The 509,648-nt window shown below is 41.2% G+C and overlaps 2 protein-coding genes across 14 annotated transcripts; one reads left to right on the forward strand and one right to left on the reverse strand.

Moving 5' to 3' along the window:
* Positions 39,330–128,002, forward strand: ISM1 (isthmin 1). Its single transcript, XM_001925000.5, has 6 exons — positions 39,330–39,879; positions 94,292–94,531; positions 105,577–105,841; positions 114,535–114,678; positions 119,461–119,550; positions 123,013–128,002. Exons 1-6 carry the CDS (start codon positions 39,349–39,351, stop codon positions 123,528–123,530), a joined length of 1,788 nt encoding a protein of 595 aa, XP_001925035.3. The 5' UTR covers positions 39,330–39,348; the 3' UTR covers positions 123,531–128,002.
* On the reverse strand, positions 54,348–449,423 carry TASP1 (taspase 1). 13 transcript variants are annotated; one of them, XM_021078006.1, is made up of 15 exons: positions 448,409–448,442; positions 438,056–438,274; positions 434,624–434,691; positions 431,597–431,665; positions 424,499–424,765; positions 408,342–408,462; positions 401,289–401,373; positions 387,567–387,646; positions 373,671–373,777; positions 348,899–349,018; positions 342,787–342,865; positions 306,058–306,168; positions 262,154–262,264; positions 236,246–236,319; positions 54,351–55,571 (listed from the first exon to the last, which is right to left on the reverse strand). In XM_021078006.1, exons 6-15 carry the CDS (start codon positions 408,436–408,438, stop codon positions 55,410–55,412), a joined length of 1,026 nt encoding a protein of 341 aa, XP_020933665.1. In that variant the 5' UTR covers positions 408,439–408,462; positions 424,499–424,765; positions 431,597–431,665; positions 434,624–434,691; positions 438,056–438,274; positions 448,409–448,442; the 3' UTR covers positions 54,351–55,409. The 13 variants fall into 13 exon arrangements, 10 of the variants coding, with proteins under 10 accessions (XP_020933663.1, XP_020933665.1, XP_020933661.1 ...); XM_021078007.1 differs by lacking the exon at positions 54,351–55,571 and adding an exon at positions 197,502–198,572 and having other exon boundaries at positions 448,409–448,447; XM_013985076.2 differs by lacking the exons at positions 54,351–55,571; positions 424,499–424,765 and adding exons at positions 198,558–198,572; positions 218,804–218,935 and having other exon boundaries at positions 448,409–449,423.

The following is a 509,648-nucleotide window of genomic DNA, read 5'->3' on the forward strand; positions in this document are numbered from 1 at the left end:
ATATGCTCCTCAGGATGTGAAAAAAGAGGTGGTAGGTTTCTCACCTCTGTGATCTTCACTCTGCCTCTCTAATTGTCACACCTCACCCTGGCACCCTCCTGGGTTTCATTAGTGATGGGGAAAACCAACCAACTGGGGATCACTATAGGTTTGTTTGGAGTTGGTTCTTTAAAATACCGCTTTCACAGGGGAAGAGCCTGGGGTCAACTCTTCAGTGAAGCGCTGGAAATGAGAAAATACGGTGCCCGTTATGGCTTGTTTATCCATCTGCATCTTTCCTGGTGCACGTTCCTGGGGTCTCTCCCCTCCTGGGTTATGACCTTTCAGGGTTTTGCAGCTTGTTCAAAGCTACTCTTCAGTGACAGTTAAGAACAGCAAGAGGTAATCACTAAAAATTACAGCATGCACTGCAGTTCCTTCCTGCCCCATCCCTCTGTGGCATCTTCCTCCATTTTCACCATTCAGCCTTAACTGTGAATATAGGTGAGTGATGTGAAGACAGAATTAAGAGACCAGGTCCTCACATTGCTGAAGAATGGGGTGATGTGCTTTTATTTTTATTTTTTTTTATTTTTTTGTCTTTTTTGCTATTTCTTGGGCCGCTCCCACGGCATATGGAGGTTCCCAGGCTAGGGGTCGAATTGGAGCTGTAGCCACCGGCCTACACCAGAGCCACAGCAACGCGGGATCCGAGCCGCGTCTGCAGCCTACACCACAGCTCACGGCAACGCCGGATCCTTAACCCACTGAGCAAGGGCAGGGACCGAACCCGCAACCTCATGGTTCCTAGTCGGATTCGTTAACCACTGCGCCACGACGGGAACTCCCTGATGTGCTTTTAGAAAACTCTTGTTCACCATAATTCCAGGAACATTCATGTTCAGTTCTTTTAAATCTATACCTTCAACGTTCATGATGAGACAGATGTTCTATTAAAAGGGAAAAATACCAGAAACAAAAATCTAACAGTGAGCTTCACACTTTGGAACTTGCTGGTTTTGCCTCTGAAAAAAAGTTAAATTTTAATTAAAAAGATGCATAAAAGGAGAGACAGTCAAGTTGAACACAGATTTAGTTACCCAAAGAGTAAAAACATTATTTAAAAGCGATCCTGTGTTCATTACTGCACTCTTGATTTATACTCCATGAGATATTCCAAGGGCAAACTTTAGTCCTGGCAACATTATGGTTTAAGTAACCAGACACACTCTCAGATTTCTACCATGAGCACCTGCATCCTTCTGTCTAAGGGTTTTTTGTGGACCCAAGAGCCCCATCCACGCAAAGCAAAAATTGATATCCTAAGAGCAGCCTTCCTCTTTGTGAGATGGAGTTGGCAGAGAAGCACTTCAAGCTCTTTCCCCCCTGGGGGCATAATTTGAAGGCAAGTTCTACACAGTATCTCATAATGTCCCCACCAGGCTAGGGCCCCGGATGCTCACAAGGGTAACCGGCTCATCAATGAGCCCTTCACTGGCTGTTTTCTCTTCCATGTCTCCCTTCCCCACTCTCTCACCATGCTTCTGGAACTATCTGCCAAATAAACTCCTAGCATCCAAATCCTTGTCCCTGGGTCTGCTGTCGGGTGAATCCAAACCAAAAGATAGCTCTTCCCTTTGATCCACCAACATCTAATCTTGAGGACTATGATCTTATTGGAGTCACAAGAATCTGCCCAGTCACCTAGGACATTGTTACAACCTTCTCCAAGAAAACAAATATTGACCTTTCCAAAGGACCATCTTGCCCTAAATGTTATCAACTACACAGAAAGTTCTCTGTTAGGTCAGCTGAATCTCATCTCACTCACAGATGGATGAATGAAAAATAAATGCTTGTTGTCATAAGCCAGAGTTTTCATCCCATCAGGAAGACCTATACATTTAAAATAACTGAATGGTAAGAACGAATTCTTTTTAATTGAGGATGATTTTTTTCCTCAAATAGTAATAATATCACAAAGAACTAATACATAAAAGACATGTGATAATAATTTCACATAAATAATGAAAAATGTTGAATTTGGACAGCAATGAAAAGAAATACAAAATAAATTCATAGGAAGTCACCATTTCTAATTTTCTACTTATGAAATATGTGAATGATAAAAATTGAGTTTTGGAGATGCTAGTCTACTGCTGCTTCTTCTTTTTTTTAATGGCTGCACCTGCAGCATATAGAAGTTCCCAGGCTAGGGGTCTAATCCAATCCAAGCTGCAGCTACAACCTACATATCTTGCAGCAATGCTGGATCCTTGACACAGTGAGTGAGGCCAGGGATCAAACACACATCCTCATGGAGACTATGTTGGTTTCTTAATTCCTGAGCCACAGTGGGAACTCCGAGTCCACTGCTCTTAAAACAAAGTGCAAGCACTGTTGTGGCTCAGCAGAAATGAATCCACCTAGTATCTGCGAGGATTCTGGTTCAACCCCTGGCCTCACTCGTGGGTTAAGGAACTGACATTGTGGTGAGCTGTGGTGCAGGTCACAAACTCAGCTTGGATCTGGCACTGCCATGGCTGTGGTGTAGGCCAGCAGCTGCAGCTCCAGTTTTACCCCTAGCCTGGGAACTTCCATATGCCACAGGTGTGGCCCTAAAAATAAATAAATAGGAGTTCCCATTGTGGCGCAGTGGAAGCAAATCCAACTGGGAACCATGAGGTTGTGGGTTCGATCCCTGGCCTTGCTCAGTGGGATAAGGATCCAGTGATGCCATAAGCTGTGGTGTAGGTCATAGACGTGGCTTGTATCCTGCGTTGCTGTGGCTGTGGGGTAGGCTGGCAGCTACAACTCTGAGTAGACCCCTAGCCTGGGAACCTCCATGTGTCTCAGGTGTGGCCCTAAAAAGCAAAAAATAAATAAATAAATATTAAAATTAAAAATAGAGTCCAAGCACTGCACAATGATCACAAGGCCTCCCCTCTGGCACTATCTCCCACCTTCCTTCTCCTCCAGCTCCACTGTCATATTTCTTAATAAATATCCTTAGCTTCTTCCTTGTCTGAGGCACCCTCTCATACATTTCTCCCTCTGCCTGGAACTTTTCCTTCCTCCTTCTCACTCACTCCCCAGCCTTTCACTGCTCCTTTCTTCTAGTTGATACAAGGGTACTATGGATTGACAGGCAGAATTGTCCACATTATTTAAATGATTTACTCTCCACTTATTAATTTTTATTTTGAGCACATCTACTTGATTTCATGTAATTTTAAGTGTATGTGTAGTTCCACTCCACTTTGTTTCTTTATGACAGTGGAATTCCCTCTAAAATTTGAGTACAGAATTCCATTTTATTGATCACCTACTCTGGATATTACATGATTTTCTCACAGATGATATAGTCTCATAAAGTCATGGAAATAACTTTGCAAAGTAGCCCTAAATGTACATAATTTTTATAGATGAAGAAAATGAGACTGAAAAAAGAGATGGAGGGATATCAGGTTTGGCTCTGACATGTAGGGAACCTGGAAATTGTCACTTCCATCCTTACATCAAGAAATGACTGAACAAAAGTTCCCTTTGTGGCTCAGTGGTTAATGAACACAACTAGAATCCATGATGATGAAGGTTCAATTCCGGGCCTTGCTCAGTGGGTTGGGGATCTGGCATTGCCGTGAGCTGTGGTGTAGGTCACAGACTAGGCTCAGATCCTGTGTTGCTGTGACTGTCATGTAGGCCAACATCTGTAGCTCTGATTTAACCCTTGGCCTGGGAACTTCCATATGCCACAGATGCAGCCCTAAAGAGCAAAAAAAAAAACAAAAAACAAAAAAACAAAAAAAGAAATGATTGAACAAACTGAAAGTTAATTATTTTTCTTGAAGCCATCAGAGAACTGAGGTGGCAGGACAAACAACCACCCTGAAATCTGGAGAGACAGAGGCATTCAGAAAGTTACAGTGAAGAACTGTGCTTACCTGGGTCATAAGATGCTAGAGCCATAAAGCAGTACACACACTCACATGGTAATTTTGATGAATGGTTGGAGGCTGAGTATGGACTAGCAAGGGAATGAGAAATATCTGGGGGTCCCCAGTCTTAGAAGAGGGGCAAATTTCATGTGTTTTTACCCCCAGGGGCCCCACCAGGCCCTCACAATGAAGATCTGAAAGTGACCTCCTCCTGGCTTTGGCCAGGGAGTGAAAGAGTAATCCTTATGAAAACATATCCAGAACATTTTCCACCACAAATACCAACTCTTCATGGGAAAAAAACACTGCAAAAGCCTTATCCCATCTGGGGGGAGGGGGCTTGTAACCCATGCCAGTCCCCTCTTGCCTTCTTGGTCTATCTAATGGGGGAGGGGCAGGATGGCAGAGTCAACAGGGGACAGGGCTCCAAAGAAATGGATTAGGAACATTACATCCGGGGAAGGACGTAGAAGACAGAGGGGAAAATAACTGTACTACTGACTAGAGACTCACTCGTGAAAGTCACAGCCCCAAGACACAGGCCAACTTAAATATTGAGATTTAACTGCAAGATTATAACACATTCTCCAGTCCAAACATATTATCAGCACACCAATACATCTTCAAAATACTAACAGTTACAGCTGAAAATGCTGAGGAAGAATTTCTTTGAGAAGAATCACTTAGGGAAACCTAAAGTCAAGGCAAAAACAAGGACATCACAGGAATTTAAAATCTCTCAAACCTATAGCAAACTTTAAACAAGAACAAATACCTAACCACAAAAACATAAATCCAAACCACAAAAACATAAACTAGAGGCTGTTACCCCAGGTACTGTAATCCAAGAAAATGTACAAAAAGAAAAAACACAGTGTGAAGAAACAAAGCAATCATCACAAACAGAACCAGATATAACATAGATATTTGAATTATAAGACAGAGAATTTAAAATAACTATGACAAATGTATTAAAGGTGCTAATGAAAAAGGTAGACAACATACAAGAACAAATGGGTAATAGAAACAGAGAGATTAAAAACTCTAAGAATCAAAAGGAAATGTTAAGGGGGGAAAATAATTGTCACAAAATAAAGAATACCTTTGGGAGGTTCCATTGTGGCTCAGTGGTAAAGAATCTGACTAGTATCCACGAGGAGGTGGGTTTGATCTCTGGCCTTGCTCAGTGGCTTAAGGATCCAGCATTGTGGTGAGCTGTGGTGTAGGTCACAGATACGGCTTGGGTCTGGCATTGCAGTAGCTGTGGTATAGGCCAGCAGATACAGCTCCAATTCGACCCATAGCCTGAGAACTTCCATATTCTGTGGGTGCAGCCCTAAAAAGACACACACACATGCACACACACACACACACACACACACACACTTTGATAGGTTCACCAGTAGACTTGACTTGACTGAGGAAAGAATCAGTGAGCTTGAAGATAGAACCTTCCCAAAGAAGAACATCCAAAAACTAAAGGGCAATTTTGAAAAGAGTAACAGACAAATAATTAAAATAACGGAACAAGAAAGAAATGGTGAAGCACAAAAAATATTTGAAGTAACAGTGGTTGAGTACTTTCAAAAACTAGTGATGAACACTAAAATACCACAGATCCAGGAAGCTCAAAGATGAAAGGATCAATACAAACAAAATGGATGAAAACCCTACGTATGTCATATTCAAACTGCAGAAAAAGACAAAGAAGTTCTTGAAGAAGCCAGAGGGGGAAAGCATCTTACCTAGAGAAAAACTAGGATAAGGATTACTGTGGACTTCTCATCAGAGATCATGCAAGCAAAAGAAGAGTGATGAAAATATTTGAGGTGTTGAAGGAAAAAATAGCATCAACCTAGAATTCTATGTTTGGTGAAATTATCCTTCAATAAAGAAAGAGAAATAAAGACTCTCTCTGACAAACATAAATTGAGCAAATTTGTCACCAGCGGAACTGCTCTGCAAGAAATATTACAAGAAATTTTTCAGGCAGAAGAAAAATAATGTAGGTTGGAAACTTCAATCTGCATAATATCATGAGTGATGGAGAAGGAATAAGTAAAGTTAGAATAAAGTATTTTAATCTTACTATTTTTAAACTAGTCTGAATTATAACTTTTAAAAACAATAACAGTAACAACGTGTTACAGCGAGTATAGTGTATAGGTAAGTGAAATAAACAGCATCAGTGTAACAAGGGATAGGAAAGATGAAGTGGGAACATTCTGCTAAAAGGTACACTTCATGTGAAGTGTTATACTGTTATTTGAAGATGGACTTAGATTAGCTTGAAAAGAAAAGAAAAGAAAAGAAAAAAAAGAAGAGAAAAGAAAAAAGATGTATTTTACACTCTAGGGAAACCATGAAAAATGTTTTGAGTATAACTGATATGCTAAGAAAGAAGATAAAATAGGATCAAACATGTAAGATGCTCAATTAAAACTGAAGAAAAAGAAAGGGGGAAAGAAGCAAAATAATAATACAATGAAAAGAAAACAGTTACAAACAGGTAGATGTTAATCCAATTATATCAATAATCACTTTAAATGAGAATGTTGTAATAAAATTAAAAGACAGAGATTGTTGGAGTTCTGTTGTGGTTCAGCAGGTTAAGGACCCAACATAGGGTCCTTATGTTCATGAGGATGTGGGTTCCATCCCTGGCCTCCCTCAGTGGGTTAAGGATCTGGTGTTGCTGCATGCTGCAGCATAGGTCAAAAGCAGCTCTGATCTGGTGTTGCTGTGGCTGTGGAATAGGACTGCAGCTGCAGCTCCAATTCAGCCTTTAGCCTAGGAATTTCCATATGCCACAGATGTGGCTATAAAAAGGGAAAAAAAAAGCAGAGATAGTTATAGTGTTTGAAATATCCAAGAGGTGGAAAGTGGAAAAGATCAGATAGCCTCCCAAGATAAAAAACCACAACAGAGGTTCTTTCTGCTTTACCAGAGCACTTGGGCATTTCTTTCATGGAAAAAAAAAAAAAGAAGACTCAGCACTGACATGTTTGATATACAAACATCTCCTGAGTTAAATCCATCAAACATAAAAAAAAAAACCCACAGAGTAGAAATCTCTCAGAGTAGAATACCCTCAGTATTCAAAATGTTGTTAAGTGACTGCATGTACCAGCTGGGAATGCATTAGGCTGCAAGTAAGAAAATACTCAGTGGGAGTTCCCATTGTGGTGCAGCAGAAATGAATCCAACTAGTATCCATAAGGATGTGGATTTAATCTCCGACCTCGCTCAGTGGATTGGGGATCCAGCATTGCTATGAGCTATAGCTCTGGTTCAACCCCTAGCCTGGGATCTTCCATATGCCAGAGGTGCAGCCCTAAAAACCAAAAATAAATGAATAAATAAATAAAATACTCAATAAATATTTGCTTAAACAAATAGAGTTTAGATTGCTCTCCTAAAAGAAAGTCCAGAGACAGGCAGTTTCTGGGATAGGTTGCACTGCTCAAGGGTGCCATCAGGGAGCCAAAATACTTCCATCCCTTCACACCAATTCCTTGGCTTTTGTTCTCATGTCTGCTACCTAATTATCATAAAATAGTGATGACAGTTCTGGAGTTTACATCATCATCTGAAGCAGGGAAAAGAAGAAAGAGACATGCCAGTAGTATATGTCCCATTTTAAAAGGAAATAAAATACTTTCCCTGAAATTCCCTCAGAAGAACAAATTAACATCTTTTGGCTGGAATAGTATCACATAACCACCTGTAGCTGTAAGAGGCTAAAAAAATAAATAAATCACTTTTCCAAGCTGTATAAGTGAGGCAACTATGGGAAAAGAAGGTAGACAAATCCCCTTATAGTGGCTCCCATTGCATATCCAAATAAAAATAGAAAATTTGATTTTCTAGCTTTCATTAGTCTTGCCTTTTCTTCTTTTCTTTTCTATTTCTTTTTACAGGTGCACCTGCAGCAAATGGAAGTTTCCAGGCCAGGGGTCGAATCAGAGCCACAGCTGCAGCCTATGCCACAGCCAGGGCAACACGAATCTGCAACCCACACCACAGCTTGTGGCAATGTCAGATCCTTAACCCACTAAGGGAGGCCAGAGATCAAACCCGAATCCTCACAGGGACAACATCAGTTCCTTAGCCTGCTGAGCCACAATGGGAACTCCTTTTGTTTTCTTGAACTTAAGATTTCTCAGAGGGAAAAAAAAAAAAAAAAAGGCTTTCAATGACTATTCACCATCTGAGCTACAAATTCACTGAAAACTGAAACATCTTTTTTTTTTTCATCTGCTTAACTTTTTTGCTCTTCATTCTCTAACATAGAACTGGTCTCCAAGCTATAACCTGGACTGTATCAATGCTTCCACAGATTACAACATACACTTCAAATGAAAAGATAAGATTTAGGTGAACATATTCTGCAAATGATAAGTAGAATCTCTCTATGTTTTGCACTCAGGAGTGTGCTAGTGACTGCTCTAGGATGAAGTGGGGCATTTGGTGTGGAGCCCCAAGCCAGATGCTCTCAGAATGTTCTCAACTGCAAGTATTTGAAAATCCGAGTCTAGATGGCTTTCTTAAATAAAAACGAGGTTTTTCAGCTTCTGCAGTTTTATCCAGGGAATCAAGAATGTTGCCAAGGACTCTGTCTTTGTATTCTGCTTTTGGGTGTTGTGTTGTTGTTGTTGTTTTTAATCTGTCTTTTCTGCCATTGATGACATTGGCTTCATCTAAGGTTGGATTGCCTCATGCTTACATGATGGCTGCCAAGAACTACAGGGCAACATATTTTCTCACAGACACGTAAAATATAAAAGAGATAAAGAGGAGTTCCCATTGTGGTTCAGTGATTAGGAACCTGTCTAGTATCCACAAGGAGGCAAGCTCGATTCCTGGCCTCACTCAGGGGGTTTAGGATCCGCCATTGCAGTGAGCTGTGGTGTGGGTCACAGATGCGGCTTGGATCCTGTGTTGCTGTGGCTGTGGTGTAGGCCAACAGCTGCAGTTCCAGTTTGACCCCTACCCTGGGAACTTACATATGCCACGGGAATAGCCATATGGCCATTAAAAGAAAGGAAGAAAGAAAGAAAGAGAGAGAGAGAGAGAAAAGAAAGAAAGAAAGAAAGAAAGAAAGAAAGAAAGAAAGAAAGAAAGAAAGAAAGAAAGAAAGAAAGAAAGAAAGAAAAGAAAAGAAAGAAAGAAAGAAAGAAAGAAAGAAAGAAAGAAAGAAAGGAAGAAAGAAAGAAAGAGGGAGGGAAGGAGAGAAGGAAGGAAGGAAGGAAGAAAAAAGAAAAGAAAAAAAGAGAGAGGTATCTTTCTCTTATCTTGGCCATTGAGTTTGCTACAGTCCTTCACTTTGCTCTGACAGAACTGAATCAATCACTGCATCAGTTAAGAACACAACAATCTGCTTGGCTTCAACTAATCAAGACCCATCCCCATAGCTGGGGATGAGGTCAATCCCATGCAAAGTGAAAAGTGCATAGTTGCATGGTGGCCGAGAGAGAAGAGGGATGCTGGAGAGGCAACCACAATTCCTACCAGATCTGGATCCCTGCATTTCTTCCCTACCATCTGTGAGCCTGGGTTTCCATGAACCTCAGGCCTCTCCTCTATAACATATAAATAGTAAAACTTGTTCACTGGCTCAACCCACCTCTGAGGCTTCTTGTGAGGAGTGAGATAACATAAATGAAGACCTTTTGTAAAGTATTCTACAATACAAGGTACACATATTGCAAAGCGCTAAAGGTAAGCTTCTGGATGAAACTCCATTATTCACATGGAGCAGCCACTGTCATTGACCTGCTTCACTTGGTTTTTCCCCTTCCTGTTCACATCATTCACCTTTCAACTGCCAACACCTGCACCCCTTGGCCTGAGGTCTTTCTCCCGGCACTGGAGCCCTTTCTACCCATGTGGGTGTCAGGTCACAAGGGCTTGGGAATTAACATCCTTCTCTCCAGCCCTGAAGCAGCCCAGCCTGTGACTGAGAGAGTTGGGGAATAAATTCCTTGCTTCTGAGGTGGGATAATTCTGGGGCATGTTCTGCACAAATCGCAGAGTTGTGTATCTAGTTATCCGCTATGGTAACTGACTGGCTAATGTACCTTGTATTGGCTTTCTTCCCTCCCTGTCTCATTCCTCCCATAGGTCCCTGCTTCCTGGGATTACTTCCCAAATAAACTCCTTGCCCTCATATCCTTTTCTTGGAATTACCTGCAAAGGGAATACAAATAAAGACATACATCAAACTAGCATCGGGCGAATATAAGAATGCTTATTGGACATGAAAAGCATATTCCAGACACTGTATTTTAAAACACGTCCAGTGATTCTTTTAAAGTGATTTCTGTGTGAGTTTTCATTTTCTATGTATAGCATACCTTTGTTGCTAATCAATTCATTATGTTGCTGGGCTAACTGAGGGGTCAAACATGGCCTGACTCCAGAGAAAGATGAAACACAAGCAATGGTCCCCAGATGTATTTTTTCAAAGTCCTGCCCTGAAGATAGATAATGCTATTAGAACCCAGAATCTATGATTAGTATATCAGTAAAATACACACTAGACTGTGATGAATTTGCATGTTTGAAGGCAAAAGAAAAAAAATATGTTCAAGATGTTAAAAAAAAATATGTTCACTTAGCCATTACTTTCTTTGTGAGAAATTGTGTTTTGCGCTGAGTTCATTTTTATCATAATCAAGTGATTAAACTAAGTTGAACAGATTATTTTATTTAGGCTCTTAAGAAATGATGGCCTGTTGTGTTATGTGAACATTTTGTAAAAAATAATTCAGTTTTAAACCATTTAGCAGATCTGAATACAAGTATTATAAATTGATATCTAGCTACATGTGTTTTATTATTTTACAATTGAATTCAAAATTTTTTAAAAACTTAGCCATGCCTCAGGCCTTTGTACTTGATCTATCTATCTGCAGTGCACATCTCTGCATGGTTGGATTTTTCTCGCAATTTGGATGGCAGAAAGTCCCTCTTCATCCAGTATCTAAATGGTGCTGTCCGATGTAGTAGTCAAACACTAGCTGTATGTGCCATATACATAAAACATATACTGGATTTTAAAGACTTAGTATTATACACACACACACACACACACACACACACACACACACATACATACACATACATAAATATATATACACATATGACATCTCATTAATTATTTTTATATTGATCATATGTTGAAATGTCATTTTGGATATTTTGAGTTAAATGTACATTATTAAAATTAATTTTGCCTGTTTCTTTTTATTTTTCTTAGTGCGACTGCCAGAAAATTTAAAATGTTATATGTGGCTCACATTTGGCCCACATGATATTTCTGCTGTTCAGTGCTGACCTAAAGTCAGGCCCACACCAACCTAGGCACTTGGCTTTATTGTCATCACAACACTTCACAACACTTTATCACCTTTGCACATGTCAGTTCTTAACTAGTTATTTGTAAATAATGCCATCTTCAGCAACATGGATGGACTTAGAGATCACCATACTAAGTGAAGTAAGTCAAACGGAGAAAGACAAGTATCATATGATATCACTTATATGTGAAATCTAAACAAGGGATACAAATGAACTTATTTTACAAACCAGAAATAGACTCACAGACATAGGAAAAAAAACAACAACAACTTATGGTTACCAAAGGGGAAACGCTAAGGGGAGGGATAAATTAGGAGTTTGGGATTAACAGACACACACTACTATACATAAAATAGGTAAACAAAAAGGACCCATTATACAGCACAGGGACCTCTGTATTCTGCAATAACCTGCATGGGAAAAAAACTTGAAAAAGTTATATATGCAGGCAGATAAAGTTTTTTAATTATGCATATAACTGAAGCACATTGCTATACACCCAAAACATTGTAAATCAACTATTCTTCAATTTTTAAAAATAAAAAATAAACTCTTACTCATTTAATGGAATTACACAAGTGAATTCTTTCTTTCTTTTTTTGTTTGCTTTGCCTGCAGCATGTGGAAATTCTCGGGCCAGAGATTGAACCCAAGCCACAGCAGTGACAATGCTGAAGCTTAAACTGCTAGGCCACTAGGAAACTCCACAAGTAAAATTCCAAATTGTTTACTTATATACTGTAAGATCCAAAGATCTCATTGGCCAAGCTTACCCTACACCAGGACCTGGCACAGCAGAGCTGAAAACATACATTATGAAATGAAGAGTTCAAGGAATAAATGACCACGTGGGCCAGTGCTCTGTGTCCTGAGAGCTCTTCTGTCAAGAACAACTCAACCTCTTTCAGTCTCCACCAGGTTGATAAGCTGGACCACATCCCTCTGGAGGGAGAGAAAGGGCAGGCACACAAAAGAAACAAAACCTGCTTGCTGGCCATTTCTTAATTATAGTGTATGGTTTTCTTTATGAGATTACAATCAAAAATAGAAGACAATTTGGCTCATCTGGTAAGAATGACCAACACACCTAAGACAGATCTAGCTGAGCAGAGGATTTACCGGTATTAGGAAGCTAATGACTCTGTAACTATGGCGATTGACTGGGATCAAAAAGACTTGAACTGACCTTCTGCTTAGTGAACAATCATTACAACAATCAAGAAACTGGAGGTATGTCGCTGGGCTAAAAGTCACCACTAATTGCTGGCCTCTGAGTCCCATAACTGCCATCAAATGGCTACAAGTGATATAATTAAACTTCATCGTGGACAACCCCATTAAGATAAATGGGAAAAGTTCACACTTTACCACTACTATTATTTTTACACTTGTCTGTCTGAGGACTCAAAGACTGTCCAGACCAAGTCCAAACCTACTTATACTTTGCCCACTAAATTGGCTCTGTCCTATACATAAAGTCAAGAGCCGGGCGTTAGGTAACAATTGTGCTCTGTAAGTGATGTGATGCATTGAACTTTGTCCCTTTATTGTCCTAGAATAGATTTCTGTATTCAAAGAACATAGAAAATATGTAGTTTTCAGCTCACATTCAGAGAGCCTAGGGTTCAAACTTTATCTTAGCCAATAGTTTACAGAAAGGTTTTAAACATATTTTTTAATCCATTTCTGTCCCATTTTCCTGAATTTCAGTATGCCCACGGCAAAATAATTCAGTTGCCATGAAAAGAAAAAAAAAGAATTTGAGGAGTTCCAGTCATGGCTCAGTGGTGACAAATTCATGAGGACTCGGGTTCGATCCCTGACCTCACTCAGTGGGTTAAGGATCCAGGGTTGCAGACACGGCTTGGACCCCACATTGATGTGGCTTTGGTATAGGCCAGTGGTTGTAATTCCAATTCAACCCCTAGCCTGGGAACTTCCATATGCTGCAGGCGGGGCCTTAAAAAGACCAAAAAAAAAAAAAAAAAAAAAAGAGAATTTGAGTTTCATGCAAAAACTAATTATGCCTTTTTAAAGGCACAAATTATTTCCAAAAAATTAATTAAAAATATCATCTAGTATGAACATATATATATCAAAGCCTGGAAATTTTTATCCTGATGAATATTTTGATATTCTTCTCCACATATCACAAATATTCAGTTATTTGGGAGTGTCTGAATTTTTTTAATTTTTTAGTTTTAATTAGATTATCATTATTATGTGGATTTGACCTAATAAAGTACACCTCTGTCTACCTACCTCATGCCTAAAGGCCTAGAAATTGGCCCCATTCTCTGTTCTTTTTTTTTTTTTTTTTCCTGGCCACTAACTCCTATATATTTATTTTCATTTTTATTCTTGTCATTTCCCTCCTCCAGAATGATCCTGCTTTTCCCTTCTGTTTCTCCATCCTACCCTTGTATGACCCTCAATGCTTTCTCCTCCCTTAAACCTGCCCTTGTTAACTGGCTTCTCTTTGAATAACACCATGGATAGTTTAATTCATTTTCTTCCTTCTTTTTTTCCTTCTTTCCTTCTTTCTTTTCTAAAAGAAAGATGGTTGCACATTTATAGTTGTGCAACCATCATCACAACCCAATTCTATGATATTTCCATCCCAAACCCCCAGCTCACCCCCCCACCAACCTGTCTCCTTTGGTAACCATAAGTTTTTCAAAGTCTGTGAGTTAGTTTCTGTTCTTCAAAAAAGTTCATTGTATCCTTTTTCAGATTCCACATATAAGTGATAGCATATGACATTTGTGTCTCACTGTCTAACTTCACTTAGCATGATAATTCCTAGTTCCATCCATGTTGCTGCAAATGCCATTATTTCATTCCTTGTTGTGGCTGAGTAATATTCCACTGTGTATGTGTACCACATCTTCTTTATCCACTCCTCTGCTGATGGACATTTAGGTTGCTTCCACCTAACTTCTTTCCTTCCTTCCTTTCCTCCTTCTTTTCTTCTTTCCTCCCTCCTTTCCTCCATGCATTCAAAAAAATATGTATTATACTTCTACTAGTACTCACTAAGACCCAAACAATGAATGAAACAGACCTGCCTCCTGCACTCATAAAGCTCCTCTAGTAAGAGACAAACTCTATAGTTCGCTCACCAGCCTCTTGAAGCAAGGAACACTTTTCATTCTGTAGGTCTGAGAAGATTCTGAGGAATGCCTCTTAAATTGATCAAGACCTTCTAAGTGAATTTAATTTTTTGATTCATAAGTGATGTTTGCATTGCCTCTCATTCTCTGATTCTGGTATTCAGTGAAGAGGAGCCCACCATCCCTGGGGCAATATCCTCGACCTTTTTCTTTCTGGGGGATACAAGGAAATGATGAGGGGAGAGCCTGTCCTCAAGAAGCTGCCAAGATGGTGCCCAATCTAGGAATTTATAAATCAAGAGACTGCTTATTCCAGTTTTGGGGACTCTTCCTTTCCCGGGCGTGGGTGGCCCTTGCTGTAGATAAACTCCTTTAAACAAGTGTGTTGACTCTACTCTGTGCATGGCCCAGTCCCGAGGCTCAGTTCCAGAACTCTCACACTTAGGTGTCTTTACCAGCAGTGATAAAACCCAATTTCACTAGCATGTGAATTTATCCTTCCATGATCTTTTCAAATTATAATGTCTCTCTTCAATTCCAAGGAGAGAAAATAGCAAGTTTCTTCTACTTGCACAAATATGAGTTGATTTCCCAAAACTCAAATAATAAATCATTTTAAAATAATTCACAAAAGGCAAGGTGGTTCCTCCACCAATGTTTTTTGCATTTACATCCTTCATCATCTCCAAAATCAAGCCAACAAGCTGGGACATAAACTGTAGACATGAACAGAGTATTTTAAAATTGTTATTTGCACCCTAATATGTGTTAAGAAAATGGGGTTCCCTTTGAACACTTTTAGTGTTGAGTTTCCCACTTGGAGATGCATCTGTTGGATTAAACTGTAATTACTCCAGAGTAGAGACCCACCGAAGGTGTCTCCTCTACTGTAATGAGCACTCCATATGTTCCTGGAAGTTGGTCAACCCCAAGACTAAATAATAAACCTCAATGTCATAAGAACCATCACTGTAAACCTAATATAAGGTTTCTTTCTCTCTCCTCTCTGTCACTCTCTCCAACCAAGAGAACAGTGGAAGCACAGTATCTGAGGCTAGAGAAAACCATTGCACTTAGAACATGTTTTGCTTATTTTCCCATAAACCCACTTGACTTGATTCATCTACATCCAATTTGTAGTTACAAAAAGAAGGGAGATTAAAAAAAAAAACCTGAAAACATCAGTAGGGTGACCAAAGAAGAAAAATGACATTTGAGTTAAATTTCTACCTTCTCTGGATTATGTTACCCAGGGCAGCTCCCCACTCCCAGTGGGGAGGGGGGGGTTAGCATCGAGCTTCATTAGCTGTAATGATAATTACACACACTTTCAAAGAGGCTTTTATCCTCAAGACTTGAAGTGCTCTATAAACATTAATTAATTTAATCCCTGGGTAGCTCAGTGCCCTTATGTCTTTTGTAAAGAAGAGTAAACAGAAGTGCAGGAAGTTAAGTGGTTTCACTAGGCTCCTTCAGCCAGCGGGCTATAGAGCTGTGAACAAAATTGGGTCTGAAAGACAGCCTCTCAGGCCAGTCACAGCTAAGGGAGGCTGGGGAGTGGGGAGAAAGAAAGGGAAGGGGTGAGTCTACAAAATGAGGTGAGGTGAGGAAAAGGCTAAATGTTAACCAAAGTAACAGGTAAGCAGTGCAGCACAGCTGATAAGGTGAACCTCAGTATGTAGATCAAATTTTTTTTTAAGATGGGTCTTTCCTAAACTTAATGAGCAGACAAATGTCCTGGGGCACTTTGCTTACCCATGGATCCTGTTCAGCAGGTCCCTGAGGGTCTGTACCTCTAAACAAGCTCTCAAGTGATATTCATGGATGCTGCTGGCAATGGACCACATTGTGTGATAAATGTTTTTGTCATTGTTTTTTTTTTTCCCTCTTTATCCAATTCCCTCTCTCCCTTTCCCTCTCCCTCTCCCTCTCTTTCTCCCTCTCTCTTTTTTAGTCAAGGTATAAATATATACATACATATTTTACCTACACACATATCCATTTTCTTTAGTTTCTTTTGCCACATAGATTATCACAGACTACTGGGTAGAGTTCTCTGTGCTATATGGCAGGTCCCCGTTGGCCAATCATTCCATATACCTCAATAGGCAGTTGCCAGTCCCAAACCCCAAGTCCATCCCTCCCACACCGCAACCTGTCCTCTTTGGTAACCATATGTTTTTCGAAGTCTGTGTAAGCTCATTTGTATCCCTTTTTTTAGATTCCACATGTAGGTAATACCATATGATGTTTATCTTTCACTGTCTAACTTCACTTAGTACAATAGTTTCCAGGTGCATCCATGTTGCTGCAGATGGCATTATTTCATTCATTTTTATGGCTGAGTAGTATTCCATTGTATATATGTACCACATCTTTATCTGTTCCTCTGTGGATGGACATTTAGGTTGCTTCCATGTCTTAGTAGTATTCCATTGTATATATGCACCACATCTTCTTTATCTGTTCCTCTGTGGATGACATTTAAGTTGCTTCCATAGTGCTGCTATGAACACTGGGGTCCATGTATCTGTTTGAATCTTTATCCAATTCTGTACTATTTGACTTTTCCTGGTACCTATTCCTTTAAAAATTGTTGTATGATATTTGTAGGGGAAAGTACACGGGTCTTTAAGTGCTTGATTCTATGAGTTCTAACAAATGCATGCATCAGGTGATCCACAGTCCTATCAAGGTAGAGATCATTGCCATCACCCCAAGACATTCACAACCCCTTTCTTTGTAGCCAGATTATAGAATATTTCCTTAAAAGATCAAAATAAAGAAGGATATTGGAACTTCTAAAAAAGAAAGGCATATTACTTTTCTAAGCCTTTTAAGTTAAGAAAATGGAGTCATAACAACCCCACTCATTTCCCTGTGACCCTCTTTGGAATTTGGAGGCAGAGCTGCAAACACATTAGGCTGCAAATATCAGGCTGGAATCTAGGTCACTTGCCCTTTGATCCCAGTGTAGAGAGACTGCCAGGACTTTGAGCAGGTCTGCCTTGGCTCTTCCTACAAAATGTGCAAAAGGAATTTCACTTCATGACATTTATTATTCAGTATTAGCATTGGTAGTGTTTCTCAGCCTTTCTTCACAGAGGAAACACCAAATTTTTTAAAGAAGATTTTTAAAGAAGAAGCACTTGACTGAGGCAAATTTGTGCTCCTGGAGCAAGGGCAAGAGCCTAGGTGAGCTGATCAGAAACAAACCAGGGGATTGTGTTTAAACAATTCTAAACCACAAAGATGAAAAGGAAGATATCTAATCAGTCATTCAGGGTTTTCTTTTTCCCTACATGAAGACACACATCTGGATATTTGGAAACATTTGTGTAATTAACTCAGTTTTTCATCATAAAGAAATTAGTTGATCAAATTTTACAGAGGGCAAGGTTATCTATCTATAAAGCATGCTGCTAGGTTCCTTGGGGACGTAGGGTTGTTTGGGCTTTGGAAAAGTTTATATCCCACCTTGACAATCCCATTCGGCAAGGAAAGCACCTATAAGAAGGCATCAGAGAAGAAAGGAAGGCTCAATAAAGGGCATCACATCAGGGAAGCCCAGAGGAAAGCTCACAGAGAAGCAGCTTTTGAGATGGGACCTTATGGACAAGCAGTCATGGGGCATGCTGCCAGGCAAAGGAAGCAGACAAGCAAAAGCATTAAAGTGGGAAGAAATACATAAGAGATTGGGAAACAAATTCTTGTGATTGTGTCCAAAGAGAAAAAAAGCAAAATGAGGCTTATTTTCATTCAAAACTGCTAGTTATAGCAAAATGCAACTCTTGGCTTAAAGAAATTCACCCATGAGCACACTTGCATCTTCCATTCAGTAAATGTTATGAGTGCCAACCATGCAGCCAGCACTGTTCTAGGCTTTGGGTGGGCTCTGATGGAACAGACCCAGCCCCTGAGCTCGTGGAGCTTATGGACTAGTTAGGGGAGCAGGCAAAGACAAGTAAGTGAACAAATAAAACACACTGACAAATGATGGGAAATATGGTTAATGAAGGAGCTACAGACCTGTGGTGAAGGTATGTAAGAGGAAGAAACTATTTTATACAAGCTGATCCAGGAAGACCTCTCTGAGGAGGTGACATTTCAGCCAAGATCTGATGGACCTGAGAATTGAGAGTCTGAAGTAGAGTAGCTTTTCACTGGCTGGGTTGTGATAGTCTCTCATTGGCCAGGCTAGAAGAGGTCTTTCTTCTTTCTGTTGGGCTCTGCTACTGTTGTCCTAGGGTGGGAGAGCTCCCTCTTCTGGCCCCTGACTCTAGTTTAATTGAAGTTTCTGTTTATCCATTGTTACAGCCCCAAGACAGAAAAGAATGGATGTGTTCCAGGAAATGTCAAAAGAACAAGGACCCTGGAATTTAGGAAACCAGAGGGAGAGTGGCCCAAGATGAGGAGGAGCAAACAGGCAAAAGTCTATGGGCCATGGCAAGGAATTTACACTGTATTCTAAATGCAAATCGCAACTGAGGATGGGAGACTAGGGAGAAAGGGATTGGGAGAAGGGCAAGAAAGAAAATGAGGTCAAGATTGTCAGAGGAGCTTTGATGAGAGCTGATGGAGATCTGGCTGAGGGACTGGCATTAGAAGTTGGTGAATTTTAGATGTATTTTTGGAAGTAAAGATCCAGCAGGGCTTGCTGATGGATAGGCTGTGGAGAGTGAGGGAAAGGAGAAATGTGAGGAATCTGGTAGATGGTGGAGACTCATTCAATGCCATTTTGGATTTTCCATGCCATAGCTACCAGTATTAGTACACGTCTTCAAACTTTATCAATCAATTTTAAAAGAGAAAGAAATGTAGTATCCAATTCTCATGTGAATTCCTAAAACAGCACTCATATGCCACCAAAATTAATCATCTAAATGTTTATGTACAAAGAAAGAAAATAAGGGTAAATACATGCAGATTTTTCATTCTGAGTGATCAGAAACATCACAGATATGGGTTCTATTTTCCCTGATGTAATGATCTGTGAAAACTTATATGTGAAGAAAAATTGGAGGAGTTCCCATTATGGCTCATAGGTAACAAGCCTGACCAGTATCCATGAGGATGCAAATTTGATCCTTGGCCTCACTCAGTGGGTTAAGGATCTGGAGCTGCTGTGAGCTGTGTTATACAGGTCATAGATGTAGCTCAGATCCTGTGTTGCTGTGGCTGTGGTGTAGGCTGGCAGCTGCAGCTCCAATTGGACCCTAGCCTGGGACCTTCCATATGACACACGTGAGGCCCTAAATAAAAGAAAAAGAAAAAAGAAAAATTGGGGATGAAGCAATAAAAAATTGTGAACTCTTGATGGCCAATAGGGACATGAAAAAATGATCAACATCACTATGTGAAAATCAAAACTACAAGAGGTACCACTTCACACCTGTCAGAATAGCGATCATTAACAAGTCAACAAATAACAAATGCTGGAGAGGGTGTGGAAAGGGGTACCGTCCTATACTCTGGGTGGGAATGTACATTGGTACAATCACTATGGAAAACAGTATGGAGGTACCTCAGAAAACTAACTATAGAACTACCATATGACCCAGAAATCCCACTCTTGGGTATACATCTGGACAAAACTTTCATTGAAAAAGATACATGCACCTGTATGTTCATTGCAGCACTATTCACAATAGCCAAGACATGGAAACAATCTAAATGTCCATTGACAGATAAATGGATTAAGAAGATGTGGTATATATGCACAATGGAATACTACTCAGCCATAAAAAAGAACAAAATAATGCCATTTGCATCAACATGGATGGAACTAGAGACTCTTATACTAAGTGAAGTATGTTGGAAAGAATGACAAATACCACATAATATCACTTACATCTGGAATCTAATATATGGCACAAGTGAACCTATCTACAGAAAAGAAACAAACTCATAGGCATGGAGAACAGACTTGTGGTTGCCAAGGAGGAGGTGGAGGGAGTGGGATAGACAGGGAGTTTGGGGTTAGTAGATGCAAACATGTGCATTTGGAGCCGCTAAGCAATGAGATCCTGCTGTATAGGATAGGGAACTATATCCAGTCACTTTTGATGGAACACAATGCAGGATAATGTGCAAAAAAGAATGTATATATATATATGTATGACTGGGTCACTTTGATGTACAGCAGAAATTGACAGAACATTGTAAATCAAATATAATAAAAAAATTGTGGACTCTCTTAGAGGATAAAGTTTTTGAAGCTATCCACCCCTCCCAACTTCTCCTATAGGCCAGACAGAGTCTAAATATGACCTGCAACTATGTCCTCTGTGGCTGATTGCAGTCTCCCAACAAAAATAACGTAACTAAACACAGAACTGGGAAGGGACGTTCAAAAGCACAACACTAAGAAGTATTTCCAACCATCAGCAACAGATATGAATAAATTTGAGAGCATAGGTAATTCTAAGATGGAAAATAATGAGGAAATAAGTTTTGAGCACTGCTTTTAATATAACTTATTTAATTGTACATTTATGTAATTTAATTCTTAAAAATTGTTGGGTTTATGGGAGTTCCCATTGTGGCTCAGCGGTTAACAAACCTAACTAGCATTCATGAGGACATGGGTTCAATCCCTGGCCCTGCTCAGTGGGTTAAGGATCCAGTGTTGCCGTGAGTTGTGGTGTAGGTTGCAGTCATGGCTCAGATCCTGTGTTGCTGTGTCTGTGGCATAGGCCGGCGGCTACAGCTCTGATTGGACCCCTAGCCTGGGAACCTCCATATGCCTAGGGAGTGGCCCTAGAAAAGGCAAAAAGAAAAAAATAAATAAATAAAAAAGAAAAGGCTGGGTTTAAAAGCAACTCACAAAATCCCTGGAAATTTAACACTGATTCTCAGAAGTAAGTCTCTTTCTCCAACACACCACTGTTCACTGTAACTTAGGACATGTACCAATGAATGTGTGTTGAATAAGCTTCACTGGCACCCCTGGACTAGGAAAACACTGATCTTGTTCAAATTCAAGAAAAGATCTATCTTAACAGAATATTCACTAATAAGCAATTACTGAGCATTAGCTACAAGCTCGGGAACTAACATTTGGGGAATATAAGTAACATATAATGACTGTTACTGTATGCCAGTCCTGGTTATAGATTCTTTAACTGAACTTATACCTGCAACACTAGTAACTAGGAGTAGATACTGTCATTGTCCCCATTTTATGAAGAAAATTGGAGCACAGGGGGGAGTAGGTTGAAAATGTGACTATTTGAACCTTTTCTCTAAGGTCAAGATAAATAAACAAAAATGAGGCTGGAGTTCCTGTTGAGGCTCAGTGGGTTAAGGACCTGATGTTGTCTCTGTGAGGATGTGGGTTCAATCCCTTGCCTTTCTCAGTGAGTTAAGGATCCGACATTGCTGCAAGCTGCCAGGTAGGTCGCAGATGCAACTCCAATTCGACCCCTAGCCCAGGAACTTCCACATGCCACAGGTGCAGCCATCAAAAAAAAAAAATAAGCAAAATCTCTCCTTCAGCATAGGGATCTATTTCATACATAAACACTCATCTTAATGTTCCCAAGATCAAACTTTCATATCTTGTTCAAATACTAGAAGTATTTTTTTCATTTTCAGCTGCCTCAGTGCCCTTGAAATAATGGTCTATTTTAATAAATGTGCCTTTGTGGATAAAAAAAGAATTTTGTTAAATGGCAATATAAAAACACAATTCGTTGATTCAGTTAACATGGTCAATACTTGCATTTTTAATCAGCAGGGATTTATCATACATTTTTTATAGCCCATCAATTATTTTTCATCATGCCACAACTCGTAGAGATTTAAGTTATAAAAATAGTTTATATGCCTATAAAAACCAGAAGCTCTGTTCAATGGAAAACAAAGAAGGTAATTTGTCCTGTCAAACCATCTTTTTAAACTTTAGAGTAGGGCCTGGGGGCTGGGAGCTTCAGGCTAAGAAATGCAAAAACTACAAGGATAAGCTCACCTTTTAAAACCATTTCTCCCCACTTCTTTAAATCCATTTCAAAACTACAATAAATGGGCCTCTCAGAGGGAAAAAAAAAAAAAAAAAGTGTTTATCCAAGTGCTTGTCACAAGGGCACACACCAAAAACAGCTTTGCAAAATCACTTCGCATAAAACTTAATGACGCCGTAAGACTTCTCAGAATCCTCATGAATATAATAACTCAAATAATATTACTCAAGCATCTATACCTTTAAAGACAGACTTAATCAGTCTTTTGAGTACTGATCGGTTTTGGATTTCCATAGTTTTATTTCAATTTTGAGGTGTCTTAGTTCCAAGTCTTGAACAACCTAATTGCTTTCACAACAGACTTCCCTACCTTTGAAGGGAATGGGGTGACAAAGGCTCCCCCCAGAGCGTTGAGTTATTCTGCCTGTCTGGGCCACTTTCAACTATTTTACATCTATAGCTCGCAATTTTCCCTGGCCATGTCTAGGATCCCCTTGTTGGCATTTTCAAGGGCCCATTCTGTCCACCTTTGTAACAGAATTCTTCCCCTGGGCATGGAAGTATTGCTGGAGCCTCCTTTAACAATTTTCACAGGATGTGGTACAAAAAAGATAATTATTTCTTGAGGGGCAAAGTGGGGGAAATGCCTTTTTAATCGTGGCTCATATTTTCTTCCCCGTTGAATTAAGTCCACTTTGGATTAGGCATGAGATAGCTGGCATTTTAAAGGGTTTAAGACAGAATAGAGCCCAAAGGGTCAGGTTAGAAATTGGTGGGGTAACTTGACCCATCCAGGGCCACTTTTACTGCCCATTCTAACTGGAAGGAGGAATAGACAGATCGAGGTGCAAGTGGAAGGCAGAGAGCAAAGGGGTGGTCAGAGCACGTGGAGGCACTGGACGCCACCAGCCCAGCTTCCCGTCCAAGAAGGGCTGACATTTGAGTAGCTGTTCATGTCTCCTGCCACCAAGAGCCAATGCCTTGGTTCCCACAGTTTCTGGAAAGGTCTATTATTGATCCAGAAACATAAATCAAGTTAAATCGTTCCTCTGCTTAAGACTTTTTGCTGGTTTTCCATCTTTCTTAGGATAAATTTGTGTTACTGTTGTTCTTTTTGCTCTGCTCGATTTAACCCTTGTTCATATTTGTTGTAAATTCAGATATATTTTGTAAATATGTTACATGGAAATAACACTTTTTATTTTTACTTTTTAATTTTATTTTTTGGCCACATCCCATGCCATGTCCCAGCTTTCGGGCCAGGGACGAAACCCTTGCCCCCGCAGTGATTCAACCTGCCACAGTGACAGCGTGGGATCCTTAACCTGCTGCACTACTCCTTTCCCAGGATCAATTCAAACCTCTGTGCAGGGCTCCAGCCCAAACCCACCTCTCTCAGAAGCCCCCCCACCCCCCACCCCATTACCCACCCACTAGCTTCCGCAATCCTGTTTCTGCCCTGGGCATGCCAAGCCCTTCCCACCTCCAAGATCATTTTAAGTGTCTAAAACTCTCATGTCTCTCCTAAGATTCTTATCTCTGTTTGAAAGTCACACCCTCCGAGGTGCCTCCCCTTGAGCTGTCATGTAGAGGAAGGGGAAATCAGAGTGAGGGGAGGGAGTGGAGAGGGGTACTAAAGAGCAGGTTACCCCTGTGGCAATGGGGGCTCAGCCCCACTGGGAGACTGTAGAACAGGCCTCCAAGGAAGAAAACAGTGACATTTGCCTGCCAACCCCTGTGCGTGGTTGGTAGAGGGACACCTGTCCCCAGGGCATCCATCACTGCATGCAAGACAGACACACTCCTGTGGCCAGGGGACACCCTCTCAATGGGGAGTCCTTGGCATCCATCAGTGGTACCAAGGCAATATGGGGCATCGGCAGCATCGGTTACAAGCCAACAAATAATCCTACGGGGACTAAATCCTTGGGCAGTGTTCCAGTTTGAGACTTGAGCTCCAGCTCACTTGGGTGGCCCCTTCTCTCTCTATAAAGTAAGGATTTGGATCAGAGTAGTGTTTCTAAAGTGGGGTAGATGGATCACAGGTGGTACAGAGGTAAGCTTCAGTAATAAATGAATGGATATGTTCTCATTCTAGGGGTTATACATTTTTATTAGGCAGGTCACTCTAACAGCTAAGATGAATACCTACTGAATTTCCAGTAGCTTAACACAGTAAGCATTGATTTGGCACCCATGGATAGTCCAGTGCCAGTTGGTGGGGTGGGAAGAGGGATGGAAGAGAGTCAAGGAGACCTCTGATATACATGGTGGCTTTAAAAATCAAGGTTCCTTCCCTCTACTGACTCTGCCATTTTTAAGGACCCTAAAATCCTGAACTATATTCTTTGCATCCAACTAGCAGACAAGGGAAGGGAGAGAACGAGAGAGAGAGCAGGAGATTTCCTGAACCAGGTCTAGAAATGAGTAAATCAGTACCACTGGCCCAGACTAGTCTTGATCTAACCATTCTTGATCAATCAGATGGCCCCACCTAGCTTGGAAATGCAATCTTTCTATGTGCCCAGGAAAATAACAAAGATTTTCCTGAAATATTTAGGAATCAGTTAACTAGGTCTACAATGATGTTGGGTGACACCCTAAAGTTCAGTGACTTAAAACAATAATCATCTATTCACATGTCTCCAGAGCATTGGGTGACATACATGGCCTTGGCCGCAGGCTGCCGGTTGGGTCCAGAATGATCACTGCCAGCGTATATGTACATGTAGATACACAGATATAAATACAGGTACACACATAGGTATGAAAAATTTAACACATCAAACTTTAATCTCATCAATGCTTTTACCTGGATATGGAGAGGTAGAAATGTGGCTCAAAATAATTGATTTAAAATTAAGTCAAAGAGGAGTCCCCTTCGTGGCTCAGAGGTTAATGAACCCAAATAGGATCCGTGAGGATGTGGGTTTGATTCCTGGCCTCGCTCAGTGGGTTAAGGATCTGGTGTGGCTGTGAGCCATGGTGTAGGCCGCAGACAAAGCCAAGACCCCACATTGCTGTGCTGTGGTGTAGGCCAGCAGCTATAGCTCCAATTCTACCCCTAGCCTGGGAACTTCCATATGCCAAGGGTGCAGCTCTAAAAAAAGCAAAAAATGAAGCATAAAATAGAATTAAGTCAAAGAAAAGGATTAGATTAGTACTAATGGTGGAGTTACGGATGTGACAATTCTAAAGGTGGGATATCAATGTCTTCCAACTACATAATTTTTAAAGTTATTTTATTTTACTTTATTTTGGCTTTTTTTAAAGGCCGTACTTGTGGCACATGAAAGTTCCTAGGTGAAGGGTCAAATCAGAGCTTCAGCTGCCAGCCTATGCCACAGCCGTAGCAATGCCAGATCTGAGCCGAGTCTGCGACCTGCACCACAGCCCACGGTCATGTCAGATCTTTAACTCACTGATCAAGGCCAGAGATCGAACTCACATCCTCATGGATACTAAATAGTCGGATTCGTTTCTGCTGAGCCACAATGGAAACTCTACTAACTGTATAATTTTTAATAGAATTTGATTATTCAAGGTCTGTGTCGGAACCTGAGTCAAGAGCAAACAATTCAGGTCATTTTCCTGGAACGTTTAGGAATCAGTTAACTATGTCTACGGTGATGCTGGGTGACACCCTAAAACTCAATGGCTTAAAACAATAATCATCTATTCACATATATCCAGAGCAGGTGGGGGTTGGGTGACCTACATGGGCCCAGCTGGCCTTGGCCCCAGGCTGCCGGTTGCATCCAGTTTGCTCCACACACTTCTCTCTTCCTTAGAACAGCTGCTGTCCCAGGGCAGAAGCACAGGAGGGTGAGAAGAAACATACACTCTCTCTTAAGGCCCAGGCTCAGGAGACACAGCATTGCTTCTGCCCACATGCCACAAGGCAGAGCAAGTGCACAGCTAAAGCATGTGTAACAGAAGAAGACTTTTAGGGGAAAAAAGAGGCTACTTAACTCAAAATAGCATAATTTTAGAAATTATGAGATTATACTAAGGAATAAGAAACATAGGCAAAACCTATCTTCAAAGATGTATCACACAGTATTTTTATTTATACTTCTGTTTATTAAGATACAACTTACCAGCATCCAGATCAAATTATAAAACATTTCTAGGACTCCAAGATTTCCTCCTGCCTGTCCAGGCTACATTCCTCCAAGGCTCTTTTCTAATCTCTCATCACCTTAGATTGGTTGCAACCTGTTCTTGAATTTCATGTAAGTAGAATGATATAGAATGTATTCTTCTGTATTTATTTCCCCATTAATCATCATGTCTTTGAGAATCTCCCATATTATTACATGTAACAGCCAGCCATTAATTTTTTTTTCCATTGATAACTAGTGTTCCATTGCATTGATATATTGAAAATTGTTTATCCATTCTAAAACTGATACACATTTAGGAGGTCCCGTCGTGGCGCAGTGGTTAATGAATCTGACTAGGAACCATGAGGTTGCAGGTTCGATCTCTGGCCTTGCTCAGTGGGTTGAGGATCCGGGGCTGCCGTGAGCTGTGGTGTGGGTCGCAGACGCGGCTCGGATCCCACTTTGCTGTGGCTCTGGCATAGGCCAGCGGCTGCAGCTCTGATTGGACCCCTAGCCTGGGAACCTCCATATGCCTCGGGAGTGGCCCTAGAAAAGGCAAAAAGACAAAAAAATAAAATAAAATAAAATAAATTAAAATAAAATAAAATAAAATTAATAAACATTTAGATTGTTTCCATGCAGATCATTAGGAATAAAACTGTTATGAATATTCTTACTTATGACTTTTTGTTGATATAAGTATTTATTTTGTTGGGTATGTCCCTCTTAATGGTATTTTAATTAAGGAAATTTTGTACAGCATAAGTGTCCAAAAATAGAAGGTAAGCTAATTAAATTTCAACATAGTCATACAAGATAATAAGCTGCCGCTATTAAAAGTTTTTTTTTAGAGGCTATTAACAACCAGACGCAATGTGGTTTCAATTATGTCCCCAAACTATGTAAAAATATCCAATAGGTACATGGGCTGTGTATATTCATGTGTGCATATATATTTGTTTTTGGTATGTGTATATATGTGTGTAAGCAGAAAAGAACTAGACCAGAAGGCTAACAATAATTATCTTTAGATGGCAGAAAGAGACATACTTTCAATTTCAATTTTTTTTTAATTGTCCATATTTTCAACAATGCAAATATATTACTTTTATCACTATAAAATGCTTAATAAAAGAAATGATTAACTGTAACAACAGAAATCTGCTCATTAGTAAAATCTTATACCACCAACCACATTTTTGCAATGCTTCTTTTGATTTATTACATTTACTTAATCTAAATGATATATAAAATCTTACCCGTTCCCATACCAGCTAATGAGTCAGGACTGAGGTGGTCAGACCAAGCAGACATTCTTCTCCTTGACTCTGCCTAGACTTTTCTTTGAGTCCAGTTTCTGATTATTATTCAGTTGTACGACAATCAGGAAAAATAACCATCCTAACACTAGGATAGAAGAAAGAGAAGGAGAAAGGCAACATTTGAGTGTTGAATTGCCATAATAGTACTAGATGAATCTCAATAAATAGAGTCATTACAAAGTGCCTGGAAAATACTGGCATCATATAACCATGCATTATATTACAGAAGCAAACGCTTGTACAACATATAGGTTTCCTACATTTTGAAATGTAACCTACTGTTTCCCATTATCTGGTTTCTAGTAAATGTGTTTTTCTTTTTTTCCTTTTCTTTCTTTCTTTTCTTTTCTTTTTTTTTTTTTTTTTTTTTTTGCATTTTAGGGCAGCACCTGCAGCATACGCAGCATATGGAAGCTCCCAGGTTGAATTGAAGTTGCAGCTGGAGCCTACACCACAGCCACAGCAACTCAGGATCCCAGGCGCATCTTCGACCTACACCACAGCTCATGAAAATGCCAGATCCTTAACCACCAAGCAAGACCAGGGTTCAAACCTGCATCCTCATGGATACTTGTTGGGTTCTTAACCTGCTGAGAACAGTTTATCCTTTGATCTTTGTGAGTAACAAAACATGCCTTGAAAACATTATTTGGCTTTCATATCCCCAAAGAATAAAAGCTTTATTCCCAAACACGACTTTTGTTGCCTATGGATAAAACTGAACTACAACTTCAGAACCAAGTTAGACACCAGGTACATAAAGGAAAATCCCAACTTTTGTAATATAACAACCATCCCAAATTTTAGCTCCAAAAAATGTGTCATTAGCTCTTCCATGCTTATTTCTCCACGAGACCATTTCACATCGAGTTTTCATCATCCTGTTTACTAAGTGAGAATTTTCATATTTCAGTTTAGACACATCTGGCTCACAAATGAGGCACGTTCCCCCACCCAATCATTGTGAAATCCTTGCCACAAGCATCAGTGGTGAGATCTTGTGTTTATTACTAAAGATGTGGGAACCAGTCAGTCACAAAGCTATTTTGAGTGGAGACATCTCTGATGTGGCATTTCAAAGGTGTCAGTTTGATCTTTCTCTGTTGAAGAACTGTGGTCGTTAAAATGTACCAGTTTTAGCTTTCTTGCAAATACAGCCTCACCCAGAGCTGTTGAAAAAAGTATTTCAACCACACTTTAGTTATTAAAAAAAGAGTTAACATGACCAACCTGTTGGTTTTTTCTTCATCTGACTGAGTTTTTTTTTAACTTCCCCAGATATATTTAGAGTCCTTGCAATTTTTTAAGAAAATGCATCACAAAGCTAAGGCATTTACTATTTTTAAATCTTTGAAGTCAAGTGTAATTAATAACCAATTTCTTCCTCTCCTGTCTTATACCAATTCTGGCTCACTAACAAAGAGAAAGGGAGAAAGAGAGATTGAGGCTAAACCATTAAGAGGGAATTGGTAATGACTTTTTTTTGCCTCACCCAGGCACATGGAAGTTCCCCGGCCAGGGATCAAACCAGCACCCCAGCAGTGACCAAAGCCAAAGCAGTGACAACACTGGATTCTTACCCACTGAGCCACAAGGGAACTCCAAATAATGACTTTTGATTACAGCAAACAAAAAATAACTGATTCAAGAATATATGTGTGTGTGTGTGTGTGTGTGTAGATATGTATAACTGAATCACTGTGCTGTACATTTGAAACTAATAACACGTTGTAAACTAAAAATATGTCAATTTAAAAAAATCAAACCTGTTCCCCCCCTGACCCCCTACCAAACAACTCCAGTCAACATCACGACATTAAGAAGTTCTTATTTCATGTAGTTTTCAGACAAGAGTCTTTATATCCCACAGAGTTTTCAAGATGTTTGACTGTGACCATTATAGGGCATATTTTGACAAAATAAATAAAAAAACAAATAACTGATTCATGTAGGAAAGTCACCCTCTAATGGGGTCACAGTCCATTGTCCTGAGGGGGCTGGACAAGGTTAACAAAGAAAGTGGAGCAGGTTCCTGGGAAATTAGATGAATTCTCACATAGGAAAAATATTAACACCCCAACATAGTCTCAATCAAGTACTCTTCCCATTTGCTCAAGATCTCTGCATTTTGAAATCGATTCCCCAGACAACTAGGCAAATTAGTTCCATGGACCCTGTGATGCGATGTATTGGGAACATCACATCATCCGGGAAGTTTTCCTGCCCAAGGTACAGAACCTGAAATTAATCCTGGAGAAACAACCAGCCAAGTACAAACTGAAGATCATTCTGCAAAATCAACTGGCCTAGACTTTTAAAGACCAAAGACCTTGGAGTTCCCATCTGGCCAAGTGGTTAATGAATCTTGCTAGAAACCATGAGGTTTCGGGTTCGATCCCAGACCTTGCTCAGTGGATTAAGGATCCAGCATTGCCCTGAGCTGTTGTGTAGGTCACAGACATGGCTCAGATCTGGCATTGCTATGGCTGTGATGTAGGCTGGCAGCTACAGCTCTGATTGGACCCCTAGCCTGGGAACCTCCATATGCTGCAGGTGTGGCCCTAGAAAAGACAAAAATAAACAAATAAAGACCAAAGACTAAAAGAAAAAAGGGGTGGGGACATTCTCTGGTGGCACAGTGGGTTAAAGATCCAGCCATTGTCACTTTAGCAGCTGGGGTTGCTGCTGTGGTGCAGATTGATTCCCAGCCCAGGAACTTCCATATGCCATGGACACAGCCAACTATATATATTTTTAATTATATATATATATATATAAAACGAAAAAGGGGATGGGGAGGAAGGAGATAGGGATTGTTCAAGACAGAAAATATGAGACATGATGAGGACAACTAAACGCAGTAATTCTCACCTGAGTCCTGAGTAGAAAAAAAAAAAAAAGGCTATAAGTGATATTGTAGGAACAATGAGAAAGTTTTGAATATGGATTGTAAATTAGATGATAGAATTGTATCAATGATAAATGTCCTAAGCATAATTACACTGTGATAACACAGGAGGATCTTTTTACTCTTAGGAGATAGACACTGAAATATCTGGGGTAAAACTATTGAGCAGCCTTTTCTGTGTGACAAATACCCAGAGAAGAGCAACCATGAATTTAGCTCATGTTTCTATTTAGATGGGGCCCTCCTGGGGGTGGGGAGGTTCCTGGGACCTCTGTTGGGATCCCTCACTTGGCTCTGCTTCTGGAGCTAGGCTGGTGGCTGGCTGCAAGTGACTAGGACCCTGGCTCTATTTCTCCAGCAAGCTAGTTCTGGCTTATTCACACAGCAGAGGCCAAATCCAAACACAGATACACAAAGAGAAAGGAGGCCTGTGAGGCGTCTTGAGGCCTGACCACAGAACTGATGCAGCCTTACTTGGGCTGCATTTTCCTAGTCACAGCCAATCACAAGACCAGCACAGAGTCAAGGGGTGGATGCCTCCACATCATGGTGGGATAAGCTCCAAAGTCACATTGAAAAGGCCTGGATTCCATGAAGGAAAAAACAGTGGATATTTGTGCCATCCACCACAAGGATGTATGGGTGTTCCTTCAGTCACACCTGAAGTGTTTCCATGGGTTTGAGCTTTTACAAAATAAAAAATTCAGAGAAGGATGGAAGATAGCACAAGAAGACAGATACCAAAAGAATATCCTGTAAAATTAAATTTATTAATTTTAAGGCAATTCAAACATATGATGATGGAAGTCATAATATTAGTAACATTTGTATAGCCATTATGGAGAACAGTATGGAGATTCCTCAGCAAACTAAAAGTAGAGGTACCAGGAGTTCCTGTTGTGGCTTAGTGGTAACGAACTCAACTGGTATCCTTGAGGATGAGGGTTCCACACCTGGCCTCACTCAGTGGGTTAAGAATCCGGCATTGCTGTGAGCTGCAGTGTAAGTCACAGACACAGCTCAGCAGCTACAGCTTGGATTGGACCCTTAGCCTGGGAACTTCCATATGCTGCGGGTGTGGCCCTAAAAAGACAAAATAAATAAATAAATAAAAATAGAGCTACTACATGATTCTGCAATCCCACTCCTAATTCAAAAAGATACATGCACCCCAGTGTTCACTGCAGCACTATTTACAACAGCCAAGACAATGAAGCAACCGGTGTTCTACGGCAGGTAAGTGAGTAAAGAAGATGTGGTATATATATATACAATGGAATATTACTCAGCCATAAAAACGAATGAAATAATGCCATTTGCAGCAACATGGATGGACCTAGAGATTATCATACTAAGTGAAGTAAGCCAAAGATAAATGTCATATATTGCTTACATGCAGAATCTTAAAAAAAATGATATAAATGAACTTATTTACAAAACAGAAATAGACTCACAGGCACAGAAAACAAACAAATGGTTACCAAAGGGGAGCAGGGAAGGGATAAATTACAAATTTGGGATTAAAATATACACACCATTCTATATAAAATAGACAACCAACAAGGCCCAACTGTACAGTACAGGGAATTATACTCAATATCTTGTAATAACCTATAATGGAAGAGAATGTAAGTATTTTAATAAATAAAATTATAATTTTATTTAAAAATAATACCAGTAATATCTGGGTATATATAACTTTGTAATTGTACTAATTATAATTATATATTTTCTTCCCCAGTTATATGTCCCTGGGATTTTATTTTGCTTTCCAAAATTTGCACAGAAATAATTGCAGTGACACCAGATCCTTAACCTACTGATTGAGGCCAGGGGTCAAACGAGCATCCTCACAGACACTCTACCAGGTTCTTAACCTGCTGAGCCACAAGGGGAACTTCCAAGCACATCACATTTTAATATCACTCTGGAAATGCAGTAAAAGTCCCAGTCACATGAAGAATACCATCCTTAACCCTTTCAGAAAGCCAACCTTATTTTGCCTGGGAAGGACACCTCTCACTGGCCAATGCAGCTTCTCCACCTCCTAGGTCATACACTCAGGGGACTCTTGAGTGCTTTGTTCATTTAGGGGCTCTTAGGATGAAATGGAGAAACACACAAGCATCCCCTCTATCCTCACATGGGCTTTGAGTTGTGTTAGAATCTCAGGAATTAGAACGATCCTGGAGATCCAGGTGTCCCACAAGCCTAGCTGTTGCTTTAGTGGACAGAGCTCCCAGGAGCACCTCTGAGCCTCTGTGGGTGGTGATTTTCTCACTTGTGAGCACTGTGACCCCTGCACAGTTCAAAGGACTCTAACGGAACAACATTTTGGACGTTTTGTTTGTGTTTCCTTGAAGGCTTAGAGTGTGCCTCTAGGGCTTCTTACAGCTACAGTTTTCAGGGGTTTTCTAAAAGTTGCATCCATGGAACAAATATTTATAGAACAGCCACTATGTGACTTCAGAAGTGAATGAGACAGACCAGCTCCCTGCCTTCATGGATACAATGTGGGGTCCTTCATCTGGGGGTCAAAAAGACCAGGAACTATGTCTCACCTTGTTTCCTGTGGGAGGGATGGTTGAACTTCTACAACAGCCCTAAAGTTGGCATTCTTAGCTCCAGTTTACAGATAACGAAAGTGAAGACTCAGAGAAGTAAAATAACTGAGAGATTACAAGGCTAGTAAGTAGAATCCATCCAACCTCATTACAGTAAAATTCCTTCATAGATGGCACCTGAGAGGAGGTAGTAAAGTATGCTCATCTCTTAGAATAGAGGTTGGCAAACTAAATCATGTGGTCCAGCTGCCTGTTTGTACAAAGTCTTATTAAAACACAGCCATACCCATTCTTTCATGTATTTTTCTCTGACTGCTTTCCCACTGCAACTGTGGAGCTGAATAGTTGAAACAGAGACCTGACAGCCCACAAAGACAAAAATATTTGCTCTCTGTCCCTCCAAAGAAAAGATTCACCACCCCTCCTTCACAGAACATATTACATTGGTAATGTAAGTGCTTGTAGCAAACCCTCCAATTTCAGTGGCTTAACACATTTTTTGAAGTTTACTTCTCCTTTAAAAAATTAAAAACTGAGTTTCCATATGATCTAGCAGTCCCACTTCTGGGCACATATCTGGAGAAAACTCTAGTTTGAAAAGATACATGCACCCCAATGTACATAGCAGCCCTATTTACAATAGCCAAGATATGGAAACAACCTAAATGCCTACTGGCAGACGAATAGAAAAAGATGTGGTGTGTATATATATATACACACACATATACACAATAGAATATTACTCAGCCACAAAAATGAATTAAATAATGCCATTTGCAGAAACATGGATGGACATAGAGATTATTATACTTAATAAAGTAAGTCAGACAAAGATAAATACAATATGATATCACTTATATGTGGAAATATGAGGAAAATGATATGAATAAACTTATTTACAAACCGGACTTGCAGACTTAGAAAACAAACTTATGGTTATCAAAGAGGAAAGAGGTGAAGGGAGGGAGAAGTTAGGAGTTTGGGATTAGTAGATACAAACATCTATCTATAAAACAGATAAACAACAAGGTCCTACTATGTAGCTCAAGGCACTATATTCAATATCCTGTAATATACCATAATGCAAAAGAATATGAAAAATATATATACATAAACTGAATTGCTTTGCTGTACACTAGAAACTAACACAACATTGCAAATCAACTATACTTCAATTAAAGGTAAAAAGTTTATTTCTAGGGTTCCCACTGTGGTGCAGAGGGTTAAGAATCCAACTGCAGTGGCTTGGGTTGCTGCAGAGGCCCAGTGCAGGGTAGTTAAAGGATCCAGCAATAGCACTGGTGTAGCTGAGGCTCCAGTTAAATCCCTGGCCTAAGAACTTCCATATGCCACTGGTGTGGCCATTAAAAATAAACATTTATTTCTAATCACACAATAGCCCAGCCAGAGTTTTCTGAACAGAGCTGGAGTGGGGGGTGGGGAGTGGTCAGGGCTCTGTGCCAGGGATCTAGGCTAATCACTGCTCTCCGATCACCCTGGACAGAAACATCCAGCCAGCAGACGGGGGGAAAAGGAGAGGGTCACACACAGGAGATTTCTATGGATTATATATGGAAGTGGCATAGATCACTTTCATCCACAGAACTCAGTCATATGGCTGAATCTAAATGCAGAGGATGCTGGGAAATGTAGTCTACCTGTATGTCTACAGGTATGTGAAGGAAGAGGAGGAAACAGGTTTTGCTGAAGGTATAGCAGCCTCCACCACAATCCCTAAATGCTAATCATTCTTACACCCATTAAAAGGCTCTGGTTTTGACTTCTCAAATCTGTATTATACCTCACATAGAGTATGCCCATGTTTAAATTTTTTTTGATTGGGTCCTTATCTTTTTGAGGTACATACTGAAATACTGAAATATGTGCAAGTGAAATAATATGATATCATGGATTTGCTTCAAAATAAGCAAATAAGTAGGAAGTGAGAATACAGATGAGAGGAGATTGGTCATGAGTTTTGTCGAAGCTGGATTATGTGAGGATTCATTATATTCTCTTTACTTTTGTATATATTTAAAATGTTCCATTGGAGTTCCTTGGTGGCCTAGTGGTTAAGGATTTCTCATTGTCACTGCTGTGGCTAGTTGTCACTTTTGTGGCTCAGGTTTGATCCTTAGCCTGGGAACTTCTGAGTGCCATGGGCATGGCCAAAAAAATAAAAAATAAAAAATAAATAAAGGGAGTTCTCTTCATGGCTCAGTGGTTAACAAACCCAACTAGGATCCATGAGGATGTGGGTTCGATCCCTGGCCTCACTCAGTGGGTTAAGGATCCAGCATTGCCATGATCTATGGTGTAGGTTGCAGAGGCAGCTGGGATCCTGCATTGCTGTAGGCTGGCAGCTGTAGCTCTGATTTGACCCCTAGCCTGGGAACTTCCATATTCGGTCCTAAAAAGTAAATAAATAAATAAATAAGATGTTCCATTAAAAAAAGTTGTTTTAAAGAGTACACTGAAATTACTCTTTTGGTTTTATTAGTAAAATAAAACTATAGTAAAAACAATCAAATCCTGAACTTAATAGACTACAAGCTTCTGTCCAATGATATTTACCACAGGTATTCTGGATTATTAATTTCTCTTACTTTACCCAAATATTCCACTCAAATAAGCTTATCCAAAAAAACAAACAAACCAACAAACAAAAACACCAACAATAAAATATAAAATCTGTGAGAGAATAGCACAATCAAGAGGCAGAAGAGTTAATATTCATAGGTTGGCTACTTATGGTAGGGACACTCTAAAGAGAATTAATCTATGATGTGGAGTCTATATAAAAACCACATTTGCTACATTCATTAAACAAACACTGATTGTGCAACTACTCCATGCAAAGCATTGTGCCCAGCTCTAGAAATACGACAACAATGAGGCAGCTGTCCCAGTCTTGAGGACTGTGCTTATCAGGAAAGGTTGTACCAGCTGCGTAGCAAACATCCTCAAATCACAGTGGCCTTGACCAACAAAGTTTATATCTCACTGTGCAAGGTTAAATGCAGGTATTCCTGGTCCAACAGCTCTCTTTTGAGCAGTAACTCAGAGATTTTGGCTCCATTTCACCTCACAGTCCTTAAGCCATGTAGAAAAGAAAGAGAGTGTGAGTGGTAGATGACCAAGTAGGATGTTTTATGGCCAGACCTGGAAGTGACAAAGCTCTCCACAGCCCCACCCAGACCCAGTGTTGCTGGAGAATGTTCTCTAGCTATAACACAGAAAGAAGAAAACTGGATCCTGGGGTATGGGTGGTGTGTTCTAGAATGTTATACCACAAAGGTGACCCAAGTCTGGTGAAAAGGCAGACATGCAAACAGACATATACTACCAGGGCATAGTAAAATCAATAATAAAGTACTGTGGGACCAGAAGCAGGCAGGATTTTTTTAAACTTTCATCAGCTATTTGTACGATTTCCTTCCGAAATGTGCTCAAAACAATTTGCTTGGGCCATTAAATGTGTCATTCTTTTTCCACAAAAATTAATCCAGTTTTCCCTAACTCCCCCAAAGCAGTGCACTGCTGGTAGCCTTGTATCTGGCAACATTAGTCACAGAGCATGGAAGTTTATCAGTAGTAGTTATGTGTGCTTAATAGAATAACTCACCTGGAATTTAGATCTCACGGCATGAAAGGATTTTAATAGGACTCATTCATACATTTGTTTAACATGTTATAAAGACTTCTGTCCCCAAAATTCAATTTATGATTTTTACATTTTAAAGAGACTTTGATCTCCAACTCTCCTTTCACAAAGTTACAAGAATTTACACTCACTGTAAAGATTTCTTTCCAACTTTTTTTTTTTTTTTACGTTTTTTTCCCTAGGATTCCAAAATGTTAATTTTAGATGAGAGGAGAGGCAGTAGAGGCTCACATGTGGGGACTGTGTGTGATGGAAATGAGGATACAGCAGCAGTGCCTGGATTCTAATTTAGATCAGCCTGCCTCAGGCAATAGGAAAGTCATTTGTCCCCGTGTGACCACATCACAATCTGGCACAACTGGGGCTTAGAGCCAGCATTAAACTCTCCCTGGATACAGGATTCTAGTTTGCCATCTTAGTTTATACATTCCATTCCTGTTCTGATTCTCCCCCCACCCCTCTTCTAAGTGATTCTAATTAGAAAACACACAGGAGGATCCTTGTGGCATCTCAAAGCCGCTGGGATCCCCTCTTTGATCTCCCATCTGATCAGGGACCATCTATTTGTTTCAAATTCTCCCCCAGCGCTCCAGGTGAAAATTACTGGCATTTTAGAGCCTGAGGATTGCCACAAGATGCCTTGTAGAACCTGCTGACTAAAAGTGTAAAGCAAGCACTCCCTCCAAACAGCTCCCTCTTCCCCCACAAAAACACTTACTGAAAAGGAAAAGGAGTCTCAAATGCTTTATAAAGCTGTCAATTTATGAATAAGATGCTAACGGGGCTTGGGAGTTGAAAGACGCTAACAAAACATCTCTAAAGGGACAGCTAGCTCTCTGCCCCTGACACAAATAAACCCAACCAGCGTAGCATACCTTAACCACCGTCATTTAAATACTGCAAAACGCCGCGGTGATCCGAGGAACTTTCGGAAAGATGAAAGTGTTTTTTTAATCTTAATAGGGCTAAGACTTGGCTGAGGAGCCTTGGGTCAAGACATGAACTCAACTTGGAAGGCGGTTGATTTAAGAATCTTCAGTTTGTAGGGCGGGGCGCTTGTCAGAGAGAAAGGTTTATTGATTTAATTTCAGTCCCCAGGGGAGGGTGGAGAAGATCCATTTCAGGGGACTCCAGATTCCAGGATGCGAGATGGGCTAGGAAATCAGTGAAATGTGTGAGCGCCTAGGCTGTAGGCTCCGCTCGCAGGGAGCAAAGGACTGGGCGGGCACAGGGGAGGAGGGAAGGAGGGAACCGAGTGGGAGGCGGAGGAAGACTGGTATAAAAGGGTTCAGCCAGATTCAAGCGCCCTCCACTCCGAGTCACTTGGAGAAGGCGGGAACCAGGGCAAGACCGAGAAGGCGGGAAACGCGCGGTGCCACTGCAGTGATTTGAGCCCAGCACTGGAGCCGGTTCTCTCTTGCATCCGAGGCGAGGACCCTGTGCCCTCTGCTGGATTCCCTGAGCCCTTCCACTCGCCGGCTGCGGTCTGCAAGGCATGAGAGGCGCGCGGAAGCCGGAGGGTTCAGCGCGGTCATGACGCGCTGGCCCGGGAGCGGCGACTGTGCGACAGCAGCTCCCAAGTCCCCTCCCGGCGCGGCGCCTCCGGGATGAGCCCCCCGACGCGCGACTTTCTGAGCCGAGATTTAGCCCCAGTGCCCCATCTACGTTCTGTGTGCCTGAGCCGCGGGCACCTGGCCCCTGCAGCTTCCTGCCGCGACACCTGCGCGCTGGACCAGACCGACGCCTAGCGAATCGGACTCGCCTCCCTTCCCAGGCTCTATCCGGAGCCACCAGCGCGTGAGCAGCGGTGCTCAGAGAGCAGGCAGCCCACTGTCCGGGAGTGTCAAGACCTTTCTGGAACGACACTCATCTCCCCGCTTATACATACGTACGCCAGCTTCAGGGAGGGGCGCAGACAGACACACCTGGCTGGTCCAGCGCCCTCTCCGTTCTCCATCACAACTCCCAACTTCACTTTGTTAATAAAGGTTTCTAAAGTCGCCCAGGCACCCCCCACCCACCTACAGCCCCGAACCTCAGTGCGCACCGGGTGGCGCGGTGGCGCGCACTTGGCACAGCCGAGCAGGCGGACGCGGACTTCGGAGGGGCGAGCAGGTCACCTCCAAACAGTGACAGACCCGGTGTACCGGGGGCCCCCTTCTGGAGCCGACTCACCCTAGGACTTGGCGGCCGGGCGGCGCGGCCCTTGGCCCGAAGGAGCACAGGGAGGAGGGGAGGTGGCTCGTCGGGTGAGTGGCTCCGGGCGGCAAGGGCGGGGGGAGCCAAGCGTGGAGGTAACTCTGGGCCGCCACTGAAGCCCTCCTCCTCCTTCTCCTCCTCCTCCTCCTTCTCCTCCTCCTCCTCCTCCCTGCGCTCCTCTGGAGGCCGCTCCCGCTCCAGCTGCGGCACCGCGGCCACATCTGGGGCGCCCATGTGCGCTCGGGGGCTCGGCTGCGCCCGCCCCGCCGCCGCCCCCGTCCCCCCTGCCCGCAGGGTGGTCCCCGGCCCGACCCGGGCCCTGGGCAACCCGTCGTCCCCGCCGCCACTGCCGCCGGGGGTTTGCTCCGCAGCCGGCTTGGACGCCCCCGGCCCCGCCGTGGCTCCGCCGTGGTGCGGCGGCGGCGACGGCGGCAGCGGCTCCTGCTCCCCCGGCCCGGCGCGTCCCGCTGCGCCCAGCGCCGGCCCCGCGGGCTCGGGGAGCGGGGCCCCGGCAGGGGCCGAGGCGGGAGCCGCGCTGCCGGGCTCCCGGGCTCCGACTCCTCCTCCCCCGCCGCCGCCGCCGCCGCCCGCCGCGCCGGGTCCTAAAGCCGCGCGTCTCAGGAGGATGGTGCGTCTGGCGGCAGAGCTGCTGCTACTGCTGGGGCTACTGCTGCTCACACTGCACATCACGGTGCTGCGCGGTTCGGGAGCCACAGACGGGCGGGACGCGACCGCGGCCAACGCCAGCCGGACCCAGCTGCAGGTGAGTGCACCGCCGGAGAGGGGCGCGCGTGGCAGCGGGGACCTGGGTGGAGGGGTGCTGAACCAGCACCTGATGGATGCAAGGAGGGTCTCCCCTCCGGCAAAGAGCATCTGTTTTGACAGCAGTTTTGCCTGAGGCACCCTATTTCTGGCAAAGGCCGAGCGTGGTGAGAGCCTGGAGGCTGGACCGGCTTCGAGGTCTGGCACGCGCGCTCCTCCAGATCTGTCATTAAATTCTCAGGTACCTGAGGGTGCGAGGCTCGAAATGGGCAGAGGAAGTGTGGAGTACTTACGAGTTTACTTTGGGGTGCTGCCAGTCTTTGGTTGTCCTTTAGAGGCTGAGTAATGTTACTCTGGGAGGAAGGGAGGGTCGAAGGAGACTTTAACTCGAATAAATCCCCAAACTGGGTTTAGGAGGAAGAACTCTGGTGGATCTGCCCCCTTAGAAAAGAAGATCAAAGGTCATGCAATAATTTTCCAAAGAAGAGAATGGCCAGATATCCCCTGTTCGCCCACGCGGTCCCCGTGTCTCCCTTGTACCTCCCCAGCAGTGCGGAGGGCGCGGAGTCAAGCCACCTGTTGTACTTTGGCCCAGGGTTGCTTTTAAACTTACAGCAACGACTTCTTCCAGCGTTCTGCCCCTAATGAAGGTCGCTTTAGGAATGGGATTCTGATGATCTGTTCAGCTCCAAGGCGGGAGAGGGGGTCACGGCTGTGGAGGGGGTAGTGGGCGTCAGGCGCAAGATGAATTCTGGTTTGCAAATTACGTGTTGCCCAGTTAGGGATTTCCTGCCTCTGTCTTGGAAAGCGCGTTACCTCCAGTCTGTCTGGGGTGTGACAACTGTCAACTTGGGGCATGGGTAGAAGTCAGCAGGGATTTTCCCAGAAAGCAGCTGGAATCCTTTGGCTCCTAAAATCCTCTCCTCAAACCCAGCTCCTCTAAAACTCTATGCTCTCCAGTGTCGTGTGGAGATACGCGTTATTCATTGTTCCTAAAGGTCGTTAAGGTCATTGCTCCTATTAATTCATTTTTTGTATCTTTATATAATTTGTTGCTAAAAAACCCTATTGTTAAAGAGAGAGGAGTTCACATAAATGTTTCCATAGTGCTTGTTGCCATGTGCCAATTTTCAGTGCTTTCAGATTTTGGTTGATTTAATGAGGTACTATACTGTTAATATCTCCCCCTGATAGATGCAAAAGCTGAGGTACAGAGGTTAAGAAACTTGCAAAGTTTACACATTCCAAACCCTTGACTAATTATACCACGTTTTCTCTCTGCCAGGATGTTGTAGACTAAAGCAAGGTGATTCTTAAACACAAATGCAAAACTGGGAATGAAAAAGTATGAACCCCAGAGACTAAAGTTCTTTTAAAATTGGAGTGTTTCTGAAAATGTCCTAGCTTTGTGAGGCCCTCTCATATTCTTCTGTGGGCAAACAGATACAGATTCCTCGGGGGAAACTGAAGACACCCCCAATCTATAGACAGTAGTGACCCACCACTCTAACACTGTAGGAACAGTTCCTAATATCGTCAAGACTTCTGGAAGTCGTATTTTACACATGATGCTTTCTTTCCTCGTGGACTCATGAAAAGCTGTAAAAACGATGTTCTATGGAAAAGTAAATTTGGCAGATTTCTTTATGAGGTGTTTGCCATCATTAGAATAACCTAGGCTTGGCCTTTTCCGTTTGAATGTTAAGGTAATGAGAGAAGCAGCTGGTGGAAGTAGCAACTGCAAAGGGGAAGTGAATTAAATTCTCCAAAGAGCCTTTGGCTGAACAACTGTCCCAAGAGAATAGAAGAAATGAGGGATTTAGAAAGAGTAATGCTGCTAGGAGTAACTTGGGTCCCAAGCAACTGCTAATCTCCTAACTTTCAGCTTATCTTGTAATCGTGTTCAATCCATTCAATGAACTTTTTCAGGCAGAATGATGAGCTTACCAGTTTTAGTTCATAATTTTACTCTCTTTTGTAATTCGTTATTATAAAAGTTTATATTCTTCCTGACTAAAGTTATTTCTGTGGCTTTCTGACTCTCCAAAGTTATTGCAATTCAAATGAAGAGACCTTGTTCCACCAAGGGAGGAGGTCTGCAAAAGTCATTTCTTGGTCTGTCATTTTCAGGCCCCAGGAAGTGCATTCCAAAGTAGCAGGTGGATTTGAAAACAAAACTGTGGGGGAGTTCTCCTTGTGGCTCAGTGATAGCAAACCCAATTGGTATCCATGAGGACACAGTTCGGTCCCTGGCCTCGATCAGTATGTTAAGGACCTGGCATTGCCTGGAGTGGCGGCGTGGGTCACAGGCATGGTTCGGATCTGGCATTGCTCTGGCTGTGATGTAGGCTGACAGCTGCAGCTCCTATTCCACTCCTAGCCTGGGAACTTCCATGTGCTGCAGGTGCAGCCGTTAAAAGAAAATAAATAAATAAATAAATAAATAAATATGCACCATTTGGGATTTGGCATACCAAGGTCACCCAATCAATACAAGAGAAGTAAGAATAACAACAATAGTAGCTAAGACTTGTCAAGTGCCTTTTATGTATCAGGCACTGTTCATAGCATTTTTCATACATTAACTTTTTAGATCCTCACAAAAATCTTGGGAATTAGGCGTAATCATTACCCCTGCGTCAGATGAAAAAGCTAAGGTTGGGTGATTTACTCAGGGATGCACAGCCAGAAACTGCTTAATATGCCGTTGTTATTTTTTAAGTGTAAAAATCTTTGAGGAATATTTGTATTCCAGGTTCTTGATAAAGTCATCATGCTGGCTACAAGAGAGAGGAAGCCTTTTAACAATTTACTTTTTCAAACACATCTTGACAGTCTTATTGTGTCAAATAGTAACATATAGTAACAAATAGTAACTATAGGAGTTCCCCTGTGGTGCAGTGGTTAACCAATCCAACTAGGAACCATGAGGTTGCTGGTTCGATCCCTGCCCTTGCAGTGGGTTAAGGATCCGGCGTTGCTGTGAGCTGTGGTGTGGGTCGCAGACGCGGCTTGGATCCTGCATTGCTGTGGCTCTGGTGTAGGCTGGTGGCTACAGCTCTGATTAGACCCCTAGCCTGGGAACCTCCATATGCCGCAGGAGCAGCCCAAGAAATAGCAAAAAGACAAAAAAAAAAAAAATAGCAAATAGTAACTATACATTATATATATAGATACATATAAACATGATATAACATTTTTTGATAGTTTCAACATATTAGGCAATATGTTTTTTGACTCCATATGTGACTGTCCCTATATGTCCCAGTATGCTGTTATGAGTTGATAGTAAAATGCTTTGAACATGCTATTTCTATTGGTTATGTGGCTCATAAAAATAATGATGTTAGTCTTTGTACTGTTTTAGGTATTTTTAAATATCTAATAAGAAATTTTACAGTTGTCTGCAACAGCTGTGTATAACTGCACAGACTAAACAACTTTTATCACTTTTGAATGAAATCTTATCTCCTCATTGAAATAAATTTGTCTCATCTTGATCACATACTCAGATTAGTTCTCCTATATATATATATATATATATATATATATATATGTATACATGTGTGTGTGTGTGTATATATATATGTGTGTGTGTGTGTGTGTGTGTGTGTGTGTGTGTGTGTATGTGTGTGTGTGTGTGTGTATTTTTTTTTTTTTGGCCACACCCGAGACATATGGAAATTCCCAAGCCAGGGATCACATCTGAGCAGCAGCTTCAATGAAGCTGTGGCAATGCCAGATTGAATCTCCACCTGGGCTGGGCCAGAGATGGAACTTAAGCCTCCACAGCCACCCTATCTGCTGCAGTCAGATCCTTAACCCACTGCACCACATTGGGAACTCCTCATATGTCTTTAATTGATAATAGTAAGAAAACAAATATATACAATAAAAGCAGCCTGAAAGACAGAACTTTCCAGAATATGGAATCCACAGGAAACAGCAATAATAATATGATCTCTTTCACTTAAAATTCAAATAAATACCTCTGTACTAAATCTGAGTTTCAGAATCATGAATTTCTACAGATTTTATGTAGTACAGCTAGAACTCATTAAAACAGTGAAATTTAAGGAAGTGTTAGAAATCATTGAAGTCATTTTTGCAATAACATTAAAGTAAACCAAACTGTAATGTAACTAAATGTCTTTGTTCTCTAATTCCTAGCTAATCTTCATCAGTATTTTCCCCTTCATCCCTCTACTTACCTTCAATAAAACTGCTTAGCTTCCTGTACTCACTGTTTCAGATTAAGAGTTTATCTGAGCTATTAATAGCAGACATTTGTTTATTTGTATTTAATGCAGGTAGATTTATTTACAATGACCCAATGGATTTGTATTTAATGCAGGTAAATTTATTTATTTGTATTTAATGCAGGTAAATTTATTTACAATGACCCAATGGATATATAGTACTTATATACATATCCCTTTCACAGATGAGGAAATTGAGGCCTGGAGAGATTTGAGTAACTTGCTCCAGGTTGCACAGCCATGGTGGGCAGGGTCAGGATTCAAACCCAGGTAGGCTGAAGTTCTTGTTCCAATTCATCAATAAGACTCCCAGCTTTGATTCAGGTCAATAGCCATTGTGTTTCCGATTTCATGACTTGCCTTGCCCATTTTCTAGACAGGCTCTTTGTTCTTATCTCAGGAATTCTTTATAAATTATGAATAAATGTCCTACATAGCTATTGTTACATAACAAACCATGCCTAAACACAACAGCTTAAAACAATCACATTTTATTTGCTCATAAGTTTGTGTGTCAGCAGTTTGCTCTGGGCTCAGCTTGTCTTCTTCCTTGACTGGGGTTATTTATGTGGCTAAAGCCTTCTATTGGCTTGACATGGCTAAATGGTCTAAGAGGACCTCCCTCATATGTTTGATGGTTGGTCACCTATGCTCTCTCTTCATCCTCAAGGAAATTATCCTACATGTCTTTACATGGTGCAATCAGAGCAGCAAGAGAGTAAAAGCAGAAATTGCAAGACTTCTTGATGAACTTGTACAATTTTAGTCACATTCTATTGGCCAAACCAAGCACTGGGTCAGCTCAGATTCTAGGCGAACAGAATCTCTCTGTTTCTCTCCATGGGGGGAACATGCAGAGTAACATTGCCAAGAAGCATGTGTACAGGGATAGGAGGAGTCATGATGGCCATCTTTGCAAAATAGCTGCCATATTGACCTTTAATCTCAAGGATTTTGCAAATATTGAACCAATCTTTCACTCATCTTTTAATATTGTTTATGCTGCTTTGGGCCATGCAAAAAATTTCCATTCTAAATGCAGTGAACTTTGAGTCATTTCCCTTATGACTTCTGGTTTTCTTGCCTTACTTGACAGAGTGTTCCTCAAATAAAGACTGTCAAAATCTTTAAATATATTTTGTTCTAACAGTTGCATAGAGTTGTTGTTGTTGTTGTTGTTGCTTAGAACTACAGTCAACTTTTGAAGTAATTTGTGGGTTTAATGTGAAGATAAAGGTATAATTTTGGTTTCTCAATCCAAAAATTTATATGGAACCACAAAAGACCCAGAATGGTCAAAGCAATTCTGAAGAACAAAAACCAAGCAGGAGGCATAACTCTCTCAGAGTTCAGGCAATATTACAAAGTCACAGTCATCAAGACAGTGTGGTACTGGTACCAAAACAGACATACAGACCAAGGGAACAGAATAGAGAACCCAGAAATAAACCCAGACACCTATAGTCAATTAATCTTTGACAAAGGAGGCAAGAACATAAAATGGGAAAAAGACAGTCTTTTCAGCAAGCATTGCTGGGAAACCTGGACAGCTGCATGCAAATCAATGAAACTAGAACACACCCTCACACCATGCATGAAAATAAACTCAAAATGGCTGAAAGACTTAAATATAAGACAAGACACCATCAAACTCCTAAAAGAGAACATAGGCAAAACATTCTCTGACATCAACCTTACAAATGTTTTCTCAGGTCAGTCTCCCAAAGAAACATAAATAAGAGCAAAAATAAACCAATGGGACCTAATTAAACTGACAAGTTTTTGCACAGCAAAGGAAACCAAAAAGAAAACAAAAAGACAACTTGCAGAATGGGAGACAATAGTTTCAAATGATACAACTGACAAAGGCTTAATCTCTAAAATATACAGACAACTTATACAACTCAACAGCAAAAAAGCCAACAACCCAATGGAAAAATGGCAAAAGACCTGAATAGACTGTTCTCCAAGGAAGATATACAGATGGCCAACAAGCACATGAAAAATATGCTCAACATCCCTGATTATTAGAGAAATGCAAATCAAAACATCCATGAGATACCACCTCACACCAGTCAGAATGGCTCCCATTAACACATCCACAAGTAAATGCTGGAGGGGTTGTGGAGAAAAGGGAACCCTCCTGCACTCTTGGTGGGAATGTAAGCTCGTAGAACCACTATGGAGATCAGTATGGAGGCACCTTAGAAATCTATACATAGAACTACCATATGACCCAGCAATCGCACTCTTGGGCATATATCCAGACAAAACTTTCCTTAAAAAAGACACATGCACCCACATGTTCATGGCAGCACTGTTCACAATAGCCAAGACATGGAAACAACCCAAGTGTCCATGACAGATGATTGGATTAGGAAGATGTGGTATATATACACAATGGAATACTACTCAGCCATAAAAAAGAATGACATAATGCCATTTGCAGCAACATGGATGGAATTAGAGACTCTCATCCCGAGTGAAGTAAGTCAGAAAGAGAAAGACAAATACCGTATGATATCACTTATATCTGGAATCTGACATAAGGCACAAATGAACATTTCCACAGAAAAGAAAATCAAGGACTTGCCAAATAGACTTATGGTTGCCAAGGGGGAGGGGGAGGGAGTGAGTTGGTTGGGAAACTTGGGGTTAATAGATACAAACTATTGCCTTTGGAATGGGTTAGCAATGAGATCCTGCTGTGTAGCACTGGGAACTACGTCTAGTCACTTATGATGGAGCATGATAATGTGTGAAAATAGAATGTGTACATGTATGTGTAACTGGGTCACCATGTTGTACAGTAGAAAAAAAATTGTGTTGGGGAAATAACTACTTAAAAAATAATAATAAATTAAATGGGAGCAGAGGAAAACAATTTTGGTTTTTGTTCAAGTGAATAGCCACTTAGTCCTATATTTGTTAAAACTCCATTCTATAGTCATTGATACAAAATACCGCATTTATCACATACTAAAATTTTCACATGTTAGTCTATTTATTGATCTTCATTTTTCTATCTATGTACAAACACCACACTGTTTTATTTCATGTTGCTTCATGGTGTGTTTTAATAGGGCAAATATCCTTTCATTAAATATTTTCCTTAGAGATTCTTATAAAATGTCTTCTTTCAAACATATTTTAGAGTCATTTTTAGATTTCAAACAGATTTTAGAGCCAATTTTATAAATTCATTGAGCTTTTAATGGGAATTGTTCTCATTCAGAACCTGGTTTAGGCATCTCTATTTCTTGAGTGAAGTGTTATAGTTTTTTCATCTTTAATGTTTCTTTTGACCAGTTATTTCCTATATTTGATTGCTGTTGGGAATTTTCTGTTTTATTTTCTGTTATATTCTCCAATTTGTCAGTTTCGTAATCTAGGAAAGATATACTTAGTAATACATGCTTACAGTTTTCTTGGTATGTGCATGACAGCTAGCAGTATTTCTTTCAGTAGTGATGTTATTATAATGTCATGGCATGAATAGAAAATCCTTTCTTTTTTTTCAGTTTAACACTTTAAGTAATAAGATTTATCTGTTTCTTTTTTTTTTTTTTTTTTTTTTTTGTCTTTTTGCCATTTCTTTGGGCCGCTCCTGTGGCATATGGAGGTTCCCAGGCTAGGGGTCGAATCGGAGCTGTAGCCACCAGCCTACGCCAGAGCCACAGCAACGCGGGATCTGAGACTTGTCTGCAACCTACACCACAGCTCACGGCAATGCCGGATCCTTAACCCACTGAGCAAGGGCAGGGACCGAACCAGCAACCTCATGGTTCCTAGTCGGATTCGTTAACCACTGCGCCACGACAGGAACTCCAGATTTATCTGTTTCTTAAGAGATTGTTAGAATTCATTCATACCTCTTGAGCTTGGTACCTCTTTGGTTGAGATCTCTGATTAATATTCCAGGTTATTACATAGTCAATAGCCTATTTAGATACTATAACTTTTCTATAATTATTTTTGATAATTTATGTTTTCTTAGAGAATCATACATTTTACTGGATTCTGACTTCATTGGTATAAAGTTTATATGTAATACAAGTGTATTTAACAAACAGTTCATGACTGCATATTTCTATGATGTACAGTCTTCTATCTCTTTATAAGAACTATCAAATCAGAGTTCTCATCATGGATCAGCATTTAACAAACCCGACTAGTATCCATGATGACTCGGTTCAATCCCTGGCCTAGATCAGTGGGTTAAGGATCCAGCATTGCCTTGTGGTGTAGGTCACAGACACAGCTTGGATCCAGCATTGTTGTGGCTGTGGTGTAGGCCAGCAACTAGATGTGGCCATAAAAAGACCAAAAAAAAAAAAAAAAAAAAAAAAAAAAGAACTATCAAATCAAGATAGATAATTACATTATGAAAATCCTTCAATTCTTGATTCATTTATTGTTTACTTATCTGCTAATTTCTCAAATAGTTTAATTGCATTCTACTGTTTCTCCTTATTATCCTATTAATTTTTGCTTTACTTTTTTAGAATCCATGGTATTAGGACATGAGATGTCTGTTTTGGTTGCTGTATTTTTATCAAGGTGAAATTCCTTACATATCTTTTTATTGACATTTGTCTTGAATAATTTTTTTGTTTGATGTTAATATTACATCTCCTGCTTACTTTTTTTCTTTTGCCATTCTTTGGGTGTCTTTTTCCAACCTTTATTTTCAAACTTCCTCTGCCTTTTTTCTTTAAATATCTTTCTTATTAATAACCAGTAGCGAAATTTTTCCATGTAATAAATCAATGAATATAACACATTTATGTTGATTGTGATTACTAATAGATTTGAAGATATTTTTCAATTTTATTTGTTTTTAAATTTCAAATTTTTTTCATTTTTGCCTTCCATATTCCAATTTATGTGTGACCTTTGACAAGAGAATTAGCCTATCTCTAAATTTTCTCATCTGTTAGTATATACATGTATAATAACTATTTCCGAGTGTTGTAGTAAGAATCAAAACACAGAATGCATGTAAGTTCCCCATGAGCTTAAACATTTAATGAGTATTTAAATATTATTTACTTTGGTCACTTTTTCATCATATTTGGAAAATGTTCTACTTCTCTTACTCTTAACAGTATGACAGATTTAAACTTACATTTTTCCATCAATACTGAGAATCGGTATTTTCCCCAAACAAGATCTAAACTTTCCCCAAACAAGAGTCTAACATGCTTCTTCTCTCTCTTGTCTGTCTCTCAGATTTTATCCACATTATCTGCTAAGTTATTTTTTTTCTGTTTCTTTTTTTTCTTTCTTCTGTTACTCTTTTTCATTATAGCTATCTTAGGAATTATTTCCTAGCAGACGTATTCTCTCAATAATTATTTAGACGTAACTATAAGATTTCTTTCTTTCTTTGCTGCTACTTCTTTAATATCATATTATCATCTTTTATTTTGTTGGAATATATTCTCAAAAAGTTTTTTTTTTCTGAAACTTCTAATCAAAGAGTATACTGTCTGAGATCCTGAATTTTTAACCTTATCTTTATTTGCTTTTCACACTTAAATGCTAATTTGGCAGTTGGCCGTGTTATGTTTTCCCTTTTATTTTGAAGATATAATTCAATTTTTGTTTACACCATCTCATGTTTCAGTGAAAACCTGATGCTATTTCTTTGTAGATGATTTAAAAAAAAACTGAAAGCTTTTAGGATTTTTTCTTTATTTATAATTTAATTAGCTTATGTTTAGATTCAGGGCTTTAGTTGTTAGTCCTGTTCAGCACTTGATGGACCCTTTCAATCTGAATGTTCAAGTCTGTCTTTAGCTTGAGAAAATTTCTTAGGTAATTTCTTTGCTTATTTCCAATATCTGTACTCTCCTTCAAGACCTATTGGAGTTTGAAACTAATATAGAGATTTCAAGATTGATCAGTCATCCATGTCTCTTAATTTTTTCTTATATTTTTATCTCTTCGCATTTTTCTAATGTATTTTATGTCTCAGCTTAATCTTCCAACTTTTGCCATCCCAGTTCTAGCTCTTTCACTCTATCAGTTTTGGGTCCTCACTCTTTTCACTCAGTGTCTATGGCTTCTTCTCTTCTTTCCTCTTCCCTTCTCTCCCCTTCTCCTCCTCTCTTCCTTCTCTTTTTTTCTCTCTCTTTGCATTTTTAAAAGTTATTTTTTTCGTCTTTTTGCCTTTTTCTAGGGCTGCTCCCGCGGCATATGGAGGTTCCCGGGCTAGGGGTCTAATCGGAGCCGTAGCCACCAGCCTAGGCCAGAGCCACAGCAACATGGTATCCCAGCTGTGTCTGTGACCTACACCACAGCTCAAGGCAATGCCAGATCCTTAACCCACTGAGCAAGGCCAGGGATCAAACCCCTAAACTCGTGCTTCCTAGTCGGATTCATTAACTAGGAACTCCTAAAAGTTTTTTTTAAATGATGAATAACTTTCAATAAAATGAATGCGTCTTAAAGATTCAGCTCCACTTTTGACCATTATATATGCCTATGTAGCCACCATCAAAATTAGAATACAGAACATCTCCATCATCCCAGAAAGTCTTCTAATGCACCTTTGTAGGCAGTTCACTCCTCCCACAGGCAACCAATGTCTGACTCTTATCACCATGGATTACTTTGCCTCTTCTGGATCTTCATGTGGACGGAATCATAGTGTACACGTGGAGGGAGAGACTTCTTTTGCTTAACGTAATGTTGTTGACATTCATCTCTGTTGCTGTGCGCATCAGTAGGTTTATAGTCTTTGTTTCTGAGTCGTATTCCATTGCATGACAATGCCGTAGTTTATTTATCCATTCCTCCACTGATGGACATTTTGGTTGCTTCCAGAGCTTTGACTATTATAAATAAGATCATGTTAACTCTCTTGCACAAGCTGTTCTGTGGGCATAGGTTTTCATTTTTTATGAGTAAATACCTGCTAGTGAAACTGACACAGCCTCTGTTTTTGATATTATGGGAATTCCTCTAAGAAACTCATTTTTTGGGGTAATATTTCACTTTCTCAGCTCTGTAATGTTTCACTTGCGGTTGGTTACCATTTGTGTCATAGCTAAAGAAATCATCCCCTCTCAGCTCTCTACTTCTGTGGGGGGTTATTTTTTCATTTCATCTCCCTTTTTAGTAGATATGGAGAGGTAAAAGAAGTGAATTAAAATTCTCAGTCTGCCATCTTGAACTGAAAAACTATAATTTTATTTCTTTCTCTCTTCTTGGTCGGGGAGACGCATTCACAACGTTCCCTGGCCAGGGATCGAACCCATGCCACAGCAATAACCATAGCCATAGCAGTGACAATGCCAGATCCTTAACTGGCTGAGCCACTGGGGAAATCCTATAACTTTATTAATTTTATCTTCCTACATAAAAACAGAAAGAAACTTCTATTATTTGTGCAGTCCTTCATTCATTCTTTTCCAGCCATATTCTAAAAGGCATTGATCTTTGAGGTTTGGAAACACCCTCAGAAGTCGTGGGAACTATCCATTCAGTAAAGAAGAATCTATTGTGGTTTTAAAGCCTCTAAAGGCAAGAATCCCACAACCAAATTCTATATGTCATACAGGTATTTTTTTTAACAACCTTCAATGACAAAGTTTTTTCTTTGATGTGTCCTTTAAATCTTTTATACAACATCTTTATTTCATGTTTGCTTTTTTCTTCCCACTATTCACTACCTTTTCAAGAAACAGCTCATGAAGGACTTGATAATTATTACTTAATAGTTCCCCTGTCTTCTCCAGATTTGATTAAGTTTTTTAACTTGTCTTCATTGATCTTATTTTACAATATGTTAATGGTTTCTGTGATCCTATTATTTCTCTCCTGTCTTCTGAGAACATCTTTCTTCTGCAATCCTTGGCTCAATATTTTATGATTTATAACGAAAAGGATGGTGGTGAAGCTCCTTCTTCAGTGACACCTAAGGGTGTCTCTCTATCTGTACTCATCTTCCCCATGACAGAAAATTATTTAGGGAATGGGGAAAGGGTGTCAGTTTGATTTTCAGGATAGTATGCAATGAGGTTGAATAAATAGGATGGTATTAAAAAAAAGTAGGGGAGTATGGTATTAAAAAAAAGTCTCATTTCACATTTTTATTAAATTTTGTCTGTACTCCTCTTCCATGAGAACTTCATATGAAGACTTGAACACAACATATATAAGGCTTAATTTCTTTCTTTCTGTCATATATCAGTCCGAAGGTTGGATGAAGTGCAACGCTAATAAAATAAAGCCATCATGCCAGTGCCCAGTGTTCCCCTTGGGACAGAGGAATTTCTGCCCACTGTGGTCACTGACTTGAAAATGTGCCCCTATGGCTCTTTCCCCTCTCCCATCAGAGCTCCCTGGAGGCATCTCCCAAGTGTACCACTTGCTCTTTGTCCCAGAGTTGCTCTGGGAGAATCCAAATGAATGAAGTACTACTTAAATGTTAGCCACAGGAACACTGGCTATTACTTGAGGCAGTGATAGCACAGGAAAGGCGCTTCGCAGAATTCCCATGGGGCACCTGCTGCTTCTTGTTGTCATCAAAGACCTGAAATCTGTTAGCTTCAGAAAGGGATGTGCTGTGGCAGTAATAGAATCAGGATATGCCATGCCCTCTCAGAGCAGTGAGCAATTCCAAACTTGTAGGAATGGGAAAGGTCAGACAAGGCCTATGAGTCCCTGATGTTTAGAGAGATGACTGTTGTTTTTCTCCCAGGAGCCTCATCCCATGCTTGTTTGCTATTTTAGGTGGGAGGATGAACAGCAATGAGGAGTCTTCAGTGGTGTGTGGGATTGTCTTCTAATGCTCGGAAAAGGCAGAGGCCAGGGTGCCTTGATAAATGTAGCTTTGCATCAACTCTCCAGGCACAGACCAGCATGTGTCACTGAAAAGTTGTTTTTGTAAACTGAGTAGAAGTAAAAACAGTAGGTTAACTACTCCTTCTTCCTGTTGACCTGACCCATGTACATTTTAGTAAACCGAGTCATCTCACGTAGAGCACCGTCTGTGGCTGACATACTTCCATCAAAGAGCAACACCCCTGAGTCAGTGCTGCAGGGCCAGTGGGACGGGAGAATTTCATCTTCAAGTTTAGGGCTCTGGGCTGCCAGACTCACAGTTTGGTACACCCAGATGTGTAACAGAAGTGACCTGGCAAAGGAAGGTCAACTGTGAATTCAAGAGGCTGCTTCCTCTTGGACACCTCATCTCTATTTTTAAAAATAACAAAGTGTGGCTAGAATCTATGTGAAGGATGCAGGAAGGCTGGAAATGATGTCACAGGCCACCCAGGTGTTACCTTACTCCCACGGGCATCCAGAGAGAGTATTCATGCCAAAGCCAATGAAACAAATAAAAAAAGAGGCCTTGGCTTCCAGCCACCTCTTGGAGATAGGCATGGGGAGACAATGAGGGGGAACGTGGCAGTTATGTTATTACATTTTAAAGTACAGCTTTATTGAGGGTAATTGACATACGATGAACGGCGCATCTTTAAAGTGAACAATCTGAAGAGTTAACACCTGCGAAACCGTTGCCACCATCAAGATGATGAATGAATCTACCATCTTCAAAAGATTCCTTGTGCTCCTTATGGATTCCTCCATCATTCTCCAGAAATCTCCACCACTGACCTGCCTTCTGTCACTAGGAATCAGTTCTTGCATTTCCTAGAGTTTTTATATAAGTAGAATCATACAGCATGTACAGTGAGCGCCTTTGCTCACCATTATGATTTTGAGATTCATCCATGTTGTTTGGTACATAAGAGTTTGATCCTTTTATTACCTGTTAGTATTCCATCATATGCATATAAATTATGCTTATTCATTCATCCACTGAAGTACATTTAGGTCATTTCCAACTTGGGCCTATTAAAAGAAAGATGCTGTGACCATTTGGGTAGATCATTTCTCTTGTGTGAATACTTAGAATGTCTGGGTCATATGGTAGGTGTACGTTTTGCTTATTAAAAAATGGTTGCAATCTTTTAAAGACACTCACATAACATGTTTAGGATCTCCAGGACACTGTTAAAAACTTCAGAGACTTTAGGGGTTCCTGTTGTGGCTCAGCAGTTAATGAATCTGACTAGCATCCATGAGGACGCAGGTTTGTTCCTGGCCTTGCTCAGTAGGTTAAGGATCCAGTATTGCCGTGAGCTGTGGTGTAGGTTGCAGATGTGGCTCAGATCCCGCATTGCTGTGGCTGTGGCCTAGGCCAGCAGCTACAGCTCTGATTCAACCCCTAGCCTGGAAACCTCCATATTGCCATGGGTGTAGCCCTAAAAATCAAAAAAAGAAAACTTCAGAGAATGTAGAAATTGAGTCTCAGGTTGATATCTTCCTATAGCTAATACATAGGTGTATAACCTATAATATATTGTGAAAAACTGAAGGAAAGGGAGAAGACACTGTTTCCTTGGAAAGGATTCTCCTATTTTTCCAGGATTCCCAAAGTACAAAATCTCACAGGGTTCAATTTCCAGGTGATTGCGGTGCTGGTGGTAGTGCAAGGAAAGTTAGTTGCTGAACAAGAACTGGTTAGAAAAGTCTCTCAGCAGAACACTCAGCTTCTTCCACAAGCTGCTTTCTCACGTCCCCTTCATCTTCTTGTCCCCATGACCTGCCTGACTGGAAATTAAGAAAACCAGAAATAGATTTTGTATCTCCTGCCTGGGGACTCAATTACCTTGTGACTTGGAAATCTGGTATTGGTTATGAGTCCAAAATAAATTGGAAGCCAGGTTTATTGCTGGGAGCCTTTTGCTTCCAGGAAAGGCAAAAATTATAAAAGGGAGCTCTCATTAGGTGTTTCTAAAACTTAGCCCAGGAAATAGGCTGAGGAAATGTTAACATGAGCTGACCCCCGGCCACGAAGAGAGTGATGATTATTAGAGACCCATAGAAGACTCTTACTGGAGGGCAAGGTCTGTCCTTCCCTTACACATAGTGGGGCCCATCCACTGCCACAAGTTCACCAGGTGCAGTCGTGACCCGCAGGTGCAGGTAAGAAGCTCAGGATGACCTCTCCACACTTGCACCTAGGTGGTTGTCCTTGGAACATAAGCAGCAGCATCTCCTGGGAGATGAAAATAAGAATATCAGGTCCCACCTAGAATAATTGAATCAGGACCTACAGTTGCATAAAAGTCCCAGGGGCGTCCTACACCTGTTACAGTTTAAGAAGCACCAGTCAAGGGATGCATGCTTTTCTTGCAAATTGCAAGTCCCCAAAAAGCGCTCAATACAGGTCAGGTATTACTTAGCTTTTGCCCAATTATGCTTCATGAAACACTACCCTCAAACGCAGTGGCCTGAAACAATAGTCTGTGTTCTCACGATCCTGGGTCTGTGGATGGCTGGGGTTTAGTAGATCTAGGCAGGCTGGGGTCCAAGCTGAGGTTTGGATCTGGGTTTCTTCCATGAATCTTCCAGACTTCTGCAACCAGAATAACAAAAAGGCAGAATGAACCTGACGGAAGAGCACACTCCAGCCTTTGCTGGGGTCACACCTGTTAGCCTCCTAGCAGCCAAAACTAGTCACAAGGTCCACAAGGCATGGACTTTGGATTTGTTTCAATTCCACTTCTGCTTAGTACTTGTGTGCCCTTAGGCAAAAGTCTCACGTTTTTCTGTGCTTCTACATCCTGTTGAGTACAGTGGGATAATAAAAGTTTTATCCTGTAGGTGCATAGGAACTGTTTAACACATGGATGCTGGTATTACAGAGCAGTGTGACCTTGGGCCAGTCACTACAATGCTCTGCATTTTCCTTAGCATTTTTCTTATCTAAAAATAGACATCCTAGCACTGGGTTCCCATTGTGGCTCAGTGAGTTAAGAACCTGACAGAGTGTCTGTGAGGATGTAGGTTCCATCCCTGGCCTCGCTCAGTGGGTTAAGGATCCAGCATTACTGCAAGCTGTAGTGGAGTCCTGCAGCTACAGCTCTGATTCAACCCCTTGCCCAGTACTTCTGTCTGCCACAGGTTCAGCTGTAAGATAGATAGATAGATGGATAGATAGATAGATAGATAGATAGATATCCTAGTGGGGTAATTCTAGTGATTTTTGAGCTTCATCTTCAAACCTGGTGATAATGATGGTGATGGTGATAGAAAAGCCAAGCTTGAGCACTTCTCCTGTGCCAGGCACTGCTGCAAGGCCTTTATTATGTATTTGCACCTTTAATTCTCATAATAGGCCAGTGAAGAGTCCCTCCGTTTTGCAGCTGAAAAAACTGAGACAGAGCAATGTCAGGAAATGCAGGTTTAACGTCTGACTGTTCTAAACACCTCTTGTGGAGAAAAATGTGTGACAGAACAGAAACAGTCTCGGCTGGCTCTGTGTGCTGACACACAGTCTGCCTCACTCCCATCAGAGATGCTTCTTAAAAAGTTGTCCCCTGGCTTCTACTGTCATGTGGGAGAAGGAAAGGAAAGAGCAGGGGCTGCTAGAGAGAAGAGACTGGGAAAGAGCCGGCCTCCTGGTTAAATAGAGGCCCCCTCCCCACCCCACGCACCTTGCAGCCACGGGATGCTGGATGGGGTAGAGGTGATAAGCATTTCCAGGGGGACCCAGCTGTTACCTAAGGCTGTGTTGTGGAGCCGCCCAGCCTGGCTCTGGGCTGGAGTTGGGCCGAGGGGAAGGGTGGAGCCTAAAGGAAACTAGACCCAGCAAGGCCAGGTTTGCTCTGTCAGCCTTAGGTTCCACCAAATGTTGTTTCTGAGTCAAGACACACACACACACATCCATCTCTTTCCATCTTCCTTCTGAATGGTCTCTCCTGTGCAGTTTCACTGCTTAGAAACCGTGTGTTCCATGAGGAGGGATGGAACTGTGCCTGCAAATATGTTATTCATCACTCGTAGAGCTTTAACACTCGAAGCCTGCAACCACTTTCCCTGAAGAAGGGGCACCCTTTCCCGCCTTCCTTTCCCAGACCTAACAAGAGAAACAGGACACGCTTTCGGACAGGGGTTTCTCTAGCTCTCCCTATATTCTGCTTTCTAATTACAGCTGCTGGCCAGAAGTGTCTTCCTTGTGACAAACCAGATTCTCCCTTTCCTCAGTATGTCACAAAGTCCGTTTCCTCAAGGACTGCTGAGGAATACACTGGGAATGCACACACTGGGAATGAGCAAACGACAACTACACACAGCATGTACAACTTCACAAATGCAGTGTTGAGTGGAAAAAGCCAGTCCCAAAAGAGTACATGCAGGAAAACTCTGTGTATGTTAAATAATCAGGAAAAGCTAATCTATGCTGTGGGAAGAGAGGACACTGGTTACCTTTGTGGAGGAAGTAAACAGAATGGAGCCCAGAGGGCCTTCTTAGGTGTTGGTAATATTCTGTTTCTTGATCTGAGTATTGGTTACATTGATGTGTTCAGTTTGTGAAATCTCACTGAGCTGTAGAGTTAGCTATGCATTTTTCTGTGTGTATGTCATACTTCAATGAGAAATACAGTAAAGACTGCAGCAGGCAGGGTAGACAGTGCAGAAGAGATGGCCATTTTTCACCAGGAAAGGCAACCTGCAGCCTGTAGCCCACTTCCTGTGCTCCCTGATGCGTGCTACCCCGCAGACTGATCTCCAAATTTCAATGAGCATGGACCAGTTTCAGTGTTAGGGGAATCTTCCTCTGCCTCCATGGCCCAGTGCTATTGTTGTGACATCAAAGACCAACTGCTGGCTAAGATACAGTCCATATGAAAAGAGTGACCAGCAAATTTACTGCTTGACTTCATTCCCTTTAAATGGAGCTGGCCCCATGGTCCTCTTTCAAAGCTCAACTGTGGACATATATCTTCTTTATAGGACACTGTGTACAATAAAGAGAAGCAATAACTTAAAATTTTTTTAAAAGAATACCTTTGAGAACGCCAGAGGCTGGGCATTCCAACACTGTGGTTACATGTGCCCACATACACCCAAAAGTCTAGCCATTGGTCTGATGGCCTTCTATTCAACATGACTCTTTTGACTAATTGAGTTATATGATTATGCCCCAACCCTTTCCCTAGGCTCTGCAAAGTCTTGGGAAAGTCCTTCTGGAGAGGCGATCTCTTTCCAGCCCGAGGGCCACCTCGCTGAGGTCGGGCAAAATGGCAAAGTTCATATGCCATTACTCATTAACTTCTTTGAACTTATCCTTCTTGGAGTCCTTAAGGACTGAGACCAAACTAAGCTCCCGGATCAGTTCTCTGCAGTCCCCCAACGTCCACACAAACAGCACGTCTTTCCTTAGCCCTGGTGTGGAAATCTCGGGGAAGTTATTAGCATGTACAGATGCTAGAACTGGGTGAAGAGGGAACAGAGTTGTTTAAATGACTACCAGAAAATGTAGCTCCCTTTTCCCTTTCGAAGAGGGAAAATAGTTCTAAAGCACACAAGTAAAATTCCTTATAACATAAAGGATGTCTTTGGCTTGACTTGGAGTCTTTCTCCAGGTGGTCCAAACTGAACAATCCAGAATGATTCTTTTACTACTTGACACTTATGACAGCAGCATGGTCAAATCCTCCTGGCCAGGAGCTTCCACTTCTGTTTAATCCATTATTCTTGAGACGTTCTGCCCACCATGCTTTGCTGGGCAAAGGCAAACTACTGAGCAGAAACTTCACCTTCCCCTCTGCTCCCTGGCACATTCACTAGGCCACACCAACCATGGGAAGCAGCTGCGATTTTCCTGCTGTGATTCTGATGGAGGCCACACACTTGATTCAAAAGACACCTAGGAAATGAGATAAATCTCACCTAGAAGTGAGACTAGGCATCTCCTGGAAGAAACTGGAAATATTTGGAGAGGCTGTGGAATTCCACGTAGCATGACCATGATGTTGAACTACAGGTGGAAGGGAAGATAGCCAGGCTCATCGGAAAGCACCTGTGGCAGACAGCTTTTCTGCTCCAGCTCCTGCCCACTGCCCTCGCTGCCCTGAAGCACCATCCACGGGGGCCCTATGTCCCACAGTGCTTCTGTCACTGCCTATTCCCTGCCCAGCGCTAGGCTCTGGAATAACCCAAAGTGAATCTCAACATCCTTGGCCCTGAACTTGGTCTTAAATGGGGAAAGGAAGGAGTAAGAGGAGGGAAGTGGGCCTGACCAGACCCGGCCAACTCAAATGACAGAATGATATGGGCCCCAAGTAAGGCGAGACAGATGTGTGGACCACGGGGCTGGGAAGAGCCCCGTTCCCAACTTTCTAACATGACCAAGGAATGGGGATGTGAACGCAGGGGAAAATGGAGACAGAATCACAGCCTCAGAGAGCTACCCTTTAATTAAAGAGGCCATGTCTCTTCTGTGGGCCTCTGAATGGTTGCTCCAGGATTACTCAAGCCATCAACTCAATTTACTTTATTTTGAGGGCTCTTGTGTGGGTCTTTTGTTTCTAGGTTAAAGTTCCTCAGGCCATTTAGGATGCAGTATAAATAGAAGTGCTGTGGAAACCTGCCAGTGAGGTGGAGCCTGCCTGGATGCCAGGAACTGTTTGCAGGCCACACAGACCCCCTTTAAAAGAACAACTTGGCACCCACAAAACCCCAAGTGCTCAGCCTGGAATGACCTCTGGGGGCTATCTGCAGGCTCTGCCTTGAGACCTAAAGAAAGCTGGATGCTGGAAGGGAATTGTGAAAGTTTTGTCTCAGTTCTACGATACACATGGAATGCCTTTTGTGTTGACAGAACACCCGGGCACATGACAGGTGCTCCTGCATGCAGGGGTCACTGCATCTGCCTGCACGTGGTCAGCGACCTGCTCACTGGGCTGAACCAGGGCCCCTCTAAACTCGATGCCACCCCACAACCACAGTGAGGCACTGCTTAGAAGGCAGGTTTCGGGAGTACCTACTGTCGCTCAGAGGGTTAAGAACCGACTAGTATCTGTGAGGATGCAGGTTCAATCCTCAGCATCACTCACTGGGTTAAGAAGCCGGCATTGCCCCAAGCCGTGGTGCAAGCTGTGGCACATAGCTTGCAGATGCGGCTTGGATCTGGTGTTTCTGTGGCTGTGGTGTAGGCTGGCAGCTGCAGCTCCAATACAACCCCTAGCCTGGGAACTTCCATATGCCGAAGGTGTGGCACTAAAAAGAAAAAAAAAGGCAGGTTGCAAACATTTACCATACTCCAGAATTTTGTTGCTGGCAAGAAGCCTGGAAAACCGAGTCCCAACTTCTCTTTTTTATACAGGAGGAATCAAAAACCCAGAGAAGGGAGTTCCCGTCGTGGCGCAGCAGAAATGAATCTGACTAGGAACCATGAAGTTGCGGGTTCGATCCCTGGCCTCGCTCAGTGGGTTAAGGATCTGGCATTACTGTGAGCTGTGGTGTAGGTCGCAGATGAGGCTCGGATCTGGCATTGCTCTGGCTGTGGCGTAGGCTGGCAGCTGTAGCTCGGATTAGACCCCTATCCTGGGAACCTCCATGTGCCGCAGGTGCAGCCCTAAAAAAGGACCAAAAAAAAAAAGACAAATCCCCAGAGAAATAAAAGGACTTGCCCAAGACCATGCTATTCATTCCAGGGTGACTGACCCCCAAGCCAGTACTCTTTCACAGAGCCACACAATCCCATTTCTGAACAGCGCGAAATGGGCCTTCTTTGCCAGAGAGAACTGGAACAAATGTCTCTCTAAAATGCCCAGGCTTTGTGATGTTACAGTTGCCGTTAGATTGTTAAGGGATTTGAAAGGAAATTAAATGAACATGAATTAAGCTGCTTTTATTTCAGGGACAACCAGGTGGCAGTCAGGCAAATTAAATGGCATGCACATAAATATAGGACATGACTCAACCGTAGAGGAAGCACTCCACAATTCCATTTATTCATTTCGGACACACATATTGAGTGCCTATGCAGGTCTTGGACTAGATGCTAGAGATTAATAGGGAACAAGCTTATGTTCCAGAAGTGGAGATTGAAAATAATTAATTCATAAATAAAGTAATTATTATAGATTGTGGTAAGTGCTTAGCAGGACATAAACAGGGTACAAAGATAGAGGATGCCTGGGAGTAACTAGTAAAAGGGTGGCCACAGAAGGACTTGGTAGAAAAGTGACACCTAAGTCCTGATCTTGGGAATAAGAAAGAGCTAGCTCTGCAAAGAACTTGGAGGAGAGCAGGTCAGGCAGGTGGAATCACAAGTACTAAAGCCTTAAGGTGGGAAGGACATGAGCTTGACTAAGGGGCAAAAAAGAGACTGAAGAACAGTGTATAAGGGAGAAAGTGGTTTTTGAACCTGTAGAAGAATGTGGGGTCTTGTAGGTCAGGAGTAAGAACCTGCCTGGTTTTTTTGTTTTGTTTTGTTTTGTTTGTTTTTTTTTTTTTTTTTGAGATCTGAAAGAAAGGAGCCATTAAAGAGAATTTGAATGATTCTCTATCTGGTTTGTGGAGAATAAGAGGAAAGGACTCAGACATGTCAGGAAGCTTCATGATAAAATAATCCCAGCAAGAAATGAAGGGTCATGGACCAGGATGGGGAGGAGTGGATAGATAATGGAGGCAAGACAGAATTCTTTTTTTTTCTTTTTTTTTTTAGGGCCACTCTGCAGCATATGGAGGTTCCCAGGCTAGGGGTAGAATCGAAGCTAGAGCTATTGGCTTACACCACAGCCACAGCAACACAGGATCTGAGCCACATCTGTGATCTACACCACAGCTCACAGCAACGGCGGATCCTTAACCCACTGAGCAAGGCCAGGGATTGAACCCACATCCTCATGGATACTAGTCTCATTCACTACCACTAAGCCACAGTGGGAACCAAGACAGAGTACTGACACAGAGCCCACAGGATGTGCTGATGCATCAGATTTCAGAGTCTCAGATACCCTCCTGTTTTAATGGGAGGGGTGTCAGTGGATCTATATTGGACATGTGGGATTTGAGATGCCTATGGGATTCTGTGTGAAGATGATGAGCAGGGAAGTGGACAAATGGGCTAGGAGCTGAGACTGAGATGTCATGACCAAAGTCGTAGGTGGAGAACCAAGAACTGTGTCCATGAATCAACTGAGGAGAGTGCCTTAAGGAAAGAGTGCTGAATGCTGCTGTCAGAGCAAAGATGAGGACAGAGAGGCGCCCATCCAATCTGGCACCATAGCCATTGTTGGTGATCTTGACGAGAGTGGTTTCAGAGGCATTCTGGGAAAAGCTGTCAACCTCTCCTGGGTAAAGGAGCACATGCGAAGTGAGGAAGTAGACACAGAATGTAGACGTGAGTCTTGGAGTTCCCACTGTGGTGCAACGGGATTGACAGTGTCTTGGGAGCAGTGGGAGGCAGGTTCAATTCCCAGCCCAGCACAGGGGGGTTAAGAATGCGTCAGTGACACAGCTTCAGCTTGGGCTCGGATCTGATTCCTGGCCCAGGCACTCCATAGGCCAAGGCATCCAAAAAAGAAAAAAAAAAAAATAGAAGTAAGTTTTAAGGAAGTTCTGCTATCAATAGGGAAAAACCTGTGGACATGGAGTTGAAGGAGGGGTTTTTGGCTCATTTGTTTTAAGATCAATGATACCCGGGCATCTTTGATGCCAATGACCCTGAGCCAGGAGAAAGGGAGAAAATAATGATGCCAGATTGAGAGGAGAGTACTGAGGAGTAAATTCCTCAAGAAGTCAAGAACATACACGTGGGAGTTGGCCTTTGCTAGAAGCAGGGATGATGGTTCCACATAACAGTTGGGACGAGAGAGAAGGTGAGCTCTGCAAGTAGGAGTGTAGATACAGTGGTGGGGACCTGCATGTTCCAACTGGTGGATGACTCCTGTTCCTTCAATGAAACGTGCAGTGAGGACAATGGGGGAAGGAGAGGAGATTTGGAGAGAGAAGATACAGTCATCTTGGATCCCAGAGAGGGTGGGGTTATGAGGAAAGGGCAGTCGACTTTGGAACAGCCCTGAGTCTGCATTTGAGGTCATGAATCCAAAATGGACCAAGGTTTTCAAGTTGGGTTATTTTTTTCCCATCACCCATCCTAACCTAGAGGTTAGGCTATTAGCCTAGAGAAGTTGAATCACTGGGTTCCATCAGAACTGAAGTTTTGCCAGTGAATCGATTAGAGGGAGAGAAGGGGGTGAGGAGAGCTGAGGGGAGCAGCAAAGGAATGATTATAATCAGAGCACAGGTGTTGAATAGTCCACATGAAAGAAAGCTGAAGAATGGTGAGAAAATGGCAGTGAACTGGAGGCCTCCTTGAGTTTGAAAAGCAGGGAAATGCACTCATGGAGGCGCCGTCTTCTTAACAGTCCCAGCTCAGAAGGGACACACATCACTTCTGCCCACAGCAATCAGACCTTGAGGCAAGAAGCCTGGAAAATGCATTCCCTGGCTGGAGCGGCAGTGAGGCTGTCTCCACTTTGGAGCAGGGGCACATACTTTGAGAGGACAGCTAGTCCTCTCTGGCTTCTTGCTCATGCTGGCTTATGCTGGGTCCCACACCTGGGTCTGGACTCTCATCTCTTTGCCTTCTTTCTGCCTCACCGCTAGGTATTCTCATCACACAAACCATAACTGACCATTAACTATGCAGCCCATCACTTCTCAGAATCTAAGACCTGAGAGTCAAGAAAAAACTCAACCCTTCCTCAGTGCTAAAACCCAGGGAAGAAATTAAGCATGCCCAGAATTTGAAGTCATATCCATAACCTTTCAGTGACTTTATTTTTTTTTCCCTTTTTAGGGCCACTCCTGTGGTAAATGGAAGGTCCCAGGCTAGGGGTCAAATCAGAGCTGCAGCAGCCGCCCTACACCACAGCCACAGCAACAAAAGATTTGAGCCGCATCTGTGACCTATGCTGGAGCTTTTGGCAATGCTGGGTCCTTAACCCAGCGATCGAGGCCAGGGACAGAACCCACATCTTCATGGATTCTTATCGGGTTCTTAACCCACTGAGCCACGACAGAAACTCTCCATATCCATCACTTTTAGGCATCTATTTGCACAGTGAATATTTATCCAGATACTAAACAGCAAAACCTAGTTTGGTTAAGAGTTGGTATAACCCGTTTGATAGGTGACACAGAACTTTGAAATGCACAGTCTTTTCTGTGTACTTTTCTGTCTTTTCCTTTACTCACACCCAGGCGAGGAAACTCAAGCAGAGAGAAATGCTGCTTCAATCTGGGACTAAATGCAAAGATCTGCTCATACTTTCAAAGGCTGAAAAGTCTACGAGAGCCGAAGACAATCCAGAACAGATCATCTCTGGCTGGTTTGGAGGTGACAATCCCTGAACCACTGAGAGGACCACAAACCGAGGCGTCAAGTTCAAGTGCGGAGGCTCTGTTTCCCATTACCATGAAAGATCCCTATGAAAAGACCAGCCTTAGCTGATAAAAAAAGAATGTGGTGACTTGGATTTGGACCTTACAGATCATTAAATTCTACGAATTATGTGGCAAGACAGTTCTGTAATCTCTTTTTCTCACAGCAAGAAGACGGGTGAAAAGACTTTAACTACAAGTCATCATGTTTCCTAGAAAAACATAATTAAAAGGTTTAGCATGGGGGTTTATCCCACAGCTCTGCAGGCACGAGCTTAGCTTTTCTAAAGACCTCTATAATTCAAACATGAATGAAGAGATAATGAGATTTCTTAAATATCCCTTGGCCCAATTTTAAAACTATTGTTTACATATTTTAGTGCCACTCACGCGTTTCTGGGATGACTCATTTTATATTGACAGTATCTGTCCCCCTTTCCCAGGCTCCTGAGAGCAAATACCAGTGCAAAATCAAGAGGGTAAGTTGTGTACAAAGGAAAGGTGTGTTTCACCTACGTGTCAGCTTCAGAAGCATCTGCCTTGCCTGGTGTGTATGGCATTAATTTCCTGCCGCTTTTCTTTTGGAATGCCCCGCTGAGTTGCTTGAAATTGAAAATCAAGCCATGTTTCTTTAATCAGCCCTAGGAAATGGTCAAAGAAAGGGGTGATGGAAAGGCTTCTTTTTTATGAAAAGTGTCTAAGATCAGCAAAGCCTAGAAGAGTGAGTATGTACAGCTTGGGCCCATGAGTCTTGGATTTTCATCTTTGAAAGCATCTGTCCCCCACCATTCCCATGTCACTTACTGTCTTCCTTCCTGCATTAGTCATCTCTTGTTCCAACATCCAGCAGCTTAAAAAACAGAGTTTACTGGCGCTCTCAATGTAGCACAACAGGATCTGGGGCATCTCTGCAGCATAAGGATGAAGGTTTGATTCCTGGCCCGGCACAGTGGGTTAAAGGATCCAACATTGATGCAGCTGTGGCATAGGTCCCAACTGCAGCTCAGATCTGATCCCTGGCCTGAGAACTCCATGTGCCAGGGGCAGCAGGGAAAAACAAAAAAACAAAACAAAACAAAAAAACAGAAAAACACATGTATTACCTCAGAATTTCTGTGAGTTGGGAATTTGGGCACAGCTTCGAAGGGCACCCCTCGTCCAGGGTCTCTCCTAGTTTGATCCAGTGGATCAGGCAAAGCTCGCTTCATCTTCAGGCGCGGCTCGTGGGAGGCTAGCCCCTGTTCTCACTCCTTTGGTCTCTGGCAAGATTTCTTTTTCTCCAGAGCTGTCCGCCAGGGGGCGACCTCTGCTCCTGGCCACGTGGGCATCTCCATGGAGCCGCTGGCGTCATCAGAGCCAGAGAGGGTGCGAACAAAACGAAACCCATGGTTTTCTGTTGTCTAACCTCAGGGACCTCCTATCACATTTGCCTTCTTCCATTTGTTAGAAGCAGGTTACTCGCTCCCTCTCACACTCAAAGGGAGAAGATGGCACAAAGGCGTGGCTGCCAAGAGATGGGATCCTGTTGACCTCTACATGTGCGTCGGGTCCCTGCCCATTTCTGCTGTCCCCACAGTGACAGTTCCTCTTTGCCCTCTGGTGTGGTGACCTGTGTTTTCCCAGGCCTCCGTTTCAATTCCAGTTTCTCTTTCTTCATGCTCATGAAACTGTAATACTCAGATTCATCTTCCTAAAAGTCTTTGCCCTCCCTGCCGAAGTCCAATGGTTTCCCCCATTTCTTGCCTCAAAACAGGTACTGAGGAAGCACATATCTGGAATCAATCAACTTTTCTTGTCCTTTGCTTCATAGGCTCTAGTTGCAGCCAAGTTAGACTCTACTAGTCCTTGTGCCCACCCCATGCTCTCTTGTCTGTTCTGCTCAGGCCATTCCCTTAGCTAAAACTGCCTTCCTTCCTCTCTTCCAGCTTCAAAAATTCTGGTAAAGCCACAAAAACATTCTTGTGAACTGTCGAGGTAGAAATGGACCCCTTATAGCACATCCATTAAGCGAGGATTACATTCTTCCTTATATACGATTATCTATCCATCCATCTAATCTATATCTATACAATCATATACACATATATATATATGCTGCATTATATATTCTGTATACTATATTTTGTATTCTCCATATAATGCAAAACAACCCTACTCCCCACTCTGCCTGCCAAAGCAGAGTGAGGGTCTTGAGAACAGAATGGTAGCTTCCTTCTCTTTTGTACCCTACAGCACATACTGTAGCCCCTTGAATATAGAATGTGTTTAATAAAAATCTGTATATCATTTAGTGTTGTGCTTTCCAGAAGGCCTTCACCTCATCTTGGGAGTGGTCATTGTTATTTTCATTTTTGAGGTGAAGAAACGGAGACCTAAAAGGTTTACCTGCTTGCTGGCAGCAGAGAGCGGCAGGGCCCCAATTAAATTCCCACATCCCCTTGGGATGGAACATGATGGGAGATGATATGAGAAAAAGATTGTGTGTGTGTATATATATGTTTGTGTATATATATATATAAATTTTGTGTATATATATAGTGTGTGTACATATATATTGTGTGTATATATGTGTATGTGTGTTTATATGTGTGTGTGTGTGTGTGTATATATATATATATATATAATAACTGGGTCACTTTGCTGTAGAGCAGAAATTAGCACAACATTGTAAATCAACTATAATAATAAATAGGTCCAGAATTCCAAGGTTTCACCCACTCTCCCAGTGGCCTGGCCTATAAGAAGGGAGTGACTAGTTCAGACTTCTCTATTCCTATCTGCTTTCTTTTTTCTTTCTAAGTGTAAAACCACCAATTTGACCTTATTTTTTAATGGAACAATTCACAGTCACTTGCTAACATTGTAGGAAATATCCTACTCTTTGACTTTCTCTTTTATCCACTTCAGGGCAAAGGATAGAGGAGAATAGAGATTTTTTTTTTAAATAAATAAGTAAAAGACTATCAGCAGTGGCAGGAGGAGGCCTTGGATCTGTAATTTCTTATTTCTCTGTGAGTTAAGCTTTTCAGCATACCCCAAAAAAGCAGCATCAGGAAACATGGTTTCTTTTTCATTTTTTAAAAGTTTTATTGAAGTATAGTTGATTTACAATGTTGTGATAATTTCTGCTGTACAACAGAGTGATTCAGTCATGCTTATACACACATACATTCTTTTCCTGATTTGGAAATGTCACCTTGTATGTCTCTTTTATGCCTCATTCACTTCTGGCTGTGAGATGAAGTTAGTTATCATGTAGCTTGTAGCCTGCACAGCTCAAGAGTGTTCTAGTGACCCCGGATCCCTTTGCCAGATGCCTTGGCAGGAACCACAGGCGCTTCTGTCAGCAAAGTGGCGTGTGTGTGTGTGTGTGTGTGTTGATGTGTGTGTGTATATATGTGTGTATTGCTGTTTGTGTGTTGGTGTATGTATAGTATCTGTTGTATGTGTGTATGTGTCTATTGGTGTGTGTGTGTGTGTGCGCGCATGTGCAGGAAGAAGCACAAATTAAAGGGGAGACTTAGGCATAATTATTTCTTAAAACCCACTCTCCTGACCTCTGTTGGCAATAGTCTGTATTCAAAATGACTTTCAGCCAAGTCATGTTTGCACCTGGGAACTGTGAAAAGTATTGAAAGCTTCTAAAGGAGATGAAACTTGACCACGACAGGAAGTGACTTACAGCCCCGGAGGCTCAGATGTATTGACATAAGGTAGTGAAGTAGGAAAGAATTATGGTTTTCAAAAAGAAGTCGGATCTTGGCCTCTCTTTTATCTCAGTATGATGTGTGTGTCCTAGAATAAAACCCTCTAACCACAGTGCAAAAGTAACCTTCATGCAGCAGGCGTGCTTTGAATCCCTTGCTTTTGTGGGTCTGATACTGAGGAAAGTCGGAATTTCCTCTATGACATTTCCATCCTGTGTCGGTATTGTGGTTTCCAAACACTGTGTGAACCTGGTTTTCCAAGCTGCTTATGGCAGCAGCCAAAGGTGCTGAAGGAATTATCTAGAGCCACTGGGTTCCTTGGATGCTGTGGCAGCCCAGTTCATACTGGAATCTTTGTGTATGTATGTGCATGAATTGTCAGAAAAGCCTTTATTCTCTAGCATTTCTTCACTCCATTCTCCTTCAAAAACATTTCTTATTGCTCTACTTGAATTAGGGGCCTGAGGTCCCTGAGGGTGACTTCTGTGAGAACTGACTCAGAGTGGCCATGACCAGCTGGAAAATTTGATACCATTTTGACAAGTTGGTGGATCATTCATCTTAGCAATGAGACTCCTGGACTCCATTGAAAGCTGTTTTGTACGTTACCTTTTGCCTGACATACTGCTTCGTAGTCTATCTCAGGAGACTCAGGTTTGATGAAAAGCACACTCCACCCAGCAGGTGATTTCATAATACATGAAACTATTGAACTTCTCTGCTTGAGCTGGGTCCCTTTGTACTACATTTTTACCACTGTCCTCCTCATTTTCCTCTTGTGAATTGCAGCGATTTTGTTTCCCCTTTCAACCCACTTTTTCCCCCTCTTTCACTCTATCTCAATGTTAGAGGGACAACTTCTGATGTCCTGAAGGGATGTCACATGATAAATTTTGATGCCCTCCTTTGATCCCACAAGAGGTTTCCCTGTTCTGCATTAGCAGCTCTTTGCAAGGAAAAGAACAAACTCTGGAATACATCTATTTTTAACTACAAAGCATAGTAGCACTGGCTTTGAATTTCACGTGAAGATGCAAATGGGAGACAGGTGAAATGTATATGATGTAAGGAAGAGAATGGATCAATATGAAAATGGTAGAAAACCCTGCTTGGTCTTAAGCTGCTAGTAGAGGAGAACAAGCCGTTTATACTTGGGTGAGACTGGCTTAACACCATGGGCCAAATTCTGGCCCCAAATACGTGTGGTCAGCCCATGAGCCCTGGAAAGAATCTGGCTTTGCCTTTATCCAAATATTAGTCATTGCTGGGCGGATTTTTTTAGGATGATTTTTGAAAAGATAAATAAAATAAGGACATAAAAACCTGAAGGAAAAGCCAAGAAAGTTCCTCACAGGCAACTGGATTCTTAAGGCTCTTCCAGGCTCTTCCCTCCTGAGAAGGACCAGAACAGGCCTGAGTGGTGGCCAGCGGTGAGCCAGCCCAATTCACAGATGGGCCAGGACTTGGGAGTGAATGCAGCCAGGCCAGGCTCAGCTCTTCCTTCTTCCCCATCTCTGGTTCCTTCCAGCAGATGTGAGCTGCTGCACGACCAGAAGTGAAGCAAGGTCAGGCCAGTTTGAACCCCTCCATGCACTTGAATGGATGCAGCAGGACCACACGGAGTCCATTCTTCTCCAGCAAAGCAGTGATGTGTTCCAGGCAAAAACCCAGTCTGGGATGTTTGGTCCCATAGGAAACATTTACAACCAAATTATACACCTTGGAAAATAAATGAGCTTTCATTTTGGAAGGAAACCCTGCCAGGCTCTTTATTATTTGCACCACAATCATAAAGTTGGTTTTAATCTCTATAGTGGAATGCTGCTGTGTTGGCCAACTGGCAGGCTCTGGTGGTTTCAGTGGGGACCACTTCACCCTTAAGAACACAGCACGATGGGAAGCAGGGGGAAGTACTTCTCCTGAAGTGTTTTTCTCAGGAGCCATCGTTTTTGTTTTGTTTTGTTTTGTTCTCTGGCATGTTCATTGCAACTTCAAAGCAGACTCTTTTTTTTCTCTCTCTTTTCCCTTATTCTCATTTTTGAAGATTCCTGGGGCCTTCCAGGAAAAAAAAGGGGGGGGGGGCTTAATGCAATGTTTCCTTTCTAAATTGATGAAAATCCAGGAGTAGGTCCAAGAAAGTCCATAATGGATTTGCATTGATCGTGTGAAGGGGAATTGGATAGCAAAGCTCAAAGAGAACAGAAGGGGAGAGCTTAAGAAACAAGTTCTCTTTTTCAACCTTCACAAAGAAACTGGGTGATTTAACCCCGCTGGGAGTCTGCTCCCAGGATTCACACCATGAAATGACTGTGTAGATAATGGCAGCCAGGGGGCTTTGGGTTTCTGGGATGGCCTGGGTTTCCAATATTGTATACCGTTATCAGATCTGGTGCTGGGGATTGCATATCAATTTAGGGTTTGGAATAAGAACGTCCTCTGGGCAGCGTGTAAGACTATGTTGAGTCCTCTTAGTTAGAAAACTCCCTGGGAAGGGCTCAGAGATGATTAAGCTTACAGAGAATTTTGCCCTTGCCCTGAGATGTCAGGATGCATTCCTTGTGGACACAGGAAATTTCAGAAAGCTGAGCAGGAGCTGCTAAAGGTAACTGAGGACTAGACTTCCACACTCACTGATCTGGCCAATCATGGCAACCCAGTTAAAAATCCTATGTGGTTCCCAAAGTGGGCTGCACATTGGAATCCCCTAGGGATCTTTTAGAAATACTAGGCCTGGAGTTCCCACTGTGGCTCAGCAAGTTAAGAATCCAACTAATATCCATGAGGATGCAGGTTTGATCCCTGATCTTGTTCAGTGGGTTAAGGATCCAGCATTGCTGTGAGCTGTGGTGTAGGTTGCAGATGTGACTCAACTCTGGCATTGCTGTGGCTGTGGCATAGGTTTTTGGCAGCTATAGCTCCAGTTCGACCCATAGCCCAGGAGCTTCCATGTGCCATGAGTATAGCCATAACAAAAAAAAAAAAAAAGTACTGGGACCTGGCCCTTACCCCAGACACCCTGATTTAAATGGTGTGGAGTGTGGCCTGGGCATCAGGAGGTGAGCAAAGTTTGGGAACTCCCCTTGGAGACTGTCATGAGACTGTCCCAGTCTATCTCCCCTCTCTTGTATCCCCAGCACTTGGAATGGAGTCATCTGCTCTCCATAATTAAATGCTGAATGAGTCAATGAATAAAGTTCTGAAACTCAGCAGCTCACACACCATTAGAAGGAGTCCCAGCTCATTAAATGATTTCAGCACATAACTATCTGAGGTGGTTTGGCTGGAGTGTGGCTTAAGTTCAAGGTCTTCCTTACCCTCATCTCTTTCACCCTCTGCTTCTCTCTACTTACAGCATCCTGAGAATGATTGCAAAACCTCTTCATGGACCACTTGTAATTTTTACAGTCCCCTCGATTGGGACCATTGATGGCTTTGTATTTTCCACAGGTCAGGAACTTACACGTGAGCTACGCTGCTCCTTGCGTTTCCCTGTCCCTCCCTGTCATCCTTTAATTTTCCCGGAGGGTCTCAATAGACCCTCCCTGTTTTTGCTAGCAATGCCAAGGGGGCACTTCACCCAACAGTTGGACACAAAGCACTTGTTCCCTTGTTCTGAAGCTTGGGGTTTCCATGTCCCCCTCCCCCAGACCCCCAGCTTCTGGCAGTGGATAAGACGGCTTTCACTGTAGCAGTGTTTATGGAGACTGTCAGTTCTTAACCCGAAAACTGAACCATGCTGTTTGTATTTCTCCAAGTGATGGAAAGTGTGAAGGACTAATGAGAATGGAGCGTAAGGAGATCAAACGTGTGCCGGGGAATCTTTGTTCAAGACCTGGAATGAACAGAGAGATTCTGCTCGGGGCGGGGGCAAGCATTGCAGGGCATGGAATCTGCGGTTCCTGAGATCATGATCTGGAGGGAGAGAAAGTGAGGTGGGAGGAAGGGTGGGCAGGAGGGAGGGATGCTTTCTGCGGGTCTCAGATGCTTTCTCTCTCCTTGGAAAAGCTAGAAAGGACTCCCTTTGTTCAGAGAGGGAGCAGGTCCACTTGTAACAAACTGCCTCCTGATCCTCTTTCTGGAACCTGCTTTCCAAACCTGGATTTTTGAAAGAAGCCGGTCATAAGTTCGTGTAACTGGCCATGTTGGAGAACTTTCTGCTAACTGCATGCCTTTTCTGTAGACCGTGGGGAGGGGGGTGTTTGAGACCCTTAGTGACTGAATACTCCGGGCTTTGGTTAAAAGTGGGTTTGGTTCTATCTAACAACCAACTCCTTCAGAGTTCTTGCTTGTGACTTAGTGGGTTAAGAACCTGACATAGTGTCCGTGAGGATGCAGGTTCAATCCCTGGCCTTGCTCAATGGGTTAAACTGTGGTGTAAGTCGAAAATGTGGCTCAGATCTGGTATTGCTGTGGCTATGATGTAGGCCAGAAGCTGCAGCTCCAATTTGACCCCTAGCCTGGGAAATTCCATATGCCGCAGGTGTGGCCATAGGAAACATTTTTAAATACAATTTAAAAAAATAGACAGGAGTTCCCATCGTGGCTCAGGAGAAACAAATACGACTGGGAACCATGAGGTTGCGGGTTCAGTCCCTGGCCTCTCTCAGTGGGTTAAGGATCCAGCGTTGCCATGAGCTATGGTGTAGGTCAAAGATGCGGCTTGGATCTGGCAGTGCTGCAGTTGTGGCGTAGGCCGGCAGCAACAGCTCTGATTAGACCCCTAGCCTGAAACCTCCATATGCCGCAGGTGCAGCCCTAAAAAGACAAAAGACAATAAATAAATAAATAAATAAATAAATAAATAAATAAATAAAACATTGTAAATCGATCATAATAAAAAATAAAAAAATTAAATAAAAAAATTAAAACGAGTCCTTCTGTGTGCAAACCTGGGGAGTAAATGGGAGGAGTCAAAGATGAGGCAGAGAAGTAGTGTTTTCACAGAATGAGGTGTGACTTTGCTACAGGAAAGCAAAGCTTTGGTTCTTACATAAGCCCTTCTGTGTGGCTGCTTTGAAGAGAGGGTTTTCTTGGGTGGGGGGGTTCCTGGCAGCCATTGATACCTTCAGATGCCTGAGATGAAACATTCATCAGGCTGCTGTTTTCTGAAAGATTCTCCCTCAAGAATCAGGAGCAAGTGTGTAGGGGACTTGGTGAATGAATGCTGCCCCAGCGTTTCCCTTGGAGAAGGAACATGTGGCTTGGACGGTGACTGCTGTGTAAGGGGGGGATGGATTAATTTGGCTTTAACTTCGCACATGAATTTTTTTTTAAGTATAGTTGATTTACAGTGCTATGTCAATTTCTGCTGTATAGCATGGGACCCAGGCATACACATATATACATTTTTTTTCTCATATTATCTTCCATCATGTTTTATCCCAAGAGGCTGGATATAGTTCCCTGTGCTATATGGCCATCATTAACACATCTCCAAATAACAAATGCTGGAGAAGGTGTGGAGAAAAGGGTACCCTCCTGCACTGTTGGTGGGAATGTACCTTGGTACAACCTCTATGGAAAACAGTATGGAGGGTCCTCAGAAAACTAACTATAGAGCTACCGTATGACCCAGAAATCCCACTCCTGGGCATCTATCCAGACAAAATTTTCCTTCAAAAAGACACATGCACCCCTGTGTTCATTGCAGCACAATTCACAGCAGCCGAAACATGGAAACCACCTAAATATCCACCAAAGATAAATGGATTACCGGTATATATACATAATGGAATACTAACCAGCCATAAAAAAGAACGAAATAATGCCATTTGCAGCAACATGGATGGGACTAGAGATTCTCATACTAAGTGAAGCAAGTCAGAAAGAGGAAGACAAATCCATATGAGTTGCTGTTTAAATGTCCTGGGGAATTGCACATTAGGTTGGACAGTCTCAGGTTGATCCTTGCCCAGAGTTTCATAGTGGAGGGGCTTGGGAACACCAGGGAGTTTTCAGATTAAAGAGGAGCCACTTGCAAACTATGGGGACAGTCACTTGGCATCTGGGACCCCTGGTCTTTGTCTCTCTCTCTCTCCTCCACCATCTCTTCCCACTTGTCTCATAAACTGATGGGGAATTTCTCTCTCTTAGGCATGCCTGAGGGCCCCCTCTTCAACCCTTTTCTAATCCTCTGTCAGCCCCCTGAGCTAGAAAACCTGTCGTTCCCCAGAGACCTGTGTGATCTTGCTCAGTGAGGGAAAAGTCAGCTGGAAACCCTCTGCAGCCCCAGTTAGGGCACTTGCTACCTAAGCAAATGTTGATAAGGCAGGAACTTGGGGATGCCAGGAAAAGGGGAAGGGGAGTCAAGGCTATAGTCCACCCTCCATCCTCTAGGTTTTATCTTGTTACCCCATGTGTTGGTGTCAAATATCACCTGATTCAGGGATCCTGGAAGGCGTGGAGCTCTGCCCTTCTCCTCACAGTGTCCTTGTTGTGGGGGATTCCTGACTGCTCAGAGGGTCTCCCCAGGCCAGACTAGATGCTTGGGGCTCACCTACTCTTTACCTGATTACCTTTCCTTTAAGAAACGTTCACCGTGGAGAAATGTCTATTCAGGTCTTTTGCCCATTTTTCCATTGATTGATTGGCTTTTTTGCTGTTGGGTTGTATAAGTTGTTTATATATTTCTAGAGATTAAGCCCTTGTCGGTTGCATCATTTGAAACTATTTTCTCCCATTCTGTAAGTTGTCTTTTTGTTTTCTTTTTGGTTTCCTTTGCTGTGCAAAAGATTTTCAGTTTGATTGGGTCCCATGGGTTTATTTTTCCTCTAATTTCTATTGCTTTGGGAGACTGACCTGAGAAAATATTCATGATGTTGATGTCAGAGAGTGTTTTGTCTACATTTTCTTCTAGGAGTTTGATGGTATATTTAAGTCTTTCAGCCATTTTGAGTTTATTTTTGTGCATGGTGTGAGGGTGTGTTCTAGTTTCATTGCTTTGCATGCAGCTGTCCAGGTTTCCCAGCAATGCTTGCTGAATAGACTTTCTTTTTCCTATTTTATGTTCTTGACTCCCTTGTCAAAGACTAATTGACCATAGGTGTCAGGGTTCATTTCCGGGTTCTCTATTCTGTTCCATTGGTCTGTCTGTCTGTCTTGATACCAGTACCACACTGTTTGGAAGACATACAGATGGCCAGCAAACACATGGGAAAATGCTCAACATCGTTGATTATAAGAGAAATACAAATCAAAACTACCATGAGATACCACCTCACACCCGTTAGAATGGCCATCATTAATAAATCCATAAATAACAAGTGCTGGAGGGGCTGTGGAGAAAAGGGAACCCTCCTGCACTGTTGGTGGGAATGTAAACTGGTACAGCCACTATGGAGAACAGTTTGGAGATACCTTAGAAATCTATACATAGAACTTCCATATGACCCCGCAATCCCACTCTTGGGCATCTATCCGGACAAAACTCTACTTAAAAGAGACACGTGCACCCGCATGTTCACTGCAGCACTATTCACAATAGCCAGGACATGGAAACAACCCAAATGTCCATCGACAGATGATTAGATTAGGAAGACGTGGTATATATACACAATGGAATACTACTCAGCCATAAAAAAGAATGACATAATGCCATTTGCAGCAACATGGATGGAACTAGAGACTCTCATACTGAGTGAAATGAGCCAGAAAGACAAAGACAAATACCATATGATATCACTTATAACTGGAATCTAATATCCAGCACAAATGAATCTCCTCAGAAAAGAAAATCATGGACTTGGAGAAAAGACTTGTGGCTGCCTGATGGGAGGGGGAGGGAGCAGGAGGGATTGGGAGCTTGGGCTTATCAGACACAACTTAGAATAGATTTACAAGGAGATCCTGCTGAATAGCATTGAGAACTTTGTCTAGATACTCATGTTGCAACAGTACAAAGGGTGGGGGAAAAAATGTAATTGTAATGTATACATGTAAGGATAACTTGATCCCCTTGCTATACAGTGGGAAAATAAAATTAAAAAAAAGAAAGAAAAGTTCACCAACCTTTCGAGACCCTTCGCTTTCCAGAACTTGTTCTCTTTGTGAAAGTCACCCTCAGAATAATAGATCCTAACTAGCTCTCAGCCACTCGTTCCTCATCTCCTGAGATTCTCAGATGTTAGTTGGCATCAGAGTCACTGGAATGGCTTAGAAAAACCCAGAATCCTGGACTCCACCTCAGACTCTGACTCTGCAGGTGGGGTGGGGTCTGCGATTCAGCATTTTTCACAAGTTCCCAGATGTTGCCCATATGAGGACCACACTTTGAGAACAACTAGGTTGAAGTGATAATTCAGCATTATTACCAGCTTTCCTCTAAGCTGGTTAAGAAAGAATGGACTGGAGTTCCCACTGTGGCACAGCAGGTTGAGGATCCAGCATTGCCGCAGCTGTGGCATCTGTTGCAGCTATGGCTCAGATTTAATCCCTGACCTGGGATTTTCCATATGCCATGGCTGTGGGTGTGGTGAAAAAAAAAAAGGGATGTCTAAAATTAAATTAAAAATTACAACGGACTACTTAGAATGTCTAAAATTAAATTAAAAATTAAAACAGAAATTACAATTAAAACATAAACATCCATATGTGTATATACAAATATGTGTGCATGTTTATACACACATACATACTTATATGTATGTTTATATATACAAACACATATTTATATACATTTATTTACACATAAGTATGTGCATATATCAATAAGTATGTATATATTGATATGCATATTGATATCTAAACTCTTGAAATTCTTATTTGGCACTGAAGAGAAGCAAGCAGATTCAGAAAATGTTCAGAGTTGAATTACAAAGAGCCAAATACCTGGGTCTGTGCCCTTCCTCTCCTGCTGAGTCTCCTTGCTGCCTCTGCTTCCCCATCTTGCTGCCCCCCTATTGCTCCACCAGGGCTGCTCCTTGGAGCACTGGCTGGGTGTTGAGCAGTGACTTGGTCCTGCACAGGTAGCTGTCACCATTGGTGTATCCCTAATGTAGTCTCTCTGTTCTCTCTGGGCAGAGGGATGAGTCAGGCATTGCTCAGGATATCACTTAGGGGCAGGTAGCTGGACCAGGACTTGCGGTCACCACACAGGTGGAGAACAAGCCAAGAACTGAGCCAGGGAGATCTTCCTCACCTCTGCCAGAGCATCTCTTCTCCCCTGTGCCCAGGACCCATGTGTGGTTCCAGAGATGTAGGGTGAGTTAACTGTGCCCCTATCAGACCTTGAAATCCTATTTATCCATTTACTTATTCATTCACCCATCCATTCATTCAGAGGGCATCACTGAGGTCCCACTGTGTGCCTGGCTCTGTGCTAAGTCCTGAGAAGTGACAGAACAGACACAATCCTTGCTTCAAGAAGTTGATGCTCTGTTGGGGGCTGACAACAAAGAAGGCCACCTGTAGATGGAACCCTACTGGCTTGTGACAGATACTGTAAAGAAAGTAAGCAGAGTGATGGACGGGAACTATTTGGGGGGAGAGACACTACCTAGATAATTGGGGAAGTCCTCTCTCTCTGGAGGTGATACTTAAGCTGAGCTTTGAAAGGTTGAGGAGAGAGTGATGATGGTCACCTGGACTAGGATGATGTCAGAAGAATTTCAGAAATAGACAAAACTGTTTTTGTTGTTAGCAGGTACGAATGGACTTGAAGAAGCTAACATGGTTAATGTAATTTACTTTTTGTGCATTTGAGTTTGCAATTCAGTCATTTTTTGTGTGCTTTTATTAGCCAGAAACTGGACAAAATGAATAAAATTCTAATAATATATCCATGTATGCAATAATGTATGTGATAAAAAGAAGTATGTATAAAGTACGAAAGTAATACAGAGCAAAGACAGACTAATTCTGCTGAGAAATCAATGAAGGCTTCACAGAGAAAGCGATATCTAAACAGGGTTGTTAAGGATACATAGGAGCTTTCTGTATTATTAAGGGAAGGAAGGGCTTTGCAGGTAAAGCATCTATTAGCACTTATTAGCCTGGGTTACAACAAGCACTCCCTCTGGGCAGGCTATATCCCCTCCTCTGGTCTTAATTTCACCCCATACTTGTTCCCACCAGACTCTTGTTTGACCACACCACGTGAATGGTGGCCTTGAACAAAACCATGGGGAGTCAAATGTGCACACACCCATCGGGCTTTGAAATTCTGTTTTTTTCATCCATCCATCCATTCACTCAGAGGGCATTTAGTAAAGTCCAGATTTTTTTGCTGAGACAGCAACTCTAAAAGGAAAGGCTAACATTTTGTGATTCAGCCTTAGGAAACTGTGGAGGGCAAGGAAACGGGTCCACTGGAGCAGCCAATTCAAGAGGAAGGGCACCAGGCTGGCAGTCAGGAACCCTGTATTCTGGGCCCTGGCCAGATACCCCCATGCATGCTTCCCCCTCCCCAATGATCCCTGCCCAATGTTCTATAAAAGTAGGGTGTTACTTGCCCAGCAGGTCTGATGTAACTATTCTCAGGTCAATCTGCATTTTAACATGGGATTGTAGAGGTAAAAATGGCCTTAAAAGTAGAAGACTGGGAGTTCCCTTGTGGCTCAGTGGGTTAAGGACCCAGCATCCTCCAAAAGGACACAGGTTCAAATCCTGGCTTCACTCAGTGTGCTAAGGATCTGGCATTGCAGCAAGCTGCAGCATAGGTTGCAGATGCAGCTAAGGATCCAGCATTGCCATGGTTGTGGTGTAGGCCGGTGGCCACAGCTCCGATTCAACCCCTATCCTGGGAACTTCCATATGCTGCAGGTGTGGCTATAAAACGAAAAAATAGTCAGAAGACCAATGCACCAGCCTCCGTATCCCTCCAGAAGTCGTGCCTCTTTGGAGAGGCTGCTGGCCAGAGTGTTGATCCTCTCTCTGTATCCCAACTGCCCTTTACTCTGGGGTGGCTGAAAGACGTATTGATATTCTTCCCCGTGGCTTCAGCCAACACAGGCTGCTTTCTTTTGTTTCTACTGGTCCAGCATGAGCATTATCAGCTCTTGTCAGTTGGCCAGATTGTGCAGTCACAGTCAGCCCACCCTGGACCCTTTAGGAGCTGGTGACTTTGTTAACGTTCTCAGCATCAGTTTTCTCATCTGTACCATGTGGGTGATGATAACTATATCCATCTGGTGGGGAGCACTGGGATGCACTGATTGAAATGATGCATAAAGAGCTTGGACAAGACTAGTGCAGAGATGACACTTTAAAAGATGGTGGAAGTGGAGGCAGTTATTTCTAGGGAGGATGGGAACTTGTCCTCCCTGAGAAGAATCCTGAGAAGAAAACATTCAAGAGAAAAGATAACAAGGTATGAGTGAGTCCTAGTAAGGGCCAGTGGGAGAAGGGAATAATAAAGGGGAGAAAAGAAGCACTTTATTACAGAGATGCTTCTCATTTTACAGGTGAGCAAACTAAGTCACAGGGGAATAATGGGCCAAGGGGGAACCCCTCTTTTTTCTTTTCTTTTTTTCTTCCTAGTGCCGCACCTGCCGCATATGGAAGTTCCCAGGCCAGGAGTCAAACTACAGCTGCAGCTACCCGCCTATGCCAAAGCCATGGCAATGCCAGATCCAAGCCGCATCTGTGACCTATGCCTCAGCTTGTGGCTATGCCAGATCCTTAGCCCTTTGAGTGAAGCCAGGGATCAAACCCGCATCCTCATGGATACTCGTGGATACTAATAGGGCTCTAAACCTGCCGAGTCACACGGGGACTCCCTCGTTTTTCAAATGCTGTAATTTCCTGCATCCTTTATTGTTCAGAAAATAGCAGTCACAGAAGCCTGGTATCTGTATTAAATTTCTATGACTTTGCCAATTGCCATTTCTCTGATTCCCTTTCTATTTTCTCCCCTTGTGTTTTGGTAGTTATGTAAGCTCTGTAGGTAAGTAGCGTGCATGCTGAAGGGAGCACAAATCATATGTGTACAGCTCAACAAATTCCCCAGAGTGAACACACCATGTGACCAGCTCCCAGATCAAGACACAGAATGTGGCCGCTGCCCCCAGAAGTCCCCCAAGGGCTCCTTCTGGTCACCAGCACTCACAGGGTCCCCTCTGTCCTGACTTCTAACAGCATTGGTTAATTTTGCCTGTTTTTGAACTTTATATAAATAGAATCTACATATTTTATGTTATATTTATATAAATAGAATTCTGTCTTCTTTTGTCTCTGGCTTCCTTCGTTCAGCATTACCTTTGTGAAATTCACCAATAATGTTTCATTTTATGACTGTTTTATCCATATACCTTCCTTATACATTCTCCTGCAGATGGCCATTTCAGTTCTGTCACTTTCAGAGTTCACCCCAAAGGGTTAGCAGTTCTCAGGAAGAATGTGATGCCCCCAAAGGCTATTATAGTTTGGGACCTGGCTCATTATGACCTACTTTCCCTGTTCTCTGCCCCATCCCCACTGAAACAGCTGCCATAACGTCTGGATGAAGTTCTACATGCTCTTTCATTCCTGCCTTCTTCTGCCACGAGTTTGCCACCATCCATTGTATTTCATCTTCATTATTCCAGCTGTTTTTGTTGACCAGCACTAACTCGGTCCTGTGACGTCATCAGCATTGGGTTGGACTTGTATTTAGCTCTGAGTTTCCCCAAAGAAAATGTGGCCAGGATCCCCACCACCACCACCACACCAAGTGGGGGAGCAGAGTTAAGGATTCAATCAGTGGTGCCCTGAAGGCCAGTGTTCTTGACCTAGACCCCTGGGAACCAACACTCAGGCAAAGGGTACAGTTATAGGAAGATGGGAATTCATGGTGGCTGCAGACCTTAATCTAAAGAGCACCACTGGGGAGTTCCCACTGTGGTGCAATGGGATTGGTTGCAACTTGGGAGTACTGGGACACAGGTTCAATCTCCGGCCCAGCACAGTGGGTTAAGGATCTGGTGTTGCCGCAGCTATGGCTTAGGTTGTGACTATGGCTTGGATCTGACCCCCGGCCCAGGAACTCCATATGCCCTGGGGTAGCCAAAATGAGAAAATAAATAATAAAATAAGATAATACCTCTAGGAGAGAAATTAGGGTAGCATACCACACAGTGGGAGGAACAGAGCTGTGGTGCCTACTTACTAGCCAGGGGTCTCTCAGATTCAGTTTCCCTCCCCCAAAACATGAGCCTTCATGTCTGCTTCAAATGGATATTGTGAAGATTAGATTTGACATCTGTGGCTGGGTCTGGATGAGCGTGTGCTTTCTCCCAGACATGTCCTGTGTGCCCAGGGTCTTCCATTCACCTCCCTAGGCCTTTCACCCTTCTCCATCCTCAGGAGACCATCAGGCACCTCATGATGCCTCAGGTGTGTGGTGTGTATGTATCACATCAATGGGCTCCCTTTCTTTTGAGCTTCCCATTGGACTTGGCCAATGGTGAACATGGCAGGGGAGGGAGGAAGAGGAGAGGGAGTCATAGTACTGAGTAAGGCCCCTGTGTGCTCACGTGCATGCATGCACAGGTGGATGCATGCACATGCAGACACACACAGATAGACCCGTGTCTCCCTTGGTGTAACAGTAACCTCTTCTTTTCCTTGCCTCTTCAAGCCTGGGAGTGTAATATCTCCCTGGTTTTGCTAGCCCTGGGCGCTGCAGCATCTTAGGTGGTTTCCAGCCTCTTTGCCCAGACATCTGTTGATTGTTTTTTCATTAAGCTCTCCTTGGTCATTCGAACTTCAGTGCCATCCATTTCCTGCCCAGATCCAGTCTGATACCATGATACCCTAGCACCATGCTGTTTATCCTAGGGAGAGTAGTAAACCTGAAAGCATGTGCTCTATTGCATCCCCGCTCATGACCACCCCCAAAGAAAGCCTCTGAGAGTCTTACTCTTCTTTCTTGAACCTCAGCTAACTGAATGAGTTCTAATAGGAGAATGAGTTTTGTTGAGAACACAACTAGTAGGTGCTTTATTTCTCTAGGGTCAGAGAAGGAAATTATTATGGGGGAGGGAAGGTAATAAAATGGTTGAAATAGAGGGGCTGCCCTCTGCTAATACTTGGCGTTCTGCCCTCCACAACAAAAGAAGAAACACAAGACAAGTCTTGCTCACAAACCATACTTCTCCATACCTATTTCAGATTGCTAGTACCTTGGACCAGTATCCAAATAGGGTTCTTTTAGGGAAAAATGAAAGAATATTATATGGTGATTGGAAAAGTTTCAGTAGATGGTGAGTTGTGGAATCATAATTAAATGTGTGGATAATCTTACTTTCTTACATTGACCTCTTTCATCCCAAAAGAACTCACCACTTTCTTACTTGCATTTTATTTCATTTTATTTGTTTTTATTTATTTATTTTTGCTTTTTAGGGTCCCATCCACTGCATATGGAAGTTCCAAGGCTAAGTGTTGAATGGGAGCTACAGCCGCCAGCTTACTCCACAGCCACAGCAACACCAGATCCAATCCGTGTCTTCGACCTACACCACAGCTCATGGCAATGCCAGATCCTTAACTCACTGGGCGAGGTCAGGGGTTGGACCCAAATCCTCATGGAAACTAGTTGGATTCGTTTCTGCTGCACCACAACGGGAACTCCATACCTTGCATTTTATATGTAAGCATTTCTTAACTTCCCCACTGGGGAGACAAAAGCCTGTCCTCATGTGATTTTCATAATGTTAAAACCGTGAGTCTCATATTAAATGAATACATGTCAAAAATTTATTTACTAATTAATGAGGAAACTGGGAGGATGCTAATGCCAATTCAGAGCATGTAGGACCAGATATTTATAAAATTAGTTGGGAAAATCATGATGAAGTAAATGCATAAGTTCGAAACAGAACTGATTAATGTCCTATAAGGCAATAAAATAGTAGGCTTTGAGTTATTATTTTTTTCCAGTTTAGTTGAAATATAATTGACATGTAACATTATATAAGTTCAATGTGTACAACATAATGATTTTATATATGATATAATGTGATATATGATATAATGTGATAGTAAATTTAGTTAACATCCATCACCTCATATACTTACAATTTTTTCCTTTTGATGACAACTTTTAATGAGTTATTGTTTCTACTAGAAAAAAATTCAGTTTTTCTAGAGGGTGAAAATCTACAAGTTTTAGCCTGGACCCTAGTCAATAATAAATAATAAGTAAACAAAAGTCCATTCTCCTAAAAAAGTGTATACCCTTGGACAGTCCTGTCATACTATGTCCTGCTCTAAACTGATCATATTGCAATCATCCTTTTGCTTTATTTCCCAGTTTTGGAAAATTTATCTGATGAAGACATGTGCTGTTGAACTATCTCATGACAGCACAGCATCTGGCAGAAAGTAGATGCCCAGAAAACGTTTGTTGAATGAATCAGTGAGTAGAACAAAACTCCATGCATTTGCAGAGGAGGGTTAGCCATCTAAATTAAAGGCCCATAATCCCATCACCTGCCAGCTTTCCAAGCAGGGATCAAACAGTCTCCCTGGAGGAGAACAGCACAGCAATCCAAATAAGAACAATCTGTACAGGCAGGTGGGGAAGGGAACCGGTCCTGGTGGTGTACAGCTTTCTCTTCACCTCAGGCCATAGTGGGTCTATGATGCTCTATAATTGTTTTATAGTGTCAGTAGGGGTTCCCTAATAAATGAGCGTTACTAGTTTCTGGCAGCCAACAGAGCTATACAGGTGCATCATGAAAGTGTAGCAGAGAACTGTTAATTCTTAGCTCTAAATCTTTGAAATGCTGGCAGTGGAGCTGTTAACAAAACAACACATGTAAATGATGGAAGTGGTGGTGGGGGGGAGGGGGTTGTTTTCCAACAGATTTGACCCAGCTTTCAGTGGTCAGCAGGTGGAGGGATAGGAGAGATAAGAGAGGGTAGACATGGAAGATAGTATTTGCACTTCAAGCATTTAGAACCGCTAGATTTTTGTTCAGTCTCCCCGCCCTCAATTTGAAGTGTTCAGCTTTTGGTATCAGGTTTTTGTTATAAAAGTGTTAGAAAACTTTTTCTCCAAAACAAGTGTCTCCCAAGGATTTCATTCCTAGGAGGTCAGAACTAGAGGGATTGCAGGGGTCTCTGCAGTCCCATTCTCCCTTACCACACTCATTGTGCAGAAAACGTAACTGAAGTCCTGTATCAGTCAGCTTTTGCTGTATAACAAACCACTCTGCATTCACTGGCTTCAAACCACAAATGTTTACTCTTTCTCATGTTCCATGGGTCACCTGGGTGGCTTATCTGAGTTAGCTCAGATGGGGCTGGGTGATCTAGATTGGTCTCTATTCGTATGACTGATTATTTGCTGGCTGAGGTCTCTGTTCTAAATGTTTGTCTTCATCCCACAGGCTGGCCCAGGCCTCTACACATGGTGATTTCTGGGTTCCAAAGAGCAATAAAAAAGCAAGTTCCAATACACACTTTTCTCTCCTTACTGTTGTCCACCAGCCAAAGCCAGGCACATGATCAAATGCAAAGACAGCGTGGAAGGCCACTACTCAAGGCATAGTTATTGAGATCAAGAGAATCAAGATGCAGGAACCAAGTAGGGGTAATGCTGGGATGGAGACCCAGGCCTCATACCCCCGGCTCAGGCCCCTTCCACAGCTTCATGCACCCTATCAAGGTTAAGGTCCTGTTCCCTTTAAAAGCTAGTTTAGAGGTACTTGGATTAGAGAGATTTGTGGTAGGTTTCAGTGACAGGTCTTGACTTTGGGTGTTGAGAGAAATCCATCTTCCTTTTTTGGGGGAGGCACACCCACAGCATATGGAGGTTCCCAGGCTAGTGGTCAAACTGGAGCTGTAGCCGCCAGCCTATACCATAGCCACAGCAATGCCAGATCCTTAACCCACTGAGGAAGGTCAGGGTTTGGACCTGCGTCCTCATGGATACTAGTCTGATTCATTTCCACTGAGCCATGACAGGAACTTTGAAATCCATCTTCTTAATTAAAAAGCTAAGCTAGCAAGGGTCCCCAGGCCAGCCTGAACTCTGCCAATCCAGGCCCTTTGTCTTGCCTTCCAGGTTCTGCCTCTGAGAGCAGAACACCAGCCTGGTCTTGGCCTTGGGTACCCCTATGCCATGCGTGGAGACAGACTCGCTGCAGGGGGCATTTACCTCCTGGGTCTCCATGTCCTATTCAACCTCCTCCCTCTGGTCAAGAAAGGACTTAGATAGTTGGACCCTTCAGGCATGCTTATAATTTGGTGCCTCTTCAAATTGGATCCTGGCAAAATATCTGAATAGTGACCACTACATTTTCTTTCCCAGATATGGAAAAAGCACGACTTAAAAATCCACAATAATCCATACTCATTAAATATTTGCTCAAAGTTTGACTTTGGAAAGGAGGCTGAGCTCCATGTGGCTAAAGCCCCCTGGTGGCCATTCTTGGCCTGTTCTCTATAACCCTGAGCAAGTTAGCCCTCAAATTCAAGTACCCTGTGCTGTACAGTAGGACCTCCTTGCTTATCCATTCTAAATGTCATAGTTTGCATGGAACTATATACAGTCTTTTGGGATAGAACATGATGGAAGATGGCTTGAGAAAAAGAATGTATATATATGTATGACTGGGTCACTATGCTGTACAACATAGTAAATTGGCACAACACTGTAAATCAACTATACTCTGATAAAAATGAAATAAAATAATAATAACAATAATTCAAGTGCCCCTCTCAGCAGACAAAACCTTCCCTTACTGGTGAGGTGGGTTTGTCTCCCACCCCAAAAGTTTTATCCAAGTGGTGTCCCTTCTAGGCAAGGCCACTAGGGCCCCTCAAGAAAGATTCTGGAAAATAACAATTTCTCTCTCCCTTTCCATTCACAGAGATGTTTTCGATGATGGGTGAAGGTTTCTGTAGCCACAATGACTTTCCAGCCTTGAACTCTACTCCTTACATGTTTTCTTAGACTCGAAAAAATAATGTGTTTCATTCCTGTTCCTTCTTTAGCCTAACAAGAACATAAAGGAAATGGCGCCTGGCTAGTTCTCACTCTGTTTTCTTTGCCAGCAGTGGAAAAAAGCACAACTTGAGAAATCACCAATAATCCACGCATTTTCAAGATCAAAGCTGTTTACAGAAGTATCTGAGACGAGCTAGTGGGGCTTTGACTTCCATTTTGTCAGCTGACCTCAAGAGCCTTCAACTGAGAAAGAAGCACTGTGTGGGAGGCCAATACCCATGGCCCCTGCCCCTGTGGAGCCAGCTCCCTTCCTTCCCAAGTGCAAGGGGTGGGCCATCCTGCTTTCCTTCCAAAGCATCACCCGAGAGCATAAGCCAGGTCACTCCCAAGCCCTAGAGTAAACAGCCTTATGATACATTCTTCTGCCACCATAACGGAAGATTCCTCAGCCATTAGTCAGACTTTCAGCACAAGGCTCTGGTCCCGACCAAGATGAAACCCTCCCGCATTCTTGCAACATGATGTGCCCATGTCATTCACTCCCAGGGTTGTTTTCAGGATCCCACAGCAAAGACTTGAGCCCAGCTCTGGCCACTTCTCTCTGCCAGGAATTTGGATTTTCATGTAAAGGGGCATTGCATGTCCATATTCCCTTTAATATAGAGCCACGGATCGGTTCCTGCTGCCCGAAGGGGATCAAGTACCATCACACATGGGAGAAAAGAGCAGAAGGTGGCCGACCTTGTCATCTGTGTGTTCAACCATGCACGATCCTCCCCATGGATCCCCATTCCTTCTCCACCACCCCCTGCAGCTGCTCCTGTGATCACAGTCTCTGCCATCTTCCTGAGCCCTAAGAACAAGTGCACCCCCCTGAGAAAGCCAATTTTCCCCATCAGAAACTCGCATCCTTCATTCTCCCGGTTTTCTCTTCCCAGGAGCACTTGTTCCCCAGTCATGTGTAAAGATAATCATTGGGCCCTTTTATGCTTCTTTCTCCCCAAACAGCGAAACATTTGCTCTTCCCTTTGAAATAGCATCAATGGCATCCTTGAACTTATTTTTGGATCCGTGGAAATGTTCCAGACAAAAATCGATGCCCGGCACAGATAAAGCCCCGAGTGTGTTTATCATGGGGAGAAGAAAATGGAGTGTTTGCATGTGGAAGGAGCGTGGCCATAAGCCTGGGTGCAGTATGGCTGCCTTTAATCTGGAAAAAGGAAACAAGCATTGGCGATAATAATATGCAGATGTCCAGCCCCGAAAGAGGACATATTGCTAATTAGCTATATTGTTAATATGTTTTAAGAAGAGAGGCTGCAGTGACGTTAATTATAATCTTTGTTTGTTGTTCAAAGTCTATGAGACCAAAAGCATTGCTAATAATATCTTCTTTAATATCTTCAATAGGAGGTTCTTGGATTTTTTTTTTTCTCCTTTAGAATCCCACATAAAAGCCACATTAGGGGTAATGAGGCCTGCAGCCTGAGCCTAATTAAAACAAAATCTAACTAGGCCCGTGGCCATCATTATCATCAACTAGTACTTATTGGGTGCCCCCTGAGCTCGTGGAATTGGAGGGTGTGGGGTTTGAGATTGCAGATATGGCCTGTTCTTTGCCCTCCAGAAATTTGCCATCCCATCTGCCTCCAAGAAGTCTGCCTGGTTGTATTAATCTGGGAATAGTTATCACAGCTTTAAAAAAAAAAAAAAGTACTAAAACTGTCCAAGCCAGCCACAATTTGTTACTAGTTTGTGCCTCTTCTGGAAGTTCTGGAAGTAGTCAGATCAGCCCTGTTTTTCACACACCAGTCTTTGGTTGACGTTGGCAGGGCAAGACGGGTAGCTGTGTGCAGATTGAGGCAGTGATGCTTAGCATGCTTTTTCCAAAAGTAGACCCATCAAAGAGTTCCTGTTGCAGCTCAGCAGGTTAAGAACCTGCTTAGTATCCATGAGGATGCAGGTTTGATCCCTGGCCTCACTCAGTGGTCTAAAGAATCTGGCGTTGCCATGAGCTGCTAGTGTAGGTCTCAGACACAGCTTGAATCTGGCATTGCTATGGTGTAGGCTAGCAGCTGCACCTCAGATTCTACCCATAGCCTGGAAACTTCTGTATGCCACAGGTGTGACTCCAAAAAGGCCAAAAAAAAAAAAAAAAGTGGACCCATCTCTGGTTTTCACTCCATGATTTTCCCCCTGGAGCTGATCACCCTAATTTGTCCCATGGCTTGGTTCTCCAAATGCCCAGTGAGCAACTCTGACCACTGTAACCACTCTGACCTTGATGTGGCCATGCAGTCCACCTTGGTGACCAGGACAGCCAAAATGAGCAGGTCCACCCTGCGGTGGCTGAGGACAGTAGTTGGGCATCCTTGGTCCTGGGCCAGTGAATGTCCTAGGGAGAAAGACACAAATGACAAAGTGTCTGGACTTGTCATCTTAGGAATTGTACCTGGTCTCTAGATGAGAGGTTCTCTCTGCTCAGCTGGTCTTGGCAGTTCCCTGAGGGGGAAGTTCCCTGAGGGGTTCAGGGCCAGCTGATGAGGGCCAAGGAGGAGGGAGGTGAGCCCAGCACACAGAGTTTCAGCAAGCCTCCAGATGACCCGAAGAATGCCACCAGGGAAGAGATGGTCTCATGGAAAAGTCACAGTACAGTGGAATGGAAAGCTTTCAGACCAAAGCCTGGTGGGGCAAGATGTCTGAGTGTTGGTTCTGGCATGTGTGTTACTCGCTCAGTGATCTCTTCCTAAGGCAGCAGAGTGGCCCTGAGCCTAACACCCACTCCATTCCAGCTCAGATAGCCTTTGGCCCCTGTGCCAGGCTGTATCCTTTGCCAAGACTGCTGTCTATGCTGGTCCACCTCCCCTCTTCTAAGTTCTCCTCACCTGCTTCACATGCTTAATTTCACTTGTCTTTTCAATCTCGAGTCAATCGTTATTTCCTCAGGAAAACCTTTCTTTCTTTTTAATATGAAAATTCAAAGTAAAGAGATTTATCATCCCTGCCTCTAGTGGGCACCATAGTTTTTCCGGCTTCTTCTCTTTTATGTGTATCATGGAATTTCACAGATTCAATGCATGGCAGTCAACTCTAGCCTTTTTGTTCTGATGCCTGGTGCAGTGGGGCCCTTTAAGCTGGCTTCCATGTTCTTTTGAGCAGATACTGTTAGTCACTGAAAGCTTCCTTGCTTTTTTTTCTTAATTGTTTTTTTTCCTACTGTACAGCATGGTGACCCAGTTACACATTCTATTTTCTCACATTATCATGCTGCATCATAAGTGACTAGACATAGTTCCCAGGGCTACAAAGCAGGATCTCATTGCTAATCCATTCCAAAGGCAACAGTTTGCATCTATTAACTCCAAGCTCCTCATCCACCCCACTCCCTCCCTCTCCCCCTTGGCAACCACAAGTCTATTCTCCAAGTCCATGATTTTCTTTTCTGTGGAAAGGTTCACTTGTGCCATATATTAGATTCCAGATATAAGTGATATCACATGGTATTTGTCTTTCTCTTTCTGACTTACTTCACTCAGTATGAGAGTCTCTAGATCCTTGCTTTTTGAAACAGTGAAGTATCTTAAACTCACCTGCCCAAGCTCTGGAATCAGTCATTTATTTGTCCAAGGAGTTTTAGATTCTTTGAGTGAGGGCAAACGCCTTAAAATTTAATAACAATATTTTAAGATAAATTAGAGGAAATATTACATTATATACTGAGAAATATATTTGAGAAATATGAGATCTAGGGGCTGAAACATTGAGAAGATTCTGTGAGTGTACAGAGAAGGGGGTAGAGGGCAATTTTGGAAAGGTTATTATAAAAGGTAGCAGCAGAGCTGAGCACCTGTACCCTGGCTGCCACTGTGAAGGTCACAGTGACGATTCATTACATGCCTTGTTGGTACCTCCATCAGCTAGGGATGGTGATGATGTAAGTGGAGCTTCTTCCATCAACCAAGAACTCCAAAGGGGTCCCCACAAGGAAGCCGTAGAGTGTGTCTTTGAGAAAAAATGGAGAAAAGGCATTTTTCTGCCTTGGTATCAGATCCTGTCTACTGTCTCCCACACCAGATTTAAAATCTTGATTACCAAAATTATACTTACTCTCAAATCTTGTTATTGATTGAATAAAATGGAGCTTCATTTTATATGAGCCATTGTAAGACACCCTTCCCCTCTCCTAGGGCTTCTAGTTTCTGAACCGTTTGGGGCATGCCAAGGTTTGGAGGGAGCATGCATGTTTTGGTAGAAATGCAAGAATAATTCAGATATTCAGAAATCAAGATAAGCATTTTTATCACTTAGAATTCCCATTTTCCAAATTCTTTACAAACACTGAGCTTGTTTAGGGGCAGGAAGTGAGGGGAGGGGAGGATTGGAGAGGAATGGAGAAATGCCACAATTGTGTGCACAATTCAAGCCAAAACATACTTTTGCCCCAGTCTATTCCCGGCAGAGGCACTTGTGGCCTGAATCATCCAGCCCAATTCCGCTAACTCTACCTTTCTCTCTTCAAATGTAGAGAGAAATACAACCTACCCTGAGTTCTCTTGGCCATCCTGCTGGGATTCTTCTTATTGCCTGCTTTGTTTTACATGGAGGATCACTGGGCTGCAGAGAGTTTAAGGGGTTTTCTTGGTCCATGACTAAGCCAGAATCACTGCATGGTGATGTATCTCCTCCCAGGAAAAACTGCCAGAGTCAGATCAAGAAACCAGTCAGATCCAGCCCTTCCTTGTCCTTTCGGCCATCAAAGCAAAATGCCAAATAAGCAGCAAAAATACCTTTCCTATCTCCTTTTCTAAAATAGAAGTTTTCATAGTGGAAAGAGTATTCGGGAATTCACTGGTGGCCTAATGGTTAAGAACTTGGCATTGTCACTGCTGTGGTTTGGGCTCAATCCCTGGCCCCGGAACTTTCACAGGTCATGGGTGTGGCCAAAAAAAAAAAAGAAGAAGAAGAAAAGTACTTCATCACAGGAGAATGAAACTTTTCTTTTCTTTCTTTCTTTCTTTCTTTCTTTCTTTCTTTCTTTCTTTCTTTCTTTCTTTCTTTCTTTCTTCCTTTCTTTTTTTTTTTTACAGCCTCACCTTTGGCATAAGAAGTTCCAGGGCTAGGGGTCTAATCAGAGCTGCAGCTGAAGCCTATGCCATAGCCACAGCAATACCGGATCTGAGCCAAATCTACACAGCAACTTATGGCAACACTGGATCCTTAACCCACTGAACGAGGCCAGGAATTGAACCCACATCCTCACAGAGACTACAGCAGGTCCTTAACCCGCTGAGCCACAATGGGAACTCTGAGATAGTTTAACTCAGTTAAGCAGTATGTTCCAGTTGCTACAATGAAGTGAGTAAGGGCTTGGAGTTCCTGTTGTGGCTTAGTGGGTTAAGAATCCAACTGGTATCCATGAGGATTCGGGTTTGATCCCTGGCCTTGCTCAGTGGGTTAAGGATGCAGAGTTGCTTCGAGCTGTGGTGTAGGTCACAGATGGGATCCCACTTGCTGTGACTGTAGGCCGGCAGCTGCAGCTTTGATTTGACCCCTAGCTTGGGAAAATTCCACATGCCGTGGATGCCACCCTAAAAAGACAAAAAAATAAAATAAAATCAAAAATCAAAAAAATTAAAATGAAGTGAAGGCTGGATTCCCGGGGGATCTCTTAAGACTTTGGCAAGCAAATCCCTTTTGAGACTTCAACTCCCCAAACCTGTGCAAGAAATTCTCCATGAGAAGTCAGCCATCCTCACTAAGCATCCAAGGAGAAAAACCAGGGAACATCTGCCTTCAGTAATCTCCCCCTCAGCTATGATAGATCTTAGGTCAATAATCCAGTCTCCACATAATTCGTTTGGCCTCTGCTACATTGAACAATGCCTGGGAATGCCAGGGCAACTCCCTGGGCGGTGGGGGGGATGCCAGGAGACAGAAACCCTGGCAGAGAGGGGACTGGAGAGGTGAACAAAGACACTGCCCCCGGCCACATCGCCTGAGCCAAGAGGAAAGGCAAGCAAAGACACGATGAATAGCGGCCCACTTTCCCCTCTGCAACGTTTTAAAGAGGAGGTGGCAGACATGCTTCTTTACAGCTCAGCCCCCTTCTCGGCCTCCGGGAACCTTCACAAATGTGGTCTCTGCACCAGCAGAGTTTATTCTTCGGTCCTGTTTCTGTTTAAAGAGATAGAAAAATCCATCCCCTCAGGTTAGCATACTACTGAGATCCTTATCCACTGCATGTGTTTCATCCTCAAGCCATTCTTGACCTTGGGGACTCAGAGTCAGGAGTGTTTTGATACCAGATGTAACCCTTGGACTGGGTCAAAGATACCGCGGTGGGATGGGGGCGTGGGGAGCAGGAGGCGGGGGCGGGGGACAGCAGGAGTGCGTGTAGAAGCAGTGCACTGGGACACTTGCTCCAAAACTCCAAACATACCCAAGAATAACAAGAACATTAACCACTGACCCAAATGCTGGTGAAATTCTGTCTCCGCATCTCCCTCCACCAGTAAACATGAAAATGCTACCCCTGCAGGGGTTGATGGAGGAAGCCTCCAACCAGAGGTCCAGGGAGAATGAGAGCAGATGAGGAGCTGGTTTGGGAGAGAAATCCAGCAACTTCTACACTCTTCAATCACTGCAAAAATCCCCCCTTCCCCCCAGTGACAACTACATACAGATATTTTTGGCTAGCTTGGAAAAGCAACAACAGACTTGCACTTTTCTCTTGGGGATCAAGACATCACATTTCAGAATGCCTTTTTGTCGCTTTTTCTTTGGCTGTCCCCATCTCTTCAGCCCCAACTCAAGTCCTCCTTCACTCCATATCAGACTCACTGGCCTTCTCTCTGTTCCTCAAATGAGCCAAGCCATCCTGTGGTCGGGACTATCGTACTTGCTGTTCCCTCTGCTAAAAGGTTCTTCCCCAGATAGTTACAGGTAGTCAAGTTTCACCTTCAATGTCACCTTCTCTGAAGGGTCTTTCCCAGCCACCTATCTGTAGGGCTACAAGCCCTATTCTTGCCCTGCCTCAAGGCTAAAGAAAGAGCCTGAGATCTGTGACAAAGATCTCAGTGGTTTAACGGCTGGGGAGGCTTACATGTCTGAAGCAAGGTCCCGGAGCAACACCCCACCAAGTGCAGCAGGTGGCGGGCAGGACATGTGGCAGTCTTCACTACCAGGGAAGAGTGAGCTTACCAGTTAGAGGGGGATGGACATCAGGTTGGCTCATTTGCTGCCAGGGAAGCCCGCAGAGAGGTGCACCCCTCACTGCTCCTTATATAAACTATGATAATGGAGATAGTTCTGATGCGAAGATTAAAACAATCATTAGCTGGGGCCAGGGTCAAGGACATAGGCATTTCCTGATTAGGCTCTATAATTAAGAGAGAAGGTCAGTCAGGGGCGCTGGGCATAGGTGAAGCAGGGGCTGCTGGAACAGGGGGCATGCAGAGAGCAAGAGAGCAGCCATCCTGAGTGACCTGATAAACCACTATCTAATTGTTCCTGGCCACTCTCTCTGCCATTTTCTTCTTTTTCTTTTTAGCTATCACCATTCTCTGATGTGATTTTATTCATGTATGTATATATTGTTTATTTCCCCCCACACACACACATACCACTAGATGTACACTACAAGAGAACAGGTTCATGTCTGTCTTGTTCATGGCTCTCCTGTGCCTAGCATAGGGCTGACACTTGAAGACTGGATGGATGCATAAGTGGATGAATAAAAGACTTGAATGAAGGGAAGTGGGAAGGAGGGAGGAAGAAAGGGTAGGTAGGTAGGTGGGTGGATGAATGGAAAAATGGATGGATGGATGGATGGGTGAATGGGTGGATGGATGGATGGATATTATCAGTGATTTGGCTCAAGTATTTCATCCAGTTTGGTCAGATCTTTTGCTCCGTGGCCCATAAAGCAACAAACCCTGGACTTTGGGGCTATAACAAAAGCCAGAGCGGTCAATCAATTGAAGCTGTGATAAAGAAACCGTGACTTGTCTCCAGTTCTAAGTGAGAACTAGAACTAGAATCTACTCTCCTTCAAAACAGCACTTGACGTTGATGTGCTTTGATGTTTGATAAATATCCCATCATCACCTATTAGCCCCAAGTAGTAGGCTAGGAAAACTTTCCTGATGATTTGCTTTTGGAAGATGGAAAACCTAAGCCGTGGGGAATGAAAATGAGTTGGGAATACCATCCTGGTTCAATTCCAGCCCCTGGAATTATCCCTCACTGAATTGTTAAGGGTGATGTTTCTATATTATGTTTCTCCTATTTATCTGTTTATTTGATTCTTTGTTTTAGAATAACCTCAACGTGGAAAGTGCCTCTACATCAGAAACCAGCTCTCCTCTCTCCAAAGAAGCGCCAGGCAAGCATTTGGACCACCAGGCTGCACACCAACCCTTCCCTAGACAGAAATTCCAGCAAGAGGCTGGGCATCCTTCACTGCAAAGAGATGGCCCCAGATCTTTTCTCCTTGATCTACCAAACTTTCCAGATCTTTCCAAAGCTGATATCAATGGGCAGAATCCAAATATCCAGGTAAATCTTGGCAACTGAAAAGTGAAAGAAAGTGAAACAGACCTTGTCTTTGTTTCCTGATCTGATTCCAAAGCACCTTCAGCCTTACCTCACATTCTCCTTAACCTCGTAATGAGTCTTGTTATGTAATCCTGTTATGTTATCTCTGGAAGAACAGTGTTGTATTTCGTCTGTGTAATACCCTGGATTGTGAGATGCATCATTATTTCATGAACCACTGAGAGAAGAAAACACTTTTAATAAGAGTATAACACACCAGGAGTTCCCATGGTGACTCAGTGGGTTATGAACCCGACTAGTATCCATGAAGATACAGGTTCGATGCCCTGACCTTGCTCAATGGGTTAATGATCCTGCATTGCCGCAAGCTATGATGTAGAATGCAGAGGTGGCTCAGATCCTGTGTTGCAGCTGCAGTTCTGATTTGCCCCCTAGCCTGGGAACTTCCATATACTGCAAGTGTAGCCATAAAAAAAAAAAAGAAAAAAAAAAGAGTATGACACACCAATAAATATAAGATACATCTTGACCCTAGAGATGTTGAAATGTCCAAACAAAATAATATGCCCTGAAATTGATGAAATATGATAGTTATAGGAAAGGGCCAATCTAACAGGTAAGTGAGGAGGTAAATTATAGTGTGATTTCAAAGATGCTCAGGAAGCCATGGTCTCTTAAATTCCCCTCCAGCTTGCCTCAGACTCCAGATATTCCTTTAGGAAATGATAACACTTCAGGTGTTCTAAAATGTAAATAACAGATTAAAAAATGTTTGAGGAATTCCCATTATGGCTCAGTGGTTAATGAATCCGAATAGGAACCATGAGGTTGCGGGTTCAATCCCTGGCCTCACTCAGTGGGTTGAGGATCTGGTGTTGCCGTGAGCTGTGGTGTAGGTCGCAGACTCGGCTCAGATCCTGCGTTGCTGCGGCTCTGGTGTAGGCCAGCAGCTACAGCTCCGATTCAACCCCTAGCCTGGGAAACTCCATATGCCGTGGGTGCGGCCCTAGAAAAGACAGAAGGCAAATAAAAATAAGTAAAAATAAAAAATGTTTGATAAGAGGAGGAGAGGTGAGAACAGAAGTTCCTAGGGGAGAGAAGAAGACGGATCACTAGGATGGGATGGGGTGAAGTTGAAGGAAATGGGAGGTTAGGGAAAGGGGTGGCTGAGATTGAGAGTAAGAACTCTCATCTATACTGAGGTAGTACAGTTTGCAAAGTGAGGGTTAATCCGATTTGACCCTCCCAACACCCTCATGATGGACATGAACCATGTGTCATACTTCCGTTATGATCAATAATGCAACAGATTCCAAGAAGTTACCATTTGGTTTGCCCAAGGTCACACGGCTAGTTCACAGTGGCTGAGTCTCAAATCCAGGCTCTCGGGCTCCCAAGAATACTTACTCTACCATTCCATGTTTGAGAGACAAACTCCTCGTTTTGAATTTTGCTTGTTACCTCCTTTTGTTTCTTCCCAGAGATGGTCGCCATGGTGGCTGGGGGAGGCTCTCCCCCCAGGCAGCCCTGGCCCCCAAGCAGTCCTATCTTCGTATGCCTGCCTGCATCCTTTTTTCACTTTTATTTTTTTCTTTTTAGGGCTGTTCCTGTGGCATATGGAAGTTCCTAGGCTAGGGGTCAAATCAGAGCTAAAGCTACTGGCCCATGCCATAGCCACAGCAGCTCGGGATCCTAGCCACGTCTGTGGCCTACACCACAGCTCATGGCAATGCTGGATCCCTGACCCACTGAGTGAGGCCAGGGATCAAACCCACATCCTCATTTGGATTTGTTTCCGGTACACAATGGGAACTCCCCGCTGCTTTTGTACTTTTAAGCTCTGTTCTCAACTCCTTTCACTGGGGGAAGAATGGCTCATCCTTATTCTGCCTCTGTGCCTCAAATTCCCATTAGTTACCATAGCAGAAAGTTCCTAAACCTGACCTTGGGGCAATTGATCCCTAATTAAGTTAGTCATCTCTCTCTCACTCAAGATTAACACTCTCTGCATGATACTCTTTTAGATCAGATTTCCTTGCACAGAGTTGTTTTGCTCCTAACACTGGTGTTTTGGGGGCTACTGAAAATCCCTTAGAATACACCTCAGTTAGAATACATCCACCAGGAGTTCCCATCGTGGCTCAGTGGAAATGAATACGACTAGGAACCATGAGGTTGCAGGTTTGATCCCCGGCCTCACTCAGTGGGTTAGGGCATTGCTGTGACCTATGGTGTAGGTTGCAGACGTGGCTCAGATCCTGTATTGCTGTGGCTGTGGTGGAGGCCGGCAGATGTAGTTCCAATTTTACCTCTAGCCTGGGAACCTCCATATGCCTTGGGTGTGGCCCTAAAAAGCAAAATAAATAAATTAAAAATAAATTAAAAATAAAAATTAAAAATCGTTGCAATTCTCACTTAAAATTAAAAATAATGAAAAATATATAGATATTGAAAAAAAAAAAAAAAGAATACATCCACCAGCCCCCATCGTGAATAAAATGCCCTGTTAGCTTAGAGGAAGTTAGGAAATGTAAGTTCGTCTCCCTCCAGGAAATGACATAGGTGTGAAGATCTCGGCTACCGCCTAAGGCCGTGCCAGAAGCACGGTGGAGGCAGAGGGAGGAGAAAAAGCACTGTGTTCCATGAGTAGATGGAATCATTGGGAAGATTTGAGCAGGGCAGTGTTGTAGGTACAGAAGTGAAAAATGTTTCAGAGGTCGCTCTGAAAATCCATGTGCTGAAATCACTGCACCCACCCATTAACATTTCTGATAGGTCTTATATTCCAATTGGTTAACTGGAAAAAACAGGCCTCTGGTTCCACTGCCTTCTATGCAGGAACTGGCCACATGGTTCTCTGATAAAGAATAAAGGAGCACCTTAGGGGAGGTGCAGACTGACCAAAAAAAAGTCATAGGTTCTTCCTTACTCTTCCTCAGCATTGCTCCCCCCCCATGCCTTCACCGGCAGGGAGTGATTTTTTCCTTGTTGATAGATTTTACAGTTCTAGGACTATACCATGCTTACTCCAAGGGAGCTTAGACCATGCCCCAAACAATCTTAGGTTTGCTGTGGCTTGCTTTTTTTTTTTTTTCCTTCCCATAAGTGGGAAATGTCATCATGGTGCTTTATTTTATTTTATTTTATTTTATTTTATTTTATTTTATTTTATTTATTTTTGTCTTTTTGTCCTTTTTTTAGAGCCGCACCCTCGGCATATGGAGGTTCCCAGGCTAGGGGTCAAATAGGAGCTGTAGCTGCCGGCCTATGCCAGAGCCACAGCAACACAGGATCTGAGCCGAGTCTGTGACCTACACCACACCTCACAGCAACACTGGATCCTTAACCCACTGAGTGAGGCCAGGGATCGAACCAACTTCATGGTTCCTAGTCAGAATCATTTCCCCTGAGTCACGATGGGAACTCATTATGGTATTTTAATGCTGCCTGAGAAATGAGCTATTCATGTAATCCATTGAAGAATTACTAATGTAAACTTACAAGAAAATGCCCAGATGCTTGGGACTGGGAGGCTGCAGCCCCCTCCTAGGAAAGTTGCTAAGTGCCTAAGACTCCACCTAGAATCGAATTTCTCACAGAATTTCTCAGGATCCCCTTTCTCTCTCCCAGATAAATCCGTTGGTCAAGAAGTCCCCACACCCAACTTGGGCCTTTTTTTTTTAATTTTTTAATTTTTTCTTTCAGGCTGCACCTGCAATATATGGAAGTTCCCAGGCTAGGGGTTGAATTGGAGCTGCAGCTGCCAGCCTACGCCACAGCCACAGCAACGCAGGATCTGAGCCATATCTGTGACCTACACCACAGCTCATGGCAACACCAGATCCTTAACCCACTAATAGAAACCAGGACTCAAACCCACAACCTTGTGGATACTAGTCAGGTTCACAACCCATCAAGCCACACGGATACTCCCACTTGGGTTTTTTTAAAACATGAACCTCAATGTCAGGGGGGAACCGGGGGAACTGTGGTGCAAAGGCAGCTGAGTTGGGATCAGAGCTGGGAAACCCACATAACTTTTCCATAAAAAGAACGGGGCAACCATGGAGCGCTGAGCCCTCCCCAGCTCATGTGATGGATTTGTGCCTGAACTCAGGAAAGCCCCCAGCTTGCCATCCATTTCTCATCAAAATAAACTGTGCTGTTGAGCCAGATGCGAGGTGAAGAATGCTTGGGAACCATTCCGCTGGGCTTCCTGAGGGGCAAGAGGGCTATTGGCTTTTATGGGTATGGAGAGAACGGTAAAGTGAGACAAGGGAACAGAGACTGAGTGGAGGCTGAGTTACAAAAAGACCATACTTGAGACTCTCTGACAAAGCCCCCTGGACTTTGATCAATTGCAGCTTCCCTGTGTGTCATCACAAAGGACGGCTGTGGAGAAGGTACCAGTGGAAATGGCCCTGTCCCCTCTGAGCCCACAGCCACCTTTTTATATAGACTTCTAACAGGTGCAGAGCAATCACCAGCTTTATCTTTGCTCTGTTTTCACTCTGCCCCAGCACAGCAGGAAGCTGGCCTCCAGGTGCTGCTTCCTAAAGGGATGCCTTGGAGCCCAGGTTGGAAGGGGACCAGGCCACTCCTTGTGAGGTCCCTATATTTCTCTTGACTTACCCTTTGGGCAGAAGCAATCACTATAACTCCCAAGAGTATAGCTTTCCCCCTAACTCCAAATATAAGCAGTTCCTGGCAAAATGGACTCCATCAAAGTCAGAGACACTGAAAGACCTGGCTGGTGCTGTCCTGTTGCCCTCTGGCTGGTTGGGTCATTCTTTTTCTACTTTGCACAAGCCCTGTGTCTGTCAACCTCCTGCAGGCAGTCAGAGGAGTAGGGAAACTTGTGTTTTACTGATCCAATGGCCTACTGGCCTTAGAGAGAGGGATGCTGAGCTGCGTTTCTAGCCTTCTCTTCTGGAAGACCCTAAAAGGTGAATGTCAGTCCCTCAGAAAGAAGTTCAAAGACTGACCCAGCTGCTTCCCCTGGGAGCCCCAGCCCCAGGTCTGTGTATGAGTGTGTATGTGAGACACACACACACACACACACACATACACACAGATCTGGCCACCGTAGCCTCATGCCCCCTTGCACTGGAGTAAACTAGTTCCCCAGTGGTCCTTTAAAAGATGAGGTGTTTCTAAAGGGGAGTGACGGTTTCCATTTTGGCAGCCCTCACCCCTTCCTTAGAGTGCTGCTCTTTAGTTAAAATCCACTGGTTTGACACAGGCCCAATTCAGCCAAGCAGACAGGCCCCCCGCCCCGGTCACCATGGGCCATCAAAGCATTTTCTCTACCTGGGGACTGGAGTCACAACAGGTGAAGATGCATCAGTGGGTCCACTTCTGCTGCCAGAGCCCCTGGCTTCCTCTCCCCTCCTCAAGCCCTGGCAACCTGCCCCCAGCTCCAACCTGGTTATCCCTCACCTGAGCGGAGGAGCTGGACAGGAACTTGATACTCTTCTCTCTGCACCTACACATCCCCACCCCACACTTCTGGAAGCACATCCCACACTTCGGGTCTGGGCTCTGCTGTCACCCCCACCAAATAGCCCACGCCTTGCCGGAGTGCCAATGCTGAGTGCTTGGGCCTCTTGACTTTTAGGAAGGGAAATCCTTACAAAAGCCCACCTTTGTAGAGTTGATTTTTTTTTCTAAACCCTTTAAGCCAGGTGGCCTCTGTCCCAAGTGGATCAGGCCCTCCCTCCATTTTAAGGCTGGCTTCAGGCTGTGGAAGTGAGGTATGGGGGTTGGGGGGGTGTGGGAACACAACAGCTATGCACAAAATAGAAAGAAATCGCCTCCAACTCCCAAACCCAATCTCCATATTAAATTTAAAACAAAACTGAGAAGTTGGGTTTTGGAAACACATAAATAAATCAATCAATCTCTCCGGAAAGAAAGTAAATCCCCCAGGACAAGTTAAATTTGAACTTTGAGTATCCTTGGCTGGGCTTTTTTTGAGTCTGCAGCTGATGGTCAGATAGCAAAGACAAAAATCTCTAAAATAAACTCATTATTAGGCTCACTGCATCGATTCATTACCACGGTAGCTATTCACTACCAAATAGTTCTCTTTTCTGGATCCATCTGAGATTTGTATTCATTTCAACCAATATATTTATTTCTTTTCTTCCACTGAGGGAGACTTAAAAATAGTCTTCTCAAGGCCTTTTTTTCCCCTTGCACAGGCTTATTTACATGGCCACAGGCCTCTTGATACAATCACATGAGTTGGCCAGGCTACAGGTGAATATACATGCTTCTCTTTCTGATTTCTCCTCCATCTTTTTTCCTTAAATACTTTTGGAACGGCAAGTCTGTGGGCAGGTAAGAATCAACACATTCCTGTGCTCAAGACATGGACCCACAAACTCCTGGGGACGGGCTCATAGTGGCAGATTCTTGTGGGAGCTCTGCTGTCCCCATCATGAGCTGGAGCCCACTGACCTGGGCTTGGGGTCTGGCACCACCACTTCATGCAGGTCCCTGGACCCCTCTATGCTTCAATTTCCCCTTCTGTAAAATGGGAATGATCGCACAACCTGTGAGTCCTTTTGCCCTACAAGCCTCCGTAGCAGTAGCGTTGTTGTGAGGATTAAACAAGATCATCCGAGTGAAGCACTTAGCATGGGGACAGATAGAGGGTAAGCTTCCCCAGACCAGTGGCTGCTGGTTGGTGACGACAGTCTGGATGAAGATGACATAGGAAACACATATAAAATCGTTAAGAATCAGAAGTCCTGGGAGTTCCCGCTGTTGTGCAGTGGAAACGAATCCAACTAGGAACCGAGATTGAGGTTCGATCCCTGGCCTCGCTCAGTGGGTTAAGGATCTGGTGTTGACGTGAGCTGTGGTGTAGGTTGCAGATGCGGCTCGGATCCCATGTTGATGTGGCTGTGGTGTAGGCCAGCAGCTGTAGCTCCTATTTGACCCCTAGCCTGGAAACCTCTACAGTCCACAAGTGCAGCACTTAAAGGCAAAAAAAAAAAAAAAAAAAAAAAAAAAAAAGAATCAGAAGTCCTGGTTTGGATTCCAGCTCTTCACCTTCCTTGCTTTTCACCCCAGGAACATGAATTCTCCAGGCTAGTGTCCATACCTGAAATTTGGGTTTAACTTGTATAGAATAAGCAATGAGATCTGAACAAGCAGGCAGCAAGTTTCAAAGCACTAACCACAGTTACCTGGAGCTGCCAGAGCTATTTTTCAAGCATCGGTGGGTCTGAGAGGGAGGGATTATGTGTCTTCCTAGTCCTTTGTGCGCTTTCTCAGCAATTGTCAAGGAAGGAGTGGTACGTAATCCAAGGCCAAACCCTCCACGCAAGACTATCTTTCTGTCCCTGGATGCTCTGTGCTTTTGAAGAATCAGTTCACCTCCCAGAGCTCATTGTCCTCTCTGGGAAATAAATACGAACACAAATCTGCCTAGACGCCACAGCTCTCAAGGCTTAGAGGACCAAAGAGAAGATTCTCCAGTGTTCAGAAGGTGCAGCCTTCTTTATTGTCAGTGTCTTTAGTTTATCATCAATTAGACTAAGAATCATGTTAGTTTCCCAGTGGAAAATGTTTTTCAGAGCAAGAGTAAACAGCCTGTTTCCAATAAATGTTTAAATTATCAAGAGGAAGCAGGAAGCTGGTAATAATTGCAAAGGATCTTATCCTCCTTTCCCAATTTTGGGTGGTATTCTCCAAATTGGCACCTATTCTAGATTCTCTTTCTTGGGAACTGATGAGGTTCTGCCAGAAGTTGGACTTGGGTTTTTTGGAAAAGTGCCTTTCTTTTTTTTTTTTTGCCTTATGTCTTTTTGAGGGCCACACCCGAGGCATATGGAGATTCCCAGGCTAAGGGTCTAATCGGCACTGTAGCCGCCAACCTACGCCAGAGCCACAGCAACGCAGGATCTGAGCCGAGTCTGTGACCTACACCACAATTCATGGCTAAGCCAGATCCTTAACCCAATGAGCGAGGCTAGGGATTGAACCCTCAACCTCATGGTTTCTAGTCGGATTCGTTTCCACTGCGCCATGACAGGAACTCCAAGTTGTCTTTCTTTTACTGTCTCGACTCATGGTGTGGAAAAATCCAGAAGAAACAAATGCACTAAGATGCTTCAATTATGTGTATTAAGGCAAGATGGTAAGATCTAGATCTGTCAGCTTAGAAATCTGCTGTGCTCCCTCCCACACCTTCAGCTCATCACACCAGTTATTGTTGAAGACATTTTTATGAACAGATTCTTTGATGCTAAAGAACATGTAAATAAAATAAGAGCAACAGGAAACATAAAACTAAGCCCCACCACTCAAGACTCATGAGCATGCTCGTTAAGTCTTTTTAATTGGATGCCTATGAAATTTCAGGTTCAAGATTAGATTTCTCCTTCTGATTATCATTGTGAGGTTTCCATATTATTAACTGCAGGGAAGGGTGGATCCTAAGGTTTGTGTGGTTTTTGTTTTGTGTGTTTCTTGTTTTGTTTTTGTTTTTAATTCAGTTGGAGCATGGCTAGAAATTAAAGGGGGGAAAGAAACCTCTAAGCTGATGAGATTTAGTCATCGATAGAGTTTTTGGAATAAATTTGTATTTTGCTACTCTTTGCCTGGCCGGGCAACACATCTATTTTGTTTGGATCAGAGCAGCAGTTTGGAGAGAGGGAAAAAAAATCATATTGACGGTAATAGCTTAAAACATGAAATTGTTTTTATTCCCAGCTTAGAGAAATTGCAGGGCACGTTTTGTTTAGGCAATCCCTTTGACTCCAGTCTGAATACAAATGGAAGACCAAAACCGTCCAGCCTGTTCCCCCTTATCTCCTACCCGAGACTGATTTCATTACCATAATTGCAGGCTTGCCTGGCTCTTGGCAACAGCCCCCCTCCAAGACCCTCAAAAGCCTTGCAGACCAATGGTTGCGGCTCAGTTGTTCCATCTGCAGGTCCAGGAGGACGGGCTGCGGAGGAGAAAGGTTTCTGCCTTCAAAGCTCAAGCTTGGTCGCGTCACCACCCAGCCGTGTGCTCCTTCCACGCCTGTCCTCACAGGGTTGCACGTGGGCCCCAGTCACCATCCCTCCAGCAAACAGCAGTGATATAAGACATGCTGTAATTCTCTTCTCCTCTGCCTTCTTTTACTTTGGGGGGAAATTACTAAAAGTTCCATAATTATTTCTAAATATGCAAGGGATGCTTCTGAGGCTGGGATCACAATGGTGGCAGGGAAGAAAGCCAGTGGGGCCCTTCTAGGCATCCCGTACCAGAGGAAGAGGTGCACTCTGAGACTAAAGGCCACCCCCTTGACCTTGTGTCTGGACCACCTAAGGCCACAGCAGGGCAGGCCCACCACCAGCTGGGCCACTTCCTTGGAATGTCGAAACCAGTAGAATTCAAACCTCCTTATTCCTAAGACAAAAGGAAGGGGCTGTTTGTCTCAGGATTTGGCATGACCCAGTACAATTTGGCAGAGAATCCCGGCAAGACTCTCAGATGTCAGGTTGGGGCAAAACTGGAAAAGCAACTGCCCGGTACATCTTGCGCTGATTACTTGGAGTGCATGTTTCTGATTCATTTGCACATAACTCATCCAGGGGGTGTTGCAAGAGCTATGTGATGGCCAAAGGAACCTAAGAAGTCTTTTATTATGTTTTTTAAACAAGTTTCTCTATGTTGATTGTCTCTTGGAGCCAAGAAGCTGCATTCTTTCAGCCCTGTGACTTCCAGACTAGGCTCCATAAATCCAAGAGCAAGTTCTGACCTTGGCACTGGAACGATCTGCTCTGACCCTGAGGGTCCGTTGAGGAGTGTGCACTGGGTCTGGACTATCAGATGAGGGAAAAATCACAGCTGTGAAAGTCTGGACCTCGAGGACCTTGTGTTCACATCTCTACACAGCCTGTGGCTTCCAGCCCCTGCCAGCATTGGTGGCCTCTTTGCTCACTGGGTCACATGAAGGGATGGAACCTCCATGACTGACTGACAGAGAGGCAGTATAGCAAAGTTGGTCAGGATATGGGCTCTGGAGCTGGACTACCCATGGCTGCCAGTTTCTAGCTGTGTGACCTTAGGCAAGTTGTTAACTTCTCTGTGCGTCAGTGTTCCCTGTCTAGAAAATGCTGTCTGCTGCTGTCTAGCAATGGCCCTGAAACAATAGCTTGAAGCTACAACCACTGGCCTAGTCATGGTCCTGTGGGTAAGGAATCTGAGCAGGACTCAGCTGGGAGAGCTTGTCTCTGCTCCACCTGGTATCAGCTGAGATGAACCAGCTGGGCTGGAGGATCCAAGATGGCACCATGACAGGGGCTTTTGAGCTGGCCATTGACTGAGGAGCCTTTGTCCTCCACAAGGCCTCCCTCTTCACATGATCCTTTTGTTCGCAGTTGTCTAGGCTGGGCTTCCCTACGTCACACTAGGAACATTCCAAGAGACTGAAAATGTAAACTTCAAGACCTCATAAGACATGTCACACTGTCACACCTACCACATTCTACTGGGTAAAAGGAGTCACCAGGCCAGCCCAGGTTGAAAGGGAGGGGAAGTTAACCCTGCCTCTTGATAGGAGGTGTGGGACACACATAACAAGAAGGAGAGGAATTTCCCTGGGCCATCTTTGCAGATCATCAACCACAAGGGCCAGTCAGTAGTACCAACCTTATAAGCTTGTTCTGAGGATTAAATAAATTAATATACATAGAGCCTTGAGAACAGTGCCTGGTACAGAATTAGTACTCAGTAAGTGTCCCCTTGAAGAACATACATAGTGCATGTTTACTCCTTGAATTAAAGACTCCCCAGCAATGTGGTCCTTCGTAAATCAGTGTCCCTAGAGATGCATTGCCTCCTCCCAACCCCAAGGCCCTTGTGCCTTTCCTGTGGGGAATCCCGGAATCTTTCCTGATCTGTGTTGCCAGGCAGCCTCAGCTTTCCTCCAAGAGGGATGCATCCATCATTCCCCTCCACTCTCCCTGACTTTCTTCCAAGGGTCATCCAGCTTGGAGGCTGTTGATTCCTCATTGACCCTGGCCTGTTCTGAATTCTTCAGGTCACCATAGAGGTGGTGGACGGTCCTGACTCTGAAGCAGATAAAGATCAGCATCCGGAGAATAAGCCCAGCTGGTCAGTCCCATCCCCTGACTGGCGGGCCTGGTGGCAGAGGTCCTTGTCCTTGGCAAGAGCCAACAGCGGGGACCAGGACTACAAGTACGACAGTACCTCAGATGACAGCAACTTCCTCAACCCCCCGGGGGGCTGGGACCATCCGGCCCCAGGCCACCGGACTTTCGAAACCAAAGAGCAGCCAGAATATGGTGAGTTGACCACCCAGTGATATAAAGTTGGTGGGGAGAATAAATGAGGATGAGAAGGCCCAATGGACATGGAGCCAAGCAAAACCCAGTTTACAGTGTGTGGCTTGGGGTCTCTGACGAGGTGTACCTCGTAAAAACTCCATCCACAGGAGCCCCAAGAGGCAGGAGCAGCCACAGTTTTCTGGAAAGACTGTAATTTTAAAATAATACCAGTTATGCTAAGGGAGAACTCTTTTTTGTCAGTGGTCTTTGAGGATCTGCCTTATTCCCCTCCCCCCGATTTTCTTTTTTTTCCCAAAAATGAAGAAATCACCAAATAAACTTCCTCTTAGAGTTGACTGTAAAAGATCATATTGAAAATCAGTTTTGTGACAGAGATGTTCCCAGCTGCCTCCTTGTTTGATATTGGCAGTGGCATGGCCCTTGGGAACCATTGTGTGTCACATGCGCATCATAAGTTGTCAAATCGAGGCCTCCCCACCAATAAATTTCAAGACCTCAAATTGACATAGTTTCCCATGCTTTTAGAGTAGGATAGGTGAGCTAGCAAACAATTTCTAAGTTCAATGACTTAAAGTAATGAGAGTTCATTTCTCACTTAAGCTGAGATGGGAGACAGGGTCAGGGCAATTCGGATCCCCTCAGTCATTCAGGGACCCAGGCTCCTTCCAGCTTGAAGCTCCACCAGCTGTGAGGGCCTGAGGATTATCCAGTCTAGCAAACAAGTAGAAATACAGAGCCTGGAAAAGGCACACACACACTCTTATCCCCCTCAGCATGGAGGTGACACGCATCACATCTGCTGAAATCCTATTGGCCGGACCTCATCATATGGCCCCACAGAGATGCAAGGGAGGCTGGGAAATGTTTTCTGTGTGTCCTAGATGAAGAGGAAACTGGGAAAGCATCTGGGCAGGCTTTGTAGGGAATCAGGCAGTGTGCCTTGATATCACACAAATGCATCCACCATGGTGAAGTTCCTGTCATTCACCATCAGTGAACTTAGGAGCAACCACTATATGACGAAGATGACTTGTCCAGCACCATTTGCATTCTTACCCTTACCCCTGTTTTTCGGCAGAAAGACCCATTGTATATTATTTCTGCCTGCTAATAGATGATCCTAGGCAACTTCAAAAAGAGTATGACAAGCGGGAGAAAATGACTTCCCTGGTGGCCTAGCAGTGAAGGAGCTGGTGTTTCACTGCTATCACTTGGATTCAGTCCCTGGCCAGCGAACTTCTGCATGCCGTGGGCGGGGCCAAAAAAAAAGAGTAAGACATTTTTTCCCCCCCAGCCACATCATTCAGTTATTCAACTGACACTGAACATATCTTATGCCCCTCACTATGCTAGGTGCTGGGAATTCAAACAGCCCTTTCCTAAAGAAGATATTATAATCTGTGGACAAAAGGAGAAAAATTAACTGCTAGAGCAAAAGAGAGCCACCGTAGAGATACACAGCAAATGCTAGGGGAGCAGAAAGAGAGCTCCCAGACCCCTCCCCCACAAGAGGCCCATGAAACCTTCCCCTTTCCCAGAAGGACAGGCAATAGTAGCCAACCTTTCTATAGCACTTGCCTTCATAGCAGCTCTCATATATCAGCTCATTTAATCAGCTCACTGAGGCAAGGACCCCATTTTAAGATGGGGAAATGGAAGCCTGGAGAAGTTAAGCAACTTTGACGTCAAGGGACCTAGAATTCATCTCAGACCCTCTAAGTCCAAAGTCTGTCCTCCTAACCACTAGGTTAGTCTGCCTCTCTGGGAAGAGAAAAAAAAAAAAAAAAAAAAAAAACCACATCTTTTAGGACAGTAGCACAGATCTAGAAAGGGATAGTTTGATTGGAAGGCAGGAATGGGAGGGGAAGTCCAGGGCTGAACTGAATTGTTGAACAACAGAGGCACAGAGGATCCCTGGGTGCCAGTCTGACATTGCACAGCTGCAGCTTCACCTGTCTGCCCCACCCACATAGAACGTCGTCTCTCTGAGTGGGTGGGGCTCAGACCCTTGACTTCAGAAGCCCTCAGTTGCACGTTAAATTTAACACCCATCTTGGGCCCGGGGCCCCTTTCCTATATACCAGTTGTTCTCAAGGTATGGTCCCCAAGCCAGTCGATCAGCATCACCAGAGACAATGATAGAAATTTTCAGACCCCACTGCAGCCGTACTGTATCAAACACTGAAGGGTGGATCCCAAAATCTGTTTGAACAAGCGCTCTTGATCTGGAATAGGGGTATACAAATCACCAGTGAGGTCTAGGCATCAGTGTTTCTTAAAGCTCCAAGGGTAACTCCATTGTGCAGCCCAGATCAAGGGCCTCGGCTGTCTTTCTCCTAAATCAGAATGTGCTGGAGTGAGATATGGAGGCTTTCTTTGCTCCTTTCTTCCTTCTTCCTTTCTTTCTTTCTTTTCTTCACTCAAGGTCGAGAGGTGATTCTCATGCTCACTGAAGTATGAAGCCCACAACTTAGACACAACTTTTTCATCTAAAGCTTTAAGAAATTTATTCTGCAAAGGTTATAACATTAAGAACACCTCCTCCAGGAGTTCCTTCTGTGGGGCAGTGGGCTAAGGATCCAGCATTGCTGTAGCTGTGCAAAGGTAAAAACCTCAGCTCAAATTTGATCCCTGGCCCAGAACTTCCATATGCTGCAGGTGTAGCCAAAAAAAAAAAAAAAAAAAAAAAAAAAAAACCTACAAAAAACCAAACCAAAACAAACAAACAAAAAACCTCCTCCATTTCAGTCTTGTTAGAATTTTCTTTTCTTTCTTTTTTTTTTTTTTGTTTTTTTTTTTGTTTTTTTTGTTTTTTTTTTTTTTTTGGCTTTGTGTCTCTTCTAGGGCTGCACCCAGGGCATATGGAGGTTCCTAGGCTAGGAGTCTAATCAGAGCTGTTGCTGCCAGCCTACGCCAGAGCCACAGCAACTCAGGAACTCAGGATCCACACCACAGCCACATCTGGGACCTACACCACAGCTTATAGCAATGCCAGATCTTTAACCCACTGAGCGAGGCCAGGGATGGAACCCGCAACCTCATGGTTCCTAGTTGGATTCGTTAACCACTGAGCCATGACAGGAACTCTGACATTAGAATTTTCTTCTGCAGGGGCAGTTACTATGGCTGCATCATCCATCTTCCGCCCCGCTTTCTAGACCTGCAATACCTGGGGTATAGGTTCCATCTGAATCTTACAGCAACCCTGGGCCATGGAGAAAGTCCCATCGTGGATGATTTTAGAGTCTTTCTTAGTAACGTCCCTGTCATTAGACTAGACATCAGGATGGCTGCTTTATAAAGGAAATGCTGTCCCTTATGATACCTCTAAAGCAGTGTGGGTGTTGCTAAAAGCAGCTTCTGATGCAGTGAATGTAGGAAAGGGACAAGAGCCCTAGTGAAGCTGACCCTGCTAGCCCTTAGACCGCACTTTGAGACTCTAAGCATGTATCTTACACACTACAGTAGTTCAGCAGCATTTCTTAGATAAGTAATGACTGCTTCTCGGTCTGGCTCACAGGGAACATGAGATTTCCAGAATTCCATCCAGCATCAGATGAGCTGAGTCCTCTTTTATTTCAATCCACAAGAAAGTATATGGAGTTCCCTGGTGGCTCAGTTGGTTAAGGATCTGGCATCGTCACTGCTGTGGCCAGGGAACTTCTGCAAATTGGAGGCACAACGTAAAAAACTCCAAGAGGAGTTCCCGTCGTGGCGCAGTGGTTAACGAATCCGACTAGGAACCATGAGGTTGCGGGTTCGGTCCCTGCCCTTGCTCAGTGGGTTAACGATCCGGCGTTGCCGTGAGCTGTGGTGTAGGTTGCAGACGCGGCTCGGATCCCGCGTTGCTGTGCCTCTGGCGTAGGCCGGTGGCTACAGCTCCGATTGGACCCCTAGCCTGGGAACCTCCATATGCCGCGGGAGTGGCCCAAGAAATAGCAACAACAACAACAAAAGACAAAAAGACAAAAGACAAAAAAAAAAAAAAAAAAAAAAAAAACCTCCAAGAAAGTATAGAGCAATTGCTAAGTATTTATCCCTGTGTTGGGTGCTATGGAGAATACAAGGAGAAAATATATAACTCAAAAAAGTGGGGTTCATACAGTGGCAAAGCCATCACTGTATCTGAGGATCTGCTGTCTCACCTGAGACCAGCCAGAACTGCCAGAGAAACTGGGCTTAGGGCAGGATGTTGATCTCAAATTTTGAAGGTTGGATTTTTAATAAGAATTTAAATATTTGTGGCCAAAGAATATTTCAAAAAATCCTAGGTGAAATAAATAGAATGTAACAGCATCTTTAGAATAAATGATAAATATACAACAGAAGATAGACCTAATTTGTGATTGTGGGAGCATATAATGTGACCATGAGTCAGCTCAACTTTAGATCAAATTGTGTTTGAGATACTTAAGGTATCATTCAGGGCAAAGAAAGATATTTTTCTGTCGAATAGTAGCATGCCATTCCCAAGACTGTTCTGAATAACCTGCATAATGAAATCAGATGGACACTGCTTGGTGTAACCTGGGCTGGGACTCGGTTCTTTGCAATTTTCTGATAGGTCATGGTCCTTTTTTTTTTTTTTTTTTTTTTTTTTTTTTTTTTGTCTTTTTAGGGCCTCACCCATGGCATATGGAAGTTTCCAGGCTAGAGGCCCAATCAGAGCTGTAGCTGCCAGCCCACACCACAGCCACAGCAATGCCAGATCCGAGCCACATCTTGGACCAACACCACAAGTTAACATCAGCACGGGATCCTTAACCTACTGAGCAAGGCCAGGGATAAAACTCATGTCCTCATGGTTACTAGTTGGGTTTGTTACCACTGAACCATGACTGGAACTCCAATAATGACCACTTTAAAATTTCAAATGACATCCTTGAAACCCAGCTCTCAGCTCACTGCCCTGTGGATTGTTCTCTGCCCTCCGAGCTCTTTGATGTCACAGATAGGGGCTGTCAAAGCATCACGCGAATGTTCGCAGGGACTGTCTTTGTTGTCATCTTCATTCTGCCACTCGAGTTCATCTTCTGCTCTGAGCCACACTCCCTAGTAGGTGAGCAAATCAGAACAGGATGGTTTTATTAGTGTAGAAAAGAATACTGCCCTCAAAACTTGGTCCTCCCAATCAGGAATTCCTTTTCGATCCTTTAAACACATTAAACAAATAGAAATCCCCTCCAGGTGGGGCTTGTCTGGGACGTTCATCTGGGGTTGTATGCTATAGAGGCTTCCAGGTAGTGGGGTTGGTGTACCCAGTGTTCCCCAAGAGGTCGTTTCATTTCACTGCTGGCCAGTAGAAATGATTAGCTGCATGACAGTCTAAATGCTCTATGCCTAACTGGGGGGATGGGGAACCAGTATGTTTTAAGAGTTTGGAAAAAAAAATGGCTTTGTGAGTATTTAAAACAAAGACATGGAGAATGCCACTTACCGAAGGAATAAACCCTTCATGGTTCCCGAGCCTGCTTGCCATCTAGAGAGAATGTTATGGGAGGATTTTTATGGTGTATTTGCAACAATCAGCTTTTAGTGCTTAAGAAACCACCCCTGGGAGTTCCTGTTGTATCTCAGTGGGTTAAGAACCCCACTAGTATCCATGAGGATGCAGGTTCTATCCCTGGCCTCGCTCAGTGGGTTAAGCATCAGTGAGCTGCCATGTAGGTAGCAGATGCGGCTTAGATCCCACGTTGCTGTGGCTGTGGCATAGGTCTGAATCTCCAGCTCTGAAGATTCGACCCCCAGCCTGGGAACTTACTTATGCCACGGTGCTGCCCTAAAAAGACAAAAAAAAAAAAAAAGAAGAAGAAGAAGAAAGAAAGAAAGAAGCAAAAGAAAAGAAATGACCTCTAAAACGTAGTGGCTTTGAAAAACAAATGTATTCTCTCTCTAGAGTCTGCAGGCTGGGGCTGCATGGTCTAGCATGGCTTCATTCAGAATGATAGGGTCCCAGCAGGACAGTATCCCTGGCCCTTCACAAGGCGTTTAAAGAGTTCCCTATGGCAAAAAGACAAGCCCAAATGCATAAGCCCTTTTCCAGCCTCCTTTTGCATCTTGTTTTCTATTTTCCCATTGGCCAAAGCAAATCACATGGCCGAGGCTAGAGTCCATGTGAAAGGGTGGTAACCAAAGGGTGGATATAAGGAAAAGAATTATGGAAGTCATTTTTCACACAATCTGACAGAGTAGTGGCATTCAATAATTTAGATCCAAGAAGCTAAAACAGGAAATTACCTCATGCAGAGATTCCAAAATGGTGCATTTAATGCTAAAATATCAAAGCTCAGATATGGTGTTTCCCAACATTAGCTCTCTATTTTACTGCAACAAGAAGGAATGGTTGCAAGAGATTTCTAGATGGTTGGGCCCCGTTGCTGCTGCTTCTTCTCTCTCTCTTTTTTTTTTTTTTTTTTCCTTTGCTTTTTAGGGCAGCATCCACGGGCCCCATTGCTGCTGCTTCTTCTTCTTCCTCTTCTTCTTCTTCTTCCTTCTTCTTCCTTCTTCTTCCTTCCTCTTCCTCTTCCTCTTCCTCTTCTTCTTCTTCTTCTTCTTCCTCCTTTGCTTTTTAGGGCAGAACCCATGGGTATATGGAAGTTCCAAGGCCAGGGGTCAAATTGGAGCTGTAGCCACTGGCCTATACCACAGCTCACAGCAACAACAGATCCTTAACACTCTGAGCAAAGCCAGGGATCGAACCTGCATCCTTGTGGATACTATTCGGGTTCATTACTGAGCCACCACGGGAACTCCTCCACATCACTTCAAGTGGGATGCTTCTAGGCATCACTGGATGATGTCTTAGGCCAGTACCCACCACACAGGTCACATGGACTCTACCTCGGTGATTTAGTAAGCTTTTTCTGAATGACCCACTACCCCCTTTTTATGAGTCTAAAGAAAATATAATCTTCACTGGTGGCTTTTTATCACAGTGGTTGTTTCCTTTAACAAAATCTGGTCTGGGGGCTTCACACGGGAGGCAATGAGTGTGTTCACTTGTGCATAGAACCAGCTACATCTGGACATGCCTGCTGCGAACATGTGATTGTTCCAGGCACATCTGGAGAGTTTACTAAGAGATCTTGGAGGGAGCAGCCACTGCTTCTCATCTCAGCATCCTCTCCAGTTCCACCATGCTGATGCCCAGGAAAAAATGGGAGGGACAAAGGCAGCTGATGGGAGGGAAACAGGTCCCCCTCCCTCATGCCAGGCAGTAGTTTCAAACATCTGCTTGGCCAAGTGGTTGGAAAACCATTTCTTAGAAGAAAATCAAAGTTTGGAAAAATTCCTTTTTGGGAAGTGGGGAGAAATAGATGTGGTCCCTTGGGGCTGGTGAGGTGTGAGCACACTCTTTGCTTTGGGTGAGGGTCAACCAGCTGTCCGCCCACCAACTGCATAACAGGCTGAGGAGCTCAGTGGCCTGTGTTTGCCTCAGAGGCATTCAGAGTGAACTCCTTGGAAACAGCAGCCTGGGAGGCTGGCACAGGGCCCACAGTTCAGGTGGTAACATGTGTGGACTGCATGCATGCCAGGCCTGCATAATAACAATCACCATGACCTGCTGCAAATGGAGCGCACCCCTTCTCTGCAAGGCACACGTCTGGGGCTCTGTGCTTGGCCCTGGCAGATGCCCCAGGGCTGGAGGAAGATCTGGACCAAGCAGGAAAAAGCACTTCAGAGTAGAGGTGCTGCAGAAAGCTTCATGCTTTAGTGATCAAGGACTTAGCACAAGAGCCTAAGCTTTCCTTTCTCTTACCCTTAGGATCTTGAATGGGTCCCCCAACCTCTCCAGGACTCCGTGTCCTTATTTTTGAAAAGAGGAAGTTAGTCTAGATCATCTTCCAACCTCCCCTACAGCTCTCACACTCCCAGGCCCCCTAATCTGGTCTGCTTCTCCTTTTTCCACACTACTCATCAACTTCTTATTTACTGTGTAATTTACCCATCTTGTATGTTTATTGATTATGATCTGAGTCTTCTCATGAAAATATTAGTGCCACAGGACAGAGACCTTTGAACTAGAATTGTGCCTGGTACATAATAGGGTCTCAGTATTTGTTGGATGGATATTGAGTGATGGCCCCAAAGGACAATTTCTAGCTTTACCACTATGTATCAGTTATCGAATGCTGTGTAACAAACCATCTTGAGACTTGGGTAACATGGTGGCAGCTGTGTGTATTTCTCATGATTCTGTGGCTCAAGAGTTCAGGTGGGGCCCCACTGAGCAGCTCCTCTACTGCCAATGGTATCAGCTGCATTCAGCTGCCCACTGGGAAGTGCTGGAAGATCCAGGAAGGCTTCATTCCCATGTGTAGTGTCTTGGTGGCCCTTCATGTGACTCCTCTCTTTGCATGAGAAGTAACTGGTCATTTTGGAAAAATTCCTACCATACTATTCCGTGGTTCCATGCTCTGCAAATGCCTGCCTTCTCAATAAGCACTTACTTGACACCTTCTAAGGGTCAGGCCCTGGCCATATGTCCAAAACCTCAGATAGAGTCGCTGCCTTCACAAGGCTAGTCCCTAAAATGAACCTGTAAGCCTTCTGACACCAGCTGGCATCTGACCCCCTCCAACAGCAAGGACAATGGAGATGAACAGTTGACAGGCAGCTTGACTTGGGGGGATGGTGGGACTCTTTGGGTAAGGCCAATGACCACATCCCTGGTTCCCTTTCCCTTCCAGATTCTACCGATGGTGAAGGCGACTGGAGTCTGTGGTCTGTGTGCAGTGTCACCTGTGGGAACGGCAACCAGAAACGCACCAGGTCCTGTGGCTATGCATGCACTGCAACAGAATCCAGGACATGTGACCGTCCAAACTGCCCAGGTGGGGGTATGCAGAAGTGTGGCTCCACATTCAAGGAGAAGCTTTTTTTTTTTTTTTTTTTTTTTTTTTGTCTTTTTGCCTTCTCTAGGGCCGCTCCCATGGCATATGGAGGTTCCCAGGCTAGGGGTCAAATTGGAGCTATAGCCGCTGGCCTACGCCAGAGCCACAGCAACGCGGGATCTGAGCTGTGTCTGCGACCTACACTACAGCTCATGGCAATGCCGGATCCTTAACCTACTGAGCAAGCCCAGGGAACAAACCCGCAACCTCATGTTCCTAGTCAGACTCGTTAACCACTGCACCACGACGGGAACTCCAAGGGGAAGCTTTTCTTAAAAAGATTTTTAATCTGTTAAAATCATTTTTAAAGGTTCCACCCCATTTACAATTATTACAAAATATTGGCTATATTCCCTGTTTGTTCAATACATCCTTGTAGCCTATCTTACAAGGTAGTGTATGCCTCCCACTCCCCGACCCCTACATTGCCCCTCCTGTCCTCTCCCCATTGGTAACCACTAGTTCTTTATGTCTGTGAGTCTGGAGAAGCTTTTAATTTATATTTTAAAATGTATAGAACTTGACTTTTAATAAGACAACCACTTGCCTAATAAGAATTCTGACCAGACTGGAGCGACAAGAGATGAGTAAAGAGCTTAGTGGATGAAACAGTGTGTTTTATGAGTTTTCGACACAATTGCAGTAACCCGTGACCTAGAAGACAGTGCCACCATGTACTTAATTTAAAGGATGGACTCTGGTTAATTTGGGCCTTTGATGTGGGATTGGTTGTACCTTAAAGAGACACATGAAGACAGACGTTCATGGTCTAATAAGGAAGCCGGGACCAGGGGCTTAACAGCCATCTATAGAAAAACCACATGTTGGCCAGAGAGTTTCCAAAGGCTCCCAGGGGAGCAAACTGGGGCAACTTGGTAGTTAATTATCAATTTAAACTGCATTGTCGGCATTCAGAGACTTAACTCATTGCAAACTTGAGGAGAGGCCATATTTCGGTGAAAAATCACTGTGACTGTCTGTAGCAGTGGTTCTCAAACCAACAGTCTATGTCTTTATGGCCCACACATTTTTAAAAGGTTGTGAAGGAGGAGGAAGAAGAGAGAGGAGGAGGAAAAATATGCAACCAAGACCGTGTGTGAAATGAACAATCAGAAATAGATCATTCAGGAGTTCCCGCTGTGGCTCAGTGGGATCAGAAACAGATTCACAGACATAGTAAGCAAACTTACAGTTACCAAAGGGTAAAGGGGGGTGGTGGGGAGGGATAAATTAGGAATTTGTGATTAGCAGATACCCACTACTATATATCAAATAGATAGATAGTAAGGACTAGAAATACATAGCACAGGGAACTATATTCAATATCTTGTAATAACCTACAATAGAAAGAATTTGAAAAAAGAAAAAGTATAGGAGTTCCCATTGTGGCTCAGTAGTAACGAATCTAACTAGTATCCATGAAGATACTGGTTCGATCCCTGGCCTCACTTAGTGGGTTAAGTATCCAGCGTTGCCATGAGCTGTGGTATAGGTTGAGGACATGGTTTGGATCCTGCATTGCCGTGGCTATGGCATAAGCTGGCAGCTGTAGCTCTGATTCAGCCCCTAGCCTGGGAACTTCCATATGCCATACATGTGGCTCTCTCTATATATATATGAATCACTTTGCTATACACCTGAAATTAACACGTTATAAATCACCTGTACTTAAGTTTTCAAAAAAGAAAACTTTTTTGCTCTCAAAGCCTAAAATATTTACTTTCTGACCCTTTACAAAAAAGTTTACCAACTCCTGGTTTGTAGTTTTCCACCTACCATGTCTTCCACATGGCCAGGGAGAAAACCAGCCTAAAATACTGCCTAGGACTCTTCCAAAAAAAACATGCATTCCAAGTGATTCCTCTGAAAGACATTTTGGAGACAGAACATTCATTTCCTACACCCCAGGCTTCCTTTTTCTACCCCTCGAACCTCTGCTCTCAAAGCATAAGGCTGAGATTTAGAACAAAAAGTGGAAGAGCAAAGGAGTTTCTGCTGAGAGAGAGGATCGGATTGGGCTGGTGGATGATAACAAGGGGCATGCGCAGAAAATGGGCCAGTGTACAAAAGGAGGCCATTCTGATCCCCGTCAGCCTTGCAGATGGGTTTCCGAAAACGCAACGACCATCAAGGGGTTTTTCCTGACCTTTCCCATGCTCATCATAATGAAGCTGGGTTAGAAGTCCAGAGGGATGGGATTTGGGTGGGTAGACATGAACCAGTAAATAATAATAATTGAGACGGGAGAAGAGGAAGAGGGTAGGAAGGAAATGAAAGAGAGAAGGAGAGTATGAAGAAGAAGAAAATGACCAAGATAAGATGAAACCCCCAAAATGAAGATAAAGATGAAGGGAAGATAGGGAAGATGAAGATGAAAAAAAGATGATAATGAAACTCTTGAAGACTGGACATTTGAATATTTAAGTATCAAGCACCTTTCTGAGGTCTTTGCATGTGTTGTTTCGTCTAATCCTCACCATAACCTTGTAACTAGGTATTTATGATGGTACTCACTGGCAGCTGTGGACACTGGGGCACACAGGTTAACTTGCCAAGAGCCACACAGGCAGCAAGTGATTCATCTGGGATTTGAATACAGGCGGTCTGATTCCATAGTCTGTGCTCTTAACTATTCAATGCCTTCACCTCCACCAAAGGGAAGGGTATCAGGCTCGGCCACACATGGATAATACGGGCAGTATTTCCTCTTTTTTTTTTTCTTCCTTTTCTTTTTAGGGCCAAACCTGTGGCATATGGAAGTTCCCAGGCTAGAGGTCAAATCGAAGTTGCAGCTGCCGGTGGCCTACAACAGCTTGTGCAACGCCGGATTCTTAACCCACTGAGCCAGGCCAGGGATCAAAATCTGCATTCTCATGGATACTAGTCGGACTATTAACCCACCGAGCCACAACGGGAACTCCAAAGATTTTTGTTTTGGGGGGTTTTTTTAAGGCCACACAGAAGTATTTACTGTCAGGGTTTGAGGGCTTGCTTTCTCTTCCAGAGCTGCATCCAGAACCGAGGCAGTAGACCCAGAGATCTTCTTAGGGGGTATCTTCTCTGCTGCTTTTTTTTTTTTTGGCCACACCCAAGGTGTTCAAGAGTTCCCAGGCCAGGGAACGAACCCTCTCCACAGTAATGACAATGCCAGATTCTTAACCTCTAGGCCACTGGGGAACTCCTCTGCTGCCATTCTGAATGTTTCCTTCTTGTCTTCTCTCACCACTGAGAGCAGTATGGCCAGCAGCCCTGTTCATACGTTTTCTTCTCATCTGACCCTACCTCCATCCTTTCTGCCTCTCTGTTCCTGACTTTTCCAGCTTTCCAGGGCTCCCTTGAACATGGAGGATCTCCTTTTCAGGATCTCTTTCCTTTTTGGATATATCAATTCGCAATATTACTGCAAGTCTCATGGGGCATACAGTCTCCCTGGCCTGACAGTAATTACACTGTAGAAGTTTTGTCCCTCAACCAATCAGACAAACAAGTTCTAGGGCCCTCACATAAAGTCAGAGAGAGCCCCTTAAAGGAAATCAAGTCATGCCTAGCAGGATGGCCAAAGTTCTCCAACCAATAGTCCACAGTCACTGCCCCTTCCTCTCCTCACTGCCTCCACTTGCACAAGATTCCTGTTTTCAAAGGAAACTGGGGTGGGGGTGGACCTTTGGGAGGAAGAAGGAGCCAGGAAATTTGAAGTAAGCGAAGCTCGGTTCCTCAGAGCAAGCAATGACAAGCCCAACTTAATTCCTACTTTTTTGTAATAAATTTTATTGGAGTATAGTTGACTTAGAATGTTGTGTTAGTTTCAGGTATACAGCAAAGTGAATCAGTTATACATATGAATTTATCAATCCTTTTTTCCCATATAGGGTATTATAGAATATTGAGTAGATCTCTCTAAACTCACAGATTTTGAAATCAATCTTATGGCTACCAAAGGGGAAACCGTGGAGGGCCGGGAGGGTTAAATTAGGAGGTTGGGATTCATACACACAAGGTACTATGTAACAAATAGATAATTAACAAGGATCAGCTTATTCTTTTTGAAGCATCGTCAGCAATGCTGGAGGAGTCCCTGCCTATGAGCGATCATGTCTTACCCTATGGACTGCTGCTTCCTCCAAATGAGCTAGACAGATACCTGGGGGGGAAACGGCGGTCAGCAGCGCTTTCTTGACACATAACTCATTTAATTGATTCAATGCTATGAGGTGGGTCATTTGGCCTTCCCCATTTACAGGTATGAAAACAGAGCCACACAAAGCTTCCTTGGCTTGCCCAAGGTCACACAGCTAGTAATGATTTGAACTCAGCAAGCCAGTCATTAAGACTGGTGTGGACCCCTAGACACGTTGTTAACCACCGTACTCTATGGCTTCTGGTTTATTTTGCTACCCCGACATCACCAGACAGCACCATCCTTAAATTTGTCTCCACCCCCAAAACCCCCTTCCTGGGCCCAGGAAGTGAGTTCCTTAGGCATATCCAGGCACATTTGGACCTGATCTCACCTTGCAAAGGGTATCTGGGCTTTAATATATTTTATGCTCTGCTACCTGCTTTTTACAGTTTCCTCTGTTGGCAAGTTTCTGCCCATGAGTCGTAATGAATACAAAAAAGGCTTTGTTCAGGTGTATTTTTTTTTTTTTAATTTGCCAGTGATGGGGGAGGGTAACTTTTTTCCATAGAACTAGGGGAAAATGAGCTCCTGTCCTTATTTAGGAATTGAAGACACCTTCAGGACAGCTGCCACCGAAGTGAGTCTGCTGGCAGGAAGTGAAGAGTTCAATGCCACCAAACTGTTTGAAGTTGGTAAGAAGGGTTTATTTTCTTTCTCATCCAAATATTGAGTCTGTGTTTTGGAGATTCCTTCTGCCTCTGCAAGGCCATCCTTGGATCCATTTAAATACTTCATTTGCCCCTTATGGTATCCAACTCTCTCAGTGTCTTTCTTGCTCATTGAATCCCCCTCCTGCACCAGACAGAGCCCAGCTGCCCTACTGTGTCCCCTGCCAGCAACACAGCCTCCACAGCACGCGGGTAGGACCACCCTTCCCCTAGCACGGGATCAGTCTACACTGGGGCCTCAAGCCTCATGGAATCTCTTCTCACAGCCCTCACTGAGTGCCCCCCAGTGAAATCAAGAAGTGATGATGTCAGTTGTCCAGCAGAGGCACAGAGGGAAGGATGGGAGAGAAAGAAAACTGTCTGAACATTATGCCAGCTCCCCCACCCACACGAACCTTTTGGAAATCTTTGGTACATCCTTCTACTTGTCCACTAGAAAGTCCTAGAACAAGTACAAAAGACATGGACCAAAAGAAAATGAAAGTGCCTACTCAGGTGCAAGGGGAAACCTGGTTTTTTAAATATAGCTCCGTGTGCTCCTGGCTGTAATTCTGTATTGAAGAAAGGTAAGGCATCTTCCGCCTGGTTTCTTTTTACTGCCCCCCACCCCAAGCTCTTTCTTAGCCTCTTCACTTCTGCCCTCCTCAGCCAAACTGGAGTCCGTCTGGAAATTCCATCACCCAGGGTTTCTGCCTCAGTCCCTCATATACAACCAAACTGCCTTTAGCAGAAGCCTTTTGCAAACACAATGCATGTGATTTAAAAAAACAAAGCAAAACAAGACTAGGAGTTCCCATCATGGCTCAGTGGTTAACAAACCCAACTAGTATCCACGAGGATGCGGGTTCAATCCCTGGCCATGCTCAGTGGGTTAAGGATCCAGCGTTGCTGTGAGCTCTGGTGTAGGTCACAGATGCAGCTCAGATCTCAAGTTGCTGTGGCTGTGGTATAGGCTAGCAGCTACAGCTCTGATTTGACCCCTAGCCTGGGAACTTCCTATGCTGCAGGTGCAGCCCTAAAATGACAAAAGACAAAAAAAATTTTAATTTTAAAAATCTAAAGACTCAGTTTGGGAATTTTGCATAAGACAGTAAAGCAGTAAGACGTTTTTGAGAAGCGAGCTCCTCAGCCCTCATGTCCTGCCCCACAGGCAGGCAGCTGCTTGTCCTTTCACAGGGAATGGGGCTGGTTGCACCTAGTGGGCAGGTGAGGACACACAGGGATGAGGAGGGATGGCAAATCAGCTAGACACTCAAAGAGGCAACTGAGGAGCATTTGGTGAGGGTCTGTTTGCAGAAGTGTGAGCAGCTAGACAGAAACCAAGAAGAGATTGTACAGAACCCTGGGGGCTGGCAACAGTGGGAAGGCCTTACCACTCACTGGTCACCAAGGGACCGGAGGGAGGGAGTGGTTACTAGAACCACAGAGAGGCTGTGTGGAGAGGGTTACCTGACGGCACTCCCTACTCTCGGGAGGATGTAGCCAGCCCATAACAGTGAGGGAGGAGCCTCAGAGACAATACCCTGACCTCACCCCTCCCTTCAGCTTCCCATTGGCTCACCCTGATTAGAAGGCAGGGCTCAGGGAGCCACTATTCCAGCCATGCAGGGAGACCTTCCAGGGCAAGAAGTGTTGAATGAGGGTGAGAAGGACAAGTGGAAGATACCAGTAGAGATGAGAAAAGCTTGACTGACACAAGGTCAAGTTTCTTTTCCTTTCCTTTTTTTTTTTTTTTTTTTTTGCTTTTTAGGGCCTAACCTGTAGCATATGGAAGTTCCCAGGCTAGGGGTCCAATCAGAGCTGCAGTTGCTGGCCTACACCACAGCCATAGCAATGTGGGATCCTTAACCCACTGAGGTTAAGGGATCCAATCTGCATCCTCACAGATGCAGTATCAGGTTCTTAACCCCCTGAGCCACAATGGGAACTCCTCAATGCAGTCTTTGAATAAAGGATTTTTTTTTTATTTGATAGGGATCTGGGAACTATCCACCAGCTCCCATCAGGCACCTATGGGGGCTGTTGGACTTCTAACCGACGAACCATGCAGTCATGCACCTATGGGTGGGCTCTGGGGGCCAGAGCAATCTCTCAGGCAAAGAACCACAGGGGCTATTGGGGCATAGGGACATGGTGTGGGCAGGTTACCCGCAACTTCTGGCTCAGTAAGTGGCAGTGGGTTAGATGAGGCATATCTAAGGAAGCCCACCTTGGTGGAATGTTGGGCATGCATTAAAAGGGGCAAAAGCAAAAAGTGCCACAGGTGCTAAAAAATGTCACTTCTATCAGTGCAAGCAGTGGGGGGCGGGGGAGTGCTTCTGTGACACCAGACTGGCCCTGAGGCTACACGGTGGCTTCAGGTTTCCTGCTCAAAGCTCATACAAAGAAAGCCTGTTGGGGGCACTTTGCTAGCTGGTGGCCTCCACCTGTTGCACCTGTGGATCTGCCATGACGTTCACTTCATGGTCACATACCTTCATCCCCTCGGGCTGCTCTCTGCTGATGAGGGATAGGAGCCTGGTGAGGGTGCTGTCCCATGAGAAACTCCTCCCACAGGCAGCTATTGCTGGGGTGTCCCTTGGCATGGCCGAACCCTCTAAAGCTGCTCTGAGGCACTCGCTTGCCAGGCACGTGTGCATTTTAAAGAAAATGATATTTTTTATTGTATATACAATTCAGTATTTTTAATACTGTAAAGGCCAAACACAGCACACCTTGTGGGGGGGGCAAGTTCTAGATTGACAAGGTCAGTAGCTTCTGGGCTAGATGTTAAATTCCCTAAAAGCAGGGATCACCAGCTTCTTCCTTTCTGAGGCTTCTTACATAGAGATTTGCACATAATGATTGTTTCCTGCCTAAAGTTAAGAGGTTAGACCACTAGCCTAGGGAAAACCAGTGAATGGCAGAAATAAAACTTCGTCCTATAAATATTGCACTTTCTACCACTCATTGCTTATTTAGAAAGAAGAGTCAAAATGGCCCTCTGAATTATTCATTTTGTTATGGGTGATAATGGGGTTATGGTTACCCAGGAACAAATACAAATATGACTTAATTATCCTCCTTTTTTTGTAGATACCTACTAAAATTTAGACATCATAGTATCATATTTATTTCCAAAAAATATTTTTAATGAGGGAAATTATAATGATGGTTGAGCCTAAATGATGACATCTGGGTAGTCATTGTATAGTGTAGCCTCTCTCTAATTTTCAGTGTATCTGAAAATCTTTCATAACATAAATTAAGGAGTTGGTGGAGCAGAGGAAGTTGTGAACAAAGTTCCCAAGTTCAAGGGTGGTGAGTATGTTCACCCATGGCCTGGGGCTTCCAGGGGCTGCCAGGGTGGACTCTGAAAAGGTTGACTTGAATCTCACTCTGCAGTTTTGCGTGTGGTGAGAGGGTTTCTCTGTGGCTTTTTTTCAGACACTGACAGCTGTGAGCGGTGGATGAGCTGCAAGAGCGACTTCCTAAAGAAATACATGCACAAGGTGATCAACGACCTGCCCAGCTGCCCATGCTCCTACCCCACCGAGGTGGCCTATAGCACGGCAGACATCTTCGACCGCATCAAGCGAAAAGACTTCCGCTGGAAGGATGCCAGCGGGCCCAAGGAGAAGCTGGAGATCTATAAGCCCACGGCCAGGTACTGCATTCGCTCCATGCTCTCCCTGGAGAGCACCACGCTGGCTGCCCAGCACTGTTGCTATGGCGACAATATGCAGCTCATCACCCGGGGCAAAGGGGCGGGGACGCCCAACCTCATCAGCACTGAGTTCTCAGCGGAGCTCCACTACAAAGTGGACATCCTGCCCTGGATTATCTGCAAGGGCGACTGGAGCAGGTATAACGAGGCCAGGCCTCCCAACAATGGACAGAAGTGCACGGAGAGCCCCTCAGACGAAGATTATATCAAGCAGTTCCAAGAGGCCAGGGAATATTAAAAGAGACGCCAGTTCTGATGTTGGTGACACAAACGCACTGCACTGATCGGCAGCCTGGCACAGTCCCTCTTTCCCACATGCGTGTATATTTGTATATACCATGTGAGTATTTGTCATAAGTTACACTAGGGGTGTGCACCAGGCCCTTGTGACTGCCATCTGACGCCACTGTGGCCGTCTGCAATGTCTACAGAACTCCTTGGAGCTCTTTCTAGGGATGATGTCCACAGGCAGATGGGGACAAAGAAGCCAGAGGAGCAACCTGGAAGCCATAGGGGGTGGGATTCAACTCATACCCTGGATCCCTGTTTCCAAGAAAAGCAAAAGAGCAAAGAGACTGAAGTTGTAAACGTTATAAGCAGTTTTTATATATAACTTATTTAATATGAATGTGACTTATGCGTAACCTTTTCTCTGGAGTTGTCACCGTGAAACTACTTAATCACTTCCATGAGAATTCAGAAAGGGACTTAGGTAGGTGGAAGAGAAAGGGAATTTTGTAATAATGACTTGTTTAAAAAAAGAAATAATTCAATGGAAATATATTAAAACAAGGAAATGCCCACCTTAAACTAGATGTTACTTAGCTGTGAGGTACCTTGCTGAAATCTCAGCTTCCAAAATGCACTTGCCTCAGACTGCGTAGGGGGTGGATATATTTAGAAGCAAATCTGAGGCCTGGTTCTGGTTCTGGCTTTAAAATAAGGCCAATATTAGCACAATGCTATGATTCTACTAAAAGACACCCAGAATGGCAGGATTTCTGCTCATGCCTTAATAGGTTCAGAAGGCTTCAGTAAGGTCAGACATAAAAACAAGGAATAGCACTTTTTTCCAAATAGAAAAATACAAAACAATGGGGAAAAGGACATGAATCTTATTTCATCTATTTTCTTTTAATATCATCTTAATTTTTTTCTCCACCATTATATTCCTAGTAAATAAATATAAAAGAGAGGAGGAAAGCAATCCTCATTGTTTTCTGTTTTAAGAAAGGAAAAAAAAAACTGCATTATTTTTGTAAAGTATTTATTGAGTCATTTAGTCTTGTGCATCAAGCAATTGTAATATGACCTGGTCCTGTAGGGTAGAACTTAGAGCAAATAAAGAGTTGGTTCTTATGCAATCTTTACTTGCAGAACTCCAGGAAAAGAGATTATATAATAAAATCGTAAATAAAATGCTTTACCTGCAGTAAATGTGTTACCTGCAAACATTTATGATAGAAAGTCCATAAATAGCCCTGGTAAAGCAGGGTTTCAAGGCAAGAGAGAAGAAGGTTCAAACCAGGTGGGAATAAAAGGTCCATTGATTAACGTGATGGTGGGTGGTGTAAGTCATAGCATCTTTGGCACCAAGAACATTAAGAGGCTGAAACTTACTGATATGTGTGTGACTTTTTGCCCACCCAGAGCTACGAAAGAGCTAAGAATAGCAAGCCAGAGCCAAGGCTTAAGACAGCCCAGATGAGCAGGACCACTCCTAGACAAAACTCTGCAATTATAGTCATAAGTAGATGACTTATTCTTTTTCCAGATGAGGAAACCAAAGCTCAGAGAGGACAGATCACATTGGACCCATCCTAGTCCAGTGGTCCTTCTACTATCTCAAATTTTTGATGTCCTTCTATAGTTGGTGCCTTTGGTAGTCTGACCCAACCCTTAGGTTCTCTTAATAACAATCTTGTTTTTATGGAAAAGCTCTTATCAGTCATTTAAACTCTAGAATGAGTTATCCATGTATTGCCCACCCTCAGGATATTTACATTTAATATCTGTTTCTAATGATGGGATTAGAATCCTTATTCACATTTGAAGGGATTTTAGGTAACTGAACTGGTAAGGAGAAAATCAATAGGTCCATATATCACGGAAGCAGATTTGGTTCCAAATAATAGGGAAACCATTTTTGAGAAGAGAGTTGGTTTTGATGGAATGCATTGCCCTTTGGGATGGTGAGTTCCCTATCAGGACAGGTATTCAAGCAGAGCTGGAGATGAATACCATGAGAAGTTCCCTTTAGTGCTGAGGAGGGACAAAAATGGACAGCAGTAACCCCCATTATAAGTGTTCTATTAAGGGTAAGTGGAAAGTATTCTGGGAAAATAGAGGCAGAACTCAGGGAAGTACCTGCTGAGTTTAATGGGGGATTGGTATTTCATAAAACAGAGAAGAGGCAGAGGAAGTGGATGCATTTGGGGTACAAAAAAAGTTTGGACAAAGGCAAAGAGCTAGGCAAGAGCCTGGTGTTTTCTGAAAACTGGGGTGTTTACAGTGATGAGCCAGAGGGACAGGAATGGCAAATTATGGAGCCACATTTGAGGTGTTTTTGTTAAGGATTTAGCATGGAAAATTAAAGCTCTTTCTTACTAGAGTGAGAATGACTGATATGAGCAAGGTTCCAGTGGGTATTTGCCTCTTCATCTCAGACTTTACTGATACAATGAACTGAGAGTTGGAAGGTGGAGTAAATTGGGAGCTGGGGAGGGCTTTTGGGTTCTTTGCCTATGAGAACACTTCTAATCTCTCATCCATCATGCAGATGGTACCACCTCTCTGGAAATTTGCTGAACTCTAATCTGTCTCTATCAGGATGGGCTCATTTTCAATCCCAAAGCTCTCAGGGGCCAATGAGTTGTCCTCAGAAGTCCAGACCCCTCTTCTTAGGATGTCCAATAAGACAAGGAGATCCTTATCTCATTTGCCACAGGGCCCCAAATCAGTCTCAGGGTAACCTTAGGTAAGACCTTTATGGAAAGGGGATCCTGTGCTCAAGGGTCAGCTTTGCCCCCCCCCACCCACAGAGTAGGCTGTCTTCCCCTCACCTGCAGCACCTGTAAATAGGACCCTTAGCAGCCACTCTACAACCGCCTCTCATCAAATGCTTTGCTGCTTTGCCTCTCCTTGGAAAGAGAGCCCTTTCTCTAGTGACCCACTGGGCCTCTCTGGTGCCATATCTGAGCAAGCCAATAGTGACAGAGAAGCCAAGCCCTCTAGTGGCTTCACATGGAAAGGAGGAGAAGGAGGTCCCTAAAGAGCTGAGCATCCTCTTCTTCCCATTCAAGCATCTGCCATGATTAGCCTCCAAGTCCTTCCATCTTTGTAGGTCCGTGGCCAGGGCAGGGGGCAGTGGGTAGATTTCCTCAACCTGAAACCGGGGCTCAAGGATCAAAGAATAGATATGATACCAACCACCCTTTACTGGGCACACACTTGGCACCTCTGTACCAATCACATCACCATGGGAGGCAGGCAGATTACATCCATTTTACAGCTAAGGCAAAAGAAGCCCAGCAAAGGGAGTTCCCGTTGTGGCTCAGCAGGTTACAAATCCAACTAGTATCCATGAGGTTCAATCTCTGGCCTCGCTCAGTGGGTTAAGGATAAGCCGCAGTGTAGGTTGCAGGTGTGGCTTGGATCCCGAGTTGCTGTGGCTGTGGGGTGCGCCTGCAGCTGTAACTCCAATTTGACCTCTAGCCTGGGAACTTCCATATGCTGCGGGAGGGGCCCTGAAAAGCCAAAAACAAACAAACAAACAAAAAAAAAACCCTACATAGTACTCTAATTTGCCCAAGGTCATCATGAGGCTCTGTACATGGAAAATCTGGTTGAAGCCTATTCTGTCTGATCACCAAGCCCATGTTCTTGACCTTACCCCCTACTCTGTTCTCTTCATAACTCTTCCCAACACATAGGATCAGGGAAGAGCCCACTCTGCCAGTGAGCTCCAGCCCACTCTGCATTTGTTCAAATTGTTTAACTCCATCAAATGTCCCTCCACCAATCTTTACGGTATTTCACATTAGTGACAAAGGATCTAGCTTTAGCTCTACATATTCTTCTCATTTCTCATATTCCCTAGGAGGAGGTGAATCCTGTATTTGAGCCTTTGGGTGAGTAACAGAACCTGACTTTGTAGAAGACAGCCTGTTCCATGGACAAGAACAAAGGCTGGTCTGTTTTCCCCTCTGTGCACAAGCCCTGTGCCAATTGTTGCCTGTTGGGTAGACTGCAGGGGCAGGTGCCATGTCTCCTGGTTTCCTACACCCCCAGCACCCAGCACTGTGCCTGGCGGATGTAACCAGCCAATGTGGAGAGGGCTAAGGAATTTGAGGGTTGAGTCAGATTGCCTAGATTCCTTCCAATCCTGGCTCCCTCGCTTGCCTGCTGGTACCACTGGACAAGTTTATCAGCCTCTATATGTTCCAGTTTCCTCACACAGTTGTTCAGAGAATGAAATAAGAGATAAGAAGTTCCTAGCATAGGGCCCAGCAAGTACTATGTGCATTGATGTTGAGTCATTGGAGAAATATTTATTGAGTGTGTACTTATTGCCAGGCATTGTTCTAGATGCCACAGATATAGCAGTGTACAAATCCAAGTTTCCCTGGTGGAGGGGAAACAGCCAATAAATACGTACATACTCTGATATAACGGTAAGCAGTATCAAGAAAAATAAATTATTTGCTCATACGTGTATGTTGCCTTATTGAAAGTAATGCTAACTGTTGTAATAGATGATCCTCAAAATCACAGTGAATTAACACAGAAACATTGAAAGAGTACATTGAAAGAGTACAAGAGCCATTTCTGGTCAAGTGGCTCTCCTTTAAGTGATGACCCAAGGACCCAGGCTCCTCCCACCTTCAAGGAGTGACTCTCTAGGATGCCTTGGAGGTCATCTCTATTCCTGGCAGCTTAAGAAGTAAAAAGCAGGGAGAAGATGGGTAATGATTTATATCAGTGGTGCAGCTGTTATGAGCACTCTACAAAGGACCCTTGGAAATGGAGTCCAGTTGGGAGTCTTCAAGCAGAGGTGGGCTTCAGAAGCACCAGTCAGTCTTGGCCACCAGCAGACCACAACTAATTACATCAGGCAGGACAAAAGAGCTAGTGGAAGGGGTTCTGGATGGGCCCAAAGTTAGTGACCAGAGGAACGACCTTTCTCACCCCAGGTAGACCAGATCGACTTTCCACTGGCAGTTTCCTGCAGGTCCCTACCTGATGGCTTTCCCTAGCCACTGGGGCCACACAGCTGGCAGAGATGTAGACTGAAGGGCCAGGGACTCAACAATGCCCCCAGGAGCCCTTAACTGGAATGTGGTGGGTGGGTAGCCCATCTCTTTCATCCATGGCATGGGGCAATTCTGAAACGTATTTTATACCATTCCTGGAGCACCCAGTGGCACTGAGCTCATCATCCTTGGGGGTAACCTGCTTGCTAACACACCTCCATCCCTTCCCTGTCTTTCCTCCCAGCTTCCTACTGTCTATCACTGAATCATCTCAGACCCTTCTCTCTGGATCTGCTTCTGAGGGGTCCCAAACCAAGACATCACTTAAATGTTATATTTGAATAAGGAAGTATATTATTAATAATAATAGTATTATTGGCATCATACTCATGTGAGATGAAGTTTTGTGTTGGTGACAGCTCTTCCAAAAATAGAAAATTCCTTTTCATTCTGGCCAGAGAAAGGAGCTCCGCTAGATTTCAATACCATTTAGTTTTTACAAAATAAAAATAAACCCCCAGTTTTTAAGATTAGGTTCGACAGGCAGAAAATGTCTCTACCAAATACTTCTAAACAGTTCTGAACACCTTTGCTGAATTTTCGATGTCATCTCCCTGCCAACTAAAGACCATACTTTGAGAAGTACCTCTCTAATCACCTGCGTGACGGTGATCAACACCCCGTGAGCCTTGTTTCTGGACCAAAGGGACAAAGAGTCACGATAAAGCTTCCCAGGAAGTGGCCGGGGGCAGGGGAGGGGCCGGGGGTTCTTTCTTTGTCATCCATTTACAATTTCCAATGGAAAAATGTGTGGGTTGTCACCATTATGCCTGCACGATTTCAGACAAATTAAAGGCTTGCCCTCAGTAATTACTGGGTGGGTATATACAGAAACATACATCCATGCCTACAGATCCTGAATACAGTAGTATAAATTAAGGCAGAAAGCTTAAACAGCCAGTTGCTTTTCTGAAGTTTAGCATCAATTTACTGTATGGAATTAGAAAAGGGGTGTTTTCCAGGATCAGAAGGTAAGGCTTTTCAGGAACACATTTATGACACTAGCAAATTTTGTTGACCCAGAAGAGAAAAGCTTAGACACAGACCATCTTTTTTTTTTTTTTTTCCCCAGATCAGCATGTAGAGATTTGGAAAGCCAGCCTACAAAGCCCAGTGCCTTGCCTATAATGGCAAAAATAACATCATCCTTAACCATTTTAGCAGCAGGGGGATTGGTTTGGGGACTGGGTTGAGACACAGCTGCAATAGCAAAGCTGGGTAAGAATTTTATGACTTTGCTAATTTTCTATCTGTTCAGGGAGTCATAAATGTGCCCTTATAGATATTCATGATTGCCCTTAAAATGAGAAGGAAAAAAAAAAAAAAAAAACCTTTTAAATAGCACAGAAAAGCCTTTCATTCTCGAGGCATGTAATTCATGGATGATTTTCAAAATGTCATGTTTGGATTGGGAAAGTAACATTTCTTGAACTAATCAGCCAATTGCTTCAAGAATATGACTCAAAGGATATAAAAATTTCAAGCTTGACTTTTAAAAAAGAAAAAGGGATTCTTTTTTTCTATGCAAGTTTCTACATTTATTTTTCACAAAGGTCATGGCTAAATGTTAGATTTATTTGCCATGGAGGGGAACAGTCTAAATGAAGTAAACTTTTAATTCCTTCATGAAAGGGAATGGTAGCAGATCTTTAAAAGCTCCATTTAAAAATTTTACACCACTGAATGGGGAGTTTCACTTTGTCTAGCAGTACTTCCTTTTATTTCCCGCTGGTTGTGTTTTTGGTTGGCTTTTTGGCTTTTTTCTTTCCTTTTACCTTTGCAGAGCTGAACAAATGGAGAAAGAGAAAGCTCCCCCGCCCAAAAAAAGGAAAAAAGAAAATCCAGGATCTTAGAGTTCCCATCATGGTTTAGTGGAAACAAATCAAACGCTCTATGAGGACGCAGGTTTGATCCCTGGCCTCGGTGGGTTAAGGATCCGGCATTTCTGTGAGCTGTGGTGCAGGTCACAGACATGGCTCAGATCTGGCATCGCGGCGGCTGTGGTATAGGCCAGCGGCTATAGCTCCAAGTCGACCCTTAGCCTGGGAAACTCCATATGCCGTAGGTACAGTCCTAAAAAGACAAAACAAGACAAAACCGAGGATCTCCTAGGATGAAATTCTCTTTGAAACCTCTAAAGTACCTCACTGTCCCTGTTATTAACATAACTAAAGTGAGATCTTTACAAAGGGGAGAATGGAGAGACCCATACCACTGACACACCTGTCCCCAAGGAGCCTTCAAATTCCTCTTCAAAGATGAGTGCGTTGGAGTTCCCATCGTGGTGCAGTGGTTAACGAATCCGACTAGGAACTGTGAAGTTGTGGGTTCGATCCCTGGCCTTGCTCAGTGGGTTGAGGACCAGGTGTTGCCATGAGCTGTAGTGTAGGTTGCAGACATGGCTCAGATTCCACGTTGCTGTGGCTCTGGCGTAGGCTGGCAGCTACAGCTCCGATTAGACCCCTAGTCTGGTAACCTCCATATGCCAAGGGTATCACCCTGGAAAAGGCAAAAAAAAAAAAAAAAAAAAAAGGATGATTGGGTCCTGCCCAGTCAAGACCGGAAAGAGATTTCCAAAGACCTGACACCTTGGAGCCACGTGACCAGAATGCCTCCAATCAAAAGACAGCAGGTCATCTGGAGCTGACTGGCTGTGGAGCGTAGAACATTCTGACACTTCAGGATCCTTTCCTGGGGACTCCACCAAGTCAGGAAAAAAGCCTGCCACAGAGCCACTGTTGGGTGCTCCCTCCAGCTATTACAGGATATTATGAAGAAAAAAAAAAAAAAAAAAAAGGAGGCGGGCAGGGATTCAGTGCCGGAAAGATAAAGGCTGGTTCACTACACTCCAGTAGCAAATGTAAGAACCCGAAGCTCGAGATAGAACTGCAGTCTCCCTCTCTGTTTCCCCTTCTCAGTTTTTTCTTTTCTCTTTTTATTTTTTACAGTTTTATTAAAGTATACAAGGTTGTGATACTTTCTGTTGTACAAGTACATATACACATATCCATTCTTTTTCAGATTCTTTTCCCATACAGATTATCACCGAACATCATGTAAAGTTCCCAGGGCTATACAGTCGGTTCCCAGTGTCCAGTCACCTTTTTTCTACACAGCACAGCCCCAGTGACCTTTCTCACTGCTCCTCTGCCATCCCCTCTGCTTCCCAATTAGCCGATTGTTTCATGAAAGATTCTCTTGAAACACTATATTACAGTAGAACAGGGGTTCAGAAAAAGGTACACTTACCATAAGTGCACAGCTCAGTGGTTTTGTTTTTTTTTGTCTTTTTTTGCCTTTTCTAGGGCCGCTCCCTTGGCATATGGAGATTCCCAGGCTAGGGGTCGAATTGGAGCCGTAGCCACCAGCCTACACCAGAACCACAGCAACGCGGGATCCAAGCCTCGTCTGCGACCTACACCACAGCTCACGGCAATGCTGGATCCTTAACCCACTGAGCAAGGCCAGGGATCGAACCCGCAACCTCATGGTTCCTAGTCGGATTCATTAACCACTGCGCCACGAAGGGAACTCCTGGATTTTTTCACAAGGTGAACATTGGCATGTAACCAATACCCAGGAAAAAGGTAAGGAAACGGAGCCTAAGACTCACGAGGGGCTCTCTAGGATGATGGAAGTGATCTGTCCTGATTATGGTGGTGACGGCGCATCTGTATGCCTTTGTCAAAACTCATGGAATTCTATACTCAAGAAAACTGAATTCCATCATAGGTAAAATGTACCCCAATATAAAATAAATAAATAAGAGTTCCCGCTGTGGTGCAATGGGACCAGTGGTGTCTTGAGAGCACTGGATTGCAGGTTCGATCCCAGACACAGCACAGTGGGCTAAAGACCCAGCGTTGCCTCAGCTGAGGCTTAGTTTGCAACTATGGCTTGGATCTGATCCCTGGCCAGGGAATCCCATGTGTAACAGGGCAGTCAGAAAAGAAAAAAGAAATAATAATAAAATAAAACATAAATAAAATAAATAAAACATTACCAACACTCTGTGTCCTCTTCCAGTCAGTACCCACTTCTCACCAAAAGTCATCAGCATCATGACTTCTGCGCTGATCTAATAATGCATATATATGTTATTTGTATAAATAGCATACATGTTATTTATACATATATAACATTATTATATAATATTTTCTTTTAAAAAAGAAACCTCATATGTACATAATATATATATAACCTAAAATAGGTATATTTACATATGGCAAAATCTTAATGCAAGGTAAATGTATTGGCTAATGTACCAGCTATTAAATTATTTTCTGTATATGTGACATATTTTAAACTAAGTACTAAAAAGAAGCAAAAACTGAGAAGGAAAACCAAGTGAAAGAGTGAGGTTAGAGGCTTTCCTCAAGGTCGTAATTCTAACGCCCCTTGGCACTCGTGGATGCACACAGAACAAGAGGCGATCGCAGGGGAGGATGGCAGGTGATGCAGTGGCTCAGACGCCTGCGTCTACCTGCTCTCAGGCCCTGAAGCCAATCTCACCTCCGCCTTCCTTCTTCTTCCCTCATCTCCCTGCTTCTCTCACGCATGTGCTCTGGATAAACTCAGCGCTGGACTGGGAACCTGGTCCCCAATTCAGCATTTATTGGACGGCAGCCTTGACCCAGTCGCTTCTCACTGTGTCCCACCCCACAGCCCTCTGCGGTCCTGGCCCCAGAGCTGAGCTGCAGAAGGAGCCAGGACACTATCAAATGGCCAACTCTGGGGCCACGGGCTCCCACCTCAGGCTGAAACACCCACTTACTAAGCATCTCTTTCGTGCTGGACCCTGGAGTGGGAAATCACCTCCATTGCCTTTTACAAGTGTCACAGGGGAAAACCCTGAGGTTCAGTGAATGAAGAGACGTGTCCTTGATCACATGCATAGATCCATTTTTAACCCTGGCTATGTCTAGCTCCAAACCCACCTTTCTGCTCTCCTGGAACACGGAGATGGTACCTTGGCCACACCCTGTCGCCCCAAACCAGGCTCTTTCTAGAACGAGGGCCAACGAGATTCAATTCTCGCCTGAGCACCTTCCAAGTTCAAGCAGAAGCCCCTGACCCTCAGGTCCCTCCTGCTGTCTGTCCCAAAGGTAACTGAGCCTCTGCACTCAAGTCTGTCCACAGATTTCCCCCCAGACTGCTCCCCTGAAAATCACATTGCAAAAAACCAAACAGGGGAAGAAAAAGTAGTCTCTGAGCAACTCCTTGCCTCCACTGGGTGAACCAGATGTGAGCCTGAATGGGCAGGTATTTCTGCTACTGGTTGAAAACTGGAAGTTACAGGAACACAGGCCCCACCCACCCACATTATGCCTGGGTCTCCCGGGGTCCAAGGATTGAGAACTGAGCCTCACTTAATCCTAACAGGGAACAGTCACTGGGAGAGCAGAGGAGAGAGCTGGGACAGGCACAGAGTAGATGAGAGAACTAAGGGGGGTGGGGAGGATAAAGGTGAAATATAGCCTGGGGGAAAAAAAAACACACTCTAGCTCATCTCTTTGTCAAAAACAAAGGGGGCTAGGTTTTCAGAGTTGTGAGGTTGTTATGATGCCTGAAGATATGAAGGCGTTAAGTTTTATCTACGAGAAAAGTATCCCCCCCCACACACACACAAAGGCATTGCATCTTGACATCCCTACCCCCCACCCCACCCCCACCTCTTCCACCCCTGTGGCCCCAGCAGAGCACCTGGCACTTGGCCTGGCGGTATCTGCTTAAAAGGAGGGGGCTCTCTGACCAGCACCAGTCACATGCAGATGGCTCGGGGCTCTTCCTGTGACTGCACTGACAGTTCTGAGAAGCCCATCTACAGACTGAGGGCTAGAGAATCTGCCCAGCCTGCTTTGAGGAGGTGACCTAAGTCCCCAAAGTCAGAGGCTGGTGGTGGGGTACGGGTGGGTGGGGAGCAGGCTCCCCTTCCTATGGGAGGTGACTAATACTGGACCATGGTCCCCACTAAGCATGCCACCCTACTCCACCTCCAGCACTGCTGAGGGGCTCCAGGGCCCTAGAAAAGCACAGGCAGTTGTCTTTTTTCTCAGCTGTAAGACAAATCCTTGGAAAGGGTGATGGAGCAAAAACACTTCCCAAATTCCCAAGAGGGATCAGACTTCATTAGCAGAGTTGTGTGTGGTGTCCTAGCTTTGTGTTCGAAGAGGTGTTTTAACCCAAAGAGCATTAGCATCATCCTCTGTTTGCAAACCCAAGGGCAGAATTTACAGACAGATAGTACCAGTCAGGGTTCAAGGCTGAAAACAGAGACATTTGGTTACTTTTATTTATTATTTATTTATTTATTGGCCACATCTGTGGCATCTGGAAGTGCCCAGGCCAGGAATCAAATCTGAGCCCAGCTATGATCTATGCCATAGCTGTGGCAACGCTGGATCCTTAACCACTGTGCCACAGTGGGAACTCCAACTCTGGTTACTCAAGAGAAAGAAATTAACTCCGGCTAATTAAGAGAAAGAGAGCATACTGGACAGACATGAGGTAGCCTTAGAAATATTCAGATGAATAAAACCATACCACACATTAGGTTTAGCTACATTAAATTAGAGAGAAACAAGGTAACTATGGCTTAAATAAGATAGAAGTTCATTACTCTCTTGTGAAAAAATACATCTGGAGGTTAATAGTCCCAAGTAGGTATGGGTTCCAGGGTCCCTCAACCTCACTGGTTTATATTTCTCTTTAAGAAGTTTTACCTCAGGGTCTAAGACGACTGTCCAGGCTCCAGTTATCACATTCATAATCCTGTCAGCAAAACAGAGGAAGGAGTAAAACAGAACTTCCAAACGTTGCAGACACCATTTCTCTTTGCATGCCATTAACCAGAACTTAGTTATCCAGTCACACTTAGAAGCAAGAGATGATGAGGAATATCATCTTTATGTGGGGCAGCTATGGCAAATAAAAAAGAGGGTGGGGAGAAAATTAACAGTTTCTTCCACAGGGGCATAAACCAAATAAACCCTGCTGGTGACAACTGTAGGTAAGGCACCCCTCTGCAGCATGACATTTGAGCTGAGAAAGCAATGATGGCTGCTTGGATCCAAAGAGAGAAATGCTCGGCTCCAGAAAGTTCCAGAATCCTGGCCCCACAGCATCTAAAACCCTCAGTAATGTTGCAGCATAAATGTAATTTTTGTCTCCTGGCCCAGACCTGTTGCCTTGAAGCCTAAGTTAAACACAGGGACCTACCAAGCTTTAGTCCCTAATCAAATCCCAGTACCTAGCCCAGAGCCTGGTTGGCTCTCAAAGAAATGTTTGTGAAACTGGTGAATAAATTGCTATATTCAACTGCCTCCCACATAAAAATGTGACTATTTTTCATGTATATGAAAATATTTTAAAATATTCTTGAGTTCATAAATTCATAACTTTTTTTCCATGTGTGTTTTCTTAGTGAATTTCTAAGCGTGTGTGTATGTTGGGGGTGGGGGTGGAAGGCAGCAGAGTCAGATTCTTGGATCTGACTGCCTGAGTTTGAATCCTTAATCTGCTACCCACTAGCTGTGTGACTTTGAATAAGACAGTTAACTTCTCTGTGCCTTAGTTTCCTCGTTTATAAAATACAATTATCAAATGATACTGTTGCTCACTGAATTGTCATGAAGGTTGAATGAGTTAACATTTATATTATGTAAACTGTGTGTGTATGTCACTTAGAACAGTGATCAGCACAAAAGGTTAAATAAAATAAAATATTGAAAGTACAAATCCCCATTTGCAAAGACTTATTTTTTCTTCTTTTTTCCATATTTTCTTTCTTGCTTGCTTGCTTCCTTCCTTCCTTCCTTTCTTTCTTTCTTTCTTTCCCTCTTTCTTTCTTTCTTTCTTTCCCTCTTTCTTTCTTTCATGGCCTCACACACGCCATATGGAAATTCCCCAGGCCAGGGGTCAAATCAGAGCTGCAGCTGCCAGTCTACACCACAGCCACAGCAACACTGATCCAAGCAGCATCTATGACTTACACCACAGCTTGTGGCAACGCCAGATCCTTAGCCCACTGAGAAAGGCCAGGAATCAAACCCGCATCCTCAGAGAGATAGCACAAAGTTCTTAACACACTGAGCCACAACAGAACTCCAAAGTCTCATTTTTAAAATTTTCATACAGAAATTGTCCTCTGAATAAAGCTAGAAAGCTGTGACCTAGCCTAGATGGTTTTAAATTTGGCAGCTCTTTAAGTTCAAGCATTTCTGAAAATTGCCCCCACCCCCAAGAGCAAGTCACCTCATCATCATCATCAGTGATGGTTTGTGGTGTATGTCCTGGGCGACCGGCCCTAGGTTAAAGAGTCCCAGAGAAAAGACTCTTCTGCACACACTTCACACCCTCTTGTCTTGGCTGATGAACCCAGCGCAGGGAGCTCTCCAAACCTTCCACCTGCCAACTCATTTGCTTCATAACATCCCAGCAGCTGACCATGTTGCAAACAGAGACCAAATCCCCTTTGATGCCCAGGACCAGACGAGGTCCATATGAGGTTCTCACAAAAAGCTTTTGCTTTGTTTCTAAACAACTTAAGATGAATTAAAGAAGAAGTATTCTGTTTTCTTAGGCTCCTTTTCCCGCTCAAACAAAAACCCAAGCCCCAGAAAGGGACCCACTGAGACAGAGAGATACTTTGAGAAAGAGACAGGAGCACAGGACGAGGAATGGCTGCAGAGCTTAGATTACTGTCTAAAGGATGATGGGGGTGGGGGGAGGGGGTGGATATGTGATCTTTATCTAATCAGACAGTCTACCCAGGAAGTCCCTGAGATCAAAGCCAGGGGGCTTTTTATTTAGCCCTGTGTCAACTTAAAAACAGTTCTGACAAAGCCACAGATCTGGACAAGATCACACCTCTCTCCCCACCCCCAGCGCCCTGACCTGTCTCTCAGCATCTGAACCCTCTTAACATTCCATTCGGAATAAAACTCTGGGATGAAAAGGGTCCCCGGGGTTACTGTAGGAAGAGACGGCATTAGACAAAGCTGGGCAGAAAACACTTGGGGAAGCCACGGTCCTTCCTTGCTTTTCCAGAACAGTCAGGTGTGTGCTCTGGGGGAAAGCGGCACCATGCCATTTCTCTGGGGAGATGCCCCACCACCAACCATCACCCTGCCATGCAAGAGACCAGTGCCACTTGTCACAAGGCCCCAGGCTGCCAGGCACAGTGTTAGGACAATTCTGAGGAAAAGCAGACACTGAAGGGGAGCCATCAGGCTGTGACGTGGGAAACACAAGTCTTCTTTGGTCCAGAGAATGAGGGGGTGGGAAGGATGAGGTATATTCACTTTGTGTCTCACACAGGGACTTGCCTGTTGAAAAGATGGGTGCAGGGGACTGGTCCAAAGCAAGAGAGGTCACGTCTCAGAAATATAATGGCTTGAGGGAAACAGGACAGGAGAGCTAGAATGACACTGCAAAGGTAAAAACAGCTTCCTGAATAACAGTGTAAAACCAGGGTCCCCCTTCAGTGCATCACCGCAGAGGAAGCACAGCCTCTACCACTGCAGCTGATATCCTTGTACCCTTTTCTTCCCAAAACAGAGGCGGCAGCACCCTCCGTGCAGTACTAGTCCTAAGAAACAAGGACTTCTCGGTCGCTTACTTCATTAGGCGTTTTAAAATATGCTATCCTGTTTAACCTGCATAACGACTGTATGATTATAACTGCCATTTGATAAACTATGTTCATCGAGTTGGACCTAATTGTTGTTTTACACGCCATGGATAACTCCTAAGGTTGATCATTAAAATAAAATTTTCAGGGGCCTGTTGTAGAGCACAGAGAACTCTATCCAATATTCTGTGTTAATCTATGTGGGAAAAGAATCTGAAAGAGAATGGATGTGTGTATCTGTATAACTGAATCACTTCTTGTTGTACAGCAGAAATCATCACAGCATTGTAAATCAACTATACTTCAGTAACACTTGAAAAAAATGACAACAACGAAATAAAATAAAATTTAGAGAAGAGAATTTCACATTCACCTTGAAAGAAAACCTTGTTCGTCAACACCAGCAGCATGAAATGGAACCATTTCCTCTCCTTCAGACAAAATTTATTTTATAAGAGCCAAATCGATGAGAAATGCATTATTTCTTGTGAGCTTTTCTGGGTTTCTATGTGGTCAGCTCATCACTTTTAGGATGCGTTTTCCTCTTAGAAATGTTTTCTGTTTCTTTCTTCTAAGCAGGACAACATCTTGCACTACAGAGGAATTCTAATAATTGCAAGCTGAGAAACGTGTGAAGTAATCAATTGATTTTATGTAGGAAAACAGTGCAACTTTCAGGCACCATCTCTGGGATCCAGCTGTGAAATCAGCTTTAACAGCATTCACTAAATGCTTGCCTAACCCTTTACAAAGCATGTCCCCATGGAGACTGTCAAGGCCCCCAACTCACGGGTAAGGAAACAAAAGGTGAGAGCAATTAAGCATCTGCATTAAAAATACACAGGACACTGTAGGGATCAATTGCCTCACTATCTGTAAAACATAAACGTGAGGTGTGTTTTTAAAATACAACTTCTAACTTCAGGACAAATGAAGACTTAAAATGATGGGCAGAACCCAAAAGTGTGGAAAGAGGATCTTGCCTACATGTTTAACAGGAGTGTAGGAGTTGTTTAGTTAGTTAGTTTTTTTACGGGTGCACCTGTGGCATATGGAAGTTTCCAGGCTAGAGGATGAATCAGAGCCTCAGCTGCCAGCCCAAGCCTCAATTGCCGGCCTACACCACAGCCAGGGCTATGTGGGATCTGAGCTGAGTCTGCAGCCTACACCACAGCTCATGGCAATGCCCAATCCTTAATCCACTGAGTGAGGCCAGGGATGGAACCCGTGACCTAGTGGATACGAGTCAGATTTATTTCCACTGGGCCATGAAGGGAATTCCAGGAGTGTAGGATTCAGATGTACATCTTTAGGTCTCTCTGAAGACTAGTAGGTTTTCATCATGATTGGCTGAGAGCCTCTTGGAAGAAAGAAAACTAAGTTTCAATAGGCTTTAATTATGTCCTAATCACCATTATCTATTTCAAATATTCAGGAAGTGTGAGCTGCCACAAGTAGAAAGGGTCAGATGATGGAGGTCAAAGAGATATCTCTGAGATATCTTCCCATTTTCTTCAATTTCCCAGGCACTGATCTCTTCTCAGGTCTAGTGCCAAGTCAGGTCACAGAAATGGCATCTGATAGGTCTGCAGAAGATACCTACTCAACATTATATATTAGATTACATTAGATTAAATATTAGATTATAGATAAGTTTAACTCCAGAAGCACCGTTAGAAATCACTTTAGTTTAGTTTACCTATTTTCCAGATGAGAAAACTAAAGCGCAGGGGCGGCAAAGCATCTTGCTCATGGAGCTGAAGAAAACAGGAGGACTCCTAGCTCTAATGAACACATTTAACATCCTTTGGTCAGAAGATACTCTGTGTCTTTTCTGCTGCTTCTTCTCTTGGTGGTCAGCTCTTGCTTGCTTGCTACTCCCAGGAAACAAATCAGAATGTTTCTCCTTCTTTTCTAGGAAGGTTCCAGCCAGAGAGCTTCCGCAGAGGCAAAGAACAGAGAGACACTCCACCTAAGTGACCACCAGGGGGTGCCCACAGGACAGCCCGATGAGGGGGCGGGGGCCAGGGGGTGGGGGGTTGACCCTGGAGAGTCTCCCTTCTCATGGGAAACACATGTGATACCAAAACTGAGACTATTATCTTTTGTTCTTAGCAAGAGGTTAGAGGTCTCAGGTCCCCTCTGAAAAGCAAGGTTGCACATCTGTACTAGGAAGGCAAATCTGCAACATATGTAAAGCTGTACTTGAGATGTACTTATTTAGAGCTCTTGCTTGCTTGCTTTCTCTTCTGATATCTGTCTCCATAAGTGAAATGGGAAGAAACCTGCCACTTTGATTCCCACTTTGATTCATTCTCTTCTCCCAAGGCAGAAGAGAGCTGTGATGAGATGCTGTGAGACTAGATGTTCACCTGTCTGCTATAGGAAAGGGAATAACAGGGTTATACGGTAACTCACCTGTCCTCAAGCTGTTTTCTGAATTAGTCATCTGGTTGTCCCCAGAGACATGACTGTGGGCAAAATCCCTCTGCTGCCATCAGAGGACAAAACTTCCTCCAGGAGAAGCCAGATCCAAAAGAATCAGCTCTTCAATGAATCCCACCTTCCTCAAAATCCTGACATGTGGTTAATAATGTATTTATTCATAATTCCCATTTGATGAACTGGGTATTTGGGCATGAGTCTTCATCTGCATACCATGAGTTGCTTGTAGAACTGACTATTAAATTGTTAAGAATACATAACACTCACCTTGAATGAAAACCTTGTTCTTCAACCCTAACAGGTTGAAATGGAGTCTTCTTCATAGGTAAAAACAAATAGTTTCATCAATCCCACAAAAACTTTCTTAGCACCTGGTATAGTCACTTCCTCCACTCTCATTCCCACCCTACTGACCCCTGGCAACCACTGATCACTACAGTTTTGTCTTTATAAAGTACCTTGTAAATAGAAACCTATAGCATGTTACCTTCTGCAACTGGCTTCTTTCATTAGGCATCATGCCTTTGAAATTCATCCAAGCTGTTTTTCGTGTGTTGAATGGTTCATTCTTCTCTGCTGCTGAATAGTATTCCATTGTATTAATATAGCCATTAAAGGACATTTAAGTTGGTTTTAGTTTGGGGCAATTATGAAAAGAGCTGCTATAAAGAATTGTGTGCAAGTTTTTGTAGGAAGAGATTTCATTTCTCTAGGCTAAATATCTAAGAGGGGGATAGCCGGGTCAGATGGTTAGTCTAGGTTTGACTTGTTAAGAGACTAACAAATGATTTTCCAGGGTGGTTGTACCATTTTGCATCCCCACCAGCAAAATATGAGCACTCCACTTGGAATCTACCCTCTTCAACACTTGGTATTGTATTTTTTATTTTAACCATTTTAATAGGTATAAAGTAGTACCATATTACGTTCTTAGTTTGAGTTTCCTTAATAGTGATGTTGAACATCTTTTTGTGTTTACTTGCCTTCCATATATCTCGTTTAATATCTTTTCAAGTCTTTTGCCCATTGTTAAAATTGGCTTCTTTTGTTACTTCTGAGTTTTGAGAGTTCTTAACATACTCTGGATATAAGTCGTTTGTGAGATGTGTAATTTTCACATATTTTCTCTCAGAATACAGTTTTCGTTTTCTTAAAGAGTGTATTTTTTGAAGCAAAAGTTATTAATTTTTATGAATTCCTATTTATCAATATATTTTTATCTGTTGGGATTTCGGTGTCTAAGATGTCTATGTCAAACCCCAGGTCAGGAATATTTTCTCTTTTGGTTTCTTTAAAATGTTTATATAGTTTTACTTTTTATATTTAGACCTATAATTCATTTTGAGTTACTTTTTGTATTAAATGTAAACTTTAGGTCAAGGCTTACTTTTTTGCACAGGACATTCAGTTGTTCCAACAACATTTATTGAAAAAAGTACCCTTCCTCCTTCTAGTTATCTAGTACCTTTTTCAAAAATCAATTGTAATTTTACTTGTGCAGGTCTTTTTCCAGACGCTCTATTCTGCTTTTTCCAGACGCTCTATTCTGCTTTGTTGAAGCCTAACCCTTCTCCAATACTCTCTTGATTACTGTAGCTTTAAAGTAAGTTATTAAATTAGATTGTATTCACCAACTTCATTCCTCTTTCAGTTTTTTTTTTTTTGGCTATTCTAATTTCTTTAGCTTTCCATATAAATTGTAGGATCAACTTGTCTTTATCTACAAAAAAAAATTCCAATGGTATTTTGATTAGAATCGCCTTAAATCTATAGGTCAAGCTAGGTAGGAGTGACATTTTACTATGTTTAATCTTGCAATCCATGAACATGCTATGTTTCACTGTTCATTTAGGACATGTTTGATTTCTTTTCAACATTTTTTTTTAATGGCTGCACCTGTGGTATATGAATATTCCCAGGCTAGGGGTCAAATCAGAGCTGCACCTGCAGGCCTACGTCACATCCACAGCAACACCAGATCCAAGCCTCATCTATGACAGCCACGTCTAACCAAGCCTGCGGAAAGGCCGGATCCTTAACACACTGATCAAAGCCAGGGATTGAACCCTCATCCTCATAGATACTAGTCAGGTTCTTAACCTGCTGAGCCACAACAGGAACTCCCACTAGCCTGTGATCATTGTCTGTCAAAGTCCATGCTTGCATACAGAACTGGCTATGCAATTTGGGGAGACCAGTGGAAAATGAAAAAAAAAAAAAAAAAAAAAAACAGGGAAAAAAGTACCATTGAAAGTATTAAGATCTAAAGCTTCCACAAGTCTTGACTTATGCTGTTTTTCATTTGCTGTTTAATGTTATTCAAAGTAAAGAAAAATTAAAATGAAATTTCAGTTATTAGCATGAATTTCAGCACTCATATTTATCTTGTGCACCACCAGCTTTAAGTGCAAATATAGGGGCATTTGACTTGATGAGAAATCACCAAAATCACACAATTCACATTTCATCACTCACACATGGGTGTATATTTCATTCATATCGGAACAATGGAAATGCTGCAAAAACTAACTCAAATGTCTTCATAGTCTTCATACTCACATTCTACCAACCATCTCTGTTTGGGGCTTCCTGATGGGTTTGGAAGAACTGAAAGAAAAGGGGGCTATACACTGTCCAACATTTCCCTTGCCTTTCATGTCGTTTTTAGCATAGGCACTTGGCTGATAGACGCTATGATAAGATTTCCTGATGGTGCATGTTTCTTAACAACGTCATTTCTGCATCCCAAGCAACTTCTGGTTTCAATGGAAAGTGTGGCCTCCCAAGGGCTGTCTGCTCTCTGGCTTGCTTTGTAATGCTGTAGACATGCATGCTCCGAGTGTTGTTGAACTCCATGCCTGATGGGCCCACCAGTGTTCTGTGCTCGTGGGCCATCAGAAACACTCTATGGGAATGGACAGCAGACCCACGTGTTGTACATCCCTCTTCTGCTCACGTACATGCTCTGCTGCCCGGCCAGACTTCACTTACACAGTTCAAAGATAAAATTATTAAGAATGTCAAGATAGCAACAGCAGAGCACTCAACCAAGCATGGGGCCCTCCTGAGCATGGCTGCCCAAGTCATACACCCATGAAGCTGGCCTGGCGTGCGCATGTAGAACTTGCCAATAAGGTGATTCTGCATTTTTTTAATTTGTTTTATTGCTCTCCCCACACTTGACCTCCTGGGAAATCTGCAGAATCCAGTGTGACATTTTGAGATCATTAACCACTTGACAGGGGAGGAGAGAGAAATTTAAAGCAAATGCGTCAGGAGTCACACCTAATCAAAGATCAATCCAAAGCAAAGATAAAAGCAACTTGGAAATTACAACATGAGTCAATAGCAAGATAGGGTTTGATCCCAAACATTTTGGAAACAGGTCAGTTATGTCAAGGAACACATAGCTGTCCTCCAAAACATACTGAAATGAAAATATTCACATTTTTTCCACCTGCCACAACCCCTTTACCCTGCCTCCTTTAAAAAAGACATAGTTGACGTTCCATATGTAAGCTATAATGTTCAAACTTAAACAGCTTAGCGGCATAACAGCATTGCAGCCCACGTGAAAAACAGTATCTCATTGTTCTATCAACAAGAAATAAATCTTATGATAAATTAAAGGTAATATACATTTTCTATGTTATAAAAATATATTTCTTGTTTCATTTTTATTTTTGAGATCTTTTAAATATGTATCACATTTACCTTCTTCTTAAAAAGAGTGTTTAGATTCCTATATGACCTTTCTTTGAGGACTAAGGATTATCATGTCAAACATCAGTTATCATACTTTCAATTGGATTCAACAAACATTTACTCAGGAGCATTTATAGGCAAGGCATGGTGCCAAGGCTAACAGCCATCTTAGTCCTGTCTGGGATGCTCTAACAAATCTACCATAGATGGGGTGACGTATAAACAACAGAAATTTATTTTTCATGGTTCTGGAAGCTGGAAGCCCAAGGGTGCCAATGGGTTTTGGTGAGGTTTTTGGCGAGGGCCCTCCTTCTGGTTTGCAGAGAGCCAACTTCTCCATGTATCTTCGCATGGTGGAAAGAAGACTAGCTAGCTTCTCGCCTCTTCTCATCAGGGCACTAATCCCCTTGATGAGGATGACACCCTCATGACCTAATTACTTCTCCAAAGCCCCAGCTCCAAATATCATCACCTGGGGTGAGGGTTTCAAACTTTGGAATTGGGGGGCAGGGGTACATGCAGTACATTGCAATGGGCTTGCTATTTGGCTTCTATGATCCAATTGGAGAAGTAAGGCAGATACATAAGTTCAAAATTCCTCTCAAAACACAAGAACTATTATCAAATAAATCTAAATACCATGGGGGACACAGAAGGAGAGGGAGAGAACATTATGGGAATTCAAATGGATCTTCAAGGATGACTTGCGATGGCAAGAAAGGGTGTGCCAAGAATTTCACACGTCAGAAATGGAAAATCACGGGTGTGAAATAGAGCAAGCTGTTTTGTTGGAAACTTGGATCATATTGAGTTTGGCAATAAACAAAACAGTGAGAGAGTGTTAAACATACCTATAAATAATAATAGGGAGCCATAGAAGGTTTTAAAATATGGGGGCAGGTCATTAGTGTTATACTTTAATGTAGCTACGCCTTTTGAGATGTAGAGGATGCTTTATACTTATAGAAACTGGTGTACTAGGAGTTCCCGTCATGGTGCAGCAGAAACGAATCGACTAGGAACCATGAGGTTTCGGGTTCCATCCCTGGCCTTGCTTAGTAGGTTAAGGATCTGGTATTGCCGTGAACTGTGGGATAGGTCACAGATGTGGCTCAGATCCTGTGTTGCTGTGGCTATGGCTGTGGCTGGCAGCTGTAGCTCCGATTAGACCCCTAGCCTGAGAACCTCCATATGCCATGGTTGGGGCCCCCCCTAAAAAAAGAAGAAAGAAAGAAAGAAACTGTTGTACTATTTATTATCTGTCATTTTAACTTATAAGTTTTCTGTCACTTTTTGTCCTGCCAGCTGTTCTTGATACTGTCAGGATATGTGACTCTAGCCACATGCAGATCTAACGTTCTACTAAAATTCTGTTTCTAGTCTACAAAAGCTGGAAGCTAAATAACAAAGATGATTAGAATCATATTTAAATAAGCATAGATAGGCTATGGGAAATTGACTGAAATTTAATATTCCTCTAGATTGTTGACTATTTCACTTAGTCCACAGCAAGGATTCACCTTTAAAGGCATGACTTTTGACTCCAATAAAGATGAACATTTCTAAATGAAACTTCTGATTAAAAAGAGAGGAATTGACTATCTTTTTTTTCCTACTCAAGTCTCATGAAAATGACAGCTAAGGTGTTTTTTGAAAAACAAATTAATCAACAGGTCAAAGGGAAGGAGAGATAATCTGCTATAAATGCTTTCAACAAATTTCTGGAAGGTGAGAAATGGATGGAGGAACAATAATTACTTTGGCAGGAAGAAGAAAGAAGAAAGCCAATTACTTGCAGACAGGTGGGAACAGAGCCGCTTCATACTGAAGAAACTCTGAGTGGCTCGGGATATGTATGCAATGGAAATTCCAAAAGGAAGGCCAGAGTAAAGCCCAAATGTGGAAAAAGGCATCTGTTGGAAGTCTGCCCATAGTGAGGCAGAGCCCATCCAGCCTCCTCTCTCCCACCATGAGCATTTGTGCAACCACTCTTTCTTTGCTTTGGGGCAGAATGTTGGAGCTTTAGTCTTCAGCGCAGCTGGACTTGGCAAGCAGGCCCTGGGAAACGCAGAGATGAAGGGCAAAGTAAAAGCCTATGTGTCATATTATGGTGCCCCAACCCCCCCACTTCCCCACCTGGCTTCCAGAGCTCCTTTTACACAGGCACACATTCATGCGCATGCATGCGCTCACACACACACACACACACACACACACCCTTGCAAGAGATCCAGGTTCCCCTCTAAACAGTCCAGAGAAAAGACGTATGGATGACGACAGTGAGGAGTTCTCCAGTGAGAACTTCCTGATCACCCTATGCTGAAGTTTCCCCATCTGGGGTCTTACGGCTCCCAATCATGGTGCCCCTCTTCTGAATAGAGACTGAAAGGTTTTCTTCTTCCTGACACCAAACACATGGTGTCTTCTCCAACACAGCTCCTCTCATGTTGACACCAACTAGATGTCCAACAATTCGATTTAGTTCTGGCGCTGTCTGCTTGGAGCTAATGTCCAATCCCACAAGCTAAAGGGCTCAGTCCCACAAGACTGCGCCCCCCACCCAGATGTCAATCACGCATCTCAGGCCACCCGTACTTCTGTACTTCTGACTGATCAGCTACAAATTGGGTGTTCTCAAAACCCAGTCCTTAGTTTGATCATTTGCTGGGGCAGCTCACAAAACTCAAGAAAGTGCTTTAGTTACTATTACAGGTTTGCTATAGAGGGTACAAATAAGCACAGTCAGATAGAAGAGGTGCTGTGATCAGGAAGGTCACAGAGCTTCCGTGCCCAAGGCTGGCACAACACCCTCCCAACATCTTCATGTGTTCACCTCCCAGAAGCTCTGTGAACCCTGTGCTTTAGGGTTTTGTATGGAATTTTCATTGCATAGAGGAGATTGATTAAATCTTGGCCATTGGTGATTGAACTCAATCTCCAGCCCCTCCTCTCCCTTCCCTGGAGGTCGGAGGGTAGTGCTAAGAGTCCCAGCCCTCTAATTGTGCCTTGATCTTCCTGGGGACAGACTACCATTCTGAAGTCACCTAGGATATCTCATTTCAAAGAGAAAAAGAAATGGAACAGAATGAATGTAGGAATGAATTTAGAAATTGAAAATAGTATTAATACTCTCAAATAGAGAATAAAAGAAAAAGTTCATCCCCAAAGAGCAGGTTGCTATGAAAAATCTACAATTAATGACAAAAAAAAAAAAGACCTCTTGAAAATAAGAAATATGGGGAATTCCCACAGTGGCGCAGCAGAAATGAATTTGACTAGGAACCATGAGTTTGCAGGTTTGATCCCTGGCCTTGCTCAGTGAGTTAAGGATACGGCATTGCTGAAAGCTGTGGCATAGGTCACAGACACAGTGCAGATCTGATGTTGCTGTGGCTGTGGTGCAGGCTGACAGCTGTAGCTCCAATTCAACCCCTAGCCTGGAACCTCCATATGCCATGGGTACGGCCCTGAAAAGCAAAAAAAGAAAAAAAAAAAAGAAAGAAAAGAAAAGAAAAAAGAAATAAGGTTGCAAACACTCTTTTTTTAATTTAATAGAAAGTTGAGGAAAATTTCCAGAGACTAGGCAAAGATCAAGGAAATAGAAACAAAGGGAAAGGGGGGGGCAAATTAGAGGATTAACCCAACATCCACCAACAGGAGTTGCAAAAAGAGGGAATAGAAAAAACGAGATGAGGAGTTCCCGTCGTGGCGCAGTGGTTAACGAATCCGACTAGGAACCATGAGGTTGCGGGTTCGATCCCTGCCCTTGCTCAGTGGGTTAACGATCCAGCGTTGCCGTGAGCTGTGGTGTAGGTTGCAGACGCGGCTCGGATTCTGCGTTGCTGTGGCTCTGGCGTAGGCCGGTGGCTACAGCTCCGATTCGACCCCTAGCCTGGGAATCTCCATATGCCGCGGGAGCGGCCCAAGAAATAGCAACAATAACAACAACAACAACAAAAAAGACAAAAGACAAAAAAAAAAAAAGAAAAAACGAGATGAGAGATAATGATCCAAGAAACAGTACAAGACAACTTCCCAGAACAGAAAGACAAGTGTTTTCCACTGAAAGTGTTGTCTGTGAACTCTGGACAATAAAGGATGAAAATTTTACACCAAGGTGCATAAGTGAGAAATCTCTGCAAACAAGCATGAAAAAAGAAGGTCCTAAAAGCTTCCAGGAATTAAAAACAGATCATATAGAAAAGAATGGGAATCAAAGAGTCATTATGTGAGATTCTAGATAGTCACTGAGTTATGTCATGCTTTTGCAAGCCTGAGAAAGAATAAGTTTCAACTGGAACCAGCTTCAGGAACGTGCTACCTGGGAAGTGGCATGGGGACTTGAACAGAGAAAAAGACCATATATTAGGGTTTAATGCCGTGGCCACCATTTTTTAAATCTTAACAATTTTATCTTTGAATTTGCGTTTTGTGAATGAAGTCTGATAGGACAATGGTACATGCACAGAGCTGCCTCCTGTCACCTCTTCACCCCCTGGAGTGGCTTCCTGGCTACCTGTTCCTTGACCCCCACCAAGAGACTGCTACATACACTCACCCTATGCCTGAAGAAATGTGACACTAAAATAGCAAAAAAAAAAAAAAAAAAAAAAAAAAACAACAAACAAAAAAACCACAAGAGGTTCAAAGAGAAAGGTCACAAAAGAAAGGAAAAAGCTTTTTTTTACTGATTTTTTTTGGGAGAAAAAAAGGCCTCACATTTTTATTTTGCACAGGGCCCCATGAATTATGTAGCCAGCCCTGGTTTCAATTTAGAGACTGCTTGAGAAACAAATTTTTTTGTACCTCAAAAGCTCAACTGTGAATATCACCCAATATAAAAAGAGCAGGCTCTGCTAACACTGGTTGATGTTTATAACCATGTCAGGATGGTTCCAGGGTGGACCCCTTTCCTACTTTTGGAAATTTCTTGTTCCCATATATCTTTTCTGAGCCACATTCTGACTCCAGAATAAGAGAGCTGACACTGGGCACTGGATTCACATCCAGACAATTTCTGTCCAAAAAAAAGATAGTGTCAGACAGAACTAGATTCTCCCAAGGAAATCCTTGTGTGCATTTGGGAGGTTAGTGGAGTTTTTGCCATCTGAAGTGAGGCACGTGTATTTGGAGAGTTTCTGGGGGGTCTTCGAAATTCAAGTTAAGGCAAAACCATCTCAAGGAAGATGAGACTCTGAAAATGGCCACCAAGAATTAAGAGGATTTCCTTCTCTGGGGAGTTTTAAGAGGAAAAGTGATTCCTGCTCATCTGGATGGGCACTGTTGGCACCAGAGGCAAAGGGCAGAGGGTGTGAGAAACTCAGATTTTCTAGTCTCCCCCACCTCCTGCATCTCTGATTTTCATTTTCTTAGGCACCAAGGTCACTGCCAGCAGTGAGAACAGCCAAGTCTAGACCTTGCTTTCTGAAGTAAGTACTGCTACTTGCTTCACACAGATCCACATTCCCAAAGCACTGAATTCTCCCCCCCGCTCCTCCTCACTGCCACCCCAGGAACCTCAGCCCTCACTAGATTCGTTGACCTGACAACTGCCCTTTACACAGGGATTTGTATCGTAAATTGCCACTAAGAGGCCTCTGATCTGTATCTTCCTCACAAATGTATGCTGTCGTGGTTTGCACGCAGAAGCTGGTGTCTACACATGTGGCAGGCTTGTGGCTCATCAGACAGGTTCTACGAACTTGTCCGCCAGGTGGTAACCATATTCTTTCATGCTTCTCAGGAACTTTGGTGCAATGCAATTACCTTTGACAGTTCTTGAGTGGGACAGCAATTTTCAGCAAATGTTTTCAGTAACCAGAGGCCTGAAGGAAAGGAAATGTGAGTACTTGGGTTAAGCTCTGAACGCGGCTCTGACAGCTCTTCAGCACCTCTGGGGTGTTATAAATAGGAATTCTATGGAAATTCGGGCACGTGGGATTTAATGGAAGGTTGCTGAGCAAGGCCAATGATTCCCACTGGATTTAAGGAAGAATTTGTCCCTCCACAGGATAAGAAGGTCTACCCTGGGAAAGTTCTGAGTTGCAGAATACAGGAGCATTTTCTTTCACTGGAATATCATGTTAAAGACAGCTTTTCCTCCTCCACATGAATCCCACACTGCAGACTGTGCCATTCACTCCTTGTATCTGCCTGAAATTATGGTGCTCTCAGCATTCCTCAAAGTTATCCAGGGAACTTGAAGATCAATTCACCCTACATATATTAGCTTCCAGTTTCAGGAAAAAGATACTAAGTTATCACAGGTGGGTTGTTCAAAACTGGTTCTTACAGAGTGAGAATATGAAAGCCATTTACTTCTCCAACCTAAATGTCCATCATCAGATGAATGGATAAAAAAATGTGGTACACACACACACACACACATACAGACACACACACACACAAAGGAGTACTACTCAGCCATAAAAAAGGATGAAATAATGCCATTTGTGGCAATGTGGATGGACCTAGAGATTATCACACTAAGTGTAGTAAGAAAGAGAAAGACAAATACCTCTGATATCATTTATATGTCAAATCTGAAGTATGCTGCAAATGAACTTATTTATAATATTGTTTCCTAAGACATAGAAAACAAACAAACTTACAGTTACCAAAGAGGAAAGGGAGTGAGGGAGGGATAAATTATGAGTTTGGGATTAATAGATAGCAATTACTATATATGAAATGGACAGACAAAAAGGCCCTACTGTATAGCACAGGGAACTATATTCAAGAGCCTGTAATAAACCATAATGGAAAAGAATATGAAAAAGAATATATCTGGGCTTGTATGTATAACTGAAGCACTGTGCTGTACAGCAAAAATTAACACAACATTATAAATCAACTATACTTCAATAAAAAGTAAATAATATAATATTTTTAAAAAGAAGGTCAGTTGCTTCTCCACACCCTCTCCCAACCAGCACCACACACACACACACACACACACACACACACACACACACACACACACACACACACATCAAAGACACTACAAAACAAAGTACCTACAGTCTCTAGTCATACCTCATAGGAAAAGAAAAGACCCAACTGATGCCCAAATCACCAGGTTTTAAAAGGGCTGATTGCACATGGTTGATAACTGCAGAATTCAGGGCTGGAGAGGTTGAACCTCAGGTCATGTGGTCATGACCGAGTCCCAGAGAATATACTCTGATTCACATCCTGCTGGCCTGATGGAGAGCAACACTTCCCTTTGACACACCCAAGAAAAGATCCTACCCTTTGCTCCAAGTTCATTAGCAATGTTTTACAGATAAGCTTTCTTTTGTTCTCCAGTGACTAGACACGTGATATCATCAGCTCTAAATCAATCCACATTTTCCCTTCTCCCTAAAACTGGTCTCACTGGCAAGGGAAACACCAGCTAATCCACAACATGTTGCAGGTTTTGACATCTCCAGGTGCCATCATTTGTCACTTTTTTTGTTTGTTTACCAGTCACTTTGTCAATAAAAATTATTCAGAGAACAGAATATTGATTATAAACTTTTCTTGCCAATCTCATCTCTACCAGAGTTTGACATTTGTCTTTTACCACTTTTGAACTTTTCATGTGTCTCCAAACTTTGTTCTTCCCTTTTATGTGAACTTTGGGTGGTGAACAACAGTCCCCAAAGTGAACTTGCAGAGGGTATAATAGAGAATAACTCAGTTAGACTTGGTCCTTGTTTCCTGAAAGCCGCAAGGTGGCTGAACCTTGGTGGTCAACCTTTTAAGTGTTGGACATGGATCTGCTTGACTTGAAACATAAGAAGAGACACCACAGCCAGGCAATGTGTATAATCAGGCCCTTCCCCCAACATGCCCAGATGGGGAAACAGCAGGTTAAGATCTTTTATTTGTGTACTTTTTTTTTTTCCCCCTTTTTACTGCTGGACCTGCAACATATGGAAGCTCCCAGGCTAGGGGTTGAATTGGATCTGCAGCTGCTGTCCTAATCACAGCTTATGGCAATGTCACTGAGCAAGGCCAGGGATCAAACCCACACCCTCAAGAACGCTATGTCATTTTTTGGTTTTTTGTTTTTGTTTTTGTTTTTTTACTGTTTTTTTAGGGTCACACCCCTGGCATATGGAAGTTCCCGGGCTAGGAGTCAGAGCTATAACTGCCAGCCTATGCCACAGCCACAGCAGCTCAGGATCCAAGCTGCATCTGGACCTACACCACAGCTCACGGCAATGCTGGATCCCCAACCTGCCAAGTGAGGCCAAGTATCAAACCTGCATCCTCATGGATACTGGTTGGATTCATTTCTGGCGAGCCACAACAGAAACTCCTGATTACTTTTAAAATAATAGCCCTTGGTCAATTTCTTTCTTACTATAAAACAAGAAATATGTCTGTTACCTAAATATCAGGAAGTACAAGGAAGCAAAAAAGTTTTGAAAAATGAAATATTCAAATTTCTTTAGTGGGATCAGTATTGGTTAAAGAGTCCCCCCCTTTCTCACTGGGATATCTCTACCACAGAGTCTGAAGAAGTTAAATATTATCTAGACTCCTTTACAACTTAGCAGGTCATATGTCACATTTTTAGCTGATGAGACCTAACTAGGAAAAAAGCAAAACAAAACTCCTGAGGGAATTTCTGGGAAAACTCTGGATTTCCCCATCTTCCTCCACTGATTGGAGCTGCAGCGTCTCTCTTAGATCCTGAGACCATCAGCAGGAGGATGAAAGCCCATAGATTAAGGGAGACAGGGTAGACACCTGGGTGTCACTGAGCAACTGAACCAATACCAGCAAGCTCCCACCTCCAGACTTCACCTCAAGTGAGAAGCTAACAGCCTGTTTACGTAAGCCGCTTTAATTGCACTTTCTGATATATGTGGTATTCCTAAATGATAACACCCAATCATCTGGAAAAAGCTCCATTTTAACTGGATTCACTGTTCGAAGGGCTTTGCTTTTATTTAGTTAGTTAGTTACTTTGGTTGAATATCCCATTACCACATGGTTTCCATGGAAACAGGTTCAGTGTTTTATGCACTGCTATGTACTCAATACTTAGAATGGTATAAGGGCTTTCATTTTTGAAAGAGATCAAATGTATACCTTTTTGTATAATTTGACCCCAGACTTATCAAATTTTCCACTTAAATCAACTTCAGTAATAACTTTACTCTTGTAATGATAATTAGTAATAATAACTAGTGTTCTTATAGCAATTTAATTTTTATTATCTCATTACCTTTCTTTTTTCTTTTTATGGCTGCACCTGCAGCATATAAAGTTCCCAGGCTAGGGGTCAAATCAGAGCTGCAGCTGCAAGCCTACACCACAGCCCAGTAACACTGGAACTAAGCCACATCTGCAACCACACCACAGCTAGCTACAATGCCAGATCCTTAACCCACTGAGTGGACACTATGTTGAGTTCTTAACTGCTGAGCCACAATAGGAACTTCCTGTCTCAAAGAAACGAGAAAAAAAAAAAAATAAAGTAATAAAACTGAAATGCAGAAAAGATTAGTCTTCCAGGAGGTAGCTGGGATTTAAATTCAAGTAATGTGGTTGTAAATACTTCCCTCTTTCAGTCATATTATGTGCTAAGTCCCCTCCAGTGAGTTCCAACAAATACTCAAAACTACAGCTTGGAAATGAGTAAACAGGAGCTTTCCCAAGATCAATTCTAAAAGCCAGCTGAGATGTCAACCACGTTTGCAGCAAGGTTCATTCCCTAAACAGATCACCCAGGCAGACAGAGCCTAGTGGCCCTCGGGCTCATCGCTGTGCAAAGCAGGACTTGGTTCCTGCAGTGGAGTGAATGTTTGTGTCCTGCCAAATTTCCTTTGTTGAAATGAAATCCCAATGTGATGGTATTTGGAGGTGGGGCCTTTGGGAGGTAATTAGGTCGTGAGAGGGGAGCCCTGATGAGTGGAATGAGTTATAAGAAGAAGCCAGGGAGCTAGTGAGCTTTCTTTTCTGCCAAGAGAGGGTACAGTGGGAAGAGAGCCATCTGCAAACCAGGAAGAGGGCTGTCCCCAAGAAACCAACCCTGCTGATGCTCCAATCACGGACTTTCAGCTACAGACCTGTGAGGAATAAGAGCTAGGGTTTAAGCCATCCAGTTCGTGGTATATTGTTATAGTACCCTGAGCTGAGACTCTTCCCAAAATGTCATCATGGAACCAGAGAATAAGCATGCTCACTTTTCCCAGTCCTCTATAAATAGGATGCTTTCATCTTTCCTTTTCAAATACCTTTCACTTTTTTGAGTGAGAACACCTCAAAATGGGTTTTTAAATATATGAGCCCATTTTTTTTTAATAGCACAGTAATTAAGGAAGTGGCCTTTGGGGAGTTCCCACTGTGGCTCCGTGGCAACAAACCTGACAAGTATCAATGACGATGTGGGTTCCATCACTAGCCTTGCTCAGTGGATTAAGGATCCAGCGTTGCCATGAGCTGTGGTGTAGGCTGAAGATTCAACTCAGATATGGCGTTGCTGTGGTTGTGGTACAGGCTGGCAGCTACAGCTCCAATTCCACCCCTAGGGTGAGAACTTCCATATGCCTCAGGTACAGCCATGGGGAAAAAAAAAGTGGCCTTTGTATTCACACAGAGCTGAATTCCACTCTGGATCCACTACTTATGAGGTGTGACTTTGGACAAGTTAACTGTCTGGGAACTCAGTCCTTTTGTCTGTAAAACAAGGATAATATACTCACAATATTTCCAGAAGGGGTTGAGGATTAAATGAGATAATATGAGCTTGAGGATATGAAGCTCATTTTATGAGGATTTATGCATATTTTTAAGTTTTAATGAAGTACAGTTGATTGACCAGGTTGTAATAATTTCTGCTGTACAACAAAGTGATTCAGTTATACATGTACCCATATTTTTGATGATCTCTGTGGGCTCTTTCAATTCTATAACTTTAACAGGATCCAACTAACATTCCTTGAGGACTCACATGTGGCATTATCTGGTATGATTCTCAGAGTGACTTTGGGATCACAATCTCCATGTTACAGTGGGGAAACTGAGGCAACGAGTCTATCAGTGTCACATAGCTGGGGAGTTGATGAATTGGATCCAATTCTAAAGCTTATGTTCTTTTAATCAAAAGGAATATATCATTTTTTTCTTAAGATATCCTAACATGGTTTTAAAAATGGGAATGGTGGAGGGGAAAGGGATGGGAATGGATACGAGTATAAATAAACATCTTTCAACTCTTTCTATTAAAACTCCATCAAAAGCATCCCTCCTCTTATAACCTGGTTTGCCTGGTACTGGAGTTATTCATGGCTGATGTGCGTCTGGTGCATGTCTGTCTTTGTGGCCATCAGGGTCACTGATGCACTGAGATCTGAGTCCTAACTGGCTGTCCCACAGTTTAGCTCTTGAAAGCCACTGAACCTCAACCTTAGAATGCAGAATCATAGCTTGCATCTCAGCTTTTACTGTATAATAAGAACCCCCACGATGATTTTATTTGCTCATAATTCCGTGGGTGAGGAATCTGAGCAGTGTGTGATAGGGGTGTCTCACCTCTGCTCCATGAAATCTGGGGCTGAAGCTGGGTCTTGAGAAGTTGGTGGCTGTCTGGGACCTCATATCTATGGCCTGGATTCTGGCCCTTGGCTAGATTCCTTGATTCTTTCCACTTTTGTCTTCCTCAGTGTGCCAGTTTCAGGGCTCTGGGGGGAAACTTTCTAAGAGGACATGCTCCAGTGGGCAAGTGCTCATCAAACTTCATCTTGCTTAATGCTTGCTCATATCCCTTTGGCCAAAGGAAGTCAGATGGCCATGATGAAGGGGAGAGTAGAAGGGCATACGAGCATATCTTGTTTTCTTGCGCTTTGCTTTACTCTGTTTTGCAGATATTGCAATATTTTTAAATTAAGGTATGCACATTTTTATGACATAATGCTATTACACACTTAGGAGACTATATTATAGTGTAAATATATATTTTTTTCTTTTTAGGGTCGCATGTGCAGCAATTGGAAGTTTGCAGGCTAGGAGTCGAATCGGAGCTGCAGCTGCCACTCTACACCACAGCCACAGCAATGCCAGATCCAAGCTGCATCTGCGACCTACACCACAGCTCGTGGCAATGCCAGATCCTTAACCCACAGAGTGGGGCCAGGGATTGAACCTGCATCTTCATGAATACTAGTCAGGTTTACCACTGAGTCACAACGTGTAAACATAACTTATATGAATTGGGAAACCAAAGAATTCATTTGACTCACTTTATTATGATATTCACTTTTTAGCGGTGGCCTGGTACTAAACCTGCAATATCTCCAAGGTGAGCCTACATCTACTGGGAGGCTTTGTTCACTGGGGGCACCAGTAACCAGGGTAACAGTCTAACACGGGCCAAGTAGCAGGAGAAGGTGATGAGAAACTAAGGCAAAGTATAATTATCAAAGACATCAACCTCTGATCATTGCTATCTGTACTTTCCAGAAAATCAGGTTTTGAGAAAGATAGAGGCAGTGGTCTAAAGCAGTGAAATAATAATAGACATGCTATAATAATAATAAAATGATAGTAATTGTTTGGCATAATTCCTTGTGCCAAACTTTATGAGAAATCCTATATAAGTGTTATTCCTTACCCATCTCTATTAAGCTAGTGCCATGATCCCATTTTGCAGGTGAGAAAATGGAAGTTGAGAAAAATTAAACCATGTGCCTAAGATCATGGCTCTGGGGAAGAGTGGAGGCAGGATTTGAACCCACATCCATCTGACTCTAAGGCCAGGGAGCTAATCCACTAGGCAAACTGCCCAACTACGGGACCAGTACTGAACATGTCAGAAGATCTGAATCTGAGTCTTCAATCTGCACTTTCTATGTGACTTTTTTATTTTCCTTTTAAGGGCCGCACCCAAGGCATGTGGAAGTTCCCGGGCTAGGGGTCCAATCGGAGCTGCTGCTGCCGGCCTGCACCACAGTCTCAACAATGCCAGATTCAAGCCATATCAGTGACCTACACTGCAGCTCATGGCAACACCAGATCCTTAACCCACTGAGTGGGGGCCAGGCATCGAACCCGTATTCTCATGGATACTAGTCAGGTTCGTTACCACTGAGCCACAATGGGAAACTCTCCCTATGTGACTTTAAGCAAGTGATGTGTTCTGCTTGAACGCTGCCTGTAAAATTAGGGTTGATGATAAGGCAAAAGAGATGATGTGAAAATGAAAAAGTTGAGCAAACAGCCAGGACAACCTCCTCTTCCAAAGTTTCTTTCTCTTACCTCCTTCTTCTCTCCACCCTCTTCCTGTGATGGACTGAGCTGCTATACCAGGTGCTTCTGCTCCATAACAAACCACCCCGAAACTTAGTGGCTTCAGACAACCACCATCATCATTTAGTATTTTGTTATTTTGCAGAATTCTATGGTGGGTTGGATGGTTCTCATCTAGTTGGCTTGATGAGACTCTCCCCCGTGTCTATGACCTAATGGGGGGATGGGGTCAGGTGGGGGCCAGCTGTTCTAGAATGGCTATGATCACATGTCAGGGGTTGGATGGTTGTGAGTCAGGAAATAGGGTGATGAGCCACACACCTCAACCTCCGGCAGGCTGTCTGGGACTTGTTCACGTGCTGGTCCCAGGAGAATGAGAGAAAATTTATGAAACCCCCAAGCCCAGGCTCACAGCTGGCACGTGCTCTCCCTCCACCACATTCTATTAGTTGACGAAGTGAGTCACTGTCCAGCCCAGACGCAGCAGGTAAGGAAACAGACTCCACCCAGATGAGAGGAGCTCAAAGTCACATGCACAGCTAGGAAGGGTGTGTGGTCGTTTTGACCATCAGTGACCACACTCAGCCAGTTTTTCTGGAGCCAAATGTGTGCGCCAGCCTTCTCGAGTTCTCTCTGCCCTCAAACCCAGACAGTTTGTTTTTCCAGCAGGGCAGAGATTGCAGGTCTGGATGGCGTTTTTGTGTTTGTGTTTGTTTTGACTTGTAGCTATTTCCAGGATGTTTCTCTCTGAAAGGAAAATGGCTCAGTTCTGTCAGCCCTGTTTATTAAGATGAGCAGTGACAGAGCATGGCTTTGTGGTCAGAGGTCCTGGCACCTGGGGCGGAGTCAGCAGAGACTGAGACAGGCTCTTGGAGTCCTGGAAACATACTTTCAAAATAAGATGATGGTATCCTTCCGAGGTGCTTGGAGCTGTCTGTTGGCCAGGGTTTTGAGAGCCAAAATCTTGACTCGTGTCCCCAGCCCTGCCTGGGTGACAAGGCAGGTTCACCTTGCCAGCTGGTTGGAGGGACTCCTGGCCTGAGGAATCTATGGAACTCTCGGTCCTCAGATGACAATGTCTGGTTCTCGCTTCCTCTGTTTTCAAGATTGGAGATAGCACAGCAATTCAGACAGTGGCAGAGGGCCTTAGAATGTCCCTTTGATGGAATCACCCACGGCCCCCTCTGAAGAAGGATGAGAGGGGTCACATGCTCCCGACAGGGTCCTCCTGATGGGTGTGCATGCTGAGGGCAGGTGCATGCCCAGTTTGGGTCACTTCTCACCATCTGGGGCTGGGACAAGGAGGACCTAGAGGGGAAAATCACTCTCATGCACTTTTCTGGCAGAACTTCTAAGAACAGGGCCCGCTCTGGAGGAACTCTTGCAACACAGCTGAGATGCTGCAGGGACATGGAAGGGTCACAGGGGTAGTAGGGGTCCAACATCCCTCCCCAGCCTCTCTTCCCTCAGGTGGAGTCAGGCATGGTGGCATTCCTAAGTGAGTGGGCAAATGAGAAACTTCCCCTGCCCACACGTAGGTATTAAACGAGGTCCGGCAGGAAGCCAGTATCAGATCTGCCTGGAGGCTACATGGGGAAGCCAGAACCTCCACCCAAACCAGCCATGGACACCTCACTCCACCCCCATTCTCCCAGGAGCACAGAGGTTCAGTGGCACCTGCGGGAGGCACAGCATGGCTCTGGGAAAACGGCCTGCTGGGCTTCATCCCCAAGTACTCGTTTTCTGGCTCCGAGAAGATGCCAGGTTCATTTCTCACCCACAGGAAAGTCTCCAAATCTGAAAACCAAGGAGGCTCCCCACACCGTACCTGGACCAGGGCAAACACAATAGAAACCCATCGATTTCTTTCTGTGTTTTCTCCCTGCTGGCTCCAGCACCATGGCCTGGGGACAGCAGATCTGGGCCAAGCAAGGTTGGTTCCTGCCCCACTTCATTAGCAAGTTCTGATCGGAGGCTGGTCCAGCCCTGTCCTGAGAGGCGCCCCCCACCAACACACACCCATCGGATTTTCTTGTTCCCTCCATGAACAACCCCTCCTCACACTCATGCCCTTTCCTTTCCCCTGTGACTCTGGTTGCCAGGCACCTCCTAGCAGATGGTTGCAGTCAGCCTGGAGGAAGAGAGAAACTAAGGGACCCTGAGGATGAGGATCCATTCCTGCAGGATCCAGAACCCGGGAGGGTTCCCAAGCCCCATGACAGCCCCGTCTCTGAGAGCCACCATGAGAACCTGGTGAGCCTCGCCCAGGAGCTTTGCCCATTTCATAGCATCACCCACTTCGGAATGTTCTCACTTTAGCCCTTCTGCTTGGGAACATCCTACTCCTTCCTTTTCTCAACTGTTCCACCCAGGTTGATTCCATCTTTCTTTGTGTTTTGAAGAATATCCTCTCTTCTGGTATCCAGTGGACAATTTGATTGTGTGATGTGAGCAGGAATCTGGCCCTGAGAGGGAGAAGCATAACTTATGAAGGCTGGAAAGTACCCTTGGTCTTGACCTCAAGAGCCTGGTGGGGAATCTGGGGAGGTCTTCAAGTCTACAGTGTCTGGAATACACACACACACATGCCTGCCCAGACTGGATCCCCAAAGTTCCCTTCAACACAACATTTAGAGTTAGACTTTTCAGATTCTAATAAAAGGGTTCAATTAAACTAAGTAAATGGAGGCAGAGGGGATGGTTAGTTTCTATGTGAAGGGAAGGGAAGCTGAGAGAGAAGAGACGGGGGAGATGCTTCACTGAATATCAGAGATTTCAGGATTTAGCAGACAGATCTGCCAGTAGACATCTCTGTGTCCAGGGGAGGTTTTCTGGAATGAAATCTTTACTGTTTTCTTTTTTCTTTTCTTTTCTTATATTTTCTGGCCTCCACATGCAGCAGCTTGATGTGGATCTACTCCCAGACCAGGGAGTGGACCTCAGGCTGCAGAAGTAAAAGCACAGAATCCTAACCATTAGACCACCAGGGACCTCCCAAGCTTTATTCTTTCAACCGTCTCTTGGCTATACTTGGTAACATCTGGTCTCCTGGGAGGAAATGCAAGGTTAGCCCATGGGGTCGACACCAAGTGTGAGCGAGGATGTCCCCTGAGGCCAAGCCCTCAAGTATCTTTTTTTCTCCTACTGTCTCCCCAGGGTGTGGGCTTCTCCACACACCCCACAGCCCTCTCCATCTGCGCTGGCCCTGCATTCACCCTGCTCCAGGTTCTCTCTGCAGCTGACATGACACAAGGGCCGTGGCAGGCCCAGGAAACAGCTTCAGCACCTCCAAGCTTCCTTTGGCTAGAGGTGCAGCAGGGGCACTAAGTCTCCCAAGATTCTACTGCACTCAAATCCACATAAGGCAATCAGGCCTCACCAGATGGGCACATCCAGTCAAACCACCCTCGCCCACTCCCAGTCCATGCAGCAGCCCCCCCCACCCCCGGGTATCATGCATATTTCCACTCATTCACAGAGCTGGACGCCTGGAACCTGCCCTGCTTCTCTCTTTGAAAATCCGGTGAAAATGTGTGAGTTGTTGCCTTTCCATCTTTTTGAAATTATAAAGACATTTATCACCACATTACAGAAAATGAAGAAACTGCAATTAAAATGTTTATTTCTCTTTCTGTTTAGTCCTTATTGGTACACATATAGGTTTTCCTTCTTCGGATTCTTTTCCGTTCTGGTTTATTACAGGACCTTGACTCTAGGTCCCTGTGCTGGACAGGAGGACCTTGTTGTTTATCCATCCCGCATATCATAGTTTGCCACTGTTAATCCCAAACTCCTAACTTATCCCTCTCCCACCCTTTTTCCCCTTTGATAACCATAAGTTTTGTTTTCTAGTCCAGGAGTCTCTGTTTTTTTCAGTAAATTTATTTGTGAGGGGTTTTTTGCTTATATAGCAGTAATCAGAATGTAGGGAATTCTATTGACTGACTTATTCTCCGCTTGAGCTGTACTTTGTGACCCGTGAGGCCTCTGGGCCCTGGAATCCACCCATGGCAGGATGGGGGCCAGGAGCTGCTCAAGGGCTGACCCTGCACTCCTTGTCCTTGACCTCCACAGGGAGAGATAAATTGCCTTCCTGAGCTGAACATCCTGGTGTATCTAGTGTCAGGGCTCTGGCCCTGCACCCTGGCGAGTCTGCCTTTTGCAAGAGGGAGGTTGAGCACGCTCCTTCTCCCAGTGGGTGATGCAAAGCCGGTGCTTCACAGAACAGAGCCGTCAGTGTCTCTGGAGGATGGACCTTGGCACCGGGTTCAGAGTGGGTGGAACACTGGGTTTTTGTTAGTGCGCCAAGCCCATCGGTTCCACAGTTTCCACAAACCCAGCGGTTTTTCCTGACGCTGCCAGAGGTTGGGAGGGGGCGGCTGGGGCTGTGGAGCAGGACCCCAGGGACCAACCCCCCTCACTGCCACAGCCTCCTTGGTGCCTAGTCAGTTTCTTCCCATGCAAACACTCAGCTCCCTCCCTAACCTAAAAAAAAAAAAAAAAAAAAAAAAAACACGAATGAAGAGTGGGACTGTTTGGCCAACACGCTGGCTAAGAGAAACTTTGGAGGCGGCTCAAGGGCTACTGCCTTTCGATGGGGGCCATGCTTGCAAACACAAATATTAAGCTTGGCAATCTGGCTGTCTCCCGATTCCCAACTTAGACAGCGCTTTGGAGGCGGGGGTCAGGTTGAAGTTGGGGAAGAGAGAGATGAAGAAGAAAGATACAGAATCTGCTGCAACAAAGTGAGCTTCTGATTTCTAGATAGTATTTCACTGGTACCTGTGTTTAACTCCCACCCTTAAAATGTTACTTTTAGGAGTTCCTGTCCTGGTGCAGTGGTTAACGAATCCGACTAGGAACCATGAGGTTGTGGGTTCGATCCCTGGCCTTGCTCAGTGGGTTAAGGATCTGGCGTTGCTGTGAGCTGTGGTGTAGGTTGCAGACACAGCTCGGATCCCGCGTTGCTGTGGCTCTGGCGTAGGCTGGCAGCTACAGCTCCGATTCGACCCCTAGCCTGGGAACCTCCATATGCCACAGGAGCGGCCCAGGAAATGGCCAAAAGACAAAAGAAAAAAAAAAAAGTTACTTTTAAAAGCTACTTTTCTGGGAACCTCTAGAACAGATTGTGTGGGTGCATCTCAGCAGCTCCTCCTTATGGGGTCCTCAGGCTGGAGATGCGAAAATGACATTGTCAGTGCCTGAATTCTTGGAAGATGGATAACTCACCCCCCACAACCCAAGACTGGCCGCTGTGGGCATCCACTTCCTAAAGGCTGAGGATTTATGCTGCACCTGTGTCTTATGTATTCTTTTCTGGGCTGGGCAGCAGGGACAGCTCCAAGAATAGATGGGGTGGGAAGAGGGGGGCTCAGGAAAAGCCAAAGTTTATTACACTCACAGATCCTGGAGACAGAAAGCACGGCATCCACAAAGGGCCACGTGGGAAGGACACCAGGGAGGTCACCAGGAGGCAGAAGACAGGAATGGGAGAGTATGTTCGGGTCATGGCCTTTATTGGGGATCCCACTGGGAAGGCGAGGCAGGGCAGGGTAATGTTTAGGATTGGCTGGTTTGTTTGTTGTTGTTGTTTTGGTGGATTTGGGGCTTTATGGGTGGTCCCTAGTGGCCAGCACCTGGCCCTGGCCATGGCATGACTGAGGCAGAGGAATATGACCTCCTGGGGTGCAGGGGCCACACAACAGGGAGAGCTCTGGTTTGGTTAGTCTGCACATTAAGGGCATGTTCCTGGCTCAGTCCTGTGCTGCCTCTAAGAAATGGCTAGCCTGGGGAGGGGCAGTCAGGAAGATTTTTCTAAGATGGCAAAACATGATATACAGAAAATTGCAAATGTTTACAATACATGACAACTTTCTCCAGTTGAGATCACAGCCAATGAAAATGGACCTGACCTTAGAGGGGATGCCAAATCTGGAAGATGACAGAGTTCTGTGCACAGCACGGTGCTGGCAACAAAGCATATGTGGGTGTGCCAGGGGTTAAGTGTACCCAGCATTGGGAGAGAAGAGTCTTACCCAGGATGTCAGAGAAAAACCCACATCCAGGGCTCAAGCCTTTGAAACCCGGGGCCCCAGATTTTAGCAGTCATCTGGGCTTCAAAGAAGCTAGAAAAATATGCAGCGCATCTGTTATGTTGCCCTTTCTTCATGTATGCCCCAGTTATCTTAGCTCCTCCAGCTATATGTCATTTAGGGTCCCCTTCCCAAAGGGCATTACAATACACGCCATTTGAACCAATGCAATAATTTGCCCTTAGGCAATCATCAGGTACGAATGTCCAATTCTAACCTCTTAGATGCTCACAAGCATTCATAAAAGAAGCTTGAAAACAACAAAAGTCAAAAGTGAAAAGAGAATTGGTTAAAAACACATGTATAAGTGAGAAATGCGCAGCCTTTTAAAATTATGTCTTAGGAGTTCCTATCGTAGCTCAGCAGAAACGAATCTAACGAGCATCCACGAGGACGCAGGTTCAATTCCTGGCCTCAATCTGTGGGTGAAGGATCCAGCGTTGCCATGAGCTGTAGTGTAGGTCACAGAGGCAGCTCAGATCCCGCATTGCTGTGGCTGTGGTGCAGCTACAGCTCTGATTCGACCCCAGCCTAGGAATCTCCATATGCCAAGGGTGCGGCCCTAAAAAGATAAATAAATAAATAATAAAATTATGTCTTAAATAAATTAATGTGAGAAGTGTTGCTATGGTAACTGAAAAGGGTTACAAAACAGTATGTTCAGTGTGATATCAAAAAGGTTGTAAAATGGGAGTTTCAGTTGTGGCTCAATGGGTTAAGAACCCAACTAGAATCCATCAGGATGAGGTTTGGATCCCTGGCCTTGCTCAGTGGGTTAAGGATCTGGCATTGCTGTGGTGTAGGTCACAGACACAAGGCTCAGATCCCAAGTGGCTGTGGCTGTAGTGTAGGTCAGCAGCTGCACCTCCAATTTGACCCCTATCCTGGGAACTTCCAAATGCCATAGGTGCAGCCTTTAAAAGAAAAAAAAAAAAGTTTGTAAAACATTGTGTACAGTGTGACACTGTTTTTGGTTAAACTATGATATATATATATATATATTTCATAGAAAGGAAACTCTATGTATCAGAGTACTTCTTTGCCTGTTCCTCACATTCCTGCCAACTTTGTGGCTTTCTCAACAGATCTGGAGAGGCAGCGCCCAGCCTTCGCACCGACCCTCCAACCTGGACAGAGTGGCTTATCTCAGTTGCCCTAATTGGTGCACAAAACCCTAAAACAGGACCTCTCCCTTTCCTGGCCTCTCAGACCTGCTCCTTCATGTGCTGCAGGCTTGCTTCCTACCTCAGACAGGGCCAGCCAGGCCCCCTCTTTCTGCCCCCTGCTTCTCTGATTGCTCTGGATGAATGAAACCAGTCAGGCTCGCTTGAGGTCTGCTTGCCTCAACCTGAATAATTAATAAGGCTGATAAATTTTATTCCATTTGGCTGCATTCCTTGTGATTGTAAGCATCAACCAGGCCCCCAAAGGAGAAATGGGTGAATTGTAGAATCCAGTCAACGAACCCCAACTTGAACCTGGAATGGCCTCAGGCAGCTAGAGCCTAGGAGACAGGCAATGCCAGGAGTCATTTGGGGTGTTCCATTGGGAGTGGGCAATAGGAAGGGAATTCCTGTTGGCATCAAGGAGGGTCGGGGGTGGAGGCTAGAGACCCTTCTAAACACTCCACCATGCACAGGACAGCCCTCCACAACACAAATCCATCCTCTGCACCTGTCTGCCATGCCAATGTTGGGAAACTCTGGTCCTAAGGATGCATTTAGAAGTGTTGAAACCACTTGTCTACTATTTTCTATATTCCCTCATTTATCTACTGTAGCTCTATGTTGCGTTAGTAGCAGGGAGGAAAAAAAAAAAAGAATAAAACAAAGTTACTTTAAATGTTAAAATAAAGTGGCCGTATGACACTTAGGATTTGAAGAATGGATGAATGATGGAAGGGAAAATATGACTTCTGGAAAAAGGATGGCTAAGGCCATGAACTTCTTGGAGCAGGGATATCTATATTTTAAAAAAATTTATTAAAGTGTAAATGATTTACAACATTGTCAGATGTCTCTAGTTTGTATGACTGTGTATACCGAGCACTAGCTAGGTAGCTGGCACATGGGAGATGCCGCGTAATTGTGGGTGGATGGATGGAGTCTCAGCATCACCAAGAACACTTCAGTATCTTATCATAATCATTTTGCAGTAAATACACATTTCAAATCATCAGACTGTACCCCTTAAACAATGCTACATGTCAATAGTATCTCAACACAGCTAGAGAAAAATAGGTGAAAAAAAAAAGATAAAGTGGCTGTAACACATCAAAGTTCAGGTGTGGCCACATCTTGGAGACAATTTATTGATGAAAATAAAATCCTGGTTCCTGAAAACAGCTCTGGTCACTCCTTGGAAGGCCCCTGAGAATAGAAATCATGCCTGGGAGGCAGCAAAATTGGATTTGATAGAGTCCTTTCATGGTTGTCCATTACTAGTAAAAAAAACTTGGTAAGTCAAACCATCCCTAGGGGACTGGGGATTTTGCGTTGGCTTGTTTTTTTTTGTTTTTGTTTTTTTTTCTTTTTGCTCAAATAGAGTGAATTTTTAGCTACTGACACAGATGTATGGGTGGATAGTGCAAGTCAGAGAGCATGTAGTTCTGGCTCCATTGGTTTATTATGACTGGTCGGTCCTAATTAAAAGACTCCCTTTGTCTTGTCTTTGGGACTTCCGGACATGGCACTCGGGTTTTATTTTTGGCTCTGAGGATCAGTGTTTCTTCCTGTTTTATTGCCAGATTAATGACATAATGCATGTAAGCAAAGGCAACCCATGAGGACTATTTTCTCACCTTCCTTCTTACTTCCTAGGACAATTCTGGCCCCACAGCAGATCAAGCGCCACCTCCTGCATGTTGGTATTTTTGACAGTCCTCAATTAGAGGGGTGCAGTTAACTTCAGCCTGTCATTTGTGTGGGCTAAGCTGTTTGTAACATCCTTAAGGGGTCAGCCAGTGGTGGGAGGACCGTTTTCCTATAAACAAATGAAGGAACCTCTATGTCTGGAAGACACCAGCTGTGGTTTGGTTCCAGGGGCCTTTTAAGGAGGCAAAACTGTCAGCCCACTTCTTCCTTGGCTGCAAAAGCCATCTCACTACCAGGACTGATGCTTCTCCCTTCCTTCATCAGAAGCCCCTGACCGTAGAGGCCTCTGGACCACAGAGATGTCTGGTTCCAGCTCCATTTCATCATACTGGTACTAAAGCTGTAACATTTACCACCAAGTTACTCTGTGGAAGAACTTATTCCAGGAGGTTGCTGGGTATGAAGTCATAAATCCTTGAGAAGACCAAGGAAAGTTGGTTTTGATTTTAGAATAGTTAACGTTTCACAAAGACCATGTCACTGAAACCACTTTTGCCATAAGACTATTTCATTGGGAAAGTATTGATTCAAAAGGCCCTATGGTTAGAGGCATGGGAGGGAAAACATGCAGATTAAAAAAAGAAGAAGAAGAAGAAGAAAACATGCAAGTAATCCAGAAGGAGTTTAAATCAGGAAGACAAAAATGAAAAAGAAGAGGACCAGAAAAATCCAGCTTTGTTTTACATGACTTGAAATTTTTGTCTGATTTTTCAATAGGTTGTTACCAAACCCCTGATAGTGGAAGGAAGTTTCTGCTCATTTACATAGAAGATGATAGTCTATGTAGAAATTTGCAAAGAATATACTCATTTATTAGGAGTAATAAATTAGTTTATCAAGGTCACAGGATACAAAATTAACATTTGAAAAAATCAATCATATTTCTATATACTATTAGCAATAAATTTTTTAAAAAATATAGGAGTTCCCATTATGGCTTAGCAGTAATGAACCTGACTACTGTCCATAAGGATGCGGGTTCAATCCCTGGCCCCTGCTCAGTGGGTTAAGGATCTGCCATTGCCACGAGCTGTGATGTAGGTGGCAGTCATGGCTCAGATCTGGTGTTGTGGCTGTGGCACAGGCCGGCAGCTGGAGCTATGATTCAACCCCTAGTTTGGGAACTTCCATATGCCATATATGCAGCATATATATATACACACACACATATATATTCACATATATATAGTTTAAATAGCTCCAAAAATGACATAATTATGTAGATATCTAAGAAAAGAGCAGAATCCATATGATAAAAATTATCAGTGAAGATCATCAAGGAAGATCTAAGTAGATGGAGAGACATACCACATCCATGGGTTGAAAGACTCAACATAGTTAAAATGTTAACTTTTCTCAAAATTATCTAAGGATTTGACTAAATTCCAATCTCAATCCCATTATGATTGTCTTTTGTACATATACACTAGCTCTAAAATGTACATGGAAAAGCAATTAGAACAGTAAAAGCAACTTTGGAAAAGAATAATAAAATTGGAGAAATTACACTATACAATTTTAAGATATTAAGAACAGTGATCAGAACATTCAATTTCTTTTTTTTTTCTTTTTTTTTTTTTTTTTTTTGTATTTTTAGGGCCACACCCATGGCATATAGGGGTTCCCAGGCTAGGGGTCTAATTAGAGCTACAGCTGCCGGCCTACGCTAGAGTCACAACAACACCAGATCCGAGCTTTGTTTGTGACCTACACCACAGCTCACGGCAACACTGGATCCTTTAACCCACTGAGCGAGGCCAGGGATCGAACCGGAAACCTCATGGTTCCTAGTCAGATTCGTTTCTGCTGCGCCACGACAGGAACTCCAGGACCTTCAAAATTTTAAACTTTTGCTCTGTAAAAGACACTACTAAGAGAGTGGAAAGCAAGTTAAAGACTGGGAGAAATATTTGCAAATCACACATTTGACAGAAAACATATAAACAGAATATATAAACAATTCTCAAAACTCGATAGTAATAAATGAGACAACCTAATTTTTAAATGGGCAAAAAATTTGAACCTCTCCAAAGAAAATATAAAGATGGTAAATAAGCACATGAAAAGAAGCAAAACATAATTAGCCGTTAAGGAAGTGCAAATTAAGACCGCAATAAGTGGTACATTAGAATGGAAAAAACAAAAAAGACAATACCAAGTGTTGACAATCATGCAGAGCTACTGGATACAGTGCTGTTTGCAATGCGAAATAGTATAGCCACTGAGAAATTGTTCAGAGGTTTTCATAAAATCAAGCATACATTTAACATGTGACACAGCAAACCTACTCCTGGACATTTATCTTAGAGAAATAAAAACATATTCACACAGAAACCTGGTCACAGACATTTTAGCAGATTTATTCATAAACTCCAAAAACTGGAAATAACTAAGATGTCTTTCAGTGGACATTTACAAACAATCAACAAACTATGGTACAATCGTTAACATGCTATTCAGCATTGAGGAGGGTACATGCAACAAATTGGATGACTTTTTTTTTTCCCTCAGGGCCACACCTGCGGCATATGGAGGTTCCCAGGCTAGGGGTCCAATCCGAGCTGTAGCCGCTGGCGTACGCCACAGCCACAGCAATGCGGGATCTGAGCTGCATCTGCAACCTACACCACAGCTCATGGCCATGCCAGATCCTTAACCCACTGAGAGAGACCAGGAATCGAACCCAAAACCTCTTCGTTCCTAGTTGGATTCATTTCCACTGCGCCATGATGGGAACTCCAAATTGGATGACTCTTAAAGACACTAAGCCATGCAAAAGAAGACAGTCTCAAAAGGTTACATATTATATGATGCCATCTAGGCTACATTCTTGAAAAAGTAAAACAATTGAAACAGACAATAGGTTAGTGGTTGTTTGGAGTGGTGAGAGGGTTTGCCTCTAAAGAAATAGCATGTGGGAATTTGGGGCGTATGGAAATGTTCTGTATCATGATCATGATAATAGTTACTTTTATCTGTACTTTTATTAAAACTCAGAACTGTACACACAAGTACCAATTTTATAGTATGTTAATTTAAAAACTCTTTTTAAAGGATTCTTAAAATTTAAAAGTAGGCGGAGTTCCCATCGTGGCACAGCAGAAATGAATCCGACTAGGAACCATGAGGTTGCAGGTTCGATCCCTGGCCTCGCTCAGTGGGTTAAGGATCCAGCGTTGCCGTGAGCTGTGGTGTAGGTCAAAGACGAGGCTCAGATCTGACATGGCTGTGGCTGTGGCATAGGCCGTCAGCAACAGCTCTGATTAGACCCCTAGACTGGGAACCTCCATATACCACGGGTGAGGCCCTAGAAAGAAAAAAAAAAGACAAAAAAAAAAAATTAAAGTAGGCTTTATACAGATACTGAGTCATTATGTGGTACACCTGAAATTAATGCTTTGTGTCCACTATGTCTCAATACAAAATGATTTGGCTTTATGTAATCATAGAATAGTACTAAGAGAATATTTGGAAATGAAAATGTTTTATATTTGTGGTATTCAACGCTGTAGCCACAAGTCACAGGTGACTAGAAAGCATGTAAAATGTGGCTAGTGAGTGACAGTAAACTTTCAAAAAATTAACTTTAAATAGGCAAACACAGCTAGCAGCTACTATGTTGAGCAGTATGGTTACAAAACACTGGAATTGCTATGTTGTGTTCCAGATCTTATCCAACTTGCCTAGATGTAGAAAACAGGAATATCTAGAATGACGAAAAAAAAAACCAAAATTCATAACGTATATCTCACTGAGAATGCATTGTAAGAAAGAACCCATACATTTAAAATACGGAGTTTCTGTCATGGCTGAGTGGTTAACAAATCCAGCTAGTTTCCATGAGGACAAAGGTTTGATCCCTGGCATTGCTCAGTGGGTTAAAGGATTCAGCATTGCCGTGAGCTGTGGTGTGGGTTGCAGACCTGGCTTGGATCCCGTGTTGCTGTGGCTGCAGCAGAGGCCAGCGGCTGTAGCTCTGATTCAACCCCTAGCCTGGGAACTCCCATAGGCTGTGGATGTGGCCCTAAAAAGACAAAAAATACAAAATAAAATAAAACAAAATAAGATGGCTAAAAAATTTTTAATAGGTAAATGAAACCTTTTAGAAAGTAGAACAGATAGAAAAATATTTTCCTTAAATAGTGATAAGATAAAAGTCCTGGGGAATTAATCTAGGAGACCCACGGTCCAAATAATGGTTATTCCAGAGATTTAGAGAAAAGAGAAGGAAGAAAATTATTAAATAAATAATAAAAGAAAACTTCCATAATTAAAGAAAATGCCTTGAAATTGAAAGAGGCCACTGAGTGACCAGTATTCTGAGGTTCACTAAAATAAAGAGAAGATCCTAAAATATATCCCAGAGTGGAAGGAAGAACATCAGTTTCAGAGGTTTGGAAATGAAATTTGCTTCGGACCAATTGTTGCAATATGTGTGCTAGAAGCAGGGAGGACTTAAGGCTCAACCAGGAATCTATGTACAGCCAAATTATAAATATTTGTAAGAGGGAGAATAAAGACATTTCAGACACATCCCTGAACTGAAAAATAATTGCCTCCATGTGCCCTTTCTTAGGAAACCACTAGAGAAGATGATCCTAGAAAAGGAGAGAGTTACCTAAGAAAGTAGAAGAAACAGGACCTCCAGAAAAAAGGAGGTCACAAGGTGATGGCGGAGAAAAATTCGGGGATGACAACTGTGCAGCAGCCCCAAAGACTGTATCAAAACAGGAGAACAAAAGGGGCCTGGCAGGGAGTCTCCGGGGCAGGGGGGTGGGGGGGGGGAAGGAGACTAGATAAATTATCAGATACGTTTGAGCTTTGGGGGGAAAAAACTATCAATAGACATTAACACATCTGATGGAGAAAATTGAACCATATGTAATAGGGTAAACCGTATTTGCCAATCATGGGAGTATAAACAGTGACAATTGGTTTAGCTAAAAATTGTGGTGTAGTTATGAGAACAGGGAGAAAGGAAAGGGAGTGTCTAAAGCCCTTGTGTCTTTACTCAACATAGCAGGAGCCAAATACGGAGCCTAATACGAAAAAATCCTGAAAGAGTATGAGCAAATGGAGATAAATTCCAGAAGAAACAGTTGAAAGAGATGAAGGTCTTGGGCAGTAGGACTTGAGGGTAGAAAGGATAAGGCTCCTGCTACTTGGGAGCAGATTATTTAATTTTAAAATTGTGTCCATATATTTTATGGAAGAAAAATCTTTTAAAAGAGGAGAGAGGAATTATGGTTGCTGGGCTATAGATCAGAGAGCAAAGATGCAGTCACTGAAGGGAACCATAAATTGTAGCACCATCAACTTCCTAAAGGTCCCCTTCTGCACACACGGCCCCCAGATGATGGGACCTGTATTGCGAAAGAGAAGAGAAGGAAAGCCATGCCCAGGCTCCACCCTCCCTTTTGGAAAATACTTGGCTCAGCTCACAATACTGGGTCTCTGTTTCATGATGTTTGCTAGACTGTACCCTTTTGGAGGTGAGATGTTTACCTTCCAGGGCCAGAACATTTCCTCCATCCTTACCTGCCATACATGTGGCTGAGGAATTGCAAGAGCCCCAGCTTGCTTCCACCAACACTGGTTTGTCAAGACTTGTCTGCAAATTATTGTCGTGTGATGGTGATAGTGCCTTTGGAATGCTTATGGACTTGCTTTGTCTTCCACTTCCCACCAGGTGAATGGCTCATGATGTAATAAAGGGCCCGATTGATCAGCAGGGAAATGACAACTTAGCTACACTTGACTGCTTCAGTGTAACACTTTCTGCTCTCCTTCCTCCTAACCTTCCAGTCCTATTTATCTTGGTCAGGGAAACCCCCCATCCTCAAAGAGTCCTATGGAGACCTCACTGTTCCTCACATTGGCAGCAAAGTCACCATATTGATACCATGTGCAAACTTGCTTAAAACTCCACCACTAGTGCTCCCTAAATGATGAGACCTCCTTACATTCATCTGCTGTTATACTAATATGCTGTTGGCACTTCCTCTCACTCTTCATTCCCACTGCGTTTTTGACAGGAAGCTAATGTTTTGTCTTATAAGCAACCATAAATCAAAAATAACAAAAAAACAAAAACAAAAACAGAGTTCTTGTCGTGGCACAGTGGTTAACCAATCTGACTAGGAACCATGAGATCGCGGGTTTGGTCCCTGCCTTTGCTCAGTGGGTTAACGATCCGGCGTTGCCATGAGCTGTGGTGTAGGGTGCAGACACGGCTCGGATCCCACGTTGCTGTGGCTCTGGTGGGGGCCAGTGGCTACAGCTCCGATTCAACCCCTAGCCTGGGAACCTCCATATGCCTCGGGAGCGGCCCAAAGAAATAGCAAAAAGACAAAAAACAAACAAACAAACAAAAACAAAAATAACAAAGTCAGAGCAAAGATAAAAAGAGAGAAACATCACCAATCCGTATCTTAAATTCAGGACTTGCTGTTGGGATGTTCGTATTTTATTTTACTTTATTTTTCTTTTTTACAGCCTTACCTGTAGCACATGGAAGTTACCGGGCCAGGAGTCAAATTTGAGCTGCAGCCAGGGCCTGCACCACAGCCCTGGATCTGAGCTGCATCTACAACCTACGCTGAAGCTTAAGGCAACACTGGATCCTTAACCCACTGAGTGAGGCCAAAGATCAAGCCCTCATCCTCAGGGAGACAACATCAGGTCCTTAACCTGCTGAGCCACAATGGAAACTCCAGGATGTTAGTATTTTAAATAATAAGGTTTTATGGCATAAATTCAAGAGGAAGGAAAGCAGGATCCAGGGAGGGAAATGTCTACAGATTTCCCCAGATTTGACAATCAGTCATACAAGCAACTGTTGTAAAGCGCTGTCTCTTCATTCAGTACATAAAGGTCAGACAAACCACATGCCTTTGTGTACTCAGTCGTAGGACACTGGGTTTGGGGATTGAGGAGCTGCCAGCAACCTTATAACTTAAGTATCAGGACTAAGCCTGCATGAACATGACTTTACTATTCATTCCAACATATTCTTTCCCAGTAGATATCTTCAGTGTTTACGGCAAGAGCTTCCTGAAAATCTATTTTGAAACAGTGGACTACTCAACCAGCCCCTTTCTCAGGTAAACACGGTGCTTTCTGGGGCAGACTTACAAAGCATGACTTGCTCTAGAACCCTTACCTTTCTGCATCTATGAGCCTGAAACTATTAAATCATGAACTTTGTCCATTGGAATCCCCACACTGAAAAGCCTACCTTAAACCACTCAAAATTGTATCTAGACCCCTACACAGATCTGCCCTAACCATTCCCTTTCACACTAATACTAAGATGTGGTCAAGGTGGTCTCCTTCCATATTGCAGCAACTAATAAACTGCTTTGCTTGAACAACAGACTCTGGCTGTGGTCGTTTGGGGGAGCTGTCAATCAACAAACACATGCAGGAGTTCCCGCGGTGGCACAGCGGAAACGAATCCAACTAGGAACCATAAAGTTGTGGCTTCAATCCCTGGCCTTGCTCAGTGGGTTAAGGATCCGGCATTGCCGTGAGCTCTGGTGTAGGTTGCAGATGCGGCTCAGATCTGGCGTTGCTGTGGCTCTGGCATAGGCTGGCAACTACAGCTCCGATTAGACCTCTAGCCTGGGAACCTCCATATGCCAAGGGTGCAGCCCTAAAAAAAGGACAAAAGACAACCCCCCCCCCAAAAAAAATACACATGCAGATTTCCAATCATATTTACAGAGTCACAATTGTTGGCCTGGTGGTTTTGTTCTGTTAGCCCCTTTTCCACTTCTTTCATGCACTTAGCTTTTTTGGAGTTCTCCGGTGAGCCAAGAGATATAAAGAGGTTTGGTTCTCATTCCATAAAGTAAGGAAGAGAGACGGCTGAGTGCTGTAAATTAGGAAGGGTGTGTGGTGCCAAGGAAGCATGTAATAGGCCTACTGTGAGAAAGCTGCAAAGGATTAGGCCCCTGGGGCTGAGATGGGAATAATCACCAGGTAAGAGACTGAAAATGGAGAAGGAAAACCCTGCAATCTAAAGGATAAATGCACCTCTCTTAGGTTAGGAATTAATTAGCATTCTCTTCAATTCCCTTATCTCTGCAATCAGATAACTATTTTGTTTCTTCTGGCGACTTCTCTTTCACAGAAGTGAAAAAGAAAGCAAATATGTTTCAAATAAGAAGAGAACCAAAGAGAAAAGACAAGGTATCTGTTGTCTGGTATTCTTTGGGTATAATTAAAAATACATATTCCAATCCTGGGCTAAAGTTTCCATACTGCACTGGTACAATAATACTTGCAATTTCTCTACTTCCTTGCCATTCCTGAAAGACCAGTGAGATAGGCCTTAATATCTGCATTTTAAAGATGAGGTGTCATATGCACATAGTAGGTTGTTTTGGTTATCCATTGCCACATATTTAACCACAGGAAACTTAGTTGTTTAACCATTATATGACTGTCCACCATTCTGTGAGTTCACATTTTAGTTCTTCTCTTTCACAAGATTAACGCCTGAGACAGTGAAATAACTGGAAGGTCCCAAATGGCCTTGTTTCCATAGTTAACAGCTGATGCAGTTTGCTGGCTAGCAACCTAACTGAAGCCATCTTCACATGGGCTTCTCCATGTGGCTCCTGTGCTTCCTCACAGTAGGAGAGCTGGGTTCCAAAAGGAATGTTCCAAGAGGAAGAAAACAGAAGCTTCCAATCTTCTTAAGGCCTGGGCTCAGAAGTCCCATAATTTCACTTTTGCTGCATCCTGCTGGCCAAAGCAGTGACTGGGCTCTCCTCAAGATTGAAAGGAAGGAGAAAGAAAGTGAACCTGTGCACAAAGAGAGGGAAGGAATTGATGGCAGCTGGCTGAGAGACTATCCCTTCCATAGGCACTCCACAAATATTTGTGGAATTAATCAACAAAGAGCATACCCAAGGGTCCACAGCTGGTCAGAAGCAGAATGAAAACAGAGTAAGAATGTGGGTTTCTTGGCCTTTATCTCTACGATATTGAGGACACAGAGGCTCAAGTCAGGTTCAAATTCAAGCTCTGCCACTCACTCTTTCATCTTGAGAAAGTCATAGTATCCTTCTATACCTCGGTTTCCCCATTGGAAAAATAGGAAGAATGATAGGTCCTATCACAAAGGCTTGTTTGTTTGTTGTCTTTCTTTTTAGGGCCACACCTGAGGCATATGGAAGTTCCCAGGTTAGCGGTTGAATTAGAGCTGTAGCTGCAGTCCTACACCACAGTCATGGAAACATGGGGATTTGAGCTGTGTCTGTAACCTACATCACAGCTCACAGCAACACTGGATCCTTAACCCAGTGAGTGAGGCCAGGGATCGAACCCGTATCCTCATGGATACTAGTCAGGTTTGTTACTGCCGAGCCACGACAGGAACTCCTCAAAGGGTTATTATGAGGATTAAACTATTTAATATGTATAAAGTGCTTGTATTCTAAGAGTTTAAGTATACTTTTGTAGGGAGTTCCTGCTGTGGCACAGTGGGTTAAGGATCTGGAATTGTAGCAGCTCTGATATAGGTTGCAGCTGCAACCTCGGATTTGATCCCTAGCCCGGGAACTTCCATATGCTATGGGTGTTGCCAAAAAAAAGAAAGAAACACAAGGTGACCTAGAGTAGTTGGCTGTTCATCATATGTCCAATTATGACATCTCCCAAGACCAAATTAGAATGCATCTTCAAAGTCAGCCTACTCCTCATACTAGAGTTCAGGATATATTTTGTGGAGACAAGGAAAAAAGAAGACACTTAGACAACTTCCGGATTTTCAACATGAGCAACTGAGTAAATGAAAACAACGTCATTTGAAATGGTGGATTCTAGGGGAGGAGTAGGCTGAGGTCAGGAGAGGGAGATATCAAAACTAAGGGTCCTGTTTAGGAGACAGTATGAAAACCCTTTTTAGATATCACAGTGGAGATGTCAAGTCTGGAGTTCAGGTGCAGTTCAGGCTGGAGATTTGGAAAACATGATGCCTAAAGCTGTCAGACTCAATAAGATCATCTATGGAGACAAGGGGGCTGAGAACCAAGCCCTGAGACCATCAGTGTTCAGAGGGCAAGAAACAAAGACAAACCATGAAAGATACAGAGAAAGAGAAACCAGGGAGGTAGGAGGAAAACCAGAAGTATGAGGTATGTCTAATTTCAAGTGAAGAAAGTCTTTAATTCTAAGCCTTCTATGACTCCAGCTTATCTTTAAACAATCCTGTAGGCAATGGCTTCACTATTTCAGCTCAACAATCTACCTCTCCCAAAACTACTAAAAAGATATTTACAACGATCAAGTCTTTGGACCACAGCCCAACATCCTCCCAGCCACCTATGTGGTTGATTTTTCCTCTTCCTGCCCAGGGGAAGGTCAGCCAAAACAAAGTCCTCCTGCACAAGAGATTTATTCTCTGGCCTTTATGATCTGAAATGAGTCTTCTCTCATTTAACCCAGCACTGACTTCCCTGTGCTAAAAACCGTGTGTGTTTAATAGACATGTTCTCCCAACAAGAGATGGCTCCAAAGAGCATTCTTCTTCTCGGTGTGGACCAAAACGCATTTCTTCTTTCCCTGAATACTCTGAACTGCTCTTAGAACCAGGAGGGTAGCGCCTTCCTTGGCTCCACATATACATATAAAAGTCTAACTCAGGTCAGGGATTAAAAACATTGAACAGCTCAAGAACTGGTTTTAGGAGCGGAAGTACCAAAGTTACCACCACCTAGCTCTGGCTAAGCCCTGGGCGTTGCAGCTAATCAGCTAGTAACATTGAAAGACTCCTTTTATGGAGGGCTTCCCCACCATCAGTGAACTCATTTTATATAAATATTTAGCCAGGCAATAAACTGGACAGCCTATATTACTCAACATCAGCCTCAAAAGACCCTCCCGGTATATATACACTGCATCTTGGTGGAGCAATACATTTTACAGACATGACATGGTCAGCAATAAATATACCAGGGTAGGTCAAACCCTATTTGATTCTCTGCTTTTAACTGTCTTGGGCTTTGTGTGTTTCTTTAATCAGTTGGATGATTTAGATAAACAACGTGTATTAGTCTTTGTAAGTATAACATGCCTTGAACTTTCTCCAGATATTCATTCCCATTCATCATCATAATAGTTGTTCCCCCTTGGCCATCATTAAGATTAGAAACGTCCTTGAACCATTTAATGATATTCCACAAGACTGGACAGACTTTTCATGCCTTGATGAATTGCGATCACTCAGCTTAGACCAATGAAATTGGATATCCTTTAATGTGTCCAAAGACCGAAGGGGTTTAGGAAAAGCAGTGCTTGGGAATAAAAACGGTTTCGCAGAATTTGGGTTCATTTGGGGGAAGATGCATGATTTAAGCAAAAATTGATTTATGAGTATCTAATCTAATAACTAACTGCAATGGATGTTTTTCTTTGTTCATACTCCTGAATATGGTTTTACCTATATATGTCCATTTATTAGAGAACTCTTTAGAATGCTTAAAGGAGGTATAAAATTATTTTTTAAGCCCAAGTTAGAGTGTTAAAGAGTGAGGTTCCTCCAGGCAAAGTGACTTTAAGATGGTCACACTGATGAAGGGGAAAATATAAAAACAAGGCTGGGAATAACTCCATTTGTAGCAACATGGATAGATCTAGAGATGATCATACTAAGAGAAGTAAACCAGATAAAGACAAACATCAGTAGTTCCCATTGTGGCGCAGTGGTTAACAAATCCGACTAGGAACCATGAGGTGGCAGGTTCTATCCCTGGCCTTGCTCAGTGGGTTAAGGATCCGGTGTTGCCATGAGCTGTGGTGTAGGTTGCAGATGTGGCTCGGATCCCGAGTTGCTATGGCTCTGGTGTAGGCCGGCAGCTACAGCTCTGATTGGACCCCTAGCCTGGGAACCTCCATATGCCGCAGGAGCGGCCCTAGAAAAAGGCCAAAAAAAAAAAAAAAAAAAAAAAAAAAAAAGGCAAACATCATATGATATCACTTATATGTGAAATAAAAAAAAAAAAAAGATACAGGAGTTCCTGTTGTTGTGCAGCAGAAATGAATCCGACTAGTAAGAATGAGGTTGCGAGTTCAATCTTTGTCCTTGCTCAGTTGGTTAAGGATCCGGTGTTGCCATGAGCTATGGCGTAGGCTGGGAGCTATAGCTCCGATTCCACTACTAGTCTGGGACCCTCCATATGCCAGCAGGTGTGGCCCTAAAAATAAAAAAAAATTAAAGAAAGATACAAATTAACTTATTAGTAAAACAGAAAGAGACTCACATACATAGAAAACAAACTTATGGTTACCAAAGAGGAAAGGGGGAAGGGATAAGTTAGGAAGCTGGGGTTAACATATACACACTACTCGATATAAAATACATAACCAACAAGCCCTACTGTATGGCACAGGAAACTATAGTTGATGTTTTATAATAACCTATAAGGGAAAAGAATATGAAAATATACATATATAAATACATACATATGTATAAATAAATCACTGTGCTGTTTACCTGAAACTACCGCAATATTGCAAATCAACTATACTTCAATAAAAATTAAAAAAAAAACAACTTATACAACTCAACAGCAAAAAAAACCCAACAAGCCAATTTAAAAAGGGTCAAAAGACCTGAATAGACATTTCTCCAAAGAAGATATATAGATGGCCAATAAGCACATGAAAAATTGCTCAACATCACTGATTATTAGAGAAATGCAAATCAAAACTACTGTGAGGTACCACCTCACACCTGTCAGAATGGCCATCATTAACAAGTCAACAAATAGCAAATGCTATAGAGGGTATGGAGAAAAGGGTACTCTCCTTCACTGCTGTGGGAATGTAAATCGGTACAACCACTATGGAAAATAGTATGTAAGTAGCTCAGAAAACTAAATATAGAACTATGATATGACCCAGCAATCCCACTCTTGGGCATATATCGAGAAAAAAACTTCCACTGAAAAAGGTACACGCACTCCTATGTTCATTGCAGCACTATTCACAATAGCCAAGACATGGAAACAACCTAAATGTTCATCGACAGATGAATAAACTAAGAAGCTGTGGTATATTGGAGTTCCCATTGTGGCTCAGTGGTTAGCAAACCCAACTAGCATCCATGAGGATGTGGGTTCGACCCCTGGCCTTGCTCAGTGGGTTAAGGATCTGGTGTTGCTGTGAGCTGTGGTGTAGGTCACAGACACAGCTTGGATCCCGAGTTGCTGTGGCTCTGGCGCAGGCCTGTGGCTGTGGTTCCAACTGGACCCCTAGCCTAAATGCCTCAGGTGAGGCCCTAAAAGACAAAAAGATAAAAAGACAAAAAAGGAGTTCCTGTCGCGGCTCAGTGGTTAACGAATCTGACTAGGAACCATGAGGTTGCAGGTTCGATTCCAGGCCTTGCTCAGTGGGTTGAGGATCCGTCGTTGCTGTGATCTGTGGTGTAGGTTGCAGACTCGGCTTGGATCCCGAGTTGCTGTGGCTCTGGCGTAGGCCGGTGGCTACAGCTCTGATTGGACCCCTAGCCTGGGAATCTCTATATGCCGCAAGAGCGGCCCAAGAAATGGCAAAAAGACAAAAAAAAAAAAAAAAAAAAAAAAAGTGGCATATATACACAATGGAATATTACTCATCATAAAAAAAATAATGCCATTTGCAGCAACATAGATGGAACTAGAGGCTCTCATACTAAGTGAAGTAAGTCAGAAAGAGAAAGAAAAATACCATATGATATCACTTATACCTGGAATCTAAGATATAGCATAAATGAAACTTTCCACGGAAAAGAAGGCATGGACCTGGAGAACAGACTTGTGGTTGCCAAGGGGGAGCGGGAGGGAGTGGGATGGACTGGGAGTCTGGGGTTAATAAATACGAACTACTGCATTTGGAGTGGATAAGCAATGAGATCCTGCTATACAGCACAGGGAACTCTATCTAGTCACTTGCGATGGAGCATGATGGAGGGTAATGTGAGAAAAAGAATACATATGTGTGTATGTGTGTGACGGGGACACTTTGATGTACAGTAGAAAACCGACAACACTATAACCCAATTATAATGGAAAAAATAAAAATCATTAAAAATGTTGTTAAAATTAAAAAATTTTTAAAAAAACAAGCCTGTCCTAGAATATACTTTAACTGTCTTAGGGGGCTGAGAGACTTTTGTCTCTATTTTATGGGGCCAGGCTGCTGTGGACAGCCACTGTGAGAATGACGTGATCCTAAATGCCTGTGTGGTATCAACAGGTAGATATGGCAATTCGAGCCACAAATATCTTTGGTATTTTCATAACAGATCAATTCCACCAGCCCTGAAAACACTGACGTTGCTATAGTTTAGAACTGGATGACGATATTGGCATATTTAAAACGTCTTTAAGTTCCTCCACAAACCACCATCAAAAGCATTAGGAACAGGACCCTGAGACTGGTATTTGAGTCCCAGCTCTCTTACTGGCAATTTGACCTAATTGCTGAAAGGAGCATCAGTTTTCTTCCTTTATTCATCAATTATTTATCGAGCATCTATAATGTGCCAGGTGCTATCCTTGGGATACATAAAAGAACAAAACAGAATATAGGGTTCACATTCCTTCACAGTTCTGAAGTAATATAACTTCCTGCCGTCCAGAATTGTCATATGGGTCAAATGAGGTACCATAAGTAAAGGCACTTTATAAAGTGCTTTTCTCCCAGATGCAAACCCTAAGAATTTGAGTGCAAGGACTTTATTGGGGGGTTAGAGGAAACACTGACCATGGGGATGTGAGATGGGGAGGGGAAGGTAGGCAATAAGGATGCATTAGCAAGGAAACTGGAAATACCAAACAGACATTCTGGGAAAGGATGCAAGCATAAGCCTCGATGATATTCTGACCCAGAGTGAGGATAAAATACCCAGCTCCTGAAAACCAGGAGTTGAGAGCTGCTCCAGGAAACATTAATTCCCTTGCACTTCTGGCCTGCCACATGGAGTTTTGGAGAGAACCCTTGGGCACAGAGATGCAGATACTGGTAACTGGAAATCAGCTGGATCACACTGAAAATGGTCGTGTCCAAGGACATGGAGGAGGATTGTCAGTAAATGATACAGACGTGCAAAGAAAGGACTGTACTGATGGCTTGCTGTTGTCATCATCCCTCCCCTGGCCAGGTGCCTACCTATCCACACCCCCAATCCATGTGCTCCAATATTTAATAGCCACCTGCAGCCTATCTTGCAATACATTTGTAACTCTTACTAGTATTCAGCTAGATCTGGAAATAGTCAAGCCCTAAGTTTCACAAACTAGAGTTTGTAGGCTCTGGTGAGTTTACAGATACAACCTTCAGAACCCATGAATTCAATGAATTTTGCAATTGAATTTTGTTTTTCATTTTGATGACAAAATAAAATAAAGTAATACAAACATATTCGGGGTCACCTTGTAACTAATTCATGAAAGAAACTGTACTTGCCTTTACTTGTATTTATTTGCATTTGAGGTTTTAGTAATGTTAATGTCAAACAAAGGTTTTGGGTAGCGGGACATGAGAAAGTGGGAGAACTGAAGCATGATCAGTGATGCCTGTAAACAGTAGTTTGGGGAGTTCCCCTTGTGGCTCAAAGGGTTAAGAAACTTACACAGTGTCCATGAGGATGCAGGTTCAATTCACGGCCTTGCTCAGTGGGTTAAGGATCCATCATTGTTACAAGCTGTGGCATAGGTCACAGACGCAGCTCAGATCTGGTGTTGCTGTGGGTATGGTGTAGGCCTGCAGCTGTAGCTCTGATTCCACTCCTAGCCCAGGAACTTCCATATGCTGCAGGTGTGGCCATAAAAAGAAAAAAAAAATAGTCTGAGTGATGTTATCTTTATTGTTTAGGGTTGAACATAGATGGTACCAAGATCATTCTGAGTATTCACACAGAACCTTGGTCAGCAGTAAATGTAAGTGGTCAACTCACAACTAGGATTTTTTCATGAAATAGCCTCATCCTAATCTCTGAGGGTATTTTTCTGTTTCTTTTTCTTTTCTTTTTTTTTTTTTTTTTTTTTTTTTTTTGCCACCCCCACAGCATATGGAGTTCCTGGGCCAAGGATCAGATTCTCTAAGCAAGCTAAGCTGCAGCTGCAGCTGCAGCAATATTGGATCCTTTAACTCACTGTGCGGGACCGGGGATCGAACCTGCAGAGACACCACTGATCATTTGCACCACAGTGGGAACTCTTCCCAGGGCGACTTTTAAGTGGATTGGCTGGAAAAATAATGGGTAGGTAGTTAAAGACAAGTTTATTATGCAAAAGGAAGTATAATGCCAATCCTGTCAGTAACTCAAATGATAGTTCTCAAGTTCAAAATCAAGAGAATCAAGTCAACTAGTGAAATATTCAGTTCTCAAATACATGCTTCTATATTAAAAATCAGCACTTCTGCTTCTAAAAAGATGGAATAAAAGTACTTTCCCCTATTCCTTTGACTAAGAACAGCTTTAAAAAACCTGGGACGTTATCTATTTTAAAAAAACGCATAATAAAAGGTGGAAAGGTGGACAGAAGTCAGACCACTGGGGACCTTGGGTCCTGAACAATATGGCATATGTTCCCCAAGTTTTCTCTTTGCCTCTTGTGTCCAGACTGGGTACTGGAGATGCCAGCAACCTGAAAACAACAATGGGCAGAGCCAAAATAAGCCCTGAGAAAAAGTCTGCTCTCTCAATTCCAGTGGACCAGAGAAGGAGAAGTCTAGAAAATAAGAAACTTTTAGATAACAACTGCTCTTCTCCAGCCAAATACCGTAGGTTAAACATCTGTGTCCCCAAGCCCAATCTTTCCAGTGAGGGGCAAGGGGAGAACCTAGACTCTCACCCTCATCAGGCTGTGACAGGTGTCCCAACACCCCCTCTGCCGAGTGGTATCAGGGAAGGCCAAATGGGCACTAGAGACTTTTGTCTCCTCCAAGGAGTAAAGACAAGTCCCCTTCCCCTCCCAGCTGGCAGAGTGTCTGCAAAAATCTGGTGGGAGCCTGAACTACCACCCCCACCAAGCAGTAAGAAGGAGCTATACACATAAGAAATAGTTTCCATTTGGTTTTATGTTTATACAAGTGGTATTATTCTAAAATAATTTATCCGAACACTAAGCACCTGAGTTTTTTTTTTTTTTTCTTTACAAGAGATCTTCATTCAAACAAGTAAATGTTCATTTAAAATGCATTATGGGAGTTCCCATCATGGCTCAGTGGTTAATAACCCTGACTAGGATCCATGAGGACTCAGATTTGATCCCTGGCCTTGCTCAGTGGGTTAAGGATCCGGCATTGCCGTGAGCTGTGGTGTAGGTCACAAACGCAGCTCGGATCCTACGTTTCTGTGGCTGTGGTGTAGACTAGCAGCTGTAGCTCTAATTCGACCACTAGCCTGGGAACCTCCATATACCACTGCAGCCCTAAAAAGACAAAGGACTAAAAAATAAATAAATAAATAAAAGGCATTTGGGGTTGAATTGTTCCCCACAACATTCATATGTTGAAGCCCTCACCCCCCATAACTTGGAATATGACTGTATTTGGAACGATGGCCTTTAAAGAGCTGATTAAGGCAAAATGAGGTCATGTGGAAGGGCTCTAATCCAGCATGACTGATGTCTTTACATGAAGAGGCACTTAGGACACAGATATTCAGAGGAAGACAGAGAAGACAACTATCTACAAGCCAAATCGAGAGGCCTCAGAAAATATCAACCTTGCTAACACCGTGATCTGGGAATTCTAGCTTCTAGAACTGTGAGAAAATACATTTTTGCCACTTAAGACAGTCTGTGGTACTTCGTTACAGCAATCATAGCAGACTAATGCATAATCCAATTGGAAATTTGAACTTTTAATGGACTTTTAATGATAGGAAAGAATTATTGTTAAATGGTTTGGATGTGATAATGTGGCTAGGTTATTGCAGTTACATTTAAAAAAAAAAAAAAGACACCTTAACTGTTAACAATACATGTGGAAAATAGTTGGAGAAATTGGGAATGATCAACCAGGAAAAGTTAAGAATTTGAGAGGACTTGATATTTTCTTCCAGTATTTATCCTTAAATTATTTTCCATTTTTATTTTTATTTTTTAACAGTATAATACTCTATATTATTTTATTTTTATAGCTGGTTTACAGTGTTCTGTCAATTTTCTACTGTACAGCAAGGTGACCTAGTCACACACACATGTATACATGCATTAGTTTTTTCTCACACATTATCGCGCTCCATCATAAGTGACTAGATATAGTTCCCAGTGCTATACAGCAGGATCTCATTGCTTATCCATTCCAAAGGCAAGAGCTTGCATCTATTAACCCCAAATTCACAGTCCACCCGCTCTCTCCCCTTATTTTAATAACTTTACTGAGGGATAATTCACGTATCACACAATTAACCCATTTAAAATGCCCAGGTCAGTGGCTTTTACTGTATTGACAAAATTGTGCATTCAGTACCACAATTATAGCACTTCTTCATTAATTCAAGACCAAAAAACAAAAAATAATTCAAAACCAAAAAACAAAAAAATCCTATACCCCTTAATCATAACCCTTCAATCCCCTCCAATCCTTCCCATCCCTAGGCAACCACTAGTATACATTTTGTTTCCACAGATTTGCCTGTACTAAACATTTCAACTAAATGAAATCATGTAATATGTGTTCCTTTGTGACCGGCATTGTTCACAAAGCATAATGGTTCAAAGTTCATCCATGTTATGTTATATCAATATTTTATTACTTTTTATTGTCATCATATTCCATTATCTGGTTATACCATTGGTTTATTGATTTATCAGTTGATGGACTACTTTTTTGGCTATTATGAATGACGCTGCAATGAACATTCATGTACATGTTTTTTGTGGACGTGTTTTCATTTATCCTGGGTACCTATGTAGGAAGGGAAAACTCCTTGTTTAACTGCTTTAAAAACTGCCTGATTGTACCAAAGAGGCTGCATTTCATAGAATAAGTTGGAAAATGTCCCCTCCTCTTCTATTTTGTTGAAAAATTTTGTTAAGAATTGATATTAATTCTTCTTTAAATGTTTGGTAGAATCAACCAGTATAGCTTATATAGTAGTGCTTAAATTTGTGGGAAGTTTTTTTGATTACTACTAAGGCTCTTCATTTGTTATAGATCTATTTCCTCTTGAGTCAGTTTTGGTAGTTTGGTATCTTTCTAGGAACTCGTCAGTTTCAAACAGGTTATTTGATTAATTGGCATGTAGTCATTCACACCATTCCGTTTATGTTCTTTTTATACCTGTGAGTTCAGTAGTATTTTCCTTTCCTTAATTTTTATTTTATTAATTTGGGTATTCTCTCTTTTTTCTAGTCTGTCTAGTTAACGGTTCGTCAGTTTTGTTGATCCTTTTGAAGAACAAACTTTGACTTAGCTCATCTTCTCTACTGTCTTTCTACTCTATTGAATTGATTCCCACTCTAATTGCCATTATTTCCTGCTTCTATTTGCTTTTAGGCTGCTCTTTTTCCTTTTCTGGTATCTTAAAGTGGACTGTTTGGTTATTGATTTTGTAACGTAGGCATTTACAGCTGTAAATTTCCTCTAAGGACTGCTTTAGCTGCCTCTCTTAAGTTTTGGTATGTTATGTCTTCCTTTTAACTCATTTCAAAGTATTTTCTAGTTTCCTTGTGTTTTTATCTTTAACTCATTGGTTATTTAGTTGTGCATTGTTCAATTTTCACATATTGGTGAATTTCCTCAATTTCTTTTTTATTAATTTTTAATTTTTTTGTGATCAGAGAATATTTTACATGCTTTTAATTCTTTTAAAATTGTTTTAGAATCCTTTTAGAATTGTTTTATGGCCAAGCATAAGGTCTATCCTGAAGAAAATTTCACATGCACTTGAGAATATATTTCATTTTGCTATTGTTGGGTAGAGTGCTCTAAGAATATATTCTTAGATATATGTTGTGTGCAGTGTTATTCACGTCTTTTATTTCCTTGTTAATCTTCTGCCTAATTGATCTAGTCAATATTTAAAATGAGGTATTGAAGCCTCTGGCCATAATTGCTGTATTGTCTACTTCTCCCCTCAATTGTGTCAGCTTTGCTGCATGTATTTTGGGGGGTCTGCTGTTATGTACATGTATAATTTTTATAAACTCATGATGGATTGAGTCCTTTATCATTATAAAATTCTCCTCTTTACCTCTAGTGTTATATTTTGTTTTAAAGTCTATTTTGTTTGATATTGTATAGCCAATCTAGGTGTCTAGCATTTTTACTATGTGCCTATCTGTGGATCTTTTTATAATTACACTACTTGAAGTTCATTGAGCTTCCTGAGTGTGTAAATCCATGTTTCAGCAAATTCAAGAAGTTTTTAGCTGCTATTTCTTCAAATACTTTTTCCGCTTCTTTCTCTTTCTCCTCTCTCTCCAGTAGGCTTATGCTGGTGAACTTAAAGATGTCCTCCATTTCCCTGAGGCTCTTTACTCCTCACTTTACTTTCTCTCTGTTCTCCATATTGTATAATCTCTAGCTATCTAATAAGTTCGCTAATTCTTTTTTCTGCTAGTTCAAATCTACTGTTGAGATCCTCTAATTCATTTTTAAATTTTGGTCATTGTACTTTTAAACTCCAGAATTTCCATTTAGGTTTTTTATTTATAATTTCTGTCTCTTTACTGATTTTCTCTATTTCATGAGATACTGTCTTCATACCTCACTTTACATTTTTAAGCATGGTTTCTTTTAGTTCTTTGAACATTTCTGTCTTGGATGATTTAAACAACATTTATTTCTAACAATTCTGAAGGCTGAGAAGTCCAAGGTGAGGGTGCCAGCATGATTGGATTCTGTTGAGAGCCCTCTTCCTGATTTGCAGATGGCTGTCTTCTTGCTGTTGCCCTCACATGGCAAAGAGCAGAGAGAAGAAACTAGTTCTCTCAGGTTTTTTATAAGAGCTTTAACCCAACTCATGATTGCTTCATTCTCATGACCTATCTCCCAAAGGCTCCACCTCTTACTATGATCACATTAGAGGCTAGGGTTTCCAATTTTTAATTTGGCGCAGGGCCACAAACAACCATTCCATAACAATATTTGTGATGGCTACTTTTAAGTCATTGTTAAATTTGACACCTGGTTCCCCTCTGAGATAGTTTCTGTTGCCTTTTTCCATCCATGGATGGGTTATATATTCCTACTTTTTTGCTATCTTGTCATTCTTTGTTGAAAACCGGATATTTTAGGTGATGTATTATAACAACTCTGCTACTTATTTCTCTCTCCCCTCTCCAGGGCTTGTTTTTGTCATTGTTTGATTGCTTATATGACTTGTGAAATGGCTACACTATTTTGGTGAAGTCTATTTTCCCCATGATTGGGGGCACATCATGTTCCCTGAGGCTTTTTAAAAAATATCTGCTGGTATCCCCTTAATTTTAAACATGAATCAAAAAAAATTAAAGTAAAACATGAAAAATAGAACTAAACACTGAGACAATGGAAGAGATTTTCATCATCAACTCTGAATCCACTCTTTGCCTCTGGTAAGGATTCTGGTTTGGCCAGGGCATCCTATTTGGGCAGCTGCTCAGGAGAAATCCTAGGCAGGGGAGCTAGATGTGGCCAGATTACAAATGGTAATCCTCACTTAAAAGCCTCACACTGGCCAACCTGAAGGGATGGAAGAGCACATCCAAGAGCAAGAGGCCTTCCTGAGACTAGAGCAGAAGGTGATGAGAAGGTGGGACAAGTTTGTTCCCACCCAGTCCCTGTTATACTCCATTCCTCATCCCCTGGAGTTGTTACCCCTACCGAGATCTTTTTTTCCTTATGTATCCCTCCAGGATGTGGGAATACATATTTTCTTGTATTATTATACAAGAAATACTTATATATAGTATTATATAAGAAAATACAATACAAATATTTCTTGTAATACATCACCGGATATTTTAGGTGATGTATTATAACAACTCTGCTTATTTATTTCTCTCTCCCCTCTCCAGGGCTTGTTTTTGTCATTGTTTGATTGCTTATATGACTTGTGAAATGGATACACTATTTACAAGAAAATACTTATATATAGTCTTTGTCCTAGTCCTTATCCCAAAGACAGGATGTTATATACTCTAGTCTTTACCCTGCTCATTTAATACATCTTGAAGATCTTTCCATGCCAGTAAAAAGAGAAACTTGTCTTTTTCGACAGCTTCATACCATGGATAAAGCATAATTCATTGAACATCTTTATGATTAGTATGGGTTATCCCTATCCATCTGTTATGACAAACATGCTACAACAAATATCCTTGCACATAGGTCATTTTGGTATGTGTGCAAGTATATCAGTAAGATAAATTCCCAGAAGTATGTTGCCGACTTAGAGGATAAATGCAGATATAATTTTGATAAATATTGACAAATTGCCCTCAGAAGTGCTATATTACATGCTTCTACCAGCAGTATTTGAGGGTATTTCAGTATGTAGATGAAGTTTTAGACATTTGCTTAACAAACAAGCAATCCAAAAACACAGTATTCAGAGTAGGTCATATCAAGGTAGGAAGGAGGTTGGAGCAACTATGGCATCATTGTAGCTCAGCATGGCCAGAACCATAGACCCACCCATTATTATTATTATTATTATTATTATTTTAGGGCCACACCTGTGGCATATGGACGTTCCCAGGCTAGGGGTGAAATTGAAGCTGCAGCTGCCAGCCTCTGCCACAGCCAAAGCAACACAAGATCCGAGGCACATCTGCGACCTATGTTGCAACCTTGCAGAAACACCAGATCCTTAACCCACTGAGAAAGGCCAGGGATGGAACCCACATCCTCATGGATACTATTGGAGTTCTTAACCTGCTAAACTACACTGGGAACTCCCAGACCCACTATTTTTAAAGGAAGCCTAAACTCTAGGGATCTCTGACTTAATCCATATCCTTAATCAGCACATGAGAAAACTGTGACCCTAAGAATTTAAGGGACTTGTTCAAGGCCACCTAGAGACTAGTGTGCCAGGGCCAGCATCTGATATTCTGCCCTCAGTTCATTGCACTTCCACTGCTTCTAGAAGGTAGAACAGTGACCCTCAAAGATACCCCTTCCCTAATCCCCATATTACACTCGTTATGTTGCTTACACGGTGAAAGGGACTTTGCAGATGTGATTGAAGTATGTGCCCTGAGATGGGGAGATTATCTTGGCTTGTTCAGATGGACCCAATCTAGTCACAAGAGCCCTTAAAAGTGTAGAACCTTTCCCTGCTGTGGCCAGAAGAGATATGTTGGAAAGATAAAGCCAAAGAGATGAGTCAGGGATGCAAAACACAAGAGGGACTCAACCCAGCTGTCAATGGCTTTGAAGCCAGAGGAAGGGAGCCAGGAGCTTAGGAATGTCTGTGAAAGCTGAAAACCACCCCCAGCCAACAGCCAGCAAGGAAATGAAGATCTCATCCTTAATAACCCCGTGAAACAGAATCCTGCCAACAGCCTGAATGAGCTGGAAATAAATTCTCCCCTAGCACCTCTCACAAGGAATGCAGCCCTGTCACCATCTTGATTTTGACCCATGGCAACCAGAGAAAAGAAATCAGCCAGGACTTCTGACTTACAGAATTGTGAGATAATCAATTTGTATTTTATGCTGCTAAGACTGGGATAATTTTGTAAGGAAGCAATAAAACTATGTTCTCTGGAACGATTAAACTCCTCCTCCACATTGTCTGTTCCATGTGGCCAGGAGGAACCTTCAATTATTCAATATTTATTGAGGGCCTATATTATGTGCCAGGCACTGTCTCAGGTGCTGGAGGGATAGCATGAATGACACAAAAATGCCCTGTGTTTCAGTGAGCTTACTTTCAAATGGAGGGAGATACATAAACCAACGAAATTTGTCACTTATATGATAGATTAGAAAGTGCTACGTGCCAGAGGAAAATAAATAACACAGAAAGGGGATACAGAGTGCTGGGGGATGGGGGGGGCAGGTAAGGAGTATGCTCATTGAGAAGTTAAGATTTGAGCAGTTGAAGGAGATGAGGAAGAAGCCAGCTATTGTGGATCCATCTGGAAAGTCTTTCCGAGGATAACTAAAAGCATGTGTGGTGGTTCTGAGATAGGAGGACATCTGAGCTGTTTGGAGAACAGCGAGGAGCCCAGGATGGTTGGAGCAGAGTGAGCAAGGGCAGGCCAGTGGGTCTGAGAGTGACAGGGAGCAAATCTCAGGGTCTGGTAAGGGTTCGGGGACAAGGAGTACTGCAAGGTTTTGAGCAGGAGTGCACCAGGATTGCATCCTTCTGGCTGCCAGGTAGACAAGTACCTGGGTGGGGGAGGAGCCGAGAGCAGACACAGGGATACCCATGAGGCCCTAATTGTAATGGCTCAGGTCAGAGTGGTGGATGGTGGCAGCTGAGATGATGAGAAATGGGTGGCCCCTGGATACACTTTGAAGAGAGGCAAGAACATCTGTTGATAGAATCATTGTAAAATAGGAAAACAGATTCAAGGATATTGGCTTAGAGGCCCCCAACGGGCCTTGGTTCTGGATTTGTGCCCTTATACTGCCCCTTCCTCTTGAATTTGGGCTGAGCGAGGTCACTCAGTTTAAGCAATCAGTGTGACAAGAGAGATGCTGGGCCAGCTCTGGACTGAAACCTTAAGAAGCCAACAGCTTCTGTTCTGGTGAATCTGGGGACTTCGAGATACCATGTCCTGCATGAGAGGCAGCATGAAATGACCATGTTGAGAGGCCTCGTGCAGAGGGAGAGGCTCTGAGCCCACACGGAGGAAGGAATGGCAATAGGCCCAGCCCCGGCTCACCCTCCAACTAAGTTCAGCGCACCCATGACCATCTGTGAGAGCAGCAGAAAAGCACAGAGTGAAATCAACCTTCACTGAATTGTGAGCAGATAAAGCGGTTGTTGCTGAGGCAGGGGCAGTTGGTTAGGCTGTGACATATGAAAAAAGAGACCCCCAAAATTTTGGTCCGAGCACCATGAAGAAGTGGGGTTACCATTAACCAGATGGAGCAGGCATCTAGTTAACAGGTTTGGGGAGAAATCTTGGGTGGAAAGATTAAAATCTTACTATTTCTAAATGGAAAAGAACACAAGTTTTTCTTAATGTAGTATAAAAATTTAATGTAGTAAAAAATCTGAAGCATTAGCTGGATGTTTTTTTCCCCAAGGCCAGAAAAGGCCATTTTAGGAGCAACTCTTGGCATCTACAACATAATCATCACAGCAAAGGGTAAGGGGATTATTGAGACTTTTTTTTTTTCCTTCTTTCCCGCCTCCAAAGCTCTGTTGACAATCAGTAAAACCCCCGTGGCAGTCTGAGGCAGAGGAGCCCTCACCCAGCTTTTCTGGCTTTGCCACTGTGGTTTCAGGGCTTCTGTGACTTCACTGCATAAAGGGGAAACCACCGGGCTTGCTTTCCCTCCTGCTTTCCACAGCTGGTCACAAAGAACCACCCTGGGCTCGGCTGATGGGCTTCTGGAAGTGAGTGTGCAGCCTTGGAGGAAGGCCCTGGCCAGTTTTAGATTTAATCCTTCCTGTGGCCAGAGATTTCAGAGACAGCAGCACAAGGGAAAGGAAGAACAGCCTGGTCAATCTGGTCAGCCTGTGGGTCTCTGAGGATAGACATCTGGACTAATACCTTGTATGATTTTCCCAAATGAAGTGCTAGGGAAAGGCAGTGTATACTGCTTAAGAATTCTTAATGTCCCAGAACAAATATTAATGTAAAGGGATTACTTTTTTTCCCCCCCTTTTTAGGGCCACACCCTTGGCATATGGAAGTTCCCAGGCTAGGGGTTGAACTGGAGCTGCTCCTGCTATACACAGCCACAGCCACAGCCACACCAGATCCGAGCCGCATCTGCAAACTACACCTCAGCTTGGGCAACGCTGGATTCTTAATTCACTGAGTGAGGCCAGGGAATGAGGACATGGATTGAACCTGCATCCTTATAGATACTAATCAAGTTTGTTTCTGCTGAGCCACAACAAGAACTCCTAAAGGGATTACTTTTTTATTATTATTATTATTTTTTGCTTTTTGCTTTTTTAGGGCCACACCCTTGGCATATGGAAGTTCCCAGGTTAGGGGTGGAATCAGAGCCGCAGCTGCTGGCTTAGGCCCAGCCACAGCAACACAGGATCTGAGCCGCAACTTCGACTACACCACAGCTCACGGCAATGCTGAATCCTTAACCCACTGAGAAAGACCAAGGATCAAACCCGAATCCTCATGGATCCTAGTCGGGTTCATTAACCACTGAGCTATGAAGGGAACTCCCACAAAGGGACTACTTTTATGTTGCCAATTTCTCACTTATTCCCACCTACAGCCTGCTGCCTTTGCCCACCTGCATCTCCTTCTCATGCTCAACCAGCTTTTGGGAAAAGTTTAGAACATAGTGACAGTAGAACAAACCATCATACACATGAAGGCTCATCTTCTGGGTTCAACATTTCCTTGGGCTGGTTCCTGGGAGGGAGGAGTGGCTTCCATCTCTTATCCCTCTGTAGACCCACCACTGCAACCCTAAGTAGGACCAGGAGCCTGGGCTTCACAGCCCAAAGGGATTCCCAACAGTGAGCAATTATAGGGTTTATGTCAGAGTAAAGTTAATGGGTTTGACTTAATAAACATTTTAAGAAAAATATTAGGAGGCATTGATTCTTCTGGGGCTTGGGTTGCTGCTGTAGCACAGGTTTGATCTCTGGCCCAAGAACTTCTGCATGCTGCAGGTGCAGCCAAACAAGTAAATAAAATAAAAATAAAACTATAAGGAGTTCCTAGTGTGGTGCAATGGGATTGGTGGCATCTTGGGAGCACTGGGATCCAGGTTTGACCCCCAGTCTGGCACAGTGGGTTAAGGATCCAGTGTTGCCGCAGCTGTGGCTTAGGTTGCGCCTGTGGCTGGCATCCTTGGCCCTGGAACTCCATATGCCAAAAAAAAAAAAAAAAAAATTACCATAAAATTAAATGTTACATAAAGGACATCCAAGCTTGAGAGATGGTATTCTGGAAACAGGGGCCAGAGGAGATTGTTAGAGTTGGTATTGTGGAGACAGGCTCACAACACATGGACACTGTTTAACTCTGCTTCAATCTCTCCAAGTCTCTTCAGGTCATAACATGCCTTTGATTATCGTTTCTTCCAATGACCATTAATGCAATTCTAAGCCATTTCCTCAACAGTGTCCTTCAGTCCTTGCTGGGCTGCTGCTGTTTCGCTTCTGTTCACTTACCACCTCCTAAAAAGTGTCCGTCTCCAGCAGCCTGGTGCCTATCAGCACCCACTTAGTTATAAACGTTCACTTCGTGGTACATCCAGCCTTATCACCTGGAGAATGTCCATTGGATGTCAGGGATGCGGATGGCTCATAGGAGTTCAAGGCAGGAGTGGAGGCCCCCAGGGGTGCAGAGGCAGACCAGTGGGTCCACCCTCTGCAGGAGAGGGTACAATGGCCACTAAGGCCTTGTGGCGAAGAGCATATGAAACAAAACTTATCTTAGTTTCAAGTTCCCCTGGAAGCAAGGAGTCAAGTGCAAGTAGTTCATCTGGGATTTGGTTCCAGGAAACATGGGTTCAGGGATGGGGAAGGGTGTGGGGAAGGGAAGAAAGCCGAGACAAGGTGTATTAATGAGTCAATGGCCACAGGGGGCAACTGAAGTTTCAACCTCTTAGCAACGGTGTAAAACACAGGCCTCAGAATTATTCTGCCCAAGAGACAAGGAAGCTCATTGAATGTTTAGACACCAACTTCTGTCCATTGCTCATTGAGAGCTGCTTCTGGGAGTGCTGATCCCCGGCCTTTCGGCCAGCTCTGCGCAAGGACAGAGCAGCTTTCTGTGGTTCCAGAACAAATTCTAAGGCATGAAGATGAAGTGTTAGCCTGTAAAATTTGCCCGGGGCTCCTGAAATAGATATATGGGCAACGACAATGACCTGTTCTAGAACCTGTTTAAGCTGGCTTTCGTTGGCTAAGACTCTACCACCATGCTCATGGCACTGACCTGAGACCTGAGAAAATGTGTACTGACTGTGCTCTCAGTACTGTGATGGATTTATGCAAAAGTCTGAGGATAAAATATACCCACTCAACAGCATAACCTAAGCCAGGATTGTACAGGGAAGCAATAAAAGGGTATTGTATAATCCTAAAGGTCTGGACAGCTTTCCTATTAAGTTAAAAGTACAGGTTATAGAATCCCATTTGGGGATTCAGTATAGCCCCATTTTTGTGTTAAAAACAGAAAATGGGGAGTTCCCATCGTGGCTCGGTGGTTATTGAACCTGACTAGCATCCATGAGGATGCGGGTTCAATCCCTGGCCTTGCTCAGTAGGCTAAGGACCTGACATTGCTGTGAGCTGTGTTGCAGGTGACAGACGTGGCTAGGATCCCACATTGCTGTGGCTGTGGCATAGGCCAGCGGCTATAGCTCCCATTAGACCCGTGGCCTGGGAACTTCCATATGCTGCTGGTGTGGCCTTAAAAAGTAAAAAAAAAAAAAAAAAAAAAAGCCCACAGAAAATGTATACATAAGAAGAGTAGAAGGATACAAGCTAAAGTGTTATTAACTGCTGTCTCTAAGGAAGTAGGGTTATGAGTTAAAATTTTTTTTCTTGCTTTTATTTTTAATTTTTTTGTAATAAGAATGGACTGCTTTCATAATAGTGACCAGATTTTTAACATTGCACAAGAATTAAATACAATCTCAAGAGTCGAGACTACCTCCAGCATTTTTCTCGATCTTCACCCCTGACTTTCCTCCATCACACCCCCCACTCAATGCTTTACAAGACAAACTTTACTTGTCTGCAGGTAACTGGCATGTGACATCACCACTCTCATATATGGGAGATGAGAAATTTGGTCCAAAAGGCTCGTGAACACCAGAAGAGATGTCCCCACATCCATAAACTAAAACTCCATCCATTTTGCTCACAGACAAGCACCCCAGACCAGCAATGAGCACATGCTTATAGGTACACTGTACACAGTTCTACAGACACTGGTATCTGAGTTCAAGGTCACGTGCAGAAGAGGCAGTGTGAAGATGAGGAAGTGCCTAGCAGAGACAGACACACCGAAGGCAATGCGAGATGGCAGAGCTCAGACGAGGCTGCCAGGCCAGTCAGTGAGCACAGGGACCCCGGTTCCTTAGGGTGAAGCACACACCCTCTGCCTCCTCAGGTGGGGAAGACACCGCTGTTTCCAGACTCAGAGCAGGATCACAGTGACGGCCTTGAGGAATCCAGGCCAGGCTTAACTATACCCAAGAGGACCAAACATCCGAAGCTCAGGCCTTAAAAAGAAATAGAATCCAGGCCTACAGTTAGAACCATCACATTAAAAGTGGGCACCTTCAAACATGGTTTCAGAGGCTGGGTGATAGAAGGCAGACTAGGGAAGGTTACATCTGTTTCTATCTTGTCTACTTTTGTATGAAACAAAGTTGTTTCTATATCCGTCCATCTCTCCTGGTTCCAGTATCTCTTCTTGAACATCTATCTTCTAATTAAGGCACTTATACTACACATGACTTTTTTTTTTGCCTCCATGATTCTGAGTATCACTTTTTATTTCCCTCCAGGTTTCACAATATTCTCTAAATTTAAAAAAAGAAAGGTAGAAATTGGAGAATAAAGTCTTAAACTGTTTTCTGGAGGGGTTATGCTCTTTTGTACTGGCTAGTCTTTAAACTCTTCATAAAAGAGGTGTTTAACAAGCTCAAACTTTTAAATATGAATGGGATAAAATCAAAAGGAGATGAAAGAAATGGCATTCCTGGTTCTGAAATAGGTCAGAGGATTTTCAGAGTCCAAAGTGTCCTGATAGTTTTATGTGATCCAATCCAGTTCCTGAAAAAAACAAAAAACAAAAACAAAAAACCCTGCCCACAGGTAACAGGTCTTTGAAAGCTTTTGAAGCCAAAGGCTCCCCACCAGCCTCAGCCCATCTCTTACTGAGGTCTCAGCCTTATTAAGAATGAGAAACAGATACCACGGCACCAACCTGTCTATGAGAACAGAGCGAGACAAATGTAATTGCCTGTATGAGGAATATAAGTCAGCAACTCCCAAATCATTCATATTCACACCCACTCCATTTGGGTTGTCTTTCCTTTATAATTTGGCCATACATCGATGTCAAATGTATAATTTCATCTGAGGCTTTATCAGTCACCGCCCAGAGCCGTGATTAGAGGGTGCAGGAAACTTCCTCCCCCAGGCAAGTCTATCTTTAGTGCCTTCCTGATAGCTACTTCTTACATGTAAAATCAAAAGAAACGTCTTGGTTTTCTTATGTGGCTCCAGAATCACTAAATATAACATTGAGAAGCAATTTATCAACCGAAACCATTGAGTTTTCCGCTGCCACCACCATGTCTCCAAGCAAAGTGGTCTTATTCCCTTCCTTTGTTAATTTTTTTATCACATTACAATGGAAACTTTAGGGATTTGTCTACTGACCATTCACTGATGTGCTAAGCTCATCTTTCGTCATGCTGGTGTCCAGCCTAACGACACAGAGATGCAAATGGATTCTGAACAATCAGAACCACAGCAAGACGGATAATGGTATGATTTCTGAAAGAAGTAACTTTTTACAAACAAAACAAAAAACAGGAGTTCCCATCCCGGCTCAGAGGGTTAAGAACCCGAAATAGTGTCCATGAGGATGAGGGTTTGATCCCTGGCCTTGCTCAGCAGGTTAAGGATCCAGCATTGCCCCAAGTTGCGGCATAGGTTGTGGATGCAGCCCAGATCCCAGCATTGCTGTGGCTGTGGTGTAGGTCTCAGCTGCAGCTCAGACTCGGCGCCCAGCCTGGGAACTTCCATATGCGGTAAGAAGAATAAATAAATAACAGCTCTCCAATCTAGGATTCAAAAGATAATTTATTAGTCTGAGAAGAGGAGTCACACGGTATACCCAGTAATATGCTTCTTTTATTTTTGTGCCTTTATCTTAAAAATATATTTAAACAAGAAACAAAGATAATATTGAATTTTCCCATAAATTTTGCTTTCTTATTTACAGTGTTACATTGTAAATAACATTCCATTATACACAAATTAAGGACTGCGCTTTACTGTAGGTTCTCTTTACATACTCTTTCATAATACAGTTTACACAGCTGGAAGCTATGCCGTATTTAAGCTTAGAAAAGCTTGAGGAAAGAAGTACAAACTTTATCAGTAAGACTATTATTTAAAAAGGTTCTGACCTTAATTCTCTGCTAGATTGTTTCACTGAAACCATTCTTTGTTAAAGAAAAATGCCCCATATGAGGGATGAGAACAACAGTTTAAGTTACCACGGGATCCACTTAAACTGGCTAACAAAGAAACACACTTTGTTACTAGTACTGTTATTAAAGGGACCACTGCCACCGGCAAATCATTTCCACAAGTAGACTTACTCTGTAGTTCAGACACACACAGTTACATCAAGGACAGTTGGTAGCTCTGTGAAATCAACGAAGTTTCTTGCCCTTTAGGTTTTACTTGTAAACAGTGAAAGCACACGTTTTGGGGAAGATGATTTAATCATTCCTGGTCTTAAGGTACACAATAAAGAGGGGCTTCTATTTCATCGAAGGAGAAGCAAGCACACACACACACACACACACAAACACGCGAACACACGCGCTCGCATGCGCGCGCGCGCGCACACACACACAGTCCCGCTCATCTGCCCAAGGCCCGCATGTCACCAAGCGCTAACTACAGCAGCACTAGTGTTGTGAGCGACGCACGAGGCTGCGACAGGAATTATAAAATGAGGAAAATGTCCAGCTTCGGTTAAAAACCTCAGGTTCCGAAACGCCTCTCGGACGTTCTGTGCTCGGCCTGAAGGTTCAGTTCACGGGGCTCTCCAGGCGGCAGACCCCTCCTTCGATCGCCACGGACTGTCCGGCCACCGCCCCGGGGGGAAGTCTGGAAATGTGAGTCTGCAGAGGGGGAGACGGAAGAACGTTAGAGGTGCCAGCTCTGTCCCCCCACAGGCGACGAAGGCGAAGGAAACCCCAGAGCATCACGGCTTCTTTGTGCTTCTGAGCATCTCCAGGCTGTGTTGCTGGTAACTCAGGTGCAGACAGATACTGTTTGTCCAAATCTCAGGGAGTATGAGCAGAGTGACTGCTGCGGATGGAGCAAGCATGGCACTAACAGCGAGAGACACCGAGGCTGGGATGGCCCAGGCCCCGGACAGCACGGAGCTTACAGTTTAGTCACACTCCAAACAAAAATGGTTTGCAGGCCAACCATATTGAGCCTATTCCAGTTAGCTGACAACTACCAATGTATTTACATTTTGTCCTCTAAACATTCAAAGCAGCTGAGGATACCTGATTCATGTTTATTCCCTACAATTTATTCCTTATGAGATTTAAATAGCTGACAAAAATCATATCTTTCAACAACCTCAAGTGAGGCAATGAGGTTAAAAAAAAAAAAAAAAAAGAACTTAACAAAGTAAGTTAAAGACAGGCAGAGCTTCCTGGTGGCCACGACCAGACAGTGGGCCACGTGGTGTAATGGGATCACACAAAGCAACTGCTCAAAGGAGAAAACCGTTCCTGGCACAGAGTCCAGGGAGCCAGTCCTCCTGCAGGGCTTCTTACACAGTAGGCAGTGCGTGCAGTGGGTAAGTGAGGACAGTGGAGTTTTGTAGGGCTGGGCGTGACCGCTTTACTCAGAGGAGGCTGGCAGTAAAAGCTCTTCCACACGGGGTCAGGACGACGTTAGCCAGGAATTCCTTTTTGATGATCTGGCTTAATCCAGGGGGAGATAAATGTTGGAGTTTCTAAGAAGAACAGAGGGACCATATCTCCTTCAGGTAATCCTCTTGGATTCTGCTTCCCTGCACAAGCTTTTCCTGAGGACTAAACCTATCAAGCAGAGTTCAAGTCCTACAGAGAGAAGTCATTGGATGCAGCTGTCAAGGTGGCCAAGCCTAGAGTAAGTCTGATATCCTCTCATGCAACCATAAAGGAAGCAAGCGTATGTTTTAGGTGGAACAACAGGTAAGCTAACTGGTTCCAGTTTGAGGGTAGATGCTATTCTTGAGGTTCACTGCACAAGTCCTATTAGAGTAGCTGCCATAAATCAACAATTTGGAGAGTTCTGCAGAGTAGAACATGTCCTCTGGGTACTTAGTTTTTCTGCACTCAATGTAGGAAGCAATCTGTAACCTACAAGAGGGAGGTCTGTCAACTCTGGGATGGAGATCTGGGCGAGGTGGTCCCCGTGGCCTCTCCTGGGAGATGAGTATCAATGAGTTTGCTCACCAGGCTCATGTATGCCTCTGGGAACTGTGTCCCCGAATCAGACCTCAATATTGCATCTGAGGGCCATAACTGGGGCTCACCACATGGATATATTATACCAGAGAGGCCCACAGGAAGACAAACTTGTGGATCTTCTGCTTCTGGTGATGTTTCATTAACCAAGAGGGAGAAGTTTGAAGAGGGGCATGCTGTTTGATTCTGCTACCCAGCAGCTCTTGTCACATCAGCCACAGAAAGCTCAAATCCACAGTTTCCGGAGCTCTGTGTTGGTGGGGCCCTCTTACTCTTTCAGGAATTCATTAACATGAGGTCAAAGAATTTTTTCCTTGGGCATCATTCATCAATTAAAAAAAAAAAAAGGCTCTTCTAAACAAAGAAGATCCCTGAGACAGTAGGGGTCCTAGTCTATTTCAACCCTAATCTCATCCTCTTCAGCCATGAACATAGTCACACAGCTATGACAGGGATCAAGAATGAAGAAAACAACATGGTGGTTCCTCAAAAATTTAAACATAGAATTATTATTATTATCTTTTTATAGCTGCACCCTGGGAATATTGAGGTTCCCAGGCTAGGGGTCCAATTGGAGCTGTAACCACCAGCCTACGCCACAGCCATGGCAACCTGGGATTGGAGCCGCATCTGTGACCTACACCACAGCTCATGGTAATGCCAGATCCTTAACCCACTGAGCGAGGCCAGGGATTGAGCCTGTGTCCTCATGGATGCTAGTCAGGTTCTTTTCTGCTGAGCCACCATAGGAACTCCAAAACATAGAATTATTATATGATCCAACAATTCCACTTCAGGGTATATATTCCAAATAAGTAAAAGCAGGGACTCAAGAAGATATTGGCACACAATGCTCATAGCAGCATTATTCACAATAGCCCCAAAGTGGAAGCAACCCAAATGTCCATCAACAGATAATAAATAAAATGTGGTCTAAATATACAATGGAATATTATTCAGCTTTAAAAAGAAATGACATTCGGACACATGGTACAACATGGATCAACTTTTAAGACACTAGGGCTCAGTGAAATAAACCAGACATTGAAAGACAAATACTGTATGATTCCATTTGTATGAGGTACCTAGAAATCAAATTCATAGAAACAGAAAGCAGAATGGTAGTTGCTAGGGGCTGGGGGAGCCAGAAATAGGGAGTCATTGCTTAAGAGGCACATAGTTTCAGTCTGAGAAGGTGACAGTTCTGGAGATGGGTGGTGGTGATGGTTGCATAATAATGTAAATGCATTCAAAAGTACACTGAAAAGAATCAAAACGGTAATTTTATGTTATGTATATATTAGCACTTTTTTTAAAAAAAGGAAGCAGAAATGACAATTTCCTTCCTAGTCCAGGAATATTTTGTCTTTTTTTTTTTTTTTTTTGCTATTTCTTGGGCTGCTCCTGCGGCATATGGAGGTTCCCAGGCTAGGGGTCCAATCGGAGCTGTAGCTGCCAGCCTACGCAAGAGCCACAGCAACGTGGGATCTGAGCCGTGTCTGAAACCTACACTACAGCTCACGGCAATGCCGGATCATTAACCTACTGAGCAAGGGCAGGGATCGAACCCGCAACCTCATGGTTCCTAGTCGGATTCGTTAACCACTGCGCCACGACGGGAACTCCCAGGAATATTTTCTATAAGATGACATTAAGAGAAGGGGTTAGATAGGAATGAATCCAAGCCACTGACTCAAAAGCACAGACGTCAACATCATGAGGTTCTGTTCACAAACAGGTGGAACATTTACAGTCAGGTTACTTATCTGTCCCTGAAAGATAATCCCAGAGTTCCCAGTGGCTCAGTAGGTTAAGAATCTGGCATTGCCTCTGCTGTGGCTCGGGTTCAATACCTGGCCCGGAAACTTCCACATGCCATGGGTGTGGCCCAAAAGAAAAAAAAAAAAAAAAGAGAATTTCACAGAAAACTCCATCTGCATGTTTCCCAAATATACAGGGAGAATCCAACAAGACTTTCTGGCAGGCCTAGTGGTCCAGGCACCAGAGAGGCAACAGAGAATAAATTAGTTGTTAAAAGATCAAAGAGTCACCACACATTCAAGCAGACACCCTGCAACTTGACCAGGGGAATGTTAGTCTTAAAACAACTGGTTTTCTGCTGGGCATGAAAAAGACACAGCACTAAAACGAAGAAACTGCTGTCCCGCAGATCAGAGGACTTGATAGTAACCTCCTGAGATTTATAAAAACACAGATGGGCAATCCAAATTTACCTCTAACACTCCTACCCCACCAAGTTTACAACAGAAAAATATCTAAATAAACTGAGCCACACCACAGAATATCAAAGAGAGGGAGGAAGGGAAAGAAGAAAGAACTGGAAAAGATGACAACAGTCTTGAGGTATTTATTAACGGTACATGGGCAAGATATTTCAAAAATACATTGAGCTCTGTGTACATTGAGCTTTTTACATAAGACAGAAATGCTCTATTGGACAAACAAGATGTTAAGATTACTTCTCATGATTACCTCTTCTCTAAATCATCATCTAGTCAAGGGGGATTTTGCAATTGCAAAACACACTGGCATGATCTTGGTGGTGAGGGGAATAGAATGGTTAACCATCCAAATGTATATCATATACACTTTACCAGTTTCAGCCATCAACATGATCTTCTGACTCATCAGGAAATCAGTAACCTTGGCCTGAAAAAGTTTGAGCCAAGATGTATTTGCAACTTTCTGTGGAGATTTCAGTGGAGCATCAAATCTTATACAGTGAGAGCTCTTCGGGAGAATACTTTATATGAATGTTTTTCTCTAAGAGTTCTTTTTGAGAAGTGGGTTTGAGTTCCTTGAGCCTAAATATAGACTACTTTCTGCAAAGAAAAGTTAAGTAACTCACTGAAGTTCAAATTCAGAACATGAGCTCTCTTTTTAATCACCACTATCCATAAATATTTGTTGAATAAATGGTTCAATTCATTTTGATAAAATATATGGTTATTTTAAATAATGCATTCGCTTTTCATATTTCATAAGTGTTTTTTGATAATTTGGGTAAATGTAAGAAGAAAACCACAAGAAGAAAAGAGAGAAAGAGATGGAGAGACAGAGAGAGGACAGAGGAAGAGAGAGAGGAAGAGAGAGAAGGGCATGACAATTATAAGCAATAAATCATGTCTGGAGTCTAAGAGATTATAAATTTTTGAGCACCTGAATTTAGAAAAATGAACAGCATACTTTCTTATTGATTATATGAAGGAAAACTAGATAATTTGGCATTTTTAGTTTTCCATATTTGTTGTATAAAAATATGTTCTGAACATTCTTTAATGATTCTTTCCTTTTGCAAGTCTTTGGTCATGAAAGCCTTTTTTAAAACTTTTATTACTGTGAATATATAGACAACCCAAGGGTAAAATTCATGGATTTTTTTGTTTAAAATGAATAATATATATAAAGAACTTGTATGTCAGGATTTAAAAGTGCAATGAAGGAGTTCCCATTCTGGTTCAGTAGTAATGAACCTGACTGGTATCCATGAGGTTGCAGGTTTGATCTCTGGCCTCGCTCAGTGGGTTAAGGATCCAGTGTTGCCGTGAGCTGCTGTGTAGGTTGCAGATGTGGATCGGATCTGGTGTTGCTGTGGCTATGGCGTAGGGTAGCAGCTACAGCTCAGACTCAACCCCTAACTTGGGAACTTCCATGTGCTGCAGGGGCAGCACCAAAAAGACAGAAAAAACAATTTTTTTTTTTTTTTAAAGCACAATGAAGACTTTTGTACTGTCTAAGGACTGTGCAGACTCTAGGGTGTCTTACAAGCATAAGAACTTAACAAGGTGTCTTTAAAACCATTTAAGTAGCAATGTACTTTAATTGGAACTAATGAGCAATAGCACATGAAAATGGTAGATGCCAGAGCAGCAGCCTGATGCATTGTGGGCATTTCCATATTCCTTGCTCATACACCTCTCTAAACCCCATTCATACACCTCTCTCTGTTTCCACATCTCTAACATCCTTTTCTGGTTCTTTCTCCTGGAAAGAGTTCCTTGACTAGATCCTCCACTCAATCTAGAAACTTTCCCTCTACTTTCTATAGCACCAAGCTGAGCATTTCACGTCTTGTGATGTAACTGTCCAGGTTTTGGTTTGTTTTGTATTTTTGAGGCTCTAATTGAACTGGAGCAGGAGCTTGTCTCACACACACCTTTGTCTTCCCTGCACCTGTCCCACTATCTGACATGGAAGGCACACTCTGGCAATACTCGCTGAGTGGAGAGGTCACTAAAATACATACACAATTCAGGGTTATGTTTATGTACAAAGAATCTCAAGTGGTTTTTGGATTTTTGTTTTGTTTGTTTTTAGGGCTGCACCCGTGGCATATGGAAGTTTCCAGGCTAGGGTTGAATCAGAACTACAGCTGCTGGCCTATACCACGGCTACAGCAATGCCAGATCTGAGCCGTGTCTGCGACCTACATCACAGCTCATGGCAATGCCGGATCCTCAACCCACTGAGCAAGGCCAGGGATCAAACCCGCATCCTCATGGATACTAGTCAGATTTGTTTCCACTGCGCCACAACGGGAACTCCTATAAGAAAGATTATTTTTAAATTGATTTTTTGAAAGTATAGACTGACTCCATTTCCTCACCTTCCAAGTGGTTGTTGTTAGAATGGAGATGGAGCTTTAGATTTCTCAAATGTTAGTGGCTCCACACCAATGGACTCCAATGGCCTTGTAGTTGTAACTCTCAGAGGGGCCAGACAGATCCTCGAGGTTCACACTCCTAGAACTATCAACTTGTAAATTAAACTGCCTACTCAAAGCCAGTAAACGTAGGGCTGTATGTTTTTATAAAACCAAATGCACTGGATAATAACATATTTAGCCTGAAGACTTCAACATGAGGAAGTTAAAGTAAGAAAAAAAAATGATATAGAAATTATATAATTGCTTGATGTCCTAATCACAATCTAAATAGTAGCTGAGACTTCCTATCATTCATACTCATGTCTTTAAATCTTTTAAGACCACCTTAGCGACTGCTTTTTTGTGGTTTCCAGGAAAAGTAGAGGCACACAATTTAATTTTAAAAGTCTCAAAGCCTTTATTTAGTGGTTGTATTTTAATCCATCTTTCCACTTGCAGGAGAGTTGCTTGAGCTCTGCCACAACAGTCAAGGGAAGAGTCTCTTAAACAAGTTATTATCCTTCTTTGGTGGGGTCAGGAAGATAAAATCTAGGCAGATACAACTCAAAAAACTTAGAAATATTTTATTCATTGGCTTTATAATTTTGCTAGTTTGTTTTTCTGTTCTTTTAAAAAACAGTGACTAAAAAAGTACCTGTAGCATACAACATATTATGTCCGATTCTAAGGGTAATCTACAAAGGCAATTTATTATAATGGCTGTGTGGATGGCTTACAGAATCAGGGCACCTTGAATTCCAGGCTATTGTTTCTTCCTGGACACAATGCTAGACTATATTTCCCAGTCTTCTTTGCAGCTGGGTGTGGCTATGTGACTGAAAACAGACTGATGGACTGAAGCGATTTGTGCTACTACAAGGTCTGGCAGAAAACCTTATAAGCCATTCTCCATCTCCATGTGATGTAAGGTGCCTGGGACCCTGAATCATAATTTGGAGGAGAGCCTTCTGCCAATCAGAAACCTCAGTTTGTATATTACATGAGTGGAAAACAGGCTTCCTATGGTGTTTGAACATCTATACACATATATTCTGGGATTTGCTTGTTACAGTAGCTGGAGTTATCTCAACCACTAATGATTCCATCTAAGCCTCTGCACTTACTAGCTGTGTAACCTCTGCTGGTTACTTAACTTCTCAGTTCCCCATCTTTAAAATAGGTATAACAGCATTTCTCATCTTGTTGATAAGGACTGTGTGGATAACATCTGTCAATAAATGTTAGATTCTTCTTAAACAAACACATAGCAAAGCACAAAACATCATGCAGCACAATCTCTACTACAGATTATTTGATTTCCCAGAATTGGGAAATTTTACTTGAAATATTTGACAGCATGTAAAAATAGAGAGATATTTTAATGAAAAATTAGTTGTGTGCTGAAAGGTAAGACTGAAGAGGCCATGGCATGGGCCTGGGTGTCCATCGACAGAAGAATGGATAAAGAAGATGTGGTGCATGTGTGCAATGGAATATTATTCAGCCATGAAAAGAATGAAATAATGCCATTTGCAGCAACGTGAATGGACCTAGAGATTGTCTTTTTTTTTTTTTTTTTTTTTTTCCCACTGTACAGCAAGGGGGTCAGGTTATCCTTACATGTATACATTACAATTACAGTTTTTCCCCCACCCTTTCTTCTGTTGCAACATGAGTATCTAGACATAGTTCTCAATGCTACTCAGCAGGATCTCCTTGTAAATCTATTCTAGGTTGTGTCTGATAAGCCCAAGCTCCCGATCCCTCCCACTCCCTCCCCCTCCCATCAGGCAACCACAAGTCTCTTCTCCAAGTCCATGATTTTCTTTTCTGAGGAGATGTTCATTTGTGCTGGATATTAGATTCCAGTTATAAGTGATATCATATGGTATTTGTCTTTGTCTTTCTGGCTCATTTCACTCAGTATGAGATTCTCTAGTTCCATCCATGTTGCTACAAATGGCATGATGTCATCCTTTTTTATGGCTGAGTAGTATTCCACTGTGTATATATACCACATCTTCCGAATCCAATCATCTGTGGATGGACATTTGGATTGTTTCCATGTCCTGGCTATTGTGAATAGTGCTGCAATGAACATGCGGGTCCAAGTGTAGAGATTGTCTTACTGAGTGAAATTGGTCAGACAGTGGACGACAAATATGTGATGTTGCTTGTGTGCAAGTCTGAAAGGAAGATGCAAATGAACTTGTTTTCAGAACAGAAACAGATTCACAGACTTTGACAGCAGGCTTGTGGTTGCCAGTGGGGTTAGATGGTGGGGTGGGGTGGGGATGGATGGGGGTTTGGGATTGGCATACGCTGTGGTATATGGAGTGACTGGCCAATGGGGACCTGCTGCATAGAACAATAAACTCTGCCCAGTGCTCCATGATGGTCTATATAAGGAAAAAAATCTGAAAAAGAATGGATGTGTGTACATGTACTGTTGAGTCACTCTGCTATACAGCAGACATCATGACAACATTGTAAATCAACTATACTTCAATAAAACTTTAAAAAATGAAAGAAAAAGGTAAGGCTGAAGAAAACAGACATTTTTAGGTCTTGCTGTCACTGACACAATAATTAACAATTGCTGAATACTTACTAACTACTAAGGGCTTTGTATACACCAGCCTGCTGTATCACTAATCTTGTAAGACTCAAAACCAATCAGCTCAACATGCTTGGGTGCTACAGAGAAAACCAAAGTGGAAGCATCCTGGAAGACGACCTTCTAAGAACACGTCATGTCGTTGAGAAGACAAGTGACAAGTACAGTCATATGAAATAATCAGAAAACCATTAACAAGGGCATGTGACCATATATTAAGAGGGTACAACACCCCAAAGCGTGATTTCCAACTCCACCAAGCATTTAACTCAAGTCTGCAGGTAATGATGGGGTATCCTACAATTTAACTCAATCCTGATGCTCTCTACCAAGAGATAGTCAGATGTCACAGGCTAAGAGCTCAGACCTACAAACTGCATCCCCACCACTCCAGCTACAAGTCTAACTTGTCACCTGCACTCTGGTCCATGGCTATAAACTGGCCCCTACTATCCCCTCCTCAGGTTTGATTAATTTGCTAGAGTAGCTCGCAAAATTCCGGAAAAAATAGTTTACCTACTAGATTATGATTTATTGTAGAAGGATATAATTCAGGAACAGCCAGATAGAAGAGATGCCTAGGCCAGGAAGGTGGCCTACGCATCCAGGCCTTCTCTGAGGGCACCTCTCTCCCCAGATCTCCATAGTCACCATCTCAGAAGTCCTCTGAGCTTTGTAGTTCAGGGATTTTTTTATGGAGGCTTCATTACATAGGTATAGTTGACTAAATTATTGGTCATTGGTAACTGACCTCAATCCCCAATCCTTCTCTCTTCCACACAGGCTAGGGGGTAGGGCTGAAATTTCCAACCTCTAATCACATGGTTTGTAACCCTGGTAGCTTCACCCCAAACTTGGGTTACTTTGGAGTTTTCCAAAAATCATTTCATTAAAATAAACTCGAGTGGGGTTGAAAGGAGCTTGCTACGAATAACAAGATGCCCATTTCACCTTTATGGCTCTGAAGGGCCTGAGAACAAATTTCATAACAAAAGATGCTCCAATTGCTTTTATCACTTGAGAAATTCCAAGGGTTTGGGGAGCTGTGAGTCAGGAACCATGAGGAAGAATAAGTATGCATTTCTTATGATAAATCATAATATTACAGATACCCAACCACAAATGCCACTGGCAGTGGAGAGAGGGAGAAGACGGACGTGGGTCAAGGAGATGGGGACGATTCTCCAGAGGCCAAGGCACTGGAGGTAAGTAGAACTGGGGGGCAGCACTGGGCCTGTATAAAGGAGAGCTAACAAATTTCCTTGGTTTGGGCCACACAGTGTTTCCAACTTTCAAAAACTTAATAGCAAATATTTTTAAATGAGGAAGTTGCATATAGGCGTCTTGATTCCTACTACTCTTGAAAAGTCTGGCAACCCTTGCCTTCTCTCACTAGAATAAAGTTGCAGCTACCTTCTTTAAAAGAGCATTTTTGGCAATAACTTTCTACCAGTTGGGGCTGTGTTCTTCCTATAGCGTGTGCACAGATGGCCCTAATATCAGTGGGGTAACTACTATTGGTCCACTGGGTTCAGATGGTGGCAGCCCAATCCTTTCATTATAAAGCTCCCTAATCAACTTCTGCCTAATGGTTTTGTAACTACAGAACCAGTCCCAAGCCAGCCCTACCCTGTTTCTAACAAGATACTGAGTCATTTTTCAGAAACACAACAGAATAAAACTGCAAGTCATGGAGCAGTCAAGCAGACAAAGGAGATTCTGACTTCAAATAACCTGGAACCAAGTTGTTCCCCCCAACTCCCCTCTAAAGGATCAAGACTGGAACCTGAACTCCAGAGCCCTTTCAGAAGTGAAAGGTCCACTGTTCAGGAAGAATCTGGTGCTGAAGCCCCTCTACCACATCTTATCATAAATGGCCAAGCTCCTAAGCCCTTCAGTCAAAACTTGCCCTACCAGTGCTTCTGCACACCAGTCCTCCTCCCCTACCTAATTAAAGTTGGATCAAACACCAGATGGGGAGGCAAATTTGAGCCATGTTTCCTGTCTCCTTCCTGGTTGATCTCACAATAAGCTTTTCTTTTCTCAAAAGCTGGTGCCATACTATGGCAATATTGTTGGCTTCTACGCATGGCAGCAGCATGCCCTTTGCTTGGTAATGATTTTAGCAGTCACTGATAATTATTGCCTAGACCCAATTTTTTCAAGAGTTACCAAGGGGTGGTTTCCTAATTTTGTCACTGTCAATACATTAATAGCTAGAATTATTCTATGAAGAACTTTCATCAACGATTTGGTATTCTGCAATAAAATGCACATGAGAAAGAAAGGATGAACACTTGAATTTTTCACTTCCTTTTCAGGGTTCAGAATAATAAACCTCCAAAAGAAGCCAAATATTTTTCCATCATCATTTTTTTTTTTGTGATGTTAAGAAGGCAGTTTTGTTAGACGGAAGATAGTAAGAGATTACAGAGGGAGCACAGTTTGTGGGGAAAAAGGAATAAAAGGAGAAGGTACAGCATCTTCTTCACTCATATCAGCCAAAGGCCATCTCTTCTGTTTTATTTTTTTAAAAAAAGAATACATATAATGGAATTGTGAGAGCTGCTTTTAAACAGTGTGAAAAAAGACTAGCCGGACTGAGTTGCTGTCTGTTTCAGACAACTAATTTGTAGGCTCACATGTTTTAAGTAAAATAGAGCACCTACAAGACAAGTTAGCTCCTTTTGGATTGATACGAAATGAGTATTGCTGTCAGTTACCACAGTGACGTTTCCTCAAGGTCAGTTTCACTATTTTGCAGGAAGTTATCTCCTCAAAGATAACTGAGGGTTAGGGTAGCATACCAGTCTGCAAGGGCTCCCATTAGAAAATTGTTTCCCCACAGAAAACTGTTTTCCGGACGCTGGGAGTCCAAGATCAAGGCATCAGTAAGGCTGGTTTCTTCTGCGGCCCCTCTCCTTGGCTCACAGATGGCTGTCTTCTCCCAGTATCATCACATGGCCTTTTTCTGTGTGTGCAAATCCCCGGTATTTCTTCTTATAAAGACACCCTGTTGATTAGGGCCCCATCCTTATGACTTCATTTAACCTTAAATCACCTCTTTAAAGACCCTGTCTCCAGAAATAATCACAATGCGGTTTAGGGCTTTAAGATAAGAATTTGAGGAGTTCCCGCTGTGCCACAGTGGGTTAAGAACCTGACTGCAGCAGCCCGGGTTGCTGCAGAGGTGCAAATTCAACTCTCAGCCTAGCACAGTGGGTTCAAGGATCTGATGTTGCCACAGCCACAGCCTAGGTCACAGGTGCAGCTCGGATTCAGTCGCTGGCTCAGGAACATCCACATGCTGCAGATGTAGTCATTAAAAAAAAAAAAAAAAAGGCTCTGAAGGGGATGAATGCAGTCTAAGACAGATACGGAGTAAAATCCAACAATGCCCACATGTGAGCTGCAGGGCTGCGTTCGTTCTCTGAGCCGAAATCCTCCCTCCCTTTCCTTTGCTCGTTCCTCTCCCTCTACGCTAGCCTCCTCGCTGTTCCTCAACCACGCAGCACATTCCTGCCCCAAGGCCATTACATGTGCTATTCTCATTGCCTAGAAAGCTCTTCCATCCCACATCCAAGGGGCTCACTTGCTCACTTCTGCCACATCTGTACTCCAAAGACACCCTTTCAGAAAGGGTGACACTGGCTACTCACCTGAATTTCACTACCAGCATCCTCTTTGCCTCAATGTTTCATATACCCTTACTACCACCTAACCATCCATTTTGCTCCTTTATCTTACTCACTGCCTACCTCCCCCATTGGGACAAAAGCTCCATGGGGTGAGGAGCTTTAATTCTTCATTGCTTTCCCCTCAGTACCTAAAAGATAGCCTGGCTCTGTGCGTAAAAGATAGGGGCTCTGTGTATTTGCCAAGCAAATAGAGGACTTAAAGGAGGACTTGGGAAATGAAAGAGAGCCAGCTGCAAATTTGACATTTTATATTTCTTAATTTTACGTTTTGTAGTTTTTGATTGTAACTTGTAAGTTTGTTATAAATTTTTGAAAAGATTTGAATAAATAAAACGAGCAATGTGATGTTGTTGTGGACCTTAAAACTCTGAAAATAAGAGCCTACACATTTCCCAGGATGGACACAAAATGTAGAAATAACACGATCTGACATCACCTGCTCATTCATCTCACACAACAACTGCACACACATTATCCTCTCTCGAAGAGAGACAGAGACAGCAGCAACCATGACAGCAGTCAGGTGGGGCTGCGTCTGGTGGGTCTGTTGTGTTTTGCTGCATGAATGAAATTCTGGTGAATTCAGCACTTGGAGGAATATGGAGATCGGGAGGACTACCTAATTCATGGGGCATCTTCTCTCCTAGGGAACAGGATAAGGGTGTCTCACGCTCAGTTTTACAACATGATCACAAGCATTTGAAGACACAGATACTCCTCTTCCCTATCATTTTACCTTCTCTCTCTCTTTTTTCTTTTTAGGTATATGAAAGTTTCCAGGCAAGGGGTCAAATCGGAGCGTCAGCTGTTGGCCTCTACCATAGCCACAGCAACTTGGGATCCGAGCCGCATCTGCAACCTACACCACAGCTTGTGGCAACGCTGGATTCTTAACTGACTGAGCGAGGCCAAGGATTGAACCTGTGTCCTCATGGATACTACTAGTCAGGTTCTTAACCTTCTGAGCCACAATGGGAACTCCCATCTTACCTTCTTTAATTCTGCCTTAATTTTGAAATTGTTGAGTCCTAGATACATATTTGTCAACCTGTTAGCAGTGTCATGTGAACTTCCTAATATAACCCAGAATGATGTGTATATTTTGTAGTCTACAGATCTGTTTAGCTACAGGCCAAACTTATCTTCTGTGCTGTCACTGTGCTACCCAGGGGTTGGAACTGTGAGGTGGCACTCTGGCTGAGCACACCTTATGCCCTTACATAGTGAATTCTTACCTGATGTGATAACAGTCACACTCTGCTTTCTTTTTCTGGCACAAACATGATGGACCTTAAATGACCAATTCCAGAGAGAAGGGCTGAGGAAGTATGTCTGGTTGGTTTTTATTGTTTTGTTTCTATTATGGGATTCCCCCCCCCTTAATGAGTTGAGACAGGAGACGCTATCCCCACCCCTACCCCTACCCCCATCCTTTTCCCAGAGTTCCGTGCCCATGGCTTTCAAGAGCTGTCTTTCAAGGAGACACAACTTGTGAATAAGTATATTCTAAGCATTCTTTGTGTGCGGCATTAAACCTTGGAATGTAGTTTACTGCTCTAAAAATAGACTTTGGTCTTCAGACTTCAGCCTGAAAGCAGATGTACTCAACTAGTTGAGAGTTTCACATGAACCTGCTTAATATAATCCAGAATAATGTGTCTATTTTATAGAATGAAACCCCTTTTAACTACAGGTCAAAAGATCTGAGTGCTCACTTCCTTTAGCCTGTATGATAGCAGGAAAATCAGTGAAACTCTCAGAGCTGTAAAATGAGGGCTCTGGGTTGGATGGTCTCTAGAGCAGCCTCTCAAAGTATGAACATTTTCTGACACTGACTTCTTTAGATTTTGCACATGCTGAGTGAATCTAAACATGAGCATTTTACTTCTGTTCCACCATTGTCTTAAACTGAAAGTAATAACTAGGCTGGAGCAATCTGAAGATGTAATTCCTAAGGTCAACCCAACAAATCAGACATATCAACAGATTGAGGAATTGATGCCATATGTTAGTCATTTTACTGCATGTCGCCCCTACCTCATTTTCCACATTTAGAACAAGGATGCCGTAAAAGACCATTGGCAAATGTGGACAAAGCACAAAGACAGCATTATGGTAAATTTAATTGTTAGTCCTGAAATGAGGCTACATTAAGGGAAAAGTTCTATTGTTCTTGCATAGAAATATCATGTCCAGGGAGCCTTGAAATCAGATTAAAATGCTGTCTGATGAGAACAGCATGTTGTTCCAGTCTCTCAGCACAACTCCTGTGACTTCTTTTACCATGCCGACGACACCACATGTCAGAGGCAACATCAGACAACATTGCCCCCTTATTTTTAGCCTAAAAGCCCCGGGGAGGCATGTACATAAACAGAGCAAGCCCCACAGCACCTATTATATCACCACTCACATGGAGAATTATCGAGGCTATTCCATTCTGCTAAAGGTGATAAAAGCTCTCCACTTTTTAGCAAATATTTATTCTGCACTTATTATGGGAGGACAGAAGAATGAAACACACATGGATCTTGCTCTGAAGGCAATTAGATCTTTGTAAGATGTGGACGCTAGCTTCTTGTGAAACCAGTTCCTCGTAAAATCTTAGTAAAATAGAGTCCCCATATTTGCATAATGCTTTAGTTTCCACAAGGTTTTTGCATTGATGAGATTGCCTCAACATACCTTCTTGAGTAGAAAGATGTATACTACACCTATTTTTCAGGTGGGGAAAAAAGCAAGGCTCAGAATGATTATGCGGTTTGCTTACGGTCCCAAGGGAAGTGGAAAAACCGAGACTTGGAAAAAGCCTTTGGACTCCAAATTTAGGGCTCTCTCTACTCCCACAAAGCCTCACCATAAAGGAATCTAAATCGAGCTCTGCTAAGAGGCACAACTTTCACTACAGGAGGTTTATGACTAAGTAGTGTTTCAGGGTGAGACAGGGTTTTCTCAGAGAAGCTACTGCCACAAATTTTACAAAAAAATTTCAGGATGTCTCTGGGATTCAGAGAATTGGGTTTGAGCCTTAACTCTGCTGCGGATGGACTAGAGAGTCTCTCAACTGGGGGGTCACTAGCTCTCTGGGCTTCAGCATCTCCGTAGGTAAAAATGAAACATGTGCACTGCTATCTCTGCAGAAACAAAGCCTGTCCCTGGGCTACCTCTTGGGTAAGGAGGTAGGCAGGCAGGGATAAAGGTCAGGGGACATGTCATACAGAGGACATGGAAATACACAGCTGAGACCATCATGCTAATGTGCCTTCTAAGACTGTGGAGACCTTTCATAGCCATTACTCTGCTTTTTAAAATTTTCCTTACCCTTCTTTTTCAAAGGTCCAAAGAGAAACATGAGTGTTTTTCTATTACAAATTGTTTTGAAAAAAAGAAATCAGTACATGCCATTCCATGTATTCCATACAGTCACAATTGTGTAAAAAAAAAAAAACCAAAACCCACAATTGCAAAAACAGAAGGAAATATATCAAAATGTTAACAGTGGTTAATGTGGGGTAGCTCATTGCATTCCAGAAGCATTCATTCAGAGCCAAGATTAAAGTTTTTTTTTCCTTCTTGTCATTTTTTGGTATTTTCTTAATTATGTAGCAGAGTGATTTAGTGAGTGTTTAATGTAACAACATAATCTATTGAGAAATTCATCTATGTCCTTTCTTACTGTTCGAGACACATTCTGGAAGGCGTGACTGTGTCCCCACTCTACTCCCTAGCATTACCGAAAAAGGATGAACAAAATAACTGTAATGTCTGTACAGGACTCAGCAAGTGTCAAGACAATCACCATCTTATTGAAACCCCTTCCTTCCTTGGTTTCCAAGACCTCACACTCACCTGTTTCTCCTCAACCTCTCAGTTTCCCTTGCAGGTTCCCCCTCATGTCCCCAACCTAAAGGCTCTTTAGGACTTTAGCTCCCCAGGACTCAGGCCTCTTTCCTGCTGTCTGCGGTCACTCCCTTAGTGAGCTCATCCAGTCCTGGAATTTTATAAAAGCATTTATATGCTGAGACTCCCAAATATACATCAGCTCAGGCCTCTCCTGACAGCAAGGTGGTTGGAACCTCTGGTTCTGGAGTTCAGATGGTCTGGCTTGAATCTTAGCTCCACCTCCTGGTAGCTGTGTGACCTTATGTAAGTGACTTAGTATGACATATTTCTTCTCTGAGAGGCTAATAGTAGGAGGAGGTGCTAGGCTAAAAGAATTGTTTTGGGCATAAATGCATAAAGTGTTGCAATGGAGAAAGAGAAAGAATAATAACTCTCCAGACCTACCTCCTTCTCCAGTTGCCATCTCATTGCTTTACTTCCATTTACAAAGTTCTTTAAAAGACTTGTCTATTCTGGTTACCTCAGATTTTTCCTTCCATCCTCCTTAAACCCCCTCCACTCAGGCTTCTGCCTTGACCACGTTACTGAAACAGCTCTTCTCAAGGTAAGTAATGACATCCAAATGCTCAACCCAATGGTCTATCCTCAGGCCTTACTTCATGGACCCAGACTATGGGATCTGATACGGTGATCAGTCTCTTCTCCCTGAAATACTTCTTCTCCTCGGTTTCTAAGACACCACATCCATCTGGTTCTCCACCAGCCTCTATGGCCATTTCTCAGCCTCCTTTGCTGTTTTCTTTCATCTCTCTGACTTCTGAACACACAGGAGCTCCTCAGACCTCCCCTCTCCTGGCTCCGGTCACTTTTTTGGTAATCTCGTCTAGCCCTGTAATTTTAAAAAGTATTTACATGATGAGATTCCCAAATATATACCCCTCTCCAGATACACATATCCAACACCTACTGGACCTCTCCATTCAATGTCTAACAGGCACCTCAAGATTAACATGGCCCAAATCGAGCTCTTTTGACTTTTTCTCAAACCTTCTTCCTTCTGCTGCTTCTTCACCCCAGCAAATGGCAACTCCACTCTTCTGATTATTCAGGCCAAAGTTTTAAGAGTCACTGATGCTTTCTCTAGCTCCCTCTACCTCAGTCTGATCCATCAGCAAATCCTGTTGGCTCTATCCTAAAGTGGACATGTAAGCCAACTGGCTCCCACCACCTGCACAGCCCACGTTCCAGTCCAACTCGTTACCATCACTCGCATGAATGGCAAGTCTTCCAGTTGGCCTCCCTTTCAGCAGCTGGGGTCACCTCTTAAAATGTAAAATGTCAGATCACATCCCTCCTCTGCTCACGACCTTCCAATGGCTCCCATTTCAGAGGAAAAGCCCAGATCCTGACAGTGGCTGATAAGAACCCCCATGATCTGGTCCCTCATTGCTCACTCTGACCCACTAGGACTGGTTGCCTCACAGTCCTTATAACACACCAGGAACACTCACTCCTACATGGAGACCTTGTACTTACTGTTCTCCATGGCTGGGATGTTCTTGCTTTGCTCGCATAAATCTTCCAAGGCTTTACTCAAATGTCATTTTCTCGGCAAGACCTACCTAACATTGAAACCCTTGTATTTCCTAAAATCCTCCCCAGCTTCCTATTTATTTACAGCCCTTATAACAAACATAGTATATGACTTACGTTTTGTTTATTATTTCCCCCACTAGTATGTAAGCCCATGAGTACAAGGATTCTTGACTTTTTGGTTCACTATTATGTCTCCAGGAAAATACCTGAATATAAAAGGCACTCAAGAGCATTCGTTCAATAAATATTTTATTTAAAAAAAATGAGCTGCTACATTTTATCAAAAGTCTACTCCTAAGTATACTGAGTTTTTAAATAGCTAAAAATCTCAAAACCAAAGAATCAAGGCTTTCCTACCAGTTAATCATTAGCCACTGTAATAATCCTTGATTAGCTCTAATATTGATTGAGATAAAAAGAGATGAATCTTTGTCATATTTGAAGGTGAAAAATCACATAAATTATATACGGCCTTTTTTTTTTAACCCCCAGTGTGGCTTATTGAACAAAAACATAAATTGCTAAATTCAGGAACTTGCTGTACCTAAGAGGTTATCACATTAAAGACCAAGTCCTTCCTGTTTGGCCATGTGGCTTTGGGAGCCTAGGAGAATTAGAAATGGAAGCATATTTTATTCAGGGGCTACTGGGGTTTACTACTAACTGACTATTAAGAGTTTGTTTTGCCAAGATGTTCCATTTTTAATGGAGCAAGTTCTAACTGTGGGCAGGTTCTAACTGTTCAAAATTTTACCATAATGTCCACAAGAACTATTAATGGAGAAAATCAGGTGATTATTGGGTTTTTCATCTGTTACAGGAGGCATATTTAAAATAAAATTAATTTCCTATTTCAAGTGGAGAAAAAGCTGTTTCCAAGTACTTTGAGCATCTCCTAATAGCAAACTGTTAATATAACCCTCATTCTAAATTGATTTTCTTTTTTCCCTTCAACACTGCAGCAGACAGTATAGTCCAAACATGTACAGTACAGTGATGACAGCTCAAGAGCATAAAAGTAAATTGTCATACCTACCACTTATTGCAGCCAGAAGTATTTGAAAGTAAATAGAGTAGCTCAGCTATATGCAAATGTCTCAATTCGTTATGACTAAAATGTACAAATTTCACGAATTTACAGCACCACTTTATTTACAAGACAGAAATCATACATCATAACTATCATAAAAGAATTTTAATCCTTAGGGTTAGACAGAATGGATACTTCAAGAAGAATGCTTTAAAGAAGACAGAAACTATACTATTTGAATGAACGGGAATGAATGAAAATTTATTCCAGCAGAGTGACTTTGCTTAGGGTTTAAGATCTACAACACGGGAGTTCCTGTCGTGGCGCAGTGGTTAACGAATCCGACTAGGAACCATGAGGTTGCGGGTTCGGTCCCTGCCCTTGCTCAATGGGTTAACGATCCGGCGTTGCCGTGAGCTGTGGTGTAGGGTGCAGACGCGGCTCGGATCCCGCGTTGCTGTGGCTCTGGCGTGGGCTAGTGGCTACAGCTCCGATTCGACCCCTAGCTCTGATTCGACCCCTAGCTCCGATTTGACCTCCATATGCCGTGGGAGCGGCCCAAAGAAATAGCAAAAAAAAGACCAAAAAAAAAAAAAACAATATATATATATATAAAAGATCTACAACACGGATCAGTCTCAAACCCCTGTGGGTGAAGCAGGCCAGGTGTAGGGCTGTCGGAATGGAAATGTCTAAGCTCCACCAAAACCTAGTGACCACCACTTGGGTCCAACTAATTGTGGTTAAGTAGGAAGTGGGCCCCAGTGTTGCCAAATCTTCTACTTTTGTGACAGAAAACAAATCAGGAGGGGAAAAGCTGTATTTTTTGTGTAAAACGTAAACTGTTTAGATCTTGTATACAGATCTTATACAAGATTTAGACTTTGTATAAGTTCAAAATTTTTTATGTAAATATTTTCAATGTTTTAAAAAGCTGATCTTCTGAGGAGTCCAGCTTTTGATCTCAAATCTGGAGGTTACTGGGGAGGAGGGACAGTAGGGATAAAAATGTTGCATCCAATGGCCACCTGTACCCAAAGTTCTACCTCGAACCTCAGTGCAGAGCCACTCACAGAAGACATACCTATGGGATGAACGCCAATCTGTGCAAGTACGGCCAGTACAACCTCCGCTGTGTCCCCATAGATTCAGTTCCCACTTCTACTCACCTACTTAATAAAATAATGTGATAAAAGTCTTTACAACATAAAACCAAGGGGTGAACCTGAATATCTACAATCAAAGAAATCCATATTTTGCTCTGAGTTAGGAAGTTAACATGACGTAAGAATGGCACGACCAAGATGATGACCTTTTTTAAGACTGAATAAAGGAGGGGTGGGGGCAGAAAAAAAAATTCCTTTCATCATTTTTCCACTGATTTCCAACCAAGAGAAGGAAAAGACCATTCTCTAACCATTAGTTACTCACTGTGGGTAATACGGCCAATCATCCTCATGAATACTGGTCTCAGTTACAACTCCTGGTCATGTGTTGCTCTGGGGGCCAACAGCAGGCATGTGTTTGCTGTTGGAGGTACATATTTACCTGAAATGCTGGGCCCTAGAAGGTGACAAGGTGACATTGTAATGCTAGGTTCACACCTGATATGAATTGTAGAGTCGATGGCTATGAAAGTATGTAGAGGAAGAGAAATTCATGTTTTCATTATTTTTCATGTTGCTATAAAACCAAAAAAAAAAAAGAGGCTTATTCACTTCCTTCCAACTAACATGAAGTGTCTACAAGTCCAAGCAACAGACATGTTTATCTTTGCAAAGATATACTCCTACAGCATGATTAAAATGAGATTAATTTGGATAAATGAGGTTAATACTTCTGAGAAGATTTATGTTCTTGCCAACATGAGTGAATTCCCTTTTTGTGTTTATTCTATTTATTGTTTTGGAGCAAAGTCAAATGAATCATTTGGAAGAAACGGATGGCATAAGACTAATTAGACAAAAATAAAATTACCAACTACTCTTAGAAGTGAACTTGAGGTTGGGGAAACTTCTGTCTGAAAGTTTGTTTTTCACATATTCAACCTTCTACAATCTTCTCGTGTTCGTCTAAAAGACTTTCTAAATAGACCCAATGGGATCCTCCTGGCAGTCCTAAGAGCATGGAAAAGAAACGCAATTTTCTATATTTGAAATTCTGGGCAAGCTTGAAAGGTACAAGGAAAATCACTGATTAGCCACTTTTCCTTCTGTTCCAGAAGTGCACTTGCCAAATTTAGCTGTCTGGGAGGTTTTCCTAGTACATAGCTTGTTGGTGGCGCCTAACACCATTATGGGACAGTTGGCTTCCTGCCAGGGATCAGACTCCTTCAGTTGTTGGGTAATATGGGGACTAGATTATCAAAAAAAAAAAAAAGTTAAAATTTGGCTTAGACCAAAGCCAACTTGTATCTAAGTGGTTTTTCATAAATCTAAAATATAGTCCAGTAAATCTTTATGGTCCAATAAATCCACCCAGTGACTGAAGGTCACTGGCCACTCATGGAACTCATGGTCAACACACTCGTGGGTAGGTTTTCCAATGTCTAGAACTCAGTGGAATCTGAGAACACTGTTTACATTCACACAAAAGATATTCAATGGTACATCTGTCCATCCAAACTTTTTTTCATTTTTTTTATAGACTATTTTATTAAAGTCATTGAATAATAAATTTTGCCATTTTGGAAATCTTTATTGTAAAGACTTTTTTTTTTTTTTTTTTTTACTCTAATGACAAGCAGGAGCCCCACTGCCAATGATTATTCTGGATCCTCATGTTGGATACATTCAATTTCTTCCTGAGACACACATTTCCATCTGTATTTCTTTTTTGTCATCAATTCTGTAGCCTCTGGTAGACCCTGCTACATTGGCAAACCTATCCCCTGTAGAATGCTGTAAAGCTGCAGAACAGAATTTTCATTGAGATTGTTTTGACTCTAAGGATGGATCTGAAAGTATGGCAGTACTAACATAACAGTCTTCACACTCATGAACATTGAATATTTTTCCTCCATTTATTTAGACTTTCTTTTATTTCTCTCAACAAAGTTTTATAATTTTCAGAGGATGGGTCTTGCATGTTATTTGTTAAGATTCATTTCACGTCATTTGAAAATAACTACAGTTTTTACTTCTTTTCCAAATGTTTTATTTATTTTACTTGCTTTATTGTGCTGGTTAGAAATTACAGCAAAACAGTGAATAGAATCAATGAGAATGAACTTCCTCTTTGCCTGTTGTCAGTATTGGAAAGAAAGTCTTCAGTGTTTCCCTAAGGAGTATGGTTTTAACTAGGTTTTGGGTAGATGCCCTTTATCAGATTGAGGTATTTATCAGATTCCTGGTATTTTAAGGTTGTTATCATGGGCAGAAGCTGAGATGAGCATATAATATCGAGATGATCATAAGGTTTTTCTCCTTTATTGTGATAATACAGTAAATTACACTGGTTTTTTTTTTGTTTGTTTGTATGTTTGTTTTTTTCTTTCATTTTTGGCTGCCCCACAGCATATGGAGTTCCTAGGCCAGGGATCAGATCCAAGCCGCAGTCACAATCTAGGCTGCAGCTGTGGCAATGACAGATTCTTAACCCACTGTGCTGGAGTGGGGATGGAACCTGTGACCCAGCACTCTCAAGAGGCCACCGATCCCACTGTGCCAAAAAAGGAACTCCATGCATTGGTTGATATTTTTTAACAGGTTCGTTGATATGTAATTCACATACCACAAAGAAGTGTTTGATTTAGTTCTTTTAGTGTGTTCACAAAGTTATGTAACTTCAATATCATAACATTTTCATCACCTCAAAAAGAAATTCTGTACCCATTAACACTTACACCCCTATTGCTAGCCCCTGGAAATCACTTCAGTACATTCCATCTCTATAGATAGCCTATTCTGGGCATTTCATATGAACAGAATCATAAAATATGTGGCCTTTCATGTCTGGCTTCTTTCACTTAGCATAATGTTTACAAGTTTCATCCAAGTTGTAGTGCATATCAGCATTTTGTTCTATTTATGGTTGAATTATATTCCATTGTATGAATACATTACATTTTTTTAATCCGTTCATCAGTTGATGGGAACGTGGATTGTTTCCACTTTCTAGCTACTATTGAATAATGTTGCTATAAACATCTGTGTACAAGTTTTTGCGTGGACATAGCTTTTCAATTATCTTGGGTATACACCTAGTAGTAGAATTTCTGGGTCATGTAACTCTAGGTTTAATATTTTTTTTGCCACATCCATAGCATGTGGAAGTTTCTGGGCCAGGGACTGAACCTACACCACACTAGTGACCCAAGCCACTGCAGTGATAGGGATGGATCTTTATCCCGCTGTGCCATGGGAGAACTCCTAGGTTTAATTTTTTAAGGAACTCTCAAACTGTTTTCAAAAGTGACTGTACCGTCATCAAAACAGTGTGGTACTGGTATCAAAACAGACAGACAGACCAATGGAACAGAACAGACAACCCGGAAATAAACCCTGACACCTATGGTCAATTAATCTTTGACAAGGGAGGCAAGAACATAAAATGGGAAAAAGAAAGTCTATTCAGCAAGCATTGCTGGGAAACCTGGACATCTGCATGCAAAGCAATGAAACTAGAACACACCCTCACACTATGCACAAAAATAAACTCAAAATGGCTGAAAGACTTAAATATACGACAGGACACCATCAAACTCCTAGAAGAGAACATAGGCAAAACACTCTCTGACATCAACATCATGAATATTTTCTCAGGTCAGTCTCCCAAAGCAATAGAAATTAGAGCAAAAATAAACCAATGGGACCTCATCAAACTGACAGGCTTTTGCACAGCAAAGGAAACCCAAAAGAAAACAAAGAGACAACTTACAGAATGGGAGAAAATAGTTTCAAACGATGCAATGGACAAGGGCTTAATCTCTAGAATGTATAAGCAGCTTATACAACTCAACAGCAAAAAAGCCAATCAATCAATGGAAAAATGGGCAAAAGACCTGAATAGACTGTTCTCCAAAGAAGATATACAGATGGCCAACAAACACGTGAAAAAATGCTCAACATCGCTGATTATAAGAGAAATGCAAATCAAAACTACCATGAGATACCACCTCACACCAGTCAGAATGGCCATCATTAATAAGTCCACAAATAACAAGTGCTGGAGGGGCTGTGGAGAAAAGGGAACCCTCCTGTACTGTTGGTGGGAATGTAAACTGGTACAGCCACCATGGAGAACAGTTTGGAGATACCTTAGAAATCTATACATAGAACTTCCATATGACCCCCCAATCCCATTCTTGGGCATCTATCTGGACAAAACGCTACTTAAAAGAGACACGTGCACCCGCATGTTCATTGCAGCACTATTCACAATAGCCAAGATATGGAAACAACCCAAATGTCCATCCACAGATGATTGGATTCGGAAGATGTGGTATATATACACAGTGGAATACTACTCAGCCATAAAAAAGGATGACATCATGCCATTTGCAGCAAAACGGATGGAACTAGAGACTCTCATACTGAGTGAAATGAGCCAGAAAGACAAAGACAAATACCATATGATATCACTTATAACTGGAATCTAATATCCAGCACAAATGAACATCTCCTCAGAAAAGAAAATCATGGACTTGGAGAAGAGACTTGTGGCTGCCTGATGGGAGGGGGAGGGAGTGGGAGGGATCGGGAGCTTGGGCTTATCAGACACAACTTAGAACAGATTTACAAGGAGATCCTGCTGAATAGCATTGAGAACTTTGTCTAGATACTCATGTTGCAACAGAAGAAAGGGTGGGGAAAAAAATGTAATTGTAATGTATACATGTAAGGATAACCTGACCCCCTTGCTGTACAGTGGGAAAATAAAAAAACTATTAAAAAAAAAAAAGTGACTGTACCATTTTACATTTCCACCAGCAATATATGAGGGTCATATATACTGCCAATGCTTATTATTGTTCATCTCTTGATTATAGCCACCAAGATAAAGGTGCAGTGGCAGAATTATGGCCTAATTTGCATTTCTCCAAGGACTACTGATGTTGAGCATCTTTTCATGTACTAATTGGCTATTTGTATATCATCTCTGTAGAAATGTTTATTCGAATCACCTTACCTGTTTTTTGTCTTTTTATTGTTGAGTTGCACAAGTTCTTTACATATTTCGATATAAATCCCTTACCAAATATATGATTTGCAAATGTTTCCTATTTTGTGGGTTGTCTTTTCATTTTCTTAATGTTGTCCTTGGAAACAACAAAGTTAACTAATTTTGATGATCTCCTATTTATCATTTTTTTTCTTTTATTACTTGTGCTAAGAAACCATTGCTTAATCCAAGGTTATGAAGATTTTCTCCAAAGATTTGTTCTAAGAAATTTATAGTTTCGGTTCTTACATTTTGATCTCTGATCCATTATGAGTTAATTTTTATACATGGTGTGAGGTAAGGGCCCTACTTCATTCTTTTGCATATGAATATCCACATGTCTCAGGATCATTTGTTGACACTGATTTCTAAACGTTAATAAAATTGTGCTTTATTGGTGTACATGTATGATGTGTGTGTATATATGTGTGTATGTAATATTGATGGATATTTTTATTGCTAGATTTTTAATAGTAAATTAATAAGTAGCTTATTAAGAATTCCTACATATATGTTTATGAGGGATACTGGTCTGTAGTTTTCCTTGCTTATAATATCTTTATCAAATTTTGATGTTAAGGTTACCCTCACCTCATAAAATGGGTTGGAAAGTATTCTTTTTGCCTTGTTTTTCTAAAAGAACTGGCTTAAGATTATATTATTTCGTCCTTAAATGTCTGACAACAATACACCAGTGAAGACATCTGAGCATAAAGCTTTATTTTGTGTAATAAAGCTGTTCATAATGTCACCGTATTTATCCATTAGTGTCTGTAGGATGTGTAATCCTACATTGATGCTTGCTTTCATCTTGATGTTGGTTACTTGTATTTTTTCTCTCTTTTCTGATTATTCTTTCTAAGGTTTATATAAATTTTATTAATTTTTTTCAAAGAACCAACATCTGGCTTTATTTTTCTGTTTTTTTTTAATTTTTTATGTTATTGTTTTTACTTTTATCTTGATTATTTTAAATTTATTGTTCTTAAAATTTCTTAGTATGGAAGTTTAACTCATTTTAAATCTTCCTTACCACTGTAAGCACTGAAGGCTATCCTTTTCTTTGTAATGTTTTCATTGCATCCTATAAATTCTGACATAGGGCTTTCATTATCATTCAATCTGAAATAATTTCCAGTTTCTTTTGATAAGTACTCCTTGTGATATTCAAAAAAATAATTTGTTGAGTGTAGTGATCAATAAATATAATTGAGGTCAAGTTAGATCATAGCATTGTTTGAATGTTTACTAGTTTTTATTCTACTGACTTATTACTGAGAGAGGGATGTTAACATTTCAACTAATTATTTGTCTATTGTTCCTGATAATAGTTCTCAAATAGTTCTCAAGTTTTTCTTCGTTTATAGTACTAGGTGCACATATACATTTGGCTTTTTTATGACTTCTTAATGAAATGACCATATTATCACTATGGAATGTCCTGCTTTACCTTGGCACTTCTGCAGCGACTCAAGCCATAGATTCTGTTTTTTCTGATTTTTATTTTTTCCATTATAGTTGATTTATAGTGTTCTATCAATTTTCTACTGTACAGCAACGTGACCCAGTCACACACACACACAAACACACACACACACACACACACACACACATATATACACACACATTCTTTTTCTCACATTATCCTCTATCATGTTCTAACACTAGATATAGTTCCCTGTGCTTTACAGTAGGATCTTATTGCTTAACCACTCCAAATGCAATAGTTTGCATCTATTAACCCCAGACTCCAAGTCCATCCCACTCCCTCCACCTCCTCCTTGGCAACTACAAGTCTGTTCTCCAAGTTCATATGTCTTTTTTTTTTTTCCTGTGGAAAGGTTCATTTGTGCCATATATTAGATTCCAGATATAAATGATATATGGTATTTGTCTTTCTCTTTGTGACTTACTTCACTTAGTAAGAGAGTCTCCAGTTCCATCCAGGTTGCTGCAAATTGCATTATTTCATTCTTTTTTATGGCTGAGTAGTATTCCATTGTGTATATATACCATATCTTCCTAATCCAATCATCTGTCAATGGACATTTGGGTTGTTGCCATGTCTTGGCTATTGTGAATAGCGCTGCAATGAACATACAGGTGCATGTATCTTTTTCATTTCTTTCTTTCTTTCTTTCTTTTTTTTTTTTTTTTTTTTTTTTTTTTTTTGCCTTTTAGGGCCACACCTGCAGCATATGGAGGTTCCCAGGCTAGGAGTCAAATCAGAGCTACAGCTGCTGGCTTACGCCACAGCCACAGCAACACCAGATCCGAGCTGCATCTGCGACCCACAATTCATGGAAACACCGGATCCTTAACCTACTGAGAGAGGCCAGGGATGGAACCTGTGTCCTCATGGGTCCTAGTTGGATTCGTTAACCACTGAATCACGACAGGAACTCAAACATGTATCTTTTTCAAGGAAAGTTTTGTCTGGACATATGCCCAAGAGTGGGATTTCTGGGTCATATGGTAGCTCTATATTTAGTTTTCTCCACACTGTTTTCCATAGTGGTTGTACCAATTTACAGCATAGGAGGGTTCCCTTTTCTCCACACCCTCTCCAGCATCTGTTATTTGTTGACTTGTTAATGATGGCCATTCTGACAGGTGTGAGGTGGTACCTCATAGTAGTTTTGATTTGCATTTCTCTAATAAGCAGGGATGTTGAGCATTTTTTCATGTGCTTATCGGCCATCTGTATATCTTCTTTGGAGAAGGGTCTATTCAGGTTTTTGCCCATTTTTTAACTGGGTTGTTGGGTTTTTTTGCTGTTGAGTTGAATACGTTGTTTGTATACTTTAGAGATTAAGTCCTTGTGAGTTGCATCATTTGAAACTATTTTCTCCCATTCCATAGGCTTTTTTTTTTTTTTTAATGGTTTCCTTTGCTGTGCAAAAGCTTGTCAGTTTAATTAGGTTCCATTGGTTTATTTTTGTTTTTATTTCTGCAACCTCAGGAGACTGACCTAAGAAAACATTTGTACTGTTGATGTCAGAATGTTTTGCCTATGTTCTCTTTTAGGAGTTTTATGGTGTCTTGTCTTGCCTTTAAGTCTTTCAGCCATTTTGAGTTTATTTTTGTGCATGGTGTGAGGGTGTGTTCAGTTTCATTGATTTACATATGGCTGTCCAGTTTTCCCAGCACCACTTACTGAAGAGACTGTCTTTTTCCCATTTTATATTCTTGCCTCCTTTGTCGAAGATTAATTAACTGTAGGTGTCTGGGATTATTTCTGGGTTCTCTATTCCGTTACATCAGTCTGTATGTCTGTTTTAGTACCAGTACCACACTGTCTTGATTACTGTGGTTTTGAAATGTTGCCTGAAGTCTGGAAGAGTTATGCCTCCCGCCAAGCTATAGATTCTTAACCCACCGTGCCATAGCAAGAACCCCTGAGCCTTTTTTTTTTTTTTTTAACATTTAATGTTCATTTCTTAAAAACACCATATAGTTGGGTATTCAGGGTTTTTTTCTTTTCAGTTTGAAAATCTCTTCAGTTTAAAAGGAGTGTTTAGTTTATTCACATTTAATGCAATTATTGATATGGCTGAGTTTAAGACTTTTAGTATTTGTTTCCTGTTTGTCTCATATATTCTTTGTTTTTCTCTCTTTTCCTACCATATTTGGCATAAATGAGTATTTTGTAGTACTTCCTGTTATGATTTGTACTGATTATTTCACTTTTTTTTTCAGTTTTAAAAATTTTTATTTTATTTTATTTTATTTCCCACTGTAAAGCATGGGGATCAAGTTAATCTTACATTTATACATTTTTTCCCACCCTTTGTTCTGTTACAGTATGAGTACCTAGACATAGTTCTCAATGCTACTCAGCAGGATCTCCTTGTAAATCTGTTCCAAGTTGTATCTGATAACCCCAAGCTCCCGATCCCTCCCACTCTCTCCCTCTCCCATTGGGCAGCCACAAGTCTTTTCTCTAAGTCCATGATTTTCTTGTCTGTGGAGATGTTCATTTGTGCTGGATATTAGATTCCAGTTATAAGTGATATCATATGGTATTTGTCTTTGTCTTTCTGGCTCATTTCACTCAGTATGAGAGTCTCTAGTTCCATCCGTTTTGCTGCAAATGGCATGATGTCATCCTTTTTTATGGCTGAGTAGTATTCCACTGTGTATATATACCACATCTTCCGAATCCAATCATCTGTGGATGGACATTTGGGTTGTTTCCATATCTTGGCTATTGTGAATAGTGCTGCAATGAACATGCGGGTGCACGTGTCTCTTTTAAGTAGCGTTTTGTCCAGATAGATGCCCAAGAATGGGATTGGGGGGTCATATGGAAGTTCTATGTATAGATTTCTAAGGTATCTCCAAACTGTTCTCCATGGTGGCTGTACCAGTTTACATTCCCACCAACAGTACAGGAGGGTTCCCTTTTCTCCACAGCCCCTCCAGCACTTGTTATTTGTGGATTTATTAATGATGGCCATTCTGACTGGTGTGAGGTGGTATCTCATGGTAGTTTTGATTTGCATTTCTCTTATAATCAGCGATGTTGAGCATTTTTTCACGTGTTTGTTGGCCATCTGTATATCTTCTTTGGAGAACAGTCTATTCAGGTCTTTTGCCCATTTTTCCATTGATTGATTGGCTTTTTTGCTGTTGAGTTGTATAAGCTGCTTATACATTCTAGAGATTAAGCCCTTGTCCATTGCATCGTTTGAAACTATTTTCTCCCATTCTGTAAGTTGTCTCTTTGTTTTCTTTTGGGTTTCCTTTGCTGTGCAAAAGCCTGTCAGTTTGATGAGGTCCCATTGGTTTATTTTTGCTCTAATTTCTATTGCTTTGGGAGACTGACCTGAGAAAATATTCATGATGTTGATGTCAGAGAGTGTTTTGCCTATGTTCTCTTCTAGGAGTTTGATGGTGTCCTGTCGTATATTTAAGTCTTTCAGCCATTTTGAGTTTATTTTTGTGCATAGTGTGAGGGTGTGTTCTAGTTTCATTGCTTTGCATGCAGATGTCCAGGTTTCCCAGCAATGCTTGCTGAATAGACTTTCTTTTTCCCATTTTATGTTCTTGCCTCCCTTGTCAAAGATTAATTGACCATAGGTGTCAGGGTTTATTTCCGGGTTGTCTGTTCTGTTCCATTGGTCTGTCTGTCTGTTTTGATACCAGTACCACACTGTTTTGATGACTGTGGCTTTGTAGTATTTCTTGAAGTCTGGGAAAGTTATGCCAGACTTGGCATAACTTGGTTTTTGTTTCTCAGGATTGCTTTGGCAATTCTGGGTCTTTTGTTATTCCATATAAATTTTTGGATAGTTTGTTCTAGTTCTGTGAAAAATGTCATGAGTAATTTGATAGGGATTGCATTGAATCTGTAGATTGCTTTGGGCAGTATGGCCATTTTTACAATATTAATTTTTCCAATCCATGAACATGGAATACCTTTCCATTTCTTTACATCTTCTTTGATTTCTTTGATTAAAGTTTTATAGTTCTCAGCATATAAGTCCTTTACCTCCTTGGTCAGGTGTATTCTGAGGTATTTGATTTTTTGAAGTACACTTTTAAAAGGTATTGTATTTTTGTATTCCTTTTCTAATATTTCATTGCTGGTATACAGAAATGCGACTGACTTCTGAATGTTAATCTTATATCCTGCTACTTTGCTGAATTTATTAATCAGTTCAAGCAGTTTTGGGGTTGAGTCCTTAGGATTTTCTTTGTCTAGTATCATGTCATCTGCATACAGTGACAGTTTTATCTCTTCTTTTCCTATATGGATGCCTTTTATTTCTTTTGTTTGTCTAACTGCTGTGGCTAGGACTTCCAAAACTATGTTGAATAGCAGTGATGAGAGTGGGCATCCCTGTCTTTTTCCAGATTTGAGTGAGAAGGCTTTCAGTTTTTCCCCATTGAGTATTATATTTGCTGTGGGTTTATCATAAATGGCTTTGATCATGTTCAGGAATATTCCCTCTATACCCACTTTGGCAAGAGTTTTGATCATGAAGGGATTGTTGGACTTTGTCAAATGCTTTTTCTGCATCTATTGAGATGATCATATGATTTTTGACTTTTCTTTTGTTAATGGGGTGTATGATGTTGATTTATTTGCATATGTTGAACCATCCTTGTGAACCTGGGATGAACCCTACCTGGTCATAGTGTATGATTTTTTTGATATGTTGTTGGATTCGGTTGGCTAAGATTTTGTTGAGAATTTTTGCATCTACATTCATCAAAGATATTGGCTGATAGCTTTCTTTTTCGGTGTTATCTTTGTCTGGTTTTGGAATTAGGGTGATGGTGGCATCATAGAATGTCTTTGGGAGTGTTCCTTCTTCAATTATTTTACTTTAACTTTTCTGTTATATTTAAATTTGTTACCCTAGAAATGAAATAGGCATCCTCAACTCATCACAAACTATATTCAAATATTAACATACTATCTCATGAACAATGTAAGAACCTTGGTTATATAATTACAAATGCACATATTTCAGACCATTTCTCACAGTACCACAGGTCACAGACTTTCTCTTCAGTATTTTGTTGTTGTTGTTGTTCTTTTTAGGGCCACACCTTCAGCATATGGAAGTTCCCAGGCTAGGGGTCAAATTGGAGCTACAGCTGCCGGCCTACACCACAGCCACAGCAGTGGGGCTCCAAGCTGAGTCTTCAACCTACACCACAGCTCACAGCAACACTGGATCCCTGAACCACTGAGCAAGGTCAGGGATCAAATCCACATCCTCATGGATACTAGTCAGATTTGTTTCTGCTGCACCATGATGAAAACTTCCTTTTCAATTTATTAATTTCATTATCCTTCTTATGCTTAAATTTGGATAACTGCTATTGAACTGCATTTCCACTCATTATTTCTTTTTATAGTTATAATTTATTTCACTGTCCTTCTATGCTAATTTCAACATCTGGGGCTTCTGTGGGTAAACTTCCACTGACTAATCTTTCTCTTAATATTCTAGCACAAATCACATTTTCTTGATTTTTCACAGGGCTCATCATTTTTATCACATGACAAACACTGTATGTAAAAGAACAGTAAATAATATATAAAATAAATAATATTTACCCTAAAAATATGTCCTACCCCTTCCTCTAGGTTTGGATGTGGAGTCAATCTAATCTCTAGTTGAGCTGACTCTAGGCTTTGTGGTGGTTTTAGATTTAATTCATTATTGGCTAGTATTTTGAGGTCTGGATCAGTAACTTCCCTTCAGTGAAGTCTGGGACCTGAGCCTTAGTGACAGTCTAGAGACGTTTGCAGGTCTTATAATCCAGTTGCCAGCATTCTAACCATGGGAGATTCGCTTTGTTTATAGACCAGCTACCAACTGTCTTGGTTGCTTATGAGTTCTTTGCTCTTGATAACAGTCCCTGGCTTTCTGTGTCACAACATGTGTCTCTTGGGAATCTGCTCTGCCTCCAGACTCTTTTTGGCCATTGCTGTGCCTTTGGTGAAAATCCTACATACCCTGATGAGTCATTCTCAGTTCTTTGCCCTGATCCAAGCCTTTGGTGTGCTCACTTGGTGAAGGCTACAGAGGGAAAAACAGGTGGTGGGTACAAGACTCACCCTGTGACTGGGGATTCTCAGGATTTCAATCTGTCACACCAGTTTACATGTGGCCATAAGTAGTTTATTTAAAGTTTGTCTGGTTTCTCTTTATACTCTGTATTGGCTTTACTCCTCTTCCTGCTGCTCTGCCAGGAATGAAGCAATCAGAGCTTTTTTTCTCTCCTAGGAAAGGCCTATCTGTTTCTGGAATTTAGTTCAAGTTTTTCTAGCATATTCAGCCTTTTGTATAATTTTTTAAATCTACGACTTTATAGTCTATCCAACTCATTCTCATTATTGGGAGTAGGAGCAACAGTCTCTTGTGACTTTCTTCATCCTAATTGGAAGTGGAAGTCTTTTTCTCACTTTTTTTGGTAACACTTTCTTGTGTACCTTATGTTTTATATTAAGTCTTCCTCCTATGGCTTTTCTTGAGAAGCAAGTTATGCCTAGCAAAAAGCTCTCAGAAATCTCATCTGTGCTTATGGAGATTCTTTTCAAAGCCCCAGAAACCATCTTCATAGAAACAAAACATGTTAGATACTACATTTGGGGTTGCAAAAATCTTACCAAAAACTGAGCAGCAACATAGATGCTTATTAATCTGGAATGCAGAATTTAGAATTGTGCAAATTACAAGCAAGTATTTAGGGAGGAAGGCCCGTAAGATATACAATATCCACAACATATGAAGGACTTAACCTGGGCCCACTCATCTGCATTCAAACAGGTAAGACTGATCACACTGAGTCACACAGTACACAAGGATGGAGCGGAATCCAGGCTCCAAACTGCTGGTGTTGCACCCATTCCAATACTTAATCATTTCAACTGCAAGACCCCAAAGAACTAATTAAATGTGCCATGATATCCAAGGGTGATATTTAAACCATTTTTTATTTGAAAATTACAGAATATTTCAAGAAACACCCATACATCCTTTATCCAGGTTCAACCATTGCTAGTATTTTGCTCCATTTGCTTTGTAATATGCTATCTATCTATCCCTATCCATCCACTGACCCATCCACATAATATTATTTTCTGAATCATGGGAAGATATTGTATAATTACAGCCCTTTACCCCTAAATACTTCAGTTTATATTTCATAAGAGTAAGAGTATTTCCCTACATACCAGAGTACTTTTTTTTTTTTTTTTTTTTTCCTTTTTTAGGACCAAACCTGCAGCATACAGAAGTTCCTGAGCCAGGGGTCAAATTGGAGCTGCAGCTGTTGGCCTATGCCACAGCCACAGCCACACCAGGTCTGAGCCACATCTTCAACCTATGCTGCAGCTTTCAGCAATGCTGGATCTTTAACCCACTGAGAGAGGCCAGAGATCAAACTCGCATACTCATGGATACTACACAGGTTCCTAACCTGCTGAGCCACAATGGGAACTCCCCCACAGTATGGGTTTTAACAAATAGATTTTAAAATGATATAACATTTTCTACTATCTATGTCTGAATTTTGTAAACTTACCTAAAAATACATTTTTAATATTTTTCTCCTCCCATATAGGATCCAGCCTACGATAACTTAGTGCCTAGACTAGTTGTCATGACTCTTTATACTGTTTAAACTGAAACATTTCCTTAGCCCTTGTCTTTTATGACATGGACATTTTTGAAGAACCTAGTCCTTTTTTTCTTTCTTCCTAGAATGTTCTTCATTTTAGATTTGTCTGATGTTTTCTCATGATTAGATTCAGGTTATGCACCTCCAGATGGGACACTGCAAAAGTGATGCTGTGTCTTTCTCAGGTTATCACATCCAAAGGCACATGTTGTCCATCTGCCCCTGGCTGGTGACATTAATTTTGATCACACAGTCAAGTTGTGGGCTGGTTTCTCCATTACATACATATTATTTTTCCCTGCAACTAATAAGAAATCTGTGGGGAAACACCTTAAAACCATAAAATAGCCTGCTCCTCCTCAAGGATGAATTTTTATAACAGTATTTTCACTATGATATAAAAAATGACCTCTACATAGTAAAAGAAAACTAGGTTTCATTTATTATACTTGAAAAAGTTCCATGCCAATTTTAACATCTGTTTTTATTACAGTAGTCCATGCACACTGGGTGTTTATTAAAAACTGTTCATTAACTGTCTGCTATCGTGGGTAGAATACCAGAAATCTGATTTTTAAATCCAATTGGTATCAATGCCCTAATTTCGGTTCAATAAAAAGAAATCTCTTTAACTTATGCTACAGAAGGGGTTTAGAAATTAAATTAAGGTATATAACTGCAAGAACATTCTATTTTAAAAAGAAAGAAACTTATAAAAGCATCTACCTCTATTTATTCAAATTATATGTGGATTCTGGTTATAACAATATTAGTTATTATCCAGGCTTTTCTAAGCAGTATGATTTTGAGGTGACCTTTAATTCAAGGTCTTAACTTGGATTAAACACAGCTTATAAAAAATGCTCAAATCGCCAGGTGGTTTTAGTTTCTGAGTTTGGTAACAAGCAGAAAGAAGGCAATTTTTGGAAAGCAAGGCAAATTAAAATCAAATAGAAACTTCTCAGGAATAGGTGTTTTGGTTTTTCTTTTGTCTTTTCTAGGGCCGCACCCGTGGCATATGGGGGTTCCCAGACTAGAGGTCTAATCAGAGCTGTAGCCGCCGGCCTATGCCATAGCCACAGCAAGGCCAGATCCTTAACCCAACTGAGCAAGGCCAGGATCGAACCTGCAATCTCATGGTTCCTAGTCGGATTCATTAATCACTGAGCCACAATGGAAATTCCAGGAATAGCTTTTAACTTAGGGAAAAAAATGTTGTTGTTTTCAGTTTTTAAAGACAGCTCCTTTCTCATTTCGCTACCATGGTTTGCAACATCCTGTGAGAGTATGTTTCACAAACCAGTTATAGTGCGGAATGGAGATGCCACTAATTCAATAGTTCTTTCACAGAAATCAGGAGCAGGGGGGCGGGGGGGTAGACCAAAGGCTTACCCTCTTAAAAAAGAATATGAACTTTGCTCTTGTCCCCCTTTCCTCTTTTGAGATCAACTTCTTGTTTATAACTTTGTCACACTTGCAGTACAATAAAGTCCCAGGCTTTACGACGAAAGTGATTTTTTTTTTCTTTTCTTTTCTTTTTTTTTTTTTCTGATCAACAGAATTCAGCAACCAAGGCTTTAGTGTTGCGGGATTTTTGTGTTTGGTTGGTTTCTTGGTTTTGGAGGGAAGGCATTTATAGCCACAGGCTCAAAGAAGGAAGAAAGGGAGAGGGATTAACTCTCTCTAAGGAAGGTCAAAAACATAATTTACAAGTGAGGCAAGAGGAGCAGCTGTATCTGTTGGCCCATCACTACCACCAGCTGGAGAATTTACCAGCAATATGAAAACTACGTCCACCAGATGTCAAGCGATGCAACTGGAAGCCAAATATCTTTGGGCTCAATGCAGGAATCTCTACTCTCTTTACTCCCATATTTCATGTTAAATAGCAAGATGTCTTCCACGGGCCACCATCAGGGATAACAAGAACATGTCCATGCAAGGGACTTAATAACATGACTGAACCCATCAGATAGACTTCAGACTGGCTTCAGTACTAAAGTCCACCACCTCCATGTTTATTGGCTAAAAAGCAATTTTAGTTCCGATTCAACATGTAAGGGGTGAGTGAAACTTAAATGGTTGCAAGCCATTCTTGGGCAAGGATTCTTGTGGCTTTTCAGGCTTATTTCCTATATGAGAACCACTAGGCCATTGGGAAGAAAAGAATGTTTTGAAAATATTTATGTAAATAACCACTTTCCCACTCATTCTTCAAACCTGTGCTGTTTGTGCTGTTCAGTATGGTGGCCACTAGCTACATGTGGGTATTTAAACTAAGTAAAATTTAAAATTCTGTTCTTTAGCCATACCAGCCATATTTCAAGTGCTCAGCAGTTACCCAATAGGACAACACAATGTAAATATAAATATGAAACATTTCTATCAACCCAGAAAATTCTTTTCAATAGTGTTGCTCTAAATCCATAAATCGCCTTTTAAAATGAGCAATTATAATTCTCCTCTCTACTCTAAAACAAAGCAATCTTCATGCATTCTCTTATGAAATAAATCTACTGATACAGGGAGGGTGACACAAAGGTGGGGTCGACCTCAGGAATATTTTCACCAGTGTAGCTCTTGGACACTGTACTCACAAAGCCCTGTGATGCTACTGACTCCCTGGATAATATTCAGAGGCCTGCCTAGATGGATGCTATGTGGCAAATAAGCAAGAAGCAGTTCTTTCTTGCACGTAGCCCTTCATTTGCTAATGATTCCAACTCTATCAATTTATATCAGAAGTTTCCTTATTTGCATTTCCAAGTCTGTCAAATAAAATCATGTCCTTTAAAAAAGTAAAATAAAAGAGAGAGAGGCTGCCCAACTTCACAGCTTTGTAATTGAGGAACTTTAATGCCAAGTCAACATCACATGCCGCAGCTGTTTCTAAAAATTTTATGGACAAGAAGAACATGAGGCCAGTATAAAATAAACCCACGACTTATGTTTTTCACTCCCAGGCTCACCCCTCCTGAGTACAGGGAAACCAAGCAGCTCAAGGGGAGGGGTGTGAATGTTCTATGAGACTGCTATGACTCGCCGAGAGAGGGCGCTAAGGCGTGGGGCATAGACCTCTGACTCTGGCAGGAGGACGCGGTGCCAGAACACGCAGTCCTTGCAAGCACGCCAGGCACTTCTGCTCTCACACACGCAGCACGTGACTCGGGTACTCAGCTAACTGTGCCTCGGTTTCCTTCCGCTCTTCCAACAGTCCCTGCAAAGTCACCCAGCCCTAGCGGGCTGGCAGCGCCACGCCCACTCTCTTCCCAGCCCCCAGTTTCTTCTTTCCCATTTATTCACAATGCACCAAGAAGGACAAGATGGAAGAAGAAGAAGAAAAAAAAGGTTTTTCCTAATCTTTCCTAATCTCCCCTGCTCCATCATCAAAAGCAAAAAAGGATCTGCTATTTTTCTTTGGGATTCTTTATCAGATTCTCATAAAGATCACAGCGCTACTGCTCAAGAGAGGCTGAAAAAAATTCCATCGTGTCCACTTGGCCAGTTAAAGAGATTCAGGCAGTGGCTGCAAGGTTTTCAAGGTTATGCCCCCGTTTTTCCACTTACCTTGGCCTTCCCATCCTGGGCGGACATATATCCAACACACATGCTCTCCGTCGTGTGGCTCCACAGGAATTCCACTGCCATGGAAGAGAACACAAATAGGCACATTCAGATCACAGATGGAAAATAAATCTTTGCTTTTTAATAGAACAGTTAAAGATAGCTTTATATTTAACACACTCAGCTCCCTAGTTTCCATTCACTCCTTCATAAATGTCAAGATGATTTAGAACTCAAACTGTGTAATGCCATTTACTGTGAAATGAAAAATGTATTTCTTTCTTGTCAAAACTTATGATTATTACATGTAAAATAAATGCTCCTCTGTTTGAAACTTGTTACATTAAACACGCACATGCACGCACACACACTCATACATACAGTACACAATGACTTAGTCAATGTAATATTCCATAACGTAGTTCCTTGAAAACACACACACCAGGTCTGGGTTTTAATACCATTCTCCATGAAAAGGAACCAGGATTCCTTGGAGAAATGTTGATGCCAGGGCTGGGGCAGAGAAGATATAAAATGAATCTGGAGCATCTTTTTGTGCCAGAAAATAAGGAAGTGCTCAAAGAATGATGAGGGCTTATCAAAAGGACCCAGCCTGAAGGTACTCGCATTGGCCATCTCTGTGTCACTCTAAGTATCAAAATATAAGAATTATCACCACTGAACAAAATTAAAACCGAGCCCATACTAATGCAGATAAATAAAGGAATAAATAAACTGGGGGAGGAGAGAAAGCCCTTCCCTACAGCAGAATGCCAACTAATAAATACAGAAGAAATAACAGAATTAGAAAACCATCACACTTCCTAAAATTAGAAAAATTTGAAGACTCGCCAGCTATTTCCATAGTTTCAATGTCGTCTCTCCACAAAGTCTCATGAAATATAGAGGGGCAAAGTGTAAGTTCCTGAGGGAGGACCCAATGGACTTCACTTTAATCAAATGATGGAAGCTCACATCATCAATTAAGGGACAGATCAACACAACATGCCTACTGATAAGACCTCCTGAGACTCACCACCATTTCCGTGGTGTTCTTGTCAAAAATGCAGAACCAGAATTGCATGATGAAACACCACATAAACTGGATACAGGAAAACTACTGAATAACTGGCTTGAACTCTTCAAAAAATGTCAAAGTCAAAAACTACTAAGAGAATTGAGAAACTGTTTCCATTTAAGGGAGACAATGGAAACATATGACAACTGAAGGCAATGTGTCCTCCTGGAGTGGGGCCTGGACGGGGCAGGGGTGTTACAAGGGACATTACCAAGACAATTGATGGATCATGGAGTTAGACGGTAGTGTGGTATCAATATTACATTTATGATTTTGATAAATATGCTGTGATTATTTATTTATAATGATTTTTATTTTTTCCATTATAGCTGATTTACAGTGTTCTGTCAATTTTCTACTGTACAGCAAGGTGACCCAGTCACACATACATGTATACATTCTTTTTTCTCCCATTATCATGCTCTATCACAAGTGACCAGACATAGTTCCCAGGGCTATACAGCAGGATCCCATTGCTTATCCATTCCAAAGGCAATAGTTTGCATCTATTAACCCCAAATTCCCAGTCCCAGCCGCTCCCTCCCCCTCCCTCTTGGCCACCACAAGTCTGTTCTCCAAGTCCATGATTTTCTTTTATGTGAAAAGGTTCATTTGTGCCATATATTAGATTCCAGATATAAGTGAAATCACATGGTATTTGTCTTTCTCTTTCTGACTTACTTCACTTATAAAATAAATATACAAATTTATCCCATTGTTAGTATATAGAAATGCAACTGATTTCTGAATGTTAATCTTATATCCTACGACTTTGCTGAATTTGTTGATCAGTTTGAGTAGTTTTTGGGTTGAGTTCTTAGGGCTTTCTATATATAGTATCATGGCATCTGCATACAGTGACAATTTTACCTCTTCTCTTCCAATTTGGATACCTTTTATTTCTTTTGTTTGTCTGATTGCTGTGGCTAGGACTTCCAATACTAGTTGAATAAAAGTGGTGACAGTGGGCAACCTTGTCTTCTCCAGATTTTGGTAGGAAGGCTTTCAGCTTTTCTCCATTGAGTATTATATCTGCTGTGGGTTTGTGGTAAATGGCTTTTATTATATTAAGGTATGTTCCCTCTATACCCACTTTGGTAAGAATTTGATCATGAATGGATGTTGGACTGCTGTGATGATTTAGAAGAACAACCTTGTTCTTAAGAAATATGCACTGAGGTATTAGGAGTAAAGACACCTGACATCTCAAGTAGTTCAGAAAAAAATGTACATGTTTAAGTGTGTGTGTGTGTGTGTGTAAAGGGAAGTGGGACAAACAGAAGGAGAAAGTGAAGATAGAGAAACAAATAGGGGAAATGAAAACAATGAGTGAATCTGGATAACGAAACCATGGGTGTCCCTTGTACTCTTCTTGAAACGCCTCTGTAAGTTTGAAATTATATCTAAATTAAGATTCACACAAAGCTTTGTCAGTTTCAAAATTCTAAGTTTTTTTAAGGCATTTAAAAAGTTCTGATGCATCTCTCCACAAAAATTTCCAAAGTCCCCAGCTCAACCCCAAGCCCTCTGGGTCCTGGGCCATCCATCTGTTTATATCTCAGGCTAATGAAACCTGAAGACCAGCATGTGAGTTGACACACAAACTGAGAGCTTGGCGATCCCAGACTCTGAAGGTTTTGCCAGACACATGGGGAAGGAAGAAGCAGGAAGGGGCAAAACTGAGCTCCTCAGATCCGTGGCTCATTCCCTCATCATTAATTAATTGTCAAACTTACTAACCTGCTCAACAGACGCTCTGCTGAAGAGTGCAGGAACACAGCATCATGTAAGGAAGCAACTTCTCTTTGCCAGATGTTTTTTCTTCCTCACACATCTGCTTTGAACTTCAAAAATCCTGAAGTCCAGAGCAAGGTCTGGGATATTCCAAATTGCCTAACAGAGCAAAGGTGCTCAAGTCTTACTGAATTTCCCTAGAGGAGCAACTGTACAACTGTATTTAAATACAAAGTTAAGGCATTACTAACACAGTGACCCCTCCTTATTACCAAGTGTTAAGGGGGTAACTGCTTCAGGAATCAGCCAAGAAAAATACATGGAAATATAGTCAATCTAATCATGAAAGTGAAGGATAAAAACACTGCACATTGTTTTTCTAAGACAGAATTTTGATGATATTAAACTGCTTTATTCTCTCTAAAAATACAGCTTGTTCTAAGGAAATGTAACACGTACAAAACTGAGTCTTACAAAACAGGATAAATTGGGTGTACTGACTAATTACAATAAATGTTTTTCTATTGAAAGATTTTCAGTAAAGTTTCTAGGGAGTGAGTTTAGGGATTCTTAAAGAAAGTAACTCAGTGTCTAGAAATTCAGTTCAATCTTTTCACAAACAAAAAAGAGGTGCATTGTTCTGACACATTATTTTTTCTTTTTTTTCTTTTTTTTAAAGTTTTATTGAAGTATGGTTGATTTACAATGTGGTGATAATTTCTGCTGTACAACAAAGCAATTCAGTTAAACATATTCATAACATATATTGCTTTTTCAGACTCTTTTCCCATATAGATTATCAGAATATTGGGTAGAGTTCCCTGTGCTATAGAGCAGGTCCCTTGTTGGTCAGTCATTCCATAGACCACAGTGTGTATATACCAGTCCCAAATTCCCATTATTTTTAATACCAACAATTGAAATTAGTTACTAGTTTAGGCTAGCTTGAGAAACTTAGCAGAGATTGCCTACAATTTAAAGTATAAAATTATGGAGTTTCCGTCGTGGTGCAATGAAAACAAATTCAACTAGGAATCATGGAGCTTGCGGGTTCAATTCCTGGCCTCACTCAGTGGGTTAAGGATCTGGCATTGCTGTGAGCTGTGGTGTAGGTCACAGACCCGGCTCGGATCTGGCATTGTTATGGCTCTGGCGTAGGCTGGCGGCTTCAGCTCCAATTATACCCTTAGCCTGGGAACCTCCATATGCTGTGAGTACTGCCCTAAAAGGACAAAAGACTAAATAAATAAATAAAGTATAAAATTATAAAGTGCTTTTGAGAGTTCCCTGGTGGTTCAGTGGGTTAAGGATCTGGCATTGTCACTGCTGGGGTTCTGGTTACTGCCATGGCACAGATTTGATATCTGGCCTGGGAACCTCTGCATGCTGCAGACACAGCCAAAAATAAATAAATTAATTAATTAAATGCTTTTGAAAAGAAATCTTATTTCCTTTAGTGCATGTCTTAACTCAATAATTTAATAAAAAAAAATTTTTTTTTTTTTTTTGGTAAGGCTGCACCTGTGTCATAGGAAAGTTCCCAAGCTAGGGGTTGTAGCTGCCAGCCTACACCACAGCCACAGCCACAGCAACACCAGATCCAAGCTGTGTTTGCAACCTACATCACAGCTCACAGCAATGCAGGATCCTTAACCCATTGAGCAAGGCCAAGGATCAAGGCCGCATCCTCATGGATACTAGTCAAATTCGTTTCCGCTGCGAGATGATGGGAACTCCTTAATAAATTATTAATAATTAATTTTACAAATCATTTATTGGTGGAAGACTTCAAGGAGGAAAAATATTCCTTTTCTTATACTATCTTCCACCATGGTCTATCCCAAGAGACTGGAAGTAATTCCCTGTGCTGTACAGGAGGATTTCATTGCTTATTTATTCTAAATGTAATAGTTTGCATCTACTAATCACAAACTCCCACTGCTCTTCCCTTTGGCAACCACAAGTCTATCCTCTATGTCAGTGACAAACACAACTCTTAAATATCTCTTAAAGAAAGCTTTTGAAACTATAATAAGATCATACATTTGACTATATTAAAAATGTTCATAGTGTTATCCTTTGCCATGTGGAAGAAAAAAGTCAAGAGATGAGTGACAAATATTTCTCTGGGGGAAATATTTGCAGTTCACAGCATAAAAAAAGGACTGATTAGTATATAAAGATTTGCTACAAATCAATAAGGAAAAGATAAATACCCAAAGAGAATGCAAAAAGCATACAAGCAAGAAGGAATATGAATCACTCTAAAACATGAAAATATGTTTTCCACATTCCTCCCACTATGAGACATACAAATGACAACTTCAAGAGATCATTATTCAGCTATCACGTTCTCAGATACCAAAAAGTTGAAACAACATTATGTTAGCCAGGGGTGGAGAAAAGGGCATTCTCATACAATGACCATTTGGAAATACATTCTTGTAGTTGGTTGTGGTTGGAGTTTGGCCATTTGGAAATACATTCTTGTAGTTGGTTATGGTTATGTTCTATATTTTCACCAAGAACACTGAATTAGCAAATACTGAGCCACTGCTCCCAAGGGAAATACAGGGTTAGGTTCCTGTGAGCTTCTGGTCACAACATTTTCAATCAATAAATAACCTTATTTTATGTGTGTTTCTATTTAAACACATCTTCTTTAACACATATTTCTTACAAATCATTATATGCAGTATTTTTTATTAATAATACACTAGCCAAGAAGACTTTAACCTTTTCCTGACCTTGGATAACATACAGATGAATTTCTTTGGCTCTGAGTCTCACAACAGCACTCCTTAAGCTCTTTTTATCAGCTGTCATCTCAGTTTTGCTCTTTTCTACCTTTTTCCATGGCTTCATTATGCACCATACATGGTACCTTGGCAGTTTCTGGCACGGTCTCCACCACAGATTGGTGAATTTTCTCTTGGGTTTTTTGGATGTACAGTATTGGTATCATTGGTTCATTAACTTTGAACTCATGGCCAACAGCACTGTAATTCTTGCCTGAATGAAGTTTAGCCAACATGTATGTTTTCTCTACGAGACACCACAACTTCTTTGCACTTAGGAATTCTAGACAACACCTCACCACTTGCTTGGGGCCATTTAAAATAGTGAAATCATCAGCAAAAGGCACAAAAATGTAAACAATGCAGCAATAAACAGACCATAAAAAGGATGCTTGTTTACAGTATGAGGGCTGAGACAAGAAGGCAAAGCCTTGCCAAGTGCACCTCAGCTGTGCATGCCAAGTAACTCAAAAAAAATTTTCCCCACTCTGCCCATGCTCACAAATGATTGGGAAAGAATCAAGAGCACTGATCTTTTGACTACAAAAAAATCTCAGCAAGTTAAGAAAATTAACAAATACAAATCTGCAAATAATGAGGATTGGTTATTTATCAAAACGACATACCCTTTGACCTTAGCAATTTTGCTTTTAGGTATTTATTCTACAGATAGGCCTTTATATGTATGAAATACCATCTTTACATGGATATTCACTGAAGTAGTTTTAATTAGGAGGAAACTGGAAATAGCATGGTTGCCTTTTGGTGGGAGTATATATGAACAAATATGACACCCTATACAATGGAACTCTATGAAATAATTTAAAACAAACAGAAAGCTCTATATGGATGATATGGAACCATCCACACTAAGGGTGTTTCAAACGTTTTGCCATGAACCACAGCAAAACCAAACCAAAACAAAAAAGCCCTACACACTGCCACTTAGTAAATGCATTTCTTTATAAGTGAAATTTCATGAAGTAATACCCTTTACTTGAAATGAATTGGTCTACCCACCCCATGGGTTCTTTACAGTCTATGCACTACAATTAAAAGATTCTGCTTGTGACTCATTAAATTAGACTTCATTAATGTGACTTGCTACATTTGAAAAAACACTAATCTGAAAATATATAATTTTTCTAAAAGAAAAGGTAAAGTGAAGAAAGATAAATAAAGATGATGCCATTCTGTGAAAGAAAATAACCATGGATGACTATGTTCATAAATACATCAGCTCTCTCTGGAAGAATATTTTAGGAACCAGCAATAGCAGTTACCACAATAGAGGGAACTTGGTGATTAAGGGAGTTGAGAGGGGGGCAACTTATTTTTCACCATACATCCTCTCTAAAACTTTTGAATTTTATCCTGTTTTCATTTCATCCTATTTTTTTAAAAAAATGCAGCTAGAAATTTCAACTACCCTACTACTCTAATTTATCCTCAAAGAATTAATTTCTTCTCTGTTTAAATCTGAATTACTGAAATGTGATGTCATAAGATGTTACCACCTATTTTTAATTCCCCTTCATGAGAATACTCTTATGATGTGAAACTGATGTAATGCTTTCAAATTGTTTCATGTCTCATGACCACCTAAAACATGAACAAATCTTATGAAGGAACATGCTTAAATTTATATGGGCCACATATATTTAGGAAAAAACCTGCTATGTTCAAAGAATACTCAAAACAAATAAAACAAGGCAAATACTCACTGCCATTTGAAATTAAAAAAGGCCAAAATCATCCTACGTTTTAAAAATGAGAAAACATTTGTTTGTCTCAAGGGTAGAGCTTATCTCACAAAGATCTCTCAAAACTGTTTGTCTTGATTTATAATTAAAACCTAGTCCAGAACAGTACAAAGTTTGCTCAAATATAATTACCTAGAAGAAGAACTAAAATGTAAATCATACTCAGTGAAAGAGTATCTTTTTTTTTTTTTTTTTTTTTTAACAGCTGTTCCCACAGCAGAAGTCTCTGGGTTAGGGGTCAAATTGGAGCTGCAGCTGCAGCCTAAGCCACAGCCACCAGCCATGGCAATACTGGATCTAAACTACACCTGTGACCTACACCACAGTTTATGGCAACACCAGATTCTTAACCCACTGAGCAAGGCCAGGGATCAAACCCTCATCCTCACAGAGACAATGTTGGGTCCCTAACTCTCTGAGGCACAATGGGAACTCCAGAGTGGCATTTCTTACCATCAGTGATATCTAGAAGTCTATAGTTTATTCTTGATTTTAGGGGCTACATCTAAAAATTGTCTCATACACTAAAAATTGAAGTTTATGGTAACAATATAAAAAAATGATTCTTTTTTTGCCACAAAGTTTTCCATCTGAAATAAAGAATGCAAAGATTTGGGAATAGAATTCTAGCGATGATTATAATTCTTCTTACTTTTGTTCTCCTAAATTTCTCCATAATGGCCATGCTCCTTTGGTAGTGGCTGAAGCCTGTTTATACCTCAACTACTGACTTGAAAAAGGCTTTTGCTTTTTAGAAAGCCATAACCCAGGGACTGCGAGGCGACTGGAAATGCCTGGATCAAGAAAAGACCGCCGTCGAAAACATTAAGAACAACCCAAAGCCATGCTAAATCCCTGAGTGGGTTTCACCTGTGAAAGATGGACATGGCGATTTGGCAGGACTCTTCTCTACCACGTGACTTATCGACTCATCCCACTACACCAGCTCAATGTGAGAAAGGTTACCCCGACTGATCCTGATCCAGTACCAGAGGATGGAGGGGGTGGGGAAGTGCTGTACCTGTGCTCCACGATAAGTTAATGGCCTCACAGGGACATTTGGAATGGATTTGTACATAATCTTAGAGGCCAGTCTTTCTGGAAAGTTGTATTAAGTGCCTTGGAACAAGTGAATTCACCTCTGGGTATAATATCCAGGAGCAGTCCCCCTTCAGCCTAGGGTCATGAGACAGCCTTTAGCTCCATGCAAGGCTTGTCTCCTAGTGATGTTTATGTCACCGGCTTCACTAGTTAATAAACAGGGCTACAAGCTACCCCTTGCAGGATGTTCCCCCTCAGTTACCTCTTTCTCTTTCAGAATGAATTGTGTCATCCCATTGAAACAAAGTCAATCAAAGTTTCCTTGTCAGGGTTGTGATCAAGGTTTTTTCTGTTCAAACAGATTCTCTTTTCTGACCAGAAAGAAGCCCTCAGCCACCCTTTCTTTTGTTTAATGTTGTTCTCCAATTGTTGTTAACAACCCCCAGCTGCACTGGCTCCTGCACCCATTTAAAAACTCTCTGCCTGGCTTCACATCCCAGACTTTCCTGCAAGGAAAACAGAACTCTGAAATCAGAACCGTCTTGGGCTGGGAAGTTGCCAAGTCAGCTGCCGTTCCTTAGCTTGAGGTCAAATGGCTCACCCTGGGACATTGTGCACAGTGTTTAAGTTACTCCTTATTGAACAAAGATGAATTTTTTTTTTTTTTAAACTGGGAAGGAAGAGGAGCTGTAAATAGAACAATCTCTTATCTCTGGAGATCGCCCAGGGGGTTAGAGTCTTTATAACCCAATAGTGGGTTCATTCAAGGATGCTTTACCGTCCTGACATGGAATCCTTAAGATTCATATAATGCAACTCCCAACATGGCCACGAAGTAGCTTTGAGTTGGCTTGCCGCCCTGAAAAACTTTCACCACCGAATTGTCTTGGGAGCTATGGGGATAGGGTTCTATAGAACTCCACTTATGCTAAGCCAAGAAAGTAATTATTCTCTCTTTCCAAAGCTCACGCCATTTGTTCAAGACTAAAGAAAGATGCTGACTGAAAAAGGAAGAGAGGGATGTGGGTCAAATAGCAAAACAAGCCCCAAAGGAGATTTCATTTCTCTTCCTCTTTTACCATTTTATTGTATTAGAAACTGCTGGAAATAAGGGGCTAGTGGCTGAGATGTGGAAGTTCTCTGCTGAAAAGAAAAGCATTCAGGGAAACAAGTTATACTGAAAAATGATTTCATTTTTTCAACAAATATTTTTTGAGGAGTTATTTCATGTGAAGGTGATCTCTATTAATCTTTGAGCAGAGGAAAATTGACTATACATTTTGTCAAAATGTTTTTATGAGAATTTTAGAAGAACCAAAGTAAGAAGAATTATATCATCACTAGAATTCTATTCCTAAATCTTTGTATTCTTTATTTCAGATGGAAAACTTTGTGGCAAAAAAATAAATAAATAAATAAACAAAACCCCCAAAAAACTAAATGGTTAGATTACAGCTAGAATTTTACTTCTCATGATAGAGAAAAAAAAAAAATACAGATGAAAATCTATTTCCAATTCTTAAAAAGTGTACTAGATGATATTTAACAGAAAAAAAGTTCTGTTATAAAGCAAACAAAGCAAATTATAGCTATTTGTAGTCAACATCTTTGTGTTTTAAAAATGAAAACCAGTTCTGAAAAATATAAATCTCACGGCACTACCTCAATCAATGCAACTCAGTTGTTGAAAAGTTTCAGTGTCATGTCTGGCTTCTTCATGTTGCATCTAAGAATAAATTATTTAATTTGCTTCCTCCATCTGATCCTTCAGTAATAACCAAGCCTATCTCTTAAGACTACAGCGAGGATGTAACAACCCCAACCACTGCTGAGACACTAAAGAAATAAACTCCCAAACCTAAATGTCCATTGACAGAGGAATGGATTAAGAAGATGTGGTATATATACATGATAGAATACTATGCAGCCATAAAAAGAACAAAATAATGCCATTTGCAGCAAAATGGATGGAACTAGAGACCCTAATACTAAGTGAAGTTAAGTCAGAAAGAGAAAGACAAATACCATGTGATATCGCTTATATCTGGAATCTAATATATGGCACAAATAAACCTTTCCACAGAAAAGAAAATCATGGATTTGGAAAAAAAACTTGTGGTTGCCAAGGGGGCGGGGGAAGGAGTGGGATGGACTGGGAATATGGGGTTAATAGATGCAAATTATTGCATTTGGAATATATAAGCAGTGAGATCCTGCTGTATAGCACTGGGAACTATATCTAGTCACTTGTGATGAAGCATATAGGGAGGATAATGTAAAGAAAAGAATGTATATATGTACATGTGACTGGGTCACTTTGCTGTATGGTAGAAAATTGACAGAACACTGTAAACCAGCTATAATGGAAAAAATAAAAATCATTTTTAAAAAATGAGTAAATCAAAGAAATAAAAAGAAATAAACTTCTAGCCATGACACTGAACCTCTTACAGAACAGACTTTTAGTTATATCTTTAAGATATGGTATTACATCAGATAATGAATCATAAGTACTTCTTTTCCCGCTACCAGTCTAATAACTAATTTGCCTTCTCTTTTAGTGCTTTTTTTAAATGGTCATGTGAGCCCAGCAGAACAGCTAGTCATAAGTACTCATGGTGGCATGTGCCATGAAATGGGAATAAAGGATATTGTTGGGCCCCAAGAATGAAGCTCCTTTGAAGTGCATGTGTTTATGTGTGCTCACCAAATTTTTAACGCCAATAAAACCAAAAGGCGGTTTGGAATTTTAACTTACAGTAAAACAAACTTTTATCTTTTTCATGTTCCAGGAAGCATCAATGCAATCTAACATTTTTAAATTTTAAACCACAGCAAGTTTTCACAACAGTGACAAGAAGCACGCTTGATAAAGGACTTTGCCTCTTCTAAAGAGAGTGGGGAGAATGCCTCATTCAAGTTCTAATTGATAACTAAAGAAGAGTCGATTTGATAGAGCAAATCTAAAGTGATAAAGAAACTCTTATCCTTTCAGGTAATCCTGTGAGAAACTGGAAAAATTCTCATAGAAGGAATCCCCTGAGACACTATTTATATAAAGTTCAGACAGGCCCACATGGGCGCTTCAAAGATGTGGGTGACGGGCAATTTAATAAGCTGGGTGGTGGGTCCACAGGTGTTCTTTTTATTATTATCCTTTGTAACTTATAAATTTATTACCTTCTTTTGAACATACATGAGACATTCTGTAGTAAAGATGAAAAACCAGGGGAAAAAAGAGTAGCTGGACAAGTAGAATCAATAACATGAACAAAACATAATTATCAGCACCACGAACATACCCTTGGACAGCAGGGAGCCTGAAGTTATCCTCTGAGTGAGATGAGGGTAGTTGGAGGGGAAAGTAACAATTATCACGAGTCCTCGTTAGATGACCAGGCTACAGTGGAAGTGTGGGCCTTCAATCTGTTTAGGAAGAAGGACTCTGGCTTGGCTCAAAGGCCACTGGCTGAACACACAGACTTTTTACCCCTATGAACCCCCAAGCTTCCTATCTTGACTTGCCTAAGATTTCCCTGAAATACATGGAGTCTGTTTCTCATTGATTCTCATATGTACTGCTTCCTATTAACCACCTCCTAACCATAAGGCAGAAACCTCTGGAGTTCCCGTCGTGGCGCAGTGGTTAACGAATCCCACTAGGAACCATGAGGTTGCGGGTTCCGTCCCTGCCCTTGCTCAGTGGGTTAAGGATCCGGTGTTGCCATGAGCTGTGGTGTAGGTTGCAGACACGGCTCGGATCCTGCGTTGCTGTGGCTCTGGCGTAGGCCGGTGGCTACAGCTCCGATTCGACCCCTAGCCTGGGAACCTCCATATGCCGCAGGAGCGGCCCAAGAAATAGCAAAAAAGACAAAAAAAAAAAAAAAAAAGAAACCTCTGAACTGGACAAAGTCTGTCAGGCTCCCATCAGCAAAGTGAGGGCAAGCTACAAAGGGAAAAAGTACCCATAGAGTGAGATTGGCTGTTCATGCCATATATTTGCATATATTCTAATTACTTGTATTGACTCCTAAGCTTTTTGTTTTTTTTTTCTTTTTTTTTTTAGGGCCATGCCCTCAGCACATGGAGGTTCCCAGGCTAGGGATCGAATCAGAACTGTAGCCACCGGCCTACGCCACAGCCACAGCAATGTCAGACACCAGCCGCATCTGTAACCTACATCACAGCTCACAGCAAAGTTGGATCCTCAACCCACTGAGTGAGGACAGGGATCCAACCTATGTCCTCATGGATGCTAATGCTAGTCTGATTGGTTTCCTCTGCGCCACAGTGGGAACTCCGACTCCTAAGCTTAAAATGGAAAAGAACTAATGTCTTCCACTGGAATGCTTGATGTGCCTTTGTTTACACAATTATTAACCATACTATATACAGCAGCCTGAATAAAACACTCCTGTAGGAGCCTGGAAAGCACATGTAAATGTACTTTAGCAGGTAAAAATATATTGCTTTTTTTTTTTTTTTTCAAAGCGGAGAGAAAAATTAATTATTTTCAGCTGTTTCATTCCAGGGACAAGCATTTGCTTTGCATTACAGTGGTGATATGTAGGCTGGGCTATGCCAGCATCTCATGATCTGGGACGTGGGAGGTGGTAGGATGGGTATTGCAAACACATTCACATTTAAACTGTCCTTTTACAAGGCTGTTTGCAAAGGCTGTCTTCTGGGATCCAATTAAACTGTCTCCAAATCTTCTTGTTCCTGAACAGTTGTCATTATCCAACATTTCCAACCCATATTGTTTGTTTTTTAAGAGGATATTTCATGTGACACTTAATTTTTATGGAAGAATGGTCAATTTCTTTAAAAATTTCTGCTAAATAATCTGTAAAGAAATTCCATGTGGCAATTAATTCATCCAATAATTACTGGGAGCTTACAATGGAGTGTGGGTACAAAGCTGGTTATGACACAGTCCTTTCCGTCAAAAGGACACAGTCCTTCCTTCATTCTCAGAGACAGTGGAATCTTCTTTAAAAGATTTCAAACCTCTGTACCCTCCACGTGAGTCCCTGGAGCTCAAAAACTTGTAATCTACTCCTTTCAAATAACTGAGTTCAGAAGAAAAGGTTAAGGAGTGCTGGCCTGGCAGGAGAGGCAGACACGAAGACATGTATCTTAGGATGTCATGAGAACGTTACAAATGGATGGAAATGGCATGCTGCAAAAAGGGCATGAGGAAGGAACAAATTGCCTGGGTAAAGGGCCTCCAAGGAGATTCCTATCTTCCCTGGATCTTAAAGGAGGTTTTAAAGAGTTCAGGGCCTTCCAAGTATAGGTAATAATAGCACGTGAAAGTTACTGGGGAAAAAATAACCCTCTGGAAGAAAACCAAGCAATGTGGAGCTGTCAGAACTTGGGGCATTGGAGATAAGTGGAAGAAAAAGAGGACCAATCAGAAATGTTCCAGGGTCAGAGCAGGGGAGGGCTCTGCTATCTGTGCATTTCCCATCTATCCTCTAGGGAACTATCTAGCAGAGGTAGGGGTTTACATGCATGCATGTGTGCGTGTGTGTGTTTGTGTGCATATGTGTGTGTTCACTCTGAAGATTTAAAAGTAGGGAACATGAGAACCATTGTAGGAGATACATGTTTTGCTTTATTTTCACACACATAGAAAGTTATTCAACATTTAGCTTAAACATATGGTAAACTAATTACACATACTCCTGTGGCTCTTGTTTTGACCACCACACCTCTGATCCTGGGATGGGTGCCACTTACTCAGCCACGATTTGGTCAGGTTCTCATTTAGGCCCTTTCTGCTTCTCTCCTGACTCCCGTTGTTTCTGAGCCCATGGTCAGGTTCTCTGGACCACTAGAGATGTGTGATAGAGGGAAAGAAACTTGGGGCAATGTGCAGAGGGGAGATGGAAGTGGGTGGGGAGCCAAGAGTTTGTGGAGGCTTAGGAGACAATCTGGAAAAGAGTGATTAGAGCCTGCAAAGTAAGAGGGCCCTGATTCCATTGGTCTGAAAGGATCCCAAAGCAGAGAAGAGGACTCCACTGATGCAACCTAAAGTGTTGACAGCCTGGGCTACATAAAGATGCAAGAGAGCACCCAGATGTGTCATTGTATTTCTTTGGACAAACCAAAGAACCATTAGCAATGAGAGTATTTTGAAAGTTTATTAGGAGTTCCCACTGTGGCTCAGCAGAAACGAATTTGACTAGTATCCACGAAGATGCAGGTTCGATCCCTGGCCTTGATCAGTGGGTTAAGGATCCAGTGTTGCCATGAGCTATGGTGTAGGTTGCAAATGTGGCTGAGATTCCACATTGCTGGGGCTATGATGCAGACCAGCAGCCACAGCTCCGATTTGACCCTTGGCCTGGGAACCTTCATATGCCACAGCTGCAGCCCTAAAAAGACAAAAAAAAAAAAAAAAAAGAAAGAAAGAAAGAAAATAAGGTTTATTAGTTATCTTTTGCTGCATAAATATCCCTGAAAGAAATAAAGAAAGAAAATAAGGTTTATTAGTTATCTTTTGCTACATAAATATCCCTGAAATGTAGCAGTTTAAAACTACAAACATTTGAGGATATGGGATTAAGATGGCAGAACAGAAGGACTGGGTGGAGCTCAACCTCTCTCCTAAAAACAACAAAATTTACAACCAAATGCTGAGCAATCTAAAACCAAATGGACTGGAAACTTTCAAAAAGATATCCTACTCCAGAAGACAAAGAAGAGGCCACATCAAGAGGTAGGAGGGGCAATTACAAGATATAAGCAGCCCCATACTCCCAGGTAGGAAGCACCACAGACTGGAAAGTAACTGGTTCACAGAGACTCACTACATGAGTGAGAGTTCTGAGCCCCACATCAAACTCCCACATGTGGGCATCTGGCACTGGGAGAAAGAGCCCCCAGAGCATCTGGCTTTGAAGGCCAGTGGGGCTTGTGCGCAGGAGCTCCACGGGACTGGGGAAAACAGAGACCCCATTCTTAAAAGACACACACAGACTCTCATGTGCACTGGGTCCCAGGGCAAAGCAAAGTCTCCATGGGAACCTGGGTCAAATTTGACTGCAGTTCTTGGAGGACCTCCTGGGAAAAGAGGGGTGAATGTGGCTTGTTGTGGAGGAAGGATATTGGAAGCAAAGCTCTCGGGAATATTCAGCAGCCTGCCCTTCTCTGGAGGTGGCCATTTTGGGAAAACCTAGCCCCACCCATCAGCACTGAGAAGCCCCAGGAGAAACAACAATCCAGGTGAGATCACAGCCCCGCCCATCAGTAAACAGGCTGCCTAAAGACCCCCCAGGCACACAGCCCCCTCTAATCTCACCCAGAGACAAGGCCCCACTCACTAGAGGAATAGGAATCAGCTCCACCTACCAGTGAGCAGGCATCAGTCCCTCCCATCAGGAAGCCTACAGCAAGCCCCCATACCAACTTCAGCCACAAGGGGGGCAGACACCAGAAGTAAGAAAGGCTACAAACAACTCTACCATCTGTAAAAAGGTCACCACACCAAAAACCTATAAAAATGAAAAGACAGAGAACTATAACTCAGATGAGGGAGAAAGAAAAAAACCCAGAAAAACAGCTAAGTGATCAGGATATTCTCAGCCTCCAGGAAAAAGACTTTAGACTGTTGATGCTGAAGATGATGCAAGACACTGGAAATAAACTGGAGGCAAAGATGGATAACTAAGAGGAAACACTGACCAAAGAGATACAAGATATAAAACTTAAGAAAAGATGCAAAATACAATAACTGAAATAAAAAATTCACTAGAAGAGGCTAACAGCAGAATACAGGAGGCAGAAGATCAAATAAGCAAGGTGGAGGACAGAATACTGGAAATCATGGATGTGGAACAGAAAAGAGAAAAAAGATTGAAAACAAATGAAGAGAGTCTCATAGAACTCTGGGACAACGTTAAACATACGAACATCCATATTATAGGGGTGCCAGGAGAAGAAGAGAGAGAGAAACGGACAGAAAAAATATTCCAAGAGGTAATAGCCGAAAACTTCCCTAACATGGGAAAGGAACCACTCACTCAAATCCAGGAAGTTCAACAAGTACCATATAAAATAAACCCAAGGAGGAATACATATTAATCAAACTGACCAGAATTAAAGACAAAGAGAAAATATTGAAAGCAGCTAGGGAAAAGAAACAAATAACATACAAGGGAATCCTGATAAAGTTATCAGCAGATTTTTCAGCAGAAACTCTGCAGACCAGAAGGGAGTGGCAGGATATACTTAATGTGATGAAAGGAAAAAACCTCTAACCAAGATTACTTTACCCAGCAAGGCTCTCATTCAGATTTGAAGGAGAAATCAAAACCTTCACAGATAAGCAAAAGCTGAGAGAATTCAGCAACACTAAACCAGCTTTACAACAAATACTAAAGGAACTTCTCTAGACAGAGAGGAAAAGGCCACAACTAGAAACAAAAATATCACAAATGATAAGGCTCACCAGTAAAGGTGTACAAATGGCAAAATCATCCACGCACAATTATGCCACCAAAATCAGAAATCAGTAGTTCCCATTGTGGCACAGTGGTTAACGAATCCGACTAGGAACCATGAGGTTGCAGGTTCGGTCCCTGCCCTTGCTCAGTGGGTTAAGGATCCGGTGTTGCCGTGAGCTGTGGTGTAGATTGCAGACGCGGCTCGGATCCTGCGTTGCTGTGCCTCTGGCGTAGGCCGGTGGCTACAGCTCCGATTCGACCCCTAGCCTGGGAACCTCCATATGCTGTGGGAGCGGCCCCAAAGAAATAGCAGAAAAAAGACAAAAAAAAAAAACCATGAGAAGAGGAGGATACAAATGCAGGACACTGGAGATGCACTTGCAATTAAGAGAACAACAACTTAAAACAATCTTGTGTGTATATATATAGACTCTTATATCAGTACTTCAGAATAACTGCAAACCAAAAATTGATACACAAATAAGAAAAATCAACTCAAATACAACACTAAAGATAGTCATCAAACCACAAGAGGAAGAACAAGAGAAGAAGGGAAGAAAAAAGAGCAACAAAAGCAAATCCAAAGCAATTAATAAAATGGCAATAAGAACATACATGTCAATAACTACCTTAAATGTTAATGGGCTAAATGCCCCAACCAAAAGACAGACTGGCTGAATGGATACAAAAACAAGATCCATATATATATATGCTGTCTTCAAGAGACCCACTTCACTTCTAGGGACACATACAAATTGAAAGTGAAAGGATGGAAGAAAATATTCCATGCAAACGGGAATCAAAAGAAAACTGGAATAGTAATACGCATATCAGCCAAAACAGACGTTAAAATGAAGAATATTTTAAGGGACAAGGAAGGTCATTACATAATGATCCAAGGATCAAAACAAGAAGAAGATATAACAATTTTAAATATGTACGCACCCAACATAGGTTCGCCACAATAAGTAAGGCAACTGCTAACAACCTTAAAAGGAGAAATTGACAATAACACAATCATGGTGGGGGACTTTACCACCCCACTCGCAGCAATGGACAGATCATCCAGACAGAAAATCAATAAGGAAACACAGGCCCTGAATGAAGCATTAGACCAGATGGACTTAATAGATATTTATAGGACATTCCATCCAAAAGCAACAGAATACACATTCTTCTTAAGTGCACATGGAACATTCTCTAAGATTGATCACATCCTGAGCTACAAATCCAACCTTAGTAACTTTTAAGAAAGTTGAAATCATATCAGGCATCTTTTCCAACCACAACACTATATGACTGGAAATAAACAAAAAGAAAAAAACTGCAAAAAACACAAACACGTGGAGACTCAATAACATGCCACTAAACAACCAATGGGTAACTGAAGAAATCAAAGACGAAATTAAAAAATACCTAGAAGCAAATGACAACAGACATAGGACAGTCCAAAACCTATAGGATGCAGCAAAAGCTGTTCCAAGAGGAAAGCTTACAGCAATACAAGCCCACCTCAGGAAACAAGAAAAAGCTCAAATAAACAAGCTAACGTTACATCTTAAGCAGCTAGAGAGAGAACAGACAAGACCTAAAGTTAGTATAAGGAAAGAAATCATAAAGATCAGAGCAGAAATCAATGAAATAGAAACAAAGAAAACCATAGAAAAGATCAATGAAATGAAAACTGGTTCTTTGAAAAGATCAACAAAATTGATAAACCCTTAGCCAGACTTATCAAGAAAAAAAGAGAGAGGACTCAAGTCAATAAAATTAGAAATGAGCAAGGAGGAGTAACAATGGACATCCCAGAAATACAAAGGATCATCATAAGAGACTACTATATGCAACTATACACCAATAAAATGGAAAACCTATAAGAAATGGACAAATTCTCAGAAAAGTACAATCCTCCAAGAAGAAACCAAGAGGAAACAGAAAAGATGAACGGATCCATCACAAGAACTGAAATTGAAACTGTGATTAAAAAACTTCCAAACAAACAAAAGTCCAGGACCACATGGTTTCACAGCCGAATTCTATCAAATATTTAGGGAAGAGCTAATTACCTATCCTTCTGAAACTACTCCAAAAAATTGCAGAGGAAGGGATACTCCCAAACTCATTCTATGAAGCCACCATCACCCTGATACCAAAACAAGACAAAGATACCACAACAAAAGAAAACTACAGGCCAATTTCACTGATGGAAAGATATACCATGCTCGTGGATTGGAAGAGTAAGTATTATCAAAATGACTATACTACCCAAGGCCATCTACAGCTTCAACGCAATCCCTACCAAATTACCAAGGACATTTTTCACAGAACTCGAACAAAGTATTTTGAAGTTTGTTTGGAAGCACAAAAGACCCAGAATAGCCAAAGACATCCTAAAAAAGAAAAATGGAGCTGGAGGAATCAGGCTCCTGGACTTCAGACTATACTACAAAGCAACAGTCATCAAAACCATATGGTACTGGCACAAAGACAGACATATAGATCAGTGGAACAGGATAGAAAGTCCAGAATTAAACCCACACACCTACAGCCAACTAATCTATGACAAAGGAGGCAAGAATATACAATGGAGAAAGGACAGCTTGTTCAATAAGTGGTGCTGGGAAACCTGGACAGACACATGTAAAAGAAAGAAATTAGAACACTCCCCAACACCATACACAAAAATAAACTCAAAATGGTTTAAAGACCTAGATATAAGACCAGACACCATAAAACTCTCAGAAGCCAAATACTCTCTGACATAAATGACAGTAACATCTTTTCAGATCTGCCTCTTAGAGTAATGACAGTAAAAACAAATATAAACAAATGGGACTTAATTAAACTTGAAAGTTTCAGCACAGAAAAGGAAATCATAAACAAAACAAAAGGAAAACCCACAGAATGGGAGAAAATATTTGCAAGTGAATCAACTGACAAGGGATTAATCTCCAAAATTTATAAACACCTTCTGTAGCTCCATACTAAAAAAAAAAAAAAAAACTCCATCAAAAAATGGAGAGAAGATCTAAACAGACAGTTCTCCAAAGAGGACATACGGATGGCCAAAAGACACATGAAAAGATGTTCAACATCACTCATTATTAGAGAAATGCAATTCAAAACCACTATGAGGTACCACCTTACACCAGCCAGAATGGTCATAATAAAAAGTCTACAAACAATAAGTGCTGGAGAGGGTGTAGAGAAAAAGGAACCCTATCACACTGATAGTGGGATTGTAAACTGGTGCAACCACTGTGAAAAACAGTAAGGAGATTCCTCAGAAAACTAAAAATAGAGCTACCATTTGATCTAGCAATCCCATTCCTGGGCATCTATCCAGAGAACACCATGACTCGAAAAGGAACATGTACTCCAATGTTCACTGCAGCACTATATACAATAGCCAAGACATGGAAACAACCTAAATGTCCATCAACAGAAGAGTGGAACAAGAAGATGTGGTACACATACACAATGGAACATTACTCAGCCATTAAAAGGAACAAAATACGAAATACCAGCATTTTTAGCAACATGGATGGACCTACAAATTATGCTGAGTGAAGTCAGTCAGACAATGAGACACCAACATCAAATGCTATCACTGACATGTAGAGTCTGAAAAAAGGACAGAATGAACTTCTTTGCAGAAGAGATACTGACTCACAGACTTTGAGAAATTTATGGTTTCCAAAGGAGATAGTCTGGCGGGTGGGAGGATGCACTGGGGTTGTGGGATGGAAATCCTATAAAATTGGATTGTGATGATCATTGTACAACTATAAATGTAATAAATTCATTGAGTGATTAAAAATAATAATAAAATGTAACTACAAACATTTATTATCTGCTTCTGCAGGTGAGGAGCTCAAGAGTGGCTGTGGTGGGTGGTTCTTGCTTGGGGCCTCTTCTGAGATTTCAGTCTAGAAATCTGCCCAGGGCCTCAGTCATTTGCAGGCTCACTTGGAACTAAGGCTGTTGGAAAGAGGCCAGTATTTTTTTCTTTTTGCCACAGGGGCCTCCCTATGGTGCTGCTTGAGCATCCTCATGATATGGCAGCTGGTCTTTTCTAAAGTGGGTGATCCAACTGGGAAAGTGAGAAGGCAGGCCCATCGTCTTTTCTGGCTTAGCCTCAGAAGTGACACACTGTCACTCTGACATCTTCTTATGCATTGGAAGAGAGTCACAGGGAAGAGTAATTAAGCTCCATCTCTTACAAACAATTCATGGACAAAGCATGGGTAACAAAGTCACGAGAGAGGGCTTTGAAAGTTCCTCTGTACCTGAGACTCTCCAATTGTATTCATGAATCAGTAAACAAAGGCCAAACCACAAAAGTACCTGTATTTGAGTCATCCCACCCTTCAAGAGGCCCACTGGCGCTCTTGTAATTGATATATTTGCAGTAAGGAGGGGACTTGGTAATGGATTCCTGGAAAGTCCATCAAATGGCAATGGGGTTTGACTGAAACTGCTTTTGAGATGCAAGGAAATGCTATTTATGATTTTCAGAAGAGAGTTAATACAGAAAATAGCTAAAGTTAGTGTTTTGATTATACTATTCTTGGGACAAAAAAAAGTGATCAAACAATACACAGCAGTAAAGTGTTTTGTGTGTGTGTGTGTGTGTTTTTTAATTTGGGGAATTGTTTTATTTGGATGTGTAGGAAGAAAGACTTCTGAGCCTTCCTGGTTACTAGATATTACCAAGCATTAAGGAGCCATGAGGTTAAGAAGTTATACTTTGCTGAGAGTTTTATAAAGTGATAAATGAGATGTTATGGTCCAAACATGAAGCAACTTAAGTTGCACTCTGATCTGGAGCAATTAACATGGTAAAGCACAGGAGAACATACTTTGAACTTGATGTTTGAAACCTTCTTTTATAGGCAATGTGTTATGGCAGACACTTCCCATCTTATGGGTCCAATCTTCCCACTACTGGGATCTGCAGTGAATCATATTTATACAACCTTGATACCATCAATGCTGGTTACTAATTGTTACTGTTTGGAATCAACCTCTAATCAGAGTGTAGAAGGCAAATTAGCTATAGGACAGAATGCAAATGTTACTAACCATGACAATACTGCATGGTTTCTGGAGGTTGAGGTGAGGGTTGGAAGTGGGGCAGGAAGAGAAAAGAATCTTATACAGTCCAAGGGGTGAGGGATGATTGGTAGAGATGATAAAAAGTTGATGAATCAAGAAATGGTGTGTTAGAAACGACTGGCCAACAGGGACCTGCTACATAGCACAAGGAACTCTACCCAACATTCTGTGATAAACTATATGGGAAAAGAATCTGAAAAAAAAATGGATATGTATATATGTATAACTGGATCACTTTGTTGTACAGCAGAAATTATCACAATGCTGTAAATCAACTAGAACTCAATAAAACTTTCAAAAAAAAGGAATAGTGTGTTAAAGTTGCAATAAAATTAAAATATATAATTTCAAGTTAGAGTTCAAACAGAAGTCAGGAGGAAAGGAGAATGGGGAGTTGTCTGAACTATGTTCTTAATGTTTTCCCCCCAAAGGAGTCATGAGTGACTGACTAATCAAGAAAAAGAAGCGCATATTCCTTAGTGTGAAGGTGAATCCCATGAAAATAACCAGAATCAGAGGTTGGTGATTCTGGGAACAGGGTGGCAAAGATGACTTTAACATCTTCTTTCTATCCTTCTCTACTGCATTTACTTTCTCACCACATACTGAACATACTTTTTTTTTTTTTTTTTTTTTTTTGCCTTTTGTCTTTTTAGGGCCACACCCATGACATATGGAAGTTTCCAGGCTGGGGGTCTAATCGGAGCTATAGCCACCGGCCTACACCACAACCACAGAACACCAGATCCAAGCCGCATCTGCGATCTACACCACAGCTCACAGCAATGCCAGATCCTTAACCCACTGAGCAAGGCCAGGGATTGAACCCGCAACCTCATGGTTCCTAGTTGGATTAGTTTCTGTTGTGCCATGACAGGAATTCCCCATAACTTTCTTAAAGCACAAAATATAAACACCCATGTCATTAGTAACACCTGTAAGTGGACAGCAGCCTATGTTCAGCAGTTAAACTTCACAAACATCAATCCCTTCAGTTAACTTCACAAGATTTCACTTACTTCATAAATTAATATTTTACATTTCATTCTTCTTGTTGAGATAGAGAGTTATAACCAGTTTATAAATTACCCTGGTGATAAAAACTATTTAACAGGAGCTAACATTCTATAATTTATCTTTAAATGTGCATTTCTATATAACACCACCAAAAATGAAAGGACGATCAAAAAGCCCTTACCATTTTCAGCAATAACTTAAATGACTAAGAGCCCAGGCTCAGTAAAGAACTGAAACTCCTTCCTAGGAATAGTCCATGAAGCAGTTTTAGTAACTGTCCCTCAGCTCCCCAATACTAAAGATGTATTATGAGTTTTTATGGCAGACCCAAGTCATCCTCTGCGTATGTTAAAAACAAACTCCCTGCTACATAACTATAGAAGATATTCAAATGTTTCAATAATGATTAAAGTACCAAAGATGCAAGTGGCTATTTGCCTTGGTTTAACAAAAGACGGCCATTAAAAAAAAAAAAAAAAAGTCCCAGGAGCAACCAGGGCACCAAATAGAGTGGGTAGAAAGGGAAAGTACAGCGAGTAAAACAAGAGTTGGTGATCAGAGTTCAGGTGGAGAAAAAGGCCTTTTATATAAAAGTGCATTGTTTGGAGTTCCTGTCATGGCACAGTGGTTAAGAAATCCGACTAGGAACCATGAGGTTGCGGGTTCAGTCCCTGCCCTTGCTCAGTGGGTTGGGGATCCGGCGTTGCCATGAGCTGTGGTGTAGGTTGCAGACGCGGCTCAGATCCCACTTTGCTGTGGCTCTGGCTTAGGCTGGGGGCTACAGCTCTGATTCGACCCCTAGCCTGGGAACCTCCATATGCCGTGGGAGCGGCCCAAAGAAATAGCAAAAAGACTAAATAAATAAATAAATAAATAAATAAATAAATAAAAGTGCATTGTTTTTGTTTTGTTTTTTTGAGGAATGAAAGGAGAGACTTTATGAAAGTTCTTTGAGTTTCAATGGCAAAAGTATTTTTTATACTCTTAAGAAATGCTGAATTTTCTATTTTATAAACTCACAGAACCTTTAAGATAGGAAGAAACTTGTATTATAGCAATTCACAACAATCATACAATATAGACCAGATACCAACCACACGATAAAAGGACATTTATACAAAGAGTTGAGCTACCAGAGCACCTGTGGATGACTTATAGTGCTTATATGAAAAATATACTTAGAAACGAATGGATAAACACAGAGTGGCATAAACATTCCTAATGGAATACTACGCAGAAATGAAAATGCGCAAACTACTGCCACAGTAACATGGATAAATCTAAAAGGCTTAAGCCATCACAGAAGACATTAGACACAAAGAATACATGTTCTATGGTTCCATTTATATAAATATAAAATCACATAGAACTAATCATGGTGTTAGAAGTCAGCACGGTAGTTAACTTTGAAGAGGGGAGAGACTGGAAGGGGCTATGTGGGAGCTTTGGAGGTTGCAGCAAAGTTCTATTTTTTATCTAGATGCTGGTCACATAGGTAGGCTCAGTTTGTAATATTTGCCAAGCAGTTGCAATTAGTGGTTTGTATACTTTTCTGAACAAATGTACACTTTGATTAAAAAGTAACTAAAAAAAAAAATGCACATAGAGCCCCCTGCTAGTTTATATGGCACCTTTAAGCAGGTTTTTTTTTTTAACCCCGCCCCCAAGAAAGAATTGGAAAAAGGCACTCCCAAGGACAGAGGCACTCCCATAAGTGTGTGCCTTGCTTGGCAAATGGAGGGCAGGATGGGTTCTGCTCCCACCAGTACACTTAGCCAGACATAAAACCACACATCTGGGTGGACATATGCAAATCTGAAAAACACTCTTGTGACCCTTCCTCACCTCAGCCTTATGAGAAGGGCAGGGCAGACATTCTTATTGTTCAGATGAGGAAGTGACACAAAACAGAGGGACCCATGCATGAAGGCATCATAGCTAGTAAGTGATGGAGCCAGGGCCCACTTCTAGGCCAGTAGCTCTTCACAATGTTCTGGTTCCTTTTTGGGAGGGGAACGAAAGAAGCATCTTTCTATGTTACTGTGTATATTGTTATGGGTCACCTCAAAAGCTCTGCTTAAAAGGCAAGGGCTAAATACATGGTCCGATATTTTTAAAACTGGGCTTCAGTACAGAGTTCCCGTTGTGGCTCAGTGGGTTACAAACCTGACTAGTGTCCATAAGGATGTAGGTTCGATCCCTGACCTTGCTCAGTGGGTTAAGATCCAGCATTACCGTGAGTTGTGGTGTAGGTCACAGATGCAGCTCAGATACTGCGATGCTGTGGCTGTGGTGTAGGTCGGCAGCTGCAGCTCCAATTCAGCCCCTAGCCTGGGAACTTCCATATGCCATAGGTGCAGCCCTAAAAAAACAAAAAGACTAGGCTTTTGTAAAGGTGCTAGATTCTAAACCCATGTGAAAAATATGCTATAAGCATATACTCAGAAATGAATGTTGGAGTTCCCGTCATGGCTCAGTGGTTAACGAATCCGACTAGGAACCATGAGGTTGCGGGTTCAATCCCTGGCCTTGCTCAGTGGGTTAAGGATCTGGCATTGCCGTGAGCTGTGGTGTAGGTGGCAGACGTGGCTCGGATCCCGCCTTGCTGTGGCTCTGGTGTAGGCTGGTGGTTACAGCTCCGATTTGACCCCTAGCCTGGGAACCTCCACATGCCATGGGAGAGGCCCAAGAGAATGGCAAAAAGACAAAAAAAAAAAAAAAAAGAATATTTACCTTGTATACAGATGTTTACCTGTGCAAAAAGATCAGCAGGATGGAGATGTTTACGTATCAACAGAGCATTTTCACCCACCCACAGGCTAAAATGATCAACTTAAAGATATTAATCTTTCCATCTCTTGAAAAAGTGAAAGAGAAAGACACACACATGATGTATATGTAAAACTTACCTAGAAGTGTCTGCTTATTTTGCGGGGAGTTAGGCTCGGCAGAACACCTGCAGGATCGGAGAACAATCACTCCCCCAAGCACACCATCTTCGCTGGCCAGGAAAGGTGAACCTAGGCAGACATGACTGGTGGTCATTCTCAGTTAATTTTGCTTTTTTTCATTTTCAATTTTCCAATTGGTATGGGTAAGATCTTGAAAGATGCCCTTTTTCTGGCCATACTACCCAAATCAATCTATAGATTTAATGCAATCCCCATCAAATGATCCATGACATTTTTCACAGAACTAGAACAAACAATCCAAAAATTTATATGGAACCACCAAAGACCCAGAATTGCCAAAGCAATTCTGAAGAACAAAAACCAAGCAGGAGGCATAACTCTCCCAGACTTCAGGCAATATTACAAAGCCACAGTCATTAAGACAGTGTGGTACTGGTACCAAAATAGACATACAGATCAATGGAACAGAATAGAGAACCCATAAGTAAACCCAGACACCTATGGTCAATTAATCTTTGACAAAGGAGGCAAGAACATAAAATGGGAAAAAGACCGTCTTTTTAGCAAGCATTGCTGGGAAACCTGGACAGCTGCATGCAAATCAGTGAAACTAGAACACACCCTCACACTATGCACAAAAATAAACTCAAAATGGCTGAAAGACTTAAAGGTAAGACAAGACACCATCAAAGTCCTAAAAGAGAACATAGGTAAAACATTCTCTGACATCAACCTTACAAAATGTTTTCTCAGGTGAGTCTCCCAAAGTAATAGAAATAAGAGCAAAAATAAACCAATGGAACCTAATTAAACTGACAAGTTTTTGCACAGCAAAGGAAACCAAAAAGAAAACAAAAAGGCAACTTACAGAATGGGAGAAAATAGTTTCAAGTGATGCAACTGACAACGGGTTAATCTCTAAAATATGCAAACATGTTATAGAACTCAACAGCAAAAAAAGCCAACAACCCAACTGAAAAATGGGCAAAAGACCTGAATAGACATTTCTCCAAGGAAGATGTACAGATGGCCAACAAGCACATGAAAAAAATGCTCAACAATCCCTGATTACTAAAGAAATGCAAATCAAAACTACCACGAGATACCACCTCACACCAGTCAGAATGGCCATCATTAACATGTCCACAAATAACAAATGCTAGAGGGGGTGTGGAGAAAAGGGAACCCTCCTGCACTGTTGGTGGAAATGTAAGCTTGTACAACCACTATGGGAAACAGTATGGAGGTACCCTAGAAAACTATACATAGAACTACCATATGACCCAGCAATCCCACTCTTGGGCATATATCCAGACAAAACTTTCCTTAAAAAAGATACATGCACCCACATGTTCACTGCAGCACTATTCACAATAGTCAAGACATGGAAAAAACCCACATGTCCATCGACAGATGATTTGATTAGGAAGATGTGGTATATATACACAATGGAATACTACTCAGTCATAAAAAACAACAAATAATGCCATTTGCAGCAACGTGGATAGAACTAGAGACTCTCATACTGAGTGAGGTAAGTCAGAAAGAGAAAGACAAATACCATGTGATATCACCTATATCTGGAATCTAATATATGGCACAAATGAACCTTTCTACAGAAAAGAAAATCATGGACTTGGAAAATAGACTTGTGGTTGCCAAGGGGGAGGGGGAGGGAGTGGGATGGATTGGGAGCTTGGGGTTAATGGATGCAGACTGCTGCCTTCAGAATGTATTAGCAATGAGATCCTGCTGTGTAGCACTGGGAACTGTGTCTAGTCACTTACGATGGAGCCTGAAAATGTGAGAAAAAAGAATGTATACATGTACGTGTAACTGGGTCACCATGCTGTACAGTAGAAAATTGACAGAACACTGTAAACCAGGTATAATGGAAAAAAATTAAAATCATTAAAAAAGAAAGATGCCCATTTTCTGACATGTGCCGTTGTTCGTACCTTGTACGGCTGGACAGCAAAGGCAGGCTTATGCCCGAATGGGGGCCATTTGGCAAAGGCAGTGCCAGATGCCGCCAAGAGGGCTTGAGTGGGGGTGGCGTGTGTGTTACTGTATTCAGGATGGAATTGAAAACACTACCAGATTAAAGGAGCAAAACACAAATACAGGAAAAAAAAAATGCTCAGCAACTCCCTTTGATCAGCTCTTAGAGATCACTTTCCAGGCTCTCGCTGCTGTCAGGGGCATGCCACCAAAAGCTTTGATTTACTACCTCAAATTCAATTTTAAACAATAAGCCACAAACTTTATTACAAACATTTAAAAATGCTCCTGATGGTTTACACAAATAAGGGTGAAACTGTATTTCTATTATGAGAGTCTGGTGGTTGGAAACGACCATGCCTTGTAGAGATCTCACACACTGAACCATTGTGAGTGTTTCAGGAATGCGACATTTTAAAACCCCTCCTTCTCCCTCCCCAAGGACATCTTCTTCGAACATCTGGCATGGCAAGGGAGCACGTGGAGAACAAATGCAAAATTAACCCAAGCACTATCAAAGAAAGTAATAAAAATAAAAACCAACCAAATTGGATTTGGGGGGAGCTTCTGGTTAAACTTAGTAGATTAAACTCAGGCATTTATCTCCAATCCTTTCTCAAGTCCCAGTTAACTCAGAGAAAACGAAGGGGGCCGGGGTGGGGGAGGCATGGCCCAGCAAGGACACACTGAGGGAGAGACAAGAATAAGACTGACCTTTTAGAACATGGAAAGAAGATGGATAAGTAATTGCTCACCCAGCAGACCTGTAAAAACTGAAACCTAAGCTTCCCAGTGAGGGAGGGGGGAGGCTGGTTGGAGTCGGGGGGCACCCATAAGAAGCCACCCAGTTCTGTCATAAAACCCAAAAAAGGCCCAGAAATTGGAGGCTTCAAGTTCTTCTCAAGGCAGGGGTGCAGGGTGGGTCTGAAATAAAGATGGTTGTTTGAGAGTGTCCACAAGGATCCTCCAGACCATGACCTACCTGGTAGGCAGCCTGTTTTCACTATGTATGCAAGCTAAGAATGCTTATTTTACATTTTAAGATATATTTTTTTTAAAGAGAGAGAGAAAGAGAAGGAAGAGGAAGAGAAGAAGAATATGTGATAGAGACCACAAGGTCTAAAATCCTGGCCCTTGACGGGAAAAGTTCGCCAACACCTGGTCTCAAGCCCCAGATGCCTATCTAGGGAGGAATTCCTATCTCCCTAACCCTGGAGAAACCAGGATATCTACTCTCTAGAGAAATTGAACCTCTCAGAGGGACTTGAGACTTGGGGTCACTAGGCCCAGCCCAGGGCAGGAGGGGGAAGCACCGCACTGAGAACAGGAGCTGAAGGGGAGTCTTTCTGTTAAACAGTGAAATAACCCATTCCCTTCACTCATAGGCTCCTGGGATGCAAGAAGTTGGGCTGATATCCTCCAAGAAGGAGACTGGATAATTCCTTTCCAGTCTCAAGAGTGTTTCCAGTCTCGATTCTAACCAGCTCAAGAGTAAACACCTACTTGAGAGACCAAAAACACAGGCTGTCCTTGCCTTGTGGGGACAAGTGTGACATGAGTTGTCATACACAAAAGGTTTTCAGTTCAGCTTCTTGGTACATACAGTGTGCAGACAACCTAGGATCACTAGTTGTTTCAGTTAGGCCTCTACAAGCAAAAGGCAACAAATAAGTTGTTTTGTTTAGGCCAAACAAGTAAAAGGGTAACAGAGGGAAAACTCAGGCAAATGCTTTGAGCAGAGGAAGAATTAAAAAAAAAAAAAAAAAAAAAAAATTAAAAAAATAAAAACATACAGAGAAAAAAAGTTTAAAAACCACAAGAATAGGTCAAAATAGCCAATATCTGAATAAGAGGAGTTTCAAAGGGGGGTAGAGAGATGAAATGGAGGAAACTTCAAAGAAATAATTTTTTAAAATTCCAAGAATTAAAGGATGAGTGTTCAGACTGAAAAGGTTCATCAACCTACCAGCATAACTCATGGAGGGAAAAAAATAAAATAAAAAAGAGTACCATGAAGACATATCACTATGAAATATGAAAGTATTGAGAAAAGAGAGAAAGGTCTAAAAATTTCTAAATGGAGGAAGAAGATCAAAGGGCAGGTGAGGGGATCGTAATGACATCAGATTTATCAGTGGCAACACTGGAAACTAGAAGACTAGGAGGTACTGTCTTCAAAATGTGGAGAGAAAATTATTTCCAACCTAGAATTCTATCCTTGGCTAAAATATCAATCAAATGTAAAAGGAGAATAAAGCTCTACGATGTCTCAAAGAATTTACCTCCTGGGTGCTCTTTCTCAGAAAGCTATAGGATAAACGTGCCTTGGCAAAATGAAGAAGCAAGGCTTAGAGAGCCAACATTCCAAAACAGCAGAGAGCCAGAGGAAGCTGGAAAAGTTTCTCCAAAAGGGAGAAAAAATTAAATTTAGAGGATATGTGTTGAATTTGAAATTATTGAGAGGAAACGTTTGAGATTTTGATGGAAGACTAAGGATAAAAGAATAATTACAAAACAAACAAAAACAAACAAAAAAAACCCCACAAAAAACAGCAAGCAAAATATTATGACAGAAGAAATAAAGATTTCTACCAGAAAGGAAATAGAATCACAGTATACTATGTGGCTCGGCTGCCAATAACTAAAGTAGGAGTTCTCCTTGTGGGGCAGTGGAAACGAATCTGACTAGGAACCATAAGGTTACAGGTTCAATCCCTGGCCTCACTCAGTGGGTTGAGGAACCAGCATTGCTATGAGCCATGATGTAGGTCACAGATGTAGCTGGGATCCTGCATTACTGTGGCTATGGCGTGGGCTGGCAGCTGTAGCTCCAATTCAACCCCTGGCCTGGGAACCTCCATATGCTTCAGGTTTGGCCCTAAAAAGAAAAAAAAAAAACAAAAACAAAAACAAAAAAACAACTAAAGTAAAAAATATAAACTCGTGATACTGATGAACTGAAAAATAGGAGAAGGGAAAAGGCCACTGTGGGTGTGTATAGGCTCGAGATTGGAAGTATAAAGGCCTAAATCCTTGACTTCCCTGGTGTGAAGATGATAATACCTAAATTTGATATCCTAAATAATATCTAAAAAATTGAAAAATCAAGAAGCAGTAGTTATATTGAATTACAGAGAGTTAAAAGTAGTAGCCTCTGGGGAGAGGAAACTGAGTGGGGTTGGGACAGGGAACCAGTCATTTTTATTATATGCCTGGGGGTATTGTTTGTCTTTTTAAACCGTACACACCCACTGCTTTGCAAAGAAAAATAACACAAATTTCAACTGCGGAACTAGAGTCAAGTTTTTACTCCTTGGCCTCTTAGAGAAGGTGGAAAGGACACAGGGAATTCACAGCCACTGTCCTTCCCAGCTCTGTTTCCTTCCATGAACTTAAATCTGTTCTTTAGCCCCAATGCCTTTTTTATACTGACCCAAGCTCTTCGGGGTAAGAGTATCTGATTCATCTTTGAAGCCCTCTTAGTGACTAACAAAGTACTTCCACTTATTCACTGTCTTCCCCTACCCCCCAACCTTCTTTTTTTTTTTTTTTTTTTGGTCTTTTTGCCTTTCCTGGGGCCGCTCCCATGGCATATGGAGGTTCCCAGGCTAGGGGTCAAATCGGAGCTGTAGCTGCCAGCCTATGCCAAAGCCATAGCAATGCGGGATCCGAGCTGTGTCTGCGACCCACACCACAGCTCACGGCAACACCAGATCCTTAACCCACTGAGCAAGGCCAGGGATCGAACCCGCAACCTCATGGTTCCTAGTTGGATTCATTAACCACTGAGCCACGACGGGAACTCCCAATCCCCAACCTTCATACGTATACACACACACACACACACACACACACACACACACACACACACACACACACACACACTCCTGCCTACACCACTGCAGTGCAGTATACAGTATTAAGGACTCATGCAAGGCAGCACATGAGTGCTCTGAAAGGTGCGGCCCCTGGGTATCATAGAAGCTTAAATCAGGACTCCTCACCCTTGATATGTATTCATTCAGCAATATGATGAAATTATGATTAGACTACTATATTTGAACATTTCAAATTGTTCATAGGACGTACTCATATTTCATTTTATCACTGTGGTGTTTTTAAAAAACAACACTGACTCAGATAGAAGACCCTGTTTTGACTCTCAAGGTAGTAACTATGTGGTCTTAAGCAAGACATTTTTTTAAAAAGCATATATTTCAGGAGTTCCCATAGTGGCTCAGTGATTAACAAACCCAACTAGTATCCGTAAGGATGCGGGTTCGATTCCTGGCCTTGCTCAGTGGGTTAAGGATCTGGTATTGCCATGAGCTATGGTGTAGGTCGTAGACGTGGCTCAGATCCCTGCATTGCTGTGGCTGTGGTGTAGACTGGAGGCTACAGCTCTGATTTGACCCCTAGCCTGGAAATCTCCATATGCCATAGGGGCGGCCCTAAAAAGCCAAAAAAAAAAAAAAGGGCAAAAAAGCATATGCCTCAGTTTCTTCAATTATAAATCATAAATTTAACTAATTTTAAAAAATTAAAGGACATCTTTCTGGGTTGTTGTGAGGGTTCAATTTCTATAGATGAACTTTGTAACCTCTGAGGTGCTACTTAAACATTTGGTGGTAGCAATCTCAAGGATAGGAACACACTTCAGCATTTCACTGGTTCTCAGAGATTATCGTATTGAATAAGATCTAGTACTGTACCTACCTAGTCAACTTTCTACAACTGGAATAAGCGCTCAACTGACATTCAGTGATTGGATGGTGGTGGTGATAGGGTATCAATTTCCTGAGTTAAAATGTTAAAAGTGTCTGTATAAAAGGAAACACTTCCTTGCTCTTCCCAGTAAGAAAAATTGACAGAAGTTCCCATCGTGGCTCAGTGGTTAATGAATCCAACTAGGAACCATGAGGTTGCGGGTTCGATCCCTGGCCTTGCTCAGTGGGTTAAGGATCTGGTGTTGCTGTGAGCTGTGGTGTGGGTCGCAGACACGGCTCGGATCCCGCATTGCTATGGCTTTGGCATAGGCTGGCAGCTACAGCTCCGATTTGACCCCTAGCCTGGGAACCTCCATATGCCATGGGAGCGGCCCCAGGAAAGGCAAAAAGACAAAAAAAACAAAAAACAAAAAAAAGAAAAGAAAAATTGACATAGAGTGACATGCTGGGCACTGTGATAAGTGCTTCCTATAATCAATAGGGAATTGAGGGGCAAAAATTAATTAAGACCATCCAAAGTTGCATGTGCCAGTAGCTGCACAAAGTAAATAAAGATGAGTAAAGAAACTAATAATAAAAACTAAGCTTCATTCACTCTACTAATATATCTCAAATTGATTCTTCAAATACCCAAATCCATAACTACTATGGAATGAAATTATAATTATAGATGGTAAGAAACATATTCACTGTGATCAAGTGTATAAAATCTGGATATTCATTAAGATTGTAAATCCAGACTGTAAATAAATGAGATACCTACTTATTTTATTTGTACCAATCTTTAATGAAGAATTTGAAGAAATTTGAAAAGAGAATCCCTGTAAGTATTAAAGTTGAGAACTAAATAAGAGGAATAGTAATCCATATGCTTTTGATCACAGGTACCAGAATTCCAATTAGAATTATTTTAAGTAAAAAGGAGGATTCACTGGCACATAAAAATCTAAGAGAAAAAAACCCAAACCTCTGGCAGGGTAGGGATGCGATGTATTTCAGGAACAGCTGGAAATAGCTTCTTCAGTATGGATGGTAATAGCCACTTATGGATAGCTCCAGGGCTGTTTGACTTTCACCACCAGAGGGACTTCCTCTCTTTATCAGCTTTATCATTCTCAGAGGCTATCCATCAAACTTAGAAAGATAGGGAAATCTGACTGGCCTGGCTTTGGTTAGGGGTTGAACCTAGAGCAATCAACTTTCTCCAAAAGTCCAGTTGGAGTGTGACCATGGATGGACAGACAAATCCACATATGCCCACAAAACACAAATGGATAGATGGAGCTACCAGACAACAAGGAAACTGGCGCTGTCTACTTGAACTTGTACAAGCCACTTTATCTCTCTGAATCTTGCTTTCTTCCCGCATCTGAAAAATTAGAAGACTAGACTAGTAATCTCTGATGTCTTCACCAATTCTAACAGGCAGAAGTATTTTCAGCTTCGAAGATTCATGTCTACCCATATCAGCCATTACCTGAGGCCAGCAAGCCAAAATATCAGCGCTCCTTTTGCAAAACCTGATATAACACTTCCTCTTCAACATGTGAGAACTTATCAAGAGGGTAATTCTGCAGCCATAAGGCAGCTGCTAGCATTCTACTTTCCCATCACACTTAGCAAAGAACCTCTGTCTCAAATACAATTATGTGCACTTTCTTTTTTTTAATGTATATATGATAAATCACTTCAATGTCATTTTCTCTTCAAGGAATTACACATATATTGAGAAAAAGAAATAATACTAACAGAGAGAGAGATGGTTTAGAGGTCAAGTGAGCAAGAAAATGAAAGACTGGGGAATAATGAATGTTCCCTACTGAAAATGCATACCTCTAACTCCAAAAGAACAAGAGAGATTATAAATATTCTTTAAACACAAAAACGGGATAAGAGTTAATACTTCCTGAAAGACCAAGGACTTTTCCTCTAAAGATGCATTTAAGTTAGTTGACATATCTTTGATGCATGTGAAGATTAGTGGAAAAACCTGAAGACCACACAACATAATGAGAGGAGCCAGTCACGAAGTTCAGAGGTGATAGCTCTGTTAATGAAGTGCCACTGTATCCTACCCTCAAGAAGTCCACATGACAGCTGTTATCACCCTACAAGATGTACATTAACTGAACTGCATCCTTTTACTTCCTGGTCCCACAAAAATTCCAAAGGAATGATTATTATTTCATTCGACAGATGAGAAACCAAAGGAACGAAAGGAAGAAGCCAAGGCACAGGAAGGTAAAGGATGGGCCTACAAAAACACTAAGAGGAAGTGAGGGTGAGGCACTAAGCCACTGATCAGGATCCTCTCACTATCAACCTTGAGGACACACCTGCTCCACAAAAACCCACCTCAACCACAGATCAAGAGCGTCATCATTACGTGAAATTTTCTGGTAATAAGCATAGTTTTAAAGACTCTTAATTGCTAAACTCCTTAAAGAGGAGAGCTGGGTTGAGGTGAATTGCGTTGAACTGAGTCGAGTTGGGTTGAGTTGAGTTGGACTGGATTGGCTGGTGGCCCTTTTGAAATCCTCCCCTATCAAAATTTAAAATATAGGAAAAGTCAGAAGAGAAAATTCTAAATTATAATAAGAACCTAAACATATCAAAGAGACATCCAGTCTTTTAATAAACTTACAGATTCTGCCACAATGATGAGGAGAAAGAAACCAAATTAAGGATCCCATTAAAGCCCCTGCTTCTTGATTTAACCATAGAATATAAGCATCTGATAGTACTACTTAGGTGAGAAAAGGAAAGCCCTCCTTTAGTCAGTGCCCTATAGCTGGAATCTTGAACTGCAAAATTCCTTTATCCATTTCTCTACTGGGTTCTTGGATTTCTTTCTTACTAATTTGCTAAACTCCTTGGTCATATGTATTGTAAATATTTTCCCCAGTTTGTCATATATCATTTGCTTTTGGCTATGACCTTTTTGGTAAAAGGAAAGTTTTTAATGCTTATGTGGTCAAATTTATCAGTCATCTGCCTTTATGGCTTCTGTGTTGGGAGTTTTGCTGAATTGCCTGATATAACTTCAAATTATGAAAATAAGTTGTCCATGTTATCTGCTGATGCTTTTATAATTTATTTTTACTTTTAAAACTTTATCTGGAATTAATTTTGGTGTAAGGACTGCAGTGGAGAGCCTGCTTTATTGACCAATATGAATTTGTAAAATTCATCTTACGCCTTGACTTGAAATGCTTTTTATCACATATGGCATTCTCATATATACCTATGCATCTATACCTAGATTATCCTGTTTCATTGATGAAATTATTTGTATATTGATACTGACTGGCTTTATTATAGCTTTACAATATATTCTACCTGACTGGGACTCTGTACATTCATTATTTACTTCTCATTTTTCATTATTGTCATATTATTCATTATTTTTACAATATTCTTTGTTACTTCCATGTGATTTTTTTCATAAGACCTAAGAAATGGACTTTCGTAGTACTCTTGCCTCATACACTCACTGGAATTTTTCTATTAACATAATTTAATAAAATTAACTGTGATTTTGCCTAGAGTCAAAGTTTCTTGGTAAATTTTTCTGAGGAAAGCCTAAAAATGTTATTAGTTCTTGACACCTCCAAATGGAAGGACCATGTGGATATTACACTAGGAAAACATGACATGGTAGCCCTAAAATAAAATTTACAAGCACATCTCTATATAGTTTAAAAGAATCAAGTAAATATCTTTATAGAATGCCTCGTGAAATATAAACATTTTGAAAAGTCATTATTTTTTTCCTCCATGGTCAGTTCCTATCCTTCTGACCCATGTTACCAGATTTACTACAGGCTATAGCCACCACATACAATATTCCCAAATCAAGAAAAATCATTCTCAGTAATCCTCAGCCTGCTCATCAAAATAAGACAAAATCAAAACAAACAAACAAAAAATACCCCTGAGGTTAGATGGCAACTTTTCTATAAGTGAAATGAAAACACACTGGAATGGCAAAATTTTAGGTCCACTAATCAATTATAAGTATATAAAAGTGTTTAAAACATGGAAAAAAACTTTTTCTAAGTGGATAAAGTTATTGCTCATGGAATTCTAGTTTCTATTTCTGTGAAATACCATATGGTATTTATGATATAACCCAAAGCATTAATGCTCATGAGAAATGCCTTTTGCTTCAGGAGGACTGTGCTGGTATTTTTAAATCTTTTTTTATGCAGGTATAGTTGTTTTACAATATTACGTTCCAGGTATGTCACATAGTAATTCACAATTTTTAAAGGCCATACTCCATTCATAGTTTCTTATAAAATATTGGCTATATTTCCTATGCTGTAAAATATATCCTTGCAGCTTATTTATTTTATACATAGTTTTTATACCTCTTAATCCCCTACTCCTATATTGCTGTGCTGCCCCCTGGCCACTGGTAACCACTAGTTTGTTCCCTATATCTGTGAGTCTGTTGTTGTTATTCAGGTTATTTTTTATTTTTTAGAGTCCACATATAAGTGATATCATACAGTATATATCTTTCTCTTTCTAACTTATTTTAGTAAGCATAATACCCTCCAAGTCTTCCCACATTGTCACAAATGGCAAATTTTCATTCTTTCTATGACTGAGTAGTATTTCATTGTGTGTGTATGTGACTCTTTATCCATTCATCTAGTAATGCACACTTAGGTTGCTTCCATATCTTGGCTGCTGTAAACAATGCTGCTGTGACCATTGGGGTGCATTTATCTTTTTTGAGTTAGTGGGTTGTTTTCTGTTTGTTTGTTTATTTTCAGATATACACCCAGGAGCAGTGTTCCTGGATCATATGATAGTTCTACTTTTAGTTTTTTTGAGGGACCTCCATACTGTTTTCCACAGTAGCTATACCAATTTACATTCCCACCAACAGTGTACATTGGTTCTCTTTTCTCTGTATACTCACCAATATGTGTTCTTGGTGATCTTTTTTGATAGTGATTCTGGCAGGTGTGAGGTGATATCTCATTGTGGTTTTGATTTGCATTTCTCTGATAATAAACAATGTTGAGCATCTGTTCATGTGCCTGCTGGCCACCTGTATATCTTCTTTGGAAGAAATGTCTAGTCCATATTTCTGCCCATTTTTTAATTGGGTTGTTTGGTTTTTTGATATTGAGTTCTATGAGCTATTGATATATTTTTGGATATTAACTCCTTTATGGTCATGTCATTTGCAAATATTTTCCTTCATTCAGTAGGCTGTCTTTTTCTTCTGTCAATAGTTTCCTTTGCTAAACAAAAGCTTTTAAGTGTAATTAGGTCCCATTTATTTTTGCTTTTGTTTCCTTTACCTAAGGAGACAGGTCCAAAAAAAAATATTGCTGTGATTTATATCAAAGAGTATTCTGTCTATATTTTCTTCTAGGAGTTTTATAGTTTCTGGTCTTAGATTCAGGTTTTTAATCCATTTTGAGTTTGGTTTTTATATGGTGTTAGAAAACATTCTAATTTCATTCTTTTACATGTAGCTGTCCAGTTTTCCCAGCACCACCTATTGAAGAGACTGTCTTTTCTCCATTATATATTTTTCCTACTTTGTTGTAGATTAATTAGCCATAGGTGTGCAGGTTTATTTTTGGGCTCCCTAATCTGTTTCACTGATCTATGTGTCTGTTTTTGTACAAGTACCATACTGTTTTGATTACTGTAGTTTTGTAGTATAAGCTGAAGTCAGGGAATGTGATACCTCTAGCTCTGTTCTGCTTTCTTAAGACTGTTTTGTGTTTCCATACAAATTTTACAATTATTTGTTCTTGTTCTGTGAAAAACACCATTGGTATTTTGATAGATATTGCATTGAATCTGTAGAATGCCTTGGACAGTATGTTCATTTTAACAATATTAATTCTTTCCAATCCATGAACATGGTATATCTTTCCATCTGTTTTGCGTCATCTTCAATTTCTTTCATTACTGTTTTTATAGTTTCCCAAGCATCTCTGCTTGACTTGGTAAAAAAAGATATGATCAAATAACACAAACAAGTACCAAGGAGTGCAAAGGACTGTTTCCACCAATTACTGCGCAAAGACTATAAAAGGATGACAGACCTTTACAACATTATACATTCATCTGTTGCTGCTACTTGTAAGTTTTTCCTTCTCAAAGTTCTTTCCTCATGTATGCCATTGCCCTGTGAACAAACTTTGCTCACTTTTATTTTATTTTAGTCTTTTCTGTTCTTTTTTTTTTTTTTTTTTTTTTTTTTTTGTCTTTTTAGGGCTGCACCCAGGGCATATGGAGGTTCCCAGACTAGGGGTCTAATCGAAGCTGTAGCCACTGGCCTACCCCAAAGCCACAGCAATGCCAGATCTGAGCTTCATCTGCAACCTACACCACAGCTCATGGCAATGCCAGATCCTTAACCCACTGAGTGAGGCCAGGGATTAAAACCACAAACTCATGGTTCCTAGTTGGATTTGTTTCTGCCATGCCATGACGGGAACTCCTCACTTTTATTTTATAAGGTCAGATCCTGCTCACTGACTTCACTGAAGCACAGGACATTGAAACTTTCTTTTTCTTTATTTTATTTATTTATTTATTTATTTTGCCTTTTCTAGGGCTGCACCCACAGCATATGGAGGTTCCCAGGTTAGGGATCTAATCGGAGCTGTAGCTGCTGGCCTATGCCAGAGCCACAGCAACATGGGATCTGAGTCATGTCTGCCACCTACACCCAGCTCATGACAATGCCAGATCCATAACCCACTGAGCAAGGCCAGGGATCGAACCCACAACCTCATGGTTCCTAGTCGGATTCGTTAACCATTGAGCCAAGATGGGAAGTCCTGAAACTTTCCATCACACTTTTAATTCACACTTAGAGTCAGCTTAATGTAGCAACTATTTGCTGTGTTCTTGTAAACTTTGCTTTTAAATAAATCTATCTTACTGTGGTAAAATGGCTTCATACAGTCTCTGTCTGGAAAGGCTGATAAAATGCTGTGATACTGTAATATAATAAGAAATATATTTTTGTCTTTGATTAGGATTCCTGGTACACAACTTCTAAAACCTTGTGATTTCCTATACAAAGCTATAGATGTATCTTTTCTTGTAATTTTAGTTTTATTCCCAGTTCCTGAAATAGTTCCAGAATGAAAAAGTAAAACGAATGTCTTTGGTTATTCATAATAAGCCCCTTTCATCCACATCAGAGTTTAAGTTAATGTGGTGACTCTTGAAAAGCCCTGGGGGAACCTAAGGATGGGAGCTGGTTGCCAGGGGAATCAACCAGGTAATTAGAGAATTGAAACTTTCAGTCCCACACCTTTCTCCTCAGGGCAGGGAAAAGCATTAGAGGTTGAATTAATCACCAATTGGGAATGATTTAATCATCCCTGCTATGTAATAAAGCCTCCATAAAAACCCAAAAGGATGGTGTTTGGAGCACTTCCAGTTGGTGAACACACAGAGGTAGTGGGAGAGCAGCAAGCCCAGAGAAGACATGGCAGCTCTGTGCCCTTTCCCACATACCTTGCCCTCTGCACCTGCTCCATTTGGCTCTTCCTGAGTGTATCTTTTTTGTATATATCAAAACCTAGTAACCTAGTAAGTAAACTGTTTCCCTGAGTTCTATGATCCATTCTACCAAATTAAGAGATCCCAAGGAGGTGGTGGTGAGAGCCTCAGAGTTTTCAGCTGTGGGTCAGAAACACAGGTGACAACCTGGACTTGTGATTGGCATCTGGGTGGGAGGGATTCAATCCTGTGGCACTGAATCTTTAACCTCCAAGATCTGATGCTATCTCCAGGTAGAGAGTATCAAAACTGAGCTCAACTGTAGGACACCCGGATGGAGTCCAGAAAATCAGAGAATAACTTGGTGTGGGAACTATCCCCCCAACAAAACATTTGGTGACCAGAAGTGTCAAAAGTGAAGCACAAAGCAGGAGATACACAGGAGTGTGTTTTTCCTTAGCAAATGGTGGTTGCTGATATTACAGTTTCTATCAAGTCTCTGGATGGTTCAATATTTTTACATTTGTTACTGTACTGAGAGGATATAGGGTTAGATAATTATAAATGCATATTATCAGTGTCTATTAGTACTTGAGTTTATAATTGCAGGTCTAGAAACACTGTGGTGTTTACACTGTGAACTCTAAATGAAGTTGTCATGCATCCATATATACTGAGCTACTATATCTTGAACCCATAACAGAAGACACTCATTAATGCAGGAGGCCATTTACACAGAGGGCTAGACTGCAATTAGAAAATGTATCAATGTGATAATATGAGAGGTTTTCTATCTCACTTGAATGTACTTCTCTATATACTCCATTTTCAGTGAAGTCACTGAACATATTAAACACCTCCTCTTACCCAGTGTTCTCCCAAGCAGTGTGTTACATAAAATACTAAAAAAAAAAAAAAAAAAAAAAAAGTGCAACCCTATTGGCGAGATACAATTTACTTGGATAAAAGCTAGACACAATGTATACATAAAATTTTTATATGTATAGACACAAATATACAGATACTTATACAAATACTACAAATATGTACATGTATCCACTAGAATATGATGGCAACTAGAATGTCTTGTTCACCACCCACCACCTAGAAGAGTATCTGACATGTAATAGGTGACCAATAAATTCTCTTCAAATGAATGAATGAAAAGGCCAATAGTGGACCTTGTGTTAAAAGGTTTAGGAATTGAGAGGGGATACTTTATTAGGGAAGGGCCTCAGGGTAGAGGAAAGAGGGAAAATTTGCCCTTGGACAATGGGTTGAACTTGGAACAATATCATGACACCAAGCAAGTACTAGAGTGAGCAGTCACAGCTCTTCACTATTTGAACTTTGACAAAGTCTTAAAGAACACAGAATACTCAGAAGATGGTGGCTACTTAATATCTTCTAGGTGTCCTAAGCTACACAGCTGCATGGCTGCCTGGTCATGAGTATGCAGAGGGATGCTCCTCCTGAGTCTGGACATGGAGGGCAGTCAGTCAAATAAAGGATTTGAGGGTTAGTGAGAGGAGCAAAGAGAAAGGATGGAAGCATAACCAGGAAATCTAAGGGACAATGTGTAGAGAATGTCTAGGACTATGCAGTGGGAGAAACGACATGAGGAGAAACACATCAAACTCACTAAACTGAAAAGATGGGGGTGTGGAGGGGATGTCAAGGAACCAGAGTCCAGGACTGGTCAATGTGCTGAAATGGGAACAGCAGAGGGAGAAAAAGATCTGGGGGATCATGCAGAAAAGGAGAAGGATGAGATGACAGCCATCAAGCAATGCTGTCATCAAGAATATGATGTCACCTCTAAGATCTTCAAGCTGATGACTTTCTAACAGAGCTCCAACAATATTTGTGGTTGTTTCAAAAAGTTAAGCAAGAACTGCCTGAACTGTGCTCCCACGGTGAGAGCTGAGTAAGAATTCTCTCCCTGTTGGGAGGGTCAACTCAGGAACTGGATTAAGGACAATAAAAAGGGCTATACCTGGACTGGGAATTTGGGGTTAATAGATGCAAACTATTGCCTTTGGAATGGACAGGCAATGAGATCCTGCTGTATAACACTGGGAACTGTCTAGTCACTTATGATGGAGCATGATAACGTGAGAAAAAGAACGTATATATGTATGGTGACTGGGTCATCTTGTTGTACAGTAGAAAATTGACAGGACACTGTAAACCAGCTATAATGGAAAAAATAAAAATCATTTTTTAAAATAATAATTTTTAAAAAGGCTATAACAAAAAAGGAGGAGGGGACAACAAAAAGGTGACCAGCATCTGCAAGAGTGTGTGGATATCACTGTTACTTTTCCATCATTTGTCTCAAAGTATTTACTGTGTAACTAGGAATTACATACTCCACCTTATTCTGGGTATCGGGATTATATTGGTAAACAAGACACACTCAGTCCAAGCTCACAGGAGGTCACAATCTGATGCAGGAGATGGGAGAAAAAGTAAATATACATTATTACGTTGTGACCTTTCCACAGAGGAAACAAAGAAGGGGCTGAGATGGAGACTGATAGAACTGTTGGCAGGCTTTCCTGAGCAGGTGGCATTTTAATTTAAACTAAAATATGATGAGAGGACTTCCCATTGTGGCTCGGTGGGTTATGAACCTGGCTAGTATCCATGAGAATGCGAGTTCGATCCCTGGCCTTGCTCAGTGGGTTAAAGGACCTGGCGTAGGTCGAAGATGCAGCTAGGATTTGGTGTTGCTGTGGCTGTGGCACAGACCAGTAGCTTTGGCTCCAATTAGACTCTTAGCCTGGGAACTTCCACATGTCACAGACGTGACCCTAAAAAGAAAAAAATAATAATAATAAAATAAAATAATAAAAAATAAGAGATGATGAGACAGGAAACAGGTCAAGACTGGAAAGAGGAACATTGAAGACTGAGCAAACAGCACATGCCAAGGTCCTGAAGGATGAAAGAACCTGAGAATGTAGGAAGAAAAAAAAGGAGGAGGAAGAGAAGGAAAAGGAGAAGGAGGAGAAGGAGAAGAAGACCAAAGAGGCTAGCATAATGAACAAGGGAGGAGCGTAACCAGGCATGAAGTTGAGAGGTCAGAAGGAACCACATCAAAGAGGCCAGGAGGTCATATCTGTATTTCATCCTCTTTACAAGGGAGGACCCTCAAGCTATAGAAGAAAGTGGTAAGGGTTGCTATGTGGAGAAGGGACAGGCTTGGGGGTGGTGACAAGAGGAAAGCCGTTCCCGGCTCCTGAGGATGCTTGTGTGACAGCCCAGGTGAGAGTTCCTCAGTGGGTGGAAGGATCCCTGTGCCCCCTGTGCCACCCCTCCCCTGGGCCCCGTAAGCCTGCGTTGCCAGATGTTGCTTAGAGGACAGGTGGGACAAGAAACCACAAGGCAGTGGAGGGCAGGAGCTCCACCAAGGGGAGCATCTCAGCCCCCATCAGGAGGCCCAGGTGCCAAAATGGAACGTGGGCAAGAGGTCCCTGACCTTGAACTCTCATTTCTATCAGGTTATTTGCCCACTGGATGTTCACTGGCATCACGCTAAGATCAACAGCAGTGCCCCACAGCCAGCTGTCAACCCTGGGCACTGCGGTCATCTGCTTCCTGTGAAATTCCTTCCCTGGTCCAAGTCTCTGACTCCTTCCCTTTGTCTGTCTACCATGGCCTTGCCCATCTCCGGAACTCCCCCGCGTCCCCATTCAACAGAGCTCTAATTTGTTTTCAGCTTGTCATTCTTTACTAAATAAAGTCTTGAACCTTTTTGTCACCTTCAGTGTAGAATTTTAGCTACCCTGTTCTATTTAATTGTGGATTTTTACAGTCTACACATGCCTAGAAGCCTTGGGCTATGGGTAACCTTTTACTATGTCTAATAAATGAAAAAAAGAAACTGCATAAGTAAACCATAAATGTCTTAAAGACTAGCCGATAGGCAAAAATGAGAGTCATAAATTTTTTAATTTTTTAAAATGTTTGTTTGGAGAGGGAGAGCTTCTCATTACCGAACAGCTAGAAAGAAAGCAAAGGTAATGAAAAAATTTAACTCAATTTTATTTGTAAAAGTATCTCTACTAGAATTCATATGACATCAATGGCACTGAGAGACAAAATTAATTTGTCAGTGACCTTTATTTTAATTTATAGAAGCATGGCAGTAGGTCACTAAATCCAAGCAACTCTAAGGAAACATTTTAAAATAAAATGAGGAGTTCCCGTTGTGGCGCAGTGGTTAACGAATCCGACTAGGAGCCATGAGGTTGCGGGTTCGGTCCCTGCCCTTGCTCAGTGGGTTAACGATCCGGCGTTGCCGTGAGCTGTGGTGTAGGTTGCAGACGCGGCTCGGATCCCGCGTTGCTGTGGCTCTGGCGTAGGCCGGTGGCTATAGCTCCGATTCAACCCCTAGCCTGGGAACCTCCATATGCTGCGGGAGTGGCCCAAGAAATAGTAACAACAACAACAACAACAACAACAAAAAAGACCAAAAAAAAAAAATAAAGTAAAATAAAATTTAAAATCTTTGTAATGAGAAAAGGGCCAAAAACAAAAGTAGGTACTTAGTAGAAAAAAATGAGTAATGTAACCCATGTGGAAAACTTATGTTTTTGTCCTTAACATGTGAGAAAAAGGACAACAGTTGAAAATGGAGTTCTATGAGTTATATACATTGAGAAACTCCATTATCTGGAGAGAAAAAATCTGAAAAACATAATGGCTTATATATACCAAGATGGCTTTAGGAAACTGTAAACAAAAACAAAACAAAACAAAAAAAATCCTTTGTGTTCAAAAACAACTTTTTAATGTAATAGAATCTTTGTAAGGAAAAAAACATAAAACTATTGCAGATCTACTTGAAAGGTTTAATTAATCTAAAATTAAATGAAGAAAAGTATTTTATGTAATTTTCTGTATAAATATACATAGATAAATATATAAAACTGCCAAAACTTCATAAACAGCCAGTAATAATATGGAATAAAGTTAAAATATTACTCTTAAGAAAACGAGGAACTCCAGCTACAGACTAGCAAGTTTATTCAGAGACACAAATAGACACATGCTCATAATTTCATAAAGCTTATGTTAATAAGCTAAGATAAACACTGAAATGTCACTCTAAGGATTTGGGGGAATTCCATATAAACAAGGTCTATTTTGGAACTGTCTCCCAGAAGGACACAATTACTAAATAGCAAAAAGGTCTTTCACCCACAAAACTGTCCAATGTCACAGAAATCCGGAAATCAAGTGAAGCACTGCCATGAGGCTCATAAAAAATTCTAAATTCGAAGAGAAGACAAAGGGATGTTTTCACTCCTACATTTTCAATTATGCATCTCCACCAAGAGAGACGACTAAAGATAGCCAGGTCAGGTCAGTGGTGAGCACAAAACCTTAATTCAGCATGTAACCAAAAGGCCAGTGCTGGAAATAGTGGTCTTGGATAGTGGTCAATCCAAGACATTTCAGAACAGCACCCATATTTGATAGCCACTTTTAACAGAGCAAGATCTATGCAGGCAGTCAAAGTGAACAATGTTTTGATGGTGAGCACCCAGAAGGAAAGGGCGCAGTGCCAGTAAGTCAAATTTTTCATTGTCATACTTAAGTTTATATACCAGTTTCTGGGCTAAAGAAAAGAAGAATCGCTCACTTTTGTACCCATCCAGTGGGGCTCTGGATTGAGCTCTGTGGCTGTTCCATTTCACTGTCAGTTAATGCTGCAGCTCAGCAAAATACAGCAGATTTGAGGGCTTGCAAGCTGACAGGCCCACATACCCAGCTAGCGCTTGTGGGTTCAGAGAACTGTGTTTTTCTTTCTATTTTTAATTGAGACACACAGCTGGCACTTCTACACTTGTTAGGGGTATACAAGGTTTGAAATTGATGCTAATGTAAATGAGTTTCATGGAAACAATAGACAATCATGTTGTGCCTGGAGTGGAGAGTGGCTTCCTTCCTCCCAGGCCCGCCCACAGACCCTTACTTAAAGGGATCTAAATTTCCTGTCATCAGACTCCTCCGTGTGGCAGTTCACCCATTGGCCCCCAGAGGTCACTCCCCATCACTCCTCAAAGATTGATGCTCCAGGATCAGCATTTCCTGCCATCCCTTCTGCCATAATTCCTAGTGGTCTCTTGGTATAGAGGTTATTCTTCCAATTCCCTGACCTCTCAATTCCTTGGCTTTTTCTCTTCTAAAAATCTTGTCCTCGGAGTTCCTGTCGTGCTCAGTGGTTAACGAATCCGACTAGGAACCATGAGGTTGTGGGTTCGATCCCTGGCCTTGCTCAGCGGGTTAAGGATCTGGAGTTGCCATGAGCTGTGGTGTAGGTCACAGACACGGCTCGGATCTGGCGTTGCTGTGGCTCTGGCGTAGGCCTGTGGCTACAGCTCCGATTCGACCCCTAGCCTGGGAACCTCCATATGCCGCTAGTGTGGCCCTAGAAAAGACAAAAAGACAAAAAATAATAATAACAAAATAATAAGAATCTTGTCCTCAACTCATGTCAGCCATACCCTCCCCTTATCACACTTTATCACACTCTCACTCACACTCATCTCATGCACCACTACCCCTAGCTTTCCAGTGCACACCCCCTAGTACCCAGACTCTTGACAATCTATCAACCTGTCCCTCACCCCCTCAGATCTTCACTTTGGTCCTTAAGTGGTCTAACATCCATGGTCTCTCATTTTAATTAATTCCTTGCAGAATCTGTCAACTATTTTGGCCTATTCTTTTGCATAAGAATGATACTCCCCGGCCAAAACTCCAGCCGTAATTTAAATCCTATCCAGTGTCTGCAACCGTAAGCTAAATTTGGCTGAAAAATTGCAGTACTGTGCTAAGCACTCTAAGTTCACGACCGCTAACCTCTGTGAGCGCCCATAATGCTGCCCAGCTACCAACATACAGGCATTTCCCAAGTATTGACCTATACTTTCTCATTTCTCCTCCAGTTTCCATTATCTCCTCCCCCAACCTAACTCTGCAGCTGCCCTTGCTTCCTAATTCCCTGAAACATGTAAGCAATGAGAGAAACTCAGCAAGTGCCCTCAACACCTTGCGGGACTTCCGGTTACTACAGAGACAATTTGCCCAAGGTCATCACCTCTGCCTGTTCTTTCTCACTCACTCCAGGACCTTCCAACAGTGATTCACCCTAACCTCCACCCCTCCCCAGAAACACACAGCATTCACTGGTCTCTCTCCGCATTCCCCAGATCACTTGCTCTTAATTTCTCCTCTACAGAAAAACAAACACATTGTTTGTCTCCTACCTAGACAAAACAAAATCCACTTTCCTCTCCAGCTGTTGCCTCATCCTTTTCCTCCTTTTACAAAAGGAAAAATTCCTTGAAAGCTTTGTGTGTCACCTCCTATATTCTCCTCTCATTCTGTTTCCTCATCCCTTCACACTGGAATTTTTATCCCCATCACTGCATCCAAAGCCCCTTTGCAAGGTCACCTCCAACCTCCGCAGAGTGCTAAAGTCAAAGAAAATTTCTTCAGTCCTCATCTTACCAACAATTTCTCAGCAGCATTCAACCTGCTGATCACTCTTTGCTGCTTGAAACACTTGACTTCACTTCCAAAACTTCAAAAACTCCTAGACCTTCTTCCAGGAAGAGCATCAGCTGTTCCTCCTCAGTCTCACTGCTGGTTCCTCTTCATCTCCTTGATCTTAATTCTGGAATACTCCACAGCCAATCAACATCTTCTTTTATCTGCATTCATTCCTCTGATGATCTCATATAGCCCATCACTTTATTTATTTATTTATTTTTTTGTCTTTTGTCTTTTTGTTGTTGTTGTTGCTATTTCTTGGGCCGCTCCCGCGGCATATGGAGGTTCCCAGGCTAGGGGTTGAATTGGAGCTATAGCCACCGGCCTACGCCAGAGCCACAGCAACGCAGGGATCTGAGCCGCGTCTGCAACCTACACCACAGCTCAGGGCAACGCCGGATCGTTAACCCACTGAGCAAGGGGCAGGGACCGAACCCGCAACCTCTTGGCTCCTAGTCGGATTCGTCAACCACTGCACCACGAGGGGAACTCCTAGCCCATCACTTTAAAAGGTTATCTGCACATTCTTGATTTTCAAATTTATTTGAGCCCAGGCCTTCCCCTAAACTCAAGACTTGAATATGCAATTTCCTAATTGACACGTGTACGTGCGCATTCAGAAAGATCTGAAACTCCAGTTCTTTTCCCCAAGACTTCATCTTCCTGGAGGCTTCCCCACATCAATAAACAGAAACTCTAGTCCCTCAGTTGCCTAGGCTAAAAACCAAGTCATTTTTTACTCCCTTTAGCCCTCACCCTGTATCAGCTGATTAGCAAATCATGTTAGCTCTACCTATAAAAACAGAATCCAACCACTTCCACCAGCATCATTCTAATCTAAGCCACTACTGTCTCTTGCTCAATATAGCCTGACAGCAGCTGACTGGTCTCCAGGTCCCACTCTGTCCCCCACAGTCTACTGTCAGCTCTGTAGACAGAATGACCATGCTGCATGTAAGTCAGGTCAAGCTATTTCTCTTGCAAACTGAAGTCTGGCACTTGCCATCACCTCTATGTGGATTAAAACATGAGCCACTGAAGCTGCCGACATGCAGCACCCCCTGAGCAGCTCTCAGGGTGGAGACCAGGAGTGAGGCACTCTGTGATCTGGGAAAACTGGAAGAACACTGTTTTCTGATAGATATTTTTAGGAGAAGATTTTATTAGTCCACTTCTTGCATTTCCTCATGTCTAGAAAAACACTAAAACCCTTCGTGGTGATGTCTACTCCTCGTGACTAGTAGTAACCTTCACAAGACTAGCAGCAAACTTTGTAAAATGTATGCATGGCTACATGCACCTCCCTTTTCACCTTTATCACATATATCCTGATATTTCCCCTTTCCTCTTTGAGGTGGTATTTCAGAGCTGTCTGAAATACTGCCTCCCTGGCTGCAGTTAAGTCAACAAAACAAAAAGATGTCACAGTCATCTGTGAGTGCAGCCACTCCCAAGAGTGAGCCTGTGAGCTCTGAGGGAACTCCAGGAAGGAAAAAAATATTCTGCATATCAAAGGAGTGATTCCAGTAAGCCCAGACCTTTGCATCTTCCCATAGAAATGCACTGAATTCCTTTACTTGAGATATCTGATTTTCTTTAAATTTTGTTCCTACTACCTGCCTATAGGTCCTAGCTGCCCCCTTGCCTCCTCAGAGAGGTTTTTCTCAGGGCTACCTGATATGCTGTCTCCCAGGCTTAAGTCCTAATTCTGCCCCCAAATAAAACTTAACTCTCAACTTTCAGGTTGTGCAATTTTTTTTTTTTAAGTCCACACTCTTCTCAAAACTCTCCATGGTTCCCATCTTACAAGGACTTCTAAGTCCTGACATGGTGGCCGAAGCCACCTCTTTGAGCTCATCCCCAACCATTCTCCCTCAAGCTCACTCCACTCAGGCCACCCTGCTATTCCTCAGCCTCTCCAGACACTTTGCAAATTCCTGGGCACACGCTGTTCTGGAATGTTCTTCCCGCCGTGGGCCACATGGCTCTGTTCCTCACTGTTGGATTTTTGTTCAAATGTCTCTTTAAAACTGCAAGTCCTCTCCTGTGCTTACTATCCACCTTTCCTACTTCATTTTTCTCTGTAGCTCTTATTACTATAAAACAGACTGTAAGTTTTACCTATTTATTTACTGTCTGCCTGACTTGATAAAATATAAGTGCCAAGAGGAAATGGATTTTCTTTTATTCACTGCTATACTCCCCAGTGCCTGGCCTAATGTCTGAAATGTAGTGTGTGCTCAAATACTTAGTGAATGAATAAATAAATGTATGTTTTTGTAACTACCAAGATGGAAGGGCTTTTCTGGATCATCTAGGCCAGGGATTGGCAAACTTTTTTTCTGTAAAAGGCCAGATAATAAATATTCTCAAATTTGCAAGCCATCTGGTCTATGTCACAACTACTCAATTTTGTCACTATAATGTAAAAGCAGTCATAGGCAGTATGTAAAACCAGTCAGTGGGGCTTGTGTTTTAATAAAATGTTACTTACAAAATCAGGTCACTAGCAGGATTTTACCTGTGGACTATAGTCAGCCAAACTCTGATCTAAGTTACTAGATCTGCTGTACTGAGCATTAAAGCCTTGATCACCAATTCTCCCAAAATTTGTTAAACATTGTTCAGAACATCTAGAGCTAGAAAGGACCATCTAGACCAAGGGTCATCAAATCCAACCTTTGTGGCAGCCAGCAGAAGCACACCTAGTAACCACTGCCTCCTTCCTTCTAACTAAGAGAAGTCCAGTTTTATTGAGGGAACAGTGATGTGTCCAGCTCAGAAATTTCTCAGTCTCTCTGTAACAAGAGGTAACCATGGGACATGGTTCTGGCCAAGAAGACACAGAGAGGAGTGGAGGGCCTTTTAGGAAAAGGCCTTTAAGAAGGATTCCAGAGGTGGCACACCCCTTTTGCTGTTTACCCTTTCCCCTCTTCCCATTTGAAATGCAAATATTATCATTGGGAGCAAGGAGAGACACACCCTAAGCGCAGCAGAGGAGGAGGAGAAGGAGGGAGGGGGAAGGGGAAAGAAATGGTGGGAAGGAGAAGGAGGAGGGAGGGGAAGGGACAGGGAGGAGGAAGGGAGAGGGAGAGGAGGGAAGAACAGGGAAGACACAGGTCCTCCGCTGTCTTATGATGAGAGGAAAAATTAGTCTCTGGGTAATCCATGATAAGCGGCTTTTAAAGAGAAAATAAATCTTTGGTTAAACCACTATAAGTAGCTTTTAAAGAGAGAAAATGAATCATTCCAGATCCTAAAAGCCAGCAAGGGGCAGAACAGAGACTTGAACTGACCCTGTGACTTCTTCTTCCTCTCATGCCACTCTCCTCAGAGTAAATTTCTCCCAGCTTTATGTGGGGACACGATATGTAGGGAATGCCCTGGGGGCTCAGCAGGTTATAGATCTGACGTTGTCACTGCTGCAGCTCAGGTCACTGCTGTGACCACTGCTGTGGCGGGGGCTTGATCCGTGGCCTAAGAACTTCCATCTGCCATAGGCGCACACAATATGTGATTCTACAGAATAAGCAGTTTGTGAAATAGATGAGCCTTGTTCCTATCCAAAAAAAGAACATTTCCCAGGCTCAAATAACTAGGAATTCTGGGGATTTTATCTAGCTTCAGACACGGGTGGATCTACACTGCTGACAGCCTCCAATTTGATTGATACGATTCTCAGCCTAAGCAGAAAGAGATGGTTCCTCCATAGAGCTTTGGCAGAAAAGCCCAAGAGAGGATTCCCATTGGCCTGACTTGGGTACCATGCTCATCTTTGAACCAGTCATTACAGCCAGAAGGATAACTATTCTTATTGGCTCGGAATGGGTTACATACTCACTCCTGTGAAAGGAGAGATGGGTCAGCCCCACCTAAATGGGGTCTGAATAGTTCCTCCCAGTAGCAAAAGGCTTTGATATCAGAAGACATGGGGAGAGGAGTACTGAAGTGGGTGTGCACATGCACACACGCACACACATGTACACACGTGCGCGCGCGCACATACACACACACAAATGCACAGAGAATTTTTTTTATGCCTACCCCAGGAAATTAGGAAATGTGGCTTGCAGGCTTAGCTCTCTGACTGACTAGATGTAGGTCAGCAGGTAGACACATGACCTTTGCCTTTTGAGTTTTCCAGTCATTTACCAAAAGAAGATAATTCATCTCACACTAGCTCTAAGTTTTAAAAGACTGAATCAGGGTGTTTGAAACATCTTTGAAAATATAAAGTGATTTATAGTCATGTCAGATTATTATAATCAGTGAATAAATGAAACTGACATAAAATGTAAAGAAAATAGGAAATATAAAAATCATCCAACCTGCAAACTATTGCTCTTGGAATTTACAGTGAGATCCTGCTGTGTAGCATTGAGAACTATGTCTAGATACTTATATCCCAACACAACAGTGAGAGGAAAAAGTATGTATACGTGTATGTGTAACTTGGTCCCCATGGTGTACACTGGGAAAATAAATAAATAAATAATCCAACCTACACAAATTTTAAAACATCTGTATCTGTGATAAGCACTGGAAAAGGCCTCAGACTGCAATTTTCCTAAACAGTAAAGACAGGCTCTCCTGTGCCCCACCTTCCTGGGACAACTAACAAGCCCATTACCTTCCCTTCAGGACCCCTTGTCTCACTCTACTCCAATCCCTGTTCCACCCATACCTCCTAACTCTGTTGATCTTTAAGAATCAAAATAATTTAAGTAACCATTCACATATCATTTCAAAATTTAAATAACTTGGGTAAAATGGCACATATGTGATCATTTGATATGGCATCTGCTTGTAATAGCAAAAGACTAAAATAATCCAGATGTCCACTAAACGGGGATTAGATAGTAAAATTATGGCATATCCATATATGATGGAATACTATGCAGCTGTTAAGAAAAAAAATAAAGGAACTCAGGAATTCCTGTAGTGGCTCTGCAGTAATGAACCTGACTAGTATCCATGGGGACTCAGGTTCAATCCCTGGCCTTGCTCAGTGGGTTAAGGATCCAGCATTGCCGTGAGCTGTGGTGTAGGTTGCAGATACAGCTTAGACCCCACGTTGCTGTGGCTGTGGAGTAGGCCAGCAGCTGCAGCTCCAATTCAACTACTAGCCTGTGAACCACAGGTGTGGCCCTAAACAGCAGGGGGGGGTGGAGAAGAAGAAGAAGATAAAGAAACTCTTTATATGGACTGATTCAGAGACGACTGGCTAGATAGAAACAATGAGAAAAGGAAAGTGAAGGATTAGTATATAGATTGCTACCATTTATGCAAAAGGCAAGCAAAGAATACTTATACCACTCTACATGTTAAAGCATGGGATTTTGCTGGATGAATACAAAGAAACTAATTACCTTGGCAGCCTCTACAAAGAGTAGAGGAATTGGCTGAAGAACAGAGTGTGGGAGGGACTTTTCCACATTCATCCTTTTTAGCATTTGAATCCTATACCATATGAACATCTTACATTTGCGCCAAATAATTAACAGAATGAGAGTATAATATAGCATCAACATACCACCAAGGATAAACATACCACCAGATCATACAGATCTCTAATAACCAAGCACAAAAGCGGATGCACTTGGCTGGCAGAACAATCAACTCCAAGTTTAACAGTCTAACACAATAGGTGTGTTAACATACGGCACTGGCTAGAACATAACAATCACTTGGCTCTTCCCTACAGCAGCCTCATGCGGAGGACCATGAAGCACATGGCCATTCAATATTTGAGCAAATTCATGATTCTATTAGCAAAAACAAACAGGGAATGAGGTGACCAAATAGGTATTCAAACAAGAGCACCTCCCTCATTTAATATGTAAGTATGTATGTACGTATGTGGCTGTACACACATACAGGAAAAAGATAGTATGAAAATAAACGAATGATCAGATTTTCAATACACTCTCTATTTCACAGATATAGAGTGTACTTGGCAACAACTTACAGAAACCCAGACCTGCTATGACTTAACTTGGAGTTTACTTTTCCCACTGAGCAATTAGTCTGGAGGAAAGTGGTTTTTGCATTTACAGCAGCAGCTTTACAGTGTCAAGACCATGATTTCTATGATTCTCCTGTCAGTTTCCTCATGGCTACAAGATAGCTGCTTGTACTCCAGGCATCACATTCATATTCAGGAAAGGAAGAAAGGGGAAGAGGGTAGCATCAGCTCTTCTTATGAAAACAAAAGGTTCTCCCAGAAACCCTCACGCAGACACTTGCTTGTGTCTTGTTGACTTGACCCATATTATATGACTATTCCTAGCTACAAAGAAGTCTTAAAATGTAAACAGCTTTTACAGTCTATGTAGTAGGAGCATGAAAGGGCAAAGGAAGCTGAGAATGACTACAGGACAAGCCAGCCCAGCATATGCCACACTGTGTATGTACTCTGATAGGGTGCAAAAGTTGGCATGTAGAGGTGATGAAGTGGAACCCCTGACAATCTATATTCTGTACTGCTTTAAGAATAGTTTTAAGTGTGACAATATAATGGATTTTAGATTGGCTGCATAAGCTGAGAAGTAGAAATAGATGGCTTTTATGAATTCAAAAATAAAACTTCAACCTACTAGTCATATACTTATATTTATGTGCTTACCTATTAAAATGCAATCCCCTATCAAATAAATGCACATCCAAAAGTTACACACATATATTTTCTGTTCATTTCTCCTTAAATAACAGTTTTCATTTGTTTTATGAAACATAATTTTAACTAATTTCTCAGGATCTATAAACCAGTTCTGTTCCCTTACCTTTGATAAACAGTAAACAGTTTAGTTATAACTTAAGTCCCAAAAATTTGCTACTTATATCATAAGTTTTCCTACAAAGACAGTTAATTACCCTACAGAGTCACCATTAACCTACAATGTAAAAGCATTACTCACAAATACATTTTTCTGAGCTATCTGAATACGTGTCAAACATTATAACACTTCATCATAAATACTGCAAAAAAACACCTCCAAAGAACAAGGACATTTTCTTTCCTAACCACAATAATATTATCATGTCTCAGACTACTAATAATAATTCTCTGCTGTATAGCACAAGGAACTATAACCAGTCACTTGATGGAAGATAACATGAGAAAAAGAATGTATGTACATGTATAACTGGGTCACTTTGCTGTACAGCAGAAATTGACAGAACCCTGTAAGTAAACTACTATGAAAAAATTTTTAAATAGTTGGAGTTTCATTTTGGCTCAGTGGTAACAAACCCCACTGGTATCCATGAGGATGCGAGTTCAGTCCCTAGCCTCACTCAGTAGGTTAAGGATCCAGCATTGCCATGAGCTGTGGCACAGGTCACAGATTCGGCTCAGATCCCACACTGCTGTGGCTATGGCTGTGGCTGTGGCGGAGGCCGGCAGCTGTAGCTCTAATTTGACCCCTAGCCTGGGAACTTCAATATGCTGCAGGTGTGGCCCTAAAAAAACAAAAAATAAATAAATAAATAATAATTCTAAGACTAATGTTTATAAAGTTTTAATATTTATAAATAACATTTAAGAATAGTATTATCATTTAATGTATTAAAAGTTCTCCAATAGTATTAAAAAGCATTTTTCTTTAAAAATCAAAGGCTAATCACTCCCAAATGTCTTTGTTTAAAATGCCATTGTTTTGAATATCTTCTCAGATCCACCTCCTAAAGTAATGACAATAAGAACAAAAATAAACAAATGGGACCTAATTAAACTTAAAAGTTTCTGCATAGCAAAGGAAACCCTCAACAAAAAGAAAAGACAACCCACAGAATGGGAGAAAATCTTTGCAAGTGAATCAACTGACAAGGGATTAATCTCCAAAATTTATAAATACCTCCTACCGCTCAATACCAAAAAAACAAACAACCCCATCGAAAAATGGACAGAAGATCTAAACAGACAATTCTCCAACAAAGACATATGGATGGCCAAAAAACACATGAAAAGATGTTCAACATCATTCATTATTAGGGAAATGCAAATCAAAACCACCTTACATCAGTTACCACCTTACATCAGCCAGAATGGCCATCATCAAAAAGTCTACAAACAATAAGTGCTGGAGAGAGTACGGAGAAAAAGGAACCCTATTACACTGTTGGTGGGAGTATACATTGGTGCAACCACTGTGGAAAACAGTATGGAAATGCCTCAGAAAACTAAAAATAGAGCTACCATTTGATCCAGCAACCCCACTCCTGGGCATCTATCCAGAGAAAAACCACAACTCAAAAAGATACATGTAACTCTAATGTTCATTGCAGCACTATATACAATAGCCAAGAAATGGAAACAACCTAAATGTCCATCAACAGAGGAGTGGATCAAGAAGAGGTGGTACATATATATACACAATGGAATATTACTCAGCCATTCAAAGGAAAGAAATAATGGCATTTGCAGCAACATGGATGGCCCTAGAAATTATCATGCTAAGTGAAGTCAGCCAAACAGTGAGACATCAAATGCTATCACTTACATGTGGAATTTTAAAAAAGGACATAATGAACTCCTTTGCAGAACAGATACTGACTCACAGACTTGACAAACTTATGGTTTCCAAATGAAACAGGTTGGGGGTAGGGGGATGTGCCAGGGGTTTGGGCAGGAAATGCTATAAAATTTGGTTGTAATGATTGTTGTACAACTATAAATGTAATTGAGTAATAAAAAATGCTATAAAAATAAATAAAATGCTATTGCTTCAAAATCATTCAACTAAAGGGAGTTAATTTCAACCTATATCAGTTTTATAGGTTGTCAGTTATTTGGTATTTGGTTTGGATTCTTTAAACCCTGGTTTCTATATTTATAACTTAGCCACTCGATTTGCATCCTTGTATCTAAATAGTTACAGAATACAACAAGGAGCTTTTCAGAACATTATATTTTATAGAAAAAAAAGGAAAGGGAAGGAATATGGGCAGGATTGCTTCTGACCTTAAAAAAACAAAAAAACGAAACAACAACAAAAAAAAACCCTCTAAAACATATACATAGACTTCTGGCAAACATATTCAAAATTTACCACCAGAGAGTTCTGGTCATGGCTCAGTGAGTTAAGAACCTGACTAGCAACCATGAGGATGCTGGTTTGAGCCCTGGCCTTGCTCAGTGGGTTAAAAATCCTGCATTGCCATGAGCTGTGGTATAGGTCACAGACATGACACAGATTCTGTGTTGCTGTGGCTGTGGTGCAGGCCGGCAGCTACAGCTCTGATTCAACCCCTATCCTGGGAACTTCCATGTGCCACAGGTGCAGCCCTAAAAAGAAAAAAAAAAATTTACACTCAAAATAGGAGTTCTCACTGTGGCTCAGCAGGTTAAGGACCTGACATAGTCTCTATGAGAATGCACATTCAATCCCTGGACTCACTCAGTGGGTTAAGGATATGTCATGGCTGCAAGCTGAGGCATATGTCACAGATGCGGCTAGATCCAGTGTTGCTGTGACTATGGTACAGGCCTCAGCTGCGGCTCCAATTTGACCCCTAGCCCGGGAACTTCCATATACCACGGGTGCGGCCATAAAAAGAAAAGAAAAAAATTACCCACAAAATATAATTACAAGATTACTAATCACAAGTTCAAATAATAAAGCCTTCTACTTGATTTACGTGTTTTAAATAAATACAAACCTGCTACTTAAAACAGAGAAGATACTGAGCTTACCCAGTCTGAAACTGAAAATCCACCCATTAGTGTAGTAAAAAGCAGAAAATCATCAGTGTCACTGAGCCTCAGAAGGACCAAGTGAGAAGCCCTCAGCTGGAGCTGCCCAGGCTTAATACTAATGAATGGACTGGTTTTTACCACATTCACAAAAGGTTAAGAATAATGTTGTTTATGTGCACTTTCTTCTTCCCTCATGAATATGTAGTTTTCACAGGCTCAAAAATCATAGTTATTCTCAAATATCTGATGGCTTAAAAAAAAAATTGCATTACGGTGAGGAAAAGCAACTTCGTAACCATAAAAACAATTCTAAAATCTATTATGAACACTATAATAATTATGGATTTATTTACCCACATCCACCAAATGTAACTGAAGTTCGATTCAAACAAATCAGTCAATATACGATAACTCAGCCTTCAGCTTCATATGATTTAATTTTCCTTTCCTTTTTGCAACATTATAATTATGTGCTCTGAGTTTACTGTAACTAATATTAGTGGTTTTCTCCACATGCTCACAACAAAAGGAACAGACAAAAAAAACCTTTTTGATCACCTAATCAGTACCCTTAGGAGGAAAAGAAAATCCTAATATGGAAACAAAGATCTTTTTCTTTTTCTTTTCTTCATGTGATGAAACAAATTCTTTCAGTGGTTTTAATTATATCCTAATACTTCATAGACATCTTTTAATATGAAATTCAAAATAAAATATCTATTGTGCATAGCTCAGGAGCTCCCAATTCTGTGATGGCACCAATCTTTGTAATCAAGTCCATGGTACCTAAACCTGGCCACCTTTGAAATCAAACAGACCAGCAACAAAACTATGGTTCTTTTTAAAGTGTGACACTGTTCACAGAGTTGTTTTGTTTTTCCTTTTTTTAGAACTGTGCTTATTATTTGATTTCCAGTGAAATAATATCGCCAAATTATTTCCAGTTATCAAAATTTGGTAGCTGGTTTAAATGGCCTTTTCTTTGTTTCCCAAAAGGCTAGAGTTAGTAAAAACACATTTGCTGCTGAAACAATCACCCTTTGCTATTTAAAAAAGCTCCAAGTGTCCAAAATATATGGGATGTCCAGGTTCTAGGAGGAGGTTAGAGCTCTTGGATAAACAGGAAACCTTGGCCACAGGGAGAAAACCAACTTGGGCTGTGAATGCATAAAGTGCTACAGAGTGACATTTCTAATGCAGGCTACCTACTTCCACTTATTCTCATAAATCCTCTTTGTTAATCTGCTGCTTATCATTCTGTTAGTATTTAACACAATCACAAGTTCTTTTCTTTGTTTCTTATTTGTTAAGAAGGAAGAAGAGAAAAGCTGTTGAGCTGCCCAGGGACAGGACCACCCAGCTTTATCCCAAAACTCTCCTTTAGGAAAAATGCACAAGCCACATTGCAGAAAGTAACTTCTGGGTTTCTTAGAAATTGTGATGATTCTCTTTCTGACACTCAATATGCACTGAAAAAAACAAATGTGGGGAATTCCCTGGTGGATCAGCAGGATAAAGATCCGGCATTATCACTCTTTGGTTCGGGTCACTGTTGTGTGGACTTGACCCCTGGCCTGGGAACTTCCACGTGTCACAGGTGTAGCCAAAACAAAACAAATTTGGGTGTTACTCAATTTAACAAGCAAATAAACCATTTATTTTCAAATGATGATGACCTGTGTCAATCAATGGGAGCTTTAACCATTCATTTTAGCCAAAGAAAGAAAATAATGTCTCAAATTCTTACTACCTTCAGCAATTCCACTGAATATAATCTGATCATGCTTCCTATTCTCCAAGCTCCTAGCCTTCCTGCACGAGCTTTCCGCATATATGTGGGATTATTTCTTAAGCATCTAATTAAAAAAATAAAAGGATGCCACTCTAAGAGATAGTTCAGTGCTTACCACAACAACTCCCCAGAAAGAAGCAAGCAAAAACATTCAATTCTGCCTTTTGCTTCCTAAAGAACATTCCTGAAGGCCCTTAGAAAACCCCATTCATTCCTAAAATGACTATCATCCTTGCATTCACTTGCTATCATTTCTTTTTTTTCTTTTGTTCCCATTCCACTCACTTGAATTTATTCTGATTTTTTAAATTTCTAAACCCTCAAAAATATTCGAGGATTCTATATATGTATCTTATGTGTCATGCGGGAAGAAAAATATGATTGATTTTGTGACTCTTCATGAAACATATTCTAGTTGAAGAAAAAAGATGGAAAGCAAATTATTATTCTTCAATAATTTTGGTACACAGTTTAGATGCAAAGTTTGTGGGTGCCAGTCAGCTGTGAAGCTCTAACTCATCTAGCTTGTCGCCAACAAGGACGTTAGCTGAAAGGACATCATCTGGACCTCTTTCTCTCCTAGCTGCTGAGCCAAGTTCTTTTCTTATCCTGCCCCTGCACATACTTGAAAGTTGTTTCCTATCCTCCAAATGCCTCAACCTGAAAACTTTTTCTCATATACATTTGTATCTCTAAACACATGGAAACTCTTTGGTTATTCCAAAAACTTGCTTCTGTCTTTAGCTTCTGGATGAGTGTCCTCCTCGGCTGCAATTTTTTCTCCCTGTCTTTTCTATTTTCTCACAGGATAGTCTTTCCACCCAACTTGAAGGCAAGCATCCTCTAAGGTTTTCACCTTCTCATTCATTCATTCATTCCACAACTATTCTATCTGCTAGACATTCTTCTAGCTGCTGGGGAGAGAGCAATGATGGAAAACATTGGTCAAAATCTCTGTTCTCACAGAATTTATGCCATGCTAAAGGGAGATAGATAGACCATAATATACAAAAAAAAAAAAAAAAAAAGGTACAGAATAAATCAAATGCTAAGAAGAAACATAACCAGAGTAAGAGGGTAGAAAGAAAAGTTAAAAGTTTAGGTAGGTGGCTAGGAAAGACCTCTTCGAGCATGCAAGGACATCTAGCCACCTCAGCTGGGTCATCCCTTCGGTGAAAGACACCATAAATTCTGAGGACAAGTCTCAACTATCCTCTCAAGCTCCAAGCCCATATTTCCAAATGACTGTCTTGCCTACAAGTACCTCTTTGCTGCCATGGTCAAAATCAACCCCATTCTCTCTACATATCTAATGTTCCATTTGTGGCATTTTTACAATCTCTTATTGGCCTTGTGAATCCAGGTCTAGGAGAATCAAAACTCCAGTTACTTTGATGGCTCTTTCACTGCATCTGGCACATTCAGTTATCTATCAAGAAGCTCCAAGATTAAGACTCTTGTTTTGAGAGCTTCTGGTACCTGACTCTCATCTCTATCCACTCTAGTTCTTTTTCTCTAACTGCCATGGCTGGCAAATTAGTATCTTCACTTGCAAGACTTCCTCCTCTAATCCATCCCACATCCCAGCATTAACATTCCTTGCCAGAGCCACTGTGGCTCTCTCCACTAGAGGAAATCCAATTTCGGGTTTTTTTTTTTTTTTCTTTTCACTTATAATTACACCACTCTCTCTAATATGCTCTATCTACTTGTTAAATGAGATCACTGGCTGTTTACAAAACCACTGCAAGATTTTTTTTTCCCTCCTAAAGCTACCCCATTCAAAACACTTTCCATGACACCTCTTCCTCTGCTTCTTTTGAACTTTGCTGCTCTACTACTTTATTTTTTCTAATTTTTTAATTATAGTTGATTTATAACGTTCTGTAAATTTCTGCTGTATAAATTGTAAAACAGTGGCCCAGTTATACATATATATATGTATATATATATATATATATACATATATATATATACATTTTTTTTCTCATATTATTGTCCATCATGTTCCATCACAAGTGATTGCATATGGTTCCCTGTGCTATACAGCAGGACTTCATTGTTTATCCACTCCAAAGGCAACAGTTTGCATCTACTAACCCCAAACTCCCAGTCCATCTCTACTACTTTATCATATTAAAGTTTTAGTTACAACGTTTTTCGTAAAACATAAAAAGGATATGTGACATATAAATTCACAAAGCATATTAATATAACACATGTCCATGAACCCACCAAACAACTAGAAAAATCCAACACTACCAATACTATGAAGACTTCCCAGGTCTTCCCTCCCAAAGGAAACCACTACCCTGAATTACTTTTCAATAACATCAATAACTTCTTAATCTTTTTTATAGTTTTGCCAAACATGCATGTATAATTAGTGTCTGGTTTTGCCAAGATAAATTAATAGTGGCAACACTGACTGCAGTCCTTTGCAAGAGGTTTTTTTTTTTTTTTAATTTTTTAAATTTTGTGGGAGTTGGGAGTTCCCATCGCAGCTCAGTGGTTAACGAATCCGACTAGGAACCATGAGGTTGCAGGTTCGATCCCTGGCCTCGCTCAGTGGATTGAGAGTCCAGTGTTGCCATGAGCTGTGGTGTAGGTTGCAGACGCAGCTCAGATCCCGAGTTGCTGTGGCTCTGGCATAGGCCAGCAGCTACAGCTCCAATTCGACCCCTAGCCAGGGAACCTCCATATGCTGTGGAAGCAGCCCAAGAAATGGCAAAAAGACAAAAAATAAATAAATAAATACATTTTGTTGGAGTATAGTTGATTTACAATGTTGCGTTGTCTCTCACAATTTTATTTTACTTTATTTTATTGTCTTTTTAGGGTCGCATTCGAAGTTTCCAGGCTAGGAGTTGAATTGGAGCTGCAGCTGTCATCCCATGCCACAGCCACAGCAATTCAGGATCCAAGCCGAGTCTGTGACCTACACCACAGTTTATGGCAACACTGGATCCTTAACCCACTGAGCGAGGCCAGGGATCGAACTCGCATCCTCATGGATACTAGTTAGATTCGTTTCCACTGTACCACAATGGGAACTCCTTAAGTGGTATTTTCAATAGATCCTACCCTATTGTGCCACAGTGGGAACTCCTAAGAACAGTGTATTTTTTAAGTTTTCTAAATTATAAAGAAACTCAGAAAACCTCAAGTAAGAGGCTAAGGACCTCAGACAAGTTAAAATATGTAATGACAATATACTTTAGTTCCTCTTATGAAAGCTAATGCTTATGAATTATCAGGATTTTTAGCTAAGAATTTTGTCCTTAAAAGATAATATTTATCAAATATAACTCCTCAAGTTGGCAGAAAAAAACAAGAGTGGACGCCTTTCAATCTCAATTGCTGAAGGCATCCTGCATTTGATAGTAAACCTGTGCTGTCAATATGAATGTAAGAACATTCCCCAAAGGAATAAGGAACATAGAGCAAAACCGCTTTTTTTAAAATCATCATATTATATACCTAACAGGTAATTGCTACATAGACTGTAGGTTGATGATACCAACAACGTAGCTTAGAAATTCAAAGAGAAGAAAAGAGAAATTTAATTTTTTACAGATAGCATTTTATCAACTATTATATTTAGTAGAGAGCTGAACCAGCTAAAAAATGTCCTATGACATTACTTGTTGAGAACTGGGCAGGAAGCTATAATGCCACCCTGAAGTTCACATACCACACATGCAACCACAGTTTGCATCAAAAAAGAATAATTCATGAAACCAAATTCATTCAAAAATAACCATGAATAGGAAAAATAATATCTGAATCATTGTAAGAGCTTTTATGTGTATGTGTGTGTGTGTAATTTAAAAAGCACAACTAAAAAGGAAACCTATTTATTTCTTTCACTACTTAACTAAGCATTCAGTCTATAATCAGCTGGTTAGCATGAAGTATTATTAAGGCACTATTTTTATAGTACTCATTTTTATGGGTTTTGTATGTTACATGAAAAGTGTTTTTTTTTTGTTTTTTTTTTTAAAGTGCACAAATTGGTTATTCTCTTTTATGCTTCCTATATTAGGTCAAACCAAAGCTCTGGATCTTGGCATAATGGTAATGCAAGTGGAAACAAAAACATTTTAATCTTCAAAATCTCTTTCAATTTTACTCTATTCATTCTATCACATTAAAGCCTCATTTATCAAAAAAAAAGACTTAGAGAACCCCACACTTAAGATAATTGCAGATTTGTTTCAAATTGCCAAAAAATCAGAAAAACAAAATCTTTATTTTAATAAGACACAGACTACTTTAGAAAAATACATAAAAACAAATTATTTAATGATGGTATAAAATTATTCTTTTAAAAGTCGCTTATTACTGTGGAAGGTCACAGATATCAAATATACCACCACTCAAAAAAAGACACAGTTATTTTAAAGTTCTACAGAGATGGTTATTGCTGTGCCATTTTATTGTATTGTATTTATATTTGCTTTTAGGGCCGCACTTGTAACATATGGAAGTTTCCAACCTAGGGGTCTGATGGGGAGTTGCAGCTGCCAGCCTACACCACAGCAACTCCAGATCTGAGCAGTGTCTGAGACCTATGCCACAGCTGGCGACAATGCCAAATCCTTAACCTACTGAATGAGGCCAGGGATCCAAACCATAGATAGTGGCTGGGTCCATTACTGCTGTGACACAACAGCAACTCCCTGCTGTCCCGTTTTAGAATATTTCATTTAAGATAATTTTACCATTAATAAAAGTTAAATGTCAATAAAAAGAAAATCACCCAAACAGTACAACAGAGAAATGGTCCAAAGCTATGAGCAGATAATTCACAGATTAATATAAAAGTCTAAATTGTATTTGAAAATTTGCTCATTAGTAAAAAATTAAAACTAGAAACTTTTTTTTTTTTGGTTTTTAGGGCTGCACTCAAGGCACACGGAGGTTCCCAGGCTAGGGATCAAATCGGAGCTATAGCCACCAGCCTACACCACAGCCACAGCAACGCCAGATCCAAGCCGCCTCTGTGACCTACACCACATCTCACCACAACACGGATCCTTAACCCACTGAGCAAGGCCAGGGATCAAACTAGCACCCTCATGGATGCTAGTTAGGTTCATTAACCACTGAGCCACGATGTGAAATCCCAGAAATTTTTTTTTATAAGCACACCAGAGCATATGGAAGTTCCCAGGCCAGGGGCTGAATCCAAAACACAGCTGCAACCCACGCTGCAGCTACAGCAAAGCCAGATCCTTTAACCCACTGCACTGGGCCAGGAACTGAACCCACGACTCTGCAGCAACCCCTCCCCTTGCAGGTGGATTCTAAAACCCACTGCACCACGGTGGGAAAGCCTGGAAACCATTTTTTAATCCATGATTTTAGATGTATTTTTTTTTCTAATGTGCTAATAACCACTGGGAAGAGTGTAGAGGGGACTTGCAGTTTCTGGTCGAACACAAAGAAGGAGCTTAGAAGTAGCCACCCTATCCTAACAAAAAAAAAAAAAAAAAAAAGATTGAACAAATTTAAAAATCAACAACTCTTCTTAGATCAGAGAAGTGAGGTTACAAGGTAAACAAGTGCCCGTACAATTGGAAAGACAAACAGAAACAGAATCATGACACCAGCCATAGCAGAGCTGCAGGAAAGAAGCCTCCACAGGAACCAGTGCTGGATAGGAAAACAAGAACTGTAACTGAAGGACTACCAGAGTCTCAATGTGGACAAGTGAATTAAAAACCAGGAGTAGGGGAAGAGCACACTTCTGTGATTTTTTTACCTCTTGGAGTTCTACCAGGTTCTCACAGTGAAATCAGAAGACAAACTCCCAAGTGCTTCCAGCAGGAAGAGGAGCCATTTAAAAATTCAACAGAGCATTCTGTTCTTGTTAACAAGGCCAGCACTCAAGAGAAACTGTTTTACCAGAGCCTAACCTCACTGAGAAATACTCAACTCAGCCAGCTGTAACCTTCCATATGGGGGAAGCAGGTAGGAGTGAAAAACCAAGAGGCACAGGCTCATTAAAAGACTGAGACCAGAGTTCCCGTCGTGGCTCAGTGGTTAACGAACCAGAGTAGTATCCATGAAGATGCAAGATGCAGATTCAATCCCTGGCCTTGCTCAGAGGGTTAAAGATCCAGTGTTGCCATGAGCTATGGTGTAGGTCACAGACTCGGCTTGGATCTGGCGTTACTGTGGCTGTGACGTAGACTGGCAGCTACAGCTACGACTCGACCCCTAGCCTGGGAACTTCCATATGCCATGGGTGCAGCACTAAAAAAAAACAAAACAAACAAACAAAAAAAACCTGAGACCTATCACAGGACTACAGGATGCCTTCCTTTCCCCGACATCTCACCACCACATTCCTAGGGGCCTATTCCCCACAGTTCCTTTCACTCAGGACATCATGTCCAAAACTACGAGGCATACTAACAAGCAAAAACACAGCTTGATGAGACAGAGCAAACATTAAAACCAGATTCAGAAACAACAGGGATGTTGGAATTAGCAGACAGGGAATTTAAAACACCTCTGATTAATACACTAAGGACTCAAATGGAAAAAGTAGACAACATGCAAGAGCAGATGGATAATGTAAGCAGAGAGATGGAAATTCTAAGGAAAAATAAAAAAGAAATGCTAAAGATCAAAAAACACTGTGATATAAACAAAGAATGCCTTTGATGGGCTTATTAGTAGACAGAACATGCACTGAAGAAAGAATCTCTGAGCTCTAGGATATCTTAGTAGAAACTTCTAACCCTGAAAAAAGTGAAGATAAAAAAGATTGAGAAAAAGAAAAAAACAGAACATCCAAGAATAGGGAGAAAACTACAAAAGGTTAGGCTCTGACAATATAAACATAATGGGACTACTAAAAGGATACAGAAGGAACTGAAGAAATATTTGAAGCAATAATGATGAAGAGTTTCTCCAAATTATAAGATACCAAACCAGAGATTCATAAAGCTAGGCAATAAACTACACCCAAATTATATTCAAAGTGCAAAAAAATCAAAGATAAAGAAAAAATCTTGAAAGAAGCCAGAGAGGGCAGAAAAAAAAACACCTTACCCATAGAGGAGCAAAGATAAGAATTACATTTGACTTAATCCTCAGAAACCATGGAAACAAGAAGATAGTGGAGTGAAATATTTAAAGTGTCAAGAGAAAAAAACCACCAAACTTGAATTCTGTAGCCTGCAGAATTATCTTTCAAAAGTGAAGGAGAAATAAAGACTTTCTCAGACAAATAAACACTGAGGGAATATGTTGGTAATAGACGTGCCTTTTAAAAGAAATTCTTTAGAGACAAGGAAATTGATAGAAGCCAGAAACATGAATCTACAAAAAGGAAGAATATTAGAGAAGGAATAAGTGAAGAGAAAGAAATTCTCATTTTTCTTATTCTTAACGATCCAACACACAATAATACGTTCAAAATAATAATAGCAACAATATTTTAACTACATATCTGTGTGTGTGTGTGTTTATATAAGCATGAAACAAATGACAACAATGATATAAAGGATAAAAGGGAGGAATTAGGATTATTTTGTTATTTCAAGATACTTGTACTACCTGTGAAGTAGCGTAATATTATTTCAAAGTGGACTTAGATGACTTGTCAATGTACATTGCAAACTCTGGGGCAACTACTAAAAAAAGAGGGGAAAAGTGTAAGTAATATTCTACAAAAGGTAAGAAAATGGCATCATATAAAAGCTCAAATAGAGTATGAAAAAATAGGCATTCACACATAGTAAAATGATACACACACAAATTACAGATAGCTTGAATCTCTCTTACCAGGGAAGCACAGAATACCAGCTATAAATCAACCTATGCTGATATATTAAGAGCACCAAGACATGTTAAGTGAAAAGTAAGTTGAAAAACAATTCACTGGAGGGAGTTCCCATCGTGGCACAGCAGAAATGAATCTGACTAGGAACTATGAGATTTCAGGTTCAATCCCTGGCCTTGCTCAGTGGGTTAAGGATCTGGCATTGCTGTGGCTGCCAAGTGTAGGCCGGCAGCTACAGCTCTGATTAGACCCCTAGCCTGGAAACCTCTACATGTCGTGGGTGTGGCCCTAAAAAAAAAAAAAAAAAGAAAGAAACAGAAAGGAAAAGAAAAGAAAAAAGAAAAGCAATTCACTGAAAATCTCTTCTATATGATTGTTTAAAATGGTGAGGGAGGCACATGGAGAATGAGACAAGGACATGTTTACACCAACCCAGGAGTGGTTCTCTCTGGCAGGAGGAATGAGACTTAGAGTAAATGGAAAGGGGGCATGTGTCCTAATTATTACATAAATTTTTTCTATGTTACATACTGCAATGAGAATCTCTAGATATATTATTGATGCAAATCTTTTTTAAAGAAAAAACAAAGGAAGCAAGAAAGGAGGAAAATGATGACACCTTTCCGCAAAACCAAGAAAATGGTGGCTAGCTTACCTTAGCCATCACTGGAAAGGATTTCGACCAAATCTCCTCAAATAGAAACTCACAATCCACCATTAGCAGTTTTCATTTATAGTTTCAATTAAGGACTAATTTGATTTACAACTGTACTTTCACACAAACAGTTCAGGTTGACTAGCCTGGGCACAAAAGAGGCTCCCATTATATACCTAGCCACTGGGTGCTGGTAATCTGTTGCCTGTCTACACTGCTCTCCAGAGCATGGCTTCATATGCCCAGCAACTCCAGACCAGTCCCGGCCTGGCCAAACCAATGAACTTCCCTGCTACTGGTGGCAGAACCACACTTTCTCCGACAAGGTCCAACTCCCTCCCAATACACAGCCTCAGCTCTAGCACCGCAGAGTTTCCTTATAGCTGACAGATAACTCTTTGGTCACAGCAAACAAGTCCTTATATTAAACTTCCCCTGATGGTTTCTACCTCCGGAGTGGACCCAGAAGGCAAAATTTATCAACATTTCCACTTTCTCCGCTGACGCCTCCCTCAAAATCACTATTTCCTCTCTGTCACCTGGACAGTTCCCGGCCCCTGAGGTCTCTCTCCTGGAGAGATGGTCCTGGACAACCTTGGATCTACTCTATAAACCCTGCCCTAAAATATCATTTTATTTACCAACTTAAGAACAACTAAAAGCTCTCTCCTTTCTACCAGATCAAAGGTGAACTGCTACACTGAGACTTTAAGGCCCTTGGTCACCTGGCCTCACCTGGCCGATCCAGCCCTGCTGCACATCAGAACACTTCCCTCCAGGTAAGAGGCATGACGGTATCTAGCCCTCGCCATGCCCAACCCACTGCCATGTAGGTGCTTATGCTCCTTTCTTGTCCTCTTGTCCTAGACTTCTGGGGCCAGATCTAGGATCCCATGATCCATGAATGAGTCCTTTCTCCTGATTTCTCATGTAGGTGATTTCTTCCTACCCTGTTGTCTGTGTTGTCCTCATCACATAATCAACAATTTATTATACCCTGTCTTAATCTCTAAGTGAAGAGACCAGCCCCTAGATTAACCCTATGATATTCTTTTCCTAGTTTTTATGTCCATGGCTTATTACCCTAACTTATTTCCACACTTTCTATTTCTTCTTCTTCTTTTTTTTTTTTTCTTTTTAGGGCCGCACCCTCGACACATGGAGGTTCCCAGGCTAGGGGTCGAATCAGAGCTACAGCTGCCGGCCTACACCACAGCCACAGCAATGCAGGATCTGAGCTGCATCTGCAACCTATACCACAGCTCACAGCAGCACTGGATCCTTAACCCACTGAGAGAGGCCAGGGATCGAACCTGCAACCTCATGGTTCCTAGTCAGATTCATTTCTGCTGTGCCATGACGGGAACACCACACTTTCTATTTCTTATACAACTTCCCAAGTCTTCCCATAGTGCTAAACTCAGTGCTAAATGATGGGAAAAACCAGACGAAGTAAAATCGTTTTTTTTGTTGTTGTTTTTTTTTTTGTAAAATAGTTTTAATCCAAAGCAAGAGTTATGTATAGGGCCACTGCTAGGCTCTATAAAATCTTTCTACAGATTAGAAAAAGGCATCCCTTGGAGTTCCCTGGTAGCCAGGATCTGGCATTGTCACTGCTGTGGCTCAGATCCTGTTGTGGTGCGGGTTTAATCCCTGGCCTCATGTAGGTGAGAACTTCCCCGTGCCATGCAGGTGCAGCCAAAAAAGAGAAAAAGAAAAGGCATCCCTTCCTACAAGCAGATGCAGCCTCATATGAGACAGGCAGGATTTCAGCTCAACTCTATACAACTGAATGTAGCAGCAATGGATTCATGAATATAACACTAACTTTTTTAAAAAAAGAGTCACACTGTATTACAAAAAAATATTTTTAAGGGGGCTGGCCCTTGAATTTTGTTTTAGTAGAACTTTAATCTACTATATAACACTCTAACCTGGGACAACATCTTGCAACTTAGGCATTAGATCAGTTATATGGTAAATTCATGCCGTGGTAGCTAATTTGACAGAATTTCTTTCCACAACCAATGTTAACTGAGGATCTAAGTCCATGCTAGGCCCTGGATCTAGGTCTAGCAACACAAATGTGGTATCTGGCTCATGAGGCTTACAGCTCAGTGAAACAACCTCCATTTAGAAGGAGGTAATCTTCTTAACGTCATACTTACTGATGAACTTGTTTTGCATAGTCTCCAACAGAGCTTGGTGAGCATCTTCGGCTTGTAAAGCATGTGAACATTCTCTAGCCAGTATGGTGCGCACAAGATGCTCCCCACATCCTGGAAATTCAAGGAAATCAAGAACAGTTGAGGAAGAGTGGTACTAAACATCCTTCTTATCTTACTGGCATTAAAACTCATTTATGTGCCACTTAAGAAGTAGCTATGCTGGAGAACAACTCAGTGATGGATGAAATGATTTCTGCGAGCAATCTAGTAATTTTAGTAACGAGCTTTGGTAGAAAACTAAAGAAACACATGACTGATCTTAAAAGGAAACAAAGGAAAATAAAAGGAAACCTGTTTTTCATAGGAATTATTTACCTAGTGTTTTGTCTCATTTCCACTGATGGATAACTACAAAAGCTGTTTCACAATTTCTTTATTTATGCATATTCAATTAAGCTTAGTCTCCCATTTTCCCTCTGGCACCCCACATACCTGGGAGCATGGTAGAAATTCAGGCAGGAGGGGCAGCTCTGTTTCCCCCATCTACTTCCCCTGCAATGTTCACCCAGCTATAAAGGGGACTTCACAAAACAGTACTTTTCTCAACTCCTTAAAGTAATTTACATAGCTTTCAAGGGCAAATACTCTCTGACAAAAGAAGGAATATCTCCAGGGTCCACTCAGATTCCCCAACAGGACTAGAGACAAAATAATGTTTTTCCATGTCATTAATCTGCACGCAGGTATACACATATACACACACCCTACACTGGTAAATGGAACATGGACAGGAGAGAGTCTTAGCAACCAAAAAGAAACGTGGACTAAGATTATTAAATGCAACAACCTCTTTTTAAATAATGTCTAAAAATTCTTAAAGTCATGAAAAACCAACACAAAGTAGTATAACATACAGTTCTGGTTGGCTAGTACATTCCATGACAGTCATTAGGCACTAACAACAAATCTCCCTTAAAATTCTCATCTGTAGGGAGTTCCTGCTGTGGCACAGTGGGTTAGGAACCTGACTGCAGCAGCTGTGGAAGAGTGGGTCCGATCCCTGGCACAGTGCAGTAGCTTAAAGGATCTGACCTTGCCACGGCTATGGTGCAGGTCACAGCTGTGGTTCAGAGTCATTCCCTGATCCAGGAACTTCCATATGCCGTGGGCACAGCCATTAAAAAAAAAAAAAAAAATTATCATCTGTAATTGGTTTTTTTTGTTTGTTTGTTTGTTTTATTTTTTTGTGCCGCACTTACCGCATAGGGAAGTTTCCAGGCTAGGAGCCTTGGCTGCCAGCCTACACCAGAGCCACAGCAACACGGGATCCAAGCAACATCTGAGACCTACACCACAGCTCATGACAATGCTGGATCCTTAACCCACTGAGAAAGGCCAGGGATCAAACCCGCATCCTCATGGAGACTAGTCAGATTCATTTCCACTGTGCCACAATGGGAACTCCTTATTATCCGTAATTGTTAAATCATACTGGTGCTGTTCATTACAGAAACTTTCTCTCGTATGTATATCCCTCCTCCTCGTTCTCCTCCCTGCCTCTGCCCCCCCCCACATGCACATATGCACACGTATACATATACATATACATTATATACTCATTACCAAAACGCAAACCACTCAAAACCTGTCAAAGTTTTTTTTAATTACCTATGTTTTGCCAAAAATAATTTCCATGTATTTTTGGTAAAATAAATGTAAATATCCTTCAAGATCTAAATATCTCTGTGTTTCTACACTTAGAGGAAGATCTAGATATGCAATTTAATACTTAACTTTGTGGGCAGAATTATGGTGATTTTCTTGAATTTTTGCCATATTATTTTTATAATCAGGGAAAAAAATTTTAAAAAGCTAATAGAAAAGAAACCATTTTTGACACTTAGAAATCATGCTAAGTTCATGAAACTCCATAAATTTTAATCCCCTTTGTGTACATATTTGGTGCTGATCAGTGAAATGTTATACTTTAGAACAATAATAATTGTTAGGAAATTGGCATATTAGAAGCTAAATGGGTGTTCAGAAGGTTATGTACACATGCCTTGAGTCAAACAGCTAAACCACACAAAGTTAACATTACATCAAAAATACAGAATATGTGTCAGAGATACTTTTTCCTCTGTTGTTATATAGGAATATACAGTGTTTTCCAGTGATTGATTTTTTTTTAACCAAGAAACTTAAAATTATGACTTCTATTCTGGGGTATATCACCTTTAACATAAGAGTCTTGACACCAAAGGTTTGTTCTCCAAGCTTCAATCAAAGAAAAGTTTGACTTCTGTGGTTTTATCCACAAATTCCAAGGTTTCGTAGAATATGCCTCCATATAGGTGAAGTGTGACTCAGAAGCAGTACCATTCTTTATTCATAGACATTAGAAGTAAGTCTTGCAATACATCCTCGTTTTAACCTTAATTGTGCAAGCGAGAGTATATGTATATTCTCAGATCTTAGCAGAAAACATAGATTCTACAAAGAATGAAAATCTAATAACAAACCTAGTGGAAAAGTGATAAAATCAAATTTCTAAAACAACTTAGAAAAATACATATTGAGCACCAAAAAGAATGACAACCTAATAGATTGAAACATATAGTGAATTCACTGCTTATGTTTTAAAAAAAAAAAATTGTCATCTTTGGAAGACGGTATGGAAGCAATTTATTATTCTAAAAATGGATAGATGAAAGGAAACAGTCAAGCCTTTCTCTCTGTCCTTCCTATAGGCACTGCATAGCAGGGGAACCGAAAAGTTTGTAAAAGAAAATTTTCTCCATAGAAGTATCTCAGCTAATAAATGAAGGAGAAATTAACAAAATTAGAATATAACCATTTGTAACCTATAACTTAATAATTGCTGTAGGCAACAATCATCAACAGCTGCTAATATCACTAAAAGACACAATCACGTATTATATATGTCAATAAAATTACACCTTTGTAGTCTTGCCCCACGTCAAAGAAATTACACCTCATTCTGATTAATCCTCTAAGTTTGATTATTAATTTCTAGAAATAAAGAATACCTGCAAAAAACCTACAATTAACTTCATACTTAACGTGAAAGACTGAAGTGTTTTTCCCTAAGATCAGGAACAAAGCAGTGATGTCTGCTTTTATCACTTTTATTTAACAATACATTGGAGATTCAAGGCATTGCACTAAATCAAGAAAATAAAATAGGGGGCCCAAAGATCAGAAAAGAAAAAGCAAAATTGTTCCTATTTGTAGATGATATAATTGTTTATGTAGAAAATCCCAAGGGAATCTACAAAACCACCACTAGAGGTGTCTCTCCAGATTATTCCTATCTGGTTAAGAACCTAGGGCAAAAGCTAACAGCAGATTCCTGCCTGGCACTTATCAGTCCCCAAAATATGAACTTGATTTTCACTTCTTCCCCCATCCATTCACTCACCAGATTGTTACTAGGCAACTACTTGGTGCTAGACCCAGAGTACACTGTAGTTGGCAGAGATGCTGCTACATGTCCTATTTTCCCAGAGGTGGTGACACCAGGTTGGCCACAGAATACTCAGTTAACTGTCATTCTGGCCAGTCCAGATGCCAGTACTTTGACTGTGTACTCTATAAACGAATCTTGGGGGTTTAGATGGGAACCTTGGACTCAGCAGAAACTTTGGACATTCCCATAGCCTGCTGAGAGACAACCTCAATGGCCAAGTCTCTCCCATTAATCCCAACCCTTAGCCCAGTCCTACTTCACTCTTTCCTAGTGTGATTCCTATTACTGAGACTCCGGGATGTTCCACACACAATGACATCAGAATTATAACACATTTCCACTCTTGTGGGGATCCTCAACTATTCACAACCCACACTAAAGATGAATTCACAATAAAAAAATTACAAACCTCTCCCTCCCTCTCCCTTTCCCTCACTCTCTCTCTCTTTCTTGGCATAATGAACAGATACAAAGAGCAGGGATTACCAAACCAAGAAGTAGTGATGATAGAACAGAGACTGATAAACATTTTCTGTTTAAAAAAAAAAAAAAGATTCGTTCCCATCATGGCACAATGGCAAATGAAACCGACTAGGAACCATGAGGTTGTGGGTTCGATCCCTGGCCTCACTGAGTGGGTTAAGGATTGACATTGCCGTGAGCTGTGGTGTAGGTTGCAGACGTGGCTTGGATCTGATGTTGCTGTGGCTCTGGTGTAGGCCAGCAGCAACAGCTCCAATTAGACCCCTAGCCTAGGAACCTCCATATACCATGGATGTGGCTCTAAAACGACAAAAGATTAAAAAAAAAAAAAAAAAAAATGAAGTAAATATTTTAGGTTTTGCAGACTACATGTGATTTCTGTGAAATAGTCTTTTACTTTTCTAATCAGCTTTTTAAAAAATTAAAAATCATTCTTAGCTCAAGGGGCATGAAAATACAGGCCATGGCCAAAATGGCCCACAGTTCAAAATTTGACTAGCCTTGTAATAGAATGATCAGTAGTATAAAGATAAAAAGGCAGATCATCATTTTTAAAAACAGGGCAATATAGGAGCTGGGGGTTTGGGAGAGGTGTGCAGACTTCTCAAGAAATCAAATAAAACTTTTCAAATTTAAAAAAAATTTTTTAAATTTAATGCAAGAGAGAGAATTAGAACATATACACATGGGGAAAAAAAATCTTAAAAGCAGCCTAGAATGATAAGGAAAATGAAAAGAGGAGTTAAGAAGCCTAAAGTATAAAGTGAGAATATCTAACATATTAATAGGCATTTTGAAAGAGGATAGAAAGAATGGGGGAGGGGTGCTAATATTTGAAGAAATAATAAATAAGTTTCCAAAATTTAAGTTGTAAATTGAAGACACGTACAGAGGCCCAAAGAAGATGAAGAAAAACAGGTCCATCCTTCAGTACACCATAGAGAAACTCTAGACCAAAGATAAAGAGATAATATTAAAAACTAATCATAAAGAAAAAGGCCATCTATAAAAAATTTTTTTAATTTAAAAAATATTTTTTAAAAAATAATAAATAAATTTTTTAATTTAAATAATCAAGTGCTAAGTTATATATTCCCAAGCAATAGAAGAAGCCCAAAGACTAGTATCTTAAAGATGCTAAGGCAATAAACAAACAAACTTGTCAATCTAGAATCAGTGAAGCTACCCTTCCAGAGTGAGGGTGAACATAGTTTCAGACTTACGAACTCATTCTTTTGAGATTTAAGCTCTCAGCTTACTTCTACTCTGCCCAACACTACAACTTGTCATAATAATATTTACCTAGATAAATCTCCCAATACCTGGGCTTCTGGATTTTCTGATGTCCTCTCTTCAAATTATACACGATACCTCATGAAGTCACTGCCACGAATATGTCACAATCAATAACACTAACACCTCTACAGTCTCAACTGCCTCATCCCACCCCTCCTATCTCCCCAGCTCATCTCTTGAGCACTCCCATTCTGACATCTCCTCCACCTCAGCAAAAAGTGCCATCCATTAATTCTGCTGCTTTTCAACTATTCCTCACTCTCCTTAAGTCCTCACTTCCCTCCTTATCCAACTAAAATTCCATGCTTCATCAACTTATACCCATTCTCTTACTCCTGAAAGCCTCCATATTTTGCTCACTTCATCACACTTAACTGGCAAAAGCCCGCACTGAATAATCAGTCAGAATAACTACAAAAGGCTGCAAAAGCAAACAACCCCCAAATCTCAATGGTTTAACACAACAAAAATATAATTTCCTATCAATATCATAAGTTGTATCTGGTTCACCAGGGAATGTGCTCCAGTCACTCAGGGACAAACCTAGGCTGATGGAGTCTCTAGAATCTATAACTGCACCCCCCCAGATCATGTCCCCACCAGAAGAGTGAGAGGGCTACACAGGGCCATATTACAGCTTTAGCCTGGAAGTCACACATCTCCTTTCCATTCGTGTCCACTGGCCAGAAAGAGCCACATGGTCTCAGGCAGCTGCAGCAGGGCTGTGAAATACTGAAGAGCATGTGGATATTCAGGGAGCACTACATTAAATGTCTCTGCGACATTTAATTTCAGACTTATCAAGAAATCAAATAAAACTTTTATTTTTATTTAATCAGATGATTAAATCCAACTTCCCATGTCTGCATAAACGAGGCACAGGAGCCATCCTTTGACCATGGGATGACATGCATTCACAGGAAGGCCTACCCACTGAGGAAGGTATGAGAGAAAGGACAGTCCAGGCACTGGACGGCTTTTCTGGGTAGCCCGACCGCCCCTGGTGTCCCCCAAAGCATCTTGTTACATGAGGTTTAAAACAAAAGAAAACAAAAACTATCTGTTTAAAGCATTGTAATCAAGCCCCCCAAACACACACAATTTTTTTTTGAGGTTCTCTTTTTTAAGCCCAAATACATTCCTCTTTTATTCTTTATTTTGGATATATATATAAATAAGATGAAAAATGCATATATAATGAAGTATATATAAAACATGAAATTTACCATTTCATCAATTTTAAGTAGATAATTCACTGGCATTTTTGTTCACATTGTTGTACAACCACCACCACCATCCATCTTAGGAATTTTCTTCATCTTCCCAAACTGAAACTCTGTACCCGTTCAACAACTCCCCATTCCCCTGCCCCCTAACCCTGGCAACTGCCATTCTACTTCCCATTTCTGTGAATCTGACTACTCTAGGTATCTCATATAATTGGAGTCACACACTTTTGTCCTTTTGTGACTGGCTTAATTTGCTTAATATAATGTTCTCAAGGCTCATCTATACTGTAAATGTTTCAGAGTTTCCTTCCTTCTTAAGGCTGAATAATATTCCGATACACACACACATACACACACACACCACTTGCTTATCCATTCATCCACCAATGGACATTTGGAGCCGAATGCATTCTTCATACAAAGAGAGCCATTTGCTGGTGAACAAAGATGGCTCAGAAAACTTTACACTGAAAGAAGACTATTTCTTCCAACTCAAACATACAACTTTGCATTAAGCCAAATATAATTTCTGATAAGTTCATAAAGATGCATTTATCAGACACCATTAGCAGCAATACATGTAAAAGACCACTTGGTCTGATAACATTTATTTTAACTAAGTTACTTTGGAAAATTCATATATAATATAAACTTAATTTCTACCAACAGCCAAATTTCTTTTTAATTTATTTGAATAAATAGGAGTAATCTGATTAAAATAAATCCTTTAGGAGGCCTGAAAAATGGAGTCTTAAAACATTTAAGAGTACCTTTTATCCATGTAAGTGATGACCACTTCCCTGAGCCGTATAAAACCACTTCAGGGAGGCCATCTCCAGAAAGTCTATTTGTGGGTTTGTTTAGAATCCAGAAAAAGTTGGGAAAACTACAAGGAAACTAGAAGAGTTAATAGAGTGTCTTCATCTTTTCTACATCTGGATGTTTCCCAAAGTGACATTATTGCTCTAGTGAACACTCTGGCCTGCAATACAAAAGAGCTTCTATTTTTTTACCAAGCCTCAGTCACCTCATCTGCAGAAACTACCTCTTGAGGACAAAACTGAGACAATGCACACAAAACACTGAGCACAGGGCTGGGCACTTAGAAGGCACTGCAATGAGGATAATGATCACTTTAAGAAAAACCATTATCTATCATTTTCTTGTCTCTCCTCATCTTATTCTCTGTATCTTGTTTCTATGAGAACAAGGTGATTCCTTAGCAATCATCACTGAGCCTAGAGTTAAAAAGGAGGTTAGCCTTTGATTTGCAATTCTGAAGCCTGTTGCTTCCAAGAAAGCTGAGCCCAAACATAGGGTCAAAATGATCACTTGCCTAAACCTTTCATTTCAAAACAAAACAAATAATATGATAAAGACTTCATTCAGGAAGCTACCCCTGTGGCACAGTGGGTTAAGTATCCGGTATTGTCTCTGCAGATCTTGGATCCCTGAGGAGATGAGATGCGGGTTTAATCCCTAACCCAGTGCAGTGGGTTGAGGATCTGGCACTGCAGCAGCTATGATGGAGGAGGTCTCAGCTTAGGCTCAGATTTGAGCCCTGGCCCAGGAACTTCCATATGATGCTGATGGGGGGGGGAACTTCACTTAATCCAGTAGGAAACATTTTAACTGTGGTTATCCAGGGATTATGGGTTACGCATCATTTTTGTCTGTCATGTATTTCTTTTGTTACTTTTTTCCAATTTCTGTAATAAACAGCTATCTTTTTTTCCAACAGGCTCATTGCCTGACATCAATGTTATTTACATGCCTGCATTCACAATACTTCCTCTTCAGGTAAAATAGTAAAGGACAAGGCAGGGACGATGGGATTTTGTCCCATACACGTCACCTCCCTGTATCTGAGTTCATGAACTATTGCTACAGGTGTTTTGTTTCCTCTGACCTCAGTTACACATTTGGTATTTTCACTTCAGCATCAGCAATAGACACATCCTTCAAATTAAGACAGTTAAAAATATGTAATATAAGAACCCAATAAAATCATGTTGTCAAATCATGTTTTAGTTCCAAAAGGTAAGTAGTAAATTGAAAAGCATTTGCAATAAGGACAGAGAAACACAAAAATTTACTGACTCTTGGCTGACATTTAAGATCTATCTTCACTGCATCTCAAGATAATTTTTGTTTTATCTTTGTCTTATTTAGTGGTGGCAGCAGTGGGGGGAAGGGGGTATGGGCCAGATAGTTACAAAATGAAAATTAAAAGACCATTATGTGTCAGGTTTTTAATGCAGTGCTCAAAGATAGGATTTTAATGTAGTGTTCAAATGTAGGGTTTTATTAAATGGTAGAGGATTAGGGAGTTCTCCTTACAGCTCAGCAGAAACAAACCTGCCTAGTATCCATGAGGACATGGGTTCAATCCCTGGTCTCGCTTGGTGGGTTAAGGATCTGGCGTTGCCATGAGCTATAGTGTAAGCTGGCACTACAGCTCCGATTCGACCCCTAGCCTGGGAACTTCCATATGATGAGGGTGCGACCCTAAAAAAAAATAATAATAAAATAAAATAAAATAAATTAATAAGTAAATGGTAGAGGATTAGGATATTATTTCTCCAGAAGACCTCGAAATGAGATTAGGATTTTTAAGTATAATTCCCAATCTCACAAATCTTTCTCTCCTGGAGACTATTTCTTCTAAACTACTCTAACCTCAGCTCTGATACAAAGAGCCCCAGAGGGAAGAGGGAAGCTGCATTCACAGGAGAGACATAACTACCACATTCCCAGGCAGCCTGCATCCCAGAGCAAGATCAGCAGCAACAAAAGCTCATATTCAGTTACCCCTAGTACCCCACACATCTCCAAGGATTACTGATGATTTTGAAGTATTTATGTCATCTTATAAATGCTGCCATTCACTCTTACTGTGGCTAGTGGGCATCTGAAAAATCTTTCAACACATCCCCTGTTAGAAGTCCACAGGGACAGATAAGTAATGAGGAAAGGCCTTTCCAAATTTAAAAGGAAACATTTGGTACTTCAGTTTCCAGGATTGCAACATCTCTTTTTCAACAAAGGAATTTATTACACAGTACGTCACCTTTTCCCTGTCGGAGGATTTACTGCCAATTTTGGAGTTGGGTTACTTCTGGTTTTCAAGCCTGTCTTATGAAATTAAAGAAAGGGCTGTCTTAAAAGTGATAGAACACACGTGATTTCAGTCTTCACAGTGTCCCCATGGCTATCAAACCTGGAACCTATTATATACGAGAAGAAAACATAAGGAACTTTATAAAGAGACGAATAAGTCATGAAGATGTCTAATCCGGTCATGTCCAAAAGGCATGGTCACCAAAACACATTTAGTTTTTCTCCAATATTCAGTTCTCTCTAAGTCATGACCCATCAACACACTCTGGATATTCACAGCAATCTATTCAAAACAACTCAGGCTTTTCCAATTTTTTAATAAATATCCAAAAGGAAAACCAATTTTATAATTGCTCTTAGAGACTTCATCTACAAACTAGGATGTGACTGATATATGCGTTAGCATTTCATCATTACTTAAAATACAGAAAAATATACTAGCACAATTACAGTTAAGTGGGAAAATCTCTCATCTGGAGCACAGTGCTAGGCATACACTAAATGTATTAAATGTTTGATACTGATTATACTATTATCAATTTTATTTAGAAGATATAATAACCAAACCGCAAAAGATCCAACTGTCTGAACAAGAGGTAGCTGCATAAATGGGAAGAATTCCAGTTTTGTGAGTACAAATATTTTCATAAACTGAAACCTATTTCAAAGAAACTAAGACACACAAACAAATACAAAAGGTTTTAAAAAATGAGTGTGAGGAGTTCCCGTTGTAGTGCAGCAGATTCGAATCCAACTAGTAACCATGAGGTTTCGGGTTCGATTCCTGGCCTCACTCAGTGGGTTAAGAATCCAGCATTGCCGTGAGCTGTGGTATCGATCACAGACAAGGCTCGAATCCCGCGTTGCTGTGGCTGTGGTGTAGGCCAACAGCTACAGCTCCAATTCAGTCCCTAGCCTGGGAACCTCCACACACTGCAGGTGCGGTCCTAAAAAGCCAAAAAAAAAAAAAAAAAAAAAAAAAGAGTGTGAAAATCCTCTGTCTGTCTCATCGGGGTGTCAGGGGTCTGTGATAACAATACAGAAGTTCCCACCCTAAGGCCTGAGCCGCTTCTCTTCCTGGGCCCTGCTCTTTGTCAAAGTCACGTCTCAATGTGGAAACTTACCCACCACTCTTGTGAGTGTGAATACACATCATGAAATAGGATCTTGCTTTCTGTTTTAAATTTTCTCAGTTTAGTTATCTAAATACAACACCCTCATTGGGGTATCAGAGACAAATGGTCTCAGGCAGTGGAAAGAACCAGAGAAAACTACCCCCCGTAAAAACGGTGTTCCTTAGCTATGTCAGGGGCCTTAGAATTCTATCACTGCTATTGCATTTGTCTAGAAAGCACACTACATGCATGAGCGTTAGACCTCCTCCACTTGAGTACTTGATCAGAGCCATCACAGGGCAGTGCTGTTGGTAATGCTGATGCTCCTTTGTATCTTCTACCTGGTTTCCTGTTCCCTTACGGAGATGAGGGGAACCGCCTCCCTCTGTGGAACAGGAAAGGTGTCACAAGATCTCTTTATCTCAGTTTCCTCATTGGAAAAAATAAATGGCTTAGCTTAAATGGCTTTAAATTCCTCAGGACAAGATTGTATGGCTGGAAGTACTTCTGGAATTTCAATAACTTTCTGGTTAAAATCTAGTTAAGAGGCTTGCCATGAACAGACCACTTAGGAGAAAACCCTTTTAAAAAGCTGTTAATTCATGAAACAACATATCTAGATTATTTTTTAAATCTTTTTTTTAAGGGGGAAGAGAAAAAGGCACTGACTCTTTCATTCACAATTAACTGATCAACTACCGTGTACCTGGGGTTTTCACAACTGTCATTACCTTAGTTAGGGCTCTGCAATTAACTTGTAAGGAAGTCACTGTCATCTCAATGGGACAAATAAGAAGTAAAGAGAAGAACTAAGATTCCAAAATCTAAATCTTGGAAATTCCCATTGTGGCTCAGCAGAAACGAACCAGACTAGTACCCCTGAGGTCACAAGTTCAATCCCCGGCCCGCTCAGTGTGTTAAGGATCTGGTGTGGCCTTGAGGTGCAGTGTAGGTCACAGGTGCGGCTCGGATCTGGCATTGCTGTGACCATGGCTTAGGCTGGTAGCTGCAGCTCCAATTCCATATGCCACAGGTATGACACTAAAAAAAAAATAATAAAATAAAATCTAAGTCTTATAACTCCAAGTAATATGCTTGTTCCAAGGTAGTCCACCACTGCAGAAATCAGTCTTAAATCATCACACAAATAAAGGAGATGCAAGCAAAGAGAACTCCAAAGCCTCAAAAACCTAAATCCATGGTCGAGATCTAAGTAATAGTTACCAGCAGTTAAGTAGCACAACAAATTCTGATACAAACACTTAGGACAGCCCCCAGTTTAAACTATAACACCCTAAAAACAATCACTAAGCAGTCCCAAAGAAATTATGTTAAACCTGGAGATTTCATTTCACATCAAAACCATAGTGTGCATTTTATGAGTAAAAAAAGCCAAGATGTAGCTATAAACATCTACAATAATGTAGATGTGATGTAATGTAAAATAACTATTTCCGCACACATAGTGATTATACATGTAGTATAAAGCCCACAAACAGAAAGAACATAAGCAAGACAGTTATACTATACTATAAATTTAACCTATAACTACTAAGCCAGCCAATATATTAAACATTTAATTAATAATTTTCTTAATGACAAAATTTAGAAGTGATTTATGAGGGTGATTGGAATGGCCAGGGCCTCTTTAAAAACCAAAAAGAGAAGTTTGAGTTGATGTTGCTTCTCAATAAATTCTTCTGTACAAAGGAGAGGCAATATAAATCATTTCACCAGTTTCAAAGCTGTACTCAGCGTTTAAAAACAACATTCAGTGTTTAGAGGCCTCGTGAAGTACAACAGAAAAAAAGTTTGAAATCTGATCACCAGTCATTGCTTCTCCCTTTTGCTATTCAATACAGTGTCAAGGGTGGTTCTGAGATTGGAGAAAGACACAAAAGTTCTGGAGGTGGAAATTACAGTGAAAATAATGAAGTTAGGTTGTCATATGAGAATCATAGCATATCCTGTTAAGAAATAGGTATCCTTGGGGGAAATGACTGGTCCTGAGTCTGGCTAAGGAAGTGTTCAAGAGGAGTCTGGGCATCTTTTTGTTCTACTGGAAAGCAAGGAAACTATCAAAGACAGTCACAGCAAAGACCACAAAAGCCAACTTAAAAGTATGTCCATTGACAAGAGATGAATTAGAATCCAGTGAAGCCCCATTCATTGAGCAAGTCTGATTTCACTCACTGACTCCTTCCTGCAGGAGCTTCCTCAGCAAGAGCTCCAAAGACTTTGGGCAGAGCTGGAGATCTAGAAGACTTCCACACCCTCAGGTACATAGGTCCTCCCTTAATGTAAAGCAGAAGCATGCTGAAGGCTAGGAAGAGAACAAGAAAACTAAGAGAACCTCCTCTGCCTATCTGGATGCATAGAGCTATCACCTGGTGCAAGGCAGTAGCCACCAAACAATGAGCAGGGTAAGAGACCTAAGAGAAATCCTTCAAAGGTATAGTAGATCTTCTCTTGAGCACTGCACCAGTCCTCCAAGGCATGGGGCAGGGCAGGAAGACAGAGGAAGATCTCAGGGATACAGAGAAATAAAGGTAGGGGTTGAAATCTCCCAGTAAACCAATAAGGGGGAGACCAGGCTGTAAAAAAGAAAAAAAGAAGGAGGAGAAAGAAAAAAGAGAGGGAAAGGGAAGGAAGGACAGAGGGATGGAGGGGGAGACAGAGAGACAAGTTTCCCCATGATTCCAAAAGCTGACAGTTGAACAATAAATAACACTAAGAGATAGCTGGAGTTTTGCTGGTATTCAGATCCCAAGCTCTGCTGAATGGCAATCCTAATACCATCATCAAAATATCTAAATTCAGGAGTTCCTACTGTGGCTCAGCAGATTAAGAACGCAACTAGTGGAGTTCCCGTCGTGGCACAGTGGTTAACGAATACAACTAGGAACCATGAGGTTGCGGGTTCAACTCCTGCCCTTGCTCAGTGGGTTAAGGATCTGGCGTTGCCGTGAGTTGTGGTGTAGGTCGCAGACGCGGCTCGGATCCCTCGTTGCTGTGGCTGTGGCGTAGGCCGGTGGCTACAGCTCCGATTAAATCCCTAGCCTGGGAACCTCCATATGCCACAGGAGTGGCCCAAGAAAGGGCAAAAAGACAAAAAAAAAAAAAACAAAAAAACCCAACTAGTATCCATGAGGATGTGCATTTGATCCCTGGCCTCACTCAGTGGATTAAGGACCCGGCATTGAAACAAGCTGCAGCGTAGGCTGAAGATGTAGCTTGGATGGGGTATTCCTGTGGCTGTGGTGTAGACCAGCAGCTATAGCTCCAATTCAACCACTAGCCTGGGAACTTCCATGTGCCATGGGTGTGACCCTGAAAAACAAGAATCTAAAGCCAGGAGTGAATTGTATCTACTGCTGCAAGAAAACCCAGCCCCAACTCAATTACCAATGACACTGTAGTAAACGTAAGAAGAAAGAGGGAATCCCCCTCATGGCTCAGTGGTTAACCAACCCGCCTGGGATCCATGAGGATGCAGGTTCGATCCATGGCCTCAGTCAGTGGGTTAAGAACCTGGCATTGCAGTGAGTTATGTTGTAGGTCACAGATATGGCTCTGATTCAGTGTTGCTGCAACTGTGGCTGTGGTGGAGGCTGGCAGCTGTAACTCCGATTGACTCCTAGCCTGGAAACTTCTGTATGCTGCAGGTAGAGCCCTAAAAAACAAACAAAAAAATAGAAGAAGAAGAGTGTGTCCCTTTTTTATTTTTATTTTTTATTGTTATTTCCCCTAACACACTTTTTTTTCCCCCACTGTACAGCATGGGGACCCAGTTACACATACATGTATACATAATTTTTTCTCCCATTGTTGTTCTCCATTGTAAGTATCTAGACATAGTTCTTAGTGCTGCTACACAGCAGGATCTCATCGGCAGATGACTGGATTAGGAAGGTGTGGTATATATGCACAATGGAATACTACTCAGTCATAAAAAAGAACAAAATAATGCCATTTGCAGCAACATGGATGGAACTAGAGACTCTCATACTGAGTGAAGTAAGTCAGAAAGACAAATACAAATACCATACGATATCACTCATATCTGGTATCTAATATACAGCACAAATGAACCTTTCCACAGAAAAGAAAATCATGGACTTGGAGAATAGACTTATGGTTGTCTGGGGGGAGGGGGATGGAGTGGGAGGTATTGGGAGCTTGGGGTTAACGGATGCAACCTTTTGCTTTTGGAATGGATTAACAATGAAAGTGTCCCTTTTTAGTGGCAAATATTTTCTTCAATCTTGTCCGTATCCCAAACATAATGTTTAGCATACAATAAATAATTATGAGACATATGAAAAAGAAAAAAATATTCTTTACAAACAAGAGAAGGAACAGTAAACAGACGCAGACTGCTAATGGCTCAGATGTTGGAATTATCAGATAAGAACTTTAACTAGAGTATTTTATACAACTAATGGGAAAGGTAGAAATTTTCATAAAAATATGGGAAAACATGGCAAATTTCAGCATAGAAAATCTTCAAATATGAACCAAATGGAAATACTTTAAATTAAAAATATAGTAGCAAAAATGAAAATACATTAAATGGGCTTCAGAGCAAACAGGAGACAACAAAAGAAAGGATCAGTAAACTTAATAATAATCATACTAAATTATCCAAACTGAAACACAGAGAGGAAATGAATGACTAAAAATGGAACAAAGCTCCCCATATCTATAGGATAATACCAAATGCATATAACAGCAGTCCTAGAAGTAGAAGAGATAACAGGACAGAGAAATATCTGAAGCTATGACTAAAAATTTTCCAACTGGCATCGACCTAATAACCCAAGAAGGTCAGCAAGACCTAAAAAGCAAAAACATAAAGAATATCACACTTAAGTACATCATGGTCAAATTGCTTAAAACCAAAGATAAATAGGAGTTCCAATAGTGGCGAAGTGGTTAATGAATCCGACTAGGAACCATGAGGTTGCAGGTTCGATCCCTGGCCTCGTTTAATAGGTTAAGGATCCGGCGTCGCTGTGAGCTGTGGTGTAGGTTGCAGATGCAGCTCGGATCCCACGTTGCTGTGGCTCTGGTGTAGGCCTGTGGCTATAGCTCTGATTAGACCCCTGGCCTGGGAACCTCCATATGCCGTGGGAGTGGCCCTAGAAAAGGCAAAAAGACAAAAAAAAAACAAAAACAAAAAAAAAAACAAACAAAAAAAAACAGATAAATAAACAGGCAGGAAGAAAAGAGACAAGCTACATGCAAAGGAACAATCATAAAACTTCTCACCAGAAACAATGGAAGTCAAAAAGACAACAGAATGACATTTTTAAATCACTGAAGGAAAATACATTCAACACAGAATTCTCTATGCAAAGAAAATATCCTTGGGAAATAAAGACTCATCACCAGCAGAACTGACTATAAATATACTAAAGGGCGCTCTTTGGGCTAAAGGGAAATAATACTAGCAGAAGCTTGATATTAGGAATAAAGAGTTCTAGAAAGAGGAACTAGTTCAGTAATTTTTTTTCTATTTTTTAGGGCCACACTCATGTGGCATGTGGCAGTTCGCAGGCTAGGAGTCTAATCAGAGCTGCATCTGCCAGCCTACACCACAGCCACAGCAACACCAGATCCGAGCTGAATTTTCAACCTACACCACAGCTCATGGCAACGCCAGATCCTTAACCCACTGAGCAGGGACTGGGATCAAACCCGCATGCTCAGATCAGGTTTGTTACCGCTGAGCCACAGGAACTCCCAACTAGAAAAAAAAAAAAAAAAAAAAAAGATTTAGCACTATTAGGAGTTTGTGTATGTGTGTGTGTGTGTGTGTGTGTGTGTGTGTGTGTGTGTGTAAATTTCTTTAAAAGACAACTGACTACTTCAAGCAAAAATAAATAATGATGATGTACCATGGAGTTTACAACACAATTTCAACATAAAAATATATGCTAAGAGTTCAAAGAGTGGGAAGGAAATAATGGATTTGTACCACTAAAAGAACGTTGTATTGTTTGTGAAGTGATATATTATTATCCTAATTAGACTATGGTACATGTAATCTGATGCATATGTATTCTCTAGAGCAACCACAAAAAAAACCATAATAAATAAAAGTATTACAAAATGTTAACAAAGGAAAAAAATGAAATACTAAAAATTACTCAACCCAAAAGAAAACAGGAAAAGAAGAACACAGAAACAAAGAAAACAAAGAAAAGAAAAAAAAAGGCAAGATGGTAGAGTCTAGCCCAATCATATCAATATTTACATTAAATTTAAATGGACTAGACATTGTACGTAAAAGGCTCAGATGATCAATTTGGCTCAATTTTAAAAGTGGAGGGACCCACTTTTTTTAACTTTTTTTTTTTTTGGTCTTTTTTTGCTATTTCTTGGGCCACTCCCGTGGCATATGGAGGTTCCCAGGCTAGGGGTCGAATCAGAGCCATAGCCACCGGCCTACGCCAGAGCCACAGCAACGCGGGATCTGAGCCGTGTCTGCAACCTACACCACAGCTCATGGCAACACCAGATCATTAACCCACTGAGCAAGGGCAGGGATCGAACCCGCAACCTCATGGTTCCTAGTCGGATTCGTTAAACACTGCGCCACGACGGGAACTCCTTTTTTAACATTTTTTAAAAATTATAGTTGATATACAATGTTGTAGGGTAGGGACCCATTTGTTTATAAAAAAAAAACGCTTTAATATAAAGACAAGACAGGGTAAAAGTAAAATGGGTGGAAAATAATATGAGACAAGCACTAAGCATAAGAAAGCTGGTGTGAATATGTTAATGCTAAACAAAGTAATTATCAATACAGATTATCTAGAGATAAAGAAGAATGTTTTATAATTATAAAGGTACCAATTTTTCAAAAAGACATAAAAATCCTAAATGCGTATACACCCAGGAACTTCTAATACAAAGATGTATTTAGAATACTTCTAAAAGTTAAAGCTTCTAAACTGTACTCCTGAGTAGTCAAATATATGATGAGGATAAGATTTTACTTTAGAGGAATTACAATCAATAAATGCAGAAGGAATCACAGAATTCTGGGATATAGTCTCACAAAGTATTAAAAGTTAAAATAATTTTTTTTAATTTTGCAGAGCAACTATATAGACAAATACTATGGAAACATAATATTTAGTACAATAAGTAAGTCAGAAAGGACCATATACCATAGAACACCATGATCCTATAGTCCAAATGAAAACCATAAAACTAAACAAAATACTGTTTAGAGATACACACATATGTGATTAAACTTTTTTTTTAAAGCAAGGGGACAAAACACAAAATTCAGGATAGCAGTTATCTCTGGAGGAGTGGCAGGGGTTTGAGAAAGAGTAAAAGTACATACAATGCTATTACTAATGTTGATGTTTAAGCTAAAATGAATTCAAGGGATTTTCTCTTATTTTTGTTTTATAACTTACATATACACAGTACATTATTTTATATGTACTCAATAATGCAATTTTTAAAAATTAGTTCTTAATAAGAAAACAAGATATAATTAGTCAATATCTACAAAAATCCTTAAAAATGTCTATTCCTTTGAGTCATGAAGTATATTTCCAGGAATTTATGGTCAGGAGATAGACAAGTACAAAAGCTGTGTACAAGAAAATCACTGTTTTTAGAACAGCAAAAAAAAAATAAAATAAAACCAGGAAATAACACATTGGTCATTCTCAGAGATTAAAACAACTATAGACTAGGATTTTATTCAGTTATTTTAAAATAATTAACCATTTAAATCACTGACCTTAGTCAGTAAATTCCTAAACTCTGAGTTAAACCAAGGGTACTTGGATAATCATGGGTTGTCCAGCTAGGAATCTTATGAAATTTTTCTAGAACTGTGTGTAACCTTATGCAGGCAACTGTGTTCACATGCCTATTGCTAAGGAGAGGGTCCATAGTGTTTAGGTTCTCAAAGGGAGAAGGGTTACTCCAAAAAAGTAGTAACTGAGGTAGCTGGTCTCCAAAGATGGCTTTCAACAAACAAAGCTGCCTAGTACTCATATGCATATGAGATTCGCTCCTATAATGAATCAAGATTTGCCCCTTAATTCACTTGCACTAACACAATGCCTGTCTTAGGTCTAAGCCCTAAGCAAGCTTGATAGCTTTTGCTTCTATCCTTTGAGTATGTATCCTGAGCTGTAAGAATCTAGCTACCTTGTAAGAATGTAAGAATGTAGCTACCTTGTAAGAATCTAGCTACCTTGCTAGAGAGGCCACAGTGACAGGGATTAGCCCTGACCCTACACAGGAGACTGCAAAGCCAAGGCACCCCAGCCAACAGCTGAGCCCAACCTTCTGGTTGTTTCCCCCAAGCCACCAGCCACATGATGAAGCCATCAGGGGCACCTAGTTAAACCACTACCTGACTAAAGCCACATGAGCATCCCCAAGCAGAACCAGCAAAAGTACCACCCACTTGAGACCTAGTTAATACACATAATCATAGGAAATAAGAAAAAGTTATTCTTCTAAGCCACAAAGTTTGCAGGTAATTTGTTAAACAGCGATAGGTAACTAAATAGCTACAGACTGCTAGTTCAGACTGAGTAACCTCACCTAATATTATTCAGCCTGATATAATGGCTGAAACAAAAATCAGAAGCTGCCTATCAGAGGATAAAATATCACTCTCATGTTCACTTGGGAAGCACATATACTAAAAATTGGAACGATACAGAGGAGATTAGCATGCCCCTTGCATAAGGATGACACGCAAATTCGTGAAGTATTCCTTAGTCCTCTATGCAATCCCTGTCCAAGCACACATGCGCACACACACTCGCGTGCACACACACATATCCACACACAGATGTCATTTATATAATAGTTTCATTGAGAAAGAACAACTTTACTTTGATTTCATGTACTTTATTTACATAGGCCCTTTTATTACACATAAATGAAACAGATCAAGCATCTAACTTTGCCCTTATATTAAATGAGATGAAAAGAAGTGAGACCTTCAAATGACCCTTCATTTAAAATATTACAGTGGTTACTTATGTAAATCACTTTCCTTCCCTCCAGACTGAAAAAGAACAACAAAGTGGGCTGAGATTCAGGCGACACACATGTGAAAGGTATTTTATAATGCTAATAAAATAGCACTGTATTATGTTATATTAGGACAATTACAATGCTTACTGAATAGAAATACTTTCTATTTATTAATTTCCACAGTAATCTTGCAAATGATACTTGAGAGGGAAACAAATTCAAGCAGAACCAGGAATCCTGCCCCAGAACCAAGAAGCAAAGCAGAACATAAACAATATGAAAACGACCAGATCCCATTTCATCTATTCAATTTGAGTGAAATAAAGATATAAACAAACTTTGTGGTGGTGTGGTTTTTTTTTTAATCTACTGCATTTGATTTTTCAAAACAAAAACATCCATTTCCCACAGCCAGCTTTCTGTTAGCCAAAAATAATGGCAAGAGGCATGGCTTTGGTAAGGACAGATTTCAATGATAACTACATGTTTTTAACTATCTAAATACCTACCTTATAACATTTCTGATAGGACAATAGCTGGTTAAATTTCAATTTGGCCCCTCTACTTTTGCACATTTCTCTGTCGTCATTGAGTGAAGATTGTTTAGATTCTTTAGGCACTCAGACACTGTTTGATTTTTCTAAACCTCAGTTTTCTCTTTTGAAAATGAGAATCATGATGGAAAAAGTACTTTAGCACAGTGCCTAACCATAGCATATGCTCAACAAATGACAGATGTTATCATCCTTATTGCTAATCACAAAATGATGGCAAGTATCAATTTAGCAAGATATTGGTAAACCATTTATATTTCCTTCTCCTGTCCCAACAGAATCCTGATTTTGTTCTGCTTCCTACCCCAACCCCCACCCATGATTGGTTCATGGGTAATTCCCCTTTGTCAATGATTAACTCAGAAATTGGGATGCAACCCAACATTAGCCAACCGGAAAACGTGAAGAGTCAGCTGGGGTGCTTCTGAGAAGTGTTCCCAGAAAAGAGCTACACAAAGTGACTGGTTTTTCTTCCTCTGGAGATTTTTATATGATGAGTTTTCTTAGCAATGTAGTAGCCATCCCAGCATCAGCCTGAAGAAGAGGCCAACAGTGATGACAGCAGAGCAAGCAAGAGACATGGAGAACTAAATCCTTGATGTTAGCAACAGAGCCTTGAACCAATAAGCCCTGAGGTCCACCTACCTCAGAACCTCCTCCTCTGTGAAATCATGGCACAACTTGTGTTGAAGCCAGTTTGAGCTGTGATTTCTGTTACCAACAGCTCAAAGCACTCCAGTTACTACAGGCATGTGGAAGCGTGTGGAAACTCAATGGATTTTATCAAAACTAAAATAAACTAAAATTAAACTATCTTTCTCTTCAGAGCAGAGCCCTTGGTATCAATATCTAAACCTTTAAGCAAGCAGGAGCACTAGCTCTGGTGTACCACCATGGAACAACTAAGTCATTTTGCCAATCAGAATCTGTTTGACACTGCTTCAAAATATGCAAAGGGTTATTCAGTTCAATTCAACAGACATTCACTGAGTACCAACCACATCTTTAAAGCACCAGCTTCTTCCTCAAGGAGCTCCTGGGCTTTGTAAAGGGAAACAACCATACAAGTGGCCTAAGTGCTACATCATGGCACCAGCGACCACAAAGGGAGTAAATTTGTGGGACTGGGCAAGAGAGGGAAGGAGGGGAGGGAGGCTGCAGAAAAGAAAAGACATTTGAGCTCAATCTGACAGGGTGAGCCAAGCTTTACCAGGTGTGATAAGGAGGGAAGGGATTCTTAATAGCAGAAAGAGAAATATGCATTCTTTGCTCAAGAAATTGTGCTACACTGTTTATGTTACAATGACAGATATAAAGAAATGAGGTAAATGACCATAGCTAGGACTTGCTAATAAGAGTTGCACCGACTTGAAGATCAAAATAAAACCTACCTGTACCATGGAGTGAGTTGCTGAAAAATATCCATGAATCTGATGACCAGGGCAGGGTTTAACCTACAAATCCTGTTCTGAGGAAAGCCCATGAATACACAAACTCAATTTAGTTGTGCTCATGCTTATTCCAGATGCAAACATGCTACACCTCTAATGTGAAAGGCTGCAAAGAAAAACCTGTTGCTAAGATGTGAAATGAAATCAAAACTGATAAGACAAATCAGGTGACTGAAGATGTGCAGGACAAATACCTGAAAAATATTTCCATTAGGAATATTACATCTCAGAAAAAAGGATGATAAAATTAAAATGAGATTATTAGGTTGAACCCTAATCCAGTAAGACTGGTGTCCTTACAGGATGAGGAAATTTGGACAGAGACATGCACAGAGGGCAATGCCATGTGAACATGAAAAGGACTCAAAAGAAACTGACCCTGCCAAGACTTTGATCTTCAGACTTCTAGCATCCAGAACAGTGAGAAAATAAGTTTGTTATTTAAGCCAAAAAAAAAAAAAAAGGAGAAGAAGGAAGAATATTACATTTCAGAGTTCCCTTGTGGCCTAGTGTGTTAAAGATCCAATGCTGTCACTGCTGTGGTACAGGTTCAATCCCTGGCCTGGGAATTTCCACATGCTGCTGGAACAGCCAATAAAACAAAACAAGAATATTAAATCTCTATATTCCACTAATTTTGTTTGTTTGTGTATTTTTTTTTAGGGCTGCATCTGTGACATATGGAAGTTCCAAGGCTAGGGGTCATAGTGGAGCTATAGCTGCCAGCCTTTGCCACAGCCATAGCAACAGAGGATCTGAGCCATGTCTTTGACCTACACCACAGCTCACAGCAATACCAGATGCTTAACTCACTGAGTGAGGCCAGGGACCAAACCCTCATCCTCACAGATACTAGTTGGGCTCCATACCACTGAGCCATGACAGAACTCCCCATATTCCACTAAATTTACATTAACATTAGAAAGAAAGCTTAACAGGTAAAGCAGAGGTAAGTCTAGATTTTAAGAATAGGAAGAACTCAAATGAAACAAATCTCAGTCTATCTTAAACCCTTATTGTCCTCTGGCATGAATTCTACTAGCCATCTTAGCTGGATGGCACAAATATTCTTATTTCTGAGAACAAACCATCACATCATCCTAGCAGAATTAAATCAGAAGCTTATTATTTTATCATTAATATTACTAAGTGATGACTACTATGATAGATTACAACACATATAATGTACCAGGACATTATGAAGAACCAGAAGAACATTCTCATTTAGGGCTTGAATATATAGAAAAAGACATTGAAAACAGAACTCCTCAGCATCACAAAACATACAACTAACAGGAGATGCAATGGTACAAAGTGATAACATGGAAGATAGTTAGCATATCTGTATGTTTCTGCTCCCTAAAGAAAGATGCCCTAGTCCTGGTGGGAACAAGAAGACACACCCTTCCGACCTGCTTCCTCCATTACAATTCCAACCAAGTCTGATTTCCAAGCCCATGATATCCCATACCCCACACCATCTCCAGAGGGCACCTGCTCTTCCATTCAATGCTGGTATAGGTGGACCTTTAATACTGCTATGGAACTGTAAAGAAATCTCTAATTCTTTGCTGTCTAACTCAGATTTTTTTAAATGACTATCCATATTATCTACTAGCCAACACTTGTTAATTTTTTTACCAAAGCCAAAAGAAATATACAACAAACAAATGTACATCTTCATGATATGAACAAAACATTCTGAAAATAAAAACGTATTGCATCCTTTGGTTACAACGTGTTACACTTCAGGCTTAATCACACTGTGCTTCACTAATGAGAATCGAAAGTGAATATTCAGCAATCAGCTAATAAAAATGCCAAACCGAATCTTTCTACCTTTACCATTAAAGTGTCTCCACTTTTTCTCCATGATTCACCAATAAATCTTTTGGCTGGAATTGACCAGCCACCATGGACAGAGCCGGTTAAACTAAAACACATCTGACTCAGCACCATGCCTTTATAACCCCTCTATCAGCACCTTTCAGAGTTAGCAGTTTGTTTTATTCACTCCTGTTTGCAGCAAGAATCTTGGCTAATTTGTATCAGAGTTACATGTGCCCCAGATGAGTCTGGAAACATAAATATCATTTCTGCCAGCCCAATAAATCCTGTCTCCGTGATCCTTATCCGTGCTAGCCCATATGGTCACCTGTTAACTATCTGTTAAAGCTCTCAGGGATTGCTAGGGTCAAGGACACACACCAGACCTCCTTAGCTTTAGATCCACCAAAACAGGATGAGAGAAGAGACTGGCAAATTGTATGGGGGCAGGGGAGAGTGTTACAGGCAAGGCACAGCTGGGGACAGCAGCACTTCGCCCATCAGAATGTCGCCTTGCTACTGGGGACAGCAGCACTTCGCCCATCAGAATGTCGCCTTGCTACTTAAAGTGTCATCTATGGACCAGCAGCACTGGCAGCATCTGGGAGCTTACAAAAATGCAGACTCCAGGCCCCTCCCTGGTCCACTGGATCATAACCTGCCTTTTAGCAGGTGACTCATACATGCTAAACTGTGAAAAGAGTAGATGTTAAAAAAAGAGAGAGAGAGAAAGTGTGAGAAACTATTTCTGAAGATGTATCATTAAGATTACTATCCCCAGTAACTCTCAAAAATAGAGCCTAAACCAGAGTTTGTGTCTAAAGAATTGTGCACCTTACACTGAAAATGTCCAGGGAAACCTTCCAAGGGACCAAAGATCCAACTCCTTTGGGGACAGGGAGTGTGGCAAGAAGGGAGTGGTGAGAGCTAAAGGCTTGAATTCCCTGGGCATCTTTTTTTTTCCCTAACATGCAGCATCACACATACCATGTACCTTCAGAAAGTGATGAGTTATACCGTGCACAACTTTCATAGCAACAAATTATCAATTTACAAAACTCCAAGTCAACATATTGTGCCTCACAGTCATTTAAGCTGGCAGGACTTTAAAGTACACACAAATCTGAAGTAATGCCTTGGAAATATTTGATTTATGTTAAACAGCACTCTGGAATTTAAACATTTGTATGCTCAACCCAGCCCTATTCCTGGCCAGTTGGTTCACTGATGAGCTTACATAGACGCCTCCAATATAGACCGTCCAGCTAAACTTCATATTTTAAAAATTTTAAGACCTTTCTGTGTACTTTTTAAAATAAATCTTATTTCAAGTAAATTTCCTGAGCTGAAAAAACACCGCCACAACAAAATAATACTCCAAAGGTCCTGTACTATGAAAGGCACTGCTTGTACTGAGCGAACGGTGCCTCTAACGAGAACCTTCCACAGAGGGGACTAAGACGGCAAAGCCACGAAGGCCTTCAGTCCAGTAAGGAACACGAAGCAGCGTGTCAGAAAGAAATTGTTTTTCTGCTCCTTTTGATGGGTTGTGCTTTCAAGTCAGGAAATGAGAAACAGGTGTGCCAGAGGGCACACATCCTCGCTCCACACTGAAAAACACGCGTTTTCAATTTTCAGACATGAAAGGGACTCCTGTTGAATGAAAGAAGAAATGAAAAGCCAGCTCTGTTTCTGCAAACCATATGAAGGGAGCGCAGAAAGGCTTTGACAAGTTGCTCGACTTACTCCCTCTTGGACTGACAGCAGGTAGTGCTCGACAATGGGAAGGAAAAGGCATTCTTTCAAGTGAGAACAATCAAAGGGAAAATTACATTTAGGATCAGAGCACTGGCATTTTAACCCATCACTTGATCTTAGGCTTCTGTTTCTACCATTTCTTTACCTTGTGTTTTAAAAGAAGTCTGTTCTTTCACCAAACAACAACAAAGCCATGCAAAATAAGTAACTGGCAAGAAAAAACAAAAAATCTGAGAAAGTGCAAACATCAAAAGAACATCCTGGAGCTCACTTGATCTGCCATAACCCAGGTCTATAGTCTCTTTCAGAGAAAGGCCTACTTCATGATGTCCTGAGCTTTCCTGGGGCGCTGGAGACATTTCAGTGAGTATATGGGTGCAGTGGGTGATGCTCAACTTAGAAGTAACTGGTTTGGGTGAAGAGGGCATGTGGCAAGAAGGGAGTGGTACTAATAGAGGCTACATGAGTCAGGCGGCCGGATGCACTGAGGGGCCCTGGGAGGCACAAATGGGCACATTCTGCAGGTGTGTGGATACGGCAGGGCCCCCTTCAGGGAGAGCAAGCCGTTATGACAGCCGTTCCTCAATGTATTTCTATACTGGCAAGAAACTTCCCTCTATTATCAAGTAAGGCCACAGATTTCACACCCTTTGAGGACAGGAACTGCCTTCTCCTTTATCACATCCAGACACTAGAGCACAGGATAGGAGCTTCTAAAACAGCTGTTGATTTACAGCTAGAGAAGAGTTACAAGTCTTACATGAGAGCAAAATGCCTGAACTCACATATGTGGGAAGGACATCTTTTGCAGTCTTCAAAATATGTTTTGAAGAATATTTAACAAGTCATAAAAATGTTCATTATATAACATTAAGTGGACAACGGATAACAAATGATAGCTGCCATTTTTATCTATTGAAAATTTACCAAAAATATAACACACTATCACAGCATAGCAGAATTACCAGTTTCATTTTCCAAATTCTTTTCTCTCTCTCTCTCTCTCTCTCTTTTTTTTTTTTTTGTCTTTTTCTTAAGGGCCGCACTGTGGCATATGGAGGTTCCCAGGCTAGGGACCAAATAAGAGCTGTAGCTGCCTGTCCACACCACAGCCACAGCAATGCGGGATCCAAGCCACATCTACGATCTACACTACAGCTCACGACAACACTGGATCCTTAACCCACTGAGGGGGGCCAGGGATTGAACCTGAGTCCTCATGGATATTAGTCAGGTTCATTACCACTGAGCCATGATGAGAACTCCTTTCCAGATTCTTTTCAATGACTGGTGTTTATTTCACAATCAGGAAAAAGTCCATTCATTTAAAACAAGACGTATGATAACCAAAACTGTGACACTCAACTGGTTCTTAAGAAATAACCTAGCAAAATACAGAATTCTACTTTATTTTCAACCATCAGTGACTCCAGTTATCTAAAAAGCAGGAAATAATACATTAATATTTCATCAGAAGTGACCTAATTAAACAACAGTCTTGGAACCCAATTCCTGTCTGACATAACTACGTTAGTTTTGGGAATTATTCTGGTAGTTACTCAGTTATCTGTAAATGAACAATATTTCTTCCCACCCCCACTAACCAAACATTCCAAAGAGTCAAGTGCTTTTAAAAGGATGATGCTTACAAATATTAAGGTTTTATCTATGCTCACATCTAAAAGTCATAAGTCATGCAAAAAGGTTTCTCATGGCATTATCCCTGACTCTACATATTAAATCTCAAATGATTTCAGCTTAAGTGGCTGCCCTCTAAGAATCTTGTTGAGTGCAACATGATTATGAAAGTTTATTCTTCATAAAGACAAGAAGCTTCTGAGAGGCACCATTGTCAGCCATGTGAGTGAGAAACGGCACCGTCTCACAAGGCAGATAAAGGAATCAGAGTCAGCTGAAGGGATCCGCCCAGCAGAACTAACAGCCATGTATTAAGCCCCTTGCCTACTCTTGCCTCTCACTGTCTGAATCACTGCACATCATTCCAGGGCAACCTTAAAGCTCTGTCTTCATCTATCTTCCAAAACAATGAGCATCTACCTCCTCAAGAGAGTCCTCACTTTATACAAAAGGAAATTTAAGTACTTAATCAAGGCCAATTAGAGAACACTAAATAAAATCCCAAGATCCACACACCTTGCACTCACCCCTCTTCTTCAGGGATCCTCTGCTGTCATCAGAACATATTGCTCTCAACCCTGCACTTACCTTCCTCTCAGCCCTGATTCACCTGGGCTTGACCTAGCTCACTTTACCTGTTATGAACTGAGTCTGTGTGCCCCCTCCCCCTTCAAATTTCTATGTTGAAGCCCTAACCCCAATGTGATGGTATCTTTGGGGAGGTAATTAGGGTAACGTGAGGTGATGAGGGTGGGGCCCCCCATGATGGGCTTAGTGTTCTTGTAAGAAGAGGAAGAGAGACCAGCGCGCTCACTTGCACACACTAGCTCTCTCTCTCTCTCTCCCTCTCATCCCCTGCCCCCACCCCCACCCCTCAACCCCATATGACAACACAAAAAGGTGGCCATCTGCAAGCCAGGAGAGCTCTCATCAGGAACCGAATCTGCTACCACCATGATCTTGGACTTCTCAGCTTCTAGAACTTTGAGAACTAAACATCTATTGTTTAAGCCACATAGTCCATACTATTTTCTTACAGCACCCTAAGCTAAGCTATCACCCCAACGTATTTGTTCATTCATATTCATTTACATCAATTCATTCAACAAATATCAGAGGCTTTATCTGTTGAGCACTATTCATGTATCAGTGAAGAAAGCTGAGGAAAATCCCAGCCCTCATGGAGTTTCGTAGTAGAGTGGGGGAGAAAATAAAGATAAAATAAACATGTAAAAGATTTAAAATGTTACTGGGAGTCTGGGGTTAATAGATGCAAGCTATTGCATTTGGAGTGGATAAGCAATGAGACCCTGCAGTTTAGCACAGGGAACGATATCTAGTCACTTATGATGGAACATGATGGAGGATAATGTGAGAAAAAGAATGTACATATATATACGTGTGTGTGCGTGTGTGTAAGAGAGAGAGAGAGACTGGGTCACTTTGTTGTACAGTAGAAATTGACAGAACACTGTAAACCAACTATAATGAAAAAATAAAAATGAAAAGATATAAAACATTAGACCTGATACACTCTGTGGGAAAAAATTAAACATGGAAGCGGGGGTAAGGAATGGCCGAGGGAAGATTTACAAGTTTAAAATGGGCTGGTCAAGGGAGATCTCCATGAGATGAACTGAATCAAGGGCTGACAACGTAGGGCAGGGGCTTAAGATACTATGAGTAGAGAGCAAAAAAGAAAGGACGTGACTGGAACAAAGACCCTAAGATGGGAGTGTGCCTGGCTTGTCTGAAGAAGAGCAAAGCAGTCCATTCAGGTATCATGGAGCTGAATGAACACAGGAAGGAAAGTAAGAGCTGCCCCTTCTATCAGGCCATGTGAACCCTGAGTAAGGATTTTGGCTTTTCCTCTGAGTAAGAAGGGAAGCACTGGACAGTTCAGAGAGGAGGTAGGACATGTCATTTGGGTTAGGCTTGAACTAATGTTCAAGAGCTGTTGAAAACTGAATAAAGGGGGAAAGGAGCAAAAAAAAAAAAAAAAACATGGGGCCAGCTAGGGGACTCCTGCAATAATCCAGATTCGAGTTGACTGTACTCAGAGCTGGTGACTGCAGTGAAGGTGCTGAGAAGTGGTTGGATTTTAAATCGATTTAGAGAGGAGAGTAGAGGGGTTTGTTGCTGGAGTGGATGTGGTGAGATATAAAAGAAAAGAGGGTCAAGCATGGCTCTAAGATTTTGGCCTGAGCCAATGGGAGGCTGGGGAATCTGCTGTGTGGAGAAGACAAGAGAAGCAGATGGGCTGGGGAGGTGGGGGGAGTATCAAGAGCTATATCTGGACATGCTAAATTTGAGTTGCCTATTACATACACAGGTAGAAGCTTTCAAAAAATAGTTAAATCACTTTCTTGGGGGAGGCCCCAGGTTGGAAGTCAGCATATACATGGCGCTGAGCCAACAGACTGGATGAGAACACCAAGGGAGGGGGTATTCAAAGACAAAGACAAGGTCAAGGACTAGGCCTCAGGGCCTTCCAATGTGGAGAGTCAAAGACACGAGATACATTAACAAAGGAGACTGAGAAGCAGCAGCCAGTGAGGCAAGAAGAAGACCAGGTGAGTCTGGTGCTCTAGAAAGTCCATCAGAAATAGTATTTCCAGGGAGAGCAAGTCATGCAAGTGACTGTGTCAAGTGCTGCTTATAGGACTACGAGATGACCACTGGATTCTGGAGGTGACTGCTAATCTTGAAAGCAGACTGGTATAGTGGTGGAAGCGGAGGCCTGACTAAAGCACATTTAGGAGTCAATGAGTGGAAAGAACTAAGAAAAATAATATACCTCAGGTATAGACAACTCCTTGAAGATTCACCTTGAAAGGCTAAGAGTTAAGGGAGGCTGAAACCAGGTGACCTACTGGAGTCCTAAGGAGAACAGGGCTTTTATTCATGATAATCAAAAGAATAAGCCACCAAGAGCCCTTGTGACCTACAGAAAGGACTAAAGATAAATAATGGATACTCTTAAAAAGGAAGCAGAAGCATAGATTCCTGATGGCCCCACCCCAACTCCTCCTGGTGCCCAGAGAACAATGACTACAAGGCACGTGTAGACATCCTGGCAGTGGTGTCCCACTGGCCCTTGTGTCATGTGACTTCACTCTCACAGGGAAGGCTGCCTCGTGCCCTCCTGACAAAGGCGCCTGGGAAGGAGGTTTGCCACACAGACTCCCTGGCCAATCTCCCGCCTAGGAGGAGGAAGACCTGTTAGGTGGAAGCATCAAGAAAGGGTGACATACTTCCCATCCCTTGAGGAGAAGACTTCAATCACTGGCTCAGAAATATCAAGGCAAAAGCCAGGTCTCATTCTTTTATCCCATCCACCTTTGAACCTACTCTTAGTAAGCCAGGGCCACACCCCCACTGCCTTGTGGTTTCTGGGATGCCAAGCCCTGGAAAATCAAAGAACCTAGAAAATCAGAAATCATGGGGCCTCATATGGGATAGCAGGTTTTTCTTCATGCCAGAACACTAAAAAAGGGAGATTGAAGCTGACGTCTCCTGAGCTCCAGTCGGCTGCCATAAAACTCCTGGACTCACTGTTTCTCTTTAAGAAAAAAACCAGATTGCACAGACATGTAACAGAAGACCAATGTTAAGGTCAACCAGAGCATAAACTTAATCCCTTGCTTTTTCCTCTTTCTGATCTTCTAATCCTCAATCTGCTCTTCCTTTTCATTGCCAGAGAAAGACCACAGATGTATCTTACATTATGTATCTGATGTGTTACTGAACAATTATGTGTGAAGCTGATTCTAGAGAATTAAATCAAATTTTAAAATGCTATTTAAAGAAATTCCATGGTGAATAACATTTCTGTAAAGATAAGAATCCTTGTAGAAGTGGGAGGAATCACATGACATTTCTTTCTTTTTTTTTTTCATTGAAATGTATCTGACATATAACATTGTGTTAAATTTAAGGTCTACATCATAACTGGATACATTTATTTACAGTAACATGACTGCCATTGTGTGATGATTAGCACCTCTACCACATTACATAATTATCCTTTTTTTTTTTTTGCTTTTTAGGGCTACACTCGAGGCATATGGAAATTCCCAAGCTAGGGGGTCGAATCCAAGCTATACCCACCAGCCTATGCCACAGCCACAGCAAAGCAGGATCCAAGCTGAGCCTGAAACCTACACCATGGCTCAAGGCAATGCTGGATCCCTGACCCACTGAGCAAGGGCAAGGATCAAACCCGTGTCCTCATAGATACTAGTTGGATTCATTTCCACTGCATGGCAATGCGAACTCCAATCCTTTCTTTTTAATGGTTGGAATAATTAAATAACAGTTTCTTAGCAAGTCTGATGGTTATAATACAATATTTTTGTCCATATATAAATATTTTTAAATTTTAATTTGTCTATTAAGCATTTACTAAGTGCAAAGTCCTGTGCCAGGCACTCAGGAAACACAAATATACCCACAGGCTCAAGAGCTTACATCACCACTTAAGGAAAGCTTGGAATTAATGATTTATTTTCACACAAAAAAGCCAAGAATAAGAAAAGCACACTTTTTTTTTTTTCACATTTTCAATTTGAGGAGATTGGAAGGTGCTCTGAAATTGGTGGCATCCTCCCCTGCTGTCCTCTGGGCTGCAGCTGGGGTGTGGCCACCAATGCCTCTAGAGTAAGCTCTTCCTATTTGTTGACCCTTCAGTTAAATTATGTGCCATGTTTGAGCTGAGTTTAACTGCCATTTACAATGTCTTCAAAAGGATTAGAGTATTCAGGATTCAAACAAAAAGTGACTATATACATAGAAAGGCATGGAGATGGGAAAGGGGCACGACATTGTTATCAGGGAAGCAAATATTTCCCGTCCCCAATTCTAACTTTCTTGTAAAACAACAGCGGTATACTGAGTGATGAGAAAGCAGTGTGTCATAATATAACTGCAGGTCTTTTTCTTCCCCCTACTATATGTATGTATCTTATATTGGTATATTTTTTTCTTGGATATTACAATAAATACTCAGGCAGCAAACACAAAAGTAGACAAGTGGCACTACATCAAACTAAAAAGTTCCAACACAGCAAAGGAGATAAGCAACAAAATGAAAAGGACACTTACGAAATGGGCGAAAACATTTACCAACCATATTCTGATTAAGAGTTTAATATCCAAAATAGATAAGGAACTCCGGCAACTCAAGAGCAAAAAAAAAAAAAAGCCACATTAATACACGGGCAAAGGACTTGAATAGGTATTTCTCCAAAGAAGGCATACAAATGGCCAACAGGCACATGAAAAAAGTGTTCAACGTTCACTAATCATCAGGGAGGTACAAATCAAAACCATGAGATACGCCTCACACCTGTTCAAATGGCTACTATCAAAAACAGAAGAGGTGAGTGTTGGTTAGGATGCAGAGATAGCAGAACACTTGTACGTGGCTGGTGGAAATATGAAATGGATCAGCTGCTATGGAAAATGGTATGAAGCTTCCTCCAAAATACTAAAAATGGGACTATCACATGATCCAGCAATCCCACCTCTGGGTATTTTTCCAAAAGAACTGAAATCAGGATCTCAAGGATATCTCTCCATGCCCTTGCTCGTTGCACTATTCACAATAGCCAAGATGTGGAAATGACCTAAATGCCCTTTGACAGATGAGTAAGTAAAGCAAATGTGGTATATCAACTATATTCCAACAAAATTTAATTTAAAATAAATAAGTCATGCCAAAAATAAAATAAATAAGATATAAGGATACATTGTATGGCACAAAGAATATGCTCATTATCTTATAACAATGTATAATAAAGTATAATCTGTAAAAATTTTGAGTCACTAATATAATATTGTAAATCAACCATACTTCAGTTTTAAAAAAAGACAATGTGGTATAATACAAACAAAGGAATATTATTTGGAGTTTAAAAAGAAGGAAGTCCTGCCATATATGATCACGTGGATCAACTTAGATGGTATTAAGCTCAGTGAGACAATCCAGTTACAGAAGGACGGACACCACATGATTCCAGTTATATGAGGCACCTAAAACAGGCAGACTCTGAAGCAGGGAGTAAAATAGTGACTGCTGAGAGTTCGGGAGGAAGGAAATGGGAAGTTGCTATTCGAAATTCATCAGGTTTCAGTTACGCAAAATGAGTAAGTTATAGAGTTCCATAGGCCAACTCATTAAATCCTCACAGATAATAAGAAAAATAACACTTCCTGATGTACAAATAATTCCTTGCCAGATGCCCTCAGCCAGTGGGTGGAAGAGTCTCAACAAGAACCCAGGTACCTACCATGCTCCCTCCCTAGCTAGGCAAGAGTTTGCAACTGTCACCTCCTGCCACCCTACCCTCTTCCCCACTCCCTACTCATTCCTCCCCACTGTGATGAGAACAAGATGCTGGAGTTTATCCCTCAGGCTAATGACCAAATCGCCTGTCTGGCCTTAAGAGAGCCCTGCTCTGCCCGTAACAAACTGTCTTCCCTCTGTCTTTCAATTATCACCTTCCAAGAACTATAAACTAAATTGTAGGCTAGGTCTCTGGATTTTCTGCAATAGCCTAAGGCACATGTCTTTTTTATTTTGACCAAACAATTACAAAATTCTGTGCTCCACCTTCCTTCTGACTTGGTCACCCAACTCTGCCACGTGTTTCCACTGTCACAGCAACTGCCCCAGGAGAAACAAGGGTGAAGCAATCACACAAAGTCCCACAGATGGAAGGAACTGGAGCCTTGCTCTATTATCCTCAGGTTCTGTAGGCTGATGATGATTAGTCCTTAAACTTAAGAGGGATATAACATGATGAGCTGGGCATCCAAGCTAAAAAGCTACACTAGCTATTATAAACTGGAAACCTAATGTTATCTTTAGTCATAAAACTAGCTTCAATTGATGCAAGATGGACAAAAAAGGAAATATTCAAGGAGAAGGGAGAAAGACCGTAATTTTACAATTTTAACTTTATCCATCAACTGCATCCTAAGTGATAGAATCAGATCCATAAAGTGTGCTCATATTCCAACTTCCATATCACTAATTTTAAAAAGAAGGGAAGTAGACAATCCCAAGAAGACTGAATTTTTTTCCAAAGTGACAGTCAGGCAGGATCTCAGGATTCCAGCTTAAACTAGAATTCAGGTCTCCAAACATCTAGACATGAGAATGACATTTCAATAGCAACAAACCAAGTCAATGAACCACATATTGACCCCAAATAAAATCAAAACAATTCATGATACCGACTGATACACCTTCAGAAAGATAAAAATGAATTATCTGTTTTCGACTTCGGTTTGTTCAAATACCACAATTCTCCAGACATGGGCCATACTTAATTCTGCACAAGCTAATTCCTAAATGTTATGTGTAAAGATTTTCATGTGCCACCAATACTAAATTAAAAATTAACTGATATTATTGTTATGCTCATCTCTTCAAAAATGAAAGAATGAGAAACAATTTTTTGTCTATTACATTGGTATGGTTTAAATTCAACATTAATTTGGAGTTTCTGTCATGGTGTAGCAGAAATGAATCCAACTAGGAACCATGAGGTTTCGGATTTGATCCCTGGCTTTGCTTAGTGGGTTAAGGACCCAGTATTGCCGTGAGCTGCGGTGTAGGTCACAGATGCGGCTCAGATCTGGTGTTGCTATGGCTATGGAGTAGCTCTGATTCGACCCCTAGTCTGGGAACCTCCATGTGTCAGGTACAGCCCTAAAAAAAAAACAAAAAGTAAAAATAAATAAATAAATAAATTCAACATTAATTTGTGTTTGAACTTCACCTAAAGACCAGTAGCTCAAAATCAAATTTTTTTCACCAATGCAAGCAATGGATCTGGGTCAGGAGGCTGCTACAAGAGGCAGGCAGGAGGGTATGGGTCTGAAATAACAGAGTCAGATCAGTAGAAATGGAAAGAATCTACAAATATGAGAATAGTACCAAGATTTCAAGTCTGGCCAAATAGGGTAGTGATGGCAATAAAAGAGAAAACGAAACAGGAGAAAAATGGCCAAGGGGTGTTTAGTTGAGCCTGCTGAATCTCCTGTGCATGCATAAACCCACAGGGACGTGTCCAACAGGATGGCAGAAAGGATCTAGGTGGACTTCAAGAGAAAAGGCCAGAGTAGAGATAGATTGGGAAGTCGATACTCTAAGAGATAACCACTCTAGCCATGAGAACAATGGCAATGACACCAGACCCCAGAGAGAAAACACATAGTGAGATGAAGAAAAGCCAGAAGAGGCCCACACCTGGGATTGCTACCAATGGAAAGAATCTGGGACAAAGGCCAAGGCCAAAGCGGAGCAGGTCAGGGGAGCGGGACAAAACAAAAGAGGGCCAGGATCTACTCTGCAGACAGAAAGAAGACCGTGGAGACCAGGGAGAATCAAGAGCAGGCAGGAGAGGAGGGCTAAAGGATTGGGTGGGTGCTCAGTGTCAGGGGACAGAAACCAAAGAGAGGAAGGAAAGAAAGGAAGACATTTCTATCCATCCTCCTGATAAAGCCTGAGGACATCAGAAAAGAAGACCTATGGAGTTCCCGTCATGGTGCAGTGGTTAACGAATCCGACTGGGAACCACGAGGTTGCGGGTTCCATCCCTGGCCTCGTTCAGTGGGTTAAGGATCCGGCGTTGCCATGAGCTGTGGTGTAGGTCGCAGACGCGGCTCGGATCCTGCGTTGCTGTGGCTCTGGTGTAGGCTGACAGCTACAGCTCTGATTAGACCCCTGGCCTGGGAACCTCCATATGCCGCAGGTGCGGCCCTAAAAAGGACAAAAGACGAAAAAGAAAAGGAAAGAAGGCCTAGTATGGAACCTGAGAGACAACATGGCAAGGGGGATGAAACAGGATGATTCTGTCAACACTGCAGATCAACCACATTAAGGAAAAAGGCTTCAAGTATATCTGCCACAAGCAGAGGAAAACCTGGATCTAGATAACAAGCATTTTTCTCATTAAAATCCACTCCCCCCCAGGAGTTCCTGTTGTGGCTCAACTGTAATGAACCCGACTAGTATCCAGGAGGTCAAGGGTTCAATCCCTGGCCTTGCTCAGTGGTTTAAGGATCCGGCATTGCCGTGAGCCGTGGTGAAGGTCACAGATGAGGCCTGGATCTGGCATTGCCATGGCTGTGGTGTAGGCTGGCAGCTGCAGTTCCGATTTGACCCCTAGCCTGGGAACTTCCATATGCCACAGGTGCGGCCCTAAAGACAAAAATAAAATAGAATCTACTCCCCTCAAAAACACACTCATACTCATACACACACACACAAATGATGACTTGTCTAATAAAAGTGTGAAAAGGAAACCAACATTTTCTTAAATGTATAGCTATCATAAACTATACATTTTGAAATATACCTTACAGGTTTTATATTAACATTTTACTCAAGAAATGACCTCATTTTCTGAAATGCCATGCTACTTTTATACCATTTTGATATGAATTTGGCACTATTATGAGTCATTAAAGAAAATAAATCCATTAAAAATATACTTAGAGTTGTACTGAAATTATTAGCAAAGCATTTACACTGTGATACTTACATTGGGAAACAATTCTCAAAAGTTTCCAAATATCAAAGATCTTTCAGCCAACAATGTCTTTGTCCACGCAGTGTCTTAGCAAATGCTAAGACACAGAAAGTGTTTACATAAAAATACTGTTTTCAAACATTAAGTGACCTCCAAGGTTGAAGTTATGAAAAATGGTCATGAAAGCAGCAAATACCTGAGGTACTCACAGCTGTGGAGTAGGGATTATGAGCTCCAGTATTTTCAGCCCAGCAGCCACATCCATAAAGAGCAGCCTGGGGAGGGGGGATAGATAAATACTATTTGAGAATATTATATGGAATTGCCAGCTTTCAACAGAAGACAAAAAATCATACCCATCTAATAAAGCCTCGTTTAATAATGACATACAGCAAATGTATGACATACAGAACCAGAGGCTGTAAGACCTACCCAAACAATGGTTCTAACACACTATCAAAACTGTGTATATATATATATTTTTTTTGGTCTTCTTTTTTTGCCTTTTCTAGGGCCACTCCCGCGGCACATGGAGGTTCCCAGGCTTGGGGTCAAATCAAAGCTATTGCAGTTCCGAGCCACAGCAGGGCGGGATCCAAGCCGAGCCTGCAACCTACACGGCAATGCTGGATCCTTAACCCACTGAGCGAGGCCAGGGACCAAACCCACACCCTCCTGGTTCCTAGTTGGATTCGTTAACCACTGCACCACGATGGGAACTCCCAAAACTATATTTTTAATCTATATACTAATCTAAAATTTTTCAGAAAACAGCAAAAGAAAGTTTCCTAGTCTCATGCACAGTAATTTTTTCCTTCCCTGAAACCCTCCCGCCCTCACTGTAGTTTGCCAGTTGTTATTCTACTGGCCCCTTGAAATCACTGTGGTTGCCTTTTAATTTAGTGCTTCTCAAACTAAGTGGTGTGTCAGATTACTTGTGGAGAATGATGACAGGAACCCTGGTTCCCAGATATCCTGATGGTCTGGAAGTTGGTCTGGGAATCAGCATTATTAATCAGGGCCCAGGGGCCTGGAATGCAGGTGGTCCTCCTGTCACACTCTGGCAAACCTACTTTTATTTTTTTTAATTTTATTTTTGTCTTTTGAGGGCCCCACCCACGGCATACAGAGGTTCCCAGGCTAGGGGTCAAATCGGAGCCGCAACACAACAGCCACAGCAATGCGGGATCTGAGCTGTGTCTTCGACCCACAACACAGCTCACGGCAATGCCGGGAAGCCAGGGATCAAACCTGCATCCTCATGGATACTAGTCAGATTCATTTCTGCTGAGCCATGATGGAAATTCCCAAACCCACTTTAAAATTTTTTTTTTTTTTTTTTTTTGCTCTTTAAGACCATACCCACGGCATATGGAAGTTCCCAGGCTAGAGGTCAAATTGGAGCTACAGCTGCCAGCCTACCCCACAGCCACAGCCACATGAGATCCAAGCCACACGGGCAACCTACACCACAGCTCATGGCAATGCTGGATCCTTGACCCACTGAGTGAGGCCAGGGATCTAGATCCACATCCAATCAGTTTACTAGTAGTAACCTGGATACTAATAGGGTAGTCGAGTTTGTAACCCGCTCAGCCACCCACAGTGGGAACTCCTTTTCCAGGCTTCCTTTAGGGTGGCCTGATGGGAACTGTAATTATGTGCCAAAGGGCCCAGTACATGCTCCCTACTGTCCTAGATTCTGCCATGATAGAGAGAAAGGAGACAAAAAGCCCTGTTCACTAATCACTCTGTGAGGTGGTGGAAGAAATTTATATGTCTGAAACCACCAGGAACACAATAAGCTGCTGTGGTTTTACGAAAGTATATGACAGCCATTCTTATTTGGTTTCCAATAGGGCCACCCTGCTTGTCTGGATTCATCTCTTCAATATTCACAAGGCTTTCTTGACTTCTTCTCTGCCTTTGAAATCACCAACGCTAACTTTTCCATTTCTTAGTTAGAAATAGAATTAGAAAAACCCTTTGTTACTACAGAAAAATAGGAGGAGGCCTGGCCAAGACTGTTCATTATCATCTGTTTGATAAGAATGAAATATTGAAAACCACGTAAACGTCAATCAGCAAAGAAATTGTTAAATGAACATTGGCATGGCCATACATGGAATTCATTGCAAATCTTAGAAAAAAGAATTAAGTTTTTAAAAAATACTTTTAAGAATAACTATAGAAAAAACTCAAAAACAGGTTGAGTTTTTTTTTTTTTTAAGCAGCAAACTGCAACAATACATTCAGTATTCTCTGTGATTGATGAAAGTTAAAGATACTCCCATAAGATATTAGCGTTATTTTCTAAAAACTCACTTGTGAGGACTGGGAGAATAAGCTGAGAATGGTGACCGGACGGATTTCAGCTTTCTTTGATATTTTATTCTTTTTTACAAGGATGTCAGAACTAATTTGATCCAATATTCTACCCAGAGGAGGGATTTCCATGAAATATCTCAGGCACTTCAGATACTGAAAAGCTCACCACCTCATACGGGAATATATACTCATTCTGGACACTTCCCATTGAAGGCAAGTTCTTCCTTAGGCTGCTTGAAGGAATATGTGCTTTCTCACAACTTCCACCCACCAATCCTGGTTCTACTCTCTGGAAATATTTTAACCTCCCCCTAAAGTCTTCCAAATTTTTGAAAACAGCTATTCGAAGGCTCTGATCCCTCTTTTCTCTCTCAAAGAATCTGTGAACTGTTCCTCAAGACCCTGAGATGCACACACCCACCCTCTTCCTTAACGACCCTCTTTGAGAAACTATCCAGCGCCCAGTCCAGGATAACTGGAGAAACCATGTTCACATGATCCACAGTTGCCATCCCCCGTTGTCACTGACAATACCCCTCCTAAAAGCAGAACCAAGAACTGAACACAACACCCCTAATGTAGTGGACAATAAAAAATTCATTACTGCCTTTGAAAATACCATGTTTTTGTTTTTTTTTTTTGCTTTTTTTTTTTCTAGGGCAGCACCCACAGCATAGGGAAGTTCCCAGGCTATAGGGGTTGAATCAGAGCTACAACCACCAGCCTTCATCACAGCTACAGCAACACGGGATCCAAGCCATGTCTGCGACCTACACCACAGCTCACAGCAATACCGGATCCCCAACCCACTAAACGAGGCCAGGGATCGAACCCACATCCTCATGGATCAAGTCATGTTTGTTAACTGCTGAGCCACAAAGGGAACTCCCAGAAAATACCATGATTTTAAAATACACAAGATGGTTGGGTGAGTGTAGCAAATGAAAGCCCTAAGAGGAGTGACTCAGCACATGGATTTCAGAATAAAATGGGCAGACTTGTGGGATAAGACTTGGGGCTACTACCTAGGACACGTGTTGGGTTGGTCAAAGCCTCAAGAACATGAGATGTCAGTGAAAGGGCCCATTCCTCCTTCACCCAAAACCCTGGATATTAGGCCACTGCCTTTCTATCTCCCAGTTATTCTGAGCAGGAGACTGTACCCCTAAAATAGTAAATAGGGCCACAAGGACACGCCTTAGAAACCCAGTGGGAGTAATAAAAAGAAAGACCACTCATTCTTACTCTTGATTCTCCTAAGTGAATTTCCTCATGCTTCTTCTCCTCAACTTCATGACCAAAATTCATCATCTTTCTTAACCATCAGAAATTGGTTGGGCTGAGAGAGTGGCAGGTAAGAGAAAAGAAAGAATCAGAGACTGTCCCTCTCTATCCACTCCTTTGGATAAAACAACCAACCTTAAGCAGACCTTTAAAAACAACAACAGGAGTTCCCATTGTGGCTCAGTGGTTAACAAATCTGACTAGGAACCATGAGGTTGCGGGTTCGATCCCTGGCCTTGTTCAGTGGGTTAAGGATCTGGAGTCGCTGTGAGCTGTGGTGTAGGTTGGAGACAAGGCTCGGATCCTGCGTTGCAGTGGCTGTGGTATAGGCCAGCAGCTACAGCTCCGATTAGACCCCTAGCCTGTGAACCTCCATATGCTACGGGTGTGGCCCTAGAAAAGACAAAAAAAATATAAATAATGTATTGGGGAAATTAAAAAAAATTTTAATGAAAAATATTAAAAAAATAAAATGTATCTCAAAATATCTAGTTTCAGCACATTTTTAAAAAATAGTCCTTGATTTTGTAAATAATTGTTTGTGTATTTTGTTTCGTGCTGTCCCATCAAGAAGAACAGCCCTTGACCTCTCGTCTGACGCTGCCATGTTTCCAGGCTTATGTCCTCTCCTCCGTCTGAGCAATAAACCCAAGTAAGAACTGCATCCCTGAAAGCACCATGACCCCTCTCTCCTCCACACCTTTTCCTAATTCTTCAGCTCTCACAAACTGTGCATTCATAAACTAGCCAACCAGGGCAAATCAGTATGTAAAGGTTGTTTTTTTTTTTTAATTCAGGTATTACTGACACACATTACATTAGTTTCAGGTGTACAAAATAATGATTCTCTATTTGTCTGTATTGCAAAACGATCCCCACAATTAGTCTAGTTCATATCCATCATCAGACACACTTACAGAGGTTTATTTTTTTTAATTTTTCTTCCGTTGTGATGAGAACTTTTAAGATTTACTCCCTTAGCAACTTTTAAATGTGTACGTGGAAGTTTTATGGTGTTTCTTTTTCCAGGACAACCCCACGTGCAGTGGCAGAATGGCTTTCAAGATTGTTCAGTGTAATATCCTGCTAACATAGTCCAGAACTATCGTCGGATCTGTTGTTGCTATTTTGCTAACCAAAACAAACACAAACCAGTGAGAAAGTCATGGGAACTGTAATGCAATGAAGGCGGCCTTGCTGGCTTTTCTCCCTCTTTCTCCACCAAGGCATCCAAATCTGATATGCCAAGCGTGGTTTTCTTATTCCAAACTTGACAAATACACAGGGCTTTATAACGTGGAAAAAAATACCATGACCAGACAAAGGCTTTTTATAATGAGTTCAAAGCACTGTACACATGTTAAGTAATCATTCCTCATAAATCCCCTTGTATGGTGGGCAAAGAGTAGCACAAAATTATTATTCCCTTCCCCTTCCCACCATAGGACTATGAGTGGCTTGTCCACAATAAAGGGCAAAACAGGGAATGTCACGTGGGGCTTTGCAAAGATGTCCTCTATGAATTAGATCACTCTGCTCCAAGCACTCACTAACCACCAAGTCCAAAGCAACTGTGACAGAGACTCTTCTTCCAACATGGGAGGCAAAGCACACAGAACATGCCAAATGGCGCTCCAGATGGAATACGAGAAACAAATACTGTGCTTCAACACACTCTGTGCAACTACTTTAACAGACTCCTCAAGGGTGTCCAATTCATATTTCATTTAACAAATATTCATTAACCCCATAAGTAACACGCCAAATTGGTTTATACTCAAAGGGGTTATCAGATCAAATGGATTGTTACATTTCATTCTCACTATAGTACTAAAGGCTGGAGCTGGGAAGTCGGGGGTGAAGATGACATACAAGTGAACTGGGAATAAGCCAGCTGCACATAAATTAGACCCTTTTTATATCTGGATTTCTTGAGTGGTATGGCATACTGGTGACTTGAAATACTAGCGAGTCTATAAAATAGCTGAAATGTTTAATTGGAGGAGGGATTAGAGGGTCAAAATGTTACTGTTCCTGGAATGAAGGAAATAAAAAAAATGCATTTTCCCACCTGAAAAGCAGGCAGCTCCTGAAGAGAAGGACATTTACAAAGAAAGAAAATGGAAGTCTATACAAATTTACTAAATGTCTAATAAATGCCCAGGCCAGTACCCAACCTACTGAAAGGAGCAAAACACAGCATCACCAGTTGAAAAGATCAGAAAGAACACAACAGGGTTTTAATCTTAGAAAGAATCCGGAACAAGTCTTTGATGGATGATTTATACTACATAAATGTTAGGAAAAAACATCATTTATTTTTCCTAAGGAAAAAAAAATGTCTCTACAGTTTTAAAAACTTGTGAGCTAGAAATTCCATGTTTCAACTTGGAAAGCTAGTTTAAAAAACAGAGTTCCCAGTGGCTCAGCGATTAACAAACACGACTAGGATTCATGAGGATACATGTTCAATCCCTGGCCTCGTTCAGTGGGTTAAGGATCTGGCATGACCACAAGCTGTGGCATAGGTACCCATTGTGGCTCAGATCCCATGTTGCTATGGCTGTGATGTAGGCCTGCACCTGCAGCTCCAATTCAACCCCTAGCCAGGAGCTTCCGTATGCCACTGGTGCAGCCCTAAAAATATATACATAAATAAAAATACATTAAAAATAAAAAGCCCCATAATTACTTACCTGCCCAACTCTCCCTGGATGTTTCAAGGCCAAGCCTCCACTGGAGACAGCAGCAGCCACGTTCCCTTCGTGGTCCACAACCACAGCGCCCACCGTATCCAAAGTGCCTGTGTCGTTCTCCTGCAGGGCAAAATCGGCCTGAGCATTTGCTAAGCACGGTGTGTGACCATGACAGGACCATTGGGGGCAGCACTTTTTAGGACAATTGTGATATAAGAGAACCCGAGCTCGTCTTTAACTGGAACATTCAGCAGTCCCCTGAAATTCTCCACTATGAAATTGCCCCTTAAATCAGGTTAAAGTCAAAACTCATTTTCCAGTAAGAAATCCTGAACCAAGAGCATCTGGTTGCTTTTCTCTAATAACAAGCCCAATGTGTCTTTCTAAGAAAAAGAAAAAAAAATTAATACAAATCGCAGAATATTACAGTATCTCCTTAATCTGAAAAATTAAGTTCATGATTGAGAATTTGTAGAGGAAAAGATCTATGGTATAAGTGGACTAATAAAGGTCCTTATTAGTATTTTTTAACTATGATATACAAATTCCTAAAAGTTAATATAGTCAGCACAATAAATGAAGAGAGTGACATTTCTAGTCTTGAAGTAGCCCATGTTATAATTTTATTTTATAATTCCTCCCTTGCGAAAAGCTTTATGGCATGCTCCTTTCTTTGCTATATTAAAAATGTGCTTGCCAATTGTATGGCAAAAAACTGCACATTCCTGGGAGGCATCTTTGTGTTTCTGTGTCTTTTTCCAAGTCCCACATGCGTAAGGCATTTCATACATAGTGACCACAAGCAGCTGTCTCCTACCTCGAAGATTTCTAGGTCACCTGGGCAAGGCAGACAAACTTAACACTGCGGGATAAAAATCAGAAGTAAAAGAGTTTCCATCATGGTTTAGCGGTTATCCACGAAGATGCAGGTTCGATCCCTAGCCTCACTCAGTGGGTTTAGGATCCAGCATTGCTGTGAGCTGTAACGTGGGTTGCAGATGCGGCTCGGATCCAGCGTCGCTATGGCTGTAGTGGAGACTGGCAGCTGTAGCTCCGATTTGACCCCTAGCCTAAGAACCTCCACATGCCATGGGTGCAGCCCTAAAAAGGAAAAAAAAAAACCAGAAGGGTAGAGGGGGAAAAGTTTCATGAAAAATTATCTCTTTTTCATATATGAAGAAGGGCTAAAAAAAAAAGGAAGAACAAAGAGAAAAAAAAAGAAAAATAAGGGCTACTACAGGTCTTTAGGTTCAAAGTGGTCACGATGGTCTTTTAGGGTCCTGGTGCCCTGGAACCTGAGGCTCCCACCCTCACTTCCCACCTCAAGTATGTGTGAAAGAGCCAAATAACCACATTTGATAAGACCAGCTCTTCTTCCTCTGTGGTTTATGCTTATGCTACAGAGCAAGACGGCATTTGTGCTGAGGGGTCCCTGGCTGAGTGGGTTCCGAAATGCCACAATAAGGCCATCCCCAGAAAAGTCATTGGGCTCCCAGGACCACCTCAGAAGTTGAGCAATACTGAAGAGTTTGGAAATAGTGGAAGCAGAATGCAAACAAAAGATTTTTCCTTTTATTCCTTTTGCTTTTTTAGGGCCGCACCTGTGCCATATGGAAGTTCCCGGACTAGGGGTTGAATGGGAGCTGCAGCTCCAGGCCTATACCACAGTCACAGCAATGTGGGGTCCAACCCGCATCTGCAACCTACCATAGCTCATGGCAATGCTGGATCCTTAACCCACTGAGCAGGGCCAGAGATCGAACCCAAGTCCTCATGGATACTAGTCGGGTTCATTTCCGCAGCACCACAATAGGAAATCCAAAAGATTTTTTCTTAAAGCCAACTAAAACATTAAGAGCCAGAAACTGCCACAAGGAGTAGTACATTAAGTCTACTAGGAGCAGGTACATCTAGACATTTACATATTCTTTGACTTCTGCTCTAAAAAATGGTCCCCATAAATATACTAACACACTACGGCAGTACTTACTTTGCTAGAACAGGTGTAACTGACTGAAATGAGTGCCATATCCCTATGCTCCCTTTTCACCACAGCTGGGAGAGAAGTCCAGCCAATGGGTTGACGTGGCCATGTCCCAGCATATCACAGTCCCACTGGTGGCAGGTTGTCTGACTTTCAAGGACCATTCCCTAGCCTGACTGTAAACTCTCTGAGGAAAGGTCTGATCAACTCTGCTTTGTTTTGCACAGAGCAGGCAGTCAGGACATGCTATTCTTTAATTGGGAGTAAATAAATCATGTCAGCATCCTTGGTGTTGCAAAAACAAGCCTAACAAGTGACCATTCTAACATCAGGGCCTCAGTTTTTCACCCCCTTCTCTCAAGATTCAATTTCACACAAGCCCAAGAACCACCCTTCTTAGGGAAGATTCGCAATAGTCTGGTTCATGCTCTTGGTATAGACAGAGTGAGGTCTGTCACCTGTGGCAGGTAAGATGGAAGCACCAAAGTAAAGAAATGCATCAGACACATTATATTCCAGAAAAGAGGCATGATACGGAAGAGAAATGTACTTTACAGGTGAACACATTTTGTTATTCTCAGAAGTAACTCCAAAATCTTTATGTTCTTGTGACCTCAGATAGAGACTGTTGTGTTCAGGTGCCAAGTCTTTTGTCATCGACAGGGGGGGCTTCTCAAACCTCAGTGTGCATACAAACCATCTGGAGAGTCAGTTTAAATGCAGATTCTGATGGAGTAATCCAAAATCAGTCAAAACTGTACATCTAACAACCTCACCATAATGCTGAGGCTGATGTTACTGGTCCATGGACCCTACTTTGAGAAACAAGGTCTGACAGCATCCTACAAGATCACGATCAGCCAGTGTCTGCTCTACCTATCCTATGGCAAATAGTTTTATGGGCACAAATCTGCTGGAGGAGGAACTTAAAACACCCAAGACCAACATTACATCAGCATGAAAGTTTAAGCTCTATGGTGCTCACTATCAATTGTCAGCATAGCACCATTACTATACCACCAGGAACATACTATAAAGTATTTTAAAGTAGGATCTTCTTGATCTTACTGGTTCTTTTGGAAACACAACTCTCGTACAAATAAAGAGACACTGTAGAATAACTTTCATCAAAAACAGCAACAAAGTCAAGAAAGGGTATTCTGTATTAGCTCTTTTTTATTAACTGTGACTGCTGATTCTACTCAAACATTCTATAAAATAGAATTTTACTAAGGGGGATATGGTAACACATGCACAATGATATACATTATCTGTGAACAATTCTCTTCACATTTGAATCATGATGTTATGAACTATAACGCTTTCCCCTAACCAAACTACTGTGGAAAGACACAAAAGGATTATATATAGATGGATTTGCTATAACTTTTCAAAAGTGAAAAATCAAGCAAGAAAACAGAGAATCCTGTTCCAAATTAAGCTAAGTACTCCTAATGGCTTGCAACACCTGCAACAATCGGAATTACTTCATAAATATTCAAGAATTAGTTCACAGATTTCACATACTGAAAAGCAAATTTAAGGATGATGAAGTAATATTTAACCCATTTTTATGAAGTGCAGATAAATTGAGTGAAAGACAAACACTGGTATTTTGGCTACAATAATTTCACAGAGCTTGTTTGTACAGAAATGAAATCTTAGAAAGCTTAAAAAACACACAAAGACTGTTATTATACAGAGCTACTATTATACTCTTACACTCCATAAATACTTAAAACTACATGTACCACATAGATACACGTGTACCTATTGTCCTTGACTGAAACATGTTATTTGCATTATTTTTTTTTATAAAATTGTGACTACAAAGCAATGGCATAAATTGTAGTTCCCGTCAGAATAAACACAGGTATATAAAGTTGGCCTAGAGATTGCATATGCTGTGAAAAAGACTGAAATAAAACTTTCTCGAACACCAATAAGCTAGTAATTTGTCTTGGGCTTAATGTCAAAAGTTTTTCTTTTTCTTCTTTTCCTTTTTTTTTTTTTAATATGGGCTGTTTTGTTTTGTTTAATTTCATTGGACTATAGTTGACAAAAGTTTTTCTTTTCCTCACTCCAAACTGGAGATGTCTATTACATGGTTATTGTTAGAATTAAATTAAGTACCACATGTAAAAGAATAAACCCCTCAGAGCAAAGTGCAGATATTTTCCACATGAAAACGAAGCCTCTGACCTGCACTCTAACTCTGAAACCTGCCAAGAGACACCATGTATCAGTTACTTATTAACTTGGTCTTTCTTCTATAGAGAATTACTCAAATATCAAACAGCTAAAGTACAAGAATAATATCTCAAGTATGTAAGTGCATCCCGAAACTGGTTTATGGTGGGATTATCCTAAGACAATAAAAAATACAGAAATACATATTTTTTTAAAAGACACCAACCTTCCCAATACACCTTTGTTATGCTGGTGAGCAGCATTATAATTGGCATGAGCTTCCAGTTGAGGAACGCAGCTGACCTACCCCCTCTGTGACAGCAAGGTCACTGAAGCATAAAGCTTTACCATTTTGAGTATCCTACACATAGAATGACACTGATTACAGGAGACCTAGACCTGGCTCCAGTCTATCTCTTACAAACTAGCCCCCTACAGTGGGGCCACAGTGGGCTCAGGGTACACCAGCTGTGTGTGTAAACAAAGTTTGATTTAGCTAGAATGATCTACTTTCATGTGTCTGGCTTAGCTGAAACCAAGGAAAATTTGGATATAAAAATTCCCAATGAGTATAGCACAGAGAATTATACCCAATGAGTATAGCACAGAGAACTATGCTTAATATTTTGTAATAACCTATATGGGAAGAGAATATGAAGAATATCAATATAGAATATATATACATATAACTTCATATATATATATATATATATATATATACACACACACACACACACATATATATAAAACCAAATCACTATGCTGTATATCTGAAACACAATATTGTAAATCAGCTATACTTCAATTTTTTTTAAAAAAAGTTTAGGAGTTCCCATCACGGCTCAGTGGTTAACGAATCTGACTAGGAACTATGAGGTTGTGGGTTCGATCCCTGGACTTGCTCGCTGGGTTAGGGATCTGGTGTTGCCATGAGTTGTGGTGTAGGTCACAGACATGGCTCGGATCCCGAGTTGGTGTGGCTGCACCATAGGCCGGCAGCTACAGCTCTGATTAGACCCCTAGCTTGGGAACTACGCCAATATGCCATGAATGCAGCCCTAGAAAAGACCGAAAAAAAAAAGACAAAAAAAAAGTTAAAAAAATTCCCAGTGATGAATGATTTCTCTCTCTCTTCAGAAAATCACCCTTCTGATACCCAATACTATAAATGATATTTCTTTAAGCTAGTCAAGATGTCTATTTTTAAATAACCCTTTATTTTCTTTGTTTAATAAATATGCATTAAAATCTTTGCAGCACTACACAATTAGTGCCAAATATATCTACGACAGAGAAAAAATTATATTATATAAAATCTTTGTCATTAATTCCCTAAATCACTCAAAAAAAGTTAACAGAAGTATTTTTAGTTCAAAATAAAAATAAAGTGCATTAACCATGATTTTAAAAGGCTTTAAGATATCTAGATTACAGCTTTAATTATAAATGCATATCATAACAAAGTTCCATAGGATTACCTAAGAACTCCAAACTCCCAAAGACAGAAAGGACAATGTTTTCCATAGGCAGAATTCCTATGGAGTGTTCTGGGCTTGCAACATTAAAGGTGGAAAAGGCAATGGAGTTAATCTCAGTTTTTAAAATAACTTTACAAATAATGAATTATGGGGTATTCTTACTCCCTTCAAAATGGAACTGTTTGAGAGCCTCCATGTGCATGTTGAGAGAGCACATGTAAGTGATGGCAGAAACAGGTTATTACACAACTGAACAGAGAAAACCACCACAATGGTAGCTTTATACACCTTTAAATCTTTTTTTTATTCTCATTAATATATTGTTTAATTAATATTATTTAATTTGTATTCATAACGAATCACTGGTTCAGGACAGCAACCCAAGATACGTCGGCGTTGAAATAAAAATGAAGAATGATGATAATTCTGACAAGGTTTCTTAAGATAATTATTAACGAAGGTCATTAAATTGCATTCATTTGGTTAAAACCCTAACAGAATACATCTCAATGGCTTAAAACCAGTTTAAAAAATATAATGATGAATATATCTAACCTGGCTTATTTTCCTGGAATAAATATTAATCACAATTGTAAAATTCTAGATCAAACGCCTTTAATTCTAAGTTAAATATACACACCTAGCTATGACCCAACAATTAAACCCCTAAGTATTTACCCAAGAGAAATAAAAATATATACGACAAAAGACTTGTCAAGGATGTTTATAGTACCTTTAACCACTATAGGCAAAACCTGGAAACAACCTAAATGTCTATCAAGAGGAGAATGGATCCACCAACAGAGCACTGGTCAGCAATAAAAAGGAAGTGGTGATGTACAACGATATGGATGATTCTCTAGATGGATGTGGAGTAACAAGAAGCCAGGCACAAAAGAGTACATGACATACGATCCCATTTACCTGAAGTTTTCGAACAGGTAAGAAGAATCAGAAAATGGTTGTCCTGGGAGGGGATGCTGACTGTGAAGGGGTATAAGGAAACTTTCTAGAGTAAAAGTAACATCTTATATCTTGTTACATGGTTGTACACACATGACAAAATTCATCAAATTACACACTTAAGATTTTGTGTGCTTCACTGTTTTGAGTTTTACTTTCAAAAAAAATCAATACCTGATGTATCTATCTTAAAGTACACAACCAAGAATTCAAAAAGTCATGAAGAAATTTCTCAATGTTTTCCTAACAGTATAACATATTTATATTTATAGAACATTTAATACACATTTGATTGCAAATGTAAGGGAGGGGGTGATGGACCATAAGAAAGAGACAGTGACAAATACAGATGAGAGAAAGTCTAATGTATGTCCAACTGGAAAGAACAGACAGAACAAGTAGGAAAATAAAAAAAATAAAAAATAAAAAATAAAAAAAAAAAGAACAGACAGAACAGAGACGTGAAAATAATTTAAATAGGAAATGGCTCGAATTTCCCCAGAACTGATGAAAATAAGAATCCATATCTGCAGGAATCCAGAGAGAAAGGAAAAAAAGACCATTGACAACCGAATGACGGCAGAATTCCCAAAAGCCCAATGGGAGCCCCAAGGCAGTGGAATATTTTCAAGGCACTCAGAAAAGTAACTACAAACCTAGAAGTGTGTACCTAACCAAATTACTTTTTAGGAACAAAAATAAATATATTTATAAATAAATAAATTAAATGTGTTTACCACCAAGAGATTTGCACTTGAAGGACCCGTTCTATTTAACAGAGCTTCTAATCCTCTCTACCACCCACTCACAGCACACCTAATCCCGTTTCTTGGTCTGCTTTACCTTCTTTCCATAACTTGTCATCATCTTCTAAAATATACAATTTATTTTCATGTAATTTAAACGGCCAATCTCTTCCTCATGACTGGAAGCTCTATAGAGGCAGTAATTTTTGTATGTTTTATTCACTAACATATGCTAGGCCCCCAGAAAAGCACTTGACAACCTTAAGTACTCAATAAATATTTTTTGAATGGATGAATGAATAAACGAATGAATGATATACTTTAAGAAGAAGGGAAAGTAATTGCCGTGATCTGAGTGTATCCTTCCCAAATTCACATGTTGAAATTCTAACCCCCAAGGTGATGGTATTAGGCGGTGAGACACTGGAAGATGATCAGATCATGAAGGCAGAGCCTTTGTGAATAAGTTTAGGCCATTCTAGAAGAAGCCCAAGAAAATCCCTTGTCCCTTCTGCCATGAAAGTTTACAGCAAAAAGATGGCCCTTTAGAAAGCAGGTCCCCAACCAACCACAAATCTATGTATGCCTGGATGCTGGACTTCCCAGCCAGAACTGTGATAAAAAAAAATTTGTTTGGTATTTTGTTTTAGCAGCCTGAAAGGACTTTTGGTGGCTTGTCTTGCCCCTCATCTACCTATAACTAACAAAATGTCATGAAACAGGGTTCCCACTATGGCTCAGCGGGTTATAAACCCAACTAGTATCCATGAGGATGCCAGTTTGATCCCTGGCCTCATTCAGTGGGTTAAAGATCTGGCATTGACGTGAGCCATGGTGTAGGTCACAGATGCACCTTGGATCCCACGTTGCTGTGGCTGTGGTGTAGGCCAGCCGCTGCGGCTCTGATTCAAACCCCTAGCCTGGGAACCTCCATATGCTGTGGGTGTGGCCCTAAAAAAGAAAAAAAAAAAGTCATGCAATAGATATTTTTTAGTTGAACCTCATCAAAAACTCAAACTTCTTGTCCTCTGAAACTGCCTCTTGCTCAATGTTTATCCATGATCCAGGCTCAGCATATCTAAAGCATTTTTCCTACAATCTCACATGTTTCTCAGATTATTTCCTACTTAGATCTTCCCTAAAAGGAATGGTTTTGCACATCACTCCTAAGTGGGTTCTGTCCCGAAAGCACATCCACAAACAACTGCAGAGAAATCTTTCACTGACCCCATGACAACCAAACTGAAATCCAGACTCGTTTCTCACAATGTGGAAGTGATCTTGATTTCAGGAGGCTGTGCATGCCCTTTGGTCTGGTGTTCCAGACAAACTTCTAAGCTCCTGCCATCAAACATGAAGCCTCTCACTGCATCTATAAAGAAATTATAAACCTTTATATTTATTGGTCACACACTCTGCCACTCCCTGGTTTCTTTTGGTAATACTTCTTTACTGCCCTCGCATCCTATTAGACTGTCCTCTGATCCTCGCATCAGATCACACTCTTCTCATTTTTGACTAACAAGTTCAGTTGCTTTAATTCCAGCCCACTGTCCTAAAAGCTCTAAATAATTAATACCCATACAATACTTTAACTTTACTAGAGAGCTGGCCATCGTCCACTATCTGAATATCAGTCACTGCAGTCTGGGAAGCATGTTCAAGGGAGAAGGGAATCAAGATTATTCAGTGGTTTCACTTCATGGAGGCGTGTGTATCACAGGACTTCCATCACAGAGAGGGTGCAACAGGCTCCCAGCACACACACTAATAGGCTATGAATGCCACTACCTGGGCAGATTAAAAACACATAAGTAAAAGAGCTAGGACCTTACTAATTAAATAGACAGCAACAAAGTCTCTTTAATAAGAGCAGGCAACCTTTTTCAATTTAGTTGTCCAATTTGGCTCTTTCCAGGAACACCTGGTCATGGTCTGGACCTCTGGTCTTTCATTTCAGAGCTTACATTTACCTTCTCTGGATAAAATTACCCTTTTTCTTTTAAAGACCAGAGCTCCACTGCCCTTTGAACTGAGTCTTAAAGCAGTGGGGAATAACAGATAAAGGACTAGAAGGTAAGCTGCACAATCTGGAGTCTGTTCCCGCCTAGGAAACACCATGACAATCGGGATGGATCATTGAAGCGAAAAACAATATTTGACGCTGACTTTAATAACACAGTAATAAGTGACTTTTTTGATATGAGATTTTTAAAGTATGGTAATATTCATTTGACCATATAATTACAAGTATATGCACAAAAACAGAATTTATTACTCGAAATCATAAATATATAACAAGATCAGCATTTTAAAAAGCAGAAAGAACCCACAAAATGCCCCTATACTTATTTCCTTTTTGTTCCTCAATAAATTAAAATCTTACTAGACATTAGAGATAAATAAGAGAATTTCAAAGAGTAGGAAGGGGCTAAGTATATTCTAGATGGTAAAATACTCTCTAAACTAATTATGACAGTACTATATCTCGGAAATGCTAACAACATTTAAATTAAGCTCAATGACATTTTCAGAGACTCTTCAACACTCAAAAGCCTGAGTTTAATGCAAAGGCCATCAGGGTAGCCCCCATTCATATGTATTTCAAAATATTCTCCTTATTTGCTTCTAAGTACAGTTACTGCAAACAGATGGTCAGCAACCTTACTTAGAGGGCAGACTGGCTGTGGACTTAGCTCCTCTATGTTCTATTTTACTTTGCCAAATTCTGTGGACAGTTGAATCTTATCAACTGTCATGTTCTCACCGGAGATTGCAGGCTGCCAAAACCAGAGTTTGGTTTGACCAGCAAGTGTACTATTTTTGGTGTTGCACATTTGGGGTTCTGAATACCTGAACATGGAATGTGTACTGCCATCCATGACACCTCTCTAGACGGTCTCACACATTCAGGCTACCTCCCTGACCCCCATAAGCACTGTCCTGCAGGAACTCTGTAGTGCAACCAGCTTACCCATTCACAAGCTTCTAAACCTAGGACTTTCTCTTTCTTCTCACACAGTTATGGAAACTTGACTTGTTATTCAACGCCCAGCTTAAATTCTGCTTCTTCCGTAAAGCCTAACATGAGAAACTCAGTCTGCTTGTGGTGATTTCTTCATCCTGCTAATCCTTGAGCTCTCATGGATGGTTTCATTCTCCTAGCACATACCAAATGGCATGATTCCCCTCCCCCACCTTTCTTTTTGTTTGTTTTTGTTTTTGCTTTTTAGGGCCACACCCACAGCATATGAAAGTTGCCAAACTAGGGGTCTAATCGGAGCTACAGCTGCTAGCCTACACCACAGCTGCAGCAGTGCCAGACCCAAGCCGAATCTGTGACCTACACCACAGCTCACACAGCAACACTGAATCCTTAACCTACTGAGCGAGGCCAGGAATCAAACCCGCGATGTCACGGTTCCTAATTGGATTCGTTTCCACTGTGCCATGACAGGAACTCATGATTTCCTCTGAACCAAACAAAATAGCCGGGGCCTCTCTACTTGCTCCCTAAAGCGTACTTAAAAACTTGCAATATAAACAGTACTCAATAAACCTTTTGGTGGTGGCAATGCAGAAGTCAAGGCAAAACAGGTACTGGAAAGAAAAACTGAAGATCCTGTGAGGCTGTGGCCTCTGGTGGAAACTCCACTCAGAGCCCATGCATTCCGCAAGGCCTGTGAGTGACTTCCAGTGATACAAATCAATGGAGCATGAAGACGGAGTACTGCCTATCCCTTGAGCAAATGACATAAAATGACCACAGAAGAGATGGCGATGCTTGTAAAGTGAAAAGGCTCTCAACACTGAAAAAGGAAAAAAAAAAAAAAAGGCACAATCACAAGCCTCAGAGATTTGTCTCAGCTTATAAGGCAATCCCCACTTCCATTCCTTCCTCCGACCCTCCTTGGAAAATCACACAACCAAAATAAACAGGTACTAGGAAATGGATAGGAATCTGTGTTCTGATAAAGGTCCTTTCTTTTTCCTAGGGGGGAAAAAAAATTAAGTCATGGTTTAAGAATACATTTGGAGTTCCCGTCGTGGCTCAGTGGTTAACAAACCTGACTAGCATCCATGAGGACGCAGGTTCGATCCCTGGCCTCGCTCAGTGGGTTAAAGATCCAGCGTTGCCATGAGCTGTGGTGTAGGTCGCAGATGCAGCTCGGATCTGGCATTGCTGTGGCTGTGTTGTAGGCCAGCAGCTACAGCTCCGATTTGACCCCTAGCCTGGGAACCTCCATATGCGATGGGTGCGGCCCTAAAAAGAGGGAGAAAAAAAAAAAAAGAGAGAGTACATGTGTAAAACAGGCATTTTTACCTGCATGACAGGAGAGGGACTTGGTCAAGTTTCTCTGGATGGCTAGATGGGCACGCCCCCTGGTGGACACTTCCTGGCTCACCTCTGGAATGGTTGGTAGCAACTGTGAGCTGTTTCTAAGACATTATTTTCCAAAAATTATTCCCTCACTTAATATTATTAGTAATATTTCTGATAACCTAACTCTTCTTTCATTACATCTCCAAATACAAGCTTATTGTTAAAAGTGAGGCATAGCTTTGGGCTAATATGTTTGAAAGCATTAAATGAAAGATTCAAACTTATCTTGAAAGGCTATAAAATTAAAGAAAATAACATATGCTTTGCTCTCTTGAAATTAATATTAGAATCACTGATGACAGTGTTTAAGATAGTATGTTGGAGTTCTCGCTGTGGCACAGTCGGATGAGAGGCATCTTGGGAGCACTGGGATGCAGGTTTGATCCCTGGTCCTGCACAGTGGGCTAAGGATCCAGTATTGCCGCCACTGTGGTTTAAGGCACAACTTCAGCTTGGATCTGATCTCTGGCCCGGGAACTCCATATGCCATGGGGTGGCCAAAAAAGAAAAAAAAAAAAAACTTAGTGATGTTAATTGAGTAAAGGCATGGTTTCTAGGCACTGTGATGGGGATTTAAAAAAAAAAAAATCTCATATCTCCATATGCTTAGACAAATACAAAACAACCATACAAACCAATCTCAAATGGCAAAGGTATAAAGTAGATAATTCAATTCAACAAGCATTTATTGAGTGCCCAATACATTACAATATAGAAGAAAGAAATTTGTTTTGATCTGGATGGCACTTGAGCTGGTCCTTAGAGAAGAACTTGGATTAGAATTTCAGTAGGGAGAGAAGTGGCTAGTATTCCATTATTAACTATAATTTTATCCCACAAAGGGAAAGAGACATGAGCATAATTCATAAATAAGAACTTTCAGCAAATTCATGAAAAATCAAATGGAGAAATGCATTTGATAAGAGAAAAAAAAAAGATTATTCCAGAAGATAAATAACAGAAAAATAAGTTAGGAGAAGTTTCAAGAGGGTTCATAAAGTCAGGTTAAAAATTTGGGTTTTAATCCACAGAAAGTAAAGATTCTATTAAAGTTTCTCCCAAGAGAAGGACAAAACTAATGCAGGTATTTTTAGGGAAATACATCTTGGCATAATACACAGAATTAAAGAGGAATGGGAAAAGGCTAGAAGCAGGGAGGCCAGTTATGAAGATACTGCAAACATCCAGCCATCAGGGGTGAAAATGTATGGACTTGAGGGTGGGAAATACATCAAAAAGAAGCAAGCAAAACAAACAAACAAACAAACAAAAACAGTGCCTGTATTCGTTAAACCAATGTTTGATGAGCACTTATTATCTGCCAAGTTAAGAAACCATGGTAACCAAAACAGATACAATCCCTGTCCTCCTGGAACCTGCACTCCAGGGGAAGAGAAAGAGTCAATGACACACTCAGAGAGAGGCAGCTGGAGCAGCAGCAAGGGGAGAGGCAATATTCCAGGGATCTGGAATCATGGAGACAAAAGCCCTGACTCATGCAGAACCTTAACAGTGCAACCTGGATTGAGGGTAAGAGAGCAAAGCATGCAAAGAAAGACAGGCACTTGCTCCTACAGAGTCCTGTGAGACCATATTTTATTCATAAGAGCAGCTGAAGGTGACTGAAGAGCTTTAAGAGGGTCATGACAAAATCAAATTGTACCTTTAAATGATTCCATGAGAACATGATGGAAGATAACATGAGAAAAAAAATGTATATATATATATGTATGCATGACTGGGTCGCTTTGCTATACAGCAGAAATTGACAGAACATCGTAAATCAACTATAATTTTTTTAAAAGTAGTCATTAACCAGTCAAGACTTTAAAAACGCCAGATAGTTTTCTCCCAATCTAACTAAGCAATGGATCTTATGATCTGAAACATACTTATTATTGATCTGGGGGGAGGGGGTGGTGCACGGGCACATTCATCTTTCCATGTTCTTGGTCTATTCTGCTGATCCTACTAGCTATACAGGTGTGTCAGCACCACTACGTCTGTGATGGGTCAACACAAGTCATTAGTGCACGGTGATAGCATACAAGGATATATTTTTAAAGTTAGAATCTGATGCTCTTAACATCATAGTCTCAGCCACTTCCCAGGTAAGAAGACTTCTATCTGCAGTCTCGATGAGATTCCATTCCCCGGAGGCATTTTCTTTTAGGAAAGCTATGAAATGGTGATTTGCACATCATACACAAGATCAGCTGAGATTACCCCAATGATAATGAAAGAATGCTCTTTTTTCACCTCCACTGAGTAATTCTGTTAAACACCAAATTTAAAGGAGGCTCCACAGAGCTGATGAACACTAAAAATGGAAGGAGAATTTTCAATATCTGAGGTCAACTTATAACAAGTCTCCTAGAAAACCACAGGTTATTTCTCTTACAAAATAAAAATAGCTGTTAAGTTCTGTTCACACTGATTTCTAGCCTCAATCTTATCTCACTTTAACTTGAAGACTCAGTATAAATTCAGCATAGCTTCATAAGGGTTTAAGGAGACTTAGGAAGAAATCCAAACTATCAGCTATTGAATATGAGAACTTAGAAGCCTTTTCAGAAAAAGGAGAGAAAAAAAAAAAATACTGCAATTGTCCACCTATCGAGGGTTGAAAGTTCTGAAGTTAGATAACTGAAAAAATGATATAAAATGCTGCAAACCCTAGACATTTAAAGAAACCTCATCAAATTATATTGCAAAGGAATAGTGATCATCACGCTCTATAATCAACATAAATGTCTGAGGTGGTGGTAATCTAATAATATACTTAAGTTACTGACCTACTTACTGATTTACATGTAAATTCTATAGGCTTAATCAGTAATCAAAACAGTCTTAGGGCAGGAAAATATAATTTCTTTTTTTGTGGAGGGGGAGGAGAGAGGGACGCACTCATGTCACATGGAGGTTCCCGGACTAGGGGTTGAATCGGAGCTGCAGCTGCTGGCCTATGCCACAGCCACAACAACTCCAGATCTTTAATCCACTGATTGAGGCCAGGGATCGAACCTGTGTCCTCATGGATACTAGTCTGATTCATTTCCACTGAGCCACAATGGGAACTTCCATAATTTCTAATATATTATTTACAATTCAAATAAATAATTTCAAATGGAAGATAATCACTCCATAGGATGAAACTTAAATATATAAAGTAGAAACATACATAAAAGGTATATTTCTTTATGTAAAAGAGAAGGCAAAGAGTTTCTTACTTCTGTTTACTCCCATATTTGTGCATTAACCTTCTTCTTGAGAAACATGGCAAGACTCCAGATCAAGTACATTTCTATAAAAGCCTAATTACTTGTTCCCTTGCACACATAATACACAGACATGTATACAAGTACAAATAGAACAATCTGAGGAAAACATGTTTTTTTTTGTGCATTTATTTTCTTTGATCTTAACCTACCTCTCACCCAAAAAATACAGTGATTTAGTATGATACAGTTAAGCGTTTACATAATAATTTCAAGATGGTGGATAAAAGGGAAAAATGTTACCCACAATATACTTCAAAAGAATAGAATATATTTATATGAAGCACACAAAGCAAGGCCCAACATTTCCTTTCTGAAACATGTGGCCAATTTGATGTCCCTATGTGGTGGCTAAAGAACACAAAATTAAAAGTTGTAGCATCTCTTTAGAGTGGTTTTGAACATACAACATTGTATAAAGCATTGTAAGAGTTTCTAAACTTATTCATTAGAAATGAAAGAATGAAAGATACTCACACAATGGAAAAGGCCTGATTATCTTTCATTTCACTACCCTATACAAGCACTGTTTTACCTAAAAAAAAACAATGAAATTAATTGAAAACTTAAATTACTTCATAAAAGGGGTGGGAGGAGGCAAAGAATACCATGTACATCCAACTGTAAAATCTGTTATTAAAGAAAAAGACATGGAAACTATTTCAACAATATGCTTGTGAAAAATGAAGAGAAAAAAGAGGCTTGAAACATCAAAAATGTTGAGATCAAACAATACCCCCAACCTCTTTTAATGCTCTAAAGAATAAAAGAGTCCCTTCTAGTCATAGCCAGGGTTAGTTGTTTGAAACTGATATTTATGAAATCTAGACTATGGTGTGCATTGAGTCTTTTGTTTTCCCAGTGTGAGCATATCCTCTTGGTAGCAACCCTTTCAGTTATGTAACAATTCAGTCAGTCCTGCAGTACCAGCTAAGAACCATGACTGGCCAATGAGTTAACCACTTCATTCCAAAGGAACGTTTTCCTTTTCCAAAAATGATCAAGATTAATACCAACCCAACTACCTTTTACCTTTTGTATCAAAACAAAAGGTGAATTTACAAAGTGTCATCATGCCATTATACACACCACAAGAAATACTGATAAATATTCTAAAGACAATGAGAATACGCAGCAATACTGTCAGGGGAGAAGATGGATGCCAGTGTGTAGGGATTCCTTTGTAACTCCAGAGGAGCATGCTGAACTGCACCGTGAATATGTGATCAGCAAAACTCAGATTGAAGGAAATGCCACAGGACAAACAGTTCCAGTTCCTTTTCACAAACACAGTCCTCGCTTTCCAGTTTCAATACAAATTTCAGTTACCGCAGCTTAATACCAGTCACTTGACAACATAGTTCAAATTTCAGCTAGTATGGTAACTGTGAGTAATCACATAAAGTACAAACTTCACTACTAGCTCTCCAGTTCAAAGATCATTATGTAAACCAGGTAAACAGCAGGTGCGCATCATGATTAGTGAGCAGTCATGCCATTTCCTTCAAAGTCTGTCACCAATGGGTCACTGGGCACAGACAGCAAAGCATGTAGCTGTGTTGCCTCCTTGTCTCCCAATGATAAATCCACATGACATTTTATAAAAAATCTGACAATTGAAAAAGGGCACTGGCCAACTAAGATGAAAATGAAGCAAAGAAACAAAAAGTGATAATGTCAGGATGAAATTCTAATACAAAATAAATGAAAGTAATGGAATAGATCACCATGGGAATTTTTGACACTGCCACCATTTAAGAGACTCCAGATCTACAGTCAGAGGAACTTGGTGAAGAAAATCTTGTCAACATAAATAAGGAAGGTAGTTGTGACAAAGAGGATGAAGACATCCCAAAGGAAGTGACATTGGCCAAAAAAAAAAAAAAAAAAAGTTGATATTAAAGGAACTCTAAGAGACACTTCACGACATGGAAACAGCAAAACACAAAATATTGAAAGTTGATCCAAAATTAAAAAGGAGTTTGACAATTTATCTGACATTAAAAAAAATGCTCACTCGGTATCATAAGTTTTTTTTTTTTTTTTTTGTCTTTTTGCCTTTTCTTGGGCCACTCCCGTGGCATATGGAGGCTCCCAGGCTAGGGGTCCAATCAGAGCTGTAGCCACCAGCCACAGCCACAGCAACTCGGGATCCAAGCAGAGTCTGCAACCTACACCACAGCTCACGGCAACGCCGGATCCTTAACCCACTGAGCAAGGCCAAGGATCAAACCTGCATCCTCATGGATGCTAGTCCGATTCATTAACCACTGAGCCACAACGGGATCTCCGGTATCATAAGTTATATAACAGAAAGGCAAGCACTATTCAACCTACTCTCAGTAAAGGGTTTTCTACACAGAAAGAACATACTTTAATTTGATGTTCTAGTATTAAATAAATATTCATTTTAATTACTTTTTTTGTTTGTTTCTCTACATATTAAAACCAACAGTGAAAGAGTTAATGTTTTAAAACAGAAATGTTTAAAGGTCACAGAACAAGTGCAACTTTTTGCAATTAAGATCACTTTGTACGGTTTTGGCTTGCACATTTTTATGGTCCAGCACTCCCATGGGAAGTTCAGACTATCACAAGGGAAAGAAAGGGTAAAGAAAAATCCAGAAAAGTTGGGTCTACCCAGAGAGGGCAGTGAAACAGAAAGTAAACAACTACTATTTTTATATTACACAACACTACAAGTAAATAATAATTTTTTCTTTCTCTAGCATGTCTTCCCTCTAAGTCTCACACACACACACAAAAAGCAAGGATAAAACAGAGATGCCATGGGAGTTCTGATTGTGGTGCAGTAGGAACAAATCCGACTAGTATCCATGAGAATTCGGGTTCAATCCCTGGCCTCACTCAACAGGTTAAGGATCCAGCATTGCCGTGAGCTGTGGTATAGGTCGCAGATGTGGCTTGGATCCCGTGTTGCTATGGCTGTGGTACAGGCCAGCAGCTGCAACTCCAATTCAATCCCTGGCCTGGGAACTTCCATATGCCACAAGTGTGGCCCTGAAAAGCAAAAAAAAAAAAAAAAAACAGAGATGCCAATTATTAAGAATGGACAGTTACTCAGAATTTATATTCCTTATTTTGTAATATTATATCTTAAACCCCATGTATTCTAAAAGTGAAGACAAACTTTTTATTTGATTTATGTTCAATACTTAACACAGTATTTGTTTGTAGCAACAAAAGACATATTAGTTGTCGGGAGAAAGATGATTAAAAAAAATTTCTCCATTTACATTACACACTGTAAATTACCTACCTAACAACCACTCTCCTCTCCTTCCTTTGACAACAAACAATGATTTTATTTGGGAGGACATTATGTCTAGGAGCAAGCCACAAACTATGAGATAGTGATTAGGAAAATTCACTCAATTTCCTAGGCCCCGTTGCAGTTGGGAATAGCCACGTGATGAAATCATGCCCTTTGTCCACTACTGCCTAAAAAATATAAAGAGAAATCTATTGAGAGATTCTGGAAAACTTCTGCAACCCAGATTTTAAAAAGTGATGAACACCTCTGGAATTAGTCTTCTCATGCCCGCCCTTCTTCACACCTTGGTCTCTCACTTCTTCTCACCTTGAACACAAATATGACATCTAAAACTGTAGGAGTCATATTACATCCATAAGGCAAAAGCCATGAGAGAAACAGCCAAGAGAAATTCCAGATATGTTGGCTCTAGCATCACTGGAAACCTAAGCTAATGAACACTTGTAAACCACTCACCTCCAAATTTTTTATTATGAGGCAGAGGGCCAGGGAGCAGTTTCTAATTCACACTCAAGTTTTCTGTTATTTGCAGCCAAAAGCATTCCATGGATTAACGATTCTTTTTTTCTTTTTTTTTTTTTTTTTTTTCCTTTTTTTAATAGCCACACCTGTGGCATATGGAAGTTCCTGGGCCAGGGGTCAAATCGGAGCTACAGCTGTGGCCTATGCCACAGCTACAACAACACTTGGATCTGAGCCACATCTGCAACCTATGCTGCAGCTTGCGACACTGCCAGATCCTTAACCCACTGAATGAGGCCAGGGATCAAATCTGCATCTTCACAGCAACATCATCAGGTCCTTAAACCACTGAGCCACAACAGGAACTCCTAACCATTCTTATTTTAAACTAAGTCAATTTTAAGTGTAAATGGTCAAAGATTAAGGAAAACAAAACTACTCTAATTAATTGTGGTAGCAAGCTGATTAAATATTTTCTTGATTTAATTTTGATTTCTATTAGTACTGTGACAATGTCTGTACAATCACTTTTTTAAGAAAAGCAAGAAATATTAATGTAATAAAAATTTCTAAATGTATTTATTTTCAGGCTTAAAAATATTTATTCCACTGTATGCTCCTCTCGAGACAATATTTATCTCTTTCAACACTGAGTAACCAAAAATGACAACATTACGAAAGTTACCAAAAATTCTATTCTTTTTATTATACTTATATACCCAACTCACAGCTTCTTTTGTGTAGCCACAACACACAGTAGTACTGGGGCTTAGTCAGTGATGACTAACCAAAACTACACTCAAACTATACACACATGACAGGGAGAAATAAACTAAATGCAGACTGATTTTAAAAATAGCTCTTTGTCTTTTCCTGTCATAGCTTTAAAAAATTGCCATACTTCCTCTGAAAAATTTTAATTTTCTGTTCCATTGGCTCATTACCTGGTGGTCTTTTCTTTTGGGGAACATTTTCATTACCTTTACCAAGGTTATGCTGCAAATGTCTCTAAAACAAAGCCTGTGGCCAGCATCCTTCCTCAAAGACAGGAGCTGGATCCTAGTCATTTTTGGAGGCCAATGTCAAACACGGTCTTTATACACATTAAAGTTGATCTATTCTGAATATTAAAAATACTTCCCTGTCATTTCAGGTATGAAAAATAATCCATTTGAATCCTGCCTGATTTCAACCACTCCACCCGCCACTACCGACCTCCCTTACTAGCCTCCCTTTCTCCATTACAAGATTCCACCCAGGGCAACTATCTTTGCCAGCAGTTTTCCTTCTTTTTTGGCTGAGTGACCTTAAAGATGAAAGCAAACAATGGCAAAGGCAAGGATGGTGCCTAAGTCAGTGACAGTCAACAATCATTTGAAGGTCCATTAACACTTCTGTTCCAAGGCCCTATTATAGGAACCTGTGACTATTTTCAGTTAAAAATAAAGAAACTGAGCCTTCATAGGTGAAATTAACCCAGTGAATTCATAGAATGTAACTGACAACAGTATGGTCTCCGGAGCCCATTCCCCTCCCTCTCCCTACCCCACGGTAAAACTTCTCAAAAGAGCTATCTTGCCCTTGCTCTCCTTGACGGACCCACTCCATGCTGGTCTAAAACTCCACCACGACACAGAAATTATCCCTATTCAGGTCCACAGTCTGCAGGTGCCAAATCCAATGGCCAGTCCTCTGTGCTCCAACCTGTTTTTTCAGCAGCACTTGACCCAAATGATGACTAACTTTGAACACTCCTCTCTAGCTTCCTGATGGTACCTCAGCCTCACTGGCTGCTCCATCTTTCTTCTTTGCTGGTTTCTCCTTTGCTGGTTTCTCCTCCTCCCAACTTGAACATGAGGGTCTGGCCCAGAGTTCAGTTTTCAGACCTCTCTCTTCACTCACTCCTTGGTGAGTCATCTGGCCACATGAACTTATATTCCTTTGGGTGCCAATAATTTCCAAGTGGAAAACTCCCTCCTGACCTACCCTTAACTTCACACACATAGGACCAACTCCATAATTAATCTTTCCTGCTGCCACATCAAGCTTTTTATTAGAAATCCTCTTAACTAAGTTGATGAGAAGCTTGTTTAAATTTTTCAAAAACTGAATATACTTTGGGTGAAGCAGAGACTCATTTAAAAAAAAAAAAGACATTGTAAATTTTCCTTTTTATTTAAAACACAAAATTCATTCATTCGCTAGCCAATCTTTTCCCATAAGACAAAAGCCTCTTCTCTGAACATAAGCCCATATATAAATGTTCCATATCATTCTCCTATAACACCTTGGATTGTCATATGATTTCAAGTTTTATTTTATCCAAAATAGAACAAGAATATTGAGACACTAATAATGCATTCTGAGTGCAGAATACTTCTAGATTTTTATGATTTTTCTCAATTGTTTACAGCTGGCTTGCCCATACTTAATCACAGCAAATTTTTATAGCCCCACTCTGCTTTTTCTAGTTGGTTTTCAAGCAAACAAGTCTCTCAGTTTTCAAGCAGACAACTTTTTAAACTCAATATCCATTAGTCTATAAGAGACCTGACAAATTATGTAATTACCATGATAAAAACCATGATGAGCATAATGAGGCTCTTGGTGGCACAAAATTCAACATAAAGGAACATGGCATGCTATGAGTGGTCTGTTCGCTTCGGGGGTTTAGAAGGCTTTGGCATTAGATAATATGTTTCACGGTGAAAATGGAAAGCATTGGTTAATCCGAGTCCATTAAGGGGATGTGGAAAAAGAAAGTTCCTGATTTTCACTTCCCACCGCCATCACCATGAAGCCAGAATTTTTCCAGCTCTCCTCACCTTTGGAAACGGCAACACCCAATGAGTAAAACTAAAGCATTTAATTCCTCTCTCCATCTCACCAATACCTTAAGGCACCAGTGATTCCTGTCTTTCTAGGAACCCTCACCAATATATCCTGATGTTCTCACTTCTCTCCATCTTCACCTCTAACATGCTGTCATCTCTCAGCTGTAGTACTCCGTAACTAGTCTCCTCACTTCTGTTCTTGCCTCCCGCTATTTTCCACAAAGCCGCCTGAAAGAACTTTGGAGAATGTGAGGGCAGCATTGCTTCTCTGCTTTTAACTCTTCATTGGCTACTCATTATTCATGGAACAAAAGTGGAAACTCCTAAAGGAGCTGGCATCCAGCACCTCTGCAGCGTTAGACACATCCCTGCCCTCTTGCCCACTCTGCTGTGGGCACACGGCCCATTCTTCCACTATGCCAAGGCCCCACCAGGGCCACCGCACCTATAATCCACTTTGCCTGGAGCACTCTTCCAATGACTTTTTATAAAACTCACTTTGCCTTTTTCAGATGTCGCCTCAAATGTTACACCCTCAGAGAAGTCTCTGTTGATCATTCTAACTAAAGCAGTCTTCCTGTGAGCCTCCTTTCCAACTCTCACCTCCAAGTTACTTTCTATCACATCATCCTGTGCTTTTGTCTTTGCTTTACGACAGTTACCAAATATGGTAATTATCTTAATTATATGTTTATATGGTTCTGTCTCTAGTCACTAAAATATAGTTTCACTAGAAACTATGAATTTCTTCCACCTTGGTTTTGTTTTCTTTCTTTCTTTCTTTCTTTTTTTTTTTTTTTTTTAATCTTTTTAGGGCCGCACCCACGGCATATGGAGGTTCCCAGGCTAGGGGTCAAGTTGGAGCTACAGCCACCAGCCTACACCACTGCCACAGCAATGTGGGATCCAAGCCGAGTCTGGGACCTACACCACAGCTCATGGCAATGCCAGATCCTTAACCCACTGAGCGAGGCCAGGGATCAAACCTGTGTCCTCGTGGATACCAGTCAGATTTGTTTCCACTGAACCACAACGGGAATTTTCCATCTTGTTCATCATTATTTTCTTACTACTCAGCTCAAAACTAAGAGTACCTGCTTAATATAGATTTCATGAGTAAAAAAAAATTAACCTTCTGAAAGATCAGCTGAAGATACTCTCCATGAATCAACTGATATTTCTATGCGTAAAAACCCTAAACTGATACCCATGAAAAAAAAAATTTCTGTATAAGAATGTTCATGGAAGCCTTATTCATAACAGTAAAAACCTGGAAACAAAACAAATGTCCATCAACAGGAGAATGGATAAATTACAGTAGATTCATACTACTACAGAATATTATTCAGTAATGAAAAAGAATAAGGCTGTGAGACAATGTCTCAAAAACATTCTTTGAGAGAAACCAAACAGAAAAGGGTACATAATGCATTATTCCAATTATATAAAGGTCAAGAGCAACACAAAACATCTATGGTGATAAAAAACCAGAGCAGTGGTTGCCTACAGAGGGTGAAATATGGCTGGAAGGAAGTACAAAAGAACCAGAAATGTTCTACATCTTGAGAGGAATAAGGGTTACATGGGAATATGCATTTATAAAAATAATTACGTTGTTCACTGTATACAAATTTTATCACAATTTTTTTAAAGGACAGAAGCCCAAAATTTGCTCACTCAGATGTCACACAGGATGCAAAAACCCAAGAAAGAAAACCACACTACCACCCATTTTCACCAACACCTACCTATTCATTTGTTCATTTGCCTCCTAAATTCGTACTCTTCTCCGGCAGAAAAATAAAAACGTTTGGACCAAAATATTTGGTTAATTGTCCCATGTGGCAACATTATGAAAAAACATTTCAAACTATGACAGACGAAAAAAAAAAAAAAAAAAAAGAAGTTCCCATCGTGGCTCAGCAGAAACCAATCTGCCTAGCATCCATGAGAATGAAGGTTCAATCCCTGGCCTCACTCAGTGAGTTAAGGATCCGGCACTGCCATGAGCTGTGGTGTAGGTCACAGATTCAGCTTGGATCCCATGTTGCTGTGGCTGTGGCAGAGGATGGCAGTTACAGCTCCATTGTGACCCCTAGCCAGGGAACCTCCATGTGCCACAGGTTCAGGCCTAAAAGGACAAAAGCAAAAAAAAAAAAAAAACCCTATGAAAGATGGTTGAGTATGCATTCATTTATGACTAAACCATATGACAGAAAGCATAAATCAGAATATAAGCAATTAGATGACTAATCAACAAAGAATATTAGGAGATGCCAACATTAAGGAGATGTATCAAGTGATGATGTGACATGAGAAGTCCACTGTGACCTGGGTGCTAACAGAATTTAAAGCTATGGGTTGAGCAAGAATGTTATAGCTTTTATTCTTTTTTTCTGTCTCCCAAAATACCTAAGAAATGCCACACACAGACTCGTAATGGCACACAAATGCATAAAATACAAACAAAGAATGTAGAAGAACAAGAAACAGAGACATGCAATTAGAATGTACAAAAAACCTACATGAATCCAATACATACATTTCCTTGAAACACTCTATCCCTGAACAGCCATGTTCACCCAGAGCTTCAAGGACCAAAGCAGTGGCCATAGGCCAATGGAGTTATTGAGCAGTTATAATGCAGTGAGGACAAATGAGAAGCTCGGTTTTTAACTTTATTACATTTAATTAATTTTTATATTTAAAAAGATATTCAATTCAATTGTTGGAAAGTCTTAAGTACGTTTGTAATGCAATTTGTTATGTAAACCTACTTTTTCAACTGTTTGTTTTATACAGGCTGAATATTTCCAATGAAAATTTAGTGTCATAATTGAGACATGCTATAAGTGTAAAATACACATTGCTTTTGAAGACTTAATCCAAAAAGAAAAAGAAAATAGCTCACTAATAGTTTTTTCATTGGTTACATTTTGAAGTGATAGTTTTGATTCATTAGTTTAAATTTTTTAAGGATTAAAATTAGTTTCATCTGTTTCTTTTTACTTTTTTAAATGTGGCTACTAGAAAACTCTAAAGAGTACATATGTGGCATGCATTATGAAATAGTGCTATTCTGAAGCTTATGTATCTAAATGCAGACTAAATATATCATTACAACACATTAATTATTAATATTTCAAATACCTCCTGACCTTTTCACTTGATTGTCTTCTTTTCTTTAGTTGAATGAAATCTGTTTCCACCCTTTCTGCCAGCTCTAGTTTCCTCTTGTTTCTTTTAAATGCAGCTAAACTGAATCCTACAAAAGAAACATTAAAAATAAAATTTGAAAAATATTAGGGCAATGGGGCAGACAAGATAGCCTGAGCAATCTTTTCAGGACAAAATCCTCAAGGATGTTGGATAAAGGGTCTTTTAAGTCTTTTCAATGTACACTTAGGTTGTAAGAGAGTAAGAAAAGTAACCAAAGGTTAAAAAATTAATAAAAAGGTCAAATGCAGAAAGACAAGTCAGTTCTGAAGGCAGATGCCATCCAGGAGTGTCTGCTAATGCATGCCACGGCCAGCTCTCATTTTGAAGGTCTCTGTGCATAGGAGACAACAGATGAGACCTGGGATAGTGCAGCAGGAAAAAACATCCTGAAGATCACCCACAAAAAAGGGGGGAGCCCCAAAGGGTGATAGGCCCTGTGAAGGGGAAAACTGGAAAAAGCCATAATATGCAAAGAATCAGGAAACTTGCAGCTCACACAGCCTTGGCTATAAATGTAAGAAAAGTAAAGTCCTGTTATACTTTGCAGGTTCAGGATGGGGAATTCCGGGGTGGGGTGTGTGCACAGGTGCATGTGTAGAGGAGGGGGAATAAGGGTTCTTCTTATGAACAACTGGAATTATAAGCAAATATGTATGTAATATTAAAATAAAAATATTTTAAAATTCAGACAGGATTAGGAGAATTCATATTACCTATTTTACCTGAAATAAACAAAAAATTATCTTGGTGAGTCAATGCTTCAAAAACCCATTAAACATAAATGGAAAAACCCACCTTAACTCACCCAGACCTTAAAAATTCTCATGTATCAAGCAACATGGGCTCATAATTTTAAAAAATATTCATAAAACACAAGAGAAATAAATAACCAAGAATGAAAGAATAAGTCAGCCAAAAAGAAAGGATAATCTGACCCACAAAGACCTCAGATACTGGAATAACCATATATAGCATAAAGAACATGTTTACACTTATATTGGAGTTCCCATCGTGGTGCAGCAGAAACGAATCCAATTAGGAACCATGAGGTTTCACTCAGTGGGTTCAGGATCCCACGTTGCCGTCAACTGCGGTGTAGGTCGAAGACTTGGCTCAGATCTGGCATTGCTGTGGCTCTAGCCTGGGAACCTCCATATGCCACAGGTATGGCCCTAAAAGGACAAAAAAAAAAGTTTATGTTTATAGACATAAAAAGAAGATATTGAAAATAGAACTAAAGAACAAAAGATGATAAAATGCCCAGGCAGACTTGAAGAACCAAACAGAACTTCTAAAAACAAAAAAAAGTACAATAGTCAAACTTTTAAAACTTGATATGTAGATTTATACAATTAATTTCAGCTGATGTGAGAAATTATAAATAAATATAACATCAAAAAGGTTACAAAGTTTTCTGATAATAGCAGACTAAATTACTAAGAGAAAGTCTCCCATCAAATATTATGAAAAATACTGTATAAAATATGAAAACCACCACCTTTAAGCATTAAAAATCTTCTAAAAAGTACCAAACTTGGAGTTCCTGCTGTGGCTAGGCAGAAATAAATGAACCTGACTAGAATCCACAAGGATGCTGGGTCAATTCCTGGCCCTGCTCAGTGGGTTAAGGATCCAGCGTTGTTGTGAGCTGTGGTGTAGGTCGCAGACACAGCTTGGATCTAGCATTGCTGTGGCTGTGACACAGGCCAGCAGCTGCAGCTCCAATTCAACCCATAGCCTGGGAACTCCCATATGCCATGGGTATGGTCCTAAAAATAATAATAATAATAATAATAATAAGTACCAAGCTTTTCTGGGGGTAACTAAGCACTAAAGTTAGTATTGCTGCACTGTGAGAATTTGCCAACAGTAACACACATGAATTTGATTACAGGGCAACAAGGAGACGCATAAGTCAAACCCAGAGCTTGTTAAAGCAAGGAGATTTGTAGGAGCTACTTCCCACAGTAAGCTGGGATTGAAAGGGCCCACACACCCAAAGGAAGGCTGAGCTAGAACAAAGCAAGTCCACCCCTACCCTCTACACCAATATCAGTGTATTGAGGCAAGATGATTATCTTCGGTACTCAAAGAAATATCTGCTCACCAGGACACTGTATCCAGTAAAATTATCCTTCAAAAATGAAGGCAAAAATAAAAATAGTTTCAGGTAAATAAGAATGAGCAAATTCATCATCAGCAAGAACCTGTTCTAATGAAAACACTAATGGGTATTCTTCAGTAACAGGCAAAATAATACAAACTGAAAGCTCAAAAACTAAAAAAAGGTAGGGAAGAGGGGTGGGAAATTAAGGGCAAAGGAAAGCATACATATGCAGGCAAATCTAAATGAAATTTGACTGTAACAAAACAATAATTAAAGTTTCATGGTGTTTTTAAGCAATATTAATTTTCCCCAAATGGATGTAAATTAATCAAAATAACAGTGGAAAAAATAACAAAAATACTCCAACATATTATGTTTAAGATTAATCAAGAACACTTTAAATAAGGAAAAATAAATTTGTTAGGAAAATTAGGTAGAAAGGGAACCAGATTTGCCCCTCAAAATAAAGTCTAAGAACAATACAGCAGTAATGGTCCAAAAAAAAAAAAATTAATGGAAATGACCAACTAGTTTAGAAACAAACTCATGTGTATCCTATTTGAATCTGAAAATAACACTGATATTTCACTCCAGTAGGAAATCTATATGTTATTCAGTAAACTTTCTTGGCACAATATGTTACCTACTTGGGGAAAAAAAATACAAATTAGATGCTTATCTCACACTACACACAAAAATGAAATCTCTAGTATCAATGATTTAAACATGTAAAATCTTTAAAAAAAAAAGAAGTCCAAAAAGATTAAACCATCACACAGCAGCATAAACATCAGTTTTGGGGATAGACTTTATTTTTTACTTGTATTGGTTTTCTTTTAAAGTAGAATATTTACCTTGAACATTATCAAAAGCAGAATCCATTCAAAGGATTACTCACTAATGAAAAAAATGGCATATTTCTGAATGTTAAAGTATACACAGTTATGAGATGAGATTAACATAAAATTGAATCAGAATGTTCTAGCACAAAATTAGTAAGCTGGAGCTAGAGGAAAAATGGAGTAGGAAGCAGCAGAAATCCATCTCCCTGCCTAGACAGCACCTGGCCTGATGGCATCTGTCTAATGCTAAGTACTTCGGAACTCTGGAGTCTACTAAAGAGGAAGGTTTCCAGAGGAAGGCTTGGAGTGTAAACTGCAGTCAGCTGGGGTCAATTTCAGTTCCTAGTGCAGCAGCCTCTACCCACTCCCCATGAGTTTATACCACGTAAGCATACTTAAAGCCACTGAAAACTACCATTAAAAATGTTCAAGATGGGGGAGTTCTCGTCGTGGCGCACTGGTTAACCAATCCGACTAGGAACCATGAGGTTTTGGGTTCAATCCCTAGCCTTACTCAGTGGGTTAAGGATCCGGTGTTGCCGTGAGCTGTGGTGTAGATCGCAGACGTGGCTCGGATCCCGCGTTGCTGTGGCTCTGGCGTAGGCCGGCGGCTACAGCTCCGATTGGACCCCTAGCCTGGGAACCTCCATATGCTGCGGGAGTGGCCCTAGAAAAGACAAAAAAAAAAAAAAAAAAGTTCCAGATGGTAAATTTTTACAGTGTATTTTACCAAAATTTTAAGAAGAAATTACCCCCCAAAAGTATATTAATATTTATTTCTAGCAATATTATTTATAATAGCCCCAAACCGAAAATAACAAAACAGATGCCTTTCAATAGATAAATGATTAGATAGATAGTGGTACATCCATATGATGGAATACTTTAACAATAAGATGGTACAAGCTATTGTTGCCACCTGAATGAATCTCCAGAGAATTATACTGAGTGATTTAAAAAAAAAAAAAGTTTTCCAAAAAACTTACATCCTGTATGATGTCATTCATATAACATTCTTGAAATGACCAAATTATACAAATGGACCCTAGATTAGTAACTGCCAGGTATTAAGAAAGGGGTGAAGGTAGGAGGGGAACAGGTGAGACTATAAAAGAGCAACAGGGGAGATCCCCTGTGGGATGGAAGTGTTGTGTGTCTTGACCGTACCAATGCTAATATCCCGAATGTGATATTGTTTGGCAAGAGGTTCCCACTGGAGGAAACTGGGCAAAGGGTACATGGAATCTCTCTGTACCATTTCTTACAACTGCATGTGAATTTATAGGTACTTCAAAATTAAAAATTTGAAACAGCATAACTGGTCATATTAACTAGCCAAATGAAATTAAGTTTTGACATATCTATCATAAATCAGTTATGACAAAACTCTTGCAATTATAGAATGTTTAATACTGTCATGTTGTCTTTCAAAGCAACCTTTGCAGAAGCAGAAAAATTACAAGAACACAATCTAGTCAATAGAAAAGAAGAAAATAGGATTCCTTATGGCAAAATCATGCCCACAAATTGACAGAATAGAATAATGTTCATAAATCTACTCTTTACTTAAAAATGTACCTCAGGTCTAATCAAAGCATCAAATAGCTGAAAATTAAGGAACAGATGGTAACAACTTTGTAGCACATACTATTTAAGGTTGTCCTTCAGCAAAGGAAAATAAAATAACTTTTTTTTTTTTTTTTTTTTTTTTTGCTTTTTAGGGCCGCACCCAAGGCATATGGAGGTTCCCAGGCTAGGGGTCTAATCATAGCTACAGCTGCCAGCCTACCCCACAGCCACAGCAATGCCAAATCAGAGCCACATCTGCAACCTACATCACAGCTCACAGCAACGCCAGATCTTTAACCCACTGAGCAAGGCCAGGAATCAAACCCAAAACCTCATAGTTCCCAGTCGGATTCATTTCTGCTGCGCCCTTTCTTTCTTTTCAATTTCGACCTTAATGGATTTGCTGGAAGATCTCAAAAGGATGTACATGTTCTGTACCAGGCATCATTAAAACTGAATGCTCACTGAAATTACCTACAAAACTTTAAAAACTGCAGTGCCTGGATCTTATCTACAGAGTTGCTGTTGTAATTGTTGGGGTATAACCCAGGGTTTCAAAATTTTTCAAAGTTCTCCAGTGACCCTGATGTGCACAGTTGAAAACCAGTGCTTTAATGGTTACAGCCAACCCCCTAAAATGATCTTATAGGTCCATGTTAAAGAGCTAGGCCTATTAAATTCTGATGAAATCATATCACCAAGATCATTTTCACATCCAATATATTAAATAATAGTAAGAATTATATTAATAGTCAACATGTGAGTGTTTCTGTGTGCCAGAAATTGGAGTAAGAATTCTTTATACATTATCTCAGAGAATCACATCTCCAAGAGTAAAGATTCTTGGAGTACTGCCCATGGTCACAAGCCTCTACAGTCTATGCTCTGAGCTACTATGTGGTCATCAACGGCAGCAACTTTAAAAATCAGACTTCTCAAAAGTAGACAGCAAACCCCTTAGGGATCTGGCAATGGCCAGTAAAATAGCAAATGCACATCCTGTATGAGTCAGCAATTCTACTTCCAACTATCTGTCCCAACAAAACATGTATATATTAAGTGATGTGTACAAGAACTTTTGTGGGATTATCAATGTTAATGGCAAAATTTAAAAACAAACTGAATGCCTGTCAATAAAGAAATAGCTAAATAAATACGGTAAAATGCTATTCAGCTGTTTAAAAATTAATTGATCTACATCTATTAACATGGACAAATTTCAAAATTTTGTTTAACTGACAAAAAAAATTAAAAGAACCATATAACACTACTTAATCTAAAAACTTACTAAAGATACTACAATATGATACCTTCATCTACTTATAAGAAGAATACTAGTATATACTCCAACATTTTTGCTGAAACAGAAGAGAAGCCAATCAAACAAGTAACTGTGGTTATCAGACTGGGCAGGAGAGTGGGATTAGGACGGGAAGTTAGAAGGAAGATCAGGTTTATGTAAAATGCTCCAATATTTAATTGTACAGCTCAATTAAAAAGTAATAAGTACATGCTGCAGGCACGGCCAAATAAAAGGAATAAATACAATGTTTTGAGATACTTATTAATTTATATCATTTTTATTAGTGTATTTGTTAATAGTACACATTTACAAAACATTAGTTTCAGCTCCTGATAATGAAAGAATAGCCTATATCAGACTAACTCATAGACCAATAAAATCACAAATCCTGGACAACTTTCTAATTAAAAAAAAAAAAAAAAAAAAAAAAAAAAGCCAACTATTTGAAGCCAACTGACCAAAAGCTGGCAGAAACAGTAGAGGATTTGACCAATGAAAGAAAACAAAAAACAAAAAACACTGGGCAAGATCCAAATTCAAACAGCTTTCCCCATGAGACACACCCCATTCTCAGAGATGAATAGAAAACAGAGCTAAGAAAGAAAACTATAGTCTCCTGGACTGAGATGAATGAGTTTGGGGCTACTGAAGCCACTGGAAAGTGAAGGAGAAATCCTGGAAAGGAAGAATCCACAAAAAAGAAGCCCCAAATCTATGTATAAGTGCCCTCCAACATTTGAAAGAGCACTTCACAGGTCATACAGGATTCAAGATTCCATAGAGTCTACTAAGGAAAATATGGCTGAAAAGCAGTAAAATGCACTGTAGGAGAGACAAAGTTTAAAAACTGAGACTGTTCACTGAAACCCCCAGAAAAACCATATCTTAGGAATAAAAGCCACAAGCTAGTACTAAGAAACAACTCTAGGATTAAGAACAAAACTGAAATACAGTCACTTTAACGAAGGCTAAAACTAGTCTGTGACGATGTCAAGGTGATTTGCAAATAATTTAATTACATGTTAGAACAAACTCAACATCAGTCAAAGGAAGAAAACAAACCACAGTCTCTAAGAAATATCATCCACAATGCTCAAGTTATAATTTAAAAAAAAAATTATCAGACATGCAACTAAATGGGAAATGTGTCCAAGGTCAAGAGGGAAAGAATCTCTCAGTAGAAACTAACCCACAGATTACCTAGATTTTAGAATCAGCAATCAAAGATTTCAAAATAATAATGATGAATATGTCAACAATGGATATAACAAGTGAAGACATGGTAAATTTCAAGAAAGAGATGGAAACTGGGGGGTTTTTTTAATGGAAACTTTAAAACTGAAAACATTTTAATTTTTTTTAAATCATAACATAAAATTAATACCAAATTAGATGTTGCAGGGAGAGATCAGTAAACTCAAAGGCAATTCAATAGAAATCACACAAATAGAGTGTGATGATTAATTTTATTTGTCAACTTCACGGGGCCAGCCCAGATATTTGGTCAAATATTATTCTGGATGTGTCTGTGAGGGTATGTTTGATGAGGCTGAGATTAACATTTAAACTGAGTAAAACAGACTGCCCTCCTATGCAAGTGGATCTTGTCCAATTGGTTAAAAAGCCTTAATAAAACAAAAAGGCAGACTCTCCTCTTGCCTGACTGCCTTTGAACGGGAACATTGACTTTTTCCTGCCTTTTGACTTGAACTGAAGCATTAGACCATCCTGGGTCTTGAGCCGGCCAGCCTTCAGTCAGCCACAACTGACTCTCCTGGTTTTCAGGCCCTTGGACTGGGACTGAAACCACCCCATTGGCCCTTCTGGGTCTCTAGCTTGTTGACTAACCCTGCAGATCTTGGAACTTGTCAGCCTCCATCACTACATGAGTCAATTCTTTATAATAAATCTCCTTAGATAGATAGATACATAGATGGGTAATGAGACAGAGAGAGAGAGCAATCTCCTATTGGTTCTGTTTCTGTGGAGAATCCTGACTAATACAGAAAGCATAGAGAATAAAGATTGAAAAAAATCAGAGCCTCAGTACCACATGACAGCATCAAATGTTTTTTCATACAAGTGAATTGAAGTCCTAGAAACAGATGAGGGAGAGCCTGAAGCTGAGAGTCCAAGAGTTTTCCTAATTTGATTAAAAACTGTACCCACAGATTCAGCAGGCACAACAAAACCAGCGCAAAGAAAACTACACCCAGGCAAAAACATACTAAAGAACAATTCTTAAAAGGAGTCAGAGAAAAAAGAAGACATATTAAACACAGAGAAGCAATAATAATAATAATATTGGCTGACTTCCCAATAGAAACAATGGAATCCAGAAGATAATGGAATAGCATCTTTAAAAGTGTTAAAAGGATATGATGGAATACTATTCAGCTAATAAGAAGGAAATTCTGATACATGCTACAACAGGGATGAACCTTGAAAACATACTAAGTGAAACAATTCGGACATACAAGGACAAATATTGTATGATTCCACTTAGAGAAAGGGCCTAGAATAGGAAAATTCACAGACAAAGAAGTAGAATAGAAGTTATCAGGGATAGGCAAGGAGGGGATAAGTAGTCATTGCTTAATAGGCACAGAGTTTCCGTTTGGGTTGAGGAAAAAGTAGACATGGATAATGGTGACATTTGTTAAAGAACACTGTGAAGGTACTTGACACCATTGAATTATACACTTAAAAATTGTTAAAATGGTAAGATTTTATATTATGAATATTTTACCACAAGAAAAACAAGAAAAAAAAAGTGCTAAAAGAAAAAACCTTGCCAACCCAGAAGTCCATATTCAATTAAAAAAATGTCTTTTCAAAGTAAAGGCAAAATAAAGATTTTTTTTTTTCAGATAATGAAAGCTGAGAAAATTTTTCATCACTACATCTAATGACAATACCAGAAAAGCTTTAGCATTCCAGGCTGAAGGAAATGATGCCAGAAAGAAATTCATATCTACTTATAGGAATGAAATATGTGAGCATGTATGAAAACGTGTAAGAAATTTAGGATAGGAGTTCCCGTCGTGGCGCAGTGGTTAACGAATCCGACTAGGAACCATGAGGTCGCGGGTTCGGTCCCTGCCCTTGCTCAGTGGGTTAATGATCCGGCGTTGCCGTGAGCTGTGGTGTAGGTTGCAGACGCGGCTCGGATCCCACGTTGCTGTGGCTCTGGCGTAGGCCGGTGGCTACAGCTCCGATTAGACCCCTAGCCTGGGAACCTCCATATGCCGCGGGAGCGGCCCAAGAAATAGCAACAAACAACAACAACAACAACAAAGACAAAAAAAAAAAAAAAAAAGAAATTTAGGATAAACCTTATTTAGAAAGACATTCCGAAAAGCTGAAGGGGAATAAAAACCTACAAATTTTGCCCCTCAGAAGATAATCAAGTATAAAGCATTATCATTAACCAGCACCAACACACAATTTTATCTGAGGATTAAACAAATGGCTGAGTATAAGATGGTATTTTTTAAAACTTTTTAAATCTAACTAATAGTTAAATTTTCTCCTTTTAAATTCCCCATAGGTCAAAACCATTCCTTTTTGAAAAAAGAATGAATGAATGTATCACCTAACTTTCAAATACATTATTTATTCAGAGAACATTTCTTAGTAATTGGTTATATAAGTGATAAAAAAAATCTAAGGCACATTATTTTTTCCTAATTAGAAGTATAACATACTAACATTTAGTCAAAGATAAAATTGCCATCCTACAAAACCTCTAGTACGCATTTCTATATAAATGTTCTGAAATAAAATTGGCAGTCTGAGGGCATGAATTCCTCTCCATGCCCCAAAACTCTACCAGGAAGAAATGTGATGGGGGAAACTGATTGACATACACCGCAGATGATTATAATGAGACAGGCAATAGCAACACAATTACAGAAAACAGCAACTGGACAAAAAACAGTAGTTGAGCAAAGGAGTATGAAATCCAATGCTGGAGATAGAAAGCCCCTGGCAGAGTTCCCACCATGACTCAGCAGAAACAATCTGACTAGTAGCCACGAGGGACACAGGTTCGACCCCTGGCCTCGCTCAGTGGGTTAAGGATCCAGCATTGCTGTGACCTGTGATGTAGGTCACAGACTTGGTTAAGATCCCGTGTTGCTGTGGCTAAAAAGAAGGCTAGCAGCTACAGCTCCGATTCAACCCTTAGCTTGGGAACCTCCATATGCCATGGGTGCAGTCTAAAAAAAAATAATAAAAAGAAAAGAAAAGAAAAGAAAGCCCCTGGCATCTCTGAAACCCTGGCTGCAACTAAAACCAGGAGAACAGGCAGAAAACGTTAATAAGGAAAATTTAGATGCCCAAATCCCCTTCTTATGGCTGCAGAAAACATGAGGTGAACTCTTCAGAGAGGTTGAATCAAAAGGGTCCAAAATTAGCAGACATGGAGCACAGCTGGGAGCAGGTAGGGGGCTCTACCAAAAACAGAGTTTCACGTCAAAGTCTGATAAAGGCAAGATGACACTTCTGGCCTCTTTCCTTGTTCTGTTCCAGCATACTCATCATTGCCCTGCCAGAGCTGTGAAGATTCCTCTAATTCAAAAGGAAAATGTATAGATAAATGATCATACCTCCCGCCTCGAGGTCAAATGCCTACCCTCATACACAAAGCTGCCAAAAGGCCTTTTTAGGTGTCTCACTTAGCAATATGAAAACGGTAGCTGGTCACTACATGAGGAAACAAGCTAACATGTCTTAGGATCTGAAACAAATAAACACAAAGTAAGGCAGAGGAGGCAAAAACAGTAGATAAGAACAAGTTCTAAAACCACAGTATCCTAAAGCAGACAGTGAAAATACTGAGCTCATGAAATAAGAACATGACACTATTTTAAAAGCATTCATCACGGATTAATCTCTAGAAATTAAAAATATGATGGAGTTTCCATTGTGGCTCAGCGGTCATGAACCCAACTAGTATCCATGAGGATGCCAGTTCAATCCCTGGCCCAGATCACTGGGTTAAGGATCCTGAGTTGCCATGAGCAACATGAAGACATGGCTTCTGGTCTGACGTGGCTGTGGCTGTGGCAGAGGCTGGCAGCTGCCACTCCAATTCAGCCCTGGCCTAGAACTTTCATATGCTGCCTGTGTGGCCCTAAAAATCAAAAAATAATAATAATAATAATTTTTTTAATTATAAATTCATTAGAAAGAAACATTTGAGGTAGTTCCCATGGTGGCTCATTAGTAATGAACCTAACTGGTATCCATGAGGACACAGGTTTGATCCCTGGCCCCATTCAGTAGGTTAACTGATCTGGCATTGCCATGAGCAATGGTGTAGGTCAGCAGCTACAGCTCCAATTTGACCCCTAGCCTAGGAACTACCATATGCTGCAAGTGTGGCCCTAAAAAGCAAAAACAAAAACAAAAACATAAACAAAAACCAAAAAAAAAAAAAGGAAAGAGAGTGGTTTGGAAAATAAAACTGAAGAAACTTCCCAGACAGTAGAAAAAAAGGTAGAGATTTTTAAAGGGGGGGGGGGACTTTTGGAAAGGACACATGGGATTAAAGCACAAGATTCAACATCTAATTGATAGAAATTAGAATAATATAATACAGAAGAGGTAGGAGAAATTATTACACAATTTCTTTTTAATTTCTCCAAAAGAGAAGCACATGAATTTTCAGAGGGACAGCCCAAAAGAGGAGTATAATGAGTACAAAAAGACCTATCACAAGATAGACCCAACCCAAGATATCACTGCACTAGCAATTAAGAACTTCTTTCCAGAAGTTCTTGTCATGGCACAGGGAAAACGAATCCAACTAGGAACCATGAGGTTGTGGGTTTCATCCCTGGCCTCACTCAGTGGGTTAAGGATCCAGCGTTGTCATGCGCTGTGGTATAGGTCACAGATGTGGCACGGATATGGTATTGCTGTGGCTGTGGCTGTTGCCAGCAGCTGTAGCTTCAATTAGGCCCCTAGCCTGGGAACCTCCATCTGCTGTGAAGACAGGCCTAAAAAGCAAAAAAAAAAAAAAAAGCTTCTTTCCAAAAAAGAAAAACACACCACAAAGAAATGGGAATCAAAATGCCCAGTGGACTACATAGCAGCAAGACTACACTAGAAATTAGAAGATAAAGCAATTTCTTCAGAAACCTAAGTGAAAGTGATTTCCCATCTCGCATAAACAAAATGAGGGCGTAAAACCAGAGGGAAAAAAATGGTAGTCAGGAAACAATTTGATATTGGAGAGAGGAAAGGGGAATTTCAATATGATGGGGAGGAGAAGGCCAGAAATGGCTCCAGCGCAGGCTTGGGGAGCACCCACTCCCCACCCCAATCTTCCTCCCAGGTGGCGTGTCTGCTGGGAACACAAAGCAGAGCTGCCAGGTGAGCTGACTTGCTTGCCTGATAGAAAAGCTCTACAACAAGTTCCATGGGAAAGATTTCAAGGCAGATTTCGTGATGGGAGCATGAGAATTCCAAACTCTCACACTCCCTGCTTCCCTATATACACCCATTTTTTTTCTCCTTCCGGGCTCCTAATATTACAGCTTTCAGTGGCACATGAAATTCATCTTGAATATAATATTACGAAGAGCTGATCCATATTACACACTTGCTACGACAGATAATGATTTTTTTTATACAACTTGGTTTCCTTGAAGTTAATGAGTCCTCATTTTCCATTTGATTATATTATATTCATAGATTACTTCATAAAATAAAAAATTTTAAAAACATGTAGTATATGTTTTTATTATTTCTTTATTTTACACATAAATATGTAGCCATGATTTCTTTTTTAAAATAGACATATAAAACACAGATACCTATATATATATTTATAACCTCATTTTTCACTTTTTATTATTAGATTTGATCATTAACAGACATCAGTCTTTATAACAATTACTAATTACTTTAAAGATTTCATTACAAGAATATGTGATTATTTACTCATATTCCTCTGTATTAGACATAAGTTTTTTTAAATATTTTATAATATTTTATGTTTTTCCTTTTTCCCTTTTTTAACTGAGGTAAAGTTAATGTATAATATTACATAAGTCACAAGTATACAATACATTGATTGTACAATTATTTAAGGCTATACTCCATTTATAGTTATTACAAAATACTGGCTATATTCCCTATGTTGTATAATATATCCTTACAGCTTATTTTTATACATAATTTTTTATATTCTTAATAATGCTCACTGAGCACCCTCCTACATAAATCTTTATATCTCTAATGACAAATTCCAAGAAGTAGAATGGGTTTAAGGCTTTTGATCTATACTACTTAGCTGTCCTCCAAAATTTCTGAAAATTTACGTTTGTACCTACAATGTATTATCTTCATTTTACTACATGCTTACCAGCAGTAACATAATATTTTCCAACTTTTTCACCAAGTAAGACAGAAGAGACTTAACATGTACACATCTTAATTTGAATGTCTCTGTTAGTTATACGACTTTTGACCTTTTTTCTATTGGGGCATTACATGTATTTGTGTGACTTATTTGGGCAAAACTCTTCAGAGATTAAGGATATGTACCCACTGTCATATTCAGGACAAGCGGGGGTTTTTTGCTGTCTTTTTTTTTCAAGTCTTAACTCTTCTGCAGTCATGATTTTGTTTTTCCTTCTCACATACTTAGAACATAGATAGGTCTTCTTCAGCTCAAGGATCAGTATGATTCATGTTGACCTATGTTTTCTTCTCTCTCTCTGAGCGGGTGGTATTACAGTTTTATTGTTAGTAATTATTTTAAGTAACCTAAAAGGGATCCTTTAGCAATACTTCTATAAAAGCATGAGAAAACGGGGGCGGGGGGGAGCCTCAGGAATATAAAGGTGGCTTAAGATCAACTAACTTCCTATCTATTATTTAACTAAAATATTTCCACATACAAGTTTTCTCCTTAAATAGAGGTACTATATGGACCAAAAGCAATGTAACACTTTCAGGTATATATGCTAACACAGCTTAATTGTGAAAAGTTTTTACTCACTTGTGGTCATGATGTTAGGAGGGCAAGAGGGTATTCCATGATCTACTGCCCATCTGTAGGCTCCTTCTCCAACTAAAAAGCTAACAACAGAAAAATTATTCTTTTAAAAATTCAGTGTCATCTTCTCCTAAATATTCAACAAAGTAATATAGTAAGGCAACTGGAAAAGTTTTGCAATAACTCAAAATAATATGCCTATAATGCCAAAAAAAATCTTTTAATTTTTTTACCCCAAGGTAGAAATTTTACAATTGGAAATGGTACCATATCATTTGCAATAACTCACAAGTAAAATTGGCAAAATGCAACATAAGAAGTAAAAATAACTGATTTCCCAGTGGAAAATATTAAGATTTATCTTGGATCAACATGGTTCTCAGTGTACATACAAGATCTATTCAATCAGGTTAAGGGCCAAAGCTTAAGTGAGTGTCTTCAGATGTGGTATTCTTTTACTTTTTTAATTTATTATTATTTGCTTTTTAGGGCCGCACCTGTGGCGTATGGAAGTTCCCAGACTAGACTGTAGCTACATTTGCCGGCCGACACCACAGACACAGCCTCAGCCTCGCAAGATCCAAGCCATGGTCTGAGACCTACACCACAGCTCACAGCAATGTCAGATCCTTAACCCACTGAGCAAGGCCAGGATGAACCCGCACCCTCATGGATACTAGCCAGGCTTGCTACTGCTGAGCCACAAAGGGAACTTCCCAGATGTGGTATTCTTGCCTCATCTAACACCTGGATCTACCCAAAATGAGTGGGGTACATCGGAGATGGCCAAACACAATGATACATGCTTACATTTCTAAGTGTCGATGCAATAAAAATATACATATGACTCTCAGAATCATTTTTACTGCAGTAAGCAGTGCGGTGTGTCCCCAAAATAATTTTTTTAAGCCCTAAACTGCAAGTTTTAACATAACAAAATGAATAAAAGGATACTGTTAGCTAACTGAAAGACTTCCTTTAAAAGATTTTGAATAGCCTGCAGGATAATTAACCAGCCAATTCCCCAACACAGTAATAGCAAGCAGTTACCGGAGTAATCAATCACTTCATCTCCTTCCACAGCCAACTTCTTAAAGATCTCAGCCAACTAGTAATGGATTCCTTGAACTTGTGCCTACTCATTAGTTTCCTGCTCCCTATATTTTATCTCTGTTCTTCTAATCATTCCAACACTAAGGACTCAAAGTAATACATATTGAAGTCTTTAGATTTGATTATTAATAAGATCAATGACAGATTTAAAAAAAAAAAAAAGCTTAAGCAACTACTTAGAAACATATCCAAATGGTTCCAATGAGAAACTAAATGGTTTAGCCCAGTAAATGTTTTCCAATATATATAAAACAGTGGGAATGGAAGGAACCTTAAAAAAAAAAAGAGAGAGGAACAAGAAAGCCAACAAGAGTAAACAACTGGGAGTTCCTGCTGTGGCTCAGCAGGTTAAGAACCCAACAGATAGTTCATGAGGATATGGATCAATCCCTGGCCTAGCTCAGTGGGTTAAGGATCCACTGTTGCCGCGGATCAGTGTTGTTGAGGTGTGGCATAGGTCACAGATGTGACTGGGATCCAGTGTTGTTGTGGCTGTGGGGTAGGCCTGCAGCTGCAGCTATGATTCAGTCCCTAGCCTGAGAACATCTAAACACCACAGGTACAGCCATAAAAAGAAAAAGGAGAAAGAAAAAGAAAAAAAAATAAACAACTGTACCTCTTCAAACTTCTATTTTTTAAAAAAAATTCTAAAGGACTCCAAAAATAGAAAACAATTTCACCTTTTCCTGTATCAAATGAAGACCACTGCAAAAAAAAATCTGTCACATAAAGGTCAAATGGAAGATTAGCTGAGGTTTGGCTGCAAGCTGAACTGTCCTGATGGCATTTGTAGCACTAAAAAGACTTTGATGTAAGCAATAACCTTTCTTCATCTGAAGCTGTAAAAGAGATGATGAACTAGTAAATTAAATGATCAGGACAGAAGTTTGCAACTGAATCTAGTATTCTCAGCATATTCACTGGTCATTTGGGATTCAATCCCAATATGTGGAACCAGAAGTATTTTATAAAATATTCTTAGCTTTATTTTTCACTTCCTAACCATTCATAGGTTTGATTCTAAATAAAATCCATTTGCTATTTTCTGCTATGCAAGTTTTTAAGTACCTGAGGCATTTTACAATATTCACAGGAAGGTGAATATCTAGATGTCAACTTATCCATAAGAATAATGAATATGTGACCTTCACTTACTACCAAAAATCCCTTGTCTAGTAGACAAAATGGCATATAACTGCTCTTGGAATCATTTTAAAATGCTATAAAGCTTCACGGGCTTTTGCTAAAAACTATACTATAAAAAAAAGAAAGAAAGAAAGAAAGAAAGAAAGAAAGAAAGAAAGAAAGAAAGAAAGAAAGAAAGAGTGAAAGAAAGAAAGAGTGAAAGAAAAGATAAAGAAAGAAAGAAAGATTACTTTCCAGAACATTAAATACAGCACCAATTCAAATTTTTCTCAAATATTCTTCTGACTCTCCAGGGAGAAAGCTTTTAGAGACATTTCACCTCAATTCATTACCCAGTCCATTGACTCTACCTTTTTAGCACATCCAGAATCTGACAGCTTCTCACCACCTCTACTGCCCCCACCTTGGTCTGAGCCTCCATCACCTGTTACCTGGATTGTTGCAGTGGCACCATCACTTCCATGATGCCTTGCTCTATCCCCTGGCCCAGTCTAATCTCAACACACCAGCCACAAGTCCTTGCAGCACACAAGTCACATAATAACACTCCTCAGAATTCTGCAAAACCTCTCATGAGGACTATAGCGTAAAACCCAGTGTCTTCCGCAGAATCCACAGGCTCCCAAGTGATCTGACACACTCTGTGCCCTCCTCACCTCATTCTGCACCCTCTTGCCCCCTTGCTTACTCTACTCCTGCCTCTTGTGAAAACACAAACATGCCAACGGGGTTCCTGCCTCAGGGCCTTCACCCAGAATGTTCCCTCTGCCAGGATCTTCCCTATTTCCCAAATGGCAATTAGGAAATTTAAATACATCTCCTTGATGAGGCCTATTTAAAATTGTACCCAAAAATATGGGAAAAGAATCTTAAAAAAAAAAAAAAAGAATGGATGTGGGTACATGTATAACCAAATCACTTTATTGTATACCACAAAGTACCACAACATTGTAAATCAACTATAATTCAATAAAACTTTAAAAAAATGAAAGAAAAAACTGTACCCAGCACATGGCACTCCCCTACCCAGGATTCTCCATCCCTCTCACTCTGTCCTTTCTACATTTCTTTTCTTTTTTCCACCTTCTCACATAATATATATTTTATAACTTAATGTTATCTCTATTGTTTATATCTATCTCCCTCAAATAAACTATAAGCCTCATTAGAGCAGGATGTTGGTTTTTCACCAGTATCCATATACCGCAAGCATTCAGAACAGTGCCTAAAGCACAAAGCATTAAATAAACATTTGCAAGGTATTAAAATAGTAAACAAAGGTGTCAAAATTCACTAAAAGACAGCATTTTCCTTGTACTATGCTTACCTTAATGTACATTAAAGCAAGTCTGAAGTATATGAAACAAAAGCAACTCTACTGAAACCAGCACCAAAGTGGGGGGACTAAAAATGGTAACAAGCTGACCTTTAAGTGCTGCTCAAGCACTAGCCACAGCCAAATACCCAGAAACACAATGATGTCGATTACAATCATATGGACAGGGACCACCCATTTTCAAAGAACTATGACACTATAATCATAAAAAATGTGTAACTGAATGATTCAGAAAGCTCTCAAAACTGCTTAAAATACTTTATTCTGGATGAGAAAGAGTAGAAAAATGACAGCTATACTTTGAATATTTGCTGTTTTGACCCTGACTCAAGACAGCCTTCATCTGCCCGTTCCCAGCCCAGGGATCAGATCTGAGCTGCAGCTGCAGCTTAACTGGAGCCCTAGACCACTGTGCTGGGCCAGGGATTGAACCTGTGTCCCAGCACTCCCAAAATGCCACCTGTCCCCATTGTGCCACAGCAGAAATGAGAGCTGCTTCTTTGGACTTAACAGATTTCCATTTTACCTATCATTTCTTTGTTTATCATAAATACACAAAATTGAAGAAAGACAAATTGGTGGCACAAAGTGCAAATACAACAGAATTCACTGTATGTGGAAATAAGATATAATAACCAAATTAAATAATAAGGATTGAACTCTTTTTAAAATTTTTATTATAAAAATTTTCAAACATACACATTACAGAGAAGAGTATAACGAACTCACTGGATCATCACCCTCTTTCATCAATTATTAATACACTGCTTATCTCATTCATTTATACACCCATCTAGATTTTGAAGTAAAATCCAGCTATCATATAACTACAATTATAAATATTTTAGCATGCCTCTAAAAAATGGCTTAAAAAAAACTTAACCACAGCATAACCAATTGACAACTAAAGAAATTAACAATACATCCTTGGCAGACTTCTCATTGTGCCTCAGCGGTTAACGAACCCAACCAGCATCCATGAGGCCAGATCCCTGGCCTTGATCAGTGGGTTAAGGATCTGGCATTGCCATGAGCTGTGGTGTAGGTCACAGACAAGGCTCAGATCTGGCATGGCTGTGGCTGTGGCATAGGCTGGCAGCTATAGCTCCAATTTGACCCCTAGCCTAGGAACTTCCATATGCCGCAGGTGCAGCCCTAAAAAGACAAAAAAAAAAAAAAAAAAAAAAAAGCATCTTTAGAATCAAAATGCCCACTATAGTTTTTCTGTTTTTGTTTTGTTTTTTTAAACTATTACAAGCATACAGAGAACTTCCTAATATGTGAAAGGTTTCCACTTCTGCACAAGACAGAGTAACAGGGAACACATTTATATTCTTGCTTAAACCAATGGGGGGAAAAAAAAGGTAAAACATTGAAAAGGAACAATTTTAGGATATAAGACAGTAGGCAACACAAGTCAGTGATCCTTGACGGAAAGGAAACAATCAAGGTAAACCTCATGATGGCCCAAGCTTACTGCCTTGAGAGATTCGGGGTCACAACAAAGGAACAGGAACTCAGGCAGAGCCCTGCCATCTCTCTGAGTTGAAGACAGAGAGCTGGGCATCCAGACAACCAAAGAGAAAAGGGCTGCAAAGAGAAAGGACTGAAGAAATCTGCAGAGCTCCCCTCTAATCTTCAGCTGACTAGAGATCAGTGCATGTTTAAGAAGAAATTATCCAAAGCCTGGGAAAGAATAACATGAAAGTTTTAGAGGAAACTATTCCCCAGTTCATACAGGACCAGAACCAGCTCCTGTTCTTACCAGTCAAAGTAAAAAATCTCATACTAGTTGCATCTGTTAGAGTATTTAGAAGGGTTCTGCCCAACAGCAAAGGAAAATTAGCTCCAGGCTAAATGCTTCTCTATTGTGTGTAACAAAGTATAAAGCAAGACCTGAAAAGATGAAACTGTCTCTAAATAAATTAACCACATCCTATAATTAAAATACAAATATCCAACACTAAATAAGGCAAAACTCACAATGTCTGGAATCCAATAAAAAGTTACCAAACATGCAAAGAAGCAGGAAAATATAACATAATGAGAAAAATCACTCAACCAAAAAAACCCAGAAATGACAAAGATGAGAGAATTAGTAAACAAAGATATTAAAACATTTACTATAATTCCAAAAAACTACAAGAAAAATTAAACATGTTAAGTAGATACATGGAAAAGATGCAAATTGAACTTCTGGAGATGAAAAACCACAATGTCAGAAATGAAAAATAAACTGGATGGGATTAACAGATGATTAGATATTGCCAAAAAAAATAAGCAGTGAACTTGAAAGCAGTAATGGAAACTATTCAAAATGAAACAAAAAAAAAAAAAAATGAATGGATGGAGTTCCTGTTGTGGTTCAGTGGTTAAGAAATCTGACTAGGAACCATGAAGTTTCGGATTTGATCCCTGGCCTTGTTCAGTAGGTTAAGGATCTGGCGTTGCCGTGAGCTGTGGTGCAAGTTGCAGACGTGGCTCGGATCCTGCATTGCTGTGGCTGTGGTGTACGCCATCAGCTACAGCTCCAATTAGACCCCTAGCCTGGGAACCTCCATGTGCCGAGGGAGCGGCCCTAGAAAAGGCAAAAAGACAAAAGGAAGAAAAAAAAAGAAAAAGAAAAATGAATGGAAAGAATAAACAAATGATCGATGATCTGCAAGACCCCTACAAGAGGTCAAATATACGTGTGACTAAGGATCAGAAAAATTATCTGAAGAAATAATAGCCAAATTTTTTCAAAATTTGATGAAATATATATCCCTACATATCCAAGGAACAAAATGAACCCAAACCAAAAACTACAAGAAAACTTCAGACCAATCTCTCATAAACATAGATGCAAAAATTCTTTACAAAATATTAGCAAACTAGATCCAAGAACATATAAAAAGGATGATACGTTATAACCAAGCAGAGTTTAACCCAGGAATACAATTCACTATAACCAAGTGGGATTTACATCAGGAATGCAATGTTGCTTGAACAGTTGAAAATCAATCACTGTATTAACTAATTAAATTTTTAAAATTATAAGATAATCTTAATAGATGCATAAAAGCATTTGAACATGTACAAAACAATATCCATCCCTATTAAAAATTCTCAGGAGTTCCTGCTGTGGCACAATGGATTAAGAATCCAACTGCAACCGCCTGGGTCACGGCAGAGGTACATATTCAATCCCTGGTCCAGGAACTTCCATATGCCACGGGTGCAGCCATTAAAAATAAATAAATAAATAAAATTAAAAAAATAAAAAACACTCTCAGAACATTAGGAAAAGAAGGAACTTACTCAACATGGTAAAGAGCATCTATGACAAGCCTACAGCAATCATCATACCTAATGGTGAAAGGCCAAATGTTTCCTCCCTAAAGTTACCAACAAGGCAAGGATGTCCACTCTCACACTTCTATTTCACATTGCATAGGCAGTGCTGGCCAATGTAATAAGGAAAAAGAAATTAATTAAAGGAATCTAGATTAGAAAGGAAGAAGTAAAACTATCTTTATTTCCAGAAGACACAACTACTTATGTGGAAAATCTTATGGCATCTATAAAACCAGTAAGAGAACAAATGAATTTAGCAAATTCCCAAGACAGAATATCAATATAATAAAAATCAATCATATTTTTATATTGGCAAGGAACAATTGGTAATTAACTTTTTAAAATATACAATATATCACAGCATCAAAGAGAAACACAAGTATAAATTTCATAAAACCTGTGCAAGACCTATATACTAAAAATTATAAAAGCTGTTCGGCTAGGTTAAAGATCTTAAAAAATGGGTAAGTTACAAACATAAGCAAAATTCCAGCAAGCTATTCACAGAAGTTGAGACTAATTCTAAAATTCAGGTGGGAGGGAGTTCCCACTGTGGCTCAGTAGGTTACAAACCTGACCAGTATCTATGAGGATGGAGGTTCAATCCCTGGCCTCGCTAAGTGGATTAAGAATCTGCATTGCCATGAGCTTTGCTGTAGGTCGTAGATGCAGCTCTGATCCCATGTTACTTTTGCTGTGGCTATAGCCAGCAGCTGCAGCTCCAATACAACCCCTAGCCTGGGAATTTCCATATGCCACAAATGCAGCCCTGAAAAAGCAAAATAATAATAATAATAATAATAATAGTAAAATTCATATGGGAGGTGTTCCCATTGTGACTCCGCATAATGAACCCGACTAGTACCCATGAGGATGCAAGTTGGATCCCTGGCCCCGCTCAGTGGGTTAAGGATCCAGTGTTGTCACAAACTGCGGTGTAGGCTGCAGGCACAGCTCAGATCTAGCATTGCTGTGGCTGTGGTGTAGGCTGGAAGCTGCAACTCTAATTTGATCCCTAGCCTTACAACTTCCATATGCTGTGGGTGCAGCCCTAAAAAAATAAATTAATTTTAAAAATAAAAATAACTTAAAATTGAAAAAATAAAATTCATATGAAAACGCAAAATGCTTAAAATGGTCAAAACAATTTTGAAAACAAAGAACAAAGCTGAAGAACTATGCATATAAGAAAATCAGGTAGCTAATTTCAGACAGTTGTAGAGGCATCGTTCTGTGAAATCATTTTAATGGCCATCACATTTTCCCATATATTTTATCTTTGTAAAATACAAACATATTGCACATATCCCCTCTAACAATTGCCTCATCCTGTTCCCCCCTTCCTCCTTTCTAGAGGTAATTACAGTGAGTCTGGTAACTTTCTTTCCAGAACTTTTTTGTACATCTAAAAAGAATGAGTACCAGCATACCTCAGAGATATTGCAGGCTCAGTTCCAGACCACCACGATAAAGCAAATATCACAATAAAGCAAGTCACATAAATTTTCTGGTTTCCCAGTTCATACAAAAAGTATGTTTATACCATACCACAGTCTGTAAAGTGTGCAACAGCACTATGCCTAAAATAACACTGTAGATACTTTAGTTAAAAATAGTTTATTGCTAAAAATGCTAACCATCGTCTGAGCCTTCAGCAAGTCATGGCAGTAACATTAAAGATCACTGATCACAGAGTACCATAATAACTACAATAATAATGAAAACATTTGAAATATTGTGAGAATTCCAAAATGTGACGCAGAGATATGAAGTGAGCAAATGCTGCTGGAAAATGGCACCAACAGACTTCTTCAAAGCACAACTGTCACTAAACTTCATTTTTTAAAACTCTCAATATCTGTGAAGCTCAACAAAATGAAGCATGACTGTACTGTATATGTTTAATACTACAAAGGAATGCAGAAGAATGAGAAAAGCTTAAACTCAGGATGATTGGTACCTAGGGGCAGGGGCAGAGGCAGGGTCAGAGTATGGACATAAGACAGCAGAAAGGATAAGGATGTCATTAGAAAGGGTTAAGGCAGAACCTCCTTGCCTGCACTCTTGCACTTCTCACAAGCATCTTATCTTAGTATATCTATTTCTTGCCTATCACTTTGTCTCTCGCTGAATTCCTTCTGTGCTGAGGCACAAAGAACCTGAACTTGAGCAGGTCCAACACCTGGTAAGTGAAAAACTGTCCCAGTCTGGGTTTAGGCTGGGTTTGCATCCTGGCACATGGGTTCAAGTCCCAACCTGGGTTCTGGCTAGCTTCAAGTCATAAAAGCTGTCAATTTAACTTGTCTGTGTTGTTCAACTTGAACAACATCCACAGCCACATCCACCATTACCCTTAGGAACCTATCATCCTCCCTGACTCATCCTATAAGACTCTGCTGAAACACCCTATTTCTTATCCTCTCTTGACCCCAGCACCTCCTTACACTGTGCAACCACCACACTGAATCCCTGGCAGTGGTGTACGCAGAGGGCTACTGGTGCCCAAGAGCCCCCAGCCCCTTCCTGGGGAAATAAGTACTCTGAGAAGCAGATGCCAAGACAGGACTGTTTTGAAGGAAGAGGCTTTCAAGAGAGAAAATGCAGCCATTGAATAGTGATGTCCATCTGATCCCAAGCGAGGCCTCATGACAACTAGCCTCTCACCAGGCTGCCAGGCTGCCAGGCTGCTAGGCTGGGTTGCCTCTTCTCTGGGTTTGAGTATCCCTGGGAATATGAGGTCCAACCCTGAAGGATGTACCATGGGTGCATGGTGCATCCTAGAGCATCACTGTTACACCAAGATTTTTCTTTTCTTTTTTGGCTGTGCCTGTGGCATGTGGAGGTTCCCAGGCCAGGGACTGAAGCTGTGCCACAGCAGTGACCCCAGCTACAGCAATGACAATGCCAGATTCTCAACTACTAGGCCACCAGGGAACTTCTTTTCTTTCTCTTCTTGATAATGGTGGTAGTGGTGGGAATGTTGTATAATTCAACCAATAAGTAAAGGTTGAAAATATTATGTTTGTATCAAAAGAAATTTGCACAGATTTTCAAGATTAAGTGAGAGAAGTCTGTAAAGTTTAGTGCTGGTTTCTGGATGTTTGGATCTAGACTTTCAGACCCTCAAGTATATGAGTTCTTAAAATTATTTGAAAAATTAAAACATATATAAATAATTTTTTTAAAAAAGGGTTCATTCTACAAAAGGCCACAATTTTATAACATTCTACTTCCATGAAATATCAACAACAGGCAGATCCACAGACACGGATAGCAAGTCAGTGGTTGCCAGGGGCTGGGGGAGGGGAGCATGACCGCTTACTGGGTACCAGGTTTCTTTCTGGGGTGATGAAAATGTCAGATGGATGAAATTAGGTAGTCATGACGGTTGCACAACATTGTGAATGTTCTAAAAGCCACCCACTGTACACTTTAAAACTGACTACAATGGTGAATTTTATGCAATTTTTTTCCTCAATGAAAAATAATCAAATTTAAAAAAAAAAAAAAGAAGGAAAGAAAGGGTTCAGTCGGGCAGTTTCAAATCCCTTGATAATATTTTATTTTGTAACCTGCGTGGGGGGAAAACAGGTGTTCATCACATTAATTTGTAAATTTTTTAAGAAGACATAAATTAAACTGAACAAATACACCATTCAGCAAGCTGATTTTTTTACTCTACAAAATAAAGATCTATGCATGTTCCTATGTATATATAAATGTTTCTCTTTTTTATGCTATAGAGAACAGTTTAGTTAACCATTGATGGACAAACTTAGGTTATTTGCAGTTTTATATACCACAAGCAATGTTGCTACAAGCTTCTTGTGCTGTACGGGCCTTCCTCTGGACACGCGAAGGTGTTTTCTCTTAAGACAGAACTGGTAGAACTTATTTACAAAATAAAAACAGACTCAAAGATTTTTGACACTAAACTTATGGTTACCAAAGGGGAAACACTGAGGGGAGGGATGGATTGGGAGACTGGGATTGGCAAATATACACCACCATATACAAAATCGATTGGTGACAAGGACCTAATATTTAGCTTAGGGAAATCTATTCAATATTCTGTGATAGCCTATATGGGAAAAGAACCTGAAAAAGAATGGATATAGAACTGCTAGAGCACACAGGATGTGCATTTTCAATCTTTCACTTACAAATAATATTAAAATATCTCTCAACTGGCTATATCGATTTATGTTCCCACCACTAATAGGACAAAAAACCTGTTTTTTTCCACACCCTCAACAATACTGGATATAATTAGTCTTTGTTAATTTTGCTACTCTAAATAAGGTGATGATATCATCTCATCATTTTAATTCCCAATTCTTTGATCACTATTATGACTGTGCACCTTTTCATGTATCTATACTCCATCAATATTTTCTTTTCTATAAATTGTCTATTCGGGAGTTCCGGTCGTGACACAGTGGTTAACAAACCCGACTAGAACCCATGGGGTTGCCAGTTCGATCTCTGGCCTTACTCAGTGGGTTAAGGATCTGGCATTGCTGTGAGCTGTGGTGTAGGTCACAGAGGCGGCTCGGATCCTGCACTTCTATGGCTCTGGCGTAGGTCGGTGGCTACAGCTCTGATTAGACCCCTAGCCTGGGAACCTCCATATGCCTCAGGTGTGGCCCTAGAAAAGACCAAGAAAAAAAAAATGTCTATTTGTATCCTTTACCAATTTTTAAAATTTAAAGTTTTTTTCTTATTGATATTTATAATTCTTAAGCACCATAAATACTAATCTTTTATTTAATGTCTATGCTGCAAACAATTTTTCTCAGTTTGAAAGGCCATTGTCTTTTAATTCAGATCATGTATCTTTAATTGTATTAATAGTTATATGTTTTCACCTGTCATGTTTGAATATTTAGCCTTATTTTTTAATCTTAATAAGGTCTTTGCTACCCCACAGTCATAAGCATAATCGCTCCTATTTTTTCCTAAAATTTTCATAGTAGGTTTTTTTATTTTCATGTTTGAACTTTGTTTTTTTTAACGGTGTGACTCGGGATTTTAATATTTTTCCACTAGGTAGCCACTCATTCCAACACAATGTACCTAATACAGCACCATTTTTCCCCACAACACTTTGAGATGACATCATTATCACAGTCTAACTTCATTTATATACTAGGTCTGCTCCTAGACTTCCAGTACTGCCCTACTGATCTTTTTATATATCTCTGTACCTAAATCAATCCAACTTTTTGATCTATTTCAAAATTGTCTTGGCTATTGTTGCACACCTGTTTATTCCGTGTACATTTGAGAATCTGCCTGGTAAATATCATGAGGAGCAGGGGGATTGGGATTATGATGTGTCTACAGATCAACTTTAAAATACTTTTCAGAGTTTATGCTATTTTTCTTATCAACTAAAACAAAGGCATTGCTTCCTCCCTCCTGGACAAGGGTCTTCTAAATTGGTTTACTTAGATTGAACTACACTTTACATATAACAGCACATGTCGGTGAAGGAAAAGAGCCATGCTGAAAATCAACACTGAGAAGAATATAAACCCAGAGATCATGTTTTTATACCTGTTACTCCCCTAAATACGTATAGATAGTAGGACTCTGTACTAAACAAACATTTAGTAAATTTTGGGTTGATGACTTCATACCAATCAAACAAATTAGCATGACTTTAACATCAACTATGAGAAGAGTATGTGTAAGTTTTTAAAATCACTTTTCCTACTTTTAGAGTTATAAGTAAACTTAAGGATCCGGTGTTGCTGTGACTGTGGTGCAGGCCAGCAGCTGCAGCTCCAATTTGAGCCCTTAGCTGGGAACTTTCATATGCAACAGGTGCAGCCCTAAGAAGCAAAAGAAAAAAAAAAAAAAAGATAAAGATACCCTGAATATGTTTGAAGGTTAGAAGGTTTCAAGATTTTTCAAAGCTATATTAATTTATTTTCTATGACTTGAAATTAAAACAGTTGAATAGAAAGGTCCCTATAGAACCATTATCACAACTTTCAACACAGGATACTAATGGAAACTTAACAGCCAAGCATGCTGAAAACATATGGTGTGGATTATAAGACAGTATTGAGGCATATTTGTTAATATTATTAGGCATGGGATGGTGATTACATTTTGCAGAGAAATTTGTAAAACTATTTAAGGGTGAAAAACGATGGTGAAGATTTAAAATACTACAGGAAAGAAAGTGCATTTGAGACAGAGGAAGGGTAAAAATACTGTTAATTATTGGAGCTGGATGACAGGTTCATGAGGACTCTACAATGTCCTCTCTACTTTTACAAATATTTGAAAAGTTCAAAGATTTTTTTAAATGAAAATTATATGTTAATGCTGGAGAAAACATGCAATCTTACTAATTTTAGTGTCACAATGTGTTTCTCCAGAAGAAGAAAAAAATAGGCACTTTTATTCTGAGAACTTCTCAAAATTAAATATTAGTTTAGAGTCTGGAGTCAAGCATGTAAGATACTTTAAAATTTTATAATAAAAAGCCACCAGCTGAATGCTTATTAACAGCAAAGCATCTCTATAATCAATAGCAAAACCCAAAATTAACTCTGATCTCTTTTCTGCTTTAATCCAAAATAGTCCATTCCATCCGGAGCTCCATCAAGTATACAAAATGTCCCAAGATCACAGAACAAAGCATGTCTTCCTCTCAAAGGCAAGCTACTGCTGGTGTGTAACCAACAGCGTCAAACTTCTGTGGATAAAAATAGCCTTCAAACACTGCATGCACCAAAGACCAAAGACCCAGGAAAGTCCAAGAAGAACAAAGCAGTTACCAGGGAGGAATTCGGCCAGCCGAGAGCTTGCCCTTCTGCCCTTCACACAAGAGTCTGTTTGCAACTGAGACTGGGTTCTTGATTCCTATAAAATAAAATTGGCAGAAAATGAGGTCAGAAAGTCTTCAGGCTTCGCACTCAGTTTTGTGGCTGTTTCAATAAAAAAAAAACTTTCAAATACCTTGGAAAACTTCAAGTATACTAACGAAAACCTTTAATTATCATGAACAATAAGAATCAAATCGACAAATATATGAACACCTATAGATGCGAGCAAAGAACAAATGTAAAATCCAACCTGCTCATTTTGTCATGGGCTGTATAGTAGCAGAGACTAAATTTGAAATAATGCAAATTCAAATTAGGTTCCTTTTTAATAGATTTCAGAATAGAATTTTAAAAATAAACTGAAAATTCAGCATATATTATCAAAAACATAATTTTCTTCTAAAGAATAAATATGATTACAAACAGCTTCAAATTGACCTTAGGGAGAAAATTAATGGCCAAAAATTTTAAATCTCACCTTCAAGAAATAAAGAGTAAGTCTTAAGAATGAATGTAATGCCTCTCAGAACAATAGTAATACAAGAAAGAAAGAAAGAAAGAAACATCACTGGAATATAAAGAGACCAAAAAACCTCAATTAAGTTCATCAGGTTGACTTAAAACTAGATATTTAGGTAAACGCCAAAAACTTCTGCTCCTCCTCAAAATGTATGAAATATCAAAAGAAGGAAAAGCTCAGATCTCTTTTTTTTTTTTTTTTTTTTGTCTTTTTGCCTTTTCTAGGGCCGCTCCAGAGGCATATGGAGGTTCCCAAGCTAGAGGTCTAATGAGAGCTGTAGCTGCCGGCCTACACCAGAGTCATAGCAATGTGGGATCTGAGCCGCATCTGCAACCTACACCACAGCTCACGGCAACACTGGATCCTTAACCCACTGAGCAAGGCCAGGGATCGAACATGCAACCTCATGGTTCCTAGTCAGATTCGTTAACCACTGAGCCACGACGGGAACTCTGGAAAAGCTCAGATCTCTATACTAGCTCTTAAAATAAATTCATTTCAGCATATGATGATTTAATATTATAAAGACATTAATAATTACCAAATTAACTAATAAATCCAAAGCTATAAATTCTCCATCAAAGCTTCAAAAGGATTTCCATGATATATGACAAGCCGACTCTTAAATTCATCCGGAAAACTTTATAACAAAAATAAAGAGATATTCATCTTACAAGATGCCATTTCTTATTAAAAGCTATTCTTAATGAGTGTGGTTGGGGCACAAAATGTACAAATATATATGACTGGAATAGAATAAAGCTAAAGTTGAGACACAGACACAGGTGAATGTGGATAATTTAATACATGATATAGACAGTATTTCAAATGAGTAGGAAAAGGATGGACTCTGTGAGAAGTAGACAGAACACAGAGTGATGAGATTAGGACCTTTTACTAACTGTCCCAGCTATCGATTTATTGCTTCTTAGCTACAAATTCACCCTTGGTTGCCTGATGACTAAAAAAGGATATGGGCCCTTTAAATATGATTCGTTTGCCAGCTGGCCCGGTGGGAAGCTTCTGTCAGTAGAGGGCACTGGAGACACTGGAGGAAAGAGGGGGCTTGCTGGTCAGGCCCCAGAAGAGCACCAGTTCTTCTCACTATCTGGCCCGCAGGGTCCTCTTCAGTGCTAAGTACCTGAAGGGTACAGGTTTCTCCAGCATTTGGCCACCACACGTTTTCCCCAACTCCTGACTCAGGCCACAGGAGCATAGCTGACAGCCCCAGAAAGAACAGGACCATGTCCAGCTCACGTCACTGACCCCCACACCTTCTCCACAGCCCCACACATAGCAAAATGTCCTGTGGGGCTGGCTATCTAGTGAGCCAAAAGCCCAACCTTTATCCTGCACAACCAGGCTGGGCCCCCCAAGATTGCTTCTGCTCTCACAGTGACTGTGGCCAGGAAACCCAGCAACTTCTCTGCACCCTCTTCAGTGAGGTCGAAACTCCTTTCCAAGTCAATCCTCAGCTGAGTATTCTCCCACTGCCCTTTACATTAAGCTTCTCCTGTTTTTGGCGGGGGGGGAGGGGGGTTGGTTTTTGGTTTTTGGTTTTGGGGGTTTTTTGGTTTTTGTTTCGGTTTGGTTTTTTTTTTTTTTTTTTTTTTTTTTTTGGTCTTTTTAGGGCTGCACCCATAGCCTATGGAATTTGAGCTATAGCTGCCAATCCATACCACAGCCACAGCAACACTGGATCCAAGTCGCATCTGTGACCTACAGCACAGCTCATGGCAATGCCAGATCCTTAACCCAATGACCAAGGCCAGGGATCAAACCTTTGTCCTCTTGGATGCTAGTCAGATTCGTTTCTTCTGAGGCACGATGGAAACTCCAAGCTTCTCCTGTTTAAACTGCTATGTGGTTTGTCTCCTAGTTGGACCCAGACTGATACAGTATCCTTGAACAAATAACTAAATCTCTTCCGTGTCTCAGTTTCCTCACCTTTAAAATGGGGATAAAAGTACTGACCTCATAAGGTTTTTGTGAGAACTACAGCTGTCAGCCTACGTCACGGCAACATGGGATCCAAGCCACACCTGTGACCTACACCATAGCTCGCAGCAATACCGGATCCTTAACCCACTGAGCGAGGCCAGGGATCAAACCCACATCCTTGTGGACAATTGTCGGGTTCGTTTCTGCTGAACTACAACAGGAACTCCCTGATCAGGAAACTGAATCCCATTTATTTAAAGCTTTCCACAAAGAGGGTTCCCCCATCCTGAAACAGAATCTGCAGCATCTCTGCAGCACCAGAATGCAGGTTCAATCCCTGGCCTGAAATAGTGGGTTAAAGATCTGGCTTTGCCATAGTCACGGCACGGGCTGCTTGGTACATTAAATAAGAGCCTCCAACATTTTGTTTTGAAGAGAGCTCTTTGAAATGAATGGATTTCAAATGTGTTTATGGCTTATAAGTTTTAAGAGCTGAGCTATGAATCTCTGGAATTCTTATTTATAGTAATATTGTCCACAGAAGCTTAACTATATTATAAATGGTGTTTTAATTCAGTGTAAGTGAAGGAGGAACCATGAGGTTGAGGGTTCGGTCCCTGCCCTTGCTCAGTGGGTTAACGATCCGGCGTTGCCGTGAGCTGTGTGTGGTGTAGGTTGCAGATGCGGCTCGGATCCCATGTTGCTGTGGCTCTGGCATAGGCCGGTGGCTACAGCTCCGATTCGAACCCTAGCCTGGGAACCTCCATATGCCGCGGGAGCAGCCCAAGAAATAGCAAAAAGACCAAAAAAAAAGAAAGTAAAATTAAACCTTACCTATTATACAAACATAGATGCCAAAATCTTAAACATCAGCAAATCAAATCTAGTGGAGAAGTTCCTTTTGTGGCTAAGCAGTAACAAACGCAACCAGTATCAACATGGGTTCAATCCCTGGCCTTGCTCAGTGGGTTAAGGATCTGGCATTGCTGTGAGCTGTGGTGTAGGTTGCAGACACTGCTTGGGTCCTGCATTGCTGTGGCCATGGCGTAGGCTGGCAGCTACAGCTCTGATTCTGGGTTCAATCCCTGGCCTTGCTCAGTGGGTTAAGGATCTGGCATTGCTGTGAGCTGTGGTGTAGGTTGCAGACACTGCTTGGGTCCTGCATTGCTGTGGCCATGGCGTAGGCTGGCAGCTACAGCTCTGATTCGACCCCCAGCCTAGGAACTCCCATATGCCAAGGGTGTGGACCTAAAGAGCAAAAAAAAAAAAAGAATAATGTTTATAAATGTTCAAATGTACATATTCCATGTTCATGGACAGGAGGACTTGATATTGTTAGGATGTCAGTTATCCACATATGGTCATATACATTCAATGCAATACCAGTCAAAATCTCAGCAGGGTTTTACTATGAACATTGGCAAGTTGATTTTTAAAATTTTATGAAAATGCCATAAACTTAGAATACCCAATACAACTGTAAAGAAAAAAAGGGAGCTAGAAGTCTTATACTATCAGATTATCAAGATATGATATAAAGCTATAGTAATCATGACAATGTGGCAATGGCAATAGACAGATCAAGGGAACAGAAGGTACAGAATCAAACTACTAGACATACATTCACCCAACCTGCCAACACAACTCTGTGAGGAAAGGACTGTCCTTTCTAGTGACAATGACAATGAGCCATCTGGATATCCTTAAGAGGGAAAAATTACTTTCGGTTCCTATTTCACATACACTAAAATGAATCTGAGCTCGATAAGAAAGCTAAAGGTCAAGAGTAAAAAATAATAGAACTACTAAAAGGAAACACTAGAAGGCTATCTTCAAAACTTTAAGTAGGCAAAGATTTCTTAAACAAAATATTGCAAAAAAAAAAAAAAAATTAGTGAGTTCCCATCATGGCTCAGCAATTGTGAACCATGAAGACTCGGGTTTGATCCAGGTCTCACACAGTGGGTTAAGGATCCAGCGTTGCTGTGAGCTGTGGTGTAGGTCACAGGTGGGGCTCAGATCCTGCGTTGCTGTGTCTATGTCATAGACCAGTAAGTGCAGCTCCAATGTGACCCCTAGCCAAGGACCTTCCATATGCTGCAGATACTGCCCTAAAAAGAAAAAAGAAAGGAAAGAAGGGAGGGAGGGAGGCAGGGAGGAAGGGAGAAAGAAAAGAATAACAATACCAAACAGGAAGTTCCCATTGTGGCTCAGTGGTTAACAAATCCCACTGGGAACCATGAGGTTGCAGGTTCGATTCCTGGCCTTGCTCAGTGGGTTGGGGATCTGGCATTGCCGTGAGCTGTGGTAGAGGTCACAGACACAGCTCAGATCCTGCGTTGCTGTGGCTCTGGTGTAAGCCAGCGGCTACAGCTCTGATTCGAGCCCTAGCCTGGGAACTTCCATATGCCGCAGGAGCGGCCCAAGAAATGGCAAAAAGACAAAAAAAAAAAAAAAACCACAATACCAAACAGGAGCAAGGATGTAGAGTAGCTGAAATGCTCACACAGTGCGGATGGGAGTATAGACTGTAACAGCGACTTTCAGAAACTGGCAGGACCCACCAAAGCAAAGTGCATATGTACCTAAACTTAGCATTCCAAATCCTAGGTTTATACCTGAGGGAGATAACTATATATGTCTACCAAAAGACATGTATAAAAATATTCACTGGAATTTCATTCATAACAGTCAAAAACTAGACATTATTCAAATATCCATTAAGAGGAGAACAAATGTTATATATTCATGCAATAAAATGCTACTGACACACACACAAAAAAACTATTGTGATGCAAGTCATAAGACAACCTCACAGGTATAAATTAAGCAAAACGACACAGAGATGTATGATTCTACTCATATGAATCTGAGGGACAAGCAAATTAATCCGTGGTGCCTAAAACCAGAATTAGGGGAGAAGGGGGAACAGGTAGGAGGGGAGTATAAAAGGCGTAAACTAGGAAGAGGCATAAAGAATCCTCCTGGGAGTTTGAAAATGTTCTACATTTTGACATGGAAGTGCTTTATGTCTTAATTTGAGTGGTGGTGTACATGGCTACATATGTCTAGAAATTCATGAAGCTTTATACTTAGTATCTGTACTCTTCCCTGTATATTTTGCTTTAATAAGTAAACTGTGAAATGTTAGATACATCTCATACGTACTGATGTGGAAAAAAAATCTCCACATTTTGAAGAAAAAAAATTCATACTATTTTTTAAAAATATGTGTTGGCAACAGTGCAAGAATAAAATCGCTTCTTGGAAAAAAATAAATAAATTAAAAAATTTCTGTATTCTAGTTCTGAGAAAATAAATAAATAAATAAAAATATGTGCTGGGAGTTCCCATCATGGCACAGCAGAAACGAATCCGACTAGAAATCATGAGGTTGCAGGTTCAATCCCTGGCCTCACTCAGTGGGTCAAGGATCTGTCACTGCCATGAGCTGTACCGTAGGTCACAGACAAGACTCGGATCCCCAGTTGCTGTGGTGGCTGTGGTATAGGCCGGCAGCTGTAGCTCCACTGGACCCCTAGGAACCTCCATATGCCGCAGGTGTGGCCCTAAAAAGAAAAAAAAAAAATATATATATATATATATATGTGTGCTGGCATTCCCACTATGGCTCAGCTGGTTAAGAACCTGACTAGTATCCATGAGGATGCAAGTTCAATTCCTGGTCTCACTCAGTGGGTTAAGGATCTGGCATTGCCTCAGCTATGGCATAGGTTTCAGACTCAGCTCAGATCTGGTGTTGCTGTGGCTATGGCATTGGCCTGCAACTGCAGCTCTGATTTAACCCCTAACCTGGGAAATTCTATATGCCACAGGTGCAGTCCTAAAAGGAAAATAAACATATAAATATATAAATAAATATATATATAAAAAACTGTGTTTCTATTACATATAAATATGGATAAATGCACTTCATTTTACCGGCTAACACTGCCCCCTACCCCAGGAGAGTTTTGGAAGAAAAGATTTGGGAGATCTAATGTAAGTTTTGTTTATATCATTTGAATTCTTTAAAAATAAAAATATATTATTTGTCTATTCAAATAATTGAAAAATTAATAGAATATGCTAATTTCCATTTTAAATGTCTGTGATCTCTTGAGGGAATGGAGGCGAATGATCAAACTTTAACCAAAGACTTGGACATAAGCTATTTCACTGTTTTCTTTAAAACTATCTGTAGATAAGACTTTATGTTTTAAATTCAGAAAAAGAAAATAAATGTTTCTTTTCAACACTATTCTAAGAAAGATTGATGAAATCAATTGGTCTAAGTCTTTAAGAGAAATGACATGGTAATTTAGTTTTTGTGAGGGTTTTTTTTGCAGGGGTTGGGGAGTGGTATTTGGATTTTTGGGTTTTTTGACTATGCACAGGGTATACAAAAATTCCCAGGTCAGGAATTGAACCCATACCACAGCAGTGACAACACTGGATCCTTAACCCACTGAGCCACCAGGGAACTTCAAGGTTTTGGGGTTTTTTTTTTAGAGTAGAGACAATGAGTTATAACATCCACATACCACTCAGTGCTCCAACAGCTCCAAAATTCAAGGATTTTCCATCCATTATGCTGGCATCACACTCAATTTCACCCAAGAGATTTAGATTAGATCCCATTCCTGCATTCGTAAAAGGAGAATCCTAAAAGATAAAAACAAAAATTAAAATACCATTAGTCTTAAAGAAGAATTAATGTTGATGCTTCATAAACTCCTCTAACAACTAGAAAGGAGAAGAACACTTCCCAACTCACTGAACGAAACCAGTACAACCCTGACTCCAAAACAAGACAAAGATATCATATGAACAGAAAACCTCAGACTAATATACTTCATGAATATTAACACCAAGATCCTCAAGGAAGTTAAATGCGGCAAAATATAAAAGGATTATGCATCATGAACAAGAGGGACTCCAGGAAAGAAGTTTGGTTTAATATCTGAAACTCATGGTAATATACCATATTAATAAAATAAAGAACAAGTTAGTTCCTGTTGCAGCTCAGCAAGTTAAGAACTCGACACAGTGTCCATAAGGCTTTGGGTTCGATGCCTGGCCTCATTTACTGGGTTAAGGATCCAGCACTGCCATAAGCTGCGGTGTAGGTTGCAGATTCGGCTCAGATCCAGTGTTGCTGTGGCTGTGGTATAGGCCAGCAGCTGCAGCTCTGTTTCAACCCCTAGCCTGAAAACTTCCATAGGCTGCAGGTGCAGCAGTAAAAAGGGAAAAAAAAAGAACAAAACAATCAAGGCCATGATCATATCAACAGACAGAGGAAAAAGTATTTGACAAAATCCAATACCCTTTCAGGAGAAAAACACTCAACAAACAAGAACTAGAAGGGAATTTCCTTAATATGATAAAGTGCATCTACCTAAGTCCAAAGCTAACATCACAGTTAATGGTAAAAGACTCTTTTCCCTAAGATCAGGAACAACAAACACAGCAATGTTCACCCTCACCACTTCTATTTAACATTATACTATATTTATATTCTAGACAGGACGACTAGGCAAGAAAAAGAAACAAAGAACATTTATATTAGAAAGGAAGAAGTACAATTATCTCTATTTGAAGAGGACATGATCTTGTATACAAAACATCTTAAAAACTCCACTAAAAAACTACTAGAACTGATAAACAAGTTCGACAGGGTTGCAAGATATAAGATCAGTATGCAAAAATCAAGTGTTATTTCTATATATTAGTAATGATAAGTCTGACAGTGAAATTAAGAAAACAATTCAACTTACAACAACATCAAAAAGAATAAAATCCTTAGGAATAAATTTAACAAATTAAGTGTATGATTTATACAGTACAACTACAAAACATGTTTTAAGAAAGTAAAGGCCTTATTCCCTCATAAATTGCTAATGAGAATAAAAATAGCAGATAGTTTGGCAGTTTTTTTACAGCTAAGCATACTTACCATAGATTCAGCAATTCTACTCCTAATTATTTACCCAAGAAAAATGAAAGCCTATGTCCACATGAAGACTTGAATGAGGAAGCTCCCCGGTGGCACAGCGGGATTAAGATCCAGTATTGCTACAGCTACAGCTGTGCCACAGGCTGCACCTGAAGTGCAGGTTCGATCCCTGGCCTGGGAATCTCCACATGCCATGCGCATGGCCAAATAAATAAATAAATAAATAGAATTTTAAAAAATAAAAGACTTGAATGAAAAAGTTTGTGTCAGCTTTAATCAGAGCAGTCCAAAACAGAAAACACCACAAATGCTCATCATCTGGTAAATGGAGAAATAAATTGTGATATCAATACAAGGAAATACTATTCAGCAATAAAAGAAATATATTCCTAACATACCCAAAAATATGGGTGAATCTCAAGAGCATTATGCCAAATGAAAGAAGCCAGTCACAAAAGGCCACATAACATATGATTCAATTATACCAAATTCTAGAAAAGGCCAAATTATGATAAAAAGCAGTAGTGGCCAGGGGCCGTGGAGAGGAGGAAGTCCACTGCAGACAGGCGCTGTGAGAGAATTTCAGAGGTGATGGAAATTTCAGAGGTATATGTCAAGATTGTATTGGTAGTTACACTAGTAGTTATATTTGTCAAAACTCATCAAACTGTACACTTAAAATTGGTGAATTCTGGGAGCTTCCATTGTGGCTCAGTGGGTTACGAACCCAACTAGCACCCATGAGCATATGGGTTCCATCCTTGACCTCACTCAGCAGGTTAAGGATCTAGCATTGCTGCAAGCAGTGGTGTAGGTCACAGGTGTGGCTCAGATCTGGCATTGCTGTGGCTATGGTACAGGCCTGCAGCTGCAGCTCCAATTTGACCCCTAGCCCAGGAACCTCCATATGCCTCATGTTCAGCCCTAAAAAGCAAAAACAAAAAAAAAAAAAAGTTGAATTCTGTTATATATAAATTATACTTAAATAAACTGACAAAATAAATGTACCTATCACTTGTTATAAAGTGACCACCTCCCCTAATAAAATACATAAGGTTTGTTGTTGTTGTTTGTCTTTTTGCCATTTCTAGGGCCGCTCCCGTGGCATATGGATGTTCCCAGGCTAGGGGTCCAATCACAGCTGTAGCTGCCGGCCTACGCCAGAGCCATAGCAACGCCAGATCCGAGCCAAGTCTATGACCTACACCACAGCTCATGGCAACACCAGACCCTTAACCCACTGAGCAAGGCCAGGGATCGAACCCGCAACCTCATGGTTCCTAGTCGGATTCATTAACCACTGAGCCACGACGGGAACTCCTAAAATACATGAGCTTTTTAAATGGTCATTTGCTGTTGATTTTCTGACCTGGATCTTTTTGTACAACCAGCAATCATTGTGTCCAATCAATAGCCAGAGATCCTTTTAAAATCCTGTTACTCCCTTGTTCAAACACCTGCAGTCGTTTCCCATCACACCTAGAATAACATGTAAAGTCTTAATTTCCAGGGTTTACAAGGCCCTCCATGATTTGGCCCCTCTCTCCCTCTCCCTTCTATGGACCAGCCACGCAGCATCCTTGCATCTTCCTGAGCTCAAGAGGAACACTCCCACCTGAGGATTTTTACATTCTGAAATGCTGAGCTTAGTGAGTGATTACAATAGGGAAAAGAGTCAATAAATAAAGACTGTATGTGTGTGTATAGAAACATACACGTACATTTATATATGCATGTATAGTTGATGTTCCATGGTGATAAGTACTAGAAAGAAGAATAAAATGAGGTAAGAAGAGACAATGGGGTACTTTTCCTTCAAACCCAAAACTCCTTTCCCTGACATCTTTGCATGGTTTTCTCCCCCATTTCCCTCATGTCTCTGCTCAAATAAGCTCTTACAGACAGGTCTGTCCTTCCCTTAATTATGTAGCATTTCCCACAACTATTTTTTCTCTTATTCTCCTTTCTGGTACTTTTTACTACTTGACATTATATACAATTGTTTCATTCTTCCCATAGAATGTAAGCCCCATGAGGATAACAATTTAACTTTTTAGGTACTATATCCCAGTGTCTAAAGTATTGTTTAGCATAATACTTTAGACGTAATAAATAAATATTTGCAGAATGAATAAGAGTTGACTACAAATAGATGTAAATAGAATAACCAATCACTGTGAACGATAATCCCTAAAAGCAAGCTGATACTTATGGATTCTTCCAGGTCACTCCTACAGAGAAATGCCAGAAAAATGTAATAGTGTTAAGAATTCAATCTTCTCACAATTGAAACAACAGAAATGAAATAAATTTAGGCAATAGAATTTTCAGTTTCTAAAAGATAACACTTGAAAAGCAAAATATTCTTTAAGCTAACTTATAACTTTCAAAGGAGACAAAGCTGGAGTTCCCACTGTGGCAAAGGGAATTGGCAGTGTCTTGGAAGTGCTGGGATGCAGGTTCACTCCCCAGCCCAGCACAGTGGGTTAAGGATCCAGTGTTGCCACAGCTGCGACTTAGATCACAACTGCAGCTCAGATCTGATCCCTGACACAGGAACTCCATATGCCGTGGGCAGCCAAAGAAGGAAAAGAGAGGGTAGGAAGGCCAAGAGGCAAGTCAGGAGTTACCCCCCCATCAAGACATGGAAACCCTTTCTTATTAATAAAATTTGGAAACATCGAGCCAAAGCAAAGATGTGCAAAGCATTACTCCCTGACTATAAACCACAACCTGTATTACACATTTAATGTCCTCTGCTGAAAACAGAAAATAAAATAAGAACTGTGTGCAAGGCCATGGGGCATACCGAACCCCTGGGGATCTCTTATGTGACCTCTATTAACAACTCTTACAGATGCAAACAATTTAGTTTTCAAATGTTGTACAGAAACTAAACTGGCACATCATAAAATCATTTTTATATAAAGTGATTTGTGTTTGTCCAATTTACAATCTTCCTTAAAGAAGAAGTTAAACATTTATAGGAAATTACTAATATGTTAGTATTCATACCCTGTGATCTAAGGGCAAATTCAACAGTGGAATGAAATTATGTGATAATACATTTTCTTATTCAAAATTAAGTATACTAAAATGTCAAAATTATTTTAATTACTGCCTTCATTAATAAGCAGATAAGTTTTTTTTTAATCTAAAGCTGATGGGAAAAAGGGAAAGAACCAAACAGATTTTGAAACAAACTATTTCTTGAATCTTTTTAAAATACGGTAATAAAAACAGGATGTATACTCTGTGATACCATAGTCTTTTTCAAACTAACACTGGTAAAACTTGTACAATAAACCTACCCTACCTGACATTATCCTAAGAATTACAAATTCCCTGGTATTTCATCATCAGTTTTCACTATTTACAGGACGAATGGAAGCCAACGAAAATGTATTACCAAAAAATCATTTGGGGATATTTTTATTAAGCAGCCAATTAAGCTCAAATTGTCAAGACTGGATTGTTGAAAGATTTCCAATTTAGACTCCTCTGTGGTGGTATAGGTTAAGATTCAATCATTCATTCAACAAATATTTATTGTTCACTTGTGTGCCAGGCAAATCTTTTCTGGAAAGAGGCAGGTATATGATACAGCTCAAGCTTTGCAGGGCACACAGGCAAGTCTACAACAACTCAACTCTGCCTTTGTAGCATGAAAGCAGCCAGAGAAAATATACAAACAAAGGAGCATGGCTGTGTTCCAATAAAACTTCATTATAAACACTGAAATATGAATTTCATAAACTTTTACAGTGTCATGAAATATTCTTCTTTTGACTGCAATCATTTAAAAAACCATTCTTAGTTTGCAGGCCATTCAAAAACAGGCAAAAGTCCAAATTTGGCTTTCAGGCCATGGTTTATTAACCTTGACCTAACTCATGGGGATATAGCAGTGAACAATACAGGAAAACATACTTGCCTACATGGAGCCTCAATTCTAGCTAAGGAAGATGAGACAATGACAAATTAAATAAATTTGGAGTTCCCTGGTGGTTCAGTGGGTTGAGTATCTGGCATTGGGTTCGATTCCTGGCCTGGAACTTCTGCTGGCCACAGGTGCAACCAAAAAGAAAACAATTAAATAAATTAAATGGCATCATAGATAGCAGCAAATGGATGAAGAAAAATGAAACAGGACAGGAGATAGGAAGTACTGGGCATGGCGAGAAGGCTATAAGGAGGAGACAAGAAAGCCTCAGGGGTAGTTACAATTTATTTTCCCTTTTAAGTGTTTATTTTGACATAATTTCACACTTACAGAGAAATGCAATAGTAGTATCCAAAATATACGAACTCCTCTAACTTTCAAGAACAATAACTAAAAAACAGCCCAATTATAAAATGAGCACAGGACTTGAATAGACTTCAACAGACATTCATCTGAAGAAGATATACAAATGGGCAGCAAGCGTGTGAAAAGATGTTCAACACCATTATTCAGAAAGAAAATCATAATCACAATGAGGTACCACATCATACCCATGAGGATGGTTATAATCACAAAAACAAAAGACAACAAGTATTGGCAAGAATATGGAGAAACCGTATGACACTTGTACATTACTGTTGGCAATGTAAAATGGTCCAGCTGTCATGGAACCATCTGGTGATTTCATAAAACGTTAAACACAGAATTAATATAGGACCCAGTAACTTGATACTCAAACAAACACTTGTACAGGAATGTTCACAGCAATACTGTTCACTAGCCATCACAAACACTGCTCATAACAAAAAAAAAAAGTGGAAACCACCCGGAGTTCCTGTTGTGGCTCAGTGATAATGAACCTGCCTAGTATCCATGAGGATGTAGGTTCCATCCCTGGCCCTGCTCAGTGGGTGAAGGATCTGTCGTGAGCTGTGGTGTAGGTCACAGACACAATGTGGATCTGGCATTGCTGTGACTGTGGCGTAGGCTGGCAGCTGCAGCTCCGATTCAACCCCTAGGCGGGGAACTTCCATATTCCATGGATGTGACCCTAAAAAGAAAAAAAAAAATTACAGTATACACATGAATAATGTTGAATAATATTATGCAAAAGGAATAAAGTACTGGAGTTCCTGTCGTAGCTCAGTGATTAGCGAATCCAACTAGGAACCATGGGGTTGCAGGTTCAGCCCCCGGCCTTGCTCAGTGCGTTGAGGATCCGGCATTGCCATGAGCTGTGGTGTGGGTTGCAGATGCAGCTCAGATCCTGCATTGCTGTGGCTGTGGTGTAGGCCGGTGGCTACAGCTCCGATTAGACCCCTAGCCTGGGAACCTCCATGTGCCGCAGGAGCAGTCCTAGAAAAAGGCAAAAAGAGCAAAAAAAAAAAAAAAGAAGTACAGGAATGTTCACAGCAATACTGTGATAAACAAATTATGGTATACACATGAATAACTATTTACTCATTTTAGACTAATTTTGTATTCTGTGAGTTGCACCTCAATTAAACAAAAAAGGTGGACACAAAAGAATACATATGGCATGGTTCCATTTCAGAACAGGCTTTATCCTAGGGTGACTGGAAGGGGGCAGGCAGAGGGGGCCTTCTGGAGGGCTGCAAATGTTGTTTCCTAATCTGGGCACTGGTTCCCTCTGAAAAACTCAAGGACCTGCCCCCTTACCATAGAGGTGTAAGTTTTTCTATAGGTATACTACAATTAAAAGTTTTAAAACTATAATGTAATTTTTTTTTTTTTTTTTTTTTTTTTTTTTGGTCTTTTAGGGCTGCACCCCTGGCATATGGAAGTTCCCAGGCTAGGGGTCGAATCAGAGCTGCAGTTGCAGGCCTACGCCACAGATGGGGCAACATGGGATCTAAACCACATCTGCAACCTACACCACAGCTTGAGGCAACGCCGGAACCTTTAACCCACTGAGCAAGGCCAGGGATCAAAATCTCATCCTCATGGATACTGGTTGAGTTCTTAACCTGCTCAGCCACAATGGGAACTCCTAAATTTTTAATAAAAATTTAACTGCAAGTTAAAAAATGGTTAGCATTGCTGGGCAGAGGACCCAAAGGATCTCTCCATATTATTTCTTAAAACTGCATGTGATCTACGATTATTCCAAAAGGGTTTTTTTGGTGGTTGTTGTTGTTTTATCAGAAAAACGTGGAGTTCCCACTGTGGCACAATGGGACCAGTGGCATCTCTACAGCTCCAGAATTCAGGTTCAATCCCCAGGTCGGTGCAGTGGGTTAAAGATCCAGAGTTGCTGCAGCTATGGCGTAAGTGACAACTGTGGCTCAGATCTGATTCCTGGTCCAGGAACTCCATATGCCATGGGGTGGTCAAAAAAGAAAAGAAAAAAAAAATCAGAAAATGAAAATTTCCAGACTCCTATCCCCAAAAATTCTGACTTAGGTCATGTGAGGTAAATAAAAGGACTCTTTTATTTTTATTTATTTTTTTAACAAGCTACCTCAGGTGATTTTGATCCACTTGGACCGTGGCCCTCACCTTGAGAAACTCTGACCTAAATGAATTCCATAAGCTGCTTAACCTTGTTTTCTCCTTGAACCACCTTGAGGTGGCTGTAAAGGCAACTATGAGCAACAGCACAGAGAAGGTGGAGAGTAAGAAAGCATGAGTGATAAAAGCAACTTATACAACTCAATAGCAAAAAAGCCAATTGACCAATGGAAAAATGGGCAAAAGACCTGAATAGACTGTTCTCCAAGGAAGATATACAGATGGCCAGCAGACACATGAAAAAATGCTCAACATCCCTGATTATAAGAGAAATGCAAATCAAAACTACCATGAGATACCACCTCACACCAGTCAGAATGGCCATCATTAATAAATCCACAAATAACAAGTGCTGGAGGGGTTGTGGAGAAAAGGGAACCCTCCTGCACTGCTGGTGGGAATGTAAACTGGTACAGCCACTATGGAGAACAGTTTGGAGATACCATAGAAATCTATACATAGAACTTCCATATGACCCCCCAGTCCCACTCTTGGGCATATATCCAGACAAAACTCTACTTAAAAGAGACACATGCACCCGCATGTTCATTGCAGCACTATTCACAATAGCCAGGACATGGAAACAACCCAAATATCCATCCACAGATGACTGGATTCAGAAGATGTGGTATATATACACAATGGAATACTACTCAGCCATAAAAAAGAATGGCATCATGCCATTTGCAGCAACATGGATGGAACTAGAGACTCTCATACTGAGTGAAATGAGTCAGAAAGACAAAGGCAAATACCATATGATATCACCATAACTGGAATCTAATGTCCAGCACAAATGAACTTCTCCACAGAAAAGAAAATCATGGACTTGGAGAATAGACTTGTGGCTGCCCGAAGGGAGAGGGAGGGAGTGGGAGGGATTGGGAGCTTGGGGTTATCAGATACAATTTAGAATAGATTTACAAGGAGATCCTGCTGAGTAGCATTGAGAACTATGTCTAGATACTCATATTGCAGCAGAACAAAGGATGGGGAAAAAAATGTATACATGTAAGAGTAACTTGATCCCCATGCTGTACAGCAGGAAAAAAATAAAATAAAAAGAAAGCATGAGTGAATCATAAGAGGCTACAAAAGCTAGCCATTCCAGGAACTAGGATTCAACTGTTACTGGACAAAAGTTAGATGAATTGGAAAAAGATTTATAGAATCACTGGTAAAAGGACAAAGGTTTCTGTGTAATCATCAAAGGTGCAACCACAAATATTATGTGCAAATCAATGATTTTTCTTAGTAATTTTCTATCGAGAAGTAGTGAGATCAAGATTAAGATAAATGATGTTGGACGTTAAATATCCCTTAGGAGGTTGGCAAGACAAACTTTGGAAATTGGGGCAATAGGCTTGTACTTATGGTCATTTCTGGTACATTCTTTTTTCACATTGACAATAATATTTTACTTCTGGGACTAGAAGTAAATAAAGGAAAAAATTTAGTTCAAGCTTAGTCAGGTCACAGAGTATTTTGATATGCTTCAGCTCCAGTTCAAACTCTCTGGAGTGATATACTTTGGTTCTGATTCAAACTGCTTTGATAAACTTTTTGAAAAGTCTTTAGCTTAATTTAAAGTTCAGTTTTGAAATAATAAGTTAATACCTTAATCTAATTCCAATATTAAAAAATCAAATCAAAGCTCATTCAGATTTCCTGTTACTTTTGGTAGAAACCCCTGTTGTGACAATCTGCAATCTCAAGAGCAATAAAATTTTCAGTTCATTTTCTTGGGCCTTCCAACAAGAAAAACAGTTGGCATATCTGTTCAAGCCTTATTTTCGGCTATGCCTTGAGCTGAAATAATGGTCTTAGTTACACAGCTTCCTATATTCAAAAGGAATATAGGTTGCAGTCTGCTCAATCCTGGCAGACTGCAACCCTAACAGAATGCATGTTCCATGTGACCAAATCTCTCTTTTTAAAAAGAAAAAGTTAGAAACCCAGATTTTTATGAGTCTCCTGATTTTTTCTTTTTTCCAGACCACACCTGCGGCATATGGAAGTTCCCAGGCCAGAGGGTTAACTGGAGCTGCAGCTGCCAGCCTATACCATAGCCACAGCAACACAGGATCCTAGCCTCATCTGTGACCTATACCACAGCTCACAGTAATGCCGGGTCCTTAACCCACTGAGCAAGGCCAAGGATCAAACCTACGTTCTCAAGGATACTAACTGGCTTTGTTACTGTTCAGCTACAACAGGAACTCCATGAGTTTCCTGATTTTTAATGTTGGCAACAAATTCCAATTTTTAAGGACTAGTCTATGGGCCAATCAACACACATCTGTAAAGTGTCTCTTCTGCAACCTCTGTCCTACATCACTTTATAAAGGTTACTAATGTCTCATGCTTCTCCAGATGAAAACTCTCAGCTTTGGTAAGTCTTCAGTTTTCCACACAATACTGATTTCAGGCAAAGCAGCTTTTTGACACAAATGCCAGTCTTAACAACAAATCATGATTTCATTCTCATGTTTAGTTGAATATTTAAAACACTGAATATTCTTATTTCTTGCTATTTAAACAAGAAGAATGATAAGTAAAGAAGTAAACCATTTAATCTGTGCTGTAGACCAACAACCCCGTATCAACACTCTTTACTAAAAGCCAGGTTAATGGTCAGAAATGCCAGGTATCTTCCTATGATGAAAATTAGAATTCATAATACTTTTTTCACTTTTCCAAAATGAGTAAGATAAGCTTTCTACTCAGAATTCACAAGAAGGATGATGAAATACCATGATCTTTTCTCAAGACTCCCTTGATTACCACTAGTAATAGACAGCTTCACCAACAACTTTATCCAGTGGTGAACTGCCATTTTTTTTGTTTTTGTTAGGCCGTATTCACATGATATGGAAGCTCCCAGGCTTGAGATCCAATTCAAGCTATAGCTGCCGGCCTACACCACAGCCACAGCAACTTGCAGAATCCAAGCCATGTCTACAACCTACATCATGGCAATGCTGGATCCTTAATCCTCTGATCAAGGCCAGGGATTGAACTCAAGTCCTCATGGATACTAGTTTGGTTTGTTACCACTGAGCCATGATGGGAACTCCTGAACTGCCATTTTTAAAATGATAAAACACAGCATTCTCTTTGGAGTTAGTAATCTGGAGCAAAACAAACAAACCAAAAAAAAAAAAAAAAAAAACACATAAAATGTATACGGTTATGCAGCAGAGGGCAAGGGGGGACATCAGTTGAGGTAGCATGCAAAAAAAAAAAACAACAGAGATAATCAGGTAAAATAATTAAAGGATAATGAGAATCCATCTACAAATAGATACCAGATACACAGCTTTTGTAAAAGTTGGCTCTTATGTTCTCAGTGTGAACTTCAGTGATTTTAAATTCAAGGCAATAGGCACATGAAATTAAAGAAATATTAAATTTTGAAGAAATTATGGCATTCGGATAGACCATATTTACAAGAAAAATTCTTGGGTAAACAAAGGAACAGTAACAAGGTAACCAGACTTAGCAATCCACTCAAGCACCTGCTTCTGAAAGTCACATTAGCTCATCCAGGCTTTGACTTTCCATCTTCCTGCCCAAACTGCCAGTTTACCATTTCTCTGTACCTCTTCTAGGATATAGTGAATGTGCTTAAAGGGTGTAAATTACCAACTATACTGCCCTTTGTCTAGTTCTGAAAAAACACTCAATGAAAAGAGGGTAAAACTATGATAAAACTTTTATTTACTATCAGAAAATTTTACTTAACTGGGTTTACCTTGTTTTCTATGACTGACTAATTAAAGAATGTGGAGAATAACAGAGTTCTGCAACAGAAATCACACAATTCTGGATTCCTCCTAATATCTGAGACAATGCTGACCTAAAAAGCAGAATTTTCACAACTGGACCAAACTGGAGGTCATGGTATCTGCTATCCTAGGAGTCCAGGAAATAAGGTCAGAAAGAGGCGAGATAGATGATCCAACTTAACATTCAGTCCCCAAGTAGTTGCCTACTATGCCTTAAAAGATGCCCAGGAAAGATATATCCATGTGATATGAGGAGTTCCCGTTGTGGCTCAGTGATTAATGAATCTGACTAGGAACCACGAGGTTGCGGGTTCGATCCCTGGCCTTGCTCAGTGGGTTAAGGATCCGGCGTTGCCATGAGCTGTGGTGTGGGTTGCAGACTCGGCTTGGATCCCAAGTTGCTGTGGCTCTGGTGTAGGCCAGTGGCCACAGCTCCGATTCAACCCTTAGCCTGGGAACCTCCATATGCCGCGGGTGCGGCCCAAGAAATGGCAAAAAGACAAAAAAAAAAAAAAAAAAGATATATCCATGTGATGTGATCATGTTGTATCCAAGAGGATGGTTTACCATTATAAATAATCTTCATTAGTATTTATACATAGAAACCAGCAGATAATTGCAAATTCATTTGCAAGTCACTGAAGATAACACCCAGAAACCTATTTTCAACCATGTGTTGAAAACAATGAAATGACTTCTGCAATGGTGTTGCCTTTTCTTAGAGTTATTCTCTAAAACTGGGTGATACGGAATTCCCATTGTGGCTCAGTGGGTTACGAGCCCAACTAGTATCCACGAGGATGCAGGTTCAATCCCTGTCCCTGCTCAATGGGTTAAAGATCTGGTGTTGCCGTGAGCTATGATGGAGGTCAGATGCAGCTCAGATCCCACATTGCTGTGGCCATGATGTAGGCCAATAGCTGCAGCTCTGATTTGACCCCTGCCCTGGGAACTTCCATATGCTACAGGTGTGGCCCTAAAGGGGAAAAAAAAAAAAAAAAAAGGTAAAAGAGGGTCATATAAGAATATATTCACCCTAACACTAGATCTAAACAATTAAGACATGATTTACTGAGATGCATACTACTGCTTATGTTTAGGTTTTTAGCCAATTAGTATTATATTAATAAAGACTGGAAAGTTTAAGAATGAATGGACTCTAAGCAATACATTTCAGCAGAGTTAGAAAACATTTTTACTAGGGCCAAATGAAGTATCTTTCATTCATTAATCCAGAACCAAGGGGCATACTTAAACATCAGAAGCTCAATTATTTAAAAAGAGTTCCTAGGAAAACAAAAAACTTTCCATTTTCATTCTGTAACTGCTCAACAACAGAGAGTATTCTTTCTTTTTGGCATTCTTTCTCTTTTCTCTTCCTCAGCAATATTTACAGATGCACTGGCTGCTTTACAGACATGCTAAAAGTTCGTGCTGTGGCTGATCAAAGTTGGAATGCCTGAGGAAATTACTCAACTCAGACAGCCCGGAATTGTACCTAGCCAAATAGTTACAGCGCTCCACTTTTAACATGTGTTAAAGTAATATTTTCTCAATCCTGGATATAAGTTGAGAGAACGTTTGTTAGCATCACACTCTGTGAACAGTGGAGTCAAATAGTTTTAGTATCTGTGACAGTTCATTTTTTCAATGGTTCAATTACACAAAAAACAACATATTCAATGTTAAAAAAAAAAAAAACTAACACACAGCATTGTATACATTAAGAACCAAGAGTTTTTAATGATCTTCTGGAAGCATCCAAGCCCTTCTAGAAATGTCAGAATAAATGCAACAAATATTGCTACTTGTTCATTATAGTATTTGTTGATCTGGCACACAATATTCTGTGGAAAAAAAAGAGAGCCATGTTTTTTCTCTAATTTATCATTTAAAGTATTTTAACAAAAAAGCACTGCCCATCTGTGTTCATCTCCTTTCCATTATTAATCTGCCTCATTTGCAAATAAACACATAATTAAGCAGAAAAATGACAATGCAGCAGTTTATTTTCATGGCTATTTTTTTTAATTGAAAGCCACAGAATTGTAGTACAAAGGGTTACTTGTCAAACACAACACAAATCTCTAAAATAAAATATTGGCTTCCATAGAGCTGCACATCTGAAATAGTTTTACACTTTGTTTTAGTTGGATTCTTTACGATGTCCAGGAAGAAGTTAGCACACATGGTACCTGAAATTGTCCTTTCCACATGATCTTCAATAGAACAGACAAATGTAGTTGTTTCTCTAGTAAAGCCAAATTTGGCATCTACTTATACTTCCCTTCAACCTAAATACTTACACCTTTTAACCATGTTGACAATAATATGGAAATATCACTCAAAAAGAACCCAACAGACCATGGAATTGTAATAACATAAACTATCCTTCTATCATATGTGAGGTGAGGACATGGTCAGAATTGGGGGGGAGGAAGGGGTATAACAACTTATTAAGTATGTTTAAAAGTTATAAATATGCTTTTTATTTAAAAGGCTTCCAACCCCTAGAAAATGTTAACATCTGCACATACTCCAAAAGAGGAAAACATAAATAAGTTCCCCACACCGAATTTTCTGAGAAGCCTAATAAGTGTTATAGTGTTGATACACTATATTAAATGTATGTCATGAACTGTCAGGAAATTCATATACTATGCTGGAGGCCTGGACCCTGAATGAGAATGACTGGCAGTAAAAACTCCTTACCAGTGGGAATGGCCAGAGAACTTTTGTCAACTGGGATGCCTTAGGATTCCATTTTAAGCTGTTTGCTCTGCTACAGTGAACTGCAATCCTTCATTACTCTAACACTTAGGTAAAGTCTGATGCAAATATAAAAATTAGATGACAGGCAGATAGGGAGAGAATGAATAAAAAAAAACTGAAGTAATATTTTGTTCTGCTTTGGAGTAGGATTTAGGATACGATCTTGATGAGATTCCTAAAAATTATGTAACTTAAGGTTCTTCCTCACTCCTTTCCAGATTCTGAATCAAGGGCTGCATTTGAGAGATAGACAAAACCTTAAAACCAAAAGCAGGCTCTCAGGAGTTCCCGTTGTGGCTCAGCATTAACAAACCCAACTAGCATCCTTGAGGATGTGGGTTAAATCCCTGGCCTTGCTCTGTGGGTTAAGGATCTGGTGTTGCCATGAGCTGTGGTGTAGATCTCAGATGCAGCTCAGATCTGGCATTGCTGTGGCTGTGGAGTAGGCCAGCAGCTGCAGCTCCAATTTGACTCCTAGCCTGGGAATTTCCATATGCCACAGGTGCAGCCCTAAAAAAAGAAAAAAAGAAAGAAAAAAAAAAAAAAAAAAAGCAGTCTCTCATATTGACCTTCATATCAGCCAGTGATTTTGCTGAATACACAAAACTGTTCTTAACCTCGACTTTCATTACCAAAAGCAAAAAACAGTAGATGTTACATTATAAAATTGAGGTCCCAAATGATACAGATCTAAACACACACACATTACACACACACACACCATACACATATACAAGTGATTTAATAATCACAGCACTATAAATCCAAGAGACAATGAATCTAATATCTCTATTAATTTAGAACAAGTAGACATTTTACATTTAATCCAGAAGTCTTGGGAGTTTCTATAGTGGCTCAGAGGGTTAAGAACCCAACTAGTATCCCTGAGGATGCATGTTTGATCCCTGGCCTCACTCAGGATATTAAGGATCCAGGGTTGCCACAGACTGCAGCATAGGCCACTGATGTGGCTCGGACCCCAAGTTGCTGTGGCTGTGGCATAAGCCTGCAGCTGCAGCTCTGATTCAACCCCTAGCCTGGGAACTTCCATCCACTGCACGTGCAGCCCTAAAAAGAAAAAAAAAAAGTCTAAATTGCTGCCACATAACCACAAAATTACTGCCAACTCCACCATACTACCAAATGTAGCTTTAAGTAGCTCAAAACTGAATTCTAAAATGTATATTCTCGGCAAGTAATATTTTTCAAAGCAAAATAAAGGTTCAAACATAAAGCTAAAAGCTCCTTAGGAACTGCTAAGTCTGATCTTGGACCATGTCTTCTACCAGATTCAGCAAAGATGAATTCATCTGATAAGGTCTACATAGCTCTTCAGGAAATGGCTAAAAAAGGGTGAAAATATTTTCACATCCTCATCAGTACAGTTCAAACATAACAAGCTCTGTATGTGTTTTGATTTGGTCAAAAAGTAATACATAGGTTTGATGCACCCTAAAAAATTAATCTAGAATATAATCATTGATTCTATTTGCTTTTTATTCCAAAAAAAATTAAAAGAAAAAAATCACTGCTTTTCCATTAAGCAGGCACTTTGTGCTAATGAGCATGTTTAATTTCTAGAGTCTTAGAAAAAGAACAGATGCACCTAATGTGTAAACACAAACAGTAAGTTACAAGTTGCCCCTTAGTACTAAAGGCAAGAATCAGCATCAGTACTCAAAAAAGTGTTTTAAAAAGAATGTAACTTACTTTTACTGTCCCAGGCTAACTGGGCTCTGTCTGGTGCTTCTTTGTCTGCACTTGGCCACCCACAGCCTGTCTTCTAATTAAATCAATGCTCTAGCAGCAGAACAAGCAAACAAGTTGCCTCCCATCTGCGTACAGCTCTTCAGGACACATTTCCCTTGGTCAGAAGGTGGAAATTCTTGGGAGAGGTGATTTTCTCTGCCTCTTCACAAGAAGAACATGGACACTTGGCTGGATGCAACTCCATGAAGTGTAACTGTGTGTATACACCTCAAAAAATAAAACAAAAAAATGCAGAGAAACATAAAGACTCTATAAACAGCTGGAATACACAGAAATACTGAAGCACCACTGGAAATACTGCTAAATGGACAGCAAGATAGGGTCTTTGACTGAAATAATCAATGATACCAAGTTGGGGAGGAAAAAAAAAGTAAAAGGAACACCTAAGGTCAAAATCCAAATTCATGCAATGAAAACATTTTAAGTACTACAAAGGGGAAAAGGTAAAGCTCCTTTACTTCACATACATAAAAACAGGACCCCACCCCATTACAGAGGATAAAAGATACTGTCAATGGAAGAGAAAGCAGATTTTCAGGGGTAGTAGGTCTAAAATTAGATTCCTCAATCCCATAGTTAAGGCACCTGTGGATATGTGAGCTCAATGCATCGAGCTGTCTTTCCAAAGTGTTCAGCCCTAGTAGGGAAGGAAGGGGAGAAGGAATCAGGAATTACTGAAAGCTACCTTCTGCTTGTGAAAAGATGTTTTCTGTAAAACAAAAAGCGTGAAGAATGGAGATGCTCACTTATTTAAATAATGTTTCATTTCTTAAATAGACATAAATGACTGCAAAGCAGATGCTCTTACTTTTTTGTGACCAAAAAAAAGCCCCAAACACTGAAGTGGGATGGGAGCAGATGTGGTTAAGCCTCTACTTACAAAGAAACCCCACAAGCGAATTTGCTACCAACTTGGTGAGAGAAAGAGGTTATGAGACCTTACCAAAGTTCCCTTCAATCCTAGATATACCCATACACCAGCAGCAAACCACACCATCCTCATGACCACTGAGCATCTCAGGGGGTGGTAGGTCTGGGTGCTCTCTCTAACCCCTAGGCACATGGACAATTCCAGCCAGAAGTACACACCCAAGGGAAGTGGGTGTGGCCTAATCCTGCAGATGTACCGACGCCTGGGATGTGGTTCACCAACAACAGACTACTCAACAGCAACACATTCTGCAGAGGTCAGATAAATGCCTGATGATACTATATTTAATAAAGTAAATATACAATAATGCAAATACCTACTTTTTCTTTCTCACATCCCAAACTATCTGCCGTCTGGATAAGAAGTTACTTCTTTAAAGATTTTCCTAGAGTTTCTAAGCAAGCATTATACTGGACTAGATAGAGATCCAAAAACAATGGACTGTTTTTAACAGACAGATATAAAAACCCGTGCCCAGTATAACCTGTTCTTTAAATGCTAAAGCCTTGGACAATAAACAAATTTCAGCCATGAATTACCATCTCCCCTGACCATGGGAAGACTTAAAAGAGTGAATCAACTCAACAAAGAACTGCAGGGTGCACTTAGAATAAAGTAAGTTCAACAAAACACTGTTAACAAAGAAGCCTTTGCAATTTACCTTTCACTATATGAAATTTAAAAGCTATTCCTGGAGTTCCCGTCGTGGCTCAGTGGTTAACGAAGCCAACTAGGAACCATGAGGTTGCAGGTTCAAACCCTGGCCTTGCTCAGTGGGTTAAGGATCGGGCGTTGCCATGAGCTGTGGTGTAGGTGGCCGACATGGCTCAGATCCCGCGTTGCTGTGGCTCTGGCGCAGGCCGGTGGCTACAGCTCGGATTAGACCCCTAGCCTGGGAACCTCCATATGCCACGGGCGCAGCCCTAGAAAAGGCAAAAAGACAAAAAAAAAAGCTATTCCTAGGAGTTGTGGCGCAGCAGAAATGAATCTGACTAGGAACTATAAGGTTGCAGGTTGGATCCCTGACTTTGCTCAGTGGATTAAGGATCCAGCATTGCCGTGAGCTGTGGTGTAGGTCGAAGAAGTGGCTTGGATCCAGTGTGGCTGTGGCTGTGGCTCTGGCGTAGGCCAGAGCTGCAGTTCGGATTCGACCCCTAGCCTGGGAACCTCCATATGCTGTGGGTACATCCCTAAAAAGACAAAAAAAAAAAAAAAAAAAAAAAAAAAAGATAAAAGCTATTCCTATCACTATTGTTACTGCATACTATCCTGCCTACCAAAATAATCAGTTTCCAAAAACAATTAAACAAAATCTCTCAAAGGTGGCACCAGCCAGCTAGCCAGATTCATCAGTTTCCTCACACAAGACTACAAGTAACATCTCAAAAGTTCATCATTCATATTTTATCTGTTACTCTTTTTTTTTTTTCCTTTTTTTTTCTTTTTAGGGCTGTATTCATGGCATATGGAAGTTACCAGGCTAGGGGTCAAATCAGAGCTTCAGATGCCAGCCTATACCATAGCCACAGCAATGCCAGATCTGAGCTTTGTCTATGAGATACATTGCAGCTCATAGCAACTCTAGATCCTTAACCCACTGAGCAAGGCCAGAGATCTAACCTGCATCCTCATGGATTCAAGTCGGGTTCATTTCCACTGAGTCATGATAGGAACTCCTACCTGTTATTCTTTATTAGAACTTTATAGACCACATCTTAGTACTTTTTTTAAAAAAATATTGATGGGCATTCCCACTGTGGTACAACAGGATCAGTGGCATCTTGGGACACAGGTTCAATTCTCAGCCAGCATAGTGGGTTAAGGATCCAGCATTGCCACAGCTGTAGCTTGGGTCACAACTGCAGGTCAGATCTGATCCCTGGCCCAGAAACTCCGTATGCTGAGGGGCAGCCCAAAAAAAACATAGATAGATAGATAGACAGACAGACAGACAGACAGATGTACAAGGAAAGCTACAGTAAGTGTTTTATGAGTTCATTTTCTATCAGAATCTATGAAACACTTTCTACTTTACCAGAGGCATTATGACAAACCCAGATCTATATCCAATTTTCTCACAGAAGAAATTCCTATCACAAGCTATACACGTGAAATGTGCAAAATTATGGTCTAGAATTTAAAATCCACTTCCACTATCCAAACCAAAACTGTTTCAAAAGTAGGCATGAAAGCAACTGTCTTCCAAATGCATAGCCCTGAACACGAAGGTCAAATAGTTTCACAAATGCATCTTCTCTGCTGTGAGTGAAACCAGTCCTGCTACCCCATGGATAAAAGTCACTCTCCCATTAGGTCTAAGGAGAATCTCAAAAAGGCTATAATTAAATGAAAAAAAAATGGGATCAAATCACTTTAACAATACATTATTAAAATATGATCTATAAACTGACCTTTTCATTTCCTTCTCAACTTTTTTTTTTTTTTTTTGTCTTTTGTCCTTTGTCTTTTCAGGACTACACACGAGGCAAATGGAGGTTCCTAGGCTAGGGGCTGAATCAAAGCTGTAGCTGCCAGCCTACACCACAGCCAAGGCAACACCAGATCCTTAACCCACTGAGCAGGGCCAGGGATCTAACCTGTGTCCTCATGGATGATAGCTGGGTTTGTTAACCACTGAGCATAACGGAAACTTCCCCCACATTTTGAAGATAAACAAAATGCACTTTGGTGTCATCTATTTTCATTTCCACACTGCAGAATGTCTCTCCAATAAGTGGTCATCTTCCCTCCCAAAACGCCAAGGGAGAAGCTCATCAACTTAACAGGCAGCAATTTACATGCTTACCCTCTACCCCTTACTTAGTGAAGGAAATACACCCTCTGGTACCCAGACATTGTAGTCTTAGGATGACACCACTTGTCTGTCCTGGTAGATGAGAGAAATGAAACCACGCAACGGAATGAGATTCCAAGAAAAGCTCAAAAATGATTTGTCCAGATGGCCTGTATAAGTTATAGAGGCCACTGAATCACATCATTTTTTATTATAAATTTTCTTTTCTTTCACTTTATCTCCTCCTCCTCTGTGGCATTAAGACGATCAGAGTATTTTTCACTATTTGGGTAAAAGAAAATTTTCATATTCTTCAAAATACAAAGCCAGATACCCCTTTAGCCAATAAGGACCATGAAGCCATTTCCACCATTTCAATCCACAGTGAGCAAAGTGCTCATGGAATTCAAACCAATTTTAGTTATCTGAGTAATAATGTCACAAGCAAGTTTTTAAAATATGTTTTTTTAAAGTCAAAAAGTATATCCCAAAGTCAAAAGACAAAGGTATGATGATTTGCCACACCTACTTGATAACTAGGACAAAACTTAGCACTATTCAGTAGATTCCTCAAAATTAAAGATAAGTGGTTACTCTCAAACACAACACAGTATAAATTAGACTGTGGGATTTTTCAGTTGGCTGAAAGGACTTAATATTGTAACTTATATTTCTTTAAGTACCAAAAACATAAAAATTCAATTTTTACATCTTTTCATTGACCAAACCATTACAATACCTCCCTCATTAAACGCTTTATTTGAAAATCCCACCCTGTTTAAAGGGGATGAATTGCAGTTGTGCAAGGTGAAACTGCAGGGGGCAGTATAAGCATGACGTCCAACATAATTCTTAAGATCGAAGAAAATTCTTCCAGTTCGGGTAGCCTTAACCTTTAAACAACTAACATATATTTCAACCAAAGATTCCACATTAAAATAAATTTTTAAAGAGAATTCACTGAAATTCTTCCTCAAACTTAATAATTAAAGGGGGGAAAGTACACTGAACTCACTCAGGCCATGCAACATAGTCCAATCAAAATAACAGAATACATTCTCTTAAAAACTTTCATACCCACACTCTTAAAAAGCACAGGTCATCATTCAAAATTATAAAGCTCTCTTACTCGTGTGTAACTCATTCCAAAAAGGATTTTAAATCATTCTTAAGTATGCACAAGAAAATTCTTTAAAAGTGGAATTGACATTGTAGATCAATTATACTAAAAAAAAAAATTTTTTTTAAGAAAATATCAGTATAAAATCAGTATTGATTCATCACAGGAAAAAATGTAATGAAATATTCATCATTATATAAGTAGGATTTGAGAAAAATTAAAGTTCTTCTAAGATGCAGAGGAAAAGGAAACTTAATTTTACTCAATTTTGTATTCATAGTTGCCCTTATGTATATACCCCAGCTATGCATTAACCTTCTTTCTCCAGACCCACAAGCTCCATGCACCTGTAACCTCAGGGCATCAGCTTCTACACAAAGAAAAGTAATTAGTAATTTGTAATTAACTACTGAATTAAGTTAAATGGAGCTTTCCCTGTGTGTGTATTTAGAATAAAGGTAAGATGTGATGGTAAGGACACTGATATTTCCATCACTTTTCTCCTTTTATCTACAACATATAATTAACCTTTCTTTGACACTGCAAACTTGTCATTAACAGTTACCATAGGAGTTCCCGTTGTGGCACAGCGGAAACAAATCTGACTAGGATCCATGAGGACGTAGGTTCGATAGATCCCTGGCCTCACTCAGTGGGTTAAGGATCCGGCATTGAGTTGAGCTGCGGTGTAAGTTGCAGATTTGGCTCAGATCTGGTGTTGCTGTGGCTGTGGTGCAGGTGGGCAGCTACAGCTCCAATTCCATCCCTAGTCCGGGAACCTCCATATGCCATGGGTGTGGCCTTAAAAAAAGAAAAAAAAAAAAAGCTACCATAAATATTCACCTCATATATATCATTTCCAAAGTACTTCACAATAGTAATAATCGCTAACAGTTATGCTTACCATGTACCACACACTGTTCTCAGTGATTATCAATTGTTAACTCAGTTAGTCTTCATAACTCTACAAAGTAGGGATCATTATCCCCAAATTATAAATAGGTAGACTGAGTCAAGGAGTGGCTGTGAGGTGCCTTGGGATGCATGGCTAATGGTTGGTAGAGCTGGTATAAGGTTTATCAGGCTCACATTCACAACGCACGCCTCAGAGACCAAACTATGGTGGAACTGGTGCCACCATATATGTTCACCTTCCTTGACTACATACAGCAGGACCAAGCTGGAAGCATTAACAAAGACAGTATACAATCTACAAAGCATGACCAAAAGCTTCCTGAGAAAAGCACAGCTCCAAGCAGGGGAATGAATACAGAGAAAACATGGCTTGGACTTTTGATAAACTCCTGGGCAATCTTCACAGGGAAGGGCAAGGCCTGGCATGTCCTGGTAGGGAACCTGGTATGAGAGCCTAATATAAGGGCCACAATCCAGTAAACTCAGGACGTCTGCCCTATCTCCTCTTCCTCCTCCAAATCATCACTGCTTTACCTTCATGTCTTATTTGATTCCCCTAGTAATCTTCTCAAGCAAAAAACTATCTGTTCACTGTAAGCCTCTAAACTGACTTACACAAATCTACCTTCTCTAAGTTTGAGCAGCAGAAGTCAGTCCCCTGAAGCCCTCACATCCCAGGGACAAACCCATGCTCAAGGTTCCCCATTCAGAGAACAGAGACCCTCACTTCAGAGTACAAAGAATTATAGCAAACTTGAGAGCCGATTCACTGAAATCCTAAGGTCCACAGTTCATTGGACATGAACCTAACAATCACACTGCCCAAGACACACCTCACAAAGCACCACTTCAGGATACACATCCAACTGCTAAGTTTGTAAGGAAACGTCCACTCCACTTTGGACACTTTTGGACAGTTGGCATTTTTTTTGTTTTCTAAACAAGGGAATATATATTAATTCGGGGAGTAGGGAAGAGTTAACTTCAGGAATTTTTCTTCTGAAAATATTAAGGAAATTTAAGCATCCAATCACCAGTAACTTGCATTCATGAATCTCACAAAACTGGGGAAAAAATGATTTAAACAACTTCTTTTATTACTCAGAGAAGTCTCCAATGAAAACAACCCAACAACATCATAGGCTTCTTCATAACTTGTGAATGGCGTTGGGTAACACTGGTCATATAATTGCTGGTTGACTAAACAAGTTTCATGTCATTTAAGAATAACGAATATAAACTCACAAATATTTTAAATGAAACAAAGAAAAGAAATACCTCAAGCTCCACCAGAGCTGCTGTCACTGCATCTGTCGCAAGAGCGCCAGCCTGTAGCTTTTCAATTGCCTATGAAACCAAGGGGCAAGATTATTCATTGTAAAACCACAACTTCTCAAACAAACCCAGAAACTTTCCAAAAGCTTAGAGAAGTGCAGGAGACATTTAGAGTTAATAAAAATTGATCACTAGAGTTCGATTTCATACTTCAAGATATAAACTAGTTACATTTAAAATAAGCAAGTGTTGGAGTTCCCGTCATGGTGCAGTGGAAACAAATCCAACTAGGAACCATAAGGTTGTGGGTTCGATCCCTGGCCTCGCTCAGTGGGTTAAGGATCCGGCGTTGCCGTGAGCTGTGGTGTAGGTTGCAGACGTGGCTCAGATCCTGCATTGCTGTGGCTCTGGTGTAGGCCAGTGGCTACAGCTCCAATTCGACCCCTAGACTGGGAACCTCCATGTGCCACAGGAGCGGCCCTAGAAAAGGCAAAAAGACAAAAAAACAAAATAAAATAAAATAAGCAAGTGCTTATATGCAGGATAATTTGTGATATAGCTCACTTAATATTATTCAAATTAAAACAATGAATAAAATCTAGCCACTAAATGCAAAGTACAAGGAATTTAGTAAGTGAAAGGGCTTCATTCATCACAGGGCAATTCAAATAGCCATAGAAATAAGATGAATTCCATTTTCAAGTAGGAATTCATATTTTATATAGATAATTGAATCTCAGACTAAGCTAAGAATTTCTTTTCCCACTGTTACTCCCTATCCCCCAGCTATAAAAAAAAACAGTGACCCTCAGTCACATAGGCATTTCAGAATCCTTAGATGGAAGCATACCTTTGACAAAAGCATTTTTGATACTATAACGTTTTTTACATTGAGATAAACATATCACATTCTTTTGTATATAATCTACAGAGAGGAAAGTCACTAAAATCACCTCATTTCTTACGTATAAATTAAGAAAGAAAGAAAAGAAAGACTGATTTCTTTTTTAATTTTATGGCCACACCCATGGTATATGGAAGTTCCCAGGCCAGGGGCTGAATCCAAGCCATAGCTGTGACCTATGCTGCAGCTGGGGTAACGCCAGATCCTTTAACCCAGTGTGCCAGGCCAAGGATTGAACCCACATCTCCACAATGACCCTCACATCAATGCGGTCAAATTCTGTGGGGGGGGTTTTGTTTGTTTGTTTGTTTTTTGCTTTGCTTTTTGTTTTAGGGCCACACCCACAGCATATGGAAGTTCCCAGGTTAAGGGTTAAATCAGAGCTACAGCTGCCAGCCTACACCACAGCCACAGCAATGCTAGATCCCCAACCCACTGAGCAAGGCCACGGATCGAACTCACATCTTTATGGATACTAGTCAGATTCACTTCTGCTATGCCACAATGGGAACTCCCTGAGATCAGATTCTTAACCTACTGTGCCTACGGTGGGAACTCCAAGACTAATTTTTTAAATGAACTACTGGAGCTGCAATTTAGTCAATAAAGATCAAAAACTAACAACTGTACTCCTCATTAAACTTTTAAGAAATTGGAGTTCCTGTCCTGGCTCAGGGGAAACAAATCTGACTAATATCCGTGAGGACGCAGGTTCAATCCCTGGCCTCACTCAGTGGGTTATAGATCCAGAATTGCTGTGAGCTGTGGTGTAGCTCTCAGACACAGCTCAGATCTGGCATTGCTGTAGCTATGGTATAGGCTGGCAGATTCAGCTCCAATTCAAACTCTAGCCTGGGAACCTCCATATGCCATGGCCCTAAAAAATAAAAAACTTTTAAGAAGTTCATTTATTGTATAAATTGAGGAGGCTGGTTACACAATCTAAATGTATTAGATATATTGGACTATAGTCCTACAAAAGTAAACTGTTTCTTTTCAGATTTCAGGAAAAGATTTCACACTTTGAAAAATAACATAAAAATTATAAATAGCATAGAGAATATTTAGCTTTATTATAAACTTTCTAAAACAATAAATCTCTATAACATATATTTTTCTTATTAATTTATAAGATTTCATTCATAAGAAAAAGTTTGTATGTCTAATAAAGCATAACATTCTTTTTATTTTATTTTTTTGTCTTTTTTTAGGGCCGTACCCCTTAGGCTAGGGGTCAAATCAGAGCTGTAGCCACAGCCACAGCAATGCCAGATCCAAGCTGCATCTGTTACACCACAGCTCATGGCAACATCAGATCCTTAACCCACTGAGCAAGGCCAGGGATCGAACTTGAGTCCTCATGGATACTAGTCAGATTCATTTCCACTGAGCCAGTATAATCTTCTTTAAATGATATGAAAATATAAATGAAAAGAGTTGCAAGAGACCCCTATTTACTTGATATGCAATATCAAATTAACATTCTATTTGCATAAAAAGTAATGGAAAGTCTGCCGACAAGAGTATACAGTCAGGATCAAAATTACAACAAACTACATTTCTCTTGAGTCCATTCCTGCCTCTACATTAAGTATTCAACAATTTAGCAAAACCTCAAAAACCAAAAAGGAAAAAAAGCACAACTGAGTACAAGGGCAAAGTTAAACTTAGGAATGACAATGAATTTTCTATGAAACAAACTATGTGATGAAAATCAGAAGGAATAAATACAGGATAATCTCCCTAAGAAAAACACCCATTTTAATTTTTTACTGATTTTTTCTTCCCTTCATAGAAAGACACATTAACTGCCTTTGAGCTGTTTTCCCTACCCCTTCTATAGAGCTCAACGCCTTTGCAAAGATTAAAAGATATATGATTATGTGCCCACAATTCCAAAAATACAGACTTTAATCTGGGAAAGGAAGGAAAAGATCTAAGCATGATTTGCAAAAATAAAAGACAAAAAACAAAACAGAGACCCCACAAATACGAGCAAAATTATTTCTTGGTCCAAACCAAAGATTGTCTTACAAGTCAAACCTTAAAATTTTGAATTTCAAGGTAAAGCTGCTTTACGGTCAAAACTAAAATGTTTTGATTGGATAGATGCATTCTCTTCATACCTTTTGACAAGCTCGTTTGCATACATGTTTATATTCCTTGGCTTTGGATTCAGAATGATAACCTGCACCTGCAGTGAAAAAAATCAATCAATTGTTAGCTACCATTAAGATGTGAGACCTTGCTTACATTATATGAAGAGCTCATATAAACTGATACTCTCCAAGTGACAAATACAACTATTGTCCTAGGTATACAGAGTCTTAAAAATCTAACAACTTTTTTCTCCACCATAAGCCTTATGCCTTATCTCCTTTTTCAAAAGCTATTTTCCTGCTAGGGGCCCTTGGAAATAAACAACTCATGTCCCCAAAGAGGCTCTGCCGAGTTCACCTCTTCTCCTTTTGAAAACTTCCCCAAAGTTAGGAGTATTTTATTTTCTTTGCCTTGTTTTGTTGTTGTTGTTTGGTTTTGTTTGTTTGGCTGGAGGTGATAACCCAGACAGTGTTAAGGACAGAGTCCCTTCGAGTTCCTCTCTGTTGACCTTTGGGAAGTCCCTGCCAGAATTCTTAAGAGTAACTTTAGAAAACTAGGTAGTTTCAAAATAGCACTTAAAATTGAGGGGCGTTACATCCCATCTGTCCACAGACCCCACCAATCACTGCTCCTACCCAAACTTGTACACCCTCTCACCCCCGGAAAATAGCTCTGAAACTATTCAGGGTGGCTCTGAAACTCAGTGCCAGTATATTCACAACTGCCTATTAGAAATCCTGGCGGACCCTGTTTTAAACAAACACCTAGCGACTTCCTCAAGAGAATGGCTCTGAAATTTTGTTCCCTAAAAGATTAATACTTGCTTAGTTAGGAATTTGAGAATAATCTAAGAAAGAAACCACGACAAGAGCCCTTAAACTCTTGTGATGATTAGGCTTTTAATCAAAGTTCTTTAGCAGGGTTGTGAACCCCCCCCCGCCCCACCCCCAGAGGCTGTGGCTCCCCAGAAGGGTTAAAGAACTACATCTCTAAGCCTGAGGGCTCCTCCCGTGAGACTGCGGACTAGGACACAAACTTAACCCACCTCTTCTCAAGGTAAAGAAAGAACTGGCCCAAGAAGGTATGGTTAAGGGACCCAAGAGAGCAGAAAAAATGCCCAAACAACTGGGATCCACAAATGATGCAAATTCTAATCCTATTTCTCAAGAGAACCCTGAAACTTCTTAGAACCTGTGTAGCTAATTTAACAAAACTCTCTTCATGGTTGTCTAATAAATTAGTCCCCAGTCTATTGTCTTAGATCTCAGGCCTCAATCCTTCAGCAGTGTTTTCCCAAAACCGGAGGAAAAGAGGCTGCAAATAGGCCAACTATAGCCAAATAGGCAACTTCAGCGTTTGGATAACAACACTAATAACATTAACATATCAATCCTCTGCTTAGAATAGGAAAACCTGCTCAGCATGGCTCCAGTGTATCTCTAATATCTGATTAAAACATGCTAATTCCTCTGTTAAACAAAGGAAAGGTAGGCTTAGGATCTAAACCACTGACAAGCAACAGAATCTAGCTAAAATTTAATCAACACTGTTTTTTTGCACTGTGTTTAAATTAATTTCTCTTCATGTAAGTAATACTAACACTTCACTTAAGTTTCATCTTTAAGATATTAAGGTTAAAAAGTGTTTAGCTGTTTTTTTTTTAATATTAGGTAAAAGTATAGTTAGTATTGAGAGATCTGGGAAAAAGCAAGAATCTGCTATTCAAATGACTAAAATTTGGGCAAGTCTCCTCTAGGGCTAAAGCGGGGGGGGGGGGGGGACATAAAATCTCTACACTGGAATTGAAATTTTGTCCATTAAATATGTAAGATACATACTACACAATCAGTCTGACCTTTTTTTTTTTTCTTTTTCTTTTTCGGGCCGTACGTGCACCGTACGGAAGTTCCCAGTCTAAGATGCAGGCCTACGCCACAGCCACGCCAGATCCTTAACCCACTGAGAAAGGCCAGGGATCAAACCTATGTCCTCATGCTTACTGGTTGGCTCATATCCTGCTGAGCTACAGCGGAAACTCCCAGTCTGACCTTCTAATAATTTAGAACGGGAAAGTCACCCTTAACCCACACAACTTCCTGCCATCAGTCAGACTTCCTCCTATTACAGTTGGCCTCAACTCTAAGAGCCATTACCATCAGGTTGTGTGTCTGAGAGAGGAGGGAGGCCACTACAACTGTCATGGGGGCAACTCTTTCCAACTCATCGAAAACTCCATATTGTTGCTTGTTACACATTTCAGGCCTTTCCTGTACATTTTTGCAAACACTTATTCTGAATAAAATAACTCACAGGGTACTATGAAAGGTGTGACACCAACATGGTATAGTAGAAAGAACACTGGCCTAGCATCTGAAGGCAGGAGATCTAGGCTGGGTCTACATATACCAGGATTATTTCTATAAATTTACCTCATGTCTTTGAAAAATCATTTGAAAAGAAAAGAAAATTGTACATGTTTTTTTCTTTGTTTGACTTTTTTTTTTTTTTTAGATTTTTCGGTATTAGATTCCATAAGACTGCCCAAGCTGCTCAGTCTAATAACTGGTTAATGACCAGGCAGAACACTACTTTGACAAGAAGAAACAATTCCATTCCTCACCCTACATCAAAGCTAACTTTAGACCCATCCTGCTTAACTGTCTGAGGACAGTTAAAAGGAGACCCCACCATTCCTTCTTCCTTCACAGAGGTCATGAACTTTAGATTCTGAATGCAGGCAAATAAAAATGGCTAAAGCAAATGGAGGGGGAAGGAGAAAAACAAACAAAACCCCTGGGCAGGGGCTGCACTGCTTGGAAACCTTAAATGCATCAATGAAGAGGATCCAGAGGTTGAACCTCACTGCGTCTGTCTTCAAGGTCCTCTGAAACAGACATCAGAGCTGACCAAGGGCCATGAGCAGTAGGCAGGGACTGAAGAGCCCATTTAAGGGTTTCTCAGCCTGGCCCTTGTAGGAACCAGTCATGTGACTGAAGCCACTTAATCTTTCTGGTTTTAAGGTTCCTCATTCATAACATTAAGAAGGCAAACTAGCTCTGAGACTGTATAAATTATACTCTAAGATGGCCAAACTCAAAACTGAAGTCAATAAATTTTTTTTAGCACCATTATTTTTAAAAACACAAACTAGAGTTTAAACAATTACTTTGGTTTTAATAATACCTAAATATACCTTTTATATGGGGTAAAAATAAATAATAGAGTAAGTGAGTGAAGGAGACAAAGGAAGAGCCATCACTATAAGATCTTCCAAGAGGGGAGGCATGGGGCTGGTGGGGGGCAGAGGCCCTCACTATATCAAAGTCAATCCCTTTGGATCCAACTCCTCTGGCAGTTTGCCTCCTCCAGACATGAAATTCAATTCTCAGTGTACTTCAAAGCAAGGAAAGAAAAAAACAACATAATTTCCTCTTCCAACTCACCCACTTAGAGCTTACCTGCATGCACCAACACAAAGCCCCCTCGCTTCTCTTTATGGGCCTGTTTTGTTTCCAACTCTTTGGCTGTTATTTTAACAGCCGAAACCTGAGATGATCTGGAAGGCAGCCCTTCTCCAGAACTCATCCCCTTCTCCATGGTCATTCTCCAAGATTACCATCTTCTATTGGGAAAAGAGCATACTTCCATCCAAAAGCAATTGCAGGAGAGGAACTGCCCTAAAGGAAAATAGGCAAAGATGGTATGCTTTTCTTTCCAATAACATAACACATAACTTACACAAATTTGTGCAAAGATAATGTTCAAAAAAACCTAACTGTAAAGTTATTTAACTGCGTAATACAAAGAATATAAAAAGGTTAGAATTTAAATCTCTCTGTCCACTGACAGTACTTGCTTCAAGTGGTATAAACAAAAGAACTGTTGTAAAAAGACCTCATATTGAATCCAAAGATATTTTATCTTTCATTTTATCTACATTGAAGAAAAGCTCGAATAACTCAAATATCACTTTCTATTCTCTCCAAACCAAATGCTAATAATCTCTGGGACATTCTAGAGCCACAGGCAGTGCTGGCAACATCCCTGATCCTTGATATAAAGCCTAGATTGCTTTTTTTTTTTTTCCAGCCTTACTGAGACATATGGGATATACACAATTGTGTAAGTTTAAGGGGCACAATATGATGATTTGATACACATATATACCATAAAATATTACCACAACGAGGTTAGTTAACACATCCATCACTTCATATAATTAGAATTTTGTCGCATATGGTGAGAACATGTAAGACCTTCAGACTGCTGCTTGCTTAAAAAAATAAAGCAACATACAGATTTACGTCTGCCTGCGAAGAACCTCCTAAGACAATTTAATGTGTCACAGCTCAGTAGTAAAACACAAATGCTAACAAAATTATATGACTAAAACAAGAAATTAAAATAACACTTGTGCAAACACTTGTTAATTTTCTTTCTTTTTTTTTTTTTTCAGGGCCACACCTAGGATATATGGAAGTTCCAGACGAGGGGTCCAATCAGAGCTGTAGCTGCTGGCCGACACCACAGCCACAGCAACCTACACCTCAGTCCTTAACCCACTGAGAGAGGCCTCATCCTCATGAATACTAGTCAGGTTTGTTACCACTGAGCCACAACAGGAACTCTTGTTAATTTTCATGAAAGTATTATTTCTGAGGTTCTCAAAAGATAAATCATAAAATACAAAATTTAATAAAGCAAATTACAAGTAACTTATACCACAAAGTTTCTAAGCTCACAAGCTTCTAGCAATCTTGGCTTAGTAATAATGATGGCAGAACACACTTCAAACTGTGGGAAAGTAGACCATTTAAAAATCGACATACAGAGACTTGAAAAAAAATCCAAGAATAATGTGGTTGAAACTACTTGAACACCTAGATTCACACTGTTTGGTAAAATTCTGTGCCTTATTCAAAACTGAGAAATGGGGAGGGACACAAGTCTTTCCCAATAGAAAACATAAATAAATAGTAATATAGAGTGATTTAGCCAACTAGTCCAAAAGAGCAGTGTTACTTCAAAGTGTAGCCTGTTTGTTATCAATCTGCAAGAGATTACTATTTTATTAATATACTAATTGCTTTACATGCACATTTTCAACAAACTGTATACAGTTTTGTAATTCTTTTCTATTTCTCCATGTATTATTACATTTTTGAAACAATTTTATCTGCTACATCTAAGATAATAAGAACTTTTGCTTTTATCTTGCATTCACAGTTCCATATTTTTCTTTTCTTTTGAGGGTTTTGTGGTGTACTGTTTTTGTATTTTACAAAAGAAATGGTCAATAATGGATTTAAAAAAAATATTAAGTTGGTCTTTCTCACCAGAGATGGTCTATGAAGCATTGCAATATGGTATATTAACTTTCTATGATTCCTGATTTAAAAGTTCCATTTAATTTTTATTACATATCATTTCAAGAACAAATAATTTTAAATTATACATATATGCTATTATATTAAAATGTTTACATATATCAAAAATGCAGGAAAATTTTTTGATTACAAAAGAATGTTGAGGTTAATTAGATAACAGTGAATTAAAATGCCCGTTTTTGTTTTTGTTGTTGTTTTGTGGTGGTAGTTAACTCTCTGAGGATGGATTTTCTTCCAATGACTTCACAAGGATCTGCCTCAATTACCTTTATTTGACTTTGATTACTTCTCTGTAATAAGTCAGTTGACAAAGTCAGTTTAAATGATCAGCAGTTCATCTGTCTGTCCATACAGACCATAAAGTATGACCAGGCCATGAAATGAGCTTTGGCCCCCTAGTCCCACAAATATAGCTGTATGAAAACTCAGGCTTTGGAAAATTAAAAACTTCAGTTCAAAAGAAAACACATCCAAGCAGTATAAATTATAAAATTTACTCTAACTCACTGTCATGAGATGCATTTTTTCATGAATAACAAATAAAGAATATCTACATTTTATAATGAATAAGATTTGATGTAATAGGCATTTTAATGTATGTGGTATTTAAAAGCACTGATTCTCAAGCTTGTCTGAAAAAAATAAAATGTGGAAGATGAAATTATAGGCTATCTCTTGAGCGAGCCACCATCCCTTACAGACTATCTAAAGTGTGCTAATTTAGCAAATCATGTCATCTCAATAAACACCTCCAAAAATCCTGGCCCCCAAGTCTTGCTGGCCTAGGAAAGGGACTCAAGTGGACAGGCTATCCAATATACAACTCTGGCCTCCAACTCCCAATGGTTACTGGAATATTTTTAATTCAATTAGAAATGAAGCAATTTCTAGGCCAACATCAGTTTTTGCTTAACTCGGAACCATTAAAAGTCTGACCTTCCTAAAAGAGTTCCAACAAAGGTCTAAAAAAGGATTTTTTTTTAAAAAAAAGGCAAGTAGGCAAATCCTAGTTTACAGAAAAATTATATATAAGTTTAAACAGATCAATAGATGCTAAAACCTCACTCAAAAGAAAAATGCAAAATAAAACTACACTCAAATATCATTTTTTAACTTGGATTGGCAAAAAAAGGTAAGAGTACAACATGTTCTGAGGCTACAGAGAAACAGAAGTTCTCATACACTGCTAGTAGGGGCCTAAAGTAATGCAATTCAACAAGTGCAATTTAGCAAAATAAACCAGAATTACAAATACACACCAAAGGACTGTCTGTAATAGGAATGATATGGACCAACAATATGTCTTGATGAAAGTGGTTAAAGGAGTTCCCATCGTGGCTCAGTGATTAACAAATACGACTAGGAACCATGAGGTTGCGGGTTCAATCCCTGGCCTCACTCAGTGGGTTAAGGATCTGGTGTTGCAGTGAGCTGTGGTGTAGGTCGCAGACATGGGTCGGATTCCACGTTGCTGTGACTCTGGCAAAGGCTGGTGGCTACCACTCCAATTAGAACCCTAGCCTGGGAACCTCCATTGCCGAGGGAGTGGCCCTAGAAAGGGCAAAAGACAAAAAAAAAAAAAAAAAAAAAAAAAGAAAGTGGTTAAAAAAAAAGCAGCTCTGGAAAAAATGAGGCTGTGCTTGATATAGAAATATGAAATGACCAATCTTGAAGATATTTTGGTAAGTAATAAAGGCATAGTACTGAAATACATGCAGTACCATATTTTGAGGGGAGAAAAAATGGTATAGCTAAATATATATGCAAAGTACAATCTGAAAGAATATCCCAAAAAATAGTATAATTGTGGTTATCAGAAGATTTGGATGACTGAGGGGCAAGGGTAGGATGAAAATATCACTGTTCCCCATTTTGTACCTTTTGATTTTGAACAAGTGGGATGTACTCAACAAAAAAGCTTTTTTACTTACTTATTTATAAAAGCACAAGGTAACTAGCCAAGTCCAAGTTCCAAAATAGGGCAAGCCTATAAGATCCCACTTCAAAACTTCAATAAGAGGAGAAATGCCCCAAAAGTTCTCAACAATCATCCCACCCAGAGAAGGAATAGACAAACACATGGCCAATCAACAATACTGGCCAGAGAGGTCCTAATTTAAAAAACTATAAAGTTAGGAGTTCCCCTCATGGTGCAGCAGAAAGAATCCAACCAGGAACCATGAGGTTTCAGGTTCAATCCCTGGCGTCACTCAGTGGGTTAAGGATCCAGCATTGCCGTGAGCTGTGGCGTAGGTCACATGCGGGACTCGGATCTGGCAGTGCTGTTGCTCTGAAGTAGGCTGGCAGCTGTAGCTCCGATTGAACCTCTAGCCTGGGAACCTCCATATGCCACGGGTACAGCCCTAAAAAGAGAAAAAAAAAAAAAAAAAGCAATAAAGTTAGTATTTGGTCTTTACAATTAAAATAAGGAGTAAAATATAAATCATGACTGTAGGTTAACATCGAGAATACCAGTGATATTTTTATCACGTTTGTAGCCATTATTATAAATCATTATTTGAAATGAATAAAGCATACTTACATTAATATACTGATCCATAAGATAGATGTTTAACACTTCAGTTAAGCCTTTGAGGTAACGCTCAACACAAAAAGATTTCCAACGAAAGAAGATGCATAAGTATGCCATAGTTTTAAGAAACAGAAAGCAATTTTATAGATCACTTTTATAATGCCTTTACTTTTGAATAATATGTTTGTATATGGACATTTTACGATTTCCTATCAGACAAGATATTAAAATTCATTTCATTATTTCTAAAATAACACTGGCCAAAAAAAAAAAAAAAGGAGTTCCTGTTGTAGCTCAGCAGTAACAAATCTGACAAGTATCCATGAGGATGCAGGTTTAACCCCTGGCCTCGCTCAGTGAGTTAAGGATCCAGTGTTGCCATGAGTTGTGAGTTGTGGTGTAGACTGGCAGCTGCAGCTCTGATTCAGCCCCTAGCCTGGGAACCTCCATAAGTCTTGGAAAAAAACACTAGCAATTTGTCCATCCTCTGCAATGGTTGCTTAAAAAGTTAAACAAAGCTACCTTATGACCCAGCAATTCTTCTTCTAGGTATGTACTCATGAAAACTGAAAACATATTCACATAAAAATTTGTACATGGATGTCTATAGCAGAATTAGTATAGATTCTGCTATAAATTTGCTATTATAGGGGCATTCCCATTGTGGCACAGCAGAAACAATCCAACTAGGAACCAGGAGGTTGCGGGTTCAATCCCTGGCCTCACTCAGTGGGTTAAGGATCCAGCATTGCTATGAGCTGTGGTGTAGGTCACAGACGAGGCTTGGATCTGGCGTTGCTGTGGCTGTGGTGTAGGCCAACCGCTATAGCTCCAATTAGACCCCTAGCCTGGGAACCTCCGTATACTGCAGGTGCAGCCCTATAAAAGACAAAAAAAAAAAAAAAAAAAAAAATTGATATTATATCAAAAAGTGGAAGCAACTCAAATGTCCATGAACTGACCATGGTTATATAAAATATAGTATGTTCAGGCAATGGAACATTAGTTAGCCATAAAAAGGAAGGAATTGCTGAAACATACTATGGTGTGAATGAACCATGTAAACTATGAAAGAAGTCAGACACAAAAGGTGATATATTTTATGTTTCCATTTATAGCAAATGTCTAGAATAGGCAAATGTGAACAGACAGAAAGTTAATTAGTAGCTGCCTAAGGCTAGAAGGATAGAGGGGAATTGAGGAGTGACTGCTAAAGGGGGCAGGGTTTCTTTGGGGGGGGGCAATAAAAATGTTCTAAAATTGATTGTGGTCATGGTTGCACAATTCCAAATAGAATAATTATCAACCAAATTGTACACTTTATGTGGATAGTTATATGATAAATGAATTATATCTTAACAAAACTGGAGGCAGGTACTTCTTGCTTCCCAAAAATTGTATCTTTACATGTAGGATGTATATTTTCCAGATTACCAAACCTAATGGCCTTTCCTTAGTCTTCTGCTTGCAACTTTGGATTCTCTAGATGCCCTTGGCAAGCTCTTCACGATCTATCTCACCTTTTCCACCTCTGTCCTCTTAACATGACTCCCATGACTCCAAGGGCTTATTCTCATATGTCTCCTTCAGCAACTTCATCCATTGCCAACCTTTCAAAACTACCCCCCTAGACTTCTAATTCTTTATCTTGTCTCTTAAGCTCTAGCCATGGTCTCCTAGCGAGCTCAACCTGGATCCTTCCCACTCTTAGCCTACCCAAAACAAATTCATCTTTCCCCAGATATCTAGTTCTTTCCACATTAACTCCTTAGTATTATTAATTGTACCATCCTTTTCTAACCCACCTTGCAGTCATCTTGGACTGTACCCAGTTTCCACATCCTATAGATTCTTCTCATACATTTAACTCCCTTTTCCCTACTGCCTTGACCTTTATTCAGTTCACATATCTCTTAGCATAAGTGTTAGAAAAAGCATTTTAATCTTTCTCTCCAAATCCAGGCTGTCGTAAAACAACCATCTACAAAAAGCTGCCAAAAGAAATCTCATAAAGGACAATGCCAATCAAGACAAAGAGCATGCCAAAAGACATGAGTAGGCAATACATAAAAGAGGAAAAATAAACTGGGGATCCAATACTAAGGAAAGAATATTCAAATATAAAAAAGAAATGAAACTGAACTAGCACTGTAATGCAATCAAATGAAATCTAACTAGCATTTTACTGCCATCATAAACTGATTTAACCATTTTGAAAAGGAATTTGTCAGAAAGTATCAAGAGCTTTAAAATGCATTATTTTGTTATTCCATCTCTCCAGAGATACTCTGTATATGAATTAGTCTATACAGACACAAATAATAGTACCACAGATTCCTCTAAAGAATCCTAGGAGACTAGGGGAAAGAGAGTGGCAGGACAAAAAGGAAATTTGGTTTCCTCCTAATAACTTTTGTATTTGAATTTTTTTAACTGGGTACTATTTACTAAAAACAGTAGATTTAAGTTGGCTGTCTCTGTGACCAAGGTGAATGAAAATTAACTTGATTATCAAGGCCAGAAGAGAAACTCAGAATAAAATACTGTTTTTGCTTCAGGGACTTTCATGGCACTAATTTAAGGTCTCAATCTTGACCCCATTTCTTTCAAAGGCTGTTTCTTTTTCCTACTGCATGTGATGACACTATTTCTTTTTTTTTTTTTTCTTTTAAGCCATTTAGAATACTACCACATGTCCTATTTGCCTCTGGTGTTGAAGTTTTTCACCCTAGATTTACTTAGTCTTTTAGAAGCAGCTGAAGGAGGAAGGAAGTCATGGAATCCATTCATCTTACAGCAAAAGGCTTTTAGAGAAATCTAGCCCTTAAGCTATAGCAACTGATGAATAAAGAAGCATTTTGTTGCTCTTAACATAATGAGATTGAAGGTTTAATGCCTCATTAAAGGAGCTCCAAAACATACTTATTTCATCTTTGACCCACTAATTCCACTTCTGAGAACACTTTCTACCAAAATAATTTTAAATACAGAAAAGGTTTTATGCCTTTTATGCTGTGTTTAACATAGGATAATTTAGAAAAACAAAAATTGGGGCATGACTTAAATGCCCAACATAGAGAAATAGTTAAGAAAACGATAATCTATGTATTTATGGTCAACTGGTTTTGAAAATGTGCCAAGGACATTCAATGGGGAAAGGACAGTCTTTTCAACATAGTGCTGGGAAAACTGGATAGCCACGTGCAAAAGAATAAAATTGGACTCCTACCTCACACCATATATAAAAATTAAGTCTAAATATGAAAAAGATTATTATATACACATAACCATGTATAATTGAATCACCTTACAGAAATTAACATAGCCTTGTAAATCAACTATACTTCAATAAAACAAATTTTAAAAAGAAAAAACTCTACATAAATCAAGACCAAAACATAAGAGCTAAAACTATAAAATTATTTTTAAAAAAATAGGGGCAAATCTTCACAACCTTGGATTTGGCAGTGGTTTTACATATAACACAAAAATCACAAATAACAAAATATAAAATACAGATAAACTATACTTCACCAAAATTTTAAACTTTTGCACTTCAAAGGATACCATTCAAGAAAATGAAGACACCCCCAAAAATGGGCAAAAATGGAATAATGCAAATCATATATCTGATAAGGGCCTGTGTCCAGACTATATAAAAAACTCACACAACTTTTTTTTAAATTTTTTAATTCAATTTAAAAATGAGCAAAGGAATTGAATGAACATTTCTCCAAAGACATTCAAAGGGCCAATAAGCACACAGAAAAGATGCTCAACATTATCACAAAAAATGCAAATCAAAACCAGAAGATACCATTTCACAACTAACATAACAGCTATTGAACAAAACAAAACACACACACACACACACAATAACTGATAGCAAAGATAAAGAAAAATCAGAACCCTCATTTCCTGCTTGTGCATGCCACTTTGGAAAATACCTGGCAGTTCCTCAAAAAGTGAAAATTACCACATGACCCAGCAATTCCACTCCTAGGTATATATAAGAACAATGAAAACACAGGTCCACACAAAAACTTGTACATGGATGTTTATAGCAGAATTACTCATCATAGTCAAAAAGTGGAAACAACCCAAATGTCCATCAACTGAGGATGGATTAAAAAAAACCTGGCATATTTATATATTGGAATATTATTCAGGCATAAAAAAGAGTAAAGTACTGATACATAACACAACATGGATGAACTTTGACAACATGCTAAGTGAAAGAAAGCAGACAACAAAAAGCCACATATTATTTGATTCCATTTACATGAAATGTCCATAACAGAAAAATCCAAAGTAGATTAGTGGTTGCCAAGGGTTGGGGGGACAAGTGGAGGGGAGATCTACAGGAAGTGACTAATGGCTAGAGTTTCTTTTGCAGGCTATGAAAATGCTATAGTGGGTGCACAACTTTGTGAATATACTAAAAAACCTCGGAGTTCCCGTCGTGGCGCAGTGGTTAACAAATCCGACTAGGAACCATGAGGTTGCGGGTTCGATCCCTGCCCTTGCTCAGTGGGTTAACAATCTGGCGTTGCCGTGAGCTGTGGTGTAGGTTGCAGACGCGGCTCGGATCCCTGCGTTGCTGTGGCTCTGGCATAGGCCGGTGGCTACAGCTCCAATTGGACCCCTAGCCTGGGAATCTCCATATGCCGCGAGAGCGGCCCAAGAAATAGCAAAAAGACAAAAAAAAAAAAAAAAAACCTCTGAAATTGGCAACTTAAAAGCATGAATTTTATTCATTATCCCTCAGTGGAAAAAATCTATTAATCATGGAATAGATACAATGTACAAAACATACGCTTTTTAGTTAAAGTCATATTTTATACATACACTATAATCCTAAGACCTTAGGAATGTGCTATTAAAAACATAGAAAGATGGAGCTCCCTGGTGACCTAGCAGTTAGGGATCCTGATTGTCACTGCTGTGGCTTGGGTTTAACCCCTGGCCCAGGAACTTCCGCATGTTGCAGGTGTGGCAAAAAAAAAAAAAGCGTATATACTTACACGTATATACACATACACACACATACATACAGAGAGATCAAAATGCTGCACTGGTAGAATCATAAACGATCTCTTTTTTTAAATATTTCTGCATTTTCCAGATATTCTTTAATAAGCAATGAAGGGCTTTTTATAACTGGGAGGAAAGCTTTATTTAAACAAAAATGCAAATTATTAAACTCCCACGTGTATGACAATTGCTTCGCTTAATACAGAATGACCTCAGTCACATGGTCCCCAAAATACCTTTCATTTCCCTCCCCTACAGACGTGAGAAAGTCAAACTCCCTCCTTCCGGAAACACGATGCCCACTATTTCCAGGGCACCTCCAGTTCCTGTTTTCCACCCTCCTCATTAGTTGTTCCTTCTCCATCTTCTCGCTCCTTTCCTCTTCCCTCTCCTCCACCTGAGCAGTAAACGGTAACGCCCCACAGGGCTCTAAACAGGCCTCTATCACACTACGGAGCTGCCCTGCCCTAGCCAGTCACGCAAGACCAGCACGCACACGCTTAGATCTCTACAAGCCTCAAACTCGGAGAAATCCGCTGCCCGCGACTGCACAGTAGGTGAAGGACTGCAAGGACTACCCCCACCCCCATACAGACAGTCCCTTCCCCGCGGCAGGAAGGAGGCCGCCAAGCTGAAGCCGCTGGTAAGGGGCCAGCGCGGGCCCCACGCGCGACCGAGATCAGGGGAGGAGGGACGTCTCAGGTCTCTTCCTCCAGCACCACCCCCGACAAGGGGCATCCTGCGCGCTGCCCGCTCCCGGCCCATAGAGCACGTCCTATGGAGCTTACGGCGCCCGGACACAAGCAGCGCTCCGCCGCGGCAGCGGCGCGGACAGCGTGAGAAAGAGGGACACTCACCCGCGTCAGCCCCGAGCCCTCACAGCACCGGAAGTAGTCACCCGCCCGTTGCCAGGGTGAGGAAGCTGGGGTGACGTCAAGATTTCCCATTGGCAGTGAACATGGCCACGTGGCCGGAAGCAAACGCCCACCTGCTGCTCTGTCTCCGCCCTCTGCTCCGCAGAGCTTCACCTGGCTGCAGGGGTGCCGCAAGGACCACACCTGGAACCACCTTATGCACTGCGCAGGCGTCGTTACCTCTCTCTTTTCACCCCGCCCCTTAAAGGGCGGGAAGGATGTGATCATCTGATCTGAATGGTTGGCCGACTACGGATGTTCTACGGGTGAAATTAAGCTAATCATCATTTATAGAGGTGTCACTTAAGAGGCTTAATTTCATTCAGTCCTTGAACCTCCCCTTATACAGAAGGGAAAACTATAGTTCTGCCTGGATTACATGTGTAAAGTATGGACTAGCCTTGCCCTGGGGAGGATGTGGGTGGCCTTTCCTTTACTATGTAGCGTCTAAGAACAAGACCTGGTAATGTTATGTAATCTCTTTAATGTTTCCTTGTAACTATTAACATGAAACCTTTACCATGTAACCACCATTAAATCTGTCCTGGGAAGCAGAGATTGAAAGGAGTAGTTCTGAATCGTTTTCAAAACGTGGTCCCCAGATGAGCAGTTTGAGCATTACCTGAATTCTTAGGCCTCATCCTAGACTTACTGAATCAGAAACTTTGGGTTTAGGACCCAAAAGACTCTTTCAACAAGCCGTCCAAGTGATTCAGTCTCATCTAAAGTTTGAGAACTAATGAACTAGAAAGACTTTCTCTTTAGCCTAGTCGCAAAGATGGAATGGGGAGGGTGATAGAAGGAGTGCCTCAGAGAGGGGGGTGATCAAGATGTGCGCCTCCACCAGTCAAGAAAGAGAATCAGGTGATGCAGGTTCAATCCCTGGTCCAGCTCATTGGGTTAAGGGTCCTGCTTTGCCGCTGAGCTCTGGTGTAGGTCACAGATGCAGCTGGGATCCCCTGTTGCTGTGGCATGGGCCAGCAGCTGTAGCTCTGATTTGACCCGTAGCCCTGAAACCTCCATATGCTACAGATGTGGCAGAAGGGAGGGGAAAAAAAGCAAAGAAAGAGGATCAGTGAGGCCATCTGGGACTAGTATGGGTTCATGACCCCAGAACTGACTCCCCTGGTAGTCCAAGATAAAAGTATGCTTTAATTGTACAGGAAAGACTTCTCAACTGCTTATAATCCCAAATCCATTTTATTAACTTTTGTATTATCCAACATATTTTTCTGCTAATATTCTCTGTGAACAAAAAGGGGTATAAAAAGGTCTACTGTAAAAATTATCTATAAAAACAAAATTTTCTTCTTTTCTTTTTTCTTTTGGCCACACTGGTGGCATGCAGAAGTTCCCAGGCGTGGGATCAAACCCACACCACAGCAGTGACAATGCCAGATCCTTAACCTGCTAGGCCACCAGGGAATATCAGAATTTTTTATTTAGAAGGGAGTGTAGGACCTTATATTGAAATAAGCGGTTTAAATTTTTTTTAACTGTGTTTAAGTCAGAATAGACAGTGGTTAAGAGCAAGGATTCTAGAACCAAGAGAATCTGGGTTTGTACCTCAGCCCTACCAAATGAGTTGGTACCCTACCAGTTGTTCACATTGAACAAGTTACTTAACCTTTCTGTGACTCAGTTTCCTTGCTTGTAAAATGAGGATAATAATTTAGTGCCATTGTGTAGAATAAAGTATGTGAAGGAATCAGGAGTTCCCTGGTGGCACAGCAGGTTAAGGATCTGGCATTATCACTGCTGTGACACAGGTATGAGGAGTTCCCATCGTAGCTCAGTGGTAATGAACCCAGTTAGTATCCATGAGGACTCGGGTTCAATCCCTGGTCTCACACAGTGGGTTAAGGATCCAGCATTTCTCTGAGCTGTGGTGTAGGTTACAGATGTGGCTCAGATCTGGCATTGCTGTAGCTGTGGTGTAGGCCAGCAACTGCAGCTCTGATTGGACCACTAGGCTGGGTACTACCATATGCTGCAGGTGCGGTCCTAAAATAAAAAATAAAAAAAAATCAAACTCCCATTAAGTCCAGGCTTATTACTATAAATATGCAAATAATCAAACCTCTTCCTCAAATAAATAACACAGTACTAAATAAACCAAAAATATCCAGTTTCCTATTGGAGTAACTGTTATTAAAACTTGGCAAATACATTAATACTGTATAATTGGAAGGTAAACTCTGTATACTTCTGCATAGACGTTCACGTGTTAAACAGATAGACAGCTCTTACACATGTCAAAGGTGTGAAGGCTTGAAAAGAGGGTTGGAGGACCAGAAGAGTCAGCAACCAGTCAATTCCATGGCCAAGCACACCCAGCCCTGAAGTTGATACCACCAAGAGAGAGCTGTACCAGCCACAAGTGTACATATGTAAGGAGAAAAGAGGCCAATTTATCCTCAGGTAATATACAACTTAGACTTATATATACATATGTGTGTGTATTGATATATATATGTATGTATGTACACACATACACGCACACACGTAACATATTACAGCAGTTCTCAAATTGTTATCGACAATGTGGGATCCCAAGACCATATCAGGGGGTCATTAGTACCATACAGTTATTTTATAATAATACTAAGGTGTTTATTTACCTTTTTATTCTCATTCTCTTATGAGTTAAAAATGTACAAAAAGTTCTAGATAGGATTTCAACTAACTTTTAAAAAGTCATCACATTTCCACTTTTGGTGAACTATCAAAAAAAGGGGAGTTCCCGTCGTGACTCAGTGGTTAACAAATCTGACTAGGAACCGTGAGGTTGCAGGTTCGATTCCTGGCCTTGCTCATGGCACTGCCATGAGCTGTGGTATAGGTCGCAGACGCAGCTTGGATCCCGTGTTGCTGGGGGCTACAGCTCCAATTTGACCCCTAGCCTGGGAACCCCCATATGCCGTGGGAGCAGCCCAAGAAATGGCAAAAAGACAAAAAAAAAAAAAAAAAAAAAAGAATATTCAAGAGTTCCCATCATGGTGCAGAGGAAACGAATCCAACTAGGAACCATGAGGTTGCAGGTTCAATCCCTGGCATCCCTCAGCGGGTCAAGGATCCGGCATGGCCATGAGCTGTGGTGTAGGTCACAGACATGGCTCAGATCTGGCATTGCTGTAGCTGTGGTGTAGGCTAGGTGCTACAGCTCCGATTAAACCCCTAGCCTGGGAACCTCCATATGCTGCAGGTGCAGCCCTAAAAAGACAAAAAGACAAAAAAAAAAAAAAAAAGAATATGCACAATATCTGATAAAGCCATTAAAATAATCTTTCCCTTTCCAGCTACAATCACTGGGAGGCTAGATTTTCTTTACATACTTCAACCAACACAGCATACCATGTGAAACCGAATGCTGAGGCAGAAAGAGAATACAGCTGGCTTCTTTAGGCCAGACATAAAAGGATATTCACTTTTCTCTCTACTTTTTCTGTTTTTGTTTTCAGAAAATACAATAATTTATCAAAATGTTGTCATATTAACATAAATGGATTTATTATTATTTTTAAATAAAAATATTGCTTTGAATTTTGGTTTTAATTTTTAATATAGTAAACATTCATAAATATACCCCACATAAACAAAATATCTGGAGCATTCTCTGCTATTTTCAGGAGCACAAAAAAGTGTCCTGGGACCAAAAATCCAGATAACTGCTGATACAATTATTATAAATTTAGTCTGTTTAGGAGAGTAGCTATTTGGAAGGACTTTGAAATGAAGTAAACCTGGGTCTTCCTCCTGGATATGCCTCTAGCTAGATGCCTAATAATGAACAAGTTGCTTAACCTTTTTTTTTTTTTTTTTTTGTATTTTTGCCTTTTATTGGGCTGCTCCCGTGGCATATGGAGGTTCCCAGGCTAGGGGTCAAATCGGAGCCATAGCCACCAGCCTACACCAGAACCACAGCAACGCGGGATCCAAGCTGCGCCTGCGACCTACACCACAGCTCATGGCAACGCCGGATCCTTAACCCACTGAGCAAGGCCAGGGATCGAACCTGCAACCTCATGGTTCCTAGTCGGATTCATTAACCACTGAGCCACGACGGGAACTCCTACATAACCTTTTCTAAATTCCTTTTTGTTGTTGTTTTGTTTTGTTTTGTTTTGTCTTTTTAGGGTCACACCTGTGGCATATGGCGTTTCCCAGGCTAGGGGTGAAATCAGAGCTATTGCTCCCAGCCTAAACCACAGCCACAGGTTCCTTACTTCTGGGCCACAGTGGGAACTCCTCTAACAGTTTTTTTTAATCCAGAAAATGGGAAATAAAAATATCTACTCCATGAGATTGTCCAAAAATAATTAATGTAATACATGTAAAATATTTAACATATTGGCATTGTACTAAGTACAATGAGTAAGCAATTTGTACTTGACTATAAAAGACATTAACATGAAAGTATTAGGGAAAGCACAAGAATAGGGAAGAAGAGTCAGAAAAGAAGAGACAAGCATTTCAAGCAGAGAGAACAGCATATGCAATACCATGAAGACCTGCAAAAACTGACTTCTGAGAACTCCAAGTAGCACATTCCTAAGGGGTTATAAAATGGAAAGAAATGCTGGCTACTTTGTAACGAATACATCATGGAGGCCTTATGCCATTCTATGGAGTTTGGATTTTAGTCTGTAGTCTCTGGGTAGCTGCTATATTACTTTGAACAGAGGAACCACAGTGATCATACTTTTCTATTGATACTCCTCCCATCTAAAACTGTGTTTGCATTCCCTCCTTTTGAATCTGGGCTGACTTTCAACTATAGAAGTGACTCTAGGTGACTTCTAAGGAAAGATCACAAAAGCGATGCAGCTTAGGAATTCCTGTTGTGGCTCAGTGGTAATGAATCTGACTAGTATCCATGAGGATGTGGGTTCAATCCCTGGCCTCAATTAGTGGGTTAAGCATTTGCCATGAGCTGTGGTATAGGCTGGAGGCTACAGCTCCAATTAACTCCTGCAACTGTGGGTGCAGCCCTAAAAAAATAAAATAATAAAATAAAATAAAATAAAAGCAGACAAAAAAATAAGTTTGAAGAAAAAAAAAAAAAAAAAAAAAGCAGTTCAGCTTATTTGTCGTTCTCTCTTGGACTGCTTACTCTCGATTCCCAGCCACCATGCTCTGAGGAAGCCCAAGTAGCCACATGAGGAGACCATGGATAGATGTTGTGACCAACAGCTCCAGGTAATGTACCAGCTGGCAGCCAGCACCAACTGCCAGATTAGTAAGTGAATAAGCTTTTGGAAGAGTCCAGGCCCTAAGTGTGGATTAACTTCCAGCCTTCTGTTCTTACTGAAATTTTTTTTATGCTTCCCAGCTTAGGCTGCAGACGTCATAAGCAAAAACAAGCCATCTTCGCATGTCCTTTCTAAATCATGAACCACAGAACCCAAGTATAATAAAATGCTTGTTTTACATGTCTATGTTTATACTACTGAAACTGACAGCACTTATGACTTGAACTTAGCCAGTACCCAGGTTGGGACTTGAACTCCTAGTTTTTTTTATTTTGGGGTTTTTTGTTTTGTTTTTGTTTGCATTTTAGGGCCAAACCCATGGCATATGGAAGTTCCCAGGCTAGGGGTCGAATGGAAGCTACAGATGGCACCCTTCACCACAGCCACAGCAACACCAGATCCAAGCTGCATCTGTGACCTACACCATAGCTCACAGCAATGACAGATCCTTTAACCCACTGAGCAAGGCTAGGGATCAAACCCACATCCTCATAGATACTAGTCAGATTTTTTTACAGCTGAGCCACAACAGAAACTTTCTTGAACCCACAGTCTTTAAATTAAAATCACTCACCTTGTATCTGGACTTATTGAGGTTCAGGTACTTTGTGCCTCAGCACAGAAAGAATTCAGTAAGAGACAAAGTGATAGACAAGAAATAAATGTATTAAGATAAGATGCTTGTGAGAAGTACAAGAGGGCAGGCAAGGAAGCTCTGCCCCCAGGATTAGGTGGGCTACATTTTTATAATTCAAGTGTATTCCTCTTTCTTTGAGTAATAGCTCCTCCTTGGTATCTGGTAAGAGAGTATTGGACCCTACAAGGTCAAACAAGGACTGTCATGATGCTAATTCAAAAGAGCGGAAGAGTGATCCTAAAACTCCTGCCCTGGGTCTGAACCTGATGCAGGCCTCACCCCACCCCCCACCCAATGACCTGAGGCATATTTTGCACCTACACTAGTCTAGCAAGCCTACCTCATTCTGATGGCTTTCTTGGGAAATTTTTAATTTAGAGATCTCCCAAAGTCCCCTAGGTTTTCCTATCTATGGTCCCTCATTGGGACGCCTACAATTACCTGTGTAACTATCCTATTTCATCCCTATCACTACTACCAGTACTTGATCACTGGCCCCAACAACAAGGCTACAGCTTACTAGCTCTTGTTTTCTACTTATTGATAGACTAGAATAGTTACACAGGTAGTTGTAGAAGTCCCAGTAGGGGACCATAGATAGAGAGGGAAACCTAGGGAATTTGGGGTGACCACCATAAATTACTAATCACTCAAGAAAGCCATTGGAACATGTGTGGAAGGAAGCAGTACCGCCTAACTATAAAACAATAAATAAAAGCACGAGATGTGACTCAGGTCATTAAGTGAAAAATGAAATGAGACCTGCGTTCAAGTTCAGCAAGATAATGAGCCTTAGGACCCAGGACAGAAATTTAAGGGAAGGATAACATTCCAAAGGAGGAGACCCTCATTATAAGGAAACCTGAGATGATTCAACATATTTTAGCAATGTCACCATGCTTCTGCTGTCATGAGGCACCATGACAGTCCTAGATTGGCCTCATAGGGTCAAGTAATCTTACATGACACCAAGGAGGATCTAGTGATGTAAGCCTGATGCCTACCCAGGAATGAGGAAGAAGGTGGTCTTTTCCCATTCCCCCTTTCCCTGGATTATAAAAATGAAGCCCCCTAATCCTCAGGGCAGAGTTCCTTTCCCTGCCTGCTTGTATCCCTCACAAGTGTCCTACCTTAATAAATGTATTTTTTTTTTTTGTTTTTGTCTTTTTGTCTTTTTAGGGCCATACTCATGGCACATGGAGGTTCCCAGGCTAGGGGTCTAATCGGAGCTGTTGCCACCGGCCTACGCCACTGCCACAGCAACACCAGACCCGTGCCACCTCTGTGACCTATAGCACAGCTCATGGCAACACCGGATCCTTAACCTACTGAGAGAGGCCAGGGATCAACCCTGCAAACTCATGGTTACTAGTCGGATTCATTTCCATTGTGCCACAATGGGAACTCCAATAAATCGATTTCTTGACTATCACTTTGTCTCTCTCTGAGTTTCTTCTGTGCTGAGAACCTGAATCTCAGTTTGTCCAGACACCAAGTGAGTCTAATTAAAAAACTGTGGTTTCAGAGTTCCCATTGTGCCTCAGTGGTAATGAACCTGACTATCCCATATCCATGAGGCTGCAGGTTCAATCCCTGGCCTTGCTCAGTGGGTTAAGGATCCAGCATTGCCATGAGCTGTGGTGTAGTTCGAAGAAGCTGTTCGGACCCCGCGTTGCTGTGGCTGTGGTATAGGCTGGCAGCTGTCACCTCCGATTCGGCCCCTAGGCTGGGAACTTCCACATGCCACATCTGCAGCCCTAAAAAAGCAAAAATAAAAATAAAAACCTGTGGGTTCAATCCAAAACTGGGTTCTGGCTAGGTTTGAGTCAGAGGTGTTTTGGTTTCTTTCTTTCTTTTTTTCTTTTCTTTTTTTTTTTGGTCACCCACAACATGCAGAAGTTCCAGGGCCAGGGATCAAACTCATGCCACAGCAATGACCTAAGCCACAGCAGTGACAACACAAATCCTTAACTCACAAGCCATCAGGGAACTCCATATTAGCTCTTGTTAGAGCTTTTTTTCTTTTTCTTTTCTTTTTTTTTTTTTTTTATCCTCCACACCCAAGGCATGAGGGAGTTCCCAGGCCAGGGATCAAACAGCCTTTTTCTTTCTTATTTTCCTACTGACTTTCAGGGGTAGGAGGGGAAGTTTATTACTTAAGTAACAGTAATTATGTATTACATGGCAATAGTAACTGGAACAGATTTTGTTACTTAGAATTGAAATGACTGTCATAACAAAGCAACATAATAACAAAAGTAAAACATGCACCATTGGCTTTGGGACTCTGTGAAGCATCAAAGGTGGGAGAGGATCCGCAGGAAAATGTTAGCAGAAGGCTGAGATAAGGGCTCAAAGAAATTTAAGGGGGATATTATTGGGAGATAGAAAAAGATGGCTTATTCATACTACCAGAAAATTGGCCCAGGCTTTGGGAACAGTCAAACTATCACTACGGTGCCCTGTCTGAATTCCTGATTACGGAATCTATAAGCACAATAATATAGACACTTAAACACGGAGAGGGAACACCCTGTAATGACAGAGGCAGAGATTAGAGTAATGCAGCTGCAAGCCAAGGGGTGCCAGGGATTAGAGGCAAAAGCTAGAAAATGCAAGAGTGGATTCTACCCAGAGTCTCAAAGTGAACATGGCCCTGCTGATGAAACCAAGCAGGGTCCTATGGGGCTCCTGGACACAAGCATTTCTATGCCCCCCATTTCTTGGTGTTTTTTGTTTGTTTGTTTGTTTGTTTTTTGGAGGGGGCTTTCCCGCACCCTTGGCATATGTACATTCCCAGGCTAGGAGTCGAATTGGAGCTACAGCCACACAACTGAGTCACACCTACAACTACACCACAGTCACAGCCACAGCCACAGCAATACAAGATCCAAGCAGCATCTGCGACCTACACCACAGCTCACGGTAATGCTGGATCCTTAACCCACTGAGTGAGGCTAGGGACTGAACCTGAAACCTCATGGTAACTTGTGGGATTCGCTTCCATGAGTCACTACAGGAACTTCCCCCATTTCTTGTTTTTAGGGAATAAGCTTCAGCCTCCTTGACAGTCCCTGAATTCCAAAGGGTGGGTTCAAACAGTTACTAATCAGGGAAGGGAGGGGCTTCAGAGACAAAGGAGGAGTAGTCAAGGGACAATCGTAAAGCCTTGAGGCAAGGGACTGGTTCCTCTTCAAGGAATATACATAACAATATCTTTAAGATCTTCTGAAGAACTAAGATCCCCAGCAAACTAAAACCAGAGAGGACCACCAGAACCAGTCCTGGGGCCACCAAACATCAACTCTGAAGAAGAATGAAAGCTTGCATCTACCCTGATCCTTATCTGTGGTCCAATTTTCTACTTCTAAACCATAAAACCACTTCCTATTCTTTCCAGAGTGAGGGCTCAGTCTTTAGGGCATTAGCCTGCTGTGGCCTCTTTTGCCTGCCAAAGTAATATAGCTATTTTTTTTTCTCCTTCACCCAGTTGTCTCTCTCCATGTTTCTATTTAGCACTGGAAGACAAAGGCTGAATTTCGGCAGCACTGACACCTTGATTTTGAACTTCTAGCCTCCAGTGAGAAAATAGATTTCTCTTGTTTTACTTTATTTTTAAATTTTTATTATTTATTTATTTATGTAATTTGTCTTTTTAGGGCCACACTTGCGGCATATGGAGGTTCCCAGGCTAGGGGTCTAATTGGAGCTGCATCTGCTGGCCTACGCCACAGCCGCAGCCACAACCACAACCACAGCAATGCTAGATCTGAACCATGTCTGCGACCGATCCCACAGCTCTCGGCAACACCAGCTCCTGGCAAGGCCAGATCCTTTAACCCATTGAGTTAGGCATCCTCATAGATAACTAGTTGGACTCTTTTTTTCTGTTTTTTTTTTAATTGCTTTTTATGGCCACACCCATGGCATATAGAGGGTCCCAGGCTAGGGGTCTAATCGGAGCTACAGCTGCCGGCCTATGCCGCAGCCACAGCAATGCAGAATCCAAGCCACATCTGCCACCTACCCCATGGCTCACGGCAATGCCAGATCCTTAATCCACTGAGCGGAGGCCAGGGATTGAACCCCAAACCAGGGACTAGCAACCTCATGGTTCCTAGTCAAATTGGTTTCCACTGCACCACAACAGGAACTCCTTTTGTTTTTTTAATTACTCAGTGAATTTTATTACATTTATATTTGTACAACAATTATCACAACCCAATTTTATAGCATTTCCATCCCATTCCCCCACCCCACAACTTCTCTCCTTTGGAAACCATTATGTTTTTCAAAGTCTGTGAGTCAGTATTTATTCTGCAAAGAAGTTCATTTGTCCTTTTTTTAGATTCCACATGTAAATGATAGCATATGATATTGGTGTCTCACTGTCTAACTTCACTTTGCATGGTAATTTCTAGGCCCATCCATGTTGCTGCAAATGCTGTTATTTCTTTCCTTTTAATGGCTGAGAAATATTCCATTGTGTATATGTATCACATCTTCTTTATCCACTCCTCTGTCCATGGACATTTAGGTTGTTTCCATGTCTTGCCTATTGTATATAGTGCTGCAATGAACATTGGAGTACATGTGCCTTTTCAAATCATGGTTTTCTCTGGATAAATGCCCAGGAGTGGGATTCTTAACCTTCTGAGCCATAACAGGAACTCCAGGTTTCTCTTATTTTAAACCACCCAGTTTGTGATCCTTTGTTATGGCAGTCTTAGGAAATGCACGCACATCACATTGCTATGACTATATGTAGGTGTCTTTTGTTACACCCATACCCACAATTTTTATGCTCACAGTTCTAGAGATTGACTGGGGTCAGCTGAGCGGTTTTCACTTGGGGGTGTCTCATGCAGCTGTAGTTTTATGGAAAATGATGCTAGAATCATCTGACGTCTTCTTCACTTACGTGAGGGCTGATGTCTGGGCTGGCATTGGCATAGCTGGAACAACTGGGCACTAGTTGGGCATCTCTCCATATGCAGCCTTTCTGTGTAACTTGGGCCTTCTCACAACATGGAGGTCACAGAGACATGGACTTTACACATGGCAGCTGACTTTGTCGGCATAAGCATTCAAAGCAGGAAGTGGACACTGCTAGTCCTCCTAAATTAGACCCAGAGGAGTTTCCATCATGGCTCATTGGTTAACAAACCCAACTAGTATCCATGAGGATACAGGTTCGATTCCTTGCCTTGCTCAATGGGTTAAGGATCCAGTGTTGCCATGAGCTGTGGTGTAGGTTGCAGAAGGCTCACATCTCACGGGGCTGTGGCTTTGGTGTAGGCCAGCAGCTACAGCTCAGATTCTACCCCTAGCCCGGAACCTCCATATGCTGAGGGCCCTAAAAAGACCAAAAAAAAAAAAAAAAAAAAAGACCCAGAACTAGCAGAGTACCACTTAATGCCATATGGAAGGCCAGTCAAAGGCCAGATCTGATTTGAAGTTCCTGTTGTGGTGCAGCAGAAATGAATCCAACTAGGAACTATGAGGTTGAGGGTTCAAACCCTGGCTTCCCTCAGTGGGTTAAGGATCCAGCATTGCCATGAGCTGTGGTGTAGGTCGCAGACATGGCTCAGATCCCCTGTTGCTGCGGCTCTGGCGTGGGCCAATGGCTACAGCTCCGACTCAACACCTAGTCTGGGAACCTCCATATGCCAAAGATGTGACGCTAAAAAGCAAAGCAAAGCAAGACAAAACACCAGCTCTGATTTAAAGAAGTGTGTCAGTCCTTGCCTCTTGATGGGGGCAATGGCCTATGCCTGTGGAGAGGAATGGAATCGAAGGCAGCATTCTTAGAGGTCAACTTATATACTCAGAAAGGGTTCAGGAGTTCCCGTCGTGGCGCAGTGGTTAATGAATCCGACTAGGAACCATGAGGTTGCGGGTTCGATCCCTGGCCTTGCTCAGTGGGTTAACGATCCGGCGTTGCCGTGAGCTGTGGTGTAGGTCGCAGATGCAGCTCAGATCCCATGTTGCTGTGGCTGTGGTGTAGGCCAGCAGCTGCAGCTCCAATTCACCCCCTGGGCTGGGAACTCCCATATGCTGCAAGTACGGCCCAAATAAATAAATAAATAAATGAGGCAGGAAGTTCCCATTTTGGCTCAGTGGGTTAAGAATCTGACTAATATCCATGACGATATAGGTTCGATCCCTGGCCTCGCTCACTGGTTAAGGATCTAGCATTGCCACAAGTTGCAGTGTAGGTCCCAGATGAAGCTCAAATCTGGTATTGCTGTGGCTGTGGTATAGGCATGCAGCTGCAGCTCCCATTTGACCCCTAGCCTGTAACCTTCCATATGCCATGAGTATAGCCCTAAAAGAAAAAAAAAAAAAGAAAAAAAAGACTAGCCTCCTTCATCCATCCAGTCATGTCTTTTGGTTACAATCAAAGTCTAATATTCATTTCTGTGAAGTTCATTTTGCAGACAAGACTCGAGATATTTTTCAAGATGCTGGCCAAAGTGGTTAACTGCTGTAGAAAAATTAGCAGTATCATAATTCTGTTTTAACCAAAACTTAAGGGTAATAATCTCTTCCAATATGAAGGAAGGAAGAAAGTGAGGGAGGGAGGGAAATAGATGACATGTTCTTTCTGACAGGTTTTTTCTGATTTTTTTTTTTGGTCTTTTAAGGGCCACACCTGCAGCATATGGAAGTTCCCAGGCTAGGGGTCATATTGGAGCTGCAGCTGCCAGCCTATGCCACAGCCACAGCAATGCTAGATCCAAGCTGCATCTGCAGACTACACAACAGCCCATGGCAATGCCAGGTCCTTAACCCACTGAGCAAGGCCAGGAATTGAAGCCACATCCTCATGGACACTAGTAAGGTTTGTTACTGCTGAGCCATGACTGGAACTCCCTGACAGTTTTGACTACAGAATTAAAATGTGCTTTAGCACCTGAACATAAATAACTTGACCTATCCAATCTAAATTCTGAGCTTTACTTCCAAACCCCAGGCTAGAGTCTTCTAACTCATGAATGCTTTTAGGATATGTGAGCAACTGAATTGGCTGTCAGCACTTAGAGACCAAGGAACACACTCAGGCTTCCTAGGAAGCCAGGCTCAGGGGACAGAAGGACAGAAATCTTGTAGTCTACAGTCTCTAACGGGAAACAGATGCTCCCAACTGTCACCTGCCATTAGCCTCCTCAGTGACTGTTTTCATCTCTGGCTCCTTCTGGATGATCCAGCTGTATAAACACACTTTTATCCACACGCTGACTGTGGGGCAGGCAGTGAATTTGTCTTCTTTTCTATTAAGAGAATCTGCCTGTGTTGGATCCAAGGCTTAACTCATCAGAATAACAATTAAACCAAGGTGGATTTTTTTCTTTTCCTTTTCTTTGTAATTTTCAGTCTCTGTTTTCCTTGCTATCAGGATGCCTGGGTTGTATTAGTTAAGGTTAACTTATAGTGAGTTGATGGCTAAAGGAATCTCTTTGAAATGAGTACTTTAAAGAAGTGAAGAGGCAGGGTAGGAGATCAGAAAGCTTGGGTTCTAGGTATAACCACATGCCCTTGGAAATATTGCTTAGACTTTTGGGGCCCTGTTTACCTTTATCTGTGAAATGAAGGAGTTAGACTACCTGATATTTGATATTTAAAGAATTTCCCCATGACTATACTAACATGTTAAATAATGTGTCATGTTTATGGCTTTTTTTTTTTTCTTTTGGCTGTGCCAGGGATGAAGGAGTTCCCCAGGCCAAGGATCAAACCCATGCCACAGGAGTCGCCCAAGCCACTGTGGTGACAACACCATATTCTTATCCTGCTGTGCCACAGAGAAGTCTTTTATGGATTTTTAAAATACTCTTTCATTCATGAGTTCCTACTGTGGCTCAGGAGGTTAAAGACCAGATGTAGTCTCTGTGAGGATACAGGTTTGATCCCTGGCCTCGCTCAGTGGTTAGGGATCTGGCATTGCCACGAGGTATAGGTCACAGATGCAGCTCAGATCCATTGTTGCTGTGGCTGTGGTGAAGGCCTCAGCTGCAGCTCTGATTTGACCCCTTGCCTAGGAATTTCCATATGCAGGGGTGAGGCCATAAAAGGAAAAATAAATAAAACAAATAAAATAAAATAAAATATTCTTTCACTCAACAAACATTTCTGAGCATCTGTAAGGTACATAGCAGTCTGATCAGCACTTATAAACTATTAGCACTAGAAGATTCCTTAGAGAGCCCAGACTCTAGTAGGCATTGGTTTTCTTTTCTCTCTCCAGCATCCCTTCCTTTTTTCCCCTGGTAGCAATATCCCATGGACTATAGAGACTGGTCCCCATGCCTTTTTTATGTGGCTTTGCTGGGTCTTCCAGTCAGTGCCCTGGCAGCCTGGTCCAGGTGAAGCATGTGATCCAGGCCTGGCTAATTACATACCATTTCTGGGTCTGAAAGTCTAGGCTCATGACTCATTTCAGGCCAATCCAAATTCTTCTGTGGAATTTTATATTACAGATTTTTAAAGAGAGGATCCTCTCTTACATGTGGAGTTATTACATTGAAGGAGGTAAAACCTATAGGCATTCCTTTTCCATTGCATGGAGAAAGTTCACCTGAAGCAGTAAAAACCCTCAAAGGCAACACGCAGAGTTCCCATTATGGCCCGGCAGTATTGACTAGTATCCATGAGGTTGCAGGTTCCATCCCTGTCTTTGCTCAGTGGGTTAAGGATCCGGCATTGCCATGAGCTATGGTGTAAGTCGCAGAGGAGGCTCAGATTGGGCATTGCTGTGGCTGTGGTAGAGGCCGGCTGCTGCAGCTCCAATTTGACCCCTGGACTGGGAACTTCCATCTCCTGCAGATGTGGCCCTAAAAAAAAAAAAAAAAAAAAAAGGCAACACATGAAGAGAGGCAGAGTCAAGCAGCAATGGGGAGAAATTTCAAACTGTCTGGTTGAAGCCCCTCCCTCCCAGTTGTATGTACCAATCACCCTCTGTGTCTCTGTGTGTACCTCTCTCTCTCAGCTAGTTTGAGATGGCTAACTGTCAATTCCAACCAAAAAAGGCCCAATGCATAGTCAAACTTTTTTTTTTTTCTTTTTGGCTGTGCCCCCAAAGATCTCTGTGGAACTTACCAGGCCAGGGATCAGAGCACACCACAGCAGTGACAATGCTGGAGCCTTAACTGCTCGACCAGGGAACTCCCTATTTAATTTTCTTTTTTCAGGGCTGCACCTATGCCATATGGATGTTCCTGGGCTAGGGGCTGAATTGGAGCTGCACACAAGCCACAACTGCAAACTATGCTGTAACTTGTGGCAACACTGGATACTTAACTCTGAGTGAAGACAGAGATTAAACTTGCATCCTCATGGATACTAGTTGATAGGTTCCCAGGAGGATGGAGACAGACCCCCCCCCCCAATATGGCTGTTCACCTCGGAGTCCTGCTGTGGACACCCTCTCCTGGAATGTGGATGTTCAAGTTGAATGGTAAGAAACAATAGCCATGGAAAACAATTGCCTGCATAAATTTTTTTTTCTTTTTAGGGCCGCACCCCTGGAATATGGAAGTTCCCAGGCTAGGCGTCTAATCAGAGCTACAGCTGCCAGCGTACGCCACAGCCACAGCAATGCTGGATCTGAGCCGCATCTGCGATCTATACCACAGCTTGCCACAACCGCCAGATCCTTAACCCACTGAGCGAGGCCAGAGATAGAACTTGCATCCTCATGGATCCTAGTTGGGTTGGTTAACCTCTGAGTCACAAAGGGAACTCCTGCCTGCATAGATTAACCTCCTATAAGGATTAACTGCCCTCTGTCATGGGACTTGAACCCCTACCCCTCCCTTAACCTTGCCCTCTTCCTTCTTCATTGTTCCTGTCACAAGTTCCTGCCATGAACTCCAGCCACAGATTCCTGCCACAAATCATTTATAAGCCTAGCACCTCCTCACAGTCAGGGCTGGCACCATCTTGAGTTCAGCCCATCCCCCTCTAATGCCTTAATAAATCTCTCTTGCTTTACAAATTTGGTCTTGCACATTCCTCCCTTGGCAAACCTAACACTAGTCGGGTTCAGAACCCGATAATCGACAATAGGAACTCCCCCAAACTGTTTGTTTAAATATAATTCTCACAGAGTTTGGGATTTGTCCAAGGCTACATAGCAAGTGAGTAGCAGAGCTGGGACCCAATCAGCTTCTTGACTCCTGACTTCTCTTGACTTCCAAACCAGTTCTTTTATCCTTTGTGTTTCTTCCAACTTTGTGTGATGAAAATTTCCAAACATACAGAAAACTTGAGAAAATTTTAAAAAGCAAGCACCTATATATCTACCAGCTAGATTCTACCATTCACAGTTAACTGGATTTGCCTTATCAGATATCTCCCAATTTTTCTCTATGAGCATAAGTCCATCTATTTTTATTATTCACAATAGCCAAGACATGGAAACAACCTAAATGTCCATTGACAAATGACTGGACTGAGAAGATATCGTGCATGTATACAATGGAATACTACTCAGCCATAAAAAAAGAATGAAATAATGCCATTTGCATCAATATGAATGCAACTAAAGATTCTCATGCTGGAGTTCTGGTCATGGCTCAGCAGTTAACAAACCCAACTAGCATCCATGAGTATGCGGGTTTGATTCCTGGCCTCGTTCAGTGGGTAAAGGATCTGGCGTTGCCATGAGCTGTGGTGTAGGTCGAAGATGCAGCTCAGATTCCACGTTGCTGTGGCTATGGTGTAGGCCTGCAGCTGTAGCTCCCATCAGACCCCCTAGCCTGGGAACTCCCATGTGCTGCAGATGCGGCCCTGAAAAGCTAAAAAAAATAATAGTAATAATTAAAAATAAATAAATTTCAAAGTAAATTGCAACTAGTTCTCCTTTTCTTACACCCTATCTCAGCCTTCATAGTCATGGGGCTTGGATGGGCAAGCTGGCTTGTCCACATGCATGCACAAAGCCCTCCCACCATGGTACAGGATGGAGTCAGGCATGGAAAAGGCGAGCAATTGTTTGTGAGTCAGAAGCCCACATAAATGAGTCTAGCAGAGACCTACAATAAATAAATAAAAACACAAGTGGACAAAATAACCTTGTTAATGATGAGGGTTATAAAGGAAATAAAGCAGAGTCATAGAACAAGTCTGTGTGTCAGGGAAAACTATTCCATCAGCCCTAGGAAAGCCTCATAGAGGAGGTGACTTTGAGACTATACCTCAAAGAAGAAAGGAACCAACCATGTCACTATCTGGAGGAACAAGATTCAGGCAGAAGGAAGAGCGAGTACAAAGGCCCCAAGGTACCTGAGCAATAGAAAGAAGCTTGGCAATGTATACACCATCTCCTCATCCTTATCACCACCAACATCTCCATTGTGACTGGACATTTATGTGGTGTATTTAATAATCAGTCGTTGCAGTTTCTAGGTGAATTGACACATTGCATCTTGTTGTAACTTTGTTGGCCCAACCATCTCTCAGTAACTCTGCCAGTCACTTTCTAGACAAAGATAAACAGCTCCAGGAGGAGTTTTGACACACAGAAGCCCCATGAGCCTGGGGAAACGAGCTGGTCCTAAAAAGGAACATGCTGGTCTTTCACAATTTTGCTGGTCCAGAGAACAGGTTCAAATTACATCCCAAACAATTCATGGTTTCTTAGGCTTGCTCTTTTAACATCATAATTGGCAGGCTTTGGGCCAAAAAAATTGTTAGTTTATCTTGTGTAAATGGCTTAAATATGTGTTTTAGCATTAAAATGGTCCAAAACCAACACTTTGTCTTGCTTTCAAGTGCCTTTTTGACCTGCCCTCCGTGGAAACCAGATTAACTTAAAGCTTTATAAGTGAAATGTCTTAATCTTCCGAGGAACTGTTCTACCCTTAGTGGTTCCAGGATCATGATGAGATGGGCCTCTTTAGTTTCTTTCCTTTTCAGTAATTTTTTTTCTTTAATTGTTGAGATATTTGTTCAGAAACGAGCCCAAGAACATATGCTTCAAGTTTTATTTTTATGGCTTTTTAACCATGCCATGAATAATGTCCAAAACATCAGTATTAAACCAAATTAATACCATAACTGACTGGGAGGACATTTGGATCGAGTATGTGGTCAACTGCATTTTCCTAGTCCAATTCTACAAATATAGTGGAGCAGAATTGGAATAGAAAAGTCCAAATATCCCTAGAAATAACCACATGGAATTTTTTAAATGCAGAAATGATGTATACCATGGTCATTTAAAGCCAAATTTACCATTGGAAAAACTTATTTCCTGGGAGCAAAGCCACACTGATTAAAGATAAATATACCTCAAGTAAAGGGGTGACTCTCAGAATCTTCCAAATGTGAACTTTTGCACATACAAACAAGGACACGTTGTCACATTTCTAAGATGGTGGAGCTGGAAGACATGGTGATGAACGCTATTGGGGCTCCACCTCCAATTTCTCTAATCTTTCTTGACTTGTGTGTTCTGGCTTTTACCAGCCAGCACCCCTGACTCTCTGCAGAGCCCATCCCTTGGGAAGCTAGAGCCACTTTGCCCCCTTAGCTGAGAGCGAACTGCCAGAGGTCCCACATCCCCTGAATGTGGTCTTTGGCCAACAAGGGACTGGTACCGGAGTATAAAAACCCATCAGAGTTCCCTTGGTGACTCAGTCTGTTAAGACCCTGTCAGGTGTGGAGGATGCAGGTTTGATCTCCGGGCTCCCTCAGTGGGTTAAGGATCTGGTGTTGCTGCAAGCTGCAGTGTAGATCTTAGAGGTGGCTCGGATCTGGTGTCGTTGTAGTTGTGGCACAAACTGGCAGCTGCAGCTCCCATTCGACCCCTAGCCCAGGAACTCCCAAATGCTGCAGCCCAAAAACTTTCCACATGGCCTTAAAAAGAAACAATAAAAAGAAAGAAAGAAAAAAAAAAAAAAAAAAAGGCCCAGCTCCTCCCTTTCAGAAAGTACAGGAGTTTCCATTGTGGCTTGGTAGAAACAAATCCAACTAGCATCCATGAGGACGCGGGTTCAATCCTTGGCCTCACTCAGTGGATCGGATATCCAGCATTGTCAGTGAGCTGTGGTGTAGGTTACAGACATGGCTTGGAATCCTTGTTGCTGTGTTTGTGGTGTAGGCTGGCAGCTGAAGCTTCAATTCAACCGGCCTGGGAACTTCCACATGCTAAGGTGCAGCTCTTAAAAAAAAAAAAAAGAGAGAGGAGTTCCCGTCATGGCGTGGTGGTTAATGAATCCGACTAGGAACCATGAGGTTGCGGGTTAGATCCCTGCCCTTGCTCAGTGGGTTAAGGATCCGGCATTACCGTGAGCTGTGGTGTAGGTCGCAGACGCGGCTCGGATCTGGCGTTGCTGTGGCTCTGGCATGGGCTGGCAGCTACAGCTCCGATTCGACCCCTAGCCTGGGAACCTCCATATGCCGTGGGAGTGGCCCAAGAAATGGCAAAAAGACTAAATAAATAAATAAATAAGTAAATAAAGAGAGAGAGAAAAAATACAAACTCAGAGGGATAATTTTGACTCTGCAGGCTTCCTGTGGGATCAAGCAGTAGTTGGGGCTCTGCCTGATATCACTCCTTCACTTGGTTTTTCCCTCTTTTCCAACTTGTCTCCTTCTCTCCCTCACCCATTTTTTTTTTTCTTCCTTTGCTTTTTAGGGCTGCACCCACAGCATATGGAGGTTCCCAGGCTAGGGGTCAGATCAGAGCTGTAGCTGCCAGCCTACGCCACAGCCACAGATACACAAAATCCAAGCCGCATGTGCAACCTCCACCACAGCTCACAGCAACACTGAATCCTTAATCCACTGAGCAAGGCCAGGGATTGACCCTGCATCCTTACGGATGCTAATCAGATTCACTGACCACTGAGCCATGATGGGAACTCCTCACTCATTTCTTTTAAAAGTCCTTCCTTAACATGATGCTTGCACACCAATCCTCATCTCAGAGCTTGCTTCTGAAGAGCACCATGGACCTCAGGGGAAGTCCATCTGCTCCAATCCACTCCGTTCACAGATGGTTAACCATCAACTTACAAGCTATGTGCTGGGCACACAGTAGGCATAGAGAAGTGGACCTCTGGGTAAGTGTAAAGTACAGAGTCCTCTGAACCAGGACCCATGTTACCTTTTTTTTTGAGGAGGGGGGAGGAAAGACACTATTTATTTACAATTCTTTCGCTTTATCCACAATTTCCCATACAAACATAAAAACTAAAAAAATAAAATAAAATAAAACCACCACTTGGGAACACAAGTGTCTTTCTTTAATTAGTCTAGTCAAGGGAGGGTCACAGCCCCCTCACTCTGTGGGAGACTATTGAGGCACACGAAGGGCTAGAAAGGATGCCTGAGAAACAGCTCCCCTTGAGAAATGTAACATGCCAGCATGGTGGGCTGCACTGGCAGACCCAGGGCATCACCCACTGGGGACACCATCAGGCTTCCCAAGCAGATGATGGCTCCTTGCTACTGTCCCCCCACCTCTTCATTACCAAACATGGAACGTCCAACAGAGGTCACACATCTCACGGGCTGTGTGGAGTGTGATGGTGACAGTGTGGGACACCCAATGCCTCTCTCTGAGAAGAACCCCAAACCCCAAGGACACACAGGAGACCCCTTTCCTTGGCACTGACACTCAATCACAGCTTCTGTCCGGAATACAAGCTGACTTTAAAACGTAAAATCAAAAGCCCTCCCTGGGTTCCAGGGGAAAGGCAGGGGCTAAAAACATGCAAAAAGGGAGTTCCCGTCGTGGCGCAGTGGTTAACGAATCCGACTAGGAACCATGAGGTTGCGGGTTCGGTCCCTGCCCTTGCTCAGTGGGTTAACGATCCGGCGTTGCCGTGAGCTGTGGTGTAGGTTGCAGACGCGGCTCGGATCCCACGTTGCTGTGGCTGTGGCGTAGGCCGGTGGCTACAGCTCTGATTCGACCCCTAGCCTGGGAACCTCCATATGCCACGGGAGCGGCCCAAGAAATAGCTAAAAAAAGACAAAAAAAACAAAAAACAAAAAACAAAAAACCCATGCAGAAGGGCCTCTGCCTCTGAAGCCCTCTCTGGGAGGCTGCTTGAGGTGGAGGGTGGGGAGCGCTGACTGCTCAAGACAGGAAGGGGGGCCAGATGCTCCACAAAGGCCCAGGGAGGGGTAGGGAGACAGGAGATGAGCGACACTGATGCTTGGGACGGCTGCCAAGGCAGCCGCATCTGCTCAGCTGCACCCACTCACAGGAGGGCGCTCAGACCCATGTTACCTTTTTTAAAAAAATGTTTTATTATAGTTGATTTACAATGTTCTGTCAATTTCTGCTGTACAGCAAAGTATCCCAGTTATACATATATACACATTCTTTTTCTCACATTCTCCTCTGTCATGTTATCTTTCGTCAAGGCCAGTGTGAGAGTCCACCGTACCCATGACATGTATATGAATTCCTTCCTGTATTATCAGTGCTCACTCCAAAGTTTTTTTCCTTCTTTCTTTTTAGGGCCTCCCTGAGGCATGTGGAATTTCCCAGGCTAGGGGTCGAATCAGAGCTACAGCCTCTAGCCTATGCCACAGCCACAGCAACTTGGGATCTGACCTATACCACATCTCAGAGCAATGCTGGATCATTAACCCCCTGAACGAGGCCAGGGATTGAACTCGCATCCTCATGGATGCTAGTTGGATTTGTTTCCACTGCGCCACAACAAGAACTCCTGACATCATTTTCTTCTAGTCTCTATTACTTATCTTTTTTAAACTTAAAAAAAATTTTTTGGGGCTGTGATCAGGGATCAAACACTTGCTATAGCAGCAACCTGAGCCACAATGCCGGATTTTTTTTTTTTTTTTCTTTTTGGCCACCCTGAGGTATATGGAGTTCCCAGGCCAGGGATCCACAGTTGCTACCTATGTTGCAGCTGAGGCAGTGCCAGATCCTTAACCCAATGTGCCAGGCAGGGAACTGACCCTGTGCCGCAGGACTCCAGAGACACTGAATATACTGTTGCATCACAGTGGGATCTCTAACACCGTATTCTTAACCCACTGTACCACAAGGGAACTCCTCTATTACTTATCTTTAAGATTTGCATATATATAACATAATGGCAGTAAATTGTAGGAAATGGTCTTATTTGGCCCCAGAGATCCTAAACACCCCTGTGGGAAGCTGCCAGTAAAAGTACCTCTAATCCCAATCTATTTTTTTATTGTTTTATCTTTTTTCCAGGCTAGAGGTTGAATTAGAGCCACAGACAATGGTCTACACCACAACTCATGGCAATGATGGATCTCTAACACAATGAGCAAGGCCGGGGATCAAACCTGCATCTTCGTGGATACTAGTCAGGTTCTTAACACCCTGAGCCATAATGGGAACTCCCCACTCTACTTTTTTTTTTCTTTGTCTTTTTAGGGTGGCATATGGAAGTTCCTAGGTTAGGGGTCCAATTGGAGCTATAGCCACTGGCCTACGCCACAGCCACAGCAATGCCAGATCCAAGCCACATCTGCAACCTACACCACACCTCACAGCAACGCTGGATTCTTAACCCACTGAGCAAGGCCAGGGATCAAACCTGCATCTTCATGGATACTAGTCAGGTTCATTTCTGCTGAGCCACAACGGGAACTCCTCACCACTCTACTTTTTAATCATCCATCCAATAAATTTTAGTATCAGTCATGGGTACTTCCTAGTTTCTAATCAGTTGTGTTGTCAGCCCTGCATCTGCACTGCATGCTCAGCACTGGACTCCCTGCATTTGCACTGTGTGCTCAGCACTGAACTGCCTGGTGAAAAACCAGGATAAAGAGCCATTGTTTAGGCTGGTCTTCCTATTTTCTAGAGCTTATTTCTTTTTTCTGTCTTTTGTCTTTTTAGAGCCACACCCGCAGCTTATGGAGGTTCTCAGGCTAGGGGTTGAATCAGAGCTGTTGCTGCTGGCCTATGCCCCAGCCACAGCAACGCAGGATCCGAGTCCCTTCTGCGACCTACACCACAGTTCACAGCAACGCTGGATCCTTAACCCACTGAGTGAAGCCAAGGATCAAACCAGGAACCTCATGGTTCTTAGTTGGATTCCTTTCCACTGTGCCACGACAGGAACCCCGAGAACTCATTTCTAAACAAACAATAGTTGTGATTCAGACACCATCGGTGGTCCCCAAAGATGCCTATCATAAGAATCTCAGGGATATGCAAATAAGTTGTTTTACAAGGTAAAGGGGTCCATGTCCCCAATTCTAACATGTATGTATATGGGGGGAGGGGGTGGTTGCCCACCAGCAACAATTAATGCCCAGGATACAGCTGGGTGTCCTATCATTCAGCTCAAATCTGACTCTATCAACCTGGAGACAGCATCAGATTCCATAGGTTAAGGGATCAGTCCCATAAGAGTGCCCCCCACTTCAGATGCCAATCACAAGCTCTGTGCTTCTGACCATTGGAGATTCCCAAAACCCCTCCTCGAGTTCAATTAATTTGGTAGAGTAGCTCATGGAACTCAGGAAATATTTTACTTATTACATCAACAGTTTATTATAAAAGTCTGTAACTCAGATTTCTCCATCATCACTCAGCAGAAAAGAACCCCATTAGTATCCATGAAAATGCAGGTTTGATCCCTGACCTTGCTCAGTGGGTTAAGGATCCAGCATTGCCATGGGCTGTGGTGTAGGTTGCAGACATGGCTCGGATCTGGATCTGGTAGTGCTGTGGCTATGGTTTAGGCTGGCAGCTACAGCTCTGATTCAACCCCTAGGCTGGGAACTTCCATAAGCCATGGGTGCAGCCCTGAAAAAAAAGCCCCCCAAAAGGCTACAACTCAAAAACCACCAGATGGAAAAGATGTACAGGTATGGGGAATGGGCACAGAACTTCCAGCCCTCTCCAGTAGGACTATTTCCCCCAAATTTCCACATGTTCACCAACCCAGAAGCTCTCCAAAGAGTGTCCTTTTGAGTTTTTATGGAGACTTTATTACAGACACATAATTGATTTAATCATTAGCCATTGGCCGCCCAGAGGCTGGGGGGTGGGGTGGGGGTGAGACCGAAAGTTCTAGCTAATTACACAGGGGCTCCTTTGGCTACCAGCTGAAGTCTTTTCCAAATGGCACTTCATTAACATAAAAAAAACACCTTTTGTGCTATTATCACTTAGGAAATTACAAGAGTTTTGGAGTTCTGTGTTAGGAAAGTGTCAAAGACCAAAAGTATATTTCTTATTAAAAAATCACAATATTGGAGTTCCCATCGTAGCTCAGTGGTTAATGAACCCAACTAGTATCCATGAGGACTAGGGTTCAATCCCTGACCTTGCTCAGCTGGTTAAGGATCTGGTGTTGCTGTGAGTTGTGGTGTTGCAAACATGGCTAGGACCCCATGCTGCTGTAGCTGCGGTGTACGCTGGCAGCTACAGCTCTGATTTGGCCCCCTAACCTGGTAACCTTCATATGCCACAGATACTGCCCTAAAGAGATTAAAAAAAAAAAATCACAGTATTGCACCAGGCAAAGAGGAAATAAGATTGTAGATGAAACTTATATTGCTAATCAGGAGTTCCTGTTGTGGCTCAGAGGGTTAAAAACCTGACATAGTATCTTTAAGGATGCAGGTTTGATCCTTGGCCTTGTTCAGTGGGTTAAGGATCCAGTGTTGCTGCAAGCTGTGGCATAGGTTGAAGTTGCAGCTTGGATCCTGCGTTGCTGTGGCTCTGGTGTTGGCCTCAGCTGCAGCTCCAATTCGACCCCTAGCCTAGGAACTTTCATATGCCACAAGTGTGGCCATAAAAGAAAAAAAAAAAAAGATTGTTAATCAGGCGATTTTGCTTGTTTATCTATATATTTTTGCTCTTTAGGGCCACACCTGCAACAAATGGAAGTTCTCAGGCTAGGGGTCAAATTGGAGCTACAGCTACTGGCCTCTGCCACAGCAACAGCAATGCCAGATCCAGATGCAAGCTGCATCTGTGACCTACAGCAACAGTTCACAGCAATGCTGGATCCTTAACCCACTGAGTGGGGCCAGAGACACAACCCACATCCTCATGTATGCTAGTCAGGTTCTTTACTGCTGAGCCACAACGGGAAAACCTCTAATCATCTTACTTTAAAATAAGATGATCCTAGGTTGCCCAGATGGGCTCAAGGTAATCAGAAGGTCCTTAATGTGGAAGAGGGGATCAGAAGCCTCAATCACAGAGTATTGCTATGTGAGAAAGACTTGAATCACCACTGATGGCTTTGAAGACAGACATACAAGCAGCCTTCAGAAGATCAGTGAGGCAAGAAAAGAGATTCTCCCCCAGAACCTCCAAAGTAGAACACAGCCTTCCTTACACCTTGATTTCAGTCCAATGAGTCCATTTCATGTTATAGAATCATAAGATTAAAAATCTGTGTTGTTTTGGAGTTCCCGTCATGGCTCAGTGGTTAACGAATCTGACTAGGAACCACAAGGTTGCAGGTTTGATCCCTGGCCTTGCTCAGTGGGTTAAGGATTCACGTTGCCGTGAGCTGAGGTGTAGGTTACAGACTCGGCTCGGATCTGGCATTGCTGTGGCTGTGGCGTAGGCCAGCGGCTACAGCTCCAATTAGACCCTTAGCCTGGGAATCTCCATATGCCACAGAAGCAGCCCTAGAAATGACAAAAAAAAAAAAAAAAATTCTGTTGTTTAAAGCCACTAAGTTTGGGGTTTCCCCTTGTGGCTCAAAGGTAACAAACCCAACTAGTATCTATGAGGACATGGGTTCAATCCCTGGCCTTCCTCAGTGGGTTAAGGATCCAGATTACCATGACCTGTGGTGTAGGCCAGCAGCTACAGGGCCGATTTGAACCCTACCCTGGGAACTTCCATATGCCACTGGTTCTAAAAAGACCAAAAAAAAAAAAAAAAAAAAAAAAAAAGCTATGCGTTTTACAGCAACCATAGGAAACTGAGATACCATCTGCTTCCCAGGTTCAACACTGCTTCTGAAGAAACTACGAAGCTTCCTCATGGGTCAGAGCCCTCATTCTTTTCTAATTCACTCAAGTTTGACTCCCCAGACCTATATTTGAAATGTCTTTTTTCGCCGTCACCAAGAGTCTTGTGTATTTCCCTCAAAACTGTGTTTATTCAATTCAACTGCAGGCATGTTTCAAGTGCCATCGCTTTCTTCTGGCCTCAGTACAAAACTAACACCAATAACAGTGAATATTTTCAACCTTAGACATGTTAGTTCCCCCTTGCAATTCACGGTTTGGGACGTCCAACTTCCTTTTCTGCTTCCCCTTCCATCTTTATATTCTGTTTAATTTGAGATGTTGGAGACATGATGTTCCATGTGGATAGCAATACAAAATGAAATCCAGATGGGGTTATGACAACCAGAGAAAACTTTCCGACTCCTCTGGACAAGATACATTAAGATCAAAGACACAGAGTGATGACATCAGTATCAGCGAGACCCCAAACAACTCCACATGCATTCACTCACATACTCACTTATTCACTTATTCATTTAATTGTACATTAACAAATATTTATTGAGTGCCGACCATGTGCCAGAAACTGCTCTAGGAGCTTCATCTGTGATGAAATTTATATTCTGGTACAGGCAGGCAGGCAATAAACTAGGTAAGTATTTAATGTAATATGTTGAAGATGGTCTAGGTAATGAGAAAAAAAAGAGTGGGGATATATAAGATCAAGGAGAGGAGTTCCCGTCATGGTGCAGTGGAAATAAATCTGACTAGGAACAATGAGGTTGTGGGTTCAATCCCTGACCTTGCTCAGTGGGTTAGGATCTGGCGTTGCTGTGAGCTGTGGTGTAGGCGGCAGATGAGGCTCGGATCTGGCATTGCTGCGGCTCTGGCATAGGCCAGTGGCAGCAGCTCCGATTAGACCCCTAGCCTGGGAACCTCCGTATGCTTCAGGTGCAGCCCCAAAAAGACAAAAGACAAATAAAATAAGATAAAATAAAAAATAAAAAATAATTAAGATCAAGGAGAGATGCTACCATTAAAACTGGGTGAACAGGAGTTCCTGTCCTGGGTCAGTGGTAATGAATCCAATTAATATCCATGAAGATTTGGGTTTGATCCCCGGCCTTGCTCACTGGGTTAAGGATCTGGCACTGCCATGAGCTGTGGTGTAGGCCGCAGACGTGGCTCAGATCTGGCATTGCTGTGAGTGTGGCATAAGGCCGTCCGATTCAACCCCTAGTCTGGGAACTTTCATATGCTGTGGGTACAGCCCTAAAAAGACAAAAAAAGAAAGAAAGAAGGAAAGAAGGAGTAAAGGAAAGAAAGAAAAAGCAAGCAAGAAAGAAAGAAAGAAGAGGGAAGGAGGAAGGAAGGAAGAAAAGAAAAGGAAAGGAAAGAAAAAAGACTTGAAAGGTTGAGGGTTCCCACCACTCCATATCAAAGGAGCAAGCAGTCTAATAGCCAAGAGGTGAGAACAAGGCTGAGGGTTCAAGGAGTAGCAAGATCAGTGTAGCTGGAGCAGGAGGAAGGGGGAGAGAGGACACACAGGCACAGAGGCAACTGAGGGGAGGACTTGGATTTTTTTTTTTTTTTTTTTTTGTCTTTTTTAGGGTCACACTCATGGTATATGGAAGTTCCTGGGCTAGGAGTCAAATTGGAGCTACAGCTGCGGGCCTACACCACAGCCACAGCAACTCTAGATCTGAGCCGTATCTTCGACTTACACTGCAGCTCGAGACAATGCTGGTTCCTTAATCCACTGAGCAATGGCAGGGATTGAACTCACATCTTCATGGATACTAGTCAGGTTCTCAATCCACTGAGCCACAAAGGCAACTCCCCAGTTTCTCATTCTGAGATGGAATCTGAGAATTTGTATTTATAAGTTCATAGGTAATGCTAATCTGGGAGTTTGGGGTCCAATCTTTGGGAACTACAGGTGTATCAGGGGCTGCTGGCTCTCAATAGGAGTCCATCCATTAGTTTGTTGTAACAGATTCATTCATTAAAGTAGTTATAGGGGAGGGTTTATTTTGGAAAGATGCAGTCAAGAAGACAAAAACAGCTCACATCGCCAACCTCTCTCCTAGGCTGTATATAATTTACCAAGAGCCTGGCAGTGCTTCCCAGAAGTCACTCAGCCTATGTCCACTTTTGCAGGCCTACCACCTTCACCGCTTTACTAGCTGGGCCATTTTTCTGATGTCCAGCCAAGTCGAAACAGTTGGTTCACATAATCACTCCGTTTACATGATTGGAACGCCTCAGTGGCCTCTCCTGGCTGAGCTTCTGCAACATTCTTGGGAATCCCAGGTGCATCACACCCCCAGTCTGCTCTTTCCAATGCATGTTCCATAACATTGCAAAAGAGCTTAACTAAATGTGATTGGGTTGTTTTGCTGGCCAGCATTTGGAATCATGATTAGCTGGAGGCCCAGCCAAAAACCTCAAGAAGCGGATCTTATAATTTTTTTTCTTTTTGTTCTTACTGCAGTGTATATCTCTTGCCAGAAATGGCCAGTAGCAATCAATCTTTCCATAATCCTTTTTTTTCCTTTTTGTTTCTCATTGAGGCAATGGTTATAGCAATATATATTTAAAATGCAACAATAGCAACTTCCTTCTATTTAGCTGTTGGGGGTTTCAAACCTTTTTGTATCTAATCTTTTTTTTTTTTTTTTTTTGGTCTTTTTAGGGCTGTACCCACGGCATATGGAGGTTCCCAGGCTAAGGGTCAAATCAGAGCTGTAGCCACTGCCCTACACCAGAGCCACAGCAACTTGGGATCTAAGCTGCATCTGTGACCTACACCAGAGCTCATGGCAACGCCAGATCCTTAACCCACTGAGCAAGGCCAAGGATCAAACCCGCAACCTTATGGTTCCTAGTCGGATTCATTAACCACTGAGCCATGATGGAAACTCCTCCAATTTTTTGAATACCATGTTATACATGAGGAAATTGAGGCCCATAGAGAGTAAGCCAGGACTCCAGGTCTTTGAATTCTAATTTTTTTTTTTATCATACAGCCCTTTATAAGATGTATACTAAGATGTATAATATAATGATTTGACATATATATTGCAAAATTATTATCACAATAAATTTAACATCCATCATCTTCTATAAATACAAGTGGAAAAAGACCGCAAAAAGAGAAAAAAACCTTTTTTTTCTCCTACTGTATACTGCAGTGAAATATATTCAATGTTTTATGTCATAATGTAAAATATTTTTAAAATAGTGTATATATATGTATAGCTGAATCACTTTTCTGTACAGCAGAAATTAACATTGTAAATCAACTCTACTTCAATCAATCAATGAAAGTGTTTTTTTCTTGTGATGGATTTACTCTCTTAGCAACATTCAAATATACCCTACAGCAGTGCTAACTAGAATTATCATGTTGTACATCACATCCCCAGGACTTATTTATCTTTGTTTTTTTTTTTTTTCCTTTTTTTTTTTTTTTAGGGCCACACCTGCAGCATATGGCTTTTCCCAGGTTAGGGGTCGAATCGGAGCTACAACTACCAGCCTATACCACAGCTACAGCAACACAGGATCTGAGCCATGTCTGCAACCTACACCACAGCTCATGGCAACGCTGGATCCTTAACCCACTGAGTGAGGCCAGAGATCAAACCCACAACCTCACGGTTCCTAGTAGGATTCATTTCCACTGCACCATGACGGGAATTCCAGGACTTATTTACCTTATAACTAGACATCTGTACCAATTCCCCTATCTATCACCTCCTGCCTCTGGTAACCACAAATCTGATCTCTTTCTATGAGTTCATGTTTGGAGGGAAGGAAAGGGGGGTTGTGTGTTTTGTTTTCCTGTTGTAGATTCCATAAGTAGGTATTTGTCTTTCTTTGACTTATTTCACTTAGCATAATGCCCTCGAGATCCATCCCTGTTTTTGCAAATGGCAGGATTTCTTTTTTTCTTTCTTTCTTTTTTTTTTAAGGGCCCACTGGCAGCATATGGAAGTTCCCAGGCTAGGGGTCAAATCAGAGCTGTAGCCACTGGCCTACACCACAGTCACAGCAATGCCAGATCCTTCACCAACTGAGCAGGCCAGGGATCAAAACTTTGTCCTCATGGTTACTAGTCAGATTTGTTTCTGCTCAGCCACAGTGGGAACTCCAGGGTTTTCTTCTTTTTTAATGGCTGAATAATAACATTTTCTTCATCTACTCATCCATATATGAACACTTAAGGTTGTTACTATCTTGGCTCTTGTAAATAATTTGTAATGAACATGAGGGCACAGAGAGTGATAGTCATAGTGATTTAATTTCCTTCAGATATACACACAGAAGTGGAATTCTGGATTTTATGATGGTTCTATGTGTAATTTTTTTTTTTTTTGGTCTTCTTATGGCCTCACCCATGGTATACAGAAATTCCTAGGCTAGGGGTTGAATCTACCAAATCTACCCAGCATGGCCTATACCACAGCCACGGCAACATGGGATCTTTGCCACTTCTGTGACCTAAACCACAGCTCATGGCAATGCCAGATCCTTAACCCACTGAGCAAGGCCAGGGGTTGAACCCATGTCCTTGTGGATGCTAGTCAGGTTTGTTAACCACTGAGCTATGATGGGAACTCCATAGATGCTTCTTATTTAGAATCAACAGCTGCCAAGGATGTGCTCATGGAGATGGAAAAAGCACAAGAGCCCAAGTCAAATCATTAAGCACATTTAAAGCCTCAGCTTGTACTAAAACAGACATATAGGTTTTGGAGGTTTTTTTTTTTTTTTTTTTTTGGTTTGGTTTTTTTTTGGGTGGCGGGGGGGCCTACACACAGCATATGGAATTCCCAGGCTAGGGGTCAAACCAGAGTTGTAGCTGCCAGCCTACACCACAGCCACAGCAATGTGGGATCCAAGCTGCATCTGTGACCTACGCCACAGCTCACAGCCACACCAGATCCTTAACCCACTGAGCAATGCCAGGGATCGAACCTGTGTCTCATGGATGCTAGTCAGATTCATTTCTGCTGAGCCACAATGGGAACTCTGACATATAGATCAATGGGACAGAATAGAGAACCCAGAAATAAACCCAGGCACCTATGGTCAATTAATCTACAACAAAAGAGGCAAGAATATACATGCAGAAAAGATGGTCTCTTTGACAAGTAGTGTTGGAAAAGTTGGACAGCTACAAGTAAATCAATGAAATTAGAACATTCCCTCACATCATATATAAAAATAAACTCAAAATGGATTAAAGACCTAAATATAAGACTGAACAATAACACTCTTAGAGGAAAACATAGGCAGAACACTCTTTAACATAAATAAGAGCAATATTTTTTTCTCAATCTATCTCCTAAGGCAAAGGAAACAAAAGCAAAAAAACAAAACAAAACAAAACGGGACATAATTAAACTTAAAATCTTTTGCATAACAAAGGAAACCATTGATAAAACAAAAACACAACCAACTGAATGGGAGAAAATATTTGCAAATGATGCAACTGACAGGGGTTAATAGCCAAAACATACAAACCGCTCATAAAAACTTAACATCGATAAAACAAAAAACCCAGTCAAAAAATGTGCAAAAGACCTAAATAGACATTTTTTAAAAAGAAGACCTATTGATGGCTCAGAGGCACTTGAAAAGGTGGTCAACATCACTAATTATTAGAGAAATGCAAATCAAAACCATGAAGTATAATCTTACATTGGTAAGAGTGGCCATCATCAAAAAGTCTACAAGTAATAAATGCTAGACAGAGTGTGGAGAAAAGGGAAGCCTTGCACACTATTGGTAGGAGTGTAGATTGGTGCAGCCACTATGGAAAACAGTGTGGCATTTCCTTAAAAAACTAAAAATGGAGTGACCAAAAGATCCAGCAATCCCACTCCTGGATATATGTCCAGAAAAAAATAAAAACTCCAATTTGAAAAGACGCATGTGCCCCAATGTTCGTAGTAACCCTGTTTATTTACAGTTGCCAAGACATGGAAACAACCCATGTCCATCAACAGATAATTTGCTTAAGAAGATACGGTATACTGGAGTCCCCTGCTGGCTCAGCAAGCTAAGGATCTGGCATTCTCACTGCTGTGGTGGGGGTTTAATCCCTGGCCCAGGAACTTCTGCATGCCACAAGCACAGGGAAAAAAAAAGGTGTGATGTGGGAATATATATATAGACTGCAGGTCAGGTTCATGACTGCTCTATATGTTTCTCATTCTAGAAACAATAGCTACCTAGGATGTGCACACAATGGAATGTTAGCCATAAAAGAGAATAAACTGTTGCCCTTTGCAGCAACATGGATGGTCCTTTAGAATATTATAATTAACAAAGTCAGACAGGGAAAGACAAATGCTATATGATATCACTTATGTGTGGAATTTTAAAAATATTGCAAATGAATCTATGTACAAAACAGAAACTCACATACATAGAAAACAAACTTAGGGAGTTCCGATGTGGTGCAATAGGATCACTAGTGTCTTGGGACTGCTGGGATGCAGGTTCCATCCCCAGCCTGGCACAGTGGGTTAAGGATCTGGCATTTCCGCAGCTGTGGCTTAGATTGCAACTAAGGCTCGGATCCGATCCCTGGCCTGATCACTGGCCCGGGAACTCCAAATGCGAGCGGGCAGCCAAATCAAAAAAGAAAAAAAATGAAAACAAACTTATGGCTACCAAAGGGAAGAGGGAGTGGGGAAGGGACAAATTAGGAGTATGAGATTTACCACTGCAAATAAGCCCTTCTCATTTTAAGCTTAATGGTTGCCACCTTTTTTTGTTGTTGTTTTCTATTCTCAACCTCTTATTCCCTAGAATTATGCAAAATTAAAGTCTACAGATGATGGGAAAGAAGACTGTGGTCGTGGATCTAGGAAGTAAGAAGACAAGAGAAGAAGAAACAGGGAGAAGGTGGGAGAATAAGAGAAGAGGCAATTTAAGGAAATTTTCTGTCAGAATGTAGGAAAAAGTAAAATCAGAGATGATCAAATCTAACACAAGATGTCCAATGCTGAGGTAGAAACTCAAGCAGAGGCATCAAACCCAGAGCTTTAATCTCTCTCTGCAGTAGATGCCTTGAGAGTGAAATTCCCTGAACTTCATTCAGTGCTTCATTCTAGGACAGGAAGTCCTCCAAACAAGTTTCTGAATTAAGGCTTTTGATTGAGCTCACTTCCCAGAATTTGGTCCTGGCCTTCTTTTCCAGTTGTGGAATATGAATCAGAATCATAGTTACTGATTCTGAAAAATAAAACTTAAGGTCCTCCTTCAACTTGGAGAAAGAAAGAAATACACTCTGCAGTGATTTTTCTGATGCATTTCAGAGTAGTCTTCATGTTAACTCAGTGGGAAGGTAATTAGATTTCCTCTGAAAGAGAGGAGAACATTATCTTCCACACAGAAAAACAAAACAAAACAAAACAAAAAACCAAGATCAATAGAGCCCTCAGCCAGGAGCTACTACAAATGTTCCCATTTTTGAAAAGAATTTGTTCTGACCTCACTTGCAAGGGACTCAGCATATGTGTCTTGGGCTGATTTTCCATTTGCTAATTAGAAGTTCCTTGTCAGCAGTATTTATCATTATTATTATTGGTGAGTGAATCATCCTCTTTTTCCACCAAATCTATTTTCCATGCTCACCCATTTTAAATGTTGGCTTACAAGTCACTCGTAAGTGCCAAAACGACCCGCTCAGATGAGACTTCTCTGCATTTCTTTGTCAAATCCTTCTACTCTCCAAGCTGAGAATTCAAGTTTTATTTGAACAATTGCCTGCTTTTAAAATTTTCTGGATTGACATCTGTCTTACTCTCAAACCAAAACATTTTTTGCATTCTTCCAAGACCGGGTCAGAGGCCCTTAATGAGGCATCATAAAAGAACCAGATCTGCCTTCAGTTTGGCATCTTCTGGGGTAGAACAATGAATTCCAAGTCTTGCAAATGCATGGATTTACAGGACAGTTTTGTAGACCCATACTCTTTCAGTAGTCATGAACTGTCTTGACAGTGGAAATTCTAATCAATGCCTTATTAAAGGGCCATGCCAAACCTCTTATTTAATTTTTAATTTAAAACATTTTAACCTTTTCATTTTGAAATAATTTCCAATTTTCAGAACCATTGCAAAAATAGTACAAAAACGCTTGTATATGCTTCATCCAGCTTCCCAAATGTTGACAACTTAGGTGATCACAGATCAATGATCAAAACATTGATTCAATACCATTAACTAATCTAAATAACTTATTCAAATTTGCTAATTGTCCCACCAATGTTCTTTTTCTGGTCCACACTCTAGTCCAGGAGCATATGTTAAATTCAGTTGCCCTGTCTCCTTAGTCTGCTTTATTTCAGAGCAGTTACTCCATCTTTCTTTGTCTTTCATGGCTTTGACACTTTGAAGAGTCAGAGTCAGTTCTGTGGGGCCGGTTATTTTGTAGAATGTCCCTCGAATTAGGAAAGCTATTCTTAAAATATGGCCTCTTCCTTTGATGCTTCTCCAACCCCAGTTCTGGAAGAGTGTTGGGGTTCTACACTTATGAACAAACACATGCTAGGAAAAATGGTGAACCATGCCAAATAAATACTTATTTCTTCTACAGTTTAGGAACATCCCAAAAAACAAGGCCTCATGCAGTTAATCTCAGAAAGCTTATCTGGTTAATAGAGTCTGAAATTTGGTCATTCTTTTTTCCGCTTTTTTTTTGGACTTTTTAGGGCTGCACTCGTGGTATATGGAGGTTTCCAGGCTAGGGGTTGAATTGGAGCCACAGCTGCTGGCCTACACCACCGCCACAGCAATGCAAAATCTGAGCTACATCTGCACACTATGCCACAACTTGTGGCAACACCATGTCCTTGACCCACTGAGTGAGGCCAGGGATTGAACCTGCATCCCTGTGGATACTAACTGAGTTCCTAACCCGCTGAGGCACAAGGGGAACTCAGAGTAGTCTTGTTCTTTCAGAGGACTGGCAAGTTTTACTTTCTCCATCTTAGAACACTTACCTTGAAGAGCCTTGAGCTGCCATCTAAGAAGCCTTTCTGCCTTGCTGGCGAGACCATATGAAGAGGAAAGGCCTTGTGACCACACAGAGCGAGAATGAGACCCAGCTCGGCATCCCAGGTGAGTCTCCAGATGACTTCACCTGATTTTAACTGAAGTAAAACACAAAGTAGAGATGCCCAGCTGAGGCCAGTCAACCTAAAATGGTGAAGGTTATAAAATGAGTGTTGTTTTCAGCCACTAAGATTTTGAGTGTCCAGTGACTCTGCAGCAAATAACCAACAGTATTAGAAAAGAAATGGGAAATGTTTAATTCTTGAGTTTCCAACATGCTTAGGAGCCCTTAGACAGAGAATTAAGTAGAAACAGCAAGATTTCAACTTTTTATTTCTTTCTTGAATGATTTCTCACTTCTCTTTTTGTTACCTGTTAATATGTTGAGTGGGTTTGTTTTTTTTAATTTTTTTCCCTGTTAAAATTTTATTGCAAAAGTGGGAGTCAGAGTTTCCACTGTGGCATAATGGGATTGGCAGCATCTTGGGAGCACTAGGACACAGGTTTGATCCCTGGCCTGGCAAGTGGGTTAGGGAGCCACCATTGCCACAATCCCCAGCCTGGCATAGTGGGTTAAGGATCCAGTGTTGCCACAGCTGTGGCCTAGGTCACAACTGCAGCTTGGATTTGATCCCTGGCCTGGGAACTTCCCCATGTCATTGGGCAGCCAAAAAAAGAAAAAAAAAAAGATGAGGACAAATGTGTGGGTCTCCTGTTTTGAGTCCCAGATCAGCCACCTGTTTTTCAGGGCTTCTGACTCCCAGTGTCCCTCCACCCCTCTGGCCATAGTTCTCTGAGGAATAAAACCTTCCCACTCTCAGTGCATGTGCCGGACCCATCGTGGCTCAATGGAGGAAACGAGGACCCAGGTCTGGCCAATCAGCAACTGATGACAAGGCAACCAAGACAAACCAGAGATTTTTGCTTCAATGGCCAGATAATAAGAATTCTCTAAGAGTTCAAATTTTGGTTCAGCGGGTTAGGAATCTGACATAGTGTCTGTGAGGATGTGGGTTTGATCCCAGGCCTCACTCAGTGGGTTAAGGATACCCTGTTATCACAACCTGAGGCGTAGGTCACTGATGCGACTCGAATCTGGCATTGCTGTGGTTGTGGCATAGACCTCAGCTGCAACTCTAATTCGATCCCTAGCCTGGGAACTTCCATATACTGCAAGTTCGACTGTAAAAAGAAGAAAAAAGAAAGAAAAAAATCATGCTCTACAATCCCCGAAAAAAAAAAAAAAAAAAGAATTTTCTCATCCATTGAAATTGGGTTTGTGAAGAGCTAGGTAAGAAAACTGAAAAAGTATACATTGAACCAAATACCCAACACTGCAGACACCAGCCTGGACCTTTCTTTTAAAGGCTGGATGTGTATCCAACAGATTGCTTGACAGCTCCTCTCACATGTTGAAGAAGCATCACAATTTTGCCTGCACAAAAGCAGCTCTTGGTACTCACACATCCCAAACATGCTTTCCCCGTGATTTCTTCTGTCCTGTAAAGGGTTCTACCACTGACTCAGTTTCATAAACCAGAAACCATGGCATCATCCTTGAGTCCCCTCTTTCTCTCACAGAACACATTAGAGCAATGTTTTCTGCTCTATTGCCAGAGAATATCCAAAATCTAGTCACTTCTTATCGCCTTCACCAGCCTGTTCCAAGCTTTTGTTATCTCTGGCTTGGATAATTGCTTGGGTTACCTTTGGCCCTTCCCCTCCCACTAATCACCTTACTCCCTTCCATCTAGTGGAATCAGCTGCCATGCTATTCCTTAAATATGCTGGGCAGGGAGTTCCCATTGTGGCTCAGCAGAAATGAACCTGACTAATATCCACGAAGTTGCAGGCTCAATCCCTGGCCCTGCTCAGTGGGTTAAGGGTCTGGCATTGCTGTGAGCGGCAGTGTAGTTTGCAGATGCAGCTCAGGTCCCCTGTTGCTATGGCTGTGGCGTAGGCTGGCAGGTGCAGCTCTGATTCAACGCCTAGACTGGGAACTTCCATATGCTGTGGGTGCGGCCCTAAACAGAGGAAAAAAAAAAAAAAAAAAAAAAAGGCCAGGCAGGTCCCACCACAGAGCTTTTGGACCCCGGCTCTCTGCCTGCAAAGTTCTTTCCCTGAGAGCTGATGACTGCTCTCTTACCTTCTTCACCTATCACCTTGTCAATGTGTATTCACTGATGCTAAAGATTTTATTGTTAATTAATCCAGGTTGAATAAGGATATTGTAGACTGTGCTAAAATTGTTCTCATCTGCTGTGACTACATACCCATGGATGGAATGTTATGTCTTGGATTGGTTTATTGTGTGTGTGTGTGTGTGTGTGTGTGTGTGTGTGTGGTGTGTGTTCATGGGAGTGGAAGAGAGGTAGGTGAAACATGAAAGAAAAATGTTAACTGGTGAAGTTGAAAATGAGTTCATGCCATTTCCTCTCTTTTTTCGTTTGAAAAATTTCCATACTAAAAAAATTTCAATGGCCTTATCATAAATATCTTCTGGGAGTTCCCTGGTGGTCTGGCAGTTCAGGATTTGGTGTTGTCACTGCTGCGGCTCGGGTTCAACTTCTGTGTGCCAAAGGCCTGGCAAAAAAAACCCAAAACAAAAAACTGAAGTCACCCCTAAAACAATAAATGTCTGCTGACCACCTTATATAAAGAGCAGAGACACACCTCCTCATTCTGACCTGATTTAGCATCTTCATAGTCCTTTCCACCGTCTGACATTATACACATTATTTATTTGTTTGCTTATGCCATCTCCTTCCAGTAGAATGCAAGTTGTATGAATATTCCTATGAATGGAAAAATGTATATCCTGTGTGTTGGGGGGGATATATATATATTTATTTTTTTAGGAAGTTCCCAGGCTAGGGGTCAAACTAGAGCTGCAGCCACAGCAATGCAGGATCCGAGCCACGTCTTTGACCTGCACCACAGCTCACAGTGATGCCAGATCCTTAACTCACTAAGCGAGGTCAGGGATCGAACCTATGTCCTCATGGATATTAGTTGGGTTTGTTACCACTGAGCCATTAGGGGACGCCGTGTGAATATTTTTTGAATACAGCTGTTTTAGTCACTGTTCTAAATACAATGTTTCATTCACTGCACCCCTTTGTGCCTACAAAAGTAATTAACACATAGCAGGTGTTCAACAAATTTTGGTTAATTGAATGAAAAATATGAACTGAAGAGAGTGATCAGATTATGAGAAAGAGATAAGGTGCTGATGGTATAGTTTGAGCTTCTGGATCCAGCTGAACCTGAAGATATCCCTTTGAGCATTGCGATTGCTTGAACCAGTAAGCTCTCATTTTTTATTAGGCCAGTTTGAATCGGGTTTACATAAGAAACTTGCAACTGAAAGAATCCTGATACACTATGTAGTAAAAGTCTCTAAAATGTTTTCCCATGTAGAAAAATGGGAAAACTATTACTATCTGCCCAGCCAAGCTTATAAACCTATTAATATTTGTGAGGCTCAAATAAATTCCTATGTATGGAAGCACATGGCTGACTTCAACGTAACTCTGCAATGTGTACTATTGTTACTCATTATTATATAAATAATAGAATCTTAACATTCAAAGCAAAGTTAGACTGCGAAACTATATTACTTACAAGTTACCAGAAAAGTCATTCTGGCTGTCCCAAATTTCATCCACAGACAGGATTCAACCCAGCTCCACTAAGTAAAATTAATGGGTAAAGGAGGACCAAGAATAAAACTGCTTTAAAAGTTAAAAAAGAAAATAAAAAAAGAAACACGGGGAGAGGGGGTACTTGCAGATAACCATGCCCAGACCCCTTCCTTTCATAGAAGAGGCCAAGAAAACATCAGTGTTTTGTTCAAGGTCACACAGCTACTTTCAGTGGCAGAATCAGGACCAGAAACCTAAGTCTCTTGGCTTCCAATCTCATATTCCTTCCAACACCACAAATGCACAATTTTAGTCTTCTGACGTTTTTCTCTTTGTTGTTCCTTCTTCTAAATTGTTGGAGATAAAGTATAGTTTGGGGGATCAAACTTGCAGTCTTCTCCATTTTGATATTTGACCTATGGAAGAATTTTCAGACAGAGAAGGAAAGAGCAAGGAGGAAAGTCTCATTCCAGTATTCCAGAGTCTTCCTGCCCAAGAAAATCTCAATTGCTGAAGCTGTTGGCTGCCATCTCTGCTTCAAAGGCCTGAAACTCTTTCTTCCAAAGTCTTTTGGCTCTGAGAGCTTTAAATTATATCAGTCTTCTATTAATTCCTAAATGTCTTTTCATAAACATTGAACTTTGTAATAAAAGAAGAAGATCAACTTTCAAAGTAAAAGAAGAAAACGTTCACACAACTCTGTGAAATGTGAGAAGTGCATTAATGGGGGTGCTGGGTTAAAGAGCAGAGGTCACGGGGACTTTTGAGGATCTGGGGTCCACTCTTTATGTAACCATTTCAGGATCATGATCATCCCTTGATCAAATTGTGAAACGGGTGGCACAAGTCTTGGTGCCCTGACCTCAGTCTTTAGTGACTTTTCCCCAGCCACCACTATCTTGCTCTTTGAGTTCCCACTCTTTTATTTTTTTGTCTTTTTAGGGCCACACCTGCAACACATGGAAGTTCCCAGGGTAGGAGTCGAATCGGAGCTGCAGCTGCCATCCTACACCATACAGCCATTGTAACCCAGATCCAAGCCACATCTACAACCTACACCACAGCTCACAGCAATGCCAGATCCTTAACCCACTAGGTGAGGACAGGGATTGAACCCACATCCTCATGGATACTAGTTGGGTTCTTAACCAGGGGAGCCACAATGGAAACTCCTGAGTTCCCACTCTTGACTCTCAATTGCTTCACTTTTTTTTGTCCTTGCCTGTGGCATGCAGAAATTCCCAGACCATGGATCAAACCTGAGCCACAGCAGGACAACACTGAATCCTTAATCACTAGGCTACCAGCGATTTAGGCTTTATATGTTTTGAGATGGGAAAGAGATGTCAGGTTGGCAGTGGCAGGCAGACATCTGAAGCTCAGAGATGATTATATGTGGATCATTCATGCTTCAGCAATTTTCTCAGCGGCTAGGAGCTGGCTTACCCAGGGGCAGCTCCCATCTAATGACTAATTGAGGCTGGAGCACAAAGGCCCAGCTATCTCAGCTGGACCCACGATAGCTCTAAATCACCCCTGCCCCCAACTTCTGAGCTTACTATGGGCTGGCTGAGTCTGTCCCTAGCCCCACACTGAAGCTCGACCTCTCCCTCTGTCCAATCTTGCTTCTTTCACTTTCTTTCCTCAGACTTTGATCCCAAGAACACTCCCCAGTAAACATCCTGCCCAACAAACTCCATCTCAGAGTCTGCTTTCCAGGGACCCCAGCCTGCAGAAAACTGACTCATCTCATTCTTGTTTCAGAGATGCTGCTTGCTTCTCTATTTCCTGACATGCTGCTGGCACCTCCTTCCACTTTGCCAAGAATTAACTTGACACTGGGCTCTTTTATTTATTTATTTATTTATTTATGGAAGTTCCCAGGCTAGGGTTCAAATTGGAATTGCAGCTTCTGGCTGCACCACAGCTACAGCAATGCCAGATCTAAACTGTGTCTGCAACCTACACCACAGCTCACGGCAACGCTGGATCTTTAACCCATTGAGCAAGGCCAGGATCGAACCCCACATCCTTTTTAATGGGTTCTTAGTTGGGTTCTTAACCCACTGAGCCACAGTAGATACTCCAACACTGTGTTCTTCTGTTCAGGGTTTTCCAGAACCTGCCGCTATGCCTGTTCTCTGTTGGACTCGTCACAAGGAAACACCCTCCAACTATCTGCTGAATCCTAATAGCCTAGCTTCTGTTTGGGGGGACCTGATATTCATGCCTTGGGACCAGGGAAGACCACACCCCATGTCTGGGATGGATGAATGGAGAATGAATGGTGGTAGCATCTTGAAATAGCCATGGCCCACTGAAATGGGGTAACTACAATCTAAGATAGAAGATGTGACCTGTGTAGACTGGCATCACTTGAAATCCTGTGATAAGAACTTCCCACTATGGCACAACAGGATTGGAGACATCTCTGAAGTGCTGAGTTGCAGGTTCACCTTGGCCCAGCATAGTGGGTTAAGGATCCCGTGTTGCCACAGCTGCGGAATGGATCACAACTGTGGCTCAGATCTAATCCCTGGCCCAGGAACTGCACATGCCATGGAGTGACCATAAAAGTAAAAAACAAAAACAAAAACAAAAACAAAACACAAGAAGAAATCCTGTGATGAGACTTTGAATAGCTAAGCTATTGCCAAAATGACAGAGAAGGCGCTAGAATTGTGAGGTCTCAGATAAAACTTGGATAGGAAATAAGATTTCCTTATTATTTTTCTTCCACCAAATTGTCTGCTTTTGCATAGATTCATCTGAATTTCCTTTCTTGGAGTTCCCTTCATGGCTCAGTGGAAACGAATCTGACTAGCATCCATGAGGACACAGGTTTGATCCCTGGCCTCACTCTGTGGGTTGAGGATCTGGTGTTGCCAGGAGCTGTGGTGTAGGTCACAGACATGGCTGGGATCCTGCATTGCTGTGGCTGTGGTGTAGGCAGCAGCTACAGCTCCAATTCAGCCCCTAGCCTGTGAAACTCCATAAGCCATAGGTGTCCTAAAAAGAAAAAAAAAAAGAATTTCTTTTCTTTTCTTTTCTTCGTTGTCTTTTGATTTTTAAGGCTGAACATTGAAGTTCCCAGGCTAGGGGTCGAATTGGAGCTATAGCTGCTGGCCTCTGCCACAGTCACAGCAACACCAAATCCGAGCCGCGTCCATGACCTACACCACAACTCACGGCAATGCTGGATCCTTAACCCACTGAGTGAGGCCAGGGTTTGAACCCGCATCCTCATGGGTAATCATTGGGCTCATTACTGCTGAGCCACAACAGGAACTCCTCATTGGAATGTCGGAAGTTATTACTGTTCCTTAACTTGTAAGATATATAGACACTCACGTTACCATACTATTACTTATTTACTTAAATTTTAAGTTACTTTAATTATTTTAAATTAACTTAAAAATTATCCATGGTAATTTACTTTCTCAGTTGAGTTACATTGTTTATAAGGTGTCCTGTCAACTACTTCTTTGGTTTCATTTCTGGAAATAAATATTTTCTGTATTTAATGAATAAAAATAACACAGAAGAGAATGCCCAGACTGTGGTGTTAATGTCAGTTTGAGTATCTGGATCCAGCTGAACCTGAAGCCCTACCCCTGAGCTTTTTAGCTACGTGCCTCATTATATTCTCTATTTGGCTTGTGCCAGTTTGAGCTGGGTTTTCAATAAAACAACTTGCAGTTAGAAGAACTCTCGTATACCAGGTGACCTTGGGAAGGCCACTAAATGCCTCTAAACTTGTTTCCCAACTGGCAAAATGGTACAGCTATAAACCCTGCCTACCTCAGTGATAGCAGATACTACCATGGTATCTTGAGCATTTCTATCATCCCACAGGCCCACCTGAATTCCAGCTACCAGCATTTCAATCTCTTTGCCAGAAGTCTTCCTAGCTAGACCAGACTCTGCCCTATTCTACTCACCCCTGAGTCACCCTCAAGTGTAGAATTGCTCTAGCTCCCTCAGCCCTTTGTGGGGGTGGAGGTTGGATGGGGGTTCACTGTAAGGTAGTTTTCTGAGCTTTCCTCAAAGTTCAGCTATAGTTGTCCACAATGGTAACCTGCCTATCAACTGACTCGCCCTTTTTCATTTCCGTTCCTTCCTTGTCTCGCCTTGCTACACCCCCTTAAGTACTTCTGGGGTCTCATCCCAAATAGGCTATAGCATTCAGATTCCTGTCTAGAAGACTGCTTCCAGGAGAGTCAAAATGGAGAGAGTTACATCTTGCCAATGCTGGTAAATTCAACTCTTTCTGGGTGAATTGCCTGTGATGAGGACATTGCTGAATTTTGATTGGCTGAAGTGGTTTAAACTCAAGTCAACAGTGCACTGTGATAAGTGCTCTCACCTTGAGGCAGTGTTGTTAAGCTCTTCATTTTATGTTATACACACTTATGTGTATTTTTTTTTTTTTGGCATATGGGTATTACTGGGCCAGGCATGGAACCTGCACCACAGCAGGTGACCTGAGCTGCTGCAGTGATAATGCTGGATCCTTAGCCAGCTTTGCCACAAGGGAACTCCCCAACTGCCTGTATTATAAAGATAACTCTCCAGGAGTTCCCTGGTGGCTTAGTGGGTTAAAGATTGAGCACTGTCTCTGCTATGACTTGGGTCACTGCAATGACACAGGGTATCTCCCTGGCCCAGAACTTCCACATGTAGTGGATATGACCAAAAAATAAAAATAAAAATAAGGAGTTCCCATTGTTGCTCAGTTGGTTAAGGACCCAATGTAGTCTCTGTGAGGATGCAAGTTCAATCCCTGGCCTCCTCAGTGGTTTAAGGGTCCTGTGTTGCTGCAAGCTGTGGCTTAGGTCTCAGATTCAGTTGGGATCTAGTGTTGCTGTAACTGTGGCGTAGGCTGGCAGCTGCAGCTCTGATTTGACCCCTAGCCTGGGACTTCCATGTGCTGCAGGTGCAGCCATAAAAAATAAATAAGTAATAAAAATAAAGATAACTCTCCAAAAATATCCCCTCCAATGGATTCTGCAATAAAAGGACCAAGAACCTCAACATGCTGTCTTGCTTTAAAAACAGCTGAAAGTATGTGTGCATTTATAGAATCAATTACATAAACCACATTAATGTGAACGAAGGTGGAATATGTCCTATTCCCATATGACTACGGAGAGCCCCACAGACTGCTGTTGAGTAGAAAAGTATTTACTGTGGCACAGAGAGGCTTCTGCATGTGGGAGGATGAGAGATGAGATGCTGCTTAACGATCCAATCCACAAGTCTAAAAACTAACGGCACCTGACAGCGACTGTGCATGGGGACAACTGCTCCCAAACAAAGAGGAATTTCCCTGTGTTCCTAGTATGGGAAGACCACTGGGCTCTGCTGTTCTTATCAGTGACACCTGCTCCCCCTCTGGGGAGCATTACTGGTGGTCTCATCTTCAGAAGCAGAGGACAACCAACACAGCCCAAAGAAGAGCCAGAAATGTGGCCAGATGGGGTTGGTGGCTTGATTAGCAGGTTCCTCTACTTAGGGGGCTGGACCAGTGCCATCTCATCCTCTGCTTCCTGTACTGGTAGTCCCCACTGCTCAGCTTGGCAGTGACTCATCACTGGAGAAGTTGTTTCAGATGGCCGGAAACTTCCTCTGTCCCCACAACTTTCTCCCCCTCCCCCTTCCACCACTCTTACCCTGAACCACAGAATCTAGGGTTCCTTAACCAAGGCCATTGCCTCTAGGTAATAATTATGAATGTCTCAGATCTATTCATTCCTCTACCTCAATTTCTGCTGTTATTCACAGAATCATAGAATATCAGAGTTACAGGCTCCTTAAAAATAAAATAATGCTGGGATTTCCACTGTAGCACAATGAGATTGGCAGCATCTCTTCAACACCAGCATGCAGGTTCGATCCCTGGCCCCACACAGTACGTTAAGGACCTGTTGCAACTGTGGCTTGGGTTTCCTGGGAACTCCATATGCCACAGGGCAGACAAAAGAGAAAAAAAATACTGTGTGTGTGTGTATATGCACACATACATACAAGATAGGTAGCTGGATGGCAGATACAGGTAGATGACGATGATAGGTAGAAAATAAGCAAATGTGCTAAAAAACTTTTAGATTTTTTGTTGTTTTCCAGAATTATTGAGATATGATTGACTTCTAACAAAACTTGTGTAAGTTAGGCGTACAACAAGTTGATTTAATACACTTATATTTGGTGAGGAAGAGGACATTAATCTACTTCCTAGCAACATGTAGGTATATAATAGAGAATTATTGACTATAATCACCATGCTGTACATTCGATCCCCAGAATTTATTCACTTTCATAACTGGAAGTTTGTACCCTTTGACCAATATCTCCCCATTTCCCCAGCGCCTTGTAACCACCACTCTATGTTTCTCTGAATTAAAAAAATGCAGCAAAATTTGAACAGTTGGGAGTTGAAGATCTGGCAGTGTCACTGCTGTGACTCTGGTTACAGCTGTGGCACAGGTACAATCTGTGGCCTGGGAACTTCTAGAAGCCATGGGCATGCCAAAAAATTAGAAAAAAAAAAAAAACCTGAACAATTGGGGAATATGGGTGAGGGATATATGGGCGTTCTTGATACTATTTTTGCAAACTTACTCTGAAATTGTTTCAAAACTAAAAATAAAAAGAGTAAACCAACAAGAGCAGTATTATAATTATGATCCCAGCAGGCAATATGTTTTAATTATTAGAAACATATTTTTTAAGGGCAGAACACCAAAATTTATTTTAAGAGTCTTTCTTTTGCTTTTCATTTTTATTGGAGTGAAATCCACATGACATGAAAATAACCACTGTAAAGTGAATAATTCAGTGGCATTTAATACTTTGACAGTATTGTACATGGACCACCTCTTTCCTGTTCAAAATGTTTCGCCATCCCAAAGAGAAACCTTGTACCTATTAAGTAGTTACTCCTCATCTCAGCCTTCTCCCAGGCTCTGGCCAAACTATAAATTTCTGCCTCTATAAATTTGCATATTGTTGGGTACTTCATATAAATGAAATCATTAAATCATTCAACATATATATATATATCCTTTTATGTCTGGCTTACTTCATTTAGCATAATGGTTTTGGGGTTCACCATGTTGAGGCATATATCAGTACTTCATTTTTATTGCTAAGTAATATTTCATTGTATAGAAAGAGGCCAATTTGTTTACCCATTTATCTGTTGATCTTTGGACTCTATCTTTTGGCATTTATGAATTATACTGTTATGAACATGTGTGTATTTGTATTAGAATAGCTGAAATCTGGATGTTTGTTAATGTCTCCTAATTTATATTAAAATATAAATTCATGCGTGAAGCATACCCAGGCTTAACCTTCTCAGATACACAAGTAAATTCTCTTTTGTGCTTGAGCTAGATTGGATTGGGTTTCTATCAACTTGAAAAATTCCTGAATACTACAGAAATTTAAAATATCTTTCAAAACGCAGTCTTTTGTATCAATGGGAAAAAAAAATCTGTTCATTAAGAATACCTTTTTGTTGGGAGTTCCTGTCGTGGCTCATTGGGTTAAGAACACTCAACACAGTGTTCGTGAGGATGCGGTTTGATCCTTGGCCTTGCTCCCTGGTTTAAGGATCCAGCATTGCTGCAAGCTTCAGAGTAGATCCAAGATGTGGCTCAGATCTGGAATTGCTGTGGCTGTGGTGTAGGCTTCAGCTGCAGCTCTGATTTGACCCCTAGCCTGGGAACTTCCATGGGCCATGGGAGCAGCCTTAAAAAGAAAAAAAAAAAAAAAAAAAGCATATCTTTTTGTGTTTTTGTTTTGTTTTTTTGTTTTTTGGCCATCTCCGTAGCAGCCCACAGAAATTCCTGGGCTAGGGATCAAACTCAAGCTGCATCAGTGACAATGCCAAGTCCTTAAACCCTAGGCTACCAGGGAACTCAAGAATACCATTTTGAGACAAAGTCAAATAAAATTTTCTGGAGCTCAAAGCTGTCCTGTCCCCATAAAACCTGAAATAAACAAGAATTGGAAATATTTCTTAACTAGAAGAATGAGTTCAGCTAAGCACAGAACATTCCTGAACTGTGTCGGCCACCACAGTGGGATAATCATAACACAGAGTCTTGAACCATTAGCTTTTTGCATGTGCCAGATTTAAAGAAATTCAGAGCACTTTGTTTGTGAAAGAATTATAACTTTAAAGACCAGATCTTTCCTAAATCAACGGGTAATCTTTTGTAGCCGCTCAGCTGAATAGAAGTCCCCAAACACAAATGCTACTCTTTATTTCTTCTCTCAGCATTTGTTTCCTGCCATCCATCTTTCAACTCTTGTGGTCAGAGAAATTTTAGATTTCCTTTTCAAAAGGCTTCTAGGAATTGCCTTGGGTTTACTTAATGAAATCTTCACCACATACACTTCTTCAAAAGAACATTTTTTCATCTGATTTCTGTTGAAGAAAAACCAAGTAATTGGAAAAGGTATCTGCTGACAACAAATCTTCCGCTTAAAAAGATATGTCATCACCTTCAGTTAATTGTGGGGTTCTTAACTCACTGGTTTATTAGGATTCAAATTTGGTGTGCGTTCTGTCCAGCGTCCCGCCATGTAACGGATGGACGGTGGAGTTTGTATGTCCTTCTGCTTCTTGAATGTCTCTACTCTCCTGTCCTTCCCTCGGGGGTTACTAAGACTTGAGCCAATCAAATACCTGAATCCAAGAAATGTGTCTTGGTAGAAGACATTCGAATTCAGTCTGGCTTGTTTACTGGAACTGAGGTGAATTTAGGACTCATCAGTCATTGGAGGGAACCGTGTTGTCTATATGGTCAGTAAACAGGGTCTGAAGAGTGAAAGGACAGGAGACGACAGAAAGGAGGGTGAGAAATAGGGCAGGAGGTGATGAGGGAAAGGGAGTAAAGAGAGAATGTGAAAGAAAGAGAGGGGGGAGTTCCCATCGTGGCTCAGTGGTTAAGGAATGGAGCCACGAGGTTGCGGGTTTGATCTCTGCCCTTGCTCAGTGGGTTAAGGATCCGAGGTTGCCGTGAGCTGTGGTATAGTTCGCAGACGCGGCTCGGATCCCGTGTTGCTGTGGCTCTGGCGTAGGCCAGCAGCCACAGCTCCAATTTGACCCCTAGCCTAGGAACCTCCTTATGCCACGGGAGCAGCTCAAGAAATGGCAAAAAAAAAAAAAAAAAAAAAAAAGAGAAGAACAAAGAAAGGGAATGAGAGGGAGAGAGAGAGATTTTATGGGTTTATATGACTGAATATACAGAGGAATTCTTTTTCAGGAAAGATTTGATTATTGATTAGGTGGATCAATAATATCTCCAAGGACCTGGATTTTTTTTTTTTTAATCTCTTCTCTATGACAAAATGTTTGCCACAAGCTCTCGGAGCTATGTGCTTTCTTTCTTTTATCCAAAAGGAAAGAGATCCAAAATTCCTACTACAGACCCCTGAGTCATGCTGATTGGATGGACATAAGTCGCATGACCATCTTTTGCATCAATCACTGTGGCAAGTGGGGTGGGGAGTTGGATGAGTCTGGGTTACATGTTCCCACACCTAGAGAGAGGGCTGGGGTGAGTGCTCCCAGAACCCCACAGATCCCTAAATAGAAACCTGGGACGCCAGGCAAGGGGGGAGGAGGGAAGTGTACCCTGGGAAGGGAAGCAATCAGTGCTCATCATGTTCATCTTCCTGTTTGGCCTGACAGCTCAATATCTTTATAATTCCCCCTTTTTAATCTACATTGGCTTCTGATACCTACAGCAAGAGGATGTTAACTAAGACATCCTACTGGAGTAGTGAAGAGAGAAAAACAGTGGCCAAAGTTTTGGAGAGAGTTTGAACACAGTGGTGTTGCATCATATGGACACGTAGATGGTACAGGAGGACCGTAACAGTTTAAATGGCCTGGGTGGCTCTGCTCACCATTCCACTGTCCACAGGAGATGGCGGAGTCAGCAGCTCTTCCCCGAGCCCGTCTTTTATTTATGTATGTATTTATTTATGTATTGATTTATTTTCTTTTTACAGCATATGGAAGTTCCCGGGCTAGGGGTGGAGTCTGAGCTGCAGCTGCAGCCTATGCCATAGCCACAGCCACAGCAACACCAGATCTTAGCTGAATCTGTGACCTATAACACCGCTTGCAGCAAAGCAGGATCCTCAACTCACTGATCAAGGCCAGGGATCAAACCCACATCCTCATGGACACTATTTCAGATTCTTAACCCACTGAGCCACAACAGGAACATTCTCTAAGCCCATCTTGGCTCTGCCTTTGCTCCCATGGTGTGAACACCTCACCGAACATAATATGATGCTAGTATACATTTCATGAAAGATGACCCTACAGCAGCCTCTGTCGTAACCTGTACTCAACACAAGGAACAGAAGGTTTGGAAGAAGAACTGGCTGAGCAGCCCTCCTTGGGTAAGTCAGTCTCTGGAGGACTTTCAAAGGTAACTTTCCTAAAGGACTTTCAAGGGACCAAGCCAGGGATCAAATCCTCATCCCAGCGCTCCCAAGACACTGCCCATCCCACTGCGCCAGACAGGGAGCTCCTCAAGGGATATTTCTTAAAACCTTTTGAGAGAAATTTTGCTAGTTTATTAAATAGAACTCCATCATACCTAGGCAGATAACTGTTACCCATGAGAAGCTAATGAACCTGACTGGCAAGGGGAAGAGAATATCACTATGTCTACCAACAGGAGTTTGATGGTTTGGCCCATATGGACCAATTATTAAAATGGGTCTCAGTACTTTGCACATGATCAGAACTTAATGAATATTGTGAAATGATACAGCTGATAGAGGCACAACGATTTTGCCCAGTGACGAAGCTTGGTGAGATCATTTGGACCCGGGCAATATTTGAATGCTGTTTTGGGGCATTTCATGGTGGTTTAGTGCCCAGAGAACGGTGTCCAAATTTTGAATACCACTTCTATTTGTGTGATCTGGGAAAGTTATATAAGGTTTCTGAGTCTCAGGTTTCCCCCATGATGAAATGGGAAGAAAAATGCTTACTCTACTTGTTTTTTCAGAGTTACCGAAAAAAATCAGTGGCCTGTGCTCTCCTGGGCAGCTGCTTGGTGTCTTTTAGGTCAGAACGAATGCCATACAGAAGGAAAAATAGTCAGGTGGAAAAACATGTCGGTGCCTCCAGAGATGTTCAGTGAGCAGTTTATTCTGCCTAATGCACCCTTGGAGGTTGAAATAGAACCCGGTGTAAAAATACAACCCAACGGTAAGCACAGATTCTCCAGAACCCCACAGCAATCTTCTCCCGACAGGATTTCTACTTCTGTGATGCCACCTCTCAGAGTATAATATTTGACCCAAAAGGCTTAGGAAAGGTATCAATAATGAAAAATAGTCTCCCACCTCCAGAGCAAAGCCTAATGCTAAATCAAATAATGAAAGAAAACTTGAGAGCCCAACACCCAGTTCTAAAATTTCCAAAATCGTGGAGTTCCTGTAGTGGTGCAGTGGAAACCATGAGATTGCTGGTTCAATCCCTGGCCTCACTCAGTGGGTTAAGGATCCGCATTGCCGTGAGCTGTGGTGTAGAGGTGTAGATCACAGACACGGCTCGGATCCTGGCTCTAGCCGGCGGCTACAGCTCCAATTAGACCCCTCGCCTGAGAACCTCCATATGCCTCGGATGGGGCCCTAAAAAAAAAAAATTCCAAATAGTAAAAGCAAATATAGGAGTTCCCATTGTGGCGCAGCAGAAACAAATCCGACTAGTATCCATGAAGACTCGGGTTCTACCCCTGCCCTCACTCAGTGGGTTAAGGATCCAGCATTGCTTCGGGATGTGGTGTAGATCACAGCTCGGATCTCGAGTTGCTGTGGCTGTGGTGTAGGCAGGCAAATGTACCTCCAATTTGACCCTTATCCTTAGGACTTCCACATGCCGCAGGTGCAGTCCTAAAATAGAAAAAGAAAAAAAAAAAAAAAAAAGCAAATATAGTGTTTGCTTTGGCAGCATATTTACTAAAATTAGAATGATAAAGAGAAAATTAGCGTGGCCTCTGCTCAAGGATGACATGCAAATTTGTGAAGCATTCCATATTTTTCTAATACATTTAGAATGGATGGTCAATGAAATCCTACTGTACAGCAGAGGGAATTATATCCAATCTCTTGAGCTGGAACATGATGGAAGATAATATGAGAGAAAGAATGTATATCTGCATGTGACTGGGTGACAATGCTGTACAGCAGAAGTGGGCACAACACTGTAAATCAACTATACTTTAGTAAAAAAAAAAAAAGAAAGAAAAAGATAAAGAAAGAGAAAATACAATAGGACCTACTTTTGGTGAATTTGGACGTTGTGATGCATAGTGAAGTAGAAAGGCTTGAGTTGTTCCAGGCAGAGCTCAGTTATGGGATTACTGAATCTCTTCTGGTGAAGTTGTTTCACAATTTAAAGATTTAAAAGTTGTATCTTTTCAGCATCAGCCTACATCCTGCTCTCAGGTAGCTTCCCTTAAGAGTGGGCAAAGCTGTGAAGCCCACTACCTGTCCTCTGTCCATTACTGGGGCTGAATCAATGTTCCCTTGCTAGGGATGTAACTAAAACACACTCCAGGGACCCCCACTTCTGTAGATTCAGAGCAGAAACCGTTGCGTATGTCCAACCACAGACACACCAAGAATGTTACAGCAGTACTATTCGTAATAGCCCTAAAGTGGAAACAGGTAGGTGTTTAAATTAATTCACTAATATTTTTACATCTGAAAACTAGAGGGAAAAACCTGTTATATAGAACCGAGGAGAGTTCTGAGAATTCTGTTAAAAAGGAAAGTTTTACCTGTTCCTGGAATGACTTATACCATTTTTTTTAAAGTGTAAAAATGGAGTGTTTGCTATAAACCCACATCCTGTGTCATGGGTAAAAATAGAAGCAAAGTTGTGAAGAACAGACACCAATTGGCTGTCTTGGAAAACATGAGTAGGAGGAAGAGAAACTCACTAAGCTAACTCAAGCAAAGATGCAGTCAAGTAAGAAGCCTGGGGAAACTTGAGACTTGCAACTACAGGATACACAACTTGGCAGCCACTTTCTCTGTCTCCAGAGTTTCGTGGTGCCTCATCTCTGTATCTTTCCACCTGTTCTGTTCCATCTCTTTCCTCTTTGATGCCCCATTCTCTCCACCTTCTTGTCAGGTAGCATGTTGCCAATAAACCCTAACAATGGCTTTGGCCTGAGTCTATATGACCATCAAGCCCAGCTGATTGGCTTTATTTTTCTCTCTGAGAATGCTTCTTTCTTTTCTTTTCTTCCTTCCTTCCTTCCTTCCTTTCTTTCTTTCTCCCTTCCTTCCTTCCTTTCTCGTTTTCTTTCTTTCCTCCTTTCTACCTACCTTTCTCTCTCTCTTTTTCTTCCTTCCTTTCTTTTCTTTTTTCTTTCTTTCTTTCTTTTTTGTCTTTTTAGGGCTGCGCTCATGGCACATGGAAGTTCCCAGGCTTAGGGTCAAATTGGACCTGTAGCTGTCAGCCTAAGCCACAGCCACAGGAATGCGGGATCCTCACTTAGCCCACCGAGCAAGGCCAGGGATCAAACCCGCGGGGGTGGGGGAGTGGAGGGTCCTCCTGGATACTAGTTGGGTTCATTACTGCTGATCCACAACAGGAATTCCGCTTTTTTAATTTTTTAAAATTCCTTTTCCTTTTGTGTGTGTGTGGGGGGTGAGGGTAACATTTAAATCACTGGACTTATAGTAAAGCAGATGACCCTCCATATGGTAGCTGGACCTCATCTAGTCAGGTGAAGATCTGAATAGAACAAAAGGCTGACTCCCCCCCCCCCCCTGCTCAGTGGGTTAAGGATCCGGTGTTGCCGTGAGCTGTGGTGTGGTCGCAGACGCGGCTCAGATCCCACGTTGCTGTGGCTCTGGCGTAGGCCGGCGGCTACAGCTCCGATTAGACCCTGAGCCTGGGAACCTCCATATGCCGCGGGAGGGGCCCAAGAAATGGCAAAAATACAAAAAAATATATATATATATTGATTCTTCCCTAGGTCTTCAGCCTGATGGCTGCACTGCAGCCTGTGGGCTTGCCAACCTCCGTAGTCCCAGGCACTAATTTCCTGAAATAAATTTCTCTGTTATATAAGCCCATCCTATTGGTTCTGGAGAAGCCTGGCTAATACAAGAGCTCTCGATGAGGCACTAGGATATTTTCTGTGATTATCAAGGTAGGAGCACAGAACAGGCATAGTGTGTAAACTTGCTTTGTAGCTTTTTAATGTTCAGGTGTATGGCATGTGTTCCCCCCACATTTGGCAGTCTCTCCAGCCCAGTAGCATGCTGGTCCAGCTCACATTGCACCTGCAGCCATCGTAGGCATCTCTTTCCAACTCCCTGTTCACTGACATCAGGCTAGTAGCTTGAGATCATCATGGTGGGAGTATTTATAGCAGAGAAGTCAGCAATCATGACAAATCAGGGCTTTTTTTTTTTTTTTTTCCCTCCCCCGGATAGTTGTTGGTTGAACATTAACCTGTCTATAATGGCCTGGCTTCCAAAGATGTCAGGAGCGGGCTTGCCTCCGCACAGCAGTTCCATCAGATACAGCAAGTGACTGCCATGTGGGGTCCTCTGTCCTAAGCTCCTGTAACCCTGCTTCCTCCCCTGCACTGTGGGCTCCTCATCTGAGTCACTGCTATGTGGGGTCCTCTGTCCTAAGCTCCTGTAACCCTGCTTCCTCCCCCGCACTGTGGCCAAGTCATCTGAACCATCTGAGATGACTTCTGTTTCCTGCTTGGACCTTGGTGACAAAATGTGGCTGGCAAATCTCTCTGGCCCTAAGCTCACCCTCAGGGTCAATGCCTTCACCCACTCCCCACCTCCACTTCCCACCTTTTGTTTTGGTTTTGGATTTTTGGCTGTACCCTACATCATGTGGAGGTTCCCAGGTCAGGGATGGAACCTGCACCTCAGCAGCAACTTGAGCCCCTGCAGTGACAATGCCAGATCCTAACCTACTGCACTACATGGGAATTCCTCCAATTTCCATCTTTTCGACCAACAATTGACAAACTGTTCTATTTTTCACCCTCCCTTCCTTCTCCTGGGTCAGTTCTTCACTCCTTGCCAAGGACAGAGGAAAATCAGGTGAAATCTCTGTACCGACTTCCAAGACTCATGCCAAAGGGACATCATCTAGTCAGGCATTTTGTTGCTCAGCCACCTTGGTTATTAAAAATTTGTGTCAGTGTTGCTTCGTGAGGTTATTTTTGGAATCCCCAAATGTATAAAAGGAAGACAAAAGCCAACTGTCACAATTAATTGGAAACCACGTGTTTAATTTCAGAAGGTGAGAGTGATAGAAATCACATAGAGCTGTCTATGTCTCATCTCTTTCAATTATTTTAAAAATAAAAACCTCTTGTGGTTTTGACCTGTAATCTTATATCCATGCATATCTGACTTACACACTCAGTAATGGGTCTTGGCTTAGGGCAAGAGCCCAGGCCCCTACACACCACGCAGATCATGGGAGCTGGTGGAAAGTCCTCTGTCTGGAACATGCCAAATAAAGGAGTTCTTGACCCTTTTTTTTCTTGAGTGGCTGCCTGGCAATTTTTTGAACCTTATGGATCCTTCCCAGAATAATATTTTTAAATATAATAAAATCATATGGAACTATATTTAAGTGCAAAAAAAATTGCTACACAGTAGCTCCAGAGTTTGGGGGTTGTTTCAGGTTGCCTCTGCTTTTCCAAGCCCTCCTGGTCACACTGCATCTTTGAGTTACTTCAGACTCTAGACACAACATAGTGTTGGTGAGGTTTAATAAAAAACAAGAAAGAAAGAAAATATTGTCTTCTTCCTCCTCCTTCACCTCCCCCTCCTCTTCCTACTCCCCCTCCTCCTTCTTCTTCACCACCCCTGAGTCATGTGGCAATTCCCAGGTCAGGGATAGAACCTGCACCACAGCAATGACCCCAGATGCAGCAGTGACAATACCGGATCCTTAACCCATAGCTACAAAAGAACTTCAACAATTAACTTATCTTTATTTTTCCTTAACCCATAGCTACAAAAGAACTTCAACAATTAACTTATCTTTATTTTTATGGTATCACAATGAAATATTCCAAATCCATGCTTGAATTTTGAACATAAGGCCAAAAACCTTTTCTTTTAATAACATGTCTAAAAAAACAGACATGAGAGTTCCCATCATGGCTCAGTGGAAACGAAACTGACTAGCATCCATGAGGATGCAGGTTTGATCCCTGGCCTTTTTCAGTGGGTTAAAGATCCAGCATTGCCGTGAACTGTGGTGTAGGTTGCAGACTCTGCTCAAATTGAGTTGCTGTGGCTGGGGTGTAGGTCTGCAACTACCACACTAATTCTACCCCTAGCTTGAGAACCTCCATATGACATGGGTGCAGTCCTAAAAAGACAAAACAAACAAACAAAAAACAAACAAGCAAAAAAAAATGGACCTGTAACTTAAAACGTGGAAACTGTGATGGAGTCGTCTTACTCCACTCACCCAGTGGGCTGAGGAGAGGGGCCTGTTACTGATAATGTCAGTAAAACAAGGTGGATAGAAGAACTCAGAGGCATGAAGGAGAGTTTATGAGGACATTCTGATTCCTGCTCCCAGTCTCTTCCTGGAAAATGATTGCTCTCTGGACTCAGTGCTATGAGATCCCATAGGGCCTTTATAATAAAAATCCACTTATCTATCTGTCTGTCTGTCTGTCTATCTATCTACCTATTTTTCTAATGCCGTGGTGTGCAGCAGCTTGATATAAGATCTTAGTTCCCAGGCCAGGGATTAAACCAGGGCTGCGTTGGTGGATGTGTCAAATCCTAACCACTAGACCACCAGGTAACTCTAGCTGCCCTCACATCCCTTAAATTTTTTTTTTTTTTTTTTTTTTTTTTTGTCTTTTCTAGGGCTACACCAGTGGCATATGGAGCTTCCCAGGCTAGGGGCCTAATCAGAGCTTTAGCGCCTGCCTATGCCAGAGCCCCAGCAATGTAGGATCTGAGCCGCGTCTGCGACCTACACCACAGCTCACAGCAATGCCAAATTCCTCGATCCACTGAGCAAGGACAGGGATTGAACCCACAACCTCACGGTTCCTAGTCGGATTCATTAACCACTGAGTCATGATGGGAACTCCTTAAATTTTTTGTTTAAGTCAGTTTGAATTGTTTTATGTTTTTTTGCAATGTTCCTAAGGCAAATAGATGGGGAAATTGAGATTCACTTGAATCCAGAGAAATCTGCAGGAATACAACAATGCCCAGGTGGGTTCCAATACTGCTAGGGCTCTCTAGAATAACCTTAAAATTACCCTAGAACAAATCTTTTTTGTCCTTTTTTCTTTTTAGGGATGTACCTGCTGCATATGGAAGTTCCCAGGCTGAGGTCGAATCAGAGCTGAAGTTGTCAGTCTATACCACAGCCATGGCAATGCCAGATCCCAGCCTCATCTGTAACCTATACCACAGCTCAAGGCAACTCTGGATCCTTAACTCACTGAGCAAGACCAGGGATTGAACCCACATCCTGTGGATACTAGTCAGCTCCTAACCTGCTCAGCCTCTACAGGAACTCCCTAGAACAGATCTTTATAATAGATCTGAACAAAAAAACTTACATAAATGATATAACTGTTTTCAGTTTTTCTTGAGTCAAATAATGAGCTGCTGTCAGATTAAAAATTTTTTTTTCTTTTTATTACCACACCTGCAGCACATGGAATTTTCCAGGCTGGGGGTTGAATCAGAGCTGCAGCTGTCAGCCTGTACCATAGCCACAGCAACATAGGATCCAAGCTGAATCTGTGATCTATGGCCACAGCTTGTAGCAACACAAGATCCTTAACCCACTGAGCGAGGCCAGGGATCAAACCCGCAACCTTGTGGTTACTAGTCGGATTCATTTCCACTGTGCCAGAACGGGAACTCCCATCAGACAAATTTTTTGATACAATATACTGCTTTTACTAGTCTAAGGGAAAAGACATGGAAGATTTTAGTGAAAAGGGTTAAAAACTCCTGACAGGCTACTCAAGACAAGAGCACGTGTGGTATGAAGGATAATGACTCAATTTTAATTTTTAAAAAAATTCATGGAAATAGCTCATAACCCCAAAGCTGGCATTTCACACATCTTTCCCCAACACAGTATAATCTGTTCTTTTATTTGCTTTGGCACTGTCACACAGCCTGGAGTTCTCATCACCACATTTTGGCAAATTTGGGGGTCATGCAGAACCCATACTTCAGGCTGAGCATAGACTTTCATTCACGCTTTTTCATTTTCCCATGTGGCTGATTCTGGTTATTCTTGGCAACTCCTTTTTCATAAACTTTTCAAGGAAGTGATAAGTGAACCCAGAGATGCTGAGTTTAGAGATTGTAACTCTAATGTTAATGTTGGTGGGGCCTGAGGGACAAAGTGTCCCAGTCACCTTCTAAGGGGTTTCTCTCACTTCTCTTAACTCATGTCCATCTCCAGAAATCTGGGAAATTTACATGACTGAGCATCCTACTGTGGCACTTTCAAGTTGCAAGCACTCTGTTTATAATGTAATATCAAGAGTTTCTTTAAGAATATGGGAAAGGGAGTTCCCATTGTGGTGCAGTGGAAACAAATTTGACTGGTATCCATGAGGATGCAGGTTCGATCCCTGGCCTCGCTCAGTGTGTTGGGGATCCGGTGTTGCCAGGAACTGTGGTGTAGGTCACAGCATGGCTCAGATCCTGAGTTGCTCTGGCTGTTGTGTACGCTAGCAGCTGTAGCTCTGATTCAACACCTAGCCTGGAAACTTCTATATGCTGCACCTGTGGCCCTAAAAGCAAAACAAAGAAACAAACAAATGGAAGAATATGGAAAAAAATGATCTTCAAATTAGGTCAAAATAGTCCATGAAGACTAAAGCCCAATGCCACTATATTTGTCTTTGTGTTAGGATATAGGTAGAAGAGCAAGTAACAGAGACGAGAAAATAGTGGCTCAAACAAGGTAGTATTCTAATATTCTGTCACATAGATGTCTCAAAAAAGTCTGTGGATGGTATGGGCTGTGTTTCACGAAGTCCTCAGAGATACGGGCTCTTTGCAGCTTATCATCCATTATTTCTACATGGTGCACTTATTACCATATGACATAATTTTTATTTAGTGCTAGATTATTTCTACCTGAACCTAACATTATTTCTCATAATGGACTTTTGTCCTTAGGATTCAAGATGGCTGCAGGAATTTAAGCCATTGCATCTGCATTCCAGGAGTCAGGTGAAAGAAGGGAAAAAGCTAAGAGGCAAAATTTGCTAGTTTAATGATGTCAAAGAAAGCTCCTTAGAGCTGTTATTTACTTCCACACTAGGTTACAAAGGAGGATGGGTAAAACCGTCTTATTTTGGAAAGCCCTACATTCAACTAAAGGATTCTGTTACTGCAGAAGATGGAAAGAACAGATATTGGCAAACAACAATTGATCTCATCCATAGTCACTTAAAGTAACTAGAGAAGCATGTATAACTTTTTTCCTGGTCTGACTTTTTTAAAAATTTAATGTTTATTTTATTTTATTTTATTTTATTTATTTTATTTCCCCAATACATTATTTGTTTTTTCTGCTTACAGCATGGTGACTCAGTTACACATACCTATATATTCTTTTTTCTCACATTATCATGCTCCATCTTAAGTGACTAGACATAGCTCCCAGTGTTGCACAAAAGGATCTCATTGCTAATCCATTCCAAAAAGGCAATAGTCTGCATCTATTAACCCCAAGCTCCCAATCCTCCCCCCACTGCCCCCGGCAACCACAGGTCTATTCTCCAAGTCCATGATTTTTTCTGTAGAAAGGTTCATTTGTGCCTTATATTAGATTCCAGATATAAGTGACATCATATGATATTTGTCTTTTTCTTTCTGACTTCTCTCAGTATGAGAGTCTTTAGTTCCATCCATGTTGCTGCAGATGGTATTATGTTGTTCTTTTTTACGGCTGAGTAGTATTCCATTGTGTATATATACCACATCTTCCAAATCCAATCATCTGTCAATGGACATTTGGGTTATTTCCTTGTCTTGGCTATTGTGAAAAAAGCTGCAATGAACATGCAGGTACACATGTCTTTTTTAAGGAAAGTTTTGTCTGGATATATGCCCAAGAGTGGGATTGCTGGGTCATATGGTAGTTCTATGGATAGATTTCTAAGGTACCTCCATACAGTTCTCCATAGTGGCTGTACCAGCTTACATTCCACCAACAGTGCAGGAGGGTTCCTTTTTCTCCACACCCCCTCCAGCATTTGTTATTTGTGGACTTATTAATGATGGCCATTCTGACTGGTGTGAGGTGGTATCTCATGGTAGTTTTGATTTTCCTTTCTCTGGTAATCAGTGATGTTGAGCATTTTTTCATGTGCTTTCTTAATGATCCTATCTACTGTGCTAGTGGGGAATTTTCTCTGCTGATTTGGGATGTTACTTATACTCTTGAGATTGCAAAGACTACAGACTCATTCAGATGATTTCAAATGATGGGGCACTCACCACAACTGTTATATAAAAAGGTGCAGGGGCAGATTTTCATTAAGTGGCCTGTGTGGCAAGTCTCGTTTTTGTAAATGGCTGCAGCATTATTTCTGGACATGCATACCTCTCCAGGAATTTTCCACTGTCCTATATTATGAGGTGGAACTTTATCTCCTCACCCGGGAAGACCTTTTCAATTGCCTCAATTAAGTATGGATGGCAGGAGTGACACTATGTGACATCTGCGTCAAGGTCATAAGAAGTGATGAGTCTCCCTCTTGCCCACCTTTGGAACCCAGCTACTATGCTTCCAGCCAACAGCTAGCACTAACTTGCAAGTGACACAAAGGAGCCATTCTGGAAGCAGATCCTCTGGTTCTCAGCTAAGGCCATGTGGAGAGTATATGTCTTCCCCACTGACCCTTATGCAAATTGAATGTTTTTGAGAAAATAAATAATTGTGGTGGTGGTTGTTTTTTGTTTTTTGTTTTTGGCTGCCCCACGGCATATGGAGTTCATATGGCCAGGGATCAGATCTGAGCCACAGATGCGACCTATGCAGCTACAGCAATGTTGGATCATTTAAGCCACTGTGCAGGGGCTGGGGATGGAACTTGCTTCCTGGTGCTGCAGACACTGACCATCCTATTGTGCCACTGTGGGAACTCTGACTGTGCTTGTTTTAAGCTGCAAAGTTTGGGGGTGATTTGTTATAAAGCAGTAGATAACCAGAATGCTCAGGACTCAAGGAAACTGGCATGATCTGGAAAAGTGAGCCTGCTGGGCCTCATGAGCATTGGGACAAAGATGCAGAGATAGGAGGATCCTTCAGGACCCCACATGGTTCAGCTAACTAAGTTCATTATCTTTGCGTCCTTGGTATTGGGCAGGATCCAATCAGGTGACAGAAACAAGAATTTGAACAAGGAACATTTAAATAATTAATCATTGTAACAAGGTAATAGTCACAGGATTGACAAAGGGTAACTAAGGGAAAAGGTAACCTCTAAAGAATATAGGAGTCACATATGTAGGCAACAGCTACTAAATTCTTAGGGCTAACACCCAGCACTCAAATAAGGGGCAGATGTGGAAGAGCCCTCTCCCAGCTCTGAGGTCTATAGCTCACCAGCAATGGAGCAGCTGTGAACGACTAAATGGTGAGATGCCTCAGGAATGGGACATGCTAGGAATCTGGCTGCTGGCCAGCTGGGGGAATTCCACAAGGAATTGGAAATGGAAAGCGATAGAGAAAAGTGAAGGAAAAAAAAAAAAAAAAAAAAAAAAAAAAGCCTTTCCTGTGGCTTCCTTGGGGAGGGACGGGCAAAGGAGATTTAGGACTGTCTAGCTTGAGTCTCAGTAGGCTCTGGGGTAGAGGAGTTGTTGCTAGTCATTGGTGCTTGGCCTGGGGTGATTAGGGCAGGGGAGTCGTGGCCCATTGGAAAAGCCCAATAAAAGAGGGGGTAGAAAGTCTGGACCCTGGATTTGTGGTTTCCATTTGAAAGGCATGCTTGTCAACAAATGATCAACTATCTCTATGAATTGGTCAGCCCTGGGAGGGACAGCCTAGGATCAGCAAGGCCCCAGTGGTCAGAACATCAGAATACAGAAAATAGGAGTCCCCATTGTGGCTCAGCAGGTTAAGAACCCGACATAGACTCTGGGAGAATGAGGGTTTACTTGGCTGAATTACCTAACAATGTCAGTACTTTATAAGAACATAATTCCTTGCACAATACTCTGCATTTTTGTTATTATGAGCAATTTTAGATATCCTTTTTTCATCCCCTTGTTCAGAAATTGTTTATATACTCTTGATATCACTCTGAGTCTTATATCCCTTTATTCTTGAAAACATACACCATATTGGCAGCCTTGAATTTTTCTATCAGTAATGTCAAGTTTATTGTTAACCACAAACCTGACCAGACTCCTACTGTCTTTAAGAAGCTACCATTTGTTCCACGTGGCCATTTTGGTTTTTATTTTCATTTATTTATATAGGACACCTAATTCTCTGCTCTAAATAGTCAGTTAATAGTTTATAAAACCTTGATCAGATGAAATCCAAGAGTTTTAAGGCCTTGAAGGTGT

Source organism: Sus scrofa, chromosome 17, assembly GCF_000003025.6.
Source record: "Sus scrofa isolate TJ Tabasco breed Duroc chromosome 17, Sscrofa11.1, whole genome shotgun sequence".
NCBI lineage: Eukaryota > Metazoa > Chordata > Mammalia > Artiodactyla > Suidae > Sus > Sus scrofa.

Coding starts and splice junctions, on each gene's coding strand:
- ISM1 (XM_001925000.5), top strand. CDS start 39,349: ATGTGCGCTCGGGGGCTCGGCTGCGCCCGCCCCGCCGCCGCCCCCGTC. Junction 105,842..114,534: donor CAAAGAGCAGCCAGAATATG/GTGAGTTGACCA, acceptor TTTCCCTTCCAG/ATTCTACCGATGGTGAAGGC. Junction 119,551..123,012: donor CACCAAACTGTTTGAAGTTG/GTAAGAAGGGTT, acceptor GCTTTTTTTCAG/ACACTGACAGCTGTGAGCGG.
- TASP1 (XM_021078002.1), bottom strand. CDS start 438,200: ATGACCATGGAGAAGGGGATGAGTTCTGGAGAAGGGCTGCCTTCCAGA. Junction 408,463..431,596: donor CAGCTCTGGTGGAGCTTGAG/GTATTTCTTTTC, acceptor TTTATCTTTTAG/GATTCTCCTTTTACGAATGC. Junction 342,866..348,898: donor ATCCAGGGAGAGTTGGGCAG/GTAAGTAATTAT, acceptor CCCCCTCCCCAG/GCTGCTCTTTATGGATGTGG.